This window comes from Acomys minous (genome assembly GCF_964271855.1).
Source record: "Acomys minous genome assembly, chromosome: 1".
In the NCBI taxonomy this organism is placed as follows: Eukaryota; Metazoa; Chordata; class Mammalia; order Rodentia; family Muridae; genus Acomys; species Acomys minous.
In genome coordinates this window covers 78,624,888-79,201,603 of record NC_140483.1, presented here as the reverse complement: position 1 = coordinate 79,201,603, position 576,716 = coordinate 78,624,888, and positions in this window count along the sequence as shown.

The window sequence follows — 576,716 nt, the reverse complement described above, 5'->3', positions numbered from 1 at the left end:
CATTTTCTCCTTATTCCCCTCCCCTATGACAGTTCCTGAGGGGGACTTCCTCCCCCTGTATATGCTCATAGGGTATCAAGTCTCTTCTTGGTAACCTGCTGTCCTTCCTCTGAGAGCCACCAGGTCTCCCCCTCCAGGGAAAATGGTCAAATATGAAGCACCAGAGTACGTGAGAAAGTCATATCCAACTCTCCATTCTACTGTGGAGAATGTTCTGACCATTGGCTTTTATATAACTATTAATTGATGAATATGTTTCAGTTTAGAAATAGCCTGAATTTGATTTCATTTAGATATATCTCCTTCTATACAAAATTAATTACATATAATTATATAATTGCAATTCCCTTCATTTTTACATTAGGAGAAATTTGAAATCATTTTATAAAGCAATTACATTCAACAAAAGCAGCTGTTTTGACAGATATCACTGACTTACTTCTTAAGGGTTGGTAGTGCTATATACTTCCATATGTGAGTGCTCTCTTTTCTCCAAAGTTATAAATTGATCACAACACCACTTACTGTTATTTCAAAATTATAGATTGATTATAAAAAAAATCTGCAGCTTTTAATGAGCTCACATAAATAATCATCAGATTGTACCATTAATTAAATGTTGATAAACACTTTAATATTTTTGGCATGTGCTGGCTTCAGTATGCCAAGATATAGCAATCTGTTGTTTATTATGCAGCAGCAAATACAGAAGAGTGATGGTGAATGATGCTTTTAAACAAATTCTCAATATTTTAGTGTCACTTGTATGTGAATGTGCTAACTGTGTGAATAATGATTATGAAGAAATAGTATGTGTTATTCCAAATTTTAATTAAACACAAAATGAAGCCTCAGAGGGAAGGGAGATTTGGTTGGATCTGATCACTCAAAGACTGGCTCTTTGAACAGTGGGATTTGAGGTACCACATGCAGTTTCTTTCATTTTACCTAGGAGGTTGAGAACAAATAACTCAATGCAAATTAGGCCTCAACAACAGGCTAAAGTACAATGACACCAATGTCCAACTTGGTGATATCAGTGAGCATATGTAATTTACTTACAGAGCACAGGCAAGTGTTTACTTACAGGAATGTGGAGATGCCTAAACATTACCTCATAATTTTAAGGTTCCAACATATATATAAACAGATGATGAAGACTTGGTAGCTGTATCATGGAATACATAACATAGTGTCTACTAAGAACATTTGTAGTGGTGAATGGCAGAAAGGAGTAACAGCTGGAAGCCCAAGATATGGTTCTTTTAAATGTCCTGTTACCTGCATATGACAAAGACCCAATAGCTCAATCCCATCTCCAAATTCCTAGTATCAATGTAATTAGTTGCCGTAGATACTAAACCAAGATATTCTATGCTCCAAGATGGCCAGAAAGAGGGTGACATGTCCAAAGCACCATGACCATCCTTGACATGAAGCCTTATTGACATATATCAGTGTGAAAGTTAGCACTAGGCAAACTGTTCATTCTATGGCAAGTTAACTGAGCAGAGAGTGTGTCTAAGTATGCAAAGATACAGGGTACACAGCTTAGCAGGAGTTGTTAGAGCAATTACAGTTAATATTGTTCCTGAGGCACCTATTAGTGCGTATACAAAGGGTTAAGAAAAACTGTGTTATCTCTTATTCTATTACATGGGTTATCTTGAGATGGATCTTTGAGTGAATTCTCTACTCGATTTAGTCAAAATCTTCAGAAATCTCAGCAAAAAATCAAGCAAGGAAACCAAAAAAGTCTAAACTTTGTGTCAGTTGTGCCAATTTAGGTTTCAGTTAGTGAAATCTTGTCCACCATTCCTTGGAATTTAGTTATTGCTATCACTTTCTGGTGGACCTTTTCCAGAAAGTCCTGATAAACACCTTGCAGCTAAGGAGCTTTGAATCCCAACTGCTATAACTCTAAGGAAAAGAGTTCAGTTCCTTTTCCTTTCTATTTGTTAGTAGGCTAGTATCACATTTCATGGCTCTCTGCCTTTCTCCCTAAACTTTTTTAGATATGGTAAGGAGAAGTTTGACTATGACCAAGACCCTTGCAAACACATTCATATGCACCAAAACAAAGCCAAAAATGATCCAGGAGCCTTCTGCCATGGCACCTTGGAAAGAGATCATAGCAGTTTTTATTTATTATCATTTTAGGCAGTTAACTCCATTCTCTACGCCAGTTTATAAGACTGTCAGCTTCTTAGTTCTGCCTTTCCAACCAGCCATGTGCATGTAGCTGTCTTTTCTCTGGCCCATATATGCTCTTTGGGAGATATCCTGCCCTTTCAGACTGTGATAAATTTGATTTTTAATAGTTTGAATATCTGCCCCATGTAGAGCACCACTTGTTGTTTTTATATTATCAATATTATTAAGCTTACCACATTGGGCATCACTTGTTTTTAAATTATCAATGTTATCAGTACATCCTAATAACTGTTTAATATTAGGCCTATAATTATTAATACTTCAGTGGGTGTCACTTGTTTTTAATTATTAATATTATTAGTATTATTAATATTATCTGTATGCCCGGCCGCCAATCAATTAAGACACAGGCACTTGTTATATTTTAAAATAGCCTTAGTGAACCTGGGGCGGTGCAAATAGAAACTTCTTGGCATTGTTGTTCCTAAAAATTCCCCAACCATAAACACAGCTGTCCCCAACACCAGACACACTTCATGGTTACCTACAGCTGCTTGTCTAGTTGACAAAAATAACTTATGTCAAAGTCAGTCACATTGTTCCACTGTTTGCTCTATTATATGATCAAATCGAAGTTTTAGCCTCTGAGAAGCACTCAAGGTCTCAGTTCAGATCCTAATTTTGAGTTGTGTGTCTGATTGCACTTATGTGATAAGGTAATATGCAGATATTAAGAGAAAATTCGTAATCTGAATACAATATTACACAAACACTACAAAATTTTGCACATATACTAGAAAAAAGCACATAAAATAAAAGCTATAAATAAATGATGGAATCATTTTTTTTCTTTTCTTCAAAACCTATCAGCAATTTAAACTTTTGGCAAAAGAAAACTTAGTTTTCTGTAAAGCAGACTCATTGACTACGGTATGCACACTTCAAGGCAGTCCAATGACCAGGAGAAGCTGGCAAACTCAAAACAAATTAAAAAAGTTTCATTGTGTAATTTAATTGTTTTGTTTTGGTTTTTTGTTTGTTTTTCTTAGAGTTTGTATTTTGGTTTTGATTATTGTAGATTTTTTTTGTGTGTGTGTATTTTGTTTTTTTCTTGTTGTTTTAAGGGAGAGAGAGAGAGAGAGAGAGAGAGAGAGAGAGAGAAAGAGAGAGAGAGAGAGAGAGAGAGAAACGAGATAAATTTGCCTGGGTAGAAAGTGGGGACAGTTTAGCAGGAATTGGGTAAGGGAAAATACATTATCTCATTTTAAAATAAGAAATAAATGCTTTCAAATTCTTCTCAACACTTTTTCTTTTTTCCCCCTTAATTCCAACAATAAATATGTAGCAGGGAAAGCTATAAAGAATGCCCATCTCTGTTTTTTACCTTACTTGTGATAATTAAATGTTAGTTCATATGAAAAGCTCAGAATAGTACAAGAGTGGAAGGTTGGGGCCCAGTGAATGTTCAGTGTGTGTGTGTGTGTGTGTGTGTGTGTGTGTGTGTGTGTGCGCGCGCACACATGCTCGCTCGCACGCCTTAGTAGAAATATTTGCTTACTTTTAATTTTATACTATAAAGGCAAAAGCAACCTATGGTAGAGTCACAGACCTATTTTCCAAAATTACTTTCATAAGTCTCTTTTTATTTCTTCATCATTTGACTGCATTAGGATAAAGTTAGATTCACTTGTCATATTCTATAGTCTATCCTCTATCCCCAGTATGACAGGAGTTTAAAATGTTATACACAGTAAAACTCACAATCCAGTCCTTGGTCTGTGCTTATTGTGGTATTTATGTTACTATCATGTAAGGCAACCCTACTCCTACAAAGACCCATAGCTCATATCATTAGAGCAAATCTTTCTGTAGTCCCTTGCTCTGATAGCTACTGACTCAATTTCTGTCTGTCTAGTGTTCTCCCTGAGTGATGTATGTGGGATTTTACAATGTGTAGTTTTTCTATTTGACATTATTAACTTTCCAAAAAATACTGTGTGGTATGGTTTTAACTGCAGCTTAGCAGGGGGATATTCCATCAATTGTTTAGCATAGACTTGTTGATGAACTATTATTTCCTCTGTTCTTTGTTCTGTAGACTTTTGTTTTTACTTTCATGTCACATACATGATTTTATATGTTGACATGGACTCTATGGAATGAAATTTGGTAAAACAGCATTATGTCTTTCTGAGGGTTTTAGTTTATTTCATATTACTATCAAATTGTATTTATTTTTGCAAATGATATTACTTTATTGTTTATAGATACAAAACATTCCATTGTGTGTGTATGCTATACTTATCTTTTTCTCAAGTGTTTAATACTGAGATTGTTTCCTTGATCTAGCTATTTTAAATATAGAACAGTCTGTAACTATTAATGTGTAAATGTCTTTGTGACATGACATGCTGACTAGGGACCTTCAGACTCAGAAGTGGTATGTCTTATTTAATCTTTTTGGGAATCTACATATATATTAGTGATTACACTAATTCACCATATCATTAGCAGCATTTAAAGTTTCCATCCTGTCCATATAGTCATCCTCACTTGATGTTTATTTTTCTAATGCCTTTCATTCTGATGAGCATAGTTTTAATTGGCTAATGAGGTTGATCAATTGTCATAGGTTTATTGGCCATTTGTGCTGCTCTTTTGAGAGCACACAAAAAGTGTCTGTGTGTGAATATGAATTTGTTGTTTCGATATCAACATTCCTTCCTAAGTCTTCATCAACTTGTCTTTGCATCCTTTCTAACTCCATTTTGAGAAATGGTTAACTAATCACAATTAAGACACTAAAGCTAAGGTCCAGGATTTTAAGGTACATAACTTACAGTCCCTGTGACTAAAGTAGGGCCAGCCATAGGAAGCTTGTTCTTGGCTGTTATTATACCATCAATGCTCACACTATCTGTTCAGGCTTCACTCAATGGCATGTTTACTTCGGCATGTTTGTATGTATATCCCTATCATGTAACCGGAACTGTTGTTGCTTACACAAAAATCATTTTGCCCTGTGATTTGGGGAGTTGAAGTTTCTGTTTACTAGTTTATGGGATATATTGAAATATGTTGTCTTCTTTTTTGCTTCATGATGTTTGGTTAGTATGTAGCTTAGGAAAAAAAAAGGCTACCACATTACCAGTTAGGTCCCTTAGATGCTAAGTCATGGTTTCTAAATATTATATATATAATTATATCTTGTTAAAAGAACAAGCCCCCTCTGCACCAAAAATGTATCACAAACACTGTTCGGTATTTGATTTTGGAATTTACTTTCTATATCCCAGTGCATTTTTTGCCTTGCTTAGTTGACTTTTTCAGGACTGAATGTACAGTTAATTCAGCTCAGGTCACCTCTAGTACAATCCTATACTTCCATACTTCTCCCATTTTTTTTTGTCTTTTTGCTTTAAGAGTTTATAGGAAGAATTTAATATACTTTCCAATCTCTGGAGAAACTCTCATATTTCATCATTAAGAATGATGCCTCCATCTAGTTTGCACTGTATGTGTTTTAAAGTAGAATCTTTTCCTCCTGGCATTCTAGGATATTTTACCATGAATGAATTTCCTCTTTTATTTTATGTTTTGCTAAATATACTCAAGTGATTTTTCTCCTTTCTTCTGTTACTATATAGAATTACCAGCAATTGATTTTCAAGTATTAACCTAACATCAAAATCCTTCAATAAATACAAGAGGGACACATGGTTTTATCCTTAAACTGTTACTCAAATACCCCAAAATTCTTTCAGATAGATTTTTATCTATCATCATGCATGAGAAAATCAGTAGTTTACCTCACAATGACCTTAAAATGTTTTTCTAACAAACTTTTCTAATATAAAAGTAAATTAAAAATGTTCTTTCTCTATCCATTGAAAATGTATTTAAGATGAGTAATTTTTCCCTTTCAACAATTTCTAGAACTGATAATCCTATGCTGGTTGACCAGTAAACTGTAAGCATTCCCTCATCTTTGCACCCCAGGACTAGGATACATGTGTGGGCCACTGAATCTTTATTACTGAAGATTGAACTGACAGCCTGCTAACTACAGACAAACATTTATTGGCAGACATATTTCCAGTGTCCTTATTTAAACTTGGTTTAGTGAACATAGTATGAGCTTAAAATCTTTTGAAGTTTTTGCATCTTTTGATGAAGACAGTCAAAAAAACTGCTTAGAATGATTGAAGGACAAGTGCTCCAAAAGAATATCTTTCTATTCTTGTCCTTAACCAGAGGATGAAATATCCTTGGTTCTATCTCAGATGGAGAAAAGTAATGACAGAAGAGAGGTGTGACTTCCTATGTTCTCTTAAATAAGCATTTTGCCTGCAAGCTACACAGGAGTCTGGTGAACAGTTTTAGAATTGAATCTTTAGCTCTAGATTTTAAGAGTAGATATAGTTTGTATCCATTCCCCCAACTTTAGCTGATCTCCTAAGTGCTTTTATGGCCTATACTCTTGAGAAAGTAATGTTAGCAATTTTAGAGGCCAGTAGATATGTATACCAGGGCTCTATTGAGGCACATTAAGAGAAAGCTAATTTCTCTGAGTCTTAAGAATAAAAACTATTTCTTGTGTGAAGATACCGTATTCTGATCTAGTTCAAAGACTATTAGATTGTATACCATTATCTCCATAATTAGGAGTTAATTAAGCTAGGCCTATACATTATCTGGCAGGCATCTACCTTCTGAGAGAATTGATTAACCAAGTACTAAGGAAATGTAAGAAATAATTATTTACTAGATAAAATAACATATTTATTCTTTCCTTGCAGAGTTTCTGTCATTTACCACTGTAGAATTTTCCCTTCTCCTGTCCTTTGCCTTTGCATATAGGTCAAAGTCGGGGCATGGTTTTCCTGTCCTGTAGGCTTTCAGGATCTTTTTTAAGCCTGCGACCTGTTTTGCTATTTTTAAAAAAAATATTTTCAGGCCTACCTAAAACAGCATGTAACTCTTTTCTTCTCCTCTCCTCCTCTGTTTTAGGCTATGTCCAAATCTGTCAGCCCTCTGGGGCCTTGAGGGAAGAACCTAGCCTGGCCTGAGTTTCAGCAATAGTCTCTGGTAAATACTTCCACATAGGAATGGCTCAGCATGGCCCATCCTGGTGGGAGCCCTGCCTTCCAGTACTCACATAACAGAAACCAATTGGTCTCACAATATCTGGTCAAGTTACATCCTGGAAGACGTCATATCTCCTGATGTCTTATGCCCTTCCCACTCCCTATATTCTATATAAGAGAAACCCACTACAATAAAGTTGAGACCTTGCTCTGGCAAGACATCTGACTCAGTGTGTTTTTCTTACACACATTGTAGGAGGAGGCTGGGTCATCAACACTCACCATCCAGCTCAACCCCCAGGGAGAAGAAACAGCAGGCCTGGGTTCTCTCCCATTCCAGCTCTACCTGTCAGCATAAGAGAACCGACATTCCTCATCCTCTTTGTTCTCTTCCACTACTTTATTTTCCTTCTCTTTCTCCTTCTTTTTCTTCTCCATTTCTTATTTCTTCCAGTACCAAGGATTACAGCCTGTTTGCCCTGGGTTTTTTTTCCTCTCAGATTCTAATAGTATTGTCTTGAAGTTTTCTTCATAGTCTGTTTCTGAATATATTTAACAGAATTAAGGAGTGCAAAGAGGGAGCTTCCAGTAACTTTTACCACCAAAAATATGATTAAATTTTATAAATGTTTTATGTTATCTTGATAATTTTATATTTTATTATTTGAGTTTATGCTATTCTTTATTCAACAATTACACCGAATATTTTGGGTTTCTTACATATCCCTCATTTGAACATATAGCAAATTTGAAGGCCAACATATGTTCTATGATAACTTATTTCAAGCAAAATCTTCCTTCCATGATAGACCCTCTTTATTACTTTTGTTTGCACTATTAATTACTTAGATAAGTTTGTGAAAATGCACTGTTATGATTGGATTTCATTTACTGCAAAGTAAAGTTTTATCTTGTGTTATATCTTGTATTTTAAAATCATTATTTTACATATAAATCTTGATAAAAACGGATTTTATGTTGTTTTTAACTAAGCATTTTCAGTAGACCACAGATGACCAGAGCAAACCAGGATTGCATCACTTGTAATAAATTTCACACAAGGAAAACAGAACTCATTTGTGTGGTGACTTAAACAAAACAAAATAATAACCAAAATAAAATGTGAAATTTGAACCACCAATTACAAGTGGCTTGTAAACTTGAAAGGGTCTCATATGAAAGGCCTCTACTCTTGACTATACAAGGAAAGGGATTTGGAAATGAATACTTTTGGTTGTTCGTTTGTAACTGAGAACAATGAGTCTGCATCTTGAATGTGCAAAGCCAACATAAACACAAGGAAGAAATAAAAGACTAGAGGAATATTTTTTCCTTCAGGAGGCAAAGAAACTTCCAGAATTATTATAGACTGATGCTCTTCTGGGACTGAAAATGGATAATGGATTTTCTTAGGGAGGCCTGTACATATTCATATGGGGTAAACACTTTTGTAAAAAAATTCTAGTTCTGTAACTAATCATGATAAATTAATAGTTTCATCAAGGTGTATTTTGGTGGAATCATTTTATTTATTCTTGACCGTGTACTCAGAGTGAATGCATGTTCATGTCTCCACAGAAATAATTAGTGGAATTACACATGGTTTCAAATACATTTCAAAATACATTATTTCTAATCTATAAGATAACAGCTTGCTTTTTAAGTTATAGGCTCAAATAATAACCTCAAATTTATATGCAACATGTTCTACAATACATGCTATATGACTATGTCTACTTGAACCTGTTCTTTACCTTCAATTTTTTGCCCAGTTCACAGGCTTTGTTCTGTACACAATTTGAATTCAAATAAAAATATAGAAATGAATACATGTGTTTCTTAGGGATGACTGGCCCTGAACCCAGAGAAAATACAAGCCATTGTTTTCAGATGATCCTGTCTGTCTAAGGGGTCCTGTTTTTCATCTTTTTTTCTGGGAGAATAGAGTTTATTGGAAGAGTTATTAATATCATAAATGGATAAACAACAGCATCGCAAAGGCTCTGATGTGAAAAATCCAGGAACACATTACAGAAATGCAGTTTCTTTTACACAGTTCTGTAGATGTGGGTGGTTTCACAAAAGCCTGTAAGCAGGCTCACTGATTCCCAGAGAGGAGTCAAGGAAGTAGGTAGGGGGCAGGATGTATGTCGATCAATATAACTTTTGACATAAACTCACTTTTCCAGATGAGAGATCCAGGAACCTACAAGTCTGAGTTAGGGATTTAATGTCTCAGTGGGGTCCTTGTGACATCTGTGAGAGGTATTTTGACCTACCTAGTAATCTGTGTCTTAACATTCATTTTTTTCTTTTCTTTTTATCATATATTACATCTCAGTTTTCCCTCTCTCCACTGTTCCAAGTCCCTGCTTCCACTCTTCTCCGCAAGATCCATGCCTCCTTGAACTCCCCTAAAAAACAGGCCTTTCATTGCTATATAGTGAACATGGTCTAAAACGTTAAAGTAAGACTAGGGGCAAATCCTTCATATCAAGGATGGAGAAGGCAACTCAGTAGAAGTAAAACTCTCACAAGTGCAGGCATAAGAGTGTCAGACAACTCACAATCCACTGTTGGGAGTATCACAAGAACAACAAGCTACACAACCATAGAGGGTCCATGTTTAGAGTTTTAGTTTCTGTAAGATACTGTAAGGCTTAGGTGACTCTGTTGCCTATGTTCTCATGGTGTCCTTGGTACTTAATCACTCTGGCTCCTAAAATCCTTCTCCTACTTGCTGTCTACAGGTTTCCCCTGGCTCCATTTAATGTTTGGCTGTAAGTCTTTACATCTGTTTTCATCAGTTCCTAAATGAAGCCTTTATAATGACAATTGGGATAGGCACCAGTCTATGAGTATAGCAGAATACCTATAAGAATATTTCATTGACTATCTTTGCCAATCAAGCTTTGTCAAGTTTTATTTTATCCTGTGTATCTGGGCTTTCCTGCTTTGCTTTATGGCAATCCAGGCAGTGTTGGCATGGTATCCATCTCTTGACAAGGGTTTCAGGTAGAACTAGTTTTCATCTGGCTAGTCCCACATTTTTGTGTGATCATTTCCCTAGCACATCTTTTCTTCTTGTTTTCTTTCTTTCTTTCTATTTTTTTTTTTAAGAAAGGGTTTCTCACTGTAGCCCTTGCTGTCCTGGAACTCACTCCGTTGACAAGGTTGGCCTTGAACTTAGAGATCTGCCTACCTCAGCATCCCGAGTTCTGGGATTAAAGGCATGCATTACAACTGCCTGGCCCCCTATTATATCTTCAGGCTGGACAGATTGTATGTCAATGGGGTTGTATGTGGGTTGAGGTTCAGTTACACTTCTAAGAGACTTGCCTGTTTTGTCTTCATACCGACTGTTAAAAGGATTCTTCACTGGTGTCATTTTAATATACTTAAGGAGGTTTTCCTTGCACTAGTTTTCTATATCATTCTCCAATAGCCCCCCTCAATTCCAGTTGTCTATCCCAGCAATTTCTTCCACATCCCTTCCTCACCCCAACATGATCCCTTTTGTACACAATCCTACCCACCACTGTCCACTTTCAAAACATTCAATTTACCTTTCCTAGAGAGAAATATGCACACACACACACACACACACACACACACACACACACACACACACACACACACAAACAAACAAGTATTTCTTCTTAGCCTCTCTGCATCTCTAGATATAGCATAATTATTATTAGCATAATAGTTAGTGTCCACTTTTAAGTGGGTACATACCATGTTTGTCTTTCTCAGTATGGGTTACCTCACTCAGGATGATCTTTTCTAGTACCATTCATTTCCTTGTAAATTTCATGATATCATTGTTTTTAACAGTTGAGTGATACTCCATTGTGTAAAGGTACCACATTTTCTTTATCCATTTCTTAGATAAGGTTGTTTTCTGCTTCTGGCTATGACTAAAACTGCAATTCACATGGCTGAGCAAATATCTTTTGGGGTATAGCACAAGAGTACTATAGCTGCGTCTTGAGGTAAAATGATTCACAATTTTTGGAGGAACTGCAATATTGATCTACATAGTAGCTGTTTAAGTTTACATATCTCTCAGCAATGGAGGAGTGTTCCCCTTGCTCCACATTCTTTGCAGCATGAGCTGTCATTTGCATTTTGGATCTTAGCCTTTTTGACAGCTATAACATAGAGTCTCAAAGTAGTACTTCATGATGAATAAAGCTATTCAATATTTCTTCATATATTTACCAGCCATTTGAAATTTTCTAATAAGAATTCTCTGCTTAGATCTGTACACCACTTTATATTTGGATTGTTTGAGTTGTTGATGTCTACTTACTTAAGTTCTTTATATATAGTGAAAATTAGCCCTCTGTCAAATGTGGGGTGGGTGATTATCTTTTCCTATTCTGTCGGCTGTTAATTTGTCATATAGCTGTTAAATTTCATGAGGTCATATTTATTTATTGTTCTCTGTGCTATGGCTGTTCTGTTCAGAAAATTGTCTCCTATTACAATGTGTACAAGTCTGTTACATACATTCTATTCTATTAGATTTAGTTTATGTGGTTTCATGTTGAAGTCTTTGATTCACTTGGACATGAATTCCATGTGGTATGTTAGATATGGATCAATTTCTATTTGTCTACATAGTGACATTCAGTTAATCTAGCACCATTTTTTGAAGATGCTTTCTTTTCCCAATTGAGTATTTCTAGCTTCTCCATCAAAAATCAGTTGTCTATAATTGTGTGATTTATGTCTTGGTATTTGAGTTGATACTATTTTCAACTTGTCTGCTTTTATACCAATATCATGATGTTTTTACTACTGTAGCTCAGAAGTACAGCTTGAAATCAGGAATGGTATTATCTCTGGATGTTCTTTTGTTGTGCATGATTATTTAGCTATCTGGATTTTAAATTAATTCATTCATTAATTCACTTCACATCCATATCATAGCCTCCTCCATCCTCTCCTTCCAGTTCTACCCTCCCTCCACCTTTCACTTACACCAACTCTACCCCTCAGAAAAGGTCCCTAGCAAGCCACCCCAGCACATCAGGTCTCATCAGGATTGAATGCACCCTCTTCCCCTTTCTCCTGGTAAGGCAGCAACCTCCATGGGAAAATAATTAAAAAACAAGCAACAGACTCTATATCAGCGACAGCCTCCTCTTCCCTTACTAGGAACACACATATAGCATGAGCTCCCTATTTTGTGCATGAACCTTGCTTGGTGCTTCAGTCTATACAAGCCTTTCTGGGCCCTGGTTTGTTGCCTTATAGATTTCCTTGTGGAGCTCTTGTCCACTGAAAATGGAAATAGAATAGAGACAGTGGAAGTGGCCAAAGAGAGGGAACAAAGTAGGAGAGAGAGAGCTCAGAGACAAATGAGGGTAGAGACCAGACCTCTGGAGAGCAGGGAGGGAGGACAGAGGATCTCTAGAGAGAAAAGAAACCAAGACCTGGGGCATGTCTCTAACAAGCTGGAACCTAAGAAAGGTTAGGCTTCAGAGAGAATATTGGGGAGACTCTAGCTGAGACTCCTAGAAGCAAGGATTATGGAGATTGAAGAGAACACCCTTTAACTAAACAGGACTCCTAATTGAGGGAGGGGAACACCAAGCCACCCACAAAAACTTTGAGAGAATTTACCTTGCCTACAAGATAAATATAGAGCAGACATTGAGGGAATGTACACCAATGACTGCCCTACCTGAGACCCACCCCATGTGTGAAAGCCAGCCTCTGAAACTATTAACAATACTCTACTATTCTTGCAGATAAGAACCTAGCACAGCTGTCCTTTGTGAGACTCCTCCCAGCAGCAGATAGAACCAGACGCTGAGATTCACAGCTAAATACTGGGCAAAGTATAGGGAGTCTTATAGAAAAGGCTGGGGGGGGGGGGCAGGATTTAAGGACATGGTATTTTGTTGTTTTTCTTATTGTTTTATTTTGTTTTTGTTTTTCCATATGAAGTTGAGTATTATAATTTCAAAGTCTATAAAATGTGTTGGAATTTTGATGGGGATTGCAATGAGCCTTTAGATTTCACTTAGTTGGATGACCATTTTTACTATGTTAATCCTACCAATCCATGAGCATGAGGGATATTTCCATCTGCTATTTTTTTCAATTTCTTTCTTCAAATACATTAAGTTCTTTTCATGCAGGTATTTTACCTACTTGTTAGAATTACAGCAAGACTTTTTTTATTATTTGTAGTTATTATGAAGCATGTTATTTATCTGATTTATACCTCAACCTTTTTGCCATTTGTATATAAGAGAGATACTGGTTTCTTGGAGTTAATATTGTATCCTGCTACTTCACTGAAGGTGATTTTCAGCTTTGAGAGTTCTCTGATCTCTCTATATTGGTTTAATTTACATATACTATAATATCATCTGAATAACACCATGTTAACTTCTTCCTTTCCAGTTTTCACACCCTTTATCTCTCATATTGGTCTTATTGCTTCAAATAAGAATTTCAAATACTAAATTGAATGTACACTGAGAAACTGGGAAGCCTTTTCTTAGTCCTGATTTTAATGGGATTGATTTGAGTTTCTCTTCCTTAAATTTGATGTTGGCTAGAAGCTTAATATAAATAGCTTTCCTTATGCTTCAAATATCTCTTGTGTCCCTGATTTCTCAAGGTTTTTTGTTCCTTTTCAGCATTAAATGACATAATCATATATGGTTTCTTCTTTTTAATGTTTTTATATGATAGATTACATTGACAGATTTTTGTATGTTGAGTCAGCCCTGAATCTTTGGAATAGAGTCTATTCAGTTATGGTGGATGAGTTCATGATACATTCTTGGATTTGGTTTGAATCATATTACTGAGTATTTTGCATCAATGTTCATGAGGGAATTTGGCATGTAATTCTCTTTGTTAATTCTTTGTGTTATTTGGGTATTAAGTTGAGCGTGACCTCATAGAATAAATTTGGAAATGTTCCCTTGTTTCTATTTTGTAGAATACTTTGAGGTAATACACAAGATCATCTTTGAAAGTCTGGTAGAATTTGAGCTCAAAGGAGCTAGCCTTGAGGTGTTTTTAATTTGGGGACTTTTTATGACTGCTTCCATTTCCTTAGGAATATAGGTCTATTTAAAGTGTTAATCTGATCTTGATTTATTTTCAGGAAGTGATATCTATCCTGTTCTTTTAGATTTCTCAATTTTGTTCAGTAGAGTTTTTAAGTAAAGATGTAATTATTATTTGAATTTCCTTGTTGACTACTGTTATCACTCATAGTATGTTTTATTTTCTCTGCCTTGCCTTTAAAATGATCTCCAGCTGGCCCTGTGAATTTCATTGTTGGTTGCCTCTTGGACAGCAAGGAATAGCAGAGGGAAAGAAAAAAAAAAACAAACAGAAGCTGAGATGCATTGAGTAGGATTGGAATAGGATTGGAGTAGGATCACAGAGTAGGGTAAGAGAAGACAGTTGGTGCAGGAAGAAAGAAGATTGAGTATGGTTAGAGAAGAGAATAAAGATGAATGAGCAGAAGGAGAATAGGAGATAGTTTCAAAGGAATTGGGTTATTAATGTGAGAAGGAAGATATTTGCTGACAATTGAGCTAGAAGAGAGCTAATCCAAAGAAGACATTGGTAGGAGAGAGTTTTGAGAAGAGCTAAGAGCACAGAAGAGGCAAAAATCAAAAAGTCAAAAAGCATTTAGTTCAAGATCAAGGTTGGAATTACTCTAAATTCTTTACACCATGGAACATCTGTAAAGTATGATTTTTCTATTACATAAAACTTGAGGTTTAATTCAAATCTAGTAATAGTCCATATTAAATGCACCAGTACTATCTAACATCTATTAGAACCATAAAAATGCAAAGTAACCTCTCAGCATCTTGCTTTATTTTTAGATGTAATCTATATTACTCAGAGAAAGCAACATAAATGAGGTGAAAACATACAAGATACTGGAAGAGAGCTTAAGTTTTGTCTTTATTATTCCACAAAGTAGTACTGCACCAAGTCATATAACATATGCCATTTGACTTCTTTGCTTGTTGCTTATTTATTTATCATTTTGTCCCTGTATGGGTATATATGCATGTGTGCATGCATACTCATATAACTGTGTACTTACATCTTTATATAAGCTCATGTGTGTTGTTGCATGTGGAAGCCTGAATTTGATGCCCATCATATTCCTTGTTCACTCTCAAGTTTTATGTAAAAAGAGAGAGTATTCTGCAGGACTGCAGCTCACTGATTCACATGATCTAACTACATGTTTGACAAGGGATTCTCATACTCAGCCTTCTGTGTGCTGGGCTCAGAGGTAGGAACCACATATATTCAACATTTACATGTTTTAAGCAACTGAACACTGATCCTCACACTTGCAGGGAAAGTGATTTACCCACTGAGCCAACCCTCCAGCTTATTTCTTGATTAGCAGGTAGGGGGTCAGAATGCAAGACTCCATCTTTCCCTTCAGAAACAAGAAACCTGTTTCTAACTTATGCTTTGGACATATGTATGAATTGTTGCATGTAGAATTTTTGAGAGAAATGTACTCTAGAATTTGTGAGAAGAGATGACACTATATCTATCTCAGATGAATAAGATTCCTTAAAACCCCCATTACATTTGGGGAAGAGTTTCTATTTCTAGTCCAAAACATTGTATTCATTCAGTCTGCAATTCTGTCACTGCTAACAAAAAAATTAGTGACACTTGGTAGGCATTTCAAAACCTTTTCCTTTTCACCTCTAATTTTGGTAAATTAAGAAATAACCTTCTGTCAAATATAAAGTTCAAAGGTTTCATTCAGAAGCAAAGTATAAATTCAAATTGATCTTGTCTCCCTAGAATTTTCCTCAATGTATTTATATATGAGTTTTAAGCAACTTATATAAGGGAAGCTGGATGTGCTCGATCCCATCATGATGACTTCCTTGAACAATTTTTTCTCCTGAGCATTTGTGTACTTTTGCCTCGTTATTAAACTTGCCTCTTGACACAATGATACATTTTCAGTCTTCAAGTGTGTGTGTGTGTGTGTGTGTGTGTGTGTGTGTGTGTGTGTGTTCATGTGCACATGTGGAGGCAAGAGGTCAGCCTCAGTAGGTGTTTCTCAGGAGCCATCAACTTCTTACATTTTATATTTGAGTTTTCTATTTTTGTAAGTTTTAAAAATGTATTTCTTTATTAACTTCACATCCTGGTCATAACCCATCCCTCCTCATCCCAACCCTCCCTCTCCCACAACCCCCTCCTCTAATCCTCTGAAGAGAGGAGGTCCCCTTCCCATGTGCTTCCCCTGCTCATCAAGTTGTGTCAGGGCTAAGTGTGTCCTCTTCCCCTGTGGCCTAGCGAGGCAGTCCTGCCAGGAAGAAGTGATTGAAAAGGTGGCAAGAGAGTCCATGTCACAGAAAGCCTCCATTCCCGTTACTGAGGGACACACATGAATCCTAAGCAAGTCACAAGCTACCCCTTTGTAAAAAGTCCTAGGTCTAATCTAGGCAAAGTCCTTTGTTTGTGTTTCAGTCTAAGCAGATCCTTCTTAGGTCCTTTTCTCCCACCCACCCTAATATTTGGATGTTAGTCTCAGTTTCACTTTGTTGTTATTTACATAAACATGTGTGTTTGTGTGAAAGCAGGTGCCCATAGCAGTCAGAAGATGGTGTCATATCATACAGGTTGCTTGGGTGGGTTCTCTCTTCAAGGCCACCAGGTACTGTTAACTGCTTTGTCATCCCTCTGGGCCTACTTGCCCTTTGAGACAAGTTTTCTCACTGAGATTGGGATCCTGATTTGACTTGGCTGTTTGATCAGTATGTCCCGTGAATCCTCAACTCTGTCTTCCAAGGGCTAGCTTTATAATACAGACACACTCTGCCCAGCTTTTCCTTAGATGATTCCTAAGTGTAAATTCATGTCCTCATGCTTTATTGTCAAGTACATTGCTGACAGGCATCTCCATATCTGCTCTTCTTGTGGGGGTATTTTTATCCTTCACCTATATCTGACTTCAGATTGCTTATGCTATTCAATGGAAAGAGCAGAAAAACTGTCCAGTATCAATTCCCACTACCTAAATCCCCATAAAGTACAAACTGGTGTCATTTGCTCCCTTGTCATTCTTGTTCTTCTGCCTCATAGTTGATATTTGTCTTAATTTATAAACTTAAACAACAATAAACTGTAAGCTTTGCATTTGCATTTCTCTACTTACAACCTGAATTTACCTTCTGTTATTGAAAATTAATATTCAATATGTTTATGCAAGTATACATGTCATATAATTTTATGTACACCAAATTTGCTCATGTAAATATATAAGCAATGGAAAGATATACTATGTAATTAGGCAGAAGGTTATCTTTGTTTTTAAGAGAAAGGTTGGAAGAAGTACTTAAATAAACAGAAGATTGTCTTTACATTTATGAAAAAGGATGGAGGAAATAAGAAATAGACTATTGGTTTCTAAGTACATAAGTTGTAGTTCTACAAAATTCTAAGTACCTGAGCATTATGTCAATTTATAAAATAAAATGATATAGGCAAATTAAAACATTGAGACAAATACTTAAATGCAAATTGAAACTGATGATACAAATACAAATTTCCATGTATATAAAGTAACATTATTATACCAGTAGATGACATAAGAAAAAGTGAAGTGTGAAAACATAAAAATAAAACAAAACTAAAATGCATGTTGTTGTGGTGTTTGTTTAGTGCTATTGTTGAGAGTGATGTTGGTATCACTGGCTGCCACCATAACAGATAGACTGTGGTGGAATGTAGCAATGAATAATTTTCTTTAGGAGTAATGAGAACCAGTATAAATTGATAAGAAGTGAAAGAAAACCCCTAGAAAGACCATGTTGTTCTGAATATGAATTATAAGTAGCAGTACTAACTTGTATGTTTGTTTCCAAAGAATTACATGATTTTTAGGTTTTTCATGGAAACTGTCTAAGAAGAGACAGCCAGCCCATGAAAGTTCCTTCAATGTGATGCTTACTTCTAAATGGCATGTGGCTTCAAAACGAGTGGCTTCTCTTTCCACACTGCCCAATGGGAAGCAAGAAAGAATGAACTCAAAAGCTCCCACCAATCCATTATAAGAAGCTTTCAAAAATAAACAGCATCTCATTAATATGACTCACTAATCACCTTTGAAAAGAGTAGTGCTCCCTGTGATTGGACAATTTAGGTATCAAAAATGATAAATATTAGACATTGCATACTCTACAAATACTTTTATATCTATATATTCACTTAGAGGATACTAGAATCATGAATCATAATTATTAAAGTTGGCATATAAAGCACTGAAAAGATATTCTGTGTTGCCTCAATTATCTGCATTTCAAATCCTTAAACAATAAATGAGTGTTCAAGCTAATAAATAAAAGGGGATAATTGACATAGTGAATTATTCCTGGTTAATTCCTTTGATTCTAATGAACTAATGCCTAAAGCACTAATCATCATTGCTCAAGGATGCCTACATACTCTCTAAGCCATGAAAACAATGTATGTTTGTGAAGAAGACATGTGACACATACATGAAGAATTCTTGCCAAAGCATCTCTGAGGCTCATAATGTGTGAGCATAATTTTCAGGAACAGACAGCATGTTAGATGAGACCAGCTAGATGGCTGGACATTTTGCATGACTAATATGTTTTCCTCAATATGCTGTTGCAAGGGAAAAATAAGAACTGATAGGTGAGAGATCGTTAATTCAAACCAAGCTTAGAGGGACCATAGCTTTTGGCCATTTTCATGAAAGACAGAAATAACCAAAGTTATATCAAAAGACTAGTTTTCCAATTTACCACATTCATAAATGTTTTTTGAATTGATGTATTAGCTTTCTTGTCATAATGTAGCTACATAAAAGGAAAGCAGATCCTGATCTTCCAGAAATATGTACTGAGATGATTTTACATCATGTGGTGATTTGATATAAGCATTTTCCCAAATTAAAAAAAAAAAACTGGTGTAGCCGGGCGTGGTGGCACACTTGGGAGGCAGAGGCAGGCGGATCGCTGTGAGTTTGAGGCCAGCCTGGTCTACAAAGTGAGTCCAGGACAGCCAAGGCTACACAGAGAGACCCTGTCTCAAACCCCCCCAAAAAACTGGTGTAAATGGCTGTGAGTGTGAATAAAAGAATTGGTAATAACTTGCTCTATCATCTGTGCATATTGGGGCTTACATTATTCACATTTCATGCATGTTTGAAATATTCATAATCAAAGAAGCAATAAAAATAATCACCATGTTATTTCTTGTTAACACCATGAATGAATATGTGTTAGTGAATTAGTATACTAAGGGCAAAAGACCATCCCACCAGGGTTCTAAAAGCTAGAGTGTTTTTCCCCAGGCACAGGTAACATGCTTTTTCTTCCAATGTATTTATTTTCTTTGTCTCTAGTAGTTTGTTACTAGAATAAGTCCTCTTTCCAAGAAAATAAAAAGAAACAACAGTCCCAAATTTATGAGAAATACAACATTAGAGAGCATGCCAATTGAAACAATAAACTGCAAAATAATGGTAGAAGTGGCAAGTGTTTGTATTAGAAGAGATTTGAAGCTGTCCTTGTCTCATCTCAGAAGACAGATTTGATTCTAACCAGGTTAATTTGGAAAGGTTTCAAAATGGTTGATTATTTTACTGAGAGAGTGCAAGGAGAGTTGACACTTCACTCCAAATTGAGTTTCTAGGTGTTCCTTTCAAAGGCATACCCTGACCTGAGCAGTCAGCTTGCTGCTGTAGTGCATAGGATGTAAAAATGCTATATAGTCTAGATGTTACTACCTTTGAGATATTGTCAGAATTAGGATAATGGCTGCAGAAGTCTATGCTAGGCTTGCTATGATCTACAAAAAGAGGAACAAAGGTATATGTTCTACATACATTTTTTAAAGATTTGAAATTCTATCTGGAACCCTGTGCCAAAATAGTTTTTAATTTTTCAGCTACCTAAAATTTTTGTGTGTACACTTGCATGTTTGTGTGTTCATACACAGGTGTGTGTGTGTGTGTGTGTGTGTGTGTGTGTGTGTTGTATTTATAGCCATGACTGGAGTAGATGTGTGAACATATGCATGTGGAAGTCAGAGGCTAACATTTATTATCTCCCACTATTGCTTATACCAGTTCCTTAGACAGGGTTTCTCACTGAGACTGAGGCTCAAGACTTCATGCATGCTAGACATTTTCTGTTCCATTGCAGATTATTGTCTTTGTCCCTTTATGAATTCTTACTCTGTATCCAGAATACACCAGGTACACAGTGAGACTGAGTATTTAGAACAACAGAGTAATACACCAAGTCTATGAGATACTAGAAAATGTAGAAGGACATATAGAATCAGAGTCTCAGACAAGTGTGAGACATTGTGGACACTTTTCAATACATGTCTTGGTACTCAAACTTTCCAACAGTAAGCAACTATGATTACTGAAGGAGACCTGCAAAAAAGTTGGACCTGGTGACTTTCTGTCACAAATAGAGGTAGAGTCACAGGATTCTTTGACTCTTCTCAAGGTTCACAGACAGTTATCAGGTGTTAAAGGAGAAGGTCACTTGAGATCCAATCCTTCGCAGAAGCTTTACAGGCAATTTAGAGTTGCTATAGGAGAGTGCACACATGGTTCCTTCTTCCCCAAAATTGATGGATAGTTAATGGTTGCTAATAGGGAGGACCTCCTGAAGCCACATCCATTACCAAGGTGTTATAGACAGTTGATGCTTACAAAGATTAGATCCTTTTTTTCTTCAGTTGTCTAACTGCCATTATGTTACCAATGCTCTTTTATGTAACCTCTCTTCCACTCTCCTGTAAATAATACCAACTAATCTTGACTCACCAAGCTACACTTGATTGGAATGACTTCTCTTTTCTTTCCTTGATGACCCATTTGGGATGATTAGATTCTTCATTATATATCCCCAGGGAAAAGGTCACGTGGCACATTTGGAGAAAAGAAAATATCCCAAGTGATAATGAAAAGCAAAATCCTGAAGATGTGTTGACAGGTAGCACTTTAGCAGTAGAGAGCTTTGCCTATAGACAATACGAGCTATTTATTTTTTAACAATAAAAATAATACCAATAAAGCTAAAGAATACATAGAACAGCAGTCACAGCCTGGTTTCAATTAGTGCACCTGTTCCAAGAGCAGATAACGGATTCTAATTAAGACATTAATTAAAACTCATAATTATTTCTTAATTAGAAAATGTAAAAATACAGTTGGATTTTGCCCTTTTAAACCAAAGAAGATGATTAGCAGGTATTATTAACCTAATTATTTTGTTGTTGTTGTTGTTGTTGTTGTTGTTGTTATTGTTGTTGTTGTTAATCAGAAGAACTACCTGAGTGAAAAGAATTGGGTTCATAAATAACATTCTTACAATAAGTCATTATTAATGCTTGGAGAAAGTATTGGAAAGGTATTTTAGAGATGCCAATCTCAGCACCCTATGACTTCATCAAATATGTCATTGCTTTAACCTAAGCTCTATTGTGGCTTAACTTGGAAAAACTTTATTCTTCAAAATCATTCTCAAACTTTCTATCTGTTTATGTGACCTCTGTGTCCCTCAAAATCCAAGGGACTGTTTTAATTTACCAGAATAAATATATGTTAAGGACACAAAGTATTGTGTCAGGCATGGAGCTGTTTTCAAAGGACTTGTATGTGTTACCATGGAGGTGACATCATGCCCTCTTCTGCAGGGGCAGAATGGCCTCAACACAGTTAAAACTGACTGCTCAGACCTAGATTCCTACCATTCCTAGGCACTATAGCTATGTTGGCATTGTTACACCATGCTTTAAAAATCTATTAGCTCTCTTACTTAAATTAATTTCTGATGTGCTCGTGTATGCACAAGTGCACATGTAAGTGCAGGCCAATGGAAGCTGAGGACACTCACGGGTTTCAGATTCAGGAAGGCTGTCTATTACCATTGAGGCAGCATCATTTGTTTAAATTTATAGCTTAGTAAACATGGTAGGTATCCTGGCTTCTGAGGCATAGAGCACCCACATAGCTCATATTGGTATTATCAACAGGTGCTGCTTCACTTGGAATTTTGACAAGGATGGATTCTTTTTTTTTTTTTTTTTTTTCAGAGCTGAGGACCAAATCCAGGGACTTATGCTTGCTAGGCAAGTGCTCTACCACTAAGCTAAATCCCCAATCCTAAGGATGGATTCTCAAGGTCAGACTTCAAGCTTGTGCTTGTAGAGCAGATATTTTCCTGACTTAACTACCCTCCAAAGTCTCAACCCATTCAAGTAGTGTTAGTTACATGAAATCTTGGTAGAGCTCTGGCAGACATGTTACTTTAAGTATTATTACCGAACATCTGAAAATACTGAACACAAAAATAGGTAGTTATTAAATAATATTGAATTGATGACGAGTATATTGAAAGCTGTTTCATTTGTGTATGTGTCTGTGCATGTATGTACATTTGAGTGTTCACCTATATTTAAATACTTAAGTACTGAAATGCTGGGAGAATTACTATCTAATAGAATTCAAATATCCAAAGAAATTACTAATTCTCACAATTTTATTTTATTAATTTATCCACATTACAAATCAATTGCTATCCCATTGCTTGTATCTATCCATTCTTCCCTCGCTCACAGTTTCACCTTATACTCCTCCCCTAGGTCTATGAATGAGGGGGATCTTCTCCCCAACTTTATGGTCATAGGCTATCAAGTCTCATCTTGGTAGGCTGCTTATTCTTTCTTTGAATGCTACCAGGGCTACCCATGAAGGGGGGTCATCAAATATGGGGCACCAAAGATCATGTCAAAGTTAGTCCCTGCTCTTCACCAAACTGTGGAGAATGTCCTGTCCATAAGATAGATCAGAGTAGGGGTTCGATGTTTACTACTTGTAATAACCTTGGTTAATGTAACAGTTTTATCAGACACCAATGGGCCTTGATCTACTCATTATGAGGTTCTTCTTGTAGGTTTCTAAGATCTTCTGGATCCTTTTATTTCCAAATCTCCTATATTTCTCTTATCAAGAGTCCCAGTATAATGTCCTGACGTGTATCCCAATCTCCTGGTAAGTGAAGAATTTTGTGGGACATATCTTTTGGGCTAGTGCCCAATTATAAGTGAGTATATACCACATGATTCTTTCTGCTTCTGGGTTAACTCACTCAGTATGATCATCTCTGGTATCATCCATTTGTCCACAAATTTCAGAATTTTCTTATTTTTTATAGCCAAACGTATTCGATAGTGTAAATGTATTATAGCTTCTTTATCCATTCTTCAACTGAGGGACACTTAGGCTGTTTCCAGGTTCTGGCTATTATGTATTAGGCTGCTATGAACATGGTTGAGCATATTTCCTTGTTGTGTGGTAGAGCATTTTCTGGGTATATTCCAAGGACTGGAATAGCTGGGTCTTGAGGAAGCCCTACTCCCAGTTTTCTGAGGTAGTGCCTGATAGATTTCCAAAGTGGTTGTACAAGTTTGCATTCCCACCAGCAATGAAGGACTGTTCCTCTTTCTGCACATCCTGGGCAACATGTTGTATCACTTGAATTTCTAATCTTAGCCTTTCTGATAGGTATAAGTTTGAAGCTCAGACTTGTTTTGATTTGCATTTTTCTCATGACTAAAGATGTTGAGCATTTCTTTATGTTATTCTCAGCAATTTGATATTCCTCTGTTGAGAATTCTATTTTTAGTTCTGAGCCCCATTTTTTAATTGGTTTATTTAGTTTAATGGTATTTAATTTCTTGAGTTCTTTATATATTTTGAATATTAGACTTTGTCAGATTTAGGGTTGGTAAAGATCTTTTCCCAGTCTGTAGGCTGTCACTTTGTTCAGTTGACAGTATTTCCTGCCTTATAGAAACTTCTCAGCCTCATGAGGTTCCATTTGTTAATTGCTGACTTTAAGGCTTAGACTGTTGGTGTTTTGTATAGGAAGTTGTCTCCTCTGTTAATGTGTTCCAGGCTCTTCCTCATTTTTTCTTCTAACCGATTTAGTGTCTCTGGTTTTATGTTGAGGTCTTTGATCCACTTGGACTTGAGTTTTGTGCCGGATGACAAATATGGGTCTAATTGCATTTTTCTACATGTTGATATCCAGTTAAGCCAGCACCATTTGTTGAAGATGCTATCCTTTGTCCATTGAATAGATTTGTCTTCTTTGTCAAAAATCAAGAGACCACATAAGTGTAGATTAATTTCTGGGTTTTCCATTTGATTCCATTGATCAAACAGCTTATTGCTATGCCAGTACCATGATTTTTTTAAATTACTGTTGCTCTATAATACAGCTTGAGATCAGGTATAGAGATTCCTCTGAAGGAATTTTTATTGTATAGGATTGTTTTAACTATTCTGTGTTTTTTGTTTTTCCATGTGAGGTTGAGAATTGACCTTTCATTATTTTAAAAAAATTGTTTAGGTATTTTGATAGGAATTGGATTAATCTGCAAATTGCTTTTGGTAAGATTGCCATTATTATTTTGGTGATTCTTCCAATCCATGAATAAGGGAGATCCTTCCATCTTCTGATGTCATCTTCAATCTTTTTTTTTTCAGATGTTTGAAATATTTTTTCAAAGAAGTCCTTCACTTGCTTGTTTGGAATAACTCCTAAGTATTTTATATTGTTTGTGGCTAATGTGAATGGTGTAATTTCCCTAATTTCTTCCTCCTCATCATTGTCATTTGTATATAAGAAGGATACTGACTTTTTGAGTTAATTTTGTTTCCAGGCAGTTTGCTGAATGTGCTTGTCAGCTATAGGAGTTCTCTGGTGGAATTTTGGGGGTCACTAATGTACACAATCATATCATCTTTAAATACAGATAATTTGACTTCCTCTTTTCCCATTTGGATCCCCTTGATCTCCTTTTTTTGTTGTCTTATTTCCCTGGCTAGGACTTCAAGAACTATCTTGAAGTGATATGGAGAAAGTGGGCAGCCTTGTCTGGTCCCCAATTTTAGAGGAATTTCCTTGATATTCTATCCATTTAATTTGATGTTGGCTATTGGCTTGTTGTATATAGCCTTTCTTATGTTTAGGTATGTGCCTTGTATCCTCAACCTTTCCACAACTTTAAACATGAATGGGTGATGGACTTTGTCAAATGCTTTCTCTGCACCTAAGGAGATGATCATGTGGTTTTGTTTTTCAGTTTATCAATATGGTGGGTTATATTGATGGATTTCCATATATTAAACCATCCCTGTATGCCTGGACTGAAGCTTACCTGCTCATGGTGATTGATATCTTTGATATGTTCTTGTACTCATTTTGTAAGTATTTTATTGAGTATTTTTGCATCCATGTTCATAAGAGAAATTAGCCTGAAATTCTCCTATTTTGCTGGGTCTTTGTGGGTTTTAGGTATGATTGTGACTTTGGCCTCATAGAAAGAATTTGGTAATGTTCCATCTATTTTTATCTTTTGGAGTAGCCTAAACAGTATTACAGTATTGATATTAGTTTGTTTTTGAAGGTCTGGTAGAATTCTGTGCTGAATCCTTAGGGTCCTGTGTTTTTTTTTTTTTTTTTTTTTTTTTTTTTTTGTTGGGAGACTATCAATGATTGCTTCTATTTCTATAGGAGAAGTAGGCTATTTAATTGTTTTATCTGCTCTTGATTCAATTTTGGCAAGTGGAATCAATAAAAAAATTGTCCATTTTTTTTAGATTTTCAAATTTGGTGGCATATATGCCTTTAAGGTAGGATCTTATGATTCTTTGTATTTCTTCAGTGTCTGTGGTTGTCTTGCTTTTCATTTCTTATTTTGTTTATTTAGATAGTGTCTCTTTGCCTTTTAGTTTGACTAATGGTTTGTCTATCTTGTTGATTTTCTCAAAGAATTAGCTCCTGGTTTTATTGATTCTTTGAATTGTTCTCTTTGTTTTTAATTTATTAATTTCAGTTCTGAGTTTCATTATTTCCATATATCTACTCCTCTTGGGTTTTTCTGCTTCTTTTTTACTAGGGTTTCAGATGTGTAAATAAGTTGCTTATGTGGGATGTTTCCATTTTTTTATACTGGCACTTAGTGCTATGAATTTTCCTCTTAGCACAGCTTACAATGTGTCCCACAATCTGGATATGTTGTTTCTTCATTTTCATTGAATTTCATGAAGTCCTTAATTTTTTATTTATATCTTCCCTGACCCACGTGTCATTAAGTAGAGAGTTATTTACTTTCTGTGTGTGAGTAGGCTTCTCATTATTTCTGTTTTTGTTGAAGTCCAACCTTTGGCCATGGACATCTGAAAGGATAAAAGGTGTTATTTCAATCTTCTTGTATCTGTTGAGGCTTGCTTTGTGACTTACTATGTGATTAATTTTGGAGAAGGTTCCATGGGGTGCTTAGAAGAAGGTGTAATCCTTTGGGTTTGGGTGAAAAGTTCTGTAGATATTTGTTAGATATATTCATTTCATGATGTTGGTTAATGTCTTTATTTCTCTGGTTAATTTCTGTTTCAATAACCTATCTTTTGGTGCAAGTGCGGTAGGAAAGTCTCCCACTATTAATGTGTGGGGATAGATGTGTGTCTTCAGCTTTGTAAATAATCCTTTTACAAATGTGGGTCCCTTTGTATTGGGAGCACAGATGTTCAGAATTATCTTGTGATCTTGGTTGACTTTTACTTTTATGAGTATGAAGTGTTCTTCCTCATGTGTTTTGATTAATTTTGGTTGAAAGTCTATTTTATTGAATATTAGAATGGCTAGACCAGCTTGCTTCTTGTGACCATTTGCTTTGAATATTTTTTCCAGCCTATTTCTCTGAGGTAATGTCTATCGGCTAGGTGAATTTCTTTTTCTTTTTTTTTAAAATTTTTTTGGGGGTTTTTTAAGACAGGGTCTCTCTGTGTTAGCCATGGCTGTCCTGGACTCATTTTGTAGACCAGGCTAGCCTCAAACTCACAGCGATCCACCTGCCTCTGCCTCCCAAGTGCTGGGATTAAAGGCGTGTGCCACCATGCCCAGCCTAAGGTGAATTTCTTGAATGCAGAAGAATGTTGAATCTTGTTTATGCATCGAATCAATTAGTCTGTGTCTTTTTATTGGAAAATTGAGTCAATTGAAGTTGAGAGATATTAATGACCAGTTATTGTTAAGACCCTTAATTTTGATGTTGGTTAGCATATGGAGTTTGTGTGGTTGTGATTTTGGAATGGTGTAGTTATCTATTTCCTTTGTAGTTTTAGTTGTAGCTTGTCCCTTTGGCATGGAGTTTTCCTTCTATTAATTTCTGTAAAGCTGGGTTTGTGGATAGGTATTGTTTGAATTTCATTTTGACATGTAATATCTTGTTTTCTCCATCAATGGTTATTGAAAGTCTTGAAGGGTATAGTAGTCTAGCCTGGCATCTGTGGTCTCTTAGGGTTTTCAGGATTTCTTTCCAGGCCCTTCTGGCTTTTATGGTCACTGCTGAGAAGTCAGTTGTAATTTTGATAAGTTTGCTGTTAAATGTTACTTGGCCCTTACTCGTGACACTTTTAAATTTTTTCTTTGTTCTGTATATTTTGTGTTTTTATTATTATGTGGTGGGAAGATTCTCCTTACTGACCTATATATTTGGTGTTGTGTAGGCCTCTTGTATTTTTATAGATATCTCCTTCTTTAAATTTGGGAAAGTTTCTTCTATGATTTTGTGGAAAATATTTTCTAGGCCTTGGAGTCATGCATCTTTTCTTTCCTAAATGCCTATTATTCTCAGATTTTGTCTTTTCATCGTGTCCTTTATTTCTTGAATATTTTGTGTCAGGAATTTTTCAGATTTAACATTTTCTTTGATGGTTGCTTTAAGATTTACACTTGCATCTTCTAGACCCGACATTCATTCCTCCATCTCTTGGGTTCTGTTGGAGAAGCTCACCTCGATGTTGATTGCTTTCTTCCATAAGCATTCTCTTTCCCATTTTTCTTCTATCCAGGTCTTTATCAATGTCTCCATTTTCATCTTCAGATCTTGAACTATTTTATTGATTTACTTTTACTGATTGCTTGAATTTTCCTGGATTCGTTCCAGTGACTCTCTATGGGCCTTTTTAAAAATGTCTTTTACCTGTTTGACTGTCTCTTCCTGCATTTGTTTATGGATTTTATTTGTTTCTTCTATTATCATATTCATTACTAGGGACTTGAGGTCGTTTTCCTGTATTTCAATTGTGCTTGAGATATCCAGCTTGCTTTATTTGGGATAGCTGGGATCTGAAGACACCATTTTGTTTTGGGTTTTGTTGTTCATGTTTCTACATTGGCCTTTAGTCATCTTTCTGTGTCTGATGTTGGGAGGTATCTTCTGGGGTCCTTCACTGATCATTGAGAGCAGTTTGTTGGTGAGTAATTGTAGGTCAACATCCTTTGCCTGTGGTGGTTGGAGAACTACTCCCTTACAGAGGCAGGTGCTCTGGTTCTGGCTCCTGAATACTTGGCTTCACACCCTGGGTCCCACACTGGGTCAACTGTGGTAGGTGCTGGTGCTCTGCAGCTCTACTATCAATTTGAGGTAGAGTATGTACAGCAAGATTGCCTATGTTTGGCTGGGCTTTGACTATCCTGCCCTCAGGCCTTGGGGCTTTGGTTCCTAGGCTCAGATCACCCTAGAGTGCCTGGACACCTGTTGGCTTCTAGAAGCTGTTTATGTTTCTGCCTTCTCCCACCAGATAGTAGGGCCTAGGGTCTGCCTGCCAAGGAGAAAGCAGCTACTGTCTTTTGATTGTTGTTTGTTGGCTAGATATTTGCTCTATCTCCTCTGACCTGCCCAGCCATTCCCAAGAGTGTGAGAATCCCAGGTGGCTATGGAATCTGACTCGGCTGAGACAGTTGTGACCAGTTGCACCAGGGTAGTCCTCTAGTACTAGCTGTTTGATGTCTGCCCAGCCCTGTTCAGAGGGCTGTTGTGGTCTTTGACTCCTGGCAGCATCTCTGCTCTCAGATGGGGCCACTGTGGCTGTATATCCCTGATTTCAGCAAATTTTAACTTACAGGCAGATTGCAGACCAGGCTCTGGGTGCTGTATTGGCCACTGTAGATGTTCCTTCTCAGAGCCTGCAGCAGCTGTGGATGGTACCAACTGCCGACTGTGTGCATAAATGGCCCCTAGACCTTCTGTGGGCTTGTGTGGCATGAGTGTGTTGGTTTGAGGCCCCATTCCACCTGTTTCCCATAGACTTTGCTAGCCCAGGAGGTTTGAAGCACCCCCACTACAAATTCGGTATTAAATACTGATTTTGCCCACCATGCAAGACTGCTGCGTTTCTTTCTCAAAGGGTACAGTGGCTGGGACTATACTCACTGCCTATTAGGTGCCTGAATGATGCCTTGGCTTTCTGTGGGCTTGCATAGGTCAGGTGGGAGGTCTGAAGTCCAAGTCCACCTGGTCCCTGTAGATTTCCCAAGTCCAAGGGGTTTAAAGCACCCCCGCTGCATATTCAATCCCAAATATTAAGTTCACCCACCAGGCAAGGGTGCTGTATTTCCTTCTCAGGATGCACAGTGGCTATGACCTAACCTCTGCCGACTGGGTGCCTGAATGGTGCCTTGGCTTTCTGTGGGATTGTGTAGGTTGGGTGGGGGTGTCTGAAGCCCCATTCCACATGTTCCCTGTACATTTCCCTAGTCCATGAGTTTTGAGGCACACCCACTGCAGATTCAGTCCCAAATACTGAGTTCTCCAGGCAAGACAGGCTGCCACTCAGTGCTTGTCACATACAATCTGGGTCCTGTCCAGATCCTGGGGACTAGTGTCCTCCACAATTTTATATCAAACCTCAAAGAAACCTAAATTTTTGCCAGTATCTTAACACCAACTATAAGATAGCTAAGCTCAAATACTTGCTTTGATTTTGTTAGCTCATGCAAGAAAAATCTCCAACAATCCTTTTATCATGTGGTGTGTGTGTGTGTGTGTGTGTGTGTGTGTGTGTGTGTGTGTGTGTGTGTGTATGAGTGTGTGGCAGTGTGCATGGGCTTGAGGCACACGTGTAAGCATGTACACACTTGTGACATCAAAAGATTGATGGTGGGTGTCTCTCCTCACTTCTTCATGTTTATTTTTTCAGACAGGATGGAACCTAAAGATGATCGGTAACCCCCCACAAACTCCCTAATGAGATTCAGAAATGTTCTTCTCTCTTTTCCTTAGTTCACAGAAACCACCAGAACATCCTAATGTTACTGGATTTTCTCTGTGGGTGTTCACAACATATATATCATATACTCTTCTGCAATATACTAATTATTTCCAAGCCATGTCTTCACCGTGCTGCTAATCATGGACAGGTGAAAGAAAAATAAATGTCTAGGTCCACCTCACCATCCCACATATAAGACAAAAGAATGATGCATCCACAGAATCAGGGCTGAATGCAATGGGTCAGGCACAAATGCTGAGGGCCACTTTTCCAGCCTTTATATAATTAGGCTGGGGTTTGAAAGTGAGAACAGATATAATGGCTGGATAAGACCATGAACATCATCTCACAAGTGTGTATGCTGGAAGTGTGTATTGTTTTGATATTCAAATCCAGCCATTTATTTAAAATATTATGTGAGAATTTGTTTTAGAACTCTCACTGAAAGGCTGCCACAAAGCAGGCTCCTGAGGTAAGAATGTTGTTGCAGTAGAATGAAGATCTGAATTCAAATCTCCAATACCTATAAAAAAGAACCCAACCATGGCCATGAACATCTGTCATCCTATTACTGAGCAGAAGATCAGATACAGGAGAATTACTGGAGCTTACCAAGGACCAGCTAGCTCCCAATCTAAGGAGCCATCTTATCTGAACAGAAAAAGGCTGTGATAGTTAAATTTATTCTGCTGTTATAAAATACTTTTGCCAAAAGCAACCTAGGTATCATGGGATTTCATTGCTATAACGTGACACTATGACCAAAACAATTTTTTTTAATAAAAGAAAATATTTATTTGAGGTTGGCTTCCAGTTTCATAAGTTCAGTCCATCATCATCATGATGGAAATCTTGGCAGCATGTAGGCAGACATGGTGCTAGAGAAGGAGCTGAGAGAATTAAATCTTGATCCATGGGCACCAAAAAGACTGTGTGTCACATTGGGAATAGATTAACTATAGGCCACCTCAAAGCCCGCTCCAATGGTAAAACAATTTCTATAATAAGGACATATTTACCAACAAGACCATACCTCCTACTAGTGTTACTCTCTATGGGCTAAGTATTCAAATACATGTGTCTGAGGGCCATACCTATTCAAATGACCATAATAACAGATGAAGGCATTATTTTAGCTTACCATCCTGCACAGTCCATAAAGGCAGGGTTAAGTGGCAGAAGCTTAAAGCAGCTGGTTACATCTACAGTCAAGAACTGGCACAATTAAATCTTTGAATGCTCACCACTAAGTTGACTTTCTCTATAGTTGTTCACCTCAGGCACAATAACCAGGAAATGATGTTGCCACATTCAGTCTGGCCCTTCTCACATGAATTAAGACAGTAGAAGGCAATCCCTTACAAATATGTCCATAGGTTCAATCTGTATACACATCTCCTCACTGAGACTTTCTTCATAGGTGATTCTAGGGTGTGTTACCATCACCAAGATGGGGAGTGCAAGAAGCATACAACATGCATTCTCCTTGCATTCTCCTCTGAATTCACCGTGGGTATGGGTGCACACATGTGGAAACCCATGCAAGCACACACACACACACACACACACACACACACACACACACACACACAGAGAGAGAGAGAGAGAGAGAGAGAGAGAGAGAGAGAGAGAGAGAGAGAGAGAGAAGTCTTTCTAGAGAGAACAAGGAGAAGAAAGCTTATTGTTCCCTATTTTAATTTCTATCTCCTATGCTTACTTTAGTCGAATAGGAAGAGTTCCTCCAATTTCTTACCAGCATTATCTTTTGTATTTTCCATATTCCCAACAAAAGATTTGATCCAATTGATAGATGGGTTTATTTTTAAATATTTTTTCTATTTTGACTGTATGAGTGTTTTAGTTGCATATATATACTTTATCATATGCATGCATATTTGGTGCTTTATGAGGCCAGAAAGGGTATCAGATTCCCTGGAACTTGAGTTACAAGTGGTTGTAAGAGTCTATATGGGTGTTGGGAATCACACTTGGATCATCTGAAAGCACATTGTGTTCTGTTACCCAAGCATCCAATACCAAGACTTATTTTTATTTTAGCAAAATAGAAAAATATAAAGATGAAAGAAAGAAGCAGAGTATATCAAAATCAGTGGTTTCCTTTGGAACTGTCATGAGAGAGGCTGCCTGCTTTCCTGAGCCTCAATATATGCTGAGTAGAAGCACTGCTGTCTTCACAAAAGAGTGCTATAAAAATGTTGCCTAAAATTTCGGGGAAGCCATAAAGGAAATAAATGACACTATTACTTTGAAATGTAAGCAAACACTGCCACTAAAGCCCTGGGCAAAACATGAAGCTATCCTCTATTAATAAATGGAGGTTTGATGACTTCTCATATGGAAGATAAAGGAAAAATAGCATCATTGTCTGGAGAAAGCTATTTGGATGCCGGAGGCTGATATGGGAACACAAGGGCAAAGTGATGTGGCACAGTCCCTCCTCAGGTAGAAAACAAAACAGATGATTCTACCCTACTCTTCTCTGTTTAAAAGAACATGAGCTGTCCTTCTGTTCCCACATTACTTTCTTATAAAAAGCCAGGGGTGGACAGGAAAGACAAATACAGAAAAGGATTCTGTGTTCCCTGTGGCAGACATGGCTGCCTCATTTGTCACTTGAATGAAGGCTAAGAAGAGGAGAAAGAAGGTTGACCTTGGAGAAAAGAGGATTAATGAAAAGTTACTGGAGGTGAAACAAAGTTTAATTTTATTTTTTATGTGTGTTGGCTGGTGTGTGCAAACACATTGCTGAGGCTTCATAGGGACTGAACATGCATACTGTGTCTGTCCACACCAGAGGTCAAACTTGGTTGAAGTTATATAGGACCTGTCCATTTTTAATTTGAGACAAGTCCTTTCCCTAGGACATGAAATTATCCAGTGCAGTTAGGTGGGCCCCATCTCCACAGTCCTAGGATTAAAGGTGTGTACCACCACGCCATAGGACATGAATTCTCAAGGTGGAAATAAAGCTCTCCTGCTTTCTTGTCATGTACTTTACAACTGAGTTCTGTCCTCACTCATGGGTTTTGTTTTGTATGCAACAGCTCTAGAATTCAGCACACAGAGATGTAAGGTTATTGTGTTTTAATCATAAACACATACACACAAACATACATGATTGTATAGTAACATACAAACATATACATGATCATATACATACAAACACAAATACATTTTTAATTATGGTAGAACAGGGTATTCCTGTAGCTCTTGAGTATTTTATCTTCCATATACTCTCATTGTCTCTTTAAATGCTGAATGACTTTTGACTCAAACAACTAGTTTTGGTTTCTAATTTTCACTGGTGTTTGTAAATACTCAAAATAAAGCAACTGACAGAAGTTGCCTACACCTTGTCAGGTTACGACCAGCCTCGGGCAACAACAGTGTTAAGCAAAAAGTGTGTCATGGGGTATTTTGACAAAGCTGTCAAATTAAAACCAATTTAAAAATACACATGTACCTAGCACTCCTTAACCTATGTGTCACATATGCCTCTTTGGTAGAGGCAGCTTGATTCCACTTCCCAGTTAGTAGCTTCCACTTACTGATTTTACAGATCAAAGGTATGCATTTGTATGCTCATCCTGAAAATGTGCAATTTCTCTAAAGTTTAAAACATCTCTTTGTGGGGCATGTGACAATTATACACACTGGCTTAGTTTCCTTCCTTTTCTGAGATTTTCTAAAGTTGCTGTGATATGTATTTATCCAAGTAAAAGAGACTGATAATATTAAATTAAACTGATAGCTAAGACTATTTTGAACATCTGGTATAAATGGACTTAATTCATGACTGAAATAGATGTAGGAAACAGGCATGACTGGGCTGCCTGCCTGTCTTGCTCTTTCATGTCCTGTTTCTAGCAGCTTCCATGTCTGTGTTTATTTTGGTTATCTAGTCATGTTTACTTCTCTGAGAACATGCCCCTCCCTTCCTTGAGACTTTTCCTCCTGTGTGCAATCACCTCTTGAGGGAGGTGGGAGGAGGATTCCTGTTTTGATGCCTATAAGAAGGTTCTTTGGAACTCTGGAAAAATGGAGAATAATAAACTGCTGCCGTGGCTGCTGCTGCGGCTGCTGCTCTCTTAGTACAAAGGACCCGCTGTGTTATTGTGTGTGTGTGTGTGTGTGTGTGTGTGTGTGTGTGTGTGTGTTTGTGTGCATGAGTTAAATCCTCTGTCCCTCGCCCTTGACTCGGTACCTCAGTGGCATGGGCGCCTCAGGTAGAAATATTTATTTTAGTAAAATGTATATGTTTGTCTGAATATGTATGTGTGGGTACAGGAGAACCGTGCTTATAGAGACCAGATGAAGGTGAAAAATCCCGGAAAGCTGGAGTTACAGGTAATTGTGACATGCCTGAAGTATGTGCTGGGAAATAAACAACAGTCCTGGGAGAAGGGCAGCAAGTGTTTTTAACTGCTGAGCCAAATGCCCAGACTTGTTACACCTCAGGTCACTAGTTCAAGGCCAGAACAGAAGGTCAGCATACTGAACATCTGAGTCCTGATATTTTACCAAGCACAACTTTTGCTTTCTTTCCTCTATTTGGGAAGTTGGGATGCTTTCTCTGTTCTCATTTACTTTTGTCCAATAAAATATTGTCTCCTATATGTTCTCTGCTTACTTATTATAGGAATTGACTTCTCATTCCTTCCTTTTTCTAGAACAGATGTCTCTAAACTACTCTTCTTCACAGTGTTGACAGCCCTCTTAATTTAAACAATTTTAAAAGCATTCTATTTGTTTCTTGTTTGTGATGCTTGTATATGCTCATTCCCATTAACAGGCCATAGCACATGTGAAGAGCAGAGGATAATTTTCAGGAACCATTTCTCTTTTTCAACATGTAGATTCTGGAGCTTGAACTCAGATTTTTAGGCTTGCAGTTGTTGTGTACTGCAACACAACTCACTGAGTTCTATTAATGGCCCTGTAAATTTTTTAATTGACTCTTCTCCCACATTCATTAAGTCAATCAGGTACATAAATATTGATAGAGATTCACAAATGAACATGTTTTCTTTAAAAAAATATCTGAACTTTAGTTTTTGATTTATTTTTAAAAGAATGATTACTTAAAAATATGGGGGAAAGATTGACTGCCCAACACTTAACAACTACACAAATCTTGAAGAGCTACTGAGTGCCAAGCCCTCCATCCTGTTGACCATGATTTTCATAGGGCATTTATTATTATTACCTATTCTCAGGGTAATCATTGAGAACACAGCTTCAAACTAGCAGGAATGAAGTAAAGTAGAAAATATCCACATTGTCAGTTCAGACCTCATCGATTGTCATATGTGCCAGAAATAACCTGTATCAACTGCTATCTCACTCCTAAAAGTTAATATCCCATAATGTCATTTGCATTTATACAGTGTCAGGGGCCATCTTGCCACCCAGTTTGGGAATGACTGGTCAGTGGCCACAACATCAGCTTCAGATGGGGCAGCTTAAGATGTAATATCAGGTCACTCTAATTTTGGTACATGAGTTAGAAATTTGCAGTGTGTATATGTTTTCATTAAAGGTTGTCATGGCATCAGTATCTATTCACAGAATATTAAGTAAAATTAAGAATATTTATATATGCAAATCCCTCTAAATCATTTCTGGCACAAGACAGACATTACATGAACAAATGCTAAGTGTGTATTTCTACCTCAGCTGTGGCCTTATTTCTCCACAAACTGTAATTTGGCAGGAGGTGTAATGGAAAATTTATATTGTGAAGGGACGTTGTTAAGTGAATCAGCAACAAATGACTAATGAATGAAGAAACTTCTTTTATCCTCAATGAACATGGCAACCAAAGAAGAATAAATTTTTTTTTTACTCCAAACAGATATTTCAAGTTGTTTCCCATTCAATATAATATGTATAGATACCTACTAAAAGGGAATATGCAGTATGAACATGGGCATTGTGCTTTAGGAGATATAGAAATTAAGTTATGTGAGATAATTTAAACCTAATAAGCTACATTCTCATATCATCTCAGTGATATACAAAACATATCTTTAAAAGAAGTTGAAATGCTGAAACACCAAATCTGGTTCCATCCTCTACAACAGGTATCTGAAAGTTACTCAACATGAGCAATGACCTGATAAGAATGGCTGCTATTACTTTTCTACAGCAGTAACCCCATAGCTATAAGGCTGAGACAATTAAAACCATGGTGTAGAGTTTTCCTTGTCCAACACTCCACATGGGTGGAAGGGTTTCTTAACTATAAGAGAGACAAGTAGAATAAGCAGTGCTAATATAAAATGGTTTTCTCAAGGGCAAGAACTATACCTTGGGTGCTTTTAGCCTCCCCTCATCTCTTGTAACAGTTTTCCTCCTGGACTGTTTGCATGACAAAGGTCTCATATTTGTTGGAACTTTGTTCTGTGCATCAGATTCCACAGTATCCTCACTAAAAGCCATTCAGCTATCAAATAGGCAAGGTCTGGATTCATTATTTAATAGTAAAGCACAGAGAAGATAAAGTCAACACTAGGGGCTGGAGAGATGGCTCAGTGGTTAAGAGCACTGCCTGTTCTTCCAAACGACACGAGTTCAATTCCCAGCACCCACATGGCATCTCACAACTGTCTGTAACTCTAAGATTTGACACTTTCACACCAATGCAAATAGATTAAAACTAAATAAAATATTTTTTAAAAAAGTCAACACTAGGAGGGCTGGATAGGTAGGTGACATTTCTTTCTTGCTAAGACCAAATGCTTTATGGTAAATTGCCTTGGATTATCATTGCTTGATGTCAATCATCATCTCAAGACATTTCTTTTTTGTTGTTGTTGTTTGTTTGTTTCCTTGTTCCTTTCTTTTTTGTTTTCTTGTTGTTGTTTTTCTTTTTGTTGTTTGTTTTTTTTTATACAGAGTTTCTCTCTGTAACAGTCCTTGCTGTCCTGGACTTATTTTGTAGATCAGGCTGTCCTTAAACTTAAAGAGATCTGCCTGTGTCCATATCCCTGAGTGCTGGGATTGGTCACAGACAGATGCCACTTTATCTCAAGAAATTTCAACAAAGTCCTGGAAATAGTATCCTTTCATTTTTTGAACTTCTTAGAAGATTTCATTTTTGTGTAATAATTGCACTATTAATACTGGCCTTACAATTCCAGGACACCAGCGCTGGATCTCAGCATAGACACTGCTTTCTTCTGGTAACCCTTGATCAGCCACACTTCTCTTAAAACATTGTTATTTATTGTGTGTATGATTGTGTGATTGCACCTATGTACATCCAAACACAAGTCATAGGCATATTAGTATATCAGAAGACAACTTGATGAGCTAGTTCTTTATTTCCACTATGTGTGTCCCAGGGAATAAACTTAGTTTAGCCTCCTGTTCTGATGCAGCTTGAATGCTGGTGGTCATTCTCTAGTGCTTAACCTGCCCCTCTTGCTTGGCCTTTCTTCTTTAGGTAGATCTTAGCCTTATCCCTTAAGAAGTCAAAGATGAGCCTAGCAAGATCAATGGCCAAACTGAACTTGTAGGAGTGCTGCTAGAGTCCTGCAGCAGGGTTTCTGGTCTTTCTGGCTGTGGCACAAGTAAAGAACTCTAACTTTTTATCTATTAAATTTTATTCACAAGTACAATAATAGATTGCAAATCTATATTTCTAAAAAATAAAATTTTAGATATAAAAAATAAGCAATATTTCTTTAAATATGAAAGGTATATTTATTTTTAATTTCACATATATGTATATATCACTTTATGGAAGATATGCATGTAAGTATAGGTACCTGCCAAAAATTGAGACATGGATTCTCCTTGGATCTAGAGATATAGGTGCCTGTCAGACTCCCAATATGGATTCTAGGAAGTGAACGTGGGTCTTTTGTAAGAACAGTGTGCTCTCAACTGATGAGACTCTCTCAAGCCCCAAGGACGCATTTATTTTATTTTGCTTAAAGAATCCATCATTTTCTTATCCTCCTTAAATCCTAAGAAGACTAAAACATATTTCCTCTATGATGGTCCTATCCTTCATCTTCTCTGCATCTAACTTTGTTGTATGATACCTGCCTCTGTATACTTGAACTTCCCCCTCTGAATCATTTTATGTTCAATCTGTCTCCCCACATACGGTTTTGTTAAGAATCTTTTTTTCTTTCTGAACCCTGTTCAGTATATTCGATGTTGTAGTCTTAATTGCACCACCACAAATTTTCCTAAGGTTCTCTGATGATGACTTTGCATATAAACATTGTAGGTGAGACATGAGCTATTTGTCATGAAGTAATGGTTGGTCTATTTCTTTACATTATGTTCCATTAAGTCTAATACTAATAGTAAAAGATCATAAAAATGAGGATGAAGATCAATATAGCTTGCACATTTTCCAAGTTATTTAAAAGAAAACTGCTCAATGTTGATTTGTTTTCTTTTCTGGCCAGTGATAGTGATGCAGGGTTTTTTAGAGTCATGGAAATTTTTGAAGCCCATTTGGCATAATCCAAGGACACATTATCCTGGATGTTTACAATTATCAAAGACTGACATAGAACAGGCCTTACTATTTATAAACTTCAACCAATTAAAATAAATTATGTAGAGTCTCATGTGAAACTACAAAGCAGAAAGAGGATTTATTAGGAACTATTACAAACACTAAGAAAGTGATGAAAAGTGAAAAACTAAAGGAAACTTAACAAAGTATAGGTTCCAAGGGAGGAGAAGGTCATCAAATTTTCTTTGTATAGTGTATATCTCTGCAAGTGACAGAAATTTGAAAAAAGCTAATTGGCCTCTATTAATATTATTTGATTGTTTGGGATGTCTTGCCAAGGCAATCATTGATCAACATAACTTATTTACATCCCCTTCTCCCAAGCTAAAGTATGGAGATGTTCTTATGCTGCCAATGCACTGGTCATTGCCATTTCTTACTCTTTCTTTTCTTGGTTGCTGACTTTAACTATACCTTGTTTGTTGACTTCTAACTTTGACTATATACTGGCCATTAGCAAATGAGTTCAACTATATTCTGGCTGCTGATTTCTTGACCAGTATTATAATCTTTGACTTTTAGCAGGTATCTGCCTAACTGTGTTTGTGTCAAGTATTAACTATACTGAAGTCTTTTTGTTCTCATAGCTACCAAGAAGAGCACCAGTCCATACCAATTTCTATTGTCCATTTCCTGAAACTAGGAAGGCACATTAGAAGGCATCCTTCTTTAAAACTTTCTATGCTATAGTTAGTAGCATTAGAATCAACATATTAAAAAGAATATCGAATAAGAAATAGTGCCTAGCATGTGTTTCTCAAAATTCTCATAGAAGCTTGCCAGACAGCTCACTATCACTGACCCTGCTGCTGAGAAACTGTATATCTCTTAACACATCTTCTTACCTGTCTCAATTACCTGCAAGTGTCTTCATCTTACATCCTTAATGTGCCTTGATCCACTCTTCTAACCTTAAATTCCCTGTTTGCTTTATGATTCACATCTACCTATAGCATATGTGTCTTCAAAAGATTGTACTTCTCACCATTGGTTTATTCTTTACTGCTGACAGAGGTTTCTTCTGTGAATTCAGATTTCTCCTTCTTTATTCTGAAATTTAATCAAGCTTTGAGGTGTTTATCTAACACTATGATGCTATCCTGTGAGACAGGTATTAACCTATCAGATCTTAGCCATCAGTCCTTAACTTTGAGATGGCATTTTAAACTTGCATACACCTAGGTGCTGATGGCTTTCCTAGATTTCATACTCATGCTTGGGCTTACAATTGCAATTACACATACTTACCACAAGGAAGTGGTAAATATTGTCCTTAAACAATATTTGTCTTCACAGCCTTTCCAGACAAGGCTACTTCAGTCTGGTCTTCCATCTCACTCAGAGTACCTTCGTGCCATGGGAAGTATAATGCCACTGTTATTCTTTGCAGCTTCTACTCTTCTCAGAGACCAAATGCTAAAGAATGTCCAGATCAAGAAGTAGCTGGTTTCAATTTTTGGGTTGCTCTATTAAATCATTTTCTTGTGTTGTTTAGTAGAATGGACAACCTCATCAATCATTTAATTACTTTCAGTGGTGTAATAGGAAATATTTCACAGGAAATTTAAATACATTCTGAGGTGTTCAATTTTGAACAGATTCTCTAGTTCATTCAATAGGCACCAACACAGAGAGCCACTGCAGATTTATCCTGTAAATTTCTATCACGTCTACCATTGTTAAAACTCCTCAGTACTATATTTTACCTTGTGAGACATATAACACAGTGTCTGGCTCTGATATAAACTTTTGATAGATATTTCTACTTGTTCTCCACATTTCAAATTCAGTGTATCAATATGTAATTGTTATCTTAATTTTCTCAAATACTTAAATGCTACCTCCATGCGAAATCTTCAGAAATGGTATTATTAAATTATTTACTTGTCATTTGATCCAGAGAACTTCAAATGTAGTCTCCGTCACATAAATGTCTCCTTCACACAACTCTTTAGTCACAGTTCTCCAGTAACTGTCACTGATTTTGTGACTTTTTTTATAAAACTGTTTGTAGCCACTGCTACCTAGTGTCTCACAATGTGCCCAGAATGGTAAGTAATTCAACACATATAAGTCCCATTTCTAATTATAAATATTGTATGAAGTTGGAAAATTTGATACAGTTATCTCCACTGAACAAATCTGGAAGCTCAAGCCCATAGGACTAATGAGCTTAAACACATGACAAATCAACAAAATAGTTTAATTCCATGCACTCTCTTCAGCAGGTAAGATCACTTTCTCATTCAACAAAGTAATGTAAAGTTTCTTAGACTCTAAGCATTTAGAATTGAATGTATTTGTTTTATTCTCTTCAACTCAAATCTCTCTTCTTTCTAATTAGGTTTATTCTTTGACAATTTCATTTATAAATAAATGGATTGTGATTACACTTTCAATTTCCTTCCTCCATATGAGTACAATTCTTATATTCATATCTTTTGTTTGATTTTTTTTTTTTTTTTAGTCTAACTCTGTGAATGTAACCAGGGCAGTTTGAATGAGCACAGTTGGAGCTGTGAGAAAGCTAATTAGTGATTTTACAATTGAAAATTATGGCTGTGCTTCCCCTAGAATATACAGAAACTCTCTAATATCAAGCCAGACTATATGTAAAAACCTTGCTGCTTTAATACTGTGCTGCAAACTATACTTTTGTCTCTGCAAGAATGACATGTTTAAGCATTTTATGTTGTTTTTAACTGCCTCTTAAATAATTTATCATTTACTTCAAGTAATGTTATCAACATTTAAAAGGTTTGTAATGAATATAGGCTTTGTTAGAAAAAAATAAAGAAAGAACTCCACACCGTTTATTAACATAAATGTAAAAAATCTCACCTTTATCCTGAGATATTTTACCCTTGCTTATGTTTACATAGTATTTCAGTAACTGTTAAGTTTTTAGCATAAAAACTGAGACATTTTAACTTCCAGAAGTATTTAAAAAGATTTGTGTGAAAAGGAAAATTCTATCCTGTCCTTGTTGTTGATTTTTCCTCCTATCTTTAGCTCCTAAAATAAAAACTCATGAAACTCATTAAATATTATACAAATACATGGGTCATGTAGCTATGTTATTCTTTAACTAGTTAATAACTTAATAACCCATTTGTACTAATCTACAGTGTGATATATGGCTGGCTGCCTGAGCTAGGGTACCATGCCTCCATCTTCCTCAAATATTGTTATCTGACCTCATACACACGGTTTTATCCAAAATCCCCTCTGCCTGCATCAGCCATAGGCTTATAAAATTGACATAAAATTGATATATGTGAAATCCATAAAATACACAAGAATTTTTTTTCTAAATGTCTTTTGACCTTTGCATAACTATGTTAAATGTTCTGTCAAACAAACCAAGCAAAGAACAACAACAACAAAAACTTATCAAGGACATCTCAGGGTTGAGAATCTGTGCATCTCTCCTTTTTAAAAGCAAGGTCTTTTATTTCAATATAAAGTTATCTCTCAATAGAATATTTATCAAAGCAAGGTCTTTTATTTCAATGCAAAGTTAATCTATTTGGCCTGTCTAGTTATATAGCTTGTGCTTGAAGATTTCCTGTCTCCCATTAAAGCTATATGATGGGCTGTCATATTTTTGTAATATTATGTGGTTGTTGAACTTCCAAATTCTGGTTCTCATACTTATGAAAGAAGTTTTTCAATCATAAAAGCATCTCCCCAGCCACCTTTGAGTTTCTTCTTACAAAATATGAAATAATATGTGTTTGAGAAAGCTTTAGAATAATTTTGATTTCTAAGACAAAAATAGGTCATCTTGTCATAGGAGGTACAGAAAGATTAAACACTGAAAAGCAATTGTCCTCAAAGCATACACTTCCAATTTTTCCTCAAACAATGAGTTGCATTGAACACTACATTACCACAGAGGGATTGTTTTCATGAGGGATACTCTAATTATTTTAATCAGGAGAACTTAATTGTCATTGTATTTTTGTTGAAATGCACCAGGAAGCATTCTGCCTATAGGAACAAATTTATGAGCAGAACTTGATTTTGAAAAATTTATTTAGCTTGTAAGTATATGTTTTGCAAGCCAAATATTTTCCAGATGTTCTAGAAGACTTTGGTGATATGGTAGAAAAATCATTTAACCTCAATCATATTCCAAAGGACAGATGTTCAAAGATGTTGTACAAAAATTGAAAATAGTATTTTAAATGATCCTCCTTAATCATTAACAATCATATTTTATTATACTATCTTCTGCAGTACCAAAACAATTTTCTCACCAAGGAGAAATATTAGGAAGATAAAATTGGTATTGAAATGATATGCTGGGGAAGTTTTAACTTGTTTACATTTTTATTTTTTATTACTTGGAATATAACTGCTATCACTAGACTTGTGGAGTGGGGAACCTTAGCCTGGCCAGAAGAAGTGTCTTTTGAAAGCTAACAGGTCAGAAGTACCAAGAAGAGTCAAGTAAGGTATGACGAGTAAGAGTCTCAAACAGTAGAGACAGTTAGAAGATCAGAGTGTAGAGTTTACTCTTGCAAGCAAAACCCATAGCTGTGCTATTTCCTGGAGATTGGCAGATGGGAACACTATCCAAAATCCACATATGGATAGGAGTATGAGTCTGGAAGCTGATTTTCTAAAGCCAAAATCAATTATAAAAGAAGGTCAGGAAAAGGGCTTCACCAGGAAATCAAAGAGAAAGGGGAGTTCCAGGCCATATCAATGGAGCAAAACTTCATTCATATGATTTTGGGAATTGAGATATTTAAGAAATAGCCACTTTTTGGGTACAGCAATTTAGCACTTGGAGTGTATCTACTCCGGACAATAAAATAAAAATATAAAACAGACTTTGAATTTTAATAGACAGGTGATATCTATATCTATCTAGTCTATATCTATATATCTATATATCTATATACCTATATGCACTTACCATCCACCAATCTATCATCTGTCTGTCTTTGAATCTGTCTGTCTATCTATCCGTCATCTATCTATAACCTATCTACCTATCACTATCATCTATTGATCTATTTATCATAGATTGGTATATAAAAAATAGATTGGTGGAGGTAAAATATAAGTATATAGTACTAATTTATATTATTTATATTTTAAATTATATATCAGATATGTTGAATATGCTTGTTTTGTGAACTATTTTTCTAATGTAGCTACTAGGAAACAAAAAATACAATTGTCTGCGATTGTTCTTGAGCAGGGCAGGCTTAAATAATGGATTTTTGACTCTCCAGAACTTGCAGTCTTGGAGGTTTATGTGATTTTAATTTATTTCAGAATTTATTTTCAAATAGTGGCTCTTTCAAGCTTTTTATGCAAATGGCCTATTTCATAAAATAGGTTGAAAATTGAGATTTCAAAAGGTACTATAAAAATAGAGGCAGAAATCCCAAATCCCACTTCTCGAAGCCCAATGAGTCCCCTGTTGGGCCAGTCTGGATAGTCTAATGAAAATGTTTCTATCTATTTTAAAAGAACAGATGCTGCAAAGCCAGCAGCAGTATTTTAATGGATGTGCAATTAAGGTCATGGTTAAATCTTCTGTTACGTTGAAATACAAGATTCTATTAAATGTGTGTGGTACTTGTTCATAAATACCTCATTATAAAAACGCTTGCATTCACTGAGCATGCTTATTAAAAATCTTCAGGGGAAGAGTTCAGCTGAAAGAAAACTACATAAAACTGGGTGTTGTGATGCACACCTCTGATCCAAGTACTTGGTAAGTGGAGGAGAACTTCAAGTGCATCTTTAGTTTCATAGGGAATTTGAAACCAATCTCAGGTACACTTTCCCCCAAATGTGAGAAAAAGGAAAGGGATGTCAGAATGCTGGCATGGGAATTGCTGAGACTAATGGCCACTGCTTGAGTCATTTTTCTTATTGTAGCAAAGATACATGGAGTAAGTTTTAAGAGGCCATCTGGAAGAATCATATATTTGCAGCTGTGGTTCACTGTGTGATAATTGGTTTAGATTAATATGATTTGTCCCTCCAGATCTCAGTCTGAGTCTTAATTCTTCACTAAAACTTTAAGGGGAGATGCACCTTAAGAAGATTCCTGGTGACATTAATAAGATCTTTCTTGAGTGTGTTTTCAGAGTTCGATTTGTCCCCAGAAGAATGTGTAATGACAGGAGACTGACTTCTCTCATCACTGCTAGAATCGGGACATCTCAGCCATATGTCTGCTTGTTCTTCTATACTATGTTTTCCCCAGAAATTGAGTATATTATTTAGGATGCTGTTCTTGGACATCTCAACTATTCAGAGCTACAAGCCCAAAGAAGTCTCTATTCTTTATAAATAACCCTATATCAGAAAGTTATAGGTAGTATACAATAAGAATGAATATCAGTCAGGCAGGATGATTTAGTGCTTTTAATACCGGAACTCAGATTGACAGAGGCAGGAGAGTCTCTGTGGGTTTGAGACCAGCCTGGTCCACAAAATAGGTCCAGAATAGCCAACCCTATACAAAGAAACTATGTCTTGAAAAACAACAGCAACAACAACAACAAAAAGCCAAAAGAATGAACACCAACTAATGGTATATCTCTGATTTTTTTTTTGAGACAAGGTTTATCTGTGTAGCCTTAGCTGTCCTGAAACTCACTCTCTAGACCAGGCTAACCTTGAACTCACTAATCTCTGGTTCCCTCTGTCTCATCAGTCCTGGAATTAAAGTCATGCACTACCACCACCTAGCTAACTTATGTTATGTGCTAATGTATTCTACATAATTGAATATTGAATCTATACTCATTAGAATCATGGACTCTTGAAGGTGTCAGAAAAATTGAAAATAATCCATTATCCTGCTTGCTTTAATAGTAAAGAGAAACAAGGTACAGGGAATGTTCAGTCTGAAAGTGTTAGCCACTCAAAGATGGTGGCATTCTGTGTGATGACACACATTTATATTTCCAGAAATGTATAGGAACAGACAAGAGACACCTAAAACATATAGGACAGCCAACTATAATCACTAAGTTTCAGGTACCAGTGAGATACTATATCTCAAAATATAAGTTGGGTTGTTTGGAGGACCAGCATCAATAGCTTTCATGTGATGGCACCTGGAGAAGCAAACATTCACACAGGACCTAAAAGGTGGCAGACAGGCTTGTAGCAGGTAGGAAGAGAGAAGATGGCAGGACAGGACAAGACAGTTTAAAGGGAGGGGAGGGGAGGAGAAGGAAGGGGAAGGAAGGAAATCAGTGAATATCTCAGCTCAAGCCTGTGTCTTCTATGGCCTGGCCATCTCACACACAGAAGTTTTCCTGAGCTGAGAGAAGACCCACTCTGAACAGAAACATTATATAATAGCTTATTGCTTTGAATATTACTTTAATAAATATATGTTTTTATTCTCAGAAGAGAAATATACTTTTCACAAAATACATGTCACAAAAGAATTAGGTATTTCAAACTTCTTGCTGGACAGGAACAAATATATAGAACATGAAGAACCTTAACTTTCAAAGTCTGCATGTTGTGAGTTAACAGAGTCAGAGCAGAAGAAAGGGGCTCCAGCACAGCAAACTTATTCTCTATAAAGTTTAACTGTTCTGTTCTGTAGTGAAACACAAAGGTTTCCCCATATAAGATCAATGCATTCATGACCAAGTGCTGTTGTGTTTTATCTTTACCTTACTCATTGTAATGTGACAACCAGGGGTCAACACTTATTATTTTTCTGTCATTCTTCACCAGTACTCTCAGGAGTTAGAACAGACTTCATGGCATATAACCAGCTCTACAACAAGTACACCAATGGTCATCATATCCCCATGCATTAAATGTAAAACATGCATTTAAAAGGAAAGTAGAGAGAGTCATTTGATTATGGTTTTTATTAGATTTATTAAAATATAACTTAGTTATAAAAAGATAAAACTGAAAGCATTAAAATGCTTTTATATACTTATATTTTGTCAAAGCAACTATAATCAATACTTAGTACTCAGCAGAGTTATGAAGAGTGATAACAGTATTCTCTTGTTGATGTATATTTCTTGTATGCTACATATGTATTCCTCTGTCTGACTTTGCATGTGTGCACTCATATGAATTAAAGCCAGAAGTCAACATCATGTGTCTCTCTCAAACACTTTTTTAAATTTTTTGGAAACACAATATATTACAAAACCTGTTTCTCAGATTCATATACACTGCCTGGCCTTAAGGCTGTCTCAGACCTTCCTGGTTCCTCTCCTCAGTGCTGGAATTAGAATCTCATGCCTCTGCACCAGATTGTTTATTAAATGCTGCAGGGACAAAGTCAAAGACTCTTGCACAGGGTCACTACTGAAAAAGGATCTCTCCATCACCTGTAGAGACTCTATAATCAAATCTCATATGGGTAGATCATGCTACACAAATGCTTTCATTTAAGCCTCCTTCCCTGAAAGTGGTTCAGAATTTCAATACAATTATATAATGTCTGAGCCTCAAAACTCCACCTTTACTTTAATGCTATATTAATACATTTTGGGGCAAGGTAAAGAACTAAGTGGATAAAGTACCTGCTTCATAAACATGAAGACTTGCGCATAGATCCATAGCATCCATATAAAAGCTGGGTGTCATGGAATATACCTTAACCTCTGAGCAAGGGAATATAAGGAGGTTGATACTGTGAGCACAGTGTCCCATTCATCCAATGGATAAACTCTAGGTTCAATGTGAAATTATGTCTCAAAAATCAAGGGTGAAGAAGACATTCTATTGTCAACATGCACATGTCATGCATAACACATTCACATGTATGTGCACACACAAACACACACACACACATAGAAAGGGAGAGAGAGAGATAATTACCTTTTGAAACATTTGTTTTATATACATATATTTTATAGGTATAAATAGATTTTATATTTTAAAATAATAATATGTTCAATATTTCCTGCACATTTATGATTTAAGCTGTGTTAAAAAAAATTACACAAATTCCATTGAATTACATGATGTCCCCAGAATTTATAAATAAACAATGGATATTGATAACGGTTATTGCAAGATAATCTTTTTTTAAATACAGATGGGAACTTGCTCCTCTTTAGAATATCTTCTAGTAAATGTCCAGTGAATCATGAACTCACCCAGATGGTTTCCTCAGCCTGTATCCTGAGACTTCTCAGTTGATTTTATCCTAAAAGCTTTACAAATTGAAAAAAAATGTCCATTTACTTCTCTGCTTTTATTGCAAGGACAATTGCTAATTTCTGTTCTGTCTTGAACAACTCAGAAAAAGAAAGACTTTTGTCTTCATCATTCTAATCTCATGGTGATTTGAGTAATTCTTCCCTAATTGTTTCTCTTTCTCAAAAATTTTCAAGTTAAAAGAAGATAAGAAAAATGACTGTGACTCTGTTCTACATTGTTATATGGAACTATACATAAAATGTTTGAAGGACAACTCATTAACCCTGTAATAAGTAGCTGGACTAAGATGCTATGTACATTGTCACCTTATTCAGTCCTATTCAGCATCTGTTTTTACTAATTATATCTTACTGTGATGTTTTAATAGTACTTTGGATCAAAACTATAGCTTTGTGCATGTGAAGTATGCTCCACACACTGGCACACTGATAATCAGGAACATGAGGAATTGACTATCTCATTATTAATTACTTATCAACTTCAAAATATAATTGATCTGTTTGCTTCATGTTCAAATACAGGAGGTAAGACATTGTGCATTCAAGAAATAGATGTGACTCATGAAATTGTTTGGAACAATTTATACTAATTGTAGAAAGACAAATATCATGCTTTGACCATTTTCTATTTTAACATTGCTTAATATTTTTTAAAAGAAAAAATACATTCAGTAATTCCTGCTTCTCAATATTCACACAATTCACTCCTCAATAATCAAGAAGACACAGTCAAACAATAGTGAAGGTATCTGGCTGAACTGTGACATCAGCAAGGCATTGGGCTGATGGATATGTTAAGACACAGCTGATCAGTAGTTCAAGACTACCTATGACAATTAAAAGAAAGGTGGCATAAATAGAGCCAGGAAATGAGTGCATAGAACTAAGATTTGAAGAATCTTTATTGCTTAAAGAAATAAAGAAAATAAACAGAAGTACTTGTTCTTTAAAGAGATCCAGAGAAATGTTATGCCTTTTGGTGCAGGGACTCAGTCCTTGCCCAAAAGCTGTAACACAAAGAATGTTAAGTGTTAAGGAATTCTGACTCTATAGCCTAAAGAACTACTGTAAACACCAGATGTTGTTAGGAACTAAATTTTCCTGACTTGCATCCTACAAATGTATGAGAGCTGCTGTTAGCAAGTGAGGAATCATGATACATAGGCCTGTATGAATACTGCAGTATCATCCTCAGCAGCTGACTGATGGTTTCTAACCACCTAGATAAACACAAGAGGATTAATGTATAGCTGTGTACTTCCAAAAGACTGTAACGTTGTCTTTTTGCTCCCATCATTCTAATCACCCTTTTGCCTCCTACTGGCAAACATAATTGGGGACACAAGCTGCTGAAGAACAGCACTTTCGGTGCAGTCTCTATGCATCCATTTCCCTGTAGGAAGAAGAATGGACCCCAGCTTGCTGCTTGACAACTAGTCTGGATCTCAGGCAATGGGATGCTGTCACCAACAGCTAACCCTTCTGTGCTTAGCTAATCTTCTATGGAAGATTATTAGACTCACTCAGGCATCTCCTTGCAATTCTAAATCCTGACAAGTCTGAGAGAATATTAAGCATCACTTCTGTGCTTGCATATTCCACAAATTCTAAGACAGATAATGTAAGAGAAACAATGTAGAAAGTAAGAAATATTTCCATCTTTCATCATATACATTTTCATAAATTGAAAAAGCTCATCTACAACACCAATTGACAATGTTACACAAATTGATCACAAATATTTTGTACTTCTCTTTATACACATATATTTCCTAGGAGTTTGTCCAATAATTATATATATTTTAACTTTTGCTTGTTTCTTTTGTTTGTGTGTGGGGAGTGTTAGTATATTTGAGACGTAGTCAGGCCATTGGGTTTCTTGTGCTTTTTCATCAGAAAGCTGGTAATATTCTTGCCACACATAATATTTTAAAGCATGGAAACATGTTCACTTCTTCCATCCTTTTTTATTGCTTTGTTCCTCTCTCCCTCTCTCCTTCCCTTCCTCCCTATCTTTACAGTTCAATCATTTCCTTTTTCCTCCGTTTTATGTATAGTTAGTCTATAAAAAACTCCTCATTTATTTAATTATTTGAACAAATTCCAGTGCATATATAAAATATCAGGGGATGCTAGTTTTGGCAGAGAATATGGATAAAAGAAATTACCAATCAGAATTTTCTTACTTTCTTATCACCTCTAAAGTCAATGTATGTTAGAGAAATGTAACTCATTAAAACAAATTCCTTGGGATACCATATTTGTGTGACTTTATATTTACTTTGTGAATGTGTTCTGTATGTATACATCTGAAGATGGGTGTCTGTGCTTTCTAAAGTAGCAGAATTTATAGAATGAATCTCTCCTTTCTCTCTCTATCTCATATATATACACACATTGGAGAATGTCCTGTCCATTGGCTAGATCTGGGTCGGTGTTCAAAGTCTACTGCATATATACTCCTTGGATGGTTGCCATAGTTTGAGAAGGACCCCTGGGCCAGGAACTGTCTGTCATAAGGTTCTTCTTGTAGGTTTCTAGGACCCTCTGGATCCTTCTGTTTCCCCATTCACCCATGCTTCTCTCACCTAAAGTCCCCATATGATGTCATCCCCTCTGTCCCACTTTCCTGATAAGTAAAGCCTATCTTGGGACATGCCGCTTGGGCTAGTGTCCAGATATAAGTGAGTATACACCATTTGACTCTTTCTGCTTCTGGTTTAACTCATTCATTGTGAACATTTCTAGTTCAATCCATTTGTCCACAAATTTCAGGAATTCCTTGTTTTCAACAGTTGAGTAGTATTCCATAGTGAAAATGTACTACATTTTCTTTATCCATTCTTCTACTGAGGGACACTTAGGCTGTTTCCATGTTCTGGCTATTATGAATAAGGCTACTATGAACATGTTTGAGCATATGTCCTTGCTGTATGTTGGCGCTTCTTCTGAGTATATTCCAAGGAGTGAAATAACTGGGTCTTGAGAAAGTCCTATTCCCACTTTTCTCAGATAGCACCAGATTGATTTCTAAAGTGGTTGTACTAGTGTGTATTCCCACAAGCAATGAGGGAGTGTTCCTCTTTCTCCACATCCTCACCAGCATGTAGTGTCATTAAATTTATGATCTTAGCCATTCTGATGAGTGTAAGATGGAATCTCAGAGTTGTTTTGATTTGAATTTCCCTGATAACTAAGGATGTTGAGTATTTCTTTATGTGTTTCTCAGCCATTCGATATTCCTGTGTTAGAATTCTCTCTTTAGTTTTGAGCTCCACTTCCCAATTGGCTTATTTGGTTTGGTGGTGTTTAATTTCTTGAGTTCTTTATATAGTTTGGATATTAGCTGTTTTTCAGATATAGGGTTGCTTAAGATCTTTCCCAGTCTGTTGGCTGTTGCTTTTTTCTCTTGACAGTGTCTCCTGCCTTACAGAAGCTTCTTAGTTTTATGAGGTTTCATTTATTAATTTATGACCTTAAGGCCTGGACTGTTGGTGTTCTGTTCAGGAAGTTGTCTCCTGTGCCAATGTGTTCCAGGCTCTTCTCTACTTTTTCTTCCAACTGATTTACTGTCTCTGGTTTTAAATTGAGGTCTTTAATCCACTTGTACTTGAGTTTTGTGCATGGTGACATATATGGGTCTAATTTCATTTTTCTACATTTACACATACAGTTGGAACAGCACCATTTGTGCAAGATGCTATCCTTTTTCCATTTAATAGATTTGGCTACTTTGTCAAAAATCAGGTGACTATATGTGTATGAATTCATATTTGGGTCTTCGATTCCATTCCATTGATCAACTAGCCTATTGCTATACCAATACCATGGTATTTTAATTACTTTTGCAGTGTAGTACAGCTTGAGATCGGGTATGGCGATTCCTCCTGAGGATCTTTTATCATATAAGATTGTCTTAGCTATTCTGGGTTTTTTGTCTTTCCATATGAAGATGAGAAATGACCTTTCAACGTCTTTAAAAAATTGTGTAGATGTTTTGATAGGGTTTGCATTGAATCTGTATATTACTTCTGGTAAGACAGCCATTTTTACTATGTTAATTCTTCTGGTCCATGAAAAAGGGAGATCCCACCATCTTCTCAAGAAGTCTTCAATCTCTTTCTTCAGGGACTTAAATTTTTTTTCAAACAAGTCTTTCACTTGCTTAGTTAGAGTAACTCTAATTATTTTATATTGTTTGTGGCTAATGTGAAAGGTGTAGATTTCCTAATTTCTTTCTCTGTATGATTGTCATTTGTTTATAGGAAGGCTACTGATTTTCTTTTAGTTAATTTTGTATCCAGCCAATTTGCTGAACATGTTTATCAGATGAAGGAGTTCCATTGTGGAATTTTGGGGGCCACTTATGTACACTATCACATCATCTGCAGATAGGGATATTTGACTTTTCATTTCCCAACTGGATCCCCTTGATCTCCTTGTGTGGTCTTACTGCTCTGGCTAGAACTTCAAGAACTATATTGAAGAGATATGGAGAAAGTTGGCAGCCTTGTCTGGTCCCATATTTTAGAGGAATTTCTTGAGTATCTCTCCATTTAATTTGACGTTGGCTATTGGCTTGCTGTATATAGCCTTTATTATGTTTAGGTATGTGGCTTGTATCTCTGATCTCTCCAAAACTTTAAACATGAATGGGTGTTGGATTTTGTCAAATGCTTTTTCTGCATCTAAAGAGATGATCATGTGGGTTTTTTTCTTTTAGTTTGTTTATATGGTGGATGACATTGTTGGAATTCTGTACATTAAACCATCCCTATATGCCTGGAATAAAGCCTTCCTGGTCATATTGAATGATTTATTTGATATATTCTTGTACTCGTTTTGCAAGTATTTTATTGTTTTTGCATCTATGTTCATAAGAAAAACTGGTCTGAAGTTCTCCGTTTTGTTGGGTCTTTGTGAGGTTTAGGTATCAAATGACTGTGACCTCATAGAAAGAATTTGGTAATGTTCCATCCATTTCTATCTTTTGGAGTAAGTTGAAGAGTATGGGTATTAGCTCCTCTTTGAAGGTCTGGTGGAATTCTGTCTCGAGAACATCTGGCCTTAGGCTTTTTTGTTGGGAGACTATCAATGATTGCTTCTATTTCTATAGGAGAAATAGGATTATTTAATTTGTTTATCTGATCTTGATTCAATTTTGGCAAATGGAATCTATCAAGAAAATTGTCCATTTCCCTTAGATTTTCAAATTTTGTCTCGTATATGCCTTCAAAGTAGGATCTTAGGATTCTTCATATTTTTTCAGTGTCTGTTGTAATGTGTTCCTTATCTTTTCTGATTTTGTTGATTTGGATAGAGTCTCGTGCCTTTTAGTTAGTTTGGCTAGCTGTTTGTCTATCTTGTTAATTTTCTCAAAAAAAAAAACCAGATCCTGGTTTTGTTGATTCTTTGAATTGTTCTTTTTGTTTCTAATTTATTGATTTCAGACCTGAGTTTGATTATTTCCAGATGTCTACTCCTCTTGGGTGTTTTTGCTTCTTTTTTTTTTCCCCCTAGGGCTTCTAGCTGTGTCATTAATTGCTTATGTGGGATGTTTCCAATTTCTTTTTAAAGGCACTTAGTACTATGAATTTTCCTCTTAGCACTGCTTTCACTGTGTTCCACAAATTTGGATATGTTGTTCCTTCAATTTCATTGAATTTCAGCAAGTCCTTTATTTCTTCCCTGACCCAGGTGTCATTAAGTAGAAAGTTGTTTAGTTTCCACATGTGAATAGGATTTTTGTTATTTCTGTTGTTGTTGTAGTCCAGCCTTAGACCATGGTGATCTGATAAAATACAAGGTATTATTTCAATCTTCTTGTATCTGTTGAGGCTTGCTTTGTGACCCACTGTGTGATCAATTTTGGAGAGGGTTCCATTGTGTGCTGAGAAGAAAGTATAGTCCATTGTGTTTGGGTGAAATGTTCTGTAAACATCTGTTAGATCCATTTGATTCATGACATTGATTAATGATGTTATTTCTCGGCTTAGGTACTGTTTCAATGACCTATCCTTCAGTGAGAGTGGGATGTTGAAGTCTCCCACTATTACTGTGTAGGGATCTATGAGTGGTTTAACCTTTGTTAAGAGTTCTTTTACAAATGTGGGTGCCCTTGTATTTGGTGTACAGATGTTCAGAATTGTGATGTCCTCTTGGTTGATTTTACCCTTGATGAGTATGAAGTGTCCTTCCTCATCTCTTTTTATTAAATTTGGTTGAAAATCTATTTTATTGGATATTAGAATGGCTAAACCAGCTTACTTCTTTTGACCATTAGCTTGGAATATTTTTTCCTAGCCTTTTACCCTGAGGTAATGCCTGTCCTTGTGGGTGAGATGTGTTTCTTGGATTCAGAAAAATATTTTGTCTTGTTTATGCATCTACTCGGTTAGTTTGTGACTTTTTATTAGAGAATTGAAACCATTGCTGTTGAGAGATATTAATTACCAGTGACTGTTAGGCCCCTTCATTTGATGTTTGTTACAGTCGAGAGTTTATGAGGTTGTGAATTTGCGATGGTGAAGTTATCAATTTCCTGTGTAGTTTGGTTGTATCTCATCCCTGTAGTGTGTAGTTTTCCTTCTAGTAACTTTTGTAAAGCTGGATTTTTGGATAGGTACTGTTTGAATTTGTTTCTGTCATGTTATATTTTGTTTTCTCCATTAATGGTTATTGATAGCTTTGCTGAGTATAGTAGACTAGTCTGCCATCTGTGGTCTCTTAGGTTTTGCAGGATCTCTGTCCAGGCCCTTCTGGCTTTCATGGTTGCAGCTGACAAGTCAGGTGTAATTCTCATAGGTTTGCCATCATATGTTACTCTGCCCTTTTCACTCGCTGCTTTTAATATTTTTCTTTGTTCTTTGTATTTTGTGTTTTTATTATTATGTGGCAGGTAGATTTTCTTTTTTGGTCAATTCTATTTGCTTCTCCTTCTTCAGATTGGGAAAATTTTCTTCTATGGTTTTTTTTGAAGATATTTTCTGGACCATGGAGTCAGGCATCTTCTTTTTCCTCAATGACTATTTTTCTCAGGGTTCTTCTTTTCATGGTGTCCTTGATTTCTTGCATGTTCTGTATCAGGAACTTTTCTGATTTAGCATTTTCATTGATGGTTCTTTCGAGTTCTATGATTGTATCTCCATTTCCCAAAATTCATTCCTTCATTTCTTGGATTCTATTAGAGAACACCATCTCTTTTTTGCTTGCTTTCTTCTCTAGGGCCTCTCAGACACATTTTTCTTCTGTGTGTTCCTTTATCATAGCTTCCATTTTTATCTTTAGATCTTGAAGTGTTTTATTGATTTCCTTTATCTGTCTGTTTGTATTTTCCTGAAATTCTTCCAGTACCTCTCTATATGTCTCTTTTATGTCTTCAAATTGCTTGGCTGCATTCTCCTACAGTTGTTTACAAATTTCATTCTTCAATTATCATCTTGCTTACTAAGGACTTGAGGTTGTTTTCTTGTATTTCGATTGTGTTTGGGTTCTCAGGGTCGTTTTCTTTGGGATAGCTGGGATCTGGAGATGCTGAGGTGTTTTGGTTTTTGTTTTTTTGCATTTTTACATTGTTGTTTAGTCATTTTGTTGTTTCTGTTAATGGGATGTGGCTTCTGGTGTCCTTTACCGGTTGTTGAGAGTGGATACTTGGTAAATGATTATAGGTCACATGTTTTTGCCTGTGTAATCAGGGAGTTTTTCACTGCAACAGGCAGGTGACCTAGTTTCCACTCCTGGAGAGTTTGCTCTATACCTTAGGCTCCACGCTGGGTCAGCAGAGGTTTGTTTTCTATTGGTCCCTTTCACCTTAGTGCTGCAATTCAGGCCAGCTGTTGTGGGGTCTCAGAGTGAAGCTACAATTTCTGGCAGGAAAATTGCTGCCAGTTGCCTGCATTTCCCATGGTCTTGTAGTCTAGACCTTGCCTGGCTCATAATCACTGAGCTACGAGCACCATTCAGACCAGCAAACAGATACCTCAAGTGTGTCCAGCCTCTCCTGAGAGCATGGGAGATCCTGCTGGGGCTGTATGAAATGTCTAAACTGTGTTCTAACTGCTCAGACCTGTAGGCTCAGTACCCTGCATTCAGCTCCAACTTGGGTTGTGTGACTCTCTCTGAGCTAGGTGGACCCAGCCCTTTGTGAGATCCTGCCGGGCTCTGTTTAGTGTCGAAGCTGTGTTCTACCTGCTCAGATCTGCAGGCTATGTCTCCTGCAATCTGATCCAATGTGGAACTGTTTGGCACCGCAGGGTGTACCCTTCTGCTCTCTCTGTGCTAGGTGAACCCAAAACATGCAGTACCCTCCTTTCAGCTCTGACTTGGGCTGTTCTGCTCTTTGAGCTAGGTGGACCCAGCCTTGTGAGAGATCCTGCCAGGCTGTGTGAAGTGTCCAAGCTGGGTTCTAACTGCTCAGATCTGCAGGCTCTGTCTCTTACACTCTGATCCAATGTGGACCTGTTTGGCACTACAGGGTGCATGCCACCACCATTCCCTCTGAGCTAGGTGGACCCAGTTGCCTGTGTTTCCACGCGGTGTGGTGTCCTCAGCAGATTTGCGTGGGGTGGGTGGATATAGCCAAGGGCATATTTTTCTGTTTCCCTGTGACTTTTACAGGCCAGGGGCTCTGCTCCCTCACACACACTAAATTCTGGCTTTATCTGTTGGCTGCAATCCAGAGGTGGGTTCCATTCAAGTGTCTAGAGAGTGGGTTCAGAACCTTTGTGGTCTATTGCTTGTCCCGGGGCCAGGCCCACCAGTGGTAAGTGCTGTGCAGGACCCCATTCACCCAAAGTTCTCTAGATTTAGCAGTCTATGGCTCCATTCAAGTCCGTAGTCTCCTTGCATTAGATCAGATACAGTGCTTGCTGTAGGCCCCATCTTGGAAATTAGCTATACATTCATTTTTAAGATAGGAAAGTGTTCAAAATGAACTCCCGTTTTTCTAAATTTTTAGAAATAAGTTCTATTTCTCATTCCATCTTTGTATGTAATTTTCCAAGATTATAGAAACTCATACTGCTTTATTTTATCTCCCATATTAAGCATGTATATGTTTGCTTTTTTAGGACTCTGAAAACTAATTTTTTTCAGTTGATGGACATTTAGGCTATTTTCAGATTCTATTACAAATGAAGCTACTATGACTATAGTTTTGCAAACATCTTTGTTGTATTGTGGAACATCTTTCAGATATTAGTCCAGGAGTACAATAGCTGAGTCTTGTGGTAGCACTATTCCCAATATTCTGAAAAAGTACTAGACTGATTTCCAATGTGGTTGTACAAGTTTGCACTTCCCCAGCAATGGAGTAATGGTCTCCTTTCTCCATATCTGAGACAGCATGTTCTGTAACTTGAGGGTTTTTTTTTTTTTTTTTTTTTAGTAATTCTAATGGGTGTAAGACGGCATCTCTGAGTCATTTTGATTTGCATTTCCCTGATGAAAAAGGAAGTTGAATATTTCTTTAAATGTTTCTCTGCCATTTAATATTTCTCTGTTGAGAATTCTCTGTATAGCTCTGTACCATAGTTTTAATTTAGCTATTAGGTATGGTAGTGTTTAATTTCTTGATTTATTTATATATTTTAGATATTAGACATTTGTCGAATGTAGGGTTGGTTAAGATCTTTTCCCAGTATGTAGGCTGTCAATTTTTCTTTGTTGATAGTGTCCTTTGCTTTAGAGAAGCTTTTCATTTTCATGAGGTCCCATTTATTAGTTGTTTTCCCTAAATCTTATTGTACAATAATCATGCACTAATGCAGAGATGAGTGATATAACTTACTGTATATCACCTTATTTATAGAGGAAGAAGCAATGTAGTATTTTAATCATAATTCAATTTATTTAATTACTTCAGAATTTTCATTTCAATTTTAAGAAAAGTGAATTTTAAGTAAAGTATCCAAATTATGATAATTTGTATTTTCATTAGAATAGGAGCTTTGAACTAAGAAAGGTTTAATTGATCTGAAGAGAAATCAGAGTATAGAATAAATGCTTTAATATGGTGTTGTCATGTGTTTACACAAGTCTGCTTGATGGACATTTTTATCAATTGTTTAATTTTCAATTTTTCTAAGTTTCTATTTTTTTTTTAATATTTTATGTGTGTATATGTATGTCTCTGTGAGTGTATGCCAACTGTATATCATTAGCTATATAAGCTGAAAAAGAGAATCATATCCTTTGGATCTGTTGTTATATATGGCTCTGGTACCCAATATGGGTAACGGGAGCTGTTCTCAGTACTCTGGATGATTGCAAAGTACTTTTAAACGCTAATTCCCTTCAAAAGACCATTTTATATACTGTATATTGTTATATTTTAAGAATTTCCTTTAAGGTTTATTTCAGTGTGTGTGTGTGTGTGTGTGTGTGTGTGTGTGTGTGTGTGTGTGTGTACATACACTTTGGATTGTGAATGGAAGTTAGAGAACAATTTTCAGGAATCAGTTCTCTTCTGCTACATGGATCCCTGGGATTAAATTCAGGTCATCAGACTTGTTAGCAAGCATCTTTATTTAGTGGGTCAATTCACTGCTTCCCTGACTTACCTATAGAATCATGCACTTCTTTTCATTAATATCCTTCCTGATTTGTCTTGGTCTATTTTAGTGTAATTTGTTTGTTTCTAAGTTACTAGTACTACTAGTCATAAAAAAATAAATTTCTACTAAATAAAATTAATTATCTTATAATAATAAAATTAGTGTGTATGTCAGGATTGGGCTCACCCAGGCTATGGGACACAGGTGGAGGTCTTAGGATAGTTTAGTGAAGTCTTTTCTCTTAATAGACATAGATATAGATATAGATATAGATATAGATATAGATATAGATATAGATATAGTATAGATATAGATATAGATATAGATATATTTCATGAGAGAACACAGCATGTCAAATTGCATAGCAATCACTTTTCCCTTCTGAGCCATTGTACAGGCCTTATCTGCTTCTTAGTTTTCCAAGGAGATAACATATAATTTGCAAAATTTTGTAGTGTATACATTTCAGGCTAAAAATTTTGACAGATACAAATTTGTCTTTACTCATTTATTTTGCTTTGCATTTCCTCTATTGTTATTTAGTAAAAGTACTTGGTAATTTAAGCTTAATGAGTTTAGTGAGTTAAAATTTATAAGATAGTTTTACATTTACAGACAAATAATCAGGTAAAACAGGGAGTTACCACATTCACTTTGTCTGGTCTTTTCCATACTAACAGCTCACTGTTGTTTAACATTTTTGGAAACTGAAGTACTATAAATGGAGCTGTGATGAGTAAAGATTATCTTTTAACCCCATGTCTATCTTTGTATAGAATTCCATCTAGTATGTCACATTGCATGCAGTCTTCTTGTCCCTCTAGGTTTCATTTTTTGAGACAGTTTCTTAGACTTTGTTGATTTGGATGAAGTTGTCACATTTGAGTTGTCTTGATCAGAAGTGTTTAATAGCATGGCCATCTCTGAAAAAGGATAAGTTTTTTTTTTTCAGAATTAGAGTGGAATTAGGGGACATTTAAGAAACTTGCAAATGTGAAACACCAATTTGATTTAAAGCTGTTGACATTGCCATTTGGTGTCTGGCTAGAGCAGTGTTTGCTGGGCCATTTGCTTCACACTTCTTTCACTGAAATTTTTAGAAGTAAGACTTTGAGAAGAAAATCACTATGAATAGCACATGCCTAAAAGAATTTCTCTTAGTAAATACTATTTATTTGCATTAAAATCCCAATTATTAGTAATTATCTTTGTAAAAACTTTTTTGATGTAGGTGAATAGGTGAATGTGCATGTCGCTGTATGATTTGTGGGTGAAAGTACACATATGGCTGTAGGTATATATGTGTATGTACCAACAAGTGGTATATAGAGGTCAACCTTAGATGTTGCTATTCAAACCCTATTTACCTTGTTTTGGTTGAAACAGGATCTCCTTTTGGTTTGGAATTTGCCAAGGGAGCTAGGCTGACTAGACAGTAAACCCAGGGTCATTCTATCTCCACTATTCTCTCACTGCAAAATCTGGTCTTCATACATACAGAGAAAGGACTTTGCTGACTGAGTCATCTCTCTATCTCCATGAGTTCAATTTATTGCTCATTTTCATGCTGCAGTAGAGAAATATACACTTAGTTACTTCAAAATCTTGAAATAGTGTACCTGTTCTTAACATACATTGTTTAGAATAATTAAGAAAAACGTAGTGTACAGTCTTGAAAGTCTATGTATTACACATATATTCTCACATGGACCTAAGACAAATGTTAATCAGACTCACTGCTTACTCCTGTCATTCGTAGAGTTGGTTGATTAGAAGAAACTTATGGAAGAAAATTGAACAAAATTATGACCCTGGATTTAAAGTACAAATGAGTTGCTGGAGAGAATTATCAACACTGTTTTCTGCTCTTCCTTAATACCCCTGTTTAGTGTTCAGAACTTCTGTTGCACAGCTCACATTCAATATAACTGTAGCTCTAATAGGTCTAACATTTTCTTCTGGTCTTCATTAGTACTTTATGTACATGACATACATTTACACATGCATACACACAAATAAATACTAAAAATACATCTTAATAAAATGCAAATATGGAATGAATATCAATATATTCTTACTAATACAAATAAATGACTGAGAAAATTTATAGGAGAACAGGACCTTCCTGGAAAGCAGCAAATTACTTGAGTCTACATGCTTCCTGAGGGAAAGTGACACATTCTGTAAAAACATATATTCAACAGATTTTATCATGACTTTATACAGGTGCATTAAATATAATACCACTGTGGTAGTGTGTACATGTGCCTTTGATATAATTCCTGAGCCTTGTTCTTTACTACTGTGGTCTTCTTCAAATATAAACCATTAAAAAAAAAACTTGTTTAATTCAACAGTGTAAAATTCACCAAAATTTTAGGCAAGTAATTGCCAGCCTTATCAGTTATTGAACAAAGAATAGTCTAGGAAGTTCTAAAGGCCAAAAGAAAAAAAAAGTAAGGAGCCAAGATGAAGAACTCAAAAGAGAAGTCCCAGTTATATACCAGAAATAGAATCAATACCTCAGGAAAATTTAAAAAAGTCTAGATGCTGTGTAGCTCTTACTTAATGTTAAATAATGAAATAATACAAGTTCATTTATTCTAGCAAACACAGCATTCTAAAATTATAAGAGATTGATACTTGGGCAAGTGGACAGGAAATATATGGAACTCATTACAAGTTTCACAAAAGTATTCTAAATCAAAACCTTCTATATTGAGCTGGGAGATGGCTCAGTCAGCAAAAAAGTACTTGGTTTGCAAGTGTGTAAACCTAAGTTGGAGTCCCCTGAGTATACAAAGATAGCTCATTTATGTTAGTATACTATATTCTGCCTGGACCTGGCCATATAGAGGCAGGTAGATACCTAGAATTCACTGATGACACAGCCAAATAAGTCTTTGAAGTCTGATCTAGTGAGAGACCATGTTTCAAAAGGGAAGATGGAAGGCATTGAAAGAATAATAGCAGAAGTTGTTTTCTGGTTTATATATAGGAATGTACACACTCACATACATGTAAATAGTTGTGTCCCAGGGCAGCAGAAGACAACCAATGTGCAGTCCTGGGCTTAAGGCTTGTGCTATGGAAGGCACAATGATAAGCAAATATGTGATAGAGAGGTGGAAAATATAAAAACAGCAGTGTATGCACTGTGGAGAGAGTGGTAACTGGAGACATGATGGTAGTGACAGGTAAAAGGGTTAATATACTGCCATCTTTCAGTATGGAAGGCAGAATGGTGTACAGCAGCCTGAAGTGTACACAGTAGAATCCCCCTGATTCTGGGAAAGGGAGGAGGCATGCATATTCTCTTTCTGGACTGGACCTCCATGAAAGACCACTGTGGCCCATGATGACACTGGAGGCCATGTTCTTGTCTGTAGTCCATACTGCAGCCCCAGTTTACAAAGAAGCCTGAGATCCATGTGGACCTATGGAGTCTGTACCAGTGCCTAATGCCTTAGCCAGGTTTCCAAGATATACTGCATTGGGGGTCATGCTGATGTGAATTGCATATGCAGCCTCCTGAGGCTATGTTGAGGCCTGTGTTCTATCTATGCATCTAGCTGCTGAAAGCCATGAGTTTGTCAGTATTCCTGATATGTCCAAATGCTGTGCTGATTTCTGTTGCTTATATTATCACCAAAGCATATGTGGAAGCCTGTGAATGCAGGGGAGATAGTAACTCTCCTCATATGCCCATAGAATCCAGTGCTGGTAGAGTATTTATCTGGGCAGGGAAGAGATGGAACAACAGGCCTCCCTTCAGTTGATGGATTCTGGCCTGGATATAGGCGTAAAGAAAGATTCATCCTCACTTGGAGTGGTAGCCAGGAAGTATTTGACCATCCTTCAATAAGTATATGGACAACAATAGATGGATTCTTCTCTTTTTCCCCTCCTCTCTTCCTTTATTTTGGGTGGGAATAAGAGGGGAAGATATAGGAAGACTGGGAGGTAGCACAATCAGGGTGCAGGGTGTAAGATTCCCAAATAATCAATAAAAATTTTTAGAAGTACCATTGACACATTAATTCAAACAAAAACTCTATCTTGAAAATCTGAGGTGAGTAATGAGGGAAATAGACAAAAAAACATGCGAGGATGCTGTACTATTTTTACTAAATATTTAATCAATTCTAAATTTATAGTTAGAGGATGACACATAAAACAGCAAGTGAGGGCACTTGGCATCAAAATTGACAATGTAGATTTCATCCTAAGAGTTCACATCGGGGAAAGGGAGAAGCAACTCTTGGAAACTGTTCTTTTATTTGCACACAAGGGTCATGGCATGCAAATTCATGCATGCAACAAGTAAACAAATACAGGTAAAAGTTTTAAATTATGGTTTAAAGAATTTGGCTTGTTTGTTTTTCTATTTGTTCAAATTCAAATATCTATCTTCTGGTGACCTGTCATTCTGAGAATAGAAAACATCTGCATTTAATGCAGTTCAACAGTTTTATCAGGTATTGTATACTTATAAACTATTGTTCAAGACATCAATTCCAAGTTTTGTAGGCAACCACAATAGGGTTCTGGCAGACATGTGGTACTGATCAACTTAGGACTGACTGGCATTTGAAAAGAATCATTGTAATTGCTGTTTGTCAGACTTTCTATTAAAATCTGAAGGAGCAATAATACATTCAGGTACCTAGTAATTATTTTGAGTGTGTTAATGAGTTCTGGAAAAATATTGTTGGGTGAAAGACTGGGCACTGTGGAGAATACTTATGATTTGAGATTATCTGTGTGCCCAACAGTAGACTATTTAAAATAATGTAGAATAAATGAGACTGATCTTGGTAAGAGAAGAGGCAGTCATATTCAATGGAGCATATGGTGTGGATGCCCAGGGTCTGACTTGTTCTCTCTGCTTTTCCATTTAGTAGTTTGTATGTATGAATAAAGTGACCAATCTCATCAAATATCATGGACCCTTTTTGTTTGTTTGTTTGTTTGTTTGTTATTGTTTTTCAATACAAGGTTTCTCTGTGTAGCCTTGGGCGTCCTGGACTCACTTTGTTGACCAGGCTGGTCTCAAACTCACAGAGATCCACCTGCCTCTGCCTCCTGAGTGCTGGGATTAAAGGCATGTGCCACCATGTCCATCATGGACCTTTATGTTTTACAAGCACACTTGATTTTAATTTTGTAAATTACAAGATACAAAATAATACACTTTCAACCATCATCATGAGCAGAGCAAATAAGAACCATCAAAGAAATGTTAATTTCACTTATGTTTTGATGTAAATTATTTAATAAATATTCTCTACCTTATAATTCAGTAGCACCTCAAATAAGTGATGGAAGGCTAAATGATTATCTCCCCTCTTTTTATAAATATTGATAATTTTTAAACAATGTTCAATGTGAATATCTTCTTTCTAGACACATCTTTCCTATTTATAAATTATAACAAGTCTATAAAATGTGTAAATACATTATTTAGTGTTACATATACCTCTAGTCTTTACAGCATATACAGAAATGTGCTAAATTAAAACCTTCTTTCTTCGACTGGGAGACAACTCAGTCAGAAAGCACTTGCCTTGTAAATGTAAAGTCTCTGATTGCAAGCAACCTGGACTCATGAAGCAGGAGTGGGCATGCATGTTTGTGTGAAAGCCATAGACAACCTAAGCTCTCTACTCTGTTTTATTAGAGACAGCTCTCATTTTTCTTTAATATAGTGTGCTGAGCTGCCTACCAGTGGCTTTGACTTTGCAGTGCAGTGCTACAATTTATTTTCTTGTCTGTGCTTTTCTTTTTCTAGGAGTTGAACTTAGTTCCTTACTCTGCAAAGGCAAGAACATTACCAACAGAGTCATCGTTTCAGGTGTAATAGTACTGGCCTAAAAGGAAATGGAGGACTTGGGTCTTAGAAGAACTTGGTATGCCTCCTGAAAACCTATGAGTAGTAATTGGCTGGCATGAAATTAGGTAACAACTAGATGGTCAATTTCAATCCTAGATAGCAGCAACAGTTGTGCACTGCTTCTGATTAGGAGGAAAACCAGGCCTTTATAGTAATCTAAAGACCAAACACCAGTGTGGTTGATTTGCAGGTGAGAAGGATCCGAATTGTGTGGGGTATGCGTGGGTCCATACCCTGGCCACGAAGCTAACCCTCAGAAAAATCCTGGGTGAAAGTCCACATTAACCATCATCTTCAGAAGTACTATGGGATATCCATGCATATTCTGTCTCTCACTACCCATCTACTGCTTGCCAGATATGGCACAGGATGACTGTTTGATATCTGTGCAGCTTTGGGCTCTCACTGACCATCTATTGCTTGCCATATCCAGGACTGGGAACAGAAAGGCAAGAGATACAGCACAAGATACAATCCACATTATCTGCCTCCTGAGAAAGAGTGCAGGGTACCCAAATACCTTTGAGCCCTGGCCTCTCTCAGTGCCTCAGCTGTTTGTTGGCCTACCCCAGCTGGATCACAGCAAATAAGCATAGCTCTGCCAGCTCAAGAGGGCCTTTGGAGCTTCTGAGCAGCTTGAAATTCTGACTTATCATAGCCACCCACCTCCAGCTGCTTATCAGCTAGGCACATCTGTAACAACGGGCATCCTGGCAAAGCTGAATCCAGTCAAAGGGCCACAATTCTCATTAGCCGTCATCATATGAGTAACTTCAGGTCTGTCTCCACCCATCTGCCTGAAGCATACTGCTTTGACACACATAAGACACAAAGCAAACAGGCTGAGCAGAGTCCTACTTGGGCTGCAATCCTCTTTAGTCGCTATCCTGCTACCAGCTCCTGGCTCTGATCTCACCTTGTTCACCTACAGCCTATTGGTCTGATCCACCTGGGTCACAGAAAAGATACACAGAGCAGAGACCTGTGTGGGCCACACAACACAATAATTTCTGTTTTCTGATTAGTTTTGAGCTGTAATCTCTCTCTGGTAGGCATCAGATTACCAGCCTTGCACAACTGAGGCACAGAGAAAATAAAGAGCCTTATCATATCAAGAAGACCTGTAGAACATACTAGCAGCTTTGTGCTCTGGTCCTCCTTACTCCACCAGCTGCTTACCAGCCTGACCCATCTGGGATACAAAGCAAATAGACAAAGCTTAGGCTGGCACAGACCAAGACTCACATTTGCTGACATTTCAGAAAGATCTGTGGGGCACCCAAGCAGCTTCAAGCTTGAATCTCTTGCAGCTCCCACATGCTTACTGATATAGCCCAAATGGAACATAGCAAATAGACAGAGCCCTACAATCTTGAATAAGACTCTATGACACCTGAGCAACTTTGGACTTAGAAACCAATCAGGCCACTCCTCTCCTTCCTGACCAAACTGGAATACACTCAGGGAAATCAGGTGAGTTGAGCTGGATGTAAGCTCTAAGAGCCACATCTTGAGGATACCTCTGGGGAAACTTAGCAAACAAACTTTGGCTTGAAGCCCTGGCAAATGTGGTACACAGATAGTGACTTCATTGGAGAAACAGCTAAGTGTGCTAACACCTACAAAGAAGACTAGCAACAAAACTCAGAGCCATATAATAATATTGGAAACCAATGATCCTAATAAAGCAATCCCTGGAGATGTGAACACTCATGAAGCATTAGGAGAAGACTTTAAATCTGAAATGATGAAAATGATAAAAGATTTGAAAGAGAAAAACAAATCACTCATAGAAACCCAGGAAAATACATTCACACAGATGAAGGAAATAAATAAATCCTATAAATAGTTAAAGGAAAATATGTCAAAGAGATGAAGTAATTGGATAAATCCTATAAAGAATTGCAGGAAAGTACATCCAAACAGTTGAAGGAATTGAATAAATCATATAAAGAAATACAGGAAAATGTAATCGGAAGAAAGAAATGAAAAAAAAAACTATTCAGGACCTAAAGAGGGAATTAGAAGCAAAAAAGAAAACACAAGCTGAGGCAATCTTAGAGTTGCAAAGCATAGGGAAGAGAGCAGAAATGATGGACACAAGCCACACCAACTGAACATAAGAGATGGAAGAGAGAATCTCAAGTGTTGATTGAAGCTATGATCAAATTTATTGATACATCAATCAAAGAAAATGTTAAAAATAAAAAGATCCTGACACAAAAAGCCAATAAATCTGGGACACTATGAAAAGACCAAATCTAAGAATAATAGGAATAAAAGAAGACTCCAAGCTCCAAGGCCCAGTAATGATGTTCAACAAAATCATAGAAGAAAACTTCCCCAACATAAGGAAAGTAGTGCCAATAAATATACAAGAAGCCTACCGAACCCCAAATAGATTTGACCAGAAAAGAAAATGCCCCCTCTGCATAATAATCAAAACATTAAATGGACAGAACAAAGAAAGAATATTAAAAAGTGCAAGAGAAAAATGTCAAGTTGCCGGGCGTGGTGGTGCATGCCTTTAATCCCAGCACTCAGGAGGCAGAGGCAGGCGGATCACTGTGAGTTCGAGGCCAGCCTCGTCGACAAAGTGAGTCCAGGACAGCCAAGGCTACAGAGAGACCCTGTTTCGAAAAACCAAAAAAAAAAAAAAAAAAAAAAAAAAAAAAAAAAAAAAAAGAAAGAAAAATGTCAAGTCATATATGAAGGCAAACCCATCAGAATCATACCTGACTTTTCAGGAGAGGACCTGGACAGATGTTTTTGCAAACATTAAGAGGCTACAGATGCCAACTCAGACTACTATATTCAGCAAAACTTTAAATCACCATAGATGGAAAAAAAATATATTCTATGACAAAACCAAGTTTAATCAGTACCTAACAACAAATTCAGGCCTACAGAAGATAATAGGAGGAAAACTCCAACCCCCAAAGCCTAATTAAATGCAAGAAAACACATGAAATAAATAACTCCACACCCACAAATACAAAACACAGAAACACATACTCTCTACAACCACAACACCAAAACAAAAGAACTAACAATGACTAGTCATTAATATCTCTTAATATCAGTGGCCTCAACTCCCCAAGAAAAAGACACTGGCTGACAGAATAGATGCAAAAACAGGATCCATCATTCTGCTGCATACAAGAAACACACCTCAGCAATAAAGATAAACATTACCTCAGAGTAATGTATTGGAAAGCTGTATTCTAAGCAAATTGACCCAATAATCCAGCTGTGGTAGTCATTGCAGTATCTGATAAAATAGACATTCAACCAGAACTAATCAAAAGAGATTGGAAAAGTCACTATATCCTCATCAAAGGAAATATGCCAAGATAATGTCTCAAATCTGAACATCAATGCCCCATATGCAGGAGCATTCATATTTGTAAAATAAACACTACTAAAGCTTAAGCCACACATTGAACCCCACACATTACTACTAGGAGACTTCAAAACCCGTCACTCCCCAATAGACAAATCCTCAAGGCAGAAACCAAAGGGAGAAACAAGGAAAGTAATAGACATCATGAAACAAATGGACCTAACAGATATCTATGGAATATTTCACCCAAACACAAAATAATACACATTATTTTCAGGACCACACAGAACCGTCTCCCAAATTGACCACATACTTGGTCTTAAAGCAAACTTCAACAGAAAGAAGAAAAGTTAAATAATCCCTTGAATCTTTCTAGATCAGCATGGATTAAAGATGGGACTCAACAACAAAAGAAACAAAGCCTTCAAGAAAGCCATCAAACACATGGAAACTGAACGACTCCCTAATCAATGACATCTGGGTCATGGATGAAATCAAAAGAGAAATTTAAAACTTCCTATAATTCAATGAAACTGAAAGCACAACACACCCAAATTTATTGAACACATTGAAAGCAGTACTAAGAAGAACATTCATGACATTAAGTGCATTTGTAAAGAAACTGGAAAGATACCACACTAGCAACTTAAAAGCACAGCTGAGACTTATAGAACAAAAATAAGCAGACAAACCCAAGAGGAGTAGATTGCTATAAACCGTCCAACTCACGGCTGAAATAAATAAATTAGAAAAAAAGTGAATAGTTCTAAGAAAAAATGAAACCAAGTGCTAGTTCTTTGGGAAAATAAATAAGATTGACAAATCTTTAGCCCAACTACCAAAAAGGCAGAGCAAAAGTATTCAAATCAAGAAAATCACAAATGAAAAGGGAGACATAATGACAGACATTCAGGCATCAAAAGAATCAACAGGTCTTAGTTCAGATGCCTTTATGCCACAAAATTTGAAGCCCTAATGAAATGGACAACTTTCTCTACCAAAATTAAAGCAAGATCAGGTAAACAAACGGAATACTTGTATCACACCTAAGAAAACAGAGGCAGTCATCAAAACTCCCACCCCCCAAAAAATCTCAGGTCCAGATAGATTCAGCATAGAATGCAATCAGACATTCAGAGAAGAGCTAATACCAATTCTTTTCAAATTATTTCATAAAATAGAAACAAAAAGAACATTACCAAACTCATTCTATGATGCCACAGTCACCTTAATACATAAACCACAAAAACACTCAACAAAGAAAGAGAATTTTAGACCAGCTTCTTTTATGCAAAAATAATCAATAAAATACTCACAAATTGAATTGAAGAGTCCATCAAAACTATCATTCATCATGCAAAGCAGGCTTTATCCCAAGCCTGCAGAGGTGGTGCAATGTCTGGAAATCCATCAACAGATTCCATCGTATAAATAAACTGAAAGAAAAAACCTGGTCATATCTTTACGTGCCAAAATAGCATTCAACAACACCCAACCCACATTCATGTTGAAATTTCCGGAAAGAGCAGGCATCAAAGGCACATACCTAAACATAATAAAGGCAATACATGGCAAGCTTATAACCAACATCAAACTAAATGGAGAGAAACATAAATCAATTCCACTGAAATCAGGGAAAAGACAGGGCTGTCCACTCTCACTCTATCTCTTCAATATAGAACTCGAAGTCCTAGTTAAAGCAATATGACAACTAAAGTAGATCAAGGGGATGTAAATCAAAAGGAAGAAATAAAACTATCACTATTTGCATATGACATGATTGTATAAAAAAATGACACCAAAAAATCTATCAAGAAACTCCTACACCTGATAAACACCTTCATCAAGTGGCTTGGTACAAATTCAACTAAAATATATCAGTAGCCCTCCTGTATAAAAGTGACAAACATGCTGAAAAAGTAGTTAGGGAAACAATACCCTTCACAATATCTACAGGCAATATAAAGTATCTAGGTGTAACTCTAACAAAGAAAGTGAAAGATTTCTATGAAAAAAAAACTTAAAATCTCTGAAGAAATTTAAGAAGATTTAAGAAGATGGAAAAATCTCTCATAGCTAGAGAATCAACATAGTAAAAATGCCCATCTTACTCACCAAAAGCAATCTACAGATTCAGTGCAGTTCTAATCGAAATACCACATAATTATTTACTGATCTTGTAAGATCAATTTTCACCTTCATAGGGAAAAATGAACAACAAACAAATAATGGGAATAGCTAAAATGATCCTGTATAATAAAAGATCTTCTGGAGGTATCTCCATCCCAGATCTCATGCTCTACTATAGAGCAACAGTAATAAAAATAGCATGGTACTGACATAGAAACAGGCTGGTTGATCAATGGAATAAAATCAAAGACCCCGAAATAAATCCACATACCTTTGGAGATTTGATTTTTGACAAAGAAGCCAAATACATACAATGGAAAAAGGATAGCATTTTTAACAAATGGTGCTGGTCTAACTGGATGGCTACATGTAGAAAAATGAAAATATATCCATATCTATCAACCTGAAAAACTGAAGTGCAAATTGATTAAAGACATCAACATAAAATCAGGCACAGTAAATCTGTTAGAACAAGTGGGGAAGAGCCTTGACCTCATTGGCACAGGAGACAACTTCTTGAATAGAATACCAACAGCTCAGTCCCTAAGATTAATGATTAATAAATAGGACCTTATGAAACTGAAAAGTTTCTGTAAGGTGAAGGAAACAGTCATCAGAATGAAAGGACAGCATACAGACTAGGGAAATATTTTCTCCAACCTTACATCTGACAAAGGCTAATATCCAAAATATATAAAGAAATCAAGAAATTGAATAGCATGAAATAAAAAAACCCAATTTTAAAAGTAGGGTTAAAATTAGGTAAAATTGTTTTAAAAATACAGAGAATTCTCAACATAGGAATATAGAATGGCTGGGAAACAAAGAAATGCTCAGAATCACTAGATATCAGGTAATACATCTTAAAATGACTCTAAGATTTCATTTTACACCTACCTGAGTGGCTAAGTTCAAAGACTCAGGAAACAGCTCATACTCTCCAGGATGTGGAAAAAGGGGAACACTCCCATTGATGGTGGGAGTGAAAACTTGTACAACAACAAAGAACCATGTATGATGAAGACTTAGACCCTCTGTTCAGATGTAATAGCACAGTCTTCATATGTGTCCCATGGGACACTTCAGACATGAAATCTGCCCACCAAAATTAGATCACTTCCACCTGGTAGGACAGTTTTGCAAGGCTACTGAGGAAGAGGTTAAAGGTTTTACACATGAGACTTGATACGTTGCAGTCGGATGTTAAGGGAAAAGGTCTCTTCTTTCTGAGGGCTAAGGGAGGAAGGGAGAAGGAATGATAGAGAGAGAAGTGATGAGGTAGGGAATGAGGGAGGGGAATACAATTGGGATATGAATAATTTAAACTGCAGAATAAGCAAGCAATTTATATTATTAATCCCACTATATGGGAATAGCTCTGAATGTGACTGAGACATGAATGTCTAGGCTTAGACACTGCTTCTTATGTCTACAGAATCACTATGAATTACTATTAGATGTCATTCTTCATATGACATGAATGAAGATTTACAGATGTCTTTTTTTCTGTTCCTACAAAGATCAGAAAACCATCTTTAATTGTTCTGAGCATCATGAACAGCTTACACACTTATAATTTTAAGACTGTATGATGCTTGTGAGAAATTATATGTTTTCACAACAAAAGAACTGGTCACTGACATGGGATCAGATCTGGTAGGATGAATTCCTATAAGCATGCTGGACAGTGACCTTCTGCATTCTTCATGTTCCACCACCAAGTGCTTCATTTTCTGTTCCTCATCAGAAAAAGACAGGTCCCAGGGCACTTCCAAACAACACTTCCAACCCATTGGTCCAGCATTTCAGACTGTTGCACAGAGGACTCAAATTAAGTCCAGAATTTCTCAACATTTAGAAACTGGACCACAAATACAATTCCAAGCTTGATTAACCATTTCCCCAATTATATTTGGGCACCCAAAATGGTATTATTCATCACAAATCAGCCAGAAGAAACCTTAAGAGAATGATGCCCCTTTTGTTTAAGGAGTGTAGGGGAGGTTTTTGGTTGCTCTCTCGGACTATATAGGTTCATTATCAATGGGAGTGGGTTATAAGTTATTATTGGTCTTATTTAGAGAGAAAACAATGTTAGACTCAGTGATGTGCCTCTTTTCCTTAATCTTAAATTCTTAGGTTCCATGATGGGGGTAGAAAAGAAACAAGGGGAAATGTAGAAATAATAGGGAAGATAGAAGAAAAGGTGCATTATTGAGTCTATCTCCTCAAATTAATGCCTCAGTTTTCACTAAAAGGTTATTTTTAATTCACTGCTATAGATTTTTATATAGATGCAAAATAAGTTTAATTCTAGATACAGTGGTATAGAATTCAATTGTAAAATTATTTTTCAATTAATATTAGATATAACTCAATTATAATACAAGATTTACTTCCAATACTTTGAAAGTACTATTTCAGGCTGTTTAGGATAAATAACTTATATGAGTTAAATGTTACTTGATCAAATCATATTCATGTCAATTACTTTTCTATTTTTATCACAAGAATATACACCTTTAGTGTGGCAGATAGATATGAATTTATAGAAATATAAGGCAAGCATGGATGCAAGTAGAGTCGATGGTCAAACTCTGCCAAGAGAGTGTTAGCAAGTCTCCAAAAGTTCCTGCCTCACAAATATGTCTGTCAGAAATATTGGGCCAGAAGGCTGAACATTTATGGAGAGTTTTGCGTGACTATTCATGTAGCAAATTGTCTCTGTCATCTTCTCATTTGGAAAGCTACTAACCTGCACTCCCAGCATACTCAGGTAATCAGTTTATTCCTTCTCAAGTCTCGGATAGAGTTGAAAACAAGTTTATTAGTTTTACAAAGAAGCTTAGTTGATAGTGGTTAAGGTATTTTAGGTTAGATAGATGTTTTAAGTTGATAATGACAAGATGTAATGGAGATCGATTTACATTCAGAATTTTAGATGCATCAAGATAAGAAAGATGTTTTCTTCAAGGCTGTCAAACACAAATAGCCAAAACACTAAGAATGTGACATTTATATAATTCCTGACTGTGACATGGTTCTTCTTGCTATAGATAGTTTATTATATAGATGTATAATAATATAAATGTATATGTAAAAAATGTTTCATTAAAAAAAGCATGTAACAACTATTTTCAAGCCAAGTTTGTCATTTATTTTTTCTGTTAGCATAAATTACATCAGGTAGAAATAACAGTATTTGTAAGATAAAAACTAAATTACAGATTGAGAAATTAGATTTCTCATAGATAACAGTAACTTGCATTTGGTTAACATGACAAATTCCTATGCAATTTCACCCATACTATTATTATTCTGCAAACACTATGACTTCCTGAGATATAGCAAGACTTATAGTCTACATGTAAGGTGTGAATGCCTACTCCAAAGTTATTAAGCTGGTAAGTCACAGATCCGAGCTCAGGTATAGGTGCCTCCCCATAGAACTTTCATTTTAGCAAGTTCCTTTCATCCAACTCAGTGTTCCCTCTTATCTCTCTATTAACTTCTCACATTCTGTGACTGTGAGTGTGTGTGTGTGTGTGTGTGTGTGTGTGTGTGTGTGTGTGCTTGTGTGTGTATTTAAGCATGTGCACACCATGGAGTTTATGGAAGTCAGAGGGCAATGTAGAGTCTTGGTCTTTATTTTACACCTTGTTGAGACATGGGCTCTTGCTGTTCACTTCTGTGTACATGAGGGTAGTTAGCCTGAGAGCTTCCAGGGAGTCTAATGACTCAGCCTCCCATATCTTCCCAAAGTGTACTGCGATTACAGACTTATTGCATCTGGCTTTAGGTAAGTTCTATTCTGATAATAATATCTACACAGCAACTACTTTATATACAGAGCTATCACATTTTCCCCGTGATCCATTTCTTTCCAATGAGTGTTTTATATTTTCTGTGTTTCCAAACTTCTCAGCATAACTTCCCCAAGATCCAATCACCTATCTTTAAAGGTCTCACCAAGCATACCCATGTGGATTGTTGCTTCACTTCATTGTTCTGATCTTACCCCTTGCACATAGTGCAAGTCTTCTTCTTGAAAGATTAAATTATATCAGTAGGATCAGTACTCTCCTCTTCCAATATATGGCAATTTTTTCTATGATGCCAAATCGCTTTGGATACACATTAGCTATCTGAGAGTATAGAATGCAGTAGGATTTTTGTGAACAGCAACTAATAATTTTTTGACATTTGTGGAAAAAATACCAAAGACATTTTTGTATTAGATCAAGTAACTCTTCCTTTGGAGAAAAGAACTCATAAAGAGAATAAAAGATCTGGCATAATATTATTTATCAATCTCTGTGACACTTGTTCTCTCAAGCAGACTATGTCCTTCCTGTCTTAATCATCAGTAGCAAGAGAGACATGCCACAGCATCTGACAGAATCAAACTTTCACTCCTCAAGGAAATGTTAAAGAGACAAAAAAATGTCATCAGAACTTTTTTGGCTGTTGGACACCATCTCCTAGCAACCCCTGATTGGCCAGTGCTACACTCCAGAAAGTTACCTTTGAATGTCAGAAAGTGATGGATACAAATGACTAAGATACAAGGCAACTCTTTAAAGGTTAATTTCCTTTGTATGACAAGAACCTGCTTGAAAAAATATCTGCCTTGAAGACTACTTTTGCAATCACTGTGTCTGTATTCCCAAAGCTTCTGGAAAATAGTCCAAGAAAATTTGCCTTCAGGTATAGACTCAAGTTCAACTAGCTGACCTATCACTAAGGTTTTTATCAAAGTAGCCACAAAGTATCTCAAAGCGCACTTTATTATGGGAAATATATCAGTTGGCAGAGTGCCTATTCCATGCAAGAAGCCCTGGGTTTAATCCAATACTGCACCACTGAGCATAGTGATACACAAAAGTAATCTCAGCCCTTAGCAGATAAATGCAGAAGTGTCAGAAATTCAGGATTCACTTCCAGTAGATAGAGTTTGAGACTGTGCTACAGACTGTCTCATATATATTGAAAAATATACTTTCACTTTTATTTTTTCTCTGAAGAAAAATATTCAATCACAAGTGAATAATAGCATTATAATTGAATAAACTTACATACAGAAACATAAAATGAACCCATTTATTAACACAGGACTCAAGCTTTTGTTATTATAAAACATGAAAATTTTAAGTAATAAAGAATAGGATCCAAGATATCCAAGTTCACAAACCATGCTGGGATCAATGTTCCAGTTTTCTTAGTTATTATATCATGAATTAGCAGCAATTTTACTTAGACACATCTACTTAAACACCACCGTAATGTCATAATACTTTACACATATAATTTCTTAAACACATATGCATATAGCCCCACACTCAAACAACACACTGTCATTTCCATCTCCATGTACATTCTGAGTATCCAAAGCTCAAACAGCCTGAGCAATGGCTCAGGGCTGAGGAAAATTTAAAAAGGAATTTGATCTCAATTGTCCAACTGTAAAATTTGCAGTTGATATGATGCAATACTTCCTCTAATTCTGTGTACCTTAAGAACCATGTTCTCTTCTTTTGGGACATTCAGTGACACATCCTAGAATAAATGAGAATTTGATATAAGGTTGACATGGGCTTATTAGCAGTACAACAGAGCTCCATCAGCTCAGAATGTGGTTGGAACTTCCTGTTCCTGAATATACATGGAAAGTCCAATCAAGTCAGTTTGAGAGTCAACGTCTTCTACATGGAGATGTGTCATTTAGCTTTGTGCTCTGGTCACATAAAATGCATAATAATTACTTTTAGATCCTTGTATATTAATTGGCAGTAATAAAATGAAGCTTGGTTTTATGTTCACATCATAGCTTAAGTGAGTATTTCAAATTTAGAGTATTATATATTTCTAAAAAATTTATGTAGGAAGATAGGCTTTCAACAAGTTCTTTTAAAGTTGGAAACTTAAATACTTTCAATAGTTTCTGAGTTATGGATTTGTAAACTTTCTTTGCTTTTCTTTTATTTCTTTAACTTCTTGTTATCTAACATAATTTTATTTTAATAGAAAAAATAATAGTGTGTTATATATAGCCCCAGACACAAATATGTATAAAATTAATATGCACATTTAATTACTATATGTATTTCTACTATATATTGATATAATATATGTATATTTATGAACTAGCACAGAGGAAATAAGGCAGAGAGAAGAGAGTGAGAGAGAGAGAGAGAGAGAGAGAGAGAGAGAGAGAGAGAGAGAGAGAGAGAAGACAGAAATTTCTGATTATGCAGATTTATCTTTTTGTTCCTGAATAAATTGGATCCTTTATCTCTCCTAGTGCTCTCCTCACTCTGTGTGTGTGTGTGTGTGTGTGTGTGTGTGTGTGTGTGTGTGTGATGAACTTATATAATTGTATACAAGTGCCTACCAAAATATGTGTGTGGAGATAAGATAATGCACTAGGGTAAGGATCCTCACTTTTGACCTTATTTGTATCTCTTGTTCATTTTTGTACATATCAGCCTTGCTGGACCAAGAATACCCTGGAATTCTCATGTATCTTTGATCCTGCAGTATTATCCATGAGATTCTAGATCCACATTCCTGTGTTCAGCTTTACCAGTGGGGCCATCTCCCTAGCACTAAATGTATAAATTCTAAATTGGCTAATGTATACACTGGCTTGGTGGCTTTTCAAGTATCATACTGCCCTTTATTTAGGTGCAAAATATGCTTTGGATCCCCTGGGAAATTCTACATTGATTGTAGTTTTAATAGTAATCACCTCCTTTTGCATATATAATAACAAATTATTTGTAGAAATAATGTCTCTGTTCTGGGGAACAATGGGTATTGATTTCTAGTTTGTAAGTCTTCATGAAAAATATTTATAGCATGGCTAGAGGGATGTATTGGATAAAAGTTCCAGATGATCAAACTTGAAGACTGAATTTATGGTCCCACCATCTATATAACAAAGTACAATCCCTTCAAATGCATGTCACACAACCTTATCAGGACTTAGTATGTGTTTCTGGCCTCTGCAAGTGAACAGGCACATGTATCCCACATCTGAACATAGACAAATGCATAAACAAACAAAAAAAGGCAACAACGATTATTTTTAAAAATAATATAGGAGGATCCAGGATGGCGGCAAGCAGTGTGGACCGTGTTTGGAAGCTCCAGTGAATTGCACAGATTTCTGAGCCAGGAACACCAAGGTCCCCACACCACGGCAGCAGGAGTGCTCCACGGTTTGGAGGGACCAGGGTGCGGGAGGACGTGTGTGCCCATGCACATGGGAGGAGTGCGGATTTTCTCAGATCAGAGCGGCAGTGGCACCAGCTTCAGCAGTGGTGGTGGCTGAGGTTTGCATTTCAAAGCCTTCTGGTGGAGGCGATTGGTGTGGTGGCCAGTGGGAGTTGCTGGGGGAGAGGGGACTCTGAACAGGATTTGGGTCACGTGGTGCCTTGAGACCCAAACTGGACTCAGTGGACAGTTCAGCCCCAGAGTCCTGGGTTCAGCTCAGTAAGCACTGCCATGGAGATGCTGGCTCAGCTCAGCAAGCACTTCTGCCTGAGGCACTAGCTCAGCGCAGCCACAGCTCCCCTGCTGTGACACAGGCTGGGTGGAGTGCTCAGTTCCACTTTAGGTACTAGCTCAGTGCAGCCACAGTTCTCCTGCTGTGAGGCAGGCAGGGAAAAGCGCTCAGTTCCACTGAAGGTGCTAGCTCAGTGCAGCCGCACTTTTCCTGCTGTGACGAAGTCTGGGCAGAGTGCTCAGTTCCACCCTAGGCACCAGCTCAGCTCAGCGGCAGATCCCCTGCTGTGAAGCAGGCTGGGCAGAGCACTCGGTTCCACCCTGGGAACCAGCTTAGCTCAGCAGCAGCTCCCCTACTGTGACAAAGGCTGGGCAGAGTGCTCAGTTCCACCCTAGGCCTTGGCTCAGTGCAGCCTCAGTTCTCCTGCTGTGACTCAGGCTATGCAGAGCAATCAGTTCCACCCTAGGTGCTAGCTCAGCACAGCCATGGTTCTCCTTCTGTGATGCAGCCTGGGCAGAGCGCTCAGCTCCAGCCTAGGCACCAGCACAGCTCAGCGAGCCCTTCTGCCCTAGACACTAGCTCACCTCAGCAGGCAGTTCTGGGGTGCTGACGCAGGCTGAAGTCAGCACACAGATTCAGCCCAGAGGCCATAGCTGGACTTGCCGAGCAGTTTGGGCCCAGAGACTCTAGCTGTGCTGTGCACACAGGCTCGGCGGCCCTAAGACTTTGGCTGGACTATCCATGCAGTTTAGGCCCAGATTCCCGGGCTGATCCTTAGTGCGCAGTGTGAGTCCAGAGTCCCTGGCTGAGCTCGGTGCACAAATCCAACCCGGGGACTCAGGTGGAGCTCGGTATGCACTTTGGGGCCAGAGTCCCTAACTAGGCTTGGCAGACAGATTGGGGCAAGGGACTCTCGCAGAGCTTTTGGCACAGTCCTGGCTCTAAGACTCTGGTTGGACACAGTGTGCAGTTTGAATCCAGAATTCCTGGTTGAGCTTGGAGGACAGTTCAGGCCCTGAGTCAATAACTGACCGCAGCATGCTCTTTTGGGCCAAAAGCCACTAGCTGAGCCTGATGCCCAGAAATTCTGGCTGGACCCTGTGTGCATTATGGCCCAGAATCCCCAGCTGAGCTCGGCAGATGGTTCAGGCCCTGATATTCTGGCTGAGCTCAGCGCGCGGTTCGGGCCCAGTATCCCTGGCTGGACTTGGCAGAGGACCCAAAAGGCTGTGGATAATTTGGCCTGACCCAACACTCATTCAGGGACCCAGAATGAATGCAGGACCCACAGCACAAAGGAGCTGAGGATCACTGGCTGTGAGAGCCAAAAGCAACATGGCAAACCTCCTGGATCCACACCAGAGAAGCATCAGAGCTTCCAGCCTATGCAAATCATGAGAAAACAAGTGAATCTATCATCAGACTCCCTCCACCCAACTCTGGAAGCTACCCAACAAAAAGAGACATGGCAAGATGTCTAAAGGACAGTGTAAAAGCATATGCAAAAAACCCCAAAACAATATTGTGTCTCCACTTCCCAGCTATCCCAAAGAAAACAACCCTGAGAATTCAAATACAATGGAAATACAAAAAAAAAATGACCTCAAAACCTTTGTAATGAGGATGATAATGGAAGAAACAAATTAAATTTGTAATCAAGTGCAGGAAGATGCAACCAAACAGGAAAGAGACATAAAAAAAGCACATAGAGTGAAACTGAAAAAAAAAAATCTTAAAAATGCAAACAAACAGATGAAAGAAAAATAAAACAGTTCATGCTCTGAAGACCTATAAAGTGGCAATGGAAGAAACTCAGGAATATACAAAAAATCAGATGAAAGGAATCAAAAAATCAGTTCAAGATCTGAAGATGAAAATGGATTCGATAATAAACACACAGAAAGAAGAAAAACGAGAAAGTGAGACCTCAGAGAAGAAGGCAACCACGACAGAGGTGAGCTTTTCTAACAGAATCCAAGAAATGGAAGAACGAACCTCAGGTCTAAAAGATACATTCACAGATCTTGAAGCAACCATTAAAGAAAACACCAAATCAGGAAAACTCCTGACACAAAACATCCAAGAAATTAAGGACACCATGAAAAGAAGAAATCTGAGGATAATAGGCAATGAAGAAATAGAAGATATCAGACTCCAAGGCCCAGAAACTATTCTCAACAAAATCATAGAGGGAAATTTCCACAACCTAAAGAAAGAGATGCCTAAAAACATACAAGATGCCTATAGAACAGCAAATGGAATTGACCAGAAAAGAAAAACTGCCCTTCACATAATAATCAAAACACAAAACATACAGGACAAAGAAAAAATATTAAAAGCTGCAAGGGAAAAAGGCCAAATAACATTTAATGGCAAACCTATCAGAATTACACCCGACTTCTCAGCAGAGACCATCAAAGCCAGAAGGGCCTCGACAGAGATCCTGCAAACCCTAAGAGACCACAGATGCCAGGTCAGACTACTTTACCCAGCGAAACTATCAATAACCCTTGATGGAGAAAACAAAATATTCCATGACAAAAACAAATTCAAACAGTACCTATCAACAAATCCAGCTTTACAGAAGGTACTAGAAGGAAAACTCCATCCCAAAGGGTCAAGCTATGACCAAAACTACCCAGGAAATAGATAACTATACCATGACAAAAACACAAATACACAATTGCTTGACAGAAAACAACATCAAAATTAAGACTCTTAACAGTCACTGGTCATTAATATCTCTCAACATCAATGGTCTCAATTCTCCAATAAAAAGACAGAGACTAACTGAATGGGTGCATAAACAATATCCAACATTATTCTGCATTCAAGAAACACATCTCACCCATAACGATAGGTAAAAGCTTGGAAAAAATATTCCAAGCAAATTGTCACAAGAAGCAAGCAGGCATAGCCAATTTAAAATCTAACAAAATAGATTTTCAACCAAAATTAATCAAAAGGAATGAGGACGGACACTTCATACTCATCAAAGGTAAAGTCAACCAAGATGACATCACAATTCTGAACCTCTATGTTCCCAATACAAGGGCACCCGCATTTGTAAAAGATCTGCTAAAAAGGCTTAAACCATACAGCAATCCGCACACAATAATAGTGGGAGACTTCAACACCCCACTCTCACTGAAGGATATGTCATTGAAACAGAAACTAAGCCAAGAAATAACATCATTAACCAATGCCATAAGTCAAATGGATCTAACAGATATTTATAGAACCTTTCACCCAAACAAGAAGAATATACCTTCTTCTCTGCACCCCATGAAACATTCTCCAAAATTGATCACATCGTAGGTCACAAAGCAAGCCTCAACAGATACAAGAGGATTGAAATAATATGTTGTATCCTATCAGATCACCATAGGCTTAGGACGCAATTCAACAACAACAGAAATTACAAAAAGCATACACGTACGAGGAAATTAAACAACTCTCTGCTAAATAACACATGGGTCAGGGATGAAATTAAGAAAGAAATCAAGGAGTTGCTGAAATTCAATGAAAATGAAGGAACAACATGCCCAAATTTGTGAGATACATTGAAAGTAGGGCTAAGAGGAAAATATATAGCACTAAATGCCTTTAAAAAGAAATTGGAAACATCACACATAAGCATCTTAACAACACAACAGGAAGAAGCAGAAACACCCAAAATGAGTAGCCATCTGGAAATAATCAAACTCAGGGCTGAAATTAATATATTAGAAAGTAAGAAAGCAGTACAAAATAATGAACAAAACCAAGAACTTGTTCTTTGAGAAAATCAACAAGATAGACAGACCATTAGCCAAACTAACTAAAATGCAGAGAGACAGTATTGAAATAAAAAAAGATAAGAAATGAAAAGGGAGACATAACAACAGACACTGAAGAAATACAAAGAACCATAAGATCCTACTTTGAAGGTGTATATGCCACAAAATTTGAAAATCTAAGTGAAATGGATGATTTTCTTGATCAATTTCACCTGCCAAAGTTGAGTGAAGAACAAATAGTCCCATTTCCCCTACAGAAATAGAAGCAATCATTGATAGTCTCCAAACCAAAAAAAGCCCAGGGCCAGATGGTTTCAGTGCAGAATTCTACCAGACCTTCGAGGGTGAGCTAATACCAATACTTTTCAAGCTACTCCAAAAGATAGAAATGGATGGAATATTACCAAATTCATTCTACGAGGCCGTAGTCTCACTGATAATTAAACCTCACAAAGACGCAACAAAGAAAATTTCAGACAAATTTCTCTTATGAAGATCCAGGCAAAAATACTAAATAAAATACTTGCAAAACAAATACAAGAACACATCAAAGATATCATTCATCATGACCAAGTAGGCTTCATTCCAGGCATGCAGGAATGGTTTAATATACGAAAATCCATCAATGTAATCCACCATATAAACAAACTGAAAATAAAAAACCACATGATCATCTCTTTAGATGCAGAGAAACCATTTGATAAAAACCAACATCCATTCATGTTTATAGTTTTAGGAAGATTGGGGATACAAGGCACTTTCTTCAACATAATAAAGGCTATATACAGCAAGCCAATAGCCAAAATCAAAGTAAAAGGTAAGAGATTCAAAGAAATTCCTCTAAAATTGGGGATGAGGCAAGGCTGCCCACTTTCTCCATATCTCTTAAATATAGTACTCGAAGTTCTAGCCAGAACAATAAGACAACAAAAGGAGATCAAGGGTATCCAAATGGGAAAGAAGGAAGTCAAATTATCCCTATTTGCAGATGATATGATAGTGTACATAAGTGACCCTCAAAATTCCACCAGAGAACTCCTACAGCTGATAAACACCTTCAGCAAATTGGCAGGATACAAAATTAACTCAAAAAAGTCTGTAGCCTTCCTATACACAAATGACAAGCTTGCAGAGGAAGAAATTAGGAAAGCCACACCCTTCACATTAGCCACAAGCAATATAAAATATTTAGGAGTTACACTAACTAAGCAAGTGAAGGGTTTGTTTGAAAGAAATTTCAAAACTCTGAAGAAAGAGATTGAAGATGACATGAGAAGATGGAATGATTAACATAGGAGAATTAACATAGGAAAAATGGCCATCCTACCAAAAGCAGTCAACTCAAGGCAATCCCTATCAAAATACCTACACAAATTTTTTGAAGACATTGAATATTCAATTCTGAACTTCATATGGAAAAACAAAAAAAACCAAAATAGCTAAAATAATCTTGTACAATAAAAGGTGCTCTGGAGGAATTCCCATACCTGATATCAAACTGTACTATAAAGCAATAGTAAATAAAACAGCATGGTACTGGCACAGCAACAGGCTGGCTGAGCAGTGGAATCGAATCGAAGACCAAGAAATAGTCATTTGATTTTTTACAAAGAAGCCAAATCCATTCAATGGAAAAAGGATAGCATCTTAAACAAATAGTGCTGGTCTAACTGGATGTCTATGTGTAAAAAAATGTAACTGGACCCATAATTGTCACCTTTCACAAAACTCAAATCCAAGTGGATTAAAGACCTCAACATAAAACCAGAGACACTAAGTCACTTAGAAGAAAAAGTAGGAAAGAGCCTGGAACATATTGGCACAGGAGACAACTTCCTGAACAGAACACCAACAGCCCAGGCCTTAATGTCAACAAATAACAAATGGGACCTCATGAGGCTGAGAAGCTTCTGTAAGGCAGGAGACACTGTCAAGAGAAAAAAGCGACAGCCTACAGACTGGGAAAAGATCTTCACCAACCCTACATCTGACAAAGGACTAATATCCAATATATATAAAAAACTCAAGAAATTAAACACCACCAAACCAAATAACCCAATTGAGAAATGGAGCTTGGAACTAAACATAGAATTCTCAACAGAAGAATATCAAATGTCTGAGAAACACTTAAAGAAATGCTCAACCTCCTTAGTCACCAGGGAAATGCAAATCAAAACAACTCTGAGATTCCATCTTACACCCATCAGAATGGCTAAGATCAAAAATTCAAGGGACACCACATGCTGGCGAGGATGTGGGGAGAGAGGAACAATTCTTCATTGCTGGTGGGAATGCCAACTAGTACAGCCACTTTGGAAATCTGTCTAGTGCCAGCTCAGAAAACTGAGAATAGGACTTCCTAAAGACTCAGCTATTCCACTCCTTGTAATATACCCAGAAGATTCTCCAGCACACAGCAAGGAAATTTGTTTAACTGTGTTCATAGCAGCCTTATTCATAATAGCCAGAACATGGAAACAGCTTAATTATCTCTCAGTAGAAGAATGGATAAAGAAACTGTGGTACATATACACTATGGAATACTACTCAGCTATTAAAAACAAGGAATTCCCGAAATTTGTGGACAAATGGATTGAGCTAGAAATGATCATAATGAGTGAGTGAACCCAGAAGCAGAAAGACTCAAATGGTATATACTCACTTATATCTGCATATAAGCCCAAGGGGTATGTCGAAAGAAAGCCTTCACTTACCAGGAAACTGGGACAGAGGGGAGGACATCCTATTGGGACTCTAAATGAGAGAAGAATGGGAGAATAGCAAAGTAGAAGGATCCAGAGGGTCCTAGAAGCCTACAAGTAGAACATTATGATAGGCAGACTTGGGCCCAGGGGTCTCGCTCCAACTAAGTCACCAGCCAAGGACAATACAGGCAGTAAACTTTCAACCCCTACCCAGATCTAGCCAATGGTCAGAACATTCTCCACAGTTGAGCGGAGAGTGGGATATGACTTTCTCACATGCTCTGGTGCCTCACCTTTGACCATATCCCGTGGAGGGGGAGACTTGGTGGCACTCAGGGCAAGTACAGCATCTTACCAAGAAGAGACTTGGTACACTATGTGCATATACAGGGGGAGGTAATCCCCCTCAGGAACAGTCATATGGGAGGGGAATAAGGGGAAAATGGGAGGGAGGGAAGAATGGGAGGGTACAAGGGATGGGATAACCATTGAGATGTAACAAGAATAAATTAATAAAATAATAATAATATAAACAAATCTTAACCTGTGATATTGGTCAGAATTATTTTAATAAAATGTCATTTTTAGGGACTTCAGAAAAATATCTATTTGCAGATCCAAATTAAGACTATTATTCATTACTTTCCATATTAGCTTCATGATCTTTGGCTAAGAATTTCTTCTGGCCTTTATCTTTCAGATGTTTCTAGTCGGTCTACTAATGACGTGCACCAACAGAAATACATGGTGTATCACATCCTCCTGCTCCATTCTCTATCCCTAGCAAACATAGAAAGTGACCAATTCCTGAGACGTCTGTTGACATGGAGAATTTTAGTATAGATTTCAGAGATGGTGTACTTTGTTTTTGGAGCTCATGGGAAGCCAATTTATGCAATTCCAACTAACCACCTGGTCTCATACTCACTCATTGTATTGAGATTAAGGTGTGTGCACTCAGTATCTTATGAGAAATTTATTTGTTCCTTCTGTGGATAGGTGCAGAAGAAACAAATGCTTTGTTTCCAGGGATTAAAATCTATAAAAATTTCTGAGAAGTTGAGCTTTTTGTTATCACTTCATATACAAAAGGGCTTATTGGGTAAATGAATACAATAAGGGGGACAAAGAACAGCGTAGTTATTCAGTGTTGGAATGGAGAACAAAATTACAAAACAGGAAGATTGTCTTTTCAGGTACATGTGCCTATTAAAGAAAATATGTCCTTGGCTGGAAAGGTGTTTGTGAAGCCTTTATTTTCAATGTTATGTGTTAAACACGTGCCCACAGAAATATCACAAAGGACAAGGAAATACAATTTTTTATAACATTTAGTGAGTAAAATGATTATCTTTTCATACTTAATTGTAATACATTTATTTTACACAATACATTACTGCAATAGTATGTTGTAAAATATTTCTTTTTAAATAAAATAGCTCACAGGATTCATAAAAATATTCTTTTCTGAAGAATATTTATGTTTGAAAATGTGTGTACATGTTTCTCTGTATATGCATACACGTGGGCATGTATACACATGTATGAGTTGGTGTGTTTGTGTTCACACTCATTCACTTGAGCCAGAAATGCTTGTCTTGGTGTGTGTCTTAGTTTGCCTCTCTGTTGCACTAATTAAATGCCACTACCAAATCAAATTATAGAAGATGGAGTTTCTCCTCGTTTATAATTCCTGGAAGGATAGGGTCTGTAAAATCAGGGAAGTCATTATATGTTGACAGAAGCTAGAAACTAATTGATTAACTTTTCTCTCATCCAGAAGAGATTGAAAGCAATCAGAGGAAGTGGGGCAAAGAAATAGACTCACAGTGACAAATTTCCTCTGGCAAAGCCTCACCTCACAAAGATCCCATATCATCCACAAAAATAGTGCCAACTGTTGGCCACATCTTGACACATATAAGCCTACAAAGGAAATTTCTCATTCAAGACACCATATGTCTATAGTGATAAGGCTGAGAATAGCATGAAAGATACTAGTTACACATGAATAGCAGCATCCATGAGAAGAATTTTTACCCATTTCCAGCCTCACATTTTATACAGTGCCACATGCACAAGGCAAGGGGAGAAGCTTAACTAACTGTAAAATGTGAAGAAGATAATAGGTCTGGCATAATTAACTGAAAGCAAGCAATACTGTTGGTGGGAATATCTTCATCCTTCTTCTTCATTCTTATTTTGGAAAGAGAGAAGAATGAAAGAAAAATCAAGACACATAGAATCTGGGGTGTTACAAGAATAAAATGTATCCTAAGGTTTCTACTACAAGTCACTGTCACTGGAAGTGCAACTTAGCCTGTCATGTGCAGATTTATATCAGGCGTCCAAGTTTATACATAGAGAATAATACCTATGATATCACCATTATCACCTTAATCATGCAGAACAGGTAGAATCTGTATCACTGCAATTTTAGAAACCTGAAAGGGGTTTAAGTGCCAGGTAAGTCCAAGACAGTAGGATATTCAGGAAAACACTTCCAAGTATGCAGTCATTTCTACAGAACTGTGACTGCTGTTAGGTATGACAAGGGAGAAGACAGCAGGAGTCAAACAAGCTTGCACACATATCTAGTAATGATTGCATATTTCTTGATGCAGGTAAATGAAGTGAAGAAGCAGGAGTCCAGCAGAACACAGAGCTAATTAAATGTATCTAATCAAGTGCAACTCCAACTAAGTTTTGATTTCTTTATGTGAAATACAATTAGCAACTGCTTCCAGTCCTGATTTACTGGGTGTCATAGTTTCAGAACTGCTGAGTGCATAATAAGACTTAGAACCAGCTGGAAAGGAAATCAGCTCATGCGACACAAATTACCTATTGACAAGCATTCAACAACCACTGGGTGCTATGAATATTGAGTATATATTTCCAGTTCTTTAAAGTATATATGTTAAAACTGCACCTTTAAATAGTTACTTTAAATATACACATATGTATATGTACATGCACACATTTTATGTGCATTTGTGTTTGTTTCTGTGTGTTTAAATAAAAGTTGTTCAGACAGTGAAATACTTGCCTGTAAGCATGAAAATCTGTAGTCAGATACGCAGGACCTGTGTAAAAGCCATTTATAGTTACTTCAAACAACAATCCTTCTCTCAGATAGCAGAAATGGGAAGCTTGTATCTTCCGGTTTGGCTTATCTAGCTTAATGGCAAATACCAGGTCCAGTGAGAGACTCCATCTCAAAATATTGAGTGGACAGAAATAGAGAGAAACATGATATTCACTTCTGGCCTCCACAGCCATGCATACTTCTGATGAAACACATGAACATACAAATGAATATATACAAAACAAATATGGTACACAAGAGGAAGAGAAAATAAATAAATAAATCAGAGCCACACATATAGCTACAGATATGCTCTGAGAATAAGCTATTAGGTGATTTCAAGCCTTATTTCTGTTATTTTGTGTGTGTGTGTATTACTATTTTGCCTCCATGCATGGCTTAACACTATGTGTGTGTGTGTGTGTGTGAAATGTCTGAGAAGTGAATAAAAAGGTATCATATTCCCCAGAGTTGGAATCATACTCAACTGTGACCAACCATGTGGGTGCAGGGAATTTAACTCTGGTTCTCAGAAAATGCAGAAAGTGATCTTGACTTTCTTGCCCCTGTTTTGTGATTTTATTCTTGTGCCCATGATCTAGAATGAGCTTACCCAAAATGGAATGACTATGAGATCGGGAAATGATATATTTTCATGGGAACACACTTATGAGATTCTTGCCATACTCAATTGTTGCTATTTATTGCACACACACACACGTGCACGCACACACACACACACATACACATACATATGCACACACAAACAGTTTATGTATATGTAAATATATGTGCACATATATATGTATACACACATATCTATATGGACAATCAGGGAATAAAACTTAAAGAGAAATGTTTTTATAAGTTTTCTAGAAGAAAAACATCACTTTGGAGAGTTGCTCATTGACAAGCTAACTACCCTGACACATCTGGAGACTGATTATATAAACAGCAAGTTAAAAGTAAATTCTGCTCTACTGCAAGCTGCTCCTGGAGCCTGAAGGGATGGCATAGGTGGGGTCAGTACTTTTATTCTCCTCTCCACTGAGTAGTAGAAGATAGCAAAAAAAAATGGTGGAGATTTCTATGGATTCCATGTCAGACAGATAGGATCCTCCCTGAATTAGGCAATTTATTGGATATTTTCCTACGTGTAGTTAGCAAATACAGGCCTGGAGCCCTGAAACTAAGGGGGGCATTGGGGCTTTTTTTTTCTTTCCCTGACTATTCCCAGGCTGATGAATCAGGGCCTACTTATTTCTGTGGTTGGGGAGCTGTAAAGAGTCCTGCTGTGAGAGTGAATACTTTGGTGAGCTTATTTAAAGGAGGATGGTCTTGGCTGGCTTGCAGATACACTGTTCTCAGGCAGACAGGCACAGAGGAAGGAATTACTCTATCCTCATTTTGGATTGCACAGGGATCTTCTATGTTTTGTAATTCTGTGAAAAAGGGTTTCTGGCTAAAAATCTTAAGAAGCCCCCATAGAATGTAATATTGATCCTGATTTCTTTGGGGGAAAATATTAACTGGAAATGTCAGAAATTGCTGAAATTCTGGATCCCAATTGGAGTCATGGGTAGAAAAGGCAGAGTAGGTCAGGAATTTAGAATTTTTGCTTTTGTCACAGAATCAAGGCTGTTCTGTGGTAGAGGGTGGGGGATAAGAGGCCAAAGAGTCACTTGTCTTCTTTTTTTAATTTCTTTGGTGAGCTTTTAAAAGGTGTGGTTCTCTTTTTATGGCAGTAAGAAGCAGGGATTGCTCCCTCAGCTTTGGTAGGAAGTGGAATGGGAGGACAGGAATCTTCTTTTATGATGGAGTTCTGGGGGCTAGCTGGCTTGTTAAATTGAGAGGAAAGAGAGAGGTGGAGCTGCCAGTATATAGCCCTTATGGAAATTTTAAAGATGGGGGAGAGGGTTGGGGAAAGGGGGGAGGGAGGAGGGGGAGCTCAGGAAGTCATGTATTGAATTGGTTCTAAGCATTGGAGGATCAGGTTTAAGATATATAGAAATTGAGAAGATGTTGTTTTTTCCCTGGCTGTCTCTACTTTGGATAAACAAAATAACTTGGGATCATGCACAAGGGTTATAAATATTATTTATAGTTGTAAAAGGCATTATTGGTATGTATTCTTGCCAAAATAAAGAAATGGGTAGGTCTGTGAATTTTATGCCCTGCCCCCTGAAAAGGTTATGAATGCCCTTAACCTGTGGGTCCTTTCTATGGGTTTCCCATTGTTATAGAAAAGGATTGTTAATGCTGCTGATGAAAGATAACATTCTCTAAGCAATTTTTATCAGAGGTTTTATCACACCTCACCAGAAACAAGCCTATCTGCAGATTCAGAGACTGGCAGGGCCAGAAGAGAGAAGTAGGAAATTATACCGAAAAAAATATTCACCGCCTTCCTAATTAAGTCATGGGAGAACTTACCCTTCTTAGTTGTGACCAGTGTTCTAGTTTTTGGTAATAGATGATCCAGTTGTCCCATGTTTTGAAGTGCTGATCTTCCTCTCCAGGCCAATGTGGTCCTGGGAAGGATGGAAGATCAGATAGGGGTTGGGGTGAGCAAGCCTTTAAGCCATAGTACTGTGATGTAGGTGAGGGAGCTGTTGGATACCTGGTCCTCAGGCAGAGAGAAGCTAGATTCTCTCACTCCCTGCGAGATGGAACCTCTGCTGCTACTATGTCTCTAAAACAGGGAATGGAAGGCCCCAACTCACGTGCCAGAAGTAGACAACCAAGAGACAAAGAATTAGGTTTTAATATACATCCTAAGTTTCATACATTCTGTCTAGAAACACTTGTTAGAGTTAAGCTAAAGATTAAAGAGACAGGGGGTAAGGAAAACCTTTGGGAAACAGAAGAAAAACAAGAAGCTCCCTCACCTGGGATCCCAGATTTTTAAATCCCTGGTTTGTAGGAAAGGACAGGCAGATCCAGGATATACTTTTTATTTGGAATAAATACCCTGATAACATTTTTCTGGGATCTGGCTTCTCATTGATTCAGAGGGAGCTTTGAAGTGTCTTAAATCAATGGAACCAGCTTTGGTCACACCATTTTGCCAAATGGGATTGCTTCCTCTTTCTATACACAGGTAAGCTGGCTGTTCTGGATAAGAGCAGACTCAAGACCTCTGCGCAGCAAAGTCCCATGCATATCAAGCGAAGGTGACTATGGATCTACACTACACCCTTTAGCAAGAAAGCATATCATCATTATTTCTTGGTATTTCATAGAGGGGATCAGCAGTTCTTGCTTCAGCAAATTGAGAGACAGCAGAATTTGAGACAGATGACCTGTACAAACCCTGTGGGGCCAAAAAAAAATGATTTGCATCACTTGAGAAGCTTCTGACTTTATCCAGATGGGAAGCTGACATTGGCGTGCAGGTCTCTGAGTTCTTATAATTTCAGTTGAGTCAGTGAATTGAGAGATAATGCAGTGAGTTTTAATTCATGGCAGTTCAGTTCATGGACTCCAGAGGCAGTTTTACATGGAGAGCTTTACAGAGAGAGGTTGCAGAGAGAACAACTGACATGGGTGAAAACAGAATGAGCCAGAGAATAAGGAGCCAGATTAGAATGCATATGATGCAAAGAAGAGCTGTTCAGTGAGAAAATGAGAGAAGCCTGATTGAATCATTCAGTGTGGAGAGGAGTTTGAGCCAGAACAGCTGAGTTGAGCCAGCTAGCAAAAGTTCAGAAAGAACAGGAAAGGGTAAGTTTATTTTTCAGTAAGTCTCAGAGGCTGAAAATATTCTAGGCCTATATTAGATTGTACAGAATAATAGGAGCTTCCAGGACCATTTTTAAATTAGCAGACAGAGGCAGTAATCCACTAAGAAGACAAGTAAATAAGGTATATAAAAGTTACTTTAACAAAAATGGATGACTTGAAGGCTCAAGTCCATCATTTAGCTCTTTCTATCTACTTCCTGACTAAGACACCAGAATCCAACCATGCACTTCAAACATGATCAACAACCGCAAATGCCTTTATGTTATTTTATTTCGGTTTATTCCCATACATTCTTTGATAATTTTTAAAATTTACTTCCAGTTTATTCTTGTTAGATTCTAGGCATTGGAACAGAGCTAAAAAGGAATGTGAACATTTCAGTCTTGCCTGTTTTTGAACATTATGTGTGTGATTGCTTCTGTTATCTCTGCTATAAGGAGCCTGTGAGGAAATTGCCCAGAGGGAAATAGGTCTGGTTAATCACTGCAGAGCTTATCATTGATGCCCAGATGCAATGCTGCTGCTACCTGAGTTGTAGGCACTCTAATGTCCTGGTACACCAGCATAGGTTAATTAGCTTGTTCCTGGCCATAATTAGGAGCAAAATGTGATCTGAAATAAAATCTCAAAAATCTTGACTGAAAACATATCTGGAAGTGAAGCTGTGAGTTTGAGAAAATGCATGTTTAACTGAAATAAGGGAATAGAAAACTTTGCCAAGTGTTAGATGGGGTGGCAGGGGAATTCAGAATCACTGAGAATGAGAAGCACCCAGGAACAACAGATGCAAGAAACTGATAAAATAGTCTTCAATTCCTGGAGATTCTTAATATAATGTAACACTGTGCATGTACATGCTTTTCAGCCTGTCTTTGGTATCACAGGCTTTCTGATGAACTACAGTGAAATGAAAGTACATCTACCCACTTATTCTCAGGACATATGATGATAACTTAAAAATTATTATTAGTAACCATTACTTAATCATTTCCTATGAGAATTCTTATCATTAAATTCTTTATTATTTCTCCACAGCAATAATTATAAGTAGATGTGAAGGATTTCATGTTGCTAATGATACTAAAGAACTCTGTATAAGCTCTCCTGTGGCTATGACTAAATAAAAATTGACAAAAATAGTTAAAATAAGGAGTAGTTTACTTAGGTTCACAGTTCCAGGGGTCAGTCCATTGAGATAAGGGAAGCCATGTAGCAGGAATGTGAGGCATTTTATTACATTACTTCACTGTCAGAAAGCACAGAAAGACCATGCTGGCCCTCAGCTTTTTTTCTGCTTTTTTATGATTTATTCTAGGACCATAGCTTATGGGATAGTAGTCCCCACAAAAGGAAGTGTTTCCTGTTCACATCAGTCCTGAAAGACTGCTCATAGATACACTTAAAAGCATGATTCCACAGTAATTCTAAAAGACAGCATGTTGATTCCCAAGACAGTAACCCCAGAACCAGCCCTTTTGTTTCAGTGGATGAAACTAAGCTCAGAACAACAGCATAGACTTTCATCCCCTCCCTGCTGGATTTAATACTGTTTTTACTATATTTTCCAAAGGAATAGATAGGTTTATCACTTGCTGTCACATTTTAACTCAGTTTATCTATTTTCCATAAGTGCAGCATATACAAAAAAAAGAAAGAAAAGAAAAGAAAAGAAAAGAAAAGAAAACTTTAGACTGCAGAGAACATTAAGCTCCATCTGTAATAAAAGTAAAGAATATAAGTGAATATTATATCATAGAGACTGATTCTCAAAAACATCAGAATACACATATCCGAAGTAAGGGTAATTGAGGACCTCATTATCATATGCCTTGGTGAATATATTCACCTTGTCAACATTATCTTCTGTCTCTCTGCTTCTCTGCTTTCTTGTTGTTGTTGTTTTGGCTTCGAAATGTATGATGATTTATTTATAAAAAGCTGTTAGACAACTAGATATACAAAAGGTCATATTCACAGTGCAACTTCATAATCTTCAAACAATTGTTATCCCTAATAATAACACTTTTTTCTATGTTGAAGTTAATTTTATCAAACAGTGTTTCTCAGTTTATTTCTTAGCCCCGCTACCTACAAATAATTGAGACATTTTCATATTTGATAATAAGCTTCAATAAAGGAAGACCCTTGAAATCCTCCTCAGGCCTCCACAAACACATGACAGGTGGGGCATAGCCAAACAGTCACATGTATGCACAACAAACTCTTCCTTTATTGCTGTTCTTTGTTTCTTTGACATAGGTCTTTTATTGACCTAGAAATTCAGTTTAGGCTGGGAAAACTGGCCAGGGAGCTTCCAGGATCCAGGTATTACAGGCACATGTAGCCATGCCTGATGCCTGGCATTGTGTGTACATATTATAGATTGATACCCAACTCCTCGTAGTTTTACCCACTTAGACACCTCTGAAGTACTGAGTGGTCAGTTTTTGCTTCAGACTTGATATGAGACCATATTTTTCTTCTTCTTTTTTCACATTCACTTCTAATCTCCCCGTAATTGTAACTTTTAATTTTCAAAACATAAATCTATAGATAAATTCTATAAGACAGGGCTGATTAACAGGGAGAAGATGCTAGTGAGTATATCATAAACTGAAGTCTATATAACTATATACTTCAAAATTATCCTGTGAATCACAATTGGCTTTCTGTATTTGTCTCTTATATAGAAAAAGTAGTTTGCAATAAGGCTGGTTTAGACCATATAACTAAAGTGATAAAAAGGTATAAGAAAAATGCACCTATTTAGATAATATGGAGAAATTGATATATTATCAAGTGAAAATAAAAACTGAGCTTAGTAGACTTCAGTGGAGGGAATGCACCTTTTGGCATCACTCTTTGGTATAACACAAATAAGAATATTTAAATAAATATGCTTCTATGTTTAAGACTTCATTTCTTTTCCAATACTGACAATTACATAGTCAAACATCACAGCTGGGAGTCATAGATCACTGTGTTACCTAGGATTACACAATGAGGGTGGCTTGGTAGCAGCATAGCAAAACAAATGGTAGGAAAAGAAGACCAGGTGCCTTGCTAGAATTGCCTATGAACTGATGTTTTCTCCCTACTGTGAATGTGGCTGTGCAAATACTTCAGCAGTTAGGTAGTCTTCAGATTTTGTCCAGAAGAGGTTTTGTTGAGCCATATGGAGTCTTCTTTTTAGTTTTTAAGAAATCTCAAGATTGATTACCTAAGGGGCTACCCTTCTTTACAATCCCACCCATGTGTAAGGATACCACCTTCCCCATGTTTTCCCCACACCTGTTAGTTGAGGACAGAGTTCTAGATGAGGAGGTACTGACAGTTGATGGCTGCCACAAGAGGAAGAGTCACTATTACTTGGTGGGGCAGAGAGTGGCCACGGATAGCTAAACCATGTACCATGAGCATATGGACAGCAATAATCAAACTCAGGTGGGTTATAAAAAGAATATGGCATGAAGGTGTAACACAACTGTATTGGGAGAACCTAAGTAGCTTGGAGATTGTGGTAACATTAGGTATGATCAAGATACATTGTTTCCATATAAAAATTCACAGAATAGATAAAAATATTAACTTAGAGGGATATCTGTTATATTCAGTTGTAGGATAATCCCCAAATTCTTGCAAGTGCAGTATTTTGGCGGCAAAATTTTTCTTGAAGAATCTGCCTTGGCCAAGTAGATTATTAATGATTCAAGCACTAATGATGTATTGTTTTTTCCATAGTGTTTATTAAACCCACTCAAGCTAAAAAATTGTCTTCATTCAATGTTCTTTCACACAATAGCTTACTCAATAACCTTTGAGTTTGCCAAATACCCAAGAAACTTTGTAATGTTTGGAGAATGTAGTGAAGACCCTGGAGATACCTTGTAATGGCTTGGAGACTGTAGGGGTATGGAAGATTCTGGAGATTTCACAGCACACTTAGGAAGGCAGACAAAGTAGCCAACAAAGGAGTCATGAGAATTGCCCATATATGCATAGAGGAGTTCTATACCTAATTTTAAAAAAATGAGTGAAAAGTATTTCATTAAGAAGTGGAAATCTTGTGAGAAATTTTAATTTATTTATATTAATTTTAATATTCAATTACATTATTTATTTTTTGAATATGTGGGTATGTATGCATGTGTATGCATATGCTTATGAAAAAGCATTGAGAGGCCACAGGATGGCATCCAATATATTCTTCAGTCACTTCTCTAACCTGCTTTTTTAGTTAAGATCCCAATACTTTGCATTCACTGTTGTGTAGACCAGCTGAACTGGAAGCTGACCACCTCCACAGTCACTGACAACCATTGCTGGATTGAAGTTATAAACAGAAGCCATACTACCTTGCTGCTTCTGCTGCTGCTGCTTCTGTTTCTCCTGCATCTTCTTCTGCTGCTTCTTATGTTTCTGCTTCTCCTTGTTTTGAAATTTGGAGATTCAAACACAGGTTCTTATGTTTGCACAACAATTATTTGACCAACAAAGCCATCTCCTCAGTACCTTCAATTAACATTAATTGGGAAAACATTAATCAAACATTGGTAACAAGTACATGTTTTTACTGTCTATTGGGAAGAGTGAGAAAGACAAGTGGCACAGAGAATACAGGATATGTCTACAATCTGATGTAACTATGCTTTGCAACAAATGAAAACCTAGTGAGGGAGGCCAGCCAGAAGAAGCTGCCCAAATTCTTCAAGTTTTCTCCATCACTCACATAAATAGACATCCTTTCTGTTGACCTGAGATATGCTGTTATTTATAGTAACATATACTCATACAAGAGATTCAGTGCCAGGTGCTTTTTGTAGTTTGGTGAATCTACTCACAGAGTTTACCGCTTCTGTTACTATAACTGTGTGCTTAAGACAGCACTACATCCATACTTGTAGGACCTAGGTGTTTGTATTAGAGGTATGCACTACTATATGTATGCTCATTAAATCTTCTATCAGTTAAGTAATATCCCCAGCCCCTATAAAAACTATCTCTTAAAAAAATGATGTTGTTTATGGTTGTGAGCCTAGCCTTTAATGGCTGAGCCCTCAGGTAATCCCCCTGAGGAACAGTCATAGGGGAGGGGAATAAGGGGAAAATGGGAGGGAGGGAAGAATGGGAGGATACAAGGGATGGGATAACCATTGAGATGTAACAAGAATAAATTAATAAAGGAAAAAAAGAAAAAAATGATGTTGTTGCTGGCAAAAATGTTTACTGCTATTTTGGAAGACCAGAATTCCTCCTGAGCACCAATATGAGGTGATCCTGCACCACATCTAATTATAAGTCACAGGGTTTGGATGCCCTCTGCTGTCCCACAATCACGTTCACTCATATACACATAAACATAGATACATACACACTTTAAAAATAAAATTAAAAATAGTTGTGGCTAATAATATATACTATCAGGGCTATTCTCCAAACAATTTTAAAATCCACAATATGGTAACATCAACATTAAGTACATTCATTAACAATCTTTATTGCTAATTGTACCTCTAAATTTAATTACAGTAGATACCATCTATAAATGGAAAGACAAAAAGATTCTTTTTCTTGTTATTGGTACTTACCACAAAACTTATTTATTTATCATATTAGTCTCAAGGTTCAGTTTTTTGCTAACTTTGCAACCTTTCTGTTCTAGATGAAATTGTATCTCATGACATATACATAACATATTTTTTCACTTCTATCTGTTAATACACATTTTAGTAGTTTCTGGGCTTTTGATATGGTGAATAATAACACCATGATCATAACACGCAAATACTTCTTTGATAGTCTCATTTCATTTCTTTTGCCAACTTACCACAAGATATGTCACACTATGCCACGTGGTGGATTTATTTGCTAAATGTTTTCTACACTGCTTTTTCTGAGTAGCTATATTATTATGTCCTCCAAAAGAGAATCTCTAAATATTATGAAGTCTCTACATTCTTACCAGATTAATGATTACTTTGGGAAAATATCTATTAGAGGCCTCTTAAATGAATGGGGTATATTTTGGTTCACTACTTTGGGCACAGAGCTTCACAGTGGAGAGGTTCCATTCCATGACAATGGGAACATGTGACCATGTCTTCTCAACTTTGGTGGATCAGGAAGTTGAGCTAACCTGGAACCGAGGTCCCCACTTCTTGTCTTATAGCCATCATGTAGACTTCCTAGAGCAGTAGTTCCATGGCCTCCTAGAACCAAGCTCCCACCTTGAGCTAAGGATTGGAAACACATAATTATCTGTGGAGATATTTTATAGTTAAAGAGTAACATGGCCGAAATATTTCATCTCATTTATTTATTTACTATGTATTTATTGTAATAGAAATTTGTACCATATGTAAAGTGAAATTTCCTTGTACTTTAATTTTAGATGGTTACTGGCATTACACATTTTAAAATAAACCTGCTAGAATGAAGATGATGGTGGTGGTGACAGTAGCAATGATGGTTTTTTTTAAATTAATTCATTCATATTACATCTCAATTGTTATCCCATCCCTTATATCCTCCCTCCTTCCTGCTTAAACTCTATTCCCCTCCCCTCTGACTGTGACTGTGGGACCTCCTCCCCCTGTATATGCTCATAGGGTATCAAGTCTCTCCTTGGTAGCCTGATATCCTTCTTCTGAGTGCCACCTGGCCTCCCCATCCAGGGGACATGGTCAAATATGGGGCACCAGAGTTCCTGAGAAAGTCAGATCCCACTCTCCACTCAACTGTGGAGACTATCCTGTCCATTGGCTAGATCTGGGTAGGGGTTCGAAATTCACTGCACATATTGTCCTTGGCTGATGCCATAGTTTGAGGAGGACCCTGGGCCCAAGTCAGCCCATCATAATGTTCTTCTTATAGGTTTCTAGGACCCTCTGCATCCTTCTATTTGCCCGTTCTTCCATACTTTTCTCATCAAGAGTCCCAATAGGATGTCCTCCTCTCTATGCCACTTTCCTGGTAAATGAAGACTTTCATGGGACATGCCCATTGGGCTAGTGTCCAGATATAAGTGAGTATATACCATTTGATTACTTCTGCTTCCGAGTTAGCTCACTCAATATGATCATTTCTAGTTCAATCTATTTGTCCACAAATTTCAAGAATTCCTTGTTTTTAACAGCTGAGTAGTATTCCATAGTTTAAATGTACCACAATTTCTTTATCCGTTCTTCTACTGAGGGACATTTAGGCTGTTTCCATATTCTGGCTATTATGAATAAGGCTGCTTTAAAAATAGCAATGAAGGTGTTAATGATGATCTGGAGTTGGAAGACAGATTTTATCTTTTGGAGATTTACCTAGTGCAGAACATACTGTCTAGAAATATTTTATGTTTCACTTTCCTGATTATTTGATTGTTATGTGAATTTTAAAGTTTTATTTAATTTCATCTATTCATTTTTGTATTGATGTCTGTGAATTTGGAACCTAGACATTATAATAAATCTTTTCTCACAGACTTTTTTTTTTCACTAAAATATATGGTAAGTTTCCAGTTTCTGTCCTGTGACTGTTTGATTCTCCTAGATTCCATTTGTTGACGACACCATTTTTGTTTTTGTACACCTTGTATCCTCACCAGATATCAGCTGGTATTGTGTATTTCTATGTCTATGGCATGTGTATTTCTATGTATTTCTATACAGGAAAGAGAGAAAGAAGGACAGATGAAGAGATTGAGGAGGCATGAAGCTCTCCTTCTTTTCCTTGATTCCTGCCTTCCTCCCTTTTTTCATATATGTTTATCCAAAGGAAGGATCGTTTCATGTGAGGCAACAACTTTACTACTGAGATCCATCCATAGCACTTAATTTTCTCAGGCAAGTCCTATCTTTGTAGAGCAAGCTTACCTATGAATAATAATCCACTGCCTCTACCCCCAGCACTCTCTATTCTGTTTATGTCTCCATTAGTTTATATTTTTGTCTCCAAGCAAGTACCAAAGTATTTGGATAATTAAGGATTTTTTTCCTGAATTGGAGGCTTCTCATTTCTCTTTCATCCATGTTCAGTTTGGAATGGCAGTGTTCTCTCCTCCTCCTCCTCCTTCTCCTCCTGTTTCTTCTGATTCCTTTTTTTAGGGGGGCGTGTTTTGAGACAGGGTTTCTCTGAGTAGCCTTTGCTTTCCTAGACTCATTTTGTAGACCAGGCTGGCCACAAACTTATAATGATCTGCTGCCTCTGCCTTTCAAGAGTATTCTCTTCAGTGGAGTTACTGAGCACAGGAATCTTCTTCTCCTTAATATTTATGAGAACTTTTTAAAGATTGTATTACATAGACTCGTGTTATCAGTCAACTTCTCTTATATGACCTTATTTACATTGAAGCATTTCAATTGCAATTATGGTTTAAAGGATGTTCCCTGTTATCATGAACACATCATCTATTTTGTCTCAAACAGTTTCTAAATAACCATGAGATGTCAACCAGTTTTCTTCTAACATAGTCTGCGAAACACTTACGTATATTGGGTCAATATCATTTTTATTCTTCTGCTGCTGCAAAGAGATACTTCAAATGCAGTGGATGATGCCCCTAAGGATGGCTGACACAAGAAAATCTAATTTTCTAGTCTGCTTGTTCCACTGAGGTGGACCTGTGTTGAGACAGAACACTTGAGGATGTGGCAGAGAAGATGGTTCATGTCTTGACACCTGAGCAATGGAACCAGATAGTAGGTGTTAGAGACTCAAAGAAGCTATATTTTTCTAGAATATGTTTACATGACTGATTTCTTACAGCCAAGCCCCACTTCTTTCATATACCAAAATTGCAAACAAGAGATGAAACCATCAATGAATTAATCACATATAGCAGCTCATCTGATGGCAACTGAACTAGCATAAGCTTTTCAGAATATTTAGATTGAAGATATAATTGCTGTTAATTGGAAACATTTTTGAAGTCTTCCAGAAATTTATTTGATTGGCACCTAATGGAATAATGATCTTGAACAGTAAGGTATAGAAAAGGAGAACCAAAGATAAAGAAGGCAAAAGAATTAGCTGGGCACAGGAGGTCTTGCATAAGGAGATTGCTTATATCAAGTAATTTAATTAAGAAGTATAGTAGTTTATCTACTATTTGCAGTGTGGAGTTAACAGGCAAAATCAGCAGAGCAGTAAGTCAGACAATGTTGGTAAATAACAAAACAAAAGAAAACCACAGAATACCTCAGGTGCAGCTGCCTAAGAACAGATAATCTCATCCTAGAGGAAGGGTCTTGTCGCCAGAAACCTCAACCTTCCTTTCTATATGGCATTGGCTTCATCATCAGACAGATGTTGCCATGTTTTTTCCTGGACAAGGGCACAGAACTAATGTTCCAGTTATTCTTTTGTCCAGGTCTCTGAGACACTCATGGGTAGATCTTGCTTATTATTTATAACTTTCTACTTGGAGGTGATGTTGATTTGCTTTCCAGAAGCAGGATACTGTTAGATGTCAGACCTTTCTAGCTGGCTACTGTTTTCCCACAGATGAAGACATCCTTTTCTCCAATCTCTCTCCAGAGTTGATAAACATTGTGCTGTGACATTAAAGTCTCCCTATCTGTTGTATATGCTTCATAGATAACCAAGTACATTAGTGATTACTATGTTACTATCTTTTTTATCTTCCTTATGGTTTCATGTATTAGCCTAGGGTATGTGATATATAACTTACATCTACAACAAAATATGCTAAGAGTGAAAATCATCAAACTCATACAGTTCCTTGGAAGTTAAGGTTCTAATCTACATCTTCCCAGTTAGTGTCCCATCATGGTCATCCATGCAGTAAATCCCTCCGTACTCTAAGACTTAAGCATGCTTTCCCTCCAAGAGCCCTGTGATGCTATCTGTGGTGTGTGTTTCATCTCATTACTGTTCTTTGGACTTGCAAGCTTATTTCCCCTACTCAGTCCACAACATTCGTGGCAAATTACAATATGCCATACTCCAAAAATTAATGATTCTCATTTTCCCAGTAGTTATCAAATGCCAACAGCTCTTCAGTATGGCATAGGAAAGACTGGAACATCCACATGTATTTCACAGTCTTAGCTGGCTTGATCATGTGAAGGTCTTGTTCAGGTAACTATTGCCTAACCATGTTCTGCCCAGAAAACAGAATTTCCTAGTTCTTGTCTACCTACCAGTTGGCACATTCTTTCCTGATGTGGATTTTTAGAGGTGACTACAGTCTTCATTGTGAAAAGGCAAAAGAATATTCACCTAATTATGGTGAGGTTGTTATTATTGGTTTCAGTTTTTAAATATCTTCTATGTGTGTAAAGTTCAGGAAATCTTATTTTTGTCCATGGTCTACAACTTTATGTACAATAATTTTTTCCAATTATTTTCTCTGTGTATTAAGATTATCATATGTTTTGTCTTCTTAAGTAAAATAAGTTATTCATTATTTTATTAACATAATTCTTAATTTTATATCTCAAATATTATTTTCTCTTACCTACATGGATAAATTTTAATCACTAAAATTTGGTTAAAACTGTTCCTTGTTTATTATCATTAGAAGTCTATATTTCTTGTGCTAAAAGTATAGCTTTTATAAAGCGTGCATATATCATTTCCATATTTGTTCAATTGACTTCACATTATGGTTATCATTATATATGATCAGGAATGTTAAATTATCTTCTTGAATGATGAACATGATTTCTTCCAAAATATGTGTGTGTGTGTGTGTGTGTGTGTGTGTGTGTGTGTGAAAAGCTGTGGCTGTTCTGTAGTATTCACTTTGTAGATGAACCTGGGGGTCACACAGATAGAGATTTGCCTGCCTCTGTTCCCTGAGTCCTGGGGTTAAAGGTATGTGCCACTATGCTTGGAAATATTAGATTTTTTACGAATATGGGAATTATCTTATTTCATTTATACTCTCTTAAGTTTTTTTTAAATAATAATATTTCATTTGTAATACCCAAGTTCCCCTTATTCAGTTTGATAGTAAATATACTCTTATTTTTGTTCTTTTCTCAATTTAATTTATAGCTGGTATTTTAATATATAAACATACAACAAATATGATATTTATCTTAAGTGTTGCAATCATACTAAAATTTGTAAACACTATAAGTTTTTAAAATATTTATTATGTATTTATTGTTATGTATGATTTTGTTTGTGTCTGTATGTATCACAGGGCACTTGTGGAAATTAAAGGACAGCTTGTAGGAGTTGGTTTTCTTCTTTCATGGAGAGCATGAGAATTGATCTTAGTTCTTCAGACATTATGGCAGGCATCTTTAACTAGGTGAGCCATCCTACTGTCCATACCTTTAACATTTTTAAAATGTATTCTTTAAATTTTTCTTAATTATAATTATGACATTTGTGCTCACAGGAATATACATTTATTTCAAGGCAATATTTACTTATTTAGCTATTTTTTATTTGAGATTTTTTTCTGAGTAGATTGTAGATTGAAGAACTGAGCATTTGTAAAGAGATTTGGGATCATATTTTTGATGTGAACAATGTTGTATTTTTCCCATAAATATAAGATATAATAGCACCTTACAATATTTAATACTTTTTAACATGTAAATGAATATTTATGTAATTTCATTATAATAAATGTATAAAATCTGAAGTGATTGGAATAATTTGAATTTGTAATTATTCATCACAGTATCTATTTTAATAAAAATCAATGAATAGTGAGTGATATAACCACTGTCATCACCATGATCATCATCATTATCATCATCATCATCATTATCATTATCATTTATACCATTATCTCTGGAACACTCAAGTTATGGGGGGAGAAAAAGCAACATTCCTTGTTTTCTTGGAGGAATCACTGCTCTTTCTGAGCGTTAAATACATTTTAAGTTACTACCACATATAATGTTTTGTGATGATTGTATAAAGCTTAAACTGTTGAATTTTCCTTCATCACAGAAGAACAATATGCCCAGCTGATCATACCAGAGAACAACTGAATACTTCAATGTAATATACTTGTAGACATGATCCAGTTGTGGAGTTACCTCCTTCCCTTTATGGAAAATATGTCTATGGTGCAGAGATTTTCAGTCTCTTTCACAAAGACTATCCTCTTCTGGGCACATTCAGAGCAGTGGTGCATACCAATTCTGTATTTTATGCCATTTTTGCACAGAAGCAATTTGATTATAGACATTTAAACCCTCATAACCACATGTGTTGAAAGGGTGACAATTTACTTCAAAACTCATGAAGTGAGTCTGATAATGAGGACATACTCAGCAGTTTCATAAAACTTTTCCTTTTTCAGTAACCACAAAATGAATTTTAATTATTTTAACAAATGAAGGACTATTAAATCCAATTGTAGAGATTATTGATTTCTGTGGTGAAATAGTGAGTAGGGGTGTGAATTTGCCTTTTAACTGTATGTATTATGCTGCTTTAATCTTATGTTTCATGAATGTTTGTGGATGTATACAATATTAGCATACCTTACACTTAAATCCTTGAACTTCTTCCCCTTTCTTATTTTTGACTTTTTCTAGATTTTCATTTTTAAAGAAATGTTTTACTTTTAAAAACATTTACATTGTGTATATGTTCATCTTTCTAAAAATGAGTGCATGTACCTGCAGAATGCAAGAGAGTACACTGAGCTTCCAGGAACTAGGCTTACAGGTGGTAATTATGCACAAGACATGGATCCTGGGCACGGACCTTTGGTTCTCCTCCAAATCAATAAGTACTTTAGGCACTGAGATATTTCTCCTGGCTTTGCTTTTCATTTTCATTATATCTTTAGTGCTGTATGTCTTCCCATTTATGAAAAGAACTTTGCATAGTTTGATACAGACAGTAATGTGTAAATTTTCATTTTTAATTAACTGGGATTCAACATTTCTAACTTTCTTTCCTATTGATTTAATTTACTACCCACAGACCAAAAGATTATATGATATTGAAGCATACTATCAGAAAATTCTGCATGGAGTCAAAATTATTAAAAATAGGAATAGGAAAAAAAGAAAGAAAAAAGGAATAGGGAAAGCTTAATAAAAAAGTACTTCCCTAAAATATGACACTTCCATGGTTCACCACATTAAGGTATAAACTGATATATATGGAAAAGATACTACAAAGTAATCATTTAAAATTTTGCCTTGGTCTTGCACCATTCACTTAGTTCTTTGACTTCGCGTTGCTGACAGTCAAATACTACCCCCAGGAGACTGCCATGTGGGCTTCTTAAAAATCATTTTTACTAGGATCCCAGTATCTAGGAAACAAACATGGAGATGAAGGTAATCTGTTACAGGAAACTGAATCTGGACATTTTAATTACCTGTAATTTTTTTTTACCAGTAACAATTATTAGTTTGTTATTGGAATGACATATACTACCACTGAGAATCTAAATATATGAATTATCACATGAAAAAAGTTTGGTTTGTTGTATGAATGTGTTTAAGCATGAATATGTTTGTATATATTCATGTGTGTGTGTGTGTGTGTGTGTGTGTGTATGTGTGTGTGTTATGCATAATGAGTAAGAGTTTCTTTGAGGAAGTGATTGTTCAGTTTATCATGGAGGTGAGGTTGTAGGAAAGTAATCTATTTTTTTCTCACATGATTAAGTTTTCTTTATGGGAGCATGACTTATTTTTTCTTTTCATTTTGTGTACTGGGTAGTGGAGGTGGGGCTTAGGTTTCAAGACAAGGGCTCATGTAGTTCAGGCTAAGAATAATTTCAGTTGGTAGCTATGAATTTCTTGAAATTCCAATTCTGCTTTCTCTCAGTTGTGAGGATTAGAGAAACAAACATGCTATGCTAGTGACTGAATACTGAGTTTTGTTCCAGCAACTAGTCAAACACTCTACAAACTGGGCTACATTTACACTTGCACAAAAGCATAGTTGCTTATTCTTATTCACTGTACTTTATTTATATATTTATGGATGAATATTGCTCACCAATATGACTAGGCATTTATTAAATCATTTTATCTGGTTATTTTATAGAATTTGGATTTTTTACCTTATAAAAAAATTAATCAATAATTTTACTTTTATCATGTGAACTCATATAATATCTAAATATAAGAAAAGTTTGTATATTTACTTAATTTTGCTACATATGTTGTTTCTTTATAGGTCTGTCAATTAGAAAATGCAAGTTCATGAAGGAGGCTGACATCATGTCATAGTAAAGCTAACAGTCTCAATATTGTTTTAACTATGGCATGGGTTATTCTGTCATTCTTCTCATTATATAAGGATTATGGTTTTCTTGAAAGTATGACCCTTACTGGCTGACACAGTCCTAGAGATATGGTAGATTTAGCTCTATCCCTGGGAACACTTGCTCTAATGGAAGTGGTAGAGGTACAAATAGGAACATGGGTGGGAGTAAGTTAATCATTATAAGTTATGATGGGGGTCAGAAAGGACACATTCTATCTTATTTAAGGGACACGTTTCAGGAGATTTCCATAAACCAGATTCTTAAGTAAGTTGCATTTTGAGGAAGGAAGTTGCAAGACATCTTAGCAAGAGAATCATCTGTTAGAACATAGAAGAATAAATGGACTCATTCCAGAGATATGAGAGATCAGGGGAAATGTACAAATATGGGCCAGATTGTGAGAGGCTATTGATTTTTAAATAGGCATGTTCATTGTGCTCGGCAAGTCCTCAACTTTGATTTGTTATCTCAACATTCTAATTTCTCTTGGGTGTGTATGAAAGCAGTGAAATTTCTATAAATTTGGGTGTCATTCATCATTCTCTCTTAAACTTGAAATTTTTTCATGTCAGGGATCACAATGAGAAAAGGGAATTATGTGGATTTATGAAGCATGGCTTTTTACCATGAGTCTTGGTGAACATTGATGACATCTCAACTTAATTTCTTAAGAACACAAATGTTGTCAATAGATTAATATTCTAAAGTGACCCTCTAAAAACTGAAGACATATTAGAAATTGGTTTTCAGTTGAGAATAGAAAGGACCTGTCTAGAAAATCAATGGTAATTATGAGGCTGAAAAGAGTACGGTGAATGGTTAAAAGCAATGCTTAATGTCTAATATATGCTTCCAAGAAATTAATTTATGTAACATGGTATCACATATAATAGATATGTTCCATGAAAATTTAATAAACAGTAACTCATGAGTACAGTTCCAATTGTCTTACAGGAAGATTTAGAGAGATGGCCCAAGCGGATGTAGTAGGACCATTGCCAACTTTTGAATATAATATTACACTAGTAATAATAGCATCTAATGATGTATAGAAGCCTCACAAATACTTCTATCCACTACAATCAACCTGCTAGCAGTCACAATTTGCACTTTAGTAATATCTTTATGCTGATAACAAAAGAGAAAAATATGAAAAAATCAAATACACTGGGTAAATGCTCAAAGGAGAATTGAGCTTCATGTATTCCCTTTGTTGAGTCAAAGGTTATTGCTCACATGAATCCCTAAACACTTCAATCCATATGCCCCTAGCTCTTTCCTTGTCTCTCCTTTTTCAATGGATTCTCTTGTATCCCAGACTTGCATGAAACTCAATACATAACTGATGTTATTCTTTCACACATAATATCCAGTGATATGATTAAAGACATATGAAAGCATGCCTGATCTTATACAGGTTTTGGGAGCCACACATATGGCTTCCTCCTTACTAGCAACTATCATGCCAACTAAACAACCTCTCAAGTCACTGTTTCTTTCTTTCTGTCTTTTTCCTTTCCTTCCATCCTTTCTTTTTTTCCTTCTTTCTTTCTGTTCATAATTTTTTCCGTTCATTTTGATTTTGGAATTAAAAAGTAACACTACCTGTTTTGCTTCCTGAAGTTAGATATCATGAGCTGCAGAACATTTAAATCTTGGTGTGTAGAAAGTCCCTATGTAGCTATACCAAAACCTAAATACATCACAGGTGACAAAAGCATTAGTGTTTCTAAGAGCTATCTCTGTTTTCCCACTATTAATATCAATCCAAATCTCATGGATACTATGAATAGCTGCATTTTACAAATGACAAAAGTGAGATTTATATGACATTTTCACAGCCATTCAGTACAACAACAAGGAAACAAGTGTTTCTTCCTAACATGCTCACTGCTAGAGTTAATATTTTTATCCACCATACAAAAGTGTTTTAGGAAGAATTCCCTAGGTACCTTCCTCTTGCTTATTTGTGAGTGACTATCAAAATTTCTGAAAAACAAACAAACAAAAAGGAATTCCAGTTTGGTTGTAGTAAATATTTTACAGATAAAGTTGGGCAAAAATGGCAGTAAGGTAAATAGTTCTTTAATTTCTGAAGTTATTCAATAGGCTTGAGATTATATGTGGACTGGTGCAGTCTTTGAATTTTTTAAATATTTTTAATTTTTAATTAATTTAATCAGATTACATTTTAATTGCTATCCTATCACTTGTATCTTTCCTTTCCCCATTCCTTCCTCTTTCACCATATTCCCCTCCCCTAAACCTGTGAAAGAAGGGGAAGACCTTGCCTATCATATCATCACAGACTATCAGGTCTCATCTAGGTAGGCTGCTTCCTCTTCCTCCGAATGCAACCAGACATCCTCACCAAGATGACATAGTCAAAAATGAGGCACTAGAGTTACATATCAGTGGCAGTACCAGCTTTTCTCACAACCATGAAGGATATTGCTGTCCACTTCTTAGATATGAATAGGGGGGTCAAGGTTTGCTGCACAAATTGTCCTTGGATGGTACAGCAGTTTGTGCAGGCCCCCCTGGGTCCTGATCCACCATCCTTCATGTGACCGGCCTGCCGGGATTCAACTAATGCTTGAGGAGAAGAATTCTCCTGTATAGGGACAGAACACAAGACACAAAGAAGAGGAGCAAGTCTTTGTCAAGCTTTCAAAGTATTATTTTTCAGTTAGAAGGTTTTATAGACATGGAGAGCATGGGTATTTGCATAAGTGAGGGTTGCTATGGATACCTAACTCTGGAATGCTCCAGCAGGTGTCTACCTTTACAGCTGCTATAATCACAGAAGAGGAAGTAATTCCAGAGAGAAAGGGAAGTTGTAAAAGATCAGGTTAGTCAGGAAAAAGTTTCCAAAACTGCTGCTCACAGGCAGCTGGCCTTTAATTTGATCTTCCCAGGAGTCTTACTGGAAAATCTAGTTTATAGCCAGAAAGGAGTAGCTTGGGGGTCTTAGAATGACCATCACCCAAAATAAACCACAACAGGTGTCTATCTGTCAAACCATGACAGGGTCAGCTGGTTTCTGGTAAATGACAAACTGCTGGAGAAATAGGAACCTAGGCTCTGACAAGACAAAAGAGCATTGGCCATATAGCCTGTTCCCAACATTCATGGTGTTCTTGTAGGGTTCCTGGATCATCTGGGTTCTTCTGTCTCACCATTCTTCCATACCACTTTCACCTGGAGTCCCAATAGCCAATCCCAGCATCTGTCCTGATCTTCCTCTGAGTGAAGACTCTCAGAGTACATCCATATTGGGCTAGTAGCCAATTATAAGCGTGTATATACTACCTGTGTCTTTCTGGGTCTGGGATAACTCATTCAGTATTATCATTTCTAGTTCCATCCATTTACCTGCAAATTTCAAGAATAATAGCTGAGTAGTGTTTCATAGTGTAAATGTCCCATAGTTTCTTTATCCATTATTTGACTGAGGGACATATACATTGTTTCCAGATTCTGGTTATTATGAATAAACTGCTATGAATATAGTTCAGCAAATGCCCTTTGTGTGTGGTGGAGCATCTTTAGGAATATTCCAAGGAGTGGAATCCTGGTTCTTGAGGTAGCTCTATTCCCAATTTTCTGAGAAGAGCCAGATTTCCAAAGTGGTTTGCACTTGTACCAGCAATAAGGAGTGTACCCCTTTCTCCACATCCTTGCCAGCATGTGCTATCACTTGAGTTTTCTTAGCTTAGCCATTCTGATGGGTGTAAGATGGAACCTCAGAGTCATTTTGATTTGCATTTCTCTGATGACTAAAGATGTTCAACATTTCTTTAAGTGTTTCTCAGCCATTCCGTATTCCTCTATTGAGAATTCTGTTTAGTTCCAAGCCCCATTTCTCAATTGGGTTATTTGGTTTGATGGTGTTTAATTTCTTCTGTTCTTTATATATTTTGGATATTAGACCTTTGTCAGATGTAGGGTTGGTGATGATCTTTTCCTAGTCTGTAGGCTGTGGATTTGTTCTGTTGACAGTGTCTCCTGCCCTACAGAAGCTTCTCATCCTCATTAAGTCCCATTTATTAATTGTTGACCTTAGAGCCTGGGCTGTTGGAGTTCTGTTCAGGAAGTTGTCTCTTGTGCCAATGAGTTCCAGGATCTTCTCGACTTTTTATTTTAACTGATTTAGTGTGTCTGGTTTTATGTTGAGGTCTTTAATCCACTTGCACTTGAGTCTTGTTCGTGGTGACAAGTATGGATCTACTTGTATCTTTCTACATGTAGACATCCAGTTAGACCATCATCATTTGTTGGAGATGCTATCTTTTTTCCATTGAATATATTTAGCTTTTTTTTGTCAAAATCAGTTGTCTAAATGTGTGTGGGTTTATTTCTGGGTCTTCAATTCAATTCCGTGTGTCAACCAGTCTGTTGCTATGCCAGTACCATGCTGTTTTAATCACTATTGCTCTATAGTAAAAAAAAAAATTGGTGTGTATGCAGCTTCATGTAGATGACAATTATATATTGTTAGGTGCCTTGTAAGGACAGATGTTAGAGTGTAGCCTAAGCCAAATAGAACCCAAAGTTGTGAAGTATTTCCCTTGTCCTGTCTAGTTCATTGAGGAATTTGAGTTCTTTTTCTTTATATCCCTATTTAGAATACAATACATCTAGCACTTTTGCTTTTATGTTCTTTTTATACTCAGATAAGTCCATGAATGCCTCTTGCTAGGTGCTTTACTAATTTCACAATTGTTCCTCATTTTATAGTTAACGTTATCTTCTTCAAGTATCAGCAACAGTTTTGTCCATTTACAAATACTAAGAAAATCAGTCAACAGTTCTTATAATTTCCAAGTATCATCAGGTAATATAAAATAGAAATTGTCATTCAGGAGGCTTTCTGAACTTCAATATGAATTTCTAATTTAATGATGAGTAAATGACATCCATCAATTATTTATAAGAATACAATTAAATTAAAGCAATTATACTGAGCCAGCAAAAATGACTTAACAGGTAAAAGCAGGCTTGACCATTTCCCTTCAATTTTGTGAATCAATAGTGGAAGACCCATTTTAGAAATTGGTCCTCTGGCCTTTATACATATACTGTGGCAGCAGAAAACTTATATTGACACAATAAACACCCACACACACCCTCACACACATGATGTATAAACAGTAAGAATAGATAATATAGTAATGTTTTTAGATTTTTATAATGATAAAATAAAAATGTTCTGCCTTTATTCAAACAATGAATTTACTTTACAAGCCTGAACACATGTTTCATAATACAGTATTCATAATCAATGGCAATTTTAGAGGTAAAGGGGTTACATGTGCAAGGTCAGCCATTGCTAATTCAATGTTCCTCAATATGGCTACAAGGAATTGTTTAAAGTGTGTGTGTGTGTGTGTGTGTGTGTGTGTGTTTGTATGCTCACATATGCTTATATGTTCAATACAATGTAGAGGAAAACAACAGGTGTCATTCTCCATGATTTTCTACCCAATTCCTTAAATTCAGTGTCTTTAAATAAACTGATGCTAGGCTGTGTGTGGCACATGATCTTTGCAAACAGGGGAGCCCGCCTGGACCAAGAGTAATGTCCAGATATGCTTGAATCATGATTATCTCATCTTGGTGCATTTAGCCTTGTACACTCCATCTCTGTCATCATTAAGGTATTCAAGTAGTCTGGTGGCCATGTTCCAGGTTAAAACTTCCTGTCCAGCTAGCATCTGGAATTCTTCTTCATGCAAATGAAACTTTGCCAGAACCTTAGCCACTGCCAATGATGTACACTCACCACAAAATCTCCTCACCACTTCCCCAAGATTTATATAGCCCTTATTCTGCCCATTAAAGAAGAGATGTTTCACTAAAATCCTTCATGGAAAATGTGATTTCTCTCTGGCACTCACTGCTGACCTGTCATCCTGCTACCACACTTGCCCAGCTAAGATGCATTCTTAAAAGTTTAGCATTTATGCACAATGGTGCTGGATGCCCCAAGGGAAGAAGCAAACCACAGAATAACAAGGCAGCATGCAGAAGCATCAGCAATTCTCCTTTGTCTTCACATCAAAGCACTGGAGTTACATGTCTATGCAACTACGTCTATTTTTTAAATATGGGCCAGAAATTTGAACTAAGTTCTCATTAGAAGCAGCAAATTCTTTTACCCATTAAATTATCCACTACCCAGCTCCTAACTAGCTCTGTAGATAGCTCTTTTTACTTTCTATGAATTTAATAAGATGTATTTCAAGTCAGGATCTAAGCTGTAATGTCTATGCTTTGACATTAAAACCCTTTTAATGTCCTCCAAGAAGTTTGAACAGGTTGTCACTGCTACGTTTTTTATTGTGGTGGTGGTTGTTTTGCTTCTTATGCTAAATGTCAAATATCTTCTCCTAAATGGAAAGAAATGTAGTATGTTATCTACAACTTGGAATATTTCCAACTCTGCTTTGAAAGCCCTACTTCAAAATTATTATTCATTTATTTTTCAACATAAAATCACATTCTGACATGATTTGTGTCCCTAGAAATGTTAACTGAAAGAGAAAGTAAAGGTTAGATATTCTGGGTCCACACAGCCAAAGCTTAACTAGCCAGCCAACATTTGTTTATCTGACATGTTTCCAAAGATGTGATCTTAAAAAAACCAAACAAACAAGTTAGAAATTTTGCTAGCTCAACACTCTCAGTATTGATTTGTTGAAATTCATGACTGGTCCTCACTGTCTGTCTGAGGACATCACTTTCTTCCTGTGCTACTGTTCCATCAGCTTTGGTGCCCTCTCTTTTCCCTTGATTAAACCCCCAAACTCCACATCTCTGATCTGATTCATTCATGGATTTGGAAAGCTTGCTTCCTTCACTGACCATTTGAGGATAGGAAGAGTTGGAAACTAGATCTAAAAGGAGTTGACTAAACCTGGGCAAAATGTATCCTTGCTACTTCTGCAAAGTAACATGGTGAAAAGAATACAGACTTCTAGATTCCTAAGGTTTTGCATCTATGTGGTTAGCTTCAGATAGACCTGGGCTTGAACTGTGGATGGGTGAAAGACTGAGAAAGCCAATTAACACTGTGAAAATTTACATCTTCCCAGAGATGTAACATCAGCATTGTGTTCACAGTGGGGACTAAATTAAACTGATTATGAGAAAGTCTTAGTGGGAACTGTACAGCACTGGGCCCGGGAACTGTAGATTGAGGGATCCTATCTAGAGCAGAGTAGAGGTGGACATGTTGAAACCCTTGAAATCTTATCCTGAGATTGCCAGGAGTAGGATGACTACTCTGACCTCACCCCATGCATATTCTGGTCATCTTCTCTTACTCTTGCCCCTCAGCAGAGCTAGGTTAGCCTAGCCAACAAGATGTATTTGATCTTCTTATGAAGTTATATCCAGCAATATCTGAAATTCCTCCTTATGCATGTGAGGTGTGCTCAGGGTTCTGGCCACAGCCAATGATGCACACTCTCTGCAGAGATCCTTACACATTTCCCAATGTTTTAAACACCCCTTTTTCTTCCAAGTAAATGAGCTGTCTTACTGAAGCCTGTCTCCTGAGAGTTTGTTATGTGCTAACCCACCACCTGAGATCTCTAGCCCCTTGATGTTCCTGTCTTACTCCGCCCCCCCCAAAAAAAAACCTACTTGTTATGGTCAATGGTGATCAAGCTATTACTATAGGGAAAGAGGACAAGGAATGGTAGCTGACATCCATAAAGTGGGGCTTCAAGTTGCTAACATGAGGAAGGTCATCAACCTGCCCAAGGAATCATCAATCCCACCACCGCTTGCCTTTCTGTCATAAAAACTGGCAAAGCTTTTCTTTGTCTCTCTCACTTCCTTTTCCTGTGACCCATGGGACTGGAAATGGTGAAGGGGCAACTGCAATTTTATGACTAAGACTACTGCCTGGAGTTGATAAAAAGCCCCCAGCTTCCCTGAACACCCAACTTGGGTGTCAGCCATAATAACTCATCTTTTTATTGCATTAAAAATGAAAAAAATAGGTATTCATCAACCAGGTGAAGAGCCTTTAGGGTGGTGGCTGGTTTTTCTTGTATTTGTGGGCAGGCTTGGTCCTGGGACTTTGGGGATTCATCTGTGGAGGAATAAGGGCTCCTAGGAAAGTTCTTTTCTGACCGTGGCATTTCAAATCTTCTTCTATCATGGAAAATGTATCATCACATCAAAAAGGGTCCCAAATTATAGAGCTCTCAAAGTTACTCACCTTCTTTTCAAAAGATGTCCTTGAGGCAGCTCACTGGATGGTGAAGGGAGATCACTATGACAAAGGGGTGTTTTATGGACTGCAGGAATCCCAAGTATGCTGAAGTTCAAGTGATTCTTTTACTAACTTGTGAGTGCTTCAAGTTTCTCCCTTGATAAAGGCCATTGTTCAAGCCAACTAGGATTGTGGGAGACCCAGTGGAGGCAGGGAGTTTTATATTTAACAGTGGCCCTTAGAATTGGGAGTTTTTTTAATATGATTATTATTATGGGTATAATCATTCACTCCACTGTAATTTTTCTCACCTTAATATGCCTTTATGAACCTACCCTTTCAGTCTCTCCAGAATTATTTCTTACTTCCCTACACCCCTTTTTGGGGAAACTCATTTGGCTTTAACAGCTCTTTTCCCAAAAAAAAGGGAGAAAAACATATCTTGCCCATTAGATCTCTTCTGTAAGAAAATTGAGGTTTACAGTGCCATTAATTCAGCCCTACAAGACATGGTATGATCCTTAGGTATGCTCTAACAATGTCAATATAGTTTCTTGCTCCTAACTCTGTCCAAACTCTATAGTAGCACTGTACTAGTCCAAGAGAGTGCTAGAGTAACTCCACACTCTGATGGGACTTAAACCTAGAATTCTAACTGAGGTGTATGCACTTGATAGTGATTAGAAATATCAGGATAGAGCACTGCAAAAATTAGGAAAAGAACCCAATATCCTTGTCCCCTCTTTATCTTTCTCTGATATTCAAAGGCTACTCAGAAATCACACCTATTTGACGATTGGCCTAATAGGACTCTCAGAACAAATAGATCATCATTACCCTAATAAAAGATGGGTTTCAGCCATACTTCTGTTTCAATGGCAGTGCTCTGCCTCTATACAAAGAAGTTCACCATCAAGGCCCCCTCAATATTTACTAATGGAGGAAAGAGGGGAGCCATTGCAATAATATACTACTCTTTGAGGATAAACTCCCTTTTATTTGATTCACTGAATTGCCCCATCACTGTCCCCCCCCCAATATAAGGAACTGTATGCTATTGATTTAGCCCTCAATGAATTAAATGGACCCTTTGATCTTTTCTCAGATAGTCTGTATGCTGTTAATTTGCTTCCTTCTTTATCAAGATACTTTGTAAAATTAGATGCCAACCCATTATTTCCTCCAGTAATCCATCTCTCCACTCTCTTAAAGGGAAGAGTAACTCCCCTCTACATCCAGAATGTCAGATTTCACAGTCAGATATCTGAAGAAAGCACCCTAATTGATGGAACCACATCTAAAGGAGGGTTAAAAATATGTGCCAAGCATAAAGATCAATTCCATTCACACACACACACACACACACACACACACACACACACACACACACACAAATATAAATTCTTTACATGTATTTCCCCCACTTTCCACTTGCTCACCTTCAGAGGATAGTAAAAACATTCTCATTCTCTGGATCCCTTTTTACTACCCAGTCTTTACCAATTATGGGAACTCAACCTCTGAGATTGCAAATCCAGTGCCCTCTGGCAAAATGTTGTCACCTACGATTCCAAATTTGGCTGCCAAAAATGTGTCTCTGTCAATATTGACACATACTCTTATTTCCTAAATACTACACCTCAAGAAGGAGAAAGCTCAAAAAGATTAATTTCACACATACTCTCCACTTTTGCTCTGATGGACATTCCTCAACAAATAAAAAAAAAACTGATAATGTCCCTGATTTTATTAGCTCACAGTGCAAGACTTTCTGTTTAAAATGGAAAATTGTTGATCATATGAGGATTCCTTATTGTCCCCAAAGCCAAGGTATCATAGAAAGAACACATTGAACCCTAAAAGCCCAACATACAAAACAAATAATTACCTAACCCTCTAGCATACAATTAATAATGACCCTAGCCACTCTAAATATATCCAATATCTTCAAAATTTTTAGACATGTCCTATCTATTTCCATTGGTACACACCAAGAATAACTCTTCCTATCCTTGCATGATTGTGTCATCCCTTAGATGGAATATGTAAAGAACCCCAGCCTCTCCTTACCACAGGAAGAAGTTTTGTTTGTGTCTTTCCACAGGACCTACCCAGACCTATTTGGGTCCCAGACAGTTATATCTGTTATCAACTCCCCCACTAAGAAGATATTCCATTTTTCCCTGCTGGCTTAAGTAGTAGGTGAAGGAGATGTCACTCCTGGTGGAAAAAATGTCCTAAAAGGACATATGGTGGGAGAGCAGATTCCCTTCTGGTAGAGGTGTAGGGCAGGAGAATAGGGCAGAAAAGGGATGGAGGGTAGGAATAGGAATATACAAGTGATAGCATAACAATTGGGATGTAATCTGAATAAATTATAATAAATAAAAATCATTCTCTTTAAAAATCTGCTTTAAAAATCTGTTGAATTTAACAAACATTTCTCTCTGGCATGTTCTTTATAATAGAAACAAAAATTCTTATTTATTTCTTTTGATAGCTAGTCACTAAACATGGTGATTAATTTGATTGTCAGTTTATCAGGGTTTAAAATCATCATGAGACAAAATCTAGGAAATATTGGTAATGTAAGATTTGGATTCAACTAATTGAGCTGGAAAGATTCAACCTATGTATGGGGAGTATCTACATTTACCTCTTACTTCTTGTTGATTGTAGATGCCACGTGAAAAGGTGTGCATCCTAATTTTCTATGTGGAATATGTTTTTGAGCTGTAATACAAAATAAGCCCATCTTTCAGTGGCATTCATCAGATATTTTGTTATCACAGTAGACAAAGTTTTTAATATATCTTTCTTCTGTAACTTGTAGTAATTGTTCAAACAAGGTGCAAGAAAGAAAAATGGGCCCTCTCCCTTGCATCCTTAGTCCCTGGAATGCAGGGTCCTTACTGAATCCTAATTTGGTTCTCAGATATACTCCTTGGCCTAGAAATAAAAATTGTCTATGAACTCTCATTACTGGGCCCAAAGATAAATCTAAATACATGTTTCTTGCCCTTTATATTGTTTTCTCTCTTAATTGTGTCATGATTAAGTATGAGGTGAAAACAGTATGTGTTTGTATGTTTCATATATGTGATACAGAACCTGGTCTTATGGATGACACTTTGAAAAAACATCCTTCATCACAGTGTGTGTGTGTGTGTGTGTGTGTGTGCGTGTGTGTGTTTGTATGTGTTATATACATGAGAGTGTGAGGGCATGTTTGCCTGCAAAGAACAGAGAAAAATACCATGCTTATTCCTCTAATACTTTCTCTTTCTTATTCCCATAAGGCAGGGGTTATATGTACTAACAAAAATAGTAAGTAGCATTAATAATATCTTCCATAGCTACTCAATTTGAACATATCACTCTTATATAAATATTATAAGGTGCATACAATAGTGTCTCAAGAACTTACTTGGCCCAAGATGTGGTATCTAATTCCAACAGGTAGACTGTGAATGATGTTAAGAAACAAATCCACTATACCTCTAACATGTGGAGTTCTCCTCCCCAACATCTCACCACATTTATCATCATGTTTCATCTGGGTAACCTGGATCCTCTTCCTCTGTGTTAACACAAGGCCTCTCCCCTAAGTGTCAGTGATTAAACTGAGGTCAACAGAGTTCTTGTCAGAGGCAGTCCCGCACTTCTTTTAGTTTTAATTTCTGTTATACTTTCTTTCATGTGCTATGATAAAGCACTATGACTAAAAACAACTAGAGAAAGAAAGCATTTATTGAACTTACACATTTTGGACAAACTCCATCGATGATGGAATTCAGGGAAGGAGTAAAGCAGGCACCTAAAACTTAATCAATGGAAAAGGCTACTTACTGTCTTATTCTCCAGCTTGTTCAGGCTAGTGCTTAGCTAAAGTTATCATATACTCTACCCCACCTACCTAAGGAATGGTGCTTCCCACAGTAGGGTGAGTTTTTTTCCATCAATTTAACAATCAAAACAATCCCTAACAGAATGGCTTGTTGTTAGTCTGATGAAGAGAAATAATTTCATTGAGATTTCATTTTTCGATGAATCTAGGTTGTGGCAAGTTGACAGTTAGTGATAAGTAGAACATACACTTCCTCCTTATCCAGATATTCACACAAGATCTTTTTTTATACATGGCAGGTTTTCAGAAATACATATTTGATCAATTTAGAAGAAAACATCGGTAGTTATATTGACAAATTTATAGAGCTAGTCTGCTACTTCAGAAATCTCACCTACAGTAATTTTCTGAGTCTCCAACAGAATCTTGGTATTTGACCACACTTTTATGTGCTGTGGTGTAGTTTCACTAGCACATTTACATATTGAAGTATATATCTTTGTCCTGCTAGTTTGGATATGAAATTTTGATTTTTCTAATAAGAAAGAAATATGGATTGCACAGAGCTGAGGATTATATCTTTTACACAGACATTTAGAAAGCATTTGTTTCCATGAACCATGTAAAGCTGCAGTCTGAACTTCCTTATCAAATAATGTGAAGTGGAAACATGTTAGTGGCTTACAGGTGAAAGATGACTACTGTAGAAAGTCAAGGCTTCTTTCAGATATCCTATCTCACAATAGTATTGTTAGTGTGCTAATGAAGATTAAGCCGAGCCCAAAAACAAAGCCAAATACTGGAAGTTTGATTCTTTTTTTTTTTTTTTACATTTTTTTCTCCTTTATTAATTTATTCTTGTTACATCTCAATGGTTATCCCATCCCTTGTATCCTCCCATTCTTCCCTCCCTCCCAATTTCCCCTTATTCCCCTCCCCTATGACTGTTCCTGAGGGGGATTACCTCCCCCTCTATATGATCATAGGGTATCAAGTCTCTTCTTGGTAACTTGCTGTCCTTCCTCTGATTGCCACCAGGTCTCCCCGTCCAGGGGACATGGTCAAAGGTGAGGCACCAGAGTATGTGAGAAAGTCATATCCCACTCTCCACTCTACTGTGGAGAGTGTTCTGTCCATTGGCTAGATCTGGGTAGGGGCTTAAGGTTTACCGCCTGTATTGTCCTTGGCTGGTGCCTTAGTTTGAGCGGGACCCCTGGGCCCAAATCTTCCTATCATAATGTTCTACTTGTAGGCTTCTAGGACCCTCTGGGTCCTTCTACTTTGCCTTTCTCCCATGATTCTCTCATCTAGAGTCCCACTAGAATGTCCTTTCCTCTGTCTCAGTTTCCTGGTAAGTGAAGGCTTTCGTGGGACATGCCCTTGGGCTAATATGCAGATATAAGTGAGTATATACCATTTGAGTCTTTCTGCTTCTGGGTTAACTCACTCATTATGATCATTTCTAGCTCAATCCATTTATCCACAAATTTTGGGAATTCCTTGTTTTTAATAGCTGAATAGTATTCCATAGTGTATATGTACCACAGTTTCTTTATCCATTCTTCTATTGAGGGACACTTAGGCTGTTTCCATGTTCTGGCTATTATGAATAAGGCTGCTATGAACATGGTTGAGCAAATTTTCTTGCTGTGTGCTGGAGCATCTTCTGGGTATATTCCAAGGAGTGGAATAGCTGGGTCTTGAGGAAGCCCTATTCCCATTTTTCTGAGATAGCACCAGATAGATTTCCAAAGTGGTTGTACTAGTTTGCATTCCCACCAGCAATGAAGGAGTGATCCTCTCTCCCCACATCCTCGCCAGCATGTGGTGTCGCTTGAATTTTTGATCTTAGCCATCCTGATGGGTGTAAGATGGAATCTCAGAGTTGTTTTGATTTGCATTTCCCTGATGATTAAGGAGGTTGAGCATTTCTTTAAGTGTTTCTCAGCCATTTGATATTCCTCTGTTGAGAATTCTCTGTTTAGTTCCTGAGAAAACCCAGGGTAAATCCCAAGGACAAGTGTAAGATATCTTACCTGTTTTATGAGTTTAACAATTTTGAAAAAGGTATATTTTCTTCATATGTATGAATGTATGTATATATGTATGCATGCATGTATGTATGCATGTGTCTGCTTGTAGGTATGGGCAGATGAGTGCAGGTGGGGACTATGAAGAGAATATAAGTAGAAGTTCACAGACAATGATAAAATGCTTTTTATATAGCTTTGCTTTGCAACAGTTCACCTTGCTTTGATGGTCTTCATTTTATTTTGTTTTGTTAGTTTTGTTTTGTTGTTTTTGCATTTTATTTCATGGACAAAAGTGCTCCATAGAGTTTTTTTGTGGCACTGCAATGGAGTCTGCTGACTGGTGTCAATTTGGCGGAGTTTTGCTGTTTCTGGTGGATCATGCACTGCTACGTATGTGTGTTGCTGTTAGTGTTTGTCATTTTACTGTATTGCCAGTATCCTGATGATAAAGAGTGGAACTGTCCAGAGGAACCATGTCTAAATGGTCCATATTCTCCATCTCTATTAACTTTCATTTTCTCTATAGGTTGGAAGGGAGATGAAAAGGTTTAAGAACCACAAATAAAGTAGGATTTTGAAATATATAAGCTTAAACTTATCTTTCTCTTTCTACAACATTCAGGTCAATAAATAGACCAAGAGATACTCACATACATGCAAACGCACACACACACACACACAAAACCCTTTTATCTCTCCTTCATAGTTTTATACCATGGTTGTTTGAGAAGATTAAGTATGGCACTTAATAGACTTTAGAATTTGAAAATGCCTTTAATGACATACTCTTTGTGTCTTTGTAGTTTGTACCACACAGGATTATCCATTCAACCATTTCCTTGCAAATAAATTTTAATAATTTAATTATTAAGTTTAAGCTCAGTCTGTTATACATAAAAAATTAAAACAAATATGACAGAATACAAGGTACCAGGGAGACATTATGTTATACAGAATTTATTAAATGCGCATGAGGGGAGAAGGAAAGGGGGAAGGGAGTACCCCAGAGAGGGAGGTAAAAGAGAGAGAGAGAGAGACAGAGAGAGAGAGAGAGAGAGAGAGAGAGAGAGAGAGAGACCAAGAAAGAGAGAAAAGAGAGAGAGAGGAAAGGTAGAGAGGAACTTTAGAGAGAGAAGTAGAGAGGAGAGGTGGAGAGAGGATTTAGAGAGAGAAGTAGAGAGAGAGCCATGTGGAGGGTCTGTCTTTTATATGGGCCTGGGCAGGGCTATGCCCCCAGTGGCAGGTAAGCAGTGACATCATAGGTAGGCAGACTAAAGCAGAATACTAACACAGTCCTTCAATGGAATTCACTGTACTCCAACAAATTAAATGCAAGACATCATCTCAGATATGCAGGACTATTTCTATGGCAAAAACTATAACTTTTAATGACTTATAACATCTACAGTTTATTACTTGTATCTGGACTTTGAAATTTTTCACTGCAAATGTGGTCTGGCTTAAAATTCATATGTTTTTAGAAAATACAATCAATTAACATTTTATAACCATTAATTCTAACAGAATTTTTTTTATTAAGGTTTCATAAGATACCACCCTTCTATATTTTACGAATAGAAACATGGTACCATGAATAATGTCCCATCCCATAGAACATATCAAACCAGGGTACACCTGAAAGAAGGGGTGTGAATGAAGAGGGATATGACAGAGACACACAGAGATGAGCCCAGGATTAGAATCTAATTGAAGCTTCTTTTAATCTGAGGGAGTACAGGCTTATCTACTGAACACAGATAAGTCTCTTGTTACAGTATCTTGTTACAAGTTCTTAGGCAGGCTGGAAAGAGAGCCCAGATTAGAGGAGCTCTCTACCCAAGTTACTTTGTCTCTCTCGGTAGTAGGCATTCCAAACTTTTAGGTATAGCAGAGTTCCTCCAACAGCACAAGCAACACAAAGGACTCTCCCAGCAGGGGCCAGTGAATCCAAAGCTAGAGGAAGGAGCAGCTTTTGTTCCATTAAGGCACAGTGCAGAAATATGGCTCCCAAGAAAATAAATGGAATGTTCTTAAGTAAATATACTATTACATTATTTCTAATATTGTCTAATTCATACAAAAAGTATATTTTTGTGTATGTATGTGTATTTCCAAGTTTCTTGGTACAAATCAGAATCCTCTGGGAAAATATCCTCATTGAGGGATTGTTTTTGTCTTATTGACTAAGTATTGTATCCATAGGTATTGTCTTGATTGCTAATCGACCTTTCTAGCCAGCAAGTCTAGCAAGAAGGCCTAGTTTCATAAACTTGGGTAGATTACAAAGGAAAAAGACAAATGAGTAGACTCGCAGTCTGTAAGGGCATACTCACACATCTGTATACAACTGCATACATAACAACTAAATAAAAATTAAGAAAGCAAGGTTTAACTTAGTAAATACATATATATTTCACACATGGAGTTTATAATAACATTATAAAATTTGTATGGATGATAGTCTGAGGTTATTTTGGTCATCTTCCTACCTGATTCTCTTTTTTCACATTGAAGACAATATTTATCCTTTAATGGATGCAGAGTCTAAAAGTAAATACTTTGGACAGAGGGGAGGACATCCTAATGGGACTCTAGATGAGAGAAGCATGGGAGAATAGCAAAGTAGAAGGATCCAGAGGGTCCTAGAAACCTACAAGTAGAACATTATGATAGGCAGATTTGGGCCCAGGGATCCCGCTCAAACTAAGGCACCAGCCAAGGACAATACAGGCCGTAAAACTTTAAACCCCTACCCAGATCTAGCCAATGGTAAGAACATTCTCCACAGTTGAGTGGAGAGTGGGATATGACTTTCTTATGTACTCTGGTGCCTCACATTTGACCATGTCCCCCGGAGGGGGAGACCTGGTGGCACTCAGAGGAAGGACAGCAGGTTACCAAGAAGAGACTTGATACCCTATGCGCATATACAGGTGGAGGTAATCCCCCTCAGGAACAGTCATAGGGGAGGGGAATAAATGGAAAATGGGAGGAAGGGAAGAATGGGAGGATACAAGTGATGGGATAACCATTGAGATGTAACAAGAATAATTTAATAAAAATAAAAAGAAAATGTTTCCTTCTGCTCATTATGAATGAGAACCTTACAAAATTCCTAAGCCTGTTCAAAATATCTCAGTATATCCAGACATATTGGAGCTCTATCATATGTCATAAACAAAGATATGGAATATGACCATGATTCAGTGAGAAATCACTTACTGTACAAGTATGAAAACCTGACCTCAGAACCCACACAAATTCAGATACCACACAGCACATCTCTATACACATATCATATGATAAGAAGGGAGGTAGAGACATGAGAATTTCTTGAAGGTTACTAGTCAGCTGGCCTGCAGTACACAACTACAAAAATTAAAGATTCTGTTTCAAACAAGATGGAAGTCAGAATCCACATCCAAGGTTGTTCTCTGACCTCAATACACACACACACACACACACACACACACACACACACACACACACACACTGGCTTTTATGCATGTGCACACACACACATATCTTTTGAAAAGAAAGAAGAGAGAAGTCCTAGGAAAAATAAGAAAATAATGTAAAATAGAATTGAAAAAAAAAGTAAATAAAAGCCAGTTGGCACATATTTGATGGGTCTGGCAGTTAATAAAATGTCCCTCCTTCCTGTGAACAATAGATATTTGTACCTCTAGAGAGAAAATGAATACAAGTTTCTGATATGAGGTATTATAATCACAGTGCATTATTTCTTAAATATTTTGATACACTTTATCATGAGGAATTAAATAGATACTAGGTTGGAAATGGATTAATACAAAATAAATGCCTTATGAATAAAAACAAAGATAGCATGTTTGACGTTAATGAACATAGGCTTTTATTGGTGTTACATTTCTTTCTAACTTTACCTCAGTTAGACTTCACAATCTGAAAAACAAGATCATTTGCAGAGCTCAAGGTACAAGACTAGGTATGTTGGTGGATTTTAATTTACCAATGTGGCAGGCCTGAGCACTGGACCAAGAGAATGAGTATTAAAAAAAACCCAATCATGTGGCATTAGCTTAATTGAGTTGAAGAGTCATCTACAACATAGACAATCTAGCTCTCAGTAAGAGAACAAAGGGAAAGCTTTATATGACTGTGTCTTGCTGGCACGCTTCCTTCTGATTGCAGAAATTGGACCAACAAACACAGGGTTTCAGTGTCAGAAAAGAGAGCAGCAGTGGAAGGAGTGTGTTATTAGGCAGATCATGACTCACATCCCTCGCCTGTCTCTTTAGAGCTGTGTGACTAGAGAGCTTGCATGCTTTTTCACAATAAAAATATCAGTTACTGAGTGCTGTGGGAGAAGGAATTTACACAAGTCTCAAATTATCCTCTTCACTTTCTTTTTATGTTGTGTGATATGCGCACATACCAGAGTAAGGTTCTGAGGCATGGAGCTATTTACAGGAGATTGTGAGAAACATGACAGGGCTCATGGGAACAAAACTTCTATCACATGCAAAAGAAATAAGCAGTTTTTTCCACTAATTTGTAGCTCCAACCATCTTTTTTTTAATATTTTTCTCATTGTATTCACTCTATCAAGATGCATAAAAATTCCTACTCTACTTGGCATACATACACTCATATAGGCTTTGTATATTTCTATTATAGTGCCTTTCTGCCTTTAATATATTCTGACTGTCAACAGCTCACACCTTGTTTTTCATCCATGCAGATGGACCTGGGAATAGACTGAAAAGCCTTTGTAGGACATAAGAGATGCCTAAGTTGATAAAGTGTTTGCTATAAGCATGATAAACTTTATTTGATTCACTAGAACAAGTAACAGTGGGGCACACAGTGTCCTACAGTATCAGGGAGGTAAAGCAGTGGTAAACATAGCATTCAAATGAAAAAGCTGAAGATCCACATGACTGGGAAGAAAGCTAAGGATTAATTGGATTGTTTTTTACTCACTGGTGAAAAATTCCTCTGGTTTCATAGGCAACAAAGATATGCTTGCTTTTATCAGGAAAGATAATGGGATTACCAACTAGGCTAAGTCTTTAATCTCTGTTCATAACATGAGATAAAGGTAAATATTCAAGAATGTTCAAGGCACACACTGAATCGTTTAAGTTGAGAGAGAGATAGATAGATAGATAGATAGAGAGAGAGAGAGAGAGAGAGAGAGAGATTGATTCAGAAAAACAGAGAACCTTTTAGGAAAATGAAATTAACTATAAACACAAAACTTCGGAATAGGTTAATAAAGTTTCTAGTCATGATCACAAAGTGTAATTTTGAAGTGAACTAAGGCAAATAATTGAAACGTGTACGAGTGACATAATTTGTGTTCTTTCATTTCGACTCTTTGATTAGAAGTTGATTTATAGCTGTGTTATGTTATTCCACAACACACTAATTTAGTTATAAAGAGAAATGAAATTAATCACTTCAGATTTTAATGAGGAAAATCAATCCACTTCTATTTTGCTTTGAATTACTTCTCTTCCACAGTATTTTTTATTTTCCTCCTCAATCTGGTTGTTTAACTAGAGACAATTATGAGCTCCCACTTAAAGTTGGCTGAAATATTGAGTTTTTAATATGTGTCTTATTCTCACTGTATTTTTTCATGGCATTAATGGTTGGGATAAAACGTTTTTCTATAAAAAGGTTTATGTTAACTCTCTCTGAAAGCAAATAGTAAAATTATTGATTTTTAGGTAAGACATGGCTTTTTATTCTTTACTCACAGCAGAAGCAATTACATGCACATAATCTGCTTAAATTTTGTCTGTTACTACCTGGTCATAGAGTGGTGAGGGTTTCATGGGACCAAACATTTCCCTGAGGACCTAAAGACATTTAGCCTCTGTGGAATGGGTGGGACTGGGTAAGTTCAGTGATGCAGTCATTGGTAAGTTTTTGAATCCTGAAACATTTGCTTTGCCATCATGTACTCTAACTATAAAACTAACTCCAAATAAAAACCAATCCTTTCTAAGATTCTTGGCCATGGTAATTTTTCACAGGAACAGAGAAGTAATTAATACACTACCTGTTTTAACATATTTTTCTGTCTCTGTGACCAGAGCAATGTAAATAAGTAAGGTTTATTCTGACTCACACTTTGGGTTACAATGGGGAGGAAGTCAAGGCAACAGAGATTTGGAGCTGTGATTGTACTGCATCTACTATCAGGATTCAGAGTGATATGAATGCATGTTTGCTAGTGTTCTGTTAGTATTCTTCATTTATACAATCCACGATCCCATTCCCAGAAAGTTGTCCTTCCCACAATTGAAATGGATCATCCTGCATTAATTAATATTATCAAAATAGTCCTTAATGACATTCTCAGAAGCTAAAATTTGTCTAGGTAATGGATTACAGCGGTTTCTGGAGGCTTGTCTCTTTAGTTAGCCTAGATTATGTCAAGTTGAGAGTAAACACCAACAACCACAACTCTGATAAATTTCCACTATTAATGACAACTAGATCTATTAACTTCAGCCACTATATCTCTCTGTGACTCTTCGTCAAACTTAAAGATAAAAATACACAGTTTATCAATTTCTCTATATTTTCTGTGATGTTTCTTTATTTGAGGCAAGATTTCTATGTGTAGCCATGGCTGTCTTGGCACTATATTTGTATATCAGGCTGACTTCAAATTCACAGAAATCTACCTGCCTCTTGTGTGCTGGGATTAAAGGCATGAGCCACCACCAGCCTTAGATGCAAATTTCTGTTGACATAAAACCTGCCCTGGATTAATCCAAGACTGAAATGAAATGTGGACTATAACATCTACAGGATACACAAAGGAAAAAAATAAGTCTCTGATATTGTGTAGGGAAATGAGAGGTTGCATACTTCCTATCAGGTTTAGAGAGTATTTGGCCCCATGGAGGGAGTGAGTAGTGACATATCGCCTAGAATGAGACTTAAATCATGTTAATGAAACTTGAGTGAATCATAGGAGAGAAAGAGACATTTTCTGTGAAGCAGTTAAGATACACAACATCTACTGAGTTTTGGCCCTCCTGTAGGTCTCATATAAGATACATTGTTTCACTATTCATCAGAGATGTCTTCAATGTCATTTCTTCATCTGGAAATTCTCATGTCTCCAGTGCTGTATAAGCAAGACTTCATGCTTCCCTTTTTCCCAGTTCTGAGGTCTTTTCTGTGTCCTCAAGAGAGAGCACTAAATGAATAGCAACTGCTGAATTCAGCTTTAAGTTTTCACAAGACGATATCTTTCACAAGACTAACTCCATGCTAAAATTACTAGAATACATGTCTTAAGATTCTAATTCTTGTGTTTTTGTTATTTTATATTATTTTTCACTGAGTATGTATGTGTGTGTGCATATGGTTTTGTGGGGGTGACCTTAAAAATGCTGCCCATTTTTTCTTCATATAGTGTCTCTTGTTTTCCTGGGGTCATCAAATAGACTAAGTTTGCTGGCTACCTACCACATCCTAAAGATGAGCCTGCCTCTGCTTTCCACATGCTTGAATTACAAGTGCCTTAAATTCAGGACATATTACATCAACCCAGAGAAAAGTACTCTACTTAGTGGCTATCCAGAGACATATTTGAATAGAGCATATGAGTGTACGAGTGTGTATGTTTGGGAATTCTTATTTGGTATGGAGGCTATGCTAATTAGAAGAGGACACCCATCTTCCATGCATAGCTATGATATTTTTTCAGGGAGAAGTTTAAGATTTCATTTAATTCATTTTGGTACTGACCTTGGAAACTGTATCTTCCTTTTATCTGTCCTTTGCTACATAGAAAAAAGTTTCAACACAGCTCATTTTGGACATTATTTAAAAACACATCCAAAATAAATGCTCATTAAGGTTTGATATTGCTGTGTTCATTTTAATTAGATCTAACTTGTTCCTCCAAATAGACAAATATTAAAGAAAGAAACTAAATATTTTAATGTGAGGTTCAATGATTTCTAACGACTAAGCAGTTTTCACGTTTCTGTGGTTAGTTTTGTAATTACAAGCATTCAGAGTGTTTGTTTTGATAAGATGATAGGATTTGAAGTTTAAAGTCATCTAAAAATTTCATTAACCTCACGTTTTTGTGGATTTTCCTTCTAGAACAAATATGTCCCCACTTATAGATTTTCCATCTCCCTCTCCCTTTACTATAATGAACTGTTGAAAATACCTCATTGTTTACTGACTTCTGAAAACTCTACAGTCAGAAAATTATTATACGTTCTCTTACTGAAAGTGATGAAGAGCCCGTAGACCTACAGAACAGCTGCTGACATGCTGAGGTCCCACCTCTTGTTCAAGATCATGAAGATCTAACTGTATTTGGAAGAGTTAAATCTAGATATCTTCTTCAATACTGTGTCCTATTTAAAACTGAGTCTTATTTTTGGCTTAACAGTTAAGATATAGAAGGTTATTGGTGAACATCAGATAAAATGATTAAACAGTTATAACAACAATGGCTAAGTTCTCAGTTGTAGAGAACTAACTCAGCTTAATATGGCCTTAAGTTCAATGATTGCTACATACAATACTATGTAATGTACTTGGACAGCTTTCTGGGATGGAGAGGGGAACCTCTAATCACTTTATATTTCTCTAAGAAAGACCTCTGGAGTCTACAACCAGAAATTTCCTCTGAGACCCTGCATGAACATATGGCAGGCCATCTCTGTGTTAAGATTTCTGTAAGCAGACATTCTCTAGAAACGTTCAACACTAAACTCTTTGTTCAGATGGGCTGTAATATCTGAAGAAGATAAGATTGGTGCTCTTGCTTATACAAAATCACTCATTCCCTAGTGACCAATAACAAATACCATATACAGACTCATATTTCTTTGGCATGATAACCCATGTTGACTTCTTTCCCTCCATCCTTTGAAGGCATCTTATACCTTAGCTTCATTATGCTTTACATGAGATTATGAAGAGCAAAAAAGAGTTTCTCTACTGTGGATCATCCTCCAGTTTTATGAATGAAATTTTATGTGATATTGGTGCTAATACCAACTTCATCGTCCCTTCTTCCCACTGTCTGTTTTCACACATGTGAGTATGGTTTCTAGTGATAGACATCTCGGGCCTTTCTTAGAGTTATCTTTATTGTTTCTGTTCCTCTCCCTTCCCATACTTCAGCATCAGTTGAATCAACTATGTCTACTCCATTCTCAATTAGCTGAAAGGTTTCATTGACCATTGTGGTTGTAGGTGACATTTATATGGACAATTCAGTACAGTATGAATCTTATCTAAAACACAACCTATGATGTATCCTCATGATTTTGAGAATATAGCAAATATCATATATTCTAATGCAACCTCAATGGAGAAAGCTACAAAAAAGTGTAATATAGTTTATCTGATAATGTTTACCTCTGAGAGAGAGAGAGAGAGAGAGAGAGAGAGAGAGAGAGAGAGAGAGAGAATGATCTACTTTTGAGTTTGTGAGAACTAAAGAAAACAGAAAAACACCTGAAGTTGACAAGAGTTCTACAGGTAGACCAACACAGTCAGCTAGTCAAAATCTAAAGGGGCTTCCTGTCTCTGAAGCACCAACCAAGTACCATGCATGGACTTAACCGAGTTCCCTTACACAGATGTAACCAATGGGAAACAGTTGCTTCATGTGTGTTTCTAGTAATTGGAGCAGGGACTGTCACTGACATGGACTCTGTTGGCAGCTTTTTTATTACTTCCCTCTGGCAAGACTGTCTTGCCAGACCACAGGGGAAGAGGAGAACATGGCCATCTGTGAGGTAGCTTGATGAACTGGCTTGGGTGGGAAGGGAGGCTCCCTTTTTCTGAGGAATAGAGAAGAAAGGTGGGGGAAGAGGGAAGAATGGCAGGACATGGAGGAGAGGAAGGATGCAGCTAAGGGCAGGATTTAAAGTGAATAAATGAAAATAAAGGAAAAGAGAGAGAATGCAGAAGGAACTGTACTGTCCTCAAATACAAAAGCCAACCTGTATCTTAAGATCACAGCTGTAGGCCTCTGCATAATTGCAACAAATACATCCACTTAAGCCAACACAAGTTATTTCAGAGTAGATGAGAGTATTTGGCCATGAGACAATAGGAGGGAAGCAAAAATATCTACCAAGGGCAGTATATGTCTAAAGTGATTCAATAAAATGAAAAGGATCATTTAGAAAACTAAAGAAGCAAATAAATATATTTATTTTGTGTTTGCCTTTTGTCTTTTGTTTGTTCTGTAATAATTATGAGATTCAAAGTTCTTTGGGCACCTACCAGGAGTTAAATGTGACTTGATAGGTAGGATGAGTGGAAGAACCACTAAGAGATGACAGTGAAAGTTGGCAATGTTGAACTTATAAGAACTCTATCAGCTCTTAGAGGCAGAGGGGAGGAAGAGAAAACTCCATCACAGGCTCACATATTTGCACACTTGGTCCATTGCTGGTGGTGCTACATGACAAGTTTTACAACTTCTAGGAGGTGGAGTCTTGCTGGAAGTAGGCCACAAGGAATGGGTCTTGAGGCATTATAATGAGTCTCACATTTCTCTTTTTACTGTGGGCTTCCTGCATATGGATACAATGTAACCAATTGCTTCTTATTCTTGTTACATTGTCTTACATGCCTGTTGCCATGTAGTCCCCATCAGGATGGATTTTATCCTTCTGAAATGGTAGAAAAAAGTAAATCTTCTCTCTCCTAACTGTTTGGTCAGGGTATTTATTACACTGTTCATAAGGTAACCACAAAAAGGAAGAGGAAATAATGTCCATGTAGAGTTAGGAAAGGAAAAGAAGAAAGTGATGAGGATGAAGAATTTAAAAACTAAAATAAAGTCATCCTACTAATGAATTTGTGCTGGTAGATTTTTAAACATGTATTTAATTTTTTCCATTAATAGACTAAATTTGATGATGTATGGCATGCCTATTTCTGTTGTCTATAACGGTCAGTGAGATGGTTTGAATATACCTTTCTGTGGTGTTTAATCACCATTGAAAACTTGGTGAGATATACATTACCAGGCATATACACTTTTTTCTATGAGGATGTTCCAAAAAGATTTGAGTAAGGAAGATTTTTGAATTTTTAAAAGGTCATTCATGGACTGCTATCTCATGATAAATGAAAATGAGAAAGTAAGCTAAGCATTAGCGTGTATCTCTCACTGCTTCTTAACCTTGGCTGCAAAATCACAGAGAAGCATCATGTGGCTACAACTATGACATCCCCAAGAGAATGCATTATACCATCAAAGTGTGACACAAAATAAGCTTTTACTTTCATCAGTTGATTTGGTCAGGTGTTTTGCCACAGAAATGGAAAAATAACTTTTGTATAGCCAATTCATTCTTTCATCCTTACTTATAATTGTTTTGAACCCCTGAACTCCATTGCCAGACAGTGGAGGTTCTCATGCCTCTCTGCAGGAAGGTGCCTTCACGGCATCTCTCAAGTAGTGAGAGAAGCTGCAGCTTGGGAAGTGCAAAGAGAGCCAAATCATGAGGCAGGCAAAAAGTATAGAACTACATTTTAATGTACATTCTAAGTCTTGCTCATTCTGTGTAGCTGGACAATTAAAAGCCCCTCTCCCCCAAAATATCAAAGGATACAAAAGGCAGGTCAGGAAAAGAGCACAGAAGATTGAACCTCAATGAGGAATGGGAAGGAGAAAGGCCAGAAAAAAAAAAGACAACCTGAAAAGGGGCCTGACCCTACTGGAGAGCTTGAGGGTTTTAAGCCCTGGGTTGTAAAAAAGAAGCAGAAATTCTAGGATGTGGCTTCTGTGTACAGTAAATATTCTGAAAGCCTGTCTGTGGAAAAGCCAATTGATAATCAGAAGTGGCTCTGAAATTTGTTTTTTGTTTGTTTGTTTGTTTGTTTGTTTTATCAATGCAGAAACAGGTCTGTGACATTTCTCACCAAATAGTATCTACACATCTTCTGGGAACAGAAAGGAGGAACTTCCTTTTCTGAGCTCCTATAAAATAGCTAATCTGGAGGTAGCAGGACTCAACATTTGTTTAGGAATGCCCCACAAAGATTAACTCAAAGAAATCAGTAGCCTTTTATATACAAATTACAAACAGACTGAGAAAGAAATCAGGGAACCAACATTCTTCACAATAGCCTCAAGAAATATAATATATCTTGGGGTACCTCTAACCAAGCCAGTGAAAGACTGTTGTAAGAAAAGTGTCAAATCTATGAAGGAAGAAATTGAAGAAGAAATCAAGAGATGTAAGTACATCTACTGCTCATGTATAAGTAGGATTAACATAGTAAAATTGGCCATTTTATTAAAAAAATCTACATATCCAATGTAATTACCATTAAAATTCTTCACAGACTGAAATGACAATTTCCAACTTCATATGGAAAACAAAAATCCCAGGAAACCTGAAACAATCCTGAACAAGTTTAAAAAAAAAACTGCTGGAGATATCACTGTCACTGATTTCCAAGTTGCAGCAGTACAAAGCTCTTCTAATAAAAAGTGCATGTTATTGGCATAAAAACAGACAAAATGATCAAGGAAATTGATTTGAAGACCAAGTCATTACTTTATACTGAAGGAGTACTGACTTTTGATACAGAAGGCAGAAATAGGCACTGGCAAAGAGAAATCATCTTCAATAAATGAATATGGTCAAATTGCATGTCTACATGTAGAAGAATGCAAATAGCACCATATATATCAATCACCCTGCTCAAAATTCAAGTCCAAATGCATCAAAGACCTCAACATAAAGCCAGACACACTGAATTTGATAGAAGAGACATTAGAGTATAACTTTGAATGCACTGGCACAGAAGACAACCTTCTGGACAGAACACCAAAATTTTAAGCTATAGGACCATCAATTAATAACTGACATCTCATGAAACCAAGGCAAGACAAAAGTGACTGTCAATCAAAGTGTCATCCTACAGAATGAAAAAATATTTTTACCAAGTTCAGCAGTTAATCTTAATGTGCCTTCTTCCTCCTGGATGAACTGCTTCAATTTGGAGGAAACAATCACACAATGGCAGGTCCAAACTACACAAGGTAACTAGAGCCAAGGGCAGAGTAGTCATTGCACAGAATAAATGTTCAGATGTCTCCTATAGGTGGGAGTTCTCAACTGCATCTCAGCTTTAGAGGTCGTGTACTGATAGAGACAATAGCTGCAAACACTATTAATATCTATACTTTTTCCATTCTACCCCCATGGATTCCCAGTAGATGAGTATTCTGAAAGTTTTCTGCATACATATACATATTTGAGAACAAAGATCACATTCACATAAGTATAAAAGAGTTTAATGGACATAGTAGCCTTTACCCTCCTATAATCCCAGCATGTAGGAGGCTGAGAAAGGGAATTCACAGAATAAACTGTCTTGCCTGGCTAGCCAAAACTGAACCCCAGTTCATTTCATAATGTAGAGTGCAATTGATAAATACACTGTGCTTCACCCTTGGGTTTCCTCATGTATAAATACATATGTCCATGTGCCCAGGCATAGACCTACCCTTATATATGCAAGCACTCATACATAAGCTTCTCTACAACACACACGCAAAAAACCAAAATATCTAAAACATTACTTTTATGGATATTTTGTGCTTTTATGAAAATATCATGCCATTTATATTGTCAGGTTGACTTTGGGGCTTTTTTAATTAAAGTGAATTAAGGCTTAAATATGAAAACCGAGTTTTTTTTTTTTGTTTGTTTGGATCTTCAAGTTGTTTTGTGTTCTCTATCAATGTTAAAGTGTTGGGTTTCTTTGTTGCTATTTTCTCTTTTTCTCCCCTATGCTTTATCCTTCCTTTGAATTTAAGTGCTTTTTGTCATGGTTATTCAGAGAACACCATGTCAAGTGCTCAAGCTTAATCAATAGCCTGTCTACTCCAGGTTATATCTTTATTTTTCTCAGCATTCTACTGAATATCTAGGAACCCTGCCTGTATATTTAAGAACTCTTTGTTTTAATGTCTTGAATTAACACTGTGCAGATGAGGAAAGAATAAATGAAAAGTGTATTCTGGAAAATCTTTTTCTTCCTATTAGTAATTTTTTTTTATTTCTAGATTATTTAGATTCTTCCAATGAACATTAATAGCTGCGTTGAGTTTGGCAGTTCAGTACTGAGCCAGGCATATTCCACTGAAAGCTCAGATCCATCTGCTCTCCATATTGCTGCTTTGTAATCTTAGACAAAAATAATATTCTGGGTTTCCAATTTCTGGACAGAAGAGGCTTGTAAACAATCTCTATTTTGATTAGTCTTGTTAGTGGGTTTGGGGAAATGTAACCCCAGCTAGCTGAGAGGCTTAGTGAGGTATTGCCTAGATTAGGATGGACTGTGTACTATGTTGTCATGGTGTTTTGGGGACTGAGGAATGGTGGTGGGGTTCAGTGGATGAATATGGCTGCCTATGCATTATCCAGCTGGAGTAGAGACAGATTCTTACTCTGCCCTGTGGGGAGAGTGAGCCATCAGTCACTTTTGGGTCATTTTGAGCCTGTTTCAGCCCTGCATATGAGAAAGAGCAGGGTAGCTGTGCACTTATATGAAATATCATACCTAGACTTTGCTCATCTCAATGCATCTCTTTCAGCCAGGAAAGTGAGCATTGGAGCTAAACTGATGATAAGGAAACAAAGATAAGCTTTTGAGAACAGAGGAAAGGCTTGGGGTTGAGATGAGAGAGAAAAGTGATGAGAGAGAGAAACAGCTCTCATTGATGAGAGACAGCTCTCATTAGGGACCCTGGGTTTTTAAAGCCCCTGGGTTGTAAAAGGGACAGCCCCAGGATATTCAGAGGCACCTGTCTTAGGTCCTTTGAAGTGTCTGAATGGATCTAGGATAATTACACTTTCCTTTTATCTGCAGGGATGAAACTGACTCTACCATTAGGAGCTGACACAGACCTCTGCTCAGAAAATTCCAACACGTCTAACTTGTGAGGTTTGTTCTTACTTAGGTTGAGTTGGGATGATGACCTTGAATTTAAGCAGCATCATTCCATGTAGTAGATCCTGAACTGATTAAAGAGAAAAGAGTGATCTGAGCAGCTAAATGCATGCAGTTAGCCATTTTCTCGACTTGTCCCTGCTACTGTCTGCTGCACAAGTCCCTTTACTTTGCCATGATATCAGAGTGTACTCTGACATTATTAGCCAAGTCAGTCCTTCCTCTGGTAAGCTACTCTTTTCAGGGTGTTTTATCACAGCAGCAGAAAACAAATTAAGACAGTCTAGGTAGAAAAGTGCACTTTTTACTCAACTACTTTTTGCCCATAGCATTTTTCACTGACTGGGGATATTAGATAAATGAGCACAATGTGTTCCAGTAGCAAACAATGTAAACTGGCAAATTGCCTCAATACAAAAAGCAGAACCAGTTTTAGAAAAAGAAGTATATTGAGAATTTCAAGTGAATGGTTATAATAATAAATTAGAAAATTCAAAGAGCTAGAATATAAGATCCATACCACTGTCAATTCATAAAAGAAAGTTATCATGCAATTGGACACAGAGGCACAGGACTGTAATCTTAGCACTTGCACAGGCAGCGGCAGACAGATCTCTGTGAGTTTAAGGATATCCTGGTCTACAAGCAAGTCTAGGTTAGCCAAGGCTACACAGAGAAAATCTATTTTTAAAAAAAGTTGATCTGCATTAAAGGTCACTGCATTAAGCCCATCACTTCCATAGTCATTATAAACACACAGGGATTTCTGTCTTCTGGAGGTCAGCCAACATTCAGTACACTGATTCATTCAAGTGGAAATCATGTTTGGTATAATAAATGGCCTGAGGTTACTGAATTTTAATATGCTGGTCTTGGCATCTAATCCTTACCCTGTTCTTCAATTATTTTCACTTTTCTGTCTTGGCTACTAATTTGATTATATACAGCAATAATCTGGCATGGTTTCTTAATAAATGCATAAAAATAATAAACTAACCATGAAATTTTTTTACTCAAAATAAGACAAGGGAACAACAAGGAGCTAGTTAAGTTGGTAAAGTGCAATTCAAGCATAAGAACCTAAATTAGATGCTCAAAAACACACAGAAAGGAGCCCCAGAACCTCTTGTGCAAATCTTACACTTAAAATTCCAGCTTTGCAGACATAAGAGACTCCTGAGCTCACTGGCCTGCTGCCTAGATGAACTGATGATCTCTGGCCCATATATAATTTTGCCTTAAAATCAAGAAGGATACAACCTGAGAGACAGCACACAATATTATCCACTGGTGTCTACATGCAAGCCCAGAAACATGTGAACACACACATATGCAAGCAAAATAAGAAATATTAGTGGCTTTAGCATTTTAAAAATATACACAGATCAGAGAAAGAGTACTTACATTTCATAGAACTTGATTTTTTATGATTACTTTTCATAAAAGAAAATCATTAAAATCAATACTTTTGGGGTATCATAAATGTCAGTATATGCCTAGGTAACTTCCTGATTCACACTTTAATCAGTTTCATTTAGCCAATGCTGGAAAAAATTAATGGATAATCGGAGCACCTCACAGTTGGGGCATGGAGTTTTGAGTCACTCCATAAATATTTTCCTTCAGAATCCCAGCTATACAAGAAGAAAGTTATTTTCTTCCTAAATATATCAATTTCTTCTCTCTTGAACTTGTCAATGAATAGGGGGAGATTAAATATCTATGTTGGTTCTCATAGACAAATGCTACTCTCATCCTTAATCAGAAAAATCATTTTCCAAGAATGTCAGTAATACAAAGGCTCAAAGCTGCCTAAGATGCAGCCTAAGTGCCACTTTAAAGCTCAGCCTTAAATAAGACATCTGTTCTGCAAATAGGGCTCAAGGAATCTGAAAGGAAAAGGGATAGAAAGAAGAGAGCAAAAAAAAAAAAAAAAAAAAAAAAACAGGTTGGAAAGTGCTTTAAAAAAAAAAGCTCAGAAGTCATCATCACTATGTCCCATCAGCTTTGGTTATGCGCATTGGGTGTGAAAAACAGTCAAACATGGATGGAGGACTGTGCCCCTTGCTGCTAAACTAAGGTCTACAACAATATTTTAGAAAACGTGGAAAATTACCTTCAGTATTTCAACCACCAGAATCCTATGAATAGTTATATCTGTGGTCACACAGATATCCCTACTAAATTTCAGTTGGTCTCAAAGTAAACAAAAAAGACATTAATCTGAGAAAAAAAGATTTGTAGGGAGGAGCGAATTAGATAAGTGTGGAAGAGAGCCAAGTGAGTATAGTGTTAAGTCTGGTAAGTGAAACAAGAAAAGATTTCATTCATGATTGTCCAACTAGAGCAAGCTGTATTCTGAGGTGGATCTAATATTGGTCTACTGACTGTGTCACCCTAAGTGGAGATTTGAAGAGAATCCCCTGCCAACCTCTTGTGGAAATTTTATATAAAAGATAGTGTGTTCACACAGGCAAGAGAATTGAGCTTTATACATTGTTTGAAAATTGAACAAAAGAGAAGGAGCAAAGGTAAGTAGATACATCATGCAAATATATTGCAAATTTCATGTAGGTTGAATACTCAGGAGGCAAAGGTAGGTGGATCTCTGCAATTTTGAGACCAGTTTGGTCTACAGAGCTATTTCCAGAACACCGAGGGCTACATAGGAAAACCCTGTCTTGAAAAGCAAAACAACCAACTAACGAACAAAACAACTAACTAACCAATCAAACCACAAATATGTTTTACAGTTTACGCCAGATCGAAGAAACTGAATTTGTTTATTACAATTAGCAACATGAACGTAGAAGAACATAACAGAGGACAAACTCAAACTTACTATGGACATATTCCAAGTATTTAACACAGAGTGAACAGGAACTAAGTTTTAACTGTCTTATTTGCAAACAAAGTCTTCAACCTGCAAGGTATATTTTTCCTGTCTTGTCTTCCCATTAAGTTGCAAAGTATATTTTCCTATTTTGATCTCAAAGGGAGAAAAAGAGGGTAATCAAGCTGCATTATATTCATGTATGAAAGTTTCAAAGAATAAGCTTATTAAGAAAATGTTTTAAAAGTACATCTTGAAGTTGAAAAATCTTTAAGAAAATAGGAAATAGGAAATACTGAGAAGTTTGTGAGCTGATCTCTGACTGCAGAGCTAAGACTGCTAGAAAGTTTGTATCTCTTAGACAAACAGCACCTCCTCTGTGGACAAACTCCTTTTATTTATTATCTTTAATATCCTGCCTCTCATGCACTAAGACCTTCTTATGAAATAATCTATCCTCACAGTATTTAATAATAATGGAGAGTGTCAACACTAGTGAATCCAGACAAATTTTCTTGTTCTATGCATAATTTTCTTTGGCCATAGACAGCACATACCTTGGGCTAGGGTTATGTTCCATAATAAGGCTTCTCAATCTGAAATCATCTTTAAACGACAATGCTAGATAACATACTGTCTCTCAGCTAAATAGAGAGAGCCTACTCTTGCTGATTGATAGAGAAAAGATAAGCTCTTTCTGAGCCACATTATTGAAAACACACCTGCCTAATTTTATACCATGGAACTTTGTTTTTGGTGGTTTTATTTTGGTTTCTTTTGATATCCTTTGGGCTAAAACAAAACCAAACACATGAAAAAGGATGAGCGATTGCTCTCTGGGCTTTACTTTGTTTCAGAGAAAAAATGGCTTCAGTAATACTCCATTTATTCAAGATCATGCAATATTAAGATTCTACACAGCAAGACAGAAGAATAAGTCCCTAGCTGTCTCTCCCAGAATATATTAACATTAATAGTCTGAATAATAGGAATAAATGGCTCTCTGGAGCAGAGTTTTTAGCCTTGTTGCTTAGATTCTGATTTGGTTGGGGAGTGCTACCAAACGTCTCTTTCCGGAGCCTTGTCTTCTCTATCATTCTGTTGCTGTATTTGGAAATACGTATCCAGGGATTTTATTCTTTAGTCACTATTTTCCATGATGAAATTTATTTGCCTGAAATTGGCTGACGTGTTAATTTTGTAGAAGTAACACACTTTTGCAATTTTACTGCCTTTGGGATTTGCATACAGAGAAACATATCTTCTGTGGCTTCATGATTGTGTCTGTAAGAGCAAGAGTTTGTTTATAAACAGAAGTTGACATTAGACATCCATATGTGTCACTTGCTATGATAGTCCCTTGAGACAAGATTTTTCATTGAATGTGGAGCTAAGTTGGCAGCAAACAAGGCTAATGACCCTCCTGTCTGTGCCCTCACACTGTCAGAGCCACTCACTCATGCTTGGCTTTCCATATTGTTACTAGGAATTCAAAGTCAGATCCTTATGCTAGTATAGCAAGTGCTGTTCCTTAGTGAGACATTTTCCATCTCTTCATAGTATTATTTTTTAATATCAATGTCATAAAACATTTAGTAAATAAACCCACCATTTTCTATTGTAAAGCACACAAGAGACACATACTTGATGACCATTCATGCCACCCTTCTTCAGGAGGCCACCATTCATGGTGAGCTGCATATTTTTTATGAGGACAGAGAGAGAGAAGGTATGCAGCCTCTGTCAACTGCATGGTCTTTCAAAGGTTTTCTTTATACTTATTTTTGAACCATTGTTAATACTTCTGTGCTTGTTCTTTATTAAAAAGAGTTTATTCTCTTGTTTTCAGAGCCCAGATTTAGTATTAGTGTTAATGAAATTGCAGTAGCTGCTTTCCATCTTGACTTCATTCGTGAGAAACCATTGGTGTTACAGATGTTTGAAAGGTCAGAGGGCACAATGTATGTCATGTTCATGTCCCCAGTGCACCTACCCTGACAAACAAATGTCTAGTTCCAATGACTCAAGTGACAAAACTCTGAAGATCTCCAGTGGGACACAATGTTCCTTTTTGAGAACTAATGTTTGTGAAGGCAAAGGTTGCTGTATCACATAATGAATCATATATTTGTGCACAAAAAGAAAAACAAAATAGATGTGGCAATATGTGGTGATGAAGGAGTTCTAAATTCCCAAGAGCTCCCTGGACTAGACTGATCACTGTGCAATGAGAGTATGAAGAGAACTCAAATTGAATGTATGAGTTTTAAACTGGTCATTTTGCTTGTAAAATATCTTGCTTTCAGCTCCTGTCAAGTTCTCAGGTCTGTCAGCTTTTCCACAACCACACTAGAATCTGAGCTTCAATGCCATCTCAAAGCCTAATAGTTTTTTAAGTGATCTCTCCACTGCCGTCCTTTCAAATTCTAATGCATCTATATACAAATGGCAAATGATTTCTTTATGTCTAAATATTTTCCTTAATACACTGCTGTAGGAGGCCCAAAGTCCCATCCTTACCTGCCTACCTCTCAGCAGCCTATGTTTCCACAATTATATACCAGGCCTTTTTTTCTCTAAGTGACACATCTTTCAGATTTCTTGAGGATTTATTTTTTGTTTAGTTTGGTTTTCCTGATGGTCTAATTATTATTTACAATCATGCTCAAATGCTATCATTTCTGTATGCACTGCATGACATTGTCTTCTGCACGTGGTCCCAGATTCTTCTCTTTTCATTCTGACAATGTTTTAGAGGCAATTACCACATTTGTGTGTCTCCCTTACCTAGCTATAGAATATTAAATACTGTGCCTTTGACACTCAGTACCACAACAGGCAGCACAACACCTACCATGATGTATCCAGTGATTCTAATGATTTCCCATGTGGGTTGCTTGCTTTTTAAAACTTTTTATATAATACATTGTCATTTTGGTTCACATTTGTTGCTATGCTACTGGGATCAAAAGATTCATTAAAGGGGTTTAGTAAAATGTCTCTGGAGGGATATGTTTATAGAATTAGGTTTTTTTTTCTTTTCTTTTCTTTTTTCTTTTTATTTTTTTTTAATTTTTTTCTCCTTTATTAATTTATTCTTGTTACATCTCAATGGTTATCCCATCCCTTGTATACTCCCATTCTTCCCTCCCTCCCATTTTCCCCTTATTCCCCTCCCCTATGATTGTTCCTGAGGGGGATTACCTCCCCCTGTATATGTTCATAGGGTATCAAGTCTTTTTTTGGTAACCTGCTGTCCTTCCTCTGAGTGCCAACAGGTCTCCCCCTCCAGGGGACATGGTCAAAGGTGAGGCACCAGAGTATGCGAGAAAGTCATATCCCACTCTCCACTCTACTGTGGAGAGTCTTCTGTCCATTGGCTTGATCTGGGTAGGGGTTTAAGGTTTACCGCCTGTATTGTCCTTGGCTCGTGCCTTAGTTTGAGCAGGACCGCTGTGCCCAAATCTGCCTATCATAATGTTCTACTTGTAGGCTTCTAGGACCCTCTGGATCCTTCTACTTTGCCATTCTCCCATGCTTCTCTCATCTAGATTCCCACTAGAATGTCCTCCCCTCTATCTCAGTTTCCTGGTAAGTGAAGTCTTTGGTGGGACATGCCCCTTGGGCTAATATGCAGATATAAGTGAGTATATACCATTTGAGTCTTTCTGCTTCTGGGTTAACTCACTCATTATGATCATTTCTAGTTCAATCCATTTATCCACACATTTCGGGAATTCCTTGTTTTTAATAGCTGAATAGTATTCCATAGTGTATATGTACCACAGTTTCTTTATCCATTCTTCTACTGATAGACACTTAGGCTGTTTCCATGCTCTGGATATTATGAATAAGGCTGCTATGAACATGGTTGAGCAAATTTTCTTGTTGTGTGCTGGAGCATCTTCTGGGTATTTTTCAAGGAGTGGAATAGCCGGGTCTTGAGGAAGCCTTATTTCTATTTTTCTGAGATAGCACCAGATAGATTTCTAAAGTGGCTGTACTAGTTTGCATTCCCACCAGCAATGAAGGAGTGTTCCTCTCTCCACATCCTCACCAGCATGGGGTGTCGCTTGAATTTTTGATCTTAGCCATTCTTATGAGTGTAAGATGGAATCTCAGAGTTGTTTTGATTTGCATTTCCCTGATGATTAAGGAGGTTGAGCATTTCTTTAAGTGTTTCTCAGCCATTTGATATTCCTCTGTTGAGAATTCTCTGTTTAGTTCCAAGCCCCATTTTTCAATTGGGTTATTTGGTTTGGTGGTGTTTAATTTCTTGAGTTCTTTATATATTTTGGATATTAGACCTTTGTCAGATGTAGGGTTAGTGAAGATCTTTTCCCAGTCTGTAGGCTGTCGCTTTGTTGTCTTGACAGGGTCTCCTGCTTTACAGAAGCTTCTCAGCCTTATGAGGTCCCATTTATTAATTGTTGACATTAATGTCTGGGCTGTTGGTGTTCTGTTCAGGAAGTTGTCTCCTGTGCCAATATGTTCCAGGCTCTTCCCCACTTTTTCTTCTAAGAGATTTAGTGTCTCTGGTTTTATGTTGAGGTCTTTAATCCACTTGGATTTGAGTTTTGTACAAGGTGACAAATATGGGTCTAGTTGCATTTTTTTTACACATAGACCTCCAGTTAGACCAGCACCATTTGTTGAAGATGCTATCCTTTTTCCATCGAATGGATTTGGCTTCTTTGTCGAAAATCAAGTGACCATATGTGTGTGGATTCATATCTGGGTCTTCCATTTGATTCCACTGATCAACCAGCCTGTTGCTGTGCCAGTACCATGCTGTTTTAATTACTATTGCTTTATAGTACAGTTTGAGATCAGGTATGGAGACTCCTGCGGAGCACCTTTTATTGTACAAGATTGTTTTATCTATTCTGGGTTTTTTGTTTTTCTATATGAAGTTTAGAATTAAACTTTCAATGTCTTAAAAAAATTGTGTTGGTATTTTGATAAAGATTGCATTGAATCTGTCGATTGCTTTTGGTGGGATGGCCATTTTTATTATGTTAATTATCCCAATCCATGAGCAAGGAAGCTCCTTCCATCTTCTCATGTCATCTTCAATCTCTTTCTTTAGAGTTTTGAAATTTTTTTCAAACAAGTCCTTCACTTGCTTAGTTAGAGTAACTCCTAATTACTTTATATTGCTAGTGGCTAATGTGAAGTGTGTAGTTTTCCTAATTTCTTCCACTGTAAGCTTGTCATTTGTGTATAGGAAGGCTACAGACTTTTTTGAGTTTCTTTTAAAAATTATTGTTAAATGATTGTTATATATTTATATTTGCAAGTGTGTTTATTTCCATGTAAGTATATGGCACCTGCATGCAGGTTCACAAAGTGGCCATTCAAAGAGGTTCACAAAGAAGGTGTCAGATGCACTGAAACTGGGATTGAAGATAATAATGAGCTGCTCCATGTAGTTTCTGGGAGCTGAAAAAAACTTGGGTACCTTTGGAAAGCAATTTCTTTTTTACCCCTAATTTATCTCCACAGCCATAAGTATATAATTTCAAAGGATCAGGACAGGAAACACTTTTGAAAAATCAGATAAATAAATAAATAAATAAATAAATGGAAATTATGAGGCAAAAAAGGAAAAAGATAAATTTAAGAGTGTAGAACGACATTGTAATGAAGAAACTTGTCCATGCAGTAACTCTTACTGACTGTTGAAACAGCAACACATCAGCAAGGGCATCCTCACTAGAAAACATTGCTATTAAATTGTTTTTTATTGTGGAATTTTTTTGTAATGCTATTACTATTAAAGACATCTAGTCATTTTTCAATAATAATAAATGACCTCCAAGGACTGAAATGGCACTGTGTATGCATGTGTTTGTATTCTTAAGCTGCTTTTTCCTCCTAAATTGGATAGCTCTATCAAAGTTCTCTCCTTAGAACTCAGGAAACCTGGCAGAAGAATAGCCAGCAAGAATGTAAGAACCAGAGGGGATGGAAGATAGCAAAAATAAGTATTTGAAGGAATCCAAGGCTCAGTGAGATACATCAGATAAAAGTATTTATTTTAAAAGTACAGGAACTAAATTCAGCATTTTTGCACACAGGTAAAAAGCCTAGTATGTCATTAAGCTTTGGTAACCCCAGAGCTAAGTGAGTCAGAGAGAATAAACTGTTAGTTCATTGCTAATCAGCATAGTCAAACCACTGAGCTCTAGACTCAGTAAGAGTCCCCACTCAAAACATAAGATATAATATGAGAAAACAAACATTATGACATCATAGATGGATAGGATAAAACAACAGAAGAAAAAGAGCCCCCAACCCTAGAAGGCACAACAATCAGTGACACAATCATTCACATACTCAAGAGTTATATGAAAACAGTAAACTGGAAATCATAATATATACACAGAGGGACTGGGGTAGACCCATACCATCCTGGGCACTGGGTATGCTCCTGCAGTATTTATTATTAAATATGGCCTTTGCTCATATTGGAATAGAGTTCCTTGTTCTTTTTGTGTCCTCCATTACTTCAGACTCTTACTTTCCTTCCATCTCCTTGTCAGCATGTTTCCCTGAGCTCTGAGTGGAGGGATTTGATGGAGATATTCCACTTAGGAGTTTGTATTCCAAGGTCTTTTCTGCATAATATCTGGGACCCATACCCATGCGTATAAATAAACAGAACTAATTGGAAGTAGTTGGTTACTAAAAGAAGGCATGAAACATGTTTAATTATATGTATATACATGTTTATGTTTATATGTATACAAATGGGTTTGCTTGTGTGTAATTGAATATAAATAGTGGGTATTGGAATGTAGAATTAACTTTTGGGATAAGCCTTTCACATCAACACCTGTGTGTGGAGAAGCTTCAGAGCTGAGTAGTGCATGTGCATTTTCTTGATTACTTCACCAAAGCAGTGGTGACTTTACATTAATGGATATTCTTTAATAAAGCAATTTAGGAAACATACGGGATGTGTGCAATATATCTTGCTATGGATAAAAATACCTTCAGTGACTTAATTAGAATATTATAGAATTTGTGAAAAAAGTTTAAACACTAAAAATTCTAGAACTGGATACCAATATCACATTTAGTCAAAGGTAGGTGATCATTGTGTTACTATCATCTGCAGCACTACCTCTCAGCCTTGCTGTATGACAAGCTTCTATTCAATATATCTCAAGAAGAGAAAGAAATCATTTTTGTTTGATAAACAGCTTTCTTTTCTGTGATAAGAAACTTAAATGTAACAACATGCACCTCTTACTGTGAGGTTTCCAGGGAGCACAGTTAATCACACGTGGAGTCACAGATATTCTTTGTCATTTTCTTTATCTGATTTTTTAAAAATCCATTCTAGTTGCATTAACTTTATTATTTATGATTTTTATTTCATCCTACTTCAAGCCCGTCAAACAAAGAAGTAGCACATGAATAAATAAGTAATAAGGCATGCTTCAAATATAAATGTGACATTAAAAAGTTCACAGATACTAAAAGATTCTCATTGTTAGAATTTGACATGTAGCAGAAAGCTAAATATGGTCATAAGCAATGTCACTATCACTCCAAACCAAAGTCAAGATCTATACAAAATCTAGAGATGGCTGGGGTTGCATATGCTGTGTGCTAGATATAGTGTTGTTTTTAACTCAGGAAGAATTCAGGACATTAAACAAAGCAAAACTATAATGAAGGGGAGACAGCACCATTTTATGAGACTGAATTGTCACTCTTCCACTAAAATTGTAACACAACACACTGTATAAGTTTCAGTAAATCACAGAACAGAAGGGAAAAATTGGTACAGGAGACACAATGGAAATGAGAACAAAAAGGAAAGGAATGAGGAATTAGAGAAAGGAATGGTGAGGAGGTAGATATGGCTAGTTATGAAGAGTTATGACAAAGAATGGTAACCAGAAAGAGGAGGAACAGTGGGTTGGAGGATACATATTTAGACATGTATATTCAAGGATGGAGTGTGTGTGTGTGTGTGTGTGTGTGTGTGTGTGTGTGTGTGTATGCATGTGTTTGCATGTATGTGTGTTTATGTCTGTGTTGTGTATAGGCATACTTACTCCTATGTGCTTGTGCAGTCTGTCATATATGAAAATGCAGGGACCAGAGGTTGATATCAGGCTTCTTCAATCATTTCTTTACCTTATATTGTTTTCTTTTCTTTTTTTTTTTTGCCACATCCATAACTAATGAGAACAGTGAATGTCAGAAGACCATCACAGCTGTTTTCCAAAGCTTTAGGAAAGCTGAGCTCAGCTATGTCATCACTGTGGTATAGTCCCCATTTTTTGCCCTTTATCTCTATGTGTCACATTGGGGATATTGGATTTACAATGTTTTTTTATGAAACATTTATGGCCTCTCCCCAAAACATTACTTTTAAGCTTCACAGGTAAGTCCTGATCATACTACCCCTCCTACTTTTAGGGAGTTATTCTTACCTGTTCCCACTTGAAAGACTTAACATTTGTCCCAGAGGCTGTGATTCAAATAATTATATGAAAGACCTCCTTGTACTGTTTTGCCTCAAAGTCTCACTTTGACACATTTGCCCTGAATGTTCCTAACTCAGAAACAAGATAATCCAAGGAAAATAAACTTAAAAATGTAAACAATATTCAGTAGGTTAGAGAATTTGGCAGCAGATCACTTTAAAAGCCTCTTTCTTATACAGATGGACAAATAATGGTGTGGATAAGTGATAAATGAATAAAATATTAAGACTTCCCATTCCTAGAGAAAGTTAACTGATTCCGAGACACTGTAGTACTGTATGACAAAGGAACAAAATGTGCCAAGGTTAAATGTGTAAATAAATTCTACAAATATGTAAATTATAAACATTGCATTATAACAGATATTAGATAACATCTGCCATAATTTTGCCTTGAAGATTTTTTCTTGGGCCTAGTGAAAATTTGCACATTGACTATTAAAAGTTGAAAATACACTGCTTGGGACATAATAATCTGCCCAGGTTAGCTGGAAGATTTTCTTTCTGTCTAGTGTCCTGGAAATCTCACGAGTTAATAGGCTGATAATCAGCTGTCATGTTTTGAGGAAAAATGCCCTTGAAACTTCAATATTGTTAAAAGTTGGGTTATGGAGTTGATGAGGAAAAACAATTTTTCCATTTTTTTTCTCTTTTTTTAAATTTTATTTTATTAATTTATTCATATTACATCTCAATGGTTATCCCCTCCCTTATACCCTCCCATTCCTCCCTCTGCCCAAGAGGAAAAATAATTTGGAAAAATAATTTTGTTTGTCACAGATTGTCATGATGACTAAACTTATGACCAAGGGGCCATATGTTTGGGCATAAAAATGATATGAGCTATGTTTTGGAACAACATGCTTCTATTGCTGCCCACTGAATTCTATATAAATAAAGAAGCACTTTGACTGCTTGACAGTCAAGCTGTAAAACTTTTCAAGATCCCTGAAACTATGCTTGCTAAGATTTTTTTCCAATTGGAATATAATTATACATGTTGCCAATGTGTGCCTGCATACTAACTTGGGCAGATGAGAAGGCCTCATGGGAGGCCCTGACTTACATAGGACACTGCAGATTATAGACTTACACATACAATTATTTTAGCAGAATGTATCCCTGATGGATAGATGACTCCCGGTGATATAGAAAGGAGTCAAGGCTTGATAAATTTTTTTAGCCTTTATTAATGGCTTCTGACCCATTATTGGAAATCTGAGATTCCTATATGAATGGGTTAATGGTCCCTAACTACAGAAAAGATACAACTAGGTACAGATTTGGTTAATGACAGTTCTCAAAATGTGCCTATATTTGAAAAAAAAAAAAGAAAAAGAAAAAGAAAAGGAAAAGGGAAAGCAGGAAAATGGAGGCTCAAAGAATACTTGGGAAAAGTTAATGGGTTATTCTCTTTTCCTGTTCCAAGGAATGATAATCTCATAGTTATTGATTTGTAGGATTGTTTCTTTATCATTCCTTTGTGTCATTAAGTCTATAAAATATTTGCCTTTATTCTATCTCTACAAATTTAAGACAGCTATATCCTAGATATTAATGGAAAATTCTACCTAAAGTATGAAAAATAGATCTACTTTTTTTCAAAATATTTAGATATGGCTTTGCAAGAAAAAATTAATAATAAACAATCACAGATTTATTTAGTTCATTATATGGATAATATTCTAATTCTCCACAAGGACAGAACCTACCTACAAGTGTTACAACTTGTCTCTCAGCTGTCTATGGGCTTAAGATAGTTCTAGAAAAAATATAGATACAACAATCATTTAATTATTTGGCTTGTGTTTTTAAGGATGCAAACAGTGACATACCAGCCTTTAGAAGTAAAGTTAGGCTGGGTGCAGTGGTGCATGCCTTTAATCCCAGCACTTGGGAGGCAGAGGCTGGTGGATTGCTGTGAATTTGAGGCCAGCATGGTCTACAAAGTGAGTACAGGACAGCCAAGGCTACACAGAGAGACCCTGTCTTGGAGAGAGAGAGAGAGAGAGAGAGAGAGAGAGAGAGAGAGAGAGAGAGAGAGAGGTAAAGTTAGATAAGCTTACAACGTAAAATGATTTTCAAAATCTTTTAGAAGATAAAAATTGGATTCTCCCATTCTTAAAATAAAAACCAATACAAACAAACAAATAAAAACAACTCCTGAGCTTAAGCCCCTATCTATCATATTGCTAAGTGGAGATTCTGATAGTTGCTTGATTGTTGCTTTGTGCTTTATCTTCAGAGGAATATGCTAAACATTATCTGCCACATGTTTACCTCTTGACTTAGCTTTAACTCATTTCAAGGATTTTCAGGGAAAAAGCAACTGAATTTGAGTGCTGTGCTTCAGATCTCAGGCCCATATGTTTCCACAACAAGTATTTTATCTGCAAAGAAATCTCTTAGGTTCCCAATGCATTATTTTTATAGTGAAATAATAGACATATAGAAATAACAGGCTGTGTTCTAAATGTTTTACAGCAGGAGACATCATAAGGTACACATAAAAAGGCAATTATTTTGCCAGAGATGCAGAACAAATTTTCTTTCACAAAATTTCTTGAGTCATCAACTTCTCTCTGCTTACACCCCAAACCAGAAAAGGTAGCTGATATTCTTCCCAATGAAATTCTCAAAACAAATCAGGAAAGGTATTTACCACCAGTATTAGTTATTTTTGTTGTTACTTCAGCAAAATATGTGACATAAAAAACTTAAGGAGGAAAGGGTTTATTTGGGTCCATACTTTGTAGACATCATCTTACGAGGGAAGACAGAACTGTCGAAACTTCAGACTCCTCTTCACAATGCATCACAATAAGAGAAATAAATGCTGTTCTCAGCTTACTGTCTCATTTGTATTTAGTTTAGGACTGACTTCAGCCCATCAAATGGAGCTGCCCACATTCAGAATGTTCTTCACACCTTAGTTAGGCCAGGCTTAGTACTCTCTCAGAGTCATCATCCTGTTTCCTAGCTGATTATAGTTGTCGGTGAGTTGACAATTAATATTAACAAACACATCATCATAACTCAGTATTTGTATATCTCATACTTTGTGAACCTAATTAATTTTTTTTAATTTTAATTTTATTAATTTATTCAGATTATAACTCAATTGTTATCTTATCACTTTTACCTCCCATTTCTCCCTCCCTCCCAATTTACCCTATTCTCCTCCCCTAGACCGAGGAGGACCTCCTCCCCCACTATATGGTCATAGGCTATCAAGTCTCATCTTGGTAGCAAGGTTATTCTTTCATTGAGTGCCATCAGGCCTCCCCACCAAGGGAAGGTGGTCAATTATAGAGCATCAGATTATACATCAGAATCAGTCCCTGCTCTCCACATAACTGTGAAGAATGTCCTGTCCATTAGGTAGATCATAGTAGAGGTTCAATTTGAACCTAATTTAAGAATGAATTAAATACATTAAGAATTAAAAGAGTTGTTCTATAACACATTGAGAATTGGAGACCAGCTGAGTCATGGAGACAAGTTAGAATTGTGTCATATTATACCCTTTTGTCTTCCTTGTGTGAACATGTAACAGAATAAATTCCTAAAGGGGAGGTCTCACCACCATGCAGAGATTACTGTGTAGCAAGCAGTGTTTTATGATTTTTCTTTGCTCTACAGTACAGAAATATGATCTCGGTCTTAAACACTTTACTTACTTATTGTGTGTGTTGGGGAGATATGTACACAAATGCATCATGAAAATGTGAAATACAAAGGAGAACTTTCAGCAAGCACCCTTCTCCCTCCATTATGTGGGGCCCAGAGCTCAAGCTCAGGGCAAGCTCAAACTCAGGTAATCTGGTTTATAGGCAGATGCCTTGACCAGGTGAGCCATTTTGCTCCACTCTCTTCCACAGTACAATTTTAAAAAATGGGAAGGCAAAGATGTAATCACACAACTTGAACATGTGTAGAAATATTATCCTAAACAACCTCATAACATCATTATACATACAATGACAAGAAACACCTGGATCATTGTTCATGACCATCCAATATTAAAACACACACATATTCTTTCCTAAATTTAGATTAAACTGTTACTTATGGTTCATAAACACTATAAATTTTTACTTATCAAGCCCCAACTATGAAGTCCTGAAATTTGGATCAAATCTTCTTATTCTTTGTTTCCCAGAATAATATTTTAGCTTATTTCATTTATTAAATCCCCCATAATTTTGACATTTTGTGTCATATGATGAGTTCATATTGCTATGAGAACTTTAATTTTCTTTATTTCTGACAATTTCTTTTCAATTTGTCAATTTTATTGTGCCATGAGTGCTGGCACCCTTTTCATAACATTTATTTTTTTTTTAAATCCCACAGTTTTAGGTTAGGCAGTATAGCACATCCATCACAGATCTCATTGAAAAAGAATCCCAGGCACATAAAAACTTCTGTTCATCTGGAGAAGGATTTCCCCATAAACCAGCCCTGCACACAATCTCTTTATTAATGAGAAATAACAGGTAGAACCTGGATTTTTTCCTGTTTATGATATACTTGCAAATATATTTTCTTTAATGGTGTAAGCTTGCACTGGCTTCTGTACTGATTCTTAGATTAGATCAACCTCACAGAAAGCACTTTAGATAAAACCAAACAATTACCTGAACCATAGCTATAGAATGAGATGATCAGGGCAGCAGTGAGAAAGGCATCCATTTAGATAATGGAATTCTAACACATTGTTGCACTAATTAAATGAAAATCGTTGACATAGTATATTCACATGCATGGACACTTGCATGAGGAGGCAAATGAAAAACTTCAGGTACTGTTTTTCATGTACCATCTATTTTTTTCATTAGATATTATCTCATCTTCTACATAGAACTAACCAACTCTGATAGGCCGACCCATAAGACATGTATGCATGCATTTCCACATCTCTGAGTTTGCAAAAATATACCACCACACCCAGCCTTAAAATATTTACTTATATTTTTAATGTGTATGTGAGATGCTAGCTGAATCTATGAGAGCATTACAATTCCCTCGGTAAAGAGTTATAGGCAGGTGTGTGCTACCTGACCTGGGTGCTAAAAATCAAATTCAGGCCTTTTGAAACAGCAGGAACAACTCTTAACTGTGGTGTCATTTCTATAAACATATTTTATTTTTAACAGATAAAAATATGATTTAACATGGTTGTAGCATCAACCTCAGGTCCTCATGCTTTAGAGAATAACTCTTTGCTACCTAATCTATTAACATAATCCTAGTCACTAGCTTTGACTGGGAATATAAGATATGAGGAGAGAACCATCAGGCATGAGAGAGTCACCACCTGTTACAGATATCTTCATGACTACTTAAACATAGTGGGGATTAACATGCTTATAATTGTTCATGAACATGAATTTTTCTAGAGATAGAACTCAAATATAACATTTCTTTAAAATTTTTCCATAAGTGTATAGCCTTTTAGTTCTTTCTTGGCACCACCTGGATCATTCCTGATGCTTTATGGACCTTGTCCATGCCTGAATCTCCAGCTTTCTTCTATACCTTGTCTTCCCCTGGATGACAGGAAGTCCAGCGCTATTCTCTCCCCTGCTCAGTGATTGGCTGCAAGCTGTTTTATTGGCATATCAGTCAACAATTGGGGAGCAGATTTTACACAATAATGAGACATAAGATTCTCAGAACAAAGATTAGAATCAAATATCAGGGAACAGAAATAAGCATTTGAATTGCACAATAATGTTCTGCCTATATCACCTCCCTTTAGAATAATAAAATGTTCTTTATCTTACAATAGCACTCTATGTGTAATAATAATAACAAGTATAAAAATTATCAGATAAGATTTATATTTGTATTTGTTACACCCTTGATAAAATATTTTATTATCTATCAATTTCTAGCATCTTAAACAATTTAAATATGAGACTATAACTATCTCGTCTTCAACCAGATCAGGGACTTAATAAATATTACCTAATTTATACATAGTGCAGGCAAACACTTCTAACAATATAGAAATGACAGATGTATTTGGCTGCCTGGACAGTCCGTCAAATGTGTCTATAATGTTTGGGCATTATCTGCACCATTCTGGCTCAGAATATCTGACTAACTTTTAAATGAAGAAGGCAGTATAAAGGACTTTCTATCCTTGTCCTCACAAGGCTTGCCATTCATCTCTCCTGCATCCAGTTTGTTCAGTTTTGGACAGTATTCTGTCTGTAACTGGTACAAGGGCATTTTCTCACCCAGGGGCTAGTATACTACATATGAAGTGTTTGATGATCTTTGAAGTAGAATGAGGATACTTCCAAGAGGAGACCTGTTTAATTGCTAAAAAAAAAAAAAAAAAAAAAAAAAAAAAAAAAAAAGCCTTAATCTAATACAATTTTTAAATTAACATTTATTTTAAAATATTTATTCACATTACATCCCAATTATTAACCCTTGACTTTTATCCTTGCATTCCCTCCCTCTCTCCCTCTTCCACATCTATTCCCCTTATGTAGGGGGATCTTTAAATGCCATATTCTGTAGATTCTTGAGTGTCTGAAGACCTTCTGTCTATTTATTGTATCTGAATTGCTTGTTTTTAGCTATTTTGTGTGATCTAGAAGACATATTTTTAAATTAACAAAACTAGTATCTAATATGAACAAAAGTTTGATTGTCTGATTACTAACATGCATCTCTTAGTTATCTTAAACAGTTGGAAATATCAGATTTCAAGAGATCTAAATTTTAATCTTTCAAGTTTTAGAATTATATATGAATAATACTCAGTACCTAAACATATTATATCCAAATATAATATTAAACCTGTATTAATATACAAAGATCAATACCAATGTAATTTTGCCTATAAATGTTCTTTGATCTAAAAGTAAATTCAGTGATGTACCTTTTTACTTATCATTGTTATATTCTACCCTTTTAAAACAATAAAAAACATCTATCACCCATAGAATGACCAAAAACCACCCATTCCCTCTTGGGAATGGGATTGTCTTAAATTGCTTCCTGCTGAATTGGGACATAGTTTTTCCTTTTGAGGCCAGAGAACATTGGGATATTTTCCAGTCCTAAGAAAGCTAGCTGTAACTTTTGCTATCCAATCTCTGAATGGAGAGAGAGTTAAGAGTTTAACTGAAGTCCTGAACAGAATTATCTATGATGTTGTTCCCCTGTGGAGATATCAGCAAATTATGTTATCTATCCTATTTAGTCATGTTGATTTTTTCCTTTCCTCTTCAATCAAGATCTTCAGTAGGTCTACCCCTGTCAAATCTTGTCTCTAACAGTTTAGATGAGATACATAGTTTTTTCGTTCCTATTGATGGAAGAACATACTCAACACAAAATATTTTTGTGCTCCAGTTTAGAATTTCTAAGTTGATTTAATTCAATAGTACTTTCTAAACTCCATTGTATTTTAGGAGGTGTGCTACTTCTTTAATTTAAAAGTTTCAAAAACAATAAGCCACTATTTATTCAATTTTGGGGAGATATTATCTTCTCTTTATGCTTATGACCATTTAAAAAATTATTGTTAGATCATTGTATAATTGTTTAACCTATAGAATTATATATTATATCTCTAACAGGTTTCATGTCATAATGTCTCAGAAATTGTTGCATTCCAAGGGATTTACATGCTGAAACACCATGAGCCTTACTTTGCAAAAGCATCTCCAAAACAGGCATTATCTCTCTAAGATGTATAACTATAGAATCATACTTTACAGAATTTAAGGCAAAAGCCTACTACTGGAATTCTGTACATGAAAGCATTGCATAGTACATACATTTCAGTTCCCTAAACTCTGCAAAATGAAGCACATGAGCAACTGTATAACCTTCTTACAAGGCAATACAAAACATGGTCTGCATTTCTACTTTAGCATATAGACTTTCATCCAGCCATTCAACCTTGACATTACACACACAATATCCAATAGTTGAAGCCTTATTATTCAGCATCTCAATGGAAGGCTATTCTGAAATTTACTCAAGCCTATAGCTTTTTGTCATGTAGAAATATGTCTATTGGTGTTATTTTAAGTTTCAGATCAGGTTTCTCTGAAGGTTCTCTATTTTGATTCAAAGATTACTTCAACCTTCAGTCTATGGCTTTTAACTGCACATCTAATTTCTGAGTCTTTTTGCCCCAGCCTAGGGGTCTGCAAAGAGAACCTGGGAAGGGGTGTCGGTGTGAAAGAAGGACAGTAAACATGAAGAAATGAGAACAAGTCTGGATTATGATCAAGGCCCTTTTATTGAAAATTCTTCCAGTGTTTTATAGGCAAGATTCAAGGGCAAAGGTGGAGTTGCTGTTGGAATCTAATGGTAGATATACTGCCATCTGCTTTTGGCAGGAAGAACTCCAAGATTAGGGAGTGAGCTCTGAGGGAACACACCTACAGAAGCAAGATAAGCAAGCAGCCTCCGAGGACACGGAGGAGCCTGGTATTTGTCAGGCAGCAGTTCGCAGAGTCTGGGTGGTGTGGCTTGGGCTGACCCCAGCATGCTATGTGCCAGGCAGAGGTATAGAAAATGGAGTTTACAGACAAGGTGGAATTGCCCAATGTCTTAAGCCAAGAGCCACTAAGAGCAGCTCCCCACAAACTCCCCTTTTCTATATATTTTAAGCTGGATGGGGGGTCCAGGCCTGTCTTAGGAAGCATTAACCTTATCAAACTATTCCTTACCCATCATCAAGAAGCCAACAGCTTAATGTCTTTAAAAATTGGTTGGTATCTCTGTCTTAGGTGGAATATGGTCCCAATTTTGCACAACTGCATCATAGGCTCTGGATCCCCTGGTGTCCTCTATAATCTGTCATTGGGTCTAAGGGTTGTCTTTTGACCTCTGGTGCTGTCCTAGGCTGTGTCACCTCAAATATGGCCTGCTATTCATCTGAATAGCCTTGGTCTGCAAGCTCCAGCTTGTGATAATGGACCTGTATGTGCTTGACCTGGATGGCATCCACTTGCTGTTTTATGAATAGGGTCATTTTTTTAAAGCCCAGGGCTGGAAAGATAAAAGAACTAACAAGCCTATCAGGGGTTCTAACAAAGAGGGTAAAAGAGTCCTTAGCCAAGGAGAGGTGGAGAACCGACTTTGGAACGAGCTCTGATCTTGTTTCCTCTGTCTTCTTCTATGCTCCAGGACTTCTCTAACCTTGGCCATGGAGTCCTTGACCACACCAGAGTGGTCCATGTAAAAGCAACACTCTTCTTTAAAAGCTGCACAAAGGCCTCCTTTATGGAGGAGAAGCAAGTCTAAACCTTTTCTATTTTGAAGGACCTCAGCGAGTGAAGAAAGGGATTTTTCAAGGGGGTAAATGGAAGATTCCAGTTATTCAAGGTCTTCGTCTATTGACATGGGGAGGTCTGAGTAATGCTAATTGGAAAGAACAAGAGAGTTTATACCGACCCCGTGGCCCCAAGGCCCAGCAATATCACAAGTGTGACAGCTGTTACAGGCTCTCTTTTTGTTCTTAAGAAGCCATGGTCATTTTTTGGATCCCAGGCTAGGGAAAACTGTTCATCAGAGGATTAAGTTAGCCTGGGAATTAATTAGACCAGAATAAAGTACATATTTTGATATTTTTAGTCAGATCCCCAAATGCACAAGGTGTCAATCCATCACTACAGGCCCACCAAGAATTATTAGGGGGAATAATATAAGGACTTGTTTGAATCAAAATGAAATTTGTGTTAATCTGGTTAAATAACTGGAGGTGAGTTTCAGGTACCTTTCCCAAGCATGGAGCAAAACCAGTTACTGATTGTCGGGTAAGTCTTGCAGTTCCCTTTTGGGACCACCGACATTGATGATGGTTCGTACTGACACTATAATTACAAAGGATTGCTACCCCTTCATAAAAATGGATGCTGGCATTGTAGCACAGCTAACATGACTGTGTAAACTCTCACTTGGAATGATTCAAAATTATGAAAGTGTAGCTAATAATATCTGTCAGGATATCTTGGGTATTAAGTTGAAGGTACTTACAGATATCAAGTTGTATGCCCTTATCAGAGGCACTGACAGTAGTGTCAGCATGAGGTGGTTTGGGGGAAAAGGTAGGAGAGGAAGGAAGTGGCTGAGAAGGAGGGAGGGGTAGAGCTCTGTTAGGTCCTATTGCCACTGGCTCAATGATTGGTTCCTTACTTAGACAAATGTGAAAAACAGACCTATAATCTCTTTTTTTTCTATATATATTTTAATGCCCCAGGTCTTGCCTGTGTCCCAACTCTCTTTTTGCTAGCATCAGTGAATTTAATGATGGCAATGGGGATATTTCTATCAGTGCAGGGGTGATATCCCTCAATAGGTCGTTCCATGGAGGCAGTAATAAAATAATTCTGTACAGGGGCCTTCCACGGAATATGTCCCAAGGAAACACAGTCCCATGAGGCACAAAGGCTCTTCTGGGCCTCCACATTGCCTACGTTTGCTGCTGTAAGCAAGGCAAATGTAAAAAGTACCTCCCCAGACTCTGTGAAAATCTAGGAAGGAGAATATGAAATCAAGTCTAACATGAAGGTTTGGAACCCAAGAGGGCCATGAAGGTGGTCTGGCTGATGACCCATTTCTCCTCATCTAGGACTTTCCATGTAAGTTTGAATGGCATGTGGGGGTTATTACCATTTGCGATCAACAGAGTCAGCAGGATCACAATTGCTTGCAGGCACTGTCTCATTTTCTCTTTCTTGTAAAAGAGTAACAGGGAGACTTCTCAGATTCTATGTTCTCCCTGCGTGTAATGTTAGTATCAACCTGTTTTACAAGTCTTTCCATCTTGCTGATCCAGCTTTTATATCAAATACGCACACTGACCCTCGACCCCATATGAGCACTGGGTAGGTCAACGGATCTTTCCATTAGACTGAGGCAGAATTGTCTTTTGATGAAGGATGCCGAAGACTATCTGCAGCAAATTTTCTTTCACATCCAGGTTTAAGAAAATTAGAATAAAGAAAGCATGAGCAAGAATGCTCCTGGGAGATCCTTTAACAGGGTATAAGTCTCCCCCTTTTATTTTATTGATAGTGTTTTTGAGTGTCTGGTGTGCTCTCTCCATGATACCTTGCCTTTGAGGGTTATAGGGGATGCCAGTGATATGTTTTATTGTTAAGGCAGAACAGAAAGTTTGAAAATGTTTGCCAATATAGCCAGGCCCATTGTCTGTTTTAATCATCCTGAGTTTTCCCATAATAGACAGGCAAGTGAGGACATGTGCAATGACATGTGTACCGGCCTCATCAGTTTATAGAGTGCCAAAAATAAATCCTTTAAAAGTATCAACAATATCATGTAAATATCTGAAGTTTCCAGTTCTAGGATGTAGGTAACATCCATTTCCTATATTTCATTAGGGACAAGGCCCCTAGGGTTAACAATAAAATGAGGAGTGGACAAATACATAATGCAGGTAGGGCTATTCTTTGGCCTTTAGCTATTGTAAGGGGAGCCTTTGTTGAGGAAAACATAATCTTAATTTTTCCAGTAAAGTCATTTTCTATTACCCCTGGGTAAACCTGGAGGCCCTGAAGAGTGGAACTACTTCTCTTTATCAGTAACCCAAAGGTGTTTTGAGGTAACTGGTCAAATGTCCCTGATGGGATAACTTGTTCCCATTTCAGGTGTTAATATTAATTGGGAGGAGGAACAGAGGTCCAATTGTGTGCTGCCTGGGGTGACTCTTGATAATTGTGAGATGTATTCTCCATTGGGGGGACAAACCTTATTGCCCCAAATCTTTGTTCCTTCTGTGGGGCCTGAAGCTGGCCCCTTAAACAGTTTCACTGTTTTTGAGGCAAAATGTTCTCTTGGGCTTCTGTTTTTGACTGACACTCAATGGCCCAGTGTCTTCCCCTTTTGCATCTGGGGCACAGCAGATATTAATTTAACTATTTTTTCATAGAGAGGCAAGTATGGGATCCTTCCCCAATCCTATGTTATATGTTTCTAATGATTTTTATTAAGTTACCTTTTATCCATATTTTCTATAACTCACAGCTCTTTGTCCAGAGTTTGACAATGATTTTCAGTATTTGTCCCAATCTCTCACTGGGTGGAATCTCTCAGGGAGCATCTATGTTGGGTTAATATCTACTTATATGTAAATATATTCCATTGTTTACCAGAACACATATGTTTTGTACTCTCAAATGTACCCATTCTTTTTACTGAAATGGCTTTGTCTTTAGTGTAGGAAAACAGTAACAGCTGAGCAATTTTATCCCCTGCATTAATTTACATCTCCTGTTTTACACACCATGATTTTGATGTACAATAAGACAGTGAGAAGGTAAATAACAGTTAATAATAAGTTGATAACCATTAAATTAGAATTTCATTACTTCAGCATCAAGATCTATAAATATAGGGGTTAGAAACTTTTCTGGATTCCATATGGCATATCATTATAGAAAACAACAGTTTTAAAAGAAAATTTATCAGTGTTACTTAATATATTTAATTTATAATTTATAGATATTTTTAGTTATTAATATTTTTATATTGACTGTAATATAATTAATAAAAAAGAGTCCTGTTACATTTGTTTAAGAATGGAATCATAGAGTATAACCATAATTTTTAGAACTTAAAACCAGATTTTTACAGTGCTTTGAACTAGGATTGAATGACATAACATTTATTTTACAAATGCACATGCACTCATATATTTTATACAAGACTTTGAACTTAAATTTAAAACATTATATTTAACAAGCAAATTATTAATCATTAGATAAAAGTTCACAGATACATGCTAGAGATGTATTTTAACACCTTTATTAAGGAAACATTGTTTAAAATTTTATAAGTCTATTACTGCTGGAGATCAGTTTCTTAAGTTGATTCATTTCATTTGCTATTAGAATGGCTCTGACCTCAAATTACAAGTATAACTATTTGTTATAGATTTTAAAGATTTTAACCAAGTTATACAGAACACAATATATTTATACTTTTAAAGCCAATAAGCAGCAAACATGTAGTAAAACAGACAAACTGTTTCTTGAATTTTATAGGATAATTTAAAAGGATCTTACACCTAAATGTTAAATGCTAAAGGCAGGACCTGAGAAAGATAATAGAAAAAGTAAGAGTATCTGCATTGGCATCCTGCCTAGGATGTTTCTGCACACAAACCCCTGTTAAAAACATAGAGCCCATCACCAAAAAGTCCAAGGAATGACTAAGACTGAAAAAGACCTGACCAGTGGCTTTATCTGGTCATTGCTTACCTCCCAGTTCCTGGAAAGACCCATTATATTAGCTCACATTTTTTTAGCCTCCTAATTTTTTCTGTTGTTGGTAGTGACCTTGCACTTACCATGTTTGATGGATTTGGGCTGGCTGGAGTGTAGAGCACATTATCAGGAGTTTAGGCAGCCCTGGGCTTCCTGCCAGTTTGATCCAGGCAGCCTGGCTCCAAAGACAGAACCAGTTTATCAGTTTTTGTTGTTTCTTTTCTTGAGAATCATTGAAATGAGTTAGAACTAATGGCCAGCAGGTGAAATTTTGTTCTTCTTTCTCCAACAGAATATAATATATAAAACAACATTTAAACACCACACAAAGACAAGAGTAAAAAGTGACAAGTTTGTCTTTCTTCACTATGAGGAACAAGTTATGTGCCCTAGGCGGGCCATCCAATGGTCAAAGACAACAGTCAAGGAGGTTGATTCTTTTTGTCTCCTAGTGAAAAAGTCCATACAAATAGACACAAATAAACAAAAACAGAAAATGGCACCAAAAGCCATAATAGTCTGGACTACATCAAAACCAGAACCAAGTGAGATCTCAGACCTGGTAATCAGGTGGGCATAGAGTGCTCCCCAAGTGGAAGGGGATTGACCACCAGTCCTGGAAATCAGGAACATCTTCCAACTTCCCATTCAGAACATACACTATCTCCTAGCACAGGCAAAGAGCATCCTTGACACTGTGACTAATCCAAATGTTTGAGCTCCAAAGCAAAACTAAAGAACGTGAAGGGACAGAGAGACAGACAGAGAAGACAAAGAAGAGTGACGGCCACCTTACCTAATTCCTCAACTGGAGTCCGGGTCTCAGAGGAGACTCTTCAGAAAGAGGAGATTTCCAGACTTTGGTCTTAATGGTGGTCCTGAAGGGAGGATTGGGTAGGCCAGCTTTCACATTTCTCCAGACTTTTTCTAAGTTCTTCTTTAAGAAAAATTTCACTTTCATGTAATACATTTTTAATATTCTCATCAAAGTTTCTAAAACAGGAAATATCATTAATCAGATTTCAATAGGAAAAGGCAGTGACAGGGACCTTTTCAGGGCCAAAGGTCTGATAGTAATCATTTAAAGCATCACTCACTCTCTACCATCTTTTCTCATCTATGGTTCCTTCCAGAGGGAACCAGGGACAAATATCCTTGAGAACAAGGAAAAAACTGAACTAAATCTTTTTTCTTAACCCCAGTTTCTCATACCTTGAGTTAAACTTTTTTTCTTGATCCTAGTTCTTTGTGCCTTGAGAGAATCTTTAAGTCCACCTATGAACTTTTCATGTACACTAATCCCCTGTCCCACAATATCACCATCTGCTTAGCTCGGATCTTGTTTCATGGAGTAGGTGTTTCTCCAGAGCGATCTCTGTGTGTGTCTTCACTCACAGAGTGGACGTTTCTCTGTGGCAACCTCTTTTCATGTCTTCTCTTATGGAGTGAGTGTTATCCTTGATGACCATATATGATGTGACTGAAGTCTTAAGATAGTGCTCTTCACAGGTTCCCCCATGCCTCAGGTCCAATGTCTAGGCACAAATTTTGCCACAGAATGTGAGGTCTTTAAATGGAACCTGGGAAGGGTTGTGGGAGTGAAAGAAGGACAGAGACATGAAGAAATGAGGGAAAGCCTGGATTCTGAATAAGTCCTATTTATTGAAAATTCTTATGGGGTTTTATAGACAAGCTTCAAGGGCAAGGGCAGGGTTGTTGTGGGAACCTAATGGCAGATATCCCACCATCTGTCCTTGGCAGGAAGAACGCCAATACTAGGGAGTGAGCTCTGAGGGAACACAGATACAGAAGCAAGATAAGGAAGTGGCCTCCCAGGACCCAGAGGAACCTGCTATGTGTCAGGCAGCAGTTCCCAGGGTCCGGGTGGAGTGGCCTTGGCTGACCGCAGCCTGCTATTTGCCAGGCAGAGGTATAAAAAATGGAGTCTACAGACAAGGTGGAATTGTTCAATGTCTTAAGCCAAGAGCCACTAACGACAGCTCCCCACACATTTTCTTTCTCCAAATCTGTCTTACTTTGATCTATCCCAAAGATGATATACAAAATTAAGATAATCACTGAAAAATTATTTGTGTGCTGAGAAAAAAAACTCAAGTGGAATCCAGAAGCACTGTGCCATTGTGTCTTCCTCCATTTTAAACACAGAAACTAATCTTTAATCTCTAAACCTCTTCCTAAGAACTTTATTTTCTCAGAATCTAGTTGTCTTTTAAACATTCCAAGTTCAGATGGTTAAGGCTTTGAAAAGCCTGCCTGTCTGTCTTTGGATCCTGCTTTCAGTGAGAGACTTTTTTTCCTTCCTCCCTCACTGGAGTTTGACTTGTCTTTTACTCTGGGAATTTGTTGGGTCTACAAATGTTTGTTTCTCTGGCCTGCAGGAGTCAGTCCACCAAGAACTACTTCCCAAGTGACTTAACTTCATGCCTTGGTTAGGAAAGTCTGGCTTTTCGAAGTCTGCTTGCCGTAAAGACACACTTTTTAATAAAGAACTGGTTTTGCTTTGTCTGGCTGTGGTTAGTTTCAGTGTTTGTTTTTGTGCAGCCTGATCGTGGCCTTGCTGATCTTTCTAATCAGAAGATTTTGAACTTCTGCCTTAGAAACTACAGTTGCTCTCATAAAGAACAGAGACAAGAAACTGTTTTGTAGATTTACTTTCTATGTTAGTTAGGTCACACTTGGTATGCTAAATGTTAGACAAACTGTTTCTTTCTCTCTTAACCTGGCAATCACACAAATAACAGAGACACTTCTATTCATGTCTAATAATAAGCTTTTGAGCAGTTTAAGTCCTTTTTTTCTGAGACAGGGTTTCTCTGTGTAGCCTTGGCTATCCTGGACTTGCTTTGTAGACCAGGTTGCTGGCCTGGTCTATTTCTCAGGTGCTGGAATTATAGGCATGCAGTTTATTCTTAATGTTATTCTGACTTCATCTTTATCCAAATCTCCAAGTTACTTGCCTCTTGGCTCTTTCTTTGGTCCAGCTAAATCTCTCCTGATGTTTCATAGACCTCTCCTATGCCTGAATACCCTACTAGCTCTTCTAACACCCCCTCCCCTGGCTGGCATGAAGTCCAACCCTATTTTCTCCACTACTTACTCAACGCTTGGCTATAAGCTGTTTTACTGACTTAACAGGGGACAATTGAGAAACAGAGTTAATATACCATTGAGACAGGAGATTCTAAGAACAAGATTGCAACAAAATATGGGGGTACAATATTCAGCCTTTGAATTGTACAATAATCTTATTCCTATAGTCTCTAGAACCTCAATGGCCAACAACTATTAAACAAATAGACCCCTCCTTGTACTGGGCATATGTGTTATTCTTGGACTATGATATCTAGTAGAGGCAATGTTGCTGCAATATATATGTTTATTTTATTTTAACTCATTGTCTATAGTAATATATTATTTTATTGTAATAGGATTTATTCACTTTTGTTTTGTTTTCTTCAAAATTATTAAATATTAGGGAAATGCTTTGTGTTTTAATCGCTTACTAGTCAGAATAGATAAGGTTCCAAAAGCAAGGATGACAAGTGCTGAGATAAATGTGAGGAAAGAAAAATATTTATTCTTGCAGATAGGAGTACACAGTGAAGAATCTGCAATGAAAATCATTGTGAAGGTCCCATCCTGGATTAAAAATAGATCTAACATATGATCTAACATCTTGAGAATGTACTCAGAGGACTCCATATTATATCTAATAGTATAGATACCTGGCAATTTGTGTTTATTGATGCTCTTTTCACAATAGCTAGGAAACAGAAACAGCCTAGTTGTTCATCAACTGATTAATGAATAATAAACATGTGGTATATTTGCACAATGGAATATTACAAAGTTATTAACAAAATTGAAACTATGACATTTACAACTAAATGGATTAAGTAGGAAACAATAATTTCAAGTGAGGAAACAGAAACTCAGAAAGACTAATATCACATATTTTCTCTCATTTATGGATGTTAGTATTGAATCTTCAGATACATATGCTTCATTTGGAATATAAGTCAGAAAATTACTAAAGGGTCATGAAGAATGATTTCAACAAAATTAAAAGAGTGATTCTCATCCCAGTTAAATACTAGAAAGTGGAGACTTTCAAGGTGGTGATATCCAGCGTACACTATATTTGAGTTTCAGAATAGATAAGGTTCCAAAAGCAAGGATGACAAGTGCTGAGATAAATGTGAGGAAAGAAAAATATTTATTCTTGCAGATAGGAGTGCAAGAATTCAATTGTGATGAGTAACCTAACAGCTAACCTAATACTGCCATCAGTCTTTCACAGATGGTGGGTGACATCCTGGGAGCTGAGGACACACTCTACAGGCCTCTGCCCATCCCAGTTATCTCCCAGCCCCAGGAGTTGCACAAGATTTCCATGTAATTGGTATGTTCTGACAATACAGAGTGTGGGTCCTCAGTTACAGTGGTGATCCATTCCAGCAACCAGACTTTGGATCCCTCTTGCTTTCCCAAGGGCAGTGCCTAGATATCAAAGGTCAACACCCCAACCCCCAATCCTTGGTTCTACTGGCTACTCTGTGGAGACCAGATGCATAATATGAACATACAGGCCATATGTCCAAGATGGCAAAAGCCAGAAAAAACTGAGCACCCAGAGCACAGTCCCTGCTTGGCCACCAAAGGACATTGAGTCTAAATGTGAATCTGTAAACCAATGCTATTTAAGTGCCTGACTGATGATGTAACTCCAAAGCCTGTTTCTGATCTCCCTCATCTCTCTATACCACCTGTGACACAGCCATCAGAGAGGTGAGCTGTAGGCAGTACCCAACCCATATTTTCCACCATTCTGAGGAGGCCAGTGGGTGCCCAGTAAACATTCAGCTTAGAGCCCTCTTCCTGCTAACTCCAGTCCTCCCTGTTTCACCCGGGACAAGGCCATAAGAGGTGATTCTTGTACACCTGGTCCATTTGCCAATCCAAAGAGGCCTGTGCAAGCCCTAGCAACATTCAGCTTAGAGCCCTCTCTACTTACTCCAGAACTCCCTAGACATCAGAGACTAGGAGGCCTGCTATCATTGGAAACAACCAAATGATTTTTAAGTCAACATAAACACACAAGCAACAAAATACAGGGTCATTTTGCACCACTTGAAACCAGCATCCTACCACAGAAAGCCTTAGAGATACAAACATACCTGAAGCACAAGAAAATGATCTTAAATCTGTTGTTATGAAATTGATGAAGGTTGCAAAGGAGAAAAATAAATCTCTCAAAGAAGTACAAGAAAATACAACTATTTATCAATTGTTGACCTTAAGGCCTGGGCAGTTGGTGTTCTCTTCAGGAAGTTGTCTCCTGTGCCAATGTGTTCCAGGCTCTTCTCCACATTTTCTACCAATCGATTTAGTGTCTCTGGCTTTATGTTGAGGTCTTTAATCCACTTGGACCTGAGCTTTGTTCATGGTGACAAATATGGGTCTACTTGCATTTTTCTACATATAGATATCCAGTTAGACTAGCACCATTTGTTGAATATGCTATCATTTCCATCGAATAGATTTGACTTCTTTGTCATATATCAAGTGGCCATCTGTGTGTGTTTCATTTCTGGGTCTTTGCTTCTATTCTGTTTACCAACCAAACTATTGCTGTGCCAGTACCATGCTGTTTTAATTACTGTTGCTCTGTAGTACAGCTTGAGATTGGGTATGGAGATTCCTCCGGAGGATCTTTTATTATATAGAATTGTTTTAGCTATTCTGGGTTTTTTTGTTTTTCCATATGAAGTAGATAATTGAACTTTCAATGTCTTTCAATTATTTTGTAGGTGTTTTGATAGGGAATACATTGAATCTGTACATAGCTTTTGGTAAGATGTCCAATTTTACTATGTTAATTCTCCTGATCTAAGAAAAAGGGAGATCTTTCCATCTTCTGATGTCATCATCAATCTCTTTCTTCAGAGCTTTAAAGTATAAGTGGGAACTAATGTGGCTGAGAAGCTACTGTAAGGCAGGAGACAATGTCAACAAAACAAAGTGACAGCCTATAGACTGGGAAAACATCTCCACCAACCCTACATCTGACAAAGGTCTTATATCCAAAATATATAAAGAAATTAAAAACCACAAAACCAAATAACCCAATTGAAAAGTGGGGCTTAGAACTAAACAGAGACTTCTCAACAGAGGAATATTGAATGGCTGAGAAAAGCTTAAGGAAATGCTCAATGTCTTTAGTCATCAGAGAAATGTAAATCAAAACAACTCTGAGATTCCATCTTACTTTTTTTTTTTTTTTTTTGGTTTTTCGAGACAGGGTTTCTTTGTGTAGTCTTGGCTGTCCTAGACTCGCTTTGTAGTCCAGGCTGGCCTCGAACTCACAGCGATCCGCCTGCCTCTGCCTCCCGAGTGCTGGGATTAAAGGCGTGCGCCACCACGCCCGGCTTGAGATTCCATCTTACACCCATTAGAATGGCTAAGATCAAAAATTCAAGTGACACCACAGGTTCATGAGGATGAGGAGAAAGAGGAACACTCCTTCATTGCTGGTAGGAATGCAAACTTGAACAACCACTTTTGAAATCTGTGTGATGTGTTCTTATAAAACTGGGAATAGAGCTTCCTCAAGACCCAGCTATTCCACTCCTTGGAGTATACCCAGAAAATGTTCAACCACACAACATGGACATATGCTCAATCATGTGTGTACAGCATTACTGATAATAGCCAGAACCTGGAAACAGCTTAATTGTCCCTTAGTTGAAGGGTGGATCAGGCCCCAGGGGCTTCCGCTCAAACTATTGTACTACCAAGGATAATACAAATAGTAAACATAGAATCCCTACTCTAATCTACCCAATGAACAGGACATTCTCCACAGTTAAAGGGAGAGCAGACACTGACTCTGACATAAACTCTGGTGCTACCTATTTCACCACATCCTCTGGGTGGGGAGGCCTGATGGCACTCAAAGAAAGAACAAGCATACTAACAAGATGATACTTGATAGCCCATGAACATATAGTGGGGGAGGAGTTTCCTCTCAGTCTTAGACCTAGGGAAGGGGAATAGGGTGAATGCAGAAGGGAGGGAGGAACAGGTGGATACAAGTGATGGGATGGCAATTGAGCTATAATATGAATAAATTAATAAAATTAAATTTAATAAAAGAAAAAGAATATACAACCGAAAAAATGAAGGAATAACAGAATCTATTAAATAATTATAGGAAAATAGAATAAATTGGAGAAAAAATAATAAAATTGTTCAAGACCTAAAAATAGAATTAGAAGCAATAAAAACCCCATAGTCTGTAGTAGTCCTAGAGAAGTAAAATCTAAGGAAAAGAATAGGAATTGCAGACACAAATATCACTAACAGAATACAGGAGATTAAAAAAGAGAATCTCAGTGGTAAAAGATACAATGGAAGAAATTGATATATCAGCCAAAGGAAAATGATAAAACTAAAAAGAACCTGACACAAAACATCCAAGAAATCTTGGACAGCATGATCAGACCAAACCTAAGAGTAATAGGAATTGCAAAAAAAGAAGACTACCAGCTCAAAGGAACAGAAAATATTTTCAACAAAATCACAGAAGAAAACTTTTAAAACCCCAAAAAAGTGGTGCCAGTATATATATATATATATATATATATATATATATATATATATATATATATATATATATATATATATATATATATCAGAATCTTACCAAAGTCCAAATAGATTGGACAAGAAAAGAAAATCCTCCTGACACACAATAATCAAAACACTTCATGGATGACCAAATAAGGAATATTAAGAGCTGCAAAAAGAAAAGAAGAAGTCACATATAAAGACAAATCTATCAGAATTACACTGGACATCATACAAAGACTATGAAAGCCAGAAGGGTTTGGGCAGATACCATGCAGACACTAAAAGACTACAGATGTCAGCCCATACTATTATACCTAGCAAAATTTCCAATCATCATAAATGGAGTAAGCAAGATATTCCATGACAAAACAAAGATTACACAGTACCTAACCACAAATCCCACCCTACAGAAGATACTAGACAGCACACTCCATCCCAAGGAGGCTAAATATATCGAGGAAAACACAGAAAATAAGTAAATTCACACCTACAAAACCAAAAGAAAGGCAGTGTACACACACATTCTACCCCCACCAACATCAAAATTACAGGAATTAACACACCACTTGACATTAATATCCCTCAACATCAATGGCCTGAATTCCCTAGTAAAAAGACACATGCTAACAGAATTAATGCAAAACAAGACCCAACGTTCTGCTGCCTACAAGAAACACGTCTCAAAAAGAATAGACATTACCAGTTTTATAAGATACAAGAGGTTATTTAAATTTACTTGTATCTGTTGAGATTTGCTTTGTGACCCAGTATATTGCCAATTTTGGAGAAGGTTCTGTCAGGTGATGAGAAAAAGGTATATTATTTTGTGTTTTGATGAAAAAATATATTTTATACATATTATATATAAATATATATTACATATATATATTTATATAATATACATATGTTAGATCCACTTGACTTATATTGTCCCTAAGTTGCATGATTTCTCTGTTTAGTTTCTGTCTGGATAACCTGTCCACTGGTTAGAGAGTGGTTTTGAAGTTACCTACTATTAATAAGTGGGGTTCTATGTATGATTAAATATTTAATACCATTCTTTTCAAAATGAGGGTTCCCTTGCTATTGGGGCACATATGTTCAGAGTCCATATATATAAAGTGCCTTTCCCCAACTTTTTAAATTAATTTTTGCTTTAAGTCTTTTATGCTAGATATTAGAATGGCTATTCCAGCATTCTTCTTGCTGTCCTCTGCTTGGAAAACCTCTTTAAAGTCATTTACAGTCATTTACTATGAGGTAATATCTATCTTTGTTGCTGAAATGTGTTTCTTGTATACAGCCAAATGATGGATCCTGCTTTTGCATCTATTCTGTTAATGCTTATCTTTTTATTGGGAAATTTAGTGCATTGACAGTGAGAGATAGTAATTACCAATCTTGTTAATTTATGTATCTTTGATGTTGAGGATCTAGTGTGTATTTGTTTCTGTGTACTTCCCATCTTTCATTTTTGCCAGAGGGGAGTAATTTATCTCATGTGTTTTCTTGGATGTAGTTAAATTCCTTGGGTTGTAATTTTCCTTCTAGTGTTTTTTATAGGGTTGGATTTGTATATAGCTCTTATTTAAATTTGGTTTTGTCTTAGAATACTTTGGTTTTGGCATCTATGTTAATTGAGAGTTTTGTTGGACATAGTAGTGTGGCTTGGCATCTCTGCTCTCTTAGAGGCTGCAGGACATCTGCCCAGGTCCTTCTAGCCTTTAAAATCTCTATTGAGAAGTCAGGTGTAATGTTGATAGGTCTTCCATTGTATGTTACTTAGCCTATTTTCACTTACATATTTTAATACTTTTTGTTAGTTCTGTATATTTGTTTTTTTTTTTAATTATTATATTGCAGGAGTATTTTCTTTTCTGGTCAAATATAATTTGTATTATGTATGATTCATGTATGTTTATAGGCATCTCTTTCTTATAGATGATAAAGTTGTCTTCAATTATTTTGCATAAGATTCTTTTTAGTCCTTGTTTCAGGGGCTATTCATCTTCTATTCCTATTATTTTTAGTTCAGGTCTTTTTATGGTATCTGAAATTTCCTGGATGTTTTGTGTCAGGAGTTTTTTAGATTTAACATTTTCTTTGAATGGTTTATCAATTTCTTTTATCATATATCTTATGCTTTTTCCATTTCTTGTTTCTGTTGGTGATGCTTATGTTTGTTGTTCCTGTTTTCTTCCCTAGGATTTCCATTTCCAGGATTTTATAACATTGTTTTCTTTATTGCTTCTACTTCCTTTTTCAGGTCCTGAATGATTTTATTGTTTTCTTTTACCTGTTTAATTATGGTTTCCTATACTTGTTTAAGGGACTTGTTTATTTCCTCTTTTAATGCCTCTACATGTTTGATTGGATTTTCCTGTATTTCTTTAACATATTTATCCATTTTCTCTTTAAAGGCCTCTATCGTCTTTATAAGAAAATATTTAAGATCATTTTCTTGTGCTTCAGTTGTGTTAGGATATCCAGATCTAGCGATAGTAGTGACACTGTACTGGCTATACAATACCATGTACTTGTGGTGCCATATTTCCTGCATCTTGTTGACTATGTTCACTGGCCCTTAGGTATCTGGTTGTTACTGGATATTCCTGGTAGAGTAGTTATCAGGAAGTTGCACCTAACCTAGGTGTTCCTTGTGCAACATGGCTGGATGTTTCTGGTAAAGAGAAAGCTAGTAGAACACTAGTTCATACAATGTAACTAAGAGTACATTAAGCAGAACAGGGCAGCTGGCAGTCCTGTATGTGACTCACAGAGCAGGGAAATTCTGGTGGTGGGGAGGAGCAGTAGTTAGATTCAAACACTACATTCTTAGAGTCATGAATCTACTCACAGTTTCTGAGTAAAGAAATTTTGCTACATTTGCCTATAAGTAGAATAAGGATGTATTATTCATAAGTTATTAATAACTGTACTTGTGTTAAGGGTATTGTTTCAGTCAGAGATGTATCTGCCTTGGAGTGACCAATTACTCTGTATATGTTTCTAATTTCTTCAATGGTCCACCATCATAAACTAAAGTAGAGTCATCTATTTCACCTGTTTTGGGTAAATAAATGTTTGTTACATCATCCCCTGAATAGTCACATAATGTCATATCTAGGCATTAGTTTATTTCCTTTGAGTTGGATGAATTGAATTTTTGACACACAGTAGTAGTGTGGGCACCTGATAGATAGCAATTTTCTTTTAATTGAAACATTACATATACAGGAGTCTTTAAGGCTTCAGGCATAACAATTCACAAATCTCAGGAATCCACTGAAGCCTAGCATGTTCATAACACTCCTTCTTCCACAAGATTGTATTATAAGTATAGTCTAACCTGTAGAAAATTCCAGAGATGTATCTGTGGAGGAATATCTTGAGTGTAACAACTGCTGTTTAGCCAGATAGCTGTGCAGAGGGACAGGAAGTAGAAGTTGGTACATCCTGGAGAGGGGGAGGAGTGAAGAATTAACAGTTGGAGGGGGAGAAAAGAATGTTGGCAGTTGGTGAGGAGGGAGGAAGAAGCATCTGAGGATCAGATTGACAAGTGCTTGGGATATATGTATGATGTGAGGTTTAGAGTAGTTTATATTAGTTTATGAGTATATTAGTGTCAGTTTAGATTTTGCCAGACATAGTGCTGGCACCTTTAAAGTAAATTTCAGTCACTCTGTGTCAGTTATTGGCTTCATAGTCCATACCAGTACAATTTTTTATAACATGTATCTTTTGTGATTTTAATTTCATGATGGGATGAGCTTGGCAATGATAAAGGTGCCTTTCAGTCATCCATATTCCTGAAAGTAAGCTCCCATCATTACTCCTGAAAATATCAAGAATTAACACTTTGCGATGTGACTTTAGCTGGTCGGAGCCTCGTAAGTATGGCTCTGGAAGGTCTCCCTCACTCCTTCTGACTTGATTTTTAAAAATGCTTAATTATATTCTTGAAGCTAGCCACCAAGTGGTATTTCCTCCTTTGGTCACTTCCTCTTTCTGAGGCTGACTACCATCTCCACCTATCAAAAAATATTGAAGTCCAACATCCAAAAGTACCATTTAGCTACCTTAGTTAACATTCCCAATCAAAATTAAAGTCTTCATCATATCATGGGGTTTCTCCTTTTACACATATAAAAAGCCATTTGTCTATGGTCCGTATCTGTTTCCTTTCTATCTAGAGAAAGTAATTTTTCATTCCAGGTCAAATATTCTTTACCCCCTCCCTAGTTCCCTTCCCATTCTATCTCTATCTCCTGTCTTTGTTTCTTATTTTGTCCTTTGTTACTCCTAGGCAAATAAATTCCCTTTGTGCTAAGAACTTGGTATTGGGGTGTCTTGTGCTGATATCAGTCACTTTTGGGTAGATCTTTTTTTGGTCTACAATCAGGCATATCCTGACTGGGTAGACATTTGATAAACTCTTCCCAGGAAAGTCTCAAACATCAATGCTTCACAGTTGAAAGTAAATCAATTAAAATTAGGAAACTTTAGATATCCTGGGTTGCTCCATGTACCCACTGTCATCTTAAATTCAAAATCTAAAGCATTCTCTCTCTCTCTCTCTCTCTCTCTCTCTCTCTCTCTCTCTCTCTCTCTCTCTGTGTGTGTGTGTGTGTGTGTGTGTGTATGTGTGTGTGTTTGTGTGTGTGTGTGTAGAGTAGGCTAATATTAGAATGAACAATGAAGCAGGCAGTTATTATTATGAGTGATTGAATGATATGACACATACATATTTAGTTAATCATAAAGATTATTGTTATTCACACTTTTTCTTAAGCAAATAAATCAGAGCCTAATGAGTTATGTTAAAAAAACAATCTCTGCAGAAACAAACAAGTCTGACTAGAATAAATAAAAATAGCCTTCATACAAAGACAATGCCACAGTCTTCTAGCTCTCAGCATAATCACCCGTGCTTCTTATATGTTTGATCAAATATAAAAAGTGTGTACACTATATAGTACAAACAGTGTAAGCAATATTTCATTGAAGACAAGCTTGTCTACCCTATAACAACTTGTCTCATATTAAAAAGTAAGATGGACTGTACTATAGGAAAAATACTTTTGTTTACACTTTAGCCTAAGCATGCATGTATATCCACATACATCTGAACAGGAATGATCACTTTCATACTTCAACCCTCCCCATATACTAAAATGACACTCTAGACCTAACAAAACTTGAGATATTTATAAAATGACAAAAATATCCTACAAAACAGAACAAACCTTCATTTAAAAAAAACAGTAAAACAAAAATCTTTACAGTCCTTGTGTGCCTGTATTCTGATAGAAACATTTCAGTATTGAAAGTTTGTGACTTTGCTTCAGAGGCATTTATTGAAAATTTCTCCAAATTAAAATATTCTTTCCAGGCAGGAAGAAGAGACTAGTCAGTCTCAGGACATAAATGAAAGGTCACAGATATGAAAGCAGAATTGAAAGATTCTGGAAGTTTCTCTCCAGCAGTATATAAAGGAGAATTCAAGTGTTATATGTATTAATATTTACATGTCTTGTGTAACAAAGAAGAAAATATATAAGGATACATGGGTAAACAACTGCTTGGTGATGGGGTTAGGGAACTGACCAATAGAATTGCAGTGACCCAGCTCTGTGAAGAGTTTTCCAGCCTTGAAGAAGAGGGAGAAAAATCCCTACCTTTGAAAGAGAAAGAGTAGAAAGTAGGTGGAAACCTCAGAGCTGGTATAAACATAGAACTGATTAAACTTACACTCATTGAATATTAATAAACAACTCAGGAGGTAGCAATGAACATACTAAAGGGTCATCTCTAGGCATTGAGCATTTCAGACATTCTAGTCAGTGTTTCTACAATTACATTTTGCTAGGTCACAGGCTCTCTAACTACTCTATTATCTCCAATGATGGCAGTGTTTCTCTATAGTTTGTTTCTAGAATGGACTTCCACATTGTGAGCACTTAGGCTTCCCAGTGCTAAATCTAATGATGTGGAATTGCCCCACAGAGCTGAAATATATAAAAATCAGAAATTCTCTTTGTTCAGGTGACATGAAAGCTTGTGTTTCATTTCCAGTTCCTTTTATGTCATATATGGTGGGTGTCACACTGAAAGAATACCTTCTCTTACCATGTCTTGGCAGAGTTTAGACATTGACTCTGCCTATTCCAAGCTTGCTCATTTTTAGTCAAAATTCTGTCTGTGGCATAAACAAGGATGTTTTTCTCAGTGGCTGGTTTGCCACATTTGAAGCCATCTCCATAAGGAGGATCTATGACGCTCATAAGCTTCTTGAGGTAGGCTGGGTATTTCCTTGAGTTTGCCTGTCTTGTCAAATAATCTTTAAGTTATTAAAAAGTTTCTTAAAAGCCATATTCTGTAGGTCTCTGAGGTTTTAAAGACTTTAACTAATTTACCTTATCAATCTATAGGATCTTATCTATCTGTTAAGTCATTAATAGTTCCTGTCTCACAAATATGTCTGTCAGCCATATTCATCCAGAAGGCTGAAGATTATTGGATATTAGAGTTTGGGTGTCTACTTAGGCAATAAACTGTCTCTGTCCTATTTTTTCACTTGTCATTTTGGAAGCTGCAAATTTGTACTTCCGGTTCACTCAAGAAATTAACTTTCATTCCTTATTGAGTCTCTGATGGATTTGAAGACCAAATAGTTTAGTCGTACAATTAATTAAGCTGTTTAAGGGTTATGATCTTTTTAGATCTAGACAGAGGTCTCAAATAGGTAGTGATGAGAGATGATAGATACTGATTCTCATTCAGAATTTTAGACTCACCAAGATAGGAAAAATGTTTTTTACAAGGTTGCCAAATGCAATTAGCCAAAACACTTGAATATAACATTCATATGATCCTTCATTGTTTCATGGTTATTCTTGTTGTATGTAATATTTCTCTTTATGTGTAATAATATAAATGTATATACCAAAAATAATCTTTTAAAGAAGATCTCCTCTGAGCCAAAGGCCTGCTCTTCCCTTTCAGGGCCCAGTCTGTCCATTAAGAGCCTTTATTGGTTTTGAGAGGTGTTCATTCATTTCAAGATCACATCATGTTACCTTTGGCATAGTAATTTACCTTATGGCTAACTCAAATTATGGCCTTACCATGCCCTTTCACACATTCTGTCCATGTTCATGATATGATTTGAATAATGCTCATCCTGAAGAGGATCTTTTTTCAGCTGTGTTTTTGGACCAACCATGCAATCTCTCTTTTTTATTTATAGACCTTCTTAGCAGGATGCTTTATATTGTATGAATGTATAGTGGGAAAATGAGCCTTCAAGGTTGTCTGGGTTTTGTGTATTAGTTAGCCAAATCTTATCACATGGAGTATAGTACAGCAAAATCCCATGTCAGGGCTAGTTAGAATAGAAATCAATCAAGTGAGAAAAACAGTAAGGACAGACATTAAAGCAGAAAAATAGGGACTGAAAATTCAAAGAAAAAGAAAATAAAGGTTTTGAAGAAAAGTGGCAGAATACAAAAATGTAGGAGTCAGTAGCATTTAAGGAAACACTTTGGTTATGATAGAAAGAAAATGGAGGATACGTCTTCTCTAGTATGAAGGCTTTTACCATTCTCATCCACATCTCACTCTCTCTGTCTACTAATATGTAGTTATCACATAATACATTTCTAAAGAGTTTTCTAAGTGTAGTCATTCTTCATTTTCCATGATGGGTTGGTCTAGGATTCTCATGGCTACATAAATTCACATGTGATTAATCCCTTATGTCAAATGGTGCAGTATCTCCATAAAATCTAAGCATTCTTTCCTATACTATAGATCATATCTAGCTGATGGATAACTCATAATAAAGAGTAACTGCTTGATAATCAGTTCTTATTCTGAAATTTTGCTCTTCTATTCATAGTACTGTGTCTCTTTCTTTTACTTAGACATAAATTCAGAAGTCAGCTAAGACATATCACATGATAGAGAAAAAGTTTTTCCTCATCCTCTGTACTTAGGCCTTAGAGTATTGTCATGATATGAATCTACAAAATTGGAAAATAAAAGGGGGAAATGCCTCATTCAATAAACCATTTGTTGTATATTCATGAGGACCTGAGATTAACCTCCTGATCATATGTGAAGAGCCAGATATGATGGTGCATACATATAATCTCAGTGCCAGAGAGGTAGATACCACCTGAGGCTTACAGACTGGTTCACATAGATATTAGAAACCTCCAGGTACTATTGAAGGAGCATATCCCTAAACAATGTAAATAGTTGCTAAAGAAACAACACTTAGGTATGATCTTTCCCTTCCACATGCATAAGTATGAATATATTTCCCACATGCACATCTGCACACATATAAAAGACAAACAAAGAAGGAGAGAGAGGGGGAGGGAAGGAGGGAGGAAAGAGGTAGAGAAAGAGAAATGCACACAGAACTGAGCAAAGGAAAATGGCATAAATGAATGTGAATCTTCTGCTGTGCACAGAGAGGTACACAAGCCAATAAATCTAGTAATGAATTTAAATTATTTCACTGTCATGGATTTATCCTTATCCTGAAAATGTGTTTTCTGCAATATAAAAATCATCAACATTTTCCCAAAAGTCATTATTAAGGCTTATTAGAAAGGTTGCATGGTCTGACAACTGATTGCTAATCTATAAGTTCTGCTTTGGAAAATATTGAGGTGATTATTTTGGAGTCTTGAACTGTTTGAATATATAATAGCTTCTCATCATATGTTAGTTGAATAAATATGTGAAAACAGTTTTATACTTCAGAAAGAAAGCATGAGGATTTTCTCTTATATCCAGAGTTATTTAGACTGACAAGGTCATATTCTATTGGTATTTTGATACCCGTAGGGAATACAGTTAGATAAATCACATTTTCTCAAGTTGATCTCTGAGGAAATTATCATATATCAAAATATTTCCTTCAACATGCTTGGATATACTATTGGAATCAAATGATAGAATTGTACTTAGATTGTTATCCTAAAACTTTTTGTGTCTGAAGATGCTTATCACTGTATGTGGAGTAAAAAGTCAAACACTAGAAATGTAAAACCCTCTGTGTAGTAAGGAAAACAGAAGGAATTCATATTAGGTAATGAAAATTCTATTCTAAGGAAATAGTGAATGTCTTTGCATGAAACCCTCATTAAAACTTGACATTTGGAAGTTAACATATTGCATTAGCCTCCTTCCCCCTAGCTCCTCAAGTAAGGCGGGTAATCAGGTCAAAGGAAAACATAGTGCTATACAGGTCATCAGTCCATGAAAAATTTAGTAGGAGGTTTAATTGGAGCATCATATTTGTCCATAGATGAATGAAGTGCATGTGCTTGTGTGTGGTGTGGTGTGGTGTGTGTGTGTGTGTGTGTGTGTGTGTGTGTGTGTGTGTGTGTATGTTCACATAGCTGGAAGTCAGAGGACAACTTGCTGAAGTTGTTTTCTCCTATTCCCCCAGGGGTTCTGGTGAGCTCAGAATGTCAGGCATGGTGCCAAATATATTTATGCACTAAAGATCTCACAGGCTCACAGATGTTTTATAAAAATATTTAAATTAAGTATATAAAGTGTCTGTGACATCAGTATTAGTACAGACATTTTCTATGAACAAGAAAATTCTGTGGACTTTCTTTTTTGCAAGTACAAATAGAAGCATGCTACACCACCAAGAGCAGTTACTCATTTCTTAAAATTCTGACTTGTGTGTGCATTTCAGTGTCTAGGTATTCATGTGTAGCAGTGTTTTGAATGTGGGTGCATGTGACCTAATGTGTGAAAGCCAAAGGTCAATATTTGGTGTATTTATCAGTCTCTTATACACCTTATTTTGTGAGAAAGTGTCGTTCCTTGAATGTTAAGCTCATTATTTCAGTTATATGAACTGACAAGCATGTCTAAAGGATCTTCCTGTCTCTGCCTTCTTTGAATTGAGATTAGAGGGTTTCATATATATTTCTGCCTTTGAACATGAATGCTGGAGGTCTGAGTTCAGATCATTCTGATTGTATGGCATACACTTTACCCAATGAATCATCTACATTTCCCCAATAGTTTTGTGAATTATATGATGCCAATGAACAGGTACGTTTACATTTCCTTATTTTATATTCAGGATAGAAAACTCTGCCTAGAACACTGAAAAATAGCATACAACTTAACACTAATAATTAATGCTACCACTATTCTCATCCAGTGGTGTTTGCAATATTATATTACTGTTATCTTCTACATTAGCTTTATAACAATTATAACCAAACTGACAAAAATCTGATTCTGTATTAGTGAGGGATACATGTCATAGTAAAAACTTTGCCTCTATAATCTCATCGGATAGAAGTCTGTTGGGGTGCTGAATTGGAAGCATGTATCTTGGGAATCTGAGAGTCATAACGCTGCCCACTGAACCCATGGAAGATACAAAAAGACAATGAGGCAATTTTAGTTCTGCACACAGTAATATTTTAATTATAATATATAAAAAAAGGGTGCACTGTTTAGTTACCATGAGCACATTCTGATTAAAAAATAAGGACTTCTTGGGTTTCTAAAAGCCAAAAGAATACCTAAAGCATTCCTGGCTGCTTTGCTGAATTGCTTCTTACAGTGTCAAACTCTAAACCATGATCTCAGAGCATAATTCTCCATATCAGGTCCTCTTTCTTTACTAAAGAAGCTTGTTTTAAAATTTGGTTTGCCGCCAGGCATGGTGGCACATGTCTTTATTCCCAGAACTTGGGGAGCAATGTCATACAGATCTCTTTAAGTTCGAAGCCAGCCTGGTCTACAAAGCAAGTATGGACTGCCAATGTTGCACAGAGAAACCCTGACTCTAAAAACGAAACTAAACCAAAAAAAAAAAAAATGGTTTGCCAGAGGATTCAAGATGGTGGTGTTAAATACATACCTTATTTTCTCGGTAGGAAAACAGTGACTGTTCATACATAAACCTAAAGACTGATCTGATAACCACAAATCATCATTACTGGTGACCCACTGTGAGAGGGTTTCAAACTGATTGGAGCATGGTGAGTCCAGCCTCAGGCCACACATCTAATCCACAGCATTGCTGGATGGCAGCTTCTGAATTCCTGGAGCACAGAAAGAGCTGTGTCCTCCAAAACCACTAGTGTCTGTGGCTACTAGCACAGGACAGACTCCACAGTCTGGAACACAAGTGGATCTGACCTCAGGTAGCCTGGCAACTCCAAAGTAAGTGCCTGTGGCCAAGCTGGGCACCTAGCATGCACACCAAAATGTAGTGCCACACAAATGGTTAGCAGGTAAATTGTGAGATCCAGTGCTTATAGAGAGCCCCAGGCTGCAAAACCACCTGCATAGCTCATTGTCCTCCACCCCTAGGAGACCAGCGTGCCCACTGGAGTAGTTCTCGTCAATGGTACATGTCCACCTGGACCACATATGCCTGGAATATCTGGTTAATAAACAGGAAGCCCTCCATCCCCTTCACCCCATTTCACAGTCCATAGCTTTGAATGTATCCCCCAGGGGTCTACTTATACCAGAGACAATCAGATGTCTAATTGGTAGCAAAAAAACACGACCAACAAGAGTCATAGAAATTTGGCACCATTCAAACCCAGCCACAGAAATCTGGATATCCAAACCTAGTTAAAGCACAAGAAAAAGACCTTAAATGTAATCCTATGAAGATGATAAGTCCATTACAAAGGAAATGAATGTATCTCTTAAAGAGATACAGAAAAATACAATCAAATGGCAGAAGAAAATGAATAAAACATTTAAGACCTGAAAACAGACATTGAATAAATTATGAAGACAAAAATTGGAAATGGAAAAACCAAGATAAGAGAAAAAGAGCTGCTTATGAAAGCATCACCAAGAGAATACAAGAGACAGTAGAGAAAATAACAGGAGTAGAACATACAATAGAGGAAATCAATACATCAGTCAAAGTAATTGTTAAACCTAAAATGTTCCTGACAGAAAACATCCAGGAAATTTAGGACACCATGAAAAGACCAAACAAAGGAATTATAGCAAAACAGGAAGATTATGATTCCCTTCTCAAATGTGCTAAAAATATTTTCAACAAAATGATAGGAGAAAAATTCCCTAACTTTAAGAAAGATATGACTATAAGCATACAAGTATGTATGGAACAACAAGTAGATTAGACAAGAAAAGAAAATTCTCTTGCTCCACAATACTCAAAAAACTAAATTTAGAGACCATATAAAACTATTTATAACCAAATGAGAAACACCATGTACCATATAAAAGCAGGTCTATCATAATTACACCCAACTTCTCAACAGAAATTATAAAAGTCAGAAGACCTGGGAAGATTTCTCATAGTATCTAACAGACCACAGATCAGAGTACTATATCCAGCAAATATTTCAATCCTCATAGAGGGACAAAACAAGAATTGCACAAAAGTCAATATTTAAACAATATTTATCCAGAAATTCATGCCTATGAGAGATACTAGAAGGAAAACCTCAACCCAAGGTAGTTAATTGCACCCCAGAAAACAATGGAAATAAGTAGCTCCATCCCAGGAAAACCAAAACCAAAAGAAGGGTAGCACACGCGTGTGCGCACACACAAACACATACACACACATACTCTCTCTCTCTCTCTCTCTCTCTCTCTCTCTCTGTGTGTGTGTGTGTGTGTGTGTGTGTGTGTGTGTCTGTCCCTCTCTCTCTCTGTCTCTCTCTCTCTGTGTCTCTCTTTCTCTGTCTCTGTCTCTGTCTCTCTGTCTCTCTCTCTCTCTGTCTCTCTGTCTCTCTCTCTCTCTCTCTCTCTCTCTCTCTCTCTCTCTCACACACACACACACACACACACACACACTGACTCTCATACACATACACACACAACCACAACTACTGTCAAGTAACATGAATTAACAATAATTGCTAATTAATCTCTCTCAACATTAATGACTGAATTCCCTAATAGAAAGATACAAGGTATCAAATTAGATGTAAAAACAGGATCCATAATTCTCCTGTATACCAGAAACACTCCTTAGCAACAAAAAGAGACATTCCCTCAGAATAAAGGGATGAAAAAATTTTCAAACAAATTGCCCAAAGAATAAAGTAGAAATTGTAATCTCTAACACATTCAAGCAAGGTTAATCAAAAGTGATGGGGAAGGAACACTTCATACTTATTGAAGGAAAATTCCACCAAGATGATATGACAATTCTGAACACCTTTTTCCCTATTGCAAGGACATTCACATTAGTAAGAGCAATGATAATGGATTTTTAAATCCCTCATGTGTCTCCACACATTAATGGGGGAGACGTCAACACCCTTATTTCACCAAGAAGACAGAGCATTACAACAGAAAATAAACAAAGAAATAAGGAAACTGACATACACCATTAATCAAATATACTTAACAGATATCTACAGAACATTTCACCCAAATGCAAAAGAATATAACTCCTTCTCAGCATCTCATGGAAGTGTCTCCAAAACTGACCATACACTTAGAGACAAAGCAAGTCTCAACAAACACAAGAAATTTAAACAATCTTTTGTATTTTATCAGACTATCATGGATTAACGTTCAACTTCAACAACAACAGAAACATAAGAAACCTAAAAACCCATAGAAACTGAGTAAGTGCCTACTCATTGACAACTGTGACAAGAGAGAGAGAAAGAGAGAGAGAGAGAGAGAGAGAGAGAGAGAGAGAGAGAGAGAGAGAGACTGAGAGAGACAAAGAGAGAGAGACAGAGAAAGAGAGAGAGAAATTAAAGACTTCCTAGAATTAAATGAACATAAATGCAAATTATGCCCAAATTTATGGGACACAAGGAAAGCAGTGCTAAGAAAAAAGTTTATATCATTAACTTCATAAAGAAGATGGCAATATCTCACACTTGCAAATTAAGAGCACATTAGAAAGGTCAAAGCACAAAAAGTAGCAAATATACACAAGAGGAGTTGATTTTGGGAAATAATCAAACTCAGACCTGAAATCAATAAATTAGAAACATATAGAAATTTAGAAACAATCAAGAAATCCAAGAGCTCATTTGTTGAAAAACCTAACAATATAGACAAATTCTTAGACAAAAAAAAAAAAGCAGAAAGAAAGAATATCCAAATTAGCTAAATCAGAAATAAAAACTAGGACATAGCAATATACACTGAGGAAATTTCAATAAACATTACACCTTACATCAAGAACCTCTACTGCACCAAATTGGAAAATCTAAACAAAATAGATTATTTTCTTCATAGATATCTGGCAAAGTTAAATCAAGATCAGGTAAACTATTTAAATAGGTCTATAAACCCTAAGAAAATAGAAGCTATCTTTAAAAATCTCCCAAACAAAAAATGACTGTGGTCAGATTATTTTAGTGCAGAAATCTACCAGCCAGTCAAGGAAGAGATAACACCAATACTCCTCAAACTATTCCATAAAATAGAAGCAGTACGATCATTGTCAAACTTATTCTATGCAGTAAAAGACCCTGCCAATAGAACAAAATGGCATCCTATAGATTAAGAGAAGACCTTTGCCAGACCTATAGCTGATAAAGGGATAATATCCAAAATACATAAAGAACCATATAAATTAAATATAAAGAAACCTAATAATCTAATTTAAAAATGGAGTACACAGCTAACCAGAATTTTCAAAAAACAAATATTGAAAAGCCAAGAAGCACTTAAAGAAATACTCAATGTCCTTAATCATCAGGGAAACAAACTCATGGAAACTGAAAAACTCTTTACTCAATGTTCTCTAGGCCTTGGAGAAATAAAGACAGAAATTAAATACATTCTAGAATTCAATATAAATTAAGGCATCACATGGCATAATGTATGGGACACAATGAAAACAATGATAAGATGCACACATGAAAATAGAAGAAGAAGAAGAAGAAGAAGAAGAAGAAGAAGAAGAAGAAGAGGAGGAGGAGGAGGAGGAGGAGGAGGAGGAGGAGGAGGAGGAGAGAGAGGAGACATGTCCAAAAAGTGTAGATGGTAAAAATTAATTGAACTAAGAGCTAAAATCAGGAAATAAGAAAGAGAATAAAACAAAGAAGCAAAAAAAAAAAAAAAAAAAGGAAAGAAAGAAAGAAAGAAAAAGAAAAAAAGAAAAAACCAAGAGCATGTTTTTACACTATCTTGGCAGATTTCATTCACTGACTCTGTCTGTATATATACTTGACTAATTTTAGGCAGAATTCTGTATGTGGCAGAAAGAAGGACATGTTGCCCCATGTCTGGTTTGCCAATTTTGAAACCAACTCCGTAAGAAGGTTCTTTGATGCTCATTATTTTCTTTGATGGAGGCTGGTGCTGCCAGGAGTTAACTTGTCTTGTTCTCAAAGAATGTTTAGAATAATAAAAACATCTTTAAATGCAATATTCTATAGGTCTCTGAGGCTTTTGGAGACCTTATTTAACTATTTTATCTTATATATCTCTAGAATCATATCTATTAGATCTAGAATATATATTATTGTGATAAAATGAGACTAGTTTTTCACATGATCATGCAAGTCGTCAATAGTTCATGCTTTATAAATACGTTTTTCAGATACACTGGGTCAGAAGGCTGAAGATGATGCTCCAACATTATAGATAGTGTTGGATGACTGTTCAGGCAGTAAACTATTTCTATCATTTTTTCATTTTGGAAGCTGCTAACCTGCACTTCTGATTCACACAGGTATTTATGTTTTATTCCTTCTCAAATCTCTGATGGGGCTGTAGAGCAGTTAGTTTAGACTTTCAATTAAGCTTAGTAGGTTAGGGGTTAAGAAGTTTTTAGATCAAGATAGATGTTTCAAGTTAATAGAGACCAAATAAGATAGACATTGATCTTCATTTAGAAATTTAGACCCAACAAGATAGGAAAGATTTTTACATCAAGTTTGCCAAATACAAACAGCCAATTCACTATTATTATAACATTTATATAATTTCTTATTGTCTCATGGTTCTTCCTGCTGTTTGTAGCTTATTTTATTCATGTGTAATGATATAAATATATATGTTAAAAATATATTATTTTCCTTGGTTAAAAAAAGAAAATAAACACTCATTAAACAGAGACATAGAACTTCCATCAGGCCACTCTCATTCATTTCTTGTTTTGTCTCCTCAATTGTGTTTCCATGAGTTCTAGTTCATCTCTAGATGGTGATTCTCATATTGAAATAAAAACGCAGATTTAATTTTACATGCCAGTTTTCTCCATTAACATCATGTCTTTATTTTTGCTGTGGTCCATGTAATTACATTAATGACTCTGTAATACTTTTCTAGGTGTAGTATAATAACTCATTTAGTTGTTCTCTTACTTTCAGCTGTAAAGGATATTTTTACAGCATAAATAGTCTTTACTTAATAGTTTTTTCTTTCTCCTTAATTATTCTTTAAAATAAATTACCAACAGTGGAATAATTGGGTTAAAGAAAAATTCAATAAGATAGAAACTTAGCCAAATTAACTAAGAGGCAAAAAGATAGTATCCAAATTAGTTAGAATTGACAACAGGGATATACAGCAGACATTGAGGGAATTAAAAAAATCATTAGGTCTTATTGAATAAAAATCTGTACACCACAAAATTAGGAAATCTAAATGAAACAGAAAATTTCCTAGATATATTCCATTTTCAAACCTTAAATGAAGATCAAGAAAACTGTATAAATAGCTCCATAAAATATGGGGCAACTGAAATAGCTATTAAAAGCCTCCCAACTAAAAAGATCCCAGGCCAGATGGATTTACTTCATAATTTTACCAGACTTTCAATGAAGAGCTAATAGCAATACTCCTCAAATATTTCATGAAATAGAAACAGAAGGAATATTTCAAAATTCACTCTATGATGATACAGTTACACTGATACCTAAATCACACAATGTCAAAAAAGAAAAAAACATTTCAAACAAACTTCCCTTATGAACATCAACCAAAAAAACTCAATAAATATGCACAAATCTGAATCCAGAATCACATAAAAATATCATGCTTCACCATCAAATAGGCATCACCCCAGGATGCAGAAATGGTTCAACATTTGACAATACACCAATATAATCCATCATTTAAGCAAACTGAAAGAAAAAACAAATCCACATGATGAAGCATTTGTTTAAAAAAATAGCCATGGACACCATCAAACAACTCTTCCTATTAAAAGTTTTGGAGATAGGGATACAAGATACATACCTAAAGACAATAAAAGCAATATACACCAAGGAAATAGCCAATATCACTAGTGATATAATTTTTTTGTCAAAATATAATGAAATTATCAGATGACATTGTTGGTGTGACCATTTTTATTTTATGTGACAATCTTCTAATCATAGGTGATAATGACTTAGAAATATAATTAGTATTTCCTCCCTATACCACCTGTGCTCAATTTATAATTTCTCACTAAAATTGTTTAACTTATTTGTGTTTTATTTTATTTGGTTTTTCAACTTGATTTCAAGGTCAACAATGGAGGCTTCTTTAAAAGTGTGTTTTAAATATTTCTTAAGAAACACATAATAGATTTGATCATCTCTAATAATCTGAACACCTGCAGTTGTTGGGGACAAGCGCAATAAACTCATTCTAAGTATTGCCATTTTCTTTTCAGGCTTCATTTAATCAAAGGAGAAAACTAACTTCAAGATCCCAAGCCTTAGGATGGCTGGGGATTTCCCAATAACCAAGCGGCTTTTGTTATTGATAGATCCACAACATAAAAACTGTTCCTAACCACAGTTCCCATTATTAATATTTTGTTTCCCAAAACATAATGACTGTTACTAAAAACAAAACAAATCTATTTGTTTGGTTGGACTGTAAAACCTCCATTCTAGTTCAGTTGAGATAGATCAACTACATAAGGAAAGCTTTTATACCTACATCATGATCAGTGGGAAATATAACAAAAACTTGGATTGGAGTTGCAGTTAATCTTTTTAGTCTGTGCTGTGTTCCCTGAAAAACCAGCAGTACCTTGACTACAATACATTTTGACATCTGAACTTACCTGGTATTTGAGATGTGTTTGATCTATGCATATTCCATAACATAGTAAGGTAGATCTATGAACTCTGCCTTTAATGTTACATGTTGAGAAACAAGAATAAAGTCTGATGCAGTAGAGAAAGATTGAGTGAGACAATTTGCACATATTTTCTGTTTTTAACAGATTGAAACACATGGTTCTAATGAAGTTGCAAAGGACGTAGGTTGGCTTTCTAACACCCATATCAGACAATTCAGAATTTTTGAAACTCCAGTTCCAGATATTTGGAAAACTTCTTCTGGTTCCTGTGGGGAACTGATAACAAGTGGCACACATATACACACTAACACACATAAATTTTTAAAAAGGAATGGAAGAAGGAAGAGATTTTCATTATACTCACAGATACAGTTTCTTTAGGAAAACACACTGGCATGTTTATTTCAAATCTTCTCTGCTACAAATAAGAAAGTTGAAACCCGAATTGAATAAGTATTACTATATAATCTTTTCTTTTTTTCTTTTTTTCAATCATCATTATGTGAAATATTTTATTTGTGAGTGGTTACCTTGGATGAATTAAGAATTTTTTTCAGTCAAAGATCAGTCAGGTATAAACATGTAAACACTCTTTCATGTTTACAGCTAGGTATTATTTATGTCATTAACATATGACATACTTTTAGCAGACTTTACACATAACCCCAGTTTTATGAGCACAAAAAAATGTCTCTAGAGATGTCAATTACTCTGAAAGTCCAGTTAATACCCTTCCATATTGTAAGTCATTAAACACTGGAATTACATTATTTAAAACGTTTAGAAACACAAGACTTTGCTTTCAGGGAAACTGTATTCATTGTTTCATAAGAGAACACATTGAACTATAAAACAACCCATTTTGCACAAGTCACATTAATAATAATAAAAAATATCTTCAAATGCCATGTTCTGTAGTTCCCTGAGGCTTTTGAAGACCTTATCTAACTATTTTACCATATACATCTATAGAGTTATATCTATTTGTTAAAGTTAGAATGTATAATCTGGTGATAAAAATAGAGTAGTAATTGACATGTCCATGATTTGATCAAGTAAAAAGTAGCTTGTGTTACGTAACTCTCCTAAATCACCTGAAAAAACACTTTTGAAGTGTTGGAGGAAGGGGTGCTGCAGAAAATGATGGACCAACCAGGGACCATGCATAGTAAGGATGCACTCCTCAGCTCACATGTAGTAGATAGACAGCACAGTCCTCTTTTTGGTCCCACAATATAGGAACTACTTCTGTCATGGACTTTGGTCTCACAATGTTGATCACTTCCCCCTGGCAGGGTGGTCTTGTCATGCCACAAATGAAGAGGACACAGATAGTTCAAATGAGATGTGATAGGCTGAGTTTAGATGTTAGGGAGGAGGGCTTCCCTGTTTTAGGACATGAGAGGAAGGGAGAGGGGATGAGGGAGGGATAGTTGGACCATGAGGTGATGAGGCAGGGGGCTACTATCAAGATGTAAAGAATTTATACTGCAAAACAAGCAGCTATCTTGTATTGTGAATCCCACTTTGTAATTGCTCTTTGCATCCCACACTACTCATACATTTATACTTTAGGACTGTATAATGCTTTGATAAATTATATATTTTCACAACAAAAGAATGAGACACTGATGCTGGATCAGACCTGTCAGGATTCATTCATCTTAGCATGGTGGATCCTCACATCCTACATCATTCATGTTCCAGGCCCAAACACTTCAGTACCACATTCTTCATGGGATTAATTAGTTTGTAGGTGTTTAATTTCTTCTGCACTTTATCTATTTTGGATTTTAGTCCATTCTTAAAGGTAGGCTTGTTGAAGAACTTTTTCCAGTCTATTGGCTGTCATTTGGTTCTATTGACAGTGTCATTTATTTTACAGAAGCTCTTCAGTTTCATGAAGTTCCATTTATTAATAGTTGACCTTAGAGCCTGAGCTATTGGTGTTATGTTCAGGAAGTTGTCTCATGTTCCAATGAGTTCAAGTCTCTTCTCCACTTTTTTTCTACCAAATTTAGTATGGTCTTGTGTTATATTAAGGTCTTTAATCCACATGGACTTTAGTTTTTTGCAGGGAGATGAATATTGATCTATTTGCAGTTTTCGATTTGTAGACATCCAGTTAGACAAACACTATTTGTTGAAGAAACTATCTTTTTCCATTGTGTGGTTTTGGCTTATTTGTCAAAAAATAAGGATCCATAAGTGTCTGAAATTGTTTCTGAGTCTTCAATTAGATTCCATTCTTTTCATCTATTTCTCTGCCAGTATCATTCAATATTTATTACACTTGCTCTCCAGTACATCTTGAAACCAGGGATGGAAGCTCACCCACATTTTTTTTCTACAGAATTTTTTTCTGGTATTTTTTTTCCTCAACTTCAAGTTGAGAATTTGGTCTTTCAAGGTCTGTAAATATTTGTGTGTATATTTTGATAGGAATTGCATTGAATCTGTAGACTGCTTTTGGTAAGATGGTAATTTTTACTGTTAATTCTCCAGATTCATGAGCATAGGAGATCTTTCAATCTTCTGATATCTTCTTTACTTTCCTTTTTCAGACACTTGAATTTTTTTATACAAGTCTTTGACTTCCTTGGTTACATCAAGATACTTTGTGTTTTTGTGGTTATTGTGTAGGTTGAAGTAACCCTAAAGTCTTTCTTAGCCTCTTTGTCATTTGTACACAGGAGGGCTACTGATTTCTTTCAATTAATCATATATCTGGCCAGTTTGCTGAAGGTGTTTATAAGTTGTAGGTGTGTATTGGTTGAATGTTTTAGGGGTCAATCACGTGTTTTATCAAATCATTTGCAAATAGGGATACTTTGACTTCTTCCTTTATGATGTGGATACCCTTGATATCCATTTGTTATCTTTTTGCTCTACCAAGAAGTTCAAGTACTATGTTGAAGAGATACAGAGATAGTGGACATTCTTTTCTTTCCCCTCATTTTAGTGGAATTTCTTTGATTTTCTCTCATTTTAATTTGATGTTGGCTGTCAGCTTGCTGTATATATCATATATTATGCTGAAGTATGTGCCTGGTATCTCTGATGTCTCCAAGACATTAAACATGAAATGGTGCTGGATTCTGTCAGATGAGTTTTTGTCATCTAAGGAAATTATCATAATTTTTCTTCCATTTTGATTACATGATGCATTACATTAAAGGATTGACATATATTGATCCATAATTGCATGCCTATGATAAAGCTTACTATGTCATTGTGAATGATCTTTTTATTCTATTCTTGGACTTGGTTTGCAAGTATTTTTCTAAGAATTTTGCATCAATATTCATTAGAGAAATTTTTCTGAAATTCTGTTTATTTGTTTGATCTTTGTGTGGTTTAGGTATCACTTTGAAGAAAATAGATATTAGCTTTTCTTCAAAGTTTTTAAAGAATCATATACTGAAACATCTTGACCTGGGCACTTTTTGTTTGAGAGATATTAGATGGCTACATCTATTTCCACAGGAGATATAGGATTATTTAATTTGTTTGTCTGACCTTGATTCAATTTTCGCAAGTGGAATCTATCGAAAAACTATCAATTTTATTTTGATTTTCAAATTTTGTTGCATATTGGATTTTGAAGTAAGAATTAATTAGTCTTTGGGTTTCTTCAGTTTCTATTTTTATGTCTTCCTTTTCATTTCTGGTTTTGTTGATTTGGATAGCATCTCTCTGCACTTTAATTAGTTTGCTTAAGGGTTTGTCTATCTTTTTCACTTTTTGACAGAATCAGCTCTTAGTTTCATTGATATTTTTGAATTATTCTATTTGTTCCCTTTTATTCTTTTCATGTCTGAGTTTGATTATCTCTAGCCATCTACTCTTCTTTGGTATGTCAATTATTTTTCCCAGGGCTTCCATGTGTGCTATTAATTTTCTAATTTTTTAAGTCACTGAGTCCTATAAAATTTCCTCTCCTCTTAGCACTGCTTTGGTTTTGTTTGATCACTTTGGTTATTTTGTCTCTTCATTTTATTTGAATTTTTGGAAGTCCCTGATTTCTTTTTTTTTTTCCTCTCTCTCTCTCTCTCCTTTGAACCAGTTATCATTGAGTAAAGGGTTGTTCAGTTTCCATGCCTGTATAGGCTTTTTGTTATTTCTGTAGTGGATGAGGCCTAGCTTTATTCTATGCTGAATGGATAGGATATAATGTAGTGTTTCTATCTTTTTGTATCTGTTGAGGCTTGCATTGTGATCTACTATATGGTCAATTTTGAAGAAGTTTCCATGAGGTACGGAGAGGAAGCTATAATTTTTGTATACAGGTTGAAAGTTTTGTAGATATCTGTTATGTACATTTATACATGACATCTGTTAGTGTCATTATTTCTCAGTTTACCTTCTGTTTCATTGACATATCACTTATGTATGCAGAATGAATAGTATGTGATTTAAACTTTTTAAATGCTTCTTTTAGACATGTGAGTGTCCTTTTCTTTCTGGGATACATGTTCAGAATTTTCTTCTATGATTTTGATGAAAATATTTTCTGGACCTTGGTGCTGGGCATCTTATCTTTCTTCAATTCCATTAATTCTTTTTCATGTTATCTTTCAGTTTTTGAATATTGTTGTTGCTTGTCTTGTTTTTTTTTGTTTTGTTTTTTTGTTTGTTTTTCTTCTACTTTTTTTTTTTTTTTAGATTTAACACTTTCTTTGATGGAAAAAGCCATGGTATCTTCTACACCTGAGATTCTATCCTGCATCTCTTTTTTCTTTTGACAATGCTTACTTCTGCAGTTTCTGTTTCCTTCTCTAAGTTCTCTCTCTCTTGAATTTTCTCAGTTTGGTCTTTGCAAATTTTTATAGTTTCATCTTAAGTTCATTCACTCACTTGTTTTTATTTTCCTGGAATTTCTTTCAATGATTTTTTTCATTTCCTCTTTTCTCATGGCCTCTCTCATGGCCAGGTTACCTGAAGTCATACATGGGAAGTTTCCATGGTCCAGTTGGTTGACCTGAGGCCATATGCACTTGTGTTCCATACCTTGGTGTCTCTTCTGTGCAAGAAAACATAGACACTGGTGTTTTGTTCCCCACAGTTAAGTCTGAGACACAAAACACAGATACATCATTCAAGCAGGCATTAGGCTGTAATTTTGTGATTGTGCCCATGCCTATGTAGACACTAGAATTTTTGGCCAGGTTTGGTGAGGTCATTACCACTTGTGTTCCAAATTGTTTGGTCTCCTCTAGGATAGAAGATCCGGACTATGCTGTTTTGGGACACAGAGCACAGGTCCTATTCTCAGGCACATCTCTGACTAAACATTGGTTACTATGCATGGCTACTGGCACCCACAGACTTTTCTGTAAATTACCTTTGTAGCTCAGTGTCAGATATATCTGCTCACCACACCATGTGGACCTCCCTCATTTAGCAAACACTAGCATTTGTGTTTGTGGCTCTCTGTTTGGTCCTTTAGTTGCTGTGAAGTCAATGTTATCCTGCTGATCAGACACAGTGTTTGGTCAGCATTGTCATCACAAAAGAAGATTGATGTATTTAAAAAGAGAATAAAGACAGAGTTTAAAACCAGAAAGTGATGAGAGATCTAGGCAAAGTCGAAGGTAAACGTGTAAACACGAATATTTCCTTAAAGAAAATGTCTTGGAAGGTCACACAAGTTTTTATTGATTGATTTATTGCTTGATTGATGTTTTGTGCTAGGAATCAAACACAGGACTTCAAACATGCTAAGAAAGTTCTAGCTATTTCATATATATCCACGTTTTTCTAGAGTATGCCTGCTGGAAAATATTTAATATATGTTATTCACTCATACATAAATGTGAGTACACCTGCTTTTAATCAACCTTACATCATTTTATTTGGAAAAATTGACTAAGAAATAAAACAGTAAAATACAAAACAATAATACATTCCTAAAATATTGTGATCATTTAACACAGATATGTAATAAAAAATCCATCAAAATGTTTTAAGAAGATGTTGGTGTACTATGTATTTTATTCTTTCTTGCAAAGATTTGTGGTAGACTGAAATATGTTTATTGAAAGCAACAAAATTTATCTGCAAAGCACATCAACCTACCCTCAGAGAAAAAAGGGTTGTCTGCAGTGTTTAGTCAAATGGTAACAAAATGCTTATATTTGGCACAAGGGAAGAGGGGAGGAAATAGCTGGAAAAGGTAAACATATATTATAGTGGGTTGCATGTCATTGATAAGTATCTTTACAAATTATAGGCCTAAAAGAGGGTATATATAAAGAACTGCAACCTAAACATCCATAAAACTATCCAGTAAAAAAAAAAATAGCATAGAGAACTAAACAGTGAGCTCTCAAATGATGAAATACAAATAGGAAGAATGCTTAAAGAGATGGTCAACATCCTTAGACAGAAATGTAATACATATTAAATCTACTTTGAGATCTCATCATCTGTATAATCAGAATCAATTTCATAAATGATTTCACATGTTGCCAAAGAAGCCAGGAAACATGACCACTTATTAATAGCTGGTTAATGTTTGATGTTGGTTGTGGGTGCTATTGTAGAGAAAAAAGCTCACCAAGAGGCTAAGCCTACATTTTCTGAAAGAGCACAGAAGTTCAGCCTTCTTGGAAAAGATAGACACACACCTAGCTCATTACAATTACTTTATCCAAACATTATAACAGGTTAATTGGGTCTGGGAAATATTCCAACTATCAGAGTATCTTGTTAATGCTGTCCATGAGAACAGACAACTGACACAATTCTCAATCACTTTTGATTATGGCTAAACATAATCCAGGATTTCTAGGAATATCATATAAGCAAGATTTGTGTGACTGAAAGCTTCCAAGTAGCACCAAGCGCAGAATCTCAAGAGAGACAATTCTTCTAGGTTCAAACAGTCGCACAAAAATTTCTCAGCCTCTACTGATTAACTCAAACATAGCAAAGACATTCCTGAAACATTTCTCTCTCTCTCTCTCTCTCTCTCTCTCTCTCTCTCTCTCTCTCTCTCTCTCTCCATTTCTCCCTCTGTCCCTCTCTATCCTCCTCCCTTCTTTTAACTATGAAGAAGCATTTTGTGTTAATGTTATCTAAAAACAAAATAGCCTGTTATAAGACACAATATCATGATTTTTCATAAAATTATTTATTTAACTACTGACCTATTTTCCCCATTGTTTCCTAGTTTCTAGATGGACAGGAAAGAAACACTGTTCTTTTCAGGATAAAATGCCAGATGCATAGATAATTGCATAGAAAACGCTCTATATATTCAACAGAAGGAGAAAGTTTTTAATGTGGAGTTTTACCTGATTTGATAGAAAACTAATGTGTTTGAATTGGAGGAATAGAAAAAATGGGAAATCTCCTCCAGATACAATGATGAATAAGTACCAAAAGGTGTTGACAGAATATCTTGAGCGCTGAGTAAAGTCAGCATGCCTGGTGACATTATACTCTCAACTACATAGCCAAATGTACCTACCAATTCAAGCAATATCACCTATCTGTGTCTGTTTCATATTCTGGCTTTCATGCAGAGCTTCCACTGAGAGTGTTGCATGCCTAGTGTTTTGTTTCAAACCTGCCTTTCAATATTAACCTTCAGGCAATGAGATTGCCTCCGGGATGTACCATCAATACATCTTTTGTTTATTACATAAATAAACTATTGCTTAAACCATGATCATAACTTTTGCAAAGTATAAGAAGGGAGTCTGCATTAGCTTCTGAAGTTACTAGAACATGTTACATATTATTTCTCAATGATGCATAACCATACACAAAGAAATAAAAATTACTGCAAATGATTATAGCCCCTATAGTAACAATGAGGATAAAGAATCCTTTCTGAGCCATTAAGATAGCTTAATGGGTAAAATTATCTTCCCCACAAAAATCTTGACCTGAGTTAGATCCCCAGAACTCAGAGCTCACACAATGGAAGGAGAGAACTAATCCACATAAGGGTGATGCCATGAACAACACTGTCTATACACACACAAACACACCAACACATATATACACCAATAAAGTTATAAAATGTTTTGTGGGGCTGGACAGATGGCTCAGAGGTTAAGAGAACTGCCTGCTTTTCCAAAGGTCCTAAATTCAATTCGCAGCAACCACGTGGTGGCTCACAGCCATCTACAATGTGGTCTGGTGCCCTCTTCAGGCAAACACAGCATACATAATAAAAAAAAATATTTTAAAATTTTGTTATTACCTCACAATCAGGTAGGCTAGGACTATAGCTACAGTTTTACTATCTGGTTTTCAACATAATTATGGAATTATGTTTTGAATTAAATAGCCCCATACCCCTGAAAATTTTGTATTGATGCCTGAAGCACCAAAAAGAATTACTTAGAGACAAAGTGTAAAGATGTAATCAAGTTTTTATTGATTCATAAGAATGGGATTTTGATCTGCTGAAACTATTTTTCTTAGCAGTAAAGATGTACCAGGAGTTTCTCTTTCATCAACTGAATAAGAAAAAGTGCATACCAGATGATGCTGACTAATACATAGAGAGGTACCAGAAACCAAACTGAAAACCACCAATATTTGAGGTCACAGGGTTTCATAAAGGTATCCCAAGCACTTTAATATAGATCTCTCTGGTAAAGTATTGGGGAAAAGTAAAACATATATGTGCATGCCCTGTTGTTTGTGTTTGTACATCTGTATGTAATTGTTCATTTGTATTCATGTGCATATGTGAGTAAAGCCCACAATATTCCTAGGGTGCTGTTGCTCAAATAATAAATATGAATTTCTCCTTTAATAATATTTTAAGCATTTTTTTGCCTTCATAAGTTCTCCCATAAAGAAAAACAACTGTAACAGCAACAACAAAATAAACCAGAATTTGGGAAGATTATGTTGTTTTCTGTGCATTATAGGAATTAATTTTGGGAGGTGCTTTGGTTTGCTTGTGTTCAATCATTTCTGAAGACACACAGCTGGGATTTTTGCAGATGAATTCAGAGATAGGAAGGAGATGAATTTATCCTAAGTTTTGAAATGTATTTCACCCACTTCTACCAGACAGTCAGTTGTGTTACTTGTGTGGTGTTATACTGAACTAAACCTCATTGTTTTGATGTAAATGTTGCTTTGAGATATTTTCTATTTTATATTTACTTGTTTACATATTTCATGTTTCCACTTCTAAGGAAAATTGGGTATGATTGATTGATAAGAAATGTTTATAGAGCTTTATGCATAAAATCGTCTCTATAATTAAAGTCCTTCACACTGTGAAAATTCATGAACATGTATTTGTATAGCATCTGTGGCACCTACAACAGTGCAATGAGGACAGGTCAGCTGTATATGACATATCTTGGTATGTCTCTGTGTAGAACATATCCCAGTGCAACTGAATGGCATGGCTAATAACATGCCAATTGTCTACCTTGACTGTTTTTGGAATCAGCATAAGATGGTAGGAAGCTTGGTACCCAGCCCTATGCAGACCAGGAGGGACTGGTGCTTCTCAAGAGCACTGTCTCTGTTTTCCTGAGTTCTGCTTGGATGACAAGATCATGTCTTCCATATTCACATGTGAAGATGTTTCTATTTGACCATTTGAACCCAGGGACATCAATAGTTCTGGAATACATCACTTATTTGCTGGTATAAGACTGAATTTAACTCACTTTCCATTCAGGTAGAAAAGGAGAATTCAGACAACTCTCCACTCCTACTTTTATTATTGTAATGCCAAGGCATAATCAAAAGACAGAAAAAAATAACGGACATGAGAAGGAGAAAGAGCACCCCTCACCTCATCCTGAGGTCTTGTTGATGACTCTCACCCATGCAAATTTCTAACTTCAACATGGTGTGTGAAGTGATTACTGTGATATTATGGATTCAGTTCCCCATTCATACAAAAGCTCATCTGATGGAATGTGCCTATAACTCAGGGTGTTAGGATAATGGTAATAAGTGGATCTCTGACTGGTGAGCTAGAAATAGGGAGATGCTCTATATGAAAAAAGAAAGAAAGAAAGAAAAGAAAAGAAAGAAAGAAAGAAAGAAAGAAAGAAAGAAAGAAAGAGTATATATAAATATGCCAAAAGCAATCCTTTAGGTACTATTCATGAACACAGAGGCAAACATTTTTACTACATTCTAATATATATGTAGACTCAATATGGGTACTCATGTATACTGAAAACACACACACACACACACACACACACACACACACACACACACACACACCAACACAATTAGTGACATTTATGTAAGGCTTTTCTTCCTCCCCACATATAATCTGTAGTTTTCTTGCAATCACACCAGAAGCCTTTACAGTAAATGGAATACCCTCATGCCATATTGCTAACATAATGTTTCCTGATTTTATTCCCTCAGATTAGAATTTATATCAAGCCACATCCATAGCCACTGTATAAATTCTTTTGTCAAAAGTAAAAAATAAATTTTATTATCTCTTCTAAATGTGATCTAAAAGCCACTAGAGTGGCTTGTATAGTCTGGTAAGACATTTAAGAGCCTGCATTGCCAGGTATACTTTATTCTTCCTGGAATCTATTACTTCATATATATTTTTCTTTTTAACAATTTTTATTTATTTCATGATTTACTTTATATTTTTAATATATTTCAACTCTGCTTCCCTTTCTTTCATTCTGAAATGTTCATCCTTATTGAAGCCAAGGATCCTTTTTTATCCTCAGTCAGGAACCATAAGAGATTATGTGAATTCCTCACACTGAAGGTGTTAATAGCGTGGTGACATTCCTGCGTCTCTTCCACTGCTGATATGACAGCTAGATTCTTCAAATCAGGATCTTGATTGTAGAGAAGAACTTTAATCAGCACATACTCTGTTAACTTTGATTGAACAAGAAACCTCATCTGCTGGGACTAATGTTAACCCACAGAATGTGGGAGAATCTGATCTGACACCTATGCTGATTTAGGGAATGTTTTGGTTAGAATTCTATATACTAACTCAGTATGGTTTGATACTAGTATCTATCATTTAATCTAAATGATTCACAAACATTTCACAAGTTTCCATTGCTTTGGCACCTCTGATAAAATTTCTGATTAACAGCTATAGTTCCTATCACCATGCTTACAGCCAGATATGTCTTTCTCTTCACTGTGTTCTCTTCTTAGTGTCTCTGATTGACAGTTCCTGCTACCATGCCCACAATCACCCCTTTGTGTCCCTCTTCACTGTGCATTATTCCTTCTTTATAACCATATCTCTGGACTTCCAGTGAAAATGTCACTCTGTGGAAAAGCACTGAGAAACCAGGAAAAAATTATCAAAATCAGTGTTGGAGAAATCTCAAAATTAACTAGAGGCCTGAAATATCAGTTTAAGAAAATTTACAAAATAATAAAAATAAGGACAATTTAAAAGTATTTTATCCTAAAAGTTTATAGTGTGTGTGTGTGTGTGTGTGTGTGTGTGTGTGTGTGTGTGTGTGTGTGCCTGAGTGAGTACATTCATAGGCACACCATGGTATGCTTACGAAAGTAATACAATTCTCAGGAGTCGGTGATTTCCCCTCAATACTAGGGATCTTGGGATGGAATTCAATTTGTTAGATTCATATATAAGCACTTTTACTGTGTTACAGTGAGTCATATCATTGATTCAGAGTGATTGTGTGGAATGTTCAAGTTTCCTTCTTCATATCTTCTCCTTTTAAGCTCTGAGGAGAAATATGAAATCAGTATCTATAGCTATGGTGATATGAAGAAGCAACAGTGGACAAAGAAAGGAGACCCCAAGCCATGAATATGGTTAATATTTTGCTTGTTTACTACAAGAACATACTTCAAGACTAGAAGTTGGGCCATGATAAAAGGCTTTCCTTCACATACTTGTCAGTAACTTTTTGTTTGTTTACTTAATAAATGCAAAAATGGTAGATAATACTTGAAAATACAAACAGAAAAAACTATTTAAAGCCAAAGTGTATGGCTGGGGAGATGGCTCCATCAGTAAAGCACTTGAGATACAAACATAGAGACTAGATTTCAATCTGTAGACCCACATATAAAAGAAAGATGTGTGTGGGTACATACTTACAATGCCAGTGTGGGTCAGCAGTAGCATGTGGATCCCTAGGGAACTACACTAGCCAGGATAGCTTAATCAGCAAGTTTCAGGTTAAGAGACAGATCCTATCTTGAAAACAATATGGAAAGTGTCCTGAGGAAGAACACCTGACATTAACCTCTCTACATGAATAAACATTTATGTGTATATAGACCTGTGCACACACATGAGTACCAAAAACACACAAATGTATAAAGACAGAAATCCAATCTTGTCAAATGAAGTCTTAATAGTACTTTTTGTCATTTCTAATATAGTATTTGTAATCTAGAAGTACATAAAAACATTTGGATTTGTGTATATACCCATGAAACCTAGGGAGAAATGAAAGAATTATGATGTGAAGAAAGAGTGGAAGCCTGTCAGTATCACAATGGACAGCATGCTTTAAAATATCTTTATACCTCTTTGCAGTGGCAAGGACACCTTCTCCTCCAAGCATTTAAAGTATTCCATCAGACTGGAGAGACAATTCATTTAGTAATGTTGTCTAGCAAGTATGAGGACCTACATTTGATCCTAAAGAATGCAAAATTAAATACAAAAATTCATTTCAATATCTCCAGTGTTAAACACAGTAACAAGAGAAAATCTGGGGTTCACTGATAAGCCAGTATAGTCCACCTAGAAAGGATTAGCTTTAGTGGGAAAGCCTGCCTCAAAATAACGGTGAAAAGGGTTTAGGAACACAGACATTATCTGTGAAATATCTAGATATATGAATCCAAGGGCATTCACTTTTTTATTAGCATGAATTCACATTGTGCACACACACATATTCACACAGAAACAGAGAAAGGGAAACACATAGACAGGATATATTTTATGGTCAGGTGACTACTGAGCTGAATGAATGGAAACTCAAGATATATGGGCATGGAAACCTTGCAGTCATCTTGAGTAGTCACTGAAAAATGAGCAGAAACCATCTATGGCAATGGATCTCAACCTTCCTACAGCTATGACACTATAATACAATTCTTTTTGTTGTGATGACCTCTACTACTAAAATTATGTTTGTTGCTACTTCATAAGTGTAATATTGCTAATGGCATGAACTGTTATGTACATTTATGTGTTTTTAAAATGTTTTTATTAAACATCTGTAAAAAAACCATTCAATCCCCAAATCATTAATCTATGGAAAGCAGAAAATCTTTTTGTGTGAGTATGCCTTTACTATGTTACATGTATGTTTGATTTCACACAAATTAAAGGAAAATGTGCTGATCATATGCTGAAAGGAAATTTTTTAAACATATATTTTGTGAATACAAATTACCCACAAGAAATTCTAGATGGTGAGCTAACTATAGAATAGCTCTGAATAAGTTTATTGTATAAGTTCATAAAATGGAGTATACTATGGTTAAGAATAAAAAAAATTGTATGAGTGACAGTTTGTATAAATATTATAAAGGAAACAAAAAGGAAATTCTAAGTTTGTAAAGTACAAAATTAATTATAAAAATTCTATAGGGAGTTTCATACATAGATTTGAAGAAACAATGTAGAAGATAAACTTATGAATACATGAATTTTCATCAAATAATCTGAAGATCAGAATGAAAACAGGACTAAAATGATCAAAAAGACTAAATATATGGATGATTTATAACCAAATATTCATATAGACATGCACATTCAATGGTTTACACACATGCATGTACATGTACACATATGTGGTATATGCATATTAGGTGTCCAAGGAAAGATGGAGAGTAGTAAAAATATGGTCTCATTCTATTTTAATCCAGGTACATTAATCCAAAAAATGTATAACTAACTACAGTATTTATGAAGCTCCATAGTTTGGAGAGAAAGAAAGGGAGAAAGAGATGTAGGGGTCAGGGTGTGGGCACTTGGGAAATAAGAGGGCAGAAATGACTTAACATGAACAGTAAATTCCATGAGATTAACAAATAATTTTACCTGGAGCCATTTAGACTGAAATCTTAATGTGAATGAGGTTGGGGAGTGGCATATTCAAGGTACTGAAAGAAAATTTCTATCCACTAACATCTTGTGTTTTTATGCAGTCCTTCACAAACATAAGATGCTTTCAGATGAATAAAAAACAAAAAATCACTGGAACTAAGTCTGCTTTATCCAAAGTGAGAGACTGCTAAACATTAGTTTGGATACTCATAAAGGAATAAACAACACAATTCAAAAGCAATCTCATGATAAAATATGGTAGAAAATTCAGAAGTGTGTATACACATGTTTGGGTTGTTCAAATTGTTTCACTATCAGATTCAAAATAAAGTTGATGCAAAACTAAGGAACAGCCAAAGATAGGGATGGGAAATGAATAAAAGTTTGAGGCACAATGAGCATCAATTCAAATAATTGTGATTTATATTGATGATCCTCAGAGAAGTTTAATGATTAGGAAGTACCCAACGTTCATTAAGACTTTTACTGAAATACTACTTAGGAAGGAAATTACAAGACAGGGAAAAGGGCAAACAATAAGTTAAATTGCAACTTCAGCAATACCTGCTTGACTACTCACCTCAATTTATATCATACTTTGAGATATTTTTAAATTATCTTTCACACCAAAATACATGCATCTAGATAAACAGAAAATATTTATCTGTTCCACCTTAGTGAAATGATGAACAAATCTTACAAATGGTATGGAAACAAAGCCAACTCTGTTTCAGTGCTCTTTCTCTTGTATTGTGATATCCATTTTTTTTGTCATTGCCATTTTTAAACTCACAATACTTGAAGTTCTGTCAACTAAACTTGATGTTGTCACTCTTGACTTCTAATGATTCACAGTAACTGTCAGTGTGAAGAAGCTCAAACCAGATCTTTCCAGGTCAATTTCAGTCCCATTGTGTAAGTGACTATTATTGTAGAACATAGAACACCCTTGCGTTTTTGTGCAAAGGTGTCTCTTTACATGCATCTGCACATATGTGAGTACATGTAAGTGATCAAAGGTTGACATTGGATATCTTACTTTATTATTGCTTAATTGAACTTGGAGATAACAGATTTTTTGAACCTACCGTTTATGCTGGGATTAGAGTGTTTGTTACTACACTAAACTCTTAAATGAGTTATCAGGATCCCAAAGTATGTTGCAAGCTCTTTGTTGACTGATCCATTTCTGCATTATCAGTCACCCCTGTTTTAGGCTACAGTGAACACAAGAGATGTACACAAGTTAATGTGAGTTAGAAAATAATATTTTAAAAAATCAAGATCATCTCACTGTAACTCTCAGCATCGTCAAGACTCTCACTAATATTAACAAATTATCAAGATTCTTTAGTCATTCATGTGACAGTAAGGTTAATTCTTTTTGCATACTTTTAAAAATTAATTTATTCTTGTTACATCTAAATTGTTATCCCATCTCTTTTATCCTCCTATTCTTCCCTCCATCCCATTTTCCCCTTATTCCCTTCCCCTATGATTGTTCCTGAGGGAGATTACCTCCACCTGTATATGCTCATAGTGGGAGACCTGGTGGCACTCAGAGGAAGGACAGAAGGTTACCAAGAAGAGTAAGGTTAATTTTTATAGCTTCACATCCTGCTTAATGGCCTGGCCCATCTAGAACACAGAGAGCAAATAGCAAAGATTAATTGGGTGCTGGCCACATCCCACAGTAGCAGCCACCCCAAGAATGACTGTAGGATGCCACAGCAGTTTTGGGTTTGTGTCACTCTTTTCCTGTTCCTTTTCTGGCTTGGTCCGTCTAGATCACAGAAAACAAATCATAAGATTTGAGTCAGTGCAGGCCATATGCCAAATTAGCCACCATCCTGAAAAGCTCTGTGGCACAGGAGTACAGATTTGGGCTTGGATTTCACTTAACTCCTTGCATATTAAACTGGATATTCAGGGTCACAGAGAGTGAACAAGCAAAGACAGGGAACCAAGCAGAGCTGAGCTGGATTTAGGCTCCAACACAGATTATTCAACATCCTGAGGAGCCCTTTGGGGAGCCACAGCAAACAGCCATTCACTTGGAGCTCTCTTCACCTGACTCATACCTGCCAATCTCAGGTGGGAACATGGTGAATATATAAGAGAAATCTCCAGGCCTGCTAACACCAGACACAACAAGATGACTAGAAGTAAGTGCAAGAAAAAAAAAAAGCAAGAAAGCTCAGAGCTGTATACAACTCTGAAAACCTGTGCTCCTACCATAGCAAGCCATAGAAAAACAAAGATATTTGCTCAATTATGATCATAGCTGCTTTATTTATAATAGCCACAATCTGGAAACAAGCTAAATATATCCCAACCAAGTAATGGTTAAGGAAACTGTGGTACATTTACATAATGGAATACTACTCAGATATTAAATATGTGAAAAAATTGAAATTTGCAGGCAAGAGGATGGAACAAGAAAAGATCATCCTGAGTGAGGTAACACACACCCAGAAAGACACATATGGTATATACTCATTTACTCATAGATAATACTCACATAATACAGAATAACCACACTACAATACACAGACCTAAAGAAGCTATGTAGCAAGGGAGACCCTAGGAAGAATGCTTAATTCTCATTCAGCAGAGCAAACAGAAAAATATTGGAAGCATTTGAACTGAATGCACAGGACAGGAGCCTACCATAATGGCCCTCTGAAAGACTCCACCAAGTAGAAGATCCAAGCACATACAGAGACTTATAGCCCAACTTCAGGGTGGAGTTCTTGAAGTCTTAGGGAAGAGTTGGGAGATGGAAGGATCTGGAGGGGACAGCAGCTTCCACAAGGAGAATAATAGAGCAAACAAATTCATGCATAAGTGAGGGATGCTGCAGAAACTGATGAACCAATCAGGCATCATGCATAGTGAGGACCTACTTTTCTGCTCAGATGTAATGGATAGGCAGCACTTTCTCTTTGTGAGTCCTTAATATGGGGAGTACAGAGTACTTCTCACATGGACTCTGCAGTCTACTAATGGATACTTCCTCCAGGTGTCCTTCTCAGGATACACAAAATCAAGATGAGACTTGGTAGTCTGAGGTCAGACTTTAGGGAAGGACTAAAGGAGAGAAAGAAGGGGATGAGTGAGGGAAAGTAGAATTGGGAGTTGACAAGGGACTGGGCTATAATTGGAATGTAAAATGAACAGTTAAAAATAAGTCCTTAAAAATCACTTTCATTAAAAATTAACTTCAGACAGTGAAAGAGTATGGGTAACAACAAGGCATTTATTGTCAAGTTATATTCATGTTTCCCCCAAGTCCTTTTAAAGGGAGTTGAATTTAGTACTGTCAAAATGATAATTAACTATGTGTCCTAAAGTTATTTATTAATAGGTGCTCAGTGTTAAAGTACAGCCCATATCTATGGTGAATTAATTTGAGCTCCAGGTCAACAGAAGTAAGGGATATACAAGGTGGACAATGCTGCAGAAGCAGACGAAAAGAGTTTTAATAACTTGACATAAATCAGACTAGCTTTAAGCCTTGCCTTGTATTCCCTCTGTGCTTCTCTGAAGATTTCCGTATTCCACTCCTGTGGGAGTCTGGTGACATGAGAGCAGTGATTACATTTTCAATAACCTTGAATGCTCATATGTGTTTGATGATAAATTGCATTCCAGTAGCTAAGCTGAAAAACAACCTAGTAATGACTTTTGCTTTGTACTGTTTTGCAAGATAAGAGATGCTTGGTTTTGCCGCCTCTATCATAAGAGCTTTTATTTCATCCTAATATGTTACTGGGTTGATCTTTATTAGGGAGAAGATTCATTGTGAGAGAATCAAAATCTTTAAAGATGTAGCATAGATGTTCTTCATCTAAAAAGTATTCTATTAAATTTACTTATTTATTTAGCATGCATATATCTGCATGTGCTTGTATGTATATTTGTGGGTGTACATGTCATGGCACATGTATGGAGGTAAGAAGACAGCTTGCAGGAGTAGATTCTTTGCATCATGTAGGTTTTGTGTATTGAACCCACTTTATAATGCTTCTACAGCCCTTATCCTTACCTACTGGGCCATCTTCCCTGCCCAAGCTACTCTGAATCCTTAACTTTATATATTGTGGTGCAGGAGATTAAACCCAGAGCCTCATGGATAAAAAGAAAAAACGTCACCAGTTATAAATCCCAATGCCTCAAGGCACTTGTAGTGTTAATCCTTGCACAAGTTTAATTCTCAATGAAATGTCAGCTAAATATTTATGGATTTCCATTGAAAAAAACTGTAAGGATATTCCTAAGAGATATCTGAAGGATTCCAGGCAAAGCAGATGATGCCACATATAATAATCAAGGAAACGTTTTCTCTTTTTATAATAAACTTTATTGGCACATAAAGTATAAATTTTCATTATATTATTTTTCTAATATAATATGTTGAGCCTTCTACCCCCTTTGCTCCCACGTCCTTTCCACTCCTAGTAACATTACATCTACTGAGGATGGTTCCCCACTCTTCCTCAACACCTTGTCCCTCTTCATGATTCCTTTCTTTTGGTTACATGAGAGACACTGTTCTGGTCAATCAGAAGAATGTTTTATGACAGCAGTACTTTTGTCTTTGATTGAGTGACTTTATTAAGTACGTAAAAAGCAAAAGTAAGAGAACAAACAGCAGGGAGCAGCTAAATAGACACCAATATTATAAAGTAAAACATCATCAAATAAAGTACTTATAAAACCTCCCAGACGCAAGAACAAGGAAAAGTAGCGATAGAAATTGGCAGTTACACCAACCAGGAAAAATGTTTGGAGAAGTGGTTACATTGGAGTTCCCAAACAGGACTCTTTATTCATGAGCTTCCAACTTCTTGCTCCTATGCAGATATTTTTGTGTCATTAGATGAAAGAAACATTTATTGGAAATGGCTTACTCATTATTTCTTCTGAAGCAAATAAACAGGTGTTGCCTATCTTTCCCTCTCCTTATTGTAGAGTCAGGACAGGGGGTAAAGATGAGGGATGGGGTTCATAGGATATTTTAACACAAGCTTGCTTAAGTCTTAGAAAAGAGAGTATCTCATCTCTCCCTCAGTCAATTTACAAAGAGCTCAAGTAGGATATGATAACTTACTAACCTAGTTTATATTATAGAACTATGCTTGCAGACACACTTAGACACGTGTACATAAATAGTCAAAGACTGAATCCAGATATGATAACCCTATACACTGGATTTTCTAAATCTGTGTTACCTCTCTTATACAGCTTTTTCAAGATCTGTTTTGAATAATTCATAATTTTATTTTTTATGGCTGAATAAAATTCCATTGCTGAACAATATAACCAGTCCCCTTTTTCAACATTTATGTGGACATTCTCCTTCTTGGATCTTAGAATTACATGTGGTGGTTTTTCTTGTTGATATAAGCAGCTGTTCTATTTGACATTCCATTTACTTCTTGTCACCTCAATTAGTTTCCAACGAGCACCTGGAAAGCAATTTACCGATAATTGAGGTGTCGGTAACTGAGTGGTGCCCTGTAATGAATGTTTAGTAATTGCTTTAGTTAAAAAGTACTGACTCCTCACAGGGCCTAATATTTCTGCTATCTTTTTGTACCTACACTGAACTCAAACTTACTATGGAAGTGAGAATGACCTTGGACTTCTAATCCTCCTGGCAATATATTCAAGTGCTTGGATTACAGGTGTCTACTACAGTGATTTGTTAATGTACTTCTGCAACTAAGCCCAGGGTTTCGTTCATGCTAGACATACACATTGTTTATAGAGCTACACAATTTCCTGTTATTCTGTCTCTTTTAATTTTTATCCTGTACAACTTAATATTACAGATGTGCATGATACCCATTGGATATTAGGTTGCTAAAACCTAAAATTACTAATTCATCTGTACCTTTTCAAAGTTGAGTGTTCAAAGTGTAACTGTGACATCTTGCTTTCTGTCAGCACTTCCAACAATCTATTCAAAGATACTAGTGGTATTTCTAAATCTGCCCCTCATCAATGCTAGAAACATAGAGTGTCAGAGATATGCAACCCCATGATGAGATGTCCTACAAATATGACTATCTACCTTTTGGGAAATGATAGTTTCATTAAATAATATGGACTCCAGAGTCATCTTGTAGAGTCAGAACTGAGAGAGCCACTGTGCTGGGTAGTCTTGTATCAACTTGACACACTAACTAGAGGTATTTGAAAGGAGGAAACCTTAATTGAGTAAATGCCTCCCTAAAATCTGCCTGTAAGGTATTTCCTTAATTAGTTATTAATAAGGGAGGTCTGTTACATTAAAAATGTATCAGTTCAGCCTAAGATTCCTAAATAAAGAAACAAAGTCTGAAATGTACTTTAAAGCTTCCAGCACAATGCACTGGGCAGAATCTAAACTGATGCAAATCTATTCGTAAATTATGGTAAACAAACTACTCTAAACTGATATGTAATACATGTACGCCAAGCATATTACACTAGGATGTTTGTCTGTCCATTCCCCCTTCATCTTCCTACCAGTTAACCCTCTCTCCCCAACTCAGAAACCACCTCTCTCTCCTCCAGGAGGTCTTGCCTTCTACTCTCTGTCCTTTTGTACAGCTGATTGGCTGAAAAGTGCTTTGACAGTATTTATATCCACTCAGCATACCTCCATAGAGGGCAAGCTTAACGTAGGTTGTGCCATGCCTGGCTTCTATAAGAAAGCAGGCTGTCACCTAGAGTACCGGTATGAAGTCTTCCCCTCTGCTCCACTTTCCTGGTAAGTGAAGATTTTCATGGGACATGCCCCTTGGGCTAGTGTCCAGATATAAGTGAGTGTATACGATTTGACTCTTTCTGCTTCTGGGTTAACTCACTCATTATGATCATTTCTAGTTCAATCCATTTGTTCACTAATTTTGGAAATTACTTGTTTTTAATAGCTGAGTGGCACTCAGAGTAAGGATAGCAGGCTACCAAGAAGAGACTTGATACCCCATAGCATATTCAGAAGGAGGAGGTCCCCTTTAGTCACAGTCATAGAGGAGGGGAGGAATAGGAAAATGGGGGAGGGAGGAATGGGAGAATACGAGGGATGGGCTAACAATTGAGGTGTAATATGAATAAATTAATAAAATATATTTTAAAAACAAAAAAAGAAAGCAGGATGACCAAGCAATGAGAAGCAGGCCAGTAAGCAGCACCTTACAATGACTCCTGCCTCAGACACTGCTTCCTGGTTTCTTTCCTGTTTAGGATTCTTTCCCAAGTTTCTTTAATGATGAACATTAATATAGAAATGTAAGCCAAATAAGCCCATTTTTTCCAACTTTCTTTTTGGTCTTGATGTTTTGTTGCAGTAACAGTCACCCAAACTAAGAGGCCCATTAACAAATCAATTGTTTAAATGAAACAGTTTACTCACACATATCTCCTATGCTCGTTGTGCCTTCACTAAACCTAATATTCATGTCAACACACAAAAGATGAGAAGAAATGCTGATTTTCTATTTTTTCAAAGTGGCTCTTTTTATTAAAATTCTTTCCTGGCTTTGAATTTTTATGTTTTATTCTTTCTTGTGGTTAGTGGATATAAGACAAGAGTTTTTCACCTTCCTTGCCAAGAGCCAATCTGTTCGGGGGGCTCACTAGGCATGTGGGCTGTCTAGGAGGTGATCTGGTGTTTGCAAGGTCTTATACCATGATGTACCCCCGAAACTGCTTCCAGCCTCTGACATGCTGTCAGAAGCCATTGATTTGGGAAAGTCTAGGAGGCATGAGAGATCTCTGGAGGTGATCTGATATTTGCAAGGTCTGTATTGTGATGTACCCCAGAACTGCGTCCAACCTCTGACTACTCTGTCAATTGTGCACTGCTGCATCTCTCTGAAATCTGGCATTAGAGTCAGGCATGGTGGTGCATGCCTTTAATCCCAGCACCTAGGGAGGCAGAGGCAGGTGAATCATTGTAAGTCTAAAGCCAGCTTGGTCTACAAAGTGAGTCCAGGACAGCCAGGACTATATTCATGGCCAGCCCAGTCTACAAAGCGAGTCCTGGATAGCCAAGATTAGACAGAGAAACCCTGCCTTGAAAAACCAAAAGTAAATACATCTGGCATTGATGTGAATTGTTATTGTCTGGGTACTGACCAGCTCTGATTGAGCAAACTTCCTAGAGGATCTTATTAAAGATGTACTTTTTGGTATTCAGATGAATTAATCCCTGATTATGGAATTCCTGATTTGACTCAAATAGTTTTAAAAGTTAAAGTTAGTTTATGGCAGCAATAAATACCTTTGTGGACCTCTAGGGGCCTCACTTAAGATAGCCTACCAGCAGATTTGTGGCTTCAGATAAGCCTCCACCGCAGATGGCACCACGAATCCTGGTATTTAACCATAAATATAGCCAAATTTGTTTAAATTCTATGTGAACCTATGTGGAATGAAGTTACCTTGAGATGTTTGAATTTACTCTGTTTCTTAGAATGAAAGACAGACAGAATTATTGTGCTGATCTCATAAAGAATTAAGATATAGCTGGATAATGTATCATCAGATCCGTCCTAACTGATAAATTGTATACTCTTGTGAGTTTCAGACCCTATTAAGCTTAGGCCCTGTCAATCTTTGTCATTCTGAACTCACCATGAACTTATGTAATGGATACATAGAAAAGAAATGTTTAGATTTAAAGCATATAACCTGTTGTATTTTAGAATTCATCTGCTTTTGTTATTAATTGTACTCTTCTGACTATGAGGTAATTCCCTTTTCTCAGAAGCATAAATATGGGCTACAATAAATGTGAGCGGAGAACAGAGGAGAAAATGAGGGAGAACAGAGGAGAAAATGAGGGAGAACAGAGAAGGAAAGATTGAGCAGCTTAACTTCAGTTGAAGTTAAGACACCTGACTTCATCCTCCTTTTCTCCTGGTCCTCCTCTCTTGAACGTATGTGTGTGAGTGGTTTATTTTCTATCTCTTTCTCTTATTTCTTATTTCTCTATAGATTTGCAAATAAATTTGCAGACTCAGGGTCATCAGCCTTCTACGCCTAATAAGCCTAAGTTTACACCAACTTATTGGAGATCTCCTTAAAGAGGCCTATCTACAGATCAAAGAGCCTCCTTTTATGACCCCCCCCCCCGTGCAGTTTTTAGTCAGAAGCCACTTTTACAGCCTCAGCCATAGGAAAAAATGTGGTCACTTTAAGTTCTCCTCAGCCACAGTACAGCCAGTCCATAGAGAAGAAACCTTGGGCTCTTTTTTCCTTTGTTTCCTTTTTCTTCTATCAACCCTGATAGGTTGCCTGAGCCATCAGCTCTGGCCAACCAAGAGATAAAGTGAACTAGAAGGGCATTCTTATTCCAGCATCTAGAGAAACTACCCTGGACCCTCTCCAGAGCACCAGCCAGGCATTAACACTTCCTAATGCTGTAACTCTTTAATGCACTTCTTCATGTTATGGTGAGTACCAGGCATAAAACTATTTTCACTAATACTTCAATAACTGTAATTTTTCTAATGTTGTGAATGTTAATGTAAAGGTCTATGTTCTGTGATGGTCTAAGATGACTGGTGTGAAACAGTCATTTGTCACCCAAGGAGTCTTGACTGAGAGGTTGAGAACTGTGGATCTAAGAGGTTAAACCATCCACACTAAGACTTATAGTCTATGACTCTGTGAGGAATATTTTATATGACATAGAGTTTACATGTTTCTGATGAAAGTTTCCAGGTTGGCTCCCATTTCTAATTTCTAAATTTGAAGAAGGAATGATGCCTAATTAGGAACACATGCTCCCTGAATGATAATTTTGTTCTCTATAAGCTGTTTCTGTGATCATGACATCATTGGTGTATTCACAATATTTCATAAGTTTATTAAGTATTTTCTGTACAATATAACTAATATGCATTTCATAGACATTCTTACAATCTCTTTAAAAGAGGCTCAGTAGGAATTATTGTTATCTCTATGACTATCTTAAGAAAAGTGAGGCTTAGCTGTATTAAATATCTTAAATACTCAGCCACACAATTAACAGTGGTAGACTTTAATGTTTTTTGAAGCAACTGATCATATCCCACTCCCTGAGTTCTGTTTATTTTTTAAGATTATTTATGTATTTAGTATTTATATATGCATGCCTATAATATACATACATGAACCACAAGTCTGCAACTGACGTCAGAGTTTAGAAAAGAACTTCAAGACACCCTGGAGCTTGGGTTTCCTGTGAGCTCTCCCATGGGAGTGCTGAAAGCTGATCCCACATCTCCTGGAAGAGCAGCAAGTACTTCCACAGTAAGACACTTGAGAACCAGTATTTCCTACTTTTATTTTAATCTCATTTTATATATGTATTCCGTCCTTGAAGTTTGTATATTTACGTGTATTTTCCTATGTGGCCACCTCTGTACTGTTATTAAAGCCACCAAAGGATGTACATGTCCTTTCTTACCTTTGTTTTTTCAAGTTTCTGTTTTCAGTTTCTTTAAGATCAGGAATCATAGAGGACAGGAGCTTTACCTACCACCTTTTCCTGAGATTTACCACCCTTATGCAGGCTAAGTTATCAGAACTGTCACAGTATTAGGTTTGGACCTGGGTTGAGCATGGATGGCTATGGTGACAAAACCTTAAGGATCACTTGCCACAGGTCCTGCAGTAGGAGGTAGTGTCTCCTGCCTCCTTGCTTTGATTTTCACCCTGCACATCACCTGAGCTTTCATAGGGATAGTGGACCCAGTCAAGAGTCTAGCAGTGTCAAAGTGCCACAACACACCATGAGCTACGACATCCCAACACTGTGGATGTTCTTTTTTTTTTTTTTTTTTCTTATCAGGAAAGTGAGGGTTGTCTTCAATCCTTAAATACTTTGTCTTTTTTCCCCTAAAGATGTCATTTTATTTTATTGGCATATACGTTTATATTATTACACATAAATAAAATTTACATACAGCAAGAAGAGCCATGAAACAATCAAGGATTGTTGCATTCATGACATTTTGATTAATTGTACTAGGCAATCTTGTAGAAAACATCATTCTTATCTTGATGATTCTAAAATTCTGAATGAGATTTAATATCTATCATATATTCTTTCTACCAATTTCAAACATTTATCTAGACTTAAAAACAACTTAACCCCTAAGTAGCTAAGCTTAGATGTAAGACTAAACTATCTGGTCTTCAACTACATCATTGACTTAAGAAGGATTAACACTTAATTACTTGAGTGAACAAGAAGTGCAGGTTAGCAGTTTTCAAAATGAGAAAAAGAGTGACAGCAACGGTTTGCTTCCTGAACTGTCACGTAAAAGTCTCTATAACCTTGGAATATTATCTTCACCCTTCTGGCCCAATGTATCTGACATATTTACAAGGCAGGAATTATTGAGGATTTGCTTTCCCTTTCTTAGCAGAGTTTGGCAGTCAACTCTGCCTGTATTTAAGCTTGCCCATGTTTAAGAAGAATTCTGTCTGTGACAGTAATGAGGACATTTTGCCCTGTGGATTGTTTGTCACATTTAAAGTCATCTCCATAAGGAGGTTGTTTAATGTTCATCATCTTCTTGAGGTAGGCTGGGTGTTGCCAGGAGTTAACCTGTTTTGTTGTAAAAGAATCTTTAAAATATTAAAAGCATCTTTAAATGCCATATTTGAAGACCTTATTTAACCATTTTACCTTATATATCTATAGGAACATACCTATCTGTTAAACCTAGGATGCATGTTTTACTTCTGATATAGACTCTGGTCTTCCAACATTTATCTCTTCTCCCCCTGGCTGGGTAGTAGAACCCAAGAGGAAAAGGACACATGTGGTACAGAAGAGACTTGATTGGCAGAGGTCAGATATTAGGGGAGTAGGGCTGCCATATCTGAGGACTATGAGAGGCAGGATTAAGGGGTGAGGAAGGGAGGGTGGGATAGGGAAGTGATGAAGGAGTTGGCTACAAGCAGAAATTAAAGAATTCAAACTGAAAAACTAGTTCAAAACATATATTGCTAAGGCTACAGAGAAATAGCTCTGAGTCTGACTGAGATATGAATTTCCATGCATAGTCAAGGCTTCTTATTGGTCATAGAATTCCTCTGACTTTTATTATTAGATTCCATTCATCATCTGTCATGGATGAAGATTAACAGATGTCTTTCTTCTGCTCATAATAAGAGCAGAGGAAAAGCCTTGATTGCTCTTTGCATCATGTGCAGCTTATAACTTTAGGACTGGATAACGCATGTGAGAAATTATATATTTTCAGAACAAAACAACCAGACACTGATGCTGGAACGACCTGATATGACTCATTCTTCTAAGCATGCTGGTTGCTGACATCCTGCATCTTCATGTTCCAGCCCCAAGCACTTCAGTTGCTGTAATTTGTCAGAACAGGACAGTACCCAAGTCAGCTTCAAAGAAAGCCTCAGATACAAATTTGTCCAGCACTTCCGACTGTCACACACAGGACTCCTTTTAACCCTGGAATTTGTCAACATTTAGAAACTGGATGGCAAATTCAATTCCTAGCTTGATTAACCATGTTGGCCAATTTCATTCAGGCCCCTACAAAGGTAATATTCACCTCTAATCAGATGGAAGAACCCTTAAGAGAATGGTGCCCTGTTTCCTCTAAGGGAAGTTTGGTAGGATTTTGTTTGCTTTCTTTGGCTAGAGATGCTTATTTTCTTCAGGAGTTGCTCATAAACTATTACTGGTCTTATTGAGAGAGAAGATGAGGTTGGGCTCAGTGATATCTCTCTTTTCCTTTGTCTTACTCTCATAAATATGGAGGTAGGTGTTGAAAAGAAAGAAGGGATATAAAAATATATAGGAGTTACAGGATAAAAAGTACATTATTGAACCTATTCCTCAACCTAAGCCCTTATTTTTTATGAACAAATAAGTTTATTTTTAATTTTTTGGTATAGAATTGTGTATGTTGATACAAAATAAGTTTAATTTGATACATTAATATAGAATTAAAATGTGAGGGTATTCTACACATACATTATATAAATTTCTACTCTAATATGAGGAATTGAACCATACAACTCAATTATAATACACAGCGTATTTCAAATACCTTGAAAGTGTCATTGCAGGCTGTGTAGGATAATAAAGTAATACAAGCTAATAGTTTGTTAGTCAAATCATGGTCATGTCAAATACCAGTATATTTTTATCACAAAAAAACTTGTCATGATGAGGCATGACAGGAGAATAGCAGAGCTGAATCATCCTCCTGATGATAGTGGCATTGGGAGCCTTAGACAGAGCAGGACTGGAGAGTTCACTCTGGTGGTGCAGATAAAGAAGAGCTGGTGCACTGATCAAGTGAGCTACCACATAAGCCCTCCCACAAATCTGCATCATCTGTGTACAGCTGGGAGGAGTGAAATTGTCAGTTCTGCAGATGCAATGTGACAGGATCTCCATGAGAGGGCAATGAGATAACACAGGATATCCAGGAGGAAACCCAGTAAGGATCCAACATCAGTGGTGTCACAGAGGCCAGAGATCTCAAATAAGACCAATGATTCATTGCAATGAACATTTACAAGTAAAGATGTGTGCGTATAGGATATTCTGTGGGACACACTGTGACATATAGTAGCTTTTATGATGAAATGTTTTTTCTAATTTTTGCTTTGTGTGTTTCTCTGTGTGTTTATTTTGGGGAGGAGGTTGTCATAGCAAAGAGTGAATATGAGGAGATTGGGAAAATAGAGTAGAATAAACAAGAATATCAATGACTTTTGTTGTGAAATAATAGTCATTAATGTTGCATGTACAGATTCATAACAGTATGGGAAGATACTTAAAAAAAACCAAAAGATTCAAGAGTTAAGAGTCCTAGAAACATGAGAAAGAAACATACTCTCTTTTTTGATATAGGCATGTACAAATGTTTTCAGTCAGGAGAATGTTCTACATTATGATCATGTGCCACTGAATCCACTTCCACAGAGTATGAGAAGTAGATAGACAATGGTTGGTTTATTTGAACAACTAAATTTTTATAACACTGAATAAATCTATATGATGTTGTTTTCCAAGAAGTATCAACATCCTTGTAAATGTGTTCCAGTTCTTCATTATTCAATTTTTCTAACTGCCCAGTCAAAGGATTCCATCTCATTTCATGGAGTTCAGAGGCCCTAAATGACCCCTTGTCAGAATAGCAGCATTGGGACCCAAGGCCAATGACTCTGGAAAATGCTGCGTGCCAGAGCATCTCTCAATAGCAGGTAGTATAAAGATCTGAAATTGCCAGCATGAGACTGAAATAAGTTGGGAATTTTTTTCCTCAGAGCTGAGCTAGGGGAAATAATATTTCCAATGATTAGGATTAGAGTCATGGTATACTCACTTTAGAAGAATAGTATACAATTGGTATACTCACTTTAGAAGAAGAAAGACCTGACTTTAAGCCTCTAGAACTCTCAAAAATACTTGGAGTGGCTGCCTGTATGACTGTAACCCCAGTGTTGAGTGGAACAGATTCAGTAAACGTGCTGGTATTTTGTGGTTGCTAAGATAACTCCAAGTTCACTAATTGAGCTTGTCTAAAGGGAATCAGGTAGCAAGCCATAGAGTTAGACACAAAACACTCAATATCCTTCTGTGGCTTTTTGCTGAATTACATACCTGTTTAGACACTGGATACTTATACCCCCCTTTCTCTTTTTCTGTCTCTTTCTCTCTGTCTGTCTGTCTGTCTATCTGTTTCTCTCTGTTTCTGTCTGTCTGTCTGTCTGTCTGTCTGTCTGTCTCTCTCTCTCTCTCTCTCTCTCTCTCTCTCTCTCTCTCTCTCTCTCTCTCCCTCTCCCTCTCACACATACACACACAAAGGCAGCCCCACATAAAGCCAAATTGAAACATTGAGTAAATGATTGTGAGACCTGAGGACACTGAGCTGATGTAGAATTCATTGTAACTTTGGTCTTCTATATCAAGCAAGTGTATTTATCAAACTTGGAGAATCTTTGGTTTCAACCCACTATACTCAACGCCCTTTGGCTGAAAGTGAAGAGCTAATGCTGTACATTTTTCTTACCACAGCTTCAGGGTGTGATGTTATTTCATAAAAAAGAAGAACAGCTAATGGATTGGATAGGTTTGTATTTCTGAAAGTGTAAAAGGAATTCTGACCAAGAAGTCCATTCAAAAATTCATTCACATCTAACTGAAAAGATGTGTGTTTATAAAATATGTATTCATTGTCTGCCACTGCGGAAATAAGTCTCTATTTTAGCATAAAAGTTATAGATTTTAGCAAGGGGAGATGTCTATACCTGTAGTTTTTTCCATGTTTCACCAACATAAAAGAAGTGCACAAATTTCCTTTTCTTGTCATTTAAAATTTGACTATACACTAAATTGAGAAAAACTGATTTATTTTCTATTCTTCTTTACCCATTGCTGTGGAGTTGAATTACAGCCTTCAAGACTGATGATTAATGTGGCTTATCAGATGTCCCTTTGCAGCACTGGTATTCTTAGTTCACTGGGTGAAAGCAAGTAGCTAAAAAAACAGATGTCCTACTTTTGTTCTCAAGTGAGAGCAGAAGCAACAGTGGTTTTATTTCAAAGGTCATGGATATGTCATAAGCCCAAGACAGGGTGGTCAGTTAATGGAGGAAAGAAAGCAGGTGATTCTAGTCTCTTTATTATATGCATGTGTGTGGTGTATGTGGCCATGTTCACATATGCGGATATATGCAAGCACAGATGTGTTTATGTACATACAGGTAAGAGGTAGACCTCATGTCTCTATCATTTGCAACATTATTTCTTGGGACCAAATTTCTCATTGAACTAGAACTTGCTGACTATTTCAGTGAGTTCCAGAGATGCACATATATCTACATCCCCAGAGTTGGAATCAGGTAGTTATGTCATTTTTTATGTGGGGATCAAACTCAGGGCTTCATGTTTTCATGGGAAGCACTTTACAAACTGATCCATCCCCCTAGCTCCAGATTTGTCACTTCTCATGACTTTTTACTATAATTGACCCAGAACATAGAACAATCACAGTCCACTAAAATTTGACCTACTAAGAAAGAAGTTTTTCCACTACCATGTATTATACATTTTTCTCTAAATTATTATGATATCATTCAACAGATATAAGTCCAGCCTTCTTGTTTTTTTCAGACATCAATGTGAACATATAGGATAAAGGAAAGCACAGAGACCCAGAACATTTACAAAGCTACTTTTGGTTCTAAAATTTTTAGCTCTGTATATCCATCCTGATATTACCAAAAACAATAATGTCAAGGTCAAGGTCAGTATGTGCTTTGACCTTATTTTATGTTCTGAATTCACTTATTTTAAGGAAATAAATTCAAGAAAAGATACAGTTTTCATTATTCAGTGCCTTTCCAAAATGAAACAATAAATACATAAAGAAATATACGAATGAAAATGTTGCAAGTTTCATACATCTTCTTTGTTCACAGCAGACTTGATGCTGAAGAAAGATTTCCAAAGTGTATTCTTCCATTGATTTGGGAAGTGGGGCAAAGCAATAAATTTTTAAAAGTCCACCCTCAGTGATGTAATTACTAGTAAAAGATCACACTCCCTAAGCAGTGGCAAAAACAGCACCACTATCTAGGGATCAATTGTCTGAATGTCTGAGCCTGTAGGGAACATTTCTTTTTCAATATATCAAAGGATTCATGAGAGAAGCTATAGGGGATAAAATGGGGAAGAATTGATTAAAAATAATATTTCCAAATGAAATTCATAAATAACATTGAAATATCTTGCTTTTAAAACTAGGTTAAGTATAGGCCTTTTCCTTGTTCCATTGTGCTCAAGCTACTTCCCAAATACCATTTATTTATCAATTCTATTTTTTTTTATTTGCCTTTGTGGTGAAATAGAAAGATTCCTAGGAGCTAGAATGAGAATAGCCTTCCCCTGCCAGTAAACAGCAGTAAGAGCCCTTTCCCCCAAGGTAGTAGGATTCTGGATGTTATACAAATTTGATGCTTAATATTTCAAGATGGCAGCATGGAACATGCATTGTATCTGATCTACAGGAAAGCGATTAAAGATTCTACTGGGGTTCACAGACCACAAGACCTGGAGAATACTAAATGAGAGGGGTCCCAAAGCGCATACCACAGGCGGATCTGGCCCCTAGTCATCCATTGGACCCCAGAGCATCAGATTCTAGTCCCCAGAGTCTGTATCAGAACCCATCTGTGAAATAATAGGAACTCATTATATGGGACTGAACTCAGGGCAGTGAAGCACCAGAGCTCCTGGCCTAAGGAAATCTCAGGAAATAGGTGGATATTTCCTCAGACCCCCCTACACATCCTGCTCCAATCCATAGAAGGTCCCAGGTACATACAGGGGCCTAGGCTGCTGTGGACACATTATCCAGCCACAGCAACGCCCTTTGATGGGGACTGGGCAGGGACCTAGCTGCAGACTCCAGCAGACAGGTCCTCCAAAATTGGACAAAACTGACCTGGCCTAGCCAGGATCCACAGTCTAGCAGGGCCATCCAGGTTCTTGGGAGAGGCTGGGCAAGACTGAGGAGATAGGGCCAAAAATTAACCAGTGCCCAAACCCAGCAAGACTGAACCACCACAATTACATGGTCAGAGTGGGACTGGGCAAGAACGTAGCAACCTAACACAGCAGACCTCCTGCACAATTTCATAGAACTCACCAGGCCTAGCCAGGCTCCATGGTTCAGGAGAGGCTGGGCAGGGTTGAGGGGATAGAGCAGAAATCTAGGCAACCAACAACAATCAGAAGCCAGTAGCTGTTCTCTTCCTGGTAGGCAGAACCTAGGCCCTGCTGCCAGGATGGATTTGGCAGAAACATAAACAACTACTAGAAGCCACCAGGGGTTAAGGCATGATGGGGTATTCTATGCACAGGAGGCAAAGCACTAAGGCCTGAATGCAGGGTATTCAAAGTCCAGCCAAAGATAGGATAACCAGCTCTGCATAAACTACCTAGAACGGTTCCTGGTACTGCAAAGCACCAGCAGCTACCACTGCCGACCCAATGGGGAGCCCAGGTGTAGAGCAAAATCTCCTGGATACCAACCACATCACCTGCCTGTGCCAGGGAAGAATTCCGTGATCCCCATAGGCAAGGGCCCTTGACCTAAAATCACTCACCAACAATCCGCTCTCAACAACTAGTGAAGTGCACCAGAAGCTACCCCCCAACATCAGAGACAGCAAGATGACTAAAGACCAGCGAAAAAACACAAACAAGATATTCCATGATAAAAACAAATTCAAACAATACTTTTCCACAAATCTGGCTTAACAGAAATTACTAGAAGGAAAACTCACCCTAAAGCGATAAGCTACCACCAAAATTACATGAGAAATATATAACTACACTGTCACAAAAACAGAAACATACAAATTCTCTACTGCAACCAACATCAAAATCAAGAGACTTAGCAGCCACTAGTCATTAATATCTTTCAACATCAATGATGTCAATTCTCCAAGAAAAAGACACAGTCTAACTGAATGGATGCTTAAAAAATGATCCAAAATTCCATTGCATTCAAGAAACACATCTCAGCCATAAGGAGAGACATTACCTCAGGGTAAAAGGCTGGAAAAAGGTATTCTAAGCAAACAGACACAAGAAGCAAGCTGGTGTAGCCATTTTAAAATCTAATAAAATAGACTTCCAAACAAAATTAATAAAAAGAGATGAAGATGGTCACTTCATACTCATCAATGGTAAAGTCAACCAAGATGAGATCACAATCCTGAACATCTATGCTTCCAATACAAGGTAACCACATTTGTAAAAGAACTATTAACAAAATTTAAAGGACACATCACTCCCCACATATTAATAGTGGAAGATTTCAACACCCCACTTTCACTGAAGGATGGGTCATTGAAACAACAACAACAACAACAAAATAAACTGAGAAATAACAACAATAACCAACATCATGAAATAAATGGTTCTAACAGATATCTATAGAATTTTTCACCCAAACACAAAAAAATTATACCTTCTTCTCAACTCTCCATGGAACCTTTTCCAAAATTGGTCATATAGTAGGTCACAAAGAAAGACTCAAAAGATACAAGAAGATTGAAATAATATCTTGTATCCTATCAGATCACAATGGTCTAAAGCTGGACTTCAACAAGAACAAAAATAACAAAAAGACAACACACACATGGAAACTAAACAACTCCATACTTAATGACAATGTAGTGTAGAAAAAAATAAAAAATAAAAAAAGAAATTAAAGACTTCCTGAGATTCAATGAAAAGTAAGGAACAGCATACCCAAATTTGTGGGACACATTGAAAGCAGTGCTAAGAGGAAAATTTATAGCATTATAAAGGACTTGGAAACATCCGATATAAGCAACTTAATGACACATCTGGAAGCCCTACAAAATAAAGAAACAGAAACACCCAAGAGAAGTAGATGTGTGGAAACACTCAAACTCAGGGCTAAAATCAATAAATTAGAAACAAAGAGAACAATTCAAAGAATCAACAACACGAAGAGCTGGTTCTTTGAGAAAATCAACAAGACAGACAAATCATTAGCCAACCTAACTAAAAAGCAGAGTAACGCTATCCAAATCAACAAAATAAGAAATGAAAAGGAAGCCAAAACAACAGACACTGAAGAAATACAAAGAATCATAAGATCCTACTTAAAAAGCATATATGCCACAAAATTTGAAGATATAAGGGAAATGGACAATTTTCATGATTAATTCCACTTGCCAAAATTGAACTAAGAAAAGATAAACAAACTAAATAGTCTCATTTCCCCTACAGAAATAGAAGCAATCATTAATAATCTGGGGAAAAAAACAGGGCCAGATAGTTTTAGCATACAATTCTACCAGACTTTCAAAGAAGAGCTAATACTGATACTGTTCAATTTACTCCAAAACATAGAAATGGATGCAACGTTACCAAATTCATTCTATGAGGCCATAGTCACTACCTAAACCTCACAAAGACCCAACAAAGAAAGAGAATTTCAGACCAACTTCTTTTATGGACATTCATGTAAAAATACTCAATGAAAATACTCACAAAATGAATACAAGAACATATAAAAGACATCATTCACCATGACCAAGTAGGATTCATTTTAGGCCTGTACATATGGGTTAATATACAGAAATCTATCAATGTAATCCATCATATAAACAAACTGAAAGAAAAGCATGGATAAAGAAATTGAGGGACCATTGGGTTGTTTCCAGTTTATAACTATTACAAATGAGCTTGATATGAATATTGTTGAGCAAATGTCCTTTTTGTATTATTGAGCATCTTTTGGGTGTATGTCCAGGAGTGGAATAGCTGGAGCATTAGGTAGAGTTATTTCTAATTTTCAGAGAAAGTGCAAATTGATGACCAAAGTTGTTGTTGAAGTTTTCACCCCTTTCATCAATGTAGGAGTGTTCCCTTTGCTCCACATCCTTACCAGCATGTGCTCTTATTTGAGTTTGTAATCTTATCCATTCTGGAGTCTCATGGTCATTTTAATTTGCATTTCTCTGATGATTAAGGTCATTCAATATTTCTTTAGATGACTTTCTTCCATTAGAGATTCCTCTGTGGAAAATGTTTGGTTTAGCTCTGTATACCATTTTTTAATTGGGTGATTTGGTTTGTTGGTGTTTAATTTCTTGAGTTCTTTGTATTTTGGATTTTATCCTTCTTGCAGATATAGGGTGGATAAAGATCTTTTCCCAATGTGTAAGCTGCAATTTTGTCTCTTTTATCCTAATGATGGTGTTCTTTGACTTACAAAATCTTTTCAACTTAGGAAGTCCTATTTATTACTTATTGATCTCAATGCCTACACTGCTTTTCTCACCACATTCTCTTCTAATAGATTTAGTATATCCAGTTTTATAACAAAGAAATCATGAAATTTACAGGCAAATGGATGGAACTATAAAAGATCATCCTAAGTGAGATAATCCAGAACCAGAAGGGTACATACAGTATTTAATAACTCTCAAGTGGTTATTAACCATAATGTACAAAAAAAAATCCATGATAAAACCCACAAACAGAAATAAATTAAATAACAAGGAAGATTCAAGGGAGAATGCTTGAATTGCACTAAGAAAGGGGAATATAATAGACATCATTGTGGTCAGAAGTGGAGGAAGTGAGGGTATTGTGTGAGAGGTTACAGAGGTTAATAAATTGGGCAGATCAGGTTTGGTGAGAGTAGGGATATGGGTTGAAAGGGCTAGAAGAGAGAAGAGAAATTGTGGTTGGGATTATCTTTGTGCCAAGATGTAGATTTGGGATAGGAAAAGTTCCTGGAAAAATATGGGTCACCCTGGCTAAGATTTGTAGCAGTGGTAGATACTGAGACAGAAGTGGCTATATCCTGTAGCCTGGCAGAACTTCCAGTGGATGGAGGGGAAAACCAACTGAGAACCCAAATTTTCCCCAAATTTGTCCTGCCTAAAAAATGTGAAATGTTAAATGATGTAACTGAGATTAAGGGAATGGTTAACCAATGACTGGCCAAACTTGAGACCGAGCTCACGTAAGAGACCTCAGACACTATTAATGATATTCTGTTATTTCTACAGACAAAAAGCTAGCATAAATGTCATCTGAGAAGTATCATCCACCAGATAATAGAAACAATGAAGAAATCCACAGCCAAACATTCAGCAGAATTCAGGGAGTCTTTTTGGAAGAGTTAGGGGAAGGACTGGGGGGAGCCAAAAAGAGCAAGGATACCACAAGAAGACCTACATAGCCAACTAACCTGTGCTCATGGGGGCTAATGGAGACTGAATCTCCAAACATGGAGCACTCATGGACAGGTTCTAGGCTATATGAAGCTAATGAGATGCTTGGTCCTCAATTGTGTCCCCTAAAAATTAGAGCAGGGCTCTCTTACATTTGGACTCACTACCTCATTCTGGATCCCCATTTCCTACAAGGCCTGCTTTGCCTTGCTTCAGTGAAAGAGGAGGCATTTAGTCCCATTGTGACTTGATTTTTCCAGTGTGGTAGAACTGGGAGGAGAGGATGAGGTGAGGTTGTTACTGAGATGTAAAATGAACAAGAAAATTAATTAACTAGGAAAAATAAAATAAAATATTTTTTTAAAAAGTGCAGCGCATGGTGACACATGCCTGTAATTCCAGCACTCCTGGATGCAGAGGGAAACTCTCTGTGAGACCAAGGCCAGTCTGGTCTACAACCTGAGTTCAGGATAGCCATGTGTATTTATAGAATTCCTACCTAAAAAATAAAAACAAATAATAAATAAGTAAATAAATAAAGTTGAAGAAAGGGCAGGGTGAAAACTGAGCAAGGGGTCAACTATAAGGGAAAATACATGATGAATTTCATAGGTAGAACATACATTTACTGTCAGTCCAATATCTGCACTACAAGAAAATGAAAGAGCTAAGAAAGCTGAGAACAACATTTATATTGGAAATTATTCAGGTAAGTATATATCATTTTTAGAAATGATAAACTGTATTTACATAAATGTTTTTTTCTATAACATATCTCCTGCCTCATTAGGCAACACATAAGGTTAGTTTGTTCATATGCCATTATTATTTTTACATATCTCCATAGTTGTGACTATTTTTTTGCATCAAATCCAATGTATAATATTAGGAATAAAATATGAAAGGACAATAAAATGGGTAAATGAATAAAAATATGTGATACACAAACATGAGGGCAGAAGTTCAATCCATGGAATAAACATATAAGTAAATAAACAACGGCACAGTTGGCAAGGCACCAGGTACCAAGTCTAGATGTCCAGGATTCAAACCCAAACAAACCAATAAGACACCATGGTGGACATTTCTAATTCTATAACTTATACAGTGAGGTGAAGGATGGAAACAAAAAGGAAAATTTCCCTGGATTGCTTCAAATGGGATCTAACTCTAGAACACCTAGTGAATAGATAGAAAGAACAAGAAAAACTCTGTCTCAAAACAAAATAACAGAAAAAAACTGTCTCTTAAAAGTTATCCTTTGATCTTGACGTTTCCATGGCCACACATGTACTAGCAGAAACACACACACACATATGCCGCTGCAAACACACATACATACACCCCCACACACACAGATGTACACAATGCAATATGAAATATGAATATATTGTTTGACGTTTCAGGAACACATGCTATCATAGCCTGGGTGAGTGGACTTAAGCATAGTGAAAATTTTCTTTACTGAGGTTATAGGATCCTGTTTCCTCTCATGATTCTTAGATTTCTGTGTCCATTGCATTTCTTCAGTTTTTCTACAGAAGCATGCATCTGGTGAAGAGCAAGAGACTCAAAACGCAGATGTATGAATGGTTTGCCGGTCCATTAACTTAATAGGAAGTTAGCCAAAATAGGAATATTAAACAAAATAAAAAGGATCATTATAATCAAGGACTCATTCAAGTAGTTTGTACACTCATTAAAGAACAGATTTTGGACAGGCATGTTGGCACATGCCTTTAATCCCAGCACTCAGGAGGCAGAGGTAAGTGGATTGCTGTGAGTCTGAGGCCCCCATGGTCTATAAAGTGAGACTAGGACAGCCAAGGTGAACACAAAGAGACCCTGTCTCAAAAACAAAACAAAACAAAACAAAAAACCAGATTTTGAAATATAATAAATGTCTTTTGTACTTAGAAGTTAAGAGATTGTTTGGTCAGAGACAGAACAAATAGAATGATATATATATATATATATATATATATATATATATATATATATATATATATATATATTGGTTTTATTAGGTTGGACTAGATTACATGGTTATTGAAATAGGGTAGTTTAACAATGGTTATTTGATAATAAAAGTGCCAGAAATCTGGTATTTGCTTAGGCCATAAGGCTGAAGGCTTGGAGAGTCTTGGAGATATGTTGACCTTAAGTCTACATTGAAATGCTGAAAAAAAATTGGTACTATTATCAGTGAAAGAGTGCCACAGGAACAGGAGAGATGAACTTTCCAGACAGAATAGGCAAGTAAAAACCAAGTTTTCTTTTTTCATGCCCTTCTATCTGGGCCATCTTCTATCTTTACCAAATAAAATAAAACACCCTCAGAGGTATGTCTGGCAGATTGTGTTTTAATTTTGATTCCAGATCTATATACTTGACAACAAAAATTAGCCACCATGGAGCATAGAATGGCAGGGGTTTACTTTGAAATCTAAGAATGGTGACCTTTTCTTTTTTCTCCTTAGTTTAATAGTCCTCAAATGAATGAGTTAATTCATTCACTTCAGTGTTATAAGGATGAATGAACAAGCTTTCTGTAGAGATGCAGCATTTAAGCCTGTGGTACTTTAAAGATTCTGAGTGCTAGGCTGGAAAATTAATTCAGTCAGTAACATGCTTACTATGTGTGGGAAATACTGTAAGCTTTGTCACAGGTGAAAGCAGTCTTGGTGCGCTTTATCCTTGAACACACCATGAATACTTTGAGATAGACTGGGTGGAGCCATCCTGGGCCTAGAATACAGGAAGTAGACCTGGGGACTCCACCTGGACTATTGTTTTTCTAATCGATCCTCAATGGGAGAAGGATACTGCCCTTCACAAGTGCCACAGTCAAGCAAAGAGGAGAGAGCAGCAGCAGGTTAAGACTAGGCTTGGGCTTGAGAGCACATTCATCAGCTAGCACGCAGGCCAAAGACACCTAGGGACACATCCTGTGGAATAATACCGTAAAGTTCACACTTTTTTCCCTTTTGTGCAAGGTAGTTGCATTGTATAATAAAGTTTAATTGTTAAGAAACAGAGCCTACAAGTGGTGCACAATGTGGGGCCCAATGGCTGGGTTCCACAGTTTCCAATGTTGTAAGGGAAGATTCAGAATTCAAAGGTACAGAAATGTTGTTTCAGGGTATTAGGCAAGTCACAACTGCTTTTGCAAAATGCTTTCCTGCCTTATACATAGAGGGAATTCTCTGTTTTTTAATTGTTCTTTTATTGTATTTCTTAGACGGATTCTCAGAAGGATTAGAAGAAAGGCTAATGACATAAAAAAGCCAGAAGGGTCAGTAAATTCTATCCTTTTGAAAAAGATTGCAGATTTGACTGAGCAGATGGAAAGGATGAGGAACGAAAACGAAGGGATGGGAAAGCAAATAGAATTTTTGGTAATTGGGAGTGATGAATGACAGAAAAATAGAGACCAGAAAGCCAGAAAAAAACTGGAAGAGTCAATAAGCTCTATCCTTTTGGAAAGAATTACTGACTTGACTGAACAAATGGGCAAAATGCAGAAAAAACTGGAAGGGCTGGAAAAGCAGAAGGCACCTTTGGTTTAAAAGGGTAGAGAAGGTCAGAAACCAGAGGAAAAGGAAGGCAGAAAGACCAAAAGGTCTTTGGAGGAAAATGTCCCTGTAGAAGATCCCTCCACAGTCACCCAGACACCTTTAGCTTTTCCAGTCACTGTAAGACATGTGCCTATGCAAGATGGTGCTGAGAGTTATGACAAAATGCCTGGTGTCCTGCAGACATAATAGATTTAAAACACTTTAAGGAATCCGTCTTCAAATATGGTATACACTTTGCCTTCATTAAACAAATGCTAAACAGCTGGGCCACACAGAATAGACTTCTTCCCAAGATTGGAAAAATTTAGTTTCAGCAGTATTGGAAGCAGCAAAACAGTTACAGTGGTTATCATGGTGGTGAACAGAGGCTATAACAATAGAACAAGAAAATAGGACACAGAGAATAAATATTAATAGAGATCAATTGCTTGGTGAAGGACAATATACTAACTTAAGAAAACAAATTCAAGATGAAGATAGAGTGATTAAGCAATGTCATAAGGCAGACTTGAGAGATTGGGAGTTGGTAGAGGAACCTGGGAAAACAACTATTGTATTTACTTAAGTATTCCAAGGACCACTAGAACGCTTTACAGAATTTTTGCAGAAATTAGGATCTGCTATGGATAGGATGTTGCTAGATTCTGACACCAAACAGCCTTTAAAATTTATCATTATTTACAAGACTGCAAATACTGAATGTAAGAGGGTTCTTAGACCATTAAAAGAAAGAGGCACTCTACTAGATGACTGGGTAAAGGAGACTGTTAATATTAACTCTCAGGAATATCAAAATAATATTGTGGGGCAAGCTTTAGCCAAAGAGCCCAGATATCATAATACTCGTTGCTTTAACTATGGTAAAATTGGTCATGTGCAAAGAAACTGTAGAGATAGAAAGCACAATAACCCAGAAGAAAACATAACTTGTAGGAGAGAACAAGGAGGTTCTGGTCATGATGGAAATGAGATACCATGACTCCCAGGGTATTGTAGAAACTGTAAAAAAGGAAAACATTGGTCTCAGGATTGTCAGTCTAAGAGAGATGTGCAAGGCAATATCTTGCAGACAGGAAATGGCAGGAGGTGGCCATCAGCTCGGGCCCCCATAAACAATGCCAGCCGAATCACTTTGACCACTCCAGAAGTGACAAACCCACAGGAAAACAGGAAGTGAATATTAGTGATCTAATGCATGCTACTGAAGGCAGTGCAGCCTTGGATCTATCTTCAAATATGTCTCTTACCCTATCTCCCCAGGTTGAATGTTACAAATTAATACTGGTGTTTTTGGTCCATTGCCTTCAGGCACAGTAGGAATGGTTATGGGAAGAAGTGGGATGACTTCTCAGGGTTTTATTGTGCATCCTGGTATTATAGATGTAGATTCTAAGGAGGAAAGAAAAATCATGGCATATGTAAAGAAGGAGATGAAAATTGATCCCGGGGATAGAATTGCTCAACTCCTACCATTTCCTTACATTAAGGGCAAAGCCAATCCAGTGAAAAAGACTGGTGTATTCAGAAGCACAGGCACACATGTGTTTTGTCAAACATTAATTAATGATCAGAGACCAAAGTTAATTGTACAATTGAATGGTGTTAAAATAGAAGGCTTGTTCTACAGGGGAGCTGATGTCTCAATCATTTGTCAGAAGTCTTGGAACCAAAATTGGCCATTTAAGAAGGTTTATACAGAAATTGTAGGAATTGGTAAGTTATCTCAAATAAAACAAACTGTGCAATGGCTTGAGTGTGTGGGATGAGAAGGGGAGATAGGGAGGCTGAAACCCTATGTGGCTGACAATCCCATAAATCTGTGGGGAAGAGATATCTTACAACAATGGAGTACTCACATTACTATTCCTGCAAATATAGAGATAAATAATGTTAAAAATAGGGGTGAATTGGCAAGCACTTTTGGGGAAGAGATTAATGTAAGTGATCAGGGGCGACCACAAGCTATGCTCACTGTTCAACCTCAGAACTCTTCAGGTTTAGAGTGTCAAAATTTATAAGAGGGGCCACTGCTGAGATACCAACAGCCCTGCCCCTAAAATTGATTTCAAACAGACCTGTATGGCAGGATCACTGGTCCTTAACAAAAGAAAAATTGCAGGCACTTCACTGTTTAGTGAAAGACCAGCTCAATATATCGAAGAATCTTCTAGTCCTTGTAATTCCCCTGTGTTTGTGGTAAGAAAGAAATCAGGTGGATGGAGAATGATAACGAATTTGAGGGCCACAAACAAGGTGTTTCAACCCATGGGTTCACTTCAACCAGAATTCCTCTGCCTTCCTTGTTACCTAGGTCTTGGCATATAATTACAATTGATTTAAAAGATTATTTTTTCACCATACTTCTACATGAGAAGGACAGGGAAAGGTTTGTTTTCTCAGTACCTACTCTGAACAGTAATTCTCCAAAGAAGAGATACCATTGGAAGGTACTTCCATAGGGAATGTTGAATAGCCCAACTTTATGCCAGTATTTTGTGAAAAAATCCTTTAGAAATAATTCATAGGCAGTTGCCCAAATCTATCATATACCATTACATGGATGATATTCAGCTAGCTGATTCTGATCCTATTGTTTTAGAAAAAATGTTTCAGGAGGCACAAAGAATTCTGCCATACTGGGGATTACAGATTGCTGTGAAAAAAATACAGAGGAGATTTAATTACCTATTTAGGCTATAAAATAACAGAACAAAAAATTCGATCACAAAAGTACAGATCCATAGAGATCAATTGCAAACTTTTAATGACTTTCAAAATTTTTTGAGAGATATTAAGTGGTTAAGGCCTACAATTTGGTAGCTACCTATGAGTTAAGTAACTTGTTTCAAACATTCCAAGGGGATTCAAATTTAAACAGTCCAAATTATCTAACTACTGAGGCAGAAAAGGAATTGATTCTGATGGAGCAAAAACTTCAAAAAGCATATGTGGATAGAATTGATCCTGAACTTGGTTGTATTCTGGTTCTTTTGCCTTCAAAACATTCTCCTACTGGGCTTCTTATGCAAAGGGAAGACAGAATCATAGAATGGATATTTCTGGCAAATAAACAAAGCAAAAAATTGAAAACATACATAGAGAAAATTTCTGAATTGATTACAAAGGGAAGAATAAGGTTGTGCCAACTTTCAGGGATGGACTCAGCAGAAATTGTAGTGCCTCTTACTGATTCTGAGATTATGTCATTAGGAGTAATTAATGAAGATTGGCAAAAAGCTTGTAGTAACTATTTGGGAGACATTAACAATAGATACCCCCAAATCAAATGTATATAGTTTATAAAAAGAACTAATTGGATCCTTCCAAGTATTGTAAAGAGGTCATCAATCTCACGGCCACCCACCTTTTTCACTGATGCAAATAAATCAGGTATGACTGGCTATACATCTGATAAAATAATTAAGGTGATTAAAAGTCCATTTACATCAGTACAAAAATCAGAATTATATACAATCCTTATGGTATTGTTTGATATTCCTGAATTGCTTAATATAATTACTGACTCTCAATATGCTGAAAGAGTTGTTTTGCATATAGAAACTGCTGAATTTATTCCTGATAACACATAATTGACTACATTATTTATAGAACTGCAATCGGTCATCAGAAGCAGAAATTATCCGTTGTATATTACTCATTATTGATACCATACAGGTTTTCCAGGTCCATTGTCATAAGGAAATGAAGTGATTGACAAATTATTGATAAGTAATGTATTTGAAGCCTCAAAATTTCATGAAAAACATCATGTCAATGGTAAGGGGTTGAAGAGAAGATTCTCTATCACTTGGCAACAAGCCAGAGAAATAATTGATAAGTGTCCAACATGTTCCTTATATAGCCAAATACCATTACCTGCTAGAATTAACCCTAACGGTAACAAAAGAAATGAAATTTGGCAGATGGATATATTTCATTTTGCAGAATTTGGAAAAATGAGGTATGTGCATCATACCATTGATACATATCCAGGTTTTCAATGGGCAACTGCCTTAAGTTCTGAAAGGGCTGACTGTGTTTGTACTTATTTACTGGAAATAATGGCATTTATGGGAATGCCTGTACAAATTAAGACTGACAATGCTCCTGCATATGTGTCCCTTAAAATGAAAAACTTCTTTATGTATTATAACATGAAACATTTTACTGGTATACCTCACAACCCCACAGGACAAGCAGGTGTGGAAAGAGCTAATCATACCTTAAAAGAAATGCTTATTAAACAAAAGAGAAAGGTAAAGACACCAAGGGACTGATTAAATAATGCTTTGTTGACTCTAAATTTTCTTAATGTTAATGATGAGGGGACGTCAGCTGCGGAGAGACATTGGGTGATAGATAAAATGGAGGAGCTGGAACAACAAATATTCTACAAGAATTTGTCGAGTAGGAAATTGAAACCTGCTAAAATTTTGAGATTGGGTCATGGGTATGCATATGTTTCCAAAGGAAGTGAAAAATATGACTACCAACCAAACTTATAAAGATTAGATCTGACCATATAGCAAGTGAATCTTAAGAGCTACCTAGTTCTTACAACTTGGCATTGTTTCATATAGTTGGAGAACTAATGTCCACTTCCAGCCAGTTGGTGTACATGCAGGTAGAGCCTTGTATTACTTGCAAAAATCAGGACAACACTGAAGATGAACCAGGCAGCCTGGGTGATTTAACCACAAAAGCATGTCTCTGGCACCTTGAGCAAGGTGCCGCAACTGATGTTTTCTTGAAAAATTAAATATGTACTAACATACCTATACTAATGATTTCAAAAGTTTACTTACTTTCAGAACAAAAAACAGGACAATGATGAAGATTGAACTTCTGCACCTACCACTACTGTTTCCTCCAGAAATTGCATGAATATTAACAATAAATTATCCAGACAAAAGGATAGATCACAAAAAGACTTGAAAAAACAGATACAGCTACCTTTCCTAGCACTTGGCCAATATGTTATTTTTCTAGGGCCCCAAAAAACATTTTTCTCCTAAACAGCATAAAGTAATTTTGAGAACACAACCCCCCCATTCCAAGTAGGTGGGATGGGTGTTTTTGGTGGGTCACCAATGTTCCTTTTTGCCTAAGGGGGTTAGTTACAATTAATAAAAGTTTCATTTGGGGATTTCATTCTTCTATCTTTCTTTCTCTTTTATCTTTTTATCCCATCTAATATTAAGGAAAAGGGGGAAGGAAGAGAGGATATAAGTTTATAGAATAAAAGGTAGATTACTGAATCTACTAGCTTCAAAAATCTTATATTGGAATTGTAGGTTGATGAAAATTTAAGATTTTTGATTGATGGAAATTTAAGACTATTTTATTCAATTTTTGCTTAATATTGATAAAAACTTAAATTTTATATTGCCATTCATTTTTACCTTATGTATTATATGTTATATGTTGACAAAATATTATATATTGTATGTTAGAAACTTAACTTCATTTTGTTCAATGTTTATTTAATGTATCATTTACATGCCATTCATTAGAAAAATTAATGTCTTATGAAAACCTATTAATAATCTGTTCAGGAAGATCGGGGATAAAAGTTGATATTTAGTTACCTAGAAATCCTACTAGATAGTAACTATCTTTGCCATAGAGCATATTTGTTTAATTTCTTGTATATGTCTTCAAAGGAATAGATTGATAACTGTAAGAATAGAGAGTTGGTCTTCAAACTCTTCAGAGATCCACAGAATATGGTATTTAACGATGAGGGCTTTCATAACAGAGAGGGACATCCGCTCCTGGCCGTATCTCTGTATGCATCATTGAAGATGAGGGCATCAAGAGATGACGGTGACAGAATGGTCACTGGACTGAGAAACTGCTCTTATCTCTACTGCTGATGACAGGCTGACTTTCTGCAATGATCAACAGTGATACTGGAAAGTTGACTGTACAGCTTTGAAGAGACTACATGGACCAGACCATCATATTTTCTGTGCTTCAAAAAGCAGTTTGTTGGATGTTTTGGGCTGACAAGGCTGAAGATTGATTCCCCAATGCAGGAGAGAGTGCAGTGACTGTCCTAGTGGTCTGCTCTCTCTGTCCTATCCACACTTGGAAGTTGCTTGCCACAATTTCCTTTATTAGATAGAATTTTCCTCTTGATTCTCTGATAGGATTGAAGACTAGATAGCCACAGTGTTACTAGAAGCTTTAGTTTAAAAATTAAAAACACATTTATAGAGTGATAATTGCAATTTCTCATGAAAGAAAATGACTCTCTTTTTGAGTCATTTTGGTAGGATAGTGGAATACTTTCAGGTTAACAAGAATAAAAGGACTTGGTTATGTATACCTGTTGATTTTGTATACATGTATATTTGTGTATATAGCTCTTAATTATTTTTTTTTTAAAGAATGGGGAATGTGTGGGAAAACAGCCTTGGCAGGCTGGTTTGTTACAGGTGAAAGCATCCTTGGCAGGCTTTACCCTTGGGCACACCATGGATACCTTGAGATATACTTGGTGGAGCCATCCTGGGCCTAGAATTCAGGAAGCTGACCTGGGGACTCCACCTGGACTGTTGTTTTTCTAATTGAGCCTCAATGGGAGAAGGAGACTGCCTTTTACACGTGACACAGTCAGGCAAGAGGAGAGAGCAGCAGCAGGTTCAGACGGAGCTTGGGCTTGAGCACATTTGCATCAGCGAACAGGCCTTGCCAGCACATAGGCCAGAGACACCTAAGGACCCATCCCATGGAATGGATACCAGAAAGTTCACTCTTTTTTCCCTTTAACCTTTTTCTCTCTTGTGTAAGTGAGTTGGGTTGTATAATAAAGTTTAATTTTTAAGAAACAGAGCCTACACTATGTAAGCATGAGGTGGGTTCTATCCCCAAAGTTTCCTTTAAAAAGTCAGTGCACATTTATAATCCAGTTCTCAGTAACAGCCAGTATAGTCCAAGTGGATATATCTTTTCTTTAAAAAGAAAAAAGGAGGTTGGGGAGATAGAACATACTCAGTTTTCAGAGTCTATACCCTTTCCCCTCTTGTCTAGTTGGTGTATGAGTTTCCTCGACATCCATCGGAGTCCCAATACAGTAAGTTTATATATTTATTACCACATTATACTTGTAAAAATTATGAAAAGTAAGATCTGAGCTAAATATAGACCTTTCTAATTGAAGTTTGTTTTTTGTTTTGTTTTCTTTTTCTTTTTCTTTTTCTTTTTTTTTTTGTTTGTTTGTTTTTTGAGACAGGTTTTCTCAGTTTAGCCTTGGATGTCCTGTACTGTCTGTGTAGACGAGGCTGGCCTCAAACTGACAGCGAACCTCCTGTCTCTGCCTCCTGAGTGCTGGGATTATAATTATACACCACCATGCCCAACCTAACTGTAGTTCTTAACCCAAGTCTCTGTATCAGAATCATATCTGATTCTGAGAAATAACATTTTTCTTAACTTCTAGGAAAGTACCACTGGCACATCACAAGTAAAAAAGTTTGTCTAGGTCACTAGGACATTTAGTGTGAAGATTATAGTTGAAAGCATCTACTAAATCTTCTCAGACAGTGTTTCAAAGGTAAAGCTGATAGGGATACAACAAAAAATGTATACATGTATACAAGCAGTAGACTATAAAAAAACAAACCATATTGTCTTATATGCATACCTCTGAACTTCATATTTACATACACATACACACAAACACACACGCAAAATTGAGAATGTTATGTTTCTAACATATGTAACTTTAATGGTGCCTAATTTATCTATAGTTCTATCTTAATAACTTAAAACAAGCTCACATGATAATATAGACAGAGTATTCAGACATGTATACTTCAAGCTTACGTGATTATATTCTCAATTTCAATGTTATTAAAATTTTTTCATTTATGTTACTGTGCTAAAATTCCCCTGTAAAAGAATCTGGTAAGCCACACCTCTATTTGGGTTAGAATTCTAAGTTATAGTCAATCACCAGAAGATAATTGAGGGTGGCAAGAACCTGAGGTGGTTAGTCACAACATATCCCTGGTTTTAAACAGAACACAATTAATTTATGCATGCCCACTTTGCTTAGCTGGTGTTCTCCACTCATAAACAATATATAATGCCTTGCTCAGGAAAAGACACCACCCACAAGAATGTCCCCACCTCAATTAATATAAACAATCTAGTCTTCCCTCTGCCCAAACTGGCCCAAAGGCAAAAACTCAGCTATACAATTCCTCATTGAGACTCCCTTCCTAGGTGTGTTTACATTGTTTCAAAGAGCCAATTAAAATTATTTAGCACTAATACTTATGAAATTCTTACTGTTATAAAATATTAGTATGTATCACTTAGCCATGCTTCTATAATTACACATACATATCCCTCCCTGACCTTTAATGAAATATATAAATATGTAATATATTATTAATCCCACTGGTCAAGAATAAGACCACTGCCACAAAGACAAATTTGAGTAAAGGTTTAAATAAAAGCTGTCCAGGTTGATTGATTTTGGACAGGTCCATACCTAAAGTCCTAGGAAATAGATATGTCATAGTTTTAAGGGGTTTAAAAAGGCACACCTCACATTTCCCATCATGTTCAATGAGGGGCGAGCCTATACCCTGACATATTTCCTGTCTATATACTTCCTACCCACAACCAATCAGGGTCATATATATGTCCTGGCATATTTCTTGTCTACCTATGTCTGCTACACATGTGAACAAGTGCACCAGGTGCATATGTGTACAAAAACAACAGAGCAAATAAGTACATATTGTTAATTACAAAAAGAATTAACCTACAAGGTATATTTTTCTTGTTTTGCTCTCATAGTATACTGATATCTCATTCTTTATCTTAGACTTTTATAGCAACAAAGAAATGGTTTAACTTAGTCAACTCTAAGATTGGAAAGTTAGCTGCCATGACTACATGTCCCCACTGAACTATTCTTCTAGTAGAAAACACCAATCCTCAAGTACAAGAGGTTCTGCTGTCATGTAAAAATAAAATAATAATAAAAGATCTCAAGCTTATAATTCTACTTGCAGAAATGTAATCCATTTGTCCATCTGCTTGTTCCAGATGGAATTTATTGCTTTTATCTCTCCATCTGTGGGAGAAACTGGCTAGTTTTTCATAGACTAATAAAGAGATGAAGATATATGAGACTTGAAAAAAATCACATTGTGGCTATTATGGCTTTGTTTGGAATCAGTTTTGATTTGTGACCTAATTAGGTACCTCTCTGACTCTCTAGTGGATCCTTTATCTTCTGGAAAAATAGGATGACAGGAAAGATACAATTCCTTTAACCCGCCAAAACACAGAAAAATTAATAAAAGAAATAAAACATCAGGGAAAAGTTGGTTTTCTCTTTACTTATTTGTGTGTGTGTGAGCATACTTGTATGTGCTTTGCATGTATATGTATACACATGGAGCCCCAAGGACAACCTTGGCATCATTCCTCAAGTCCCATATACCTAGATTTTTTTAAACACAGGATCTTCTACCTTAGAATTCACTGAGTAGGCTTGTAAAGGAGGCTAGAAAGCACTAAGGATCCACTTGTCATCACCTCACCAGTACTAGGACTTACTATAGTTAAAAATGTATGCCATTGAAAATATATCCTGACATTTCATTTTGGTTGCTCAGATAAAACAATGGTTTTTATGCTGTCACATGTACCTTTACTGACTGAACTATCTTCCTCTTTCAAGAACTGTCATGAGCTGAAGAGTTAAAATGCTTTTCTACACCATTGAGAGAATCATTGTGGGTAGGAATGCTAATGGTAATGTATCTGTCCCAGAAGACCAGCACATTAGCTATCACTTCAAATTCTGCTTTTAGAGTGTTCCCAAATTCATACTGGACTTCCTGGTTAGGCCTAAGGAGTTTTCCATGTCCACAATAACCCGAGATGCCTTTCTCTGAAAGACAGTGAAAGCATTTTTCTTTCTATTGTCTTATGTAAACAATTAGATTGCTACCACCCACTGCTTCATATTTCATTGTGATATTTTTCACAGGGCAAGGTATTACTAAATACTTTTTTATAATTTTGTAGCAAAGTGTTATGTACCACAGCATGTGTTTGGAGTCTAGAAGGCAGCTAAAAGTTTGTATTTCTTTTCACCATGTATTATCTGGCTTGCAGGGCACAGGCTTTTACCTGTTTAGCCATCTTCACAGCATTTTAGGTACTCTTGTAATGCAAGAACATTTGGCTTCCAAAGATTGCTTTAGGACTAGTGTGATAGGCCTGTCCTAAGTACAATGCATCTAAATGTTAAGCACAATCAGAAAAAGCAAAAGGATATCCCTACAGTATAATGTAGTAAATTGAGTAAAGTGTCAAATGAATTTATATAACTGGTATATTAAAAGGAACAAAATTAAATCTGTATTTTCTTTTACAAACTTCTTTCTCATTCTAAGTTAGACTATCTTGTATTACATCTTCATATGCTTAATTTTTAAGGGCTGTCAAGAATTGTTCAAATAGGTTAGAGCTCAGTGGAAAAAATTGAAATGGAGCCTTGTTCTTAATGCACAAAGAGTGAGTGTTCAGTTCAGATCTTCTGAAAGTATGTAGCACTCTGGTTTCACCTGAGAAAGGCCAATATTGTTGTTGATATTCATGATGATTTGAAGTAAAAGTGTTTTGTTGGTGTATTAATTTCTTTTGGTTGTTGTGACAGAAGAAAACTCAAAGGATAAATGGTTTATTTGAGCTCACAGTTCAAGGTTGCAGTTCATAATTGTAAGGGAAGTCAGCAGGCCTGCAGAAGAGAGCAATAAATGAGAATCTGCCTTTTACTACTCAGTCAAGTTCAATATGTATATGCTCCGGTATCCCCTTTAAGGAAGGATATCACCAATCAAGGCAAGACATCCCATATCAAACAATTCAATAATGATAATCTCTGAGAGACATACCCAAATAGATAGGCAACTCCAATGGGAATATTATTCTTGTGCTATGGATAATTAGCAGTAACTTAGAATTCCTATAGTGAAACCTGGTCCTGATGACAACTTGGCAGGGATGAAAAATATACAGATAATATACTAAATAGCTTTTCCTTGTGTGTCAGTGTGAGTGTATCAAGAACAAATTGACTCTATAGAATATGAAAGATATCTTTTTGCTATATGGCAGACGTGTAATTCTTAAAGAAAAATAGTACAGGAAAAGGAGACCAATGGAGCCAGCAAATCCAGGTAGAGGGGGTGAGGAACCGCAAAGTCTGATGAACCAACCAAGGACCAACCTTGATGAGGACGTATACCCTCTGCTCAGAGGTAGTAGATAGGCAGCACAATATCCTTATGAGTCACATAATATGGAGAGTAGTGACTACTTCTGTCGTGAACTCTAGACCCCACATATTGATCACTTCCCCTTGGGAGAGGCTTTGCCAAACCACAGAAGAGGATACATACAGTCTAAATGAGTCTTGGTTGGCTGAGGTCAGATATTATGGGAAGTGTTCTCCCCTTTTTAAGAACCAGGGGATGGAGGGAGAGTGTATAAGAGAAGGAGGGTGGATCAAGAGGTGAGAGGGAGGGAACTTAAATTGGGATGTAATGTGAATAAATTAAAAGTAAACATAAAAGAAAGAAAATGATAGGACATACATGGAAAGACTTAAGATTGTGGGGCTGGAGATATTTATCAGCCATTAAGTGCTTGCTGCTTGCTCTTCCAGAGGTCCTGAGTTCAAATCCCAGCAACCACATGGTGGCTATCAACCATTTGTAATACCATCCAATGCCCTCTTCTGGTTTGCATGAATACATCATACTCATATTCATTAAATAAATAAATAAATAAATAAATAAATAAATAAATCTTTTTAAAAAAGATTTCAACAGAACATCAGAAGCTCACATGTAATATTCAGTGGTAGGAAGCTGTTCTGAGGCTCCAATATCTTCAAAGTTAATAGTCAAATTACCTGAAGACACCTTTACTTGGTGTGAAAATGAAGCTCAGGAGGTGATGAGGGAGGGGGCTACAATCTGGATGTAAAGAATTGTTGTGACATTATTAGATGTCATTATTCATAGAACAAAAATGAAGTGTATTCCTTTTTGTATCTCTGATGGGGTTGAAGACCAGATAGTTTAGTCTTCCAATTAAGCTTGGTTGTTTAGGGGTTAAGATATTTTTAGATCTTGATAGATGTATTGATTCTGTAGAAATGAGATATGATAGATATTGATTCAGTCAGAAATTTAGACTCTGAATTTAGGAAAAATGTTGCCTTCAAGATTGCCAAATACAAATAGCCAAAATACTATGATGTTAACATTTATAAAATTTTTGATTGTGTCTTGATTCTTCTAGCTGTATATATTTTATTTATATATAATAATATAAATACATCTGTGAAAAATATAATAGAAAAAGAAAAATAATGCATACATGGAAAGTTGTAATATTTCAATAGACTGCCAAGAGTTACATGCTATTATATCTTTGGTAAGAACCTGTTCTGAGGGGGGGGATACAAGATGGCGGCGGGCAGTGTGGACCATGTTTGGAAGCTCCAGTGAACAATTCAGGAAATTGCATGGATTTCTGAGCCAGAAACACCGGGGTCCCCACACCAAAGCAGCAGGAGTGTTCCACAGTTCGGGGGGATCAGGGTGCAGAGGACCTGCGTGCCCCTATACATGGGAGGAGCATGGATTTTTCTCAGATCGGAGCAGCGGTGGCAGAGGCAGTGGCAGTGGCAGCAGCAGCACCACCAGAGGCACCTGTGTCAGCAGCGGTGGCAACGGCTGAGGTTTGCAGCTCGGGGCCTTCGGGTGGAAGCAATTGGAGTGGTGGCCAGTGGGAGTTGCTGCAGGAGAGGGGACTCTGGACAGGATTTGGGACGTGTGGTGCCTTGTGACCCAAACTGGACTCAGTGGACAGTTCAGCCCCAGAGACCTGGGTTCGCTCAGTGCACTGTGCCGTGGAGACGCTGGCTCAGCTCAGCAAGCAATTCTACCTGAGGCACTACCTCAGTGCAGCCACAGCTCCCCTGCTGTGATGCAGGTTGGGTCAAGCGCTCAGTTCCAGCCTAGTCACCAGCTCAGCTCAGTGGCAGTTCACCTACTGTGATGCAGGCTTGGCGGAGTGCTCAGTTCCATCCTAGGCACCAGCCCAGCTCAGCGGCAGTTCTCTTGCTGTGATGCAGGCTGTGCGGAGCACTCAGTGCCAACATAGGAACTAACTCAGTGCAGTCGCAGTTCTCCTGCTATGACACAGGCTGGGCAGAGCACTCAGTTCCACCCTAGGCACTAACTCAACACAGCCGAAGTTCTCCTGCTATGGAGCAGGCTGGGCAGAGCACTCAGTTCCACCGGAGGCGCAGCTGCAGTTCTCCTGCTGTGGCAGACTGTTCAGGCCCTGAGAAATTAGCTGAGCTCAACACATGGTTTGGGCCCAGTGTCCCTGGCTGGACTTGGGAGGGGACCCGGAAGGCTTTGGATACCTTGGCCTGACCCAACGCTCATTCAGAGACCCAGAACGATTGCAGGACATGCAGCAAAGGGGGGCTGAGGATCACTGGCTGTGAGAGCCCAAAACAACAGGGCTAACCTCCTGCCATCAACACCAGTGAAGTATTAGAGCTTCCAGCCTACAGAAATTGTGAGAAAACAAGTGAATCTATCATGGGACTCCCTCCATCCAACTCTGGAAGTTACCCAACTAAACAGAGAAAATAAGATGTCTAAAGGGCAGCGTAAAATTATATGCAAAAAACCCCAAAACAACATGGCGTCTCCAGTTTCCAGCTATCCCAAAGAAAACAACCCAGAGAAATCAAATAAAATGGAAACACAAGAAAATGACCTCAAATCCTTGGTAATGAGAATGATAATGGAGAAAAAAAATTCGTAACAGGAAGACGCAGCCAAACATGTGAGAGACATAAAAGAAGTACATAAAGTGGAACTGGAAAATTTTTAGGAAAATGCAAAGAACCAGATGACAGAAATCAAAAAATATGTTTAAGATCTGAATATGAAAATGGATTCAATGATAAAAACACAGACAGAAGAAAAATGAGAACATGAGACTTCAGAAAAAAAAGGCGAGTGACACAGAGGTGAGCTTTTCTAACAGAATCCAAGAGATGGAAGAACGAATCTCAGGACTAGAAGATACAATCACAGATCTTGAAGCAACCATTAAAGAAAATTCCGAATCTGGAAAACTCCGGACACAAAACATCCAAGAAATTAAGGACACCATGCAAAGAAGAAATCTGAGGATAATAGACATTGAAGAAAGAGAACATATCAGAATCCAAGGCCCAGAAACTCTTCTCAGCAAAATCATAGAAGAAAATTTTCCCAATCTAAAGAAAGAGATGCCTATACAAGAGGCCTACAGAACACAAAATAGAATAGAACAGGAAAGAAAAACTGCCCATCACATAATAATCAAAACACAAAACATACAGAACAAAGAAAAAATATTAAAAGCTGCAAGGGAAAAGGGCCAAATAACATTTAATAGCAAACCAATCAGAATTACTCCCGACTTCTCAGAAGGGACCATCGAAGCCAGAAGGGCCTGGACAGAGATCATGCAAACCCTAAGAAACCACAGATGCCAGGTCAGACTACTTCACCCAGCAAAACTATCAATAACTGTTGATGGAGAAAACAAAATATTCCATGACAAAAACAATTTCAAACAGTACCTATCAACAAATCCAGCTTTACAGAAGGTACTAGAAGGAAACCTCCAACCCAAAGGGTACATCTACAACCAAAAGTACTCAGGAAATAGATAACTATACCATGACGAAAACACAACTACACAAACGCTTGACTGAAACCAAAATCAAAATTAAGACTCTTAACAGTCACTGGTCATTAATATTTCTCAATATCAATGGCCTCTATTATCCAATAAAAAGACACAGACTAACTGAATTGGTGCTTAAACAAGATCCAACATTCTTCTGCATTCAAGAAACACATCTCACCCATAATGATAGGCATTACCTCAGGATAAAAGTTTGAAAAAAAATACTCCAAGCAAATGGTCACAAGAAGCAAGCAGGCGTAGCCATTTTAAGATCGAACAAAATAGACTTTCACCCAAAATTAGTCAAAAGGGATGAGGATGGACATTTCATACTCATCAAAGGTAAAGTCAACCAAGATGACATCACAATTCTGAACATCTATGCTCCCAATACAAGGGAACCCACATTTGTAAAAGATCTGCTGAAAAGGCTTAAACCACACATCGATCCCCACACAATAATAGTGGGAGACTTCAACACTACTCTCACTGAAGGATAAATCATTGAAACAGAAACTAAGCTGAGAAATAACATCATTAACCAATGCCACGGGGTCAAATGGATCTAACAGATATCTATAGAACCTTTCACCCAAACAAGAAAAAATATACCTTCTTCTCTGCACCCCATGGAACTTTCTCCAAAATTGATCACATCGTAGGTCACAAAGAAAGCCTCAACAGATACAAGAGGATTGAAATAATACCTTGTATCCTATCAGATCATCATGGGCTTAGGCTTCAATTCAACAACAACAGAAATAAAAAAAGCCTACATGTACATGGAAACTAAACAACTCTCTGCTAAATGACATCTGAGTCAGGGAAGAAATAAAGAAAGAAATCAAGGAGTTTCTGAAATTCAATGAAAATGAAGGAACGACATACTCAGATTTGTGGGATACATTGAAAGTAGTGCTAAGAGGAAAATTCATAGCAATAAGTGCCTTTAAAAAGAAATTGGAAACATCGCACATAAGCATCTTAATGACACAAATGGTAACCCTAGAAAAAAAAGAAGCAGAAAAACCCGAAAGGAATAGTCATCTGGAAATAATCAAACTCAGGGGTGAAATTGACAAAATAAAAACTAAGAAAACCGTCCAAAGAATCAACAAAACAAAGAGCTGGTTCATTGAGAAAATCAACAAGATAGATAGACCATTAGTCAAACTAACTAAAAGGCACAGAGACAGTATTGAAATTAACAAAATCAGAAATGAAAAGGGAGACATAACAACAGATAATGAATAAATACAAAGCATCATAAGATCCTACTTTGAAGGCAGAAATGCCACAAAATTTGAAAATCTAAGGAAAATGGATGATTTTCTTGATCAATTTCACTTGCCAAAGTTGAGTGAAGAATAGATAAACAAGCTAAATAGTTATATTTCCCCTACAGAAATTGAAGCAATCATTGATAGACTCCCAACCAACAAAAGCCCAGGGCCAGACATTTTCAGTGCAGAATTCTAACAGATCTTTATGGGAAAGCTAATATTGATACTCTTCAAGCTACTCCAAAAAATAGAAAGGGATGGAACATTACAAAATTCATTCTATGAGGCCATACTCTCATTGATACCTAAACCTCACAAAGGCTCAACAAAGAAAGAGAATTCCCGAACAATTTCATTTACGAACATCGATGCAAAAATACTAAATAAAATACTTGCAAAATGAATACAAGAGCACATCAAAGATATCATTCATCATGACCAACTAAGCTTCATTCCAGGTATACAGGGATGGTTTAATATATAGAAATCCATCAATGTAATCCACCATATAAACAAACTGAAAAAAAAACACATGATCATCTCTTTAGATGCAGAGAAAGCATTTGATAAAATCCAACACCCATTCATGTTTAAAGTGTTAGAGAGATCAGGGATACAATGCGCTTTCCTCAACATAATAAATGCTATATACAGCAAGCCAATTGCCAAAATCAAAGTAAATGGTGAGACACTCAAAGAAATTCCTCTAAAATTGAGAACAAGGCAAGGCTGTCCACTCTCTCTATATCTCTTCAATATAGTACTTGAAGTTCTAGCCAGAGCAATAAGGCAACAAAAGGAGATCAACGGTATCCAAATGGGAAAGGAGGAAGTCAAATTATCCCTATTTGCAGATGATATCATAGTGTACATAAGTGACCCTCAAAATTCCACCACAGAACTCCTACAGCTGATAAACACCTTCAGCAAATTGTCTGGATAAAATTAACTCAAAAAAGTCTGTAGCCTTCCTATACACAAATGAAAAACTTGCAGAGGAATAAATTAGGAAAGCCACACCCTTCTCATTAGCCACAAGCAATATAAAATATTTAGGAGTTACTCTAATGAAGCAAGTGAAGGAATTGTTTGAAAAAAATTTTAAAACACTGAAGAAAGTGATTGAAGACGACATGAGAAGATGGAATGCTCCCATGCTCATGGATTGGGAGAATTAACATATAAAAATTGCCATCCTACCAAAAGCAATCTACAGATTCAATGAAATCCCAATCTAGAGCCCACTAGCATGTCCTCCCTTCTGAGAGAATCATAGGAGAATGGCAAAGTAGAAGAATCCAGAGGGTCCTAAAAGCCTACAAGTAGAACATTATGATAGGCAGACTTGGGCACAGGGGTCCCTCTCAAACTAAGGCACCAGCCAAGGACAATAGAGGCAGTAAACTTTAAACCCCTACCCAGATCTAAACAATGGAAAGAACACTCTCCACAGTAGAGTGGAGAGTGGGATATTACTTTCTCACATACTCTGGTGCCTCACCGTTGACCATGTCCCCTGGAGGGTGAGACCTGGTTGCACTCAGAGGAAGGACAGCAGGTTACCAAGAAGAGACTTGATATCCTATGAACATACACAGGGTGAGGTAATCCCCCTCAGGAACAGTCATAGGGGAGGGGAATAAGGGGAAAATGGGAGGGAGGGAAGAATGGGAGGATACAAGGGATGGGATAACCATTGAGATGTGACAAGAATAAATTAATAAAGGAGAAAAAAAGAAATCCCAATCAAAATACCTACACAATTTTTTAAAGACATTGAAAGTTCAATTGGGAACATCATATGGAAAAACAAAAAATCCAGAATAGCTAAAACAACCTTGTACAATAAAAGGTGCTATGGAGTAATCTCCATACCTGACCTCAAACTGTACTATAAAGCAATAGTCATTAAAACAGCATGGCACTGGCACAACAACAGGCTGGTTCATCAGTGGAATCAAATCGAAGACCCAGATATGAATCCACACATATATGGTCACTTGGTTTTCGACAAAGAAGACGAATCCATTCAATGGAAAAAGGATAGCATCTTCAACAAATGGTGCTGGTCTAACTGGATGTCTATGTGTAAAAAAATGCAACTGGACCCATATTTGTCATTTTGTACAAACCTGAAATCCAAGTGGATTAAAGACCTCAACATAAAACCAGAGACACTAAGTCACTTAGAGGAAAAAGTGGGGAAGAGCCTGGAACATATTGGCACAGGAGACAACTTCCTGAACAGAAAACCAACAGCCCAGATATCAATATCAACAATTAATAAATGGGACCTCATGAGGCTGAGAAGCTTCTGTAAGGCAGGAGACACTGTCAAGAGATCAAAACGACAGCCTACAGACTGGGAAGAGATCTTCACCAACCCTACATCTGACAAAGGTCTAATATCCAAAATATATAAACAACTCAAGAAATTAAAAACCACCAAACCAAATAACCCAATTGAGAAATGGGGCTTGGAACTAAACAGAGAATTCTCAACAGAGGAATATCAAATGGCTGAGAAACACTTAAAGAAATGCTCAATCTTCTTAATCATCAGGGAAATGCAAATCAAAACAACTCTGAGATTCCATTTTACACTCATAAGAATGGCTAAGATAAAAAATTCAAGCGACACCTCGCCATGCTGGCGAGGATGTGGGGAGAGAGGAACACTACTTCATTGCTGGTGGGAATGCATACTAGTACAGCCACTTTGGAAATCTATCTGATGCTATATCAGAAAAATGGGAATAGGGCTTCCTGAAGACCCAGCTATTCCACTCCTTGGAATATACCCAGAAGATGCTCCAGCACAAAACAAGAAAATTTGCTCAACCATGTTCATAGCAGCCTTATTCATAATACCCAGAACATGGAAACAGCTTAAGTGTCCATCAGTAGAAGAATGGATAAAGAAACTGTGGTACATATACACTATGGAATACTACTCAGCTATTAAAATCAAGGAATTCCCGAAATTTGTGGGTAAATGGATTGATCTAGAAATGATCATAATGAGTGAGTTAACCCAGAAGCAGAAAGACTCAAATGGTATATACTCACTTATATCTGTATATTAGCCCAAGGGGCATGTCCCACGAAAGCCTTCGCTAGCCAGGAAACTGAGACAGAGGGGAGGGCATTCTATTGGGACTCTAGATGAGAGAAGCATGGGAGAATGGCAAACTAGAAGGATCCAGAGGGTCCTAGAAACCTACAAGTAGAATATTATGATAGGCAGATTTGGGCCCAGGGTTCCTACTCAAACTAAGGCACCAGCCAAGGACAATACAGGCGGTAAACCTTAAACCCCTACCCAGATCTAGCCAATGGACAGAATATTCTCCACAGTAGAGTGGAGAGTGGGATATTACTTTCTCACATACTCTGGTGCCTCACCTTTGACCATGTCCCCTGGAGGGGAAGTCCTGGTGGCACTCAGAGGAAGGACAGCAGGTTACCAAGAAAGACTTGATACCCTATGAGCATATACCGGGGGAGGTAATCCCCCTCAGGAGAAGTCGAAGGGGAGGGGAATAAGGAGAAAAGAGGAGGGAGGGAAGAAAGGGAGGATACAAGGGATGGGATAACCATAAAGATGTAACAAGAATAAATTAATAAAGGGAAAAAATTTTAAAAAATGTACTTCTCAACTCCCATTGAAACCAAAAAAAAGAAAGAAATCAAAACCCCACTCTGATCTACCCAATGGACAGGACATTCTTCACATTTACGTGGAGAGTGGGGACTGACTTTGACATGAACTCTGGTGCTCCATATTGCCACCTCCCGTTGGTGTGGAGGCCTGGAAGCACTCAAAGAAAGAATAATCAGGCTACCAAGATGAGACTTGATAGACTATAACCATAGAGTGGGGGAGGAGGTCCCCCTCGGTCTAGGGGAGGGGAATAGGGTGAAAGTGGGAAGAAGGGAGGAACAGGAGGATACAAGTTGTAGGATAACAATTTACATGTAATCTGAATAAGTTAATAAATTTAAAATTTCTTTAAAAAAGAAAAACAAAGGAATCTTGAAATTTGCAGGCAAATACATGGCACTAGAAAATATCATCCTTGGGAGAATGGGGAAATAGAAGGATCCAGAGGGCCCTGAAATCTACAAGAAGATCATTATGAAGGGCAGCTCTGGGCCCAGGGTTTCTGCTCAAAATATGGCACCAACCAAGGACAATACATGCAGTAAACACCGAACCCCTACCCAGATCTAGCCAGTGGACAGTACATTCTCCACAGATGAGTGAAGAGTGGGGATTGACTTTCACATGAACTCTGGTGCCCTATTTTTGACCCCGTCCCCTCATTGGGGAATCCCAGTGACACTCAGGGGAAGGATAGCAGGCTACAAGAAGAGATTTTATACCCTATGATTATATATAAGGGGAAGAGGTCTCCCTCAATCACAGTCATATGGGAAGTTAATAGGGTGAAAGTGGGAGGGATGGAGGAATGGGAGGATATAAGGGATGGGATAACAATGGAGATTTAATATCAATTAAGTAATGAGTAAAAAAAATGGTGAAAAAAAGAAGAGAAAAAATGAAAAAGAAAATATCATCCTGAGTTGGGTAACCCAGACCTGGAAAGACATGCATGTGATATACTCACTTATATTTTTATATTAATGTGATATAGATGTACTCTGAGAGAGTCCACGCAATAGAGTATTGGGAAAGTTGATAGGACTATCAGTCAGACTCTGGGCAAAGACTGGTTAGTTGTGTGGCATAGCTGGACAATTGAAGGAATCAGGGATGGATTATCAGGAGCTCCATAAACTGGCAGATCTGGACCCATGGTACCTGCACAAACTGATTCACCAACCAAGGATATTGCAAGCAGAGAACACTGTTCAGATGTAGACAATGGACAGCTCATTCTCTATGTGGAGAAAAGGGAAGGGAGAGCAAGTGACTGTCTCTGACAGGAACTCTGGTGACTGTGATTTTATCACTGTCTCTTGACAGAGAAGCCTTGTAAGAGCACAGAAGAAAAGGGTGTAGTCTATCCAGATGGGACCTGGAAGGCTGTGGTTTGATGGAGTGGTAGGAGGACCCCATCTCCTAGAGATCTAGGAGAGGGGAATAGGGCAGAAGACAAAAGGAGGGTGGGAACAGGGAGATAAGAGTGAGTAGGAGACTACACTTAATATATAATTTGAGTAAATTATAGTAAAATCAAAAATATATCTGGTTTCAACCTTTGGGATGTACAAAGTGAATATCACTTCGAGAGATGCACACATCCACTCACAAGGATGTCCACACACGATAGATATAACCACATATATTATTAATTCAAAATTTTTTGTTCAAATGAATTTTATTTCCAAGTTAATAATAATGTTGCTTTTATGTCAGTTTTCCTTCTTGAAATGTTTGCTTTATTTCTTATCATGTACATGATTCAATATGCAAATATTATACAGTGTCATAAAATGTACACAAAATTCACATAATTTTCAATGGTGTGTGTGTAAGCTGCTTGGAAACTATTTGTTTACATGCACAACAGAGTAAAATATTTTTTTTAGTAAACAAGGAACATCAGAAAGTAAGAAGACATATGACAGCAGTGAAAAGTACTTCCCTTGAAAAGATTTGTTTACATCAGCATAAATACTGCCTGAAGCAGAATAAACCTAGCATAATCATAAATAATAAGAAAAATGTGGTAGCTAATGTATTCATCTGACAACAGCATAAGAGAGACTTCTTTCTGTCTGTCAGCACCTCTTTGATTTTCATTGGGAAAACATCTGGAAGTAAAGAAGCCAGAAAGAGAGAAAATTGGAATAATTTGGAAATTTTAATATTATGCTTGTATCTAAAATTGAAGGAGAAAAAAGGAATATAAAAATCTAAAAATCTAAATTTTGACTATAATTTTTATCAGTAATACTTAATATACATCTTCTAAACATAGTGAGGAATTTTGTTGACTCCCATAAGTTTATCCATAATTTTTGTGCATGCATATACAAATATGTATACACACAGATATAAATATAATAAATATATTTTAAAAGACATGTTATCTAATTACATCAGATTATCATAGGTTTGGGGTAATGAGATTTATTAACTTAACTGAAACTTCCAGTGATCAAGCTAAGTTTTCATGCTGTAGCACAGAAAAAAATTATAAGTACCATGGCATCAATATTCCCTGATCAGCTGTGATTTCACTTTTCCTAGATTTATTTATCCATATTCTATTACAATTAAAACAGATTACTATAGATGTAAATAATTTTGAAGTTTTAAATAATATATGCTCCTGCATAGCATGAAAGATCAAGTCATATTCGTATATAGTCTTTGATATGAACCACCATTTCCAATATTTATTCACTGTGTACACTTCCAAATTGTTTGTGATTCAGTAGTTTCCTGTATATCCTAATTTTGAAACTGTCACAGACTTTGTCTTCATGAAACAACACACAGCTTGATTCTCCTTACTCTTTGTACTCATCAGATGAGATACGATAGTATGTGTCATATGTCTAGGAAAAGGGAATAGAGTGGAAGAGGGAGGAAGGGTGGAATAAGTAATGTACAGGCTATTTGATAACAACAATCAGGATTTAATCTGAATAAACTATAATCAATTAAAATGTAAAAAAATATTATAACCCCCAAAACCACAGAAAAAGTGGTGGAGTTGGAGAATCAGTTATGATAAAATATTTCTTATGTTTGCTGAGTGGAAAGGGGACAAGAGATGTATCATGAATGAATATGAACAAAGTACATTTATACATGTTTGAAATGTCATAATGAAACCTATTATAAATAATTAACATGAACCAATAATGTCTATTAATATGTACCAATATACATCTATTATTGAAGAATATAAATCTATTATTGATCTGCTCAGCCTCCTCATGCCCAGACTTTGAAAACTATTTTGAATGCAGTGTTGCCACTCAGATCCTTAGCCTTAGAAAGCAACCTAGATCTAGCTCCCAGACTGGGATATTTTGTGAGTCTGTGAGAAAACACAGGTTATTGAGCTGCATTCAGGATCAAACTGATTATAATGAAGATTCAACAGTCTGGTGGAAATTTTGGACTGATCTATGGACAGGCATATTTTTCTTTCACTTACCTGTCTAGGCCTACACATCCACATCTCCTCATCTTAAAAAAATTCCTTGAGTCATCTTAGGTCAAAACTGACAACTTCATATAGTCTTGTCCTCCCTCCAGGTACTGTAATGTTTGTCAAGTTCACTTCAATTGTTACTGGCTGGTGAGTCTTAATTTTTTCCATGAAAATTTCATACCTGTGTACAATGTATTATAATCATATCCAGCTTTCACTACCTTAAACTCCCATAAGACCCTTGCTTTCATAATCTCCTGATTTCTGTCTATAATATTTATTTATTTATTGACCTAAGTCCAATTAGTTTTGCCCACATTGGCATGAAAATGGGGTCATCCTCTGAAATATGGAGAAGTTACCATGCTTATTTTCTTTTTTCTTCTGGCTTTCCAGAGTACTTCCTACACGTAGGACTGAACATTGGCACATTCCATGCAATATGGCAGCCTGGGAATTGTGTGTCAATTCATGGAATCAAATACCATTCCCAAATCTGTCTCTCTGTAATTTGAACCTTTTGCAATACCTTATTAACTACAAAAATATAAAATAATAGAGAAGAATCATTATTATTGAGGCTATCCAATTTGCCAACCATTTATCAAAAAAGAATCACAGCTAATTTAAGATTTAATATCCTTTTATATTATTTATTTAAGTCTACTCACCTATATTGCAAATGAATCATCTGACTAACCATTTGTGTTATATTTTTATTTGTACTTTGAGAGCCTCACAAATGTATCCTGTATTTTCATAATATTCAATCTACATCACAATCTTTTGTTTCCTTTTCCACTCCTAACTAAATCTGTTCCTCTTCACAAATCATCGCATTACTATTCTTCATAGTTTTTCTTTGTTTTTTGTTTTTTTGTTTGTTTTGGGGGTATTATGTGTATGTGTGATCCACTGAGTTTAATTACTGCTGCTTACATGAGCATGGATTCAAGCTCATTACATGGAGCATAAAAACTTACCAATGTCCACACCACTGAAGAAATGACACCTCCCTAACAATTAACTATTTCCAGTTATTTAAAGTACAGTGGGGACTCAGAGATACTCACCTTCCATAGTGGAAGATGATGAGCCAAGTCAAGTCTTGGGTAGATCTTATGCATGTAAACACAGCTGCTGTGAACTCAGGAGTACAACATGCCATTTTATCATTCCCAGAACATTGGTTAGGTTTTGTACACTTTATTTTCAATATTATTTAACATATTTTAAAAAGCTTAGACTCAATGCAGAATGTACTGCAAATTATAACTGAAAACAAACATTATCTCATTTCCCAGAAGGCTGGTAATTAACATTTTCTCTAAGTGTTAAGTATATTTTAAATTAAGTCTACGGAAAATGTGGGATATTTAAATAATTAACACCTTATTGCATATGTAATTTTTATCCTTACATTTACTATAATATTACCAAACATCATTCTACAAAAATAATATCATTTATATGTATGAAATCACATCATTTGGCAGGTCTGTCCTATCGCTTTGTTAGGGACTGCTAGCTTCCTAAAACCAGACGTGTAACATCTACTCAAACTCTAAAACAGGAAACTGGAGAGAAATATTTAAAAACAATACTTTCTTGGGCTTATTCTACATGCAACTAAAGGAGAATCATAAACACTAACACAGTCACAAACTCTTCGATATACAATAGTGTCTATCCTGAAAAATACACTAGTGCACAAAGATTGGAGAAGTAACCAATCCATATTAATGCTCAGTCCATAAGATGGACTCCATACCAGACATTCCTTGGATGACTAAGAACCTGAGACTAGGTAACTCAGGAACCTAGGGTAAAGTAAAATACTATCATTATAAAATAGTAGTAGGAGTAGTAGCAACAGCAGCAACAGCAATAGCAACAATAAAAGTCCTCCTAATAACATTTGACTATACTCATAAATCAGTCCTTTGCTCAGCTATCATCTGAGATGCTTTGTCCTGTAACAGATGGGAACAAAGACAGAGACCCACATCGAGACCGTTTGCAAAAAATGAAGGACCATGAGCACTCAGTCCTATAAGGAAATTCTCCATCAAATCCTTCTCTTCAGGCTTAAGGGACGTCCAGGGAAAAGAAGGCAGATTTAAAGTAAAAGTCTGTAGAGAGCACCAAGAAAATAAGGTCCTCTAAATCTACAAAATTAATCCATATGAACTCACAGAGATTGAGATAGCATGTGGAGGGCATGCACAGATCTGTATAAGAAGGAGTCATAGGAATGAAAGAAGTGCACATATTTACCATCTCTATCCCAGAAGCAAACTTCAATTCATAACCACTTACAAACAAAAATTTACTTTCACCAAGATAGTCATAGGAAGGAAACAAATACTCTTAAGGATAGACAGCATGTCCATCAGAGGATGGCTAATATAAAGTGAACTTATTAGCATCTGTAGAGGTTCTTTGTCTTATAATGTCCTGTCAGAGTATTCTTTCTTTCACTTGTTCCTTTGAAATTTATCTTATTATTTTTATTTTAATTTAATTTTACTTACATAAATTTTGTATCTCTTTTATCTTACAGGTCATTTACATACAAATTATGACAATTTAGTGTTCTTATAGGATTCCTGAGAGTGACAGTGAATGGGCCTCTGTTTCTTGTAATTTCACTTGTTTTTTTCCCATTGGTTTCTTTTCTCCTATTAGTTCTTGATGTCTTATCTTACTTTATTGTTATCTCTGTTTTCTTGTCCTAGTGAGAGGCAGAGAGAAGATATACCTGGAGGTTGAGTGGAAGTAACATGAGTACAGGATGGAAAACAGTAATCAGGATGTGAGAAAAACAATGCACTTTTAATAAAAGAAAACAAATATACAAACAAGAAATGGTACTTCCTGAGAGCAGTCAGATGGCTTAACAGTAAGGATACTTACCAGAAAAGAAGAAAAACCAAGTGTATTCCCAAGTTTCCACAGGGTAAAAGGAGAGAATCCATTCTTGTAAGTTTTCCTCTGACCCCCTCACACAGACACACACACACACACACACACACACACACACACACACACAATAGATAAGTAAATAAAATGTTTTAATCAATGTATCTCCTCTATGTTGATAGTGATTTCTATAGAAAGATGTATTGACAGATGAGCACATCCATCAGGGACAAGAAAGAGAATCTAAATAAGAGGCAACAAGAAAGAATCAAATGCTAGGAAATCTTTTTTCTGGCTAAATACAAAATTATTTGTAGTTTTAGAAACTTAAATATTAAACTTTTTATGTTTGGTTGATTTGATCGCTATATTTTTTTAAGTTGGTGATACTATTAAATATATGAAATGGGGGCTGGAGAAATGGCTCAGTGGTTGAGAGCACTGCCTGCTCTTCCAAAGGTCCTGAATTCAATTCCCAGCAAACACATGGTGGCTCACAACCATCTATTATGTAACCTGGTGCGATCTTCTGGCCTTGAGGTAAACAAGCAGACAACACTGTATACATAATAATGAAAAAACAAAAATAAAAAATAAATGTATGAAACATGCTTATTTCTTAAAACAAAGCTAAAACATGAAGCTTCAAAATAGCTTGTTGGTTATAAGTGATTAAATTATTATTTTTCATGAAATTGCCAAAAACCCTGAATTCTCTATTTCATTTTCCCCTAATATAATATTCATATGATTTGATAATTGTGTCCATTTTTTATCACTTTCTGGATTTGAAAACTCTTAGAAACAGTAAAAAATACTTAACAAAGAATCTTTTTTGACTCACATCATTGTGCCTGGTAGAAACTTGTTTTATTTCTCCCCTGACATTTTCATTAGGCTAGATTGAAATATCTCTAATCTACATTTCAGTCTCACATGAAAAGAATCCCTAAAGCAGATTCCAGATGGAAAAGCCCATCAAAAGTTACAATCCATCCTTAACCAAGCATGCGAGCCTGGTATCACAATATTACAGATATTTTGCTCTCTGATTTTGGCAATGACTTCTACTGAGACCCATCTATATGAGGTGTTTTCATCCTAGTCCTTTAAAACCTTCAGTATTATCTGGAATTTTCACTTCCACTGCCTGTATGACTTCCATGTCTCAGTGACAGATGCTCTGAAAATACCAAACTCCTTCATACTAACCATGATGCTGAAATTGGCTGTCCACTTAAAAGGATCAAGAATCCAAACTAACATGTCTAGAAGAACATTTTATGAGTAGGTTGGTTAGGTTTTGGAAATCTACCTGTAAACATGGGCAGTACCATTCCTTGCCCTGGGGTCTTGAACTGGCTAAAAACAAGGCACTAGCACTCTGGCGGCCACCAGTATGGCATCTCTCTATGAATTCTAGTCCAACCTGATCTACAGAGAGAATTGCAGGCCAGCCAAGGGTAATAACTGACATCCTGTTTCAAAAAAAAAAAAAAAGACTAAAACAAAAACAGAACAATACAAACAGACAAACAAAAGCAAGGGAAAGAGGTCCTGAAAGTATCTTTGGCAACACTTTTTATCACTCTCTGCTTTTTTGCTCTGGGTGCAATGTGACCAACTCTTTATGCTTCTGATGCCAATCCTTCTCTGCCATAACAGAAAATTTCCTGAAATAATGAGTCTACATAAGCCCTTCTTTCTTTATGTGCTTTTGTCAGAGATTTTTTCACAGCAACAAGTCCAAAAGCAATATACTGGTGATGCAGTTTCTGTAATGCCTCCTTTATAAACATTTAGGCAAAATCCATTAAATATCTCTCATGTGATAGACATCGAAAATTTTGTGTGTGTGTCATGCATTGTCAAATATTCTTCCAAATAGTTTTCCAGTTGAAATCTATTCTTTTTCTTGCTTAATTATAACTTTTACCTTGATTCTTAATATCCCCCTAAAATCTTGGATATCTTCATCTTAAATTATTTGGTATAATTCATAATGAATATGATTTATTTTTGTTTAAAAGTGGCCTTTTAGAGTCTCAATACTATAACCTCTATGACAAGGTGGCACGGTACAGACAGGAGCCACCAGACTTGCTCATGTATACAGGAGAGACAGACATACCCGCTTTTCTTTCGCAAGCCCACCACAAAGTAGTGCCCAGGGGAAGTGCAAAGGAACTATGTCATGTTATCATCCCTGGACATATTTGTGAAAATTAAAACCAGCAATAACTTTCTCTGGACACTTGTGATTAAGAGCTCACAGAAATGACTCATCTCAGGGACTGAAACTGTCATTTTTTTCACAGAAGGCCAGGTGTTAAAGATGAATATCTTTGCCCTTGCAGCATTTCCAACCAGGCATAGCTTGTTTAATGTTTGCCATGTTGGATTATAATGATTCTTCCACATTGTCATTCTGACATGGAATTTTATAGATTGGAAGTAGGTACAGGTATTCTTTTAAAAAGTGAATGTGGAGATTTTCTCAAGATATTGTTAACCGTGATAGCTAGCACTGAGTCCAAATCCAGTAATAGCAGTCTTTATTTCCTGTAGGTTTAAAAAAGTTAAGACTTGATCTTTTTCTTATCCTTTTGAAAAACAAGTTGCCAGGACTGTGATTAAAACTCAGCAGTAACATTGTAGTATAGCATGTGTTATAAAATAGATTTACAGTAATAACAGAAGAAAATAACAATGATGTGCCTACTCATATGAGCAAGCTTTCTCAAAGACAGGCGAAAACATGAGTGCTGAAGATGTCAACTCACATTCTAAGGATATATAGTCCTTTCTTTCTTAAAAGTGTGTGTTTGTGTGTGTGTGTGTTTGTGTGTCTGTGTGTGTGATATACATATGAATGTAGGCATGTGGGCTGTTTTATACATGTCTATGTGTACATATAGGATCCAGATGTGGATACTGGATGTCTTCTTCAAATATACTATATCTTATTTTATTTTATATTTTATTTTCTGCTTTTTTTAGAAAAGATTTCACTGTGAAGCCTAGGTTGTGATGAATTGGCTTTGTAGACAATGCAGTTCTCAAACTCTAACTCATAGCAATCTACCTGCTTCTGCTGCCCTGAGAGCTGGGATTAAAGGTGTGTTCTATTATGCCTGGAACCCTATCTTATTTTATCATTGAACTTGGAGCTCACCAGTTCTCTCCAGTTCTCTAGAGTGACCAGCATTGATTTCTGTGGATCCATCTGTCTCTTTCCCAAACTGTTATGGCTGCAGATACACATTACCATGCTCAGTGTTTACATGAGTGATAGGGCAGATCTATGCTCATGCTTGTATAAAGGACATCTCATCCCCTGATTCATTTTCTCAGTTCCAATATAGTCTATTCTTGATAAGCATTGGCCTGGATATTTGCAGAAAGACAATCTTTTAGAAAGTTTATTTACCTAATATTTGACGATTGATATCAAATATTTTATACCATATAGTATCAAAGTCATTGAAAATAAAATAAGATTATCCTTATGACATGTGAAAATTTATATTATAAGCAACTCAGATTAATACCACAACAGATAGCTATGTCCACAACTTTATTACAAAATGTAATTTCTTCCCACATAAAATGTGCAGTTAGATCTTCATTGGTTAAATAGAATTCAACCAGTCATACCCATCCATTCACTGATGTTTAAGTGACAGAGATTTACACTTCAACTTGCCCAGGAATTTATTCCTGCTGTCATGTCTTGAATATGAGATATTCTAGGCAGGCTTGTGTTGTGAACTTAATGCTCAACCAGTGGTGCTTCTATGGAAAGTGATTTTTGACGTCACGTCTTGAATGTCAACTTGACCACATCTAGAATGAACTAACACACAAGCAGCTTGGTTTATGTATGAGGGATTATTTTTCTTCTATTCTCTTTTTATTAAAAATAGGCACCTTTATCATACAGTATATCATGATTATACTTCACCTCTTCTACTCCTCCCAGTTCCTCCCTATTACCATATTATCCAGATCAACTCCCTTTCTGTTTTTCACTAGAAAAAATGTCATAAGAGATAACATCAAAACATAAATAAAATATAATAAATAATAGTAAAACTATCACATTAATGTTGCACAAGGAAAAGCAACAGAAGGAAAAGAGACAAGATAGAAAAATCAAGGGGCTGAGGGGCTATGCAAGGTTCAAAATATGAGGTCCTTAATGCATTCTGAGGATGATTGTGTTTCAGAGCTACAGAGAAATGTTCACCCCCAAGAGTGGCCTGATTGGGAGGAAACACTTAGTACAATATATTAGAAATACTCAAGCTGAGATCATCCAAGATGGCGTCCATTGCACACTGTGCCTGATCTGCAGAACAGCAGTGATTGCACAACCACCAAAGGACCATACTGAGAGCTCCAAAACATAGCGCATGTGTTTCACAGAGAGAAGTAAATCCTGTCACATGGATCGCCCATGTCCTTTTGCCCCAGAGCCATAGGACAATGCACCAGTGAGCTCCTAGGGAAACCAGATAGCCACCACTGCCACCACCACTGCTTTTCAGGTTGTGGCCAGTGCAGTGCATGCCAAGGAAATGACATTTGGGGAGGGGATGCTGTTCAAGACAAGCCTGAGTGAGGACTGCACCAGTGAAACAATAAGCTTCATGGACCTGCCATGCTCAGTTTGGAAAGCTGATTTTTGCAGAGGTGATGCTAGGGGTAACACTGAGTTGAAGGCCCATGGTGGATGGAACCAGAGTCTTGGGAGGTGCAAATCAACAGAGCCATAATTTCTCCAGTACAAGAAGTTGAGCTGGGCCAACATCAATGGTTTCTCCAAGCAACTCAACAAACACTTAAAGGGATCTCCACTTGAAACCTACTTTATGGCCCACAAGATCCAGTACCCACAGGTGTAACAGGCCATCCTTGCCTTGACAGCCTGCAACAATCTGTCAAATTGAACAGGAGCAGGTGAGCAGGCACTGAGGACATGGAAGCAGGAAAGCTGACTCTGAGGACACAAGATAACGAGAGCTGGCACTGAGGCTGTGGTAGTAGGTGAGACAGCCCTGGGAACATTGAACACAGGAGATGGAGAGCCAGACCTGACCTGAAGACATGGAGATTGGAGAGATGTCCCTGCCATGATGACAAGAGAGTGGGTGAGCTGGCCCTGCTATGGTAACAGTTGGCTCAGCCACAATGACATTGGAATGGGAAAATGGGTTGTGCCCTGAGGACATGAGAGCACAATAGCATGTCCTGCTCTGTGGTCATGACAACCAGTGAGCCAGCACTTCTCTGAGTACAAGGAAGTAGGAGAATCAGCCCTGCCCTGAGGACATGGGATCAGGAGAGCTGGCCCTGCACTAAGGACATGGAGGTGGGAAAGCCAGCCGTGAGGACACAGAATCCAGATAGCTGACCCTGAGGACACAAAAACAGGAGATCTGGCCCAAAGGTCATAGTAGCAGGAGATATGGGCCTGCAATGATCACACAGAACAGTGAGAGTGGGACCTGCCATGAGGACATGGGATCAGGTAAGCCAGCTTGCCCTAAAAACACAGGAGTGGAAGAGCAGACCCTGCCCTGAGAACATTGGAGCATACTGCTCTGATGACACAGGAGCAGGTGAGCAGGCCCTGCCCTGATGACATGGAAGTAGGAGAGGCAGCCTTGCTCTGAGGACACAGGAATAAGAGAGTTGGCCCTTCCATGATAGCAGCTGGACCCACAACAATGAGATGGTAGCAGGAAAGTGGACTCGGCCTTGATATAGCTGGCTCTGCTACAAAGGCACAGGAGTGTAAGTGCCAGCCGGGCCATGATAATAGTTGGCCTTTCAATGCTGATACAGGAGCAGGAGAGCAGTCCTTGCCCAGAGTACAAGGGCAGGAGCTCCTGCCCTGTGTGGTTGATGTGGAAGCAAGAAAGCAGACCCTGCCCTGATGACATCAGAGCATGAGATCAGGCCCTTGTATGAAAACAAGGGAGTAGGAGAGCCAGCCCTGTCCTGATGACACAGGAGCAGGTTAGCCAGTAGTGGGACAGTGGGCCCTGCCCTGAGTACACTGGAGTGGGAGAGCTGGCCCTGCCATGATAACAGCTGGCTCTGCCAGAATGACATTGGAGTGGGAGAGTTGGCCCTGCCCTGAGGACACAGAGATGAGAGAGCAGGACATTCCCTGAGGACACTGGAGCAGGAGAACTGGCCCTGCCATGATAACAGCTGGCTTTGCTACAATGACATGGGTGCAGGAGAGTGTGCCATGCTCTGAGGACACGGGTGTTTGTGAGCTGGCCCCGTACAGAGGACTTTGGAGAGGGAGAGCGGGCCCTGCCCTGAGGACATGGGAACAAATGAGCTAACTCTGTCCTGTGGACATAAGAGCAGGTGAGCCAACTGTGTCCTATGGATATGGAGCAGGTGAGCTGACCCTGTCCTATGTACATGAAAGCAGGTAAGCTGGCCCTGCCCCGAGGACAAGGGAACAGGAGACCCATCCCTGCCCTGATGATAGGGCACTGGGAGAGTGGGACCTGCCCTGAGGAGGACATGGGAGCAAGAGAGTCTACCCTGCCATGATAACAGCTGGCCATGCTAGGATGATATAGAAGTGGGAGAGCCTGCCCTAATGACATGGAAGCAGGAGATCTGACCCTGAGGATAAAATAACAGGAGATCTGGTCCTGAAGACAAAGTAGCAGGTGAGCCATCCCTGGGAACATGGGAGCCAGAGAGCTTCACTTCCCTGAAGACATAGAAGCTGAGGAGCCATCCCTACCCAGTTGTTATGGGAGCAGGTGAGCAGATCTTGTCATGAGGACATGGGAACAGGAAAGCAGGCCATGCCCTGAGGATACCAAAATGGGAGAGCTGGTGCTGTCCTAAGGACATGGGAGTGGGAGAGCCGGCCATGCTATGATATCAACTGTCCCTGCAATGCTGTGACAGGAGCATGAGAGCAGGCTCAGCCCTCTGGACACAGGATTGGGAGAGCCAGCCCTGCCATGATATCAGCTGGCCCTACTTCAATGACAGAGGAATGGAAGAGCCAGCCATGACATGATTAACAGCTGGCCCTACAATGATAAGATGGGAGCAGGAGAACCTGCACTGCCCTGAGGACATGGTAGTGGTAGAGCTGGCCCTTCCTTGAGGACAAGGGAGTGGGAGTGCAGGCCGAGCCAGAGGACACAGGAGCAGGAGAGTGGGCCTTGTGCTGAGAACATGAGAGCGGGAGCGCTGGCACTGCCATGTTAAAGACTTGCACTGCAACAATGACAAGAGAGCAGGAGAGCCAGCCATGCCATGATAACAGCTGGCCCTGCAATGATGAGACAGGAGCAGGAGAGCAGTCCCTGCCCTGGGGACATGGAAGCAGGTGATCCATCCCTCCCCTGATGCCAGGGCATTGGGTGAGCTGGCCCTGCACTGAGGACAAGAGAGCAAGAGATCTGGCTCTTCCCTGATCATGTAGGATCAGGAGAGCAGGCCCTTCCTTGAAGACAAGGGAATGGGATAGCCAGCCCTACCCTGAAAACATGGGAGCAGGTGAGTCAGCTCTACCCTGATTACAGCAGACAGGGAAAATGGGCCCTGACCTGAGCACAAAGGAGAAGGCTAGCTGGCCCTGCCCTGATTATCTAGGAGAGTGAGAACACCCCCTGCCCTTAGGACAAGGAAGCAAGAAAGCCATCCTTACCCTGTGTGAAGTGGGATCAAGAGAGTGGGCCTTGACATGAGGACATGGGAGTAGGAAAGCCCATCCTGCCCTGATGACATGTGAACAAGTGAGCAGGCCCTTCCCTGATGACATGGGTGCAGCTGGACTTGCATTGCACTGAGGACAATGGAGTGGGAGAGCAGCCCTGCCATGATAACAGCTGCCACTGCTACAATGATAAAGGAGCAGGAGAGTAGGTCCTGCCCTAAAGACATGGGAGTGTGAGAGCTGACCCTGCCATAATAACAGCTGGCCTTCCTATGATGATTCAGGATCAGGAGAGTGGACCTTGTCCTGAAAACACAGTAGCAGGAGAGCTGGCTCTTCCATGACAACAGCTGGCAGTGCTATGATGATATGGGAGTGGGAGAGTGGGCCCTGCCCTGAGGACATGGGAGCTGGAGAGCCAGCTCTGCCCTGATGACATGGGAGAGTGTGGGCCTGACTTGCCCTGAGAACACAGTAATGGAATAATGAGGACACAGGACCAGGAAAGCTGGCCTTGTCATCATAACAACTGACTCTGCTACCCTGAAAAGGGAGCAGGAGAGCAGGCCTTTCCCTGAGGAGATGGGAACGGGTTAGCCTGCTCTGTCATGAGGATATGGCAGGGGGAGAGTGGGCCCTGCCCTGAGGACAATGTAGCAGGAAATTCAGGCCTGCCCTATTGAAGTGGGAGCAGAATAGTGGCCTTGCCTTGAAGACACAGGAGCAGTAGAGCTGGCCCTGACCTTATGAAATAGACTGAGTGTGCTGTCATTGCCCAGAGGCCACATGAGTGGGAGAGCAGGTCTTGTCCTGAGGACATGTGTGCAGGAGAGCCAGCCCTGCCATGGTAACAGGTAGCCCTGCTAGAATGACATGGGAGCAGGAGAGTGGTCCCTACCCTGTGGAAAAGGGACCAGGTGAGCCTGCCCTGTCCTGGGGACACAGAAGCAGAAGAGTGGACCCTCTTCTGAGGCAATGGAAGCCAGTGTGCTGGCCCTTTCTTGATGACATTAGAGTGGAGAGCATGCCCTGCCATGAAGACATGCTTGAAGGAGAGCCAGCCCTGCCCTGATAACAGCTGGCCTGCTATGATGACACAGGAGCAGGAGAGCTGGCCCAGAGGACACAGAAGGAGGAGAACTGTCCCTGAGGAAACAACAGGAGAGCTGCCCTTGAAAACATGGTAGTAGGTGAGCCAGCCCTGAGGAGACAGGAGCTGGTTAGCCGGTACTGCCCTGAGGACAATGGAGCAGGAGAGCAAGCCCTGCCATGATAACAGCTGACCCTGCTATGATGACACAGTAGCATGAGAGCTGGTCATGCCATTATAACAGCTGTCCCTGCAATGACAATACATAAGAGGGAGAAAAGGACCTGCAATGATGACACAGGAGTGCTAGAGTGGTCCCTGCCCTGAGGACACAAGAGCAGGTAAGCTGCTCCTGGTCTGATGTCATAGGAGCAGGAGAACAGGCCATGCCCTGAGGACATGGCAGCAGGAAAGCCAGGCCTGCCCTGATGACAAAGGACATGGAGAGTAGGCCAAGCCTTGAAAACTTGGGAGCAGGAGAGACTATCATGCCCTGATGACAAAGCTGTGGGTGAGCTGGACTTGCCCTGAGGACATGGGAGCAGGTAAGCCAGCCATGCCATGATAACATGGGAGTGGTTGAGCTGGCCTTGCCATGATGAAACAGCTGTGGGAAAGTAGGCCCTGACTAAGGACAGGGAGCAGGCCCTGATCCAGGGCTCTAAATCAACCTCATCTCAACATCTACACCATGTATGACCTGCCAGAACACATGAAGGAGCCAGATCTGCAGATTCAAGATTAAAAATTTTCTTGACACATGGCAACAACAGGATATCCATCAGCAGTACCAGTGAGGATCCGGTAATGATAGTGTAGACCTCAAACCAGACCCATGACTGGTAGAAATGTCATTTGAAAGTAAACATATGTGGACAAAAGCTATACTGTGTGATACAATACAGCTTCTGTGGTATTTTTTGTTTGTGTATTTGTTTTATTATACTGGGGTGAGGAGAGGGATTTTGGTCTATGACATGTAAATCATAGACATTCAACAAAAGTAAACAATTAAATGAAGAGAGAGAGAGAAGAATCAGAGTCCCACTCATTCACAGACTAAAAATTTCCCATAAAAATACTAAATAAAAGCTGTAATATATATAGAGAGAACGTGGAAGAGACACATGTAGGCTCTACTTTTACGTTTTACTCTGTGAGTTCATATTAGCCTTGCTCAATTAATAGAGTGGTCCTTGATTTTCTGGTGTCTTCTCTCCTCTCTGGACCTTATACTTTTTACACCTTCCCTTTAACAATGTGCTTTGAGTGGAAAGACATGCTTGTGTCATACTGTATAGAGTTGTGTAAACAATGTCTCTTTCTCTCTGCATACACTTTGGCTGTGGGTCTCTGTATGTGTTCTCATCTGCTTCAGGATTAAAATTATCTGATAATGTCTGATAAAGATACTTATCTGTGAATATAGCAGAATATCATTTGTAGTTTTTTATTGTTACTTTTTACAAACCAGTAATGCTTATATTTGGCCTAGATCTTGGCACCATCTGGTCTCTGATTCTTGATTAACAACAAGTATTATGCATGCCATAGAATAGGTTACATCTCATAGAATAGGTCTTAATTCTAATTAGATATTGATTAGTTAGGTTAGTCCTCCAATTTTTGTTCCACCATTGCCCAAACTTATTTTGCAAGCAGGACAGTAGTGTAGAACAAAAGTTTTGCATCATGATTTGTGTTTATATTTTTCATATGATAATCTGTAGACTCACTCCCCATATGAAAGAGATTAAAAGATGGAATGAAATATGCCCCAGCTCTACTTCTTCATCGTCAATGATTTGTGTGGGTGTTTCCTTCATCAATGGGGCCTAGCTGAAGGAAAAGTCCATTTACAAATAGCGGCCTACTATCTTTTAAACTTCTTGGGTTGTTTGGGGATTTCAATAGGATCCCTTTGCCCAAAACTAAATTGGATGTAATCCTGTCATGGTAATAGAAGCTTTGTTTGCTAACATCATCTGAAGACTTCAATAGGATTGCCTTTGTATATTTTATAAAATTTCCATTGTACTAGGCTTCCATGACACCCCTCAAATGCCCTCAATTCTACATACTTTGCCCCACATTTCATATGTCAGACCTCTTACTCACCACCTGGTTCTCATATTCCCATATCACTTCCATCTCCAGTTGACTGATAAAATGTAATCTATTTTCCTCTCCTGCAGAGACCGTGTTTTGAGACTACTCCTTTCCTCTATTCCGCATCTCTCTGGCACTACACATTGCAGCAGTTTTATAATTTCCTTAAAGACATCCACACATGAATTCATAATATATTTATCTTTTGTAGTCTATGTGACCTCACCCATAATTTTTTCCTAGTTTCATGTATTTTTCTACATATTACATGATGTCATTTTTAACAGCTAAATGCTATTCCATTGTATCTTTTTTTCTTTTTTTAATTATTATTATTAATTTATTCTTGTTATATCTCAATGGTTATCCCATCTCTTGTATCCTCCCATTCTTCGCTCCCTCCCATTTTCCCCTTATTCCCCTCCCCTATGAGTGTTCCTGAGGGGGATTTCCTCCCCCTGTATATGCTCATAAGGTATCAAGTCTCTTCTTGGTAACCTGCTGTCCTTCCTCTGAGTGCCACCAGGTCTCCCCCTCCAAGGGACATGGTCAAATATGAGGCACCAGAGTATGTGAGAAAGTCATATCCCACTCTCCAATCAAGTGTGGAGACTGTTCTGACCATTGGTTAGATCTGGGTAGGGGTTTAAAGTTTACCACCTGTATTGTCCTTGGCTGGTGCCTTAGTTTGAGTAGGAACCATGGGCCCACAGCTGCCTATCATAATGTTCTATTTATATGATTCTAGGACCCTCCGGATCCTTCTACTTTGCTATTCTCACATGTTTCTCTCATCTAGAATCCCAAGAGGATGTCCTCCCCTCTGTCCCAGTTTACTGGTAAATGAAGGCTTTTGTGGGACATGCCCCTTGGGCTAGTATGCAGATATAAGTGAGTATATACCATTTGGGTCTTTCTGCTTCTGGGATAATTCACTCATTATAATCATTTCTAGCTCAATCCATTTATCCACAAATTTTGGGAATTCTTTGTTTTTAATAGCTGAGTAGTATTCCATTGTGTATATATCCACAGTTTCTTTATCCATTCTTCTACTGAGGGACACTTAGGCTGTTTCCATGTTCTGGATATTATGAAGAAGGCTGCTATGAACATAATTGAGCAAATTGTCTTGTTGTGTGCTGGAGAATCTTGTGGGTATATTCCAAGGAGCGGAATAGCTGGGTCTTGAGGAAGCCCTATTCCCAGTTTTCTGAGATAGCACCAGATAGATTTCCAAAGTGGCTATACTAGTTTGCATTCCCTTCAGCAATGAAGGAGTGTTCCCCTCTCCCCACATCCTTACCAGCATGTGGTGTCGCTTGAATTTTTGATCTTAGCCATTCTGATGGGTGTAAGATGGAATCTCAGGGTTGTTTTGATTTGCATTTCCCTGATGATTAAGGAGGTTGAGCATTTCTTTAAGTGTTTCTAAGCCATTTGATATTCCTCTGTTAAGAGTTCTCTGTTTAGTTCCAAGCCCCATTTCTCAATTGGGTTATTTGGTATTGTGGTGTTTAATTTCTTGATTTCTTTATATATTTTGGATATTAGACCTTTGTCAGATGTAGGGTTGGGGAAGATCTTTTCCCAGTCTGTAGGCTGTTGCTTTGTTCTCTTGAGCTTCTCAGCCTCATGAGATCCCATTTATTAATTGTTGACCTTAAGGCCTGGGCTGTTGGTGTTCTGTTCAGTAACTTGTCTTCTGTGCTAATATTTTCCATGCTCTTCCCTGCTCTTTCCTCAAAGTGACTTAGTGTCTCTTGTTTTATGTTGAAGTCTTTAATCCACTTTAATTTGAGTTTCATGCAAGGTGGCAAATGTGGGTCTAATTGCATTTTTTTACACATAGACCTCTAGTTAGACCAGCACCATTTGTTGAAGATACTATCCTTTTTCCAACGAATGGATTTGGCTTCTTTGTCGCAAACCAAGTGACCATATGAGTGTGGATTCATATCTGGGACTTTGATTCGATTTCGCTATTCAACCAGCCTGTTGCTGTGCCAGTACCATGCTGTTTTAATTAGTGTTTCTTTATAGTAAAGTTTGAGATCAGATATGGAGATTCCTCCAGAGCACCTTTTATTGTACAAGATTGTTTTAGCTATTCTGGGTTTTTTGTTTTCCCATATGAAGTTCAGAATTTAACTTTCAATGTCTTTAAAAAAATGTGTAGGTATTTTGACTGGGATTGCATTGAATCTGTAGATTGCTTTTGGTAGGATGGCCATTTTTACTAGGTTAATTCTCCCGATCCGTGAGCAAGGAAGATCATTCCACCTTCTCATGTCATCTTCAATCTCTTTCTTTAGAGTTTTGAAATTTTTTTCAAACAAGTCCTTCACTTGCGTAGTTAGAGTAACTCCTAAGTACTTTATATTGCTTGTGGCTAATGTGAAGGGTGTAGTTTTCCTAATTTCTTCCTCTGCAAGCTTGTCATTTGTGTATAGGAAGGCTACAGACTTTTTTGAGTTAATTTTGTATACAGCCAATTTGCTGAAGGTGTTTATCAGCTGTAGGAGTTCTCTGGTGGAATTTTGAGAGTCACTTATGTACACTATCATATCATCTACAAATAGGGATAATTTGACTTCCTCCTTTCCCATGTGGATACACTTGATCTACTTTTTTTATCTTATTGCTCTGGCTAGAACATTGAGTACTATATTGAAGAGATATGGAGAGAGTGGGCAGTCTTGCCTTGTTCATGATTTTAGAGGAATTTCCTTGAGTATCTCACAATTTACTTTGATTTTGGCTATTTGCTTGCTGTATATAGCTTTTATTATGTTGAGGAAAGTGCCTTGTATCCCTGATCTTTGTAAAACTTTAAACATGAATGGGTGTTGGATTTTATCAAATGCTTTCTCTGTATCTAAAGAGATGATCATGTGTTTTTTTTAATTTTAATTTTGTTTATATGGTGGATTACATTGATGGATTTCCGTATATTAAGCCATCCCTGCATGCATGGAATGAAGCCTACTTGGTCATGTTGAATGATATTTTTGATGTGTTCTTGTATTTGTTTTCCAAGTATTTTATTTAGTATTTTTGCCTCGATGTTCATAAGAGAAATTGATCTCAAATTCTCTTTCTTTGTTGAGTCTTTGTGAGGTTTAGATATCAATGTGACTATGGCCTCATAGAAAGAATTTGGTAATATTGCATCCATTTCTATCTTTTGGAGTAGCTTAAAGAGTATGGGTATTAGCTCACCCTTGAAGGTCTGGAAGAATTCTAAAGGGAAACCATCTGGCCCTGGGCTTTTTTTGGTTGGGAGACTATAAATGATTACTTCAATTTCTGTAGGGGAAATGGGACTATTTAGCTTTTTGTTTATCTGTTCTTCACTCAACTTTGGCAAGTGAAATTGATCAAGAAAATCATCCATTTCCCTTAGATTTTCAAATTTTGTGGCATATATGCCTTCAAAGTAGGATCTTATGATTCTTTGTATTTCTTCAGGGTCTGTTGTTATGTCTCCCTTTTCATTTCTGATTTTGTTGATTTCAATACTGTCTCTCTGTCTTTTAGTTAGTTTGGCTAACGGTCTGTCTATCTTGTTGACTTTCTCAAAGAAACAGCTCTTGGTTTTGTTGATTCTTTGGACTGTTTTCTTAGTTTCTAATTTGTTAATTTCACCCCTGAGTTTGATTATTTCCAGACGTCTACTCCTTTTGGGTGTTTCTGCTTCTTTTTTTTCCTAGGGCTTCCTAGGTGTCTTTAAGGTGCTTATGTGCGATGCTTCCAATTTCTTTTTAAAGGCACTTAGTTCTATGAATTTTCCTCTTAGCACTGCTTTCAATGTATCCCACAAATTTGGGTATGTTGTTCCTTCATTTACATTGAATTTCAGAAACTCCTTGATTTCTTTCTTTATTTTTTCCCTGACCCAGGTGTCATTTAGCAGGGAGTTGTTTAGTTTCCACATATGTGCAGGCTTTTTGTTATTTCTGTTGTTGTTGAATTGCAGCCTAAGCCCATGATGATCTGGTAGGATACAAAGTATTATTTCAATCTTCTTGTATCTGTTGAGGCTTTCTTTGTGAACTACGATGTGATCAATTTTGGAGAAGGTTCCATGGGGTGCAGAGAAGAAGGTATATTCTTTCTTGTTTGGGTGAAAGTTTCGATAGATATCTGTTAGATCCATTTGACCCATGGCATTGGTTAATGATGTTATTTCTCGGTTTAGTTTTTGTTTCAATGACTTATCCTTCAGTGAGAGTAGGGTGTTGAAGTATCCCACTATTATTGTGTGGGATCGATGTGTGGTTTAAGCTTTTTAGCAGATCTTTTACAAATGTGATTACCCTTGTATTGGGAGCATAGATGTTCAGAATTGTGATGTCATCTTGGTTGACTTTACCTTTGATGAGTATGAAGTGCCCTTCCGCATCCCTTTTGATTAATTTTGGTTAAAAGTCTATTTTTCGATATTAAAATGGCTATGCCTGCTTTCTTCTTGTGTCCATTTGCTTGCAACATTTTTTCCAACCTTTTACCCTGAGGTAATGCCTATCATTATGAGTGAGATGTGTTTCTTGAATTCAGAAAAATGTTGGATCTGCTTTATGCACCCATACAGTTAGCCTGTGTTTTTTTATTGGAGAATTGAGACCATTGATGTTGAGAGATATTAATGACCAGTGACTGTTAAGAGTCTTAATTTTGATGTTGGTTTCAGTCGAGCGTTTGTGTAGTTGTGGATTTGCCATGGTATCGTTATCTATTTCCTGAGTAGTTTTGGTTCTAGCTTGACGCTTTGGGATGAAGTTTTTCTTCTAGTACCTTCTGTAAAGCTAGATTTATAAATAGGAACTGTTTGAATTTGTTTTTGTCATGGAATACTTTGTTTTCTCCATCAATGGTTATTGATAGTTTTGCTGGTTAAAGTAGTCTGGCCCAGCATCTGTGGTGTCTAAGGATTTGCAGGATCTATTTCCCGGCCCTTCTGGCTTTTATGGTGTCTGTTGAGAAGTCTGCTGTAATTCTGATAGGTTTGCCATTAAAAATTATTTGGCCCTTTTCCCTTGCAGCTTTTAATATTTTTTCTTTGTTCTGTATGTTTTGTGTTTTGATTATTATGTGACAGGCAGTTTTTCTTTTCTGGTCAATTTTATTTGGAGTTCTGTAGGCCTCTTGTATGTTTATAGTCATCTCTTTCTTTAGATTGGGGACATTTTCTTCTATGATTTTATCGACAATAGTTTCTGGGCCTTGGAGACTGATATCTTCTCTTTTTTCAATGCCTAATATCTTCAGATTTCTTCTTTTCATAGTGTCCTTAATTTCTTGGATGTTTTGTGTCAGGAGTTTTTCAGATTTGGCATTTTCCCTAATGGTTGCTTCAAGATCTGTGATTGTATCTTCTAGACCTGAGATTCATTCTTCCATCTCTTGGATTCTGTTAGAAAAGCTTACCTCTGTGTTGCTCACCTTCTTCTCTGAAGTCTCACATTCTCTATTTTATTCTTTGTGTTTATCATTGAATCCATTTTCATCTTCAGATCTTGAACTGATTTTTTGATTTCTTTCATCTGACTGTTTGTATATTCCTCAGTTTCTTCCATTGGCTATTTATATGTCTTCAGAGCTTGAACCTTTTTATTTATTTCTTTCATCTGATTGTTTGCATTTTCCTGAAAAATTTCCAGTTCCACTCTATGTGCTTCTTTTTTGTCTCTCACCTGTTTGGGTGCATCCTCCTGCATTTGATTACGATTTTTATTTGTTTCATCCATTAATATTTTCATTACTAAGGATTTGAGGTCATTTTCTTGTATTTCTGTTGTATTTGAGTTCTCTGGGTTGTTTTCTTTGGGATAGCTGGAAACTGGAGATACCATGTTGTTTTGGGGTTTTTTGCTTATGCTTTTAAGCTGTACTTTAGATATCTTGACATCTTTGTTTTTGTTGGGTAGCTTCCAGAGTTGGATGGAAGGGGTCTGATAATAGATTTACTTGTTTTCTCATGATTACTGTAGGTTGGAAGCTCTGATACTTCACTGGTGTGGATGTCAGTAGGTTAGCCCTGTCGCTTTGGACTCTCATAGGCAGTGATCCTCAGCTCCCCTGTCCTGTGGGTCCTGCAATCGTTCTGGGTCTCTGAATGAGTACTGGGTCAGGCCAAGTTATCCAAAGCCTTCTGGGTTCCCTGCCAAGTCTAGCCAGGGACACTAGGCCCAAACCACGTGCTGATCTCAGCTAGATTCTCAGGGCCTAAGCCATCTGCCGAGCTCAGCTAGGGTTTCTGGGCCCAAAATTCACACAGGGTCCAGCCAGAATTTTTGTGCTGTGACTGTGCACCAAAATGTGCAGGGGATCAAAGTGTGTGCTGTGGTCAGTTATTGACTCAGGGCCTGAACCGTCCACCAAGCTCAGCCAGAAACTCGGGATTCACGCTGTATACTGTGTCCAAACAGAGTCTTAGAACCGGTATTGTGCCAAAAGCTCCGATAGAGTCCATGGGTCCAATCCATCTGCGAAGCACAGTTAGTGACTTAGGCCCCAAACTGTACGCTGAGCTCTACCCAAGTCTCTGGGGCAGAATTGTGCACCAAGCTCAGCCAGGGACTCTGGACTCACACTGTATGCTGAATTCAGCCCAGGACTCTGGGCTTATACTGCATGGACAGCCCAGCCAGAGTCTTGGAGCTGCCAAGTCTGTGTGCACAGCTCAATTAGAGTCTCTGTTCCCAATCTGCCTGGCAAATCCAGCTAGGGCCTCTGAGCTGAATCTGCATGCTGACCTCAGCCTGAGTAAGTGCCCCAGAACTGCCCACTGAGCTGAGTTTGTGTCTTGAGCAGAATTGCTCCTTGAGGAGAGCTAGTGCCTCTGGTGGAGCTGAGCATCTGCAGGAGAACTGCGGCTGGGCTGAGCTGGTGCCTAGGGTGGAACTGAGTGCTCCGCCCAGCCTGTGTCTCAGCAGGGGAGCTGTGGTTGAGTTGAGCTAGTGCCTAGGGAAGAATTGCTTGCTGCGCTGAACCAGCGTCTCCAAGGCACCACACACTGAGCTGAACCTGGGACTCTGGGGCTGAACTGTCCACCAAATCCAGTTTGTGTCACAAGGCACCTTGTGACCCAAATTCTGTCCAGAGATCCCTCTCCCGCAGCAACCACCACCGGGCACCACACTAATTGCCTCCACTGGAAGGCTCAGAGCTGCAAACATCAGCCACTGCCACTGCTGCTGCTGCTGCTGCTGGTGATGCTGGTGCTGACGCTGCTGCTGCTGCCTCTGCCACTGCTGCTCCGATACTAGAAAATTCACACTCCTCTCGTGGGCAGGGGCACGCAGGTGCTCCATACCCTGGTCCCTCCGAACCGTGGAGCACTCTTGCTGACATGGTGTGGATATCCTGGTTTTCCTGGCTCAGAAATCTGTGCAATTCCCTGAATTTTTTGCTGGAGCTTCCAAACACGGTCCACACTGCTCACTGCCATCTTGGATCTCCATTTTGTTTATGAGCTCCCTTTTCTTTGTTGTTTTTGTTTTTGGTTTTTATTCTTTGATTTTTGTTTTTTCAAGACAGGGTTTCTCTGTGTAGCCTTGATATTCTTGACTCACATTGTAGCCAGGCTGGTTTTGAACTCACAGAGATCCCCCTCCTTCTGCTTCTGCCTTCTGAATGGCGGAATTGCAGGTGCATGCCACCATGGCCAGCTGAACTACATTTTAAAATCTATTCTTGTGTTGAGGGACATCTAATTTGTTTTCAGTTCCTTGCTATTATGAATAGAGTAGCAATCCACATTGTTCATCATGTGTCTTTTTGGTAGGAGGAAGTGTCCTTTGGGTAAATGTAAAAGAGTGGTTTAAAGTTGGAAGATAGATCTTTAATACATTTATTTTGAGATAGATTAATGTATTGTTAAGTTGGGCTTCATCTTATGCTGACAATCTATTTAAAGGACCAGAAAAAAGGGGGGCTTGCTCCCTTAACTTGCCATTATTCTCACTGTCTAGGAAATGGTATTAGAGCTTACTTCCTTAGAATCTGGTGCCTACTGAAGACTAGATGAGAGAACAACTACTCTATTCTTGATTTTCCATTAGTATACACCCATTGTTGGACTAGTACAACCATAGCTTGTAAGGCACTCTAACAAATTCCATGTATTTATTCATAATGTTTAATATATTACAAATCCCATATACACATACATATTACATATGTACATACATATATACATAAAATATATCACATATATAATTATATAATATATATTTATTTATTTATATTGTGTGTGTCTGTGGTGTAAGTTCTGATGTTCTTTTCTATAAAGAATTCTGAATAGTATTATTGTAGTAACTTTTAACAATGGACTCATATAGAAGACAAAAACATGAGGAACATGCTTCATTTCTCTCTCTCTCTCTCTCTCTCTCTCTCTCTCTCTCTCTCTCTCTCTCTCCTGTCTTCTCTCACAGGTATAACATTATATTTCAGGTTATATGGAAAATTAATGTATCTAATAAAACCGTTAGTAATTTTTTTTGTCCTGATTAACCTGTTTATATTAGGAACTTTCTCAGAATGAAGAAGCTGACACACCCAGTGGTTGACTAAACTAGCTGTAGATTTCTCTCATTGTTTTTGTTTTATTTCCATTGTAAATGTATGTAATCATAATAATGCTATTAATGTTTACAGCAGTTTGACAGTTACTGTGTTACAATAACTGTGCTGAAAATTATTAACTTCACTGCTTTATTTTAAGCACTAAGATGCTAGACACACTTTAATACTGAACACTCTTCTCACTTAGTAAATAAAGAAATGCAGGCTTGAAAGGGTAACTAACTTGCCTTTTATCACACCTTTTTTGGGTAATAGATAATAGTGCATGTCTTTGATCCCAGGACTCAGGAGCCAGAGTCAGGTACACCTCTGAATAGATTCCATAATGTTTCTATTTGAATCTGAGTACTGTGCTTATGAGTCATGTACTTCTTATTATCTTTTGCAACTAAAAATAAGGGTAGATTCTGGTACATTTATTCAAACAATAGCAAAATAGTAAAAACAACATCCTTTAGTTACATTGTGGCCTGCCTTTCTTTTATTGTATTAGATGCATAACAATTAAGATTCCTTTTTGTTAAATATTTTATGTACTAAGCCTACAAACAAAACATGGTGCTTATCTTCATTGTTTCCACAACATTAAGAATCCACACTAACATTTGGAAAAATCTTTAGTCGCATTACACTGGGCATATGTTTTTAAATTTAATTTGTATGCTCATTTATTCAGATCAAGCCAGTAATTTATCACTCATTTTTGCATGAAGCAAATACAGTGGAATTTACATATATGGCTCCTTCCAGAGAGATATTCAAGATGGATTGTGGTAGGGCATGTCTTTGATCCCAGGACTCAGGAGCCAGAGTCACACCTCTGAATTTGATGCCATCCTTGTCGGTGAAGTGAATTCCAAGACAGCTAAGAATAAACAGAATGATCCTTACTTGAAAATCTAAGAAAGGGACAGAAGGAAAGAGAGGGAGAGGGAGAGGGAGAGGGACTCAGGGGGAGATTGTTCAGTAATAAAAGGGCTTGCATCCTCACACCTTGCATAAGAAGGAATTGAGTTTGGTCCTCAGCATCCACATTTAAAATGATTAGAAAAAAGAAAATTTGCTCAACTATGTTCATAGCAGCCTTATTCATAGTAGCCAAAACATGGAAACAGCCTAACTGTCTCTCAGTAGAAGAATGGATAAAGAAAGTGTGGTACATTGACAATATGGAACACTACTCAGCTATTAAAAACAAGGAATTCCCGAAATTTGTGGACAAATGGATTGAACTAGAAATGATCATAATGAGTGAGTTAACCCAGAAGCAGAAAAGGTCAAATCTTATATACTCACTTATATCTGCATACTAGCCCAAGGGGCATATCCCATGAAAGCCTTCACTTAACAGAAAACTGGGGCAGAGCGGAGGACATCCTGTTAGGACTCTAGATGAGAGAAGCATGGGAGAATAGCAAAGTAGAAGGATCCAGACAGTCCTAGAAACTTACAAGAAAAATATTAGGGTAGGCAGATTTGGGCCTAGGGGTCCCGCTCAAACTCAGGCACCAGCCAAGGACAAAACATGCTATAAACTTCAAAACCCTACCGAGATCTAACCAATGGACAGGACATTCTCCACAGTTGAGTGGAGAATGGGGTATGACTTTCACACATACTCTGGTGCCTCATATTGGACCACGTCCCCTGGATGGGAAAACCTTGTGGCAGTCAGAGGAAGGATAGCAGGCTACCAAGAAGAGACTTGATACCCTATGAGCATATAAATGGGGAAGAAGTCCCCCTAAGGGACAGTCATAGGGGAGGGGAGTAAGGGAAAAATAGGAGGGAGGGAGGAATGGGAGGATACAAAGGATCGGATACCCATTGAGATGTAATAAGAATAAATTAATACAATTAAATTAAAAGAAAGAAAATAAATAAAATGATTAGAAGTGGGATAGTAGGACATTACCTCTCAGAGGTCATAGTTACGGAAACAGAATGGAAAATAGAGGAATGGTGGCACCAGAACGATAAGAGAGAGAATTACAATTGGAATGTAATGTGAATAAATTAAAGTACAAATAAATTTTTAAATAAAATAAAAGGAATGATGGCACACTGTTGTAATCCCTTCATAGGTAGAGCAGAGTCAGATAAATTATTAGGCTCATTGGTGAATAAATTCCAGCCAAGTGGAGATCTTGATTCATAAAGCAATCAGATAATATAAGTGCTACTGTGAATGAGAAATGTATCCCAAGAGTAATTCAGTACTTGGTTCTCAGGTGATACCACTTTGTTGGAGGTTATAGAACCTTTAGGAGATAGAGCTTTCATAGAGAATGTAAGTAATTGGGTTTGGGCTTTGAGTAATTATAATCTTGTCAATATTCCCTTTCTTTCTGATTCATGGAGTTTATTAAAGGTGATCAGGAGCTGGAGAATCGGCTTAGTGGTTAAGAGCACTGCCTGTTTTTCCAGGGATCCTGAATTTAATTCTAACAACCACATCGTGGCTCTCAACCATCTATAATGTGATCTGATTCCCTCTTCTCTAGATTAAGCACTCATGTACAATAAATAAATAAATCTTTAAAATGTGATCAGACACTTTCCTGCTCCTGCTCTCTTTTGCCAGGTCTTCTTCCTCATAATAGACTCTAGGGCTCTGAAGCCACTGGTTAATATTAGGACTTTATTCCTTAGTTGCTTTTGCTCATGGTATTTTCTCCTAGTATGCCAGTCTTTGTCGATGGAGCCCCCGACCAGCAGGAAAGACACCAACACCAGGAACTCTTCTTGCAGCAGTTTATTCAGGAACTTTGATTACTGAAGTGACCTCAGGAAAGGCTCCCACAGAACCTTTATAGTGTGCCTTGTCCTATCAGAGACTGCCACGTTGTGTCTCTTGGTTGGTGCATTTGGATCATGCCACCTCACGCTATGCCTTGTTCAGATCACACCACCTCACGCTATGCCTTCAGGCATGCGCATAAGGGGCTCACTCAAAGGCGCATTGTGCATGCGCATAAGGGGCTCACTCAAGGGAGCATTGCACATGCGCATAAGGGGTGCATTGTGCCAGGGAAGCAGCAGGGGACACTGTTATCTGTGGCTCTCCACAAGTCTTGAAGCAGACAATTAGTAGATATCCATCACTCAATATGTACTATATATCCTTGTTTGTTGAAATAGTGTATTAGGAGAGTTTTAAATTTACTTGGGTGATAATACTCAAGATGCCAGAATATGCAACATAAAAATAAAAGGAAGAGAACTCTTTATGTGTCCAAGAAAGACAATTTTCCAATTTTGAATCTGTAGTAAAGAAATATCCACAAACATAAGACAAATAGAATGCTTGAATTTTTTGTGAAATAACAGGATACCAACAGAGAATGGAATACCCTATGGACAATACTTGTATACCTGACTCAAATGTGGAGGTTGTAAAAAAGCTTTGATATAGTAAAAAACGTTTTTTTCTCTCCCCATGGACTTTCCAACTACTGCCAGAGAATTGAAGAAGGCTGTTCTTATTTGCCATTCTGTCCCACAGTATATTCTAGGATACTAAGAGAGAGCAATTTTATGCTCCTGGTTAGCGTGAGATTATTGTCTTCACAGAAGAGAAATATGAATTGTTGTGAAATTTAGTGATCTGCATATGATGATTAATCTTTACTGTCAATTTTCTATGATCTAAAATAACCTTGAAGGCAAATTTCTATGTTTTACATATCAGATATTTTAGAATAGGTTCCCTGAGGTGAGTAGATATATTTTAAATGTGTTTGGTAAGATTCCATGGGATGAGCTTCCTGACTACAAGAAAAAGAGAAATTGTGCTGAGTACCACCCTCCATCTCTCTGTTTTCTGGCAGTTCTTGGAAGATTGCCAACTGACTCATGTTCTTGTCACTCTGTCTTCTGTACCTTCATGATCTGTATCCTAAAATTTTGAACAGAAGTAAATCTTCTCTTCTTTAATTGAATTTGTTGAGTATTTTGTTGAGCACTGATTAATGTAGCTAACCCATTAGCCAAAGTACCATTACATAGAATGCTCTTTTTACTTCTATGCTCCCAAAAAGAAACTTCTAAATCAATGTTATTTTACTCATCAGTGTGAGGAGGCACTGAGATGAACATGGCAATTGTGTAAAAGAATATCACAATTATACATGCACACAAATATATTTATTTACATTGCACACAGGTGTGCTAAACATCATTATTGTAACTTTATGTGAGCAGAAAATAAGATACAAGAAGATGAAGTATATGGAAAAGACTTTGCAACATTCAGCACAAATATTTAAAGCAAAACTTGCCTATCGGCAAGGACTGTATTCACACCACAAACTTCAGAAGAAAAGTAATTTTATAAATGCATTTTGTATTGTCTTCCTGAAATGTCCTTTATTGTTTGCAAAGGATAATGTTCAATCAAATGTATAGATCACCTAAAATGGTAGCATTTCTAAAAATAAAACACAATTAGTTCCCTACTAAGCTGTTGTCGTAAAGCATGCTCTTTATGAAAAACTAAAACAATTGGTATGGTTTCTTAAATTTCAAAGTAAAATGAGTCTTAATTTTACATCGGTATTTCAGGAAGGGCAATTTGCTTTGGTATGGCTTACTTTGATATGGCTTAAAAGTAGCTACCAGGTCTCCTAGGATCATCTTTCGATTTTAGTAGAGGAAATTAAATGCTTTTCCTGCTAATACTCAGTTTATTTAAATGCCGTTCATACTGTAAAGCTCCTTGTATCTCTGAAAACTGCTGCAGAAAGCACAATAGAGTTGGGATTCCACCAACAAGTGATGTCTGCTGAAACAGTGTCTTTTCAACCTGAGAAACACAGGGGAGGAAGGCATCAGAATAGCAATTTGGTGTTTTTTTAAATTTGGTACTCCTCCTTTAGCTGTGAGGGACCTGACAAATATTAGCTGAGAAGAACAAGAGTATCAGAAACCATGTTGTACATTGAGAAACAAATGAATAAGTTAACGCAGGACATGTGTACTCTATGGAACATCAGTCCTCAGTACATACACCATGGCCAGGAGCACATACTGGCATGAGCATGGAGTCTTGCTGTTATTGAACATTACTGAGATGACTACTGGCTTTTTCTTAAAAAGTTCACACATAAGTCAGGGTTAAAGGGAATGAGCTTAAGTTTTCAAAAAGGTTCTTTTTCACTCATATGTGAAGCTTCAGAGAACACCATTTATATGCTTGCTTTAAATAAAGAAAGCATGAACATTTTGTTTTTGTAATACTTTATTTACTGAGTACTGAATAAGTATACTGGTGTACTTTATCTATTTATCTTGGATAAATATACAACCAATTATATTGTTCCATTAGATAGTCATTCAGATATCCAAAAGTACTTTCAAACAGGTTTGTTAGTGTTAGCCCACTAAAAAAAATCCCTAAATATTGTAAATAAATTTCTGCTAACATTGTGAAGTTTTCGGTTTAATTTTACCCTCATAAATGAAGGCCACTAATTTTATATTTGTGATGTTTAAGTTTTAATAAAGATAGACTCTTTCTACAAATGCAAAAATAATATATCAGGGACCCAAATCCCATTGTTCTCCTTTCACAGGAGGCCAAAGTCCAGTGAGAAACATTAAAATTAGAGTCCACTCTTCTGCTGACTGTATACTCCTGACCCACCTGGGACACAGCAATAAGACAGGAGAGCCAGCGGAGCCAGTAGAGGTGAGTATTTTGCAGAACCACCATTCATTGTCCTCCATCCTGAGGAGGGCTGTTTCTAGCATGAGTAACATTCATTTTAGAGCCCTCTTTCCTGTTGAGTCAATCTGCCTAACAAACTGGAGACACAGAGAAAAGTGAGGCAGAAGAGCCAGCAGAGCCAGCAAAGATGAGCTGTTGGTGGGATCCAACTCCCATTATCTTCTATTCCAAGCAGGCCTGTATTGGGCTGACATTCAGTTTATGGACTTCATTGCTGCTGACTCTTGATCTTCCAGCCCACCTTGAAAAAGCCTAGCAGAGGGTTCACCAGACCTGCTAGCACAGGAGACAAACAGATAGCTAGAAGTCCACTGAAGAACAAGAGCAACAAAACCCAAAGCCACCAGGAACCAGATTCCTACAATGACAAACCTTGAAAATACTATCAAACATGATGCATAAGAAAAAGAGCATAAATCTGAGGAAATCAAATGTTAGATGCTTTAAAGGAGGATAAAAATCCCTCAAGAATATACAGGAAAATATATTCAAACATAAAGAAATTGAATAAATCCTTGAAAGAAATGCAAGAAAATACAATCAAGTGGGAGAAGGAAATCAATAACACTGTTCAAGACAAAAATGAAATTGCAAACAATAATTAAAATACAATCTAAAGCAATCGGAGAGTTGGAAAACCTAGGGAAGATAAGAGGAAATGCAGACAAAAGCCTCACCAGTAAAATACAAGAGATAAAAGAAAGAATCTCTGGTGTAGATGCTACAAGTGAAGAAATTGATACATCAGACACAGAAAATGTTAAATATAAAAAGTTATTGGTTATCAAACAGCCATGAAATCTGGGACACTATGAAAAGTTGAAATATAAGAAGAATAGGAATAGAAGAAGGAGAAGACTTTCAGGTAAGGTCCAGAAAATATTTTCAATAAAGTCATAGAAGAAAACTTTTTCAGAGTAAAGAAAGTGATGCTCATAAACATACGAAAAGCTTACAGAACATCAAATAGACTGGACCAGAAAAAAAATCCTCCTGGCACATAATATTCAAAACACTAAATGTACAAAACAAAGAAAGAATACTAAAAGCACAAGGGGGAAAAGGCCAAGACACAAATAAAGGCAGACCTATCAGAATTAGACATGAATTCTCACCAGAGTCTATGATAGTCAGAAGGGTCTGGACAGATGTCACGCAGATACTAAGAAACCACAGATATGAACCCAGACTATAATATCTAACAAAAGTTTCAATCACCACAGACAGAGAAAATAAGATATTCCATGACAAAAAATTTAAAAAGTACTTACCCACAATCCAGCCCTACAGAAGACACTAGAAGGAAAATTCAAATCCAAGAAGGCTAAATCCACGTGAAAAAACACAGCAAATAAATTACCCCACATCCACAAAACCAAAAGAAAGGAATCTCTCTCTCTCTCTCTCTCTCTCTCTCTCTCTCTCTCTCTCTCTCTCTCTCTCTTTCTCTCTCTCTCTTTCCCACAATCAACATCAAAATAACAGGAATTAACTACCACTAGTCATTAATATAGATCAGCATCAATGACCTTAACACATAAGTAAAAAGACACAGACTAGCAAAATGGATGTGAAAAGAAGACTCATAATTCTGCAGGATACATGATATACACCTCAGCAATGAAGATATTACCTCAGAGTAAAGGACTGGGAAAATATTTTCCAAGAAAAGAGAACCAAGCAGCAAGCATATGGAGCCATTCTAGAATCTAATACAAGAGACTGTCAACCAAAAGTAATTAAAGGAGGTGGTGAAGGACACTTCATACTCATCAAAGGAAAAATTCAAAAATATGACATATGTATGCTGAACATTTATGACTCAAAATACTAGGGTACCTACATTCATAATATAAACATTACTAATGCTTAAATTCCATGGCGAACCCCACACATTAATAGTGATAGACTTCACTATCCCAATCTCACTAATGGACACATCATCAAGACAGAAGCTCAATGGAGAAATAAGGAAATTAATAGACTTAATTAAGCACATGGACCTAAAAAATGTCTACAGATGTTTCATCTGAACACAAAAGAACTCACAGAATCTTCTTCAAAATCAATTGCTAGTTGATCAAAAGCAAACCTCAAAAAATATAAGAAGAGTGAAAGAACCCTTGTGTTTTAGCAGTCCACCATCATTGAAGCTGGAAAATTACAACAACAGAAACAACAGAAAGCCTACAAACTCATGGAAACTAAACAGTGCCTTATTCAATGATCACTATGTTGTGGATTAAATGAAGACAGAAATTAAATATTTTATAGAATTCCATTAAAATGAGGCACAACAGGACCAAAATTATGGGACACAGAGAAAGCACTGCTAACTGCTAGGAAGGAAGTTCATAGCAAAAAGCAAATCCCTAAAGCAGTTAAGAGATAACATAGCAGCAACCTAGCAGCACTCCTGAAACATATAGAAGAAAAAGAAACAAATACAGCAAAGAGGAGACTACAATAAATCCTGAAACTCTGGGGTTTTTCTTAGAAAAGTTGTGATAGCCCTACCTCAAGACCAGTAATAGCTGGAATATGGAAACAATCTTGGTGACCCTCAACTAAACTATGTTTGGAGAAACTCTGGTATACTACTCAGTTATTAAAAATAAGGAAAATATGACATTTACAATAAAATGGTAGGCATAAACAATAATAGTCAGCTTAAAAATCAAGGAAATCATGAAATTTGCAGATATAAGAATGGAATTAGAAAAAAGTCATCCTGAGTAAGTTAATCCAGACCCAGAAAGACACACATGATATGTAATCACTTATAAGTGGACTTTAGCCATAAAGTCCAGGATAAACATACTATAAGGCACAGAGGCAGAGAAAATAAATAAAAAGGGAGTATCCAGGGAAGAATGCTGAAATATCACTGAGAAGGAGATATAGAAAAGGCAGAGGTAATGGTAGGTGAGAAGAAACAAATTTGGAGAGGGAGATCAGAAAGATAGGAGGGTGGAGATATAACTTGGGGAAAGTTGGGGTGAGAGATGAGAAGGCCTGCTGAGAAAAGAGAAACATAAAGAGCATCTTTATGACAAGCTGGGGACATAAGTCAAGGTAGGCTCCTGGTAGAATATTAGCCAGACTCTGTCAGAGACTCCTAATAGCAGGGTCAATAGTGTCTGAAGAGGACACTCTCTAACTAGAAAAGACTTCTAGTAGATGAAGGAGAACACCCACTCACTCTAAAAAACTTTGACACAAAATTTACCCTGTCTACATGATGTGCAGGGAAAGAGATAGAGCAGAGATTGAGTAAATGTCAAACCAATGCCTGGCTCAACCCAAGATCCACTCCATGTGTGACAACCAACTCCTGACACTATTAATGATACTTTACTATGCTTGTAAAAAGGAACCTAGCAGAGTTGTCCTCCTAGAGGCTTCACTCAACAGTGTTTCAAAACAGATGTTGAGACTCACAGCCTAACATTGCATAGGGAGGTTTATGGAAGTACAGGGGTGAGGGTGGAAGGGGAAGGATAACCATACCTGGAGGTGACAGGTCCTCCATAAGAAAACCAACTGAACCAACTATCCAGGGACCAGCGTGTATGCTGAGACAGAAGCACTAACTAAGGGATATACATGAACTGTACCTAGGTCCCCTATTTAGATGTAACCAGTGGTCAGATCAGGCTTCATGTGGATCCTCCAGTAAGGGGAGTTGGTGCTGCCTCGAATATGGACTCTGATGTCAGCTTTTAGATCACTACTCACCTGGTGTGACTGCCTCGCCAGGCCACAGGTGAAAAGGACAGGCACAGTCCTGATGTGACTTGATCAGCTAGAGTGGATGTGAAGGAGACCTCCCCTTTTCTGTGGAATAGTGAAGGTGAAAAGTATGATTGGGAAGGAGGGTTCAACTGATTAGAGAGGATTGATGGCGCTATGCCCAGGGTGTAAAATGAATAAAAATGAATATATTTAAACAACCACAAAATATCAAAATTTATAAGTTATTTATTTATTTGTGTTAAAGTTGAGGAATGATTTTTAGGGTTTAATTCTCTCTTTATGCTGTGTATGTCCCTTGTATCCAACATGGGTCATCAGTTTCCTGAGACAGTGGTATGGATTTACACAACATGATGCATAGGGAGAAGTCTTTACATCATTATGAGTATGCCTTCTAAGAACACTATATTTTATCAATTCTCTGTCTTTCTTCCCTTTCAGTCATGAAACATAAGTCCTTTTTTTTTTTTCATTTTAAGTGGAGGTATTTTTATCTATACAGATTTCTTTGAACTTCCTATGTATTCAAGGCTGGCATCAAACTTAGAGAAATCAGCCTTCCTCTGCCTCCCAAGTGGTTATATTAAAGACGTGTACTTACCAAACTGAGTTGTGATTATCTATTCTTTTTAAAACATAATTTTCTTTCTTTTTCTTTTTAAATTTATTATAATTTAGTCACATTATGTCCCAACTTGCACACAATGCTGACCTGAATTTTCTTTTTTTCTTTTTAAGTCATCATAATTTATTAAAATTATATCTGGATTGTTATCTGCTCACTTACATCTTCCCATTCCCAACCTCCCTCCCTCCTCTCCTCTCCTCTTCTCCCCTACAGCTCTGATGAGGCTAGGGGGTACCTCTTCCTCCACCATAACACCAAAGCCTATCAGGTCTCATAAGGATAACCTGCATTAATTTTCTCTGTGTGCCTTAAGGGCCTCCTGGACAATTGATCAAATTGCTACCATCAGAGATCATGTTATAAGCTGTCCTTGCTGTCCCCACCAGCAAGCATGGAGAATGACTTGTCCATTGACTCTATCTGAGTAGGGGGTCTAGGTTCTCTAGGTGGTGCATTGGCCTTGGTTGGTACATCAGTTTGTGCAGGTGCCCCTGGATTTTCATCTGCATGCCTTGATGACCTGTCCGTGGGGCTCCTGATTATTAACTTACACAAGTAGATGGCAGAGTATGCAAATGACTATCACCAGTGGCTACATCTGTGGGTCCATCTATTATGATATTTGAATTTCTAAAACTCAGAACTAAATAAATTGTTACTCATTGTAAAGTTTCTGCATCAAGTATTTCTAATAGTAATGAATAGTTGAGCACTATGCTACCTAAAAATAAGGAAACAGAAGTGGATATGATTTCAGTACTATAGGGTCCTAAGAGAACATAATATACAATTAGCTGCAAATAAACTGAATAACTTTTGAAGGTATTCAAGATTATATCTTTTTGAAGGCCACATAACTGGAACTATCTTCTTCTACTGGTCATATAAGCTAAGCAAATGAAACGAAGTGAAGCTGACATTTGCAAGACTGCAAGACAGGCATGTTAAAGTGGTAAGGAAAGGTCTCAGAGAACCTTATTTGCACAGCTGCTTAACTGATTGAGAACTTGGAATTAACTTTACACCCAGCCTGAGATGACATGCATGGAAACACTTTGGTGTTGTGGTGCCATTCCCTGTATGTCCTAAAGTTTCTGTTCCTTCTCTGTATCATCAGTTTTAGACTCAAGTTTTAGACTTGTAGAGCCATCCAGTTGGAAGTAGAAAGCAGGTCTTGGCCTGGAAACAAAGAGAGGAGGAAGCTTGAGAAAATACTTATCTATCATTTTACTCTATAGAGAAATTGAGGGTTTAGTAACAAAATTATTTCTAGATTTAGGTTACAAATAAGATGGAAAATTATCTCAAATGATAATTTGGATTGCCAAGTACAGTTTTCTGCAGTATGTGCATTTACTGCTCAGCTCAACAATCCTCACCATTTCAGCATGGCATGTTTTAATTACAGGACAGCTGTTTAGCCTCCAGTGATATTATCTCAGACCAGTATTAATTCTGAAAAAACAAAAACATATTGCATGGGTTTTTTCTTTACATACACACACTTACACACACACATATGTGGGTATATTTTTGCTGATATTTTTCTGCTATATTTTTAATTTCTTTCCTAAAATTTCTAACACAGTAACTGTTCAAAGATAAATGAATTGCCATATTTGGCTTAGATTTTCTATTATTTTTGTTGTCTGCATCTCAGACAGAGAATCCCACTGACAAGCAACAATTTGTATTAGTTAGACACCTGAAGATGTCAGGTATTCTGGATAGTATAGAATAATTATAAATAATTATTATTGATTCATATTATTAGTAATTCAGTATTTACTCTTTAACCAGCTATTTACCCAAATAAACAGGAGAGAGAGAGAGAGAGAGAGAGAGAGAGAGAGAGAGAGAGAGAGAGAGAGAGAGACGGTAGGGCAGGGAGTAGGATTTGTTTAATTAACCTAGAACACAATCACAATGCTGGGCAATAATTACTCCATCCTAAAGTTCCAAGCTACTATAGCTGCCTCCCATTCAGATTTTCCACATCAAATTTTCTTTTTAATGATATCCTATGTCTGATTCATTTCTCCTTATATTTCCCAGTCCTCTCCTATTGGCTCCATCTCTCTCTCTCTTCTCTCTTCACAGGTCTGGATATCCCACCCAATTCTCTGTATAGCTCAGAATTGGCTGGCTTTGTTTTATTGACAGAATAGAGAACAAATGGTGGTCAACAAACTTCAGATAGGAGATCCTTGAAATAATTATCACAATGTTATGTCTGAATTGAAACAAGATAGGGGGAAAAAGGAATCAGCATTTGCATAAAAGGTTAGTGGAAGTATTTACTTCTATTGTCTTAGGACTGACAAATATTTTTATATTAGAAAGATGTCAAGATCCATCTTTTTAAAGAAGCTCACTAGGCTTGTGGGCTATCTAGGAGGTGATCTGGTATTTGCAAGGCCTGTACTGTGATACACAACCAGAATGGCTTCCAGCCTCAGATACACTATCAGCAGCCACTGATTTGGGGAAGTTCAGTAGGCATGAGAGATCTCTGGAATGGATCTGGTAGTTTATATTGTCTGTATTATGATGCATCCCAGAATTGCTTCCAACCTCTGACTACCCTGCCAATTGTGCACTGCTACATCTCTGTAAATTCTGGGATTAGATTCAGGCATGGTGGTTCATGTATTTAATCCCAGCACCCAGGGAGGCAGAACAAGGTGAATCACTTTGAGTCTAAGGCCACCCTGGTCTACAAAAACGAGTCCAGGACAGCCAAGTTTGCATACAGAAACACTGTGTCAAAAAAACATATGAAAAAACTTCGGGTATTTCTGTGAAGTGTTACTCTCTGGGTATTGGCCACCTCTGATTGAGCAAACTTCCTACAGGATCCTGTTTGAAGATACTGTTTGTCATTCATATGAATTAATACCTGATTATGGAATTCCTTATTTGATTCAAACAGTTTTAAAAGTTAAATTATTTTAGATCTTCTAAAACAATTTTATAAAGTTTGTGGCTGTAATAAACACTTTTTCAGACCTCCAGAATCCTCAGATGTAGCAGATTTGTGGCTTCAGATAAGCCTCCACTCCAGATGGCAACACAAATCCTGGTATTTCTCCTTAAATATAAGCAAGTTGGTTTAAACTTCTCATGAACCCAAGATTGAATGGGGCTACCTAGAGATGTCTGTTTACTAGGTTGAAAGACAGATAAAATATTGTCCTGAATTCATTATGAAGAGATAGTTGGATAATGTATCGTTAGGTCAGTCCTAATTGATAAGTTGTACTTTCTTGTAAGTTTCAGACCCTATTAAGCATTAGACTTTTGTCACTCTGAACTCACTCTGAACTTATATAATGGATGCTTAGATAAGAAATGTTTAGCTTTAAAACATGTAATTTGTTGTATTTTAGAATTCATCTGTTTTAAGTGTGTGTGTGTGTGCGAGAGAGAGAGATAGAGAGTGAGAGAGAGAGAAGAGAAGAGAAGAGAGAAGAGAAGAGAGAGGGAGACAGGAAGACAGCATAAAGGAGAATATTTTGTGATGTTCAATTGAGGCTTTTAAAGAGTAATAATCTGCAATAATCTGCTGGTAACAAGTCAAGCATGAGTTTGATTATTTCCACCTGTGTACTCCTGTTGGCTGTGTCTGCTTCATTTTTTCCCTAGAGCTTCCAGGAGTGCTAATAAGTTGCTTGTATGAGATATTTCCAATCTCTCTCTGAAGGCACTTAGTTCTATGATCTTTCCTCTTAGTACTGCTTTCATTGTGTCCCATATATTTGGGTATGTTTTACCTCCATTTTCCTTGAGTTTTAGGATGTCCCTAATTTTCTTCTTTATTTCTTCTCTGAACTAGTTGTCATTGAGTAGAGAGTTATTCATTTTCCAGGTGTGTGTAAGAATTTTGTTATTTCTTTTGTAGTTGAGGTCCAGATTTAGTTCATTGCGTTATGATATGATACAAAGTATTATTTTAACCTTCTTGTATCTTTTGAGGCTTGCTTTTTGACCTATTATATGGTCAACTTTTGAGGAGATTTTATGAGGTGCTAAGAAGAAGGTAAAATCTTTTGTGTTTAGGTGAAAGTTTCTGTAGATGTCGTTTAGATCCATTTGATTCATGACATCTGTATGTGTCATTACTTCTTAGTTTAGTTTCTGTTTTGTTCCCTTATCCTTTTTTTGGGAGTGGTGTGTCTCCCACTATTACAGTATGTGGATTGATGTTTGGTTTAAGATTCAATAATGTTTCTTTTACAAATGTGGGTACCCTTGTCCTTGGAGCAAAGATTTTCAGAATTTTGATATCATCATGTTTGAATTTTCCTTTGATGAATTTGAAGTGTCCCTCCACATTTAGTTAAAGGCCTGAGGGTACATGGGAAATTTTCTCTGGATTATTCTGGTTACCAGAGGCCAGACCCACCTGTGTTCCAAATTGAGTGTCCCCTCTCCCATGGGAAACACCATTACTGGTGCTTTGGAGCCCATAAATTGGTCGTTCAATCACTGTGCAGTCACTACTGTGTGTGCTTGGTGCAACCACCTTTAATCCTCCTACCTTTTATTCTTAAGGGAAAAATTCAATGTTATCATCAAAATAACAAAGGCATTATCTGGAGTTTTGAAATATGCTAAATGTAGGGTACTTTTGGAAAGGTTCAAGTCTGGTGCTTCCACATAGCCTCAGAGCTCAGAGTACAGCAAAAGCACCCCTTTTTTCAGTTGTATCCTACTCTTTCTGAATCTCAGATCCCCTAAACAGTGCCACCTATCACTCAGGAAAGAATACAGGACTCATCATTTTATGATAAGAACCCTGTTCAGCAATTACTTGGGGATAGCTGGAGATACCCAACACTATGTTAAGGGGTTCTTAGCCTCAGACAAATGGCCTTATATGGTACTTATACCTGAATGATTTCTCCCACCCATAGGACATTTAATTACTGTCTTTGCCCCAAGCTACTGCATGAATGAGGTACTGTACCACTGCCCATAGATTAAGTATCCTGGCTCCTTTATCACAAGGAAATACAATATATTCATCCAAAAACCACTCCCACTATCCAAGGTTTATAAATAAATGCTAGCTTGCTTGTTCTCATACTCACCATTCCTTCTCAATGACTTCTTGAGACTCAATTTAATCTTAGGAAGAACCACCACTGGATGCTCAGTGGTCAGGCAACAAAGATGAAACTGACTCAGCAGCCACTGGAACCCGCTCCATCACCACCACTAGGTCAGTGTTGATCATCAGTCAAGCACCCACTTGGGCTACATCTCACTGAACCTGCATGTGTGCCAGCTTCCTCTTCCATGCTTAGAACTGCAGATACACAAAGGGATGTAACACTTTAGTGTCATTAGAGACACGTGGAGTTCTTGAATCTCCTCTGCCATCTGATAAGAGCAATTAAATTCTAAAAGAGCTAAACTGTAACTCCTCCCCCAGTATGACCTGGAATCTTCCCTAATGTCCAGGGTGAGGCACCGGGACTTGTGCCTCACCCTCAGTTCTCTGTACTGTCCCTCAATGAGAAATTGAACCTTAGGACTTTTGATATCAAGGTCTGTCTGTTCTTGTCAGGAAAAAAGCAATGCCTGGATCAACCCACCAGAAGACAGGGTACCTGATGGATGCCGAACAACAACTTTAATTTTTTTTTATTTTTCTAATAATTTTAATCTAGTTCTAGATATTATTATGTAATGTAGTCCTGGGCCATATTGTAAACTTAAAGTCTTTTAAGGTGAAATGACATTCAACAATATTAAAAAATGAAAGCCTTAAGAAATGAAACAGCTCATTTTCATAATAGAGACAAGAGAGTATTTGGAGAGCCTCCTTCAAACAAATAAAGCATAATTCTATATAAAGGTCTCCATAATAGCTGTCAATACTGAACTGCTGTATTCTTAAAAGTAACTGTGACAAAGATGAGAGTTGCCAGAAAAAGGAGATGAGATTTGATAAAAATATAGTTGCAACTAGCTTATGGAATATTAAATTTGATTGTTAATTGATAGAACAGAAGGGCCAGGCCTGTGAGTGATGCCATTCCATGATTCAGTAGTCTTGAACTGCATAAGGAAGCTTGTTAAAGAATATAAGCCTATGAGTGCGCTAGCTAGATGATTTCCTCCATAGTTTCTACATGAATTCCTGCCATGTCTTCCATCAACTGTCACCATGAAGTGTGTACTGGCTTATATGAGAAATGCCTGGGTATTTGATCATGTTGTCCTAGTTGATGGTGCAGTTAGTGATTTATTGAATCTTTATGGGGTACAGCCTTGATGGAGAAAGTATATCACCGAGGGTAGGCATTAGTGTTAATTCCTTATGCTTCTTCTAATTCTATCAATTTACTACATATTCATTGAGATGTGACCTCTCAGCTTCATGATTTGTCCCTGCTGCCTGCCTCCTCATCCAGTATGGGATCTCCTTCTGGAACATTAAATTCAAATAATGTCTTCATAGGTCATGGTGTTTTATCACAATACTAAATAGTACTACAAACATTATATCAAAACTCTTCTCCTCTTTTTTGTTGGAGTGTTTTAACACATGCACAGAATGAAACATGATCCAGTAAGACGTGAAATGTTCTATAAAATATTCAGAAGTAGGTGTCATAAATAAATAATAGAAAAGTTGTCTGAAGAACTTTGAGTTGGAAGATGCTTGGAAATCAAGGAGTAAAGTGATAGTAATATGTTCAGCATAGATAAGCAGATAGTGTGATGATGATTCCAGGCTCACCTCTAAATGATGAGATAGGAGATCTATAGCAAAACAAAACTGAATGTGATCTGCTCAGTGAGCCACTTCTGATACCAAATATTCTCAGGCATGACACCCTATCACTGATGTTAAATTTACTGGAAAGTACACAAGTTAAATCCTGAGGAGTTAATATTTTTAATCTGCTCACATGTGCCATTCAACATGGCTCTTTGGACTTGGTCAGTGACACCTGAGAGAAGACTGATTCAGAACCATACATGAAATCTATTTTTAAGCATCCAAAGGTGTTGTAGTTAACTTACCAGTATGGCCTATAATTATTATTACAACACTATATTCTAACCTGCTATCAATCACTCAAGACACAGACATATTTTATATTTTAAAATAGCTTTACTTAACCTGAGGCAGAGCTGATATTAATCCATTAAACTGCTTCCCATAGTGGGGCAAGTATGAAATACCTGTCCCAATCCCATGTCATATGGTTCTAATAATTTCTACCAAGATACTCCCATCTTTAATCCCATATACTTGTTAATGTTCTTCACTTGGGCCAAATCCTTCATCCATTCCTGTCATGTGGCCTTCCTTCTTCCTCTCCTCTGCTCTGGTCTTTCTTCTTCCCAAAATCTCTGTCTTCCCAAGCCCTTGGACCTTACTCATGCTTATCCCATTTTCCCTGCCCAGGTGTCATGGTCTTGTATTGGTCAAACATGTTAGGCACTTAGGCAAGGTACAGGTGGGTCAAAGGGACAGCAAGCAGTAACTAACATCAAAATACATCAGACCAACCTCCAACAAAAAGGCTCTTTCTAAAGAGCAAAGATGAGATTCAAGGTTTTGTAGATTCCAAACTAAGATAACTGAGAAATTTTACATATAGTAGATATTATGATAGGGAAAAGGTGAAAAAAAACCCATATTTTTTTGTCAGTTTTATGTAATTCTAGCTATATTTGAAAGTATATTTTAGAAAATAAGAGTGTTTTAAATTTAAATATAGTACCTAGACCAGGCATATGTGCAAATCTATAATTTAGGCAAGAAAGAGGGAGAAAGAGCAGGACACAAGTTCAAGGCCATCTTGAGCTTCCTAATGAGTTTAATGCTATGAAAAGGCTATAAGAAGGCCTATAAAAGCAGACAGAGAGTGAGAGTGAAAAAAGGAGAAAGGAAAGCAAACAAGGGCACAATTGTAAGAAATAGAAAGAGGAAGAAAAGGTGGGATGGAGAAAAGAAGAGATGGATTGAGGAAGGAAGGGAGCAAGAAAGGAATGAATGAAGAGATGAAGGAAAGAATAAAGAAAAGGACAAAAAGATTGGAGAAAAAAGGAAGAAGCAAAAGAATGGAGGAAAGAAGAGATGAAGGAATAATAGAGGAAGGTTTGAGGAAAGAGAAGGGAGAATGTATTAGAGAAGGGAAGTAAGGAAAAATGGATTGGAAGAAGGGAGGTGAAAAACATATCTTGAGCCACCTCCTTTCTTTGTCTATATTTTATTTTGCTCTTTTCTTTTCTCTGGTTTCTAGTTGTCAAAAACTTCCTATTTTGGCTTAAGTAGGAAAATCTGTCCCAGGAATATGTTTCATGTGGTTAAGATGAACTTACATCCATTTTCCTCTAACTGGATAAAAAGAAACATTTTGCAAACAAAGCATACCGACACTAAAATCTCTCATAAGAGAAAGCCTTGGAACTAGTGGCATGTATGCAATTATAAACTCAATTGTTAAATCACATCAAATCTCGATCACCCTAGCTTGTCACTCTTAATGGGCAATATATTCTTCAAGAAGTCAAGTGCTCTGCTAACAATATTGAACCAAATCATCAGAATTCAAAAACAGGGTCATAAAATGTGAGAATCCATCAACAGATTGCACAGTGAGATGCAGAATGTAGATTAATGGGAAACATGTCAAGTATCTTAATGTATACTCTATTGTTGAAACACATGTGTTGATTTGTAAATTATTTGGCCTGAGTTGTGAAAGATATAAAATAAATTAAAATCATGACACCTTCAGGATTATTAACGTGTTTGGTAGGAAAATATCAATAAAACACATGAGCAAATCAAACAGCCACGTATTCAGTGTATGCCACAATCCATTAAGAAGCTGAGGACTCACAAATTTGTCTTTTCAGGGACTCTTTCTTACTCAGGATGGAAATAAAAAAGACACTGCTAAAAGTCTTTGAAATATCCCAGAATATAAAATGTTATAGCTTGAATAAACCTTGAATAAACCTACATCTGTAACAAATATCTCTCCCATTCTTTCAAAGTTTCAAATAGGAGATTTGCTTTTTTGTAAGCCTATGAAGATAATCTGCCAACTAAAAAGAAATTTTCGCTATTTTATTTGAAGCATATCAAGAAAAAGAAGGAACTGAAAATGCACAAAAATAAGTTATGGGCTAAATAATTCTCATTCATTCTCTCTCTCTCTCTCTCTCTCTCTCTCTCTCTCTCTCTCTCAAAATTTCTCTCTCTCTCAATCCATCTCTCTCTCTCTCTCTCTCTCTCTCTCTCTCTCTCTCTCTCCATCATATTTCTCCATCCCTACTTTCTCATATGTTTGATTGTGTATGTGTGTTTTTGTGTGTAGTATATGTTTATGATCATGAATGCATGCTATGTGTATAATTAGATAAAAACTGACAAGAGTCTATTTTCTTCTCCCCACTTGTTATGGAGCATACTCTAATTTTTCTGCTACAGTACTGTGTTGTGTATGCTAGCTGGCCATCATTGTACCTAGGCCTGTGAAAAAAACCACTATAGTTCATAATATACAATAGAAAGAATTGAGTCAGTGCATTTCAGGAAGCACTACGTGCCATGATGGCATGCACAGTGCATACTGCATAAGCAAATTCAGAGGAAATGTTGCAATGAAGGCTTGGTATACCTGGAACAGCAATAAAAGGAACTGTTTGTGTTTATTATGCATGTTGTTTTAAATTTAGTTTTCACCATTTCATGTTAAGAAATCCATTTACTGTTTTTTTTATTGACCCTCATATGCAGTTGCCTGACCCCTTGTAGATCTGAGGTCAGAGTTAAAGATGCTGTCCACATGCTTCATATAGACCCTTTTTTCATTGCCTATCAAAAGAGCAAATAGGAACCCACACAATCATTATAAATCTCATAAAATTTTGAATAATGTTCTGCAACAATAAAATTTGTAAACTAATAGTGCTTCATTCATTCATCTTATAGATGATATATCATGTGTTTTTATTTTATTTTATTTTATTTTATTTTATTTTATTTTATTTTAGGTGTATGTGTGCAAGTGGCCTACATGTATGAAGATGTGTTAAGTGAAGGTTTTCGTGGGACATGCCCCTTGGGCTAATATGCAGATATAAGTGAGTATATACCATTTGAGTCTTTCTGCTTCTAGGTTAACTCACTCATTATGATCATTTCTAGCTCAATCCATTTATCCACAAATTTCGGAAATTCCTTGTTTTTAATAGCTGAGTAGTATTTCATAGTGTATATATGTACCACAGTTTCTTTATCCATTCTTCTATTGAGGGACACTTAGGCTGTTTCCATGTTCTGGGTATTATGAATAAGGCTGCTATGAACATGGTTGAACAAATTTTCTTGTTGTGTGCTGGAGCATCTTCTGGGTATATTCCAAGGAGTGGAATAGCTGGGTCTTGAGGAAGCCCTATTCCCAGTTTTCTGAGATAGCACCAGATAGATTTCCAAGGTGGCTGTACTAGTTTGCATTCCCACCAGCAATGAAGGAGTGTTCCTCTCTCCCCACATCCTCGCTAGCATGTGGTGTCGCTTGAATTTACCAGGAAACTGAGACAGAGGGGAGGACATTCTATTGGGACTCTAGATGAGAGAATCATGGGAGAATGGCAAAGTTGAAGGATCCAGAGGGTCCTAGAAACCTACAAGTATAACATTATGATAGGCAGATTTGGGCACAGGGGTCCTGTTCAAACTAAGGCACCAGCCAAGTACAATACAGGCGGTAAACCTTAAACCCCTACCCAGATCCAGCCAATGGACAGAACATTCTCCACAGTAGAGTGGAGAGTGGGATATTACTTTCTCACATACTCTGGTGCCTCACCTTTGACTATGTCCCCTGGAGGGGGAGAACTGGTGGCACTCAGAGGAAGGACAGCAGGTTACCAAGAAGAGACTTGATACCCTATGATCATATAGAGGGGGAGGTAATCCACCTCAGGAACAGTCATAGGGGAGGGGAATAAGGGGAAAAGAGGAAGGAGGGAAGAATGGGAGGATACAAGGGATGGGATAACCATTGAGATATAACAAGAATAAATTAATAAAATAAATAAAATAACAAAAAGAAAAAAAAAGAAAATTGAGGACTAAAGCTGTGAAGAAGAAAAAAAAAACAAAGAAGGAAGGAAGCAAATAAGAAATGAAAGAAGAAAGAAAGAGAATGCCTCCAATCCTACAGGCTGCCCTCCTCTTTTGGAGAGATCTTTTAAATAAGTACAGAGAGCTCTTTTTGCCAATATATTACACAAAATGCATCATTTCACTATTTATTCTACATTAAAAGTCTGAACTTCTACCGATCCCTACATTATTGAGGTCACATGTTTTTCACTATAAGTTTCTATTAAGGTAGAAAGAACAATTTTAAAACCAGAAAAGGTTCAGAGCCACACAGTATCTTATCGCACTCATCTGCTTGCAGAACTTACTGGATTCTGTAAAAGTTCATTTCCATTTTTATACCATAGAATTTTGCTGAAAGAAGATATAGCAACAGACATCACAGGAAATCACATCATTATTAAAGTATGTTTTCAATAACTACATACCATTACATTTTAAAGCCTGACATACAATTTTATTTTCTTTTGGTATTGTTCTCATTTAAGCATAGGACATATCAAAGTTCAATTAAGAGGTTAGAAAATTTCAGATATGTACATAACAGTTAAGATTAAAAATGGAAAAATAGAGTGAAACAAAGCAGGTAACCAGATGTATTCAGCATTAAACTTCATTAAATTTTATTTTTATATTTGTGTGTGGATATGTTTATATAATGTAAGTATGTGGATCTGTGTGCAAGTGTACTCATAAGACTGTCACATCATATATGTGGCCATGTTTGCTCTTGGTCCTGAGAGCAGTATATACCAAGTTTTCTAGCCAAAAGAGTCCAGAAATTCTTGTCTCTGCCTATCATGTTGCTATCACAAGGCTCTGATTACCAGTGTATTACATTGACAACATCTGAGTTTTATGAGAATACTTGGGATATAAACTGATGTCTGCATGCTTGTGCAGCACAAGCTTTATTCTTTGTGTCATTTCTATATTTTGAATTTTATTGAGCTTTTAAAGAGCTACTGACAATGTCCTTCAAACTATTCCATAAAATAGCAAGAAAGAACAATAAATCCTTCATGCTATTTGGTTAGCACTACTCTGTTGCCCAAATCAAATAATACACATTTTTAAAATGACTACAAAGATACCAATACTCTTGAATAACATGCAATTATGCTTAGTGAAATTCTTGCATATTTAGTTTTAAAAACACATGGAATGATGCTATGAAGTATGATAGAGTATTTAGTAGTAGAGATGTATGGATATCTTTATATGCACAAATAAAGAGATTTAATTTAGTACTTAAATTAATGAAAGACAAAATCATATGATCATAATCATAGTGTAAAATATTCCTTTAGAAAGCCCATTGTTCTTACATGATGAAAGCCAATGGGTGCTTTCATTCAAAATCAATTTTATTGACAGTCCTGGCTGACTGCCAATAAATCTTTTCTGTTCTCCCAGATCCAAGATTCTAGTTTAATTTCCAGCTCTGCAGTAGAATATCTATAGCATCACTACTTGCCCCACTCTCCCACCACCATCACTATCATCTTTCATCAGCCCCACACAGCTTATTCTTCTGACCTTCTTTCTCTCACTAGTTGCATTGTTCCATCTTCCTGCTCCAGTAGAAAGCACCTACTAACCCAAAGGTCCCTCTTTCCTGGGCAACAATTAGGCTTAAAACAGACTCACACCTCTTATTTTTCTCCTACCAATCCGTTTTCTGTCTCATGCAGAGTTCTGTAACAGTTTTATGTTACTTTGTGTGTTGTTTAGTTGTGCCAATTTGATCACCAACAAATTGAATACCTATATTAGTCTGTGTGGTGTGCATGTACATGTAAATATGTCCAGGATTACTCACATATGCATGAGTAAATGCAGGACAGATTCATCTTTTTATCTTTGAGTATCTTTCACTTTCACTTTCCATACTTTATGTATTACCTATCTATCTATTCATTTTCTTTCTTTCTTTCTTTCTTTCTTTCTTTCTTTCTTTCTTTCATTTCTATACTTGTTTGTAAACACAGTTTCCCACAGAACCTGAAGCTTATAATTTCTGCTAGGCTGAGAGTGCGGTGAGCCTCAGGTTACCTCCTCTCAGTTTCCCAGCATTGGCACAATTGTGCTTGAATTTTATATAGGAGCTGGGCTTCTAAACTCATGTCCTCATGCTTGTACAACATATACATAACCATCTAAGCCATGTGATAAACACCAAATTATTAATCTCTTATTACCTGTAAATGTATAGGGGTTCTGAATTGTTGCTCTTGTTTTCATTTCTCTGTTAATAATTTGGCCTTTTCCTCTGTATCACTATGTCTCTCTCCTTGTCTCCTGCTCACCCTATCTTATGAAAATACATATATTTTGAAATCTTAGGGGTATTTTTCAAAACCTATGCCTTGAGTTTTGAAGCTCAATGAGCCATTTTGGTAATGTTAAAATGCACCAAGGGTTTTTAACTTCTTAGGAAATTATTTTTTATAATTATATGCAAGTGTATAAGAGCTCTGATTTTTCTCTTTCCCACTCTTTTTCATTTTCCCTTCATATTTGTCTATGTCCCTTACTCTTTACACATTTATTTTCATCATTTATGACTTTTAGTTTGGCTTTGTGACCTGCAGAGTTGAAGAAGGGTTGTCTTATTTCTATCTGGTCCTGGGCTCAGTATGATCCACTAGAGCACGGTTGGCATCTCTTAAATGTACAGCTAAAAAGTGACTCCTCTTTCTCCATATCCTGTCAGAATTTTATAGTTTAGCAGTAAGGAGTGGGACACTTTGAGGCTTTTCTTGTTTAAGGTTTACTGTTGACAGAGTCTATCTCAAGCAGTCTAGATACCAATAAACACAGCTTCTGTGAGTATATAATTACATTAACAGTGTCATGCCTAGAAAATTACATTTTAAGCCTTCATCTCTATCTACCATATCTTATGTTCTTTCTTCCCTCTCTTCCTCATTGCTCACTAGCCATATGTCAAGTGATAGAAAAGTCTTATTTAATGCAGAGCTCTCTATTATATCTTATTCTTAGCTTCTTACAATGGTTTTCTTTTTCTTTAATTCATTAACTGCCCTCACTCACATTCATGAGTTTGAGTTTTACTAGTTTATAAAGTTGAATTTTTTGGTTGTTGATATGTAACCTTTATGACACCTTTGAAGAGAAGACAAATAAGCATTAATCTTAGCCAGTATGTTCACGCATTTCCCAGTGAGTACTGTCCCACTGCACCCTGACTCTGGTTTCATTCCAACACATTCAGGCTGCTGTTTCCCTCTGTACTAAGCCTATAATTTCTCATATGACCATTCAATTTATTCATTGATATTTGAAGCTTTATAGTTGTTATCATCATAAATTGTAGTCACTAAAACCTTTACATATGTAAACTACTTCCAAAATTTACCCATGTTATTTTTAAATCCTCTTAAATTTTTTTATATTTATTTAATTTTTTCCAAGATATATATTATTTTATTAATTTGTTCTTGTTACATCTCAATGGTTATCCCATCCCTTGTCTCCTCCTATTCTTCCCTTCCTTCCATTTTCCCCTTATTCCCCTCCCCTATGACAGTTCCTGAGGCGGATTTCCTCCCTCTGTATATGCTCATAGGGTATCAAGTCTCTTCTTGGTAACCTGCTGTCCTTCCTCTGAGTGCCACCAGGTCTCCCCCTCCAGGGAAAATGGTCAAGTATGAGGCACCAGAGATAACCGTCCATATTAATTTTTGAGTGTTTTATAGTTAATTCATAAAATTAAACTACTTCATAAATCCATTTGAGAATATAACCTTCACTTCTCATGACTCTAAAATAATTAATTTACATAGCAATGACTGTTTTCCCATACATTTTATGAAATTAATTCAAAAGTGTTTTGCTTTAGCTTTGACTATATACATTCATATATAAATATTTTGACAGTGAGTTGTAACTTTTTTGAATGTGTGTGTGTAGGCTTTGAATTTTTCCAAACCTACTTTATTTGGAGTTATTTAGAGCTTGTACTCTGCTTCTAACCAACCCACCTCAAATAGGAGAGAAAATTGGTTAATGGGCAGATAAGTAAACCTTCTTAGACTCATTTCCTGGGATCAATTCCATTATTTATAATCAGTAGGATACCAGCAGACCTGTTAAAGAGCCAACCAGCAAATTCAGCAAAGGTCACTGCAACCACAGTTACTAGAACCCAGAGTAGCAGTCAGAACCCAGAACCTTGAAGTATTCTCTGAAGCAGTTTTTTTTCATGACTCTCTCAAAGTGGAGTGAAGAATAGCCAAGTAATAGGAAATGATGCCAAAACCAAAAGCATCAGCTTCTTGTTTGGACATCAGAGTCCATTCTAGGACATTTTTCAGCTGTCAAACCACCAAAGGTGGTGGTTCCTTTTCTAATGGATAAACATCACCTGTTCTCTCTCAAGTCTGTTTCCCATCCCACACTTGGAATCAAAACAAAGCCATGTTTAGATCCACTATCTTTGTGTGTGTATGTGTGTGTGTGTGTGTGTGTTTCTGTGTGTTTCTGTGTGTGTGTGTTTGTGTACATATATGTGGAAGATACACACATTTGGAATACATGACTTTGTGGAAGCCCGAGGAAAACCTGCTTGTCTTCTCCAGGAAAGTTGTCTATTTACTTTAGAACATGGTATTTTATTGGTCTGGAAATTATCAATAGGCAACATAGATAACAATTGAGCTCAAGGGATCCTCCTGTATCTATTTACCCATGGTGAGGTTATAAGCATGTGTCTGGGATTATCATTTCTATAGAATTTTTACTTATATGCTGTGATAAGTTTAATTCATATTGACATACCCAAAAGGCATGCATTTTACAGACCAACCAAATTTACATTTTCAACCATCATTATTGATTGAGGGTGGTCCTGTGAGGGTTATCAGCTTTAGTTCCATGTCCTGTTACTTTGTTAAAATTCCCAAGGAACAGCAATGTAGTGGAGATATTAAGAGTTTATCCTGGATTACATTTCAAGGTATAGCCCATTGTGATAAGGATGTCAAGCCAAAAGGAGCCTGACACAGCTGGTCACAAGGCATTCCCTTGAAAGTGAATAGAGAAGAATTCATGCATCCTTATACTCAACTTGCATTTCTCATGTATTTAGGTTGGAAAACCCTCTTTGAGGAATTATATTGGTTACAATTTTGTGGGGATTCCCACTAATTAATGCAATTAAGAAAAATCCTCACAGACATTCTCAGGGGCTAACCTTCATCTACATAATCCTCCTTATGTGCTCCTGGAAGACTGTCTCAGAGATTATTCTAACGTCTGTCAAATTGACAATTAACACTAATGACCATGCTTTTCTATGTGATTGAATATATAGGCATTTCTGCTAAATTTACATAAAATGTAGAAGTACTCACTTGTCAATACTGACTGCAAATGGACTTACACTCAAAAGTTGAATAAATTTTAGTTTATAAGTAGTAAAAATGGAGGTTTATGAGAAAGTACTTATTGTATGATGAGTTTTATCACTCATTATCACTAATTCTGGTATCAGACTTCACTCCAGAACTCATCTCTGGCCTCTTAAAATAGCTCAATACCTTTCATAGATCATTCAGCATGAGTAAATCGAAAGGATTTTTCATCATTGACTATGAAAAAGAAGGGAAATTTAAATGTATTTAAATATATACCTCAAAGGAATAAAAACTCATTGTTTGAACTTTCCAAAAACATACAATGTCTTTCTATCAAGTTTTTTTTTTCTTCTTCTTCCTCTCATTTTCCCACCAATACTTTGTTCCTTTCACTCTCACCACTGAGGATTGACATCAGAATTGACATACTTCCACTATACTTAGGAGATGTAATGAGGCTTCCACAGTTTGAATTCTTCCCAGATCATTTTCAGTGACCTGCTATCATAAAAATTGTGTTTACAATGTTATTTCTTGGGATTTTGACATTAGTTTCATGATGATATCATGTGATGGTGTAGTTCTAGATCCTATAATAAGAGAATGCTACATTGGTCTTGAAAAGTACCTGGAAATGTAGCAATGAAGATTTTGGTAACAATGATTTTCTAAACAAGACTTACCAGTATTGCTCTCATTTCTTTTTTAGTATACTATCCTTCCCTTTACAGTTGTTGAATTTTCATTCTTTCCCTCATTGTGCGTTCCCTATGTAACAATATAGTATTTATTTTACATATTCAAAGTTGTTGTTTTAACTTTTCCTAAGAAGATGAAACCAAATGCTAATTCATCATATACAGGTACAGGTGACTATGTGAAGACCCCCTTGCATTGAGCAATAAATAAATTCAGCTTTTTTAGAATGTAAGGATAAGGAATGTGGGTGATTTTAATACAGTTTCATTGTCGCAAAATCCCAACTAGTCAGTGATACTGACATAATGGAAGCTGTCTCATGGAGTCTAGATTTTATGTTACTTCCCAAATTGCATATGGTATATGCTCTAGTATCTCTGAAGATCACTTGCAGCTTGTCAATGGAATAATAGTTGTACTCCAAAAAAGGGACTCTTGAATTATAATATGTGACATCTATATTGCCATAGACACAGAAACCACTCTACTGCTCTATCCCCTTTACCATGGCTACAGGCCAAAGTATAAATTGATATCTGGTTATGACCAATGGAAAACGCTTTATATGAATATTGAATGTGCATTCTCTTGATAAATGTCCTTCAAGTATTCTAAATTAAGAGATATTAACACTATGATGTATTTAAAAATGATTGATACCAGTAATATTTCTTAGAAAGATATATTTGCTTACTTTAATAAATAGTACAGGTAAAGAAAAGACTTTAAAAACAATGTTTAAAATTTTATTATAACTTATTCAGATTGTTATCCCCTCACTTATATCTTCTAGTTCCCACCCTCCTTCATCTGCACTATTCCCCTCCCCTAGAATTTAGACAAAAGAGGCCCTCCTCTCCCACCATGTGTTCACAGCCTATCAGGTCTCATCCTGATAATCTATTCCCTTTGTGCCCACTGGGCCACTCCAGTAAGGGTAAGTTACCAAACTGGTAGCACCAGAGCTCATATTTGAGGCAGTCACTGCTCTGTTCACAACCATGGAGAATAAACTGTCCTTTGGATATATCTGAACAAAGAATATAAGATTACATTCTTCTCTTTGTAATATTAAAATAGGATCATGCCAAAAATCTTCCAGTCTTAAACTATCATATATACTTGTAGAAGAACATAACTTGAAAATTCTCTTCATGGGTAAAGTAAGTCAATTACTTCTGCTAATTAATGCTTGGGAGATATATGGAAGTGTGAAACAGAGAATGAACTTATGTTATCAAAACTCATTGTTCTCTCTTTAATGCCTGTACCTTACTTATATCTAATTTATCATCATGTCACCAAGGTGTATATATATATATACCTATTAATTCACAACCAATATCCAGAAGATGAGTTCAGATGTGTGAATTAAATTGTAAATGTTATTCATGTAAGATTATTAGATTACCACACAGGAAGTTTTACAGCAAAACTCTGAAGACAACAGTCCCTGTTAATCAATAGAGGCACTTCATCATTCTCTGGGTTCAGAGCCAATAATGTGAGACAGATAAAGTGGTTCAAAATCAAAATGAAGGAAATATGTGGACAAATGTACATGCCTTTGGATATTGCACTGTATTTTATTTTTTCAAAATGCATATGGATTTCATTTATTTATAATAAACTACATATAGTAGCAACAGTTGTGAAGCAGTCAAGAAAGTTATATGTAAAAATTATTAGCTCATTTATATTTGGCAACCTTGTAGAAAATGCTATCTATTCTATCTTGGTGAGTATAAAGTTTTGTATCTAAATCTTTATCATATCTTGTATTTATCCACTTAAAAACATCTTTCTAGACTATAAAACAGTTTCTTAAATTCTAAACAATGTGAGCCTAAAGGTGAAACTATAACTATTGCATATTCCACACCAGCAAACACTTGAGAATGAATAAAAGTATTACTTAAGTAGGACATGCAGTCAAGCATCTTCCAGAGATGCTAAGAGATGACTGAGACAGTTTACTGTCTGGCCAATTACCCATCCTCTCGATATAATGTTGGAGCATCATCTTCAGCCTTCTGTCTCTGTATATCTAAGAGATATAATTGTGAATAATGATATATTAAGGACTTTCTTAACCTGGCTTGGCAGAGCTTGACAGTCAACACAGCCTACTTCCAAATATTGTCCGTTTTGGATGGTATATTGTGTATACAGAGTTCTGGGGCCCTTTTGCCCAGTGGTTATCTTGCCATTAATGAAGCTCTCCAAAAGTAGATTTTATGATGCTCATCATGTTCATCGATGTAGGCTGATGTTGTTACCAATTTACATAATTGGTTGAACAGATAACAAATATATAGAAACAAGCAATATTTGCCTATTCAAATTCACTACAAATTATAGATAGATAGATAGATAGGCAAACTGTCAGATAGATAGATACAATTATACAATATCTAAATCTAAATGTAAATAGATAGATGGTCCTGAGTAATTCCAGACACCTACAGAATCTGACATCTAAATATGTTTTATTTTAATTAATTTTAGGCTTTCAATCACCCCATTTATTCTTCCGCTTTAGGAAAAAAATCTTTTATGTTTATGTTGCTGTGTCAATGTGGTATGCATATGCTGGATGAATATGGAAAGTAGAAGGCAACATTGAGTTTTAGTTCTTTCTTTTTGTTTGAAGTGGAATGGCTTTTTTGGTTTTGTTTGTTAGTTTGTTGTGTGTGTCAATAGTAACTATGCTGGTACTTTCCAGAATGCCATAGTAATAGTTTCAGTTTTTGTTGTTGATGTTGTTATTGTTCCTGTGTCTTAAGAACCTGGATCTATACCTTAGCTAACAGAACCCAGACCAAATTCTCCTTACCCACTAGCAGCAATCATGTAGCTTAGCACTTCATGTATCCTGGTTTTACTTCCAACATTCACCTGTGGCCTTGATTTTTATAACCTTATTCATGTACCCTGAGTCACCATGCTTGCAAGGACTTTTCCCTGTTAAAAATGCCACCCCAGCTTGACAAAAGAGGTTGGTACAATAGAGAGTCATTTGTTTTCTCCTTCTTTATGAAAACAGCAGTGAAGTCCATCCTTCACCCATTTTGGATCATGCAGAGCAGTTTGAAAAGTCTGACATGTGGCATACATGGAAAATCTAGTTGGATGGAGGAGCATTACACAGCCTGATTACTGCCCATCTGTTAATCATGGTCTTTGCTCATTCCACACTGTCTTCTCTTTTCAAAAATGTTGTATCCAAAAGGTTGTGATTCACTGCTGGGTCTCTAGCCATAGGTGCTACAAGGGTGAGGGTGGAGGGTGAGAGGTGGCTGACTAGAGGGCAGTCAATGGGACAAAGTATTCCATCCTCTGGAAGGAAGATAGAGATACAAAGAACATAGAAATAAAAGATGGGAAGAATTCTAAAGCCATAGGCAACATGAAAAAAAAATTCATAGGTGTGAAAAAACTAACAGTGACAGGCAATGAGAAAGAAGGAGCAAAATACAGGAAGGGAAAGTGAAGAATGACAACTTTCAGTAAAGCAGACATATAGCTCTCATGGGAGAGACCCTCAAATCCACCAAGTGGGTTGTGACAGAAGGTTTTATAGAATTCTGATTAATCTTTTTCCTTGTGTCTTGTTGATTCAGCGTTGATAGCCTTTCTTGGGTGGGCTCTTCTCATCAGCTCTCTTTTCCTTCCAGCTTTTAGAACTTGAATGCATTACTAAAATTTTTGGGTATAAGAAGAAATCCTGAGAGCAAATTGTCCAAACACCAGAGCCTGTTGGGGACATTCACTTACAAACATTAGAAGAGCTTTCTCTGATTTCTCCAGTCACGATGCCTGGACATTATCTGATGACCAATTTGTTTCCTTATATCCCCTGACTTAGAGTGCAGATTTAAAATGAAATTGTATTTTAATTTTCAGCACTTTTACTCTAGCAACTTAATAAACAACTCACGTACATTATAAAATCATGAAAAGGAAAACTGGCTAGAAAATAGCAGTAGGTAGATGAAAGGTAAACAAGATATGTGAGAAGTATACTGTTATTCATAATTCTCTACATTCTTCCCAAGGGGGAAAACCATAGCATAAAAAAATACAGATTTACTTTTTATAAATTTGAATTCCTTCCTCCAGGTTTCTACCCTGATGCTGACAATGAACTATGATATGAAACTAGATTCACAAAGCCTGTTGGAAAACATGTTGCAACTAGGAAATCCAGCAAAAAATACTACATCTCGTACTTAGAAACAGTTTTAATTTTCCCATAACACCATTTGAACACCACTGAGACCAGCAATACCTTGCTAATAAACTTAGGTACATTTTTGAGTGACCAGGACATGACAATGTGTACGGTTATTAATTAATGGGTGAAAATTTAACATTATATAGTATTGTATGTATGATATTTCAAAAATCTCTCTGCAGAAATATTCAATTTTTTTTATTTTCCTGCCTAAGCTCTGAGATTACCTTGTGTGTATAGGTTTAAAAAGAAAAGAAATGGCCCCTCTTAAAGGGACCCAGCCTTCTTTCTTAGTCAGCCTAATTTTTGCCAACACTCTCATAAACCACATCCTAAAATGCAATACAGAGTACAATTTCATTCAGATAGAAATGAAAATAAAATCATGACATTTGCATAAAGTGGATGGCTCTGGAAAATATAATATTAAGGAAGGCAACTCAGGATCATAAAGATAAACAATTGATATTCTTTCTCACTTACAGAAAAGGAGGTCCTAACCTCTAATGACTATATTTGTGTATCGGTGTGAATAAACATTAGCTCCCTCCCAAGAAAGACTGCTGTGCACCCAAGCAAATTTGGACTCTGATCTTTCTCTGCTCCCCCAGCTGCTTATGGGGCTAGCCCAGCTAGGTTACAGAGCAAATAGGCAAGCCCTGCCATCTTAACAGGGCTGGTAGAACTTCCAAGCAGCTTTGAGTTTCAATTTCTCTCAGCCCCCAACTGCTTAAAAGCCGGGCCCATCTGTGACACAAAGCAAACCAGCAGAGCTGAAGCCAGGTGCCACTGTCCACTTTCTGCATTATTGGCCATCCTGTGAGCAACTTCAGTTCTGGATTTTTCTCTGCTCATTCACATGAAACATACTGCTTTGACACAGCAGGCAGACTGAGCAGAAAACTGCACTGGCCACAATCGGCATTAGCTGCTATCCTGCTAACAGCTTTTTGCTCTGATCTCACCCAACCCACCTGCAGCTCATAGGCCTGATCCATCTAGGTCACATAGCAGAGACTAAAGAAGACCATACCCTACATTACTGCCATTCCAAGAACAGCTCTGGGCTTTCTCTACTGCCAGCAACTTACTGGCCTAGATCATCAGAGCCCTATCCTCTCAAGAAGGCCTGTAGAACACCCCAGCAGGTTTGGGCTCTGGTCCTCCTCAGACCTCAGCTACTTACCAGCCTGGCCCATGTGAGATATAGAGCGAATAGACAGAGCTGAGTCTGGTGCAGATCAAGACTCACATTTGCTGTCAATCTTCTTTCTTTCTTTCTTTCTTTTTCCTTTCCTTTTTTTTTTTTAAAGAACAGAATGCATTGTTCACATTTCCTCAAAAGATAAGAAAGAGTCTCAAAGTCACATGCCTGATCTTTAGTAAAGCAAAGAGAAGCATGAAAACTCTAAATTATTTTCACACCATGGTGGGCACAATACTTTTGACTTTGTTTCTGTTCCTGTGCTTAATAACCTTGACAATTAAGGGAATTTTTTCCTGATAATTTCCAGTGACAGAAGAGATTAACACTTTAAAAAAGGATTTTATTTCATCTATCTTCTGTTTGATCTCTGTCCTTTTGTGTGGCTGCTCTACCTACATTTGCAAAGTATACTGAACTGAGTAACATGCCATCTGCAGCAGGTGGAAGGATTTGCCTTTCAAAGATACCATTTTCATTCAGTCCAAACTCATAAATATTCTCAGGGACTAAGATCACAAAGTCATAACGCAAAGGCTTGATTTACTTGCCAAAGAACAGATAGATAATAGATTATGGAACAGAACCAAAAACAATCAGGAGATGAGAGCAGTGTAATTTTTAAGTTCCTAATAATGACTATATTTTTTAGATTCTATATGGGCTGGTGTAAAGTGTGATCCATGTAGCTCTCACCTCCAAAAGTGTGTCAACATCAATGCCAGCATCTAGTTTAAAAATACCCTATGAACATATAGAGGGGGAGGTAATCCACCTCAGGAACTGTCATAGGGGAGGGGAGTAAGGGGAAAATGGGAGGGAGGGAAGAATGGGAGGATACAAGGGAGGGGATAACCATTGAGATGTAACAAGAATAAATTAATAATTAAAAAATTTTTTCAATTCTTACTTTTTTTCTTTAATATTTCTTCTTCATATTGTATTGATTCTAAGATCAGAAAGTAAAGAAAAATTCATTATTATTGGAAAAATCAGCAAATAGTACAATTTTTTAATAAGACATATAAATAAATTATAACTTAATGTTAATGAACAGGTCTGCCCCTGGTTAGTTGGAGTCATATGCCTGTATTTCCACTGAAGAGAACTGCAGCTGAGGGAAAGAAAATTCAGTCAAAGAGGCTAAGATTACTGGGATGATAAAGCAGCTGAATTGTGTTTTGTGGAATGTTCCCCAAAGCTCCTTAGGACTTAGGGTGTTCTGGAGGAACCCTGTTAACACTCAGGAAGTAAATAACTCAAGAGTACGTAGAAGACTCAAATTCTTGCCTGATACACAAGGCCAGTTCATGTTGAGGCTGTATAAATAATGGAGACTTCTGAGGGGACAGCAACCAACTCAACTGCCTAGAAAAGATGCCAGCCATGATAGCTGGAAGATTCAAGAGAGCTACCAAGATTCCTTGAAGACATTTCACAAGCTCTGCTGCTGTCTACAAAACCTGCAAGAACCTCATGGTTTCCAGCTTCCTGAGCCCTGTCTCCAGATGGGCTGAGCTTTCAGCTGGATCTGAGCCTTTCCTGCTCCTATAGGTAACCCTAATCCTCCTTTCTAGAAAGAACCCCAATAAACTCTCTGGTTCCACTAATTTAACTTTGGTGCTATCCTTACATTGATCTATTTTCAATTCCCTATCTGGCCAGAGTAGACATTTGTTCCTGAGTGTCTATGAATACTGTCACATAACCCATGGCTACCTGGGACAGTCTGAAATAGACCATATTAGATATTAGCTTAACTTTCATAGTTATTTTAGATATTTTTTTTAAATTGAAGAATTATACTGAATTTTAACCATTGTTACATTATCAAAGGATTTTGCATTCATTTGTATATTACATTTATTTTACTTTCTTATCCCTTTTATTTTTTATTTTTATTTATTTTAACACATTTTTATTGAAAATTAAAATAATTCATATTACATATCATTTGCTATCTCACACCCTATATCCTCCCATTCCTCCCTCCCTCCCGCTTTAACCCCATTCCCATTCCCTATGACTGTGACTGAGTGGGACCTCCTCCCCCTGAATATGATGCTAGGGTACCAAGCCTTTTCTTTGTAGTCTACTATCTTTCCTCCAAGTGCCATTGCCCCTCACCAACAAGGGGACATGGCCAAATATGGGGCACCAGAGATCGTGTGAAAGTCAGTCTCCAGTCTCCACTTAACTGTGGAGAATGTTCTGTCCCTTGACTAGATCAGGGTAGGGGTTTGATGATAACTGCATGTTTTGTCCTTGGTTGGTGCCTTAGATCGGGCAGAACCCTGGGCCCAGATCCACTCATCATAGTGTTCTTCCTGTACGTTTCTAGGAACATCTGGATCCATCTATTTCCCTATCTCCTATATTTTTCTCACCTAGAGTCTCAATAGGATGTCCTCTCCTCTGTCCCACTTTCCTGGTAAGTGAAGACTTTCATGGGACCTGGCCCTTGGACTAGTGTCCAGTTATAAGTGAGTATATACCATTTGAGTCTCTCTGCTTCTGGGTTAGCTCACTCATTATGATCATTTCTAGTTCAATCCATTTGTCCACAAATTTTGGGTATTTCTTGTTTTTAATAGTTGAATAGTATTCCATAGTGTAAATGTATCACAGTTTCTTTATCCATTCTTCTACTGAGGGACACTTAGGCTGTTTCCATGTTCTGGATATTATGAACAAAGCTGCTATGAATATGGTTGAGCATATGTCCCTGTTTTATGCTGGAGCATCTTCTGGGTATATTCCAAGGAGTAGAATAGCTGGATGTTAAGGAAGCCCTATTCCTAGTTTTGTGAAATAGTGCCAGAGAGATTTCCAAAGTGGCTATACTAGTTTGCATTCCCACCAGCAATGAAGGAGTGTTCCTCTCTCCCCATATCCTCACCAGCATGTGGTGTCACTTGAGTTTTTGATCTTAGCCATTCTGATGGGTGTAAGATGGAATCTCAGAGTTTTTTTGATTTTCATTTCCCTGATGACTAATGAGGCTGAGCACTTCTTTAAGTGTTTCTCAGCCATTTGATATTCCTCTGTTGAGAATTCTGTTTAATTCAGAGCCCCATTTCTCAATTGAATTATATGGTTTTGTGGTGTTTAATTTCTTGATTTCTTTATATATTTTGGATATTAGACCTTTGTCAGATGCAGGGTTGATGAAGATCATTTCCAAGTCTGTAGGCTGTCGCTTTGTTCTCTTGACAGTGTCACCTGCCTTACAGAAGCTTCTCAGCCTCATGAGGTCCCATTTATTAATTGCTGTCCTTAAGGTCTGGGCTGTTGGTATTCTGTTCAGGAAGTTGTCCCCTGTGCCAAAATTTCCAGGATCTTCCCCACCTTTTCTTCTAACTGATTTAGTGTCTCTGGTTTTATTTTGTGGTCTTTAAATACCTACACAATTTTTTGAAGATATTGAAAGGTCAATTCACAACTTTATAGGGAAAGACAAAAAACCCAGAATAGCTAAAACAATCTTATCCAGTAAAAGACCCTCAGGAAGAATCTCCATACCTGATCTCAAGCTGTACTCTAGAGCAATAGTAATTAAAACAGCATGGGATTGGCACAGCAATAGGCTGGTTGATCAATGAATCAAATTGAAGACCCAGATATGAATTCACACACATAGAGTCACCTGATTTTTGACAAAGAAGCCAAATCTATTCAATGGAAAAAGGATAGCATCTTTAACAAATGAAGCTGGATTTCTACATGTAGAAAAATGCAACTGGAGCCATACTTGTCATCATGCACAAAACTCAAGTCCAAGTGGATTAAAGACCTCAACATAAAACTAGAGACACTAAATCAGTTAGAAGAAAAAGTGGGGAAGAGCCTGAAATACATTGGCTCAGGAGACAACTTCTTATGCTTTTTAATCAAATTTAACTATTTCTCCTTGAAGTCATATTCTCATATTCTCATTCTGTAGGTGAGACTAACCTCCAACTCTGTACTATGGCTTTAGGTACATTAATGATGCCGGCTCTTCCATGCAACATCAGCTTCATTTCTCTTACACTTTTACATTGCTACTTACCCTTCTCTTCATCACTTTTTAAACTCTATTATACACTCACATATGATGCAGTTCCATTTTCAAATATCTATAATAGCTCATTATTTTGTTTCTGGTATGACTGTAAAACAGTCCATGGCATTTAGTTCTTGTTTGAAACAGATGCATTTCTGAACCATCTTATTGCAACACCTTATTAACTGAGTTCTCTTACTGTAACTATCTTATGAGAAATTGAAGGTCCTAGAAGATCAGCAACATATTCAAGATCTGACAGTTTGTGACAGGTTCAGTAGTTGAAGTGAGGAATAAATTTAATTATCTACTTACAGATTGCACATGTAACCTTCATTTTTATTTTGCCAAATTGAATTTGTAAAAGTTATTTTACTTCAGTAACTACATTCAAATTGTGAGAAAGTTATTTCTTAGGATAAAAGAGGTTTTTATTTCTGGTCAGAGAGATGACTTAGGGGATAAAGATGCTTGCAACAAATCCTGGTGTCCTGAGTTCAATCTCCACAACACACATGGCTGATAAAGAGAACCAAGTCTTTAAAGCTGCCATATGTACTGTGACAGGCATGACCAAACACAAAAATACATGAAAAATAATAGTTATGAAATCTACTGCTCTATGTCCTATATGTTTTCTTCAGAAAGCATTTACTGGAATTATGAAGAATGAACCAGAAATGCTTTAGGGTAGAAGGATAGGTATTCATGCTTTCTCTGAAATAGAGGGAGATGAAAAGTCCTGAGCCTCTCTGGACCTTTAAAACAGAAGAAAGTGGGACACATTTCTGAATCACTTAAAGAAAACTTCACATAGAAATTGAACACAGAAGGAGAAAGAACATAGAAGGGGCCAATATCAATAAGTAATATTTGTGGACCAAGGCCTGTCTCAAGTGATCTGCCCATAAATGTAATTAATTGAGGTAAGGTAGTAAAATTTTAACTACAACAATGCAGCCTACATATCATCTACAAAATTACATGTAATTTAGAAGTAATGCATATATTCTGATTTTTATAAAAAGACTATTTTTAATGATTAGGAGTTAGCTCAGATTGCAAAGTGTCTATATTGCAAAAATGAGGGGTCTGTGTTTGATTTCTAGAGACATATTTTTAAAGCCAGGAATCATAGATCTTGTAATATCATTACTAGGCAAACAAACACAGAAATACGGGGCTCACTGAGCAGCTGTTGGAACAAGGTCCAAGAATGTAGCCACATGAAGAGAATTTTGAGTGCTTGTGAGAAAAATTCAAGAAGCCAAGACAACAATTTCATGACCTCGGTTTCTTCAGAATAGAGAATTGTTCTTGGAATGTGTTTTCATGTTTTTCCCAGATATGATGGAAAGACAGAGTTTGGTTCAGCTATTGTTATTTATATGCCTCTATGATAAACCATGTTTTTCCCATATGTGACTTGTCCTTATGACTGAATACCTTACTCTTGTCATCATACTAAAACTTTGGAGTATAAATTGCCTGTGGTTCTGAATAAAGTTGGTTATTGCATAAGAGTGTAGTCTTCCTAATTTTGTGCACCATTTTCCAAGGAGCATGCCACCAGGTAATGGCCAGCCATCCTGGTCTTCTCTTCAAGTTCAAGTTAGTGAGAGACCATGCCTTGAAAATGGTAGGGGATGAGTAAGTAACAACACCCATCTTGTTATCCTCTACATGCATGCAGACACACCCATACAGACACACACACTCACTCATACACACTCATATACATATGCACACATGCAAACTAAAAAAGCTTTTGATATGTTTTATACATGTCTGTTGTTAGAAACAACTAACATTTATAAAGCATCAACCAGACCTTATAGAACAGTAGCTGAATTTGATAAATGAGTGCTTTTCCCTTTACCAATCTTGATTTTTTTTAAAAAAAGACTGATTACCTAACAATTTATATATACCCTTTCTTTGATATCCAGGAGTATTTTAAAAACTGGGTGTTGTAGATCTGCACATAACTGATTCAGCTCCTGGCTTTAGCATACTTGAGATGATAAAATTTAAATACTTCAGTTCCTGGGCTCCTATTATATAGGATGGATTAGGGCTGGTGGAGTTCAGGGTCCACCTTCAAGGTTTCTTTATTATTAATAGAAGGATATCTACTGTGTCTGTTGTTTAATCAATTGCCCTCTCCTGTCATTTTTCTCTCCATATCCTTTGTATTGTGTTGACTGTTATAGAATAACTCACCTAATGTAACTTCTGGGCACTGAACCTGGGTCTTCTACAAGAACAATTAGTCCAGTGAAGTGCTTTTCCCTCCTTTCAGTCTCTTTCTATTTTATTCTTCTTTCCATTCCTTATTTTTCTTTCCTTCATTTTTCCTTCATTTCGTCCTAATTCACTAATTCTTTCTTCTGTTTGATTTACTTACTTACACTCATATGTTAATCCATCTCAAGTGTTGAAGTCAGTAACTGAATATTTAGCTTCAAATATTTTGTTATTATGTATAGTTCCATATTCCATATTATTTATGTTTTCAAAATCTTACTTTCTACAAGTATTATTTATGTAAACACACATATTATATTAGTTACCAATTAAATGATGAATTAATAATTCATATACAGCACCATTTACCTACATATCTTTTACTTCAGTTACTCATGGTCATCAATTTTTTACAATGTTAATAAATAATTATAAAGCAATGCAATACATCAGTTTTTAATAGTGTCTTTTGCAGAATAGAACAATAACAACAAAAAACTTGTATTATGCAGCTCTGTTTTATAAGTTATTACTCATTATGCATTCATCATAACACCACCCTGTATCTAACTTACCCACTAGCCACTCAATACAGCATAATTAAAAATGTTGGAGATATTTTTAGTGACTAAGAATACTTTATGCTCTTGTAGAAATCTTGGTTTGTTTCCAAGCACCCACATTTTGTCTTATAACAATGTGTACCTCTAGAGTCAGTGGAAATGACACATTTTTCTAGCCAATGGGCACAAAATGTGCACAAGGTACACATATGTACATACAGACAGTATACTACTACACATAAAATAAAAATTAAAGTTGTTTCTTTTTTGTTACAGAAACATAAGTCCTTGCCATAGACATCTATATACCAAAAGACAATCACTGCTGTATATCCAGCATTGCTGGTCATGTGGAAGACTTACTTCCATATCATGAAGATGTTGAAGATGTTTTGGAGACTTATTTTCAATATTTTGTTGTGCTTTTCCTATGGTTGCTATGCTTTCCTAACAAAAAGGGCTTATGTTGGAAAGAAAATGTGGCAAGTCTCTTTTCCCCTTCGCAAGGTTTACAGTCCTTTCCTAGATGATAACTTCTGTCACTTCACCTTGAGAGTGTATCATATTTACCAATAGCCATGTTATCATTTATATAAGAAAGCCAAATAACATCAGCATAGAAGGTAACAGAAGGAACTTCTGAGGCAACATTCTGCAACAGGTAATAGGTCTGCTCAGATATTCCTCAAACAGACTGCATTACTTTCATTTCCAAGTGAATGTTAACAGGTCTTACAAATTGTATTTCAGAGGAATGATTTAAAATGCCTAATTACTGAGCAGCATAAATGACATAAGAGTCTTAGTTATTTTCCCACCAATGTGCATCATGGAGGGTAGTCAATGCAGCTGGAGCTTAAAGTGGATGTTGACACTGCATCCACTGTCATAGAGCAGAGAACAATGAACATCAATGATCAGGCTAGATTTTCAGTTTATATAAGTCAAAATCCTATAACTTGGAAATGGTCCCTCCCATAGTTATGATATGTCTTCTCATATCAATTAATATAATTAAGACAATCTGTCACAAACAATATCAGATGATGATGCTAATTTACCTAATCCATCACAACTCTGCTTTGACTTGAACTGCACCATCTCCCAGGTGAATCTAGATTATGTCCAGCTGATAATCAATACTATCCACCATAACTACATCCCTTGTCCACCTGATACCCACACATACTACATTTAATCCATAACCTCAAGTCCATTGTTCTTATAAGCTCACAAACACCTTAAAATATAAAATATATTTCTGAGCATAAAACTCCCCAATAATTAACAGTTTAAAGTTCAAAAACTTTTAAACAAGAGTTCCTACAAAACTAAAACAACATTTTATGTTTCTAATGTATTAGTATTTATAGAATAAGCACCCCTGTTCTGAAAGAAAACCATTAGGGAATAACAGAAACCTGAGTGGAATGAAAGGAACCCAAAATTCAGTGGAAGAAACATCGAATTTGGCAATCATATCGTAGGCCAGCATCTGTGTATATGATGGAAACATCTCAACTTCAGTGGAAAGAGGCAGCTCCCCTCCAGTTCACCACCTCTATGCTGCTCTCCTTGATACACTTCCCAGAGCTCTGGAATTTCCATCAACTTGTGTTGTTCATTGAAATCTAAGCTTCCTCTTAATTACTTTATGTAACTACATCTTAGGGCCACTTTATAGTGACAACAAAGTGCTACAAAATGCCTGCATACAACTCTGTAGAATACTGAAGCCTCCTTCAGTCTTCTAGGTTTCACCCCTCTAAAATCTTTACCATGTGAATGATATTTCTAAATTCTGCTGCTAATATAAAATAGACCACTGTGGCTGACATCTTTGGTGGTGGAGAGATTTTTCTCTATATAGTTGTTTTTCAGGAGCAGATTCAATATGAATCCTTATATATGAAGCTCAGACAAAACTAATATTTCTGTGCTTGGAAAAAGTTGAGAACCTCTACAAAATACTCTAATGGTCTTTTCTTAAAACATGGAAATAATTTTTAATTTTATTTATTTTACAATTTTTATTAAATATTTTTACATATACATTTGTATTATTACACATATGTACAATAAACTACCTACATCTAGATAAATCACAAAACAATCAGAAATTATATAAATGTTACAGTCATAGTGTTGGCTTTTGTATTTGGCAGCCTTGAAAAAAATCTTTCCTATAGTGGTGAGTCTAAAATTCTGAATGTAAACCAATATCTATCATTTTTTCATTATCAACTAAAAATATCTATGTAGACTTAAAAAAATCTTAATCTCTAAACAACTAAGACAAACTGTAAAACTAAACAATCTCATCTTCAACCCATAAGAGATTTGAGAAGGAATAAAATTCATTACCTAAGTATAGCGTATATAATTCTGCCCCAAACGGACAACATTGGATGCAGACAGAGTTGATGGCCAAACTGTGCCAAGACAGGCTAAGCAAGTCCTCAATAGTTACCACCTCATAAATATGTCTGTCATATATATTGGTCCAGAAGCCTGAAGATGATGGCCCAATAATATAGAGAATTTTGGGTGACTGTTCAGGCAACAAACTATCTGTCATCTTTTCATTGGGAAGCTGCCAATTTGCACTCTAATAATCTTATCTGTTTCTATTACACTAGGAACATTTGCAGATAAATTGACTAAGTTTACTGAGGAATGATCATGATGATTTTGAGCACAGAAGACTGCAACTCTGCCAATATGAATCCAAGCACATAGCTATATAGAAAATACTGCATATGATTTCAATATGTATATAATATTAACTAAAATACAAGTATTCAACAATCATATCATAAAGTGACTATTAATCACTTATGGTAAGGTGATGGAAGAATTCACCGTAAAAGTGGATAGTTATATGTAAGAAGCTTGTGTTAACTCTATAGGTATACCTCGTGGTTCATGTAGTACACCTTTTGCTTCATTATAATGTAAGTTCTGACCTACATAATTTTATAGAGAGTAAAACCCTTCTGCCAAGTCTGATGACCCAAGTTGGATCTCTGGGCCCTAAAAGATTGAAGGGCTGGGGAATTCCAAGATGGCGTCGACCAGTATGCACCATATCTAATCTACTCCGAGGTGACAAGGGACATGAATGGAGCCACAGACTGATGGATTTTGAGAACTATAGGTGAGTGGGGCCCCAAACTCCGCAGACCACCAGTGGGTCTAACCCTTGGACAAGCAATAGCCCAGAGGTGCTAAACGCACTCCCCAAACTCTGGAACGGTATTCACAAATGAGCTGCAGTCGGCACATAAAACACAACTCGCAGTTTGGGGAGGGTGTTTTCCGGACTCCCAGCCTGAGGAGTAAAACTGCCATTGGACCCCTCCATCCACACCACGCCAAACTGCGGAGGTCACTTGCCTAGGCCAAGTGGAAACACAGGTGGTGGCACCCACCAAAAACAGCTAGAGCTGGTGTGTAGCTCGCGCACCTTCCTGGGCCCAATCTAAAGCCAGATACAACGGAATGACCCTGCAAACAGGGGCAGTTAGAAACCAGCTTGGACTGCTCCTACAGGCCCAGTGTGACCACCCACGTTATCGGGAGACATGGATCTTGCTTGCAGTGTCTAATTGCTGACCTAAAGCAATCTGGGAGCATCCTGGCTTTCACTGGCGGAAAGAGAAGATACATGGGATTCCTGCCTGTGGTCTGAATCCATATTGTCTCCAGCCGCCTGGGCCACCAGGCTCTGAACCAGCACTCCCCAAATAACAGATCCTAGCTCGTCCATTCTTGCTAGTACAACAAGACCTCCCATGATATAGGGAAATGTGGGTCATGCTTGCAGTGCCTAATTGCTGACCTAAAGCGAGCTGGGAGCATCCTGGCTTTAACTGGTGGAAAGAGAAATTACATGGCATTCCCACCAGAGATCTGAATCTGTATTGTCTCCAGCCACCTGGACTGCCAGGCTCTGAACCGGCACTCCCCAAATAACAGATCCTAGCTGGGTCCACTCTTGCGAGTACAACAAGACCCCCCACGATATAGGGAGACATGGGGGTCATACTTGCAGTGCCTAATTAATTACGTAAAGCAATCTGGGAGCTTCCTGGCTTACAGGGGCATGGAAATTGCTGCTTCTTTGGATACTGCAAGTGGCCTGAAACCATATTGTCTCGGGCAACCAGGCACTGATCCTGCTATCTCCAACAGACAGAACCTAACTGGGTCAGCTCCTGCAGACCCAGCAAGAACTCCCAAATTCCTGGGAGAGGCTGGACACTTCTACAGAGTATAGACCCAGAGATAAAGAACAACTATAGCCCAGAAGATCTGATCTACTTGGGGTCTTGGCTACAAAGAGACAGGAAAGACAGGCAGCTGTGAACAACGTACACAACCAGAGATCTTGTGTGCTAACCTTATTCTAGATCCCAAAATGGCTGATCTGAACTACAGCAGTAAGGTTAAAGGGCCCAAGGAGAAACTTCCTCTGCCTGACTTAGCCTGGAGCATAACGTGTAGAGAAAAATCAGGAGTATAAACCGAATCACCTGCCTGGTCCAGGGAAATACTCCCCGATCCCCACAGGCAAGAGTACCCTACCTATAATCAGTCATCAACTATTCAATCTCAAACAGGGAAGGTCACTACAAACTACCTCCCAACATCAGAATCACCAAAATGACAAGAGAAAAGCAAAAGAACGCTAACAAAAACCAAAACAGGTTGTCATCTACTGATCCCAGCAATCAAAATGAAAACAACCTGGAGAACCCAATACCAATTAATATACAAGCAAATAACCTCAAGTCCTTAGTAAAAAAGATGATAATGGAAGAAACAAATAAAATCTGTAAACAAATGCAGGCGGAGGCAAACAAGAGGGCTGAAGATTTACAAGAGTCATAGAAAGAGGCACTTGAAGAATTTCAGAAAAATACAAATAACCAGATGAAGGAAATCATTAAAACAGTTCAAGACCTGAAGATAAAAATGGAAGCTATGATAAAGGAAGACACAGAAGAAAAACATGATTGAGTAGCAGCAGAAAAGAAAGCAAGCATCTCAGAGGTGACCTTATGTAACAGAATGCAACAAATGGAAGAACGAATATCGGGTCTTGAAGATACACTCATAGAACTCAAAACAGCCACCAAAGAAAATGCTAAATCTGAAAAGTTCCTGATACAGAACATCCAAGAAATCAAAAACAGCTTGAAAAGATGAAACTTGAGAATAATAGGTATTCAGGAAAGAGGGGACAACCAACTCCACAGCTCAGAAAATATCTTCAACAGAATCATAGAAGAAAAATTCCCCAATTTGAAGAAGAAGATGCATATGAGCATAGGTGAGGCCTACAGAATACCAAATAGAATAGACCAGAAAAGAAAATCTTCCCGCCACATAATAATAAAAAAACAAAATTTACAGAACAAGGAAAAATATTAAAAGCGTCAAGAGATAAAAGCAGAGTAAAATATGATGGCAAACCTATCAGAATTACTCCCAACTTATCAGCAGAAACCATGAAGCCAGAAGGGCTTGGACAGAGGTCTTGCAAACCCTATGAGAACACAGATGCCAGGCAAGATTACTATATCCAGTGAAACTATCAATAACTATTGATGGAGAAAACAAGATATTCCATGACAAAAACAAATTCAAACATTACCTAGCCACAAATAAGGCTTTACAGAAGTTACTAGAAGGAAAATTCCACCCCAAAGTGTCAAACTACAACCAAAACTACATAGGAAATAGATAACTACACCATTGCAAAATCACAACCTCACAAAATCTCGATTGTACCAAACAGCAATAATGAAGGGACTTAGCACTCCCTGGTCATTAATATTTCTCAATGTCAATGGTCTCAATTCTCCAATAAAAAGACACAGACTAACTGAATAGATGCTTAACATAACCCAACATTCTTCTGCATTCAAGAAACACATCTCAACCACAATGACAGACATTGCCTCAGAGTGAAAAGTTGGAGAAAAACATTTCAAGCGAATGATCACAAGAAGCAAGCTGGGTTAGCCACTCTAATATCTAATAAAATAGACTTTCAACCAAAATTAATCAAAAGGGATGAGGAAGGACACTTTGTACTCATGAAAGTTAAAGTAAACCAAGAAGATATCACGATTTTGAACATCTATGCTCCTAATATAAGAGCTCCCACATTTGTAGAAGAGCTATTAACAAAGCTTGAGCCACTCATCGATACCCACACATTAATAGTGGGAGACTTCAACACCCCACTTTCACTCAAGGATAGGTCTTTGAATCAAAAACTAAGCAGGGAAATAACTTAATTAACCAATGACATAAATCAAATGGATTTAACATATATCTACAGAACTTTTCACTTAAGTGCAAAGGAGTATACCTTTTTCTCAGCACCTCATGGAATGTTCTCTAAAATTGATCACATAGTAGGTCACGAAGCAAGCCTCAACAGATAGAAGAAGATTGAAATAATACCTTGTATCTTATCAGATCACCATGGTCCAAGGCTGGACTTCGGACAAAAACAGAAATAACAAAAGCCTACTCACATGTGGAAACTAAACAACTTTCTACTTAATGACATGTGGGTCATGGAAAAAATAAAGGAAGGAATAAAAGGCTTCCTGAAATTCAATGAAAATGATACAACAACATACTCAAATTTGTGAGACACTTTGAAAGCAGTGCTAAGAGGAAAATTTATAGCACTAAGTGCCTTTAAAAAAAAATGGAAACATCCCACATAAACAACTTAACAACACAGCTGGAAGCCCTAGAAGAAAAAGAAGCAGAAACACCCAGGAGGAGTAGACACTTAGAAATAATCAAACTCAAGGGCAGAAATCAATAAATTAGAAACAAGGAGAACAATTCAAAGAATCAACAAAACCAAGAACTGGTTCTTTGAGAAAATTAACAAGATAGATAAACCGTTAGCCAATCTAACTAAAAGGCAGAGAAACGCTCTCCAAATCAACAAAATCAAGAATGAAAAGGGAGACATAACAATAGACACCGAAGAAATACAAAGAATCATAAGAACCTACTTTAAAGGCATTTATGCCACAAAATTTGAAAATCTAAGGGAAATGGACAACTTTCTCAACCGATTCCATTTGCCAAAATTGAATCAAGATCAGGTAAACAAATTAAATAGCCCTATTTTGACTATAGAAATAGAAGCAACCATTGATAGTCTCCCAACCAAAAAAAAAAAAAAAAAAAAAAAAAGCCCAGGGCCAGATGGTTTCAGCGCAGAATTCTACCAGTCCTTCAAAGAGAAGCCAATACCAATACTATTCAAGCTATTCTGAAAGATAGAAATGGAGGGAACATTAACAAATTCCTTCTATGAGACCACAGTCACATTGATACCTAAACTCCACAAAGATCCAACAAAAAAAGAGAATTTCAGAACTATTTCTCTTATAAACATTGATGCAAAAATACTCGACAAAACACTTGCAAAGTGAATACAACAGCATATCAAAGACATCATTCACCATGACCAGGTAGGCTTCATTCCAGTCATGTCGGGATGGTTTAACATATGGAAATCCATCAATGTAATCCACCATATAAACAAACTAAAAGATGAAAACCACATGGTTATCTCTGTAGAGGCAGAAAAAGCATTTGACAAAATCCAACACCCATTTATGTTTAAAGTTCTGGAGAGTTTGGAAATACAATGTACTTATCAAAATATAATAAAGGCTATATACAGCAAACCAATAGCCAACATTAAATTAAATGGAGAGATAGTCAAGAAAATCCCTCTAAAATCAGGAACCAGACAAGGCTGCCCACTTTCCCCATATCTCTTCAATATAATTCTTGAAGTTCTAGCCAGAGCAATAAGACATCAATAACAGATCAAGGGGATAAAAATGGGAAAGGAAAAAGTCAAATTATCCTTATTTGTAAATGATATGATAGTGTATATAAGTGACCCCCAAAATTCCACCAGAGAACTCCTACAGCTGATTAACACCTTCAGCAAATTGGCAGAATACAAAATAAACTCAAAAAAGTCAGTAGCTTTCATATATACAAATGACAAACAGGCAGAGGAAGAAATTAGTAAAATTACTCCCTTCACAATAGCCACATGCAATATAAAATATCTAGGAATAACCCTAACCAAGCAAGTGAAGGGCTTATTTGAAAAAAAAAAAACTTTAAATATGTAAAGAAAGTGATTGAAGATGACATCAGAAGATGGAGGGATCTACCTTGTTCATGAATCGGGAGAATTAACACAGTAAAAATGGCCATCTTACCAAAAGCAATTTACAAATTCAATGCAATCCCTATCAGAATACCTACAAAATATTTTGGAGATATTGAAAGATCAATTCTCAAATTCATATGGAGAAATAAAAAGCCCAGAATAGCAAAAACAATCCTATACAATAAGATATCCTCTGGAGCAATCTTCTAACCTGATTTCAAGCTGTACTATAGAGCAACAGTAATTAAAACAGCATGGTACTGGCACAGCAATAGGCTGGTGGATCAATGGAATCGAATTGAAGATCCAGAGATGAGTCCACACACATTTGGTCACTTGATTTTTGAAAAAGAAGTCAAATTCATCCAATGGAAAAATGATAGCATCTTCAACAAATGGTGCTGGTCTAACTGGATGTCTACATGTAGAAAAATGCAATTAGAACTCTATTTGTCACCATGCACAAAACTCAAGTCCAAGTGTATTAAAGACCTCAACATAAAACCAGAGACATTAACTCAGTTAGAGGAAAAAGTGGGGAAGAGCTTGGACCACATAGGCACAGGAGACAATTTCCTGAACAGAACACCAACAGCCCAGGCCTTAACATCAACAATTAATAAATGGGACCTCAGGAGGCTGAGAAGCTTCTGTAAGGCAGGAGACACTGTCAAGAGAACAAAGAGACAGCCTACAGACTGGGAAAAGATCTTCACCAACCCTACATCTGACAAAGGTCTAATATCCAAAATATATAAAGAACTCAAGAAATTAAACACCACCAAACCAAATAACCCAATAGGGAAATGGGGCTCAGAACTAAACAGAGAACTCTCAACAGAGGAATATCAAATGGCTGAGAAACACTTAAAGAAATGCTCAACCTCCTTAGTCATCAGAGAAATGCAAATCAAAATGACACTGAGATTCCATCTTACACCCATCAGGATGGCTAAGATCAATAAGTCAACTGACACTACATGCTGGCAAGGATGTGGAGAGAGAGGAACACTCCTTCAATGCTGGTGAGAATGCAAACTAGTACAGCCACTTTGGAAATCTATCTGGCGCTTTCTCAGAAAAATGGGAATAGGGCTTCCTCAAGACCCAGCTATTCCACTCCTTGGAATATACCCAGAAGATGCTCTACCACACAACAGGGACATATGCTCAACCATGTTCCTAGCTGCCTTATTCATAATGGTCAGAACATGGAAACAGCCTAAGTGTCCCTCATTAAGAAAATGGATAAAGGAACTGTAGTAAATTTATACCTTGGAATATTTCTCAGCTATTAAAAACAAGGAATTCCCAAAATTTGTGGACAAATAGATTGAACTAGGAATTATCATAGTGAGTGAGTTCACCCATAAGCAAAAAGAGTTAAATGGTACGTACTCACTTATATCGAGACACTAGTCTAAGGGGCAGGTCCCATGAAAAACTTTACTAACCAGGAAAGTGGGTCAGAGAAGAGGACATCCTATTGAGACTTTAGGTGAGAGAAGCCTGTGAGAATGAGGAAATGAAGGATCCAGAGGGTCCCTTAAACCTACAAGAGGAACTGTATGACAGGTGGATCTGGGTCCTGGGTCCTCCCCAAACTATGGCACCAGCCAATGAAAATACAGGCAGTAAACTTTGAAACTCTACCCAGACTAGTCGATGGACAGGACATTCTCTACCGTTGAGTGGAGAAGGAGATCTGACTTTCACATAAACCCTGGTGCCCCAAACCTGACCATTTCCCCTGGATGGGGAGGCACGGTGGCACTCAGAGGAAGTATAGCAAGTTCAAGAAGAGACTGGATACCCTAAAAGCATATATGGGATGGATGTCCCCCTCAGTCACAGACATAAGGAAGGGGGGTAGGCAGAAGCGGGAGGGAGGGAGGAATGGGAGGATACAAGGGATGGGCTAACAATTGAGATGTAATATGAATAAATTAATAAAAAAAGATTGAAGGACAGAAATAACTCCTTGATGTTATCCTCTGACTTTCAGACAAACATCATGGCACACGTGTTCCCTTCTCTACAAAATATTTAATTTTAAAAATTGAAATGCACCACAGTATCAGCTATCCAGATGATAAAATGTATAAATTTGAGAATATATTCAAGTGTGTGTTAAATTAATACATTCCATGATTGCAAAGAATTTATCAAAAATCTATAGTTCTTCACTTATTGGTAAGAATTTATATTCGTCTTTTTCCATAATCCATTTTTTTTTCTAGCATGAACTTGCAAAAGACTAGTAAATGCAGAATAATCATTATTTAACATCTTTCCTATTACATCTGGGTAACTTTGTTTTCTTGAAGTCAGCCTCAATCTCTGATTTTATAGATTTTCATAAATTATTTCACAAAGATTCTGGAACCTTAGTGGTAGAAGTATGACATAGACATTCTATTTAGGTCTACACACTCCAAAGTCTCCATTTATCTGCACATTAATCACCTATAGGTCTCTAAATTAATTAATTGCTATCTACTGCAAAATGAAGCTTCTCTGATGAAGAGTCAATGATATAATCATCTACTATTATGGCAATATATACCTAGGACAAATTATATTACTATATATAGCAATAGTAGTAAATATTCTGCTAGGTCCCATGACTTATCTTGGCTGAGGTTCTTGACCACATTAATAGTGTTAGATATGAGTCCCATCTCGTAGAGAAGGCCTTAAACTCTATTTCTCAGAAACGGGTTGGCTACAACCATGACATTTATGCCGATATTACTCCAGTGGGCCTATCTTGACAGGCATATATTGTTGTACCTTTTAGGGTTCATGGATGGATGATATTTACGATTCATTCTCTCCTCCAGTAGCATACCATCTTCCAGCATTATTATTAGACAGTATGAATGGAGCTTCCTGTTGATTATCAGCGATATTTCTCCATGTCTCATGTTTCAAATATATGGTTTCTTCAGTAATAAGCTCAGAAGGACATTTGCAGAACACCACATTCTTCAGGGTAATCAATATTACTGGCAATACCTTGCAATGTTTGGGAATGCCTATGGGATTCCAATGGCTGACAACTAAAAGATAACACATTCTTGATACTGTGAATTGTATTTTGTAGTGTATGGTGTTTAAATAGAGCATAATAGCCTCATTAAAGGATTATTATATTTAAAGTAAATAATCTACAACAATAGTTCCCTATACACCTTTAAAAAAAAAGATCGTTCGTGTTAGTTATTCCTTCCAATATTTTCTCATTACTGTTTCTAATTATTCACGTACCATCTTAAATACTGTTTCTTATGATTTCCTGGCTTATTTTCCTCTTTCATAGCATTAAATTATATTTCTCCTCCTTCTAAAGATTCCCCCTCCACAAAAATATTACTAGTTACCTAACCTCTGTGCGTATTCCAAATGAATATCCATAGTTGAAGCTTAAAAGCTAGCAGCTAAAATACATGATGTATGTCTTTCTTGGTCTGAAAACATACAGCTCTATCCTAAATTGAGGAGTAATGGCTGAAGACATGAGATTTCCTCCTATATAATGAAAATATGCAATCACATTGTGATAAACCCACAATGCTTTGAGTATATTAAGAGGCACTGGAGTGTACATCATAAGTTGTTAGCTTTATGGCTTCTGAAACATTTCTCAATTCAGCTACAAAAACACATGCCTAACACGGGAGGAGCTGTTGCTGTTTTCTGTTTGGGAGCAGAGAGTTCACTGTCTACCACTTCTGAGACACTGCAAGATGGGAAATTCCCATCAGTGTGCACTCAAGATGGTAAGGTCTTGGTTGCACTATGTGATGTGATCATTTGACATCTTTGTATTCGGCCACCTGGGTTCTTTCATTAAATTGCATGTCATGTGTATTTTTTCATCATTTGTGGGTTAACATCCCAACTCAAAAGGCATACAATTAAAAGCTGGAATGTTTTTCCCTAAATTAGACATCTATATCATCCCCTTACCACAAGGCTCAGGAGAAACCACAGAAAATAAATGCAAACATTTTAACAGCCAGTGGTCATGGCATAAAGATTTATTTTTAAACAGTGTTTTCAGGTCAGGATAGGGTTGCCATACATACCAACTCACAGTAGCTAAGGTTGTCCAAATAAGGCCTGCACAAGATCATGCCAGAAAGCATTCTAACATTAAGCAGGCCAGTACTCATGAGGTCTGTTCTTTGATGAACTAGTAGATGGGAGATTGAGAATGTATCAGTTTTCTACAAAGGCCAGACTCTGACAGGTTGTCCACATTACAGTGGATCACTTTAAACACATGTTCAAATGGATAATACTAATTGTGCTCAGATAATTATGGAGTGGCCAAGTGTCACTAGAGGTAGGAAGCAAGGAGGGCTCTGGAAGGAGTTCGGGTGTTTGGCAGAAGAATATCACCAAAATATATGTGTATGAACTCTCAAATAATAATTAAAATGTACTTAAGACCAAATAATATGTAGTAATGACTTCAAATATGTATTAGGCTTTTTTCTCTTTTCAGTTGGAGAATTAGGCTCTTCAAGGGAATTGTATTACATCTCAGTAGGGTATAAAAGCTTATCTCTGGTATAGCCCTACTGTCTAGTCCTAGTTAATGTTTAATAGACAATGAAGTAACTACTCAAGATCTTTATGAAGTTCAATAATGAGTAAAAGCAATATTTTTATGAGGTAAAAAAATAAGAAAAAGCTCTGGGGTGTGGAAAATCACAGACAATGGAATTTAAGCATAGAATATAGTACATAGAGACTATTAAAGAGAAAGTGAATATGACCATAATGTTTGTACTGAGAGACCATGTCATGTGCTTTTCGAGTGCTTGCATCTTGGGTCACACATCATTCACAGAATTTTCATATGAATTCTGAAAGAACACTCAAGTCCTTCCCTTACATGGATAATACTTTGCTAACTGACTTACTTCTTTGTTCCTCTAAGGCCTCATTTGACAATCTAAAGGTGACTAGAGCTTATGGGATATACTGTTACATAGTAATTAATTAATCAAAGCAATTTTATAATTTCTTTTTAGAAAATGCAAACTTCAATGGATATTGATTTTTATTTTATTTTATTTGTTATTTGTTTTTGTGACAAGAAAAAGTGATATATACCCTTTGGACCATGGAAAATACTCTGATACTATGCCAAGTTACAGCACATTATCTTATTTAAGAAAGTGTGTTATATATCATAACTGAGGCCTAAGTGATTAAAGTACCTGAGTGAGAATTAAAGTTAACCCCCAGAAGCCACATAAACTCTCAGTAGGTGTCCCTTACCCATTTGCAGCCTTTGAAGGTAGGGCAGAGGCAATCTGCCTGGGAACCTGACTATCAAAAGGGACCATTCTTGTCACTTTGATGGAAAGACCCTGAGTTAATGATAATGTAGAAGGTTGGACAATGAATAGTGATGATTCTCAACTACAAACTTAGGCCTTGTCATCCTTACCACACACATTCTTGGTTGCTACTACACATGTCAACATGAACCTGTACACACACACATACACAAACACACACACAAACACACACACACACACACACACACACACACTCATGCACGCACTCACATGCACACACACACCTTCATGGAAAAGATAGAAAGAAATTGTGAAAGACTGCTGTAAGACAGTGTCTTCTGGATTAACAGAGTCATTGGACTTACAAACTCATAGCAGCAGCAGATAGATAAATAGATATACAACCACATGGACATGACAACCAAGTAAATAATGAAAAGGAAAGAAAATTATTAAACGTAAATGATAGTGCAATTACTAAAAAAGTAAGTTCATTTGATTTTGAAAAGTTTAATTTTGCTAATTATGTATAATTATTAAATGTTTTCCTTAGAATTTTGTCAATATGTTAATCTGCTTTCAAAAACAGAAAGTTAAAAACTTCAAGAGGAATCCATACAATTTAGTTGAGAGAATAGATTTTCAGCAGAGCTCAGTACCAAGGAAAGAAAATGTATGGAAAATATTAAGGTGCCATAAAGCTATGCTTTATTTTAATTCAAAGGTAGTTGCATAAGGTCATAGTGGGGGAAGAAGTTCAAATATTTACATATTATTCATCAAGATATATAGACTTTATTGCTACTGTTTACATGGTTTACACTTTAATGAGAACAGCTTTCATAGGAGTTTCCAGCCTCCAGCTGCCTCCTGAGTCTGACAGCACAACAAGCCATTCTGCTGAAGCAAATGATATCAAACAATGATACCAATTGCTAGATCCACAGAGCATTTTGTTAGAGTATGTGGTTTGTTGGAATAAAGCTGTATTCATGAGAACTTCTGTACTAAACCTTTGCCTTGGACTATTACTATCTTTGAGGCTTCCTAGATATTATGGCAGAAGTGAAATCGGGATCCTATTCAGAAGTGTGATTCTGATGCTGTTCACATCTAGGACAACATCACAAAAACAGAAAGATTCAGAGAGCTTCCTAGTGAACAAAACTCAACAGATGGAACTTAATGGTGCAAGAAGAATCTTTGACTTGCAGCATTATGGAGCATCAGGTTGAAGAATCCAGACCTTAATGAATGAAGGGGATAGGAACAGAGATTCGAAAGCCCAAGATTAATATGTGACATGCTTGAGTAGATAACATTTTCCCTATTTCTGAGATACCTTGCTAGGGATTATTATAAACTGATTACAAAGATCAAAACGAATGGACTGCTTTATTCAATTGACGTTCTAAACCCTGAAAATATTGATAAAATTATGTCATTGAATGGCTCAGAATCAATATAATGAGGAAAACAATCAAAGTAGAGTTGGGGCTCTATACAATCCTGGCTTTTTGCATGAGTTACAGCTTCTTTTGGTTGAATTATCGCCTTAGAATCTAAAGCCAGAATTATATTTCTTAAGGAGAAAGATAGCATTGAAATTATTTTGTGTGTGTATGTGTGTGTTTATGTGAATGAGTGTATGTTTGTGAATGTATGTGTGTGTGTTCATTTACTCATGCACCTGTGTGTAAGCACAAAGGACAGAGAAGTGTCCTGTGAATAACTTGCGCTATCACTTTTCTTCTTATTCTGATGAGACAGGGGCTTTCATTGAGCCCAGTGCTAGGCCAATGGCAAGTAAGCCCCAGCATTACTCCTATTTCTGTCCAACACTGTCAGGGTTGCATGCAGGTACATGAGCATGCTTCATTATTTACATGCCTTACAATGATTTAAACTTAAGCCTTTATGTTTTCCCAGTAAGTATTTTTACAAAGTAGCCAATTTCCAGCTATCCATTCAAATTTTATGTAATATAGGCAAAATTCCATGTCAGAGGACACAGAAGCCTAGCTGACATAGCTGTGGCATGGATATTGCAGCAGAAGACTGTGGAACAGAAAACAGTATAGATAGCACATCGGTTAATTAGGCAGCAGGCAGTGAAATGAATAACATGAACTCTGCTTTCATTGTTTCTGATGTTACTATACACCAGTGATCTGGCATTTCTTGTCCACCACCTCACAAATCTCATCTGGGTGATTATTTTGTTCTTCTTAAACAGTAGTTTTCAACCTTCATAATGCTCCAAACCTTTAATACATTTCCTTATTGTTGTGGTGAACCCTGACAATAAAATCATTTTTCTTGATCCTAAATAACTTTAATTTTGCTATAGTTATGAACGTTAAAGCGAATATCTGATATGTATGATATTTAATATGTAATCCCTGTGAAAGTTTCCTTAGTCTTTCAAAGAAGTTTCAACCCACAGGATGAGAACTGCTGTTCTAAGACATTGTTTCACTTGAGCCCCATCCTTCCCCACTGCATGTCTATTCACTATTTTCTGAAGGTTTTATGTTTAATTGTTTTTCCTAATCCAATCCCCTCAGTCTTTTTATATATATACTAATACATTCAATTCTAAGACTCTATTGATAGTCTCTGAGAAAGACTTACCCGTACAGTAACTACAGATGTCTTTATTGATAGCTTCAAACATTACATGGTTGAAACTCAATATCCATGGTTAACCCTAAATTGTTCTTACTTATTATTAATTGTGTTAAACAGTACTACTAAATTATATTAATCACATATATATGTATATATGTATGTATACATATAATCATATATATGCATATGTTATCACACATATGTACATAAATGTAGATATATTTGTACACACACATTCACACACAGTTTTTGTTTCATTACCAGGAGCTGAGCTTCATATCTACAGGCAATTTTTACTTATCACATTTCTAAACAGTATCTCATACTAGATTCCTTGATGTATTCTCAGGTATACTGCTTGCTCTGCTGAATCTCTTCTGTTGTTTAATAGAGTAGCTTGATTCTACATCTGTAGACACCTACCAACTTCACTTCAAACATTTCAAGGTTACTAAATGAAATACATTTTGTAATTATTCTATATTTTTGTATTAGCATTATCTTCTTTCATTAAAACAGAGCCAGGGTATAGAAATTACAGTATACTTGGCCAAAGAGATATGATGGGGTATGGCTGGACTTTCTTTTATTTCTTTTTAAAATATACTCATACATATACATTTATAGTATTAGACATATATAAAACAATCTATATATAACAGAAAGAATTATGAAATGATGAGAAATTATATTAATATATTTATTATATAAACATATAATATATAAATATAATTAATTATATTAATGTTATATTCATAGTGTAAACCTTAAAGAAGAAATAATTCTTTTAAAAATTTTTTTATTATTAATTTTTTTAAATACATTTTTATTAATTTATACATATTACATCTCAGTTGTTAGCCCATCCCATGTATCCTCCCATCCCTCCCTTCCTCCCACTTCCCCCCCCTACTCCCCTCCCCTATGTCTGTGTCTGAGGGGGATCTCCTCCCCCTGAATATGCTCATACGGTATCAAGTCTCTCCTTGGTGACCTATTATCTTTCCTCTGAGTGCCACCAGGCATCTCCATCCAAGGGACATGATCAAATATGGGGCACCAGAGTTTGTGTGAGAGTTAGATCTTCTTCTCCACTCAACAGTGGAGAATGTCCATCGGCTAGTCCGGGTAGGGGTTCAAGGTTTTTACTGCCTATTTTTTCCTTGGCTGTTGCCACAGTTTGCGGAGGACCCCAGGGCCCAGACTCGCCTGTAGTTTTCCAGGACCCACTGGATCCTTCCATTTCCTCTTTCTCCCAGGCTTCTCACACCTAAAGTTTCAATAGGATGTCCTCCCCTCTTACCCATTATTCTGGTAGGTACAGTTTTTCATGGGGACGTACACCTTGGGCTAGTGTCTCGATATAAGTGAGTATATACCATTTAGCTCTTTTTGCTTCTGTGTGAACTCACTCATTATGACAATTTCTAGTTCAATCCATTTGTCCACAAATTTTGGAAATTCCTTGTTTTTAATAGCTGAGTAGTATTCCATAGTGTAAATGTACCACAGTTTCTTTATCCATTCTTCTGTTGAGGGACACGTAGGTTGTTTCCAAGTTCTGGCTATTATGAATAAGGCAGCTATGAACATGGTTGAGCATATGTCCCTGTTGTGTGGTAGTACATCCTCTGGGTATATTCCAAGGAGTGGAATAGCTGGGTCTTGAGGAAGCCCTATTCCCATTTTTCTGAGAAAGCACCAGATAGCTTTCCAAAGTGGTTGTACTAGTTTGCATTCCCACCAGCAATGCAGGAGTGTTCCTCTTTCTCCACACCCTCGCCAGCATGAGGTGTCAGTTGAGTTATTGATCTTAGCCATTCTGATGGGTGTAAGATGGAATCTCAGTGTCGTTTTGATTTGCATTTCTCTGATGACTAAGGAGGTCGAGCATTTCTTTAAGTGTTTCTCAGCCATTTGATATTCCTCTGTTGAGAATTCTCTGTTTAGCTCTGCGCCCCATTTCTCTATTGGGTTATTTGGTTTGGTGGTGTTTAATTTCTTAAGTTCTTTATATATTTTGGATATTAGACCTTTGTCAGATGAAGAGTCGGTGATGATCTTTTCCCAGTCTGTAGGCTGTCGCTTTGTTCTCTTGACAGTGTCACCAGCCTTACAGAAGCTTCTCAGCCTCATGAGGTCACATTTATTAATTGTTGACATTAAGGCTTGCGCTGTTGGTGTTCTGTTCAGGAAGTTGTCTCCTGTGCCTATGAGTTCCAGACTCTTCCCCACTTTTTCCTCTAACTGGGTTAACGTCTGTGGTTTTAAGTTGAGGTCTTTAATCCACTTGGACTTGAGTTTTGTGCATGGTGACAAATAGGGGTCTAATTGCATTTTTCTACATGTAGACATCCAGTTAGACCAGCACCATTTGTTGAAGATGCTGTCGTTTTTCCATTGAATGGATTTGGCTTCTTTGTCGAAAATCAGGTGAGCAAATGTGTGTGGATTCATCTCTGGGTCTTCAGTTCGATTCCATTGATCCACTAGCCTATTGCTGTGCCAGTACCATGCTGTTTTAATTACTGTTGCTCTATAGTACAACTTGAGATGAGGTATGGAGATTCCTCCAGCGGATCTTTTATTGTAAAGGATTGTTTTTGCTATTCTGGGCTTTTTGTTTCTCCATATGAAGTTGAGAATTGTTCTTTCAATATCTTCAAAATATTTAGTAGGTATTCTGATAGGGATTGCATTGAATCTGTAAATTGCTTTTGGTAAGATGGCCATTTTTACTATGTTGATTCTTCCAATCCACGAACATGGTAGATCCCGCCATCTTCTGATGTCATTTTCAATCTCTTTCTTCAGAGGTTTAAAGTTTTTTTCAAATAAATCCTTCACTTGCTTGGTTAGGGTTATTCCTAGATATTTTATATTGCTTGTGGCTATCGTGAAGGGAGTAATTTTTCTAATTTCTTCCTCTGCCTGTTTGTCATTTGTATATAGGAAAGCTACTGACTTTTTTGAGTTTATTTTGTATCCTGCCAATTTGCTGAAGGTGTTTATCAGCTGTAGCAGTTCTCTGGTGGAATTTTGGGGGTCACTTATATACACTATCATATCATCTGCAAATAGGGATAATTTTACTTCTTCCTTTCCCATTTGGATCCCCTTGATCTCCTTTTGATGTCTTATTGCTCTGGCTAGAACTTCAAGAACTATATTAAAGAGGTATGGGGAAAGTGGGCAGCCTTGTCTGGTCCCTGATTTTAGAGGGATTTCCTTGAGTATCTCTCCATTTAATTTAATGTTGGCTATTGGTTTGCTATATATAGCCTTTATTGTGTTTAGAAAAGTGCCTTGTATTCCCGATCTCTCCAGAACTTTAAACATAAATGGGTGTTGGATTTTGTCAAATGCTTTTTCTGCATCTAAAGAGATGATCATATGGTTTTTCTCTTTCAGTTTGTTTATATGGTGGATTACATTGATGGATTTCCGTATGTTAAACCATCCCTGCATTCCTGGAATGAAACCTACCTTGTCATGGTGAATGATGTCTTTGATATGCTGTTGTATTCGCTTTGCGAGTATTTTGTTGAGTAATTTTGCATCAATGTTCATAAGAGAAATTGGTCTGAAATTCTCTTTTTTTGTTGGGTCTTTGTGGGGTTTAGGTATCAATGTGACTGTGGCCTCATAAAAGGAGTTTGGTAATATTCCATCCATTTCTATCTTTCGGAATAGCTTGAATAGTATCGGTATTAGCTCCTCTTTGAAGGACTGGTAGAATTCTGCGCTGAAACCATCTGGCCCTGGGCTTTTTTTGGTTGGAAGACTATCAATGGTTGCTTCTATTTCTATAGGCGAAATAGGGCTATTTAATTTGTTTATCTGGTCTTGGTTCAATTTTGGTAAATGGAATCGGTTGAGAAAGTTGTCCATTTCCCTTAAATTTTCAAATTTTGTGGCATAAATGTCTTTGAAGTAGGTCCTTACGATTCTTTGTATTTCTTCGGTGTCTGTTGTTATGTCTCCCTTTTCATTTCTGATTTTGTTAATTTGGATAGCTTTTCTTTGTCTTTTAGTTAGATTGGCTAACGGTTTGTCTATCTTGTTAATTTTCTCAAAGAACCAGCTCTTGGTTTTGTTGATTCTTTGGATTGTTGTCTTTGTTTCTAATTTATTGATTTCAGCCCTGAGTTTGATTATTTCCAGGCGTCTACTCCTCTTGGGTGTTTCTGCTTCTTTTTTTTCTAGGGCTTCCAGATGTGTTGTTAGGTTGTTTATGTGGGATGACTCCATTTTCTTTTTAAAGGCACTTAGTGCTATGAATTTTCCTCTTAGCACTGCTTTCAATGTGTCCCACAAATTTGGGTATGTTGTTCCATCATTTTCATTGAATTTCAGGAAGTCTTTTATTTCTTCCCTTATTTCTTCCGTGACCCATGTGTCATTAAGTAGAAAGTTGTTTAGTTTCCACGTGTTGGTATGCTTTTTGTTATTTCTATTGTTGTTGAAGTCCAGCCTTAGACCATGGTGATCTGATAAGATACAAGGTATTATTTCAATCTTCTTGTATCTGTTGAGGTTTGCTTCGTGACCAACTATGTGATCAATTTTAGAGAACGTTCCATGGGGTGCTGAGAAAAAGGTATACTCCTTTGCGTTTGGGTGGAAAGTTCTGTAGATATCTGTTAGATCCATTTGATTCATGACATTGGTTAATGAAGTTATTTCCCGGCTTAGTTTTGAAATCAAAGTCCTATCCTTGAGTGAAAGTGGGGTGTTGAAGTCTCCCACTATTAATGTGTGGGTATCGATGAATGGGGCAAGCTTTGTTAATAACTCTTTTACAAATGTCGGAGCCCTTGTATTCGGAGCATAGATGTTCAAAATCGTGATGTTTTCCTGGTTGACTTTACCTTTGACAAGTATGAAGTGACCATCCTTGTCTCTTTTGACTAATTTTGGTTGAAAGTCTATTTTATTAGATATTAGAATAGCTACCCCAGCTTGTTTCTTGTGACCATTTGCTTGGAATATTTTTCCCCAACCTTTCACTCTGAGGCAATGTCTGTCCTTGTGGTTGAGATGTGTTTCTTGAATGCAGAAGAATGTTGGGTCGTGTTTATGCATCCACTCTGTTAGTCTGTGTCTTTTTATTGGAGAGTTGAGACCATTAATGTTGAGAGATATTAATGACCAGTGATTGGTAAGTCCCTTCATTTTTGGTATTTATAACAATCGAGTTTTTGTGAAGTTGTGATTTTGCAATGGTGTAGTTATTTATTTCTTATGTATTTTTGGTTGTAGTTTGACCAGTTGGGGTGGAGTTTTCCTTCTAGTAACTTCTGTAAAGCCGGATTTGTTGCTAGGTATTGTGTGAATTTGTTTTTGTCATGGAATATCTTGTCTTCACCTCCAATGGTTATTGATAATTTTGCTGGATATAGTAGTCTTGCCTGGTATCTGTGTTCTCTTAGCGTTTGCAGAACCTCTGTCCAGGCCCTTCTGGCTTTCATGGTCTCTGCTGAGAAGTCAGGAGTGATTCTGATAGGTTTGCCTTCATATGTTACTCGTCCTTTTTCTCTTGCCGCTTTTAATATTTTTTCCTTGTTCTGTATATTTTGTGTTGTTATTATTATGTGGCGGGAAGATTTTCTTTTTGGGTCTATTCTATTTGGTGTTCTGTAGGCCTCTTGTATGTTCGTATGCATCTCCTTCTTCAAATTGGGGAAATTTTCTTCTATTATTCGGTTAAAGATATTTTCTGGGCTGTGGAGTCGGTTACCTTCTCTTTCCTCTATCCCTATTATTCTCAAGTTTCGTCTTTTCATGTTGTCTTTTATTTCATGAACGCTTTGTGTCAGGAACTTTTCAGATTTAGCATTATCCTGGATGATTGTTTCCAATTGTGCGATTGTATCTTCAAGTCCTGATATTCGTTCTTCCATTTCTTGCAATCTGTTAGATAAGGCCACCTCTGAGATGTTTGCTTTCTTTTCTGATGCTTCTCGATCGCGTTTTTCTTCCGTGTGTTCTTTTATGATTTCTTCCATTTTTATCTTCAGGTCTTGAACTGTTTTAATAATTTCCTTCATCTGGTTATTTGTGTTTTTCTGAAATTCTTCAAATGCCTCTTTATATGACTCTTTTAAGTCATCAGCCCTCTTGTTTGCTTCCTCCTGCATTTGTTTACAAAATTTATTTGATTCTTCCAATATCATCTTACTTACTAAGGATTTGAGGTGGTTTTCATGTATATCCATTGTTGTTGGGTTCTCCAGGTTGTTTTCATTAGGATTGCTGGGATCTGGAGATGCCATCCTGTTTTGGTTTTTGTTAGCATTCTTTCGTTGTCCCCTTGTCATTTTGGTGAATCTAATGTTGGGAGGTGGTTTGTAGTGACCTTCCCTGTTTGGGAGTGGATAGTTGATGTCTGCTTATAGGTAGGGTGCCCTTACCTGTGGGGAACAGGGAGTACTTCCCTGGACCAGGCTGGTGATTCAGATTCTACTCCTGTAGATTTTTCTCAACACCTTAGGCTCCAGGCTGAGTCCCGCGAAGTAGGTTTCTGTTTGGGCCTTTTCCCCTTACTGCTGTATCTCAAGTCAGCAGTATTGGGATCTAGAGTAAGGTCAGCACACAAGCTCTCTGGTTGTGTAGGTTGATCCCAGCTGTCTGTCTTTCCTGTTGCTTTGTAGCCAAGACCCCAGGTGGATCAGATCTTCTGGGTTGTAGCTGTCTTAGGAGCGTTCAGCCTTTCCCATGAATTTGGGAGTTCTTGCTGGGTCTGCAGGAGCTGACACAGCTAGGATCTGCCTGTTGGAGATTACAGGATCTGTGCCTGTAACCATACGGTTTCAGGCCACTGGCAGTATCTGAGGAGGTAGCAGTTTCCACGCCCCTGTATGCCAGGCCACTCCCAGCTTGCTATAAATTAGCGGTTATACCCTGCACATATGAGCCTCAGCTCCCTATATTGTGGGATACAGCTAGGGAGAGCCCAGTCAGAGCCAGCAGTTCGTCCCCGTGGCTGGGGACAAAAGCAGCTTAGACCGCTCCCAGACGCTTTAAGGCAGCAGTTATTCCCTGCCAGCAAGGCCCACAGCTCCGGATAAAGTGGGCGGTCCTAACGAGGGCGCGCAAGAATGACCCCTGCTAGGTCTATTGTTCAGGTAGAGCCCAGTCAGAGCCAGCAGCTCGTCCCCTCGGCTGGCGACAAATCTCCTGTATTTTCCCTTTCTGCTAGAGAAAGGCAGAGTGCGTCGCCTTAGGGCAGCAGTTATTCCCTGCCAGTAAGACCCACAGCTCCCGATAACCTGGGTGGATCTGTCGCGGGCCCACAAAGATGGGCCCAGTTAGTTCAGTTGTTTGGGGATTGCCGGCAGTCGGGCCACGCAGCTGGCGCCAAAGGCAGTTCAGACCGCTGGCGTGAATCTGCTGCCGGAGTACTGCCAGTTCCCTTTAGGGCAGTAGTTAGTCCCTGCAAGCGTGACCCTCGGCTCCCTATAACGTGGGCGGACCCACTGGGCTGTGGGAGCAGACCACGCCGGTTGCTAACTGCCCCAGTTTGCAGGGTCAAACCTTTGTGTCTGGCTTCAGCTTGAGCGCAGGACGCGGACACGGTCCCCAGATCTAGTTGGTTTTGGTGAGACTCGCCACCTGTGTTTCCACCCGGGTTAGGCAGGTGCCGTCCGCAGTTCGGCGCGGTGTGGATGTACAGGATCAATGGTAGTTTCACCCTATTCGCTGAGACTCCTCAGGCTTGGGGCTCCGGAAAATCTCCTCCCCAAATGGCGAATTTGGGTTTTTTGTGCTGGCTACAGCTTGATTGTGGATTCCTTTTCAGAGTTTGGGGAGTGCGTTTAGCCCTCGGGGCTGTCGCTTGTCCCGGGGTTGGACCCCCTGGTGGTCTGCGGAGTTTGGGGCCCCACTCACCTACAGTTCTCAAAATCCAGCAGTCTGTGGTTCCATTCAAGTCCCTGGTCTCCTCAGAGAAGATCAGCTATGGTGCCTACTGGTCGGCGCCATCTTGGAATCCTCTTTTATTATTAATTTATTCTTGTTACATATCAGTGGTTATCCCATCACTTCTATCCTCCCATTCTTCCCTCCCTCCCACTTTCCCCTTATTCCCCTGCCATATGACTGTTCCTGAGGGGGATTACCTCCCCCTGTATATGATCAAAGGGTATCAAGTCTCATCTCAAAAACTGCTGTTTTTCCACTGAGTGCCATGAGGTCTCCCCCTCCAGGGGACATGGTCAAATGTGAGGCACCAGAGTATGTCAGAAAGTCATATCCCACTCTCCAATCAAGTGTGGAGACTGTTCTGACCATTGGCTAGATGTAGGTAGGGGTTTAAAGTTTACCGCCTGTATTTTCCTTGGCTGGTGCCTTAGTTTGAGCGGGACCCCTGGGCCCAAATCAGCCTTTGATAATTTCCTACTTGTAGGCTTCTAGGACTCAATGGTCCTTCTACTTTGCTACTCTCCCATGCTTCTCTTATCTACAATCCCAATAGGATGTCCTCTCCTCTGTCCCAGTTTCCTGGTAAATGAAGGCTTTCGTGGGACATGCCCCTTGGGCTAGTATGCAGATATAAGTAAGATATAAGAAGGACCTTTTGAGTCCTTCTGCTTCTGGGTTAACTCACTCATTATGATCATTTCTAGCTCAATCCATTCATCCACAAATTTCGGGAATTCCTTGTTTCTAATAGCCGAGCAGTATTCCATAGTGTATATGTACCACAGATTCTTTATCCATTTTTTTACTGAGGGACACTTAGGCTGCTTCCATGTTCTGGCTATTATGAATAAGGCTGATATGAACATGGTTGAGCAAATTTTCTTGTTGTGTGCTGGAGCATCTTGTGGGTATATTCCAAGGAGAAGAATAGCTGGGTCTTGAGGAAGCCATACTCCCAGTTTTCTGAGATAGCACCAGATAGATTTCCAAAGTACTGTACTAGTTTGCATTCCCACCAGCAATGAAGGAGTGTTTCTTTCTTCCCACATCATTGCCAGCATGTGGTGTCTCTAGGATTTTTGATCTTAACCATTCTGATGGGTGTAAGATGGAATCTCAGAGTTGTTTTGATTTCCATTTCCGTGATGACTAAGGAGGTTGAGAATTTCTTTAAGTGTTTCTCAGCCATTTGATATTCCTCTGTTGAGAATTCTCTGTTTAGTTCCAAGCCCCAGTTCTCTATTGGGTTATTTGGTTTGGTGGTGTTTAGTTTCTTGTGTTGTTTATATATTTTGGATATTAGACGTTTGTCAGATGTACGGTTGGTGAAGATCTTTTCCCAGTCTGTAGGCTGTCGCTTTGTTCTCTTGACAGTGTCTCCTGCCTTATAGAAGCTTCTCAGCCTCATGAGGTCCTATTTATTAATTGTTGACATTAAGGCTTGCGCTGTTGGTGTTCTGTTCAGGAAGTTGTCTCCTGTGCCAATATGTTCCAGGCTCTTCCCTACTTTTTCTTCTAAGTAACTTAGTGTCTCTGGTTTTATGTTGATGTCTTTAATCCACTTGGATTTGATTTTCATGCAAGGTGATGAACATGGGTCCGGTTGCATTTTTTACACATAGACATCCAGTTAGACCAGCACCATTTGTTGAATATGCTATTCTTTTTCCATGGAATGGATTTGGCTTCTTTGTCGAAAATCAAGTGACCATATGTATATGGATTCATATCTGGGTCTTCGATTCGATTCCATAGATCAACCAGCCTGTTGCTGTGCCAGTACCATGCTCTTTTAATTACTATTGCTTTATGGTACAGTTTGAGATCAGGTATGGAGATTTCTCTGGAGCACCTTTTATTGTACAAGATTGTTTTATCTATTCTGGGTTTTTTGTTTTTCCACATGAATTTCAGAATTGCTTGTCGTTAATGTGAAAGGTGTGGCTTTCCTAATTTCTTCCTCTGCAAGCTGGTCATTTGTGTATAGGAAGGCTACAGACTTTTTTGAGTTCATTTTGTATCCAGGCAATTTGTTGAAGATTTTTTTCAGCTGTAGAAGTTTTCTGGTGGAATTCTGAGGGTCACTTATGTACATTGTCATATCATCAGCAAATAGGGATAATTTGACTTCCTCCCTTCCCATTTGGATACCCTTGATCTCATTTTGTTTTCTTATTGCTCTCGCTAGAACTTTCAGTACTATGTTGAAGAAATATGGAGACAGTGGGTAGTCTTGCCTTGTTACCGACTTTAGAGGAATTTCCTTTAGTATTTCAGCATTTAATTTGATTTTGGCTATTGGCTTGATGTATATAGCCTTAATTATGTTGAGGTATGTGTCTTTTATTCCTGATTTCTCCAAAATTTTATACATGAATGGTTGTTGGAATGTTTTCAAATGCTTTCTCTGCATCTAAGGAGATGATCATATGTTTTTTTTTTCAGTTTGTTTATATGGTAGATTACATTGATGGATTTCCATATATTAAACCATCTCTGCATGCCTGGAATGAAGCCTACTTGTTCATGATGAGTGATATCTTTGATGTGTTCTTGTATTCGTTTTGCAAGTATATTATTTAGTATTTTTGCATCGATGTTCATAAGAGAAATTGGTTTGAAATTCTCTTTCTTTTTTGAGTCTTTGTGAGGTTTAGGTATCAATGTGACTATGGCCTCATAGAATGAATTTGGTAATATTCCATCCATTTCTATCTTTTGGAGTAGCTTGAAGAGTATTGGTATTGGCTCACCCTTGAAGTTCTGGTAGAATTTTGCACTGAAACCATCTGACCCTGAGCATTTTTTTAGGTTGGGTGACTATCAATGATGATTTCTATTTCTGTAGGCGAAATGGGACTATTTAGCTTGTTTATCTGTTCTTCACTCAACTTTTGGAAGTGAAGTTGATCAAGAAAATCATCCATTTCACTTTGATTTTCAAATTTTGTGGCATTTCTGCCTTCAAAGTAGGATCTTATGATTCTTTGTATTTACTCATTGTCTGTTGTTATGTCTCCCTTTTCATTTCTGATTTTGTTGATTTCATTACTGTCTCTCAGCCTTTTAGTTAGTTTGGCTAGCGGTCTGTCTATCTTGTTGATTTTCTGAACGAACCAACTCTTGGTTTTGTTGATTCTTTGGACTGTTTTCTTAGTTTTTCATTTGTTATTTTCAGCCCTGAATTTGATAATTTCCAGATATCTACTCATTTTTGGTGTTTCTACTTCTTTTTATTTTCTAGGGCTACCAGTTGTATCATTAAGATGCTTATGTACAATGTTTCCAATTTCTTTTTACAGGCACTTAGGGCTATGAATTTTCCTCTTAGCACTGCTTTCAATGTATCCCACAAATTTGAGTACTCTGTTCCTTCATTTTCATTGAATTTCAGAAACTCCTTGATTTCTTTCTTTATTTCTTCCCTGACCCAGGTGTTATTTAGCAGAGAGTTGTTTAGTTTCCCTATACGTGTAGGCTTTTTGTTATTTCTGTTGTTGTTGAATTGCAGCCTAAGAGCATGGTGATCTGATAGGATACAAGACATTATTTCAATCCTCTTGTACCTGTTAAGGCTTGCTTTGTGACCTACGATGTGACCAATTTTGGAGACAGTTCCATGGGGTGCAGAGAAGATATATTCTTACTTGTTTGGGTAAAAGGTTGTATAGATATCTGTTAGCTCCATTTGACCAATGGCATTGGTTAATGATGTTATTTCTTGGCATAGTTTCTGTTTCAATGACTTATCCTTCAGTGAGAGTGGGGTGTTGAAGTCTCCCACTATTATTGTGTGGGGATCGATGTGTGGTTTAAGCTTTTTAACAGATCTTTTACAAATGTGAGTGCCCTTGTTGAGAATTGTGATGTCATCTTGGTTGACTCTACCTTTGATGAGTATGAAGTGTCCTTCTGCAACCCTTTTTATTAATTTTTGTTGAAAGTCTATTTTGTTCGATATTTAAATGGCTATGTCTACTTGCTTCTTGTGACCATTTACTTGGAATATTTTCCCAACCTTTTACCCTGAGGTAATGCTTATCGTTATGGGTGAGATGTGTTTCTTGAATGCAGAAGAATGTTGGATCTTGTTTATGCATCCATTCAATTAGTCTGTGTCTTTTTATTGGAGAATTGAGACTATTGATGTTAAGAGATATTAATGACCAGTGACTTTTAAAAGTCTTAATTTTGATGTTGGTTCCAGTCGAGCGTTTGTGTAGTTGCATTTTTGCCATGATATACTTATCTATTTCCTGAGTAGTTTTGGGTGTAGCTTCACCCTTTGGGATGGAGGTTTCCTTCTAGTACCTTCTTTAAAGCTGGATTTGTGGATAGGTACTGTTTGAATTTGTTTTTGTCATGGTATATTTTGTTTTCTCCATCAGTGGTTATTGATAGTTTTTCTGGGTAAAGTAGTCTGGCCTGGCATCTGTGGTCTCTTAGGGTTTGCAGGGTCTCTGTCCAGGTCCTTCTGGCTTTGATGGTCTCTGCTGAGAAGTCGGGTGTAATTCTGATAGGTTTGTCATTAAATGTTATTTGGCCCTTTTCCCTTGTAGCTTTTAATATTTTTTTCTTTGTTCTGAATGTTTTGTGTTATGATTATTATGTGACAGGCAGTTTTTCTTTTCTGGTCAATTCTCTTTGGTGTTCTGTAGGCCTCCTGTATGTTTATAATCATCCCTTTCTTTAGATTGTGGATATTTTCTTCTACGATTTTGTTGAGAATAGTTTCTGGGCCTTGGAGACTGACATCTTCTCTTTTTTCAATGCTTATTATCCTCGGATTTCTTTTTTTCATGCTGTCTTTAATTTCTTGGATGTTTTGTGTCAGGAGTTTTCCAGATTTGGCATTTTCCTTAATGGTTGCTTCAAGATCTGTGATTGTATCTTCTAGACCTGAGATTCGTTCTTCCATCTCTTGGGTTCTGTTAGAAAAGCTCACCTCTGTGTTGCTCGCCTTCTTCTCTGAGGTCTCACATTCTTGTTTTTCTTCTGTCTGTATGTTTATCATTGAACCCATTTTCGTCTTCAGATCTTGAACTGTTTTTTTTTATTTCTTTCATCTGATTGTTTGTATATTCCTGTGTTTCTTCAATTGTCTCTTTATAGGTCTTCAGAGCTTGAACCATTTTATTTATTTATTTCATCTGGTTGTTTGCATTTTCCTGAAAATTTTCCAGTTCCACTCTATGTGCTTCTTTTATGTCTCTCACATGTTTGGCTGCATCCTCCTGCATTTGAGTATGAATTTTATTTGTTTCCTCCATTAATATCCTCATTACTAAGGATTTGAGGTCATTTTCTTGTATTTCCATTGTATTTGAGTCTCTGGGTTGTTTTCTTTGGGATAGCTGGAAACTGGAGATGCCATGTTGTTTTGGAGTTTTTTGCTTATGCTTTTACACTGTCCTTTAGACATTTTGACATCTTTGTTTTTGTTGGGTAGCTTTCAGGGTTGGATAAAGGGAGTCTGATGATAGATTCACTTGTTTTCTCACGATTTTCATAGGCTGGAAGCTCTGATACTTCACTGGTATGAATGGCAAGAGGTTAGCCCATTCTTTTTGGACTCTCATAGCCCGTGATCCTCAGCTCCCCTGTGCTGTGGGTCCTGCAATTGTCCTGGTTCTCTGAATGGGCATTGGGTCAGGCCAAGGTATCCACAACCTTCTGGATTCCCTGCCAAGTCTAGCCAGGGACACTGGGCCTGAATCACATGCTGAGCTCAACTAGATTCTCGGGGCCTGAACCATCTGCTGAGCTCAGCTAGGGATTCTGGTCCCAAAATTCACACAGGGTCTGGCCAGAAATTTTGGGCTGGAACTGCGCACTAAGATCAGCTAAGGGGTTTTGGCACAAAGTGTGTGCTGTGGTCAGTTATTGACTCAGGGCTCAAACTGTCTGCCAAGCTCAGCCAGGAATTCTGGATTCAAACTGCACACTGTGTCCAACCAGAGTGTTAGAGCCAGGACTGTGCCAAAAGCTCCGCTAGAGTTTCTGGGCTCAATCTGTCTGCCAAGCATAGTTAGGGACTCAGGCCCCAAACTGCACAATGGACTCCACCCGAATCTCCACAGCGGAATTGTTCAAGGAGCGCAGCCTGGGACTCTGGACTCACACTGCATGCTGAATTCAGCCCGGGAGTCCAGGCCTATACTGCGTGGATAGTCCAGCCAAAGTCTTGCAGCCGCCCCAGCCTGTGCATACAGCTCAACTACAGTCTCTGAGCCCAAACTGCCCAGCAAGTCCAGCTAGGGCCTCTGGGTTTAATCTGCATGCTGACCTCAGGCTGTGTCAGCATCCCAGAACGACCCACTGAGCTGAGCTAGTGTCTTGGGCAGAACTGCTGGTTGAGCTGAGCTGGTGCCTAGGGTGGAACTGAGCGCTCTGCCCAGCCTGCATCACAGCAGGAGAACTGCAGCTGCTCTGAGCTTGTGCCTCCGGTGGAAATGAGTGCTCCGCCCAGCCTGTGTCACAGCAAGAGAACTGTGGCTGCACTGAGCTGGTGCCTTCAGTGGAACAGAGCACTCTGCCCAGCCTGCTTCACAGCAGAAGAACTGTGGCTGCGCTGAGCTGGTGCCTAGTGTGGAACTGAGCGCTCTGCCCATCCTGTGACACAGCAGGGGAACAGCAGCTGCACTGATCTGGTGCCTAGGGTGGAACTGAGCGCTCTGCCCAGCCTGTGTCACAGCAGGAGAACTGTGGCTGTGCTGAGCTGGTGCCTTGGGTAGAACTGAGTGCTCTGCCCAGCCTGTGTCACAGTTGGAGAAGTTCGGCTGCACTGAGGTGGCACCTCCAGTGGAACTGAGTGCTCCACCCAGCCTGTGTCACAACAGGGGAGCTGTGGTTGAGTTGAGCTAGTGTCTAGGGCAAAATTGCTTGCAGAGCTGAGTCAGTGTCTCCAAGGCACTACGCACTGAGCTGAACACGGGACTCTGAGGCTGAACTGTCCGCCAAGTCCAGTTTGGGTCACCAGGCACCACGCGACCCAAATCCTGACCAGAGTCCCCTCTCCCTCAGCAACTCCCACCGGCCACCACACGAATCACCTTCACTGGAAGGCTCAGAGCTGCAAACCTCAGCCACTGCTGCTGCTGACGCTAGTGCTGCTGGTGCCGCTGCTACTGCTGCTGCCTCTGCCACTGCTGCTCCAATCCAAGAAAGTCCACGCTCCTCCTGTGTGCAGGAGCATGCTGGTCCTCCACACCCTGGTCCCTCCAAGCTGTGGAGCACTCCTGCTGCCGTGGTGTGGGGACTTTGGTGTTCCTGGCTCAGAAATCTGTGCAATTCCCTGAATTGCTCACTAGAGCTTCCAAATACGATCTACACTGCTTGCTGCTATCTTGGATCTCACCCAAAAAAAATAATTTTTATCTTGGTGAGTCTAAAATTCCGAATTTTTTTCAATGTCTATCATATATCATCTCTTTTAATTTAAAACATCTACATAGACCTAAAAACAAATTTACTCCTTAACAACTCCTTAACAAACTCCTACACAAGCTTAAGTGTAAAACTAAACTGTCTTATCTTCAATCCCATTGGTCTTATTCAGAGAGAAAAAGAGATTGAACTCAGACATGTCCCTCTTTTCCTTTCCTTTCTTTATTAGGTTGGAGATAGGAGTTGAAAAGAAAGAAGTTGGAATAAAGAAGTATATAGGGATGATAGGAAAAAAGTAGATTATTGAGTCTATTCCTCAAATTAAGGCCTTAATTCTTGCTCACAAGGTTATTTTTATATCATTGGTATAGAATTTTGTATAATGATGCAAAATAATTTATATTTTGATACATAGATATACAATTAAAATTTGATTATTCTTCACATATATTATTTATTTATTTCTACTACAATATGTGGTATTGTACCTTTACAACACAAGTAGAATACAAGGTTTACCTCCAATACTTTGAAAGTACTATTGAAAGTATTTAAGAATTTAAATTGTGGTAACCAGGCCTGTCTGGACTGCCTGCCTGTCTTGCTGTTTCATGTCCTCTTTATAGCAACTTTCTGTGTCTGTGTTTTTGTTGGTTAGCTAGTCATGTTTACTGCTCAGAGAATGCATCCCTCCCCTCCTTGTAACTTTCCCTCCTATGTGCAATCACCTCTTGTGGGATTTCACCTGTGAGTGGCATTCCTGTTTTGCTGCCTATAAAAAGGCTCTTTGTAAAAAAATCAAAATAAACAATGTGTAGTATGCTTCTTACAATAGAATTTAGATTAAAACATGTATTCACCCATATGAAGAAAGCAAAGGGGAGGCAAGAGTCCTTTAAAATTTTGTGAACCCAAGATAATGGTATTACATAAATTGAATTGTTTTCTATATTTGACATTCTATATTGTATAGGAAGGATGAATCACTGGATTTGGACTTTGGAACTTGTCTCTGACCCTAACAGAAGTTTGAAAACTGCCTATTATTGTTCTATAGTTTGGATAGCAGGGTGAGTTCTCACACATTTTCTAAGATCGAATTTAGTCTGTTCTCTTGCTATAGCTACTACTTTGAAATAAAAAACAGGCTGATAAAGATAAGAAATAGCTTTTTGAGGCTCAAATAAGACATAGAAACAATCAACTGTTTGGATTTCAATAAATTTTTAAAGTTCCAAATGAATTAAAGAATGTTCTCACATACAAGAGATATTTACTAGAAAGAATCTACTCTTTATTTTAATTGTTCAGAGTGAAGATCTTGCTAATTGATTTTAGTAACTTATTTCAAACTCTCTAGGTAAAAATATTATACATCCAAATATTTATTTTGTATGCCTCAACTGACTTCATAAAATTATTTCATTTGTCTTTTAAGCCTGCACTCTAGAAATCTTCTCTCTTGAAATATGTCTGTAATTGGTCACAGTGTTGTAATGAAGATTAAAATAAATTGTTCCTTATTCAATTATTTTTTAAAAAGGCTCTTTGGACACTGAATAAAAGCTATGCTGCTGCTGCTCTCTTAGCACAAAGCACCCTCTGTTTTATTGTGTGTGTGTGTTTGTGTGTTTGTGTGTGTGTGTGTGTGTATGTGTGCGAGTGTGAGTGTTAAATCTGCAGTCCCTTGCCCTTGACTCTGTACCATGGTGGTGAGGTGCCACATTAAATTACATAAGCTAATTGTTAGTTGATCAAATCATAGCAATGTTGATTACTAGTCTATATTTATCACAAGAGTATACATCTTATGTGTAAAAGATAGACATGACTCTATTGATAAATAAGGCAAAATCATTAGATAAGGTCTTCTAAAGCCTCAGAGTCCTACAGAATATGGCATTTAAAGATGTTTTTATTGTTTTAATGATTAACAAAAAAACAGGTTTACTCCTGGCAACAACCATTCTACACCAAAAAAGATAAAGAGCCTTGAAGAACCTCCCTATGGAGATTGCTTCAAATATGGCAAATCAGCCCTTGGACAAAATGTTTTCATTTTTGCCACAGAGAGAATTCTGCCTAAAAACAGGCAAGACTGGATTCAGGCAAAGTCAACTGCCAAACTCTGCCAAGACAGGGTATGCAAGTCCTAAATAGTTCCTGCTCACAAATATGTCTGTCTGATATACTAGATCAAATGATGTAAGATGGTGCTTCAATGTTATAGAGAGTTTTGGGTAACTGTACTTTCATTTCAAAGTTTAATGGGTGAATACCATGACTTTGTACAATATAACACTAACATTACCAAGTCAAATTTGAAGCATGCATATAATTTTTATCTGTCTAGGCATACTGAGGTTATTTGTATAGGAATAGCTTATGGCTCATATATTTGAATGTTTAATAGTGAGGGAGTGCTACTCCTTAACAGGCATTAGGAGATATGGATTTTGTGGAATAGCTATAGTCTTGTTGGAGAAAGTACGTGGCTAGGTGAGGAGGACTTTGGGGTCTCATATGCTTAATTCAGACCCAGAGCTTTCTTTTTCTGATGACTACCAGTTCAGTTACAGAACTCTTAGCTACCCATTCAGCATCATTTTTTACTATATGCTGGCATATAGTATACTATATGCTTCCTACTGTGATGGTAATAGACTAAATTTCTGAACTGTAATCCAGTCCCAGTTAAATATTTTCACATTGAAGAGATGTAATAGAAAGCCAGAAAGAAAAGAGATAGAAGTTTATACTAGAAGTGGTGCTTTGCTATGATAGGCCTGTACATGTGTCTTGGAGGATTATAGTTGAGACCTTAGATTAGGAAAGCAATTGAACACTTTAAATGAAGATTAATAGGCCGTAGTAGAAAAAGCAGGGAAGACAGTGGTGTGGATAGCAATGTACCCAATGATGGACAAACTTGAGAGATTTCAAAGGATTAAAATATGAGTGCTTGTCCTAGAGCTTATTCCTGTGATATTTTTTTGAGGAATGTCACTATTTTGTTTTGTTGTCCAAAAGTCTACTGGAGGTTAAATTGAATGCTTATATATTAACAGCATTGGCAGAGGATGTTTCAAAACAGGCTAGTATTGAGTGTGTTGTTTTACAACTAGTGATCATCTCTTTGCAAATTTTCAATGAAAAGGGTCAAGTTGGGAAAAGAAAACTACAAATTGTACACTTTAAGGAAAAATATCAACCACCAGGAAATAATTTAAACAAAGGCTTGATTCTAAACACAATAAAGAGATTATTAAACTCAGAACAAGATCACACCCAGCTATAATTGCATTCTGTGGAAAGAATTCTCCAAAGAAAAGTTTGTTGGTATACAACTTTTGTCCCAGCACTTGAGAGGAAGAGGCAGGAGCAATTGATCTCTGAGTTTGAGGCTATCTTCATCTCTCAGCAAATTCCTGGAAAACCAAGATCAGGCAGTAAATTTCAATAAAAATTGGAAAGCTGAAAAAAGTCTAATTGAATGAGGGCCATATTCTAGCCCTAGAAAAACAGAAGAACATGTCAACTTCAGCTACATGGTTCTGACTTTAGAGTCAAGGAGACAAGAAATGGATGGTAGATTATCCTTCTGAGGGTAAGGAAAGATATTGAAGTCAGCATATATCAAGGTTGTCCCTACAGGGTAACCCAGAAGAGCCATTGGGTAAAGCTGTGAAGTTAAGTGCTGGATTGACTTAGAGTCCTAGAAATATTAGAGATGCCAGAGTTGTGCCAAAGAGAGGTGCTCACAGGGAGTGGAATGCTACACACACACACACACACACACACACACACACAGAGAGAGAGAGAGAGAGAGAGAGAGAGAGAGAGAGAGAGAGAGAGAGAGAGATGCACCCAACAAAGCTGTAAGGAGATGGACATCTGCATAGCATTTTGAGATCAAACAAAGAGATTCTGAGGTTGTAATTTGTGCAGCTGGTTTTCAATTTTGTTATTGTCCAGTAGTTTTCACTATGCTCCCTTTCCTCCCTTTTGAAATAGTAATGGAAGTTCTATATCATTGTATGTTGGAAGTATGTGGTCTGAATTTTAATTTTGGTTTCATAGAAGATGACAGTTAAGAGATTGCCTTGAGCCTCAGAAGAGACTATTTACCTTTAAACAGTGTTCAGTCTGTTATAAAGTAAGAAGAATTTTGGACTCATTTTTACATACAGATATGGCTATAATCCTACAGAAGTCAAGGCATTTAGTGTGGTGCTTTGAAAAAGAATGACTCCACATGACCCCCCCTTTAGGGAGTAGTGCTACTTGGTTAGAATTAAGATCTGTGGCCTTGTTGAAGTAAGTGTGGTCTTGTTAGATGAAATACACTACTGGGGCAGGTTTTTTTAAGTTTCAAATGCTCAAGACAGACCAGCATCTTTATATTCCTGCTGCCTACTAATTCACTCAGTTCCTCTGTACCTACTACTGAGAATACTCAAATATGTCTTCAACACCATGTCCACCTGTATGAAGTCATGCTTCCCACTATGATATTGGACTAAACTTATGAAATGCAAGAGAGCCTCAATTAAATATTTATTAATATGAGTTGCTGTAGTCATGGTGTCACTTCACAGCAACTGTCTTGTCAGCTGATTCTGTGATAAGTGTGAAGTCACTGTAAAGATGGAAAGAGATGAAGTTCACTTCAGAAGTGTGAGACATCAACTGAGTGGCTTGGCTTGGAAGAATTGTTTGAATGAGTATGCCACACCCTATGTTTCTGATTATCAGCAAGGGACCAATCAGAGACTCATTAAGAAGATTCCATAAAATGTACTTTCCTACCTCTGTATGCCCCAGAAAAAAAAATGGACTTCATGGCTATCACTTTTCCTTCTTTTGGAATCCCAATGATGTCCCATAAACAGATGGTATGTTCATCTGTGGCACTAAGAAAGTGCCTTCTGAGATTTGGATTCCAAGAAATTCCATAACACTCTTTTTGATGTACAAGGAGATACAAACCTGCTTTGTACTCTCCAGAAAGGTCTGGTTTAGAAGGATGCTTGGTTCAGTCAAGAACAATCACATCAATGGATGAAGTCTTCATTGCAATAATACAAGGATTCTGGAGAATGTATCAAACCTTTCTTACTTTATGTTCATAGTTGATCTTGATTTCTATTTCAATTTTCCCACCGACAGATTTATGTGTGATGCATGAATCTGAGTGTCATCTGAGAAATGTAAAGCTCAAGTTGTATTACTTTGATTCACATAAGTATGAAATATTTCAGGTTCAGTGATCACCTCAAAATGAGACTACTTTAGCTTCTAATGGTACTGATCGTAGGCTGAATTTCTAGGATCTAAGAAAAATTGGTGAAGAACAGTCCCCAGAAGATGCATGCGATGACTCGCCAGATTTCTTGTTTTTCTTGGTGGCTACACTGACAAAATATACAATTTCTCCTGGAATTCCAGTTAACTTTGTGTGATTTCTTCTGTACCAGAAGACAATAGCATGCAAGTCTGCAGATGGCAAAGAATATTTATAATGATAAAGACATTGAGGGAAGTGAGGACACAGAAAGAAAAATATCCTAGACATGTCTGCAGTATTGATTTTAGAGTCCTTGTTTTCTTATAAACCCTTGAAATGGATTTAACATTGCTTTGAGACACAGACTTTGCTCAACTATATGGCTTCAGTAGGTGCCACCAACAGTGGTATTAGCCCAAACCATGGGTGTTTTCTAATTCATAAAACTGGGGGACCTAATTCAACAAAGCCTTGTTGATGGGCACCTGCCAGAGAGCTGAACAAAGTCAGTTTTTGTTCTTTGTGGGTTTCTGTTTTTGTTTTTAACTTGGGACCACCTAGCATTGTACCACTGGTGAACTGTTAAGTTGAGAAAGAGTGAATTGATAGTTGATATTTATTTTTAAAATTATATTAATCCTTGATAAAATTTGTTTATTTTGATGGTTAGTCTTTGACCGTTATAATTTAATGTTATTTCCATTTTGGTTGACTTGTCTCACCATCAGGCCTCTTATTTTCCATGACTGTGTAACTGCTTATAATGGAATATATTTTTTCTATACAGCTTCAAAACACAACAAAAAAGACACGTTCCACTTAGGTCTCCTCCCCAAGCACTGGTCTATATTAGTCTAAAAGTAAATTCTTACTAGATGAATGAGGTAGCCTCCTATATAGCTAACACATCAGCTGCAACAAAAAACAAATACAAGTAGCACTTGAGTCAAGCTAGGGAGGTTGACAATCCTGACTAACAAAAAGAGGCTGCATATGGAGAGAACAGATAGCCAGTGGAAAAGATAATGGCAACTTAGACGTGTAGGTTATAGGCCTTGGAATACCAAACAAATGCAGGCTGACAAGCTCATCTAATTACCTAAATGGACCTTTTCTTGGAATCTCGGAGTAAAGGATACCACTCTTAGAATCAGTGGTCAATTGACTCCTGGAAATATTTCTCTATTTATTTTCCTTCCCAAAGTACAAAAGAGAGTATATTCCCTGAGTAAAACCAAGCCCCATCAATGTTTCAGTGGAATGAGGCAGCATTAGTGTTGTGTTACCCAGAAATAAGGACTCCAGTCCTTAAATTTGGTCTGAAATGCCAGTCTATATACTTCCTAGACATAGGCCTTTGGCTAAGTATTAGGCAGTCTCCACACAGTGGAAAACAATAATGCTATTTATAAATGCTTTTGTTATTATCATTTCCTGAATCCAGGCAAATGAGTGGCTGATATTAAAGAAAACTGTGAAAATTATCAAGTTAAGCCAGCATTTTCGAGCAGTGTTCCCTGTTATCACAGATATTTACTGGACTCTCCCAAAAGTAAGTGGAATACACACTGAGCCTTGCAACATGTCTCACAATGATATCTGCTGCACACTACTACACTTTAGTTTTGTTTGAGCAGCTATTGAGGGTCAGATACATGTTCCAAGATATCTAGAATTTGAAAAGATATGGGGTTAAATTTTTATGTTCTGGATACTTCCAAAAATTTAATTGCAACACAGTATTAATATGGCATATAATTGCTATATTAATAATGTGTGTATATGAGAGAAAATCAGAGAGAGAGGGGGAGAGGGAGAGATAGAGAGAGGGAGAGAGAGAGAGAGAGAGAGAGAGAGAGAGAGAGAGAGAGAGAGAGAGAGAGATTTCTGATTTTAGGTGGTCTCCAGCATAGAGAACTTTGAAGAAGAGAAAGATCAGGATCAAAAATGAAACAGCTGGGCTGTGGTGCCACATTCTTTTAATCCCGTCACTCAGGAGGCAGAAGCAGGGAAATCTCTTAATCAAAGATCAGTCTTGTATACACATCATGTTTCAGGAAAGCCATGACTACACTGAGAAACCCTATCTTGAACAACAAATGAAACACACCAAGATTAGATGGAAGATCTTGGGGAAGGACAAGGGAAGTCATAACAGATACTGAATCAGTAGAGACTTTAAATGGTCTTAAATTCTCCATGAACAATCACCAATATTAGAAATAAAACCATGTAGCTATGAAAGGAACTTAGGAAGCCAATGCACTTGTAGAATATTTGCCTAGTGTGCATGAGGCTCCATATACAACTTTATGTGTTAGTGAATGTCTAAAATTTCAGCACTTCAGGTGGAGGATCAGAAAGCCATGTCTGGCTACATAGTAAATATGAGGTTTTATGGGACATATGAGATTCTTTCACAAATTACCCCCCAAAATTATGTCAATGTAAAAGATAATACACAGTACTATATTATGTAGGTAAATAAAATCATGGGCTTCCAAACTAGTAGGTGTGCAGACAACATAATTTTTGTGTACAGTAACTAAAGGTATTGGTAGACAGTGGTCACAAACAAATAAAATGTCAAGGCAAAAAAAAAGATGAGAATTAGAAATTAGAGGCTGAATATCCTTAAAAAAATTTATCAGGACCAAGAGCAAGATGAAATCTTGTCAGAGTTCTTAGAACCCAGACAGTAGGGAGCATCTTCAGCAGGACAGAAGCCAGTAGAATCCCCTCCACCTACATGATTTAGGAGACAATGTCCATGACATTTATGCCCTAGACTATAGTGATGATTACAGAAGCACTATAGAAAATCCAGGATAAAATCTTAAGGTGTAAAGTGTTGGAGTGATTATCTATAAAACAGGCCATGACAACCTATGGTTAAATAAAAAGAAGGAATTAAAGTTTCCTGACACCTTTAAGGTACATTTTGAAGACACTGATGATTCTTGACAATAAAACATGTCATCATACTGGGATAATCAGAATTCTTTGATATACACATAGGTTTCCATGCAGTGATCAAAATACAGTATGGACATAGCTTAATAAGTAAAGTTTGTGCCACACAAACCTGAAGCTTCAAGTTTACATTTTTAGAATGCACATAAAGCTAGACACAATGACATTGATATCTGTATTTCTAGTCTTCCTGTGGTGACATAAATAGTAGAATCTTCAGAAGCTTTCAGCTCAGTACTGATCTTGTCCTCTAATATTCATAGTTGCATTGTGGCACAAACATGATCATACATGATACCACAAGCATATGTGTGTGTGTGTGAACATGTGTGCATGTGCACATATGGACAAGTGGAGAAAGGGACAGAGAGAGAGAGAAAGGGAAAGAGAGAGAGAAAGAGAGAAAGAGAGAGAGAGAAAGAAAGAGAGAGAGAGAGAGAGAGAGAGAGAGAGAGAGAGAGAGAGAGATTTGTTTTCTGCCACGGTGTCCCAGCAGATAAAATCTCCTGCCACTCAAATCTGACTATTAGTTCAATCCATGCATACTACAATTAAAAAAAGTGAAGTGCTTCCCTTATACTGTCCTCTGATTTCCATTCTTCCATATGCACCATGCCACCATGCCACTTGTAGGCACAGATGAATTCAATGCAATCCACAAGAGGAAAAGACATATGCAGAAGAGCTTGGAAGATAAACTGGAGCTTTGGTGTTTAATATGAATATTAATATTAATGTTTTGCATCTCATTAGTCAGACATGCTGGTGCACTTGATTAATCCCAGTACTTAGAAGTTGGGAGGCAAGAAGATGAGAAGTTCAAGGATACTTTCAACTGGATAATGGAGTTCAAGGCTAACCTGGAATCTGGAATACAGGAGCCCATGACTAAAAAAAAGAAAAAAACAAAAAAGAAAGAACAGGAGGAGAAGTCCAAGGAGGAGAAGTAGAGATTAGGAAGTGGAGAAAGAAGAAGAAGAAGAAGAAGAAGAAGAAGAAGAAGAAGAAGAAGAAGAAGAAGAACACTAGAAATCCTCATCATGGAAATTCTGTTCCTTTGAAGTAACTGTAGCCTAGTTGTCTGTTTTGTTAGGAAAGAGCCATTTTTGTGTTAGATAGCACAATTTAGTCCAGTGATATGAATGGAATACTGTTGAAAGCACGTGCATAATGTTGGCTACACTCACCAGGTTGTTACATAGAATGAGAAGTAGAGAGTTGAAATGTCATTTTTATATCAAGGTTAATACAATTTTAAAAATATGTTTGAAATTCTGTTTATTTTGATTGCTATTCAATAATTGTAGTTGTACTGAAATCTATTTGAGAGAATGGATATTCTTTGCTTACTAGAATACTATCAGATAACTATGTTTTAATATATTATTCATAAGAAATGTCTGACACTTTACAAAATGAAATATTTAGATTTTCTTTTTATTATTACTATTTTTGTAGTTACTCATTTTACAGTCTGATCACAGGTCCCACATTCCTCTTCTCTCAGTTCCACTCTCATGCCTCCCTCTTTCATTCCCCCCCTTCTTCTCATAGAAGTGGAGGCCCCTAAGGGGTGTAAACTTTCCCTCATACCTCATGTTGCAACAGAGGCATAACACAGGATTAAACACATCATCTCCCACTGTGGCGGGTCAAAGCAGCCCAGCTAGGGGAAATGTATCCAGTGGCAAGCAACAGAGTTGGAGACATCTGCTACTCCCATTGTTAGAAGACCCACATATAGATCACGCTGCACATCTGCTACATAGGAGATCTAGGCCCAGATTTTGCAAGCACTTTGGTTGGTGCTTCAATATCTACAACCTGTCATGGGACCAGGTAAATTGACTTTGTAGGTCTTGTGGGGTCCTTGACCCCATTGATTCCCTTTATCTTTCTCCTACTCTTCCACAGAATTACTTCCTCTCCAGAGACTGGCCTATTGTTTGGTTGTTTCCAACAACTTCTGGATAAAGCCTCTCAGAAGACAGATATGTTAAGCCCCTGTCTTCATGCATAGCAAAGGATCATTAATTTTGACAGGTGTTGGCTCTCCTATGGGGTGGGTTTCAGCTTGGGACACTCTTTGGTTTGTGATTTCCTCAATCTTTTCCTCATCTCTTCTCCTACACTTTTGTAGACAAGAAAAAAAAATTGTGTCACAAGTTTTATGGGTGGTGTTCTACTCTTCCCACTGACACTCACATGTGGCTACAGGTTATGGTGATTTCATACTTCTTAATGCCTTCTGTTAGTTGTCTCAGCTAGGGTCACCCCAATAGATTCCTAAGAGCCTCCTCTATATAAGAGATTTCTGCCCACTGATTTCAGTTCTCTCTCCCTGTCCTCTTCTTCATCCCTTTTCTCTACTCTCTGCACACCTGATCCCTATCCCATGTGACACTCCCCATGCTCTCTACCACTGAGTTCCTTCCCTCCATCTACTTCATATGTTTATTTTATTCCATAGTCTGTATGAAATTTAGCTTCTTCCTTTGGTCCCTTCTTTTTTTCTTTGGGTCTGTGAATTTTTTTCATGGTTATGCTGTCCTTTGCTCCTAATATCTACTTATAGGTTAGTACATAACATGTATATATTTCTTTCTAGGTCTGTATTACCTCATTGAGGATGATCTTCTCTACTTCAATCCATTTGTCTGCACAAATGTCTTTTTTTAAATATTAGTATTATTCTATTCTGTAATTTTTTCTTAAAACCTTAAATGTATTAAAGTTATTGTTGTACAAGCCTAAGGGCCTGAGATTTAAGCACGAAATTCATCTAAAAGCACAGACACTGTTCTGTGACTATAACTGCAACACTGCATATGAAGGAAAAGGACAGTCACTGACAGATAGCTTTTCTACTTTTAAAGGACATCCAGCCTTGTATACCTAGCCTATTTGAATCATGATCTACATGCAGCTTCACTGAGATGTCCTCTCTTAAAAATATAAAGAAGCTTTGTCATTTATATGCAAAATCAAGAACATCAATGTGTACATACATGCATGAGTGTAGCTCAACCACCAATCATATAGCATACATGCTTACGTCATATACACAGGAGAGTAAGCCTACCTTACTCTGCATCCTGGCCAAGTGTCATGCTTGGTTTCATTTTTTGGTCTGACTGTTAGCCCATCTTCCTTTTCTTTTTCTCTTCTCTCCTTAATCTACATTATTTTATTGGATTTTACATGTAAAATTTGATGTTCTTAAGTACATTGTCAATATTGTACAGCTATTAGCATAATTAATTTACATATACCTATGATTCCAATATATACATAGTCATAGATATAACCACTCTCTTAAGATATCATCCAATCATTGAACAACCCTCCATTCTTTTGCTGATCTTCTGCTTTCTACTTAAATTGATGTTACAAACCTGAAGCACACTTTTAAATAGAATATCATATTTTATTTTTAAAGGAGGATTATTTCACTTAAAAATATCCTAATATATCTTATAACAATTTATTTGAAATTTAATTTTTATGGTCAATATTTCATTATATGTATGTACCTGGCACCATTTATTTACCTGTACATTTATTGTTAACTTCTTTTTCCCCCCTGGGTATTCTTTACCATACTGCTGTATGCATGAGCATACAAATATCTCCTTGAGATATTTCTTTCCTGTGTATTAGGGTTATACCCTGAAGTAGGACTGCTAACTAACAAGATTCAATTTCAAATGTCATAGTACTTCACATGAGCTAAAGTGTTTGCTCAGTCATGAAACACATCTATGATTCCCTTTTCCTGCAGTGTATAATGGTTAATTCAGAGACTTGTAGGTTATCAAAATTATAATGTGATTGTTACATACTCATTCCTAACAAGACATCTATATCATCGTGCAAAGGCCAAATAAATATCATAAAAGGGGGTGAAAAAATGACACAAGAGCTAGAGAGTGGGGAAGTTAGTAATGAAATGCCATCTGGGCATGATATGGCTATTGTAAATATAAACAGATGAGATGTGCACATATACAAGAAGACATTAAAGAAAGAGGAATTATCTCAGAAAAAGAATGGTATCCACAAAAGTGAGAGAGGTAAGAAAGGGTAATGGGGGATATATAGCACACTTTATGCATTAATAAAACTGTTAAAACATTTCAAACAACTACCAGAAACTAAGGAATGTGATGAATAGGAGAAAATCAAACTAAGGGATGAACACACCAATTATTTTTCCCATGCCAAATGTTCAGTCATGAAAACATACATACTAGTAATATTAAACAGACTAAGCATTTTATGTTTAGGAACACACACACACACACACACACACACACACACACACACACACATGTTATTTGGATAAGAATTCCCTCCATATATTTAAATTCTTAGTCATCATAGAATAAAACTTCTTGAAATTATTAAAACATTTAGGTGTGACCTTGTTGGAGAAAGTGTGTCACTGGGGATGGGTCATGAGATTTATAAAGTCCAGGCTATACCTTCTCTCCTCTCCCCCCCTCTCTGTATGTGCATGAGAACAGAGCTCTACACTACTCCTCTAGAGACCTTCATGCTGCCATGATCTCTCACTAATGATATTCAACTAAACCTCAGAAACGGTGAGCAAGATTCCAATTAAATTGTTTCTTTTATAAGAGTTGCCCTGCTTACAGTGTCTCTTTATACCAATACACAATACAACAGTGATTAAGACATATATATATAAAGCTAGGATTGGTGGTGTATGCCTGAAATCTCAGCACTCATGGAGGCAAAGGCAGGAAGATATCTGCGAGTTCAAGGCCACCCTGGTATATAAAGTGTGCCTAGGAGTACTAAGGCTACACAGAAAATCCCTGTCTCACAAAATGAAAAATTAATAATAAAAAAAAAGAATAAGTCCAAGGAAGGGTGTATGGGAGGCAGAGTTTGGAGAGAGGAAAAGAAGGGCATAAACCATGTAATTATATAATAATCTCAAAAATAAAAGAAATTTTAAAATATTGGCACTTGTGAGTACCTGTCTGATATAATGGCCTGTCAAAAATGGTTGCACATGTCATTTAAAATTTAATTTTCTCTTTTTTCATGAAATAGTGATTATGATTATTTTCTTACATGTCTATATATTGTTTATATCAAACATTTTCAGGTTTTGGTTTTTTAGAAAGATCTGTGGCTTCTGGTCTGATAAGGCAGCATAACAATATCCCCCACATAATCTTGGTATCAAGATAAATGAGATTCAATGAAAATACTTAAAAGTATCAAGAGGATATGGCCACCAAATGAATACTGAATAACCTAAACAATGTCATTTTCTATGAGACTTGGAATAATCTTCTTAGATAAGTCTGAGAAAAGAAAATCCAGTGTCTGATCTGAGTGTCAGACAATAACCTGCATTGGTTCTGCCCAGTATACACACTGCTATTTCCTTGTGTTGATTAAATAAATATATATTGAATAATATATATTTTAAAAACAAAGTTCTTTGTTTTGGTGTTACAGAACTCATCCATTTCTTCATCTTCTCTTGTGTTTTTATGGTATGGTATAAAGTTCTGGAGATCTTTAAACTTAAAGACTTTGGTGTCTACTTAGGCATCTGATTGATTTTGAGTTAACATTGACACATAAGATAAACTAAGATTCAACTTCATTCCTTTCTACATTGATTTTCACTTTCCTAAGCACTGTTTATTGAAAATAAATCCTGTCTTTTCTAACATCACACAAATAAAAATTCGTTTTGTTCAAGAGCGTTTCACTAGGGATACAAACCATTCTTAAGTAGAGACCCCATGTGAACACAACACCAATTCAGTTGCGTCAATGGAAGTCCTTTGTCTCATAATTTTGTTACATGACCTTTCCTCTTTCTTTCTTTCTTTCTTTCCTTCTTTCTTTCTTTCACGTTAAATGTCCTCTCTGTATATAATATGCCTTCAATTTTTTGTGTTTTCTCTTATGAAATTCCTGTGTGTTTGAACATGTCTCTATCTATGCCTTTCAAGCTTTTCTTTGGTTTCTCTTTTATTATTCTGTATATTTGTTTTGTCATCTCTAAGTTTCTGTATTTGTTTTATTGTATTCTATTATGATTTCTCACATGTCTGTTTTCCAGTAAGAGACAGAAAAGGTAAATCTAAATGGGAAGGGAGGTGGGGAAGATCTCACGAAGTTGGTGAAGAGAAAACCATAATCAGAATATAGTATATGGAATTAGTTTTCAATAAAAACAGCCAACAAACCTACAACCCTTTCTTTCAATAATGGAAGGTCTTTGGAACATTTCTCATAATGACTAGTACACATAGGCTATATTTCCGTTTGCTCATCTCATCTCTGTTTTTTTTTTTATATTTATCTTCAAGTTACTGTCATGTTTTGTTAATATTCCTTGGTAACTGGTGGTTTGAATACAAATGGCTCCATCAGACTGTTATGTGAATGTGTAAGAAGTGATGGATTGGGAGATGTGGCATTTTTGGAGGAAGTGGGCCAATGGAAGTGAGCGTTGTTGTGTAAAATTCTCAAAATAGGCCTACTGTCTTTCTTCTGGTGCTTACAAATCCAGATGTAGAACTCTCTGCTCCTTCTCTAGCACCATGTCTGCCTGCATGCTTCTATGTATATTGCCTACCAAGACAATAATGGATCAAACTTCTGAACCTGTAAAGATGTTCTTTTATAGGAAATTATGTTGTCTTTGCATAAAAGTGTATTCTTTCATTCTAGATTTTAAAAGATGTGTACAATTGAGTGTGTGCATGTGTGCTTTCTTGTGGGAGGAGCATACATGTAACCTAGCATGTGATGAGATAAGAGGACAGAACAAGTCAGTGTTTCCTTTTCCTGTATGGAACTGTGTGATTGAACTTGGAAGCTAGCAACCTCAACTGCATAGTTATCACATCTACCCTGTATACATTTCTTTTTAAACTCTGTTTCTTCTTTGTTATCACACTTTTTCGTTTGAAACTGGTGCAAGTTTTTGTACAATTCAAAGTAGAGAAAATAATTTTGTGAGGAATTACAGGATAGGACTATAAGAAAATGTGGAATTTTTGCATACTAATCAAGCATTTGGTTGATACAAATGTAAAATTCCTCATTGAATAGTCTTATTTTGTTATTCAATGTAGGCACTTGGATTAATTTTATCTTTGGCGAATAAGTTCATGAGATTTTTTTGCTCTACTTGGCAAATGGCCAATCATAAAGTCAGTATCATGGCTTAAGTCAGAAATTTGGCATGAGGCTTTGCATCTCTGGTTGCTCTTAACCTTCTTCCTCTTGCCTCCTCTGGGAAACTCACCAGCAACTGTGGATCATTCCATTCTGAGAGAGAGATTACTTGTCCTTGCCTTATCAAGTGTTCAGACTGTTGCAACTTATTATGTTTCAGGGTCTTACACAGTCCGATCACTTCAAACCAATTCCATCAGTGCTATAACCAAGAAAGGCAGAGAACCAGTGCTGAATATCCTGGTGAAACACTGAAGAGTAGTCAAGTACATCACCACCACTCTTTTTCTTGCCTTTCCATTTTGCATCTATCTATTGCTCATTCTTTGAGACTTTCATGATCATATACAGCATACTTTGATAAATCAAGTCAACACTCTTCCACTTCCAGGGAGACCTTATTCCCCTTCCAACTTCACATCTGTTTTTCATAGTACAATGAATCTAATCAGGGCTCCTTTATATGAATTTGTCTAGACCAGTGATTCTCAATCATTCTTATATGGAGAACCCATAATACTGGGTTGTGGTCATCCCCAGCCCTAAAATTATTTTCACTGCTACTTCATAACTGTATATTTGCAGCTGTTATGAGTTGTAATGTATGTTAATACCTGTGTTATCTTATGGTCTTAAGAAACCCCTATAAAAGGGTCATTTGACCACTGCAAGGGGTTGTGACCCACAGGTTCAGAACTACTGTTCTAGAGCAATCCATAGGAGCATTGATGACATAAGAAGTTTCACATTCAAAACTGAATTTCCTCACCTAACAGCCTTCAACTGTGATGATTCCTTGTCTTAGTGTGGATTTCTTTGATGACCACCCCAGTGGTGGTTAGTCACTTTACCTTAGGCAGATCACATGCAGACAAACAGAGCTTCTATAAGTTCATGAACACAATGAATTGTAGAGACAAGACACTATTTCACAGCACTCCCTCTGACATCTGGCTCTTACAGTCCCTCTGCTTTCTCATCAATAGTATATTTCTCTCCATTATGAACTTTGCAGAGGAAATGCTTATCTTCCTTCCCATGATGAATTCTGCTGGGTAATGAAGCCTAGGAAAGGCAAAAGAGAAATATAAATAAATTTGCTCAAAAAAACCATTTTGAGTGTGCTCCTTTTTTGCTTAAATATTTGCTTGCTGATGTGGGTACTTCTCTGGTTCCGGTAGGCCTATAAAATCATTTGTCCATATATGATGACTTTATGTGAGAGTCTGTGATGAGATGCAAGCATTATCTCCACAGTTGGAATCTTGCTGGCACTTCTACATTTCCTTGTGCTTATTCCCCATTCCTCTGGTGAGTACATGTGGTCACTATGGACACTGAGGACTGTACCCTGGAATGTATAAATGTTTCAATAGAATTTATCTTAGCTCAAATGCAATCTCTGGAAAATTATGAGCCCACAAGAGATTCATTCCACTTTTTGTTACAAAGTATAAAATTATTGATATGTGTGTTCAAATATTTTATTTTACATATTGTATGATATTTAATATATTATTATTAATTCCAACAGAAAGCAGGACAGTGGAGTTAAAAAACTTACTTTTAATAATACTGATTTAATGATGTCCATAAAATATACCAGAGTAGAATTCTTTGTATTTTTGTATAACTGTGAGTTCAATTCTACCATATTTTTATTACAACTGAATGATTCACTTTTGAATTGGTTGCACAGAATGTTTAATGGTAATGAACTTTCTCAACTATTGTCATCTTGGAATATTTTCATGTTTTTCTTATCCCACCTATCTCATTCTGGACCTGTGAGATGAATTAGTTTATAACCATTGTATAACAAATTCCAAAGATCGATCTCTCTCTCTCTCTCTCTCTCTCTCTCTCTCTCTCTCTCTCTCTCTCTCTCTCTCTGTGTGTGTGTGTGTGTGTGTGTGTGTGTGTGTGTGTGTGTGTGTGTGCATGTTGTCACTTTTACTAGATAGAGCTTTGTGTAGAATTTCACACACAAAGGGTGAATGAGGGTCATATGAAAGTATTTTTTAATCTGTCTTAGTTTATGAGACTGGTTCTCTCCCAGACTAGAAGTAAATTATTAGGACAGCTTGCCTGACCAGCAAGCCCCAGAGGCCCCAGAACTGGAATTCCTAGCATGAACACAGTCATGATTAAGTCTTTAATGAAAGCTATGGAGGTTGAATACAGACCCTCTTATTTGTGTAGCAAGCACTTTTCCAACTGAGCTATCTCCCAAGCACTCTGCATTCTCTTGTGTGTTTTTTTTTTAAATAAATAGTCACTTAACTTTGATGCCCACTATACTATACTATACTTCTCAGAGAAAGTGTATGGACATGATTTTGATCTTTAGAAAAGAAGCAAATAAAAAGAAAATACATATTTAAAATAAACTCTCACACGTACCTTGTCATGCATACAAAGCAGAAATGAATCATGAAAAATCAATATGCAGAGTTCTCCACATGCTAAATGATGAGAATTCTTTTCTGCTGTGAAAATTCACAACATTTCTTGACTTAATGGATATACAATAGCCTCTAATGTCTTTTTGACCCAAACACACAGATGTCAGAGTTGCTGCATATTCCCTCTAGGCTATTCTCTGGAATTGCTTCATCTTCTTAGAAGAAAATGCACAATGTAAGGTTCACTGCATATCTATGTCTGAGGAGCAGCTTGCCTATCTGCTTGTAATAAATAACAATGTTGTTCAAAAAGTTCATCTTCCATTTGCTATTGGTTAGCAACAACTTCAGAATAATAATATTTATCACAAAGCATTCAGAAATCTTAAGGGAATGCCAGTTTAAAGTATTTGAAAGAGAACTTATGGCCAGAGAAATGAATCAGCCAGTAAAGCCATTTGTCGCTCAAATCTGAGGACCTGAGTTTAATCCCCCAACATAAATAAAGATAGGAGAGAACCTGTTCTTTGACCTCCACATACATGCTTTGCCATGTACAAATGCATGTATATATATATATATATATATATATATATATATATATATGTGTGTGTGTGTGTGTGTGTGTGTGTGTGTGTGTGTATTCCCATATGCACACGTGTGTACACACACACACACACACACACTTAAATAAATTATTTACAGTAGCACATTTTGAATTAATTTCCATAGATCAAGAAGAAACAAAAAAACTTGTTTTGTGCTTTATGATTAGCCAGTGAGAGGTCCCTGAGCCTAATGATCTCAGGACACTTTGAGGCACTGTACCTTAATTAGCAATGTCATCTTCAACTCTGTATTCTCTGCTCAGTAAAGCAACGACCAGGTCAACAAGACAGGACTTCAGTTCACATATGACTGTTACTAGAGAAGTAGTAATTAACCTTCATTTAAAGATGTAAAATAAGGACTATGAGGGTGGCTTAGTTGACAAAGTTACTGCTTGCCATGCAGGCATGACAGCCTGTGTTTCAGCCACTGCACTCATACAGAAGGCCTAATGAAAGGCAGAGGGAAGAGAATTTCTGAGGCTCTTTTGCCCAGACTAACCAAATCAGCAAGTTCCCAAAGAGTAAAAGGAAGTCACAAAACTCAAGGTTGATAGCTCATAAAAAGCAACACCTAGGGCTGATTTCTACCTGTAAATGAGTTTGTACTTACTCATACGTACTCACCCATGCTCTAACATAGACATCCATGAACACATGCATACACACTCACAAACACATTCATACTTCTGACATAAAGGTCACAAGAGTCTCTAAGAATTTTTATGTACTAAGTAATGGAACTGACACTTCACTACCTAAGTAAAGCATAGGAATGATGGAAGTGCAGCTCTGATCTTATCTTCTGTGCCCCATCATTTCCTCCATGTAGGCTAAACTGACAGCCTGTAAACATCCATTTTTCTCTGCCTCCTCAGCCCTGGTATTATGAACTAAGGCCATCACAATTTTTTAATTGTACTGGGGATGGAACTCTGGTACTCATGATTATGTTGTGAGAGCACTTTACACAAAGAGCCATCTCTCCAGCTGCAATATAATCTTTCTGGTTACCTGAAGAAGCATAGAATCGGCTTTGGCATCGTGTGCATTTAGTTTGAAAATCTACTGAGAAACCAAGAGATGTATAAGGAAATTACATTCCTTCACAAATTTGACACCTTAGAAATATCCTGACATGAGATAGTTGGATGTAGATATTTTTCCAAGTAATTGCAAGATGGAGTTTACAGTTGTCAATCTAAAACTTAGGATTGTTAATTATAACACTGTGGAGGAAAATTTTATGAGAGTATTTTTTTCTTTGCTTCCATCATGTAGATTTTAAGAAATAAAGCTAGGTAATCAGCTTGTGCTATATTTCTTTACGGAATGAGAAATTTCATTCCTTCTTTATAAGATGGCTGCAGTGTTTCATTTCCACTTGAGGCCAATTTGGGAAAAATGATGAGAATCACATAAACAATGCTATAGTAAAGTGCACATGTTTAATATAGACTACTATCATCCTCATGATCTCTCTTGTAATCTGTCTATTCATCCTGAAAAAACATGTTTAAAAACAAGAAGCCTGTTTGGCATAGAGATGAGACTAAGTGTGTGTGTGTGTGTGTGTGTGTGTGTGTGTGTGTGTGTGTGTGTGTGTGTGTGTAGGTTTAGGTCAAAATATCCCACAGCAGAGGATATGAATTGCATCTGTTGACCTATGGAGAGCAAGAAGTTGAAGGGGGATGGGAATCCATCCAAAGAAACTGACAAGGGCACTATTTTATGTGGAGTCATATGTGCCAAAATAATTGGTATTCTTAAATTCACACAATAAGACCAACTCTACAAGGACTGATTTACAATTTACCACTTTTATTGAATGAAACATTACATCACATCATGTAGTTTTATTATGTTAAACTAAACCTTAATACAGCTATATTTGCCAACAAAACCTAAAGTAAAGTAGTAACACTTTTTAATCAAGTATGCTTATCCTAAAGAATCATTTACAAAAGACACGAAAATTTCAGCTTAATATGAAAATATTTGTATAGGATATATATTAAAATATAAAGTCAGTAGAAATGTGACCATGAGTTCCTGGACGTGCTGATGATAGAATGTTTTAATATCTCCTCCTTTACTCCTGATTAACAGGTTAATCTCTAACACTGAATCCTCCTGATAAGAAGGCTATAGACTGCAGGGAGTAAGGATTCTGGGCTTAAGTCATAGGTGATATATAGATTACCATATTGAGCTTTCATTTGAAGTGCTAATATTACAAATGATACAAGCAAGAGGTAAGGATATAGCTCAGTTAGCAATATATATGAGAATCTGAGTTTGTTCTTTAGAAACAACACTAAAATATAGTCATAGTGGAAAATGCTTGTGGCACCAGCTCTTAGAAGGAGGCAAGTCTATTTCTGCATCCCTGACTACCCAACCAGGACCTACTTAGCAAACTCCAAGATAGTAAGAAGACACTGTCTCCAGGTGGATATCTCCAGAGGAATGATAGTCAATGGTGTCCTCTGACTTCCACACATGTGCACACACAACTGATCATGCCACTTTTCTTGGACACAAACATCACACACACACACACACACACACACACACACACACTCACACACATACACACACAGAGAGAGAGAGAGAGAGAGAGAGAGAGAGAGAGAGAGATTTATATGATTTAATTTTATTTCTATGTAAAAAAGAATATTTTGTGAAAACTGTGATCAAAATCAAACTGGGAAACTATGCTACTTCACTTATCCTGTGTAAATTGTCATGACTAATCTGAACAATCTTATACAAGTGCAATACGTTTATTCATGGATAGGTCAACAAAAACAAATGCTATTCCTGATTTTCCACTAAATATGGGTACATAACCTTTATAGAGCAGTGGTTTAGATGTAAGTGTGATATAGAACATAGATTGTTATCTCTGTTATGTCCATCCACATTACTAGATAATGTTTCAAGAAATAATTTTTCCAGTTATTGAAGCATGGGTATATGAATGAAAGGCTGTGCCTCAGATGTCTAGAATAAGCAGGAGCAAAATACTTAGTTCTAGGAAGAGCACAACTGCAGCTCCCTAAGAGAGTATCATCCACACTTGTCCTTGCATTGCCTCAAGAATACTTGTAATAGCTCAGCTTGGGTAAGTGAAAGGGCTTGATGGACACAAGCACTTGCTATGAAATCCTGATGATCTGAGTTTAATCACTACAAAGGATTACTGATGTAAAACTAGAATCAAAGAACAGAGTCTCTGAAGATGTCCTCTGACCACCACAATTTTCCTATGGCACACATATTCCCACATATATCACACACTTACTAGTGAAAAAATAAAATTTGAATACAAGAAATATCTCAGATAATTATGTATGTATGTGTGTGTGTGTGTGTGTGTGTGTGTGTGTGTGTGTGTGTGTTGCTGTCTTTACAGCCATGTACACATGCGAAAGTCAGAGGTCACCCTTGGATGTTCTTCCTCAATATGTCCTCCACCTTGATTTTTAAACAGGATCTGTCTTATCTAGGAACTTATGAAGTATGATATGTTTTCTGGCCAAAAAACTACAGTTACCTGCTTACCTACACATTACCAATACTATTATCAAAACTGACTCTCAAACTGTTTACATCAGTGATGTGGATTCATTCAGTTCCTAACGCGGTCTTTGATAATCCGTGCATCAACTAAGCCATGTCTTGTACCTCTAATGTCCTGATCTTACTTTACAAACAGGCACTTGGTAACAGTACCATGGTCATTAATGTTAAGTATGACAGGTGAAGGAAGTGAGTGAGATATTTTCTGAAGATATGCTTTGTGCTTTCAGTTACTCTGGCTAGGCCAATGGTAATATCATATCCACTAGGCCTTAAAAAACATAAAATTACCTTTCAGTCCACTGATTCTCATGCTAACATGGAGCAGTATTCTGCCTCTACCTGTCATACTAGCCTACTTGGAAATGAATCACAGGAAGGGATGTCAGACAGAAAGAGAAATGATAGGTAGTGCATGCTCCTTTGCTCAGATCATATACAATGTCTAATTTTAATACGTCCATCTCTCTTTAAATGTTTGTAGGGACTAGAGAGGTGGTTCAGGGTTTAAGAGCAGAGGGCCTAAATTCAGAGCATGAGTTTAGTCACTAGCACCAAAAATATATGGACACAAATATTTTAAATTTAATACTTCAAAAATATTTGTATGATTAAAAAAGTAGATGTAAACCCAATATATCATTTCCACCATTTAGATTCATTATGGAAGTGCTTTTTTCCATCCCCCTACCTGTTTTTGCCTTAGAATATGGCAATTATAAATGAGTAGGAAACTTTCCTAAGAAAGTGCAGATATTGGCCTGAAAATATACTTCACTAGGCAAGAGTGCTTGCTCTGCAAACATGAGGACCAATAATTGGATCCAAGCACCTACATTATAAGCCACTTCAGCCTGTAACCTCAGCATTCTGGGAGAGTGGATACAGCAGGATTACTTGGGTTCACTGACTGCAAGCCTAGCTCTAGGTTCTGGGAGAACAGGATATTTGGTGTTTGTTTTCTGCCTAATCTCACAGCTACATGTACTACAAACAGAGAGAGAGAGAGAGAGAGAGAGAGAGAGAGAGAGAGAGAGAGAGAGAGAAGAAAAAGAAGAAGAAAAAGAAGAGGAGGAGGAGAAGATGGAGGAAGAGGAAGAGAGAAGGATAGAAGAGAAGAGAAGAGAAAAGAAGAGAAGAGAAGAGAGGAAAAGAAAAGAAAAGAAAATGTATAAACTAAGAAAGCAAGCTTCACTTTTGGACAATGGACATTTATTTCTTATGAAACCCATCAATCAAATATAGGTATAGGAAATCATGCTTCTGTTTGTCAATCTGTATAAAAGTAATTGTAGCTACAGTGTTTGAAGACACAGTGGTTTACTACTCTATGTATGTTGGTTTTACTTATTTTTTATCTTTATTCATGCACACAAACTTGTCCCCAAAATAATGGCAAATTGAGAACCTCTCTGAAAGGAAACAGTTCGTGTGGCCTCACACATTCGACTGCATGGCTATGTAGGAAAAGAAACCCTGACCAATGCTGCATCATTTTACAAATATCTACAAGGAAAGGAGAGTCCATAACCATTTGTGAAGTGAAATTATTTGCCAATAGTGGAGCAATATTTTCTTAAAAGTGAAAAGCCAAGTTAAATAGTCTCACATTTGATGCCATTCAACAAGAATCAGGTTTCTAGCATTATATTTGTATTGATGGAGAAAACATCACATATTCTGTTGTTATAGGAGTTGTCTGGATGAAATGTGGGCACTGGCACACAAACATCTGACATTCAACAACCAATTCTCAATAGAGCAACTAAGTTGACAAAGTGAAAGTGAAAGAAGGAGAAAAAGGATTAGCCAGTGTGGCCACACTTGTAGAAGAACAAAGAATTTCAGTGACTCTGAAATCCATCTTTTATGTCTTGGCACAAGATTCAGGTTTATAAAGAGAGTAATGTAGATCTGAATCCAAGTGTTTCCAGTCAAGGTGTGGATCCATTCTTTCCTGCAATAGTAGGAAGGACCATGCTCAGAAGAGTGAAGTCCATTTCCCAAGAAAGTCTTGCTTCTGACTGGCACCAGACATTCTTTTCCTTCACACACAAGGAGATTGCTGGGGAAACTCCATTTTCTTCAGGTTTTTTGTTTTAGTAGTCTGATGGTCCAACAGAACCAAAAGCATCTGTTCGTACAACAACTTTGTTCCTGTCATGGCATTATACTTGCTGTGATAAAATATGCATCTTACATTTGTTACAGCTGCATTATAGCAAATATAACTTTAGGACATAAGGAAATTTTATAATAACATCTGGAGTCAGCTACAGGGGAAAATGGAATGAACAGGGAATTTTAACTAAGTTATCTCAGCAAATGGAGAAATAAAGTACAGTAATGTCATTTATATCTGACAAAGCTTAAGTTTAATTTACATGCCTTGAACAAATTATAAGGCTAAAGAGTGCTACAAGCTAGAAATCCAAGATAATGGCATTGAATACCAACTTTGTTTGATCAGCAGGACAGCAGTGACTGTTCAGCAACATACGGACCAAACTGAGAACTACAGACAATCAGTGCTGATGATCCTGAGGTGAAAGTGCTCCAAACGGTGTGGAGCACAGCTTTTTCCAACCTCAGTTCACCCAGCTAATCCACAGAAAATCTCTGGGTCCCTGCAGGCACTGCTGCACACTCCAAAGCCTAAACGCATGACTGGTTTACATGCAGTTTCTGGCCTCCAGGACTCAGGAAGAGCTGTGAGATGCAAGAACACAAGCATAAGGGGCTCCTAGCATAGAGGAGACCCTGCAGCCTATTGAATAAGAGGATGTGACCTTAGGCCACCCAGAAAAATAATAGAAAGTTCCTGGGTCCCTATGGGCAATCTCAGGTTCCAAGGACCAGATGCATGCCTGGCACATTCACAGCTCCTGACTTCTGGAGTTGAGAGAGAGCTGTGAGATACAAAAACACGAGTGTCACACATTTTCCTCTGCGCCCAGGAGGCAAGTGGGCATTCAGGAGCATCTCTCTTCCCAGATATCTTCCCTACTGCTTCCAGCTGCCTGTTCTACCTGCATCATAAGCAGGGAGGGAAGACAGGCAGAGAACTTAGCAGAAATTAGTAGAATATGGTAAGAAAGACCCCATTGTGTATACATACCCCTAAACTTTTCCCATCAAAGACCACCAAATCTGCTAATACTAGGGACATAAAAATGAGAAGATGTCAGTTTAGGAACACAAACAACAATTCCCAGGACCACTTGATACCACAAGGAAGCAGCAGTCCAACACCCAAACCAAACTCTGGAGATACTAACATACAGGAAATGCAAGAGAAAGATTTCAAATCTGAGGTTATGAAAATGATAGAGTAAATAAAGGAGAAAAATAAACTCCTCAAACTAAACTGAAAAACACAAAGAAAGAATTGAGGAAATTACTTAAAGAAATTATTGATAGGTAGAAAAGCACAAGCTAATAGGAGAAGGAAATGAATAAAATGATTCAATATCTAAAAATGGAGATAAAATCAATGAAGAAAACATAATCTGATACCACTCTGAAAATGGAAAGTTTGTGGATAGAAGACAGTACCTACAGATACAAGTATCACAAACAGGATACAAGAGATGAAAGACAGAATCTCATGGGTACAAGATATAACTGAATAAATTGATAGAACAATCAAAGAAAATGATAAATAAAAGAGCTTCTTACACAGAACATTCAAAAATCTGTGACACTATGAAAAGTAAAAAATCTAAGAATATTGGGAACAGAAGAAAAAGAAGACTCCCAGCTCCAGGCCCAGAAAATATTTTCAAAAAGTTCTAGAAGAATGCTTTCCTAATTTAAACAAAGAAGTACCAATGAGTATACAAGAAACCTACCAAACTCCAAATAGATTGGATTAGAAAAGAAAATCATTCTTCCACTTAATAATCAAAACACTAAAAGTACAGAACAAAGAATATTAAAGCCTCAAATAGAAAAAATACCAAATTTATCAGAATTACACCTGACTTCTCAACAGAAACTTTGAAAGCCAGAAGGGTCTGGACTCATGTCATACAGACACTAAGAAACCACTTATGCCAACCAGACTTCTATACTAAGCAAAACATCCAATCACCATAGATGAGGAAAACAAGATATTCCATGAAAAAGAAAATTTAAAAAGTACCTAATAACAAATCTAGCCTCACAGAAGATTATAGAAGGAAAAATCCACACGACGAGGGAATGTTTTGATTCAGAGGGAACTGTTGTAGAACATAAATACTGTTTTCAAATAAACTTGAAATATTTCTTAAATTCTGAAGTCTCTAATAAACCTAGAATTCAAAGTTGTATTTTTAACAAAAAAGTGCATAGCTAGGTTTGATAGAAAAGGGATAATAAATGGTTCTATAAGACACTAAGTTTATCAATGATAAGATATGATAGATATTGATTTTCATTCAAAATTTTAGACACACGAAGATAGGAAAGATATTTTCTTTAAGGCTGCCATATACAAATAGGCAAAACACTATGAATGTAATATTTATATAAATCTTGATTGTTTCATGATTCTTCTTGCTGTAGGCAGTTCATTGTATATATTTGTAAAATATAAATGTATATGTAAAATTATAAAAAATTAAAGGCACTAAGTTTAAAACTTAACTAAAAAATTATTAGTATTTATCCATAAATACATTAAAAGTAATTAAAATGGACATTGGTGTAGCCCATTTAAAAAAGTATGTGCTGCACAGACAGGAATCCAACTTGTATCCTCAGCTCCCAAGTAAATGGCTTATGCACATTGTGGCCCCTGTAAGCTTTGATATATTTAAAACACACTTTATTTTTGATACTCTAATTCATATACATCCCTGGCAACCCAACCACTCTAGATAGGGAGAAAGAAGGTTAATAGGGACAATAGAGATATACATTTTTAGACTCAGTTCCTTGGAGTAATTCCACTCTTCTTCATCAGGATTACAGTCAAGTCAAACAACAAATGGTGGCAACAAACTCAAAGCCTTCTCAGGAGTGTTTCTTACTGGAAGCAACTAGTAGCAAAAAGATGTTAAGTGAAGATGCCAATGTATGTGAAGTAATGCAAAAGTGAGCTCTCCTTATTTGGGGAAATTTATAGGATCCAATAGTCCATACAAGAAGTTTTTTAACAGTCAACAAAACATGTCTTTCATGAGGCAGTTCCCTTTCCACAGGAAAAGCATCATGTACCCTCTCACAAAGCATTTTCAAATCCCATACTTGGGACCAAAACAAAAGCATGGATGGCAAGAGAGGACCCTCTCAACTGAGTCTGAAAAGTCTAAGTCAACTGATAGATCCTGCCTCAGGAATGAGGTAAAGAGAACTACACAGAAAGGCACTTAATGTAATCACAGGTTTCCACACATATATGGAAACACAGCCATGTTCACCCATGTAAATGCACAGCATATGTACACTCATATTTAATAAATTAATTAATATAATCAAATTAAAATAATATATGCAAACATCAAATTTATTTTTATATCAAAAATTGAGAGAAGATATTACCATGAAAATATGTGAATTTGTTGTTTATGAAAGCACACAATAGATGCAGCATACACAAATTCTGTTTGTGAAAAAAACCTACTGATTATCTTTAGCACTGGGAACCCAATTAGTATTTGATTTTGTTTCTTTTTCATTTTTCATTTTTTTTCCTTCATAGCTTTTCATCTAAGTAGGGACATAAAAACTATGTGTTTGGGAAGTAATTTCCATTAACTTTAAAAACATTTTCCAGAACAGAAAAGAAAATCTAAATAATTACTGACTTGCAAAGGAAGTATGGATATGAGCATGCTGTTAAATTGGATTTCAATATGGTTTCCCCATTGTTTAAATTTCAGAACTTGGCTGTCTTAAGAAGCATATTTTTTTCCACTCAGTTCTACATAGTTTGATAAAAGATAGTGACAAACATAAGCTTTTGGTTTAGTGACATCTGAGCACTGCTGAGAGTGAGTTGTAAATAATCAAGAAGAAAAAGGGTGCTGGAGAACTTGTAAACATCTTTACATTGAAAAACCCAGAGAAGCATAAGTGGTCCTCGTTCTTTACTTTACAAAATCATGTCATGGCCTCAACACCCACTATGCCATCCTATCTGGGTCTTTCCTATCAACCTAGACCACTCTCAAAATGCCATATCCAGAAGAGGTCAGAATCATCTCAGTAATACCATGGCCAGTGCTTACTACCGGGGTCTTATCATGGGTGATTCTTGCATCTAATACCTACATATAGTGTGCTCATCTCACCTTTTCCTCATGAATCTTTGCAGGAAGGAAGATGAAATTGTGAGAACAATTGCTAGGATAAAATTGTGTCCCTCTGTTCGTGGAGGCATTGTGCTTCCTGCTAAAGCCATGAAAATATTTGCACAGTCTGTAGATGAAGAGAAATACAAACACACACACACATACACTCCACATTCAGCATGAATGGCAACAACGTACAAGTAAAAAGTGGAAGAAAAAAGAAGATAACAGGAAAAACAGCATTTGCGTTGGTGAGGGGTGGCATTACATACACAGATTCTTCTATCATTCTATATACCCTTGTCTTTTACCTTGAATCATTATAGACTTAGATGTTCACAACAATGACCTCTAATACAGTTACAGGGCCTGGAAATACATGCAATTGCCTACACACATAATTTTTATTGTATCATTCTCATATTTGTGAATATTTCTGGAAATTACTTTCCTTTAGATCATCATTTGCTGCCTTATTAATGATTATTTTAATTATCATATTAAACAATTATATAATTCTTGTTCTTTGTTTCTTATAGATTTTTTTTTATTTTTTGTGTATATACCTGAAGATAAATAATTGTACATTAGTGAAGGTAATTTTTGATGCCAGAAAACGTGACTGAATTTTGGATCCAGAGTTTCAGGCAATTGGTGAGCTACCTTGACATGGGTTCGGAAACAGAACCCTGGGTCTCTGGAAATGTAATTTATGTTCTTTACTGGCATTCTATCCTCCATCGTCCAAAAATATTTATACTCTTATTCAACAAGAATAAGGTGAAAGGGAGATATGCCGTTGAGGAGTTGGAGGAGAGAATCTGTGGATATTGTCTGGATACATTGTATACGTGCATAAAATTTTCAAAGAATCAATAGAATTGTAATTAAAGAAAAGAGCATCAATAAATAATACTGTAGCTCTGCCTCATACTGTTACCATAATTTTACATTTACAAACACCATAAAAAAATGAGACATAAATGAGGAAATAAGTGTTGTCTCTGAGGTAGGTTCTCATAGTATGTGTATGACTAGTGAAATAGTACATATCTCCAAATATCTGCTTTGAAAATGTTTTTATCTGTTTAAATAAATTTAATTGAAGAAAATTTAAAACAGAACCTACCACACACATGTTTAGCATGTTGTTTGAATATATATATATAATATTTGTGCGTGTGTGTGTGTGTGTGTGTGTGTGTGTTGAGCACTGCATTATGTTTTAAATTGTAAAAGCCTCATTGTTGTTATTTTGAGTCTTGAAAGAAGACGTTATCTAAAATTCACATTGGCTTTTGTCAACAGAGTACTTTTCAGAAAAGTCTTCTAATATTTCCTTCTGTCAGGACAAAAAGAAACAATAAAAATGAGTAGTTTTCAAAAAAAAAAAAAAACCCAGAATACCTAAAACAATCTTGTACAATAAAAGGTGCTCCGGTGGAATCTCCATACCTGATCTCAAACTGTAATATAAAGCAAAAGTAATTAAAACAGCATGGTACTGGCACAGCAACAGGCTGGTTGATCAGTGGAATCAAATCAAAGACCCAGAGATGAATCCACACACCTATGGTCACTTGATTTTTGACAATGAAGCCAAATCCATTCAATGGAAAAAAAATAGCATCTTCAACAAATGGTGCTGGTCTAACTGGATGTCTATCTGTAAAAAAATGCAACTGGACCCATATTTCTCAATTGCACAAAACTCAAATCCAAGTGGATTAAAGACATCAACATAAAACCAGAGACACTAAGTCACTTAGAAGAAAAAGTGGGAAAGAGCCTGGAACATATTGACACAGGAGGCAACTTCCTGAGCAGAACACCAACAGCCCAGACATTAATGTCAACAATTAATAAATGGAACCTCATGAGGCTGAGAAGCTTCTGTAAGGCATAAGACACTTTCAAGAGAACAAAGTGACAGCCTACAAACTGGGAAAAGATCTTCACCAACCCTACATCTGACAAACGTCTAATATTCAAAATATATAAACAACTCAAGAAATTAAATACCACCAAACCAAATAACCCAATTGAGAAATGGGGCTTGAAACTAAACAGAGAATTTACAACAGAGGAATATCAAATGGCTGAGAAACACTTAAATAAATGCCCAACCTCCTTAGTCATCAGGGAAATGCAAATCAAAACAACTCTGAGATTCCATCTTACACCCATCAGAGTGGCTAAGATAAAAAATTAAAGCAACACCACATGCTGGCGAGGATGTGGGGAGAGAGGAACACTCCTTCATTGCTAGTGGGAATGCAAACTAGTACAGCCACTTTCGAAAACTTTCTGGTGCTGTCTCAGAAAACTGGGAAAAAAGGCTTCCTCAAGATCCAGCTATTCTCCTTGGAATATACCCAGAAGATGCTTCAGAACACAACAAGAAAATTTGTTCAACTTTGTTTATAGCAGCCTTATTCATAATGGCCAGAACATGGAAACAGCCTAAGTGTCCATCAATAGAAGAATGGATAAAGAAACTGTGGTACATATACACTATGGAATACTACTTAGCTATTAAAAACAAAGAATTCCCGAAATTTGTGGACAAATGGATTGAGCTAGAAATGCTCATAATGAGTGAGTTAACCCAGAAGCAGAAAGACTCAAATGGTATATACTCACTTATATCTGCATATTAGCCCAATGGGCATGTCCCATGACAGCCTTCACTTACTAGGAAACTGGGACAGAGGGGAGAACATCCTATTGGGACTCTAGATGAGAGAAGCATGGAGAATAGCAAAGTAGAAGGATCCAAATGTCCTAGAAACCTATATGTAGAACATTATGATAGGCAGATTTGGGCCCAGGGGTCCCTCTCAAACTAAGGCACCAGCCAAGAACAATACAGGTGGTAAATTTTAAACCGCTACCCAGATCTAGCCAATGGACAGAACATTCTCTACAGTTGAGTGGATAGTGGGGTATGACTTTCTCACGAACTCTGGTGCCTCATATTTGACCACGTGCCCTGAAGGGGGAGACCTGGTGGTACTCAGAGGTAGGATAGTAGGTTACCAAGAAGAGACTTGATACCCTATGAGCATATACAGGGGAAGAAAATCCCTCTCAGGAACAGTCATAGGGTAGGGGAATAAGGGAAAAATGGGAGGGAGGGAAGAATGGGAGGATACATGGGATGGGAAAACCATTGAGATGGAACAAGAACAAATTAATAAAAAATTAAAAAAAATAAATAAAATAAAATTACTTAGCCTAAAGGCAAAAAAAATGAGTAGTTTTCTATTCACCATTAATACACTTGCTGAGAAAGAAATTAAAAAAAGATTCAATTCCCGATACCCTTGCTCTAATTTTCTTTGAGGTACTGTGATTTAGCACTATAACAAAAAGTATTAGAGAACTTTAATGAGTTTAAATAATGTAAATTTTGATGTTATAGTTTACTCTTTTGAGGACTTTGAGGAGCTAGTCATATCAGAATTAAATAAGTGAAGAATTAGTGAGGGATGTGTGAAATTCTTTACTTACTATATATCTGACCAAATAAACCCTCGAAGATACAGAGAACTAAAAAATAAATTACTAAGAATAAAATAAACTGACCAATGAAGTGGTTAATGAAATAGTAAATGTCTTCAAAAGATAAAGGACAAATATCAAACAAACATTAAAGAATGTTTAGCATCCCTATTCATCACCCCATTCAGAAATTTTGTTACAAAAAAAAAGTAATGAGCATTGTTGATGATGGTAGAAGGCAGCCTTTTTAAACTGCTGTGAAGAGTTTGAGTTGGTCAAGCAGCTTTCAGGATAAGTTTGGAGATGCTAGAGAAATCATCAAATCTTCACATTGTCATCTCATGTCCTCATTTCTTCTTGCATTATTCATTGTAAGAGGTTACAAATCAGCTTCCATAGCCCTTAACAGATGAATGGGTGAAGACAATTAAGCATATGTACACAATGGGGATTTGTTCTCCATAGAGAAAAATAAATGTCATTTTCAAGAAAATGGAAACTAAATATCATCAGATTCCACAAAATAACATCAATGCAGAAAGCAAATTCTCTCATTTATAGTTCATAGATTTTTATGTCTGTTATAGAAAAATTTGGAATTTTTTCTTGGATCTATTGGAGTATGGTACAGAAAATAATTAAAGATTGTATATATGTATATACATACATACATATACAGAGAAAATAATAAATGAACTAGTAGGGATTGCCTGGGGACCTGAAGAGTGAATAGAAATAGAATTATAGTACGCTTGAATCATATATAGCAAACTTGAAGGAAAGGGTCCTAACATACTAACACTATGCTTAATTAATACTCTGGAAAAAAATACTGATGATGAATATAAGGATCGCCAAATGTGTATGCATTCTAAACTTTTGCAATTTTAATGTTTTTAAATAATGTTAATATATAGTTGCTTATTGTTATGGTCAGAAACATAAAAGTGTATCACAAATGAAGAAAGTTTATATAATTCTTCAAAATTTCTGCTTACTCTAAAAAAACATAGATTTCTTGATTTCTTCATATTTTCTACATTAAATAGGATATGTACTCAGGGCTCATCCCTGCTCAAATTATGTCATTCCTACCGGAGTTTAATCTTACATTATTTGTTCCAATTCTGGTCCATCTGCCTCTCTTTTACTAGATTCATCACTGTATTAAATCATTCCCACACAAACTCTCCACAGAAATATCATTAACATCTGTCAAGTCTACTTACTGGAGGATTAGGATGTAGAAATCTTTAGAGTCCCATTATTTATTATATCCCAAAGGACTAGTTCAGAATACATGGGAAGACAGATGGCCAGTCTGTTTGAGAAATTGTGAGTGATAGCAACTGGCTGATATGAGAGTTAAATGGTGAAAAGATAATATTGAAAATATGCATCCAAAGTATAGCGCTTAATATATATGGTTATGTTAATAGTATTTAGTGCTACAAAGAATCTAATAGTGATTCCCTCTGACATAAAAAACATTGATTTTGGGAATTATCATGAATCCTCCTTTGTAGCTGTAGGAAATACTGTAGAAAGGCTGTCATATGAGTGTACCATTTTTGAAGGTATTCTAGGGGAAAGAATTAGATGGCATTATTTGACTGTATTATGCAAATTGATCTCCTGTATTCTCAGTCTATGTTCAGTTTATGAGCACAGAAATTATAGTCTTCTTCAAAAGCTTTAATCTAAAAATATTACTTTCATTTTCCCCAGGAAATAGAAGATTCCGATGAACCTGATCTAAATAAAATTTCATCAAAAACATAGGAGTCCATGGGAATTTACTGTCTAAAAATTATAACATTATATGTCAAGAAGTGACGTTTAGTGAGGCAAAGTTAAGTCCAAGGTATACTCTGTAGTTGTAAATTAGGTTCAATTTTAATAGTTGAAATGCAGGTACATATCTATCTTCTTACTAGTGTTTTTTTTTTATTAACTAGAATTATACAGTAAAAATAACTGTGCAAGCCATACATCTTAGTTGTAAAATTACCTGCCACTCTAGCATTGTGGCCTGAATCCCACCCTCAAAAACAATGAGAAGAGCAAATCAACTTTATAAAATTAATTTGTTATCCCTGTATGCACATAGTGGTATGCATGAGAATACATTTATGCAGCAGCATTGCATGCACCTCACACATATGCAGTTCACATGCACATGACTCACACATAAACCCACCTTGCAAACACATATCTCTCTCACACACACAGACAAACACACATCACACACAGACACACATACAAGTCTGTTCTCAAAAATGTTGATTATTAATGGTATTTCAACAAGTGCAGATGTGATATATATATTTCAACATTATAGTGGATCAACAAGTAAGCCATTCAAAATAATGAAATATGCAAAGACCTATGGTGACAATAGTAAAAAAAAAAAAAAAGGAATTGATTTTAGACAATCTAATCTCCAAAGAATGCTGGGTTTTTTCACTACTTGTTTTATTTTGCACAGTTATATTTTGTAAAAACCTATTAGCTTTTGTGCACAAATCATACTGTTATAATAATCTGTTCTTTGTTCCTCCCATAAGACTACATACACCCAAATCAAGAACTACTATATTTAATTTTTGTGATCTGATGTTTTAATGTAATTTTCCCCATAGCAGTAAAAAACATTATATAAAATTGGGGTAAATGAGATGGATCAGTGTGCTAAGGCACTTGCTGCCAAGTCTGATGATCCAAGCAGCTTTTAGTATTTTTCTTTGTTTTGTATATTTTGTGTTTTGATTATTATGTACCAGGAAGGTTTTCTTTTCTGTTTATTCTGCTTGGTGTTCTGTAGGTCTCCTATATGTTTATAGGCATCCTTTTCTTTAGACTGGGAAAGTTTTCTTTTTTGATTTTGTTAAGAATATTTTCTGGACTTTGGAGTCTCGCATCTTCTCTTTCCTCAATGCCTACTATCCACAAATTTCTTCTTTTCATGGTGTCCTTGATTTCTTGGATGTTTTGTTTCAGGATTTTTCCAGATTTAGCATTTTCTTTAACAGTTGCTTCTAGATCTACGATTGTATCTTCTAGACCTGAGAGTCATTCCTCCATCTCACCTCTGTGTTGCTTGTCTTCCTCGCTGAGCTTTTATGTCCTCGTTTTTCTTCTCTCTGTGTGTTTATCATTGAATCCATTTTCATCTTCAGATCTTGAACAGTTTTGTTGATTTCCTTCATCTGGTTGTTTGTATATTCCAGTGCCTTTCTGTAGGCCTCTGTTATGTCTTCCATCTCTTTGGCTTCATCTTCCTGCCTTTGATTGTGAATTTTATTTGTTTCCTCCATTACCATCCTCATTACTAAGGATTTGAGGTCTTTTATTGTATTTCCATTGGGTTTGAATTCTCTGTGTTGTTTCCTCAGGTATTGCTGGGATCTGAAGATGCCATATTATTTTGAGGTTCTTTGCATATGATTTTACGCTATCTTTTAGTCATCTTGCCATCTTTGCTTTTGTCAGGTAGCTTGGGGAGTTGGGTGGAGGGAGTCTGAGGGTGATTCACACTTTTTCTCATGATTTTTTCACTGGTCTGGATGGCAGGAGGCCAGTCCTGTAGTTTGCATCTCTCACAGCCAGTGATCCCCTGCTCCATTATACTTTTCCTTGGTCTCAGACTGTGTGCTGTCAGGCCAAAGTGTCCAAGGACTTCTGGGTCCCCTGTTGGCCCCACAGGTATCGAGTGACTGAAGCAGGTTGGGCAGTGGGGGGTCTGATGGCCACTCCTCTCCCTATCTCTCTCAGACTTCCTTAGATCCAGAGTTCTGATGCTCTGCGTGTCTGTGGTTCCTGGTAGCATTTCAGGACCCAGACCATTCGCAGAGTACAGGTTAGTATCAAGGGGCCCAAACCGCACACACAATGAGTCCAATTAGCATCTATAAACCCAACTTGAGCATTGAATTCAGTTCACTTCTCTGGACCCAACCGGGTCTTGGAGCCTAATCCACACACAGTCCAGTTAGCACTGAGTCCAACCAGGGTCAAGGTCCCAAACCGCACACTGAGCTCCCAGAGTTCAACCACAGCCTCAGGGCTTGGACAGCATGCAGCGTCCAGTCAGAGTTTCAGGGCCAGGACCATGTGCCAAGCTCCGCTAGAGTCTCTGGACCCAAACTGTGCACCCATTTCAGCTAGGGACTCTGGACCCAAACTGCATGCCCAATTCAGCTAGAGACTCTTGGCCCAAACTGCATGCCAAGATGAGCTTGGGTCTCAGGGGCCAAACAGGATGCTGATTTCAGCTAGTGTCACAGTGCCCTAATCTTGCACTGAGTCCCTTCTTCCACAGTAATTCCCACCAATCACTATACCAAATGCCTCTGCTGGAGTGTTCCCAGCTGCAAAACTCAGCCTCTTCCACTGCCACTCTGGTCCAAGAACATCCATACTCCTCCCATGTGCAGGGGTATGCAGGTTTTCTATATTTTGGTGCTTTTGAACTATGGAGTACTCCCGCTGTAGTGGGGTGGGGAGCTTGGTGTTCCTGATTAAGAATTCTAAACAATTTCCTGAATCATTTACTGGAGCTTTTAAACAGGGTCCTCACTGCTCACTGCCATATTGTATCTCCCTCATAATTTACTTCTTATCCTATTATCGCTATATTATTTTTATACTCTTTCTTTCTTTTCAGTGCCTATCTCCATATTTTACTGTGGGAAAGACTAAGCTGTTTCACAGGTGGAAGCAGTCTTGGTGGGCTTTACCCTTTGGCACACCATGAATACCTTGTGACAAACGGAGTGGAGCCATCCTAGGCCTGGAGTTCAGGAAGCAGACCTGGGGACCCCACCTGGACTATTGTTTTTCTAACTGACCCTCAACGGGAAAAGGAGACCACCCTTCCCATGTGACTCAGGCAGGCAGGGAAGAGAGAACTACAGGTTGAATCCAGGCTTGAGTGTACATGGATCAGTGAACAGGTTGGACCAGCACGCAGGCCCGAGACACCCAAGGACCTGTCCCATGGAATGGATACTGGAAGGTTCACTCTTTTTTCCCTTTAACCTCTTTTCTTCTTGTGTAAGTTAGTTGGGTTGTATAATAAAGTTTAATTGTTAAAAACAGAGCCTACATTTAACTCATTCATAATTTTATTGACAGATAAAATGTGATCAGGTTCATAAGTGAATAGAAAACATCACCACTACCCCACTCCTAAAAAAAAACAACAACAAAAAACAAACAAACAAACAAACAAAACACCAGAAAACAGATTTAAATCCAAACCAATAAAACCAAACAACAACAACAACAACAAAAACTATGTTGGATTGTATGGGAGTATTCAGAAGAAATTGACTGAAGGCTATATAGTCATCTCCTTTGTGATTGTCCTTCCAGTAGAGTGTGCTTATTTAGAAAGAATCAAAACTAAGAATTAAAATGCTGATAGAATATAGGACTTACATTATTTAATTTAATATAACTAAAATCAAATAACAAGGAAAGTAGGCTTCCAGACAATATATACAGATATGGAAATGGTAAATAATAAAAATATAAAGTTTTAAAGTTCTCCCAAATTACACTTAATTAAGAAAATAAGAATAATTTACCAACAGAGAGGTATATTTTAAATGGAGTGAACAATTAAAATAAAAATATTACAGAAGCAGTAATTAATTGTTTTAGCTCATTCTCTTTGCTTTTCTGTACTCTGTATTTTTACTTATGTTGTTTCATAATATCAGAACTGGGAAGATTATCCAATGTGTAAGCTTGCTTGATGCACAACTGTGAGGATCTGAGTTCAGATAAGTAGGACCTGTATAAAAGGAAAAATAAGGCAATTCATACTTATATATCCACTGCTTTGGGAAGAAGATGCAGGAGGATCCTTACAGCTCTTCTGACACCCTAGATCCAGACCATTTCTTAGTGGAATAAAATGGACTGGCATCAGGACACCTGACAGTTCTCTTTGGCCACCATTGCATCCTTTGTGTATATATAGTATATTCACTCTCACCCCACACACCATCACCACCATATATTAAATACATAAAACTTATTTCTAAAATAAATGGACATCTGTTTTAAGAACTCAGAATCAGAAACGCCTTCAGACTTTGTTGATCATGCTCTGTGTCTTAGATGCCCTGTGGACATCATATTTGTCATCTGCTCTGTGATGTAACACCTTTACCAATTTTGTGCTATGTGAAGGTTTTAAGTTCTGCAGTTGAAAGTAAATTCCCAGTGATGTAGACAATTAATTTATGAATCAGTAAGTAGTTAAAAATATATGTGGAAAACTGTTCAGAAGATTGAAAGAAAAATATACATATACAGCAATACATATAATGGAGTAAATAAACATTATCTGAAATTTACAAAAACAGTAGCATGTAAGCGTATGATTAGAAGAAGATCTAATGTAATATGTGTGTGTTATCTTAGCTTCATGTTTTGATAAGAATGTATGCAACAATTTTAAGCAAAAAATGTGCACAAGAAATTATTGAAATACATATTTTAAGTAGTCAAAAGAAATTTCTGATCACATTTTTTCATGTTGTTAAAGTGAGAACATACACAAGACATGTCCTCAGTGCCTAGTGAACACTAATGTCATGCTAGACTCCTGCCTCACATCCTGAAGGGAAGACACTATAGGTTTTTCCAACCACCCGATAAGAGAGGAGCAGACAAGGCTATGTCTGGAGGCCTGGATTTATTTTGTTTTAGTAATAAGCACACTTCTTGAAATGAAATAATAGTTTTTCTCTGAATTGTTCTATTAAAATTTGATAAGAGAGAAGAATGCTTCTATCTAACTCTAGAAAATATAATTTTCACTTCCAGCCATAGCCAGGGCTATCCGTAATTGTGGAGACTGCCTTTGTGAATTATGCTTAATTATGAACAGATAGTCCAAAAATACAGCTTTTGAGAACTCTCAACATGAAAAGTATGGCTCCTTAATAATACCTGATTGTAGCCACTATTGCAAGGTTTACAAGCATTTTGAAGTAGAAACACAATCTCAAAAGAATCTTTCTTATGTATTAAATTTTTCACCCTCGTAGTGTAGCCTGAGCAAATGATCGCTCTTCAGTATATAAACACACACACACACACACACACACACACACACACACAAACACACACACACATACACACAAACAAAAATGAAACACCCACATATAAACACAAATACACTAAATATGACATATTTAGACATGAAAACATACTTATAATCTACTAAACACAATCAAAATCATAGTATGAAACAAACACACATAAATACGGGCAAACACACACACACACAAATGAACAACACAATTTTGAAGTATAAGGGGTGAAATACCTATTTCCATTATCTATGTCCGTGATGTTACTTACACTATTATGTTGTAGTAAATGTGTACAAGAGAATATCTGTAGTGGGCTCAGTATGGCTCAGCACACCTATGGAAAGTAAAGTAGAGGGACTATGAGTTCCAGGTCACTTTAGAAATCATGGATATATTCTGTATTGAAAAGAAAAATACATGAAAAGAGAAGAACAGGACAGAGTTGGTATGAAATAGAGAAGTACAGTGGAAAGGAAGAAGGCAAAGATATGGAAAGGGAAGAAGAAAGAAGAAGGTAGGAGGGTGAAAGTGTGGGAGAAATAATGTGGTATATATATAGATTTATTTCTTATGTGGCCCTGAGCAACTGTTAAGTACAGTAAAAAATATTCTTAAATCACTCTTTTAATGATGTGTTCTTTCCATTTGTATTATAAACATTCCAAATGATGTACATTCTTTAAGTCAAATGCCCAGATGGTATTGCAATATCAAACGATTCTCTTGAATGATCTTTTTTTTAAGGACATTCAGTAATGTAGACTAAACTTGTGATACAGCTTTCTTTCAGTGGCTGTGGTGGCTGAGAATTCCTATGCCTGAGCTGTGAAAACAGCAAGGCAGCCAGCTGCTCCCTGCTGAAGTAACAGAAAAAGAGCCAGAGCAAAAAGAAAGGAGGCAGAAAGAGAGAGAAAAGCCAATAAAGTAGGGAGAATGAGATTGAATAGGGGTAAAATGTTATGAGAAAGTCATATAAGATTATGATGTCAACAGAAGACTTGTAGGCAGACTTTACCATGTGCCTACATGGTAAAGAAAAAAGAAAAGAAATGAAACAAATTCCTGACTCTGGAAGAAGGGAACACAGTCTGAGCCTCCCATAAAGGACAGGAATATCAGTTTCAAGGCTTTGGGTGTGTGGAGTGGGGTGGGGTGGAGTGTGTGCAATGCAGGTTACACTGGCAGGAAAGAATGTTGACTTCTCAATTATAGAAAGTGTGTAATGTCCAGGAGGATGCAAAGCAGTTCATTTATATGACAATGAGAAATAAGAACCATAGCAGGGTGCCTTTCAATTGTGAGGAGTCTCTTTATGTGGGAGTGTCTTTGAAGCAGTGAGGATTCTAGGATTTACACACAGAACCTTCACAGGGTCCCTGTCATTCCCTCTGAAGACAGAGAATTACATAGTAGTCTGCGAAGGTAGAGAGCTAGAGAGCTAGAGAGCTAGACAGCTAAAGAGAAATAAGACCTAAGTAACATTTAGTCTGAAATCTCCAGGTGGAAAATGCAAACTGCAGGTCCTGACTCCCAGAAGAATCCCAAATTACTGTCTTATCTGTGCTGCTTGAGGCATCAAATGCCACAGGCCATGAGCTATATATAATACCAGCTGTGTTAAAGCCCAAAGTACTCTAACTTCATTTGACTAAACAAGACCTCTGACATTGACTTCTGCAAAGGAGTAAGAAATAGCAGTAGCTGGGGCTTCCTAGAAGTTATACAGTAGCAGCAGTTAAAGACTGAAAAATCCCAACTTGTTATGGAGGCAAGAAAGCTATAGTATTGGATGTTGCTGCCAATCTAAGAATTAATACACTAAAAAGGGACTCCTAGTGCAACTGCATGCTTGCTACTACCACTTACTGCTGCCAAACACTAAGGGAAACCAAATCTATCAATGACCAGCATTGAAAGAACATTCTCTTGCCTATCCATAAATTCCACTTGAACAAAATAAAAGGATGCCAGCCAAGTGACTGGATCAGGTACAAAAACTATGGATAGGCAAAAATGTATAGAAAAAACATAATGCATCACACACTTATACTCCTGCCAATTTTCTACCTTCCCACATACAAATAAGTTCCAATAGAAGTTCTAAAAACCAGAGCCTGGGAAATGGGTACATTTGTAATTCGATGCTGGGTAAATATGAAAGCCTGAGTTCAGACACACAGAACTCACAAGGGATCGCTTGTTTTTATGTTTCCTTGACACATACTACACTCATTTCGGGAAAAGATAGCTCAGTTGAGAAAACATCCACCTAAATTGTCCTATAGGTAAGCTTGTAGTACATTTTTCATTATTGATGATTGATGTAGGTGTTCCCATCCCATAAGAGCTAGTATCACCCCTCAGGTTCTGTGTTCCTGGATTGTATAAGAAAGAAATTTGAACAAGTCATGAAGATAGATTCAACATCAATTTGTGCCTCTAGATTTCTTTTTTTAATATTAACTTATTACATCTATCTGCCAGAAAAGGGCATGAGATTTCATTTTATACATGGTTATGAGCCACCATGTGGTTGCTGGAAGTTGAATTCAGGACCTCTGAAAGAAGAGATAGTTCTCTTATTGACTGAGCCATCTCTCTAGCCCCCATGCCTCTAGGTTTCTTACCTTCTTGACTCTTGGGCTAAGTACCTTCAGTACTAGAACTAAAAGGTAAAGATGAAATACACTCTTGTTCCTTTCCAGGTTCTTCTGGTCATAATGTCTTATCACAGCAATATAAATTCTATGTAAGTCAATATAATGGAGACATAGTAGGATGTGTCTATAATATCAGTGTTCTACATTGAAGTAGAAGAAAGAGATAGAAGTTTTCAGGCTGTCTAATCTGATATACATGGAGGGAAATAACAAGAGACCATGTCTCAAGCAGAGTGGAAGGAGAAGATAAACATCTAAGGTTGTTATCTGACTTCCACATGAGCTCTACGGTAAAAAAGTGCCCATACCTAAATATTCATACATAATAAGCATATGCACATGGTACATACATACATTCATACATATAGACATGCATACATACATACATACATATCATATACACAGAAGAACAGATATACACACAAAGTAATTTTTGTGTGATAAAAATTTATTTGGGTTCTTAATCTAGTTATTAAGTAGCATTTTTATGTTTCAGACATGTAGGTATAAATAGTTTTCCTTAAGCTAAAAAGAGGGAAAACAAAATGTTTTCTTTGATTTTTAAAGCAATTATTGTTTACAGAATTAATAATTATGTATATTTTCAGCAATTACACTGTGATGAATCTCAGAGCTCATTATTTTTAGATTTTGACAACAGCACAATGAATAGCTTGACTAACATTTTGCATGCATTACTTGTCCTGAAACTTTATGAAATACTTTAAAAATATTGGGAAATATAATCCCCTGGCTGATAAACAGAAATGCTTATCAATATTTTCAAATGAATGACAAGGCACCTGAACCTCAAAGACTCATTCTCAAACACCAAATGGAATTACATGGTATAAGCAGAGGTCTAGCCTTAAAAAATAATGATTTCTCTTTCACAAAGGAGCAGAGGGTGACTAAAAAGGAAGTAGAAAGACAGTCTTAATACCCTGAGACAGCTAATATTCAACCTTTCCATAGAGTGGAGATAAGGAAAGGAAAGATACTAAGGGAAAGTCCACTGGTCTCCCAAAAACACTTTATTAAGTTGGGTTCATGTGAATGCAAAAAAGAATTACATTTATTCATACACGTATCCTACAAACCTTAAGGAAATTTTGTATTGCCAATTGTTAAAAATCAAACACTAATGGGTTCCTTTAGTATTTTGAATTATAAGTGTTTCTCATATGCTCACATATTTGAACACTTGAATACTTGATTCCCAGTTGATGGTGTTGTTTGGAGAGGTCATGGGGCATTCAGCCATGATGGATGAAGTACAACAGTGAGACCAAACTCTGCGAGTTCATGGCCTTATACCACTTGCAGGTATCACTCTTCACTGTATGTTTGAAAATAAAGAAATGAATGGTCACCTTCTTGCTCCAGTCTCTAGGCTGCCAATTTATGCTATGTCTTCTACCAAGGATGAACAACAATTTTTTCTATATTAAGCATATATGTATGAACATATGTATGTATGTATGTATGTATGTATGTATGTATGCATGTATGTATATACGTGCATATGCATATGTCAAAGAGGTGGCCAGCATATTCAGAGAGAAGAGATATAATGATGGAGACAAGAAAAGAATAAAAGGGTAAAGGCTGTCATAAAAAAGCTGTAAAAGAAAAACATATTCTGAATATGTTGATTTAAAATAGAGTAAAATTGAGATACTGGGGGATTTAGTGTAGATTGATATCTGGAATTTGTACCCTCTAACATATGCTATTTAAGTGTATATATGTATTTAATGAGGATAATAGAAATAAGTAATGAATATATGAAATATTGGGGAACAGAAAGTTCTCTGATGTGATGTCTTTCTGTGCATATATCTGATGATGCAATATGCAATATAAAGCAGGTCATTGTGCTACCTGTTTTGTGAACAGGGCTTCTGAACTCCTGGTAAGAAAAGCCAATGCCACTACCTCCTATCAACATGAAAAAAGAAAGACTTAATAAGTTACAAAGCAAGGTTGAGAGCATGTATTTTCATGAACAGATATGAAGGAGGCTTAAAGGGCATCTATGGCATAACAGGGAAGCTCAGAGAATATTCTGGCTGCTCATCAATATGCTCCTCTTATTCATTGCTGAGTCATCCAGGAGAATTCTTGGAGCTTCAATACCAGAGTGAGGATGTTCTTAAAAAGGTCAGTCTCTATCTGGGTTTAAATAAGATACAGGAAATATACAAGTGCATATGAACTTTAAAGTGAATATTTCATGTGCTTCAACTTATTTTATCAACTAGATCAGAGGCCAGCAAATAAGGTCAGTAAATAAAAGTGGCTCTCACCAAGCCTTATAATCTGAGTGTGGTACCCATCCTCTACTTGGTAAATGGAAAAAATAATTCCCGAAAGTTACCTTCTGACATAAACTGTGTGCCATGCCATATGAATGCTGCCCCCTCCACATGCATTCTCACCTACAAATCACACAGAATGTAATAGTTATGACTTAAAAGCAAACTACCAGTACAGAACAGATCATAATGGGCCTGTGAGTTAGTCAGCAGTAAGTACTTGCTGCATGAACAATAGCACCTACTTTTGATGCCCATCACCTATATAAAAGACAAACTTTGTGGTACATACATGTAATCTCAGCACCAAGGAAACAGGAAAATATCTGGATTTTTATATGTATGCAGCTGAATCAGTGAGTTCCAGGTACCTGACAGACGCTTCCTCAAAAAGTAAGGCAGAATAATGACTGAAGAAGATGTTGACAGGATATTGACTTCAGGATTATACAAGGAAGCACATGCACACACACACACACACACACACACACACACACACACACACACACCACAGGAAAAAACATTAAAAACTAAAAGTATAAAATTGTTATGAAATAGACATAAGAATGCAGTATTTTTCTTCACACAAAAAATGACAAAATGCATTGACAGCATGCCATGACTTGACAACAAGATTTAAAAAGCAGCACATCCCCACTCACATAAAAAATGAAAGTCTTCTTTCCTGGGCCATAATCAAGGCTTATCTGCCCATGTTTCTACCTGCAGAATTGAGAATGAGCATAAAATATGCGATCTTCTAACTTTCTCAGGGGATTAAATGCACCATTCAATGGTTCTTATGAAAATCATTTTCCTGCTGATGCCCATCTTAAATTTCCTTTCTTTAATTTCTTCCATTATGCTCAGTCATGCTCCATTTTATGTGAATATATGTGTATCGCTCTTTAAAAATCCTTGCCATATAATTTGAGAAGAATATTTGATTATAACACTTGAGAAAGCACAAATATGGCTAGTCCTTCTATTCAAGTAGCTGATTAATAAGAATGTTGAAGGTCTGCTCATCATAAAAATATCTGCTTTTTAGTATGCAAATTTTAATTGTTAATTAAAATTTCAGTTGTATATATCTTGTGAGCCTGAAATTCCAGAGACTCAATGGAATGCATGTAATCTGCTCTAAATGCTAAAATGGAATGAGGTGTCATACATCATTATCACTGCCAGAACCAATCATGGGGATGCCTAAACAGGTAAAACAGATAAGGGCCAATTTTCTTACATGTATCAAAATATACAACAGTTGGTAATCATGAAAGCATGTTTTTATTGCTACTGTCCTTTAAAAATCACTGTTTACACTTTCTAACCCTTCCTCTCTGACTGTGTTTTAGTAGTATGTCTATAAAACTCCATCTCATTCTGTTTGCATATTATCTTTTCCAATCTATTGTACCTCTTCATTTATAGAATCCTACATAAATTTTTGGTCAAATATACTATTTGCCTTATTTGATATGATATATTCTTTGCCATTACCTTCTACTCTCTTGCATATTAAAATGCCTTCTCCAAAATTTTTGTTAGGTTTGAGGAGATGGAGTGGAGAGAGGTTTTAGGAAAGAAATAAAGATAGGTTGTCTTTCTGAGATTAAAGAAAGGACCTTATTAATCAAGTGCTCAGGGGTATGAAATAGAGATTTTTAAGGCCAAACTAAGAAGCAAGGTGGCATTTTAAAAAAAATATTTATTTTGTTGTTCTCTCATCCACCTAATCACCCAACTCTGTGTAGTTTCTGCCATGGAAATCCAGGTAGGTCACGTAGGTTCATTCCATTATGAGTCTGCCTCCATTCTATTACCTGTACTTATGGAAACTTCCCCAGAACAATATATAGATAACACTGACTTCTTCCCCTACCTTTCTGCTCTCCAACACATGCCATCAAATATTCTGACTGACACTCTCACTACTTGGAGTCTGTCTGACAAGAACTCCAAGACCACCATTCTCTGTGATATGACCAAGAACTCTAGACTGTATTAGCAAGGACCAAAATAACAACAAGTTTATCCCTCAAATGCCTTGCAAATATTGGCATTGAAAATATTCTAAGCCTAGAAAAAATGTTACCTCCTTGGTTGAGAAGTTGTACCTGTCCTTATCTAAGATTGAAATACTTCTGATATCCTATTGTGACACTGACACACAATGGACCTAAGACTGAAAACAGGCACCATTTAGCTCACTCACAACATTACAAATTGGGTAATTCCAAATATTATCCAAACAACTACCCATACTTTATTATTTATGAATTGATTTCACACCAAGAAACAGTGAGACCAAATTTCAAATGGATAAGTAAACTGAAAAACACAGAAAACATGAATAGCCAAGAAAATGTATGTTCTTCAAAACTTTTCACCCTTATTGTAATGTTCTATGAAAAAGGTAATTTAGTTAATGTACAGGTCAATGACTTAAAAAGAACAGTTAAAAACATGCTCTACAAAATATCATCATGAGTAACCCAGACCCAGAAAGACACACTTGATATAACCTTATTTATAAATAGATGTTAGCCCAACATAGATGCCCACCCAGCAGGGGATGAGGACAGATACAGGGACATGAATCCTGACTCTAGCCAGACCACTGGGAGTTATAGTGATGAATCATGTTTGGAAGGACCCCTAGGGATCATGAGCTCCACAGGGAGACCATCAAGCTTATTGGATCTCGACATACAGGGAACCTGCACTAACTGATGCCGAGACCTAGACTCCCTGATCAAATGTAGCCAGTGAACACCCCAACATCGGGGGTGGGAAGTAGGGACTGCCTCTGAAATGAACTCCAGTGCCCATGATTTAATCATTGCCCCTTGGCAGGATGGTCTTGTGTGTACACAGTAGAAGTGGATATAGTTAATCCTGATGAGACCTGATGGGCCATGGCCAGAAATGTGGGAGAGTACCCCCTGTCGGAAGTCTAGGGGGAATATGGGAAATGAAGGAGAGAGAGCGGTAACAGGAAGATAAGAGTGAGCAGATAAAAATTGGGATGTAGTGTGAATAAATTATAATAAATAAAATATTATAAAAATATGTTCTAGAAACTCAATAAGGGCATATACTAATTCCTGAGTGAAGGTCTTGAAAATATAAACAAACAATTGAGTAAAATAATGAAATCAATTTAAGAAAATGGAATTTGACAGAGAGAATTTCTTGAAAAATGCCAAAATGAAATAAAACTCAAAATTAAAAACATAGTATGTCAAACAAATATCTCAGAGGAAAATCTCAATAGCAGAGTTTATCAAGGAAAAGGAAAAGAAGAAAGAATGTCACCTATAAATATAACCACCATCCTTACCCATAAGCTATAATACTGAATGTCCTTACAGAAAGAAATGACAGAAAATATGTTTTTTAAAAAACTCACTGAAGCTAAACAATATAATACCGAATGATAGTTTTTTTCAAGTGAGAAATCAAATAGGATGTTTAAAAATTCCTATACTTGAATAAAAATTAACCAAAACACATTACAATATATGGGGCACAATGATGCCTGTCAGTACTAAGAGGAAAAATGTTCATATCTATACAAAAACTCAGGAGACACTGGATAGCAACCACTTGATACTGCACTTAAAGGGATTGAATTAGCAAGAACAAAAGAGCAGATAGAAATAGTAATAAGTCAGGGATGAAATTAACGTACTATAAAGGAAGAAAAAGAAAAAAAAATGAAATGAAGCTAGTTCTGTGTAAAGATTAACAATATTGGGAAACCTTCAGCTAAAATAACAAAAAAGATCAGCCAAATTAACAAAATCAGAGGTAATAAAAGTAGCATTACAATATGCATTGAGGGCTGGGAGTGGTGGCGCACGCCTTTAATCCCAGCACTCGGGAGGCAGAGGCAGGTGATCGCTGTGAGTTCGAGGCCAGCCTGGTCTACAAAGTGAGTCCAGGACAGCCAAGGCTACACAGAGAGACTCTGTCTCGAAAAAAACAAAAACAAAAACAATATGCATTGAGGAAATTTAGAGAATTATACAGATTTTCAAAAGATATTCTCCATTTATATGGAAAATTCAAAAGAAATAATTTAATTTCTAAAAATATATGACCTATAATAATTATATCAAGACAAAGTAAACAACTTAAATTAAAACATAACATAGAAGTAATCATTTAAAATCTCTCAACTGAAAAGGCCCAGGTCTAGATGGTTACAAAGCAAAATTATACCTGGAAGAAAGGACCTGGAAGGAAATTTAACAGAAATACTTCTCAAATTATTTGTCAAAGTGAAAATAAAACTTTAAATTACTTTTTAAAATCTAATATTACCCTAATGCAAAACTAGACAAAAAGCTAACAATAAAAGAATGTTATAAGTCAATCGTTCTAATTAACATAAGTATAAAATTTCTCAATAAAATATTTGTAAGCTGAGTTCAAGAACACATCAAAAGGATTATCCACATTGATACAGTCAGCCCTATCCCAGTAACTGGGGACATTTTAACACATGTAAAACAGACAATCCATCACAGAAATAGAATCTAGGAGAGAAAAAAAAACCCACAGTGTTACCATTAGATACAGAAAAAGGCTTTGTGTAAATCCACCAAAACTTTATGATGACAACAATAGGAAGCTGAAGGTTGTAGGTGATATATTTCAGGATGACAAAGACAATATACAAAAGGCCTGAGGTCAATAACACACCACATGGAGAAAAATTTGAAACAGATCTACACAAATAAAAAACAAGATAGGAATGGCCTCGCTGGTCTTTACTGTTCAGTGAAGTGCTTGATGACTTGATTAGGGAGAAAATTGAAGACAAATAGGAAAGGAAGCAGGAAATGTTTCATTAGTTGAAGATGACCAGACTCCTATACATAAAAGAATGTGAATATTACAGCAGAAAACTCCTACAGCTGACAAATAATTTCATGAAATTATCATGACAGAAAATTAATACAGAAATATCAGTAGGTTTCCTTTATCCAAAAGATAAACATATAAAGAAAGAAATTATTGAAGCAAACCCTTTCAAAATAGGCCCCAAATTTTTCTAAGAATTCTATCTTTTTTCTTTTTTTATGCTGTATTATATATATGTATATATTTTATTAATTTATTCATATTACATCTCAATTGTTATCCCATTCTTTGTATTCTCACATTACTCCCTCCCTCCCATTTTCCTCTTACTCTCCTCTCATATGGCTGTGACTGAGGGGGACTTCCTCCCCCTTTATATGCGCATAGGGTATCAAGTCTTTTCTTGGTAGCCTGCTATCCTTCCTCTGAGTGCCACCAAGTCTCCCATCCAGGGGAAGTGGTCAAATATGGGGCACCAGAGTATGTGTGAAAGTCAGACCCCACTCTCCACTCAACTGTGGAGAATGTCCTGTCCAATGGTTAGATCTGGACAGGGATTTGAAGTTTACTGCATGTATTGTCCTTGGCTGGTGCCATAGTTTGGCCAGGACTCCTGGCCCTAAATCTGCCTATCATAATGTTCTTCTTGTAGGTTTCTAGGACCCTCTGGATCCTTCTACTTTGCCATTATCCCATGCTTCTCTCATCTAGAGTCCCAATAGGATGTCCTCCCTTCTGTCCCAGTTTTCTGGTAAGTGAAGACTTTCATGGGATTCTCATAGAGACAGGGAGTAGAGTGGCCATCAGACCACCTGCACCTGACCTGCTTCAGTCCCTGGAGAGATCCAGTGTTACAAGGGGACCCAGAAGGCTGTGGAAACTTTGGCCTGACCCAACGCACGTTCAGAGACCCAGGATGATTGTGGGAACCACAGTACAGGGGAGCTGGAGATCACTGGCTGTGAGAGTCCAAAATGACTGGGCTAGCCTCCTGCCATCAAGACCAGTGAAACATCAGAGCTTCCAGCCTAGAGAAATCATGAGAAAACAGATGACTCTATATTCAGACTCCCTCCACCCAACTCTGGAAGCTACCAGACAAAAACAGAGATGGCAACATGACAAAAGGACAGCATAAAATACTACGGGAAAAAAATCCCAAAACAATATGACATCTCCAGATCCCAGCTATCCCAAAGAAAACAACCCAGAGAACTCAAACACAATGGAAATGCAAGAAAATGACCTCAAATCCTTAGTAATGAGGATGATAATGGAGGAAACAAATGACAACCTAAGTTTTAATTACGAGAACCTCTGTAAAAAGCTAAGAATGGCTGCATCTTCCTGTCATCTTGGCAATATGGGCAAAGAATGGCAGGTCCTATGGGTTATAGTTGGGTATTAGAACTCTGAGGAGATGGCTGGGCCGATAAAGCACATGCTATACAAACATGAGGACCTGAGTCCAATCCCTGTTTTTAAAAAATCCACACAGAGTGGCATGTTCTTATAATTCCAGTGCCAGAGAGCCAGACAGGGAGACTGCTGTGGTTAGTTAGTCAGCCTGTCTAAGCTGGTGAAAAAGTAGGTGTATATGGCTTCTATGGAATGGCCATGAATGCTGACTTCTAATACAAACATAGATACACACACACACACACACACACACACACACACACACACACATGCCCACACAACTAAAAGAACTGAGTCATCAGTTGTTGATCTATGCCATACACCTGTATATGTCACCTATTATTGTCATGACAAGACCACAGAAGTGGTAACTTTTTTTCAGTTTGCAGATACATATTTCTAGCATGAGCATGGTAATTTGATAAAGCTAATGCAGTCTTTGAATCACAAATAGACAGATTCAACATGCATCTTGTTTTTCGTTTGTTGTATATATTGGGAGGGGTCTTATAATCTGGATTTTGAAGAATCTATATACATTATAGCATTTAGAGTGTGTGTGTGTGTGTGTGTGTGTGTGTGTGTTCTAGGTATTTATGTATATGTGCACATAAGTGCATATATGTACATATGTACTTGTGCCTTCTCCAACTTAGTTACTTGTCTGAAATAACATATTAACGAAACTTGGATCTCACCAAGTTTAGATTAACTGAGTAATCAGGGATCGCCCAGCATCCTCTTGTCACTTCCCCACCAGTACTCAATTCTGGAGATAAAGGGTACAGGCTTCCTTGGTGAACCATCTTCCATTCTATGCAATGTCAGTTAAATGTATTAAAAACTGTGACTCACACAGAAAAAAGTGACTACAAATGTGCTACACCTTTGTTCTCAAGTCCTATACTCCATCTTGTGCAAAAAAGGTTGTCTTGGACCAAGAACACTCTCATACATTGTATAATGGTTTTAAAAGAGAAAAGAAACACATAGATTTAGAGAATTATGCTGTATTTAGAGATGTCCAGCATAGATATAAATACTTTTCTGGGAAGCTGAGAGATGGGAACCAGTCATCTAGGCAGTAAGGTTTGAAAGGAAAGTTGTAAAAACTTCTGATAGTAAACAACTTCATTTAATTTACATCTTTAATTTCCCAAATCTTTTGTTTCCAAGCAGGTGGGAGAATTCAAGCCGGTAAAAAAAAAATTGAACATTCACAGATGATGTGGTCTTGATTTTCCAATACTTTTATGTAATTAGTATGGGATTTGAGACAAAAAAAGAAACAAAGAGTTCTCTGTTTTTTCTGTCCATTTAGATAGCAAACATAGTGGCAGTTCCTTAAAATTACTTTAATTCACAATGATTTGCAATGTCATTTGAATAATGTTGCCTGATACTTGTATAAAAACCTCTCCAAAGAGCTGAAGGAGTTTTATGAACAGTTTCTAATTATTTTTCTAATAGCCCTGGGTAGAAGGGGGCCAAGGCAGATGCCCACATTATCATAAAAGGATTTAGAAAAAAGCCAGTATCACCTCCAAAGTAGTTATCATGGTCATGAGGCCATGCTCCTCATCTATTCCAAGTACTGCCTATTTTCTTTTTGGGTTTATCAGATGGAGGATGACTACCCCCGCTGTATATTGAATACATCCCCTTGAACAGTCATAGAAATGCTAAAACTTGTTTTTCATATATATAAAACACAAACAATCAAAATAAGATATTTTTATGTATATTTGACTTTCTCAATATATAAAAACATAAAAGTTGCACATTATATGTGGTAGTTGGGGACCCCATAATATTTCATTTCAAGATTCCTGTGCAATGTTTAATCAGGCTCTACATACGAATGCCCACAATATTTATAATCTTTATGGATAAATGTTGAGTCCTTCCTTCTTGTTCTTTAAAATGCACAGTCCAAGGCTGTTATCTAAATTACCCTACTGTGCAGTGACACATGAGATGAGTTAGATGCAAATTTGGCATCATAATCATCTCTTCCTCTTCATCAGTGCTCCAGACTCTGAAAACCTCCATTTCACTCTAAAATTCTACAAGTTGTTGATATGAGCCTTTGCAAGTTTCTCATGTATATCTCATGGTGATTATCTCTCTCATTTTAACTTAATTTATCAATCTCATGACTTGTCCTCATTGGTATAAATGATAGAGTACACTGTGTGTGTGTGTGTGTGTGTGTGTGTGTGTGTGTGTGTGTGTATGTGTGTGTGTTTATATCCTCAATTTAATTTGTGTAAAAATACAAATGTATGTTATAGTGGACACATGTATTTATGTACTTATAGGTTTAGGAGAGGATAGTCTCAGCTTCTATTATTTTGGGGTACTGAACCATGCTTCTTTTTTTGTAAGTTCTCTCATTGACCTTTAATTCACCAAAAGGGTGGTCCTGGCAGACCAGTAAAGCCCTAATGATCCAGCTGTTTCTTATCCCTAGTAGTAGAATTATTGTTATAAGCCAATGTGAGTGACTTTAAAAATAAAAACAAAATATACCCAAATAAACAAACAAAACCTCCATCATCTTTGAAGAATCCCACTGTGCTGATACTGATGCAATATAATATAAATATATTTTATATTCTAAGAAAAGTGAGAAATTTGATGGACCTTACAGACAGAATTAATAAAGTGGCCCAAAGTAACTTAAGATTGCTAGTCTACTATATACTCAGTTAGTTGTTTAACTTGCCTTCAAAAGAAAATGCAACAATCAATCTTATTTGCTTTGGAGTTCCCATGTAATCACCTTTAACAGTCCAAGATAATGCACAGCAGTGATACACAATTATGTATTCCTCCATTTTATTTATCTGAAACAATGCATGTGCATCATGATTGGAGAGAAACAAATACAGAAATTAAAAACAAGTACCTAAAACCTCTGTTAAAGAGTTTTGTGAAGTACCACATTCCCTCTCCACATGTACAGTAAGTACACAACCAAGTTCTTTTGTTATTGACAGACACACAGTCAGACAGCAGTCACACACAAACAGAAACAGACTGACAGCTCTTACTACAGACAGACACAAATAGGGATAGACACAGAGAATAGAAGGACAGATTTAAAAAAACAGCTCATATAATAGAATGAAGAAGATAGAAGACATGGGGAATATAAAGCTGAGGATTCCAAAGTGGACTCACTCTTGCTTAAATGACTCTAAAAGGGAGTGCTTTTATTTCATTCTTTAATGTAACACCATCACTTTATTGGTAACTTGGAGTTAATTATTAATGCATATAATGCACACACAATGCAGACCCTCATGCTTGCAAAGGAAATACTATTCTGACTCAGAAAATTACAAATATTAGTGGTTTAATGTATGCTTTGCATTTCATCATAAATATGTATCACATTATCTTTATGCACTTCTGAGTTGATAGAAAGGAACAGGGATATAATCTTCTGAGGTAAAGGGCTACAGTAAACCCATTAACTAGGGACTGTAGATCTGTGACATAGGAGTGCCATTTTGTGGATTTAATTCTAATGCATCAAAAGTCCTGTGTACTGTAACTTATGCTTAAGTTATTCAGAGACTTATTAATTCCCTTAACTACATAATACTAATATTTGGTGCTAAGTTCAGTACATCCAGTATAAAGACCAGACCCAACATGTTTTAGTGGCTATATCAGTCATATTCCTTTGACACAAGTTCTCTCACTGATGCTAGGCTGGAATCCAGCAAGCTTCAGCAATACTACTGCCTTCTCTTCCACATTAGTGGGATGACAGATGCACAGGTTTCTGCTGTGTACAGAGTTTTACATGAATGTTGGGAATTTGGCTTAGTTAGGAATGCTATTGTTGTGATAAAACATGCTGGCTTGTTTCAAGTTGACATAAAATTATTCAGGAAACCTTACTCTTTGCCAACTTGACACACCAAAACATCACTTTTCAATTAGTGTCATTCCTTTTTTCCTCATCCCAAGGTAGCATATTAATAATGTCACAGTATTGAGCTTGCATAACTTGAAAAGTTCCATAGTATTTACAAATTCAATTACATTAAATGTTCAGTATTTTTAAAATATGTAGTCTCTTTAAGAATCCAAAATCTCTTATAAAACTTCAAAGTCTTTCAAGTGTAGGCTCCTTTAAACATCAAAATTAAGTTGAATATGTTCTTTGTAAAAGAAAGAATAACCAGGGTGCTGTCTGTGAGGGTGTTTTTATTTCCGTAGATGATGGGATGAGATGAAAGCCATACCGAAGCTTTTGTAATATATGATTGGGGCTGAGCAGAGCTTTTCCATCTAAATATAATAGCATTTACATATATCTTCATGCATTTAAGCTTTTCCAGGCCTAGACTATGAACGTATCAAATTCCAGCCTTATCTGCCTAGAATGTTTTCAGCCTCTGAGATTTACTCCTGAATAATTGCACTTTTTTTTCCAGTTCTCCCTGAATTCTGGATGGTTGGTTCAATGCAGCTATTCTGGCTCAAAATTCTTCTCCATGCTGACTGATTCAAACTGGTGTCTCTTAGCTTCTCATTAAATTACTGTACATGAAAAAAACTCTTCACCTGAACTAATTGAACTGAAATGCACTGAACTGCCTGTATTGAACTCAACCAAACTGTACTGAACTGACTGCACATACTATTGTATTCCTGTGCTGTATTCTCTTCCCCTTTCTTAAATGTCTCTCCCCTATTCTCTCATTGTTGCTCTTAAGTAGATTCTTTTTCCTGTTTGTTCTTGTGAGAGAGTTGGGGAAATCTTATCTTTGACCCACTCTGTCAAATCTCTCTCTGATTTATCATTTTCCTTCTCAATTACATGGCATTGTTTGGCATTAAAGGTAAATAATAAAGGTTCATATTCCAGCCAGAGGGTATAAAAGTTTACATCAAGGGTATGTTTGTATTCTAGCAAGATTACAAAGATCGAGTTCTTTGAATGTGATCCTTTACCAGAAAAGCCATGTTGCTGTTCTAAAATTCCTTTACATAATCACAATCAGATCAAAGCAAAATAAAAGTCCATTAGTGTAAATAACACAATGCCAAGTGTCTGAGATTCATGCATAGTCTTCTAGGATCCTGTAAAGCTCTGGGTCTTTTCTCTTGTTCTACCTTCTGTATCACAGGCAGCTTATTCATCAAACTTTGTTTGTCTCCACTATACTGTTGCTTCTGTTCTTGGTAGTCTCTCCATAGCACCAATATCTCCATATTGCTGGGGTCTTTTGTTGCAACTGGATGAACTTTTTCTTATGGGCTCTGTGAGGCTCTCTCTAGACAATCCAGCCCTACCATACAGAGTGAAGCCCCAGCTGCCTTCCATAACCCCTGCATGCTGTCAAAGCTGCTGCCAGTACCACCTGAGTGATGCTTACACTACAAAGTTCAGCTACATCTGGGACACAACTTCTGTTTGAGGAAACACTTCCCAAATTATTTCACTTTGATGAATCTGGTCTTTTCTTAATTGCATCTCCTTCTTTAGATCCAGCTAACCATCATTCATTGTCCCAGAAAAGTAAAAGCCTTACTGTAGTGTTTCTTCCCTCAGGTCAATTAAACATGATTTTCTATCACAAGCTCAATACACTACAGATTTTTCACAGAAATGGCCCAGTGAAATATTAGCCTCTCTCTCTGAAACATCTCAATCCAGGCCTCCAACTTCTATACTGATTTCAACATTCTTAATTTACAAGCCTTTGCAGAACATCTCACAGCACCCTCAACATTGTGGCTTTTTTAGACCTAATTTCCAAAATCCATCCATAATCCACCCCAAAACAACTTGGTCAGGTATGTCATACACATACCCCACTGCTAGTTCCAATTCGTCTTAGTTAGGGCTACATTTCTGTTAAACAACATCATAAGCAAAAGTAAGCTGGGGAGAAGAAGGTTTCTTTCACTCATACTTTCATATAACGTACTTTTAAAGCACATCAAAAGCAGAGAGGACAGGAACTCAGGCAGGATCTAGAAGACAAAGGCCATTCAGCAACCACAGAGGAGTGTTACAACTAGGTTTACTCTTATGCTTGCTCAATAGGCATTTTATAGAACCCCTGGCCACTATTCCAGGGTGACACAACTCACTATTAGTTGGATCATCCCACATCAATCACTAATTAGAAAACTCAATGAAGACTTACCTACAACTTGCTTTTATTGAGACAGTTCATCAACTGAGGCTTCCTCCTCTGTGATGGCTCTAGTTTATGTCAATTTGAAACAATTATCCAACACAGGATTTAAATTCAGAACCTCATGCTTGCATGGAAATTAATCTTAGCTACTGACATATCACTGCAGCCCCAAACTTATCATTAATGTAAATTTTAATTTAAAACATATTTCTTATTATAGAAATTCAGAAAATCTATACTTTTGTACTGATTTATACATTTCAAGGTTGCTGAATCCAATATTCAAAGCTTAAAGCAACTGTGCTGAATGCTTGAAAATTACTTTCATTTCTTTTAAGTGAATATATTGATTGACAAGATTTATGCTTCTTTTGCAAACATAGTGGTGTAATGCCCTCTAGATTATCTGTGACAATAAAGAACAATTAGATTGCCACTCAGTCACAAATCACATATGTCATGCTGTTTCAAAGGAGGGCTTGAGATCTGCCATGAAATCTGTGTTCTGACCAGTATTACATTCAATATATAATTCAGCTTTTGAGATTGAAGTTTTAAGTATGTTTCGCTCTTTTACTTATACTAATTTTTGCAATATTTTAGTGTTTTAGTAATAGTGCTTGCTGGTTTTATGTTAACTTGAAATAAGCTGAAGTCGCCAGAGAGGAGGGAGCCTCAATTGAGAAAATGTCATCACAAGATAGGTTTGTAGGGCATTTTTAAAAATTAGTGATGGAAGTGGAAGGACCTTACCTATTCTGTGTTCTATAAGAAAGTAGGCTGAGTAAGCCAGTAAGAATAAAACTTCTGTGGTCTCTGTATTTGCTCTTGATTCTATTCTCCTGCCATGCATGACTACATATCCTGACTTCTTTCAAAAATGAATATTGATGTTGACATCTCAGCCATATAAACCCTTCCCTTGCCAAGTTGATTCTGGATATTGTGTTTTATCACAGTAATGATAAGCCTATTTAAGAAAGTATGGCTATGCTTCAGCACTAATTCTTATGTAGAAAACATGCCAACACAATAGTTTAAATAGTTTGTCTTTATAGTCTTTGGGTTTTCTGTTAGTTCAACTATCAATGCAGTATTTTATTTACCTACTACACTGTCTGTGGCCACTGATGATAGTCAAACAAATAAAAAGCAAATCAAGGAAGGACTGGGAATGAGCCAGCTGTAAGCATGCTTGCTTTAACATACAGGAAGGCCTGTGTTAGTCCCAGTGTGAAGCCTGTGACTCCAGTGTTTAGGAAAGCAGAAGCAGGAGAATCAGAATTTGAAGGCCAGCTAGGCCTGCATGAGAAAGCATCTCAAACCCTAAGCAACCTTATCAAACAGGGAATGATGTCAACTTGCAAGTGTGAAGTTTGCTAAAACCTTTCACAAAATGTCATTACTAAATTTTTAAAAATATTTCCTCTTTCAATTTAGAGATGTATGTTTAATTTTATCTAAGTAATTCATCTATTCTGAAAATCACATAATTACAGAGTTTTATGTGGCAGAAAAGTACATCAAATGTATTTTAAGTGTCATGTTTAAATTGTAAAGTGTGTGTGTGTGTGTATGTGTGTGTATGTGTGTGTGTGTATGTGCACTGTAGAAATATTCTTTGAAAACACTTACCTTTGATCTACAGGCCTCCCTTTGGAAACATTGATGCAAGGTCACATTTATGCTACTGTGATATATACCCTGAACTTACCAAAAGTGACTTAGTAAATGTGAAGTTCCAAAACAGGAATAAATATATATATTTAATATATAAAACTGGACTTAGTAGCCAGGTTCTCCCAGCATCTGTCAGTGCCTACCTGTTACAGCATCCTTCTGGTTGGCATATACCACCAAATATCCTAAACTTCTCTAACCCAAGCAGTGGACTGGCCTTCCCTGGGATAATCCTCCATTTTGGTTAACCAGTCTATTTTTAGGCCTCCTAGACTCTTATTCTCCAGATTTATCCTCCTTTCCCCTTTCCCTCTCTCTTCTAGTCTCCTCATATGGCCAGGTTCAGGGTCCTGAGCACTCTGGATATTTTCTCCCTTTTATCTGCAATAAACCTCCTCCTCCATAATACCTAGGAGCAGTCATGCTCCTTCCTTTTGGATTTTTAAGAATTCATCTGTAAAGGAAAAGACTTACAATCAAAATCTGTCATTATAGGAAGTCAGGGCAGGCGGATCCAAGATGGCGGCGAGCAGTGTGGACCGTGTTTGAAAGCTCCATCGAACATTTCAGGGAATTGCACAGATTTCTGAGCCAGGAACACCAAGGTCCCCACACCACGGCAGCAGAAGTGCTCCACAGTTCGGAGGGACCAGGGTGCAGAGGACCTGCCTGCCCCTGCACACGGGAGGAGTGAGGACTTTCTCGGATCAGAGCGGCGGTGGTGGGGACAGCAGTGCCATCAGCGGCTCCGGCAGTGCCAGCGGCTCCAGCGGCGCCAGCGGCGGTGGCTGAGGTTTGCAGCTCAGAGCCTTCCAGTGGAAGCGATTAGTGTGGTGGACGGTGGGAGTTGCTGCGGGAGAGGGGACTCTGGACAGGATTTGGGTCGCGTGGTGCCTTGAGACCCAGGATGGATTCAGCGGACGGTTCGGCCCGGAGTCCTGGGTTTGTTCAGTGAGCTGTGCTGTGGAGAGGCTGGCTCGGTTTGGCGGGCAATTCTGCCCGAGGCGCAGCTCCCCTGCTGTGACGCAGGCTAGGCGGAGTGCCCACTTCCACCCTGGGCTCCAGCTCAGCGCAGACGCAGTTTTCCTGCTGTGACGTGAGCGGGGCGGAGCGCTCAGTTATACTCTGGGTGCTTGCCCAGCACAGACGCAGTTTTCCTGCTGTGGCAGAGCACTCAGTTATACTCTGGGTGCTTGCTCAGCGCAGACGAAGTTTTCCTTCTGTGATGCGAGTGGGGCAGAGCGCTCAGTTATAATCTGGGTGCTTGCCCAGCGCAGCCTTGGTTTTCCTGCTGTGACGCAAGTTGGGCGGAGTGCTCTCTTCTACCCTGGGTGCTTGCTCACCACGGTCTCAGTTTCCCTGCTGTGACACAAGCCTAGCGAAGCACTCACTTCTATCCTAGGTGCTTGCTCAGCGCTGCCGCAGTTTTCCTGCTGTGACGCGGGCTGGGCAGAGTGCTCAGTTATACCCTGGGTGCTTGCTCAGCGCAGCCTTGGTTTTCCTGCTGTGATGCAAGCTGGGCGGAGCGCTCACTTCCACCAGGTGCTTGCTCAGTGCTGTCGCAGTTCTCCTGCTGTGGCAGACGGTTCAGGCCCTGAGAAACTAGCTGAGCTCGATGCATGGCTCGGGCCCAGTATCCCTGGCTGGTCTTGGCAGGGGACCCAAAAGGTTGTGGATACCTTGGCCTGACCCAACGATCATTCAGAGACCCAGAACGATTGCAGGACCCACAGCAAAGGGGAGCTGAGGATCACTGGCGGTAAGAGCCCAAAACTACAGGGCTAACCTCCTGCCATCCACACCAGTGAAGTATCAAGGCTTCCAGCCTACGGAAATCGTGAGAAAACAAGTGAATCTATCATCAGACTCCCTCCACTCAACTCTGGAAGTTACCCAACAAAAACAGAGACAGCAAGATGTCTAAGGGACAGCGTAAAAGCATTCGCAAAAAAACCCAAAACAATATGACGTCTCCAGTTCCCAGCTATCCCAAAGAAAACAACCTGGAGAACTCACATACAATGGAAACACAAGAAAATGACCTCAAATCCTTGGTAATGAGGATGTTAATGGAGGAAACAAATAAAATTCGAAATCAGATGCAGGAAGAAGCAGTGAAGCAGGTGTGAGACATAAAAGAAGCACATAGAGTGGAACTGGAAAATTTTTCAGGAAAATATAAACAACCAGATGAACGAAATTAAAAAATCTATTCCAGATATGAAGATGAAAATGGATTCAATGATAAACACACAGATAGAAGAAAAACGAGAACATGAGGCCACAGAGAAGAGGGCGAATGACACAGTGCTGAGCTTTTCTAACAGAATCCAAGAGATGGAAGAACGAATCTCAAGTCTAGAAAATACAATAACAGATCTTGAAGCAGCCAATAAAGAAAATGCCAAATCTGGAAAACTCCTGACACAAAACATCCAAGAAATTAAGGACACCATGAAAAGAAGAAATCTGAGGATAATAGGCATTGAAGAAAGAGAAGATATCAGACTCCAAGGCCCAGAAACTCTTCTCAGCAAAATCATAGAAGAAAATTTCCCCAATCTAAAGAAAGAGATGTCTATAAACATACAAGAGGCATACAGAACACCAAATAGAATTGACCAGAAAAGAAAAACTGCCCATCACATAATAATCAAAACACAAAACATACAGAACAAAGGAAAAATATTAAAAGCTGCAAGGGAAAAGGGCCAAATAACATTTCATGGCAAACCTATCAGAATTACACCCGACTTCTCAGCAGAGACCATCAAAGCCAGAAGGGCCTGGACAGAGATCCTGCAAACCCTAAGAGACCACAGATGCCAGGCCAGACTACTTTACCCAGCAAAACTATCAATAACCATTGATGGAGAAAACAAAATATTCCATGACAAAACCAAATTCAAACAGTACCTATCCACAAATCCAGCTTTACAGAAGGTACTAGAAGGAAAACTCCACCCCAAAGGGTTAAGCTACAATCAAAACTACTCAGGAAATAGATAACTATACCATGGCAAAAACACAACTACACAAACGCACAACTGGAACCAACATCAAAATTAAGACTCTTAATAGTAACTGGTCGTTAATATCTCTCAACATCAATGGTCTCAATTCTCCAATAAAAAGACACAGACTAACTGAATGGGTGCATAAACAGGATCCAACATTCTTCTGCATTCAAGAAACACATCTCACCCATAATGATAGACATTACCTCAGGATAAAAGGTTGGAAAAAATATTCCAAGCAAATGGACACAAGAAGCAAGCAGGCGTAGTCATTTTAATATCGAACAAAATAGATTTTCAACCAAGATTAATCAAAAGGGATGAGGATGGACACTTCTTACTCATCAAAGGTAAAGTCAACCAAGATGACATCACAATTCTGAACATCTATGCTCCCAATACAATGGCACCCACATTTGTAAAAGATCTGCTAAAAAGGCTTAAATCACACATCGGTCCCCACACAATAATAGTGGGAGACTTCAACACCCCACTCTCACTGAAGGACAAGTCATCGAAACAGAAACTAAGCCGAGAAACAACATCATTAACCAATGCCATGGGTCAAATGGATCTAACAGATATCTATAGAACCTTTCACCCAAACAAGAAAGAATATACCTTCTTCTCTGCACCCCATGGAACCTTCTCCAAAATTGATCACATTGTAGTTCACAAAGAAAGCCTCAACAGATACAAGAGGATAGAAATAATACCTTGTATCCTATCAGATCATCATGGGCTTAGGCTGCAATTCAACAACAACAGAAATAACAAAAAGCCTACATGTATGTGGAAACTAAACAACTCTCTGCTAAATGACACCTGGGTCAGGGAAGAAATAAAGAAAGAAATCAAGGAGTTTCTGAAATTCAATGAAACTGAAGGAACAGAGTACTCAAATTTGTGGGATACATTGAAAGCACTGCTAAGAGGAAAATTCATAGCACTAAGTGCCTTTAAAAAGAAATTGGAAGCATCACACATAAACACCTTAACAACACAACTGGAAGCCCTAGAAAAAAAAGAAGCAGAAACACCCAAAAGGAGTAGACGTCTGGAAATAATCAAACTCAGGGGTGAAATTAACAAATTAGAAACTAAGAAAACAGTCCAAAGAATCAACAAAACCAAGAGCTGTTACGTTGAGAAAGACAACAAGATAGACAGACCATTAACCAAACTAACTAAAAGGCAGAGAGACAGTATTGAAATCAACAAAATCAGAAATGAAAAGGGAGACATAACAACAGACACTGAAGAAATACAAAGAATCATAAGATCCTGCTTTGAAGGCATATACGCCACAAAATTTGAAAATCTACGGGAAATGGACGATTTTCTTGATCAATTTCACTTGCCAAAGTTGAGTGAAGAACAGATAAACAAGCTAAATAGTCCCATTTCCCCTACAGAAATTAAAGTAATCATTGATAGTCTCCCAACCAAAAAAACCCCAGGGCCAGATGGCTTCAGTGCAGAATTCTACCAGACCTTCAAGGGCGAGCTAATACCGATTCTCTTCAAGCTACTCCAAAAGATAGAAAGGGATGGAACATTACCAAACTCATTCTATGAGACCATAGTCTCATTGATACCTAAACCTCACAAAGACTCAACAAAGAAAGAGAATTTCAGACCAATTTCTGTGATAAACATCGATGCAAAAATACTAAATAAAATACTTGCAAAACGAATACAAGAGCACATCAGAGATATCATTCATCATGACCAAGTAGGCTTCATTCCAGGCATACAGGGATGGTTTAATATACGGAAATCCATCAATGTAATCCACCACATAAACAAAATGAAAACAAAAAACTACATGATCATCTCTTTGGATGCAGAGAAAGCATTTGATAAAATCCAACAACCATTCATGTTTAAAGTTTTAGAGAGATCGGGAATACAAGGGACTTTCCTCAACATAATAAAGGCTATATATAGGAATCCAATAGCCAAAATCAAAGTAAATGGTGAGATACTCAAGGAAATTCCTCTAAAATCAGGAACAAGGCAAGGCTGCCCACTCTCTCCATGTCTCTTCAATATAGTACTCGAAGTTCTAGCCAGAGCAATAAGACAACATAAGGAGATCAAGGGTATTCAACTGGGAAAGGAGGAAGTCAAATTATCCCTATTTGCAGATGATATGATAATCTACATAAGTCACCCTCAAAATTCCACCAGAGAACTCCTACAGCTGATAAACACCTTCAGCAAATTGGCTGGATACAAAATTAACTCAAAAAAGTCTGTAGCCTTCCTATACACAAATGATAAGCTTGCAGAGGAAGAAACTAGGAAAACTTCACCCTCACATTAGCCACAAGCAATATAAAGTAGTTAGGAGTTACTCTTCCTAAGCAAGTGAAGGAACTGTTTGAAAAAAAATTTCAAAACCCTAAAGAAAGAGATTGAAGATGACATGAGAAGATGGAAGGATCTACCTTGCTCATGGATAGGGAGAATTAACATAGTAAAAATGGCCATCCTACCAAAAGCAATCTACAGATTCAATGCAATCCCTATCAAAATACCTACACAATTTTTTAAAGACATTGAAAGTTCAATTCTGAACTTCCTATGGAAAAACAAAAAACCCAGAATAGCTAAAACAATCTTGTACAATAAAAGGTGCTCTGGAGGAGTCTCCATACCTGATCTCAAACTGTACTATAAAGCAATAGTAATTAAAACAGCATGGTACTGGCACAGCAACAGGCTGGTTGATCAGTGGAATCGAATCGAAGACCCAGATATGAATCCACACACATATGGTCACTTGATTTTCGACAAAGGAGCCAAATCCATTCGATGGAAAAGGGATAGCATCTTCAAAAAATGGTGCTGGTCTAACTGGATGTCTATGTGTAAAAAAATGCAACTGGACCCATATTTGTCACCTTGTACAAAACTCAAATCCAAGTGGATTAAAGACCTCAACATAAAACCAGAGACACTAAATCACTTAGAAGAAAAAATGGGAAAGAGCCTGGAAAATATTGGCACACGAGACAACTTCCTGAACAGAACACCAGCAGCCCAGGCATTAATGTCAACAATTAATAAATGGGACCTCATGAGGCTGAGAAGCTTCTGTAAGGCAGGTGACACGGTAAAGAGAACAAAGCAACAGTCTACAGACTGGGAAAAGATCTTCACCAACCCCACATCTGACAAAGGTCTAATATCCAAAATATATAAAGAACTCAAGAAATTAAATACCACCAAACCAAATAACCCAATCGAGAAATGGGGCATGGAACTAAACAGAGAATTCTCAACACAGGAATATCAAATGGCTGAGAAACACTTAAAGAAATTCTCAACCCCCTTAATCATCAGGGAAATGCAAATCAAAACAACGCTGAGATTCCATCTTACACCCATCAGGATGGCTAAGATCAAAAATTCAAGCGACACCACATGCTGTTGAGGATGTGGGGAGAGAGGAACACTCCTTCATACCTGGTGGGATTGCAAACTAGTAAAACCACTTTGGAAATCTATCTGGTGCTATCTCAGAAAAATGGGAATAGGGCTTCCTCAAGACCCAGCTATTCCACTCCTTGGAATATACCCAGAAGATGCTCCAGCACATAGCAAGAAAATTTGCTCAACCATGTTCAAAGCAGCCTTATTCATAATAGCCAGAACATGGAAACAGCCTATGTGTCCCTCAATAGAAGAATGGATAAAGAAACTGTGGTACATATACACTATGGAATACTATTCAGCTATTAAAAACAAGGAATTCCCGAAATTTGTGGATAAATGGATTGAGCTAGAAATGATCATAATGAGTGAGTTAACCCAGAAGCAGAAAGACTCAAATGGTATATACTCACTTATATCTGCATATTAGCCCAATGGGCATGTCCCACGAAAGCCTTCACTTACCAGGAAACTGCGACAGAGGAGAGGACATACTAGTGGGACTCTAGATGAGAGAATCATGGGAGAAAGGCAACGTAGAAGGACCCAGAGGGTCCTAGAAGCCTACAAGTAGAATATTATGATAGGCAGATTTGGGCACAGGGGTCCCACTCAAACTAAGGCACCAGCCAAGGACAATACAGGTGGTAAACCTTAAGCCCCTACCCAGATCTAGCCAATGGACAAAACACTCTCCACAGTAGAGTGGAGAGTGGGATATTACTTTCTCACATACTCTGGTGCCTCACCTTTGACCATGTCCCCTGGACGGGTAGACCTTGTGGCACTCAGAGGAAGGACAGCAGGTTACCAAGAAGAGACTTGATACCCTATGATCATATAGAGGGGGAGGTAATCCCCCTCAGGAACAGTCATAGTGGAGGGGTATAAGGGGAAATTGGGAGGGAGGGAAGAATGGGAGGATACAAGGGATGGGATAACCATTGAGATGTAACAAGAATAAATTAATAAAGGAGGGGAAAAAAAGGAAGTCAGGGCAAGAGTCAAGGACAAAAACAGGCAGAAACCTTGAAGAAATACTGCTGTCTGACTTGCTTTAATATTTATGCTTCCTTAACTTTCTTATAGAGGAAACATCAGCTGTCTGAGGGTGGTAACACCCACTGTGGCTGGCTCCTCCTACACCTGTACAATTGAGACAAAATTCCACATATATGTCAAATAGACACTGGATTCTGGGTTATTCCTCAACTAAAACTCCCTTCTAATGTCCCTCTACATTGTATCAAATTCACTGTTGAAGCAAGTGGGGACAGTCAATTTGAAATTATCTCACTGTATTTTTACATTTTCTTGTAGTTGGCTTCTTACTGTTTTGCATAGCTGTTTTGTTGTTGAAATGGCCCCATGAGGTAGCCCAGGATGCCTCTAACATTGCAGTCTTCCTGCTTTGGTAGTTTGATATTCAGATTCTTACTTTATCTTGCCCTACCCAACTTTCTAACTTTAAATATATTTTCTTGGATGATACTTGTCTACATTTCTGCTTTCCTTTCTACCTTTGTAATATTTAGGATTACCAGCCTAATAGGATGACATATAAAATATATGTACTTTCTATGTTCTTAAGAGAGCAGTGTCAAACTTGTAATTTGATAGCTTCCCTGAAAATATCTTATGAGACTGAAAAATATCACATAAAAACAATAAAAAAGTCCTTTACTACTTTATGACATTGTTTCATTTTCTATCTTCTTTTGTCAATGTCTTTAAATAATATTATTCCGATAATCATATATTTCCCTGACACATTATTCTTTTATGATTAGGATTCTGTAGAAAGCGGAGCAATGGTGCATTCCCATACTTTGAATTGATTGATTAATTGTATTTATTTTCTCCAGTCTCACTCTTCTTTCTTCTTTCTCTCCCTCTGACATTCATTCTTTCTGCATTCTCTTTTTGATCTCATTGTAGATTTTTGACTACATAAACCTCTTTTGGAAAAAAGTTATACATACAGATTCTATGAGAATATATTTTATAATACCAATTTACCTATATAACACAGACTGCAATATACATTATATAACATATGATAATGTGTGTTATATATATGTTTATGACACCTATTTCTCACAATTTGTTAATATAAACATTTCTCACTATGCAACTCTCTCTGGAGTGGAACACAGTGTCCAAACACAGAGTTAGTTTGAGGCCAAGCAAGCTATTCTCAGAGAGAAGCCTGATAGAGTCACTAGGATTGGTGGGAAGTTTGAGATCCAGAACAGCTGAGTTGAACCAGCCAACTAGAGTTCAAAAAGAACTAAAAGAGTGAGCTAATTCAGAGTAAGTCCGAGGCTTAAAACATTCTAATCCTAGACTAGATTGTAAAGAGACTACAAGCTTCCAGGCTAAGTCTAAATTAGCAAATGGAGGCAGGAAGCCTCTGAGATGATAATTAAATCAGACAAATAAAAGTTACTTTCATGTGTCTGTGTGCATGTGTGTGTGTGTGAGATCTCTGTGATAATTTTTTATTCTTCTTCTGGAATGCAGGGGTTAAAGGCACTGGCCACCACACTTCATCTAATATTATTAGATATTTAATGAAGAAAATATGTACATTTTCATTATTAATCAATAAGTCCTTTCATGTACTTCATATAATGCTTTTTTTTCTGTTTTACCTATAATAATAATGTATGAACCTAATAAGAAATAAGCAGTATACTTTCTATTAATTCACCGTGTCTTGCTTTGTCACCAGAGAAATAATGTTCACAATTTAAATCTAATATTTGAATTGTATTTTATTCTATATATTACTTCAATTTATAATGTTAATTCTCCAGCCTAATTGAGAATGGTACTGATTGCTTAAAAACATATACGAATATCTGTTACTAAATATATTTTAGAATATTCATATTATTGAAACAACAGCATGTAATTAAGAACATAAGACTTGAGCATGAGCTTTCTATGAGTAGAATTGGTTGTTATCTATGAGAAGTGACTGTTCTTGTAGCAACATTTCTCCTATAGTTTCCTGTTTGTAAAAATACTCTAGGTCAGTTTCCTTCTTTCTACTTTGTATTTTCAAAGTATTTCATTTTTAACATTTTATTACAAACCAGTGGCTTTTAACCATCTAAACTGGGTTTAGAAGGATGCTCAGTTCTGAAGAGCACTTACTTGTCTTGCAAAACACCCTGGTTCTTTTCTTAGTCACTAAAAGGTGATACACAACAATCCAGTTCTGTGAAATTTGGTGTCCTCATTTGTCCATTATGAGGACTGTAGGCACCTGGTACACAAAAAATCATCCAAGAAAAATACCCATACACATAAAATAAAAGCAAACAAATCTTTTTTTTATTTCAAACTATATTTATGTATTTATTTGTGCAGGGGTTGTAAGAATGTGGAAATCAAAGTTTAAATTGAGAGGAGGTTCTCTCCTATGACCATAATGGTACAAAGAATCTATCTCAGGTCCTCCCCACCCATGCCCACTTACTCCACATGTCAACCGTTTTTCTTTAATAAAAGAAGGTAGTTCATTTAAGCTTTATTTTATTCCTAATATTGCTCCAGTTTCATTGTTTTCCAACCTTGGACTCTTTCATTTCCTGTCATGCTTGAATTAATCTGTTTATGACTTTCTCTTTCTCTTCTATTTGTATTTAGCATATTTATTAAAAATATTAGAGCATGTTTACAAAATAAGGAAGTTTAATGCAGGGTGATATATAAAACCTTGCAGAAATACAGGGTCTTACATTGATCTAACCAAGCAGATCTCTGAGTTCAAGGATAGCCTGGCACAGAGTAACTTTCAGGTAAAGAAGAGCTTAGGGCCAGGCATAGTGGTATGTGTCTTTAATCTCAGTACTCAGAAAACAGAGGCATGCAGATATCAAAGTTCTAGTCTGTTCTCCTCAGAGAGTTTTGTTGAGAAAGTGAGTTGAAAGGCTATGCAGTGAATCTGAGATCATGGCAGTTCAGTTCCTGTAAATCGGAGTCAGTGTTTTTCCCAGAAAAAAAAATTATGGAAAGAAATTGAAGAGATAAGAAGCTAGACACAGGTGAAGATGGAATGAAAGAGGGAGCCAGAAAATTAGAACACAATGCTAGAGTTAGTTTGAGTCCAAGCAAGCTATTCTCAGAGAGAAGCCTGATAGAGTCACGAGGATTGGTGGGAAGTTTGAGATCCAGAACAGCTGAGTTGAACCAGCCAACTAGAGTTCAAAAAGAACTAAAAGAGTGAGCTAATTCAGAGTAAGTCCGAGGCTTAAAACATTCTAATCCTAGACTAGATTGTAAAGAGACTACAAGCTTCCAGGCTAAGTCTAAATTAGCAAATGGAGGCAGGAAGCCTCTGAGATGATAATTAAATCAGACAAATAAAAGTTACTTTCATGTGTCTGTGTGCATGTGTGTGTGTGTGTGAGATCTCTGTGATAATTTTTTATTCTATTAATTTGCTTAATGCATTTTTTTATGTGAAGGAGTTTATTCCTTTCTGATTGGAGTACAAACTGGTATAGCTAATATGGAAATCAGAGCTGAGGTTCTTCTAAAAACTAGAAATAAATCAACCAAACGTTTGAGCTATACAGTGCTTGAGAATAAACTCAAATGATTTAATATCCTACTATAGATTTATTTATTCACATATGTTCATTGATGTTTTATATACAATAGCTAGGAAATGGAATCAAGTTAGTTATTCATTAACAGATGAATAGATACTAAAAATGGTGGTACATTTGCCCAGTGGAATATTATTAAGATGTTAAGAAAAATAAAATTATGAAATTTGCTGTTTAAGTGGATGGAATTAGAAAGAGTTGAGTGTTGCAAAGACAAAATTCAGGAAGGAATCGTGATAGGAACAGCAAACTGATGCTAAGAAGGAAATAGAAAATATATAACAGGAAGGATGAAGTGGAATGGGAAATGGGAGAGAAGAGTAAAGGTGGGAATGTGGGAAGAAATAACTAACACTGAAGGCCTTTTTAACAGGCTTCTATAGTATATACACATATATATATATAATAACAGTTTAAAATGTGTTACCACATAAAGGGAGTACAATAAACCAACTAAACATCCATGTCAGTAAATAAATTAAGACCAACAAATAGTATCTTAAATAGGTTACTTATTTTCATGTTGTTGGCAAACAGTGTAGCATAGACTACCAAACATTATAGGCTACTTCTATTGCTTCAGAACTTGCTTGTAAGATCATGTTGCTGAAGACAATACCTATTTGATATCATAGACGTAAAGATAGCAATCTGTTACTCACATGGGAGCTTCATTCCTATTGTCTAGCTTTCACAATGTTTGAAGGTGGCATGGAAACTACTGTAGAATAAAAGTAATCATCAGTCTCACTTGACTATGAATCCTGTGAGCAAAAATAATGACTGGCCAGGCAATGTGTGCATAGTGGTGCATTTGGGCATGATTTGCTTCTGTTTTGACACTAATAAGCTTCGTCGCTTTGGCTTACTCATCATCTTTTTGGTTTAGTTTTGGTATCAATACTATATTATGAGCTATTATGAGCTAAGCATTGCTTCCAGTGTCTATAAATCTAAAAGCTTTTTTCACATGTTGTGGGATATATATATATATATATATTTATTTATATATATATATATATATATTTCTTTTTTGTTATTTATTAAGTAGCTCTAGACAATTCTTCAAAAGCTTGTTCTTAACTGTTACGCTAGTTTTCATTATGAATTAGTCAAGTGTATCACTTGAGTCCTAAGTGTAGGTTTGTTATCAAAAAGCTTATGTGTCCAGGAATTCTGTGTGGTTTAAGAGCACAAATCTGCTTATTAAAAATGTCATTAATTTTTCCTGTTTCATCTATATGAGACAAAATATTTTAGGTGAAGTTTATAATATGGCGACTTACTGTGTATCAGAAAAAAAAGACTACAGTAGAAAAGAAAAATACTTTTCCTGGCCTCAGAAACTAGAAGACTGTGTACCTGAGGGAGTTGTTTATGAATAACATTCTTTCTTTGCACAATGTAATAGTGTTGGGATGAGCATCTGTGTCTTTTCTTTCCAGAGTGGATTATGGTGAATGTGGGCATCTAACTATGCCTAGGCACTGCAATGTTTTGAAATGCCTATCTTTTGACTGGTTCCTCCAGAGGTTCTCACTTCTGTTTTCTTTTTCAATTAAGGTGAACAACTTTTAAAATTGTCAGTTTAAGTAGTTGACAATGTTGTCATTTTAATAGACATAATAGTGACTATATTTTTGTAAAACAGGCCACTTCACACAGACATTCACTTGATATGAAGCAAAGGGGATGTGAACATGAGACAGATCTTTGGATGGTCTGCATAGAGAGGGACAGGCAGTTAATTGCTTAAAGCATTAATGGTTATGTTTATTGTTTCAGTGTGGCCACTTTTCTTCATAATTGATCAAAAACACAAGAAAACTATATTACCTTTGAAAATCAGCTTATAATTCAATGGGACATAATTTTAGAGGTATTCTAAAGGCAGGTGAATAGAAACAATGTAATGGTTTACAGATCAGAGCTGGGCCAATGCAGGTATTACTACCAAGTTACTCTCAAACATGCTGTGGCAGCCAGAGAGGTACAAAGCACTATATAGCAGTGCTCATTAATATACTTTCATTGTCAATATACACTGCTACATGGTTTCATTTTTATTTCTCTCTGGGGTTTGTGATTCATAGTGAATCTCAGTGTTCATGTGAGTTTATCTGATAGTAAAATGAAGAACAAATAAAGTATATAGCAATATCCTCAGAAAACATGTTTAATATTCTTGATTGAGGGTTATAAGCAATAAGCACTGAATGTACAAAGGAGTGACTGTACCCACTAATGAGGGAGAATAAAATATTTTTGTAAGATGGATCATCATATTAAGGACAAGGATATAAGTTTGTTTCTTATAATACATGTTTAAATGAAAAAAATGTTGAGTACTGTGTTATTTTTCAAAATCTGGGGAGGCCAGCATTCCTAGAGGCCTGGTGAAACAAGGGACAACCAGGTGAATTACACCCCTGACATAATCCTTTGCCTGCCAAGTCCCCATAAAGCACACCCAATAGTGTGCTACACTAGCTTCCTTTTATTGAATTTTCTGGCCCACAGTGATGTCTGCATTCCAGGAGACCTAACAGTACCAAGGGCATCCAGGTGGTAAAAGGCCAGAATAAGAGCATAAAAAAACAAGAGCCAGGGATATACGGCATGACTAAAGCCCAACTATCCTACTAAAACCATCCTAGATATTATAACACAACTCAAGTACAAGAAAATGACCTTAAATACAATCTTATAATGAGGATAGTGATTTTTAAAGAAGAAATGAATCAAACAGAAAATTAAAATCAAACAGGTGAAAAAAATGAATTAAACTATTTAAGAAAATGAATGAACAAAATAAAATGTCAAACCAATGTTCCATATGAACATTGAGGTATAAAATACTTGCAAACTGAATAAAAACATTTTTAAAAAACCATCAACCATGATCAAATAAGCCTCATCCCAGGGAAGTACGGATGGTTCAACATAAAAAAAAAAAAATCAGTGCAATCTATCATATAAGCAAACTGGATAACAAACCATATGATCAGCTCCTTAAATGGTGAAAAAGCCTTTGACAAATTCAAACACTCATTCATGAAAAAATTCTTGGAGAAAGCAAGGATACACAGTTCATACATAAACACAATGAAGACAATATATAGCAGCTGATTGCCAACACCAAATTAAATGGAGATAAATTTAAAATAATTCCACTAAAACCAAGGACAAGATAAGACTGCTCATTTACTCTGCATCTATTCAATATAGTACTTGAAATTCTAGATGGATCAATAAGACAACTAAAGGTGATCAAGGGGATTCAAATTGGTAATGAAGGAGCCAAATTATCACTAGTCACAAATGATATGATACATAGTATGCGTAAGTAACTCCAAAATTCTACCAGAGAACTAATAAACACTTTCAGAAAATTGTTTGGTTACACAATTAACTCAAAAAATCAGTAGTCCTACTTACAGAAATTAAAATTGGCCTGAAAAATAAATTAGGAAAACAACAAGGCAAAAGTAACAGGAAGTATCTTGGTGTAATTCTATCCAAACAAGTGAAAGAAACACCTGTATGACAAGAAAAGTAAGTCTCTGAAGAAAGAAATTGAAGACATAAGAAAATGGAAAGATCTCCCATGCTCATGGATCTGTAGGATTAACATAGTAAAAGTGGCCATCTTACCAAAATCAATTAACTGATAAAATGCAATTCTCTTCAAATTATCAACAGAATCCTTTTATTTTTTTTATTTTATAAGAATTTTATTTATTTTATTTTAATACATTTTATTAATTTATTAATATTACATCTCAATTGTTATCCCATCTCTTGTATCCTCCCATTCCTTCCTCCCTCCTATTTCCTCTTAGTCCTCTCCCCTAAGCTTTTGACTGAGGGAGACCTCTTCCCCCTGTACATGCTCATAGGGTATCAAGTCTCTTGTTGGTAGCCTGCTCTCCTTCCCCTGAGTGCCACCAGGTCTCCCCATCCAGGAGACAATTATTTTCAAACCTCTAAAGAATATTCACAAATTCATATTCAAAAACAAAAAATAACACAAAGCAAAGAAAAACAAACAACAATAACAATAAATGCCCAGGATACCTACAAAAATCTTGGACAATAAAAGAACTTTTGAAGGTATCACCTTCCCTGATTTCAATCTGTACTACAATGCAATAGCAAAAATAAATAAATAAATAAATAAATAAATAAACCAAAAACAAAAGCAAAGAATTCCCCCCCAAAACAAAAGCATTGTATTGGCATTTATACATGTTCATCAATAGAATCAAATCAAAGATTCAGAAATAAATCCACATAATTATAGCCACTTGATTTTGGAGAAAGAATCCAAAATCATACTATAAAAAAGAAAAAATCTTCAACAAATGTGCTGGTATAACTGGATTTCTGCATGTAGAAGAAGGCAAACAGATCAATTTCTATCACCCTACAGAAAACTATAGTCAAAATGTATGAAATACTGCAACATAAAACTAGATAAACTCGAAGTGATAGAAGGAAAAGTGGGGGAATAGTCTTGAACACAGGAAACATCTACTCAGAAAGAACATCAGCAGTTCAAGCACTAAGATCAACACATGGTAAATTGTACCCAATAAAACTGAAAAAAAAATTGTACAGCAAAAGATACATTAAAAGACAAAATGATACATTAAACGACAGAACATGAAAAGATCTTCACAACCCTACATCAGACAATGAGCTTATATTAAAATAAATATATTATACATGAACAAATCAAATAAGCAAATTTTAAAAGGGATGTAGAGATAAACAGAGAATTGTCTACAGAGAAATTTCTAATGGATAAGAAGTACTTAATGAAATTTTCAACATCATTAGTCATCAGAAAAATGCAAATAAAAATTACTAAGATTTCACCTTAAACCTAAAACAATGGCTTAGATAAAACTAACAAACAAACAAACAACTCAAATGACAGCTCATGGCATTGGCAGGCAAACAGATGGAACTAAAAAAGATCATCCTTAATGAGGAAACACAGACCCAGAAATAGAAACATGGTATGTTGTCTTTTAAAATTATGTAGAGGAGAATCTAAGATGGCTGCAAGCAGCGTGGACCATGTTTAGAAGCTCCAGTAAACGATTCAGAGAATTCTGAACCAGGAATACAAAGCTCCCCATCCCAATACAGCGGGAGTACTCCACAGTATGAAAGGACCAAAATACAGAAAACCTGTGTATCCTTGCACATGGGAGGAGCGCAGATTCTCTTGGACCAGAGCGGCAGCGGTGGCAGCGGTGGTGGTGGCAGCGGTTGAGGTTTGCAGCTGGGAACCCTCTGGCAGAGCTAATTGGCATGGTAACCAGTGGGAATTGCTTCAAGGGAGGGGAATCGGTGCAAGATATGAGCCCTGTGACCCTAGCTGAACTAGGCATGCAGTTTAGGTCTCATGACCCAAGCTCACCTCGGCGCAAGGCTCATGCCCAGAGACCTAAACTGGAATCAGAGTGTGGTTCAGTTGCTGAGACACAAGCACAGCTTGGCATGCATTTTGGGACCAGAGATCCTAGCTGAGCTTAGCGAACAGTACAGACCCCGAGACTCTAGCTGAGCTCAGCGCGCACTTTTGTTCCTGAGTCCCTGGCAGAGCTCAGTGTGGGGGTTGGGCCCAGAGAACCTAGCTAAACTAGGCATTCAGTTTGGGCCCAGAGACTCTAGCTGAGCTAGGCATTCGTTCCTGGCCCTGAGACTTTGTCTGGACTCGGCACACAGTCCGGGACCCAGATTTCCTGGTTGAATTCAGTGCACAGTTTAGTTCCAGAGTCCCAAGGTAAGCTTGTCGTGCAGTTCCACCCCTGAGATTCTAGCTGAGTTAGGTGTGTGGTTTAGGTCCAGATTCCCTAGCTGAGCTTGGCATGCAGTTTGAACCCAGAGTCCCTAGCTGAACTGGGCAGGCAGAGAACCAAGCTGGACTTGGTAGGCAGTTTGGGTCCAGAGACATGAATTGAGGTTGGATGCATTCCGAGCCCTAATATTCTGGCTGGACTCGGCATGCAGATTGGGCCCAAAGTCCCTGGTTGAATTTATCACACAGGTTAGGTCCATAGGCCCTGATTGAGTTCGGTGTACAGTCTTGACCATGAGGCTCTGCTGAATTCAGTGGGCAATTTGGGCCCAGAGACTCTAGCTGAGCTCAGCACTTGGTTTGGGCCCAGACAGAGTCCCAGGTTGAACTTGGAGGGTGGTGCAGGCTCTGAGACTCTGACTGAGCTTGTTGCTCGGTTTGGACTCAGAGTTCCTAGATGAGCTTGGCAGGCAGCTAAGGCCCAGGAATTATAGATTAGTTAGGTATGTGGTCCAGGTCCCAAGACTCTAGCTGAACTCGGCAAGCTAAGTTTGCAGTTTGGGCCCAAGACCCTGCTTGGATTCAGTGCTAACTTTACTAAGTGCTTGGATTAAGCCCAGAGACCTGTTTGGGTCTAGAGACATGAACTGGACTCAGTGTGTGTGTGTGGTTTTGGCCCTGTGACATTAACCTGGACTCTGGGAGCAGTCTGGGTTCCAAAATGCTACAGAGAACCAAAGAGCATCAAACCTCCAGGACTAAGGAAATCTCAGGGAGACAGGGAATAGAGTAGCAAGTAGACCCCCTCCACCTGACCTGCTTCAGACCCTGGAAAGCTCAAGTGCTACAAGGGGACTCAGAAGGCTGTAGACAATTTTGCCTCGACCAACGCAGATTCAGAGACCCAGGACGATTACAGGACCAACAGTACAGGGGAGCTGGGGATCACTAGCTATGAGAGAAACAAATTACAGGGCTAGCCTCCTGCCATCCAGACCAGTGAAGCATCAGAGCTTCCAGCCTAGGGAAATTATGAGAAAACAGGAGAATCTATCCCCAGACTCCCTCCACCAAACTCAGGAAGCTACCTGCCAAAAAGAGATGGCAGGATGCCTAAAGGACAGCATAAAATCATATGCAAACAACCAAAAACAATATAGAGTCTCCAGATCACAATGATTCCAAAGAAAACAACCCAGAGAACTCAAACACAATCAAAATACAAGAAAATGACTTCAAATCCTTAGTAATGAGGATGATAATGGAGGAAAGAAATAAAATTCACAATCAAATGCAGGAAGACGCTGCCAACAGGTGGAAGACGTAAAAGAGTCCCATCGAGAGGCAGTGGAAATTTTTCAGGAAAATGCAAACAAAACGATGAAGGAAATCAATAAAACTCTTCAATCTCTGAAGGCCTATAAAGAGTCAATGGAAGAAATTCAGGAATATACAAACAATCAGATGAAAGAAATCAATAAAACAGTTCAATATCTGAAGATGAAAATAGATTCAATAATAAACACGCAGAAAGAAGAAAATCAGGAACAGGAGAGCTCAGAGAAGAAGCAAGCAACACAGAGACAGGCCTTTCTAACAGAATCCAAGAGATGGAAGAATGAATCTTAGCTCTAGAAGATACAATGGTAGATCTTAAAACAACCATTAAAGAAAATGATAAATCTGGAAAAGTCCTGAAACAAAACATCCAAGGGATCAAATACAACATGCAAAGAAGAAATCTGAGGATAATAGTCATTGAGGAAAGAGAAGATATCAGATTCCAAGGCCCAGAAAATATTCTCAACAAAATCATAAAAGAAAACTTCCCCAATCTGAAGAAAGTGATGCCTATAAACATACAAAAGGACTACAGTACACCAAATAGAATAGACCATAAAAGGAAAACTTCCTATCACATAATAATCAAAACACAAAATATACAGAACAAACAAAAATATTAAAAGCTGCAAGAGAAAAGGGCCAAGAAATATTTAATGGCAAATCTATAAGAATTATACCTGACTTCTCAGCAGGGACTATAAAATCAAGAAGGGCCTGGACAGAGAACCTGCAAATCTTAAGAGATCACAAATGCCAGGCCAGACTACTTTACCCAGCAAAGCTATCAATAACCATAGACGGAGAAAACAAAAGATTCTATCACAAAGACAAATTTAAACAGCACCTATCCACAAATCCAGCTTTAAAGAAGGTACTAGAAGAAAAACTCCACCCCAAAGTGACAGGCTACAACTAAAACTACACAGGAAATAGATAATGACACCACTAGAAAACACAATGACACAAGTGCTCTACTGGAACTAAAATCAAAATTAAGACTCTTAACAGTCACTGGTCATTAATATGTCTCAACATCAATGGTCTCAATTCTCCAATAAAAAGGCACAGACTAATTGAATGAATGCATAAACAAGATCCAACATTCTTCTGCATTCAAGAAACACATCTCACCCATAAAGATAGAAATTGCCTCAGGGTAAAAGGCTAGAAAAAATATTCCAAACAAATGGTCACAAGAAACAAGCAAGCATTGCCATTTAAATATCTAACAAAATAGACTTTCAGCCAACATTAATAAAAAGGGATGAGGAAGAGCACTTCATACTCATCTAAGGTAAAGTCAACTAAGATGACATCACAACTCTGAATATCTATGCTCCCAATACCAAGGCACCCACATTTGTAAAAGATATATAATGAAGCTTAAACCACACATCGATCCCCGCACAATAAAATTGGGAGACTTCAACACCCCACTCTCACTGAAAGATATGTCATTGAAACAGAAAGTAAGCTGAGAAAAAACATTATTAACCAGTGCCTTGAATCAAATGGATCTAACAGATATCTACAAAACCTTTCAACCAAACAAAAAGGAATATACCTTCTTCTCTGCACCCCATGGAACCTTCTCCAAAATTGATGACATAGTAGGTCACAAAGAAAGCCTCAACTGATACAAGAGAATTGAAATAATACCTTGTATCCTATCAGATCTCCATGGTCTTAGGCTGCACTTCAACAACAACAGAAATAACAAAAGGCCTACGCATATGTGGAAATTAAACAACTCTCTACTTAATGACACCTGAGTCAGGGAAAAATGAAAAGAAGAAATTAATTTCAGACTTCCTGAAATTCAATAAAAATTAAAAAACAACATACCCAAATTTTTGGAATACACTGAAAGCAGTGCTAAGAGGAAAATTCATAGCACTAAATTCCTTTAAAAAGAAATTGGAAACATCTCACATAAACAACTTAACCACAGAGCTGAAAGCCCTAGAAAATAAAGTAAGCAGAAACAACAAAGAGGAGTAAACGACGGAAATAATCAAACTCAGGGCTGAAATTAATAAATTAGAAACTAAGAAAACAGTCCAAAGAATCAACAAAACCAAGAGCTTGTCTTAGAGAATATCAACAAGATAGACAAACCGTTAGTCAAACTAATTAAAAGGCAGAGAAAGGGTATCAAAATCAACAAAATCAGAAATTAAAAGGGAGACATAACAACAGACCCTGAAGAAATACAAAGAATCATAAGATCCTACATTGAAGGCATATATGCCACAAAATTTGAAAATCTAAGGGAAATGGATGATTTTCTTGATCAATTTCATTTGCCAAATTTGAGTGAAGAACAGATAAACAAGCTAAATAGTCTCATTTCCCCTATAGAAAGAGAAGCAATCATTGATAGTCTCCCAACCAAAAAACCCAGGGCCAGATTGTTTCAGTGCAAAATTCTACCAGACCATCAAGGATTTGCTAATACAGATACTTTACAAGCTACTCCAAAAGATAGAAATGGATGGAACATTACCAAATTCATTCTATGTGGCCATAGTCACATTGATACCTAAACCTCACAAAGACCCAACAAAGAAAGAGAATTTCAGACCAATTTCTCTTATGAACATTGATGCAAAAATACTCAATAAAATCCTTGCAAAATGAATACAAGAATACATCAAACATATCATTCATCATGACCAGGTAGGCTTCATTCTAAGTATGCAGGGATGGTTTAGTATATGGAAATCCATTAATTTAATCCACCATATAACGAAACTAAAAATAAAAACCACATGATCATCTACTTAGATGCTGAGGAAGCATTTTATAAAATCCCACGCCTGTTCGTGTTTATAGTTTTGGAGAGATCGGGGAGACAAGGCACATAACTCAATATAATGAAATCTATATACAGCAAGCTAATAGCAAAAATCAAGTTAAATGGTGAGGTACTTAAGGAAATTCCTCTAAAATCGGGACAAGGCAAGGCTGCCCACTCTCTCCATAGCTCTTCAAAATAGAACTGGAAGTTCTACCCAGAGCAATAAGGCACAAAAGGAGATCAAGGGCATCCAAATTGGAAAAGAGGAATTCAGATTATGCCTATTTGCAGATGATATTATAGTGTATATAAATGAACCCCAAAATTCCAACAGAGAACTACTACAGCTGATAAACAAATTCAACAAATTGTCTTGGTAGAAAAATGTCTCAAAAAAGTGAGTAGCCTTCCTATATACAAATGACAATCATGCAAATGAAGAAATTAGGAAAACTATACCTTTCATGATAGCCACAATCAATATAAAATATTTAGGAGTTACTCTAACCAAGCAAGTGAAGGACATGTTTGAAAAAAAATTCAAAACTCTGAAGAAAGAAATAAAATCACATCAGAAGATGAAATGATCTTCCTTGCTTGTAGATTAGGTGAATTAACATAGTAAAAATGGCCATCCTACCAAAAGCAATCTACAGATTCAGTGCAATCCCTATTAAAATACATACACAATTTTTTAAAGACATTGAAAGTTCAATTATCAACTTCATCAGGAAAAACTAAAAAACCCAGAATAGCTAAAACAATCTTGTACAATAAAAGGTGCTCTAGAGGAGTCTCCATACATGATCTCAAAGTGTACTATAAAGCAATAGTAATTCAAACAGCATGGTACTGGCACAGCAACAGGCCCGTTGATCAGTGGAATCAAATCGAAGACCCAGATGTGAATCCACATATATATGGTCACTTGATTTTTGATAAAGAAGGTATATCCATTCAATATAAAAAACATAGCATCTTCAATAAGTGGTGCAGATCTAACTGGATGTCTAGGTGTTAAAAAAAATTCAACTGTAACCACATTTGTCACCATCCACAGAACTCAAATCCAAGTAGATCAAAGACATCAACATAAAACCAGAGACAGTTAGTCAGTTAGAAGAAAAAGTGGGGAAGAGGCTGGAATACATTGACACAGGAGATAATTCCTGAACAGAACATCAACAGCCCAGGCCTTAAGGTCCACAGTTAATAAATGGGACTTCATGAGGCTAAGAAGCTTCCATAAGGCAGGAGACACTGTCAAGAGAATGAAGAGATAGCCAACAGACTGGGAAAAGATCTTCACCAACAATACATCTGACAAAGGTCTAATAACCAAAATATATAAAGAACCCAACATATTAAACACCACCAAACCAAATAACCCAATTGAGAAATTGGGCTCAGAACTAAAAAAAAGAATTTTCAACAGAGGAATATGGAATGGCTGAGAAACACTTGAAGAAATGCCCAACCTCCTTAGTCATCAGGGAAATGCAAATCAAAACAACTGTAAAATTTCATCTTACATTTATCAGATGGCTAAGATAAAAAATTCAAGTGACACCTCATGCTGGATGTGGAGAGATAGGAACACTCCTTCATTGTTGGTTAGAATGCAAACTAGTACAGCCACTTTGGAAATCTAACTGGCACTATATCAGAAAATTGAGAATAGCATTTCCTCAAGACCCAGCTATTCCACTCCTTGGAATATAACCAGAAGTTTCTCCAGGACACAAGAACATTTGCTTAGTCATGTTCAGAGCAGCCTTATTCATAGTAACCATAACTTGGAAACAGCATAAGTGTCCCTCAGTAAAAGAATGGATAAAGAAATTGTGGTACATTTACACTATGAAATACTATTCAGCTATTTAAAACAAGGAATTCTCGAATGTTTTGGACAAAGGGTTTGAACTAGAAATGATCATAATGAGTGAGGTAACTCAGAAGCAGAAAAAATCGAATGGTGTATACTCACTTATATCTGGATACTAGTCCAAGGGGCATGTCCCAAGAAAGTCTTCACTTACCATGAAAGTGGGACAGAGGGGAAGACTACCTACTGGGACTCTAGGTGAGAGAATCAAGGGAGAATAGGGAAATAGAAGAACCAGAGGGTCCTAGAAACCTACTAGTAGATCATTATGATGGGCAGATCTGGTCCCAGGGGTCCTGCTTAAATTATGGCACCAGGCAAGGACAATATGTGCAGTAAACTTTGAACCCTACACAGATCTACCCAATGGACAGGACATTCTTCACAGTTGAATGGAGAGTGGGGACTGGCTTTCACAGGAACTCTGGTGCCTCATATTTGAACATTTCCCCTGGATAGGGAGGCCTGGTGGCACTCAAAGGAAGGATAGAAGGCTACCAAGAAGAGACTTGATACCCTATGAGTATATTCAGTCAGAGGAGGTCCCGCTCAGTCACAGTCATAGGAAAAGGGAATAAGGGGAAAATGGGAGTGAGGGAGGAATGGGAAGATACAAAGGATAGGATAAAAATTTAGATGTAATATGAATAAATTAATAAACTATATTAAAATATAATAAAATAATATTATGTAGATTTGACCTTTCTCAAACCTACTTTATTTAACGTTCTTCAATGCTTATGCCTCCATTCCAACCCATATACTCTAGATAAGAGAGAAATGAAGTTAATGGGAATAAGAAAAGTAGACCTTTGTAGACTCAGTTCTTTGGAGATATTCCACTGGTGTAGTCACCAGTATGCCCAGCAGACCAGTTAAACAGCCAACTAGCAATTCAGCAAAAGTAACTGCGTTTACAGCTGCTAAAACCCAGAGCAGCAGCCAGGACATAGCACCTCAAATCATTCTCTAGAGCTGTTGTCTCTAGGAGTATGTAGAAATGGAGTAATAAACAACGAAGGCCAAAACTGAAAGAAGCTCAACCTTTTGTTTTGGAATATAAATATATCCTCTCAGTGTCCATATTAGGATGTTTATTAATTTGCAAAAACCATGCCCCCATAAGAGGCGATTCCTCTTCTAGTGGACAAATATCAACTGTTCTCTCACAAGCCTATTTCTAGTGGAAGAACATGGCACACCCTTGACAAACAGGATATATATATATATATATATATATATACCCACACACATTCATAGTGTTTTGGCTTTTTGTATTTGCCAGCCTTGAAAAATATCTTTCCTATCTTTGTGAGTCTAAAATTCTTAGTATAAATCAATATCTATCATATGTCATCATTATCAATGTAAAATATTTATCTAGACCTAAAATCATCTTAACCCCTAAACAACTAAGCTCAATTATAAAATAAACTATCTGGTAGTCGTCCCCATAAGAGACTTGAGAAGGGAGTGAAGAGAGTGCAGGTTAGGAGCTTCTCAAATAAGATGTTAGAAACCGTTTGCTGAGAAGTCTCCCAAAACCCTCTATAATGTTAGAGCATCATCTTCAGTCTTCTGTCCCAATATATCTGACAAACATATTCGCTTGCTCTTTTCTAGGCAGAATTCTGTTTATGCTAGCAGTGAGGATGTTTTTTCCAGTGGCTTGTTTGCCACATTTAAAGCAATCTCCATAAGAAGGTTCTTTGACATTCATCATCTTATTTGAGATAGTCTTGGTGTTTCCAGGAGTTAACCTTTCTTATTGTAAATGTATCTTTGAAACAATAAAAAACATATTTAATTGTCATATCCTGTAGGTCTCTGACGTCCTTATCTAACTATTTGACCTTTCTTTCTATAGAATCATTTCTATTTGTTAGACCTAGATGTATATTCTTGGGATAAAAATAGAATAGAAAGGGAGTTCCACGATGGCAGAGCCTATCACACACTGTATTTGATGTACTTCACAGAGACCAGAGACCAGATAGGGAGGCACAGATTTCAAGAACCTGAGAACACTATGTGAGTAGGGTCCTGCACAGTGCATAACACAGACAGACTTGGCCCTGGCCAAACAACAGCCTACTGAGGATTGAATCCACTCTCCATACTTTGGAATAGAAACCACCTGTGGACTGCAGCAGGCCTCTATAGCCCAGGCACAGTGTGAGTAACCGAGGAACACCAGAGCTCATGGCCTAGAGAAGTCTAAGGAAAACAAGTGAATCTGTTCTTGAGCACTGCCATGCACCCTGCCACAGACCACGGGGAGCCCCAGAGGTCCAAGCAAAGCCCATGTTGCCAAGCAACAGCCTACACAGTCTGGGAAGGTCCAGCTGGAGCCAGGCAGCTGGCCTCAGCAGATCAAGCCTGCAAAATTAGGCTGATAGAACATGGCCAGGAAAGTCCCCTCAGCCCAGACTCCCACGCTCATGTGAGAAGTTGTACTGCAGTGAGGGTCTGGAATGGGGTTTGGTTTGAATTGCTGCCACAGTTCAGTGGGACTGAGCCACCAAAGGCTGGTCCTCTATCTAGACTAATCCTGGAAGGAACCTGTCTTGGGCCACAGAGATCAGGGCCTGGACAATTGGGCAGATAAAGCCATAGTCCTCATGGCCCAGCAGAGACTTCTGCACTTTTAAGAGAAGCTGGACTGCCCTGGTTGTCTGGAGGGGAATCTGAGTGCTGGCTGCTGCTCAGTGGGAATGAGCCATCAAGGGTGTGCAATCTAGATTTGTCCTCTCCCTAGACTCATCCAGGCTAACCTGTCTGTGGACCATGGCAGATTGGGCATGGACAATTGAGCAGATAAAGCCACAGTCCCCATGGCCCGGTGAGGTCTGCTACACTCGTGAGAGAGGCTGGACTGTCCCAAGGACTTGGGATAGAAAATTAAACAGCAGCCTCAAAAACAGATAGTCTGAATCTCCTCAGTAGCATGGATGGGATCAGGTAGAAGCATACCTCTGCTGACCAAGTCAGGAGCTTAAGGTGTAGAACAAAATCTCCTAGAGCAGAAACCAGGTTGTCTGCCGGCCCAGAGAAGAACTCCGTGATCCCCAAAGGCAAGGGAGCATGACTGATAATCACTTACCAACTATCCTCCCTCAACAACCAGTGAAGTACACCAGAAGCTACCACTCAACATCAGAAAGAGCAAGATGACTAAAGAATAGTTTAAGAATCCAAACAACAAAATCCAAAAGAATTCGGCATCCCCAGATCCCAGCTATCCCAAAGAAAGTAACTCTGAGAACTCAAACACAATTGAAATACAAGAAAGTGACCTCAAATCCTTAGAAATGAAATGAATAAAATCTGTAATCAAATGTAGGAAGACGCAGCCAAACAAATGGAAAACATAAAAGAGTCCTATAGAGAGACGCTGGAAAAATTCAGGAAAATACAAACAACCAGATGAAAGAAATCAATAAAATTGTTCAAGGTCTGAAGGTAAAAATGGAAACAGTGATAAAAGCACAGACAGAGAAAAAGTGGGAACTAGAGACCTTAGAGAAGAAAGTAAGCAACACAGAAGTGAGCTTCTCTAATAGAATCCAAGAATGGAGGAACGAATCTCGCGACTAGAACATACAATTGTAGAACTTGAAGCAACCATCAATGACAAAGCTAAATTGGAAAAATTCCTGCCAGAAAATATCCAAGAAATCAAGGACACCATGAAAAGATGGAACTTGAGAATAATTATCATCGAGCAAAGTGAAGAGACATGACTCCAAGGTCCAGATAATCTCTTCAACAAAACCGTAGAAGAAATTTTCCCTAATTTATAGAAGGAGATGCATATAAACGTACAAGAGGCCTACATAACACCAAAGAGAATAGACCAGAAAAGAAAATCTTCACAATACATAATAATAAAAACACAAAATATACAGAACAAAGAAAAATATTAAAATCAGAAAGAGAAAAAGGCAAAGTAGCATACAATGGCAAACCTATAAAAATTACACCAAATTTCTCAGCAGAGACCAGAAAGCCAGAAGGACCTGGACAGAGGTCCTACAAACCCAAAAAGACCACAGATACCAGGCCAGACTATTATGCCCAGCGAAACTATCAATAATGGTTGATAGAGAAAACAAAATATTGCATGACACAACAAATTCAAACAGTACTTATCCACAAATATGGCTTTACAGAAGTTAATAGATGGAAAATTCCACCCAAAAAGACAAGCCACAACCAAAACTACACAGGAAGTAGATAACTACACCATCACAAAAACACAACCACACAAACTATCTACTGTAACAAACATCAAAAAATAAGGAACTTAACAGTCACTTGTCATTAATATCTCTCAATATCAATGGTCTCAACTCTCCAATTAAAAGCACAGAGTAACTGAATAGATATATAAACAATATCCAATATTCTTCTGCATTCAAGAAACACAACTCATACACAAGGACAGACATTATCTCAAAGTAAAAGGCTGAAAAAATATTCTAAGCAAATATTGAAAAGAAGCAAGCTGTTCTAGAAATTTTAATATCTAATAAATAGACTTTCAGCCAAAATTAATCAAAAGGGATGAGGAAGGACATGACATACTCATCAAAGGTAAAATCAACCAAGAGGACATCACAATTCTGAATATCGATGCTCCAAATACAAAAGCACCCATATTTGTAAAAGAACTATTAACAAAGCTTAAACCACACATCGATACCCACACAGTAATAGTGGGAGACTTCAAAATCCCACTTTCACTGAAGGATAGGTCATTGAAACAGAAACTAAGCCAGGAAATAAGATCATTAACCAACACCATGAATCAAGTGGATCTAACAGAAATTTACAGAACTTTTCACTCAACCACAAAGAAATATACATTCTTCTCAGCACCCCCATGGAACCTTCTCCAAAATCGATCACATAAAAGGTCACAAAGCCAGCCACAGCAGATAGAACAAGATTGAAATAATACCTGTATCCCATCAGATCATGACAGTCTAAGGCTGGACTTCAATAACAACAGAAATAACAAAAAGCCTACCCACACATGGAAAGTAAAAAACTCTCTACATAATGACACCTGAGTCAGGGAAGAAATTAAGGAAGAAATTAAGGACTTCCTGAAATTCAATGAAAATGAAATAACAAAATTTCCAAATTTGTGGGACACTTTGCAAGCGGTACTAAGAGGAAAATTCATACCATTAACTGCCTTTATTAAAAAAATTGGAAACATCCCACATAAGCAACTTAACAAAAAATATGGAAACCCTAGAAAAAAAAGAAAGAAGCAGAAACACCCAAGAGGAGTAGACATCTGGAAATAGTCAAACTCAGAGTTGAAATCAATAAATTAGAAGCAAAGAGAACAATTTGAAGAATCAACAAAAGCAGTAGTTGGTTCTTTGAGAAAATCAACAGGATAGACAAACCAGGAGACATAACAACAGACACTGAAGAAATACAAAGAATCATAAGATTCCATTTTTAAAGGCATATAAGCCACAAAATTTGAAAACTAAGGGAAATGGAAAATTTTCTTGATCGATTCCACTTGCCAAAATTGAGTCAAGATTTTAAAAACAAATTAAGTGGTGCGATTTCTCCTACAGAATAGAAGCAATCATTGATAATCTACCAAATAAATAAAGCCCGGGGCAAGATGGTTTCAGTGCAGAATTCTACCAGACATTCAAAGAAGTGTTAATACTGATACTCTTAAAGTTATTCCAAAAGATAGACATGGATAGAACATTACCAAATTCAAACTATGAGGCCAAAGTAACATTGACACCGAAACCCCACAAAAACTGAACAAAAAAAGAGAATTTCAGAGCTATTTCTCTTATGAACATTGAAGCAAAAATGCTCAATAAAATACTCACAAAACAAATACAACAACATATCAAAGATATCATTCATCATAACCAGTAAGGCTTCATTCCAGGCATGCAGGAATTGTTTAATATATGGAAATTCATTAATGTAACCCACCATATAAACAAACTGAAAATAAAAACCACATGATCATCTCCTTAGAAGCAGAAAAAGCACTTGACAAAATCCAACACACATTCATATTTAAAGTTTTGGAGAGATCAGGGGTATAAGGCACATACCTCAACATAATTAAGGCTATATACAGCAAGCCAATAGCCAACATAAAATTAAATGGCAATATACTCAGGGAAATTCCTCTAAAATCTGTGACCAGAAAAGGCTGCCAACTTTCTCCATATCTCTTCAATATACTTCTTGAGTTCTAGCCAGAGCAATAAGAAATCAAAAGAAAATCAAGGGGATCCAAGTGGGAAAGGAGGAAGTCAAATTATCCCTATTTGCAGATGATATGATAGTGTATATAAGTAAACCCAAAATTTGACCAGACAAATCCTACAGCTGACAAACACCTTCAGCATATTGGCAGGATATAAAATTAACTCTAAAAAGTCAGTAGCCTTCCTATATACAAATGACAACTGTGAAGAGGATGAAATTAGTAAAACTACACCGTTCACAATAGCCACAAACAATGTAAAATATCTAGGAGTAACTCTAACCAAGCAAGCGAAGGACTAACTTGAAAGAATCTTTAAATCTCTTCAGAAAGAGATTTAAGATGATATCAGATGATGGAGGGATCTCCCTTGTTCCTGGATCAGGTGAATTAACATAGTAAAATGACCGTTTTACCAAAAGTAACTTATAGATTCAATGCAATCACTATCAAAATACCTACACAATATTTTAAAGACATTCAAAGATCAATTCTCAACTTCATATGAAGAAACAAAAAATCCAGAATAACAGAAACAATCCTACACAATAAATGATTCTCTGGAGGAATTTTTCATACCATATCTCAAGCTGTACTATAGAGGAACACTAATTAAAACAGCTTGGTACTGGCACAGCAATAGGCAGGTTGATTAATAGAATAGAATTGAAGACCCAGAAATAAATCCACACATAAATGGTCACTTGAATTTTGACTAAGAAGCCAAATCTATTCCATGGAAAAAGGATAGCATCTTTCAACAAATGGTGCTGGTCTAACTGGATGACTACATATAGAAAAATGCAACTGGACCCATATTTGTCACCAAGCACAAAATTCAACTCCAAGTGGATCAGAGACCTCAACATAAACCCAGAGTCACTAAATCGATTAGTGAGGAAAAGCCCAGAATACATTGACACAGGAGACAACTTCCTGAGCAGAACTCCCACAATCCAGCCCTTAAGGTCAACAATTAATAAATGGGACCTCATGAGACTGAGAAGCTTCTGTAAGGCAGGAGACACTGTCAACAGAACAAAGCAACAGCCTACAGACTGAGGAAAGATCTTCACCAACCCTACATCAGACAAAGGTCTAATAACCAAAATATATAAAGAACCCAAGAACTTAAACACCACCAAACCAAATAACCAAATTGAGAAATGGGGCTTAGAACTAAACACAGATTTCTCAACAGAGGAATATTGAACGAATGAGAAACACTTAAAGAAATGCTCATCATCTTTAGTCATCAGAGAAATGCAAATCAAAATGACTCGGAGATTCCATCTTACACCCATCAGAATGGCTACGATCAAAAATTCAAGTGACACCCCATGCTGGCGAGGATGTGGCAAAAGAGGAACACTCCTCCACTGCTGGTGGAAATGCAAACTTTTATAACCACTTTAGAAGTATATCTGGTGATTTCTCAGAAAACTGGGAATAGGGCTTTTTCAAGACCCAACTATTCCACTCTTTGGAATGTACCCAGAAAATGCTCCACCACACAACAAGACCATATGCTCAACCATGTTTATAGCAGCCTTATTCATAATTGCCAGAAGCTGGAAACACCCTAAATGGCCTTCAGTTGTAGAATGGATAAAAAAACTGGCACATTTACACTGTGGAATACTACTCAGCTATTAAAAACAAGGGATTCCCAAAATTTGTGAACAAAATGGATTGAACTAGAAATGACCATACTGAGTGATTTAATCCAGAAGCAGAAAAACTCACATGATATATACTCACTTATAATTGGGCACTAGCTCAAAAGTCATGTTCTGCAAAAGCCTTCACTTACCAGGAGATTGGCATAGATGTGAGGACAACCTACTGAGACTCTAGGTAAGAGAAATATAGGATATGGGGTAATAGAAAGACATAGAATTTTATAGAAACCTAAAAGAAGAACATCGTGATGGATATATCAGGGCCCAGGTAGGGTCTTTTCAAACTATTGCACTAAGCAAGGACAATACAATAGTAAACATCAATATCATACTCTGACCTAGTCAATAGACATGACATTATTCAGTTTTGTAGAGAGAAGGGACTGACTCTGACATGAACTCTGTTCCTCAATATTTTGCCACCTCCCCTTTGTGAGGAGGCCTGAGGGCATTCAAAGAAAGAATAAGCAGGCTACCAAGATGAGACTTTATAGCCTATGTACATATAGTGGGGGAGGAGGTCCTCCTCAGTCTTAGATGAACCAGAGGGTAAAAAGGGTGAAAGCAGGAGGGAGGGGGAAATCAGAGGATACAAGTGATGGGATAACAATTGAACTGTACTCTCAGTAAATTAATAAAAATTAAATTAAAAAAAAAGACAAGTAATTAACCTGACAATGATTTGATCAACTAAAAATTACCTTGCTTAACTTTCTTATCTTATACAGCCTGCAGTATCACTTTCAAAGCATTAGAAGTAAACCTTGAATTGTAATGGTGTTGTATGGGTACAATGTAAAATATTAGAATATAAACATATATGGTGTATGAAGAATAATCTTAAATTTGAATTATATACCATTGTATCTAAAATTAAACTTATTTTCCATCTATATAAAAAATTTTATACCAGTGAATAAAAAATAACTATCTGAGTAACAGTTAAGGCATTAAGTTGAGGAGTAGATTTACTAATCTACTTTTGTCCTATCATCCCAAGATTAGGAGCTTTTTTTGAACCTGTCCTGGGAGCTGTACTGTTCTGATAAGACACAGCAACTGAAGAACTTGGTGCTGGAAACATTAAAGAAGCAGGATGTCAGTGTTCAGCATGGTGAGAGGAATGAATCCTGTCAGGCCTGGTCCAGAGTCAGTGTCTGGTTTCTGGTTCTTTTTTTCTCTAAACAAATAATTTTTCAGATTATTATACAGTCCTAGAATTACCAGTGTATAAGGTGTGTGTGTGTGTGTGTGTGTGTGTGTGTGTGTGCTGCCAAGAAAAATTAAGACTGGTTCTCTGCTCTTTATATATGCAGAAAAAATACATCTGTAAATCTTCATTCATGCCATATGAAGAATAGTATCTAATAGTAATTCACAGGAATTCTGTAGTCATCAAGAAGCTTTGTGCCTAGACATTCATGTCTCAGGCAGTCTGAATTATTCCCATGTAGTGTGATTAGTAACATAAGTTACCTGCTTGTTCTTCAGTTAGAATTCCTCTATAATATCAACCCTAGTATGTATCAAACTCACATAAAACTAGCCAGCACACTAGAGATTCCAAGTCCATGCCACTGAGTGAAGGCACTTTTCCCTCTGCACTACATAGTTGGAGGAGCACCATGATTGAGAAGAGTGAGGAAAGGTGTGGTACTGGTGTCAATCGCTTCCTCTTATGTAAAGTCATCAGTGTGTTCATTGAAATCATAGCCCACCTAATCATTCAATGTTCACCACTAAATGGAGGCTGCACCACCAAACTACATATCCACAAATTTAGAGGTTTAGTTTCTCATTCACGAACTTTGGTGTCAGCTTCAAGTTTTATGAGGGAGAGGGGCTGGAGAAGATGGACATGTTAATATGTTCATATAGCTTTGGGAGTTGATTAACTGCTATTTATGTGCCAAATATGGTTTATAGACCATGGTTTCTTGGTTTGCAGCTGAATCAAACCATTTATGTGTTACGGTCCCTGCTTTGATGCTACAATGATATCTGCTAGATCTATAGTGGTAATGCCTATGATACGTGCACTATGCCAAAGTACATGAAAGGAAGAAAGTAAGAGAAGATAGAATATGGAGAAAGCAAGGAAGAGAAGAAGGAAGGAGGAGACAAAATGAATCAAAAGTAAGAAAGGGAGAGAAGGACAGAGAGGTAGAGAGAGAGAGAAGAGCAGTGTAACATGGGCAAAGAAAAGAGGAAGACTACAAAAAGGGAAGGTGGGAAAAAGAAAGCAAGGGAAGAAATTATGGAAAGAAGAATAAAGGAGGGAAGGAGAGAGGGATGGAAAGAGAATGGAAAAAATTGTGGAAAGAGAGGAAAGAGTTAAGGAGAAAGAAATTTAGGAAAGGAAGGAGAAAGGTCTGAATGAAGGGGGAAGAAAGAATAATGGAGAAGAAGGAGAGAGCTGGAGAGAATTTATATTATGAATACTGAAAGGGATGTGACATCATTTGCAGATGATTCCATTTTGATCCTAGAAAATACTAAGAAATGCATTTCAAAGGAAGGATATACTAAAACAATTGAAGTCTCATATGGTTTCAAGATATATGATCAATATTTTAAGAAGTAGAATATGTTGTATTTCCATATAAAATCTGAGAACCATATGAAAATAAAGTTAAACAGAAACATCAAAACAGGTTCTACAAGTAATAATACAGACCCAAATACATGCAATGAAGAGATATAATATTTGCACACTAGAAATTAAAAGATATTAATAAAAGAAATTTGAAATAGAGCTCAGGACATGGTTCACAAATCAAAACATGGGATTGGAGTGCAGCTCCTAACATCTAAATGTCCAACAATCACAGCATCCTCTTGTAACTAAGGAAGCTAGAGGCCAAGAATTCTTCTAGCATGTTTCCTGGTTGGAGTAGCCCATCTGTTGATTTCTGTACTCAATCAATGACTCTATCTTAGTGAATAACGTGGAGATTGACTAAAAAAGATACAGGACATCAAGTTGTGGATTCTAGATTCATATGCATATACATGAAAACATGTGTATCCAACCCCAAACAGCTGCACACTAAACACATAAACATAAGGCAAATTTTAATAATATCTAAGTAAATAAAACATAGGAGTCTCAAAAAACTATATTCAAATCTGCAATTCTATGAAAATCACTTACAGTTACTGTATTCATTATCAAAATCAATAATCTAATTTTATATGAGTTGATGAGCTGGTTTAAAACATATAAGACAATCTGGAATAAGTCAGCTATTGTCTTTTAGGTGATATGTCCACCTTTTGCACTTGGCTCCCTTCTTATTACCAAGGGAACAGTTTTGCAGCTAGGTATTCACTCATACTTCTTGAAAGGAAGCCACATATTTTATTTTCTGGATTTCTATCTTTCCAGCCCACTTTGCACTTTTAAATCTGATTAACCAAAAATGGTGTTTACTTATTTTTTCTCCTCCTTTCTTTGGCAAATAATGATAATATAAATGTCTGCTTTCTATTCTTCAGCTTTCCACCCCTTCACCTTCAGAGGTGCCTTGAGCTAGACTGTTTTATGTCCAATTTGTGTACTGTGATGAGAAATGAGAAATCTTTGGCAGAGATCATTAACTTTATAGTTTGTGTTTCAGAAAGTAGTTTCAGGAGTATTTACATCTCTTCACCTGAACACCTAGGAAACAAGCACATTAAAGTTATAAAACCCCAAGCAAAGTGTGTTTACCACTACCTTTAAATATGTTTCATGTCTCAAAGCAAAGATTTATGATATATAATAATATATTTTCCAAGAGTTGATTTTGATATTTGCTGCAATGGCAAGGAATCTTTGGATCTTTGGATGTAATAACATCTACCTAAAGAAGATCACATGCTGCTCTTGGAGAGGGTCAAAGCTCCTACCTCCCACATTTAGTTGCTTACATTCATCCTTAACTCCATCTCAAAGTGATCCAATGGCCTCTCTCACTTCCATAGGCACCTGTATTCACATGTCCACACAGATCTACACACATCCATATAGTTGAAATGTCATTAGTGTTTTAAAAGAAACATGTATATAAATAGTTTAAGCTCCTAATAGGCTGTAAGTCAATGTTTAGAGCAGATTCCTCTTCATAGATTATACTAAATGTTTACTCAGAAATTAGGCTGATGAAAGCCCATACAACCTCAATCTGAAACACAATAAAATGAACAAAAATATACATATACCAGTAGTAAAAACAAATATTTCTATTATGAAGTTGAAGATGGCCTTATGAAGAACAATACTTTATAGAATTAAAAATGCATGTACTTACTAATTAGTAAATAATTACCAGACACCTGCTGTGAGTGAGAAACTGCATAAGAGAGAGATTACAATTTTAAGTAAGAGAGATGAGATAAACACTACACACTAATGGAACTTACAATAGGGCTGGAGAATTCAGGGAAATTAGCAAGCAAAATACAATTTGGTGCTGCAATAAATATCAAACAGCTAAGTGCTCTGGGTAAAAATCCTTAGGTATTTTAAGTAACAAAGTCTGGTTACATTAGAAAACAAATATATCTATAGGCCAATATAAAAATCTAAGGGACAAAAGTGGGTTTTACTATGAGAAGCAAGTCACATGTTTTTCTGCAATCAGAAAACCAATACTGTCAGGATTATCCAGAACTCATTAACAGATGCCATCATTATCAGGAACCACAGAAATGGCTGCCTCAGCAATGCCCATGTAAAACCTGTCTCTGTGAAGGAACCTGGGGAACTGTACTTCAGTTGTATGTGTAAATTACAAATGGATGTGGAAAACCAAATATCTACCCCAGGGCCTTGGGTTTCCTAGAAAACAGGAAAGTTGTAATCACAAGGCAGCTTCTAACTTCTAGATGCTTAGGACAACTCTATCCTCAAAGGTGGGTTTGTGAGACATGAGAAAAGGCCAATCATGGTGAAAAATAAAAATAATGGTCCCAGAGTACAATGGATCAAGGATGAAACTACCATTTCAACCCTCAATTCTAAATTTCCCTGATTCAACTTTTGCTTTTGAGTTGAGAAATCTCAAAATGGGAAAAGCTAGGCCTTGGCCAGTAATGAAGTCCCTATGTCTCTTAAGTATTCCAAAATTAAAAAAAAAATAAACAAAAATTTATTACAGTGATTAGAAGTTAAAAAATGGATAGAGTTTTTAAGTCAAACTACAATATGATATCATCTTCCTTTGATGAATAAAAGAGTGGAGATAAACAGAGTTTTGGGATAGTAATCACATAAAGAATGAGTTTAAAATTGGAAAATTTCTATCTGGAAGAAGGAATTGCAGAACTGACTGACTCAAATGAGAAAATATCAACACCATTTACCCCATACTCACAGCAATAGAAGTGACAAGCACTTAAGATGTTGACTGCCATACCTGAGATGGAAAAAAGCCTAAAATATACAAAAACTTAGTCAATCCTTTCTGTATTCATTCAGAAAACATTTTTCCTCATCTTGCATTGTTAAATAATAAGGTATGTGAGCCTGGAGAGATGGCTGGATTAGCAGTTCAGAGTTCTTACTGCTTTTGCAGAAGACTCAGGTTCTGTTTCCAGTACCCAAGAGTGGCAGCTCACAACTACCTGTAGTTCCAGGATATATGATGAAGTTATTGTCCTCCAAGGGCAACTGCACACACACACACACACACACACACACACACACACACACACACACATGCAAATGAAAACTAAGTAAACAAAACATTAAGAATAGAAACACCTTCTTGCCTGAAAGGATTTCCAGATTAGGTATTAAAAGTCAAACCACTATGCACAGTGTGACAAAACCAGTAAATCACTTCACAGAATAGAGAAACGGTACCCAACAGCTTGGAAAGAGAACTTATATTAATTAAATTTAGCTATTCCACAATTTACATGTAATTCAAAAGAATATGATTCATGTGGTATATACATATGAATATAGACACATATAAATATAGATATGACATTGCAAGAAAAATAAATTAAGAAAAAGAGAAAATACACCACATTATTTAAGAGACTGAGTGGATGTATAAACTTGAGCATGGCTTCCTCATGCACTATCTTAGTAATGATTTTGTCACTGCTGTGACAAAATACCTGACAAAGCAATTTAGAGAATGGATTGTTTATTTTGACTCATAGTTTCAGGATAGAGTCAATTATGTCTGAGCAGGCAAAGATGCAGTATCATTAGGCAGCTGTTGACACTGCATCAGTAGTGAGGAAGCAGAGAGATGGATGTTGGTACTTAGGTCACTTTTTCCTTTTTATTCAACCTAGGACTCCAGCATATGGGTAGCCACCATCCACTATTTACAACATTCCCTTTTCATCCCACATGCAAAGCTTCCCTTACTGACAAGCTCAGAGGTTAATGTAGGAGATTCTAGATCCTTTCAGGTTGGTGAACAATATTAGTTAATGCAGTCTGGAGGCTACTCTCAGTCAGTGAAAGAAACTAGATACTTACATGTGAGCACATATAAAGGTGTACATAACCTACAATATTTACACCAGAAGCACAGTAGTGCTGATGCAGTCACCATATGTATTCATTTCTGAAATAAAGACTCTGAAATCTTTGTTCAAGATGTTTAAGATATTAATTCATTCAAATTTTGTTATCAAGGAAAAGAGAGAATTATATTTGATCTTTGTCTTAGTTACGGTTTTATTGCTGTGAAGAGATACCATGATCATGGCAACTCTTTTAAATTAAAATATCTAATTGGGGTTACCTTAGAGTTTTAGAGGTTTAGTCCATGATTGTCATGCCAGGAAAAATATTGGTTTTCAGACAGAAGTCCTGGTGAAGGAGCTGAAAGTTCTCCATCTTGATGACATGCAACAGTGAGAGATTGTGCTCCACAATGGACATAGCTAGAACATATGAGACATCAAAAACCCACTCTCAACAATGACACACTTCCTCCAACAAAGATCTCCATACTCCAACAAGGCCACACCTCTTAAGATTGCTTCTCTCTAGGCACCAAGTGTTCAACAATATGAGTCAGTGGACACCAATCCTATTCAAACAACTACAGTCTTTAAAAACAAGTAACTTTTTGCGTATCAAAAAATAGAGGTTCAAAGAAATAGAAGAGGCAAGCTTAGAGCTGTTAAAAATAAATTGATCAATTTTTTAAGTTTTGTATAAGTCTCATATCTTCCAGGGAGAGTGAGATGATGGTGCCAAGGAAACAAGTAAGTTTAGTCAGGTGCCTGGTTGCTCAAGTACATTCTCAGCTACTGAGTGAGCTGAGGCAAAGCTGTTATTTGCAATCAGTAGGTGGAGAGGATAATATATTTGTGAATTGTATTGAGAATCTATATGTGGCTTGAGACATGACTTAGTGTTTAAAGCACCTGTCTATGCAAGTGTAAAGAAAGATTTAGGATGCCAGATTCCACAGAAGGCAAGAAAATGTAAGGTAAGGGTGTGACTTTCTGTCTGTAATATTAGCCTCAAAAACTCTAGACAAGTAATTGTGAGAGCAGGCTGCTGAGGAAGAGAGGTCATATCAGTGAACTTTGGGTATGATTGAGAGATGTTGTTTCTAAAAATAATTTGGCATAATAATCAAGAACTTTCATTTACAATTACACAGCCATATGCAGATGACAAATACAAACAGTGTCAAAAATAAGAAAAGCAAAAAATTATAAGGTGTGTATTTTGTTGGCAGATTATTTAATTGCACAAGCAAATTCCTAGGTTAAACTCACAGTAAGTAAACTATCAAATATAAAGAAAACATTCATAAATGGAAAACATAGACTGATTGTGGAGGAAAAACATCCCCTAATCTCTGAAATGAATGTTGCTCTTGGCTTGAGGGCAGGAGTACCAGAGGGAACAGAAGGAAGCTTTGTTTAAAAAATACTAAGGAGATATATTTTATGAGTAGAATACTTGCATTGGCTACCTGAATCCTTGGACTTATTCTGTATCAGTTAGTTATCTGAGTATGATAATACATGTATGAAGTATCAGCACTATGGAGGTGGAAACAAAAGAGTCAGTAGTCCAGTGATATTCTCAACTACAAGACATGCTTGAGAAATTGTCTCAAAAGAATATAAAAGACAGAATGGAGACAGATGAGACAGGAATGAGAGAAAGACACACACAAACACACACACACAAAGAGAGAGAGAGAGAGAGAGAGAGAGAGAGAGAGAGATTAATGACCCAATAGGTCATTAAGCAAAATGATCTCTGAAAGATAAGGTTAAATGAAAATACAAGAAAATGGGAGGAGGTTCTGGGAAGGGCAAAAGAAAGAAAATCATATCTGAAAACACTTTGAAATACAACAGTGGAAGCCTCAGGTAAGAGGGTTACAAAGAAGAGAGGAAACTTTTGCTCTATGCCTCAGCTGCTTACATGTTGTCTTCATTCACCCTTTGCAGCATAGTCAGAGTTACTCAGATGTCACAAAAGGGAAAAGCCTCTCTTCTTTCCTTCTCTTCATTTCTAACCCATGAGTTTCATTGAACTAATTGTATATGTCATTAAGGTTGAAAATAATTTGCTCTTCACATTTGGTACCTTGAATATGTTTCATAACAACAGCCCTAGTTTCCTTTCTATTCCTGTGACAAACTCTGGACAAAGGCATTTTAGGAAAGTAAAGGTCATATTTGATATATAATTTTAGGAAACAGTACATCATTCAGAGTGGTCAGGGCAGAAACCTAGAAGCAAGGAATATGGAAGAGCCTTTCCTGTTGGCTTGTTCTTAGGCTTATGCTTAGTTCACTTATATACACAGCCCAAGACCACCTGACCAAGGAGTGACACACCCACACAACTCTAGGACATTCAATCCTAATTAATTAATAACCAATAAAATCCCCCAAAGATATGCCCACAGGCCAATCTGATCTAAGCCATTTTGCTTTTTTACATTTGAGATTCTCTTCAAATGACTCTAGGCCATGTCAAAGAAACACTTAAATCTAACTCCAGGAGAAACCAATGATGTTTTCCTGATGTTTTTTTCTAATGGAGGTACAGAAACAATTCCATTCCTTAGAATCTGAATATTATACTTTTAGGATTCAATCTGATCTCTGTTTTTCATCATCTACTATACTCTCCAGATACAGCACTCCCTCACTAGCGTCCCTCCCGACTTCTCAGTCCTTTGTGGAGAGATTAGGTCCATATCAAATCCCTTTGGAGACCTGCGTCAGGGACAGAGCTTATAGAGCCTTAAGCAAGTTTCCTAAAGGATGAAAATGGAGGATGTGTTCATCCTATAGAGCTTATGCATTCTTCTTTATGTTCATTAGCACATGTTAACTGCAGATAATAAGGTGGTTCCCTGGAGTTTTACCCTTCGTGTAGCTAACAAAATCTTAATTATGTGAATGTTAGTAGCATTCACAGTCCATTCCGCCATATTCTCAGTAGAATTGGCATCTCCGCAGTCCTCACACCATGCAATGCACCAAACATCGCATTACAAGAGAATGGCTGTGAGCTAGTTGTGAGGATCCAGCACTCACACCCACATACTCCCATGGTATTCTTCCTGTGCCTCTGTTCACTGTAATTCTTCCATAGAAATGAATAATCTACAGCATTTAGGCTGCAAATCAGATACATTTTAAGATAAATATTATTATCATTGTTCTATATTCCATGAACCAGTACATTTGTAAGCCAAGGAAATTACAAGAAATGAACCAAAAGTATTCCATTGATTTTCTTGTTGAAAATATTTAGTTCGTTACTTATTTATTAAGTGCAGAGGACAGTTAGAGGTTAGGTACCTATTGGTAGAAGTTGGGTCTTTCCTTCTGCCGAATGGATTCCAATAATAATACCATGGTTTCTACTTGTGAGAAAGTGCCTTTATCACTGAGCCATCTCTCAGATTTTGGCTGCCTTTTTCTGTTACCCTTGTTTTGTTTTGGTGATGGATCTGGTAATATATTTATTCACTGTAATAAAGATTGTTGCTTGAATAATGTCTTGTCATTCTTTTAATAGTTTGTTTATTTACCTATTTATTTTGAGACACGGTCTCACTATGTAGCCTTGGATGTCCTAGAACTCACTATATAAACAATCTAGCCTCAAGCTCAAAGAATTCTTCCTGCCTCTGACTCCTGAGTACAGGGATTAAAGGTCTGTGCTGTCTACCTGGCTTTCAAAAATGCTTGAACAGAAAAAAGAATGTATATCAAATTGTTGTTGTTGTTGTTGTTGTTGTTGTTGTTCAGACTTCTAGTAAGACATTACAGCCATGGAAGCATAAGCATACCCAGACAGTCTTCATAATCTTTAAGGTTAGTAGACACTGGATTGTACTGTACATATTTTTATGATGTAGTGGAATCAAGTGCTGGATGAAAATTATTTGTGTGTTTTATCATATTGCCTTGGGTGATCTGAACTTGCAAATTTCAGCTGTGCTCTAGAGGCTCACACTGTAGGAATCCAAACAGTAGAGACTTTATATTGAGATTCTCAAATTGAATTACCTTCTCCTGAGAAATAATATATTTCCTGTCTTAATGTATGTCATATAAAATTACATTCTTATAGAAAATAACAAATCAGTCACATATTGCTAGAATTAGATAATGTAATCACAACTCTGCTGAACATCCACAAGAGATCATGATCTCAATACTTATGTGACACTAATAAAATTTTCTCTATTGCTTGTACCCATCTTTTTTTAACTTATATGATAATTTCAGTACTTCATGATTCAAATTTTCTAATTATTACCAAGTTTAAAACTTGAATTTTGCAGGAATTATATTGAGTTTACTAGGGATTTCTTTGTTTTCTTTAAACATCTAAAAGGATTAATAATTTTGTATTATCATTATATTATATAGTTATATTTTCCTTTTGAAATCTAATAAGCAGAAAAGAGTTAACAGTAAGATCTCTCAAGTCAATTATAGGGGATTTTTAAACTGTTGCATGGGAAATTTGTATTGAAAAGGTATTTGTAGAAAAAGTCAGTAAAATTTTAAAACCAAAGCATTTTTCAAAATTATAATTATTTTGCATTTCACTGTGGATTGTGTTATAATACATGTGTCCTTAGATGGTTATTTATCACTTCAGAAGTGTTCATTATTACTGTTGTTGTTGTTGTTGTTGTTGTTGTTGTTTTCATGTGTCCCCTTGGGACACATGACATAGATCATGAAGAAATCAATGGACACCTTTGTGAAACTGCTTCCTTCTTTACACCATGTCAGCCTTGTGTATGGAACCCAGACAGCCTGTACTCACTGAACTGTTTCACTGGCTCTACAATTTTATTTTTAGAAAATAAAAAGGAACAGTATGGAATGCTAGAATCATGTTTCCTAAAGAAATGGAAGTAAGTCCTCTCTCAGGGAGGCAGCTCAGAAGTGTGTGTTACAGGAAAAGCTATTCTTCATGTAAGTACTTGTTCTAAATAAATATTTAAGATGATAAAATATCTTGAAAAACTATAGATAAGAGTTTCCTGAAAGCCAGTCATTGTGCTACATATCCACAAACCCAGTATTCAATGAGGCAGGAAAATTGTAAATTTAAAGCTATATGGGTTGCACAGTGTGATACTGTCGTAAGAAAAGAGGGATAAGGGTAAAGAGGGGAAGAGGGAGACTCTTCTAGAATTAGGTAAGGGATAGGCCACTGAGAGTTCCATATATCAATGGGATTCAAAGCACTGTAGTGGTGTCTAGTCTGAAGTATATATAAAAATAATTATGAAAAATTCCACTGATATATTTAACTTCTAGTTTTATAGGTAGCATAGGATAATTTTCTGTATTTTCTATAGTACTTAACATAAACTAATGGCATCAGTATTGTGTTAACTAATATTTTATATGACATAGGTATAATTTTTTTAATTACTTTAGATTTTTAAATTTTCATATAAGAATTTGAGAGTTACATCCTTCTCCTTCTCCCTATTATTCCTCCCATTTCCACACTCCTTCTCATCACTATTGCCTCTTATTCTTTAATTATCATCATATATACATGCATATATAAATCTATAAATACAACCTGCTGAGTTTGTTTAGTGCTTTATACACTCACAAACACACCTAGATAGATAAATGATAGATGCTAGATACGTGTGTGTGTGTCTCTCTCTGTGTGTAGACATATAGATATATTGATATGGCTGGCCTGACTGCTAGGCATTGGATAAGCTTTGAAGCATCTCTTCCTGGAGAACAATGTTTCTTCCTTTCTCAGGAACCTTAAGCTGCTTCTAGTTCTTCAATGTGAACTAGTAAAAGAAGTTAAATAGTCCTGTAATCTAGGTACACATAGATTCCTACAAGACAGGATGTCTGTAGATTAATATGTGGCTTAAGGCTCATGTTTGTAAAAGAACATTAGTAAGTACATTCATAGTCGGAGACTTCAATACCCACCCCCATAGGGGGTTGCGTAGGTCTATGAAACAGAAGCTAAACTGAAAAATAATGACACTAACCAATGTCATGAACCAAATGGACCTAGCAGATACACCAACTGAGGAAAACAAGGACAGTGCAAACAGAGGACCTGGACCCTCAGTTAGGGCATAGTGGACAGTTCATTCTCCATATGGGAATATGGAAGAGGTGGTGGAGTGCGTCTGACAATATCTCTGGGCCAGGCATTTGATGACTCCCTCTTGGCTAAGAGGCCTTATGCGAAGATAGAGAAGGGCGACACAGACTGTCCAGATGAGACCATATGATTCATGATATCAACTAGTGTCATTATTTCATGTTTTATCTTGGGAGCATGTGACTGAACCTGCTTAGACCTGGGAATTCACCCTCAATTGGCCTGGTGACTTGAGGTCAGATCCACCCATTCAGCCGTAGGTCCTGGTGCTCTGTAGCACACAGTTCAGCCTTAGACAGAGTGTCAATCCAGCACTGGCTAGGCTTTGATGACCATGCCTGGGCTTAGGGCAATATATTAACAGTAAAGTCCTTGTAAAGTAGAAATTAATAATTTACATAATTCTAACACATATTGGCACAGATTAAATATAACCATTGCAGAAGAATGAAAGGGGGCATTGTGAGGAAATAGTATACATATGCAATACTAAAACATAGTCAGATAAATTCCAAATTCTGTAGTTCCATGTCTGATATCAAAAGTTTTATACAACTGTGAGGACCCTCAATGTCTTCTATCATTGCTGTCTAAAATGCACACCTTTCTCATGGGCTGTTTTCACTCACTGTTTGCAGCTCTACTTGGCAGATAACCATCCCATGGCTCTGGCATCTCTACCATCTTAGAGTCTCAAACAGAAGGTAAGATTCTTATTCTCAACTTCATGCCATTGGTTATCTGGTCCTCCATGCTTGGACTTTCCTCCCATGTACTCAGTACTGTTAAATTTCCTTGATGATGGAGGAAGACTCAACAATCCCTTCATGACTTTAAGACAAGAAACACATGTGACAAATGTCACTAAGACCTGTTGCTGGTTTAGGATGGAGCCTGACCAAATTACGGCATTACATTTCCATAGGATTTTATTTGTACTTACTCTTAACAAGCAGATAATACCTTAAGCCTATTATTTTCATATGATTTTTGAGGGATTAGCTAGGTGGCATCTTACCAGGTGGGTACCTCCCTCTAAGTTTCAGTTAGATTCAGACTTCTTACTATCTCTCTTGGCACAAGCTTTGTCTCTAATATTAAATGTTGTGTGCTCTTTTTGTCCTAACATCTATTTTGACTACTTTTTGCCCTGTATGCTCTTTTACTTTATGTATATATGCATAATATTAATGACTAAAAACATGTGGAACACTCAATACGAGGCTGTTTTATATCTCCCCTGCCAATGAAATCAGTTAGAAACATTAATTTAGCCTCAGGCAGATTCTTAGAATAATGGCAAAATTCAGTTTCACTCCTTCAAAATATCACAAACATGGTACTTAACCCAGTTGCTATTGTCATTCCACTCTGAAAAACCTTGAGCTGGGCTTCCACGCTATACATGGTTCTCAGCACTACTCTCCTGTATCCTTTATTCAGATGTTCCATTAAGTTACACTTCCATCATTAAATGTTTTTTCTAGTTTAAAATTCCAATGTCTTCCACATCTTTCCAAAAAAGAGTATGAAAAGGCTTTTTATAGCAAAACTCCATCTAACTGCTGCCCTAGTTTTCTTCTATCACTATGAAAAGACACCATAACCTAGGAAACATAAAATAAAGCATTTAATTAGGAAGCACATTAAATTTAGAGGGTAAGTCATGGAAGCAATTTCTGGATAAACAGCTGATATCTTACAACTGATCCATTAGCATGAATCAGAGAGAGGTTTTGGAGGGAAGGAGAGAGAGGGGGCATAGAGTAAAAGACAGTAAGATTGAGAATACCATGGCCTTTTGAAGTCTCAAAATCCATACCCTGTATGGCACCTACCCGCAACAAGGCCACTGCTGATCATCTTTTCCAAACTTTTACACAAAATCTGTGTTGGTGTTTGTTTCATATAATGTGTGCATTGTGTGGCCTGCCTTTGGAACTTTGGTAGAAGGGTGTCAACAACTTCAAGAGCTGGAAAGATATCCAAGCCATGAGGTGGGCCAGTGTCCCAAGGGTATCCTGAGACAAAGGAGACCAGAAACTTCACAGCTATGAGAGGAGGACTCCTCAACAAAGACAATGTACTTCCCAAGGAAGGGTTTCCCCTAAGCTCTGAGGAACCGAGAAGCCTTGGAGTTTGAGCCCTGTTCCTTTTTCATTTTTCCCTTCTTCCTCCTCCTCCTCCTCCTCCTCTTCTTCTTCTTCTTCTTCTTCTTCTTCTTCTTCTTCTTCTTCTTTCAGTAAAACAGTCACAGCAGACAGTACACGTCTTATTATATATTTATTGAAAAGACAAATCCAGGAGAGGAAAGAGGAATCTGGGACTGGCTGCCTCTGCTCCAGGGAGGAGATAGCAGAGATCTAGGGAGACACAGCCTTTATATAAGGTTTCTTAGGGGGCAGGGATTTCCAGAATGTGGATTTGTGCGATACCAAGTTGTTGTATGCTCAGGGATTTGTGTGGTTTTGTCCAGACTCTGATCCCAAATTAGCATAATCTAAAATGAGTCCTACTGAGGGCCTGAAGATGGCAGTTACACAGGTCAGGGGGATGAGACACCAGGGTTGCTAGAGCTTTCTTAAGCAGAAGTCTGGCCAGTTTTCTTCCTTGAGGAGTAATAAAGTTTACAATGCATCAAAGTATGCATTGTTGAAGGCTGAAAGGAAAGGTTATGCTCATCATGGAAAGCTCCTTGAAGCAGGAAAGGTGTCCCATTTTCATGAGCAGTTGGATGAGGGAGGAATATTCTCCAGGGACAGCTCTTCCTTAGGCTCTGACATGAGTCTGTACCATGTTCTTTCCCAATCTCCACAGCCCAAATGCTGGAAACAGGCCCAAGGGAGGAACTAGCACTGGGAACAATCTATGTAGCTTAAGGGCTACATAGCTCTTGAGAGTGGTGATAGTTTAAGGCACTCTGTGGTGAAGGACTGGGTAAGTGGGGGCAGTGAGCTCCCTTCCCCTTGTGGAGGGTATTCTGTCATAAGGCTGCGGGTGATTGGAAGTGTTAGACATGGAGAAATCCCTACATGAGTAAGAAAGATCTATATCTATCTATATCTATATCTACCTATACACACACACATATAGTATGAGAAAGAAAAAGAGAGAGAAAGAGAGAAACAGAGAGAGAGAGAGAGAGAGAGAGAGAGAGAGAGAGAGAGAGAGAGAGAGAGAAAGAAAGAGAAGTGGTCTTAGTGGCAGTGTTAAACACCATTGGGAGCAGTAGCTGCTTTTTGCTGACCTTGTCTGGTAAGTGTATAACTCAGTGTGGCAGGCCTCTACCTCCATCCTTTGGGGTTGTTAATTCTGTAATAGCAATAGAATACATCTAATTAGAGATCCTTCAAATTGTTGTTGCAGAAATTTAGATAAGAATTTTATGAGGCAAGGTACAATTAGTAGAATTAAGAAAATGAGGTGGCCCATGGCCTGGGTGATATTGATGGTGGTGGGGACTGTCCTTGGTCTTGTTGCCACTGGAGATGCAACCTTTGATCTTGCCACCAGAGGTGTAGCTCCAGTCGAAGAATACATACACACACACACACACACACACACACACACACACACACACACACACACAGCTATGGGGCCATGCTCATTCAAATAACCATACAACCATTAAAAACAAAAACAAAAACCTAAAGTAAAAACAACAAAACCCAACTAACTTTTGTGTACTGGAGGCACAGCACACCAGTGTATCCTTTCTGACAAATTTATTTGTTTTATCAGTGAAATCTGAGTAGTGCATGACTATCAAGGAAAGAAATAAGGCTGCACTGAGAAGCTCCTGAACCTCAGCCATTGGCGTCTGAGAAGATTTCACCTTATGAAAGATGTTTCTTTGTGTTTAGGAAAAAGATAGGCTCAGAGCAAGACTGGTGAATGGATATGACCTAAAAAGTCTCTCATAAATTTCAACTGCTTATTTATTAGTATGTACCATGGGCTTGACTCTATATACACAGCAAGAATTTTTTAAAAATATGTGAAAGTTGACTGGCGAAAGGAAATGAAAGTCTCCATCCTCGATAGACTCAATACAGGGAAATCTCTGGGGGAAACTTGCAGCTCCTAGCATTGCATAATAGTTGCTAGGCAGCCCATTTCCTATATTGGAAAGCCTGTTTCCAGCCCTTCGCGCATACTGACACACTAAATCACCATTCCTATCATTTGAGACTATCCAATAAATCCAGTATCAAAACAATTTGAATATTGTATATATGTATGTACATATGTATGTATGTATGTATTATCATACAAACATACAATCCATTAGTTCTTTTCCTCTAGAGCTTTTTCACTAATAGCCAGCAGAACTTCTGTCCACAAGCATTTCTTTCCTATGAGACCACCTATTAGTCTTTCAGTCTCCCTGTTCATTATAAATCTGTTTAGGTTGTTTATACACACCTGTGTTCAGTTTTGATGATAAGTTATACCTTGCTAGAATCATGTCCATTTCTTATGACATTTCCAATTTTATGTTTTGGAATAAGTTTTTTAAGTATCTTTAATAATCCAGTGATATTGAATTTTATTAACTTCCCTTTTCTTTCTCTTTCTATGGGTTAGTTTGGTTACAAGTGTAACCTTGCATTGCTGTTTCAACTAGAAAAATCTTTCTTTCTATCAGAAACTGTTTACCGTTCAAGCATGGAAACAAACAAAAAAAAGTGTGGCCTGAAGGTATGAGCAGATACTAGAGGATGTAGAGGAATAACAGCTGCTTCAAGCAGATATATATCTTGGTCTGACTGGACATCTAGTCCAGATTATCAGTGACCTTCATGTTCAGTGAAAAGTCCTCTCTAAAAGTGAGATGGACAGCAATAGAGGAAGGCCTCCAACAACGATCTCCCCACATGCATGCATGAAAGGTCATCAAAACATATGTAGCACATACACACTTGAACAGCTAAGAACAAATTCTGTTTCCTTGTTTCTATTGCTCTTTTATAGTTGGCACAATATAAAATGTTCAAAATGAAAATCTTATTTTTATAGTTTATACTGATAAAATGAATGTAAATTTGTATCTACCAGCGATTATATCCATATTGACTATGTGCAAACTAATTGAATTTCCTCCACCCTTTGAATAAAATGCAACTTATAAATATACATAAGTGCACTAAATACCAGTGATGCAATTAGCAAGGCATGCTCAGTATAAGTAACAAAAGCAGAAGGGCTGTAATTACTGCACCAGAAGGCTCAAACAGTATGTGGTCTTTTTACTTGTTGTATTTTAGGTTTCTACTGATAGGTCCTATTTATTGACATACTTTGCAAAGATTCTGTTTGCCTTTGTATTCCATGTTGTTTCATTTTTATTTTTGGCTGCTGAACTCTGCTTCTCATCTCTCATAAGTGAAGTATTTAAAAAGAATATCCTGTGTCTGGAGTAATGAGGGTTTACAAAATAATATATTAAAGCTGAAATTAAATCTATAACCATAATCATAGTTTGAATAAATGAGATTCCATTTTTAAAATGCACTCTAGGATTCTCAATTATGTGTCATTTCATTTCATTCTTAAAAGGTCAAGCATGAGTTTATGAAGCATTTTGTGAGAGTCTCTATTTCAGATCTGCAGAGCAGCCTACCTAAAGGAACTCCTCGGTGTTTATGTGCTCACAGCCACACTCACACACAGCCACACAGACAAATGATGCCCCTTGAAATGAGCTATTGTGCTGCTGTACCAGACTGACCAAATCTGAATTTAATGGGCACCAACTTTCTATTTGTGTGACCTTGGACAATAGTACTTAACATCTCCACACCTCAGTTTTCTGTACTCTAAATTGTCCATAGGCTTATTGTGATACTTAAATAAATTAGACATAGTTCCAGGCAAGCAAAAATGGGGTAATATTACCATATAAATAGGTGTGTATATGAGCCAAAATAAGACTATATGCATTGATACTGTTTTAAGTTGTGACCAATATAGTGACTCTAACTTTATCATCACATGAAGTATGGAAATAGCATTGATTATAATTGACAGTGATCTTTTTGGTTTGAATATGAAGTGTCCACATAGGTTCAAATGCTTGAACACATGATTCCCAGTAGGTGGCACTTTTGTTAAAAGGTTTTGGAACTTATGCAAAGTGCAACCTCAATGTAAGATCCTTGCGTCAGCCAATGAGTCTTTTTATTTTGGCCTCAGTTCTTTTTCATTCTTTCTTTCCACATGTTAATGCAGTGTGACTAGCCAGCCATGTGATCCTCCCACCATGCTTTCCCTGCTTGCTACCATGTCCTCTGACAAGGATGGACTAAACCTTCCTACAGTTCTAAACAAAAATGAACTATTTCTTCCTTGATCACTTTTCAAATTATTTTATCACTTTAATAAGAAAATATTCAATAGCATGATAGAGAATAAGTGAAAAATAGACATTGTTTTGTCAGTTAACTGTAGAGGTTTTCCATCATGCAGATGAGATGCATCCAGGTCAGGATTATATGCACAGGAAGCCTTTGGTAGAGAGTGGTGACAATTTTGACGGTTTATATATAATGAATCTTCCAATATAGAACCAAACTCAGTAGTTGCATAATCAATGTTAGCCATTGTTATGTTCTCATTAGCAATCACCACACTCAATAACTACCTATTGCTTCAATAAATGCACTACCAATCCTGAATGTGTGTGCTTCTTAAGTGGATTAACATTCTCTTATAAGGTCAGCCTTTGTTTTCAGTACGTTTCCGGGTATTTTGTTTTGTTTTCTTTCTTCCAAGATGTTTAGGCCTTATTGATATGGGACTTACCTAAAACAAACAAGTAGACTCTGCACAAAGGGAAGAGTCAGGTAAAAGGAGAAAGATGCCTGTGTTCCAAAGCCAGCAAATACAGATGGGTTGAGCGCTTAGTGAAATGCTGCTTTATCCTTGAGGAAAGTCTATATGTTATGCTACCAGCAGAATGAGACTGAAATATGACAATCAATCAGCAAGTCTGGTACAGGAATAGACTGTAGAAATAAATAGAAAGTAGACATTTCTGTTAATGCATTTGTTCTCTGTGTCCTTTTTTAAGAGTAAGGACCATAGTCCATTTCTTTTTTTATTTTATTAATTTATTCATATTACATCTCAATGGTTATCCCCTCCCTTGTATCCTCCCATTCTTCTCTCCCTCCCATTTTCCCCTTACTCCTCTCCTCTATGATTGTGACTGAGGGGGACTTCCTCCCCCTGTATATGCTCATAGGGTATCAAGTCCCTTCTTGGTAGCCTGCCATCCTTCCTCTGAGTGCCCCCAATAATGAATGTGACTCTTCCTGTTTTGGTCCCCAGGGCCAGGTTTGAGAAGTGTTTAAAATAAAGACTAAAGGGAAAGAGTAAGAAGAAAATGCTCTGCAATGATTTCTGTTTTATTTGGCCTTGTAGCTAGTCAGTAGCTATTAGCTTATGTCTTTTTATTGAGGAGTTGAGGTTATTCTAGTATTGAATTGAAATTCTGACAGTTGAGCAAATTTACCCACAAGTCACTCTTAAAACATACATACACACTCAAAATAGAAAAGCAAATAGAGATCTTCAAAACCATGCTTAGCACAAGCTTAAGAAAACTGAATTCCCTGTTCAAACTCTAAGTTGCATGCCCACAGGAAATCAAGTATAAGGACACAGTAAAATGGAGTAGGTCAGCAGGGTTTTTTTTTGTTTGTTTTTTTGTTTTTTTTAGAGTGTTCATGTTTTAATGTTTTGGGATTTTTTACTTATGCTCGTCAGCTCTGTGTACAGAGTCTCCAATGCACTTCCTGTTTGAAGGTTGTAACCTTAGAATACAAGGAAGGCAAAGCTGTGATTCTTCTGCAAAGACAATTGGCTGGTCTTGTGATTGATTCTGAATGTGTCAGCCATCTAGATCAGTGGTTTTTAACCTTCCTAATGCTGTGGTCCTTTAATAGAGTTCCTCATCTTGTGGTAACATAACCATAACATTATTTTTGTTGCTACTTAATTATAGTAATTTTGCTGCGGTTTGAATCAAAATGTAAATATTTGTGTTTTCTAATAGGTTTATGTGACTCCTGTTAATGTGTCATTTACCACCAAAGGAGCCACAACCCACAGGTTGGTAGCATCTCCTCTTTTGTTCCTCATTTCTTTGTTGAGCTTCTGATATTGGTTTAGCAGGCAACTGAAAGCTCCAGGCCCTAAGGGAATGAGATAGTGACTCAAATGTGTATTATACAACTGATTATCAGCCATGTTTAACAAAAATAGACTCAGGTCCAAATAAAAGAAAGGAGAATGATATGAATGAAGAAAACAGAAGAATCAGAGAAAAAGATTGCAAAAGAAGGTGAAGTTTCAGGGGAAAATTCACTGCTGTTTGACAGTGAATGTGGCCAATATTAGATACCAAGGCATATGTGGATACATACATACTCTTTAGGAGTACACCCTGATTATCTTAGACTTACAACTGTAGAAGTACAGACCTTTCTTTATGTTTCACTTAAAAAAAACTCCCAAATCTGATTTGACATTATTATAATTATGATGGCATTTTAAGCAAAGCACACTGAACTTTGAGATGTAGGAAGAATGTTATATTCAAAAGAGATGAAGTGCCCTCAACTGATAGTGTTTATTAGAACATTTTATTTAATGTTTGTTTTCATTTTCTCTGATGTCATATTGATTTGTTTTTCTGGGTGGTGGTGGCACACATCTTTAATCTCAGCACTTGAGAGACAAAGGCAGGTGTATCTCTGTGAATCCGAGGCCAGTCTAGACTACAGAGTGAGGTCCAGGACAGCCAGAGCTATTACACAGAAAAACCTCATCTCAAAAAAAGTAGATTTTTTCTCTTTTATCTCTTTAATTAATTAATTTATTACATAAGGATAGCAATCCCCTCCCTTCTCTCCTCCCAGACCCAACCCCACTCTCTACCCTATTACCCACTCCTGTTCTTCTCAGAGAAGGGAGCCCCCACCCCTTGCCACTCTGCTCATACACTTCATTTAACATCAAGACTAAGCACATCTTTTTCCATTGTGACCAGAAAAGGCTGCCAAGCTAGGGGAAAATGATCCAATAGCAGGCAATTGTGTCCAACTGTGTGACAACTTTTCCAGTTTATAAGGGACCCACATGAAAACCAAGCTGCCCATCAGCTTCATAAATGTAGGGAGCCTAGGTCTATAAGCATGTACTTAGGTTGATTGTTCTGTCTTTGTGAACCCCAATTGGTCTATGTTAGTTGACTCCATTTGACTTTTTGTGAGTTCTTGTCCACTTCTGTTTTACCTATCTTTCCTCCAACTCTTCTATAGGATTCCCACATCTCCATATAATGTTTAGCTCTGGGTCTCAGTATCTATTTTGATCTGTTGCTGGATGGAGATTCTCAGAGGACAGTTAGTTTTGCTCATGTCTACAAGCATAGCAGAGTACCATTATTAATGACGTCTCTAGTGAGGTGTGTCTCAAATTGCAACAATCATTACTTGGAGATTTCCTCAAACACTGTTACAATTTTATCCCTGCCCATGTTGTAGGCTGGGTAATTTTGGGATCAGAAAGTTGGGTCCTCCACCACCAATAGAAATTCTGCCTGCCTCTAGTGGATAGATACTTCAGTCTTCATATCGCCCATGGCTAGGAGATTCAGCTAGAGTTACCCATATCCTCCCAGGAGCCTGCTCTGCTCCAGGTCTCCAGCTGAGTGGGGATCACTTGGAAAAGTTGGAAACTTGACAGTTAAGAACTGTTTCCTATGGGTTGGAGATTAAACTCAGTGGTGGAGTGCTTGCCTAGCATGTGCAAGGCCCTGGGTTCAGTCCTCAGCTTTGAAAAAAATAAAAAAAGAACTGTTTCCTAAATTATCAGGACTGCTTATCCTCTTGCAGTCTGTGTTATCTGCTTCTCCATATCCTCTTGAATATTTTCATCACCATTTGACCTTGCAGCTACATCAGGTACTAAAACGAACTGCAGACTCTTGTTTCTGTCTCACATTAGCTATGGTGCTGTGCATCTTTCCACGTGTGGATTTACTATTTCTTTAATTTTGTTACAGAGGTGATTTGTAAAATCATTTCCCATTTTACATTGAGTTACTGGTATTATTTCATTGAAGATCTCTTTGTAAAATATATATGTCAGTTACTTGACAGACACCTAACTTTCAAATCAGCTCCCTCACTCTATGGTTTGCCTTCTTTTCCCAAAGTATCATTTGAAAAGAAAAAGCAACAATAATTCTTTTTGTTGCAACAATAATTCTTATGGTCAAGTTAGGATTGATCTCTGTGTGTGATAACAGTCTGTATTCAGCTCCACTACTCTAGAAATGAATGCTTTAATTCTTGTCACTTTAGTATATATTCAAAGGAATAAATGATAATTTATTGTTACTATATGATCATATTTAGAATCACTATGAAAAAATACTTGTTACTGTGGATGTTTCTAGAGTGGATTAACTGAAAAGAAATATTTGTTATTTCATAAGTTCATTGAGAGGTAAGAAAGCAACTGGAGTTCCAAGATTCATCTCTCTCTGCTCCATGACTACAGGTGCAGTGTACAGCTGCCTTATCCTTCTTCCACCATAGGTAGACCCATTCTATGCCTTCCCTTTCATGGTGAGCTATGCATTCAAACTATGAGCCAAATGAGCTTTCCTTTCCTTAATGTACTTTTATAAGGTATTTTGTTATATCAATAAAGAACTAAAATAAAAAAATTGGTACCAAAATTGTTGTGTAAAGTTGATCGTATCTTTTTTTTTAAACAACATTGAAATAATTTCTATGAGGAATGAGGAAGATTTGGAGCTCTGAATTGAAGAAACCCTAAAATCTTGTCAGGTGCAGTCATTGGTAAATGAGCCCTTCTCGTTGAAATCTGGAAGTGCAACATGCTAAGAGAAATTCAGACTTTAGACACTTGACTTGTGAGGTTCAGAGGAGGAATATGACTCTATGTGGAGCTAAGCTGTTATACTCTAATAAAAAGACCTATTTCTATTTGCTTACACAAGAAAATTTGAGTATGTATTCCAAAATAATAGATTGATTTGTTTCTCAGAGAAAACTCCAAAACAAAATAGTCCTCAAACTATATCATGGTAGCTGCTCACTGCCCTTGAGGTGATCAATAGTGAGAGAGCACCACTGAAGAAGAAAGATATGGGAAATTGCTGATGTGAGGAAAGGAGTGTGCAAGTGTATAGAAGTACGAATGACATTGCTTCAGAGAAACCAGCTGTAATTATTAGCATGATTGATGCCAAAAATAGAAAACTCATTCCCTGCATAGGGAGAGTCAGACAAATATCCTATATGAACAGGATTCTACTCATGGAAATATTGAAAGCACAAGGCTAACAATTATGAAAGGAGAGAACGCAAAATGAGAATGCTACTGAAGGGGTTCTCAGATCCAACCTTGCTGTTCAGGAAATTATTTTCCTTAGGTCAGTCTAGATTGTGTCTAGACAACTACTGTGTCAATTGTCAAAGAGAGTTAAGTTACATCTCATGCTTGCAGTATGATTTAGCACTGTTATGTTTGTAGTACTTACTTCGTTATCATGAACATTATACAAGTAAGGAGATCATAGAGCATTTTACCAAGTTCCAGAAACTCACTGTTGCCAGAGATTGCCTGGCAAAAAACAGTAGCCCTGCAAGGAACCCTTGGAATGCTATTGCATAAGCTTTGCAGCTAAAGTCTACAATTAAATGGAGACCCTGGGATATTGGATATGCCATGACCATGGAATCCAATAGGAATAGCTTTAAGCATGGAATGAAGGTGATCCAAGAATGCATGTGTAATGTTGGAGGCATTGGACTATCCAGAGCTCTTAATAGTCAGAAATACAAAATGTCAGAAATAGAGCTTCTGGATTTGATTTTGGCTTTGTTGCATTTGAATCTTTCTGGTTTTATCATTCTTTGATATTTTATCACTTCTCAATTTTGGAAAGAGAATGTTTACCCTATGGCATTACATATTGATAATTATATGGCTTGAACAAAGAATTTTATAGGTGCTCATGGTTAAGAATTTAATTTGGATCTCAGGAAAGCCTTTGGGCTTTGGACATTTTAACAGTTCTGGGACTACTAAGACTGTAGAGACTTTTGAGGAATGTAGTAAAAATATGTTCATTCTGAGATGAAAATGACACATTGGATGTTAGGGATGGAGTGCTATTCTCTAAACTCCTGTATTTTCTTGCGCAAGAGTAACAGATGAACTTCACTGTCAATCTAATGGGAAGATAATCACTGTGGAAATATGCCTCAGGATGTATCTATTAGGCTGTTACCAATAAGGAATAATCAAAGAGAGAAGATTTCCTCTGAATGTAGGCTAAGCTATTCTATGGTATGCTAGAATATAAAAAACTCAGAAGTGAACTGAGCTGGTTTTCAGTACCACATAGATACATCTTGGCCAAACAGCCTGAACTGCTGTAGTTAAAGCTTATCTCACTCTCAAGCCTCTGCTGCCATGATGGCTGGAATATACCTTCAAAGCATGATCTAAATATCTCCTTTCTCCAAACCTCTTCACCTCCCTCCCTCTATTCATTCCTTCATTCCCCTTCCTATCCTCTCTCCCTCCCTCTTTTCCTTCCTTCCTTCCTTTCTTCCTTCCTTCTTTCCTTCCTTCCTTCCCCCCTTCTTTTCTTCCATCCTGGTTTACATTTCTAGTATTTGTTCACAGCAATGAGAAAGTAATAAACACCGTAGCTATATGGTCCACTGTGAGTAATGGTTGAAAGTGTTGTAATATTTTGTAATAAAGATTAGGACACAATTCTGGGAATGCCCTATTAGCACTGAAATGGATTCTTTCAATGTGTTGATGTTATGGTAAGTAAATTATAGTTCTGTAAATATGCTTGAAAAAGCTGAAAACGCTTTTCAGAAAAGCTGTGATCCCACCTGGATTCTTAAGGGAATTTAGAGGCTCAGAAAAGGAACTTAGGTAGGGCCCTTAGGAGTGCAAATCCTGAGTAAGCAAGAAACTAATCACATATAGCTTATCTCTTTCCAAGGTATAATTAAATATTGTTTGACAAAATTAAGGAACATCTGCTATTGTCAAAATGCAAGCAACAGAAGGAGTTCCTACTTCCCAGCTACAAAAGAAAGGCTGATTGTCCTCTCCCTTTTGGTGAGAAAGCAGGTTTAAACATTAATAAATGCACGTGATATTGAACTGCTAGTTCATGATATGATTTCTTTTCATTTCATAATAAAACAGTTTAAGATATGTTGTGTACTTTAAGGATGTAATAATTTATATCATATTGTTTATTACAGTTTGAAGTAAAAAACTTGGTTTGTTTTTCTACACCAGCTGTCTCTATTTAGCTTTGGTTGTTCTGTATTCACATCATAGACCAGGCTGGCCTTGAACCCACCTCAGTCCACCTGCCTCTGCCTCCTATGTGCTGGGACTAAAGCTGTGCACCACCATGGCCTGCTGAATTAAAAAAATTTAATGTCAAAATAATCATAATTGATGTTTCCATATTTATTTGTTTCACCATAACAATCAACATTATACTGCATATTTATTATAAAAAATATACAAAACTTCATCATCAAGGACAGAGAAGAACACAGGGACTGAGGAAGCAGGAGAGGGGAGAAGAGGTGCAAGGTAATAAATTCAGGCAATATTTCAAATTTGTGAGAAAATGGATTTTTAGTACTGAGGTTTATGGAGTGGGAGATGTTAATAAGAAGACTTGAAACTGGGAAGCCTGTCTGTGACACTCTAAATATACATGATTTGGTTGTCACACACTGCTTAATTTTAATCTGCATGCTTTACTTCTGCTTTTGACTAAGTCTCTTTTCATCTTTAAAGGGCATACTGTGGGAAAATAAAAGAACAAAACATGGCATTGCTTCAGATTGTGCATTTGACATTTTTTTTTGCTATTTGAAGAAAATGATTTGTGCCATTATGCTGCCTGGAACACACCTTTTATGACTGATTGCCTCGTGTAAAAATGTGGTGATTTTTGCTTTCCTGTTGTGTTGTTCCTTGAGAAGGGACAGATTGCTCAATGACTGGAAATTATTTCTGAAACATTCTTCTATATTTCCTGTGGGAAATATTAAAAGTCACATATTTTCTTAGTGCCTAAAGCTCTGCAAGTATTCATTTTGTGGCATTTTTTACCTGTATCACAGTAGACAGAATAAAGTTACAATTTCCTCTTCATTAGTAAAGAAACCAAAGATTTGTAAAAGACTGACATCTGTTTTATTCTACATTATGCATAGTATTGAACATCTACAAATATGTGTATGCATGTGCATGTATTTGATGAGCATATGTGTGAATATCTCCTGTTTGTCCCTATATGAAGAGCAGAAGTTGAGATTAAGTCTTCATAAATCATGCTACAGCTTATATTTTGAGACAGACTCTCATTGAATGTAGAAGTAACCATTTCATCAAGGCTGGTTTGTGGCCAGCAAGGCAAGTAATCTTCTTCCTTGGCTTGTAATCAGCTCTAGGATTAAAGAAATACGTAAGTCTCCAGCTTTTTGCAAGAAATACATTGTTGAAACCTTGGTTCTCATGTTTGCTCAGCTAATATTTTACTAAAGACGCCATATTTCCTCAGCAAACTATTTATTTTAAGGTTTTACCTAACTATGCAAATTACTTAACTTTGCATTGTACAGATAATATTGTAAAATTTAAAATGAAACATGACAGCACATGAAGGAATAGGCAAAAACTCCATTGCTACTTTCAACTTCTATAAATATCCATTTCTTCACATGTAAAGTATTACTTAGGCTTCATGTGCTGGACGCATTTGAGACTTCAGAGAGAGAGAAACATGCCAAAACAAAGGTCTGTCTTTTGTATATTGCAATTTAAAATTTTGGATCATAATGAACAAGTGTACTCGGTGTTCTGTACCACAATTCCCAACATATAGTTAAGTTAATAATCATAAGTTCAGAAATAACCTGCAGAGGAGGGGCATCACTTCAGACCAAGTAATCAATAAAGCTTCTTTAATGAAAAGATATTTGTGCCAAGATTTAAGCAAATATGAAACGTGTTAGTTGACTGAAAGAAGCCTTCATACATTCTTTCTGTTTGTGGCCTACTTTCTGCCCATGGACATTTGAAGAACACAGAATATAGAGGTAGAAATGGTATTTGTGTATACTAATCAAACTTTTACTGTCAAAAAATTATTTGCCAAAATATTTATTTGCAACAAACTTATTTATTTTTTCAGCAATATAATTTCATCATTTATTTATTTTTTTAATTTAAAATTTTAATTTTATTAATTTTATCAGATTACAACTCAATTGTTATCCCATCACTTGTATCCTCCATTCCATCCTCCTGCTTTCACCCTATTCCCCCGCCCTAGGTCTATGACTGAGGGGGACCTACTCATCCACTATATGTTCATTGGCTATTAAGTCTCATCTTGGTAGCATGCTCATTCTTTCTTTGAGTGCCATCAGGCCTCACCACTAAGGGAGTTGGTCAAATATGGAGCACCAGAGCTCATGCCAAAGTCAGTCCCTTCTCTCCAAATAAATGTGAAGAATATCCTGTCCATTGGGTAGATCAGAGTAGGGGTTTGATGTTTACTATTGTATTGTCCTTGGTTAGTGCAATATTTTGAGCAGAACCCCCTGGCCCCAATCCATACATCACAATGTTCTTCATGTAGGTTTCCAGGATCCTCTGTGTCCTTCTCTTTCCTCATCTCCTATATTTTTCTTACCTCGAGTCTTAGTAGGATATCCTCACCTCTATCCCAATCTCCAGTAAGTGAAGACTTTCATAGGACATGCCCCTTGGGCTAGTGTCCAGTTATAAGTGAGTATATACCATTTCACTCTTTCTACTTCTGGGTTAACTCACTCATTATGATCATTACTAGTTCAATCAATTTGTCCAAAAATTTCAAGAATTCTTTGTTTTTAATAGCTAAGTAGTATTCCACAGTGTAAACATACCACGGTTTCTTTACCCATTCTTCAACTGAAGGGGCATTAGGCTGTTTCCCGGTTCTGGTTATTATGAATGAGGCTGCTATGAACATGGTTGATCACTTATTAAGTGGTGGAGCATTTTCTCGGTATATTTCAAATAGTGGAATAGCTGGGTCTTGAGGAAGCCCTATTCTCAGTTTTCTGAGAAATTGTCAGATAGATTTACAAAGTGGTTGTACAAGTTTGCATTCCCACAGGCAATGAAGGAGTGTTTCTCTTCCTCTACATCCTCACCAGCATGTGATGTCACTTTACTTCTTGGTCTTAGCCATTTGAATGAGTGTAAGATGGAAGCTCAGAGTTGTTTTGGTTTACATTTCTCTGATGACTAAAGATGTTGAGCATTTGTTTAGGTGTTTCTCAGTCATTCGATACTCCTCTATTGAGAATTCTCTGTTTAGGTCTGTGCCCCATTTCTCATCTGGGTTATTTGGTTTGGTGGTGTTTAATTTTTTGAGTTCTTTATATAGTTTGGATATTAGACCTTTGTCAGATGTAGGGTTGGTGAAGATCTTTTCCATTCTCTAGGTATCACTTTGTTCTGTTGACAATGTTCCCTGCCTTACAGAAGTTTCTCAGCCTCATGAGGTCCCATTTATTAATTGTTGACCTTAAGCCTGGGCTGTTGATGTTCTGTTCAGGAAGTTTTCTCCTGTGCCACTGTGTTCCAGGCTCTTCCCCCACTTTTTCTTCTAACTGATTTAGTGTCTCTGGATTTATGTTGATGTCTTTAATCCACTTGGACTTGTGTTTTGTACATGGTGACAAATATGGGTCCAATTGCATTTTTCTGCATGTAGACATTCAGTTAGACCAGAACCATTTGTTGAAGATGCTATTTTTCCTTTGAGTAGGAGAAATAGGACTATTTAATTCGTCTATCTGTTCTTGATTCAATTTTGGAAAGTAGAATCAATCAAGAAAATTGTCCATATTTCTTAGATTTTTCAATTTTTCTGGCATATATGCCTTTAAATTAAGATTGTATGATTCTTTGTATTTCTTCATTGTCTGTTTTTATGTGTCCCTTTTCATTTCTGATTTTGTTGATTTGGATAGTATCTCTCTGCCTTTTAGTTCGTTTGGCTAAAGGTTTGTTTATCTTGTTGGTTTTCTCAAAGAACCAACTCTTGTTTTAATTGATTCTTTGAATTGTTCTCTTTGTTTCTAATTTATTGATTTCAGCTCTGAGCATGATTATTTCCAGATGTCTATTCCTCTTGGGTGATTCTGCTTCTTTTCTTCCTAGGACTTCCAGATGTGTCATTAACTTGCTTATATGAGATGTTTCTACTTTCTTTCTAATGGTACTTAGTGGTATAAATTTTCCTCTTAGCACTGCTTTTAATGTGTCCCAAAATTTTGGGTATGTTGTTCCTTATTTTTCATTGAATTTCAGGAAGGCCTCAATTTCTTTCTTCATTTCTTCCCTCACCCAGGTGTCAGTAAGTGGAGAGTTGTTTAGCTTCCATGTGTTTGTTGGCTTTTTGTTATTTCTCTTGTTGTTGAAGTCCAGCCTTAGACCATGGTGATCTGATAGGATAAAAAGTATTATTTCAATCTTCTTCTATCTGTTGAGGCTTGCTTTGTTACCTACTGTGTGGTCAATTTTGGAGAACATTCCATGTGGTGCTGAGAAGAAGGTATAATCCTTTGTGTTTGGATGAAAAGTTCTATGAATATCTGTTAGATCCATGTGAGCCATGGTATTGGTTAATGATGTTATTTATTGGCTTAGTTTCTGTTTCAATGACCTATCCTTCATTGAAAGTGGGGTGTTGAAGTCTACCAGTATTAACATGTGTGGATCGATGTGTGGTTTAAGGTTATGTAATAGTTCTTTTACAAATGTGCGTTCCATTGTATTTGTAGCATAGATGTTCAGAATTGTGATGTCCTCTTAGTTGATTTTACCTTTGATGAATATGGCATGTCCTTCCTCATCCCTTTGATCAATTTTGGTTGAAAGTCTATTTTATTAGATATTAAAATTGCTACAACAGCTTTCTTCTTGTGACCATTTGCTTGATATATTTTTCCAGCCTTTTGCTTTCAGATAATGTCTGTCCTTGTGGATGAGATGTGTTTCTTGAATGCAGAAGAATGTTAATTCTTGTTTATGTATCCATTCAGTTAGTATGGATCTTTCTATTGGAGAGGTGAGACCACTGATGTTGAGAGATATTAATCACAAGTGACTGTTAGTCTCTTATTTTTTGATGTTTGTTACAGTAGAGATTTTGTGTGATTGTGTTTTTGTGATGGTGTAGTTATCTATTTCCTGTGTAGTTTTCATTGAGGCTTGTCTCTTTGGAGTGAAGTTTTCCATATAGTAACTTCTGTAAAGCCAGATTTGTGGATAGGTACCTTTTGAATTTTTTTTTTTTGTCATGGAATATATTGTCTTCTCCATCAATGGTTATTGATAGTTTTGCTGGGTACAGTAGTCTGGCCTGGCATCTGTGGTCTCTTAGGGTTTGCAGGACCTCTATCCAGGCCCTTCTAGCTTTTATGGTCTCTTCTGAGAAATTGGGTGTAGTTCTGTTAAGTTTGCCATTGTACATTACTTTTTTTTCTTTTTATGCTTTTAATATTTTTTTCTTTGTTCTATAAATTTTGTGTTTTTATTATTATTCATTGGAAAGATTTTCTTTTCTGGTGTCTTCTATTTGGTGTTCTGTAGGGCTCTTATATGTTTATATGCATCTCTTTCTTTAAATTGGGAAAAATTTCCTCTATGATTTTGTTGAAAATATTTTCTGGCCCTTGGAGTTGGGTCTCTTCTTTTTACTCGACGCCTATTATTCTCCAGTTTCATCTTTGCATGGTGTCTTTGATTTCTTGGATATTTTATGGCAGGAATTTTTAAGATTTAGCTTTGTCTTTGATGGTTGCTTCAAGTTCTACAATTGTATCTTCTAGTCCCAAAATTCGTTTCTCCATTCTTGGATTCTATAAGAGAAGCTCACTTATGTACTGCTTACTTTCTTCTCTAAGGTCTCTCATTCCTGTTTTTCTTCTGTCTGTGCTTTTATCACTGTTTCCATTTTCATCATCAGATCTTGAACTCTTTTATTTATTTCCTTCATCTGGTTGTTGGTATTTTCCTGAAATTTTCCAGTGGCTCTCTATAGGCCTCTTTTATGTCTTCCACCTATTTGGCTGCATCTTCCTGCATTTGATTGTAGATTTTGTTCATTTCCTCCATTATCATCTTCATTCCTGAGTATTTGTGATCATTTTCTTATATTTTCATTGTGTTTGCGTTCTCAGGGTTATTTTCTTTGTGGTAGACGGGGTCTGGGGATGACAAGTCGTTTTGGTTTTTGTTGTTTGCATTCTTATGCTACTCTTTAGTCATCTTGCTATCTCTAGTGTTGTGTGGTACCTTCTTGCTTTATTCGCTGGTCTTTGAGAGTAAGTAGTTGGTGAGTGATCCCTGTGGCGATGAGGGAGTTCTTCCCTGGAACAGGCAGATGACCTGGTTTCTGCTCCAGGAGATTTTCTTCTATACCTTAAGCTCCTGACTGAGTCAGCAGATGTAGGCTTCTGCCTGATTCCATTCATGCTACTGAGGGGATCCAGACTAGCTATGTTGGAGGCTGTTGTTTCAGTTTCTGTCCTCACCCCTTGGAGCTGTCCAGCCTCTGCCAAGAGTCTAGGAGATTGTGGCTTTATCTGCTGAATTGTCCAGGCCTGGACTATCCTGGTCTACAGCCAGGTTCATGCCTGGATCAGTCTAGAGAGCAGACCAGGCTAGATTGCACACCCTTGTGGTTTCAGTCCCACCAAGCTACAGCTGCACCTCAGACTTCCCTTATGACACCCAGGGCAGTCCACCTTCTCCCACAAGCATGAGGAGTCTCTGACAGGATGTAGGGACTGTTGCTTTATCTGTCTACTTGTTCAGGCCCGGACCACCCTTGTCCAAAGAAAGGTTCCTACCTGGATCAGACTATCGAGTGGACCAGTCTAGATTGAGCAACCTTGGTGGCTCAGACCCAAGGAGCCTTAGCTGCTACTCAAACTCCCTTCTTGCCACCCAGGACAACCCAGCTTCTCCCATAAGCTTGGAAGTCCATGCTGGGCTATGGGGATTGTGGCTTTAACTGCCTAATTGTCCAGGCCCTGAACACTGTGTCCCACAACAGGCTTCTGTCTGTATCAGGCTAGATAGCAGACCAACTTAGATTGTGCACCTTTGGCAGATCAGTCCCACTGAGCAGTGGCCATAGATCAGACTCCCTTCCCAACCCTCAGGGCAGTTCAGCTTCTCCCATGAGTGTGTGAGTCTTTGCTGGGCTGTGGGTACTGTCCTGGGCAGGTTCTATCAGCCCAATTTTTGCAGGGGCTGTCTGCTGAGGCCAGCTTCCTGGCTCTAGCAATACTTTCCCAGAGAGTGCACGCTGTTTCTGGGTACTGTGGGTTGAACCGCAGCCTCCAGGGCTCCCCTTTGACTGTGGTGGGGCAGGTGCGGGTTTTCAAGGACAGATTCACTTGTTTCCCTGAGACTTCCCCAAGCCAGGAGCTCTGGTGTTCCACCATCACACACACACTGCACCCGGGTTATAGATGCTGGCTGCAGACTGCAGGTGGGTTTCATTTCAAAGTCTGCAGAGTGCATTCAGGTCCTCCCTGGGCTATTGTTTGGCCCAGGGCCAAGCCTGCCTTTGTTCTGCACTATGCAGGACCCCACTCACCTAGTGTTCTCCAGTTCTCGCAGTCTGTGGCTCCCAATCTGGTCCCTGGTCTCTGTGCAGTAGATCGGATGCAGTGCATGATAGGCGCCGCCATCTTGGAACCTCCCTATTTCATAATTTATTAAAGACAAAAGCAGACTTGAATGCTAATGAGTTAGTTATACTTACTTAATTTTGCATAAATAATTAAATTGTATATGAATGTTTGGGTCATCAATATATTCAAAGTTGTTCATAGTTGATTAATGTATTGATATCATAATCTTCAACATTCTAGGAGGATGTTGAGGCCCATTTCAGAAACTGTTAAAAGATTTGTCTTAACCCTAAGCCAAAAAAAAATGAATTTAATAATGTTTAAATAAAAGATTACTCAGAAACTGCAAGAGCATTTTAAATTTAATATTTTTAAAAGAAATCCAAATATATATTGAACTTATATGCAAATGCTGGTAAGAAAATATTAACCATTGTCTATGGAAGCAGCAATATCTGTGTATACCGTTAACATATTCAATTTACAACATTAAGTACTACAAACGTAAGTAAAGATGTTTCAGGTAGTATTGTTTGGTGGTTTCTGGTATGATGGATACAAATGTATGCTCAAGAACAAGGCTACAGTACAACTGTGTGATGCAACTTACAAACTTATTAGATTATGAGAAAGAATAAAAGATGTCATAGCTGAGAAAGAAAGTAAAAATGAATAGAATTTTTGTGGGATATGTGGACTGAAAGGGACAAGCAGTTGGATTTGCAGGGGCCATTGTAGAGCTAGATAGTTAGATTAAGAGGAATGTGATCTTACTTAAAATTGATTTTTTAAAAAGTATGGCTGAGTATTAAGGTAGAATTAGTTCGAATTCCCTGGGACAGCTCACCAAGATAAGAAAGATATTTTCCTCAAGGTTGCTAAATACAAACAGCCAAAAAGCCATGAAATGTGTGTGTGTGTGTGTGTGTGTGTGTGTGTGAGAGTGTGTGTGTGTGTGAGATTCCTTATTGTTTTTTGGTTCTACTTGCTATAGTTAGTTTACTGTATATATGTGTAATAATATAAATGTATAAGTAAAAAAATTAATAAAAAATTGTAAAAAAAAGCAAAGAAAAATATGTTTTAATTAATTACTTTTAATGTTATGTTGAGCATGGGTGTTTTAGATGAGTGTATTTCTGTGTGGGCATTGCCCACAGAGGCCAGAAAAGAGGGTCAATTCCACTGGAACTGGAGTTACAGATGGTTAGAATAAGCACCTAGATGCTGAGAACTGAACCAAGGTCCTTTGAAAGAGCAGCCAGTGTATTAAACCACTGATCCATCTTTCCAGCCATAAATAATTAAATGTTAACAAAAGCAAATCTTTTACTCCTTTGGCAAAATATGCTTTCAATTCCCAATCAACTCATATGCTCTAAAAGACTTGCTTTCAGTTTCCTCCACTTTTTCCTCTGTCCAAAGAGCTTGATTTCTTTAATTAGAATTTTAAGTCAGATGTACCTACAACCTTTTTCAAATTAATTTATTCAAATTATGACTCAGTTGTTATCCCATCACTTGTATCCACTCATTCTTCCCTCCCTACCACTTTTTCCCTATTCCCCTTTTCTAGGTCTATGCCCAAGGGGGACTTCCTTCCCATCTATATGGTCATAAGCTATCAATTCTCATCTTGGTAGCCTGCTTATTCTTTCTTTGAGTGTCTCCAGGCCTCCCACCCAAAGGAGGTGGTCAAATATGGGGCACCAGAGTTCATGTCAGAGTCCCTGTTCACCACAGAATTGAGGAGAATGTCCTGACCATTGGCTAGATCAGAGTAGGGGTTTAATGTTTACTACTTGTATTGTCCTTGGTTAGTGCAATAGTTGGAGCAGACCCCCTGTGCCCTGATCCACCCATCACGATGTTCTTCTTGTAAGTTTCTAGGACCATCTGGGTCCTTCTATTTCCCTCAGTTGAAGAATTGATAAAGAAACTGTGTTACATTTACACTATGGAATATTACTCAGCAGTTAAAAGCAAGGAATTTCCAAAATTTTTGGACAAATGGATGGAACTAGAAATGATCATACTGAGTGAGTTAACCAAGAAGCAGAAAGATTTGCATGGTATATACACACTTATAAGTGGGCACTACCCCAAAAAGCATGCCCCATAAAAGTCTTCACTTACCAGGAGATTGGGATAGATGTGAGAACAATATAAGAAAAAAAATCTTAAATTTCATATGGACACACAAAAGACCTCAAATAGCCCATACAATAAATGTGCAGCTGGTTCAAAAACAAACAAAAACCAATGGCCTTCCGATAGTAGATCAGTACATTGGTCAATCCTCATCAGTAAAGGTTCTTCTTACTGTAGATAATAATTAACAAAGAACCACAAGACAATGCATAAACAGTGAGGAACTCTGGAGTACTCAATGCTGAATAAATGTCTCTAGCAACCAACCACAAAACCAAGGCTCAATAAACTATGTAAAAGAGAAGGTTTTAATATTGTAAGAACCAGAGGTGGTAGATGAGTTGTGGGAGAGACAGAGAGAAAGAGATAGAGAGGGAAAGGGAGAAGGGGGGAGGGAGGGAGGGAGGGAGAGAGAGAAAGGGAGAGAGAGAGAGAGAGAGAGAGAGAGAGAGGGAGGGAGAACTCCAATGAGCAGAGAGGTGGAGAGGATTTGATAGGAATAGCGGGAGGAAAGTAATATGATCAACAATTTGAACAAAAAATTAGGGAAACTATACCCTTCACAATAGCCAAAAAGAATATGAACTATAATGGTATAACTGTAACCATGCAAGTAAAAGACCTGTATAACAAAAATTTCTAGTTTCTCAAATAAAATTGAAGAAGGTATCAGAAGATGGAAATCTCTCTCATGCTCATGGACAGATAGTATTAACTGAGAAAATAGGCCATTTTACTAAAAGCCATCTACATATTCAATGCAGTCGCAATGAAAATAAAAGACAATCATTTTCATATCTTGAAAGAGTAAGTCTTAACTTCATAAACAAAACAAAGAACATAATAGCAAAAACAATCCTACACAATAAAGGAACTTCTGGTGGTATCTCTATCCTTGACTTCAAGCTGCACGACAGAGCAATAGTAATATTACTGTATATTAGTGGCATAGAAATAGAACAGTTTATCAATTGAATCAAATGGAAGACCCAGAAAAAAAACAACATGCCAATGGACAGTTGATTTCAGACAAAGAAGCCAAAGCCATACAATAGGGAAAAAATTCATCATCAATAAATCCGTGGTGGTCTAAATGGATGTCTGCATATAGAAAAAAATCAAAGACATTCATACTTATCACTCTACACAAAACACAAGTCCAAATGGATAAGACACAACTTAAATCCATAAGAGAAATAGGGGATAAGCCTTGAACTCATTGGCACAGCAGACAACTTCCTGAACAGAACACCAATAGTGTAAGCTCTAAGAACAATAATTAATAAATGGGCTGTCTCAAAACTGAAAATCTTCTGTAAGGCAAAGGATACTATCAATAGAACAAAAGAGTAGTGCACAGAATGGGAAAAGATCTTTACCAGTCCTACATCAGGAAAGGGCTAATATCAAAAATATATATAAAGAATTCAAATATTAAACATTATCAAACAAAATAATCCAATTAAAAATGGGTGACAATCAGAGGAAGGACAGCAGGTTACCAAGAAGAGACTTGATACCCTATGAGCATATACAGGGGGAGGTAATCCCCCTCAGGAACAGTCATAAGGGAGGGGAATAAGGGGAAAAGGGAGGGAGGGAAGAATGGGAGGATACAAGGGATGGGATTACCATTGAGATGTAACAAGAATAAATTAATAAAAAAAATGGGATGCAGAGCTAAATAGAATTCATACAAGAGGAATCTCAAATTGTTGAGAAGCACTTAAAGAAATTTGCTATGTCCTTAGTAGACAAGGAAATGCAAATCAAAATGACTCTAAGTTTCCATTTTACATACAATATAATGGTTAACATAAAAAACTCAAGTGATAGGAGATGCTAGCAAGGAAGTGAAGTAAGAGGAATACTCCTCCATTTGTGGTAAGAGTGCAACATTGTACAACTACTTTGGAAATCAGTCTGCTGTCTTAGAAAATTTGGCATATCTCTAGTTCAAGACATATATAACTCAAGGCTATATAACTCCTGGGCATATCACAAAATGTGCTCCATTGTACAACAAGGACATTTGCTCAACTATGTTCATAGCAGCTTTATTTGTACTAGCTAGAATTTGGAAACAATGTAGATGTCCCTCAACTGAAGAATGAGTAAAGACTCTGGTTCATTTTCACAGGTAAATGGACTGAACTAGAAAATATCACGCTGAGTGTGCTAACCCAGGTAACATATAGTATGTACTGACTTATAAGTGGATTATGGACATTAAATACAGCATACACACACTAAAATGAACAGACCCATAGAATATAAGGAAAAAGGAGTACCCAAGGTAGGATGCTTAAATCTCACTCAGAAAGGGAAATTGCATACACAATGGTAGTGGAAGAAGAGAAGGGAACATAGAAAGAAATGTAGGTGGAGATTAGACCTGGGGAGAACTGTTGCCAGAAGACAAAAAACTTGAAAAAAAAAAACATGGACAGAGGCTCTGTGACAAACTGGAGACCTAAATCAGAGTAAGGTTCTGGGAGGGCCATGGAGATTGAAGAGTATACTCCCTAACTAGCAAAGACTCCTGCTGGAGAGAGGGGAGCATCAACCTACCCACAAAAACTTTGACCCAAATAATCACCCTGCCTATAAGATGCACAGGGATAAACATAGAACAGATAAAGCTGAGATTGAGAAAATGTTTATTTAGACAATGCCTGGATAAACCCAAGACTCTCCTGATGGAAGACAGCCAACCTATGGCACTATTAATGATATTCTGCTAGTCTTGCAGACCTGATCCTAACAGAGATGTCCTCGTAGAGGCTCCACTCAGCAGTGGTTTAAAACAAATGCTGAGAATCACAGCCCAACATTGCCAAAGAGTAGGGAGTCTAGTGGAACAGTTGGGAGAAGGATAAAGGACTTGTAGGTGACAGAAGCTCCACAAGAAAATCAACAGAGCCAACTAACCAGGGGCCAGAGGAATTGGTAGAGACTGAAGTACCAACAAAAGATCATACATGGATGGGACCTATTCTCCTTACACAGATGTAGCTGATGGACAACACATGGCATCATGTAGCTCCTATAGTAAGGAGAGCAGAGACTGTTCCTGATATGGACTCTGTTGTCTTTTTTTGATAACTTACGTCTGATGCAAAGCCATGTCATACCACAGGGAAAATGGACACACACCTAATACCTTGATGATCTGTGGTGGGTGAGTTGGGGAGGGGGCAGATCCCCTGTTTTGAGGAATAGGGAAGATATAATGAGGGAATAGGGAAGGAGGATGTGAGTGGGAGGAACAACCAGGTTGTAAAAGTGAAAAAATAAATTAACTAATAAAAAAAAAAAGAATTTTCTTTTGCCAGGACTGGTGGTGCATACCTGTAATTCCAACACTTGGAGAGGGAGAGGCAGGCAGACCTCAATGAGTTCAAGACCAGCCTGGTCTACAAAGCAAATCTAGAACATCCAAGGCTACACAGAGAAATCCTGTCTCTAGAAAAAAAAAAAAAAAAAAAAAAAAAAAAAAAAAAAAAAAAAAAAAAAGAATCTGTTTTGTTTGGAAATGGTACTTACACCTTTAATTCTGGCACTTGGGAGCAAGAGACTGGTAAATCTCTGTCATTTCAAGGCCAGCCTACTATAAAGAGCTAGTTCAAGGACAGCCAAAGCCACACAGAAGGACCCTGTCTTTAAAACAAACAAACAAACAAACAAAAATAAAAACAAGATTAGCCAAACAAAAAAGAATTCAGTCTGAAGTCTAAATTTGAAATGTCTCTTAATTATGCAAACACAATTAGAGGGAAGAAAAAGAATGAATGAACTTCTGTTATTTTTCCAATCATTATGCTATCACAGATAACATTATATTGTGTTGTCCAGAAAGTTCTTCAAATTGAGCATTCTGGCCAACTAGTAGACTCCTTAAGATGCAAAAGTAAACAAAAATTCCTGAAACTTGTAATATTCTCCAAATCCCTCCTCAAAATTATGTAATCAGTGACAATTTGTCATGGAAAACATTTCAACTGATCATAGAATTTTGCCTAAGGCCAATTGAGGATCCAATAATGAATAAGCATGAATAGATTAGGCCTAGGGCCCTTATATATGTGTAGCAGATATGTACCTTTCTCCTTCTGTGGGTCTCTAACAATTAGAGTAGGGGCTGTCTCTGCCTATGTCGCCTGTCTTTAGATCTCTTTCCCCTACCTAGGCTGTCATGTCTGGCCTTAGTGGGAGAGGATGTGCCTAGTACTGCTGTATCTTGATATACCAGGGTGCTTAGATAATAATGAGATTCTTCTCTGATGACAAGGGGTTGGAGGAATGGATAAGGGTATAAGAGGGTGAGAATGAAAGAAGTAGATGGAGGGGGTCTGCAATTAGGCTATAAAGGAAATTTGAAAAAGAATAAAAAATTTAAAAAAAAAAACAAGATTTTGGGCAAAAGTAACCTATTAATGACTTTGACTAGAACCATAGCATTTCCATAGGAGAGGTATAAAGGCACCCAAATGCAGATCTTCAAGGTAATAAAGGAAGATGTAGAAGAATCATGACATATAAATCCACTGGGAAGTATGAGTGTTTATGGGAAGAAATTAGTTTTCCTTTCTCAACACATATTCTTATTATTGAATGCAAAGCCAATCCAATGTGATTATAGTTTAGAAAGCATAAGAATCATCTTATACCTAGAATCACTTATCTCTCCATTCACATTTTCATCTAGTGCTCACTTTCCTTACCCAGATAATTTTATTAATTTGGTTGATATTATTATTAGTAATTTCCACTATATACATTTATGTAAACATGATGCTGGGTTGCATAAAGCTATTTTCACACAAGTACATTTTGTATTTATATAGTTCAGCTCATAGAGTGTTTACCTAATAGTTTTCTTTTAACGTGCATCTTATATGCTGCTATAGTTGGATTCAGCTGACAATTTTAAACATTCCAGAGTCATCTAAGGGAGTCTTACTTGAGGTTTTGGACAAATCAGATTGTCCTGTGGCCATGCTTGTGACAGAGTCTTGATGCATGATAGATGTGGGAAGCCCAGTCCTCAGTGTGCAGCACTATCTCTATGCAGGTGAGTGTGGGCTATATAAAAATTCCAGCTAAGAATGATCCAACAAGCAAACCAGAAAGCAGCATTGCCCAATGGTTCTTTCCTCTAAGTCCCTGCCCTGATTTCCTCCACTGACTTCTGTTGATGATGAATTCTTAAATAGAAGCATAAGTCAAATAAGCCCTTTATGTTCTTAGTTTCTTTGGCTTTTCTATTTCTCAAAGCAACAGCAAGAAAAGTAGAACCTAGGAGCATTTATAGGTGTACATTGATATAATAAGGATGAAAAAAATGATGAAAGGAAAAATATGACTATACAAAGTTTTCAGGTAAAGAGATAAGAAAAGTTTTGAAATTGAAACTTTGCCCTTATTAAAGGGTCAAGAACAATTCTTCAGTGTTTAAAGGTGAATCATTGGGTAAGAGTGTTTGCTGCAAATGTATGAGGATCTGACTTCAGGTCCCTAGAACAAATGTGACTGCATATGGATGCCAGAACTGCTGAAGGTAGAGACAGAAGGATCTATAAAATTTACTGCATATAAGTCATCATCAAGATTTATTAAGAATCCTGTATTGGCTTTGAATTTTTAAAAACTGACTTTATTAGAGTTTCTTAATGCCTCTAATTACCTTCCAACCCATCAACCCTAGGTAGGAGAGAAGGAGAATTAGTAGAGACAGGGATGGAGACCTTATTTAGACTCAGATGTTTGGGGGCAATTCCACTCTTCATTATCAGGATTCAATCAGACAAGCTAAACAGCAAAAAGCAGTAGCAAACAGCAGCAAAAAAATGTGAAACAAATCAGCAGCAAACTTCTTGAAGCATTCTCTGGAATGTTTCTCTCCAGGAGTGTCTTGAAGTGACTTCTTTCTATCTCTCTGGGATATTTATACCTCTCAGATCTGCACAAAGATGGTTTCCAGATGAAAAGATCAAGCTTCACATACCAGGCAGTACCCAGCTCACCAACATCATGGACCCTCTCATGAGGTTGTTGTCAGTTGTTGATAAACTAAAAGTTTCACATCCTACACTTGGGATCAAAACAAAAATATCTTTACACAACACAACCATCTAGTCCCTTTGGGGGAAGCAGCACTTTGCAGTCTGTTGAAACATAAACCTGAGCTCTAGCCCAGCCACATAACCCTGTGCCTACAACCTGCATTGCCTTCAAAACATGCTGGGGTAGTGGTGGTACAAAATTTGTTAGAATAATCAAGAAATGTTTAGTTTAACTTAAAGTTCATGCCACAAGAGGAAGATAGACAGACAGACAAATAGATAGATAAAATGTTTCTAATGATATTTTTCTGTACTCATAGACTCATAGATTTGGGCCTACTCCAGTCATCATCAGAGAGGCTTCCTTTGGCAGCAGACAAGAGCAAGTGGAGACCAACAGCCAGGAATTTTGCAGAAAAAGAGAGTCTAAACAGGATGAAGTGGAGAGGAAAGACTAAGGGAGTCAGAGGGGATTGAGACAGCATGGCCCAATAAATCAATTAAGCAGGTCTCACATGGGATGACCAAAAATGAAATGGAAAGGCAATGGCCAAAAAAGATATGTACCACGTCCTCTACATACACTTTATGGCTGTTAGCTTGTATTTTGTGAAACTAATAACAGTGGAAGCTAGTGTATCTCTGACTCTTTTGTTTGCTCCTGAGATTCTTTACCTTCTATTGTGTTGTCTGGTCCAGCCTCATAAGAACTTTCACCTTTTCTAGTTCACCTAATCCTATCCTTTAGGCCTGCTCTTTTCTGAAGATGAAATGAAAGGGAATGATTCTGTTTAAGTTGTAAATGGTGGGAGGAGCTAGGAGTAGTGGAGTGAGGAGAAACTGTAGGTGTGATGTATTATATGAGAGAATAATCTATTTTTATAAAACAAACTAAAAAATACAAGCAAGCAAACAAACAAAAACAACGGGTGGAAATTTGAAATACATATATCACAATCATCATAGAGATTCATTATATGTTACTTTGGCCCCAGCTTCAGGAACAATAGTCATCTAGGGGCAGGATCAGGAACTTCAGGAACTCCCTATGTTCAGAGTGTACCTTCCTCTCAGGATGTTTCCACCCCAGATACCATACATTAGCAAATGTGCAAGAAAAAAGCATTAAGGCCCAGCCCTACACTTCTGAGTTCTTTCATAACAGGGGATGGGTAGCCCACATTAGCATCCCACTTCTCTGTCCATAGTTAGAATCTCTGAATGTTCCATGAACAAATGTGTGAATATTTGCCTCTTAAAAGATTGACATATAATAGGGCAAGAGATAGCTGGCTCTATATTAACTGTGGGCCAATAGTCTGGGAAATGGTGTTTAATACGCAGATTTATTTTTGTTTCTGTTTCAATTATCTCCACTAGTGAGTAAACACGTTCTACACACTGATATAAAAATATTACCTTTGTGTGTGTGTGTGTGTGTGCGTGTGTGTGTGTGTGTGTGTGTGTGTGTGTGTGTGTGTAGACCATGTGTGTATGTGAACACATATATGTTTATATATGTGCTCATGTATATTTGTGTATGTTTGTGAAGGCTACATGTGTGGGCAAATGTGTGTGATTTTGCACATGTATGCTTATGAATGTGAAGGCCAAGTGACAATCTCTAGTTTTGTGATTCAAAACTGACTACTTTGGGTTTTGAGACAAGTTCTATCATTGGCTTAAAACCTACTAAGTAGGCTGTCTGGTAGCAAGTTAAAGGCATATTCTCTCTACTGGCATCCTTGAGGTTTCAAACATCTGTTTTTTATTTGTTTGTTTTATTACAGATTCTGGGGATAGAATTCAGATCCTCACACTAACACAGTGAGCATTTTGAGGAGTGGCCTCCCAAGCTCTCCACAATCGTTTCTGCAAGGGTGTATTGTGTCTGTGATGTGCAGCTGCGGAGATTTGGGCTGTGATGGTTTAGAACTGGATCAAGACTGCTTAAGGAGTTAGGAAACAATAGAGCTCTAAAATGTATATCAAGATCAAAACTCTGATCATTTTGTGGATGGAACAAGAACAAAGACTCATATGGGAGACATTCTGTAGAATTCACAGTATGATAACCTTTTTTTAAAGAACTAATACTCTCCAAGACACTGCTTTGTTTGTTGTTCTCTGCTGTTTTCATTATGGTTCCTTGCAGAATTACACAAAAGAGAAAACAGAATGATGCTAAGCTTCACTGAACAGCACGTACATCTTGTCCTGGTCCAGTTCTCTTGCCCATCAAATCTAGCAAGAAAGTCACTCAATATCAGTAGCTAAGTAAAACTAAATGCATAAATTGCACAAATGCTGAGATGAGGAGCTAAGAAAAACAAATTAGTAATGCAATAACAATGGAACTTGAGATAATGAGAATTTGAGAATAAGAGATGATTCATCTTTATAACTGCTACACTGCTCTAAGTTGATTCAAAACATCTCTAAAGCAGTGATGAGGTGTGAGAATATCAGGATAATTTCAAAGGCATTAAGATGAATTCAGATAAAATGATGGTAAAATGTTGAATTTTAAACAGATCTTAAACAGATGAAAACCCATCAATATTCTTTTAGCCTATGTAGATAAACTGCTTTTTGTTCTTTTATCATTCTTGCCAGATATCGTTTTTTCTATGACATCAACCAGGCTTTTATATTAAGAGATTGTGCTAGTGTTTTCAGGAACTTCCAAAAATCTGTTCTCTTTGAGCTAGTACCATGATCAGTTGTGCTGGAGGTTTCTAGAAAATCATTCTATCTAATGTGTTTGTTTAAAGACTGGAGACACTGAGCTGCAGGGATATAAAGCAGTTGATGTCAGATGACAGACACAGCAAAACCACTATTTGAGCTCAGATTCGAATTCCTGGTTTATAATCATGTTGAAAAGTAGCATGTTTCTAGGGCCCTCTGGATCCTTCTATTTTCCCATTCTCCCATGCTTCTCTCACCTAGAGACCCAATTGGATGTCCTCCCCTCTGTATCACATTCCTGGTAAGTGAAGACTTTCATGGGATATGCCCCTTGGGCTAGTGGCCTGATATAAGTGAATATATACTATTTGACTCTTTCTGCTTCTGGGTTAACTCACTCATTATGATCATTTATAGTTGAACCCATTTGTCCACAAACTTTGGGAATTCCTTGTTTTTCATGACTAAGTAGTGTTCCATAGTGTAAATTACCACAGTTTCTTTATCCATTCTTCTACTGAGGGACACTTATGCTGCTTCTATGTTCTGGCTATTATGAATAAGGCTGCTATGAACATGATTGAGCAAATGTTCTTGCTGTGTTCTGGAGCATCTTCTAGGTATATTCCAAGGAGTGGAATAGCTGGGTCTTGAGGAGGCCCTATTTCCAGTTTTCTGAGATAGCACCAGATAGATTTCCAAAGTGGTTGTACTAGTTTGCATTCCCACCAGCAATGAAGGCATGTTCCTCTTTCTTCACATCCTTGCCAGTAAGCTATGGCTAAACATTGCCAAAAAGTTAGAACCCTTAAAGAGTTACTTCAAAAGAAAAGGGAACATTTGGCATGAAAAGACCCCTGTTATTGCATTCTCTTACTGGAAAAATGTGAGATAAAGTTGGTAAAAAAAAAATATATATATATATATACACATATATTCTTTGTTGTTGGCTTTAGTTAAAGATAGTTTAGACCCTAGATATGCTGTTTATTGTCAAGGTTTCAAAACTGCTTCTTTTTTTCTTGCCTATCAGATTGTTTGTTTGCTTTATAATCATCATATCAAGTTTTATGTCTATGTCTATAAATTTGTTTAATTGTTTAAATACTGTTTCATTTTTCTATATTTTGAGAGAGGTCCAAGCTTTACTCACTGGCCAGTTTTCTAAAACAGTGCAGCCCAACATGACACACACAGCCTATGAGGCAATAAGAGTATTGCCTCTGCGGCAGGAGCAGGCTCGCCCTGCGCAGGGCCTGGATCCAGGGGTGGCAACTGCCCAGGGGAAATAAGCCCAGGACTGGAGCATCCATGAACAAAAACATTTCACAGGCACTGCTCCTGGTTCAACTCTTACAGAACAGGAATGGTTGTGAACAAGTGGCTCATCAGAGAAGTATAGTCTAAGGAACAGAGTTTAGTGCCTAAAACTTAGAATTTTCTTGCTTAATTTTTGCTTTTAAGAGACTAAAAGTTTTCCAAACTGGTCTAGGGAATGGAGTTAATTCCAAATTCCTTAGCTAAAAGGTAGTTATAATTTTCTTGTTTCTTTGCTTAATTTTTACTTGAGATATTTCTAAAATTTTTATATTCTCAAAAAAAAAAAAAGAGATAAACTAGTTTTGTCTTTAAAACTAAACATTTATAGCTGAGAGTTTCTAGCTTAGATCAAACTAGCTAAACAAGGCCAGAGATAGAATGTCCTTGGGCCAGATAATTTTACTGCTCCTAGTTATCTGTGGGCTTGTCTCCTATAGAGCAGAGATGGCTACAGACATGTGGCTGGTTAGAGAAACAGAACTAAGAGGCTGATAGTTTTCTAAACTAGCCTAGGACATGTAGTTAATTACCTAATACTTAGAATTTTCTTGTTTCTCTGATTAATTTTTGTTTGAGATGTTTAAAGTTTTTTTTTACTAGAATTGGAATGTAATAATTAAACAAGTCATGGTGGCACATGGCTTGCATCATTTAAATGCCCAGACACTCTGGCTACTCTTTAAAATTACCCGGGAACTGGCACGACAAATTGTTAAACAATGCCCAGCTTGTATTACCCATTTGCCCCCTCCCCATTTAGGAATTAATCCCAGGGGCCTTGTTCCAAATGACATTTTGCAAATGGATGCCACTGACATCCCTGAATTTGGCAATCTTAATTGTCTTCAAGTGACTATACACACTTTCAGTGGATTCATTTATGGCAGTTTACATGCTGTAGAAGACTCAAATAATGTTATAGCTCATGTTCTAACTTGCCTCTCAGTCATGGGCAGACCTAAATTGATAAAAACTGACAATTGTCCCAGATACTCTGGGAAAATTTTCAAAGAATTCTGTCACCAATTAAAAATTAAACAAGTTACACGCATCCAATATGATCCCCTAGGCTAAGGGATTGTTGAACAGGCCCACCAAACTATTAAACATACCTTTTAGAATTTGAAAATGGGGGATTTATATCCCATGAAAGGCTCTCCAAGAAATATTTCTCACATACTCTGGTGTCTCACCTTTGACAATGTCCCCTGGAGGGGGAGACCTGGTGGCACTAAGAGGAAGGACAGCAAGTTACCAAGAAGAGACTTGATACCCTATGAACATATACAGGGGGAGGTAATCCCCCTCAGGAACAGTCATAGGGGAGGGGAATAAGGGGAAAATGGGAGGGAGGGAAGAATGGGAGGATACGAAGGATGGGATAACCATTGAGACGTAACAAGGATAAATTAATAAAGAAGAAAAAAAAAGAAATATTCTTTATCATTCTTGGTCTGTTCTTAATTTTTTGACCCTGGGCGTTCATGGTAAATCTGCCTCTGATCGTTTTTGGCATCACAGCAGCAGAACAATTATGCCACAGTATTGTCAAAGGATCCTCTTACCTACCAATGGAATGGCCCTGACCCAGTACTTATCTGGGGCAGAGGGTCCATATGTCTAATTGATACCAAGGAAGGAGCAGCCAGATGGCTGCCTGAGGGGCTTGTCAAACAAGTAGATGCCTCTCCTCTTGACCATCCTAAAGAAATAGATTAGCCTGTGGGTGATCAAGATATGCAGGGTGGAGAGTCCCCCTGAGATCCTTCTTTTTCTTTTACAGATGAAGTTCTTCTGCATTATATAATTTGGGATGCTGCTGAGAAGCCAGGAAGTGCTCTCCAAAAAGAAGTACAACACTCATCAACCCTACAAATTTACCTGGAGGATAGCTGACCAGTATGGTAAAGTATTGCATACACAGATCCTTATTAAATATCAGACTTCAGGGGTTCCCAGACATGTATTTTTATTCAGGGTCACTCTTTGAGTGTTTCCAATGGAAAATGGACACCACCCTTTATGCTTGACCAGGGCATAAAAGGGTCAGAGGCTTTGGTGGAGCCAAGGCATTTCATTGTGTTGCTTAATGCTGCGAGACTTCTGCCACCACAAAGGGATGGCCATGGGGAGCTCTATCTGCCACGGATGATTATGCTTCATTTACTATCATCGATCTCAATCTTCACCCTAACCATTGGAATTTATCTTGCTACCCTAGACATAATTATATTCCTACCTTAAAACTCTCCTTCACGGAGTCGGGAAATAACAATTGTACTCATTGGGAAAAAGGTTTAAATTGGGGACTACGACTATATCTGGTATGGCCTACTGCAGACCCTGGCATTATTATTACAATATCCATCAAGAAGTATTTGGCTTTCTCACCAGTGGCCATAGGACCCAACCCAGTCCTGGCCCCCAACCAAATTCCAGCACTCCCTTATCCTACTTCCCCCTCCAGACATTGCTATGGTTATTACTAAGAATCTGATTCTGGATACCTGTTACATGCTATTTGATGTTATTAACCATACTTATTTGAATTTAAATCATTGTTTCCCTGAGTTAACAAAATTATGCTGGCTGTGTTATGATTCCAGCCTCCCCCCTTTTAATGAGGGAATCACAGCAATAGAAAACATCTCTAATTCCTATGACCATTCTAAGTGCAGATGGCCTCAAAAGAGGGAGGCCAAGTTAACCTTAAGTTCTGTCTCTTTATGCATGGGCAGAAGAATCACTCATTCTTACAAACATCTCTGTAATATAACCATCACTAAGATATCCTCATTCTCTGGTTATATTCTTCCTAGTAGTAATACTTGGTGGGTCTGTAGTAATGGTCTCACCCCGTGTATATATGCCCCTAATATCAAGGGAAATGTAACCACTTTCTGCATCCTTATCCAATTGATCCCATGTCTCCTATATTATACTGAGGATGAGTTTGTTTGAGCTTGTAATCCTGTTAATGATCATGCTTTATTAAGATCTAAAAGAGAAACTATAACAGCAGTTACCATGGGTATTCTCCTTGGCCTGGGTGCACAGGCACTGGGGTGGGCATAACCTCTTTTTTTCTGTCCAACAAGCATTATTCTGACCTTCATCTGTCAATTGATGAGGATCTTGAACAACTGGAGACTGCCATTTCACTCCTGGAGAAATCCATCTCCTCATTAGCTGAAGTAGTTTTTCAAAATGGAAGAGGATTGGATCTACTTTTCCTCCAACAGGGAGGGCTCTGTGTTGCCCTTAAGGAAGAATGCTGTTTTTATGTGGACCATTGTGGGGTTATAAAGGATAGTATGGCTAAAGTTAGAGAGGGATTAGAAAAAAAGGAAAAAACAGGGAGCAAGAGGAAAATTGGTGTCAAAATTGGTTTTCTGCCTCTCTTTGTCTCACTACCCTTCTCCCATCGATCATGGGACCTGTGGTAGGCTTTCTGCTCCTTGTGGTCTTTGGTCCTTGGGCCTTTAGGAAGTTCACTGACTTTCTTAAACAGCTATTTGACTCCTTGGCATCTCGACTCATAGAGGTTCACTATCACAAACGACTTGGTTGACTGAGTCTTGGCAGAGTCCTGTGAAAACTTGTTTTAGGTCCTATTATGCGGATCTCATTCAGTTGTTCACATATCACTCCCATGAGACCAGCATGACACCCAGACATTGCTTGCCTAATGGAGCATGGGAACCTGCAAGGAGTGTGGGACTAAGTACCACAGGGGGAATACCCAATTGTCTGCTTCTGAGTCCCCCAACAAGCAAACCTATTGCATAGAGGTTGGTGTCTGATTATTCTTGACTCTGGTCTTCTTGGGATGTCCTCAGACACCAGATTGGAATGCTTCTCTCCTCCTCTAAAAGACAATCTTCAGGCCGTGAATGCTTTTGGAGGATCAGATCAGTACTTCCCCCTCTGCTTAAAGCCCATTTCCTTCTGGGATTTCCTTCTTCCAAGAATTGTTTGTGAACTTTAGGTCTCCTTTTAAAATTTTAGGGAAGGGAGAGATGCCAGGAGCCAAATGTCTGTGGATAATTACCAGAACCAGTTCTTGGCCTGCTATCTTGAGAAACAGGAAGTTGAGATAAGATCACCAGATGGGTTACAGGAAATTACTTCAGACACCTAGTGCCTTGGGACAGCCTGTGGTTAGACTTCCATGACAACCCACTCCTCATTTTCTCATTGCTTACCCTTTATAAACTTTATAAACTATATTGAAAAATAAAGTTTGTGAGCTTGATAAGAACCCAGACTTGCTCTCCTTCTTCATGTCACTTGTCCTCCTCCCTCAACTGCCCCCTCCACGGGTACCTGATGAAGACCCCGTGGGCCAGAACAAAGGCCCCATCCTCTCATAGTTCTAATACCAATGGGTCAAGGATACAAGCATATGGGACTTGGAAGGCCATTGCTTTTCAAACCACTATGTCATATGTAAGACTTCAATGTTTCTTGTTGAATAGACATTGATTATACAAGAAACTATTTTAAAATGTAGTAAACCATGCCAAGTATTCCTTTCAGAACATTGATCTGTCCTTTATCACCACATGGTTTGATCTCAAAACTTGCCAAGTTTTAAAAATTATTGCTTTAGAATGAATCTACTTGTCAAAGTGTCCTTATTAATTGCATGCTCTTTGGCTTTGTAGATCATATAGACTGAGGTCCATTAAATTTAATGCTTCCTAAATTGTTCCAATATATTTTATTGTAACACTCTAGATTTAATCTTCAAGTCCTTCAATTCAACAGATAAGAGAAAAATCATATTTCCAAGTACAAAAAATGTTAATTATAACTTACTAAATAATAGGGATGTTTCTTGATTGTGGCAGATACATTTTGGAATAAGTTGCCTTATACTGAGGAGCTCCTGTTCTAACATATCACTACCCATTGAATCCCTTACAGAGAACCATGTGCAAACTCGCAAATGACTATGGAGGTTTTCTGCTGCTGCTGCTGTTTTTGTGTCCTAGTAGATGTTTCAGAGTCTTTATTATGTTATCCTATGCATTAGCAGATATTAAGTCTATGCTGTCACCACAGTGGATTTTGCAAGACTTGCTAGTGCTCTATAGATTATCACAAGACTGCCTTCAGCTTTCCACATGCTGTATCAAAGACTTTATATAATGAGTGATCTACAAAGGGCAAATATTTATTAATCTCATTTTGGATGCCAGAACATCTACTCCTAAATTAGGATTGGAAGATACTTCCAGGCCTAAGTCGCATTGCCCCTGCTTATTATATGAGGACACAGTAAGAAGATATTATCTATGAAACATGTGTCCTCATATAGTAAGCAGTGATGGTTCCATGTAGCATCACTCTTAGATGGGAACTGATTGCATTTATGGCAACAAAGTCAAGGACACACTTCTCATGATTTCACAGTTGGGATTAAATTCCAAAATATGATATTGAAGGCTCAGTGAACAAATACAGGGTACAGTAATGATCAAGGTTCCTTATATAATTCAAATACAGAAGTGTGCAAATTAACAATGTGCTGACACTGTTAATATATGCTCTTAGAGAAATTACAACTTTTTGTCAGTTTGTACTGACAGATTTTTAGGAGCACATATTCATCAGAAAGACTGCCATAGCAGGGTCCCAGGCTATATTCCTTTTCCAGGAGAAATTAACCACAGCAACTATGTAGATACAATTGTAAAAATTACTTGCTATGTTTACAATAGGTCATTGTCATTTTCCAAGATCCACTTTGTTTGTGGGGCCCATAAAAGCTAGCTGAATGTAGAAACAAAGGACAGAGGCACTGTTTTATCCTTTAGTGAATTAAATCTTCAGCAGCAGTGTAATCTCACTGACATTAAATGGCACATCATTGTTTCTCATTTACTAACTAGACTGAGCAAGAAAACTGTGACCATGGCCATTTCATGCATTTTTAATGTCAACAATGCTCATACTTGATAGATTATAAGATTATAAGTTCTATCGAGGGCCTGTCTGCTATGAAATCTATAGATGCCAGTTACATACCTGGAGACTAGAGAGAATATACTTTAAAGAATATAGGAGAAGCAAATCCAAGGGAAGATGACTTACACATAGAAGTTGAACCAGAAAAGAAAAAAAATGTCACTAGAATTTGTGGAGGACTCTAATGGCATTTTTTTCCTTTTCTCTTTTCATGTCTATGGAGGTTTGAACAAGATAGCCCCCATTGACTCATATTTGAATATTTAACAACCAGTTAGTGAAATTATTTTATAGAACTCAAATGATTAAAAGATATACACTTGTTGGAGAATTTATGCCAATGGGAGTGGGCCTTGAGTTTTCAAAAGTCTATGCCAGGCCTCTCTGCCTTCCCATTTCACTGCCTGAAATTCAAGATGTAGTTCCCTTCACTACTTTTCAAGAACAATACATTCTATGCCCGACACCATGCTCCCTGTAATTATGGTACTGGATTAAACATCTCTCTTAGTAAAAATTGTTCTACATATTCTTGTCTAACTCACTTCATTCTCATTCCTATCCACCTTTACCTGAATTCTACAAATGTTTCATCATGTGGATTCTGGTTATTTTTTTTTTTCTTTCTATTTTATGTTACTTCCTTTTAGACACTGGAAAATATGTCCTATTTACAAGCCTGAAACACAGCTCTGATAACCACTCCTGGGAAAGAAGTTAGAAGAATACTGTGAAATACCAACATTGTCTTACACTGCACTTGTTCAGATGAGCTCCTCACAAGGCCTCACTGAGGAGATATGTGTAGAAAATAAAGACACAAAGATTGTAGAACAAGTCACAGTAAATCTGGAGGAACCAGGATCCAGTTGAGAAAAAACTAATAGGGACAACAATAAAGAAAGTGAGCTTCTGACATAATGATTGAAATGGAAAAGATGAAGGTAGCATGTGTGGAAAATGAGGAAAATGATATCAATTTAGTCAACCCTCAGCATCTCTTTATGATGAATTGTCTTATGCTGATACAAATTTTAAACTAAATTATCACAGAGAGGAAGGACTATAAACAACAAAAGTTTATCTCTCACTTTATGAAAATGAAAAGGTCCACAATCTATGCAGATTCAGTGAGTGCTGGGAATACATCTTCAGGATTAGAGATGATAGTTTCTGTGTATGACTTCATGATGCACTCAATGTTTTTTCCTGAACTTCCTTGTATGGACATTGGTCCTGTTTGCTTGCTAGAGATTCATGAATCTCAAAGACCTAGTGTTCTAATGCTATCACATGTAGGTTGCAAACCAGCATGTCCATTGCAATGGGACATAAATATTCTGTTTATTGTAACATATGGCATTGTTTATTTTCACTTGTTATAGTAACTGTAAACAGTTCATTTCAGAGAATATTTATTCAAAGGATTGGTAATTTGCCAATCTTTGTAACATATGTCTCTTATTTTTATTCTGAGTCCTACTGCTGCACGCAAATGTTGATTTGATAATAGCTTATCTCAGAAATTCACCTTTCATTTCTTTCTGCAGAAATGTGCCTGTTTAATTTCCAACCCTTTCTGTTCTCTTTTTGCTTTCTTCCTCATGTACAGTCCAATATATAGCATTCATACATTTTACCTTGATACATCAAATTGCACTCACATATTTAATGCCTCCCAGCAAGCACATGTTCTCTATCACAGTACATACTTTTTAATGTGTTTGCATTGACATAACTTAGGAGGGTAAAGAGTGCAGAGTAAATATGTAACACTTATTTATGTATTACATTAAAAGTGAATAAATAATTGAAAGACAACTAAAAAATCATGATGTGATAAGATATTGATAAGGGAAAATTTGCTCTTATCTGCTATGCAGTTAATATTGATAAATTTTATACAGCTTATGCTTTGATATCTGATAAATAAAAATTATATGTTTTATATAAGATATATAAGAATATGGAAGATAACCAGTTCATAGTAGATCAATAAGTATTTGCTTTTAGTATTATGTTGCCAAAGTTCTACAAATTACCTTCTGTACAATGAGATTGCCAAAAGTGAGAGACTTGTTCTACTTTCTTTAAATCAAACTGTAAATGCAAAGACTGTTTTCCTTTTAGTATTTCTCTTCTCCAGTCATTATTCAGCATTAACAAAATGCAGCCTCAGGGTTTAACTTCAAGTTTGTATTTGCTAGAACAAGACAACCAAAATGTTTTTTATCTATTCAAACAGAGCAATGTGGATTAATCAAAATGCCAGAGACATCTCAATATTTCTAAATCATTATTACTATTATTGTTGTTGCTGTTGTTACTTAAGTATTATTGTTTACTGAAGTTATTGTTTAAAAAACACAAGAATAATGTATGGGAGGATGAGTGTTTCCTTTAAAGAAGGAGTTTGTTATAGGATACACACTTCACTAGGTGATAATCTTAGGGCATGCTCTAAAATTGGCCCATTTGTGTATGTTTCTATTGACAGAATCCTTCAATGAAAGAAGTACCTGCTTAGAATTGTTCAATATAAAAAGAATATTGTTACCACAATGTATTGAAGTTTTATTTTCTCTTATTACTAAAAATAGGTTTCTAAAATTATTCCAATACAGTGTTCAAAATAAAGCATCAAGCAAATGCCCACAAATTCTAACTAGAATCTCTCCAGGCTATTTTCAAAGTAATTCTATGTAACTGACCTGCACTAAATTTAAGTTTCTTTGATATCTATATATATGGAAGCACTTTGCAATGTCATTATTAAAACTGTATTAAATGGAGTCAGATCTTGGCAGCATCTGAGGTGGCTCATTTCTTCTGTAGCTCTCTCTGTTTACCTTTCATTTCCAGAAACATAGCCTCTGGCATGGCTGTCTCTGACGGTATCAGTATCATCAAGGTGTTCAAACATGAAAGTTTGCAAGTCCTCCATGACAGGAGAAGTGTAGAAGTGCAAGAAGGCTGTGCTCTTCTGCCTGACAAGGACAAGAAGAATATCATTCTAGAGGAATGCAAAGAGATGCTGGTAGGAGATGTGGGGCAACCTGTAGACAACGGCTTTACTTCAATTGTCAAGATTCTAGCAGACAATGACTGCCACTATGATCTTCATGATGCAACATATGAGATGAAGGAGATCAAGAAGGAAGACCTGGTGTTTATCTTCTGGGCCCCTGAGAGTACACCCCTTAAAAGGAAAATGATCTAGGCTAGCTTCAAGGATGCCAACAAGAAGAAGTTAATGAATCAAGCATGAATTAGAAGTAAACTGCTTCAAGTAGGTCAAGGACTGCTGCACCCTGGCAGAAAACTTAAGTGACAGTGCCATCATCTCCCTGGAAGGCAAGCTCATGTGAGCTACCTCCAGCCTACTGCCTGGAGCATCTAGCATCCCCAGAACTGTGTTTAAGTGTTGCAGGCTGCCCTTTTCCTGCCTGACTGTAGGGGCTGGGGGATCCCAGCAGGGAGAGGGAAATCCCTTCACCCCAGCCACCAAATGTCCCTTTCATTCCCTAGATTGTCCTCCTCCCTTCATCTCTAAAGGTTCTGGCCTTCCCAAACTGCGTTTGATCTTCTAATTCCCCTTGGGTTAACACAGACCAAATTTCATCCAAGGCACCCAGTATGGGGGTAGCCTGTTTTGTTTTGTTTTTAATGATAACCCTACTCCTCATCCCTCCAAATCCCATGCTACCACTTTCTAACCATGATAGTGACTCTTTGCTTGCCTGTATAGTTCTGTGTGTAAATGAAATGTGGAAATGACCTTCCCTGTGCCAGCTGGTTGCCCTCCACTTTCCCTTGGTCTTGGCCAGCCATGGAAGCAGAGCCAGTAAAGAAACTTCAATTAAAATAAACAATCAAATAAGGCTAATTAACAAAAAATGTATTAAATGAGATAATTTTCAGTGTGTTGTCCAATATAAAGATTAGAGATGTAGTAAACATCATACTCTGTTATGTGCTAGGTCTTTAAAAACTATTGATGTTGTTCCAAGATGGTGACACCTATCACACACTGTATCTGATCTACTACATGGATACCAGGGACCAGATTGTGAGCCACAGAGCAAGAACTGGAGAACAAGTGAACAGAGGGCCTGAACATACTCTCCAGACTTTGGAATGGAACACACCTGTGGACTGCAGCCAGCCTCTATAGCCCTGTGGACTGCAGCCAGCCTCTATAGCCCAGATGCAGTGTGAACAATGGTGGACTTGCCCAGGGGAAGTCTCAGGGAAACAAGTGAATCTGTCCTCACACATCCCCACCCACTGCCCTCAGTCCATGCAGATCACTAGAGGCCATAATAAAGCCCACTGTGCCCAGCAACATCCTGTGAGATCTGGCCTGGTCTGACCAGAGCCAGGCAGCCAGCCACTGTGGAGCCTGCAAAATTGGGCTGATAAAATGAAAAGGGAGACATAAAAACAGACACTGAAGAAATAAAAAGAATCTTAAGATCCTACTTCAAAGGCATTATGCCAGAAAATGTGATAATCTACAGGAAATGGACAATTTTCTTGATTGATTTTACTTGGCAAAATTGAATCAAGATCAGACAAACAAATTAAATAGTCCTATTTCTCCTACAGAAATAGAAGCAATCATTGATAGTCTCCCAACCTAAAAAAATCCCAGGGCCATATGGTTTCAGCACAGAATTCTACCAGACATTCAAAGAAGAAATAATACTGATACTCTTTAAGCTACTCCAAAAGGTAGAAACAGATGGAACATTATGAAATTCATTCTATGAGGCCACTGTCATGTTGATATCTAAACCCCACAAATACCCATCAAAAAAGGAGAATTTCAGAAAAAATTTCTCTTACGCACATTGACGCAAAAATATGCAATAAAGTACTCGCAAAATCAATACAAGAACATATCAAAAATATCATTCAGCATGACCAGGTAGACTTCATTCCAGGCATGCAGGGATGGTATAATGTATGGAAAGCCATCAATGTAATCCACCATATAAACAAACTGAAAGAAAAAACCAAATTATCATATCCTTAGATGCAGAAAAAGCATTTGACGTACTCCAACATCCATTCATATTTAAAAGTTTAGGCAGAACAGGAATACAAAGTACATACATAAATATAATGAAGGGTATATACAACAAGGCAATTGCCAACATCAAAGTAAATGGAGAGATACTCAAGGAAATTTCTCTAAAATTGGGGACCAGAAAAGGCTGACCACTTTCTCCATATCTCTTCAATATAGTTCTTGAAGTTTTAGCCAGAGCAATAAAACAACAAAAGGAGATCAAGGGGATCCAAATAGGAAAGGAGGAAGTAAAATTATCCTATTTGCAGATGATATGATAGTATACATAAGTGACCCCCAAATTTCCACCAGAGTACACCTACAGCTCATAAAAACCTTCAGCAAATTAGTTGGATACAAAATTAACTCAAAAAAGTTAGTAGCCTTCCTATATACAAATGACAATCATGCAGAAGAAGAAGTTAAGAAAACTGCACAATTCAAGATAGCCACAAACAATATAAAATATATAAGAGTAACTCTAACGAAGCAAGTAAAGGCCTTGTTTGAAAAAAATTTAAGTCTCTGAAGAAAGAGTTTGAAGATGACATCAGAAGATGGAAGGAGCTCCCTTGTTCAAGGATTGGGAGAATTAACATAGCAAAAATGGCCATATTACCAAAAGCAATATACAAATTCAATACAATCCCTATCAAAATATCTACTCAATTTTTTAAAGACATTGAAAGATCAATTCTCAACTTTATATGGAAAAAAACAGAATAGCAAAAACAATCTTATACACTAAAAGTTCCTCAGGAGGAATCTCCATACCCAATCTCGAGCTGTACTATAGAAAAATAGTAATTAAAACTACATGGTATTGACGCAGCAACAGGCTGGTTGAAAAATGGAAATGAATCAAAGACCCAGAAATGAATTCACACACATATATTCACTTGATTTTTCACAAAAAAGCCAAATCTATTCAATGGAAAAAGCATAGCATCTTCAACAAATGGCACTGGTCTAACTGAATGTGTACATGTAGAAAAATGCAATTAGACTCATATTTGTCAAAATGCCCAAAACTCAAGACCAAGTAGATTAAAGACCTCAAAATAATCCAGAGACAATAAATCGGTTAGAAGAAAAAGTGAGAAAGAGCCTGGAACACAGGAGACAACTTCCTGAACAGAATACCAACAGCCCAGGCTTAAGGTCAACAATTAATAAATGGGAACTCATGAAGCTGAGAGGCTTCTGTAAGGCAGGAGACACTGTCTACTGGTAGACAACTGGCTACCGACTTGGAAAAGATCTTTAGCAACCCTACATCTGACAAAGGTCTAAGAACCATAAGATATGAAGAACTAAAGAAATTAAACACCATCAAACCAAATAACCCAATTGAGAAATGGGGCTCAGAATTAAATAGAGAATTCTCAAGAGAAGAATATCAAATGGCTGAGAAACACTTAAAGATTAAACACACAATGTCTTTAGTCATCAGAGAAATGCAAACCAAAACAACTCTGAGATTCCTTCTTACAACCATCAGAATGGCTAACATAAAAAATTCAAGTGACATCACATGCTGGTGAGGATGTAGAGAAAGGAACACTCCTTCATGCTGGTGGGAATGCAAACTTGTACAACCATTTTGGAAATCTATCTGACACTTTCTCTGAAAACTGGGAACAGGGCTTCCTCAAGACCCAGCTATTTCACTCCTTGGAATATACCCAGAAAATGCTCCAGCACACAACAAAGACATGTGCTCAATCATGTTCATAGAAGCCTTATTCATAATAGCCTGAACATGGAAACAGCCTAAATGTCCCTCAGTTGAAGAATGTATAAAGAAACTGTGGTACATGTACACTGTTGAATACTACTCAGCTTTTAGAAACAAGGAATTCCCAATATTTGTGGACAAATGAATGGAACTAGAAATGATCATACTGAGTGATTTAACCCAGAAGCAGAAAGATTCACATGATATATACTCCCTTATAAGTAGACACTAGCTTCAAAAAGCATGTCTTTTGAAAGTCTTCACTGACCAGGAGATTGGGATAGATGTGAAGACATTCCATTGGGACTCTAGGTAAGAGAAATATAGGAGATGGGGAAATAGAAGGACCCAGAGGGTCCTAGAAACCTGTAAGAAAAACATTGTGATGGATGGATGAGGGCCCAGGAGGTTCTGTTCAAACTATTGCACTAACCAAGGAAAAAACAATAGTAAACATTAACCCCCTCCTCTGATCTAGACAATGGTCAGAACATTCTCCACAGTTATGTGGAGAGTGGGAACTGACTATTAACATGAACTCTGGTGTCCTATATTTGACCACCTCCTCTGTGTGGGGAGGCCTAAGGGTACTCAAAGAAAGAATAAGCAGGCTAACAAGATGAGACTTGATAGCCTATGACCATATAGAGGGGGAGGAGGTCCCACTCAGTCATATACTTAGTGAATGGGAAATGGGTGAAATAGGGAGGGAGACAGGAATGGGAGGATACAAGTGACAGGATAACAAAGGAACTGTATTCTGAATAAATTAATTAAAAATCTATTGATCCCTATGAGGTCCAAAGAAGTGTTTTGTGATCCTTGAAATTAACTCATCAAACACATTTAAAATACATCTGTCATTATTTTTATTTTACCACTATTGTTCATCAATCAGAGATTCCAGGCCTTGTTCTTTGCAGAATGATTATCTACATTCTCTCTCTTCTCAGTTCCCATGTCATTCAATTTTTCTGGTATTTATAAAATGTAAGTGGTACTGCCATCACACACATTTTGTATGATATTTTAATAAAATAATTTAACAGCAATTGTTAATCAAAGAAGAAGTTGTCACATAACGCCTTTCTATGAATGATATTAGAAATGAGAAGCCTCAAAGCCATTGATTAATTCATGATGCACTTCAAGGAAGGAAGGGGAAACATTATACAGAAACAAAACAATACATGGAGATTTAGACCTGATGGAGTCTTGAGGAAAGATAAGCTTACCTTTAAAGGCTAGTGCAGAGCTTCATTAAGAGAGACATAGGTAAAGATGAAGGAAAACAGAAAAGGTACTTGCCATGGAAGGAATGGTAGGAGGAATCCAGTGTTGTGAACCTTTAGGGCAACCTCTCATGCAGTTGACCAGAGGAGTTTTAGAACTATCCCAGGAAAAAAGGAGAAATCTGATTTTTTATAAAATTTTAGGAATGAAGAGAGGTTTTATGTCATAAAAATTGGTTCAGCATAGCCTACATGTATGTGAAAAGGAGCATAGGGGAACCAGGTAACACAAATAGGAGTTGTGTAGTCACCACGGAGACTGTTTCCTAATTCTCTGTCCAGTTGTGAGCTGCTTAGAGGCATAAAGGATTATGGATGTTTGATGTGGCCAAAGGGTGAAAGTCTGTATTATAACATAGGGGAGTGTACACTCACTGTTTGGAAATGCTGTAAAATTTCTTCTGTTCAAGAAATAGCTGATATATTCTGGAAGCCCATTCACATTTACAGAACATTGAAGACTTCAATATCTTATCACAGAGGGAGGGGGTTCATGGGCATTTTCTCACCCTGAAAATTTATCAAAAGTTAATTATTGCTGGATGAAGGAGAAATATCCTTCTTCAGTAGTATTCCCACAGGTAGGATGTTCATGCTCCTATAATAGCCTTTGACTCAATTTCCCATAAGCAGTCATAATTAAATTCTTGAGTCACAAGAGAAGAAGAGAGAAACATGGTAGTGGAACTGGGACAAGTTGAGAAGAGTAGTTCGGCAGGGGTAGGAGTAAAACAATAGAAAAGAAAGAACAAAACCACATTATATGTATGTAAAATGTAACCTATTATGACATATAATTTATGTGTGCTGATAAAAAACAAATAAAGGAAAAACTGAGTCACAACTCATATTTACATATTCTGTTTTTTTGTCCTGTTTAATCATTGAAAATAAATACATAACAACAGTGAAATAAAACATGTTCCTAGGCACCAAATTATAATGGAAATATCTTGTAGGTAAAATGTGCCTCTGACTGTTATGTGTGGATTTTTCCTGGAAAGATAAGACATACTCACCTGAGGAAGCGAACACACAGCCAAACTAATGATGATACCAAAGCTCCACTTGATGAATCAATGAGTTTATTGGAGTAACTTATGGGATTATAAGGGATTACTTACAGGAGCAGAATGACCCAAAAGAAGACAAATCACTTTACAAGCCTATATGTACACAGGTCCTGAATCATGAAAACAGCATTTCTGGAACTCACTATATGACATGCAGACAACTCTCCCAGTTGGAGAGTCTCTTCTGGCAACAAAACTGGTGAGAATTTCTTCAATAAATTTCTTTCTATTTTTTTAACCTTAAGTAGGGGACCCCAATTTTCTAATACATTTTAGCTTTACCTACAAGAAAATTTTCTTCAGTCTCCCAGGCATATGAACCTCCCCCAAACTCACTCCTGGAGAATGTTTCAATTCAGTGGAAATTATAATACAACATTGACCAAGGAGCCATCTTTTACTACTGAGCACTGGAAGCTGATGTGATGCCCTCAGCTTCTGTTTCACACTTGCAGAAGCATATGTGTATATGAACACACACACACACACACACACACACACACACACACACACACACACACACACATTATGCACCAAGTGTTCAGCCTCATGCTGAGAACTCACTGCCTAGTTGCAAAAACACAAAAAAATAGGGACTTAATTGGTTTATGCATCTCAGTAGGGATATTTATTCATGCTTTTAAAAGGCATTTGCCATATTGAGAATAATTTGACTTAGAAATATTTTCCTTGTTTGGGTTCTAAATAATGATGCCATATTCTACATAATTAAGGTAGAAGGGGCAATTCTTCCAATTAAACTCTTGGAAATCTCCCATATATTAGTTATTTTAGCAAAGTTAATGCCACAGATTCCATATGAGCTCATGAGAGTGTAAGGAATCTAGGGTTTATTCACAGAAAGAGGGACAAAGAAGACAATAGACAACATCAGCAATTCTTTTAGGTCAAACTTCTGAAGAGAGGGGTCATTACTCATCTGTACTTGCTGAGATAATTGCCTACTTAAGAGACTTGATCCCAGGGATACATGAGACCCTAAACCCTCAAAAAAACGTAGTTGCTTGACTAGACCAACTCCATGTCAGTCTTCAGGTTTTCACCTGCCTAACTAGGCCAAGTTTCTAGCAATTCCTGAAAAACCCACAAGTTATGAATATCTCATGGACAGCATTTGGGCAACTCATCAACTTATAGAACAAATTGACTAGATAACATGTCCTTATTACTTCGTGGCTTTGGAAAAGAACACAGCCAGCTCATCCAATCAAACTAAAGGCCAACTCCTGAGTAAGAGCCAAAATTTCTGTGACTGAAAAGCCAACAATAACCAAACAAACAGCCAGTCCTAAATCCCCTTGTACACTCTGACTCAATTTTGTTGTCACAGATCCCTCCAACTGTCTATAAGTTAAGCCTGTGTGTTCATTTTGGGGTCGTCCTCTAGAGAGAGACCTTCCTAGCATGCTATAATAAACAGACTCTTTGTTTTTGCATACTGCCTTGGAGTCATTCTTCAGTAGATCAAATAACATTTGGTGCATTGCCAGGGAATCTCTGAAGAAACCCCCAACCAAGGACAGTGGAATGTTTGAGGGGATTCTTTCTTTCTCCACCTGATCTGTAAGCTTTTGGGTTCACCTTGTGCCTTGTGTTGTCTTTGTGTCTCTATGTCTTAAAAAAGTGCTCAGAGCACAGGAAAGGGGCTCACAGATATTCCACCAGCTGGGGAAGCCAGAGGATGCTCTGAGTACCTTGGGAGAGTTATTAGACTCTAGGGTTTCAGAGTTGTGGACTCACAGGTTTGGGAGTTTTACCCTCTTGGTAGAGTCGACTCTCGCTTTGGGAGTTTTATACTCCTGGGGTTTGGGAGTTTCTCACTCCTGGGGAGAGTCACCTTGACACTTGGTATATTATCAAAATCTCAAAACCAGGTCATTTTGTCTTGCCCATGTAACTGTTTGTTTATGGTCCTTGTGTCAAATTTTCTTTCTATGTTTGAAATATTACTTCTGTAAATTTGTTTAATTGTTTAAATGTTTTATTTACACTTTATATCCTTAAAATAATGGCCAAACTTCATCTGCTGAACATTAGTTCTAACTCATTTCAAAAATTCCTAAAAAGAAACAATGAAAATTGATAAATTAGCTCTACCCTTGGAGCCAGGCTGGGCATCTCCTACCTAGATCAAACTGGCAACAAGCCCATAACTGCCTGAATTCCTAATGATGTGCTTTGAAATCCAACAAGCCCAGAAACCACAACATGGTGAGTGTAGGGCCTCTATACACAATGGAAAAAAAATAGGTGACTGAGCAATGGGAGCTAATATAATGGGTATTTCCAGAGGCTTGGTAGTAAGCAGTGACCAGATGAAGCCACTGATATGGTCCTTTTCAGTTCTAGTCACTCCTCGTACTCCTTAAAAATGGTCTGTGCATAATTTTCACAATAGGGCCTGCACATTTTCAAGAGTGGTTTGTGCACAGAAACATCCAGGGCAGGATGCCAAATTCAGATAGTCCTAGTTTCTCTATTTCATTGGTTCTGCCTTTAACAATTAATATTTGGTTGTAAGATCCTTTTTTAAATTATTCTATAAAATTAATAAAAAGTATAATATGCTAGCCAGGCAGGCAGCAAAATATTCCTCCCTTGAAACTATGGAAAAAAAAACCAAAATGAAGAAAAAAAGTTTGTCTGTGTTACTACATGTTTGTTTCTAATGGTTTTAATCATTCGAATTTACAGTGTTCTGTATATCTTGGTTATAAATTATTGGCTATTGGGTATGGTTAAAATCTGTAACATCTGTAATGAAAAATTAACTTAAGTTTGTAATTTAGGGTAGAGCCATTCTAAACAACAAAGTACATAAGCCAACTAAAGAAACTTGTCTTGAGAGATACTTTAAAATATTTTTGTATGAATTCTGTCCTGTGTCAAAACCCAGACATAAATGATATGATTTAAACAAATTCATTTTAATAAGTTATTAGAGCTATATATCTATGTGTTCATATTCAAGTATTTTTCTTGCTTGTAGCCAAAATTTGTAACATAAAAATGATACAATCAATATTGATTTTAGAAACACTGAACAGTTAACACTGTGAAAATGTGGTTTTACCTTATCCACATTACTGTTATTCTCTAATACTCCACTCTTTAAAAAGCTACCTTAGCCAAAAAAATGGAAACAGCCTAAGTGTCCATCTGTAGAAGAATGGATAAAGAAACTGTGGTACATTTACACTAGGGAATACTACTCAGCTATTAAAAACAAGGAATTCCCAAAATTTGTGGACAAATGGATTGAACTAGAAATGATCATAATGAGTGAGCTAACCCAGAAGCAGAAGACTCAAATGGTGTATACTCACTTATAACTGGACATTAGCCCAAGGGGCAGGTCCCATGAAAGTCTGCACCTACCAGGAAAGTGGGATAGAGGTGATGACATCCTATTGAGACTCTAGGTGAGAAAAATATAGAAGATAGGCAAGTAGGGGGACCCAGAGGGTCCTAGAAACCTACAAGAAGAACATTATGATGGGTGGATCTGAGCCCAGGGGTTCTGCTTGATCTAAGGCACCAACCAAGGACAAAACGTGCAGTCATCATCAAACCCCTACTCTGATCTAGCCAAGGGACAGAACATTCTCCACAGTTAAGTGGAGACTGGGGACTGACTCTCAAAGAATCTCTGGTGCCCCATATTTGGCCATGTCCCTTTGTTGGGGAGGCCCAATGGCACTCGGAGGAAGGATAGCAGATTGCCAAGAAGAGACTTGATACCCTAGCACCATATTCAGGGGGAGGAGGTCCCCCTCAGCCACAGTCACAGGGAAGAGGGATTGGGGTGAAAGTGGGAGGGAGGGAGGAAGGGGAGGATGCATAGGAAGGGATAGAAAATGAGATGTAATATGAATTATTTTATTTTTCAATAAAAATGTGTTATTAAAAAATAAAAAAATAAAAAGCTACCTTATTTTGATATTACAAAACAGGGATTTTTAAAATGTTTTAATAAGATATTATACAGTTACTTATTGTATTAATTTTATTTAAAAACAAACAAACTCTGTTCTGTCATGGTTTATCAATGATGACTAAATTTATATGCAAAAAATCTAAAACACATATCCGGGGACAAAATTATCTGATCTATGTTTTAAAACAACATATGTTGTCTCTGCCAACTAAATTCTGTATAAATAAAATGTGCTGACTATCAATCACTCAGGATGTAAAACTCCTCCTGAGGAAAAATTAATAAATAAAAGATTCCAATTCATAAATTCTATTCAAATGAATAAAGTAGTATATATATACACCTCCCTGTTTCTCTAGCAATATTAAAAGTAAAATAACTATTTTTAAACTAAAACATAAATGAAACTGTTGTGTTCTAAAGTGATATGCCATATGAAATTCAAAAATCTTTCTTGTCTCTGTATTTAGAGATCTTGATTCTAAAGGGGCTTCAGATAGTGGCTATCGTTTTTCATATACTATTAAAAGATAATTAAGACATATAGATTGTTGGTTACCTTATACATAATTATATTCTTTAAAACATCCATGATTGTGCTTATGGTCATGATTGATTGCCGTAATGGACTTTATTTGCATTCCTATGTTTGTTTGCAAAATTAAACAAAAAATAAATAACTAAATTATTACAAATTGTTAGGATAACTAAAAGATACATGTTGATGGTCAACTGTCAGTTAAGAAGCAACAACAATAACAAAATTCAATGCCCTATTCCAAATGTGATAGTTTTTGGCTGTTCCAATTTTATATATTAACACAAAATTAAGATTATACTTAAATTCTTTTTAAGATGTTGTAATTTTTTAATTCTTTAAAATGTTACATGTAGTTTAATCCATTTTAAAAGATACTATAACTGTTTAAAATAAAATACAAATGATAGTCAATCAAACTAATGGTTTTGATAGTACTTATTCAGTCAATCATAAACATTCTCTAAATTAATCAATCATTCTGTATGTTTACAAGACTAATACCTAAAGGCAAAGATTGAGGTCAAATATGTTGGCAGTCAATCTTGTCAGAGATTGGCTGAATATTGCAGTAGGCATATTTAAACTTATTATGACAAAGACTTCCCAAATCCTAACAGTAACTCCTCAAGTTCTCAAAAAACATTTGTCTATTACAAATGACTTCAAAAACAGTTTGTGGTATTCTAATCAATGGGCTAGACTGCCCCAATGCACTGATCACTGTTAGTCCCAGCCTGTACTGTGGATAAACTAAACACGTGGAGAGTTATTGTATCACATTCCTAAAAAATGGATGGGTTCAGTCTCTCCCATGTTCTCCTTCCACAGAAACAGCCTCTCATCTTCTATGCCTGATGGCCAGACTATCTCTACATATGGTGCCATGAAGACCACAGGCACTTGGGTGAGACTACTGTCCAGATAGTAGTTTGACCAATCATCTCTGTCAGTTTTACTGATACATAAATTCATCTAGGTTATCCTTCTCAGTTCTCTGAGTACATTGACTGCTAAGCTAATGGTAGCTTGATAGCTAGAGGATAATTAAACCCATTGATAATTCATTAGTAAATTCATCAGCTAGTTAAAACTACTAGGTACTAAGTCTCTTATTTTAAGAAACATAAAATTTATATAAATCTAAAGCTATAAAGTTTTAAGTTCTAAAAAAATTTAAAAAAATGTAAAGATTTAAAAAATATTTTAAGGTTGATAAGTGTTAGTCAAGTCTAAAGAGTCTAAAAAGATTTTAAAATAAATAAAATTTTAATATTAATCAATAAAGTTCAGGTAAACTGATAAAACATGGACCACCTGTTATTCAGTCACAAACTCAAGATTTTCATTTCCCTATGGTTGTCTTCCAAATACAAACTTGTGCTCCTCATTACTGGATCTTAAAGACATGAGTCTAGCACTGTTGTCTTTTAGACACCTGGTAACTGCTTTTTCTAAAAATGGGGTCCACCTGATACAGATCAAATACATTCCAAATAGGTATACCTGATTCTAAAAAAAAAAATATGGTCTTGGGATTCATTAACTTCCTCAAATTACTAAAAATTAAATATTTTAATTCTTCCCCTACTCTACATTTGTCCCAACAAATTTCCACTTGGCTGGAAGACTCAATCCAAGGATCATTTAGTTACTACAAAATGCTAAGCTCTGAACTTTCTGGAAGCTGATGTTAACCAGTCCAGGCTATGTGATTGCTCCCTGTCATTCAACTATATCATCAAATCAGATGCTTCTGATAAATGTCCAATTGCCCACCCTTTGACTAGCATTTCAGCCTTTCTTGGCCACTAAAAACAATGTCCTAATGTCAGCTGGAAGAAACTACAGAAGAGATTATGGCCCCCACTATCCCACCTAACAGTCTGAAACGCTATGTCAAAACAGAACAAAACAAATTTCTCCAACATAAATGAAAAAAGGCCCTTAGTCCTGTTTCTCCTGGTCAGATCAACTCTGCTGTACCCACTAGAAAATCTGAATTAAGGATTTGATTTAGGTACTCCTTCAAAGGGGGGAATGAAGAGACCCAACCCCAGGAACCCCAGGGGCCCCAGGAACCCCAGGGACCCCAGGGACCCCAGGGACCCAACTGCCCCCAAGACCCCAGTTGCTGGATAGACCAACATCATGACAGGTTTCAAGTTTTCACTCTGCCTAACCAGGCCAAGTTTCTAGCAATTCCTGAAAAAAATTGGATAGCTCATGGGCAGCACTTGGGCTTAGAGAAAAAAATTGACTAGATAATATGTTTTTATTACTTCATGGCCATGGTACAGAACATAGCTGGCCCTGTCCAATCAAATTAAATGCCATTCCTGAGTAAGAGGCAAAACTTCAGTGACTCTCAAAAGTCCCCAATAAACAAACAGCCAGTCCTAAATCCCCTCATAAACTTTGACTCAATTCTGTCATCACAGATGCCTCCAACTGTCTATAAATTGAGTCTATGTGCTTACTTCAGGGTCACCCTCTAGAGACAGGGAATCCTAGCATGCTGGAATAAAAACACTCTTTGTTCTTCTATACTGCCTTGGGGTCATTCTTTAGGATGTCACTCAAACCCTAATACCTACTACATGAATATAAAATTATTTTAAAGTTTGTTTTAAATTCCTCTGTGCAATTCAAGTACAGCATGGGTATTCCTATACCTGTCCATACCACCCATGTTTTCAATTTATCTCAAGGGTTTGCAATTATTATTTGTGTAATAATTCTACTGTGCTGAACTCAGAAACTTGGAATATGTTACTGCTGGGTGCTGTTGATCTGGCCTTTGTCTATTTTTTTTTTTTTTTTTTTTTTGCAAAATTACATTTGTATTTATTAAGTCTGGGCCAGTAAATTTGACCAGTTAAAAAATGTGTGCTGATTGGATGCTATGAGAAAGAAAAAAACATGAAGTTCTTGTCATATTGACCCATCCCTGCAGCTCTGGGATAAAGCCTCCTTGATCATGGTGCATAATATTTTTTATGTGCTTTGGATTTGGTATGTAAGAATTTTATTGAAACCTTTTTCATCAAGGCTAAGAGGGAAAATTGATCTGAAATTCTATCTCTTGCTTGAGTCTTTGTGCGGCTTAGGTATAAGGGTGACTGTGGCCTCATACAATGTGTTTGACAATGTTCCTTCTCTTTCTATTTTGTGGACTAGTTTAAATTGTATTGGTATTAGCTACACTTTTAGTGTCTGGTAGAATTCTGCACTGTAATCATCTGACCATGGGATTTTTATTTTGCTTGTTTGTTATATTTTGGGAGGCTTTTAATGACTCCTTCTATTTATTTATTGGTTACAAGATTATTTAAATTATTTACATAATCTTGGCTTACCATTCATAAATAGAAATTTCTTCAAATTACTAAAATTTTTAATTCTGTCCCTAGTCTACATTTGTCCCAACAGATTCCAGTTCAGTTAGATTTTACAATTTTGTGGAATACAGGAATTCCAAATAGGACTGAAGCATTCTTAGAATTTCCTCAATGTCTATTGTAATGCCCTCCTATTCAGTTCTTACTTTACTAATTTAGACATTGTCTCACTGCTTTTTATTAAGTTTGAATAAGAGTTTGTCCATCTTTTATATTTTCTCAAAGAACCAGGTCTGTATTTCCTTGATCCTTTGTATTGTTTTCTTTATAAATAATTTTTTGACTTCAACCCTGAATTGGATTATTTCCTTCCATCTACTACTTCTAGTTTGCTGATAAGTTGCTTCTATGAGATGTACCCAGTTTCTATATGAAGGCACTTGGAACATTGACCTTTCCTCCTAATACTTCATGCAGGGTGTCCAGTGTATTCCATAAGTTTGGATATACTGTCCCTTCATTTTCATAGAATTTTAGTAAGCCTTTATTTTTTATTTCTTCACTTACCCAGGGTTCAATGAGTAGAGAGTTTTCAGTTTCTATGAATTGCAGGCTTGTTGTAGTTTCAGTTGTTATTGAAGTCCAGTGTTATTCCTTGATGATCTGATAAGATACATGGGTTATTTCAATTTTCCTGTTTATGGTTAGGCTCACTTTATGAACAAGTATGTAACCATATTTGGAGAAAGTCCCTGAGGATGCTGCAAATACCATATATACTTTTGTGTTTAGGTGAAAAGTTTTGTAGATATCTGTCATGTACATTTGATTCATCACATCTCTTAGTTTAATTATGTCTTTGCTTACTTTCCGTTGTGATGACTTGTCCATTAGTGAAAGTGGGGTGTTGAAATCTCCACTTTTAATGTGTGGAGTTAGATATGTTGTTTTAATATTTATAATATTTTTTTACAGATGTAGGTGCCCTTGTATTTGGGGTACAGATGTTGGGAGTTAATATGTTCTCTTGGTGGATTTTTCCTTTAATGAGTATGAAGTGGCTTTCCCCATCTCTTTAACTTGGAAACATTTGTTACAGGCTGATCTCCGAGGGAGGACAGGTAGAGCCATAGGAAGGAGGTTGGACATTTCTAGGGCTAACAGGCCTCCTTGGTAAGATAGGTAGGGCCATAAGCTAGAGACTTAAAACATGTGCCCCTATGGCCTCAGGAGACTTTCTCTATTTTTAATGGCCTTCCACAGCTGCTTACATCATATTGATTATCAAATATTTTAATCTTATAAACTTACAAAAAGGTATAAAATCACAGATTTATCCATATATTGGAGTTGCAGTGTCTAAGTCCCACTACCAACTAGATGCAGGTAGGGAGGCAGGGCAGAATGAGCAGCATCTGGCTTACAAGAAACTTTTTGCTGACTTCTGTGTCATGACTTTGATTCTGCCATGTCATTGGAACAATGTTTTCAAATATAATAAATAATAGTTATGAGCTACTAAAATTACCTCTGTGTTGGAGATTGTGGAGTTCACATTCATGGGAGTCAAGATCCAGAAAGCCTTTTTTCAAAGTAATTTATTCAGATTACATCTCATTTGTTATTTCCTCACTTGCATCTTCTCATTCCTCATCCATTCCTCTTTCATCCTATGCCCTCCCCTAAGTCTTTGACAGAAGGGGACCTTGTTGCCAACTATAAAATCACAACCTAACATGTCTCTTCTTGGTAGTCTGCTTACCCAGAAAGTCTTAAGTGCCATGGGGGCATAAGAAAAATAATATAAGTCCTCATAGCACTAGAGCACAGAAGGTGTCTTAATCCAATGGTTTAATGTGCAAGCATGAGTCCAGAGTTTAATTTGCAGAATCCACATAAAAAGCCCAAACTGGAAATACACACTTATGATCCCAGTGCTGGTGAGGCAAAGACAGATCCCAGGGGCTCTCTTCCTGGAAAGTCTAGCATAATTTTTGATCACTAGGTATGTAAGAGATGCTGCATCAAAAAAAAGAAAGAAAGAAAGAAAGAAAGAAAGAAAGAAAGAAAGAAAGAAGGGAAGAGAGAGAGAGAGAGAGAGAGAGAGAGAGAGAGAGAGAGAGAGGTGCATAGCACTCTAGAATATTATGGAAGTAAGACAAAAATTAAGGGGACTCTGGAACAAAAAGAAGCCCTCTATCCTGGGATCATGCCTGTACTGACAACCACAGAGAACAAAACTTCAGACACTGCTGTCAGTTGCTCTTCTCATTGCTATGACAAAATATCTGACAAGAACCACCTTAAAGGAGAAAGTGTTGAAAGGGGCCTGATTCTGACTTTCAAGTTCCTGGCACAGAGAACATTGATACAATGTTCATGGTAGTGGGAGGGTTGTTTAGTCACACTGCATCTACAATGAGGGATGTGAAAGAGTTTAATGTTCACTGCTACCTCACTATCTACTATTTATGCAATTTGGAATCACAGTACCTGGAATGGTGCCATCACTGAAAGTCAATGTAAGACCTTATTACTTTAATAGATCTATTTAAGAAAATCTCTCACGTGTTGAAAGTTTCCAAACTATTTCCATATTCTTTCAAGTGGGCATCCAGTATACAGCCCATGAGATGATGTATATCCTTTTTCAGCCTGTGTGATTAACATTACCAATAAAACAAAATGTCATATATTCTTAAGTTTCAATTTTTCTCTCAGATTTGTAAACTCAAAAGTGCCTACTTAGGTCCCAAATTGCTCTCATCCATCAATTTCAACAAAAGCTTTATAAACATTTAAAAACATTATAAAATGTAATTTTTGGCAATGTTAAAAAGGAAATAGACATTTCTCAGCAACTTAGAGATATAACTTCAGCACCACAAAAATCCAAAATATGGATATTGGAGTAGAGTGAAGCAGAATTTCTTCTGAGCAACAATACTGAAATTTTAGTTAAGGTTATATTTCCTGAGCACCTGTTTTTCATGAAGCTCATTCTTAAGATTTATGTTGTAATAGCTTTTAATATTCTATTTCTTTAATTCATACTGACTCCTACTGACATTCTTTTGTCCCTCCCCTTCCTTTTTTTAAAATTAGATTTAAGCCATTTTTCTCTTTTTGCTAATTAATTTTTTTGATAATTCTATTTTTGAGAATAATTTATTCTGACTACTCTCTATTTTATTCATCAATAATATTTCTTCATCCTTAGTACACCTGTATTTCCCAGGCTCACATCAAGATTCCTGATATGTGTCTTTGTACTCAATCTAATTTTGTGAAGGACAATCTGTATAAGCATTAGATTGGAACTAATTATGGGAGCCTGGCATGGTTATAGTAGTGCAACTGAAGTCAGGAATTGCCTCTCTCTGAACCTACCAGAAGCAAACAGTTAGGAAGTGAATGATAGTGATCTCCTAAGGACAGACTGGTTTTGTCTTTTGTCAATTTGACATTATATTAGATCTCTCCTGGAATGGAGACTCTTGATTGAGAAAAATGCCTTTGTAAGATTTTTTCTCTTAAATAAATATGTGTGGTATTGTATTGATTGATGAGTGTTATGAGAGGGCAAAACTCACTGTGGATGGAAAAAAGAAAACAAGATGAACAATCCATGGGCAGTAAGTAGTATCCAGCACTCCTTCATAGCCTCTGAACCAACTTCTGTCTGCAGGTTCCTGCCCTGTTTGAGCTCTGCCCTGACTTCCCTTAGTAATAAAAGATTCTGTGGTGGAATTGTACACTGAAACCCACCTTTTCCTTCTCAGGTTGCTTTTAGTCATGATGATTTACCGTAGTAGTAAAACCACTAAGTAAGACACCATCTCCATCCATGTCTGACTGTTGTCAGTCTCTTTTTGTGATGATCAATTGCAAACACCTATGCCCACTGTGAGTTTGTGATTGCAATAGCTAAGTTTGTCCATGGTATGACATTTCATGCCCTTCTCTTTTCAGGTTCTTATATTCTTTCTGGCCGTTCTTCTGTAACATTTTTGAGCCTTCTGAGCAATCAGATAAATGTTTCACTTCAGGCTGAGAGTGAAACATCATTTATCCTTTTCTTATACTCAGCAACTTGTATAAGCATAAGTCTCAGAATTCTCTACTTTTCAGTGTAAGACTGAAAGTACAGCCTGTTTATAGATAAAAACAAATATTTACAAGGTATTTTATGCTGTATTGAGTTAGATACATAACATATCTCTGAAAGTACTCTCAGTATTCCCGCTCTACATTCATATTTCCCACTCTTCATGCTCCTCCCTGGGGCTTTTTACATGTCAATGGTCTCTTTGTAGCCGTTTCATGTTGAACATTAGAGACTAGAAATTATGATCCCCATATGAGGTAGAAGATTTGGTGTTTGCTCTGTTCTTTATTAAGGTTTTTCTTCTGTTGTGTTATTTACTTGCATATTTCTCCAGTTTCATGCATTTATCTACAATTTTCAAAATTTAATTTTTGCTTACCACTGAATGAAATTCCATTGTGTGTATGCATCTCTAATACATTTATTGGTTAACGGATATCTTGGCTGATTCTATTCAGTAGTTCTTGTAAATAGAAGAGAAGTTGATATTGATGTGCATAATGTGGACTACAGAATCCTTTGTGTGTATGTACAGGAGTGGTGCATAGCATCTTGGTCTTAGCTCATTTACAGTTCTGATAAATTTTCCTGATTACCATTATGGCTGAAATTGTTTTCAGCATTAAAACAAAGAATCTCATTTAAAGATCCTATTTGATCTGGGAAATTTTTATTCTATTATTTTGTTGAAAATATTGTCTATCCATTAGACTTGGGTTTCTTTTCATTCCTTTATTCCTATTATTTGTATATTTAGACTTTTCATGGTGTTTCAGATTTCTGAAATGTGCTTCTCCATATTTGTTTTAGATATAACAATTTATTTGACTGAGGATTTCATTTATTTTATCTTCAAATATTGAATTCCCTCTTTCTTCTCTTGTTTTCTGTTGGTGAGGCTTATCTCTGACATTTTTGTTTGATTTCTAAAGATTTCATTTTTTAAAATTTAAGGTTGTGTTTTATTTTTTTCTTTTATGAATTGAACTATTTTTGTTTCTTATTCATCTGCTAGTTTCTGTTTTCACTAGATATGTAGTCATATCCTAATTGAGGTCCTTTAACATATCCATAATTGACATTTTGAAGTTCTTGTCTTGTGTTTCAGTTTTATTACATTTCTTAGGACATACTGCAGTAGGATTACTGAGTTCTATTATAGGCACATGTTTTGGCTGCTCATCTTTGTGCCTTTGTTTCATGTCTAGGAATCCAGAGTTAGGATGATATGATGATTGAGGTATTTTAGGTGTTGACATTTGGTTTTATCTTTGTTGGGTCAGTGTTTCTTTTTTTGGTTGCTCTTAACTTATCACGATCTTAGGCAAGTGTGGTGACGGTTGGGTTCCTGGATAAGAGTCCTCCTGAAGGTCAGTAGGTGGCAGAAGGAAATAAAATGGGCTAGGAAAAAAGGCTAAGAGGGGCTGTAGGAAAGTTTAAGGGGGATTTGGTTCACACCAAGAAGTTTGGTCCATAGGGAATGGAAGTATTTTGGAAGGAGGAGCTCCTGAATGTGGGCTAGAGTTAACCAAAGAATAAGTCTAAAGCAATAGAGATGAAGCAGCTAGGAAGACTCTAGATATGTACCAGGGGGTAGAGGTTCCATGGGCTAGTGTTGGGGAATCAGGAGGGTACCTGTACTCAGGCTGCTACAGGACTGCTAGTGAGATTGGAACTATCTTGATTGAAGACATGAAGATAGTCGAAAGCACCTATGTGAGTCTAAGCACAGTTTGCTACTGGGGGCTTCTAGTAGGAAGTGTTTGGATTATGTGACTGACAAAAAGTATTAGAGATGGGCTGGAAAGGAATATGGAGAGGGAACAAAAGAAAGAGCTAATCTGGGTCCACATCAATTGGCAGAGTCTTCATGTAATAAGCAGAAACTGCTCTTAAGTTCTAAGCCATCTCTCAAAGAATCTGGAATCTTATCACGACAATCTCATGGGCAACGCTGGATTCATGAGTCACTTTTTGATAACCAGAAAAAGAAGAAACTAGTAACTAGAGTGCCTTGGATCTCTGTGGGTGTTTATGACAGGGAGTCAGATATTGTAATGATTATCATAATATGTTGTAGGGAACAGGATTGAACATGTTGGGTCAGATATCACATGTGCTCTTTTATTTTAGCTTCTATATGTTTAAAATAGAATTAACTAGCCATGTATACATGATACAAAAGCAGAAATACAACCATCTAGAGGAACAAATATGTCTAATGGAAGTGGGGAAGGGTAAAATACAGAAGAGAAGGGAGGTATGAATGCAAATATGCTTAATATACAATATATAGATGTATGAAAACTTAAAACATTAATAAAATAAAAGCAAGTTTCTGGTATCTTTCAGCATGACACTTTTGTATGTTCCCTATCATCAAAAAAGGTAAGTACACTGTTGTGGTGTTATTGACATGCAGAGGCCATAAAAGAAATATGATTTTAGCCTCATGTGAGAATCTGTTCAATGTGAATTCAGGGTTACACCTCTAGTGGTTAAGGTGTAGATATGTGCCGAATCTATCAGTAGCATCACAAACTTCCATGCTATCTCATAAATCAAATCAGAATGTTGCTTGTGGACAGATGCATTCCTAGTGTCTCAGGTGATTCACTGCAGTAGTCACTCAACAACTCTGGGATTTCTGGCATGTTCACCTCTCACCAGCTAATAGGTCTGTTGCTGGTATTATTCAGCTTCAGTTTGCCTTGGTTTAAGCTTACTTGCTTTAAACATGAATGATTTTCCTTATGAAAATATTTATTCAGTTTATCTTAAAACACACATTGAGCCTAATTTTTATTAATCTAAATATACTTACTTCAGCTATTCTATGAAGATTCAAAGTACCATCAGAAGGTCATGGTTGAGGTTAAACAAACATCCCACACTGTAAGCATAAAGCCTGCAAAAAACTGCAACTCAGAGGCTGGCCAGCATTTGATGCATTACTTCTTAAACCTCTGATAAAGGAAGTGGCTTACACTTTCATTTTTTTCTTTAACATTTTATGGTGGGTGTGTGTTTCTGTGTGTGTCTGTTTGTGTGTCTGTGAGAGAGAGAGATTCATTTTTGCATATATGTAGGTGTGCATGTAATGTGTGTGTGGGTGCCAAAGGTTGGTATCAGAAATCATACTTGAAGTCATCCTCAATTGGTCTTCTTTTTTATTGAGTTATGTCTCTCAATGAAACCTAGAGATAGTCTTCTTGGTAATCCTGTTCTGAAAATACCCACATCCTCCTTCCAGGTCTAGAATGCTTCAGGATACCATGACCATCAGCATTTTACATAAGTACTTGAGACTAAAACTGTAGTCCTCATGCTGGGTCAAATTTTTACTTTCACAATTGATGGATGATTTCCCAAAGCCATCATGTCCATTTGTGTAAATAATAGAAAGTTTAAACTGTTAAATGACCTAGAGTCCCAATAGAATATCCTCCCCTCTTTCCCACTTTCCTGATTAGTGAAGACTTTCATGGGACATGCCCCTTGGGCTAGTGTCCAGACATAAGTGAGTATATACCATTTGAGTCTTTCTGCTTCTGGGTTAACTCACTCATTATGATCATTTCTAGTTCAATCCATTTGTCCACAAATTTTGGGAATTCCTTGTTTTTAATGGCTGAGTATTATTCCCTAGTGTAAATGTACCACAGTTTCTTTATCCATTCTTCTACTGAGGGACACTTAGGCAGTTTCCATTTTCTGGCTATTAGAATAAGGCTGCTATGAACATGGTTGAGCAAATTTTCTTGTTGTGTGCTGGAGCATCTTCTAGGTATATTCCAAAAAAGTACATTAGAATGGTGGATCTAGAAGATCCAATATGGCGGCCAGCAGTGTGGACCGTGTTGAGAAGATCCAGTAAACAATTCAGGGAATTGTACAGAATTCTGAACCAGAAACAATGAGGTACCCACACCACTGCAGCAGAAGTGCTCCATGGTTCAAGGGAACAAGGTGCAGAGGACCTGGGTGACCATGCACATGGGAGGAGCACAGATTTTCTCTGACTGGAGCAGCAGCAGCAGCAGCAACGATGATGGTGGCAGCAGCTGAGGTTTGCAGCTCAGAGCACTCCAGTGGAGGCGAATGGTGTGGTAGCCAGTGGGAGTTCCTGTGGGAGAGGAGACTCTGGGCAGAATTTGAGATTTGCTGCGCGGTTTGGGCTCCATGACCCAAGCTCAACTTGGGTCACAGCTTGTGACCTGAGACCCAAACTAGACTCGGCGCACAATTCTTTCCCAGTGATCCAAGCTAGCTCAGGGCACACTTCCACCACGGAGATGCTAGCAGTTCCACTGGAGACACTAGCTAAGCTCAGCATGCAGTTCCACTGCTGAGACACTAGCTGAGCTCAGCGTGCATTTTGGCCCCTTAGACCCAAGCTCAGCTCAGCACGCAGTTCCGCTGCTGAGACACAGGGTGAGCTCAACGTGCAGTTTTGGCACAGAGTCCCTAGCAGGACTTGGTGGGCAGGTTGGGCCCAGAGACTCTAACTAAACTTTGCACGCAATCTCAGTACTGAGACTCTGGCTGGATTCTCTGCGCAGTTTAGGGCCAGAGACCCTGGCTGAATTCAGCGTACAGTGAGGGTCCATAATCCTTGGCTAGTCTCGGTGTGCAATTCTACCCCTGAGACGCTGGCTGAGCTCGGCATGTTTTGAGGCCAGAGTCCCTAACTGCGCTAGGCGGGTAGGATGGGCCCAGAGACTCTAGCTGAGGTTTTTGCATAGTCCCAGCTCAGAGACTCTGGTTAGGCCCTGTGTGCAGTTTGGGTCCAGAATTTCTGGCTGAGCTTGGCAGAAGGTACAGGCCCTGAGAGTATACCTGACCATGGCATGCACTTTGGACCCAAAGAACTTAGCTGAGCTTGATGCACAGTACCAGCCCAGAAACTCTGGCTGGACTCTGCCTGCATTTTGGGCCCAGAATCCCTAACTGAGCTCGGCAGATGGTTTGGGCCCTGGGAATCTAGCAGAGCTTGGCACGTGGTTTGGACCCAGTGTCCCTGGCTGATCTTGGCATGGGACCCAGAAGACTGTGGACACTTTGACCTGACCCAACGCACATTCAGAGACCCAGAACCACTGCAGGACCCACAGTACAGGGGAGCTGGCTGTGAGAGTCCAAAAGGACAGGGCTAATCTCCTGCCATCCACACCAATGAAGCATCAGAGCTTCAAGCCTAAAGATATCATGAGAAAACTGGTGACTCTATCATCAGACTCCCTCCACCCAACTCTGGAAGATAACCAACAAAAACAGAGATGGCCAAATGTCTAAAGGACATCATAAAAGCATATGCAAAAAAAAATCCAAAACAAAACAATATGGAGTCTCCAGATCCCAGCTATCCCAAAGAAAACGACCCAGAGAACTCAACCACAACGGAAATACAAGAAAATGACCTCAAATACTTATTAATGTGAATGATAATGGAGGAAACAAATAAAATTCATAATCAAATGAAGGAAGATGCAGCCAAACAGATAAGAGACATAAAAGAAGACCATAGACTGGAACTGGAAAGTTTTCAAGAAAACACAAAAAAACAGATGAAAGAAATCAAAAATCAGTTGAAGATCTGAAGATGAAAATGGATTGAATGATAAACACACAGACAGAAAAAAAACGAGAATGAGAGACTTCATAGAAGAAGGCGAACAACACAGGGGTGAGCTTTTCTAACAGAATCCAAGAGATGGAAGAATGAATCTCAGGTCTAGAAGATACAATCACAGATCTTGAAGCAACCATTAAAGAAAATGCTTAATCTGGAAAAATCCTGACACAAAACATCAAAGAAATCAAGGACACCATGAAAAGAAGAAATCTGAGGATAATAGGCATTGAAGAAAGAGAAGATATCAGACTCCAAGGCCCAGAAACTATTTTCAACAAAATCATAGAAGAAAATTTCCCCAATCTAAAGAAAGAGATGCCTATAAACATACAAGAGGCCTACAGAACACCAAATAGAATAGATCAGAAAAAAAAATCTGCCTCTCGCATAATAATCAAAATACACAACATACAGAACAGAGAAAAATATTAAAAGCTGAAAAAGGAAAAGGGCCAAATAGCATTTAATAGCAAACCTATGAGAATTACACCCGACTTCTGAACAGAGACCATAAAAGCTAGAAGTGCCAGGACCGAGATGCTGCAAACCCTAAGAGACCACAGATGCCAGGCCACACTACTTTACCCAGCAAAACTATCAATAACCATTGATGGAGAAAACAAAATATTCCATGACAAAAACAAATTGAAACAGTACTTATCCACAAATCCAGCTTTAAAGAAGGTACTAGAAGGAAAACTCCATCCCAAACGAACAAGCTACAACCAAAACTACTCAGGAAATAGATAACTATAAAATGGCAAAAACACAACTACACAAATGCTTGACTGGAACTAACATCAAAATTAAGACTCTTAACAGTCACTGGTCATTAATATCTCTCAACATCAATGGTCTCAATTCTCCAAAAAAAATGACACAGACTAACCAAATGGGTACATAAACAAGATTCAACATTCTTTTGCATTCAAGAAACACATCTCACCCATAACGATAGGCATTACCCCAGGGTAAAAGTTTGGAAAAAATATGACAAGAAAATGGTCACAAGAAGCAAGCAGGCGTAGCCATTTCAATATTGAACTAATAGACTTTCAGCCAAACTTAATCAAAAGGGATGCAGAAGGACAATTCATACTGATCAAAGGTAAAGTCAACCAAGATGACATCACAATTCTGAACATTTATGCTCTTAATACAAGGGCACCTACATTTGTAAAAGCTTTGCTAATGAAGCTTAATCCACACATCAATCCCTACACAATAATACTGGGAGACTTCAACACCTCACTCTCACTGAAGAATAGGTCATTGAAAAGAAACGAAGCTGAGAAATAACATCATTAACCATTGCCATGAATCAAATGGATCTAACATATATTCCTAGAACCTTTCACCCAAACAAGAAAGAATATACATTCTCCTCTGCCCTCTATGGAACCTTCTCCATAATTGATCACATTGTAGGTCACAAAGCAAGCCTCAACAGATACGAGAGGATTGAAATAATACCTTGAATACCTTGTATCCTATCAGATCAACATGATCTTAGGCTGTACTACAACAACAGAAGAAATAACAAAAAGCCAACACATATGTTGAAACTAAACAACTCTCTGCTAAATGACACCTGGTTCAGGAAAGAAATAAAGAAAGCAATCAAGAAGTTCCTGAAATTCAATGAAAGTGAAGGAACAACATACCAAAATTTGAGGGATAATTTGAAATTAGTGCTAAAAAGAAAATTCATAGCACTAAGTGTCTTTAAAAAGAAATTGGAAACATCACACGTAAGCACCTTAACGACACAACTGGAAGCCCTAGGAAAAAAAGAAGATGAAACTCCTAAGAGAAGTAGAAGTCTTGAAATAATCAAACTCAGGGCTGATATTAACAAATTAAAAACTAAGAAATCAGTCCAAAGAATCAACAAAACCTAGAGCTGGTCTCAGAGAAAATCAACAAGATAGACAAACCATTAGCCAAGCTGAGTGAAAAGCAGAGAGACAGTATCAAAATCAACAAAATCAGAAATGAAAAGGGAGGCATAACAACAGACACTTAAGAAAACCAAAGAATCATAAGATCCTACTTCGAATGCATATATGCCACAATATTTGAAAATCTAAGGGAATGGACAATTTTCTTGATCAATTTCACTTGCCAAAGTTGAGTAAAGAACAGATAAAGAAGCTAAATAGTCCCATTTCACCTACAGAAATAGAAGCAATCATTGATAGTCTCCCAACAAAAAAAACGCCCAGGGCCACATGGTTTCAGTGCAGAATTCTACCAGACCTTCAAGAGTGTGCTAATACCGATACTCTTCAAGCTATTCCAAAAGACAGACATGGATGGAACATTACCAAACTCATTCTTTAAAGCCATAGTCACATTGATACCTAAACGTCACAAAGACCCAACAAAGAAATATTATTTCAGACCAATTTCTTTTATGAACATTGATGCAAAAAATACTCAATAAAATACTGGCAAAATGAATACAAGAACACATCAAAGACAGCATTCACCATGATCAGGTAGGCTGCATTCCAGGAATGCAGGGATGGTCTAATATACAGAAACCCTTTAATGTAATCCACCATATAAACAAACTGAGAATAAAAAACCACATGATCATCTCCTTAGATGCAGAGAAAGCATTTGATAAAATTCAACACCCATTCATGTTTAAAGTTTTGGAGAGATCGGGGATACAAGGCATTTTCCTCAACATAACAAAGGCTATATACAGCAATCCAATAGCCTAAATCACATTAAATGATGAGCTACTCAAGGAAATACCTCTAAATCTGGAACAAGGCGAGGGCTCCCACTCTCTCCATATATCTTCAATATAGTACTCAAAGTTCTAGCCAGAGCAATAAGACAAAAGGGGATAAAGGGTATCCAAATGGGAAAGGAGGAAGTCAAATTATCCCTATTTGAAGATGATGTGATAGTTTACATGAGTGATCCTTAAAATTCCACCAGAGAACTACTACAGTTGATAAACACCTTCAGTAAATTGGCTCGATACAAAATTAACTCAAAAAAGTCTGTAGCCTTCCTATACACAAAGGACAAGCTTGCAGAGGAAGAAATTAGGAAAACAACACCCTTCAAGTTAGCCACAAGCAATATAAAATATTTAGGGGTCACTCTAACTAAGCAAGTAAAAGACTTGTTTGAAAAAAATTCAAAACTCTGAAGAAAGAGATTGAAAATGACATGAGAGGATGGAATGATCTTCCTTGCTCATGGATCAGGAGAATTAACATAGTAAAAATGGCCATCCTACCAAAAGCAATATACAGATTCAATGCAATCCCTATCATAAAACCTACACAATTTTTAAAGGACATTGAATGTTCAATTCTGAACTTCATATGGAAAAACACAAAAGCTAGAATAGCTAAAACAATCTTGTACAATAAAAATCATTCAGAGGAATCTCCATATCTGATCTCAAACTGTACTATAAAGCAACAGTAATTAAAACAGCATGGTACTGGCACAACAACAGGCTGGTTGATGAGTAGAATTGAATCGAAGACCCACATATGAATCTACACACAAATGGTCGCTTGATTTTTGACAAAGAAGTCAAATCCATTCAATGAAAAAAGGATAGTATCTTCAATAAATGATACTGGTCTAACTGGAAGTCTAAGTGTAAAAAAAAAGCAATTGAAATTCATGTGGATAAACGACCTCAACATAAAACCATAGACACTAAGTCAGATAGAAGAAAAAGTGGGGAATAGCCTGGAACATATTGGTACAGGAGACAACTTCCTGAACAAAACACCACCAGCCCAGGCCTTAAGGTCAACAATTAATAAATGGGACCTCATGAGGCTGAGAAGCTTCTGTAAGGCAGGAGATATTGTCAAGAGAACAAAGTGACAGCCTACAGACTGGGAAAAGGTCTTCACCAACCCTACATCTGACAAAGGTCTAATATCCAAAATATATAAACACCTCAAGAAATTAAACACCACCAAACCAAATAGCCCAATTGAGAAATGGGGTCCAGAACTAAACAGAGAATTCTCAACAGAGGAATATGAAATGGCTGAGAAAAACTTAAAGAAACCAGATCTAGCCAATGGTCCAAACATTCTCCACAGTTGAGTGGAGAGTGAGAGATGACTTTCTCTTGAACTCTTGTGCCTCACATTTGACCATGTCCCCTGGAGGGGGAGACCTGGTGGCATTCAGAGGAAGGACAGCAGGTTACCAAGAAGAGACTTGGTACCCTATGAGCATATACAGGGGGAGGGAATCCCACTCAGGAACAGTCATAGGGGAGGGGAATAAGGAGAAAATGGAAGGGAGGGAAGAATGGGAGGATACAAGGGATGAGATAACCATTGAGATGTAACAAGAATAAATTAATAAAAAAATTCAAAAAAAAAGAAATGCTCAACCTTCTTAGTCATCAGGGAAATGCAAATCAAAACAACTCTGAGATTCCATCTTAAACCCATCAGAATGGCTAAGATCAAAAATTCAAGTGACACTACATGCTGATGAGGATGTGGAGAGAGAGGAACATTCCTCCATTGCTGGTGGGAATGCAAACTAGTACAATCACTTTGGAAATCTATCTGGTGCTCTCTCACAAAACTGGGAAAAGGGCTTCCGCAAGACCCAGCTATTCCACTCTTTGGAATACACCCAGAAGATACTCCAGCACACAACAAGAAAATTTGTACAACCATGTTCATAGCAAACTTATTCATAAGAGCTAGAACACGGCAACAGCCTAACTGTCCCTCAGTAGAAGAATGGATGAAGAAACTATGGTACATTTACACTATGGAATACTCCTCAACTATTAAAAACAAGGAATTTGTGAAATTTGTGGACAAATGGATTGAACTAGAAATGATCATAATGAGTGAGTTAACCCAGAAGCAGAAAGACTCAAAAGGTATATACTCACTTATATCTGCATACTAGCCCAAGGGGCATGTCCCAAGAAAGCCTTCACTTACCAGGAAACTGGGACAGAGGGGAGGACATTCTATTGGGTCTCTAGATGAGAGAAGCATGGGAGAATTGCAAGGTTGAAGGATCCAGAGGATCCTAGAAACCTACAAGAAGAACATTATGATAGGCAAATTTGGGCCCAGGGGTCCCACTCAAACTAAGGCACCAGCCAAGGACAATACAGGCCATAAATTTCAACCCCCTACCCAGATCTTATCAATGGACAGGACATTCTCCACAGTTGAGTGGAGAGTGGGGTCTGACTTTCACATGAACTCTGGTGCCCCATATTTGACAACTTCCCCTGGATGGGGGGCCTGGTGGCACTCAGAGGAAGGGTAGCAGGCAACCAAGAAGAGACTTGATACCCTATAAGCATTTACAGGGGGAGGAATTCCCCCTCAGTCATACTCATAGGGGAGGGGAATAAGGGGAAAATGGGAAGGAGGGAGTAATGGGAGGATACAAGTGAAGGGATATCCATTGAGATGTAATATGAATAAATTAATAAAACAAAATTAAAAAAAATAGAATGGTGGATCTGGGCCCAGAGGCCTGTGCAAACTATGGCACCAGCTAAGGACAATATGTGCAGTTAAGTTTGAACCCCTACCCAGGTCTAACCAATGGACAGGATGTTCTTCATATTTGAGTGGAGAGTGGGGTATGACTTTCACACAAACTCTGGTGTCCCATATCTGACCACCTCCCCTGGATGGGGAGGCCTGGTGGCTCTCAGAGGAAGGATAGCAGGCTACCAAGAAGAAGTTTTATACCCTGTGAGCATATACAGGTGGAGGGGGTCTTCCTCAGTCACAGTCATAGGAGAGAGGAGTAATGTAAAAATGGGAGGGAGGGAGGAATAGGAGGACACAAGGGATGGGATAACAATTGAGATGTAATATGAACAAATTAATAAAATTTTAAAAAAGAAAAAAAGTTAAATGGCATGTGAAATATCACTCAAAATATGTCTAATACAGACTAAGCATCAGCCCCTCTCTGCACAATAAACACCACTTTCCTTAATCATAATTTACCATGAGTAAGTATATAACTGTAGGAGAGGAAGGTGTTATGTTAATCACTCATAAAAGGTCATGAACTTCATAATTTAGTGCTTTTTAGTCCATGTCTTTCCCTTGCTCACTAGCTCACCTTCATCCTTGAAGGTGCCTTTCTTTTTCTTAATTAGCTGTTTCTATTTTTATGAGCAACCATGTGTCACTGGTGCAATTCACTTTCCTTGTAAAATAACCTGGAAATTTCAGTAGGTGCCCTGCTGTTTAGGTCTGTGCCTGCAATAGTGTGGATCAAAGCCTAGGCTAACAGGAACTTCCTTCAATAAGTGTGATGGGACCACAAGGTCTTTCTCCACATGTCAGTTTGTTCACTGGGAACATAATTTTTGGACAAGCATTATGAAGTAAGGCAAGTAGGGTAGAAAGACCACTTCTGCCTGTTTTACACCTGACCTTGAAGAAACTATTTTGTCTGCACTCTTACAAGGAAGGAAAAGTTATAAAAAAACATTTCTAATGATGAACAAGGAAGGAAGCACATAAAGCATCTATTAAAATGCAAATGTATAGCTCTTTCCCATAAATGCTACAAGGTGGAATTTAATGCTTTGTAATTCTATATTCTCTAAATCCCAGCAGGACACTATGGAATGGATCTAATTTCCAAGCATACACTTCTTCCCCTGCCTTGAGGCAGGCCTCTCGAGAACCCACAGATGTGGTTTGTCCTCATGGCCCTCACTTCACTAAGTGGAGCTGGCCCAGTAACTGTCCTTTCTCAGATTAACCATTGTCCCTACCTCTGAATTTGCTTCTGTGATTTACTTGTTTAAGTGATGTGGAAGGAAGCCAAATTGATAGAATTTTTATTATGAAGGACTAATGATTGATTTGCTTAGGACACATTAATTCATACAAAGTAGAATTTATTTCAGCGAGCACTGTGTCCAAAATATCCCAAAGTTAAGCAGTCTGGTAAGCAGGCCTTGTAGAGATAAGCACATTTTAGAAGATAAATGTTTAGTTAGGAGGATTGACCCTCCTTTAAGTTCTGTTCCCCATGGCAAAGCAGAGAGCTCTGACTTACACTTACAGCTCTAATGGGCAGCTCAAAGGGAGCAGTGTATGGTCCTTCCTTCATTAAGTCCAAATCTGTCATTAAGTATTCTGTGCTCTTATCTGGAAATATACAATTTTGTCAGGTAGCTAAGATGACCCTGAGTAAGAACTATTTGAAAATGAACAACACTCATTTACTTGAAATAATTCTGGCAATATATAGTATCTTATATTGGACAAATATTCTTTCTGCCCAGCTAGACAGGCTTGCATCTCCTAACTCTAATAATTGTTTTGAAGAGTCACGTGGGTCCAGGTTCTGAAGAGATTTAAGTATGGGAAAGTTTATGAAAAGTATAAGTCTAAAGTGTATACAGTTAGTAAATTTTTCTGTTGAACTTGTTCACTTCCTGAGAGGTAGACAAGCATTGCCTATGAGTTCTTCCTTAATCTTAAAGTGTGTGGCTGATTCCTTACTGAGAAGACATATTATATCTATTACGGTCAATCATTATCACTTTAGCTTCCTTACAGGTTATGAGAAGCAAGTTTAAAATAGGGGCAAGGACAGATGATCTAGTTCTTAAGAGTACTTTTTGTTCCAGGCACCTAGTTCTAGAAACTAGTGAGAAGACAATGCCCTTACCATACATGTCAGCAAACATGTGCTGCCCATGCATCCTCACAGGTGCATGTGCATAGATAAAAATAAAAGGAAAATATATTTTTAACAACAATTTAATGGCTGGAAACATGACTCAACAGGTGAAGTGATTGGTACCAAATCAAACTTCCTAGATTTGATCCCCATGGCCCACATGTGAGGATTGACTCAAAAAAGCTCTTAACTGATTTCTGCTTGTATTTGCAAAGACCAAACTAATGCCATTTTGTACCTAATCTCCATGATCTTTATGTTCTGTGAAAACTTGTCTGTGGACCTTTGCCTGTCAGTGGAGGAGAAGCTCCCTTTCAGTAAGCTTCCTGTTTGGAAATAGGTTGAGCATATGCCCTGCTGTCAGCAACCTATCAGACCCCCAATGTGCAGAGCCACAGATAGCAGCACCCCTGCTGCTTCCCCGGAGCAATATGCCCCCTTTTGCGCATGCGCAGTGCACCCCCTTTTGCGCATGTGCAGTGAGTAAACCTTATGCACATGCGCAGTGAGCAAGCCCCTTATGTACATGCCTGAAGGCATGACATAAGGTGGTGTGATTCAAACAAGACATAGCGTGAGGTGGCGTGATCCGAATGCACCAAACAGGAATGACGACGTGGCAGTTTCTGATAGGACCAAGCACACTATAAAGGTTCTGTGGGAGCTTTTTCCGGGGTCACTCCAGGATCCTGAATAAAAACTTCTGCAAGAAGAGTTCCCGGTATAGGTGTCTTTCCTGCTGGACGGGAGCGGCATCGACACCCCAAATGTGTTAAAAGGCTAGCAAACCACAAAAAAGGTGTCAAAATCTGACTCTTTGAAGAGATACATATCAAAGATGCCCTGGAGGCAAGCCCCAGAAGATGTCCTGGTCCTATGTCCTGCAATTCAGATACCCTTGGTTTAAAAACTCAGAGTTCTGAGATGGACCCAGACTCCCCATTTCTCCCTCCATAACTCCCTGTCTTTATCTTTCTTTTATCATTAAGCTTAGTGAATGAAAATCTATCTCGCAGACACTTAACAGTCTTTATTCTGACCAAGTGAGGTTGATGTTTACCTGGACTTTTACAAATCAGAGGCTCCTTTCACCCACTGCAAAGGCCACATAGTGCCATTGTGTCAAACTCCTCCCCCCACTCCCACCCCCCACTCTCCTAACCCCCAACCCCAACCCCCAACATCCCACCCCCCACCCCACCCCTACTAAGCACAAGGCTGCTTTGCTTTCCCTATTGCTGGGGGATCTGGCCAAACAGCTCCCTCCCTGCTCAGGAAGCCTTCCTCATGATCAGTTTTCAGGACAGAGGCTTCCTCAGCTAGCCTCCAAAAGGCTAAAGATTCTCAGTCCAGCCTCCTGGACAAAGGAACCCACACTTGCCCTCTAGGTGACCTCATTCTTCTTGTGTTCTAGAAATGATCTCAAACTACTTTAAGCTGTACTTTCCAGCAGTTTCCAAAAACTCACACCCACACCCAACCATTTAGATATGACCAGCACCAAATGGTCCTCTGAGATAAAAAAAAAAAAAAAAAAAAAAAAAAAAAAACACTTCCTTTCATGATTTACCCTCCACTCAACCCACATGAATGTCAACATCCCTGTTTCCAACTGTCCCAGATTATGGGTTTTCCTTTATCAACCCTTTACCCTTGAAGCTCTGTGCCACTCTCCTACCCTCCTGCATCAGGAAGGGTTTGTGGTCCAAGCTCAAGTCCGAAACAAAGGACCCTGTGTTTATTTTGTCGGTATCAAGTCCTGGTGTTCTTTTGGGGAAAAATAGTGTCATCACATGCACATGACCACACACAAATGAATAATGAATTCAATAAAAATTCATTAAGAATGTTCCCACAGCTGGAGAGATAGCTCAGTTCAGCTGGTACTTCTCCATATCAAGTAGTCATAACAGCCTGTAATTCCTGTTCCAGATGATCTAATACTATCTTCTGGAGACTCTGAGCAATCTCATGCACATGCACATGCATACACACATGAACACACATGCATGTACACACAGACACACACACAGAGACAAATTAAAATTATAAATAAACAAGTTTCTAAGTAAATAAGCACATGGTCAAGCATAAACATTGCTTTTTGAAAATCATTACATCATTTTATTTTTAAATACATCGGGCTACATGAAACTCTTTGTTTTTTTGTTTTTTGAGACAGGGTTTCTCTGTGTAGCTTTGACTGTCCTGGACTCACTTTGTAGACCAGGTTGGACTTGAACTCACAGTGATCCACCTGCCTCTGCCTTCCAAATGCTGGGATTAAAGTCATGCACCACCACTGTCCAGCCATGGAACTCTTTTTATTCAAGAATATAAATTCAATTTGATCATTTCTCCTTATGCCATACTACTTTTCTCTCATGACACAACTTTTCCTGGGCAGATGAAGCATATGTCTATTCACTTTGCAAAGAGGAACCGCGAAAATACATATATATGAACCCACAAAATATATATATATAGTCACCAAAATGAAATTGTTGAACCAGTGCAATCTAGTGAAGTTACTTATAGTGATATAGGTGAGGGGTTGTTACTTGCTGGAACAGAAATGAAGGAAAACCAACTGCATTTCCTAGGTCTACCACAGCATAGGTGACAACTCACAAAGGTAGGAACTTGGCACAGCCTCCAGGCATATTAAGGGACTAGAGAATGTCCATTTTAAGTGGCTTTGGTCTAAGTATTTTTCTGGCCAACTGTGCTTTCTGCTTCTCTCAGGGAGTTGGACTGGTCTCTAGTTTTCTTGGCAGATTTCCTACTCTGAGAATCGGTCTAAGCTGTTCCCCCCTTTTTTTTTATTCATATGAGGTTTATTAAGTGAGCACAGGGGAGAAGGAAAGGAAGGAGAGGTACCTCCAGAGGAAGAAGGGGGTGGCTAGAGACAGATACAGAGGAAGGGAGAGTGATTAGTCAAAGCTTTCATTGCTTACTCTGACAGGGAGGAGCATAGTGAATCTGGTTACTTTCAAGGGCTTCCTTGAAAGTTTTTGAGATGTTTATCTTCATTCTTTAAAAAGCTTTCTTCTGAATAGAATGTTTCAGTCTTGGATGAAACTGTTATACAACATTAACCCCTTTCTTTGACTCTTACATATTTTCCTTCCCATCACCTTTTTCACAATTGTCTCTGAGCTTTGGAAGGGGCAACTAAAGATGTCCACTTCTGGCTGAGAAATAGGCCACAATGCCTCAGCAAAGGTCACTTGTACTCTGAATCTTTGCCAGTGGCTATGAGCTGAGACTAATAATAACACTGATTTATGAGCATAAGCTCATGTTTAGAAGGCACTTTGACCCAGTATAGCTAAACTATTATTGCACAATCCCACATATTCTGTTGTGGGTCCTTCCTGCCATTAAGGTTGAAGCCTGACATTTCTGGAAAGCTTCTGAGTTAGGTATAAGATGATGGACTCCTTTCTCAGCTGGGTTCCCTCTCTGTCTGATCTTAGAGACCACAGATTTTCTAAGGAGTGTCACATAGGCTTCATGCAGATTATAAATCCAATCCTTCCCCGATAAGAAACCAGTTCAGCAAGCACCCTGGTATACCTGGAAAAACTTACCTTGTGCTAATGAGATATATTGGTGTGTTGGCTTTCAACCAATATCTTTTAACATTAACTAGAGTTCTTCCCCACCCATAGGATAATTAAATATTGCTTTCCTCCTTTTATGATAAAGCTGTGTTGCTACATGTTGATGAAATATCCCTGGCTCCTATACCCCAATGAAATCAAAGACTTTCCCCCTCAAAATCCCTCACAGTGCCCAAGGTTTGTAAGTCAGTTCATTTCGCCCAAAATAAAGAGGCTAGCATCATGTATTTCAACACAAGTAGCTGATATTCATTCATTCTGTTTCTTCCTAAAGAACTTACTGATGGACCCCTGGTACTTGGACACTGGTCAGTCAGCTGAGCTGCTGGCTTCTGAGAACTTCCACCTTTCACTAGAGTGTCAGCTTGCATTGCTGCTGCCATCTTTATAGTACCAGTGTGCCTACCACAGTACTTATTTGTGCTGGCTGTTTTTGAAACAGACATTGTGTCTGCCCATGCCTCTGTGTCTCTCAGTTTCTATTGAGTTCCCTATACTGGATAAGTATATATGTGAATTATGTCTCCATAGAAAATGTTATATCTCATATTTTTCACTTCTCTCTTTAGAATCTTTGTTCCTGTAGACAGTTTTAGTTTTACATTTACATCACCTCTACTAATAGGCTTTTATATATTTGTATGAAAATTAAGCATTTTTCACAACAGGTAAGCTATAAAAACAACTTAACTAACCATCAACAGGGGAACTTATAAAGATTATGTTTTTTTTCTGACACACAATGGAATTGCTTGTAGCACTGAGGAAGAATAAAGTTATGTAATTTGCAGGAAAATGGATAAAATTAGAAAACATTGTATTAAGAGATTTATGTCAGTCTTGGGAAGATAAATAGCTGTTTCCTTACATTTCAGGAATTGAATTGATGTTTTTAAGAATACATTGCAATATACAGATGCTAATTATTCTCCTAGGCTTGAGAGTGAAGCTTTAGGGTATCATGCATATGATACCTTTGATCCCATGGAAATATAGTTCTGCAGAAGTGGTCAGGTGTCTCACCCATGTAACAATGTTTGGTGCTCTGTTCTTCGGTCATGGAATGTAAAGCTACTATAAAATGTGGCCTTTATCCATACACACAAAATTTGATGGGTAATGAATAGGAATATTTATATTGAGCCACACACATACACATAAATTCCTTCATTATTTCTATTTATTTATTTTTAATTAGCACATGAAGTATGAGGTTTCATTACATCATTTTAATATTTGTCTTTGTTTATTCTTTTCCCACTCATTCCCTTGTCCTCCCTTACATGTTCACCCCAGTTTTCTCTTCCTTGTTTCCATATCACATGTATTCTACTGCCCTGTTCTCCTTCCTCATTGATATCTGAAATACTTAAAACATTTAATAGATGGAGTAGTGTGTCTAACACAGCACACCATCCTGTGTTTACATACCCTGGTATCTTAATTTCCCATTGCTGTGAGATAAATTATTCTAATAAAATTAACTTAAGGGGGAAAAGTGGGTTTTTTGGTTTTAGGTTTTGATTTGTTTGGAATTTTTTGTTGTATTTGTTTTTGGTTTTCTGGTTTTATTCTCTCACAATTACAGATTACACTCCTTCAATTCAGGGAAGTCCAAAGGGCAGGATTCTAAAGCACCTGGTCACAGCAAACCCATAGTCAAGATCAGAGATCAATAAACTGATGCAAACATGCCTCTGCTCAATTTACTTTCTCCTTTTTATCATTTCACAGACAATCTTATGAAATTATATTACCCACATTCACGTAAAAGTGGCAAGATATAAAATCAACTTACAAAAATCAGTAGTCTTTCTAGAAACTAACAACTAGAACTCTAAAAGAGTATGCACATACTCTCATTCACAAGAGTCTCAAAAAATAAGCAGAAATAAATCTAATCCAGAAAGCAAAGGATCTCTACAATGAAAACTCTAAATAAAGAGTTTGAGGAAGATATTAGTTGGAAAGACTGCCCATGAATATGGATTTGCAGAATTATTGTTGTGAAAATAACCATTCTACCATTTATGAAGTTAATTGCAATCCTAATAAAATTTCCTAAAAATTTCACCACAGAAAAAGAAGAACTGCTCTAAAATTAATCTGGAATAAAAAAAATCCTCATATCAAAAGAATACTGAGTAATAGAACAGTGCTCAAGGGATGACCATCCAGATTTCAAGGTACATTACAGAGCCATAGCAATAAAAACAGTATTATACTATGACTAAAATACGCATGTAGATCAATGAAACAAAAATGAAGACTAAGGTGTAAGAACATGAACCTACAGCTATTTGATATGTTACAGTTGCCAAAATCATACACTGGAGAAAAAAGACAACATTCTCAACAAATGTTTCCAGGAAAATCAATGTGGTCCTGTATCTATCACTCTGGGCAATAATAAATTAAAAATGTGTCAAAGACTTGTGAAACCAGAAATGCTGAGACTACTGGAAGGAAACAGGCAGTACAGTATATTGGTGTTAGAAGGAACTTCCTGAAGGGGGTCTCAGTCTACCCAGGAATTCAAGCTAACATCTGAGAAGTAGGAACCCATTAAACTGAAAAGTTTCAGTATAGTTAAAAAAATAATCATTCAAATGAAAAAGAATCCCATAGAGTGGGTGTGATTGAATGTTAATATGAAGAATATATAAAGAACTAAAAGATGAAGTCAAGTCTACAAAAATAAGCAATTAAAATTAGGTAAGGATCTCAACAGAAAGTCTCTAGTGAAAAAAAAAAAAGAAAGAGCTAACAACTTTTTTTTTGGGTTGTTCAAGTCCTAGACTTGCGTTATAGAGCAGGAGGGCCCCAAACTCACAGAAATCTGTCTGCCTCTGCCCCTGCCCCTGCCTCTGCCTCTGCCTCTGCCTCTGCCTCTGCCTCTGCCTCTGCCTCTGCCTCCCCACGTTTTGGGAATTCAGGCATGTACCACTGTGCCCAGTGGAAAAAAAATTAAGAGTTCAACATCCTTAACAATTCGGGAAATGAAAAGGAAATTGGGGATTTCACCTTATTCTGATCTAATTGGCTAAGATCAAAGCAGCTTAAGACAACATTAAAGTTTTGACACTTCTACATTTCATGTGCTGAGATTGGTTCCATTCAACATCATACTTGGTTTACATAGCACTGTACCTGGAATTCATAGCTTCAAGCATGGAAGGTAAGTATTCAACCAACAAAGTTGTATCTCAGTCATCTGATTGTGAATTTTCTTCTTAGTATAGTTTCTTGACATTTTTGTTTGAATATCACAGTCACAGAAGGTCAGTGGACTAGCTTCCTACATGCTACAGGAAAAAGTTTGAACATACCATAAACAGATGAGAAAAGAAAAGAACTTGGTAGTGGTTTCTGTGGATATGAATCCAAGAGGCAAACAACTTCATACCATGAGACATGCATAAAGAAACAGAACTATGCAAATAGTGTGTTCTTGAAATTCTGCTAATAATGAATGTTGAGGATAGGTTTCATCACACCTTTTTTTCCTAGCTAAGAATGTATATATTTTATACATTTCATGTTTTAATTAATGATTTTATGTTCTATATATTGCCTTAGGTTATAAATTCAAATGGGGTTTTGGAAGTCCTTCAGGTGTGAATTGTCTTCCATAAATATAAGATTCTTATTAATCTTGGTAATTAATACTTAATGTAAAAATGAATAATTAAGAGTGTCCTAATTCCATGTTTTATGGTGTTTCTGGAGCTCATATTTCATGGCCATAGTACAGCACCTCACTTTTCTGGTCACACTTTTGCTTGCAATATCAAGATCTATGCCATTTTTCACTTAGCATATTTCCTCCTAAGCACTGCCAAAGCAAGGTCTTATACACAGTAAGTTTTGCTTTGAGCAAAAGAAGACATATTGGGAAATGCCATGAAATAAAGGAATATCTTCTTCTTTTGCTCAGAGCAATTAACTCTTCCTGACTTAGGGAGATGTCAGAAAGCAAAGTATAGGCAACTGTACTTTCGTTTTATGTTTTATATATGTCAAGGTATACATTTTCTCTCAAGTGTGTATGTGTGTGTGTGTGTGTGTGTGTGTGTGTAGTGTGGAGAACAAATGTTGTCTTTCATTGGGATTCACCCACCTTGTTGTTTGAGGTATAGACTCTCCTGGAGCTTGAAACTCACCTAGTTTCCTAGCTGATTGACCAACATGTCTCCAGAGAGGCTCTTGTCTTTCCCTCTCTATTTATACACACCACAATTCTTGTTTTGTATATTAATGCTGAAGATATTACCCAGGCTTGGTGATTATGCATAAAAACATTACTAAATGACTTCCCTAGCCTCAACAGCTGGACAAGAGCTAAAATGCAGTTAAAGACCATATCACAATACCATCACCTTCATCATCATATTTTGTTCACCATGGAAAGTAACAACATGGTACTCTATAGCATGATACCCAGGACATTAGACATGCTACCATCAACCTCAAGCACCAGAAAGAATCTTCCACTGTACCTTCCACCATGAGTCACTTCCTTCTGGTCTGCTAAAATAATATGAGCATGTGCTTCATTGAGCTTAGGCCACATGGCCCTTCCTGATCCATGCAGTGAAAAGGATATATTTCTGGAAATTAAGGAGGATTATGTTCAACCACAAAGCCATATATAAAAACATCTTTAGGCTCAAAACATGGAAAGATACTAAAGGCAGTTTTTATCTATGCTGCCTACTCCAGGGAGCAGATAAGCACAGATTTATCACTTGTACTACTATGCTCTTGTAAGTTCCACTACTTTGCCCTCTGATTGAGACTATGAACACCCAGCTTTGTGTCAGAGTTGTTTCTCTTTTTGATGTTACTTTTGAAATGGTGGATATATAAATTTCCCCTGAATGTTTTTATTTGAAAATATTTAAAACTCTGGTGTTTTGAAACTTTACTGTTTTACTTCATATTTTTTATCACTAATCATTGTGTGTGTATGTGTGTGTATGATTATTAATGTGTTGGTATTACTATGTCATAACAGACTTGAGGATTTTTCAAGAAAAGTTACAAAAGTGGGTACCATAAATCAAACTCATATTCCGTGGCAAGTGCCTTTACCACTGTTGTCATCTCAAAGACACCAAAATAGAAAAATTAAATAAAATATGTATTAAAATGTTTTAATTTTCAACAAGTCATCATGATTCAAATAAATGACTGTTGCATGCTGAGTCCAAAAACAGACACCAATATCACCTCTATAATTACCTCTCCAGACTTACCTCTACCCAGATTCCAGGGAACATTATAGAGGGGTACAGAATGTAAGATCGCCAGGACGAAGAGTGATATTCTCTCTTCTAGACATGATATGGCTAGTAAACATATGAACACAAATTAGTTGTTGCTTGCCCATGATCTAGCCTGTCAGCATCCTGTCATAGGTAGAGATGAAAGCTCATAAAGCCTCAGCATTCTGAAATGGTTATTGACAGATTAGAAGTGCTAAGGAAATGGGGAGTCATTCTTTGGGTATGTGGCCACTGGTGGTTGTCTTTATGTAAGTAATTAATCCACAACATGCTCAGGAAGGGAATGTTTATCCCTAATTAAATGCAATGGAAAATAAATTTCTAAGAAAAGAAAACGAATTGGGTCATCAAAATGCCTCAGCAGATATTAGAAAGTGCTAATTCCTAGCCTGAAAACACCAGTATGATGCCAAGAATACATATGGTCAAATGAAATAACCAAATCTTAAAAGGGATTCTCTGATCTTGACAGGAGAAAGGTAGCCTGGGCTAGACTACAAAATGCATTATATATATTCCAAAATCATGACCATTGGTGATTGAGAACTCACCATGGTTCTGGTTCCACTTCTTTCAGAGCCCCTGCTCTCAGTAACCTGGAAGTCCATACTTAGCTATAGGTGGAAGGCACCGTAGTAGCCACAGAGAGGACAAACTTTTAGGATTGTCACTGTCTCTTCTCTTTAAGAATGGAGACACCATTGCTACAATTTCTCAGTGTCCTGTACTGTAACATGTTTCATAGCTGTGTTTTACCTTGACATATATCCTCCGGTGAGACCAGAAGTCCTCATTGCCCTGACAACCACAACTCTCTGTGATCATCTTCTTGGCTTCTGCTTCCCCCTTGCATATATATATATATATTTTTGAATGTCTATGATTTACACATCATGCACCAAAATCCCTCTCTTCCCCCTAGTAAAATAAAACAGACAAAGAAAATGTCTTGTCACAGAATCTGTAGTATATCATGCAATATAGCCTTTTGTCCACATATGTTTACTTTCAAATGTTCATTGTTAAGAGTCATGGGTCTGGGGTGAGGCCTACACTATCATTACTGGATCCTCACTGGGACTGCTGTCAGATATCCCATTGTTGCTGTGTTTCTAGGAGATTCTTCATCTTTGAATCTGCAGGTCCATACTCTTCGTGTGTTCCAGCAGGTCATACATGGGGTAGATGTTGGGGTGAGGTCCACTCATAGCCCTGAATCAAGGGCTCATCCCTTGTCCTCAGGGTAGAATCAGCTCTCCTGCTCCAGAGTCTTGGAGAAGGGCCAGCTCACCCACTCTTTTGCCCTCAGGGCAGGGACCACTCTCCTGATCCCATGTCATGAGGGCAGGGCCAGATTACCTGCTTCCATGTCCTCAGTCTGGCTCATCTGCTCACATGTCTTCAGGCCAGAGCCTGTTCTCCCACTCCCAAATCATCATGGTAAGACTGGATCACCCACACCTGTATCATCTTGGGAAGGCCAGCTGTTATTAGGGAAGTCCTGGCTCTCTTCCTCCAATATCTTCAGGGAAGGGCCTACTCTCCCGCTTCCATATCATCATAACAGGCCTGGCTTTCCTTTTCCCATGTCCTCAGGGCAGGGCCAGCTCTCAGTCTCCCATGTCCCCACAGCAGGCTCACCTGCTTCCACATCCTCAGGACCAGCTTCCCTGTTCTTGTATGCTCAGGGTCAGCTCTCCTGCTTCTGTGTCCTCAGGTCCAGCTCTCCAGATCCCATTGAATTTGCCAGATTGTTGCTGGCCATCAAGGCCTGGATGGCCTCCTACTCCAGTGTGTACTGGATCTTTTGGGCCATTAAGCAGGTGACAAGTGGGGGCCCCTAAAAGTCTTCATTAAGTAGCTTGCAGAATCCATTGATGTTGGGTCAGCTCAAGTTATTGTTCCTGAAAAATTGGGGCTCTGTTGATTTGTACCTCCTTAGTCTCTGGTTCTATCATGTTCTCCATTTGCCATGGGCCCCCACCTTGGTTCTGCCCCTAATATCTACTTATGCACGATCCAGCTCTTAGTACTAAGCATGGCCACTGCCCATGACAGGAGGTCCATGAGGCCTGTCATGTGGGCAATGCAGTCTCACTTGGACTTGACTTGAAAACTACCCCCTCCTCAAACACCATCTCCTTGGTCCACACTGCACCCAGCTACAACCCAAATGGGAACTCACCGGAGCATGGTCTCATGGTCCTGTGGCAAGAGGGCATAGATAATCCACATGACAAGATTTCCTTCTTTCTGTGAAATACCAGCACTATGTTTTGGAGCTCTCAGCATAGTCATTTGGTGGTTGTGCAATCACTGCTGTTCTGCAAATCAGACACAGTGTGCAATCAAAGCCATCTTGGATGACCTTGATTTGGGTATTTCTAATACATTGCACTAAGTGTTTTCTGCAAATCAGACTCCTCTCAGGGGTGAACATTTCTGGGTAGCTCTGGAACAATCATCCACCTCAGAATACATTGAGGATCTCATATTTCCAACCCCATGGACCTGCACCTGCCATACCAATAAAATATATTTTAAGACATGAAAGTAAAAGGATTATTTTGAAGGGAAAGACTAGGTGATTAAGGGGAAATGAAAGGAGATGAGAGAGAGAAGGTTAGGGTTGAATATTATCTAAGTACATTATAAGCACATGTATGAAATAGTAAAAAAAAAAAAATAAGTTAAAAGACTTTCGACACACCATACAGTGATAAAAAATAAAAATCTCTACATAAATGCCCAGCTATGGAAATTACAGTGTAATCCACCATCAGATCAATGAATTTGTTCTATAAGTGCATTTGATTTTAGTCACTTATGAAGAATGCTTAAATACATGTAAACATGTTTATGCTATGTAGTGACATACTAGGAAATAGACAAGTTCAAGGGTGTCACTCTGTTTACTTTCTCTTCCTCCTCCAAATTCACACTTCACTACAATTTCCAAATTCTTGTCCCTAACATTTCTTTTCTGTGATACAATGGATATAATTAGTTCTAAGTATTCCTTTTTCATCATAGCCTCAGCCCTGGATTCCACTTTTGCCCTGTGTACCCACTGATCCTGAGCAGGTGCAGATGAATGTCATCTCTACATTTTCCTATGTTTTATTTTGAGTGCTTATGATATAACCTAAAGCAGTTTTCAAAATGTTTAAAATGCTGTATTATATACAGACAGAAAAAACACTAAGAATATAACATTTATATAATTCCTGATTGTGTTATGGTTCTTCTTCCAATAGATAGTTTTTTGTATATAAGTGCAATAATATAAATGTATCTGTAAAAAATAAAAAGTATCTGCACATCAAAAAATGTTGTATTAGAATAGTTATTCTCTTATAAAATGTATGTATACATTTCATTTTCTCAATAAAATTGACAACTGTAAAAACTAAGTTGCTTACTCAGAGAAAAATAATTTTAGTAGAAAATACTGTAAGTCAGGTTTCTTAATGCTTTATTACACACACACACACACACACACACACACACACACACACACACACACACATTTTATATTGTTCTGGCAGTCTCAAATTCCATGATTTAGTTGTTATAAAATTATATTAAATTTGGGGATATATATGTAGTACAAGGACATAGTTTTCAAATTTAAAAGTATTCTCACACAGTGTTGAATTCCAATGATAACTTTATTCCAGAAAAAAATTGCTGAACTTTCCCTAGTGCTGTTGGAGTCCTTGAGCATCATCCATATATTCCTATATTGTCACTTTGAGCATCTTGAACAGTTGATTGTTTCATATTTAAAATTTTTGGTGTGGTATATATGTGTGCTATATGTATGTATACACAAAAATATATACAGATGCACAGCTGCAGGACAGAGAAGAAATTCTGCTGTCTTATGTTTCACTCTCTGCCTGATTTCCTTGAGAGAGGGTATCTTCATGAACTCACAATGGCTATTATTTTTCCAGTGGACCAGAGGCCAGTAAACCACAGTAATTTTCCTATCTCATCTCCTACCAATGTAGGAACTGAAAGTATGTGCTGGAGTTACAAGCATTTGCAAATAAGCCTGGTTTTTTACATGGTTGCTGAGGATTCAAATCTGTATAATTTTTCTTCCCTGGCCAAAACTGACTCCCAATCATCTTCCTTGCACCTCAACTTTTAAAATATTTAAAAGTAAATAACAACTTAATCCTTGTTTGGTTTTTTTTTTCAATTTTACTATGATTTATTCATTCATGTTACAACCTGATTGTAATCTGCTCACACTTATCTCCCTGTTCCCACACTATCTCCTTCTTCCACCTTATTCCCTTCCAGTAGACCTCTGACAGGTGGGATCCTCTTTCCCCATCTGACCACAGCCTATCAGATCACATTTGAATAGACTGCATCCCATTCCTCCATGTTCACACAGGGCTATTCTGCCAAGGGAAAGTGGTCAATTATGCCAGGTCTAGTATGTATTGAAATGTAGAAAATGAAAGAAAAACATACAAGATAATTAGTTAAAACTTAGGAAGTTTCTTTAAATGAATAACCTGTATATAGCCATAGACAAATTATCCTCATACTAAAATATATTCCGTGTATGGATAAATATTCATCCATGAGCTTGCTAGCTTTCATCAGGAAGAGACCAAGCATTCACAAAATGTACTGGTAAGATCATGTGTAGTCTAAAGCAGGCTCTTCCACACTAGATACCAGGTTTCAGCAATAGAATATTGTTTTGATTGTAAATTGAGTGGCCACTAGTATGAAATGGTAAAAAAGAAACATATTCTGAATTTATGGAAATGGAGTCTGAAGTGGAGCTGGAAATAGAGCAGGGAAATATCTTTTTTCCTTTCAGAGAGTACATTCAACTAGCAAGCTGAAAACAGACTGGATTAGTTCGTGTCCAATCTTACACCAAAAAACCCAGCCACCTGTGGCTTAGATTAGAAGATAATACCAGTCATTGGTTCTCCCATGGGTTTCTAGAATTTTATGAGCAATATAAATATTTTGCTATCATAGTCTCAAGAATCTAGATTGATCTCAGTCCCTAAGAATGACATAAGTGCTACTTTCATAACAACAAATCAACCATTAAGACATAATTTTTCAAAGACAACACAGTAAAAAGAAATGAAGCATTTTACATTAGGCTCAAGCCAAGAGGAGTTAGGTGATGGTAGAGAGCTAAATATACACATAGGATGAAATAGTCATATATGGAAGCTCATTTTTGTGAAATTTTCTATACAATGCTAGTTTTTTGTTATGTCGGGTCTGCAGAGAGCTGCTATTTGTATATTTGTTTTTTTTTTCTTTTTTTCTCTTTTATTAATTTATTCTTGTTACATCTCAATGGTGATCCCATCCCTTGTATCCTCCCATTACTCCCTCCCTCCCATTTTCCCCTTATTCCCCTCCCCTATGACTGTTCCTGAAGGGGATTACCTCCCCTGTATATGTTCATAGAGTATCAAGTCTCTTCTTGGTAACCTGCTGTCCTTCCTCTGAGTACCACCAGGTCTCCCCCTCCAGGGGACATGGTCAAAGGTGAGGCACCAGAGTATGTGAGAAAGTAATATCCCACTCTCCACTCTACTGTGGAGAGTGTTTTGTCCATTGGCTAGATCTGGGTAGGGGTTTAAGGTTTACCGCCTATATTGTCCTTGGCTGGTGCCATAGTTTGAGTGGGACCCCTGGGCCCAAATTTGCCTATCATAGTGTTCTTCTTGTAGGTTTCTAGGATCCTCTGGATCCTTCAACTTTGCAATTCTCCCATGCTTCTCTCATCTAGAGACCCAATAGGATGTCCTCCCCTCTGTCCCAGTTTCCTGGTAAGTGAAGGCTTTCTTGGGACATGCCCCTTGGGCTAGTATGCAGATATAAGTGAGTATATACCTTTTGAGTCTTTCTGCTTCTGGGTTAACTCACTCATTATGATCATTTCTAGTTCAATCCATTTGTCCACAAATTTCGGGAATTCCTTGTTTTTAATAGCTGAATAGAATTCCATAGTGTATATGTACCACAGTTTCTTTATCCATTCTATTGAGGGACACTTAGGCTGTTTCCATGTTCTGGCTATTATGAATAAGGCTGCTATGAACATGGTTGAGCAAATTTTCTTGTTGTGTGCTGGAGCATCTTCTGGGTATATTCCAAGGAGTGGAATAGCTGGGTCTTGAGGAAGCCCTATTCCCATTTTTCTGAGATAGCACCAGATAGATTTCCAAAGTGGCTGTACTAGTTTGCATTCCCACCAGCAATGAAGGAGTGTTCCTCTCTCTCCACATCCTCGCCAGCATGTGTTGTCACTTGAATTTTTGATCTTAGCCATTCTGATGGGTGTAAGATGGAATGTCAGAGTTGTTTTGATTTGCATTTCCCTGATGATTAAGGGGGTTGAGCATTTCTTTAAGTGTTTCTCAGCCATTTGATATTTCTCTGTTGAGAATTCTCTGTTTAGTTCCAAGTCCCAGTTCTCAATTGGGTTATTTGGTTTGGTGGTGTTTAATTTCTTGAGGTGTTTATATATTTTGGATATTAGACCTTTGTCAGATGTAGGGTTGGTGAAGATCTTTTCCCAGTCTGTAGGCTGTTGCTTTGTTCTCTTGACAGTGTCTCCTGCCTTACAGAAGCTTCTCAGCCTCATGAGGTCCCATTTATTAATTGTTGACATTAATGTCTGGGCTGTTGGTGTTCTGTTCAGGAAGTTGTCTCCTGTGCCAATATGTTCCAGGCTCTTCCCCACTTTTTCTCCTAAGTGACGCAGGCTAGGTGGAGCGCTCAGTTCCACCCTAGGCACCAGCTCAGCGCAGCCGCAGTTTTCCTGCTGTGACACAAGCTGGGCGGAGCGTTCAGTTCCACCCTAGGCACCAGTTCAGGGCAGCTGCAGTTTTCTTGCTGAGACGCAAGCTAGGCGGAGTGCTCAGTTCCACCCTAGGTACTTGTATATTTGTGAGGAATGGAGTACGGATTTCTTAAGATAAAATAGAGGGAAAAATATAGCCACCTTTCATTCCCTAGTGGCTCTAAGTCTGAGTTATTTTGCCCTTACCTGATTCAGTTATTCAATCCACAGGACACTGAAAGCTAGAATCCTCTTCTCTATTTACAGAGGTTAACTAATACTGCAGTTTTGAAATCATGAGAGAAAATACTGGTTCCATTTGGCTGAGGAAGTTGATACATGTATTATTTACCTTTCACATTGCTGAGTCAGAATACTTGACAAAAAGAAACTTCAGAGACAAGGGGTTATTGTGGCTTACACTTTGAGCAGATATATTGTCATGAAAAGAAAGAGGTAAGTAGAAGATGCCTGTTAGAATTAGTGCATCAGCAGTTAGAAAGCAAAGGGAACAGGAAGTAGGGCCAAACAAAAATGCTGTCTACCCAGAATGACTCCTAAAGTTTCACAGTCTGCCCAAGTAGTGTTACCACTGTAATGCCCAAGTCATGAAATCTCCATAGAATACCAGAGACCAGCCAGATGCAATGTATCCGGGGTCTTTTCTATTGATCTTGCTCTGGAGCAAGGACTATTCATTCCTCAGAGGCTGAGGAAGGTGGGCAGCCTTGATTCCTTAGAACACAATATTTTTAAAGGCAGAAACTGCAAGTGGGACTTGGTATCAGATAATTGAGTAAGAGGCATAGGAGAAATTGGCCTTAATAAGGTACAGGCAGAGGAGCTTTGAGTCATGCTGCAGGGGGACTCTTATTTAGATATTTCATCTGCTGTACCTGTTACTCTGCAGGTTTCATACACAATTGGGTAAGGGGAAGTTGGCCTTAATCTCATAAGGTGAGCTTTTGTTTGGATCTCAGGGAAGTGGGCCCCTCATCTATCTCCCAGGGAAGTTGACTTCAAGCTAATTCAGCATAGGTCAGGGAGGGGACTTCTGCTCATGGAAGCTAGCCCTTGTCAAGTTTCCATACCACCTGGAAATGAAATGTTCAAACACACAAGCCTTTGAGGAGGATTTCACATTCAAACAACAATCTATATCTTACAGTATCTGATTTTAATATTGAACATGTGCATCACTAATGGGGCTGGTAAGAGAAGAGGACCCCTAGGAGAGATTGGAGGACAATGATTTTTTGTTGAAATAGTCAAGACATTGTTGTCTTCTAGTGCAAGGATGGACAGGGAATAAAATGGTAAATAAGGCAGATAAGGAATGCAAGCAGTGAGAAATGCCATCAGACAACTTCAGTGACCACATGACAATGTGAGGACCTGAGGCAAAACCTGCCTATGTTTCAGACAATAGGTTTGACTGCTCCTCTAATGTACTCACTCTTACAACAGTGGCTCAAAGCCACTGAGGACTTGGCACTCAGGAAGGCTTCACTGGTTAGCCTTTTAATGGGTGATGTCAACAAAAATTGCTTACTTTAAATAGGTCAAAGACACCAAATGAAGAAATGATTATGTTGTTTCCTTTCTCTGGGAGGCTGGACTGAGAATCTAGTCAAGAGTTTTCTTGTTTTCTGGAAGCTAGCTGAAGAAGGCTCTGTCCTGAGAACTGGACATGAAGAAGGCCTTCTGTGCAGGGAAGGAGTGCAGGGCAGCCATGCTCAGCCCAGCTTGAGACAATGGGAATCTGCACCACTTCCCTAGGAGAAAGGGAGCCTCTGTCTTGTGAAAAGCCAGATAACTGACCACACTTGATTGGAGAAAAGACAGTCAAAAGTCAAAGAGCTAGATTTTAATTCACTAAGATTAATGATTAAAAAAAAAAAAAAGACAAGGATGGGGAGCTACTGAGGAAGAGTCCACTCACCAAACTTCAAACTCTGGGATTTAAACCTAGAGTACTTGAAATGCAGGAGACACTCCAGTGCTTGTTTCCAGGGCACCTTTGATATGTTTTTCTTCAAAGAGCCAGATTTTGACACCTTTTACGTAGGGTTTGCTTTTAAAGTGTCCCTGTAAGGAACTAGCCTTTTAACACATTTGGGCCTCGTGGGTTGTTTTGCCAGCAGGGGGTGCAACTCACCTATGTCCAAGCATGAAGCTTGCCCATAGGCAGTTGCTCCTCCACCTGCAAACAAGGTCCCACAGATTCCACCATGTTCACCTGGCCAACCAACAAGTTATTGAAGAGCATAGTTGGGGAATTACATAAAGGAGAAGGGATGGCTCAAAGGCAGCTGCATCACCAATAAGTCCAACCCAGGCTGTGGAAAGCTGCATCCCCAAAGCTCCCAGCAGGACTTACTGGTAGCCCACAGCAGTTCCATTAGTGAGTGTCTCCTTTCCTCTGAAAACATTTAGTGCTTATATAATCTCAGAGAGGGCCCCCTGTGAATCTTAAAAGTTTTAAGAGATGAGATTTAGTACAAGTTTGTTTGATCTCTAAGGCTTAATCGGTTTACTTCCTGAATGTCAACAATCTTTGTCTAAGAGGGAATGCTTCAATGCCAAGGAAACAGCTATACATACAAGGTCAGCTTCTGGCAAAAGTCCTAAGAGAAAATCCCTACAGTAAATATCATACCAAATGGAAGGAGAGTGGCATCTGTTAGGAAATGGTGAATAGATTATAGGTGGTCCAAACTGACACAAACTTCCTTCCATATCTTCCATTCTTTATTATGGCTGAATACATTACAAAGCTTCTTTAAGTCTAGAAAATATAAGGAAGAAATATATATACATCCTATATGTATTGTCCTAGTTAGCTCTGTCAACTCAATACAGCCTAAAGTCATACTGGAAGAATAGTAAAATGAAAAATTGCTTAATTTAGATTGAGCTATGAGTATGACTATATGGAATTGTCTTGAATTTTACTTGGTATAGGAGGGCTCTGCTATGGAGTGTGGCACCAACCTTAGAGAAACTGCTTAAGAAAGCACAAGTGTGGGAAATAGTAAACCATGACTAAGCTAGCAGACAATACTGTTCCTTGACAATTGCTGCTTCACACACTTGTTTGAGTTCATGCCTTGCCTTCCTTTAATGATGGAACTGACTGTGAGTGAGTATCATCTACAATTGTAAGCCAAATAACCATTTTTCTTTCCTATTTCAGGCTGTATTCGATCAGTGTTTTGTCACAGCATCAGAAGGAAAACTAGAATGAGTAAGTGACTCAAATACTTTCAAAATGTAAGTTTTAATTTGTAAATTTCACATAGAGTTTTTGTCTTTATTTTTCATTGTGTATACAAAGAAGGTTAACATTTTGTTATATGTTGTGACCCAAAGTATAGTCTCAAAATTCTGGAAAGAAAAAATTGAAGTCTCACAAGTTAAAATTACATTATTCTACACAGTGAGAAAATTACACAGTGATAAAATATTCTCTCTCTCTCTCTCTCTCTCTCTCTCTCTCTCTCTCTCTCTCTCTCTCTCTCACACACACACACACACACACACACACACACACACACACACATGCACTTATGCACATGCACAAAAATACACACAGACACAAAGAGAAAACTAGAGACAAGGATGGGGGCATAGCTCAGTACTAGAACACTTGTCTAGCAAGTAGGAGGCCCTAGGTTCAATTCCAGCACCAGCATTATACATGTGTTCATACCAAATTATGTGAAAATTTTAATTGGCTTAAAAATCATAAAGAGAAAGATATTTTATAAATTAAAAGTCCTATAATAGAAATACACATATTTATGTTTTCCTAAATGCATGTAGTTTATCCTATTTGCTTTGTATAAGTAATGACACAGACATGTGCATATCAATAATATATTAAGAGATATAATTTTAATTATGAACTACTAAAGTTATAACATATTACTCTGATTCACTAAAGATAAAACAAATTCTGAGACTCTACTTATTAATAACAATTTTAAGGATGAGAAGTCACATACATGCACTTTAAGTTAGTAACTGTATCATATATTTCTATTTTATTATAAACTTATATAGTTATATACTGTCCTCTAAGAATATTTCAAAGGAAAAAAGAAGGAAATATATCTATCTCCTAAGAGAACTCATGGGTCTATTAGTGGGCATATGGGAAATACTTTCCTCAAAACACATCCATTTTATGCAAAAAATCAGTAATACACTTAAGACTTCAACAACAATAATAATGAAAATGGTGATGTTTAGTACGCAAAAAAGAAATATAGAACTATCATAAAGTTCTCTGTGGATAAAGGTAAATTGTCACCTTAGTATTAAAGCCTATTTCTGTCTAGTTCCAAGGCAATTATAAGCTTATCTCAGCAAGCTCACAGTAATGAAAGGTGGGTTTAAACTAGAGTAATATACATTGTGCTCCATTAAATTTTACATCATAAAAGAGAATGCACCTCTGTCTTCCAACACTTCTTTATTCATAGATGGAGCATTATCACTAATTATAATAATTAGGCAATGATGTTCTGTCACCTATCTACACAGGAGTGAAAACATACAATGTGTTTTAGTTCCTTTCCTGTTACTATTAAAAAACGATTCTGGTGAAAACAACTTGAAGGAAAAAAGGTTTATTTCCACTTATAGTTTAAGGATACAGTGCATCATGGGAGGGAAACTAAGGCAGAAAGATTTTACAGCACTGTGTCCACAACCACGAGGCATAGAATAATGAATGCATGCTACTCAGCTTCCTTCCTCCAATCATATACTTCATGATCCCAGCCAGGACATTGTGTCACCCAAACTAGGTGAGGTGTCTTCTATGTGAGGCTCATGGGCCATGCCTGCAGAGGACCCGGAATGTAATTGCCAAGAAGGAGCATGTGCAAAATCTGGAATCTCAAACTTTAGATTTAAAATCTCATTCTGAGAATGGAAGGTGTGCAACAAAGTTCTCTCCTGTTTTTTTTTCCTGGCTCTGGGACATATAGCACAATCCCCATGTGGCTACAGATAGTCAAGCACATGAGCTTGTTGACCTGGCCTGCAGGTCAGTCAACAGGAGTACCTGGAAGGGAGAGTGGGAATGGATGGGACAAGAGAGGCAAGAAATAAAGACAAGACAGGATTCCGATCAAGGCCTCTTTGTTCATTTTGAGGCAGAGCAACAGTATATATAATCAGCAGAAGAAGGGGTGGAAGGCAGGGGGGTGGAGCGAGGGAAGCAGGTATTCGGGTTCTGCAAAAACATTGGGTATATCTAAAGAGGATATAGGAATAAACACCAAATGTAACCAGTGGAAAGATACTCTCAGTACAAACTCTGAGTGCAAGGACTTAAGCGATCTTACAAAAAACAACATGCCTGAGTAGTGCTCCCTACAGCTTGTAACCTGTTATCTTTTGCCATGTAAATAAAACATTGCCAGTGTCCTAATTCCCAGCCAATGAAACACATTCATTCACCAAACTCCTCCTCTCCTCACTGCCCAAGGTTTACAATCCTTGCCTCCTTCATACAAAATAATGTGAGGACCGCCATCTACTACAATGAAGGACATCTGAGACTTGCTGTTTATTCGGAGATGTAAAACTAAGGGAAAGAAGGCTCCCCTTCTCCATGAAGAATTCATTTCTGTATCCCAAGAATCGACTGTCAGCCAGACAGTTGCTATAGAAGCAGAATGGCTTCAGTCACCCACCACTGCAGGTCCCCTGGACACTGTGAGCCTCTGCTGTTCATCAGCACATCAGCACGGATCACTGCCACCTTCTCTCACAGTTCTCCACCCACCACAGTGCTGATATGTGGGGATATGCTGTCAGTTGTTCCTAAAGCAGCCTTTCTTTTCTCCCAAGTAAGGTCAATCTTCTGTTACCTCCTAGCTTGGTTTCGGAGCCCCGACCTCCCCGCTCCCACCTGGCCTGGTCCTGACTGGTCTGCTATAAGAGCAGTGACATTTATTTTGGTGAAAAGCTGCTCCCTCACTCCAGAACTTTTTCCATTCTCACTAAGGACATGGTGCTTCATCCTTTTCTGCCCACAGAATTAGGATGTTCAGATTTTCTATCAGAAAGCTTGCCTTTCCATCCCAGCAGCATCCATCCTTCATCAATTAACTTCAAATAATTTGTCACAGAAATTCTCAGATGTTCACTTTAGATAATGCCTCTTAGATTTATGTGGATTATTGACTTGTATCTGTACTATGATGACTTTTTTTCTGTAATATGGTATATTTTTGAACTCCTAGAAGTGTGATTAAAGTATACCATATGTGAAATCTTTAGTTTAAAGTATTATGCTGTAGTAGCAGTAAGCAGACTAAGAAAAAAAACCTTGAGATTGAAATAAACCAAACCAAAACACACACACACACACACACACACACACACACACACACACACACACACACACATACACACAGAGAGAGAGAGAGAGAGAGAGAGAGAGAGAGAGAGAGAGAGATTAAAAAAGACCAGAACACAGATATTTACTAGTTCTTACCTGACTCTTAGTGAAAGAAGCAGCAATTTTTTATAAGTATGTTTTCCTATAGTTTACATATACTTGTGCATAATACATAATCAAAAAAAAGTGTGTAGGCATTTTCAATAAAATATGTTTTTCTCTGAACCTGCCATTGGAGAATTGGACCAAGGCCCATTGTGCATAACTAAATCAAAAATATCTTTGCCTAAAATGGAATAGTGTGTGTTTATACTCCATATATATTCTTCTATGTAATTAATTCATCTTTAAGTTCCTCACAATACTTAAATCTTTGTGAATTCTATACAAATTGTTGGCACAGTATATTGATTAGATAATAAAGTTCAAAAAGATAATACATGTTCTGCACAACATCCAAGAAGTTTTCTTTGGCCAACTACTGCTCAACGAATCCATTCTCCAACAGGAAGGAAATGCTCAAGGGAGCATTTTCTTATTTCTTGTTCTTGTTCTTGTTCTTGTTCTTGTTCTTGTTCTTGTTCTTGTTCTTGTTCTTGTTCTTGTTCTTTTTCTTGTCCTTGTCCTTGTCCTTGTTCTTGTTCTTCTCCTTCTTCTCCTCTTCCTCCTTCTTTTTCTTCTTCCTCTTCTCCTTCTCCTCTTCCTGCTCCTCTCCTTCCCCTCATACTGCTCCTCATCATCATCTTGTGCATTGCATTTGTAGGCTTGTATGTCTGTATGTATACATACTGTTGGCACATATGTGAAGACAGAAGTGAGAGGATTTTGTCAGTGTCTTTCTCAACCATTACTGAGAAGGGATCTCTTACTGAATCTGGGGCTCAGTGATTCCCCTAGAGTGTCTGATTAGTTACTATAAGGAATCTGCCAGTCTCTGCATCCCCAACACAGTAATTGTAGGAAGCCAGTCTCTTACCTGGGGTTTGTACTTGGGTTTGGAATATTGAACTCAGGTTCTCAAATTTGCACAGCAAGCATTTCACTGACAAATTTATTCTCTCTCTCTCTCTCTCTCTCTCTCTCTCTCTCTCTCTCTCTCTCTCTCTCTCCTCTCTCCTCTCTCTCTCTTTCTCTCTCCTAACCTATCCCTTGTCTTTATTAATGCTATCACAGATTAAATTATTTATAAAAGAAAATACAGTCATAAAATAGCATAAACATTTTGCAAGTGCTCTCTCCCTCTCCATATATATATATATATATATATAATGCTTTATACAAGTGATACTATATTCCCTATAATGAGAGATTGTCTAATGTGTAAATATGTTTTTTATGCAGTTACCTTGAAATTATCCCTTTTCCATGTCCATGATGTATAAGTTTGGACATTTCATTGTATCCCATTAACTGTATCTTATACTCATACTTTCCTATTTCATTGTCTGACCCCAATTTACCCCCATATCTTCAAATATTGATGGTCTATCTTTGATTTAATCAATTTTATTGGTGAAGGTCTCTGCTTCATCTTTTGTTTGATAGGTTGATTTGTTTCTAAATTACACAATTTCAAATTGATTCTCTTCAGTATTTCTATTTCTTCATTGGGTTCACATATTATATACTGTATTGATCTCTGTCTCAGTTACAGTTTATATTGCTGTGATAAAACAACAATCCAAAAGTCATATGAGGAGGAAAGGGCATATTTCACCTTTACAACTCTCAAGTCACTCCCCATTGCTAGAAGAAGTTATGGTAAGAACTTAATGCAGCAACCTGGAGACAGAATCTAAAGCAGAGGTCATGCAGAAAAATTTCTTCCTCCTCGCTCCAACTGGCTTGCTCAACCTGCTTTTTATAGCACTGAGGACCACCATCACCAGAGTGAAATGACCAAGAGTGAGCAGGATTGTACACAAATAGTCATAAATCAAGAAAAAGCATGCTATGCTTGCACACATGTTAATATGGTTGGTGAATTTCTTAATTGGCAGTCCTTCTCCTAAAATGATTCTAGTATCCAGCAAGTTGACATAGAACTAGCCAAGGTAACTTTTTATGTCATGTCTCCACTCATTTGTTTTATATTTTTTCTGTTGTATATCTGTGTTCTTTGATTTTTGTGGAACATTCTAATAGTCACTCATTTGTATTATTAGCTTTGAATATCATCTTTTGTTTTCATGAGAGTCTATTGCTATAAAATTAGGAATTTTGGCAGGAACCATGTTATCTTTGTTTTTCAATGTTTCTAATAATTGTACATTGAGAACTAGCATGTGTGATTAGATCATAGACTAGATTTATTTTTAGTTATATTCCTTTTTTCTGGGGAAATATTCTCAATGTTGTCAGAGAACTAAGGTAAATCAGGGAGAGTTGTATTTTTCCCCATTTGGGTATGATTACAAGTTAATAGATAATTCCTCTACTTAAGTGATCAGAGCACTTTTAGCACTACCCCAAGAGTGCAACAGTGACTGTGGAAGAAATAATATCTGACAAGTACATGCACTATGAAAATATAATAATACTCAACTCAGAACGATGACCTCATAGTAATTTTGGAAAATAAATGAACAAGAAAAGTAGCATGTATACTAAAATATCACTTACTATGTGTATCAGCCAAAGTGAAGTATGGTGAGCAAGCCTTGCCAGTAGGGTTAGACCAGTAGAGAGGAAATAACAAGAGAGACAAATAGATAAAAGAACCATAAAAATGTAGGGAGAATATAGGTTGTTTCATATTAGAGATAGGTTTTCTAAATGCAAGCTTACTATTTAAAGTGGGATGAAGCATTGAGAACAGAAACTCTGAAAGATATAGCATATGAGCAACACCAAGAAGAATGAGCAGCATAACATTCTGAGAAGCCAGTATGATCAAAACAAAGAACTAATGGAGGAAGGGGAAAGATCAATGTAAAATACAAGGCACATAAGGAAATAAAGAAAAAAAAACTCTTAAAACACTGTGAGCTTTATTAAGATTTAGAGCACAAAAAAGAGTCCTTATCACATTATCAGTTCAGAATTCCCTCTTTAATGTCAAGATGTAAGTTTTATTTAATATTAAAAAGATTGGAGGCAAGCTGTTAAAAAACTGTTACCATGCTAATCATGAGGATAAGGATTCTTTCAGTTTCCACCCACAGGGTCAGGAGGATAGGTTATAAAATGTGAGTCCACCATAAATTATTTGTCTCTGCATCCACACCTAAGGGAAACTAGGACAATATCTGAATCATTCATAAGAACCTCACTCCAGATCAATCAATAGAGTAGTCATGGATATGCTCTCGGGGTATCACTTATAGTTTCTTTGATTCTTGTTATTTACTTGTATGACTTTGCTCAAGATCAGTAGCAATTTCCCACTAAAGTGGAAAAAAGTGACAAATGAAAAAATGACAAAGCATGTGATATAGGATAAACTGTAATTTTGAGTACAGAAAGTAGAGTGTAATTATACTCTGGCAGGAGAGGGGAAACACATATAGTGTGAAAATGCATGTTAGCACCACAAAACTACCCAAAGTGCCAAGAATGTGGAAACTGCTGCAGATTCATTACCTTAAAACTACTCTGATTGTATTTCTCACTCCAGCAACTAAAATCTTACAACTCTTTGTAGGAATAAATGCTGGGAGTTTTCTGTGCTTGCTTAGAAAAGCAAACTGGCCTCAGATTAATTCTACTTTATTTACTTTAGTTAGTTTCAGAACATATTTTAGTGGCAAAAAAATCAGAAGAGCAGTGCGTAGGTTTTTTTTTAATCTCAATACGGCATTCTACTGCCCTCTTTCCACTTCCTGTCATGTAGAAAAAGTGAAAGTTTAATATATGTGCATCTATCAATTTACTGTAGATATGCCTTTTAAAGGTAGATTCTATGTTTTCATTTTCAAGTAAGTCTCATTCTTTACAAAATATTTCTTTTTACTAATGAAATAATTTTTTTCTGACATATCAAGTTCTTTCTTTAAATCTATTCTTCTGTTTATAACTAGTCATTTCTGAGCAACATGCTTACATGGGTGATTTTTTTCATCAAATTAGCTAATGGCTTTTCTCAATGAACTATAACCAAAATAGATTTACCTGTCTTTCTACAATCCAATAGCATTTAATCCCACATGTCCAACATTATAAAATTGTAATGTAAGTTAATTTAATCATAATTTGTCAATTGCTGTGACAAATTACAGCTAATATGAGGTGAACCACATAGTAAACTTATCATTTTTCTTCCCATCACAATTTTTCCTGAAATAAAAAAATACTTCTGTTGTTCCTGTTAATTTTAATCCTGTTTTCCAACAGACATCCTACTACTTCTACACAGATAGTGACAAATCAGAACATTATCACACTTGTCTTCTGAATAACTCATTTCTGAAGCCTGAGGCAGGATTAAAACTGTAATGAATCTAATTGTGAAGCAAATGTGTTACTTGACCTTTTTCGTTTGTAATTTCAGAGATAACTTTCCATGTGTTTTTCAGACAACTGACCCATTTTTTTTTACCCATATTGTTTTTATCATTTTTTTAAATATATACTTTTATTTTATTACACATTTTAAACTACATACAGCAGGGAGGACCATATGACAATCATGAGAATACTGAGTACTATATATGTTACATTCATAGTGACTTGGCCATCTGCATTCATCTCCTTTGAAGTAAGTGTTTTTCCTGTCTTGTTGGGTCTAAATCTCCAAAAGAGATTCTGTATCTATCTTATCTCAACTCTAATAGCTTAACTTCTTTATCTTGATGTAAAACGATCTTATCCCCTAACCAGTTAAACTTGGTTATAGAACTATATTATCTTGTATTCGATGCCCCTCAGAGACTTGAGAAAGAATAAAACTTAAATTCCTGAGTGAACCAGCAGTGTGGGTTAGCAGTTTCCATGATGTACAAATTGACTTAAGACATTTTACCTCCTGACCAGTCCCCCAATACACTGTATAACGTTGGAGCCTCGTCTTCAGCTTTCTGGCCTAATATTTCTGCCAGCCTTGTTTGCAGGGCAGGAACTATTGAGGACTTGCTTACCTTGACTTGGCAGAGTGTGGCCTTCAACGCTGCCTGCATCTACATTGCCCATTTTTAGGCAGATTCTGTTAGTGGCAGAACGAGGACATTTTGCCCATTCGTTATTTTGCCACCTTTGAAGCCATGTACATAAGGAGGCTCTTTGATACTCATCATCTTCTTTGAGGTCGGCTGAGTTAATCTATTCTCTTTTCTATGGGACACATTGTCTTTCAGCCCTATTTTATAATAGACAGATAAAGACAGGTACATTTTTCAGAAACTTTATTATAAAACACCTTTATTGTATATTGTCATTTCATTACTAAATCAGCTTGAATAAGTTTCTAGCTAACAAATGTAATTTTTCACATGAAACTGTACATTTGTTCTTTCCATTTGTTAGTATAAAAGATGCTGTAAACTTTCCTAACAACATTTGTAAATTTGTTTTAAGTGGTTTTACACGTACCTTTTGTACCAAATCTCTGGAGGCAGAGGCAAGTGGATCTCTGTGTTTTTCAGGTCAACAAGGGCTATATAGAAACAACCAGTCTTTTTTTTTTTAAGTTTGGAATTGTATGCTTTTATTGTTGTTTGGTTTGATGGCTTTTGATATAGGTTCTAAAATCCTCAATCATTTTACACTATTCTGGAGCATTATATCATAGGGAGGAGTCATTCATACAGAGTTACCTGAGCTTTGTTAAGCCTGGAACTGAAACCTGGCCTAAATGCTGAGAATAAATAACTGTGACTGCTCAGATCCCAAAGAAACATTTTCATCGACACCTCTGCCAGTGCTGATGGAGTTATTATTAAAAACAAGACTTGTGAATTCACACTACTGTGGGTACCTACATAAGACTTCCATAGGAAAAAGCCAGCAGAAACACAAGAAAGAATAGGAAGGGAATTCATGAGGCCTCATAAACTCTTGGGAGTTGAAAGAAGTTAGGGCACAGTGGTCCTAACATTCTTTGGGAGTGTGGCCAGTGGTAGATTGCCTATGTTCCCTAGCATAAGCCTATACCCAAACAGGTATGAGTGACACTATTTGGTTTTATATGTCTTGGGGTTTGGGTGTGTGAGCAGGATAGATGTTCCTGCCCTCAGCCTGAGCTTTTCTGGAGAGCTACCACTCCTCTAATTCCCGTGTTGTTGGGAACAAGCAAAATAATCTTTCCCTAAGCACTGTTATTTTATTTCAGACTCCATTTTCTTTTTTTTATATTTATTTTTTTTATTAATTTATTCATATTACATCTCAGTTGTTAGCCCATCCCATGTATCCTCCCATTCCTCCCTTTCTCCCACTTCCCCCCTACTCCCCTCCCCTCCCCTAAGTCTGTGTCTGAGGGGGACCTCCTCCCCCTGAATATGCTCATACAGTATCAAGTCTCTCCTTGGTGACCTATTATCTTTCCTCTGAGTGCCACCAGGCATCTCCATCCAAGGGACATGTTAAAATATGGGGCACCAGAGTTTGTGTGAAAGTTAGATCTCCTTCTCCACTCAACAGTGGAGAATGTCCATTGGCTAGTCCGGGTAGGGGTTCAAGGTTTACTGCCTATTTTTTCCTTGGCTGTTGCCACAGTTTGCGGAGGACCCCAGGGCCAAGACTCGCCTGTAGTTTTCCAGGACCAGCTGGATCCTTCTATTTCCTCTTTCTCCCAGGCTTCTCACACCTAAAGTTTCAATAGGATGTCCTCCCCTCTTACCCACTATCCTGGTAGGTACAGTTTTTCATGGGGACATACACCTTGTACTAGTGTCTCAATATAAGTGAGTATATACCATTTAGCTCTTTTTGCTTCTGTGTGAACTCACTCATTATGACGATTTCTAGTTCAATCCATTTGTCCACAAATTTTGGAAATTCCTTGTTTTTAATATCTAAGTAGTATTCCATAGTGTAAATGTACCACAGTTTCTTTATCCATTCTTCTATTGAGGGACACGTAGGTTGTTTCCAAGTTCAGACTCCATTTTCATTCTATGATAAAACTAAGTTCAATTTCCCAGGCCATAGGGGAGCTGGTGACTTCCCAATAGATGACTAGCTGCAGTTATTCATATTTTGTTTCCCAAAACATAATGACTGTTCCTAACTATAGATTCTATTATTCATCTTTTGTTCTCAAATAATACTTTTCCTATCCACAAAAAAATAATGGATTTGATTGGTTAAACTGTAAAACCTACATTGAGCATTGATTGACAATGTCAACCACATAAGGCAAGCCCCTATACTCAAATTTTGATTGAATGAAGAATATACAAATGCAAATCAAAACAATGCTGAGATTCCATCTTACACCCATCAGAATGGCTAAGATCAAAAATTCAAGTGACAACACATGCTGGCGAGGATGTGGAGAGAGAGGAACACTCCTTCATTGCTGGTGGGAATGCAAACTAGTACAGCCACTTTTGAAACATATCTGGTGCTATCTCAGAAAAATGGGAATAGGGCTTCCTCAAGACCCAGCTATTCCACCCCTTGGGATATACCCAGAAGATGCTCCAGCACATAAGAAAATTTGCTCAACCATTTTCATAGCAGCCTTATTCATAATAGCCGAAACATGGAAACAGCCTTAGTGTCCCTCAGTAGAAGAATGGATAAAGAAACTGTGGTACATTTACACTAGGGAATACTACTCAGCTATTAAAAACAAGGAATTCCTGAAATTTGTGGACAAATGGATTGAACTAGAAATGATCATAATGAGTGAGCTAACCCAGATGCAGAAAGACTCAAATGGTATATACTCACTTACAACTGGACACTAGCCCAAGGGGCAGGTCCCATGATAGTCTGCACCTACCAGGAAAGTGTCATAGAGGTGAGGACATCCTATTGAGACTCTAGGTGACAAAAATATAGGGGATAGGGAAGTAGGTGGATCCAGAGGGTCCTAGAAACCTACAAGAGGAGCAATATGATGGGTTTCTGAGCCCAGGGGTTCTGCATGATCTAAGGCACCAACCAATGACAAAATGTGCAGTTATCATCAAACCCCTACTCTGATCTAGCCAAGGGACAGAACATTCTCCACAGTTAAGTGGAGACTGGGGACTGACTTTCACATGATCTCTGGTGCCCCATATTTGACCATGTCCCTTTGTTGGGGAGTCCCAATGGCACTCGGAGGAAGGATAGCAAACTACCAAGAAGAGACTTGATACTCTATCACCATATTCAGGGTGAGGAGGTCCTCCTCAGTCACACTCATAGGGAAGGGGGATTGGGGTGAAAGTGGAAGGGAAGGAGGAAGGGGAGGATGCATAGGAAGGGATAGAAAATGAGATGTAATATGAATTATTTTACTTTTCAATAAAAATGTGTTTAAAAAAAGAATATACCTGTAACCTGGCAAAAAATAATGTGGTTTTTAAGCTTAAAAGCTCTGTAGTATTAGGACTTATAGGGGGAGGGTTCAGTTCCTGAGTCGACTCTGTGGCCCTGATCGATCAATAGCAGCTTGAATAGAATGTATTTTTGTTATATGCATTGACATGGTGTTAGAGTTGTGTTGACTCTAAGTGGATCATGAAAGTCATTTATTTAGGAAAGGAAATGCTTCCTCTTTCAATCTGCAATAAGGAGGGATGGCAGGATGAACAACAGAGCCACTATACAGGGGCCAGGATCCAAGGCTTTTTTTTTTAACTACCCCAACATCTGCCTGAGCAAAGGTCCATTATTAATAGTGTAGAAGAAGCCATTGGCCTCAGATTACACAAATGACTCATTGCAATGAAAATTCACAAGTAATGCTGTTTGATAAAAGGGTACACTGTGTCACACACCAGAGCTTTTCCAGCAAGGTTTCTTATTAATTTTTTTGTTATTTTTTCTTTTTTTTTTTGTTTTCATTTTTATTATTATTTGTTTTTCTTGCTAATTTATTTTGGGAGAGTGTGCAGATATGGAAGTATAATGAGATGAATGGGATTGTAATGCTTGTATGAATTATCAATAAAAGTTAAACACAGAATAACAGGAAGATATGAAATTGCCAGGCTGGGGATTTTGTGCACCAAGAGTACGTTATAAAGGATAAATAGGTCTAGGTATTTTTAGATTTCATTGTACATAGGTATGAAATGATCAAAACTTATTTTTTAATGTATATGACATTTATACAAGTAGAGATAAAAGTTGCTAACACATGATTATTGTTTGATATGGAAAAATCCACATCAAGGACCAATGCCTCAGAATGATAGCAGTACCAAAGTTTTTCCAGCTGAGGCTCAATGGAATCACAAAACCTTTCTTATGTCTGAGTGAAAAGCTTTTCTTGGATGTCAGTCCAACTGTTGACAATGTGTGCAGAAAATATCCAGTATAGATTTTTCTCTCTAAATGCTTACACCCTGAAGATTTCTGTACTACAAAGGTTGTTTCTACTGAGATTTCCTAACCAAGCTTCCATGTTATGCTGTATATAATAACCTTGCCTTCTTATTCATCTGTATGTAGTAATCCTGCCTCTTTATTCTAATGTAATTTATAAACCCTGCTCTTTGTTAAACTGTATAACTGTAAACATGGTGAGCTTTAAGGGAGCTGCGGTTTCTCCATCTGTATCCATGTATCCATGTGTCTATCCTTTTTTTATTTCCTCACTGCTGATTTAGGTCAATGCTTAGGCTGTGTGGCTTTACAGCACTTTGTTTCAGATGTTTTGTGACCCACTCCCAATAATTTGGATACTTTTGAATGTTTACTGTGCCATAGGATTATCTCTATCCAAAGGCCCTGGCCTCATCTTCTATCTGGGGTTTCAGGCTGTGCATGTGAGGAGTTTCACTGTGTTTTCTCTAATTCATTTTTCTGATTCTTTTTACAGTCATTGTGAATCATGTCTTAAGAGCATTTTATAACTTTTAATTGTTCCTGTTAAGTCTCATTTTATTATTACCCATCTCATCTCAGTATTTGTCTAATGAAAAAAAATTCTTTGAAAGATTTTTTAATCTGATAGTTTTCTAATCACTTCTTTCAACCCTCTGTTGAATTCTTTGTATGAACACCGCTGAAAACCACTTTTGTTCTATGATTATTAATTTTCTTTCCAAAATTTCTACTTCCTTCAGATGTAAATAATTTTTGTGTTTTTCTAAAACCAGCTATTGATATTTATTCATTTAAAGATTTTTTGACAAACTTGTTATAATTTGGTTTTTTGCTAGATAAATTTGTGCTTAATCTCTCATGACCTCTCAGATGATGTCCTCAGACAGTCTTGTAATAACTATGTATAGGAAACTGAAGCCACTTTGTGAACTGAATACACACACACACACACACACACACACACACACACATATCCTGCATTTGCCTGACAATAGTAAGATTGACCTGGTTGATCAGGGTGAAAGAGCATGAGGGATTTGAGTTTGTTCTCAAAAATCAGTGTGAAGCATTGGACATGATACGGTGTGCTTGTAATTTCATCACTGAGGAGAGAAAAGGGTGTAATTATGGACTTTACTCACCAATCAACCTAGCAGAATCTGGAAGTTCCAGGCCAATTGAGTAATGCTGTTTCAATACACCAGATGCAAATGACCCTAAGGAATGACATCCAATGTTTACATCTGGCCTTCATATAAAGGAATGCACAAATAAGAAATATTTCTAATCTGCAGATTAAAAGTTCAAGATGGATGGTTAACATTTAGAAAACTGAACTAATGATTGTACTTGTCTGCATCAAGAATTTTGGACCCTGAAATTTTTCAGTGTATCTCATTCTATTATGTAAGCACATGCATGTGCACACACACACACACACACACACACACACACACACACACACACACACACAACACACTACGGTATTTCAGTAATATACACTTATATAAAAAAAACAGTCTTTCTAGAAAGGCTTGGGTCTTATACTAAAAAGCACAAAACCCAATTATTTTATATTTTAGAGTCATAATTTCTTTCTTTTTTACTTTTTTATTTTATTAATTTATTCATATTATGCCTCAATGGTTACCCCATCCTTTGTATCCTCCCATTTCTCCCTCCCTCCCTCCCATTTCCCTGTTACTCACCTCCGCTATGATTATGACTTAGGGAGACTCCCTCCCACTGTATATGCTCATACAGTATCAAGGCTCTCCTTGATAGCCTGCTATCCTTTCTCTGAGTGCCACCAGGTCCCCTAATCCCAGAGACATGGTCTAATATGGGGCAACAGAGGTCATGTGAAAGGCAGATCCTACTCTCCACTTAACTGTGGAGAATGTCTTGTCCATTGGCTAGATATGCGTAGGAGTTTGAAGTTTACTGCACATATTGTCCTTAGATGGTGTAATAGTTTGAGCAGGACCCCTAGGCCCAAATCTGCCTATCATAATGTTCTTCTTGTAGGTTTCTAGGACCCTCTGGATCCTTCTACTTCGCCATTCTCCCATGCTTCCCTCATCTAGAGTCACAATTGGATATCCTCTCCTCTGTACCAGTTTCCTGGTAAGTGGAGACATTCATGGGGCATGCCTCTTGGGCTAGTGTGCAGATTTAAGTGAGTATATACCACTTGACTCTTTCTGCTTTTTGGTTAACTCACTCATTATGATCATTTCTACTTCACTCCATTTGTCCACAAGTTTCTGGAATTCTTTGTTTTTAATAGCTGAGTAGTATTCCATAGTGTAAATGTACCACATTTTCTTTATCCATTCTTCTACTAAGGGACACTAAGGCTGTTTCCATGTTCTGGCTATTATGAATAAGGCTGCTATGAAAATGGTTGAGCAAATTTTCTTGTTGTGTGCTGGAGCATCTTCTGCATATATTCCAAGGGGTGGAATAGCTGGGTCTTGAGGAAGCCCTATTCCCATTTTTCTGAGATAGCAAGAGATATGTTTCAAAAGTGGCTGTATTAGTTTCCATTCCCACCACCAATGAAGGAGTGTTCCTTTCTTTCCACATCCTTGCCAATATGTAGTGTCACTTGAATTTTTGATCTTAGCCATTCTGATGGGTGTAAGATGGAATCTCAGAGTTGTTTTGATTTCCATTTCCCTGATGATTAAGGAGGTTGAGCATTTCTTTAAGTGTTTCTCAGCCATTTAATATTCCTCTGTTGAGAATTCTCTGTTTAGTTTCAAGCCCCATTTCTCAATTGGTTTATTTGTTTTGGTTGTGTTTAATTTTTTGGGTTCTTTATATATTTGGATATTAGACCTTTGTCAGATGTAGGGTGGGTGAAGATCTTTTCCCAGCCTGTAGGCTTTCGCTTTGTTCTCTTGACAGTGTCTCCTGGCTTAGAGAAACTTCTCAGCCTCATGAGGTTTATTAATTGTTGACATTAAGGCCTGGACTGTTGGTGTTCTGTTTAGGAAGTTGTCTCCTGTGTCAATGTATTTCTGGCTCTTCCCCACTTTTTCTTCTAACTGACTTAGTGTCTCTTGATTTATGGTGAGCTCTTTGATTCACTTGGATTTGAGTTCTGTCGAAGGTGAAAAATATGGGTCAAATTGCTTTTTTTTTTTTTTACACCTAGACATCCAGTTAGACCAGCACCATTTATTGAAGATGCTATCCTTATTCCATTGAATGGATTTGGCTTCTTTCTCAACAATCAAATGACTCTATGTATATGGATTCATATCTGGGTCTTCAATTCCATTCCACTGATCAACCAGCCTGTTGCTGTGCCAGTACCATGCTGTTTTAATTACTGTTGCTTTATAGTACAGCTTGAGATCAGGTATGTAGATTCCTCCAGATGATCTTTCATTGTACAAGATTGTTTTAGCTATTCTGGGGATTTTGTTGTTGTTGTTGTTTTCCCATATTGTTCAGAATTGAAGTATCAATGTCTTTAAATTTTGTGTAGGTATTTTGATAGGGATTGCATTGAATCTGTAGATTACTTTTGGTAAGATGGTCATTTCTACTATGTTAATTCTCCCAATCCATGAGCAAGGAAGATCATTCCGTATTCTCATGTCATCTTCAATCTCTTTCTTCAGAGTTTTGAAATTTTTTCAAACAAGTCCTTCATTTGCTTGGTTAGAGTAACTCCTAAATATTTAATATTGCTTGTGGCTAACATGAATGGTTTGGTTTTCATAATTTCTTCCTCTATATGCTTGTCATTTGTTTATAGGAAGGCTACAGACTTTTCGAGTTAATTTTGTAACCAGCCAATTTGCTGAAGGTATTTATCAGCTGTAGGAGTTCTCTGGTGGAATTTTGAGGGTCACTTATGTACACTAGGATATCATCTTCAAATAAGGATAATTTGACTTCCTCCTTTCCCATTTGGAAACCCTTGATTTCCTTTTTTTGTCTTATTGCTCTGGATAAAACTTCCAGTACTAGCTGGGCGTGGTGGCACATGCCTACAATCCCAGCACTCGGGAGGCAGAGGCAGGTGGATCGCTGTGAATTCGAAGCCAGCCTGGTCTACAAAGCCGGTCCAGGACAGCCAAGGCTACACAGAGAAACCCTGTCTCGAAAAAAAAAATTCCAGTACTATATTGAAGAGATATGGAGAGAATGGGAAGCGTTGCTTTGTTCTTGAGTTTACAGGAATTTTCTTGATTTAATTTGTTTTTGGCTATTAGCTTGATGAATATAGCCTTTATTATGTTGAAGTATGTGCATTGTATCCCTGATCTCTCCAGTACTTTAAATATGAATTGATGTTGGATTTTACCAAATGCTTCCTCTGCATCTAAGTAGATGATCTTTGGTTTTTTATTTTTAGTTTGTTTATAAGGTGGATTACATTGATGGATTTCTGTATATTAAACCATCTCTACATGCCTGGAATGAAGCCTACCTGGTCATGCTGAATGATATCTCTGATGTATTCTTTATTCATTTTGGTAGTATTTTACTGAGTATTTTTGCATCAATATTCATAAGAGAAATTGGTCTGAAATTCTCTTTCTTTGCTGGGTCTTTGTGAGATTGAAGTACCAATGTGACTATGTCCACATAGAAAGAATTTGGTAATGTTCCATCCATTTCTATCTTTTGGAGTAGCTTGAAGAGTATCTGTATTAGCACATCCTTGAAGTTCTGGTAGAATTCTGCACGGACACCATCTGTCCCTGAGCTTTTTTTGGTTGGGAGGCTATCAATTATTGCTTTTATTTCTATAGGGTAAATGGGACTATTTAGCTTGTTTATCTGTTCTTCACTCAATTTTGGCAGGAGGAATTGATCAAGAAAATCATCCATTTCATTAGATTTTCAAATTTTGTGGCATATATGCCTTCGAAGTAGGAACTTATAATTCTTTGTATTTTTTCTGTATCTGTTGTTATGTCTATCTTTTCATTTCTGATTTTGTTGACTTGGATACTGTCTTTCTGCGTTTTAGTTAGTTTGGTTAATGGTTTGTCTATCTTATTTAATTTCTCAAAGAACCAGATATTGGTTTTGTTGATCTTTGGACTGTTTTCTTAGTTTCTAATTTATTAATTTCCACCCTGAGTTTAATAATTTCCATACGTTTACTCCTCTTGGGTGTTTCTGTTTCTTTTTTTTTTTTTTCTCTAGTCCTTGCAGCTGTGTCATTAAGTTGCTTAGGTGGAATGTTTCCAATTTCTTTTTAAAGCACTTAGTGCTATGAATTTTCCTTTTAGCACTGCTTTCGATGTACGCCACAAATTAGTGTATGTTGTTCTTTCATTTTCATTGAGTTTTAGGAAGTCCTTAATTTCTTTCTTTATGTCTTCCCTGACCCAGGTGACATTAAACAGAGAGTTGTTTAGTTTTCACGTATGTGTAGGTTTCTTGTTATTTTTGTTGTTGTTAATGTGTAGCCTAAGATCATGGTGATCTGATAGGATACAAGGTATTATTTTAATACTCTTGTATATGTTGAGGCTTGCTTTTTGACTTACTATGTGATCAGATTTGGAGAAGGTTCCATGGGGTGCAAAGAAGAAGGTATATTTCTTTTTGTTTCAGTGAAAGGTTCCTAGATATCTGTTAAATCCATTTGATTCATGGCATTTGTTAATGATGTTATTTTCAGCTTAGTTTCTGTGACAATGAGAGTGGGGTGTTGGAGTCTCCCACTATTATTGTGTGGGGATCGATGTGTGGTTTAAGCTTTGTTAACAGATCTTGTACAAATGTGGGTGCCCTTGTATTGGGAGCATAGATGTTCAGATTTGTGATGTCATCTTGGTTGACTTTACCTTTGATGAGTACGAAATTCCCTTGCTCATCCCTTTTGATTAATTTTGGTTAAAAGTCTATTTTGTTAGATACAAAATGGCTATGCTTGCTTGCTTCTTGTGACCATTTGCTTGGAATATTTTCTCCCAGTTTTTACCCTGAGGTAAAGACTATCATTATGGGTGAGATGTGTTTCTTGAATGCAGAAGAATTTTGATTCTTGTTTATGCATCCATTCAGTTTGTCTCTGTCTTTTTACTGGAGAATTGAGACCATTGATGTTGAGAGATATTAATGACCAGTGACTGTTAAGAGTCTTAATTTTGATGTTGGTTCCAGTAGAGCACTTGTGTGGTTGTATTTTGCCATACTGTAGTTATCTATTTCCTGTGTCGATTTTGTTGTAGCTTGTCCCTGTGGGGTGGAGTATTGCTTCTAGTACCTTCTGTAAAGCTGGATTTGTGGATAGGTACTGTTTGAATTTGTTTTTATCATAGAGTATTTTGTTTTCTCAATCAATGGTAATTGATAGTTTTGCTGGGTAAAGTATTCTGGTCTGGCATCTGTGGTCTCTTAGGGTTTGCAGGCTCTCTGTCCAGGCCTTCCTGGCTTTTATGGTCTCTCCTAAGAAGTCGGGTGTAATTTTGATAGGTTTGCCATTAAATGTTATTTGGCCCTTTCTCCTTGCAGCTTTTAATATTTTTCTTTGTTATGTATATTTTGTGTTTTGATTACTATGAGACAATATATTTTTCTTTTCTGGTCTATTCTATTTGGTGTTCTGTAGGCCTCTTGTATGTTTATAGGCACCTCTTTCTTAAATTGGGAAGTGTTCTTCTATGATTTTGTTGAAAATATTTTCTGGGCTTTGGAGTCTGGCATCTTCTTTTCCTTCTTTGCCTATTATAATCAGATTTCTTCTTTTCATGATGTCTTTGATTTCTTTGATGTTTTGTGTCAGAATTTTTTCAGATTTAGCATTTTCTTTAATGGTTGCTTCAAGATCTATGATTGTATCTTCTAGACCTGAGATTTGTTCCTCCATCTCTTGGATTGTCTTAGAAAATCTATCCTCTGTGTTGCTCACCTTCTTCTCTGAGGTCTCTCATTCTCGTTTTTCTTCTGTCTGTGTGTTTATCATTGAATGCATTTTCATCTTCAGATCTTGAACTATTTTATTGATTTCTCTCATCTGCTTATATATTCCTGAGTTTCTTCTATTGCTTCTTTATAGGCCTTCATAGCCTGAACTTTTTTATTGATTTCCTTCATATAGTTGTTTGTTTTTCCTTGAATTTTTTCCAGCACCTCTCTATTGGCCTCTTTTATATCTTCCACTTGTTTGGCTGTGTCTGTCTGCATTTGATTATGAATTTTATTTGTTTCCTCCATTTTCATCCTCATTACTAAGTATTTATGTCATTATCCTGTATTTTTGTTATGGTTGTGTTCTCTCGGTTGTTTTATTTGAAATACCTGGGATCTGGAGACGCCACATTGTTTTGGTTTTTTTGTTTTGTATGATTTTACACTGTCCTTCAGTCATTTTGCTGTCTCTGTTATTGTCGGGTAGCTTCCAGTGTTGTGTGGAGAGAGTCTGAGGATAGATTTACCTGTTTTCTCATGATTTCCCTAGGATGGATGCTCTGATGCTTCACTGGTCTGGATGAAAGGAGGCTAGCCCTGTTGTTTTGTACTCTTACAGGCAGTGATCCTCAGCTCTCCTGCACTGTGGGTCCTGCCATCATCCTGGGGCTCTGAATGTGCGTTGGGTCAGGCCAAAGTGTCCTCAGCCTTCTGGATCCCCTTGTAGCACCAGAGCTCTCCAGGGACTGAAGCAGGTCAGGTGGAGGTGGTCTGATGGCCACTCTTCTCCCTGCCTCCCTGAGAATTCCTTAGTCCTGGAGCTTTGATGCTCCTCTGGCCTGTGGATGCTGGTAGTATTTCAAGACCCAGACTGCTTGCAGAGTCCAGGTTAGTGTCACAGGTCCCAAACTGCCCACACACTTAGTCCAGTTCATGTCTCTAGACTGAAATGGGTCTGGGGCCTAATCCACTCACTTATTCCAGTTAGCGTTGAGTCCAACCAGGGTCTTTGGCCCAAAACACACACTGAGCTCGCCAAGCTCAGCTAGAGTCTCAAGGCCCAAACTACCCGCAAAGTCCATCCAGGACTCTGTGCCTAAACATGCACTGAGCACAGCTAGATTCTCTGGGCTTGAACCATCTGCTGAGCTCAGCTAGGGACTCTGGACCCAATCGGCCCCCCAAGTTCATTGAGGGACTTTGGGCCCAATCCATGCACCAAGCTCAGCTAGGAACTCTGGATCCAAACTGCACACCGAGTCCAGCCAGAGTTTCAGGGCCCAGACAGATCGCCAAGCTCAGCTAGGGACTCTGTACCCAAATTGCAAGCCAAGTCCAGGCAGTGTTTCAGGGCTGGGATTGCTCACGAAGCTCAGCTAGAGTCTCTGGGCCCCACTGCTTAGAAAGCTTACTTAGGGACTCAGGCCCCAAACCATAGGCTGAGCTCACCCTAAGTCTCAGGGGAAGAACTGCGCACCAAGCTCAACCAGGGACTCTGGACCCAAACTGCACACTGAATCCAGACAGATCGCCAAGCTCAGCTAGGGACTCAGCCCAAACTTTTTCCAGAGTCCATCCATAATTTCAGGGCTGGCATTGCACACAAAGCTTAGCTACAGTCTCTGGGACCAACCTCCCTGCCAAATCCAGCCAGGGACTCTGGGCTGAAACCGCACACCGAGCTCAGCTAGAGTCTCAGGGACAGAACTGTGTGCCTAGCTGAGCTTGGGTCCTGGAGCGGAACTGCACACCAAGTCCAGTTTGTGTCTCAGGGCAGGAGCTGCATAACAAGTTGAGCTTGGGTCATGGGGCCCAAAATTCTTAGTGTGGCCCAAATCCTGCCCAGAGTCCCCTCTCCTACAGCAACTCCCACCGGCCACACCAATCACCTCTGCCAGAGGGCTCTGAGCTACACACCTCAGCCCCTGCCGCTGCAGCTCCGGTCCAAGAAAATCTGCACTCCTCCTGTGTGCAGGGACATGCAGGTCCTTTGTACCCTGGTCCCTGCAGGCTTTGGAACATTCCTGCTGCAGGTGTGGTGACCTCAGTGTTCTTGAACAGAATTCTGTGCAATTCCCTGAATCATTTGCTAGAGCTTCTAAACATGGTCCACACTGCTCGCCGCCATTTTGGATTCTCCCAGAGTCATATTTTCTTAATTTTAAATCTCTTTCTGTTTCTTTTTCCCTTCCCTATCTTCATTATTCCATTTTATTGCATTTTATGATTTGAGGATTGTATTCCTTAGTATTCTACATGTGTATCATTTATCCCCTTCCCTCTGTATCCTTCAAATTCTCTTGTGTCCCTTCAACCACTCCTCAAATTCAGGATTTATTTTACTAATTTGATTTTGTTGCAAACAAACAAACAAACACACACTCACTCACACACATACACAAACAAAAAATTGGGTCCAACTAGTATTGTCTTTATTTATATGTGTTTAGGGATCACCATTATAGATTAGGTGATTGTCCTTAATAATTTTTACCTGCCCCTCTTCTTTTAGGGTACTCACATTCTGAAATCATCCATGTCAGCTTGTGAAATGGGAGAGCCCCTATGGGTTTTGAGCAGGCAACCATATTGTTAAAAATGCTTAGCAAGGAAAGGAAAAAGTCAAATTATCACTATTCTCAGAGGATATAACAGTATATATAAGTGACATCAAGAATTCTACTAAGGAACACCAACAGCTGATAAACACTTTTAGCAAAGTGTCTTGATATGAAATAAAATTAAAAACTTGGTAGCTGTCCTTTATACAAAATACAAACAGACTGAAAAATAAATTAGGGAAAGAAAACCCTTCACAATAGCCACAAAAACCATAAAGTATCTTGGTCTAACTCTAAGTAAGCAAGTGAAGGTTTTGAATGGAAAAATAAATCAAGGCTATAATGAAAGTAATTGAAGAAGATATCAAAAGATGGAAAGATCTCCCATGATCATGGATCAGGAGGATCAACATAGTAAAAAATAGCTATCTTACCAAAAGCAATCTACAAATTCAATACAATTCCCATCAATTCTTTACTGACCTTGAAAGCTCAGTTTTCCACTGCATGCAGAAAAACAAAACAAAACAGAATAGCTAAAAAAAATCATGTAAAATAAGAGATCTTCCAGAGAAATCCACATCCCTGAACTCAAGCTGTGCTATAGAACAACAGTAATCAACACAACATGATCTGGCATAGAAATAGTGTGGTTGATCAGTGGAATTGAATGGGAAACCCAGAAATAAACCCACATACCTATGGACACTTGATTTTTGACATAGAAGCCAAATCCATAAAATGGAAAAAAAGATAACATCTCCAACAAATGGTTCTGATTTAACTACATGTCTACATGTAAAAAAAGACAAATAGATCCATATTTATCACTCACCATAAATCTAAAGTCCATGTATATTAAAGACCCCAATATATAACCAGACACACTAAATCTATTAGAAGAGAACTTGGGGAAGAGCCTTGAACTTATTGGCAGAAGAGACAATTGCCTAAACAACACAGACACCTCAGGGACTAAAGTAAACAATTAATAAATGAGACTTCATGAAACTGAAAATCTTATGTAAGGCAAAGGACTCTGTCAACAGAACAGAACAACAGCATACAGACTGGAATAAAGATCTTCACTAACTCTACATCAGACTAATAGCTAATATCCAAAATAAATAAAGAACTCAAGAAATTAAATACTTTGTTTTCTCTCTGAATAAGACCAGTAATAAGTTATAACTAACTCCCAATGAAAATAAGCATCTGTAGCCCAAGAGAACAAACAAAAATCTACCCAACCCCCCAGGGGAAATGGGATGTCATTCTCTTAAAGATTCTTCTGGCTAATTTGAGTGAATAGTACCTTTGTAGGGACCAAAATAAAATTGAGAAAAATGCTTAAATAAGCCATGTATGGTCCAGTTTCTAAAAGTTGGTAAATTCTAGGCTTAATAGGAGAAAATATTATGGCTGGCCCTGGAAACCTGTCCAACTATTGAAGTCTAATGAGGTAATGGTCCTTTGAGGAAAACCTAGTGCTACCACTCTATTAGACCACTATATCACCTAACGTAATTCTAAATACTTATCCTTATTCCATATAGAAATGTAGAGTTCACTCCTCATTAAAGAAGGTCTTCTTTGCTGCAAACGAAGATCCTTATGTTAAACCACAATTGCCAAAAATTTGGAGATTAAATGTCCGTAGGATGTTTATCCCCAACAGAAACACTTGAAATACAACCATATTCTTAAGGCTCAGTGAATATGTCCAAATGTTAAAGGAGAGAAGTGTGAAACCCAAAGGACCAGGATGTGTTCTGTGAGGTTTTATCTCCCAGAAATCATAGGCAGCTACATACATAATAACTCACAAAACATGATCTGAGGAATAATAACACCAATATACATGTTAATGTAGAAGGAGAAGGTCTTACAGGACCCTAACACTAGATAAAGATCTAAAGTCAACTAATTACTTGCTCAAAGAAGCAAACTAGTCTTTCCAAGGACTGAGAAGCATAATTAGTTACTCAATCAGCATTGAAATCAAATGCTTCTGTTATAGTTAGGGTTTCTTTTGCTGTGAAGAAACTCCACAACCAAAGCATCTCTAATAAAGGAAAACATTTAATTGAGGAAGGTTTACAATTTCAGATGTTTAGTCCATTATTGTCATGTTGGGAAGCATGGTAGCAGGCAAGCAAACATGGTGTTGGACAGCAAGCTGAAACTCTACATCTTGATCTGTAAAAAGTGACAGTGTAAGCCTCTAGGCTTCAATTTGTACTTCTGAGACCTCAAGTCTACTCTCTAAGAAAGAAGTTGCTGCACCAAAGCCACCATTATTCCAATAAGGCCATAGACTGCCATGCAAAAAGTGACAGTGTAAGCTTCTATACCTTGGTAGCTTCTGAGATCTCAAAGTCCATTTCCTATGGAAGTATTTTCTCTAAGAAAGCCACTCTTATTCCAATAAGGCCAAACCACCAAATGCTGTCATGTGCTATAAAACTATGGTGGCCTTTTTTATTCAAACCCACACAACATACAATCAACAATAAATGCACCCTGTGAGTTATATATTTATGCATGGATATAAATACGTATGTAACAATCATAGAGAAAAAGAGCATAAGAATTTGACATTCCTGAAGAGATACAATGGCTTGCTCCCCAGTTGGATAGTTAAAGTTAAAGATAGCTATAAAGAACAGTAAGCCTTTGATAGTATTGGTAAATGAAAATAACAGCAGGAAAATATGCAGTTTTATTGTTGCTATAACTTTTGGCTTGTGTGTGTTTGTGTGTGTGTGTGTGTGTGTGTGTGTGTGTGTGTGTGTGTGTGTCCATGCGCGTGCATGTGGGGGGAACTGGGGAAAGGGTTCCTAGAGAATGGAGGCCAGAAATCTACCTCAGGTATGGAAGGATGTCTTTGTCCCAGGTGAAAGTAAACTTGATGGTCTTTTGCCCTTGGAAATACCACAGATACCCCACTGAGATGGAAATTGTGATAGACCATGAGGAGCCATCCTGCCTCTAGAATTAAGGAAACAGACCTGGGACTCCAGCCGGGCTATTGTGTTTTAATTGAACATCCATGGGAGGAGAAACGCAGAGGAAAGACAAGTGATTGCATCCCTAGTTAGAGACACCCATGCAGCCAGAGAGGAGAGGAGAGGAGAAGGCTGCAGGTTCAGACCACAGGTGTGTGGATCTCTTCTGTCAGAGAGAGGATCAGATGGGCAGGATCCATCCCATATAAATGATACCTGGAATGTTTACTCTTGTTTCCCTTTAACCTTTTTTCCCTGCTGTATAGGATAGGTGGGTTGTATAATAAAGTATAATTGTTAAAAAAATCAGAGCCAACAAGTGGCACTAGATGTGGGGCATGATGCATTCCATGATTTCTAATGGTTTGAGGAAAGATTAAAAATTTGAAGATATGGAAATGCTGTTTCAGGATATCAGCAAAATTGCAACTACCTTTGCAAAAACTCTTTCTTGCTTTATACTTAGAGGGGATTTTCTGGTTTTTCTTTGTTCTTTTATTGTATTTCATTCTTAGAAGGATGAAAAGAAAGGATAAAAAGATAGAGAAACTGGAAGGGCCAATAAATTCTATTCTTTAGGAAATGATTGCAGGTTTGACTGCATGCATGGAAAGAATGAGGAAAGAAAATGAAGGGATGGGAAAGCAAATAGCCTAATTGATAAATGAGAGTGAAGGACAGAAAATGGAGAGATAGGAAAGCCAGAAAAAATGGAAGAGTCAATATGTTCTATCCTTTTGAAAAGAATTACTGATTTGACTGAACAGAGGAAGAAAATACAGAAAAAATTGGAGGTACTGGAAAGGCAGAAATCATCTTTGGTAGAAAAGGGAGGAGAAGGTCATTAATGAGAGGAAAAGGAAGGCAGACAAGCCAAAAGGTCTTCGGAGGAAAATGTCCTGATGGAGGACACCTCCTAAGTTGCTCAGACACCTTCAGCATTTCCAGTCACTATAAGACACAACCCCACTCAAAATGGCACTGAGGGTTATGATGAAATGGCATGTTCCCTGTAGACATAATGGATTTAAAATATTTTAAGGAATCTGTCATCATATATGGTATGCACTCTGCCAAGGAATCTTTTGTCAATATGGTATGTACTCTACCTTCATTAAACAAATGTTAAACAGCTGGGCCACACAGAAAAAAAACTTGTCCCCCAAGATGGGAAAAATTTAGTTTCAGCAGTATTAGAAGCAGTGCAAGAGTTACAATGGTTATCATGATGGTGAACTGAGGCTGTAATAATAGAGCAAGAAAATAGGACAAGGGAAATAAATATCAATAGAGATCAATTGCTTGGTGAAAGACAATATACTAACTTAAGAGAATAAATTCAATCTGAAGATAGAGTGACTGAACAATGTTGTATTGCAGTCTTGAGAGCTTGGGAACTAGAAGAGGAACCTGGAAAAACAGCCATTCTATTTACTAAAGTATTTCAAGGATCTGGGGAACCGTTCACCGAATTTTTGGAGAGATTAAGATCTGCTATGGATAGAGTGTTACCAGATTCTGAGACCAAACAGGTATTAAAGTTTATCACGGCTTATGTGAATGCAAACACTGAATGTAAGAGGGTAATTAGACCATTAAAGGAAAGAGGAGCTCCAATAGATGATTGGGTAAAGGAGAAAATTGATATTAATTCTCAGGAGTATCAAAACAGTATTGTGGGACAAGCTATCGCCAGAGGGCCAAATATCATAATACTCGGTGCATTAATTGTGGTAAAATTGGTCATGTGAAAGGAAACTAGAGATAAAAATCCCAGACCTTGGAATAACCAGCATAATAACCTGGAAGAAAACATAACTCATAGGAGAAAACAAGGAGTTTATGGCCATAATGGTAATAAGATGCCAAGACTTCCAAGGTACTGTAGTCACTGTGGCAAAGGAAAGCATTCGTCTAGGCATTTTCAATCTCAAAAAGTTATACAAGACAATATCTTGCTGATGGGAAAAAGCAGGAGGGGCCCATTTACTCTGGGTCCCACAGACAATACCAGCCAAATTCCCTTGGCCAGTTCAGAAGTTACAGACCCACATAAAAACAGGAACTGAGTGTTAGTGATCTAATGCACTCTACTGAAGGCAGTGCAGCCTTGGATCTGGCTTCAATTATGTCTCTTATCCTGTTTCCACAGGTTGAATGTTACAAATTAAATACTGGTGTTTTGGGTTTTTTGCCTTCAGGCACAGTAGGAGTAGTTCTGGGAAGAAGTGCGATAACTTTTCATGGTCTTATTGTGCATCCCAGTATCACAGATGGAGATTGTAAGGAAGAAATAAAAACCATGGTGTGTGTAAAGGAGATGAAAATTAATGTGGGGGATAGAATTGCTCAACTGAGACTGTTCTCATACATCAAGGGCAAAGCCTCTCCAGTTGAAAGGACTATTACTTTTGGAAGAACATGTGTTCTGGCAAACAATAGTTAATTATCAGAGACCTAAATTAATTATACAAATGAATGGTGTTAAAAACAGAAGGAATGGTGGGAAGAGGAGCAGATGTGCCAATCATGTCTCAGAAGTCTTGGAACCAAAATTGGTCCCTTCAGAAGGTTTATACAGAAATTAAAGGAATTGGTAAGTCATCACAAATAAAACAAAGTGTATGGTGGCTAGAATGTGTGCTACCAGAAGGGCAGAAAGGGAAGCTGAGACCCTATGTGGCTGACATATCCATAAATCTATGGGGAAGATATCAATTACAACTAGGGGGTACTCAGATTAATATTGCTACAATTACAGAGATGAACAACGTTGAAACTAGACGTGAAATGATACATAGTTCTGGAGAAGATATTAATATAAGTAATCAGGAGCAACCACAAACTATGCCTATTGTCCAACCTCAGAACTTCTCAGGTTTAGAGTATCCAAATTTGTAAGAGTGACCACTACTGAGATATCAGCAGCCCTGCTGCTAAAATGGATTTCAAACAAACCTGTATGGTAGGAGGGTGGCCCTTAACAAAGGCAAAATTACAGGCAATTCACTTCTTAGTGAAAGAGCAGCTGGATTCTCAGCACATAGAATAATCTTGCAGCCCCTGGAATTCCCCTGTGTTTGTGATAAGAAAGAAATCAGGTGACTGGAGGATGATAACAGATTTGAGGTAAATAAAGCAATCTAACCAATGGTTACAGTACAGCCTGAACTTCTTTGCCTTCCTTGTTACCTAAGTCTTGTCATATTATTACAACTGACTTAAAAGATGGTCTTTTCACAATACTTTTTCATGAGAAGGGAATGGAAACTTTTTTTTCTCAGTACCTACTCTGAACAGCAATTCTCCAATGAAGAGATATCATTGGGAGGTACTTCCACAGGCAATGTTGAATAAACCAACCTTATGGCAATATTTTGTGCAATAACCATTAAAAATAATTCATAAGCATTTTCCTTAATCTATTATTTACCATTACATTGATGATACTTTGCTAGTTGATTATGATCCTAATATTTTAGAAAAAAAGGTTAAGGAAAGACAAAGAATTCTACCATGCTGGAGAGTACAGATCGCTGTAGAAAAATACAAAGAAGAGATTCAATTATCTGTTTAGGCTATGAAATAACTGAACAGAACATTCAACTACAAAACGTGCAGATCCATAGAGATCAATTGCTAACACCTAAAGATTTTCAAAAAGTAATGGGATATATTAACTGGTTAAGGCCTACAATTGGGTTAACTACCTATAAATTAACTAACTTGTTTCAAACATTACACAAAGATATCAGATTTAAACAATTCAAGTTGTCTAACAGCTGAAGCAGAAAATAGTTAATTCTGGTAGAACCAAACCTGCAAAAAGCATATGTGGATATAATTGATCCTAAACATGGTTGCATTCTGGTTATTATGCCTTTGAAATAATCTCCTACTGGGCTTCTTATGCAAAGGGAAGACAGATCCATAGAATGGATATTCCAGGCAAATAACCCAAACAAAAAATTTTGAAAATATACATAGAGAAATTTTCTGAATTGATTACAAAGGGAAGAATAAAATTGTGCCAACTGTCAGGCATGGACCTGGCAGAAACCATAGTGCCTCTTACTATTTCTGACATTATGCCATTATGGGAAATTATTTAAGATTGGCAAAAAGTTTGGAGTAACTACTTGGGAGACAACAGTAATAAATACCCAAAAAGCAAATGTATACAGTTTATAGAAAGGACTAATTGAATCCTTCCAAGTATTGCATAGAGTTCAACATTTCCAGGGACACCCAATTTCTACACTGATGCAAATAAGTCAGGTATTGCTGGTTATGAGTCTGATAAAATGACGAATGTGATTAAAAGCACATTTACCTCAGTTCAAAAATCAAAAGTTGTATTCAATCCTTATGGTATTGTTACATTTTCCTGAATCTATTAATATAATCACTGACTCTCAATATGCTGAAAGAATTGTTTTGCATATAGAAATTGCTAGCTTTACTCCTGATAACTCAGATTTAACTACATTATTTATAAAAATGCAAAAGGTCATGAGAAATAGAAATTATCCCTTGTATGTTACTCATACTCAATCTCATTTAGGTTTACCAGGTCCATTGGCACAATGAAATGAAAAAATCAACAAAATATTAATAGGTAATATATTCAAAGCCACAAAATTTCATGGAAAACATCATTTTAAAGGAAAGGGTTGAAGAAAAGATTCCCTATCACTTGGCAACAAGCCAGAGAAATAATTAATAAGTGTCCTACATGTTCCTTGTATAACCAAATCCCATTACTTGCTAAAATTAATACTAAAGTACAAAAAGATTGAAATTTGGCAGATGAATGTGTTTCATTTTGCAGAATTTGGAAAGATGAGGTATGTACATCATACCATTGATACATATTCCAGTTTTCAATGGATAACTGCCTTAAGTTCTGAAAGGGCTGACTGTATAATTATTCATTTATTGGAAATAATGGCAATTATGGGAATACCTGCACAAATTAAGACTGACAGTGCTCCTGCATATGTGTCACTTAAGATTAAAAAAATTCTTTACATATTATAATATAAAATGCGTTACTGGTATACCTTGCAACCCCACAGGGCAAAGAGTTTTGGAAAATGCTAATCATACCTTAAAGAAATGCTTAATTAAAAGGAAAAATAAAGACCCCAGGTAAAAATTACATGGTGCTTTGTTAACTTTAAATTTTCTTAATGTAAATGATGACGGGATGACAGCAGCTGAGGGATATTGAATGGTAGAAAGATCTGAGGAACTGGGGCAACCAATATTCTATAAAGATTTGTCAACTATGAAATGGAAAACTACAATAGCTTTGAGATGGGCTCATGGATATGTGTATGTCTCCACAGGGAGTGAAAAATATGGTTACTAATAAAATTTATAAAGATTAGGTCTGACCAAATAGCAAGGGAATCTTAAGAGCTACCTGGTTCTTTCATACAGCTTGGAGATCTAATGCCCTCTTCTGGACTGTTAGTGTACATGCAGGTAGAGCCCTGTATAATTTGCATACCTTGATTGTTCCACAAATATACCTAAACTAATAATCTGCCATTGGCATAGCGAGCAGGGTGCCTCAACTGTTGTTTCCTTGAAATATTATATATATAGAAATATAAATATATGAATAATTTAAAGTTTGCTTACTTTCAGAGCAAAAAACCAGGACAATAATGAAGACTGAACCTCTGCATCTGGCGCTACTGTTTCCTCAAGAAATTGTATGCATATTTACAGTCAAAGGGCTAGCCAAAAGGATTAGATCCCAAAAAGACTGGACAAAAGAGCTACAGTTAGCTTTTCCAGCACTTGGCAAGTATCTTATTTTTCTAGGGTACTCAAAAGATGTTTCCCCCTAAAGAGCAAAAAGTAATTTTGACAACATGATGCCCCCATTCCTAGTAGGTGGGGTGTGTGATACTGATGTGTTACCAATGCTCATTTTTGCCTAAGGGGTTAGCTATAAATCAATAAAAGTTTCATTTAGGTATTTCTTTCTTCTGTCTTTCTTTCTCTCTTATCTTTCTATCCCACCAAACACTAGCGAAAAATGGGAAAAGAGGGGGGCATATAAATTTATTTTCTTAAAGGTAGATTATTACATCTGCTAGCCCCAAATATCTTACATTTGTATTATAGATTGATGAAAATTTAAGATTATTTTGATTGATGGAAATTTAACACTATTTTATTAAACTTTTGCTTCATATTGATGAAAAATTACATATTGATATTCAACTTTTGCCTTATGCATTATATGTTATATGTTCATAAAATCTTATATACTATATATTTATAGAAACTTAAGATAATTTTGTTCAAAATTTATTTAATGTATTATTCATGTGCAACTCATTCAAAAAGGTAATGTCTTATGAAACTAACTATTAATAATATTTTCAGGAAGATAGGAGATAAAAGTTGGCATTTAGTTGCCTATAAATCTCACTAGATACTTATTTACTTGACCATACAGGTTTATTTCGTTTCTTGTATATGTCTTCAAAGAAATAGATTGACAAATGCAAGAATAGAGATGTTGTTCAAATTCTACAGAGATCCGCAGAATATGGTATTTAATGATAAAGGGCTTTTCTAACAGAGAGAGACATCCACTCCTGCTGACACCTACAGTCTACATCAATGAACATGAGGTATCAAGAGACGATGGTGGCAGAATAGTCACTGGACTGAAGAACTGCTCTTATCACTACTGCTGATGACAGACTGAATGTCAGCCATGATCAAGAGTGATGCTTAGAAGTTGACTGTCCAGCTTTTCATAGACTAGGTGGACCAGACCATCAAAATTCCTGCTTTACAAAGCAATTTGTTGGAAGACTGATTGCCCCAATGATGGAGAGAATCCGGTGACTTTCCATATGGTCAGCTATTTCTTTCCTATCCATTATGGAAGTTGCCTGCCTGCACTTCCTTTACATAGATAGAATTTCCTTCTTGGGTCTTTAATGGGATTGAAGACTAGATAGCCTCAGTGTTACTATAAGTTTTAGGTTATGATTTAAAAACACTTTTATAGGTTGATAATTGCAATTTTTAATGAAGTGACTTTAGAAAACTTTAGACAATAGGAAAGGACTCTCTTTGATAGAAGAGTGGAATACATTCTTCAAGGTTAACAAATACAAAAGCACTGGGTTATGCATTTAATAACTGAGGATTCTGTATATATGTATATCTGTGTATATAGTTTTAAATTATTTTATAAAATAAAAGAGGGAAGTATGGAAGGATGTCAGGCTTTGTCCCAAGTGAAAGCAGTCTTAATGGGCTTTGCCCCTTGGAAACATTATGGATACCCCAACTTAGATGAACATTGTGAAAGACCAGGAGGTGGCATCCTCCAACATTTATAGAAGGAGGAAACTGGAGGAGAGACCAATGATTTTGTTCCTAGAGAGAGAGATGCAGCCAGAGAGGAGAGGAGACAGCTGCAGGCTTGGGCCATGAGGATGCAAATTGCTTCTATCAGGGAGAGGATCAGCATGCAGCTCTGGAGACACCTAGGCATCCATCCCATGGAACTGATACCTGGAAGGTTTATTCTTGTTTCTCTTTAACCTTTTTCCCCTCCTGTATAGGATAGCTGGCTCGTTTAATACAGTATAATTGTTAAAAATCAGGGATAACACTCAGGTGCTGTTCCTCAGATAATCCATCTCATTTTTTTATTCCTCTTGTTAGCCTACTCTTCATGTAGTAGACTAGGTTGGTTGGTCAGTGATCTATAGAGAGCCCCCTTCCCCATTATACCTGTACAGCTCAGAGATGTCAAGCAGAATTCACAAAGCTTTGCTTTATAAGTTGAGTGCTGAGAATACAACATGAAGACAAGCATGTTTATGACTGAATGATCTCTTCCTCATACATATAAAATAAGTAAAAATGTGTTTTTAAATTTTTGCCTGATAAACAAATACATAAACTACATTACATTCATCAACTAGGTCAAAAATAAATTAATAAGTCTTAGCAAAAACGGGTAGAAACTTGCATTCAGCAACAGGACATACAAAGAATCTCTGAAATATACCATAAAGAAAGGTTTGCATAATTATCTCCATAATGTGATGAGTATACTATATGAATTCATAAAATGCACAAATCTAAACTATGCAACAAAATGAAGATCGGTCCTGTATGGCAGTATATAAAAGGTGGCAATCCAGTTAGGACTCTCTGTGGTAGAAGTGAAAAAAAAGTGTTGCTTCAGATAATGTATTTGCTAACATTCAGCTAGGGGAAATCAAATTTAATTCATAATTTTAAAATGATTTTTAAAACACTTTTAATAAATATTAAAATCTCATACATAATATGCAGGCTATAGTTTTTATCATGCACATTTATATAAATAATCATGAAATGAATTTAAAAAATTAAGATGGCTCAATACATAGAGATCCAAATAACGAAAATTGGTCAAGGGGCTGAAGAAATGGCCAGCATAATGACCTGAGTTAGATCCCCAGAAGCCACAGAAGGCCAGATGTGCTAAGCACATGTTTGTAATCGCATCACTTCTATAGTGATATGAGAAGAAAACAAAATAATCACTGGACACCTAAAGACCATGTTGCTTGGTGTATACAGTACAAAACAACAAGAGATTTTGCCACAGGCAATATGGAAGGTAAGAGCAAACACGGAAAGTTGTCCTCTGACAACATATGTATTTCAAACCCATCCACATTCATCCTACTATAAGTACTACACACACACACACACACACACACACACACACACACACACAGACACACGGGAACACACACACGCACACACATGGGAACACATACACACAAGAATTAGCAGGGCTAAATGGCAGTAATTGAATCTGGAAAATGCTTACTGTAAAAAAAAAATCTAACTGATTTTATTATTTATTTTAGAATTTTCAGAGTAAAATGTTAGATAAAATTCCAGGAATCTAAGAAAACTAGAGTTTGCAGGCTTTACTTGCAAGTGTTCGCTATAAATTTTCAGGGTACTGGAGTAAGGAAAGTGGTTATTGATCTGTTGATTGTTTCTATACCCAGCACTCATACCTAATAATTGAGAAAATCTGGGTTTATTTTCAGCACTGAGTGCACAAATGGGCTGTGACTGTGCATTTCTGTATTGAAAACCTCCTGAGTAGAAGCAGGAGGACAAGGAAATCAATGTCTTCCTTGGCTGGATACAGAATTCTAGGCTATTCTGAACTATCTAACTATATAAGATCCTTCCCTGTGTGAAAACAAAAAAGAAAGAGGAGGAGAAGGGGAAGTAGGAAAGAAAGAAAGAAAGAAAGAAAGAAAGAAAGAAAGAAAGAAAGAAAGAAGAAAGAGAGAAAGAAAAAAAAGAAATAGAGAAAGAAATAGAGAAAGAAAGAGAAATAAGAAGGAAGAAGGACTTACTAGATAACAAAGTTCTCTTTCCTTTTCACAATGTTTGATAGAACTCTATGTACACATCCTACTCTCAAAATATCACTTCACTCAGACACAATCAGATGAGCTAATGAGTGTATTTCATTTCCGCCATCCTTGGGATATTAAAAGAATAATGTTTTCCAAGGATGATCCATTTACACATAGAATATATGAGCTACCTTTTAAGACACAGAGCACATGTGACATCTAATAATGAAGCAATCCCAATTGCTTTTGGAATTGACTTGTGGAATTTTTCAGCCACAAATCTTCCTCCTTGTGGTTAAAGAAATACCTATAGTTTTGTGTGCTATTACCACCAAGGATTTCCTGGTCTGCTGTTTCACAGAAGTACCTTCAGAAGACTTGTGAGGAAAAACACAACCATCCTTATTCATTACTAATGATGCACAATAGAGGGAGGAGGATAATTTGTATAGTTCTCATCTCATCACATTCACTGTACACATGTATGAGTTTTTTATTAATTAATTTATAATTACTTTACAGCCTGATTGAAGCTCTCTCCTTACTTTTCTCCCAGTCCCACTCAAACCCCTTTCCCATCCTCCCATTATCTCAGCTGGTACCCCATAGATACCAACCTACCCTGGCACATGAAGTAATAGCATAATAAACACATACTCTCCTACAGATACCAGACAAGACAGCTCAACTAGGGAAGAAGGGTCTACAGGCAGGTAACAGAGTCAGAGACACCTTCTACTCCAATTGCTAGGGTCCCACATAAAGAACAAGCTGCATATCTGCTTTATATATGTAGAGGCCCTAGGTCAAGCTTGTGCATGCTATTTGGTTGGGGGCTCAGTTTCCATGAGACCCCATTGGCCTAAGTTATTTGAATCTTTAAGTTTTCTTGTGGTGTCCTTGACCATTTTTGCTCCCTCAATCCTGCCTCCCACTCTTTCACAATACTCTCTGAGCCTGACGTTTTTTGTTTTTTGTTTTTTGTTTTTTTTTTTTTTTTGCCTGTGGGCCTCTGCATCTGTTTCCATTAGGTGTTATATAAAGCCTCTGAGAAGACAGTTATGCTAGGATCAAGTCTGCTATCATAGAGTTTCATTAATAGTATTAAGGGTTGGTTCTCTTCCATAGGCTCTGTCTCAAGGTGGGCCAGGCCTTTGTTTGCCATTCTCTCCATCTCTGCTTTATCAGTCCCTCCTGGTTAGAGGATGTGGAAACTTCAGGCTTTCAAATACCTTGCTGCTAGCAGTCTGAGCTTGGGTTACCCCCATAGACTCTCAGAAGCCTACCCTGTCCCACAAATGACTCCCACCAATATTTGTTCTCTCTACCAGTGCCTCCAACCTCGACTTTCCCCACCCTGATTCCTCTCCCTACCTCTTCTGCCCAGTTGCTTCTCTCCATCTACTTCAATGTATATTGTGTTTCTACTTCTGAGTGAGATTCTAGCATCCTCCCCAGTGTCCTCCTTGTTACTTAGCTTTTTGGGTCAGTGGATTATAATATTGTTAACTTGTATTTTATGGCTAATATCTACTTATGAGTACATATCATGCATGCTTATTGGGTCTGGTTTACTCACTCAGGAGAATATTTACTAGTTCTATCCATCTGCCCTCAAATTGCATGTTGTTGTTCTTTTTCATAGCTGAGTAGTGTTCAGTTGTGTAAGTGAATTATATTCTTCTGTTGCCTGACATCTTTGAGGCCTTCAGTCATCTTGGTACCTAAACCACACAAAGACTCAAAAAATAAAGAGAATTACAGGCAAATTTCCCTCCCCATGAATATTGAGGCAAAAATACTCAATAAAATATTCATAAACCAAATGCTATATACATCAAAACCATAATCAAGGAGGCTTCAACCAAGGAATGCAGGGAGATTCAATATATTAAAATCCATCAGTGCAATCCACTAAATAAGCAAATAAAATTAAAAACAAAATAAAACAAACAAACAAACAAAAAACACACTTGAGCATCTCATTAGATCCTGAAAAAGGCTTTGACAAAATACAAAGTCCATTCATGTTAAAAGCCTGTGATACAGGCAAATACCTAACAATAAAGGTACTATATTGCAAGCCAAAGCCAGCATCATATTAATTGGAGAGAAACTTAAAGCAATTCCACTAAAGTCATAAATAAGACAAATCTACCCACTCTCTTCAAATCTAGTCCATGTAGTACTTGAGTTCCTAGCTAGAGCAATAAGACAGCTGAAGGAAAACATGGGGGACACAAATTGGAAAGAAATAAGTAAAAATATTGATATTCACAAATGAAAATATTTTTCTAAATATTTTTGATTTTTTATTCTTCTCTTAAATATTATTCCTGATTGAAGTTTTTCCTCACTCCTCTCCTGTAGGGCCAGATCTTTTTTCCCTCTCCCCATGATTCATTCCTCTTACATTTTCTTTCAGAAATGAGAAGGATTCCAAGGGAAATAAAACATATTGAGGCTGGGTGAGGCAAACCAGTAGAGGGAAAAAAGTACCAAAGGCAGGCCAGCATTAGGGAGGCAGAGGCAGATGACTGTTGAATTCAAATGGTTGTTCAATCATAGACCTTTGTAAAAATTATTTTTTTTAAGTAGGATCCTTAAAAAGTCTTTTAAATAAGTAAACTTTGTCCATATTTGAAATACCTAACACATGCAATGTCCTTGAGTGGTGCATCAGTTTGTGCATGCCACCTCTGGGTACAGATCTACCAGCCTTGAAAGTCTCACTGTGGAGCTCTTGACACTACCACCACCACCATCACCACTGAGTTTCCCCAATGCCTCATCCTTCCATTCTCCAACACTTCCATACAACTTTGCAACTCTTACAAAATCTGGCTGCAAGTCCCAGTATCAGTCCTGATATCCTGCTGGATAGAGTCTCCCAAAGGACATCTATGTTTTGCTAATATCCACTTATAAGTGAGTATATACCATGTGTGTCTTTTTGGGTCTTGATTACCTCATTCAGGACGATCTTTTCTTGTTCTATACAAGGGATAGGATAACAATTTAGATTTAATATGAATAAATTAATAAAATATATTAAAAGAAAGCAAATACTTATTCCTAATTGTTTATAAACATAGTTTTTAAAATACGTCCAAAACTTTTATAACTTCTCAAACCAACTCTACTTCATTTATAAACCTTATAGGTAAAAATATCACATTTCATTTCTTCTGTTATGAACTACAATGTCTTTGTATAATAGCGGTTATGTAGCTAGTGTGAAAACTATTTACATAATAGTTATGATAACTAGAGGCAGTTATCTGATAACTAGAGGTAGGGTTTTTTATTCAAAATGTTATATTTAGTATGTATATGTATATACAAGTACAAGTGTACATGTAATAAAACTTAATGTAAAAAGATGGTGCAAATTCAAAGAACAGGATGAAATATATAAGTGGGTTTTAAGGCAGGAACAGGGGTAGTACACTAGTACAGAAGATAAAAACACATTTTTAAAAAGATTAAATATCCATTGTATAATTATACAATATCATTCTCCACCTACTTACTTTAATATGACCTGCAAATTCCCATTGTCTTCCTTCAAATGCACTTGTTTTGTTATATATGATGCTATTCTTTCTTTGTTTTGAGACATAGCATCACTTTCTCAAGCTGGTTTTGAAGAAATGAAAGTTACTTTCTGATTTTTGGGGCTCTAATTCTCTAGTGTGTATATTATTGATGTGTACCCCTAGAAAAAATGTATAAAACTTAAATTTTTTATGCTTTTATTTTTTTCAATATTTGTTATTTAAATAAATTATTTAGATTACATCCTGATTGTTATTCCCTATAATTCTTAATTGATACATATTATTAAAAAGGAAGCACCAGACGTCTATAACATATTTCCTGCACATAAGGCTCAGGGAAGACCATAGAGGAAGAGATAGAAAATTGTCTGCTGTTAGACTGCATCTTCAAGAAATGACAGGTAAGCTACATTCATGATACTTCAACAGTATGACCATCAAATAAGACTAGAACAAAGATGACTCTGATAGACAATTCAAGTAAAAAAACCAGAAATATTATAAGTTCTCAACTCTAGGCTAAGAATTATAGGCACTTAAGAAATGCTGTGAGGAAAAGAATTAGTCTTTCCTAGAAAACATCCATGTACACCCTGTGCCCACCAGAATTGGCTATCCAATACCAAGTGATCAGGCTTGAACTTATATGCATATAAATAGCATTGCATGGATAAAAGAGGTTGTATTTCTATATTTAGTAACACACACACACATACACACAAACACACACCTGTGATTGAAGTAAAAGAGACCACGAATTTGAAAGAGACCCAGTGGGTACATAGGAGAGGTTGGAGGGAGAAAAGGAAAATGGCAAATGAAATGATATGGTTATATTTTATTAGCTTTTTTAAAAGTTTTAAATTCAAAATGAAAATTAAATATATCATATATATGAATATAAAACATGATTTGAAAAGAATTATAAGTCAAAACACAACAATTTATATATAGATTATTACCATTAATAAATTTACTGAGTAAAAATTTTAATTACAGACATTTACAAACTAAATTCCTTCTTGATTTTCCTAATAAATCTGAATGCTCAAGTCCCAGAAAACATTTGTTTGGGTTGCATCATTTACGACATTGAGGCATAACCATTTACATAGAAAACTTCCTGTTAAACTATAAGAACCTGAAGTAAGCCCTGAATGGTGTTAATCATATGTTACAATTAGGCACCAGATACAAAGAAAAAGAAAGAAGTGGGAGAGAGAGAGAGAGACAGACAGACAGACAGACAGACAGACAGAGATGGACAGATAGAGACAGAGAGACACAGAGAGAGAAACAGACAGAGAAAGAGTAAGAGAGACACAGAGAGAGAGACAGAGATGGAGAGAGAGAAATTGATTTCTAAATTAAGTGGTTGATGAGTGAATGATGAATGTTAAAAGTAAGTATTGTGAATTATTTCCTAGGAAGAACGTATTAGATGCTGTATCTTAAGACAGTACAGCCTTTAGAGATCAATTAGCAAAAAATAAACCACAAAAACCAATGAGAATTGATTAAATACTTGTGTGTGATTAAAAATACCAGAGTATTCTACTCTGGAACTACACATAGCCTTTCTGTCTCTTGATCTAAGTGTTCCTCTACCACACCATTCTCCTATCCTTCTTTAAAAGATTTTTAAAATTTAATATATTTTATTAATTTACTCATATTACATCTCAATTGTTAGCCCATTCCTTCTATCTTCCCATTCCTCCCTCCTCCCATTTTCCCCCTACTCCTCTCCCCTATGACTGTGACTGAAGGGGACCTCTTCCCCCTGTACATGCTCATAAGGTATCAAGTCTCTTCTTGGTAACCTGCTATCCTTCCTCTGAGTGCCACCAGGCCTCCCCATCTAGGGGTATGTGGTCAATTATGGGACACCAGAGTTCGTGTGAAAGTCAGACCCCACTGTCCACTCAACCATGAAGAATGTCCTGTCCATTGGGTAGATATGGATAGGGGTTCGAAGCTTACTGCATGTATTGACCTTGGTTGGTACCATATTTGAGCAGGACCCTTGGTCCTTTCTATTTTATGTGTGAGACTGCATAAATTTTGGTGTAGGATATTTGTGCAGTGAATTCAGGAGCCAGCAGAGGGCATCTGATCTCCTGAGACTAGAATTTCAGATGGTTGTGAACCATAATGTGAGTGCTAGGAACTGAAGCCTGGTTCTCTTCCATAATATTACATGCTTCTAGCTGCTGAACTGTCTTCCCCATCCCTATTCTTTACATTTTTGTCTTAGTCCTTGTGAGATACACCACTGAGGTCTTAGTAAACAGATGTCATGGTTCTAGTCTAGTGGGAGATATATAACTTTTTATGGGGTTGAGAGATGGCTATTGCCCAGTAAGCATGAAGCTTGAATATTGAATTCCCAGAACACATGTAAATGCCAAATAGGCATGGTAATCAGGCTGTGATTCCAGTCTCAGAAGGCAATGTACAACCCTCAAAACAACCTGTCAGAGAGACTAGCCATGTCAATGAGCACTAAGTTTGACAGAAACATCCTGCCTCACTGAAGAGTTAGAAGAGGGACAGGGAACGGTTTCTTACATCAGCCTCAGACCTCCAAACACATATACAATGTATTCTCCCCTATACACATGTGCATGCACACATGGAACTATGCACACATATGCATATACAACACTCAAAAAGCTAACCCCCATCTATTCCCTGAGAACCATTCCTCATCTATGCTCTGTAAGGAGCCACTTCTACACAGTCCTGGGAGTAAACCCAATAACATCGATTTGTGTGTGTGTGTGTGTGTGTGTGTGTGTGTGTGTGTGTGTGTGTGTATGCACGTGCGCTTGCTTTAATCCACACCAATCTCAGAAGATTGTTGCATATTGCAGTTCTAATGCTACATCCTCTCAAATTGCAAACATTTTCTTTCCATTAATTCTCAATGAACAATATCAAAATTATAATCTATGAACCTGATTTGAATGTTATATATTATATTTTTTTCTAAATCATTTTCTATATATAATAACACAGTGTTCTTTTTGTTTTTAAACAAAATATCATTTACTTACATCATTATTTACTTTGTTTCTTTTTTGTTTTGTTTTTTTGCTGTTTGTTTGCTTGAGACAAGAGTTTCTCTGTTAGTTTTGGCAGTGTTAATGACTATACTCCTGGAACTACAAGACCTACCTGTGGTCTTATTTCATTGCCATGACTGTGAGGTCAAGGTTGTCTCTGCTCCATTATAGCAGTTAGACAGATAAGTCCATTGGTAAAGTGACATATATTAACAATATCAAAAACTGTAGATACAATTGTTCAATTGTCCGCAAATGCTTTCAGGATCTCTACATATAAGAATACTGGGTGCTGCAGCAAAGCATTGATGATAAAGGCACACCATGCAAACTGTCTTATATTTCATATTTGTAACTCATGTTCTTTGCTACAGGAAATTTGTATAGTAGACCAATTCAAGCACAAGACTCTAATGCAAATGTATATACACTCTATATGCAAATATATTTATTTTGTCCCTGATACATTTTTCAAGGGCTCTTGTCTCCAGAAGCCTGCCCATGTAGTATGGGACAATGAGCTCTTTAATTTCTCTAGTATGTTATTAAAAAACAATTCTAGAAAGATAATTATTAAGGAGGGAAATAAATCTCATTATAGCCATTATTTTAAGCTAGACAAGCTTTCTTTGCTAAGAACATTCTTTGAAAGGGAATTTCAGTAAAACCATTTTTCTTCCTTGAACATTATGTGTTGAAAATTCTGATTTTAATCTTTCTTGGGTAGTTTTACAATGAAATGCTTAAGCAGAAATGTGATTTATTTTGACATATGACTGCAATTTGCTGTTATGGATCTAAAATATCTTTCAAACTCTTCTTGGATCTAGACAGGACTACTGGAATTGCCTGTTCCTCCTTCCTTCAGCTGTTCAATCTCTCAAAGGAGACAGATGTACAGAGAAGAAACTCC